This window comes from Diorhabda carinulata, chromosome 8, assembly GCF_026250575.1.
Source record: "Diorhabda carinulata isolate Delta chromosome 8, icDioCari1.1, whole genome shotgun sequence".
Taxonomy (NCBI): Eukaryota; Metazoa; Arthropoda; class Insecta; order Coleoptera; family Chrysomelidae; genus Diorhabda; species Diorhabda carinulata.
In genome coordinates this window covers 14,967,601-15,518,030 of record NC_079467.1, presented here as the reverse complement: position 1 = coordinate 15,518,030, position 550,430 = coordinate 14,967,601, and the positions used below count along the sequence as shown (strand labels likewise).

Sequence of the window (550,430 nt, the reverse complement as noted above, 5' to 3'; positions counted from 1 at the left end):
TTTTCTACCTACAGAGGTCGGCATAAGTCAGGCAACGTTCTCAGCATATGTTCGAAAACCCTCTTTAGTCACTCACACTTCAAAGAAGAGTTGTTTTTGTTACCTCGTATCTGCACATAAACGCGGATTAAGAAGCTATATTTAGCAAATTTCAACAACAGTTTCCGAATTCGCCGTTACCAAATCGTTCCACAGTGTGAAATACTTACGAGAAATTCTTAAAAATGGGCTCTGTTGCCGATGCACCGTGTTCTGGACGATCAGTATCTTTAACAAATAACGAAAATATGGAAACGGTGGTGCTGGCGTTAGTTAAACAACCGAACCAATCTGCAGTGCGGCTATCGGGAGCGCTTCTTTACGATGAATGCTGAAACGCATGCATTATCGAGATGATTTTGATCGCAGATTGGAATTTTGCAAGTGGTACCTCGGTTGCCTCTGTGAACGGATGAGGCAACATTCAAGCTGAACGGTACGGTCAATCGGCATATCTGCGTGTATTGAAACGACCAGAATTCTCACGTCTTTATTGACGAAGAATTGAACCTGCCTGGGTTATGTGTATGGGTAGGTATCCATGTGGGAGATATAGTGGGTCCGTACTCTTTTGGGGGTTGAGTAACGGGCCAAAATTATCTGGAAGATTTACGTGGGACAATAGACAATGATCTAACACTAGCGAACATCCATCATTTCATGCAGGATGGAGCTTGAAGAATGAATAAACGACTATTCGCACGGTCATGTGTGTATAGTCTAGGATTTTTTCCCATGGGACTTTCTTAAGGATCACGCACCCCTTCCGACCTCTGAACTGCAAAAGAAGAAGAATTCGGAAATCTTCGCGGACAGCTTGACATGCTTCGCCGCACTTGCATATCAGTTGATAAACGTTTTCGTGAATGTATTGATGAAGATGGAAATCAATTTGAGCACTTACAGTTACACTTTCTTCAATCCCTCTTGTAATTTATTTCGATAGATTCATTTTTACGCTGAGTTTGTAATTAGCAAAATAGAAAAGCAGTTTCGTGAGCTTGGTCATGTAAGCTGAATAAAATAAGCTTCCACCTAGTTGGGGATGATATGAAATTGGATTTTATGTTTGAGTTTCAAGAAAACCTAGAATATTCTAGTTAAATAGCAGGCCTTCAATGTTCAATGTTAAACATACATTTTCCTTATATTAAAGGGTAATGAAATGCATTCCTATTAAATGATGATTTCGATAGGAGAAAGTAATTTTGTCAACAAATGATGGCGATGTTAGATAACAATTCAATTAGATGTGATTCTCAGATGAGTGTACATTTACACTTCACGGTTGTGTTACTCAATCAATCGCAATAGCTCTAATAAGAAAGTTATTATTCAAACAGGAATTGTTGTAAATCATATCGTAGGCCTTTTTCTCATTGAAAACGATTTGAATGGTGATGAATAATTAGATTGTTCCAAAATGATTTCGTATTAACTTCGACAAACTTATCCCGATCCAGCAGTCCCTCATGTATGGTTTCATTACCAAATCAATGTCCGGCAGTACCTGAATCAATTTTCATCCAAATCAGTGGATAGTGAGGCGCGGATCGATACAATGGCCAGCACGACTTCCTGGTCTGACGCCATTAAATTTTTTTGGGGGGATATGCCAAAGTACTGTATACACATCCATATACAATTCCTCAACTATGACTTAGATAGACCAATCACGCTTGCAATTATATCATCCACTCCTGAGATTTTGAGTAGCGTTAGAAAACATTTCTGTAACAAATTACTCATTAATTTATTCCATTTGGCTTTTCCGCACTGTATACAATTACTATCACAATAGATGAACACTAAAATTATATAATTTATCTTTAATACAATAATGTTGAAACTGAATCTGAGAAACTAGGATTGAGTATCGATTAGTTAATAACAGAGAGTCTTACAGTCCAGTGACTCTTGTTTACATTTCAGATAACAATCACTGTTAAGGAAATTAGCCCTTGATTAGGAATATCCGATATGTAATTAGATATTCTATTGAGATAGTAACTTTGTAATCTTCCATCTGGAAAATATATCCAACTAACTTTTGTCTATGTTCGGGAGGATTTGTCTGATCAATAATGATGGATAATCTTCTAAGAGATAAAATTTGATAACATGTGGGATAGCAAATGATTATCTCATTTGATACACAATGGTTTTCATTTGCTGCGACCTTCATTGTCAAAACATACGAGGGTTGTACGGAAAGTAAAAATCCCATTAAGCTTAATCTGAAGGCTAAATCAGACAACAATGCTTTGCGCAGTATCAGCGATCCATCAGCGATTAGCTATGTCACTCACTGTTTGCTTGACAGCCGTCAGAGATGGAAGTGCTGATCGCCGCTCCCGCCAAATGCGAGGTAATCTGGTTTCGCCACGGAAGGCTTTGGCTGACAACTGCACTCTTCATTATGAAGAATAAAGTGGAATAACGCCGTTTTCGAATTGTTCAGAAAATTAACGTTTCTTTTATGCTTGATAGTTTCTTCAACAATGTGATGAGGAAGACAACAAAGAGAAGATATTACTATCGTCACGGGAGATGAAACGAAAGAAATTCATAAAGACGTAGGTAACCGGAAAAGTTATTGGATCGAAAAAAGGGTACTTCTCATACATTTTATGCAGTCTGGGATGACAATAAACCCAGGGAAAGATTGTGAAACATTGATCAGTCTTTTTCTTCTTCTTCCTCTTTCAACAGGACCAGGTCCTGTTCAATCCTATACGTTTGGCCCTCTTCCTGAATTTTCCTGTGAAGCTGAACTCCAGCTGTCGTACCATCTTTTTGGTAGTCTACCTATAGGTCTGCGTGTATTAAGTCTCTGTGTTTTAACCCACTTTGCCCATCTGTCTTTTGGCATCGTCCTACTTGGTCCCTTCAGAATCTTTTTCGTGCCCTGATCCCTCTAGCCACATCCTGTACACCTAATTCTTCTCTTATGTCATCACTCCTTATTCGGTCCCACAGGGTGACTCCCTTGATGGTTCGCAGTATTTTCATCTCTGAGGTTCTCATTATTCTTTTTGTTGTTGATGTCTCGGCTCTGGTTTCTGAGACACATGTGTCACACACATTTTATAGATTCTGGTCCTGCTCTGTGAGCTCATCGCTTTGTTTCTCCACACTGTATCTCTCAGACAGCCGCTGTATTTTGATGCTTTCATCGCTTGTGTTCGTGCCTCCTCTGACAGGTTTCTTTCACTAGATATATTCACTCCCAGGTAATTGAATATTGTTAACTGCTGTATTATGCCGCTATCGACTGCCAATTTGCATCTAATATGATTTTTTTATATTACCATTGATTGTGTCTTGTTGACTGAGATGCTCATATTGAATTTTTCGGCAGAAATTTCCATCTTATTTAGTAGACGTTGTAAGTCGTCTCCATTTTCTGCAATGGCAATACCATCGTCTGCATAAAACAATACCTTCAGACCATTCTGAATCCTGCATTGACTTTGTTGACTTCCACGATAATTTGATCCATTATGATGTTGAAGAGGGTTGGGCTAAGACTGTCTCCCTGCCAAACCCCAGTAATAATTTGAACTTCTTAAGAGAGTCCTCCCTTAGTTTTAATTCTTGTTCTGGTTTCGGTATACTGGTTCCCAGTAACTAAGAAATTTGGATTATTATTATGCCTAATCTTTCGTACAGCCTAGGCTCAGCTCTAAGCGATTATCAGCTCTTTCTCAAGCTAAAACAATAGTTACATGAAAAACGCTTCAAGAGCGACTATGAAGTCCAAGTAGAGATCATACATTTCTTAACGCATTGGCGGGAGACTTCTTCGACTAAGGAGTACAAAAGCTGGAGGGAAGTCTTTTAAAGTGTGTCGAAAAAAATGGAGACTATATAGACAATAGAGTAATCTTTCCAACAATGTATAAATTGATAATGATAAACAATGTTTTTTATTTGTAAAAAATATGGAAACCCTACTTTTGTCACAACCTTCCTACTTTAGAACGAAAATATTGCTATAACTAGCTACTTTGGCTGAACCACCAAATCCTTAGAAACCTCATTAGTACGAGAGTTTACACCGAAATTTGATACATATAAGACAATACAATAAAATATGTGATAAATATATGAATAAATGATAGTATATACACTGAGTATTAGCCTCGGAGTTTTTTCATATTGCTTTATTTCTAATTTTACCCATTTGATCGTATCCTGAGCCTTTTCTCTGCCTTGACTTATTCTTCCTATTTCTCCTTTAGTCTACCCTTGTCTCTCTACCCATTTTTCTGCTCTTGTCAACTTTCTCGATATTTTATAATTATTAATTTGAGGGATGCGACCCAGTTACCTAACTCATTGTGCCCTTAGTACCTAGGTAATTTATAGTTGATCATAAAGGGCCATTATTTCTTCATATATTACTTTTCTCCAGATTTAGATCCCAGATTTAATTTAAGAAAATTTTCACAATATTTTCTTCTCCCATACTTTCAGATCACATGCTACCTTCGTCAGTATCCATAGATCGAAGCTACAGAACACTGCTGAATGAATATTTCACTGATCTCTTCATTCTTTTTTTTTATTTTAACACTGCTACTATGATTCCTGCTGCCTTTTCCATTTATTTTGGTTGGCTATTTGGATTTTTCCAGTTCTCTTCAATTACCTCATATTTCGTTTTCTGTTTATTTATATAAGTCTTCTTGCTCAGACTCGCTATGACGTTTTGCATTAGTCTCTGTGATCTAGTTACTAAGCCGTCTGAGTAAGCACTACCTTGATGTTCCTGTTGATGAATAATATCAATATAACTTCCCCTCATGATGGTTTCCAATATTATGTTGAACAAAAGCAACTGATTCAGAAGCTTTTGGTATTAAAATAACTACCGTTGTCTCGATTATAATTTTCTTCAAAGTCATGCTTACTAACTTGATAATCTTTTTTGGCATTTAAGTTAATCTATTACTTCATACAACTTTGGTCTACTAAATGTGTCGTACGTTTATTTAAAATAAATGAAGAGCATGCAGTTTTGAATTCTGCTCATAGCTGTCACAATTTTTTCCTGATGATTCTCGATATTATTTGGTATGAAAATCTAAAAGTTAGATGCCACTGTAATTCCCGCAGAATGATTGGTCACTTTTTAAAGTATCGGGCAGATAACTGTACTGTTCCATTCTCTCTTGTTTCCATATTTTTTGTATTAATTTTTTTATATTTGTTACCAGGTACTGGCCGCCCGATATATTGAACTCTGCCGGTATATTTCAAGCCTCGAAGAAGAAGTAGAAAAAGACTTTGAAGGTATGAAATGAAGACAGTGATGGATTTACGCCTAAGCCCAAGTCACTTAGTTCCATGGCGGCATAATTCGAAGGAAGGTAAGATTTTTGAAATACTAGGATTTCAGAAACGAAAAAAGACAATACATTTCAGATATATGTTCGGATTAGTTTTGATGAAAAATTTGTTACACGGAAAAAACTCAACTAAAGAGAGAAAAATCTTTTTCTTTAAAATGGTTTTCTTGATTCAACACTTTTCCTTGAATAAGATGAACATTTTTTTCTGTGTATTATAAAACAATTCATTCATTTACTACTAAATCTGTGGGTAAGATGTTAATATTTTAAGTTTAAAGTTTCTAAATCTTAATAACTTTTCAAATTGGGTATGTTTTGTTAAAGTTTTTGATGGTTTGGATATAATGAATCAATCAATTGTCAATCATATGATGATACAAATAATATTCAGTCCAACAGGCACGAATCAAAATAATTATTTCTTTTATTCTATTATTCTATTCTATTATTCTATTATTCTTTTGCCGCTCTTGAAATCTGATTAGAACATTTGCAGCTGAATCCGAAACAGAAGCAGCGACGTCTTTTCTACTTTACAGGAACTATATAATTTCCTTAGTATATATACAAATCGTTGGGAGATAATGGTGCTGTGCAAAAAGTTAAGAATTAAGTCTTTTGCAAATTCATTGATCTGCTTTAAAAAAAAATAGTCTGCAATAATTGGAGCACTGGAATTTATTACCGGAAGTCGATGTCAGAAATCGTCAACGCGATCTAAAGCTACAAAAATTATAAAATTTAGAAATAGCAATCTTAGTCTTTATTTGTGATATTATTTCAAATTATTTTAATGCTGCATTTAAAAAGCTATAAGAATGTCAAGATTTGTGCAGATCCATGGTTCTCTGGCTTCATTTTGATAGAATATAAGAGACAGATAATTTTCTTAATATGAAGATAAAGCCGAGGCACTAACTGGAGGTAATGATTAATATCGTTATGATAATCATTGCAAAAGAAAACAGAAAAATTCATCCAGATAACTCACGAGTAAATGAAAGAATACCTTTCTGTGGACAAGAAAATTTTCGCACAAATGTTTATTACCCTAATCCTGACACTCTAAGTGTACAATTAGTTGTGCATATGAAAATCTTAATGATTTATCTATTTATCTAGAATAATTACAAACGAATTGAGAAATCTTGCCAATAAACTAGTCAGTAAGTATCCTGACGATTTGGAAAAGACGTTAGGTAATGAATGTATTCATTTCCATTATTATTATCAAAGATTCCTCAGTAAAATCTGAAGAAGTACGCCCTACACAAAAAATATGCAATCTATTGCATTCACGGAGTCTTTGAGATGATTATCCGAATGTGGAAATTGCTCTAAAAATTTTTATGAATATTCCAGCTACAAATTGTTTAGGAAAAAGTTCTTTTTCCATTCTAAAAGAGAAACATATTTACGCGCAAATATGGGCCAAAATAGACTAGCTCAACTAGTCCGAGAAATTAATTTTCACGATATAATCGACTTTTTTGCGCGGACCAAAGCCAGATGAAAGAAATTTCAAAATTTATTAATATTGTAATATTTTTCCTATCTACTTATATGACTTCTTTTCTTGGGGCTAATTAAACACTATCTCTTACGTTCTTATTTGATTCAAATACTATACACTATAGTTATTTAACTTATAATAATTCACTTATCACTATCGCTTAACTATTTTAAATAATTTATTTGAATTATTCGATTACTTTGCTACGTAAACTTTTTTATATACTAATCCCAAAAGGAATCTCTAGATCTAGGAAAATAAAGAAACAAAACAAATAAATAAATAGACCTTCCTAGAAATTATTCAAAAAAATCAAAGTAAATAAACCGCTTGCTATAAAAAATTGATTATACACAAAAATAAAACGAATTGCACCATTTACAAAAAAATATGCGCTTTCACCGAATTTTGAAATTCCCTTGTAGCTAGACAGGGCCGGCCTTGGGACTCATTTCGGGAACTTGTTCCCAACTATATTAAGATAAATATTTATTATTTATTTATCTAAGATTTATAATTTATGCTTATTAGTTCTACTCAAATATAACACTTCAATAAAAAAATATATTGTATAAAAATTACTGAATGCATTTTATCAAAAAGGGCGTCGCATCGAACGGAGCCTAAAGCGACAGAAAGCGTCACTGTATAAAGAAAAAACAACGGAAAACCATTCTGCAATTAAATTAATGTGAATCAAATCTATGGAAGAAAATTGTCGGAAATATTGTTAAAATATACTCTGTTATAAAAAATTCGAGCTCAGCTTTAGAAGTGTTAATGGACAAAAAGATTTATACAGAAGAGATACACTAAGGTGGTGGTCTGGTCCCAAGAGATACTTTCTTGGATAATGTATTTTAATAGAAGTACAAAGAAAAGCTCTTACGGCTTTACAGATCGTAGATATGGTAATAAGTATCGCCATAAATTTATTATAATATAGGTTTCCAAAGGAAAAATATACCTACTCACATTCAGTTTTATCTTAAGAGGGAATTTTCTCTTATAGGCCGTTTTTTGATGAAGTTAGTTGTTTATTTTTTCCAGACTATTTTATCCTAAAAACCTATGTGCTATAAACCGTAAAACTTCTTGCTTTATCAATTTTACATTATGTACAAAGCTGAAGCAAAAAAAAAATGAAAGATACCATATATAATGAGCTTATTATGATATAGTTGATTGAGTTATAGAGCTTTTATTGAAATTTCACTATTTCACTGTCTGTGTCAATTCGTTCTAAGTGACCGAGTAATTGTAACCTTCGTGTCTTTATAAACTCGCTGATTGATAACTCATTGAAAAGTGTGTGAATTTTATGGTATGGTATCCCAAATACATGGAAGTTTCTACTTCCTCGAATTCTATTAACGTCTCATCATGTTTATGTACTTTGTCTTGCATTCACGTCTATTCTTTATCTCCATAAACTTTATTTTGTCGTTATTGAAGTTTAGGTTTATCTCTTCTGTTGCTGTTATTAGTTGTGTTTTCGTCAAGCTTTCTTCTGTTTCTTGCTATCAGCATGAGCTAATTATAACTTTTGTTAAATATCATACCCTTTCTCTGTTCTTATTATTATGCTTTTCAAAGCAAAATTAAATAGTACCGTTTATAGGGGGTTTCCTCGAATTAATCCTTGTTGTGTTCTGAAAGGTTAACTTTTCTTGTTATTATTTTTCACTGTATTGTACTGACAAAGTACAAATATATAAAATCTAGTACAAGGGTTATCTAGAAGGAAGTTATCAATATGAGTTGTGAAATATAAGGAAAAAATTGCAAAAAGGTGACCGCATTTGAAAAACAAGGAAGCGTTTTTCTATCAGGACAAAACTTCTTTTCACACATCAGTGTTCACCCACCGTATTCACCAGATCTGGCCCTCAATGACATTTTTCTGTTCAATAACCTTGAACTGTCACTTGCATAAGAGATGTTCACCAGACGAGAACGTCGTCGTAAACGTAAGCGTCTATTCTGAGGAGAAATACGGCAAAAGAAGCATCGCTGGAAAAAGTGTATAGACTTTTGAGATTTTAAAAATAAAAAGGTCTTCTTTGCGTTGAAAACTTTTCATACAACGTAGAGTACCTAAAAACGGAAACTGCTTTTGATACACGACAGGGTCTAAAAATTGAGTTTTCTTCTATTAAAATGACACATCCCATGTGACGGCCTGTTTTTAGGGATTTTTTCTACGACCAGTAAATAGATAGAGCTTTAAGTGTATTATCATTTATTAACATATATTTGGACAATATAAATAGAAATTTTAGGCTAAAAATATTGTGTAGAACTTGAGTTACAGCGTTCTGAACACCCCCGTCTCGAAAAAATGAGCTCGCACTTTCTCCATGAATCATGCTGATTGGCTTATCTGAAACAAAAAAAACGGCGTTCTAATCGGTAAGCCTAAATCCACGAAATGGACTATAATCAAATGAATATACAAAAAATTGGACTTTTGGTAGACATTTGAAATAAAAGTTGCTATAAAAAAATTTGTTTAATGTGTTTAGTGTGCCCTATAAAATTCAAGTCATTCGGTCAAGCCGTTTTTGAGTTCCGTTGGAGGAAAGTTTGAAAAACACAGTTTTGAGAAAAACGCGTTTAAAGTTTCAAGTCTATTTAAAACTATGAAAATCTCAACTTACCCTCAATCGGCGATGCCTGGTCCATAGAGTATTCCTTTCTCTTCCTCTTCAAATTTCTGTTTAAGCCTGTAGAAACTTGCATAAATGTATATATGTATGAAAGGGGGGGCATGTATAAAGTTGACAGTTAAGAAAGTAATTTAGGATAAAAAATCGATTTTTTGGGCCCATCACATGGGATGACCCCCATACCACGTAAACAATACAGGCACTAGAAGTAATGAAGCTTATAACCAGAAGAACTCCTAACCATGATAAAGTACAAAGCTAACTTGTTAAAACTATGTGGTCAATATGATATCACTTTATGGAGGAATACCAAAAAAGATAATAATATTAATAACACGAATCGGGGCCGCCGAAAGAGGGAGCAACATTTTTTTATTTATGCCTGATTACTCATATTATTATTTTGTATAGCATTTTTATCGACTTCTTAAATCGATCTAGAAAACGCTTTGCTACATGCAAAGAATGTCAACTGAATTCGCATGCGAAAAAGCATACCAGTAACTAACATGTGTGTATAAGAAATCTCTTGCTTGAACGCGCATTTTACTCAGCTGGATACATTGGTATGTCTGAATGAACTTTTATAGTACTAATACACATTTTTCAATTCTTTTATAAATTTAAATTAATTTTAATACATTGAAATATAATAAGCAATTAGAAAGGGATCCATACATTCATATATTCCGCTAGATGCCATTCGAATGAATAACTCCCAGGTGTTCTCTATAAGTCTAGAAAAACTTAAAATGTCGTGAAAGTCAATGTATAAAAGTTTGTAACGTAAAATTCGAATTAAAGACATCTCACGTTCTCTGTGAAGTCTATTGTGACTATTCTGTTCGGTATCAAGACAAGCTGCTTGAAGTCGTTCTAAACGAAGTTTGGAAAGTAAGCAATTTTCAGATAAACGGTGAATCAAGAATAACAGACATTAATTCTTATCCCTATATTTTAGGTGGGTATCGAAGCAAGACTTTCAATACTAAGGATCTGGTCAATGACTACTAATTTTGCATTGTGAATACAAGTGTCGAAATAAAACTGCAAAACCTATCGATTATGCTGACGTAGAGTCTTTCTTCTGCTCCAATTGCATACAACCTCATACGACCAATGCCTGAGCCACCGAAAAAATTATCGCATGTCTTAGTATAATTTCAATCAAAGTTATTACTAACAGCGAAACAACCAAAACCCTATATTATCACTAAAAAAACTTTTAACAATTTAATAAGAGATTTAAATTTGTTAAAGAATAAAGCATAGCTTGAAAATCTCACTTAAGACAGTGGAAACAGCTTGACGATGTTAATATCATGAATCACCGGCCTGGTCACACATAAAACGACAGACTTTGTTTTTGCAATGGCATAAAAGATGTGTGTAAAGAAATTGTACAACCAGTGTTCCTAAGGAATTGCGTTTATTCATTGACATCTCTACAAAAAGCTTGAAATAAATTTCTTCGATCATTCAGTATAATTGGTAGCTAATTGGAGACTTCCAAATAGATCCGTGTTATCTGTGCTTACGGGATAGCAGAGTGGATGGTCAGCACTATATTCAATGACCATGGCTAGTGAAAACAGAACCTTGCGTCGTAAAAGAAACGTGAAATTTGACCTGATTTTCGAAGCGAAAAAGTTTTATTACCACCTTTGAATATAAAGTGAGATTGGTAATTCAATTTGATAATAAAACTGGATCAAACCTCAGAAGCTCTTGGATACTTGATAAGTTTTTTCCGAAGTTATCAGAAGCAAAAGTAGAAGCTGAACATTTCCTGTTTCCTTCTTTATTTTTGCTATATCCTTTTGTGAACTCTCCTCTCTTGCTGTCAAGACAAGATCGTCCACATATCCTACTATTTGTGTTTAGTGTTCACTTCGTTAATTTCTGCTTTTTTATCTGCTTTTGGTGCCAGCTTGAATAGTACTGTTACTAATACGTCTTCATGCCCTACTCCTATTTCTATATTTATTAGTTCCTTCAGTTATTGTCTTTTTGTCAGCCTGATTTATTTTTCGAACAATTTTCTCATTTATTTTAGCAGGAAATTTCTTTTCACACCGTTAGTGCTGTGGCAAACTGCAAAAAAGTTACAATTAATGATAGAAGCATGAAAATTGGTATGTTGGGCAGCGATGCCAAAAGAAAATTTTAGAGATCGGGAGACTCTCGAAAGTCGCCATAGGAGGGGCAGGGCGTCGATTTTTGAGGTTCCACCCTGAGGTGAGCAATTTTGACGTATTTAGGGGTGATTTTACATATTTTGACCCTCCTGAACATGAATATGTCAATACTTTCAAGATACGACCTCGAGAAGTGCCCCAAATTTCAAATTGAACATTTCCTCATTTTCCGCTTTTTGTGAAAAATACGTCAAAATTGAGGTTTTTCTTCAATAGATCGAATAATTTTTTCAGGATCGAATTTTCAATACGATATTCGAGTAGTAGATGTCAAATATGACATTTTAACGTATATACGAGCTTGATATGTGGAGATGGGGGATAACAGAAGGTTTCGAGGATTTTTCATGTTTTTATACGTTTTTTGAATATTTTTTTCTTTTACAAGATGTGAGGAGTTTTGAAGCATTACAAATAGTAGATATGATGACTAGAGACCTCTAACAATGAGTCTATTTGTTATTGAGCCTTTTACTACATTTTGTTTAGCATTTAAGGAGCCACAATTTTTGTTTTTTCAGAGCATATTCGACGAATCTTCAATATTGGGATCGATTTCAAAATTTTCATCGTAATAACCTATTATTAAAACAATAATTTATTGTGGAGGTCGAGTAGTATACTGAAGCGAAATTCTTTTAACTACTTTGCAGGGGCGCGGAGAAAAGAACTTAACTTCTTTCTTACGAATTTTGATCTATTTTTTTTTCTATACTTTTTTTGAGTGGTTTGGATATACAAACGTTTATTCAAATTTATTCACCTCCCTTGACACCTGCGTCCATCTCCAACTTTAAAAGCTTCACACTTACAAGCTTGAGACATTGCATTAGAATGAAATAAATTCTCTGAATATAAATGTAGGTAATATTTTTCGTGTAAATACCAAAGAAACAAAGCTTATCATGAGGTTAAGAGTTGCTCCCCCCCCTTCTCTCATAATTTCTTCGTCAAGACAAGACATGAACTCCCGCTACGTTTCGGAAATTTGACGTATTATGCTTGGGGTGATAGAAATTTCAAGACTCATAATTGTGCCATTATGTACAAAAATTTGTGGAATTTCTGAAACGTTGCGGGCGTTCATTTGAAGTAGGAATGATGGGGGAAGGGGGCAACCTCTAAACCTCATAATAAGCCTTGTTTCTTAGGTATTTACACGAAAAATATTACCTACAATATTTTATTTATATTCAGGGAATTTATTTCATTCTAATGCAATGTCTCAAGTTTGTAAGTGTGAAGCTTCTAAACTTGGGAAAGGACGCAGGGTTCAATTTTCGGAAAGGGAGGGAAATACATTTGAATAAACGTTCGAAACATTCAAAAAACGTATAAAAAACATGAAAAATTCTCGAAACTAGGCAATTTGCGGTACATCTTGTTTCCCCCACCACGACATATCGAGCTCATATATATGTTAATATATCATATTACCTCTACTACTCGAATATCGTATTGAAAATTCGATCCTGAAAAATGTATTCGGTCTATTGAAGAAAAACCACAATTTTGACGTATTTTTCACAAAAATCGGAAAACGGGGAAATTTTCAATTTAAAATTTGAGGCACTTCTCGAGGTCGAATCTTGAAAGTAATGTTCAGGAGGGTCAAAATGTGTAAAATGTGTTTCATTTTATTCGATAGTACTGCTTCAGGTCCCATTTCTTTCATATTGGTACTATTTCACACTTTTTGCTATACGTTGGTGTGTTCCGCTGCCCATGTCTTAGCTAGTAACTTTAAGTAGTGCTATTCCTTTATGTATTAGTAGTTCATTATTAATTTTTTCAGTTACTGATGTTTGGTTCAGTTTTAAATGTCCTATAATCTCGGTGACTCCTTCGTATGTAAGTACTTCTTCTCGTCGCTTATTAGGTTATATCTATCGTCTTACTCTTCATCGTTATTTTTGTATATATTAGGATTGCCCATCCTTCATTGGTTACGCCAAATATAAGAAGAGTCAGATGTAAATCGTGCTGTTCTATCCATATCAAAACTTAATAAGACATCGTCGTATTATTATTTTTTGAAATAAAAAAGCATGAATTTGTCGAATTTTATTTTCTATTATCAGAAATTTTCTGAATAGTTTCATTTACAAATTGTGGTAATATTGAATATCATTTTCAACTAAACATTTCCACATCAAATTGGCGGTTTTTCCTGGGTTTTCAGCTTTGCGAGTACACTTCTGAACAAGTCCATCTACTTTAGAGGGATCGCGTACTACCAAACCAATTTTTTGTTTCATATAGGGTAAGTCAAAATCTCCATTCGGCCTCATCAATCCGGCTTTGACTGCCATACACAACATATGAGTGCCCACTTGAGGGTCGTTGATGTTATTGAAAAGATTTCTCAATTTATCTTCGTTACAGAATGTTTTTGGATTAGATTGACAAGACCGATGAACTTCAGCTAGTTTTAGTCGTTCGTTCTCTGGAAGGTTTGGCAAACCACGTGCCTGAAATGAAGATATTTTTAGTATATTTATCGATTATATAGGGTGAATTAATCTTACGACAAAGCTCGTTTTATAGGTTATTGTCCCATATAATATCCAAAGATTGTCATTAATAAAATTATATGTATGGATTGTACCGGAGTTTTGCATCAATCTGTGTAGTTGGAGATCATTTTCGAATATTTAAATTCTGACCATGGTTGCCGCGCGATATTTAAAACGTTCTGATGATTGTCAGCGATATAAATATGAAAAAATCAGAGCGAACCACTATCAATCTCCTCGTCAAAAGGTATATTCAAACGCACGTCTTTTGAAGCATGAATTCATGAATTTAATACTCAAATTGACGCTTGATAGAAATATTGAATTTTCCATTTGATGAGTCTAATATTTTTCTTGATATATTACAAAATTTAACACAACCTAATTGTTAACTAATCAATTCTCAGACAATGAACACATAAGTATTCTAGAGCTTGGATATATATTAGAGTTGGTACACTTTGGTGTTTAATTTTGCCCCAATTCCACTACGAAAACACTCATAAACTAGCTGGCAAAGAATTCGTTCTTGCCTACTAACATAACCATTCACATGAAAAGTCGTTTCATGGAATGTTTTCATAGTAGTTGAATCTTTGCAGAATGTCGTTGGAAAAAATTAATCGATTTGATCAGTCCACATACTTTTCAACGATTTGATTATTTTTATTTCTAAAAACCAATATCTCTCTAAAAAAATTGCGATTCGTAATGAACAGTATAGTTGGTTTCGTTTTAGAATGCATTAAAACGAGTTTTGATAAAATTATGCCTTCAATCATTCGTTTCTTTTGAATTTCTATCGTCACACCTTTATAATCATATTATCGTATATCAGTTCGGTGTACGATACAAACGTTGAGTGGTCACCTTTTATGCAAAAAGAATACTAATAATGAGATTATTTAATTGGATATCTGAAAATATGGGTAAAAACCTGTAAATAATGATTTGATTTTAGATAGGCTTTTTTGTGTAGCTTCTAGCTCTATCGTTCGAGAACTGGCTCGGAAAAATTTACAACTCTAACGAAATTACAAGCTTGAAGATTACTTAACTCGAACTTTAAGGAAGGATACTTAAAGTCAAAGGAGCATACCCAAGTAAAACTCAAAAAACATGATAAATCTATTAACTAAGCATTTCAGAAATTCGATTAATGCTGAAAACAACAATCAAATAAAAGATACAACTGACTCCTGCGATTACCTTGCAAAAGAAAATACCGTACTTATCCAGTAGGGAAACTTTTGATTGGTTTGATTTGATTGATATCAGGAATTTATAGTTTTGCGTGCGAGTTCGACTATTGATATGTTCAGAAAATAAAGAAACATCATAAGCTTAAGGTGAAACTCTGGAGGACATGAAAGTACTTTCCAAGGACAAAATAGCGCGAATAAATGAATCCAAACACTTCACACATTCCTTATCCAACGCTCCAAAAGAATGTGGTAATACTAATATTTTTTTTTTGTATAAATATCATAAATTTTCACAATCTTATTGACAAATTATCTTGATTTTGGGTCTCTTTTAATTCAAACTTCGCTTAAAAACAGATAGAATCTTGAATTTTAGACCTATTGCAGGCTTTTTCAAATATAATTAAGACAAATATAAAAAAAAACCATAAATGTAAATAAACTTATTCCGGATTTACCATTTAATAAGACCCAATAAACAAACAGTGAACATTTGTTGAATATACATTTAAAAAATAAAAATCTATTGAAGATTAATGAAATCTTACCAAAACCGCCACGAGAGCACACAGAAACACGAATACAGTCTTCATAATTCTTCTTTTGTTTAGATCTGGTATGATTTGAAGTGTCAGCTTATATGAACAGTTTAGTGGCAGAAGCAGTTTATATACTCTCCTAATGTTAAAGAAACATTTAGGGATTCTCTTGAAAAAATCAAAAAAAGTAAGACCATAAATGCAAATTAACTCATTCTGGATTTACCTGTATTGAACGCCATCAAACGTTGATTGTCATTATTTATAACCTTGTCGTCTGGCGTATTTACATGGAACTCGAATTCTATTTATGGTCTTTATAAACAGATGACGTTCTCTTTATGAGAAACATTGAACTTGATGTATTTCCCCACAATTTCAACCATCTGGTAAGTAATAATGAGTATACATAAAATAAATACGATGTATTTATCAGATAAATAAAGAAATAATCGTCTATATTGTCATTTTGCAGAAATAGGCGGTAGTTAATCTATTACTTTAATCTTAATTTTCCAATCCTGATGACCACTGTCTTTTGAATGTACGACTTGAGAGAGTGGCACTCTCTATACTATAATCAAATTCATCAACATATTATAGTCTATATCTTCAAATGAGGGTTGAGGGAGACAGGAAACCTTGTTATGAAAGAATACTTGTAAATTCGATTCTGCTTAGCCGATTTTTATAAACTTTATATTGTTTGAAAAATTTTAAATATATAAATTCTGATCAAACCCATATAGAAGCATAAAAGTTTCTTTAAAGTAAACAAAATTTCCATCAACATAGCTAAAACCGCACAGCGATATCTTCTCTGACCTGAGGTATCTTAAGAAATGTGCAAAATTCAAGAAATTTTTCTCAAAAGTCTAGTGAGCTGACGAAGAAAGTTGTGTTGAATTTTTTCCATTATTTAAAAATGTTATATTCGTTAAAAAAACTAAATATTTGTCAAACAATAGCAAGTAATTATGATACACTACGACCAAGAAATACTTTCAAGAATTATGTGGGCAGTTGAGGCTACGCTAGAGTAAATCGCCATAACATGCACTAATGGTGAATACAAGAGAACCAGCATACCCTGATAGGTGGATAAGATGTGAGAGTTTATTTATTTAACCACCCAAATCTCCAGGCATAGCTTAGTTAGATTTTTATTTGTGGAGTCGAATGAAAGATAACGTTCACACCAATAGACCCTCGACAAGAGGTGATGTGATTTAGAGAAAACAACAGACAATACCAAGTATTTCAGTCAGATAGACCTGCTGTTCTATCCACAAATAATGGACGACATTTTAAACACCTAGAGAGCCACTAATAACGTAGTTAGTTACGCCCGAAAGCCTGTTGTGACGTACAGTCGCTTCGGAAACCAATTTGACGCACTTTTCTCCCGTTATTTGAGTATAAATGTAGTATAATACAGAACAAGTCTCATCATGCTTCTAAGTGAGTGCAAGCTCTAGTATAGATGAAGTTGCCGATAGATTGCGTGAAGATAAGAATAGAACACCTCTTAGTGATACCAACTAATCAATAAAAAAACTTATAAAAAACTACTAATCGAAATAATCAATGGCGCTACAGCTCAGAAGAAGGCAGCTCTAGCTCAGAAAAGCTGTTACGAAGCATACAGAAACACGTAACCTCCTCGCTTTTTAGTGTATTTATAGTAATGATGTACCAATATCTATTGCGCAACGCATCGTAATTATTTTTGTGGTCAATGATAATGTGAAGAAGTCCACGGAAATTTATCTAAAATTCGGAAATCTGTGCCTCTCCAAACTCAAGTGTATGAATAATGTTCTATTTTCCGCAAAATCTGAGAAGTGGTGGCAAACTTGTCACGTGAGCAGCGTCCCGGAAATCTATTGCTACATATTTCACGTGAGACTGCTATTAGACCCATTTTGCTAACATCAAGCATATACTACAATTTTTTCATGACATCAAACTATTTGCTTCTAAGTGTGATAAATACTCTTGTCATATCCACGACTGTGTGGCATTACTAGAGTTGCAACTTAAGTTTAGAAATAGACCGCTTCTTCACGTGTGGGAAAAAAGCCATACAGTCGATTGTTATAAAGTTTCGATTTCCCATGCATAGATCCATGATTCGTCGCCTGTTGTGTCTTTTGAATCACCGCGAGTGAATTTTTTCAAAATTTATTTGCACCAATCGACACGAGCTTTTTTTGTTATTGTTAAATTATGCGCTTTCCAGCAAGAAAAAATTTTTTGGCAACCCAATGTTGATGCAATATTTAATGAATGCTAGTGGAACTCACACCCAAGTAGGCCTAAATCTCACGGTGTGTCACATCACGATCTTGCAATATCAGTTTACGCACAGCATCCATATTTTCTAGTACAATAACCGATTTTGAACGACTTTCACGAAATTCATCTTGTAGTGAAGTGCGACCACGATTAAATTCGGAAAACCAGCGAAACTGGGTGGTTTAAGATAGTGCTTTATCACCAAAAGTCGAAGCGAGTTGTGGGCACACAGCTATTGGTTTAACTTGCGTCGAAAGTCATAGAAAATCATCGCGATTCAATTCCAGTTTTTGACCAAGATAAATGTTTCAAGTATCTATAAACAACTCAAATAGCACTCGTATGATAACATGTTCTGAGTACGTTCACCATTAAAAATGTCACACTTTTTGATGGCTACATATTCACATCAGTGTTGCCTTATCTCAAACCTTAATCAATCCTCGTAAAATGTAGTTTCTTACTTTTTTTGAAGAATGTACTATGTGATACCACTTTCAGTATTAGCATGTACTTGGTATTCATTCATACCACAGTATATCTTGAGTTTGAAATAATTTATTTGACATAAATACGGCTCTGTTAAATGAATGTAACAAATAAAAATTAACTCGATTAATAAACAATGTATTTGTCGTATATTGAAACCTGGCAATACCCACTTATTCGTTTTACTTATTTGGATTTTTCTAACGGTTTTCCTTATACTAGTAGAAAATTCTTGTTATATTCAAATAAGCCTTATTAAACATATTTCTGTCCTATAAAAATATAAATATATATAAATAATTCAATAAATTATAAATAAACAGCATTACGCAACATAGACAGCAATACTTTTTCTTCACAAATCTTCACCTACTGTTTAAAAATAGACTATGAAACTAGTTAGAATATTTTCTTTTAACACTAATATAATGTTTTTAAATTGATAGGTTGTTTGATTCATCCTATTCAAAAGGACATTCAATAATGAATCAAAAATGTCATGATTGAATGAATAAAGCTGAAAAATCAAGACCAATTTGATTCATATGAAGAATAATTTGCAATATTGTATTAATCAAAACATATTTCCAGCCAAACTAAATACTTAAGTCTCTTGACAAAAAGCAAACTCTCGACATTCGTCCTGCACATTATTGATAACTTAATTCTGTTATCTTTGTTTCCAATTCTTTCTTGCAACAACTGTTGATTTCAAATAACTCCATAATAAAAAGTTGTATAATATAAAGCGTTTTCCTTGATGTATAGGTGCAATAGATTGCACTCACCTGGAAATATCTCATGCAGTAATTGGAGTGTTTCTTAGACTGTATGACATGTAGCGTCGTCTTGTTGAAACTACATATTGGCCACATCAGTATCATCCAATTTCCACGAAAATAACTGTATTATCATGTTGCAATATCGAGTACCAGTAACAGTCACTGTTTGACCAGCCTAATCTTCAAAAAAGTATGGTCCAATTATGTCTCCAGCCCGAAATTCACACTCAACAGTGACATATGGGTTCTCAGTACCCTAAAAGCGACAATTTTAGCGATTAACAAATCCTTCGTTGCTTAGGATTATTTTCTCGAAGAATCAGCATTCATTTGTTGATGCTCAATAACCCATTCAACAAACTCTCTTCGCTCTGGTTATTAGGCTTCGGTTGTTGTATTAATTGAATTATGTAAGCATGGAGATGAATATATTTGGTGAGTATACGCTGTAGCTTCTTGAACTTTTCAATTCATGTCCCCGACGTCGACGATTTCTGGATTGTCTGCCTTGGAAATTGATATTTGGACGACTTGTATTTTGACGAGCAGTGTGTTTGGTATCTTCAACGGATCCAGTCACTCGGAATTTGTAATTAATCTCTTCACAGTTGACGATGTTAACATACTACTCCGATTATATTTTGTATGAATTGTCAGCTGTCGATTTGTTTTTTTTTTGGGTTGTCAACACTTTTCTGCATTGCGCCAATTTTAGAACACCCTTTATTCATGGCATTTTCTACTTCACGAAAACTTATACAAAGTATATCGTCAAAATTAATTAATAATTTAGAGGAATATTTTGTTCTGTTAGCTTTTGATGTTGATATTTCCAGAACCAAAATATCAATTTCTTGTTCCTCTTCTCTATGTTTTAATTGTTGTTCATGTTTGTCTTGGATGTGTTTCAACATTAGATCATGTTTTTCTTGTAATGTTTCAGTTTCAGTCTTGATTCTTCAAAGATACATTGCTCTTGAACCCTCTTGTTTTGTTTTTACCCAGTTCATTAATTTGGTTTTCTAAATATTATTATGAAAATAATACATTAGTTGAAATATTCATTTCTTTCAACAGTATCTTTCTAATGAATTTATTGACATTTATTTTCTGGAATTAGTTCTTCATTGAATACTACAATTAATGGGTCAAGTGATTAGATGCTCATAATATAGATACATTACTTCATAAAATGAATGAGATTGATTCGAGAAAATTAAAGAATTATTGAGTAATAGTTACCTCTTTACTTAACCGTAGCAAGTTAAGAAAAAAGGGGTACTCTCAAGTTTTCAGCATAATTTATTTTCAATTTATTCGTTCTGAATTCTGTTAAATTGTAGCAGTCATTGAGCATTCACTCTATTTCTCTATTTTGGCTATGTTCAATTTTTAGTATTCTTCAAAGTAAAGAAACTTGGTGGATGTTTCACGACGGAAGATAAGATAGATGAAACAGTAATTTAATTTGGATCAAATATAATAAATTATATAGCTTTATGTATGTAGTAATTATAAATAAATAGATTTCAATCTATCACACATATCAATGAAACCCAATTATAGCGTTACTGCCTCTAAAGCTTTGATAACAAATTGGATTCTTCCGCTTGTTGACATCAATTAACCGAGAATCTATGCTGTATTCATCAGAGCCTAGCGGAAGATTGACGTCTTCATTACTTTTATGTCAAAGTGTTAGAACATTCTAAAAAAAAATATCGTTCTCCTAATCTATATTAGCGCTATTTTATGGAAGAGACGCAACCCTGACTTGCTGTAATATACAATACTTCTAAAAGTTCAAAGTTTCTTCCATCTTAGGTAACAAATATTACTTATCAGCTCCAACAAGCTTTGATGGCTATAAGTATAGCCATCAAACGTCAACCGATATACATCTTCTTTAGCAACAAACAAGAATTCTGCCTGAAAAGGGGCCCATGATAAAGCTTCTCAAGCTATTGCGACAGTTCAGAGTCAGCGAGAAGTTCCCAGTGCACTGAGCATGAGTCGGTTTGCTATTTCTAGAAATTACCGTCGTTACCAAGAGATTTGTGACTTTCATCGGAAGCGCGGTTCTGGAAAGTCACAGTCACAAAAAGACTTAGGGCAGCTTACCTTGAGCCAAAAAGGCCAGTTACTGGCCCCAAATCAACCTCAGCCCACCGAGTAGCCCCTCTATGATTTTCCAGAGAACACGTTAATTGGACTGACGAACAATAGGCGAAAGCAGATTGTGCTGCATGCAAACGATAGAATATTACGAGCACGTTATTAGGATCATGGAAGGGAATACTGAATGTGAAGGTTAATTTATTAAAATAAATTATTGTTTTGATGAATTTAAGCTTGTACTTTCTTTACTGTTTTATCATTGATAAGCTTCCTTTCCGTTTGACATTTTTTCTTTACGAAAAAATTGCTCAATAACAACATAAACCACTTATCATGAAGCAAATAGTGATAACTTAAATCAGAAAAAAAATGAAACCTACAGATTCTATGCTAGTGACATTTGACTGCAAGCGTGCGATTTTTTTGCTCACGGGTGTTTATTGTTCTTTTGATTTGAAATCGATAAAGGTCATTCTTTGACCTAGAGAAAAAGATATTTAACAAAAAAAAATAACTATATATTATACCTTCAATGCCACCTTTTATGACCCTAATCCAAACCTCTCCGAGATACGTGGATCTTGAAACACGTCCTCTTACAACGTTTCTCCATAATATATCTAACTGGCCATAATCAGAACCCCCATTTTATTTTATTATTATTTTCAAAGCTTTTATGTTATCAGCGAACTCACTTTTCTTCATATAACGGAGCTTTGCGGTCACTTAAATGTTTTACTTGTTAAATTTTATAACATGTACCTTGGTACATCTAGAAATTGGCTTAATAATTTCATTAATTAGTCCACCTCTCGCTATTTTCCATTCAATTAAAATGACTAAATTGTATAGTAATATTTATTGTCAACAGTATGTACTAACACTAGATTAAGGAAAGGTTTAACGTATATAATATATACGTATATAATAGTTCATATTAACGTTTTAGTGTATTATCTTTCTATTTTTCGATAACAAAATAATTGACTGCAACTTTTCAAATATGCTTTAGATGAAATTAAAGAATATAGAATTCAAATTGATTTTATATTCATTTTTGCGAATAGATGATTTTGACTTCTAAATTCATGCGAAAAAATTCAGGAGGTGATAGCTCGTAAGAAATTGAGATGGGTATTTCTTATAACAATCACAATTAAAAGGTTGGACTAGAATTGAGTTTTCCTTTCTTCTAGTATGTTGTACTTCGGGACAGGTGTAGGACTTATCTCTGCGTCAATCATCGAAAAAATTATCTTAAAGGAGATATGAGACGCTGTAAGTACTCATTGTAAGTGCTCAGTGACAAGAAAAGCATCAAAGAAAGGGACAGATAAGAAAGCTCACAAGGAAAGGTAACGAAATGAGATACATGATAGAAGCCAATCCAGCAAGAACAGGAAGAGGATATAAAGAGAATGAAAAGGGTAGGAAACAGGGCCATTCCAAAGTAATACTGAATCGGAAGTACAAGGTAGCTTTCAATAAGCAAATGAAGTTATGATGTTAGTTGATAGTTATTGAAGCATGGTTCTGATCTACACCCGTCGGCTCGTATATGTGCATTTCCCTCTCATGGTCGTGTATGTTACTGCAATGGTACAATTGACAAAAGCAATCCAGAATGCTCTGACGAACCACTGTAGTGTATTTTGGAGCATAGAAGGCGTCTTCGATACTACATATGAGGCTGCAAAAAGAGCAATAGATTTAAGAGGAGTAGATGTGGCAGATGGATGGAGAATTTACAAGCCACTAGAGCAACAGAAATTGAAGTAGAACAACTCCTAATTTCTATTAGCTCAAATGGAGGATGTCCGTATAGGGGAGTTCTGATAGTAGACGAACTCGTATGCGTGACATTGAAATACCCTGTGAAGGATACGCGGATGACGTAATTATTAACGTTAGGAGGGAAGGAGGGAGGAACAATAAAATCTAGGGACATTAGAATTGTTTAAAACTCCACCAGAATCAATCTCACAAACATCCTCCAACTGGTCCCGGAACTCATTGAAGTGAAAAGACATAAAATAGCTAAGGGAATTGTGAAAAAAGGTATATATAAAATACATTACGAAGATTTTCGGCTGCTAGGAACATCAAAAGTTTTGAACACCGGCGCCATTAATTAACTATAAATACTAAATATTTTCGAATTTCATACCAAGAAAAGGGCGACGAAAGATCTTTTGGGTCGCAATGTACATGAAATCCTAAATTACACTTGAATGTGGTGACATTGTCTGCACGATGGGTACAAGGAATTTTTGATGCACATGAACAAACTAGAAGAGACAGTCGTCTTTCAATGTTTATTTACTAATTGCCTAGTATGATTAGACCAGAAACAGAGAAGTGCGATTACACCTCGTACTTTTACCAAAATCACTTGTGAGAAGCTTACCTTGCAACACCTCGAAACTCATATAAATATATAATTTTACTGAACACACTGTTTACACTACCACTACACCAATACTCACAATTACACTGTCTGACGCGTGTGTATTCAGTATGAATATCACCAACGGTTTCAGAGATTCCATCCCAATTTATAATCTTGACTACTCAAAAATAAATGTCTTCACACAATAACCAATTCACTCATCTTTAATTTTAGTTATTATGTTACGTTTCAGCAAAGTTCTGTGAGTTTTTAAAATCGATGGACTTGTATAATTCTCCAGGAAACTACAGTCCTTCGCTAGAAGATATTGGCAGCTGACGAAGTATATAGTGGGAGTAACTGACTTGATCACAGCGCTCTATGTGTTCAAATTATCATCAAATCATGCTCTTAATAACAAACACATGAAAAATAAATAAAAAATGATTGATGATAGATGTTGTAGTGTTGAGTGCAAATATATAGATAGAAATAGACAGAAATTTCACAGATCTCCAGTAGCTGAGTGGAGAGTGGATAAAAGAATTAAATTGATAATTGTGTATGTTTCACTCTAAAATATTCATTTTGTAAATATACAAAATAATTGAATTTACATAAATTTACGCATGAACAGAAAATTTCCCCTACATAGCAATTGCTATCGATCTTTTATTTCAAAAATTATTGTAGACCTTGATATGGAATTGAAATATCAGAAAATCTTTCATTAGAATTGTGTCATAACTACACCTATAGTTGCTTGGAAAGTATTGTAATATATAAATTGGTAATTGTAGTTACTTTTTTTGTATTTTATTTCTTATTTCATCTTATTGATTCATGAACATTTTTCATACTCATTTTGTTAAGACCATTTATTATTTTTCAAACGGATCTCACATGAGCATGATTTTATGCAACCATCAGATGTCGTCTACGTCGCGCACCTTACCAATAACTCCAAATTTCAAATATAGATGTGGATGTACTCAGAACGTGTTGTCATGAGAGTCCTTTTAGAGTCGTTTACAGATACTTGGAGATATTCATCTTGTTCAAAAAATGGACATTCTCATGCGATGAATTTCTATGACTTTTGACGTGGATTAAACCAACAGCAATGTGCCCATAATCTATGCATATGAACCCAAAACCAAACAACAATCGACTGTATAGATGTTTAAATCCAAATCGAGCCAAACAGACTTTGTTCGTGCACGAATCATTTCAAAGCAAATGGCAGCTTTTTCAAATAACTGAACATGTTGCCGCCGTTCCATTGAAAAAGCTGAAAAAGCGGTTGATGCGTTGGGGGTACCTCAATCGGAATGCAAAAAATGCTACGACAATTGGTTCAAACGTATGCAAAAGTATATTGATTTCAATGGATAATATTTTGAAAAACTATGAAGTCATATCCAATTATAAGTATTTATTTTCATTTGTTCATCGCAAAACTTGAGTAGCAATTTTCGCATTTCAGATAAAAGGCAGGAAAAGGGGATTACTGAAAGAAAATGGGTGGTGGCAGTACTTCAGGATATTTCCTACGGAGACTGTCATAACTTCGTTTATAAGAAGTGTGGTAATAATTTATTTCCACTAGTGTGCCGCATTAATTTTCACTAGTGTGCCTCTTAGTCTCATGTGCTTGGAAAGGAATTTTCGAAAACATAAGAGCAGCTATTGGGGCTCGGAACTCGAATTTCATAGTATCCAAACAACCCTTACGTAGTTCTGGAAAGAAGGGAAAGAAATGAAATAGCAGATAGACTTGCGAAAGTAGTGGTCGTAGGACCTGGAGCCTTCTATGGAATTGATCTGGTGTGTGTCTCATACCCTTATGTGCTAAGACAATCAATAACAAGTAAGTTTGAGATCTAGTTTGCAGTAGTTGACGAGACATGTGGATGCCGAATAAACATTAAGAGATGATTTAAAGTAGCTTTGGTCTTTTTGTCTAAAGCTTTCGTTGATTCCGTGCAAAACAGATTTATAAATGTAACAAATGAGTGCAGAGACTTTTATTTAATGAAAATCTTGTTTCAAATTATAGGAAATTGGGATATCGCCTTCTCAGTCAATATTACTGGGGTTGAATGTTTGGTTCATGATGCAATCAGAGTCCGTTCCGAGAGGAGCAACTGAAGAAAGAGAGACCTGAAAATGGACTTACGGCTTTTTTTAAGTACGATAACGCATCCTGCCACAATTTGATTTTGATTTATGAATTTTCGACTTAAAACTACTTTTCTTTGTATCCATATGAAACTCATTAATCAGAATTAGGTTTCTCGAACAGATTAAAGAAATAGGAATAGGTACATAGGAGGAGAATATCGATATGTAACTATAACTGAATTCATCTATTATGAATGATTAGACAGAAAAAATAATTGTCAGGTAATTAACAAATTTTAACTGGTGGAAAGATTTCGCGTGCCTCTATTTTTTAAAGCAGACATAGCATAAATTATATAAAAGGAAAAGGAAATTTCTTTGTAATAGCTAAATGCTAATAGATCAAAAAAGGCATTTTATAGTTTGAAACAGTATTTGAGGAAACTTTTGTTTTTCCAAGTGGAAAGCACCGGTTTCCTCTCGAGCTTCACACAATCCTTTGTGGTAACGTTATGTTCATTTACCTTTTAATGGAAAACTACTTTCTTTGTGGCTCGCCAATATCTTATTTTTAGAAAATTAGATTAACAGGAAATTAGTGCAGCTTTTCTACAGTCCAATTTTCGTGAATATTACTGGATGTTTTTATTGCTTTTAAATTATATCTTAACTTTAAGAGCGTCATAATATACTCCTCTCTAAAATTTTCGAGCTAAATAGTTTTAAATGAGATATGTGCATTCTAATAAAAACAAGAGACTATTTTCATAACTACTCGTGGTCAAAAATATTGCACCTCCTCGATTTCTGAAAATATTTTTTTGTTTAATAAATTTAAATTAATATTGCTATTGTTTAATTTCTATTCAATAATTTTGACGCAATAGTAAGAAATGTGTAGTAATTTTGAGTGATTTTTAATTTTTGAAAAAATAAAAATAAACACTTTGCAGCAAAAAGGCGAATAAAGAACAAAATGAGTTCCAAACGCAAGATATGACTGTGATATCATGATATCAGGAAAGAAGCATAAACTGGTATGAAACTGCTCAGTAATGCAACACACGAGCAGACATGAAGATGATTCAGCATCGATGTTTTTTACACTAAAGATGTTGTAAAGAAAGGTTACAACGAAGTTGCGTGTATGCTGTTGCATCTTCTTAATTAAAAAGATCTTTCTAATGATCATTTAGTTATCTTCAGTGATGAATATACTGGCCAGAATAAAAATCATGTTATGGTTTATTTCCAGTGTGTGCTGATGCATTGTTTCAAGGTTTTTGACATATTTCCCATCATGGGCTATCCTTTCTTTGTCCTGATTAAAAAAAAGTAAGTCTGTAGTTCAGAAGTGCCAGAAGACTGGAATCAACTATTACGTGAATCATTTCCAGTGGTAAATATTAATAATTGATAACAGAAATTTTTCGATATATATAAAAAAAGTTCTCAATTTTTTCTAAAAAGTTTAAGACCAAGTTTGGGTCTTAGGGAAGCATGGATTGTGTGTGTTGGCCGAAATAAGGGAGTATTGGGCAATGTGCTAGAGAGCTGGAGAAAAATTGTATCGCTAAGTGCATTTTAAAAAACCTTTAAGTGTTCCATATGAGCAGATATACAACTTTGTTTATTGGGCTACCTCTTCACCAGCCTTGACCATAAGATTAGCACACATATTAATATTTTGAAAAGCTGCTACAATATGCCTAGAATATATTCATAGAATACCATGTTTATTTTTTATGTGTATTTGAAAGCTATGTTTATGGTTTTCAAATAACAGATTTTTGGAACATGGGGTATTATACAACCGGTTCACTATATTGTAAAGTTCATATATTTCAACAAAATCTAAACTACTAGACATCGACATTTTTTATAAGTCACCCTATAAACATAGTGAGTCTATTTTCTATTTTAGTGAATGAAGTTTACATTGATAGTAGACGAAGTACTATATCCGTAGATTAATTTCCGTAGTAATTGAGCCTCAAAGTTTATCCCCTTTTAAACAATTGAACAGATTTGCTTTTATCTGTAAAACAACCAAGAGATCCTTTATATCTAAAATACAGAGCGATTGTGAATATATCAAATAGAAAACGATCATTTCGGATGTTGCTAAGTGACAGGTCAACCGCAAGAGCTTGTTGGGAATTAATATTAGCAGTGTCGGTGAAATTTGTGGAAATGCTTTGGAATAGTTATCTTTTGATGAAATAGGTCTTTATTAAAAGGACTCCAGTATTTGATAGCCCAATTCGATTGAATATAGTCAGGATCGAACATAGAATAAACCGAGGGAGGGTAGTCAATTAGTAACATCTATAAAACTAGTTTACAAAATTCAACTTTTATTTTATACCTAAAAAAAATGTATATAAAGATATTATTCTATTTTCCTTAAACTTCAAAGTGATAGCTGAAATACTTTATCACGTCAAAATTATTTCCAGCAGTCAAGTTTTTTCTTAACTACCTCACTGACAACAGTTGATTGTTTATTCGTTAGCTACAAACGACAATTATCTTGTTTCGGATTGATTTAAAATGTCGAGTAGAAAGTGTAAACGAAGTTCTCTTGATTTTTGTCATGTTTGGGGTCAGTTTATATTTTCAAAAAAGAGAAGACACATTGTAGATTTGTTAAAAAGTGTATATGTTCATTATTTTGGATTGCAATTCAAGATAAAAAGTGGGTGCTTCATGTGTTTTGTGAAAGCTGTAAAGTCGTCTTATTCCAGTTGTCATTAGAAGAAAACGTTTTCCTTCCATTTGGTTCACCAATGGTATGGAGAGAACCTAGTAATCATAAAAATGATTGTTGCATTTTTGTTACTAATACATTGGGACATACAAAAATAAGGCTACTATTTCTATACTAGTTCAGACGGTTCTGATTACTATTATTATTTATAAAGATACTTTGGAATTGAAATGTTTTTTATTCTTTTTACTTCATATTTTTTGCTTTGAAATTTCGTTTTCCAGAAAAAAATAATGAGGTACAAAAAGGGTTCACTTCTGGTATCCTGCTTAAACCAAACTTCCTTACAGACAGGTACATTTTACTCGTCTATTTACGTTTTATAATCTATTATTCAGATGTAGCAAGTTAACGAGGTATAATAATGATTTTTTTTTGTAAGTTCCAAGTAGGACTACAATTAAGTGCATCTGTCTAAATAACCGCGATTAATGCTGTTCAATTTATCATGATCCGATTGCCTTCTAATGACATACATATTTTTAAAAGTATTCATAAAAATAATTGATTTATAAAATGAGGTATCTACGTCTATGGTAGATCGAACAAAAATATCGGCAAAGGTTTTTACAATCTGCAATTGATATTGGCAGAACTTAGTTACTCTCAAGTAAACAATATAATTCTACTATTTTTACTATATATTATCACAACCGCAATTTTTTACTAATTCAAATCTCTTTAAAAAAATCTGAGTGGTATCTTTATATAGAGCAATTTTTTCCAGTATTTTCCGGATATCTTATTATATTTAACCCTCTGCGATTCTTAATTAAGTTTATCAGACACTATGGAAAAAGACAAAGATGTCTTCTTGATATTCTCATTGTGTTTGTCTAAAAATGTTATCACAATAAATCAGTTTGGGAGAAAAATTCGACTTGGGAAAGAGAGAGAACAAAATATATTCAAATATTTTGTATACAACAAAAACGCAATTAGATTAACGATAATACAGAAAAAGGTCGAAAAAAATTAACTGGCTGTAATTAAACTGATGAAAATAAAATAATGAAGATGTGGTACCTCCAAAACCCGTGATTTGAACGCTTCACCGCTTCTTTAGAAGTAGAAAAATGTTAACTTCGCAATTTATTTTTGATCTGCGGGAATAAGACGAAATCATTGGGTGCCAAACAAGGACTGTACGGCAGATGACCTATCAATTCGATGTTTTGATCGTTTAAAAACGTTTTTGTTTGAACTGATGTGTGAGATCTCGTATTGTCGTGGTGGAGAATGATTCGTCTTCTGCGATTGGTGTGCCTGACTATGCTACAATAAAAAGTAGGTCAGACAATATCCCAATAATAATAACTATAAGTACTCAAAATCTAATCAAAACAAACTGAGTGGATAGACAATCTAACAACAGTTATACAAAAAGCAAGGTGGAAAGCAGCACCACAGCACCAAAAACGTGTACAAGAAAACTATAACATTCTCCTTCACATAAGAGAACATGTAGCATAAAAAAGAAGAGCACGACGTATATGGCAACATACTAGAAATCCTTTGAACAAAATATACTTCAACATGAAGTGAAGTATGAATCCTTCCAGAGTCCAGCTACAAGAAAACTTAAGCAACTCACCTTCACTAAAATCAGATATGACATGGGCTCGTAAAAACTTAGAAAAAGCCATAGTTTTTGCAGAACACCTTGCAAATGTAACCTCAGATAATAATAATGATGAAAATATGAAATGTGTTCTTGCCAATTATCTCTATCTTGATGAAATTTACTCCGTCAGAAGTTTGACAACAAATAAAACTTCTAAACCCCAAGGAAGCTCCTGGGTATGATCTAATAACATGGTAACTACTACAGAAGCTATTAAGAAAAGCAGTGGTGCTGTTAACAGTAATCTGTAATAGTATATTACACCTCCGATTCTATCCAATACAATGGAAGTATTCCCGGGTTATTAAGTTTCAGAAGCTGTTTGACTGAATTTTCAATTTGTTAATTTTTTTTGTTCTTTTACTTTATCTAGTTGGAACTTATTTTATAACAACAATTTATTTTAATATTCTATCAGAGAGATAAGTGGTATTTTTTATTTTAAGGGAATGTAAATTAACAAATTTACTAATAGTATTTTTTATTAAACACAGAATGAAAAGCATTAAAATAAATAGTACTTTTCGAATCAAAGCTTCTCGATAACAATTTTAAACATAATCTTTAGTTAAGAGGACCAGATAGTCTTTCACACTTTAAATAAAAAAAAAACAGTTTCAAGCTATTAATCAGACCTGTTAAATTTGTTAAAGTTGTTTGATTTTTTTCATTCAAAAACCAAAATAAATGTAATTTCATAGCTTTTAAAAAAATATATGAAAAATTATAAACAAAAGAAATCATTATTTAATGTATCAACAATAAAATTCAGGTAGAAAGACTGACCCAAAAAGGTCGGGTCGACCGCCCCCCCGGAGTGAGAAGGGTCTGACCGCGCAGGTAAGCGACCCGAAGTTAACATGGTGTATAAATGGTAAGATGGGAAATCCTATGGCCGGTTTCGTCAGAAACATACTGTATGCTACGCTCAAAGACCGAAAACAGCCTGTGGCTGTTTAAAACAACCACAACGTCTTTTGTGCTCATTGTGTTTACCAGAACGCGTTGTGGCTGTTTTGATAAAGCCATAAACCGAATGAAATTGATTTAAATTTAAAAAAATAGAAATAGAAGATGGTATAACAATCTTATTTGAATAAATGTTTTTATATATGTTTTATATCCATATAGTCAATAGTTAATTTAAATTATTAACAGTCATTTTAATGTAAAAAAGTATATTACTAAAATCAATCCTCACTACATACCCACCTTCTCGTATTTGTTTTTACATGAGGAATTGTTGTGGCATTTTGAAATGCATTGAACCTTATGTTTGACGCAGTTAGGTTAGGTTAGGTTAGGTTATTTACATTAACTATTGAATATATGGATATAAAACATAAATGTTATCATCAAACATCCATTCAAATTATGACTGTACGTGAGCTGATGTCTTCTAAATCTAAAATAATTTCTTTCGGGCTCTGGCTAAAGCCAAAACGCGTTTTGGCAAACGCAAGGCGCACAGAACGGGTTGTGGCTGTTTTCAATGGCCACTGGCCGTTTTCCGTCTTTGAGCGTAGCATATACACTACTAATTTAATAGTTAATAAATGGAGATTTTTTATTGATTCATGTATTGTCATTTAGAATAAATAAGTATGCGAAATACCTAGCTAAAATATTGTAAATCGATTACAAAATATGTACCATACAAACAGAGAGAGTTGAATAAAGTTTGGTGAAAATATGTTATAATCATAGATGTATGCACTCTACTATGCGACAAGCAACGGAATTGAAAAATCTCTTTTCGGATTAACTTATTAACAATAGCTAGACTATAGTAAGAGTTACGAGCTCATTAATTTCAAAATAGAGTCAATAAATATAATGTAACTTTGTTCAACATAATAATAATGTTCATGAGTAGCTACAAAAATCCTTTTAAGAAGTTTTAAACCAACAATGTTGGATAAGAACAACATAACTACAATGCACGTCATTGTAACGTAACGTTATAATCTTCGGTGTAACTAACTAAAGGGAAATCTAATTAGAATTTCACTAAAGTAAAGTAATTATTCGGAAAACGCAACACACTAGACATTCTCGAGTTTTAATTAACGAAAAAACTAATGAAATTCGAATCTCTATAATAGAGGAGCTCAAGAGTGTTTAAAATTCTTTATGATAAAGTTGCGAGTATCATTCCATTTAATTCAATGGAATTACGATATTTCGGATATTTTAATATTTACAGGGTAATTTTTAATTTAGTGTGCGATATGGATTGCTGTCTTTTTTCTTTTACTTTGTACGGATATATATTATTCCTGTTTCTTCGGATAATATTACCCCTACTCATTTATTTGGAAGCTTTTCATGTCATATCTTTTTCTAGAGCTTCTATTTATAATTCGTCGTCTATCACGATCTTATAGACGTCTTTTGAAGTACAGCGTTTGCGCCAAACAACATAAGCTATTTTGAGCGATTATGCGGTATCCAATACGAACAAATCTCTTTGACAGCCAAATATTCATGCAATATTGAATGTATGCAAATGGAACTAATGCCCAAGTATGCTTCTATCAAAAGGTATATCACATGACGATCTTAAAATATCAGTTTATGCACAGCCGATTTTGGACGACCTTCACGAAATTCATTCTGTAGCGATGTGCGATCACGATTAAATTCTATTTGTTTCTGGAGAAATTGAGGTTGCCGTACATAGTTGCTATTACTGAGCACTGGCTACATGGCTACATGCGAATGAACCAATTTTTTATGAAAAATATAGAGTCGGAACCCCAATTTTGTCTTCCGGCGAGGACCTCTCGGCTGTATTAAATCATGATTTTTTACTAGTAGAAAATACTTCTATATAATTTATTGTATTATATTTATGGACCTCCTCAATCGAATATTTCTTCTTTTTTCGAGAACCTTACATATTTACTCGACGCTCTGCATATTAAGAACAAAAGATTGTAACATTGACTTTACTAACGATTGTACCATTCGAAAATATCTGGTAAATATTCTTGAGTCATTTCAGCTAAATATGCACTTGGATTTACCAACTCGAATTACTAAAACAACTTCCTCAATTTTAGATTACATATTTTCCGACTTCCTACTCCATAATCTGAATCATTTAGTAATTAATTCAGGTTTCTATGACTATGCAGCAGTTTTCGCTAAATTTGTATAACTTTGTAAATCTTTTAAGAAAAACACTCAGTTGGTGAAGATTTTCTCCAAACAAAACTTCAACAAATTTTATAACTTATACTCAGCAAATAATTGAATCTTTCTGAAAATATTGACTCTGAACTTTCGTTCAGTACAGCATTTCATCTTCTCCATCTTAAAACTAATCATCACAAATCATGATCTACGAAAGGAACACGTACTTCATATAAGAATATGAGATCTCTCTTTTATATCAAAAAATTCACTCAATTATATCACTAGTTTATATTATTCTACCACGAAACTGTCAAAATTATTGAACAAAACTGTTACAACAATCGCATCTCTAGAGATAAAAAGTCCTTGAAAGAAACTTGGTATGTTTTCAATGATTTAAGTAACCAAACGCGTTTATAAAACTTTCTGCGTCATCGATGGGTTATTTTTAAAATGTGATGATCAAAGTCTTATATTCTCTAATCAATGAATTCTTTAGAAAGAGCTTTTCCCTAGCTGTCTAGAAACAGCTATAATTGTAGAAAACCACTTGTGCGAGCTAATGGTAAAGTTTCGAGCAATTTACCAGTTGGCAGTCGTGTACCTCAGGGTGCGGGTTTAGGTCTGATATCTTTTTGGTTTTATTTGATTATACCAAAGACTTACGAATTAATAATCCATTCATTCTATTTGCGGATGACATCAGGGTAACCTTATATACAAGCTTCACATTCTACCATAGACAAAGATCTCATTACTATTAAGTCCTGGTCTGACGCAATCGGGCTCTGTTTAAACACTGAGAAAACTTCAGTTTTATCCTAGAAAGGAGCTCTCTGCCCGCTCTTTCCATTTTAGAATTCGTGTGTTTGGTTCGCAAACACTTTCACAACTCACTGGAATAAAAAATTTGGACATTTACTCAACAATACCCACCTCTGATTTGGTAAAAGTTCCATCATCTTTAATGGCAAAAAATTATTCAATCAACTACCTTCAGAATTAAAAATGGTAAATACATTTCAATCAGTCATTTCACAAATTTCACACTAGAAATTTTCTGAAATCAATAAAAACTGTTTAAAATACAAACAAATGAGTTTTCAGGGACTTTTTATATTCAATTTAATATTTGAAAAGTGAAACAAACTATAACCTTCATAGTTTATTGATAGATATAATGAAAAAAACTTAGAAAACAATTCTTCAATTATATAGTTTTGGCAAGAAATAGGATTAGTAGTATATAATTTATGGTAATGGTACTTAGTCATATTCTCAATAATTCTCTTCTGGATTATCTTCCAGAATGCTATTTTGAACTTGTTTTAAATCGCCATTTTCTTTTAATTGGTGGGCACTTTCAAATCATAGGCGTTGGTTGATGGAAGTGAGACAGAAGCTGTTATTATTTTTTTTTATTAATGAGAATAAATTTTTAATCAATCCATCAATATATTTCTCGACTAGGATATTTCCTTTCTGATCCCAATCATATTGAAAACTCATGTAAGTTGAAGGTGCGAATGACTTTTCCTGGTCCTTTGGGACTTTGCTTCCATAAGATTTAGATATTTCCAAGCTTGACAAAACTGTACAACCCATTAATGCAAACGATGGTTAGGAAAAATTTGGAGAATGCTCTCTGTCTTGACATTGAAGATATAAAAATCGATGAAAATCAGATTAGCCAGAGCCACAATAATGATGCAGCTTCAGAAAGAAAATCGGAAAGGAATGAAAGGTAATGAAGGAGATATGTTGGATTTGGATGTGACAAAGACACAAAAAATCTGTTGTGATAAAAAATATAGGAACATAAACAAAAATTTAATAGTGTGACATAAATGATAACTATGAAGTAAATAGTGAACAAAGAGATTATCTTATGTTAGCAAAAAGAAAAATGATAGAAATTAGAACTATCTGACAAGACGACCAGAAAAAATTAGGTAGATGTTCATGTGAATTGTCGCACTTTCACTCCATCCTAGAGTGCCTCAAGCTGTCTAAAGAACGTACGATATATGAGTTCATTCTTACATATTATCATATTATTAATAAAAATTCATATTTCTAGGAATCTGTGTAACTTCACAAAATAATTCAACTTTTTATGAGAAATATGTGTAAATCCATTATAAATAGAAAATTATTTATTAAAGTGTGGGCTTAGATACTACGAAATTCATTCTACACATAATAGATTTAATAAGGTTTAATAAATTCTTTTTTCATTGGAGTACACGTTCAAAGTATGAACTATTTTTCTGTTACCCTCCATTCCATTCTCAGTTTCTGGTTTGCACTCTATTGAGGTGGTTATTAATCCGGAACGTCAAAAAAGCCAATATGAAGTAAGTTTAACCGACGCGAGGACAAGGTTGATAGAAACCAAAATTACGTTCATAATATTGTTAAAGTTCTTATTATTTCTCCTTGTAAAATCATTACGTTAGTTGCGACCTGTTCTCCTATGTAAATTGTTGCGATATTCTTCAAAATGATGATGACTAATACTGTCTTCCCCTGATACTAGTTTGGTCTCTTGAGGCATCGCAAAATTACCAGCTGCGATTATTGTTCTTGCTGATTCTACCGTAATGTTCCTGTACTTATTGGCAGATTCGCAGACATTCCTTCTAATATGTAGCCTCTCAATTATTTTTTCTATTTCTGTAGAATAGAGCGTCAAGTCCAGATGGACAGGATGAATTTTGATATTATTACTACTGCTAGGATATACAGAAGAACTGTATGCTGTATAATAGCTATTTCTCTTTGTACCATAAAACTGCCTTAGTCTCTGTGAGTTCTTGTTCTGTTCCTATTCCAACCATATTTGCTTGTTCCCGGGGTCGATAAATTCAATAATTACCTTCGGTTTGCAGGATTGCCATGTGGACTATGGTTATTTTGAAGGATAATGCCTACGTCTTATGCTGTCACTGTAAATATATAGGGTGAAAAATGAAAAACATCTACTGATTCACTGGGTTTACAATCAGGTAGTAATCAATTCACGCTTTGTTTAATTATACAGATTGTTTGTCTACACAAATTCCTAAACTACGTTTAAAATGTTTAACAGTATTATCAACATAATTTTGATTATTGTCAACCTTGTCGCGTCGGTTCAACTTACTTCATATTGGCTTTTGTTGACTTTCGAGGTCAATAACCACCACACTGTAATATTGGACCATTTTCTAATGCCATTACAATCAATTTCCTTATGAAGATTTCTTCAAAAATATCTCAAGTAAATTTATATGAACTACAATAGTTAAGTCCCGCAAGATTTCGCTGATTGTGATTAAATAAGTAAATCGCATGATATTCCATTATTTAAGAGTTAGAAACTCCGATATCATTAAAAGTTTCATATTGAAAGAGTGGATAGAGAAATTTATAAAGTTTGTTACTTATTTCAATTACAACTTCAAGTTGATATTTCGTACATTATGGAATCATAAAGTATGAAGTATGTACAAAGGTTGCTAGATTAATTTTAGATGTAAAACAGTTTCAAAGGACTAGAAAGGAATGGAAACATTATAATTCTACTTTATTTTAGGGGTATTATCAAATGAGGTATATGGATGATAATATGATTTGTATTCATGTAAAAAATTTGACATTTATAAGATAATTTAAATTCTTTCAAAAGCATTTAAAACGCGACGAAAAGTTTACTAATCCATATTTAATATGATTCTGTAATACAGAATAAATCTGCCTTCAAGGCCCATGTTTTATTTTTCATTTGTCAACGGTCTTCAGTTGCTCACACTAAGCGATTCTGGAGCTTTTCACATCACGTCTATTTTAATAATAATCGATTCTCTGTCAATACCTCATTATGCTTTGATATTGCTTCCGAAAAATATGCTTACGTTTTATTAAATAATGTAAGTACTCCAAATTAATCGCGAAAATAATGTACATATGAATTAACTGAATCGCTTAAAGTCTAAGGTCTTTTAAAGGTTGTGGGAGCTAGTCTTGGGGTCGAGGACGGTGAAGAGGTAGCATAATGATCAAAGTTTGATAACTGTTTGACACTCACTATTTTTTCGGAATGACTGATCTGCCGTACCCAATGATCTCTTCTTATTCCCCTTGATCAAAAATAAATTGCGGGTTCAACGTTTTTCTACATCTCAAGAAATGATTGATGCGTTCAAATCACCAGCTTTGGAGGTACCTCAATAGAACTAGAAAAAAATTCTTTGACAATTGGTGTATTGATCTCAATGGAGAATATTTTTAATAATGATAAAATCATTTCCAATTATAAATATTTTTTTTATTTGTCCATCTCAAAACTTAAGTAGCACCCCCCGTATTAAAAAAACCTAAAATCCTATTTTCGGTGAAAATATTGGAGGAAAGATTCTTGAACTTAAAATAAAACAAAATTCCTAGCTTTTATTGGCAAACAGGTACTTCCAGATCGTATGATACCGCTACGAAGTCCTCAATACACAGGGCTCTTAATCATTCCAAACCTTTTTTTATTGTCAGAAAACTTGTATTAGCTCAAGTAGTACATTAATGAAAATTTTAGGAAATAGTGGAAGTAATAGGCCTGTATTGGACCAGTTTTCAGATTTCTAATCATAGATTCTTATTATAACACAAAATCTATCTCAAAGCTATTTCTTAGTACACTTTAGAATGTTCTCCCCTTGCATGATTTTTCTCAAAATTTTATTCTAAAGTATCTAAGATATATCACAATATGTAGAAACCTCTTCAAATGCTTTATTATAGGAAGTCGGACGCCTAAATTACACCTAGGGGTCCCAAAATTGGGCCACATGATTCAAGACAGCAGCTTAGTTGTTAAATAAATAAAGACAATAATATGGTTCATATGGAAAGTTTTATATTTAGATTTCAAGAAACATCAGATTTAAAAAACTAGAAAATATTTCGACTATAATTGAAAGAACATTCGAACAAGGAAATAATTTCAGAAAAAATCAAATAACAAAGAAAGACTTAATTAAGAAAAAATATTTAAACGCAGAGATCACACATAAAGGTTTCTTTCTAAGACATATTGGCACACGATTCATGGATCCAATCCCAGAAATTTAAGCACTGAATCATGTCTTCAATGTTGCATTCTTTACAAAACTTGCAGTACCACTCATTTCCATAATTCTTTTTTAGGAATTCTTGGGAGATCTAATTAACTGTACACTTCACATTTCCCTTTTTATTCAATGATGTCTGCTTAGCTTCTAGCTCATCTTTATATTGCCTTGCCATAATCACCTGTGGTTTTTGAGTACTCCATGATTTTTAATTTATTCTTTAACAACCAAAAATTATCAATATTTCTCCTATTAAGATATTTTCGATATCCTCAGAATTGGAAATGGATACTTTTGCTTTTAAACTAGAAGTAGATTAGGCTTCCGCTTCGTGTCTGGAACTGTATTCTTTTGAAGTAGATGCCTTCACTTTGGGTTTAGAGGTAGATGCTTTTAAAGAAGATCCTTCTGCTTTAGGTTTTAAAGTGTAATCTTTCGATTTTGGTGTAGATTCTACTTCAGGCTTGGTGGTTCCAGTGATCTAAAGGCTCATCAATATTATCAGAATAACTCTCATTTTCAGTTCTCTCACTTATATTTAAGATTTGATTGTATCTGAGAAAACATTTCGATCCATCGACCAAATTCCAGATTTTCTAAATCCGCTCAATGCGTTTGCCATCACAGCAGTGCTGGCATAGGCTTCTCCAATAAGTTGTGCAGCTTGATATTGAGAGACAGCTAACCCTGGAAGAGATCCTAACCATTTTTCATTTGCTTCGGTATAGTACAGTGCCAATGGTTTGAAAACTGCCACATCTAAAGGTTGGAGTCTATGGGTCGTATAAAGTTGTAGCATAATGATCCCATTATTGCGAGCAAGTTCAATCGCTTCAAGATTTTTTGAATACGTGCTGTGACGGTTCAACACAGGTAAAACTTTTCTACTGTTAGCTTCAAATTTGATGAATGTTATGAGCCAAGTAACAAAAATATTTGTGCTTATGTAACCAGTATCGGAAATTTCTACTAAGCATTCTACATACAATTAATGTCGTATTGACGCCCATTTCTCCAATAGCAACTATTCCAACTTCACGCTTGCCTTTTACAGGTATGATCTTTTGACACTTATTTGCTACAGTGGAAAATCCAGTCTTATCCATATTAAGAATAAGTTGTGAGTTGTCTTTTTTCAACCAATTTCTTCAGGATGTCAAAAAAGTTATTGACGTTTTCTCGATAAATCTTTTACATCTAGCAATAGAAGTAGACTCGGGTTACCTCAGGGTAAGATTGGGGTGCCTTTCCATAAAGGCATAAAACTTTTTGTTGCCAGCAAGTCCCTTTTCTTTGTTAAAATTGTGTTTTGCATTTACATATTTCTGTTTGCCCGGACAAAGGCGGCTTTGTACACGTTCTTATTGATTATTCCAAAAACATTTCATTCAGATCAAAGCTTCCAATATCTTTGTTAGCTACTTCATTTTTTGAGTCAATATGTCTCTTAAATGTCGCTCTTGGAACATTGAAGATACGACACGTTCCATTTAATCCATATTTCTCAGCTTTATAAGCTTATAGAGCTTTTTTTCATGTCATCTTCTGACCACTGCCCAAACTTTTTGGGCCTCTTTTCGGTAGTGGAGATCCTAAGGCAGAAACATGTATTAGTTTTCTACATTAGATCAGTCCGTAAAATTGAAATTCTATAAGCACATATCACTATCTTATTTAATGAAAAAATAAATTTTTTAGCAGTTTAGAAAAAAATGCCTAAATTTGACCGGTCCAATTACGGCAATCAGTCAGTGGTCCAATTTAATCAACTACCAGGTGCTTCATCCAGGAAAAAAACAAGTAAAAACAGATATGGCGGGCCAATAGGGGAAATAGAAAGAGAAAAACTTACTTGATAACTTCCATAAAAAGAATTTTGCTTATGGTTTTATGGTTTTTCAGATAAAATTCGAAGAAAATCTTTAGATTATATTTTCAAAATTGCGAAAATAACATTTCGCTCTGTACAGGCGCAGTGCTAGTTGAGTTTGTTGCCGATCAAGTGCCATAAGCGGGAGTATGTTATAGTCATCGAACTCATAAATAAATGGAAGGGACTCAATGCGCGAAGGCTAGCATAAGTGTGCCCAAAATTGTAAAAGAGAGAGAATACATAATGAATACAATGAATCTTTCTCTTGAGCGTTCTGGTTTATGGCTTTATTCGTTAATATTTCATATGATTTCATATTACTGTATTTGATTTTGAATTTGTGAGGATTTTGAAGCAAAAATTAGTGGATTAAGTGTTGAGGACATTTTCATCATTATTATTACATATGCTGCTGTTATTAACATGGGATTGATGTTATTTAAAGCCAAAATACACTTACGATATTTGAGTGTGTGGAAATCTTAGAACATTAAAGTTGGCTTCCTAACTTATAATGGTGTTGATAATGTGCATGATACAAACGAGGCTCTTTCTTTTCATACGTAAGCCTTAAAAATGTTTTTGTAGCTTTTGTAGTTTTTAAATGTCCGGAAATTTTAAAACATTGGATAAGAGCCATACGCAGGGAAGAATCTGTCGAGAACAAGAAGATTACGTGGGGAACATTTCCTACCATCAGATTACCATGATATACCTGGTAGCAAATAAAAAGTCTTAAAACTTGATGCTGTTCCGAGTGTGTTTAGTTTTCAAAAACATCTCAAACTCATACATACTTTGAACGATTTTCAATAAGGTTCATTTATTGATTGCAACGTTTTAATTTTTTTTCCTGGCTACAATTTTTATTCAAAATAAATAAAATGTTTCTATTTCTCAAGGCCTTGTGTATTCGAATCGTATATGATGCTTTTAATTCAATTATATATTATTTTTAAATACTTGTTCTTAATTACATGCTTTAACTATGTATACTTAGTAATAGTACTTTATTTTCCACAAATATAATTTTAAAAATTTTCTAAAATTAATTTTTATCATTGAAGTAAAATCAGGAAAATTAACTTTAAATGAATAATATTTGTTTATTGAATTACATTACTTCCCATAGGTTTTCATGACTTTTAAAAATCATTTTTCATTAATATATTTTAAAAAATATTTACGATAACGAACATGTAATTCAACACATGAAAATATTCTTAGTTTTTGCCATTTATTCATGAGAATACCACAATTAAGCTATTTCAGTCGACCTCATTTTCGCAGTGCTACGTGCCCGTTCCATTTATTTATCGAGTTTTTAGTTTTTAGTTTCGAGAAAATGTACTGTGATCCAATTTAGGTAGAGTTTCAATATACCTAAACCCTATTTATATTATTCTGTAATTATATTTTAAATAACCGTACTTAGTTTTAGATTAGTTAATAGGTTTCATTACTTATACACGAAAATAGATTTTATCAACCCCTACAATCTTATTTCTTTCATATTTATCTTAAATATCAAATTTTGGAACGGAGCTATATGTCCCATCTATTTTATAGTTCTAATTTTAAGTGAGCCATTACGAATAACTAAATTCTTTAGATTATTCTTTTTTGTTACCTCTACACTATGACGATTATTTTTATATCCAAATTTTGGAATGAAACTATTTACGATCGAAGCCTGAAAGTAAGTAGTGAATGTTAAAACTTTGACATATTTACTTCTAGTAACTTCTAAAGAATTACTAGCAAACGTTGTTCTGCCATATAAATTATATCTACGAAATATTTTTCTAGTTCAATAAAAATAACAACTTACTATATATATGTATAGAGATGATCGAAAGCGTTTTATAGACAATGGAAGTATGCTTTATTTAGATTAATAAAGTATTCTTTATTAAAGTAACGAATATATTTCTAATTAAAGTTCTTGATAGCTGTCTAGACATCAAAAATAATTATTTATATTTTTACTATCATTTGGGCGAGAATATGCCATATGCCAATAACCACTTTGAAATGAGCCTAATATTATACACCAGGCTTATACTGGAATGCTAGTCGAAGAAATAAATCTGATGTTATTGCTGGAGGAAAATTTTGGCGTTGTTGGTCAATTCCTCCACTAAATAAATCAAACTAAAATACTTATTTGGGAGAAACAGTGACTCAGTATTATATTCGTTTGCTTATTATTTGCCTTACCTTTCACAATACTAGAACACGTACACGTTTCTGTTTTAATTTAAAACTATTTGCAAAAATGTTGAGTACAATATGTACAAGTACGATAATGGCCGTTGTTAGCGGGAGCTTTATCTTACTATAATTATTATTTTCCATTGCCATCTTGCAATCCTATTGCGGATGTGTGAATAAAATAAAAAAATCGCAATGGAAAAATAGTTTATCGTAGAAGGGTGAAAATTTAGGGTAGTATGTATTTTTAATGCTGTATCATAAAAAAAATTAGGGATGGGCTACTGGATGAAAAATTGATGTTGTTCGATTCTTAGACTTACCCAATATGCACACAAAATTTCATGAGAATCGGTCAAGCCGTTTCGGAGGAGTTCAATTACAAACACACCGACACGAGAATTTTATATATTAGATTCATGATTATTCACATGTTGACGGACACTTGCATCTATAGCCGTACATTTGCCGGCGTACAAGTAGAAGCCTACTGTCATGTTTTAGAAACAATTTCTTAGGTTGAATTTTGATTCCACCTTTTACACGACTTGCAATGCAATTTCAGTACGCACGTGGTTGCGGATGGAGTAGTGCGATCGTGTTTTCTCTTGCATTGTGTTGTGTTATTGATACATTTCACCATATTTATTGTTTCTACTGGTATTTGTTTTTTATTGATTTTACGCTTTAAAAAAATTTTTTTATACATTTGAAATATTTATGGTTATACTATTTACTTTATTTATGATATATAAATAAATAATAATAATATAAAATAGAATCTTTTATTTAATATCATAGAAAATGGCCAGTTGGTAAAAAGAACAGGATAGATTGCTGAAACTTTTAGAGGAAATGATTAGTGGGTCAAGCAACAGTGAATCTGAATCCGATGTTAACAGTACTGAAAATAACAGTTCGGGTAGTGAAGATAATGAATCAAATACAGATGAGGAATATGAAGCACCAGAAGAACCAGAAAATGATGAGACATGGCATACCAATACAACACCTTCTCTTTTGATGCATATGCCGCTGGGATTCTTTAGATATAAATGTATCTCCAATTCAGGTTTTTGAAAAGATATGGGATGATCAAGTAATGGAAATTATTATAGCATCTACGAATGATACGGCATCAACTTTTACAATCAAACACGCCCACATACAAGGCATAGAAGGAAGGGAAATTTTAAAAATACTGATACGATTAAAATGAGAAAGTTTTTAGATTTTTGTTTGCTTCAGTCCCAGCTAAAATTTTCCGACATTAGAAAACTCTTTTCAATTGATGCATTACATTACCACCCAGCATTTCCTTCACAAATGTCTGGTAGGAGGTTTGAGCAAATTTTGAGATGTTTTTGTATAGAAAAAGAAAATTAAAACGACTTTTTGAGGAAAATGAATATATTCATTGATTTGCTTATACGAAAGTTTGCAAATGCATATGCACCAAATGAAGCATTATCATTAGACGAATCTTTGTTATTATTTCGAGGAAAGCTTTATTTTCGAACGTACATGAAAGGTAAAATGACAAAATAGAGAATTAAATAATACAAACTTTGTTCAGCTCAAGGTTATAGAAATATACAAAGACTATCAAGAAAACGATGAAAATATGACAACTATTGAAAGTCTTTTGATGCCATTGATGCAGTCATATTTAAATAGAGGCCATCAACAATTAGATGGTAGAAAGAAGTGATCTTTCATCTACTGAATGTAGCAGTGTGAAATTCGTACTATATCTTTTGAGAAAAGACAGGTTCTCAAATGAAGTTTAAAGAATAAAGAATGGAATACGGCATTTTCCTGAAAAAATATTCCGTCCTGAAAATTATCAGCGAAAAACATCTTTTCAGCGCTGTAAGCAATTTTATAAACAGGGAATCATATTGCTGCAAGAATTGCATATAAAAACCTGCACTGTATGCATGGCATATGTCATTTATTTATTTTTGTTTGATTATAAACTAAAATTTTGTGTATAATTTCCAAAAATACTTTTTTGTGCACAAAAGCCGCCATCGTCACATTACTTAGTGTCTAGAGTCCTCTGGCACCACGACAGTTATAACCGCAATTCAAATTAAAGGTGCTGATTTACCAAAATTGAGTTTATTTAAGTAGAAAAAGTGAAACTATACTTCTAATATTCTAAAAATTACAAAAACATATAGTGTTAATTTTCGAACTTAACTTGCTCCTACAATATGAAGATATATCCACTTATTTTACTTTAAAAATTTCTATTAAATACTTCAATTTGATCGGTTGGAATATTTATATTCATTATATTTATTTCACGTCCATTTTTGGTTCCTGAATTATTGAATTTGCGTGTTTTATTCTTTCTATTGTTGAAATTTTGGAGTTTTTAGAAATATTAAAAGTTTAACTATATATTTATTTCTAACAACTTCTAAATTGTTATTTGTTCCATGTTCATTCTGAGCTTAACATTTTTTCGGTGAAGTTGTAAACTCTAGTGAAATTTCGTACTCTTTTATTAAAACTTAGTTTTCCACAAATATTACGGTATAATCACACAATGAACCAATTAAATGCCTATCGACCCAAAATTATTTCTCTTTAGTGAACCTGACTAATGTTGTCCAATGTAGTGAGTAGCTTTCGATGTCGAAGGTATCAAGTTAATGAAAAAATTGGAAATGTGTCTCGAATAACAAACTTATTATACCTACCACTTAACAAAAGCATACCTCGTTCTAAAAAATAAATTCCTCTTGACAGGAGTATTGATTTTATAAAACCTTGTACCCACACCATCAAAAAATTACTTCTCGATTCATTCTACACCGAATTAATTTTTTTTTCAACTATCAAATTACTAGTTTAACAAATCCTTTTTCGAGTTCCTGCACTTCTATACCTCATATAGCCGTACATTCATCTAACTTTTGACTTTGTTACAGATATCAGGCTGGGGATTTTAATCTACTTTTGGTGACCGGGAAAAGCATAGCTTAGTAATCCATAGAGGCGATTCCTGCTATTCATTCATTCTAAAAGTAGAACGTACGTTCCGAGGATTTGACTGAATCTGTTATAGTATGATAGTTTGGAACGTTATTGAAAAGTTTGAAGCTTCACTTGATAAATTATATATCGATTATATTCTTTTTGTGAATCACATTTTTTTACACTGTCAATATTATGCGTATAAGACAAAGAAATCTAAAGTTGGGTCGCCTAAGAGTAAGCACTTAACTTTGTCTGGGTTATAAATTAGTTATACTCAATCAATATTCGAAAATAAATATTTATTCAAGTGAGAAATTTATGAGAAAACAAAAACGAATCAAAATTTAACGATTTCCTATTATGGTTAACGAAAAATAAAATGAAAATTTTAAAAATACGTCCTCTTGGATCCCACTTTCCCTCAAGAGTACTCAGTATATTATCCAAGAATACGAAGTTAACCTAAGTGTACGCAATCAACTCTTTTTCGGGCACAAATAGCAAAAATAATCATAAGTCCTTCATATGCGGTGTAAATTTCATAAAACCATTTTTTCCATGTTTTGCACTGTATCAGGTCTGTGTCTGGGGGCTCATAGTACACTTCATTGGAAGCATGACATATTCCACTAATTTCTCTTGATGGAGTACCATTTACAGTTTTTTAGAAACTAGGGATAAATCTACTTCTCCTTTTTGGTTTTTTTATTTTTGGTTTTTGGTTGTTGGATTTTCGATATTTTCGATATTCAACCGTACATTGTTCTAGAAGTGCTTCAACCATCTAACGAATAGTTCAGAATTTATGTAGCCACTTTCAGAGAACATCATTATTCTATCTTCTGGCGCCCCATAAAGTAATTATATTTTCTTTCTCTTTCTGGTATAAAATAACGCAGAAGGTATATAATATACTCTGCCGTTTGAACAGCAGACTGCTGTAATCAATTGTCTTTCCCCACAATTTTTTCCCTTTAACTCTCACAATTTTTGGAACTTTATTGGGAGCTGTGAGCATCTCATCAAAATCTTGATACTTGATCTTGATTACATCCAATGGTGCACGCTAATCTACTTTTTCCGGTTGTCTGATAGCTCATATTTTTGGCAAAACGTTGTTATCCATTTCTTCCTTACAAATTTGGTTGTCTTATTAAAAGGATGATTTAACTTTATTTTCTCTAGAAATTGATATACAACCGATCTTAATTCCTTGATTCTCAACCCGTAAAAAATTTAATCCAACTGCTTTATTTTGTTTACTAAATTAAGTTCTAGCTCAAATCAACGACAGACTTAAAATATGTTGGAATATGTACTGATTTCAACCGTTTCCTAATTGTTGCTTAATTTATACCGTATTCTCTGGCTAAGGATCTTATGGACTATCTATTGTTAATTTTTTCTTTTATTTCTTCCAAAATTTCCTGTGTAAAGTTCATTTTTTCGGTCATATTTTCTCTTATAAGAGAGGACACGTCAAAATCCAAGAATAATAAACCGTAAAAAAGACACATTCAAGAGAACGCACGTGTACACTTGGAGTAGTCGTTGTTGCGGACTCTTGGATTTCATTCCATCTCGAATTAAAACTGTATTATCTACACTAGATAAGTCTATTAAAGCGTGTAAAGTGCATAAGATCAAACTAAAGATACACAAGCTCCACGATTCTGGATACTTGTGTAAACACAATTTTTTATTGAACTTAAACTATTGAATTAAATGTAAAAAAAGTTACAATGAAGGTAGACAAATCATAAAAACATTGATAATTTACTTTTGGCTGAACCGATTTCAGTAAAATTTTTAATATAACTTAGCTATGACATGATAAATTGGGGCACATAAATCGGCGTATTATTTCAAAATCCTCATCTCCGCTATACTACGTTCTGAAAATATCCCGCGACCTCATTTGCTCTAGCTTTTTGTCCTCTTACCTCGTCTTCTCTTTTTGCGCTGTTATGCATTTGATTTTTGACACTTTTTGTAAATAATAATAATAAGAAATAAAAAATTCAGTTGCATTGGATCCTTTCGATGAGCGAATAAAATCAAACAATTTACAGATAAACAGGACAGTGCGAGTTCTTAAGAGTGCGTTCACTAGGAGATGCATTCGCTATATATCTCTGAATCAACCCCGTAGTAATATATTGTCCTTAGATTCGTTAATTTTTACTAAAACTCCCTCCTCCCTCATGATGCAAATATGATTGATGATTTTAATCAAAGTTCATAAACTTATTGCTAAGCTCCATATAAAATATGTCATCAAAGTTCCTTTCTAACAGGAAACCAAGCAATTTCTGTAATAGCACTGACCTGTCACACTCCTAAAATCTGTCTCAGATCTCATTTCCGGAACCTTTCAGACCCAACACCTCTTTATCGTCGTAATGGAACTTCGACATGCTTCATTAAGATTAATTATTTCGTTTAATTATTGAAAATTGTCTGAGCTTGAAAGGACTACACGAAATTCGAGATCTGAACTACAAAGTGAACAAACCAGAATGACCCATAACGATTAAAATTTGAAGCGAATGAAAAGAGTTGGAATGAGAAACTTTATGAACTATCTGATAGAAAGCATAATATCGAGTTTTTATTTAGAAACCTACAACTAGTTCATTTAGAAATAAATCATCGCTTAATTTTTCATGATCCAGGAGGCGAACCTCTATCATATCTATTATAAATCAGTGACGGAAAATTTCGAAAATAAAATGTTTAGTATTATTGGTTCCAATACAAGATTTATTTCGATACTTAGATCTAGTCAAGTCAAAACAAAAATAATATAATATTACCTACATTGATTAGAAATATTTAAAATCAAAGGTTAAATTAATTCGTACTCAACTTTCTTAAAAAAAAGAATTAAACAGCTACTTTCAAATTCTCAGCTTATTACGTTTTTATTCAAATAGATTGAATATTATTTTGTTCTCGTATTGTGGCACAGTAGTCACTTCCGATTTATTTATTTTAACGTTCGAGTTTTTGAAGAAATTAATTTGTTATCGAATCCCCACGACGTTCGAAGAATTCAATAAAACTCCAGTTTCGTTGCTTAAACGTCCTCTATCTATCTATATTCTGAACTAAAGTTTGAAATAAAACTAAATTCATTGAAATTTGTGGTGATACCAATCTTTCTATTCGCTGGTGAGTTTTTTTAAATAAATTTTGAACTTCGCTTTTTATATATAGTGCTCACGAAATTCCAATTATCTTTAATAATTTCCTTTCATTTTAAGCAAAATTTGTATGAGAATTTACGTGTAAAATCGTATTTTCTATATGTTTGGGAAACAGGACGAGTAGATTCCTCTATATTTTGAAAAATGCAAATACAGCTCTTTCTTTCCTTTTTATTTAAATTTATTCTACCTATTCGTTCCTTCTATAGTAACTTCCTGTTACTTCCTTATTTTATTTTTTTTGGAGTTCTACAGCTGCCAATTTGACCGGTTTACTACCATAAACATATCATGAAATTCAAATCCAACAACAAGGAGTTTAGTTGAGTGCCGCAACGATCCTGGCTCTCCATAGATAAGGCCCAGTTCTTATCTTTAATATATAGAACTCTGTTCTTGTTTTTAATTTAACAACTGCTTTTCATTCGTTGTCCTCTCGTGGATACGTAGTTGATGCGAGATTTATTATTTTTTAAATAGATTAATTATTTGCTGGGATCTTTTTTGTCATTCTCAGTAGTAAATATTAATTTGTGAAATCATGTCCAGGAATATTATGCTCAGCTTTTGTTAATTGGATCTTTCCAGCTTTTCACCTTTCCATTTATTCACTTTTATTTTTGTTCGTTGAAAAAATGGTGGCGTCCAATTTAATACTAATTGTCCACTTCATCTAAGTATAAGTTATTTATATACTTTAACTGTGGCCGATTACTACAATAGATTATTAAGGTACATTATGGTATTTTTTAAAAGGATACATATTTGTCAAGTATTGAATACCAAATCATATTTTTTTATTTTAGAATAATAAAAAACGATCGATTTGTATTTTCAAGTGCATCTTTCTTTCAAATAAAAATCATGTGTGTTGTGGCAATGGCCAATACTAACTTCCTTATTTCAAATCTAATCCCCTGTACTATCCGGCTATTTAGATCTTCAAGTAATATAGCTTCTATGAAGAAAGTTAAGCTTTGTGACTATATAATTTACCCCAAAATATATTTGAAATCGGAATAAAAAATTTTAAGACTTCAGAGAGCTCTTTCCAATACAGTTTCGTTAACCGTTAGCAATCTTTTCCTTTTATAGCTTGATATCGTAGAACACCGGTGAAAATCGACAATTGCACATTTAATTAAGGTACGAAATCTACTACCTGAATTTCTCTATAAAAACTCTACTTCTCTTATGACAGATAAAGGTAAACTCTATTTAGCGTGAATATAGAAAAAAATTTAAAATGTACTCGTTATTTTGATCATCCACCTCGTAGGACATTAACTTTCACATATTCAAAACAGATTTAACACCACCTGGATATTATCAATTTTTTGGATTATTCAGAATATTCTTTATATAATTCATATACAATATGCTAAAAAAATAACATTAAAAAAAGGAAATTTTTGATATTGAAAAGTAAGAAAAAACTTTTTTTACTGATATGATTTGAGAAAGGATACCAAAAAAGCTCCATTATCATTTGAAACTCATAGCCTTAGCAATTTTTTGTCTAACTGCATGACAGTAGTGATCAGTATCAATGCTATTGTCGTTTAAATTTAGTTAACAGTACGTATAGTAGAAACAGTAGAGGTCGTCTATCACATGACTTAATCTACGATTCATCAAACACAAATTTCTTTCTTATTATCTTCTTCTATCTACAAAAATCAAACATCACAACATGAGATCGATTGTCTTTTTCACATGACCAACTAAAAGTCATACGTAATAGTTTATTTAAATTGACAATAGTAGTCGTAACGATATAATTGACTTAATGTGAATAATTGACCATACTATAAGTTGAATTTGACTTGAGCTTTGAGCACTTACTGTGTTGTTTTTAGCGAATTTTTAGATTGAATATATAGTTCACCTCGTCGTGATTTTTCCCTGTTTCTAGTGGACGTAATGCACACAAAAAGATCTATCCAATAAGTTAATAATCACATGTTTGTTTGTTTCAAGGTAAATACATTGTTACTAGATCTTTTGTCCACGATAGTGCAATGTTTTTTTTATTTATTTATAGTATTTCTATCGGTGGAGTGAATTTATAAACTATGTCCTTCACCCAATCAATTTATTGAAACACTTTACACTACACTTAACTAATTTATATAATAATTTACTTATCAGTAATACTTAACTAACTTACATAATTTATTGAAATTCTTTTCTATTTCGTTCCGTTCATGACTATAATCTAACTTCGCTAAACATGCTCCATATATATATATAGCAGAAACGACATTTTTAGAATTCTAGAAAGTAAACAGACAAAAACAAATAAATAAGAAAAACATCCAAGAAATTATTTGAAAAAACCAATATAGAAAACCACCTATGTTAAAAAAATATATAAAAACAGACCTCAAACGAATTCCGCGGCTTATAAAAAGTATATCAAACGTGCCAAGACTTCGCCAAATTTTAGAACTCCCTTATAACCGGACAGGGCCAACTTCATGTCGGGAACGAGTTCGTAATAATACAAACACTAAGGTTGAATACACATTGATCGACTCAAAAGAAACTCATTTCTATTGACTTGAATCTCCTGCTTCTCAAAGGTTTCAATGGACGAAGGCTATTTTCTTTTCAATCTGATCACATCACGAGTTTTTCTCTTAAAAGGTTAGTAATGCGATGTAATAAAATTACTGCCTTCATTTATTCATATTTTTTTTGTTTTTAGGACTATATTTGTTTTTTTTTTAAGTAAAAAGGAATCACAAGAGTTGAACGTGCCTTGGTAGATGATTCCACAAACCTGCACTTTACAAAGGAGGGAGTCTCGATAAATTGATGTTGGGTATCTGCAGGCGAAATCGGTGTTTATGAGTCACATATGTCTATCGAGCAGGTCTTTCGAATACTGCTCTAGGTGGGGATATGTTGGACAGCACGGAAGAGACAGATAAAACAAAGTCTTAAATGCTCTGAGCTATATTAGTTTTTGGTTAACTCTTGATCGCCCTTAAGTCGAATTTCTTATCTCTGTATTAAGTCGAGCATTCTCAAGGTATACTAGGGGGCCGAGCTCCAAATGTGCAAGCAATATTCCAAAGATGGACGAATAGGATGGTTTGTAAATGTGCAAAAAAAGTTAAGTTTGGACTGGATGGTTTGGTTCGAAGTGAGTTAATTTTTTTTTTTAGTTAAACTTGAGAAGGGGATGTAGAATAGCTCCTGCCACTTTATTAGAATAAGGACATAAATATGTAGTTCTAATAAAACCCAACCAATAAAATGATAATTTGAAGATCACCGTTTGCTGTTCATTTTTAAGATAATGTCTCCTTAATTATTTAAACAACTTCATGAATTAGTAGAGTTTAGTACTCGTTCCAGGATGTTGCCATTTATAGTTCCGACGTAACATTCTTAACAATAAGAAATTATAATACGTATAACAACGTTAAGAACATCCTAACTTATAAAAATATTCAATACAGCATGGAATTTTTCATATAATGGGCGTTTGTTCAAAGTTTTCTTTCTAACAAGACACAATAAACGAACTCTCCAAAGTTTCCAACTGAATTAATTATTTCCAACACAAATATTTCCTCTTTTGACGATTACGTTATGTATTATGAGTCCCTTTCATTATTCACTTCGCTGAACATATTATATCCTCTTCTTTAGTTATAATATGGAGTCCAATTTGGGAGATTAAACATTATTATATCTCATAGTAAAAGTTATACGACAAGCTATAAACTTACATGAGGAGGTTGAGTCGTAATCTCCAAATAACATTCAGCACTTGCTGATTTTGCTTATTTAAGAAATATTAATGGTTGAGGCAAAATGTGTCTTTATGTACGTTAAGATTTATGAAAAATGAGATTTCGAATGATACACTTTAGAGTGGAGCTTAATATCAACTAAGTAGTTGTACAAAGCTAAACTTTCAATATACAAGAGCTTATTATTGCTACTCTCAAAGACGTGAGTAGTGATTTATTTTGATTTCTCTGATCAAAAATGAGTCAAGCTTCAATAATATCAACCTCTTCCTCTTATTCTTTTGTTTACTAAGGACTCCATATCCTGAACGTCTCTATACCGCTTTATAGAGAAAGTTTTTTAGCATTTTACTTCTTGGGACACTCCCAGAACGTCTTTTTAAATTAATTGACTTATTGGCACACATCCAGAACGTTTTTTTAGTATTTGTCTTGTTAGAATACATCCATAACAAGTTTTTTAGCATTTTACTTGTTGGATCACACCCACAACGTATTTTTCAAGCAATTGACTTATTGATACACATCCAGAACAAGTTTTTTAGCATTTTACTTGTTGGCACACACCCAGAACATCATTTCAAATCAATTGATTCATTGTCACTCGCCCAGAACGTTTTTTCAGTATTTGTCTTGTTGGTATACATTCAGAACACGTTTTTTAGAATTTTACTTGTTGGATCACACCCACAACGTCTTTTTCAAGCAAATAACTTATTGTTACACATCCATAACACGTTTTTTAGCATTTTACTTCTTAGAACAAACCAAGAACGTCTTTTTAAATCAATTGATTTATTAGCACACATCCAGAACGTTTTTTTAGTATTTGTCAATTTAGTATACATCCAGAACACGTTTTTTAGCATTTTACTTGTTTGATCACACCCACAACGTCTTTTTCAAGCAATTGACTGGGGCACTACAATTTAGTATTAATTTGGTTAAAATTTCTGTTGATCCATTAATTGTTTCCAGAATAAAATTAGTTATGTTAAATACAAAAGTTTACAACCCTTATTGACTATCCTATACTAATATTTCACGGATGTATAGTAAATACCTTCAACCTGCGAAATAGGTTCAAAACTTCTGGGTTTAAATTTGTTCAGAAACTCCGGATAATTCTCCAAGGAGGTGCAGAATGTTAATGTTTTATGTGAAGACAGTTTGTTATGTCCTGTTTCTATGCCGCATACGGTAAGGGTGATTTATTGGAATCTAAACATCGGTTCTCTACTCGAAGCTCGTGATATATTACTACTCCCAAAGAACTTATCAAGTAATAAACTTGGCCGATATACGATTAATTACATACTTGACTTCTAAAATCTTGAAATAACTTTTGAAAAATGGGAATTCCTCTATTTGTGAGGAAAGTTAAATATCCAGTAGGGGATAAATATCCTGGTTTAAGATTCTTTAGTAATGGTTATATCGTATGTTAAACAGTTTGTAGTAGTAAAAGCTTAAGTTTGAGTTGATATCTAGTTAGCCTAGACTAGTTTTATGCAGACTTCTTAAGCCGAATTGTTACTATGAAGAAAAAATATCAGGAAAAAAACAGCGGAAACAAACCACAAAAATTGAGAAAAACTTGCACCTCTCAAGTGAGAATACCTCACAATAAAGAGAAACCGGGAAAGACGTTTTCCCCTCTTTTACGACAAAGAAAACTGAGGCACGGAGTAGGATGCCAATGGTATCTGGAACAAGATCTGAAAAAAATAGATGAGGCCATACTCGATGCATACGAATCGAGTTTTCAGAAAAGCAAAAAAGTTAGCGATATACTTCACCTCTTCAACAGAGCAAAGTGTTTCGAGGACTGGGAGGGATACATCAGAAAACTCACTGCCTACAATAAAAATATTGACTCTATACCTGCGGCTTCAATGGGGCAATGGTTTGGAGTACTAAAACTGGTCGGAATACCTCGAGGAATAATGTCTCAAAGGTACAAAAACTGTCTTGCTTATATGCAACCGTGACAATGAAAACTTACATAACAGCTGAACTAAAAGTGATTCTAAGCCTTCCACCTCTCCACATGGTACTGGAAACTAAATAAATAAATTAAATTAAAGCTTCTATTTTCTTCACTTTCTATTAATTATAACTTCTTTTCTTTCGATATTTTTTCTTTACCAAAAAGTAATTCAATAACAACATAAACCACCCATTACAAAGCTGAAACTAATGGCTTTAAGAAGCTAAAATCTGACTTTTGACCGCAAGCATGCGACTTGAGTCGATTTTTTTGCTCACGAGTGTATTTTAAGTAGAAACTCTAGTAAGGTCAATTTACCATTTACCTTACAAACTCAATTTGTAGTGCTCCGAATAAAAATATGTAAATAATAATGATTGTAAAATTGAATTGATTTTCTGCTCTCATAATTGTCAACAAAATCGACGTAGCTAGTTCCCGTAATAAAATATTTAATGATAAATTTTTCTTAGAAACAACTTCGAGACTATCATTTTCTCTTGATGGCGCCATTTCCGAACAAACTGAACACATACTGAGACCATCTAGCTAACAATAAAATACCTATATAGTTTTAAATGTGTTCTCCGCCTATCCCTGATCTGGGCCCGGCGAAACGATAAAACCTGTGCCAGTAATAGTCTGAACACACTACGAAATAAACAGCAGAATAAAACGCATATTTTACTGCATTTTATTTTTTTTTTTTTCGGAGAAGCCAGAGACGGAACGGCATATAATAAATCAAAAATGTGTTTATTTTCTAGTTATTTTTTGTATTAATTTAATTTTCGGTAGTAATAACTCAAGGACATTGAAAATTGTTATAAAAGTTGTTATAACATTTTTGAGCATTTATCAATATTTGAGGGGTATTCGGATAGAAATTTTTTGTTAATTATAAAAAAAAGACAAAGCAAAAACAATTCATTTGAAGGCGCAATTATCAAAAGAATAATAACCAGAAAAGTTAGTTGAAAATCCAGACGTGTTAGTTTCTACGATGTTTTTAATAAGCATGTTGTTAATAATTTGAGTATGATGTTTGGAATGCTTGATTCTATAATTATAATAATAATATTTTAGTCAGTATCACACCAAATCGTGACATTTTGAAAAATCAAATACCGCCAAAATCGAAATAAATCAATATGTATCCATGGTAACGTGATAATGTTGTACTGGTTGGTTGTCTTCAAGCATATGACTTCAAATTATTTTATTTGATTGGATTCCTACTGAAGCAAAAGCTGTTATTATTTTACACATAATTATATTATAAATATTTAATTCGATTATATTAATTATATATTCAATTGAATGTATCCTTATAATAATGTAACGTTTTTCGTATTTATTTACACACTTTCTATTCGTGAAGTTAATTAATTAACACTATCTTATTTCTTAATCTATTTACACCCTATAATATACACTAAACTTATAATAATTTACTCATAAATATCACTTAAATAATTTCTGCGATTACTTCTAATAATTCGTTCTTTTGGCTATGACTATTTATTTGAAATTGAACCAATTGCGTTTACACAACATTTATATACCTAAATAAAATTCTGCAAAGTTCTAGAACAAAAAGAAATACTGTAAATAAGCCGCCTTCTATAATAAAAAGTTCATCAAAGGCGCGTCCGCTATTTATAAAAAACCGATGAAAGGCGCCACGTGTGCTCGCCGAATTTTAAAATTTCATTCTAATTGGACAGGACCGGCCTAAGGACCCATTTCGAGAGCTTGTTCGTAACAATAAATTAAGTTCAATATGAATTTGTGACACAACTACGTTTCTGCAATATTATTAACGCTGTTATAGTTTCTTCCTAAATCCAGAGAAACAAAAAATCAATAAATCTGCTAAATTCTCTCACTATATGTATAAAACATGGAATGAATTCTTGAAAAACCGATTCCAATTTATGCATACTTCCTTCTGCATGTAAATTACCAAACGAAAATACCTATATGTAAACTGTTGACCGTCAGTCTCCGAAGACAATAACTTAGTTATTGAAAAACGCGTCAGACAGTGTAATGTTGTAGTGGTAGTGTAAACAGTTTGTTCAGTATGAATGAAATTGAAAGAGGAAAAGGATATACAGGGTGTCATGAGGAACTACAGATACTCCTACCATAAGTAGTATTTCAAGAGTTCTACTGCTGACGGGAATTATTTATCCCGTATCTTGTAAATTGGGCTTCATCTGTAAAAAGTGTTCTGTCCCTTAGTCGATGATTGTTCATCCATTCACAAAATTCCAGCCTATGGACTTCATTCTTCATCAATATGATATGGGTACACATAACTTTTGATTGTGTAACAAATTGCTTGACTTACTTGTCTAGTGCTTATTATAGGGTTCATAGTAACAGCCTCAATAATATACATATCGTTCTGTTCTTCCACTAGGAAAATATTCTCACAAATAATTAAAAACTGAGCTAAATGTTGAATGACTTGGAGTTCGACGATCAGGAAATCTCCTGTGAGACTCTCTAGTTGCAGCTCTACAGGTACCATTAGAGAATCTATAAACAAGAAATATATCGGCATATTTCACACATTTATAATTTTTTTCTCTTTTGATAAGCGACGTAAAAATCGTTGTCATTCACTTCACAAGCATCTTCTTCCTTGTCCGTGTCTACATCAAAAGAATTTGCGTTTTCCTTGTCTTTATCCTCGTGCAGCATTCGGATGATTTTATTTATATCCACCTCATTTTGCAAAGAATATTTGTTTAGCCATGATATTGTGCTTGAAACGAAATTTAACTAAATTAGTTGCAGCGATATATGAGATCAAAATAGACGTTCTAAACCATTAACGACTAGACCAGTAGCTGAGACATGACTGATCTTCCCCACTCAGGAAACTACAATGGGGAAGGGATCGACATTTCTACCCCACCCTGTGCTGAAAAATACACCTGGCCGATCTGTTAGATCGCCCATGACTTATATATATACCTTATATATTATGTAAAATCAACTCCTTTAGAAAATTCTAGTGAACGGTGCTAATGGTTGCGTGTACCTATATTCCGACCATTGGACCTCCAAACGCCTTCTCGTTCTGAAAAAAAAACGCAACATATGTTAGTGGAAAAACCAGACCCCGACTGGCTGAGTTAATATTAGAAAAACTTTAATAATGGATTTATGACATATAAAAAACTGCAGGAAATATAAAAAGAGTAATATTAATTTGGCAATATAGCCCGAGATATTCTCTTGTTTGAAATTTTTTTTAATAGAATATACACGATTCAAATTTAAGTATATAAACAGAGTTTTATGAGAATAATTATTCAAACGTTGCACGGAAAATAAAAGGGACAAGATTTGTTCTAATACTATCACTTTCACTACTATAAATTTTTTGACAAGTACAGGGTCCTTCACGACGAACTGAATCGATATGTATATGGGAAAGTACTGCGACTAGTGTTCTGAAAATTTGCATGGAAGGGTTTTCCAAAATGCACGTTTCAGCTAAAATAATTTCAATATTCTGAAACTTCCGGTTATACCGGAAGTGGACCCAAACTAGCGAAATTCGACACCATATATAAATTTTTGTCAAGGTTTTCACAGATTTTGAAAGCTCTAAGTGTTGATTTGTCCAAATCCCAAACATATTAGACCTTAGCAAGTGTCCAAAAATTTCAAAAAACGTGAAATAATTAAAAAATGGTATAACCGGAAGTTTCAGAAAACTGAAATTACTTTAGCCGAAACAAGTATTTCGGAAAACCCATGCAAGCAAATTTTCAAAACACTAGTTGCAGTACTTTCCCATATGCATATGGATTCAGCTCGTCGTGAAGGACCCTTTACATGGATGGATAAATCATAATAGTGTGAATTTTGGGACGAACATACTTCAATCTGTTTTAAACCCCTAGAATATTCCAAAAAATAATGTTTCATAAATAACTTATCTTAGTTCTGTTTGCAAAGTTTCATAAGATTCATTACCAAGTATGAGGATTTTCTATTATTTAAATTTATTAAACTTTAAGGCACCATTTCGATCGAGTCAGTGAAGAAGCTTATACAGGGTAAATCATGAGAAACTTTACTTACTTCTACCATATGTAAAAAACCCCAGGAAGGATATCATGAGGCTATTAAGAAGTGTCGAATTCTCTCATTTATTAATTTACCATAAATTTTCATAATGTAGACGATGTTGTCGCACTTTTATTCAATTTTTAGTGAACTATCAAATCTTTTCAAACAAACAGAGGTTGGCATAAGTCAGACAACGCTCTCGAAAAATCGATAAGTATTCATTCGGGGGGTCTCGTGGGCTCGTATTTTTTTGAGGGTCACATGACGGGCTTCGACCTACCACGGGATTCGTTGAGTGCCCCGCGCAGTGATGTTACACACCACTCTGTGATTTATTCCTTGTGGGGCTTTCTCAAAGACTACGTTTTTGCAAGAACATTACGCACCCCTCGCCACCCCCTAGCAACAGAATTCGAAACTCTTACCTGACGACTTGATATGTTTTGCTGGACCTGCCTCTCCGCCACGAAATGTTGCCGTAAATGCATTGATCAAGATGAGCATCAATTTGAGCATTTTCAATAACCCTTGTTAAAATCCCTACTATAATAGATTCATATTAACGCTGCATTCAAAACGGCAGCCATTTTGACAGATTATCACTGAGTATGGAATTATTTGAGAAACTTTTGGCTCTGACGGAAAAATTTTTCGATACAAATTATTTGATCTAACATTAATTTCAATTAAAATAATGATAAAAAAAATCCCAAGGTTCTATTTTCGATAATTAAGCGGGTGCGTCTCGGTACGCTCTCAGTCAGTGTTAAAAGGATCAGTTCACCTGTCTAGCGGATAGCTTAACTTCTAACCTTTTACATTTTTTTTATAAACTTTTATTTTATGTACAATTTTACATAAACTTACTTATATACTAAATTTAACATAAGAAAATTTATATAAATTAAATTAAATTTACTATTTTTAGTAGACTTATTTACTAAAATTAATATAATAAAATTCATATGAATTCAATTGAAATTATATTTACAAACAATACACTTATGTACTACAATTACACTCAATAGTTTTATGATAGTTTACGAAACAGTCAACTAAACACAAGGGGGGTCTATTTGGACAGGCCGAACCGAACCTTTTCTCTGAGGGATGTTCATGATTATATCGTATTCTACCTTGAAGTTGATTAAAATAATGAACAAAAATACACTGTGAGAAATATGAAAGCGATATTGTTTTTAAAAGTTAGAATGGGATAAAGTGAAATCAGAAAAAATAAAAAAAATGTTTTATAGAGAAATATATCCCTAAACTTAAAAAATAACTAAAAAAACAAAATATAGAATTTAAAAATGATGATAATTCTAAAAATGGTCTAAAATATAAATATTTGGTCCAATTTCCGAGAATCTTTATATACAACTTGCGAAGTTATTTATTATCGAAAATAGTATTATAAAAGAGACTGAACGAAATATTGAAATTGATATTAATTAGAAAAAATGTCAATTTTTGTTATAGATTTAGTTATTTAGTTGTCATATTTGTTTTTCAACATGATTTTACTTATATACAGGTGGAATTTAAGAATTAATAGCTGTATCAAAAGTAAAATCTACGAAAAATGTTTTTCACTCACATGAAATTCAATTTAAAAAGAGGAGCACTTTCACTTGTCCGATTTTAAATAGGTAAACGTCGTATTGTACACTGTTTCTTCGATAATCACGGGAGTACATATCTGAGTCCTTTGGTTGCAACGGATAGTTTGGTGTCCAGTTGTAAAATGAAGGGAAACGAGCGCGCCGGCACGCTCTCCGTCATTGTTGAAAGGAAAAAAAGAGCGTACCGGCACGCGCACCGCTAGTGGGTAAGGAATCGAAGAGCGCGCCGGCACGCTCTTTGTATTGAATCCAAATTTGTTGCCTGACATATACCGATCTCTGTAGAAAAATCTTAATAACTATAACATAATAAGGTATTAATTTTAGCAAATGTTATACGTTTCAACCATTTTAATTAAATGATAAACTGTATCGAATTACAATATAACGAAAAACATCGAATAACAAAAACATTAACTATAATAATAACAACAAGAATTTTAAATCACTAAAATTATGTATCTAAGACGTATGAATAAGAATTGAAAAAATACAGTTATTCAATTTAAATAGAAGTCCTATTTTTTTAGGTAAAAATCTCAAGGAGTGGCTAAAGTACCAACCTGTCATGCCTAGAAGAAAAACACGTCCTCATAACCTTTAACAAAACTCCCTGGTGTTAAAGCTATTGCCAAAGGAGCTAGTACTACTTTAGATTTCTGGAAACTATTTTTCCCAGACGAAATCATTGGCAAAATTGTTAGTTTTACGTACCAAAAATATCGAGGAAATTCACGCATTTCTTGGGCTATCATACATTCATAAATAATATATTTTTTTATTTTAATGACTTTAACTCTAATTCTTAGTTAAAATCTAAGACGCTACCTATCGAGTTATGAAAAGAGTTGCGTCCGTTCCCGGGTTATAGAAAGTCCAAATATACCTGTCCTAAAGTACTATAAAAAAAAGTGGGACCTACTAATGGGTCATTTATGACTAGCATGTGTGAAGATATTTGTACAGTCTCTTATACAAATTTCGAGTTTTTTGAGTTTTAAAATATCATCAATTCCAAATTCTGATAATCAATAAAACATGTGTTTATGCAGGATTTTTCAGTATCACTCCAAATAATAATTCCAATATTTATTTGAGGACATAGACATTTGGTTTTCAAAACATAAAACAAACTTTTGTATCATTGACAAACAACATGTGAAATCGTATTATTGCGCTAGAGTATGGTCTATCAATTAAGTAAATCCCTGTTCCGTGTTAGCGAACTGAACTCCAAATTTGCACCAGGATGGGTTTTAGGAATCTAGTTAACTTAAATATATTATACTATTTACTATAATACTAAGTCAGTTTTGATTAATCATATAAAAAATGACTAAAACAAGAATTGCATAAATCATTTCTCAATGTAAGTAAGCAATCGTGAAATGAATTTAAAGAAATTTATAAAACCCAAGAATCTCAACGTACTTCATAATTCATTTTCTTCCGATATTTTTGACCGATTTTATAGTCTAGTTTTATGCAATAAAACCTACTTACTGAAAAATTAGTACGGTCATTTTAAATATAACCATAATCTGTACAGTCCAATAGAAAAAGGTTTCGACTTGTCAAAAGCCCTGTGTATTCGAGATTATATAGCCGCATCCAAAGATCTGTAAGTACCCATTTGTCAATAAAAATTATGTTGTATTCTAATTCCAAGAATCTTTTCTCTACGAATTACACCGAAAATATGATTTTAGGTATTACCGTATGGTAAAGAAGTTCAAGTTGTGTATTCTTTAGAGTTTAGTTTAGTTGCAAATACCAAGGTGCAGTGTTCAGTCTATTGTGAATTCTATTATTTTTATGACAAATTTGGAACGGCTTCGTAAACGCCCAAAAAATTGGCCCTTTTACAAACAAAAATTTATGTGGAAATGTTAACACAGTGAAATTAGTTAGTAGTACGCTTGGGGCGGAGAAATCTGCGATTTACCGATTCACAGTATTATTAAAGGAAACAAATGTGGAAAAATTTCAAACAGCACTTGAAGCTTCAGAAAATCAAAGATTTCAAATTGAAAATTATTTGAAAGAGACTTTGATGGTGAGTACATCGTCATGAATAACAGGAGAATACACTGGAAGATCATCTGCACTCTTCTTCCTTGTCTCGAATTCTCTGAAGGAACTTGAGCCTTTTTGGACAACCCTCTTCTTCTCTGAAGGAATAATCTGGTTGTCAGTCAGTCAGTTAGTCTTCACCACTGTCACTTGATTAAAAAAGTTTATAATCTTAATACGAATACTTTCTAAATTTCTTGATCGAAAATGTAGTAGTTTACAACCCAAAGGTGTACACTAACTCAGTATCCTGTTTGCAGCACCAGTTAAATTTCGAAAGTACAAAATAACTTTTTTAAAAATTTTATTTTAAACTTAATGATTCTTAACAGTTGGTAATTTGAACAACTGGTTTTTTCTAGAATTGTAGAATAAATAAAAAGGAAAAAAGAGTGCTAAATAAAGTAAAATGATATAAAATATGGCAATTACGTATTGTGGGAATTTATGTGGGAACTGGCCTGTCAGCACTCACAATAATATTATTTCATAGTTATGTCATCGTCTTCATATGACTCCTTCCCTCTTTGTTAAAGGTACGACCTCTTAGTTTCGGTTTCAATATGGATTGGTTCACACTGTAGCTTTTTCGAACTTTTGTTTTTGCTGATATGTTTCCTGTACAAATATAATAACAGTCAAATTACAAAAATGGAAGATATGAATGCTGTTATTCTAAATGACTTTGATGAACTTCAATAAGTAGCGATTTTGAATCTTGAAACTGGAGTTGCAGCTTGGTTGGATAGTCTAAGTGTAGATTCTTGATATCGATTTTATGATGGATTTCTGTGGTTTCTTTGATAATGATCCATTCTTGAGTAAATGTTTTATTTCATCCTATCCAGGTATGTTGTTGAAATGAGTAAATGCAATAGTTACTTCCCAATACAAAGTTGCATTCAAAATTTTCATTGATTTGAATTTCAGTTCACAATTTTTATTAATATTTGCTATTTTCATTCAATAAATTATCATATTTCCATTAGTTAGTTGGGTGAATAGTGAAAAATCGAGTTTTACTTGAATGTAGTTGCAATGTGAAAGGTTACAAGTGTCTTCGTGGGGTTATTTTCCGCAATACCGGAACGAGTAGGTTTTCTTGCATTCTTCCTTTGTCCATTTTGTTAATCCTTTGGAAATTAATGTGAATTTGTACGGGGATAGAAGGATATTATTTGCTTTACTAGGAATAGGAATAATTTTGAAAATATGTAGTAATGTTTCGGCTAATATAGGTATTTTAAGAATAATGTATAAAGTTTTCAATGTGAACAAACTTCTTATGTTTCTAATTTGTTCTAACTGAATATGAATAATAATTTCGTTATTCACTCTTAAGTCACTCTACTTAAGTCGTCAAGTCTACTAGCTAAATGAATTTGATTTGAAACGAATTCACTATATGAGTTTTCAATTTCTTCAATACCTATACTAAAATATATCTTATGAAAGTTTAATTTATATTTTGCTTATCCTAGCGTCTAAACTATGTAGCCTGGGTATTCAATTGTTTGAACTTTGAGTGCCTGGATGGCTATTTTCACGAAAAACAGGATGATCTGAAAGATCTTCTTTCTTGTCTCGAATTCTCTGAAGGAACTTGAGTCTTTTGGACAACCCCTTTTTTCTCTGAAAGAATAATCGGGTTGAAGTCAGCGTCTTCACCACTGTCACTTGATCCAAAAAGTTTACAAACTCAATTCAAATACCTAGATCTCTTTATAGAAAATGTAGCCGTTTACAATACAAAAGGTGTACACTACCAACAGTATCCTGTTCGCAGCGCCAGTCAAAGTTCAAACGTAAAAATTTATTTTTTTTTTTTAATTTTAAACTTAATAATTCAGTTGGTGATTGAAACAAAGACTGTTTTTTCCTAGATTTGTTTTGAATTCAGAACGCACTGTGGAACAAAGGAAGCATAGTATGTGCCTTCTTAGATAGAAGGCGCCTTTGACAATACTTCACACGACGCTGTTAAAAGGGCATAAGATACGAGAGGAGTAGGTAGAGTAGATAGGACAACCTCCAGATGAAAGGCACAACCGCTATCTACTAAAACAAATACGAATGTAGGGCAAGAGACCATTCCAATCACTGCAAACTGGGGAAGCCCTCAAGTGGGAGAAGCATCATTTATGTGACGCATAGTAGTAGATGAACTCTTTTGCGGGATGACGGAGCTCGGCATACCCTGTCAAGGATATGCGGACGACATGGTCATCTACGCAATAAAATGCTTTGAGAACACACTCTGAGACATAGTTCAATGAGCACTCAACTATACAAAACGGTAGTGTCGACTGGCGGAACTCAACGTCAATCCGAACAAGACCTACCTAGTTTCCTTCACTAGGAAGTAAAAACTCAACCACAATCAAGCTAGACGAGCAAGTAATCGAGTGGAAAACAGAGGAAAAATATCTGGAACTCAAACTAGATAATCACCAAAGCTACAAAAGCCCTGGTGGTGTCCAGAAACTTTGTAGGGAATAATTGGAGTTGTAGCTTGAAGATCCTACGGTGGATGTACATGGCAATTGTGAGACCAATCTTCACATATGGGGTACTAGAACTAGTCTGGATACCACGAGGAACAATCTCTAAAAGGTACAACGACTGGCTGGCTTATGTGCAACTGGGGCCATGAAATCTTGCCCAACAGCTGCACTAGAAATGATTCTACCCCAATCCTTCTGTGGTATCAACTACAGAACAATGGAAAAAGCACTAAAAATAAAGGTAGATAGGAACAAAACCAATTATTGGAACAACCTACAAGAGCTGAGACAGGCATAGACTCTTCCAGGAAACTATAACTAGAGTAGATCTGCTGATTGTATCAACCTAAGTAAGAATAATCTACGAATACTAACAGAAATTCAATCGGGGCACTGTCACCTCAACAAACACCTGAAGACGCTAGGTCTAGTAGATAATGCGGCGAGCAGGTTTTGTTGCCCATAGGATGGCACCTCTATCTACATTATCTCAAAATGTGAAACTCTAAGGAACTCCAGAGCACTACTCCTCAAAGGGTTCTCCAGTATCGCAGCAAGAAATGGGGACACAATAAATCCTTTGGGTCGCATTGTATACGAGACCCCAAATCCATACATACGAGTATATAGAATTGTTTTACAAATAAAAAGAAAACAAGAGTGCTGAATACAGTAAAATGATATATGATATAATGCACTAAACAATAATATTATCTTTTAGTTCTGTCATTGTCTTCATATGACTTGCGTTCTTATTCAAAAAAGACTTTACGACGTTAGACAAAGTTTTTGTCACGGTTAGAGACGATAAGGATTACCATGAACTGAGTCAAAGCACACTATGGAAACTTTCATAAGAAATAGGTTTTCGCTGGAAAAAAAACATTTCATAAAATCTCTAATAGAAAGAAATGATAGTGTAGTATAGAGGAGAAATTACCTAGTGACTATAAAATAAATGATAAACCTAAGAAGAAATATATTATATTTAGATGGAACATGGATCGATAATGGACATACACCAAATAAATTCTGGCAAGATAAAACTGTTACAAGTCGAAGATAGAATTTTTCAAATAATTTGTCTACTGATTTGAATCTATCAACAGTAATGGTGCGCAGATTGATAACAATACAAATCGGGATTTCGAACGTTTTGTTGGAGGTGGTTTATTAACTTTTTAACCTACTCGTTCCGATGACTACCATAAGGACATGAGTGTTGATGTTTTTAAAGAATGGTTCAAACACATTTTAGATTTCCTATAATATATAATAGAAAAAAAATTCACATAACCAAGTGGTTAAGAAAAATTGGGTTAAGAAATACTATTATTTCTTAAGAGAATACTCGAGATATAACTTGACAAAATATTTTAACTGTGTACTTTTAGTTATTTGTTATATACGGAGACAACAAGAATTAAAAAAAGGCTTTTATTCAGAACAACCTACGGTGAAAGGCGAGAAGGTTAACGAAGAATTGTTATTTTTTTTCTAGATTGTTTGTGAATCTTCATTTTCATAAAAATTACCTACAGTACTTTTCATATCGTTTCAGTTAATTAGTGTCATGAGCTTAATGATTGAATATAGTAACTTCTCTCTTAACAACATTTAATTCATTAATAAAAATTCACAAGTAAATAAATTTACAGTTCTGCTCGGTATCTCATGTACCATTCACGTGCTGTTAGGACCAGAGCCTTTCCTAGCAGGTGTACAAAGCGTGTACGGCACGCGGGCCGTTAAAACAATGAGCTGTCGTTAGAGAATTGCATTCTCATTCTTACATACAAGAGAGAGTTTCTTTGTGAGTTCTAGTGAGGCTACTTTTCTCGGTGCCCTTCGTTTTGATTTGATTTTTTATTATTCCTTAATTTCTACGAATAATTCATCTGAAAGGCGGCTTCTTATCGAATTATTTTTACTGAATTTATGTATATCCTGAAATTGAAGATTGTTCTGCGTTTTATAATGTTCTGTATCTTTTTTTCGTAAAATCGTATGCATCTAGGTAATTTGTTATGTGGCTCTTTCCTAAAGTGTGGTTTAAAGACTTTTCGTTTTTGTTATGTGGAAATAGCAACGAAGTCTGAATTCATTGATTCCATTTATCCATTAAGCTCCAGTTTTTTTAAGATAAGTATTTTTTACCTAAAATTCAATTAAATACCTCACGCTCTCTAATACTATTGAATTATATTCAGATACATATCAATTATTTTGAAATTTCATGCCGGGCCTGAATAGCTTGGTTTTCGAATGGAAGATTCAGTAGTATATTGGGCAACTGCCAAATGGAATTATAACTGATATCAATTCAATTAGGGCAACGCCGACAGAGTCTCGCTTCGTCTAGTTTAACAGAAACTTAATATTTTAGCCTTGTCTAGAAGGCGTGTATTTGTACAATCAGATATATAACTCCGAATTAGGCTCTCGAAAGTTAATGAGAGCTTTCTTTATCAGTTCATGTTCCCAAGCTCGTTAGTACGATATAAATGAGAGAGCTTAATTGGATAAGTTAAGCCGCGTTGAAGTAAACTTTAGCTTTCAAATAATTTTATTGCATAGTATAATAGGAAAAGGTGATTGTTAAGTAACTTCTGTATAAGTATCTTTTGTGCTCCTTTGTAAATTGAATTATTCAGTATATATCTCGCAGACATATTCATTTGCTTATGAATAATAATATATACGGAGCATTTTGAAGGGAAAACAAGATATATATAATAGATATAATAAGAAAACATAACATCTAGTTTGATTGGGCATTAACACATTGAATGTCAAATGCAACAATAAAATTCGAGGCTTTTGAATATACTTAAATCTTTTTCTCAGAATTTCTTTTTAAATTTTTTTTTCTAATTTGATTCAATACTTTTCGCATGAGATTATGGACGGCTTTCAATGGTGTTTATACCATCATAAACATTGCGATTTTATCAACCTAACGGTTTTACAGTATTACAAAAAATTGAAGGAATTTGAAACGATTCATTTGTATAGCAGCTAAATGAATGTATAAGAATTAGCAAATATTGCTTGTTTGTCACCGCTATCAGAAAATCTTGTTTCAAAAACCGTACTTTTGGTGTACTTTCATAAAAAATCTGCTGTATCAAAATCTGTGTTAATAGTTCATACTGGAATTCGCCCTTTCCATAGAGGGAAGCATACATATTTCTAGCTAAATATCGAATGCTTGAACAAATGTTTATCGAAGCCTGATCGTAGAGGTAGTGCAATATAACGCTAAAAAAGCATACATCACCCAGAACCACTGATATCAGGGAACAAGATATCGTGAAATGGTGTAGACAACGAAAAAGGTACTGGTATGCCCACGTGAGAAGAATGAAAGAGAATAGACTGCCTCGCATCGTATTTGATGGGGAACTTATAGGAAAAAGAGAACCCGGATGACCATCTAAGAGATGGATGGACAGCTGGCCGTCCACCTCCTAGGAACTGATCCAGAGGAACTTGCAGAACTAACAGATCATGAGATCTTAAAAATGAATTAGAAAAAGAACACTCACAACTGAGTTTTGGTGTAGTGGTGATGTAAACAGTATATTCAGTATACATAAAACTTAGTAAGCAGTGTCACTGACTAACAAATCAGTTATAACATGTAAAAAAATATAAGAGTATAATAGCCACCTCACGACGATCATCATGAAACTCTATACATAGACTATTGATGATACGAGACATCGGTTTATCATATCCATTTTATACGGAAACATTTACTTCTGAGATACTGGAAGTGGCCATTATCTCAGAAAGGCTAACGGATATCGTACCATAGATAACTTTGTTCGATAGATCCTATCAAGATCTATCTGTGTGTGAAAAGTCATGATGACTGATGCATGGGCAGAAGAGTTCCTGTAAAAAAAGTATGCAAATGGATCATTTTTATCAAAAAACTAACTAACTAACCTAACCTTACCTAACCTAACCTAACCTAACCTAACATAAGCCAACCTAACCTAACTCAACCTTACCTTACAAAAATTACTAAATTTTCATTTTATCCATTGATTTTTCGTGAAAATTCTGGTGGAAAATGTATATGCATACTTTTCGCCAGAAACTCTACTGAGCATGCGTCAACCATCATGACTTTTCACACACAGATAGATCTTGATGAGATCTATCGAACAAAGTTATCCATGGTTCGATATCTGTTATCCTTCCTGAGATAATGACCACTTCCGGTATATGTCTAGAGTTTCATGACAATTATTGTGGTGTGGCTTATGATACTTGTGTCCATTTAAATAATATATAGCCCGATAACAATAGGTAACGTTAGGGTTAAGATTTGGTTTTCATCGTCTGTAACATTTCGTTGCCTGTATGGTCAGGCCAACGAAAATGCCCTAAGAAGAATTGCAAATTTAGTTGTTATTCAGTGAAAATAGCATGACAGATTTCATGACAGATTTTCGATGATAAGTAGCAGAACTAAGCTATTTTGGCGGTTCATTCAAATTCTCAAGACAGAATATCTACTGTATTCTGCCATTAATTTCTCAGTTTCCTGAATTAACGATAAGAAACATCTTAGAACTGAAACACGTTTATTTATAAAATAAAGATTTTCAACTAAACCAAGGAAAATTATTAGACATGATCACAATATCACTTTTGGAATGAAAACTGCAAAATGCAGATTTTTCAAACAAAAATGATATGTGAATAAAAACGAATCAGAAATAAAAGAGTAATTTTGTTGAATAGGTTGCATTTCAATACAATGATATAGTACTATCATTTTGAGATTTAACAAAAAAAAATATTGTTATGAACACAATTGAGAATGTTTTGTTATATATATGAAATATATCAAAATAAATGATTTCTACTATTCACCTCTGAAAACAGGTCCTTTAAAGTGTCGTGACATCATGATTGATCCAAAAGAAACTAGCATCGTCAGCAAAGAGACATATTTTATCGCAGATTTCTAGTTTGTTTATTTAGTTTTATTTTTTTTTTATCGTATTTTTTATCATTTGTTACATCGATCCTATACCCAAACTTTTTAGTGATAATTTGTTCAAAATTTTCTCTAGGATGATGTTTAATTTGTGTCAAATCTTTTTCTTTGAAAACTTTATTATGCATTAAGTATCTTAATATACTATTTAATGCGTTTTATAGCTACGGACGTTATTAGTTTTCAACATTTTTATTTCAGAGACTACTTAATGTATCTAATATTATGGAATAGCTTCGTAAAGTCATTATGCTGTATGCACAAACATAATGCTACATGCTTCGTGCAACTTTAATAGCATCTTTAGTGCTCACCGAATAGAAAGCCGTAGTTTTATTCATGAAATATATAAGTAACTATACACAAGCCAAGAAATTGTATGTCTGAATATTGCTCGCTACGGTGAATCTGCATTATGAAATAAATTTTGTGTATGAGCTTAACAAGAGATTTGAGATTTGGAATTTCTGTGGGTTGCTGAAATGTGGTGAACGAAAACGTACCGGATGTCCCAAAGAGAGAGCTTCTCGGCTATATTTCAATGTTTATAGTGGAGCTTCAAATAATTGCATTAAGGAAGAAGTTACCACTGAGATTTTTTCCTGCAATTTTACACAGCCTTAGTTGAACTACTATTAAAACTCGTCTGTGCCGAAGTCATTAACTTTTTTAATATCGGGACTTGCGCTTCTTCCATGACCATGGTGTTGTAACTCCTTCTCTTATTTAAATCATTCTTAAAGTCCAATTGTATCAAGATTCACGCTGAATATTTTTTCCTTTATAGATTTAGATAGCATGTGTACCACGATATACAGGATGTTAATCGATTGATTGATCCTCGAATCTCCTCCTGTAATGGATTCAAGTAAGTAACATATGAGAAAATGACATTTAGTTGAAGCAAATTTGATAATTTTAATAAATACGTAAACTGGAAATATCCTTTTCGGCTAAAATATTATTTTGTATTTCAAATTATCACACAAATGCCGATGAAAATCAACTTTTCTGAACATACCAAGATAGCAGTCATCTAATGGTTTGAATTTTCTTCAGAGATAGGATCTTTCTCTTGTAAAAAATCCAACACAAATACAATAAAAATGAGCCACACTTTATTTGATTTGTATTGAACAAAAAAATATATAACAGGGAGTTTCTAAATTCATGTGATAAAATTCAGGAGGTTATTCCTCATATTTATTAAGATGGGTCTTTCCTATAACAAAATTTTTTCAGCCCTTGGAGTTTTTGCAATAGAAAGATCCAAACTCGGAAGAAAATTTAAACCATTAGTTGACTGCTATCTTTGGTATGTTCAACATAGTTGACATTAATGTGTGAATTTTTCATATTAAATGAAATTTTAGCGGAAAAACATATTTCCAGTTTCCGCATTTGTCAAAATTGTAATAATTGCTTCAATTAAATGTTATTTTACCATATGTTACTCCCTTGAATCCAGTACAGGAAGATTTCACTAAGAATTTCGAGAATCACTCAATCGAAAGACACCCTGTATATAGTGCTACACTGGCTATCTAGACTCATTACAGAAAAATAAAATAATCGGCTGAATCTTGATACAATTGGTCTTTAAGAATGATTAAAATAATAGATGCTGATGATGACAAAGTTGAAAAAGATATGTAAAGGGAAGCTGGTCATATGGGAATTATTCCTCGCTAATAAATACTCAAAAAATTGATAAAGTTGAAATTATCATGGATATTAACGTATAATATAGTAAAATTATTTAGAAACGGTTATAATATATGAAAACCTACTTAAAGAACATAGTTCTAGCATAAAATACTGGCGATTTGAATTATATCTCCTTACTATAAAATTTTTCTTCACTTTTATTAGACGAAAAATAATTTTGGAGTAAAACCTTGTGGTATTTATAATTTTTTTCTAATGAGATTCGATGGCAGGCTCATATAAATGTTTAATTTCACTAAAAATCGTTAAGAAATCTGAAAAATTTGATTAATTAAGTAAAAATACTATTTTAAAATGACAAAAATGCAGAGTCTCATTTTTCCCTAACCTAACCACACGATCGTCATCGCATTTTTATTATAAATCGTTGAGCGATAATATTAATATATGAAATTACAGTTAATCAATAATATTCGTCTGTCAAAGATAATGCAATGGTATAACGAGGGTTGTCTGAAAAGTTTTCGACCTAACAAAAACATAAGACATAACAAAAACGTATCTTTTAAGTCTACGTACTTTTACGGGAAACGCTGTAATCTTTTTGAACCTTCCAAATGATAGTTGCAACCTTCCACCTTAAATAAAAAAAGGAAAAGTCGCTATAGGCCAGATGTATTGAATACGGTGGGTGGTTAGCTAATTCGAAATGCATATAATGAATTTTTGTCATGGTGCTCACCGAAGTTTGAGAATGTCCTTAGTACTGTCTGAAAAACACTTCTTATTTCTTCAAATGTGGTCTCTTTTTCACAATTTCTCTCTTCATGTTATCAAGCAAAGAAGAATAATTTTCTGATTGTGTTTAACCTTTTTGAAGATAATCAATTAATAGGTACAATCTCATGATTTTTTATTTTCAGAAATATAGTGTTGGATCCAGGATCCGTCTACAGTTATGAATCATCGCAAAAAATTCCATAGTGCGATAGTAAATATAGTGCGTTCACATAAATCTTCATGAACACCTCAATGACAAATCTCAACAAGCTTTACAAGTTGCTTGAGTTAAGTTTTGACCAAAGAAGTATTGAAATCAGCACAACTCAAAAACGGAACAGGGATAAAAACAGAATAGCTATTTACGGTGAATTTGCAGCAAATGAAAATTGGTTTTATCGCTGGGAACGAGAATAATTAAAAGATGACAAAAATACGGGAGGCCCTGTGACGTTTACTTCTCGAGAAAACATTATATTATATCAGTGGAAGAAACTGTTCCAAGTGATCGGAACCTATAAACAGAACAAATTGCAGAATAGACCGGTATTTCCGTGCTCTGAAGATCCTACATGAGCATTTGAATATGACAAAAGTGCAAAAACAGCGTCGAATAGAATGTTGTGTGCGAGTTTTAGAGATTAGACTCGAGGACCACGAAAGTGTGATCTGAGCAATTGTAACAGGCGATGAAACTATGATCCTTTCCTATAAGTCAATATGTAAAAAACATTCCATATAGTGGCGTCGGAAAGGAGAGCTCGTGTCAAAAAAGGAAAGGTGACGAAAAGCACCAAAAATATAATAGCTACAATATTTTTGGACTGCGACAGTATACCCTCAATTGAAATCAAATAAAACCGTCAACTTGGGTTATTGCTTTGACTTACTAGTGCAGTTATGTCAATAAATTATTAAAAAAAGTGCGGTAAAATCAGCTTGCTTCAGGACAATACTCTAGTCCATACTACTTTGTTCTTCGAGGATGCTTTAGACGAATGTCGCTTCACAGAGACTGAGCACCCACCTCATAGCCCATATTTTTATAACGACAATAAGTCAAACGTTTGAAATAAAGGGAAAACATATTGAACAATTATCACTTTCTATCTATCTATTTCCTTTCTATCATGTTAGGTTAAGAACTTGTGGACCGCACGTGTACGATCGGATCACCTTCTTGTCTCCCATATAAATAATAATACTGTGACATGTTGTATTAGATTCGATTATTATTTGATTGAGTTGAGCTCTGGAGCATTGAAGTGTCTATACACCACGTCTGCAGTGGATGCTAAAATTTCTTGGTGATAATAAGTATCAGTATTAAATCGATATTTGTACACTTTTACTTGTAAAAAAAGTTATTAACATTTCAAAACCTCCGAGATCCTACATTGTAGCATAGTGCATTCATCTTATTTTTTTTTATTTCAGAATATCCCAGTTAATAGAAGGAAAATGAGCTGAGAAAGGCAATACATTTAGAGCCAAAGTAACCAGCATGGCTAAAAAAAGATGCGAAAAAAATTTTAACAAACTATTTCGGTACATTATAAAAAATCGAAGGAAATGAAGTTTTAATTATAAATCATATGAAAATCGCCTAACTTAACCCGTACATTTTGTTATACCAATTCTCGCGTCTCTGTCCCTCACATCATGAAACAATTCTCCGACACGGAGATGTTCTGTAGCAGTAGGTATTTGTCATTGCGTAAGATGTGTCCTGACATTTTTCTCATCTTAATAATTGTCAACAGCTTTCTTCCGCGACCAATGCGTCTTAGTACTTCGTTGTTGGTGATTCTGTCAGTCCGGGGTATCTTCAGGATGCGTCTATAGAGCCACATCTCAAATACCTCAAGTTTTTTTATCATTTGTGCTTTAAAGGTACAGGTTTCCACTCCATACAGCAGAACTGACTAAACATAACATTCCATGAATCCTATTCTGATGTGGAGGTTTAGATGATTTCTGTTTGCAAACATTGAGGAACGTTTATGAATGAACCTAGATACCTGTATTTTTGCACCCATTCTTTTTGTTTTTCATTCAGTATGAGAATAGGGTTAATATTAATATTTTGGTTTTGACTAACCATGAATTTAGATTTTTCAATATCTATAGTGAGTCCTACATTTTCACATTCTCGGTTGATTCTCTCTAATAGGATTTGAACTCCTCAACAGTCGTCTGCAGTTAAGCTGATGATGGCACAGAGGCTCACATAATTTCTGACATAGAAATGTCTGCTAACGTTACTCAAGCGTGACAGGACAGCACAATCTCCTTATCTTAGGCTATTAGTCTTCTTTTTGTGGGAATAATTTTAAAGTATTGTAGAAAAATCTAGGCTTCTTAACTTATAAGACGAAATAGACGAATCACGCTTACGAATACATCAGTCACGCCTGAGATGTTCAATAACGTTAAAAGATATTTCTATACCAGATTATCATGCTGCCAATACATTCCGTGACAATTAATATTTCATTAATTTTTTTTCTTTATTATTTAGAAATAATTAGTATCACTAATTTGGTTTTTAGAGTAATATATCAACCAAATAATATACACGATTACATTAAAAACTGTCACTGTCATAGTAAACACCCTGTATAATTTATGCGTATTTAAAACAAATCAATGTATCCAAGAATTTTTTCTAGCATGCACCTATATATTTATCAAAGAAGTTATTCCATTCGGTCACCGAATAATAGGAAATAATTATCATAATATTCTCGTTCTATATTTCCTCAATTACAAATTATTTCCTGTATTTCGAAACTTATACTTTGTACTATTTGTCAGTAAATAAGAAATGAACTTAATTAGTAAATAGTTGAATAATTTGATAACCCATTGTAAAACCTCGTATTATTCTTCCTTAACGGTTCATTGACTCTTAAGATTGTTTAATAATTCATTTTCTCATTTCTCTCCTTCGAGCTATAATTATGAAACTTCAACTGATTACCTCTCTTCTCTTAGACTAATAGTCACTTTTCATAACGGATGAGGCGCTTTTCTTCGACCCCTTTTCATAACTAAAAAAGTAACTAGAGAAAATTTACTCTTCATCAACTTACATTTTGTTTTACTCCATAGCCATTAAACTCATAGAATGTGAGTATTATAATAAATATTACACACATTTTATTATTATAGTACCACAGAAGTCAAAAATTATATCACATTCAAATTGCTGTCAAAGAATTTTTCAATAAATATCAACATCTGACAATCAATATCACGTTATTTAGTAAAAACAGATGAATAGTTCAATGTTGATGTTTCTGGCTACTGTGTGGACAAATTTTTTTTAAATTCTTTCAAGAGGACGCATAACTAAAGTTATAGAGCAAATCCGAATGCTGGCTGATTAATATAATACGAAAAAAAGGTAAGACCAGAGTATTGACAGACACACTTGAGGAAAGACAAACTAAAAGTTAGGGCAAAAAAATACAAAAACTTCTTTAAGCATTGACATCGAAGCTAATGAGAAGCGGGAAAATTAATATCGATCAAATCAAAAATAAAAACACTTCTATATCTATGTTTGACAAATTGAAAAATTCCATCTGGGTCATGCAGAACCCTACCTAACCTAATCTAACCCCATATAAGTTAAACTTAAAAAGGAAGAATATTTTTGTGGTCTTGTTGATAATTTTTGGGAAAGTATAAGTAAACTTGATTTTCTGTGTAATCCTCACTTTCAGTTTATTTTTTTTTATGAGTATAGTAAGATATTCATTCTATGTGATGATAGTATTCCAAATTCAAGATAGTTAAAAATATGTGGTGTTTAAAATACTATGCCCAATCCTCCCACAGTGGTGTCCTAATCACCCAAACGCTAAGAGACTCAGGTACTTTTGACATAGTTCAGAAATAATTTTGTAACTTTGAGACTGATCAAGCAAGGAGACTGATTTTCCGAAATAATTTGAGTGAAATATATTTATTACTAATGAAAATAACAGTTTTATTACAATTGGTATGGAAAAGTGCCCAATGCTCCCGTACCTCCCTAGGTACCATTTTGTTAGACTTTTAGGATCAATTATCATTGTATTGAAAAATGCCTAGATTATGGAGGATAGACGTGATAACAACATGTGTGTTGTAACACTAGACATAACTAACTTATACAATAATTAACTTATCACTACTTACATAACTACTTTCCTAATTTATTTGAATTATCTTATTATTTTTCTATTTCTTTCCTAATTCCAATTTAAACGGGTATATAAACGCTAAATAAACTCGTTTATATAGCTGAAACAAATTTCTTAAAAAATCGATGGAATCAACAAACAACAGAAATAAATAAAAAGATTTTCCTAGAAATAAATTCTAAAAATACAAAACTCGCCGCTGTTTATAAAAAGGCGCGGAGAATTCGCCAAATGTTAGAATTCAATTATAACCGGACAGGATCAAACATCTTCCATAAGACTGTTGCCAATACTCGAACATTCCTGATACGAACAGGGATGTTGCAGGCTAGCAAATAGTTTTCCGGTAGAGCGAACAAATCTTTTTGCTTTTCTGTAGCGACTCCATATCTTGCTTCGCCCGTATCTCCATACGCATCCATAAATTCTTCGAAGGCGGGGCCAGGCTGTTCTCGCAACTGGTTAACTTCTTCCTGTAGGTCGTGGTCTCCTTCAAACGACGCTAATCGATTTTTGTGGACTACTTTTGGCTTTCTATTGGGGATCATGCATATGCGATATGCATTGATTTTGTTTCTAAGTAAGTATGGACCTTCCTATGATTTTTGTAATTTTCGAAAAAATCCCCTTTTCCTCGTAGGGTTATGCAGCCATATTTTATCCCCTTTTTTGAAACTATTGTCTGTGGCTCTGTCGTATCGTTTTTTTATTCTGTCGCTGGCAACCTAAAGATTTGAGCGAACAATTCGTGTATGTCACCCATTTTCCTTTTCAATTGGATTACATAATCTTCTCGAGCTAGGTCTTCTCCAGGTTAACAAACAAATTCTAGGTCACAAGGAGGCCTCATTTTACGTAGAAATAGAATTTTCGCAAATGCTCACTCGTTAATAGCGGATAGTTCTGAACTCTCTGGTGACTGGAAACTACTTTGAACAGATATCTGCCAAAGGTTCTGTTCATTCTGTCAACCATTTCATCTGGTTGTGAAAGTAATGCGGTCTTTCCGGTTTTCTTCATTCCAGCTGGTTACAGATTTCGTGAAACACATATCGGCTAATGAGCTGATAAATTCTTTTACCAATACTTCCGCGACAGTTGTGGTACCTTGATTCGGGATTGTTTTACCACCCACTATGTGAAATATTCCATCATGTTCTCTGGTACAATGCCTTCCTCATACTCTTAAAGTTTCGTGACGCTTCTGTCTTGGGTTCTTTAGTTGCGATTGGTACAGAAGTCCTAGATGTTCATGACCATATCGCATGTCTAACTCCTTTTTCAGCTATTCGAAGTCATCAGTGTCTTTAAGAGGTATCGCCTGGAGTACATCTAAGGCAACTCCTCGCAGTGCAATCGTTAAGTTCCATGCTTTTTCTTTATCGGACCAATTATGCACTCTAGCGGTTGGGTCAAACTTAATTAGTCCAAGGCATCTATGATATCACATATTTTAAACTTAAATTCATTCACAATTGCTTCATTCATATCATATCCTTTGTTCATATCAGCGCAATCCAGGTAGCTAAGTTTTAGAACTGTTATTCATCGTATACAGCTGGCTATTTTTCTCCAATATGATATATTCCTCCTTACCAGTACCCTCCAAAACCTAGATGTAAACCAGCAATTATAAACAATCATATAAACTCATTTCAAAGTACCTACTACAATAATCAATTATTTACTGATATCTACATCGTTATTCACCTAGGGTGCTTAGTTTTGAATAAATCGTCCAAAATGTTGAAGACTTCCACATTTTGGATTTAGTTTCAAAGTAAGCTAGTAACATTCTTTCTATGAAGATTTTTATGCCTTTTGCCTTTATGCCGCTACGGTACCTTTTTCCACGCTTTTTTACCGATTCAGTAATGAAAAAAAGATTATAACAGACGGAAAAAATTAATTTTTAAATTTTTAGTTTGATGTGCTTCAAAAACTATATTTATTTATTTAAAAATTTCCATCTTCTTTTCTTGGGTATTTCATATTCGATAATAACAAAAAATCAATATCCGTGGTGTCTTGATGATTTTTGTCTCTCAAACATTGTTACAAAATATTCTGTTACCATGAAAATTTAGATTGTTTCGCAAGTTTTGTTCGGGAGAAGCGTAGAAACAATAATCTCAAATTGCTCCGTCGAAATATGCTATACACCAATCTCGATAACTTTCAGTGAATACAACTTGCTAAACAAAATTTTCTATTAATTATTCTCCTACAACTCGTCTCGATTGCGAATTCATTTTATCATTTGTTCGTTTTTGTTACATCTCAGTAATTAAACTCGAATTTAAACTTGGTAAACAATGTGGACCGTTCTTATTGAAATTATTTTCTATAAACACATCAAGGGACGGATTTTGAATGTTCATCATAATAACATATAATTATTAAACTACATCTCAAGTATTTTGAAGAGAAACAACGAGCAATACTAAAGCGTTACGCTTTGGTATAGTTCCATGTATACATTTTCATTTTACATTGTTTTTCTTTCTGTTTTCGTTTAATGCTAAAGTGAGCGGTTGCTTTTCTTCTTTATTTTTTTTTTGTACTATTCATCATATTTTGCAATTCCATTGCCTGATCTACTTTTTCCAGTGCATTTGTGCTTGTTGCTATTAGTATTTTTTGGTTATGCTCTGTTTTATTTTTTCCAACTGTACTTCATCCGTGTTCCATCTCTATTCTTCTTCTGCACTCATTCTGATATGAACAATCTTTCTTTTATTATAAATCTCAATAATTTCTGTTCATTAAGCGCCATCTTTCTATCTTTCTCTTAATTGGTGAGTGCTACTAAGCATGATCTTTCTCCTAATTTCAATGAGCTTTATTCCAATGTCTTTATTTGTAATTCTTTTTCCAGTAAACTTACTATTACATTTCGTAGTTGTTTGTTTTGTTTTTCCTTTTTTCCGTTTTCCAGTGGTTAACCTCTTATCAGTGTTATCGAAGAAATAAACCCCAAAAAAAATAGGAAGTAAAAAGGTTTAAGGTACAACAACAAGTGCAATCGATTTCAGGAGAGCCTCAGAAAACTTTGTCAAAGTGTTACAAACGACATTTAGTGATACTCTATTTATGTATTAAAATGATAACTTTCCACTGTTTCAAGTTTTTCAAAATTATAACCACGAAGCTAACAAATAATTTTTCACAATTTACTTGATTTACTTTTCCATAAAAACAGTCGAATTCGGTAAGATTAAATATTATATTGCAAAAAAAGATAATAATTACCACTGGCCGACAAAATTTTTGGTAACACAGGCAAGACCTTTATTTTTAAAATGAAAATACCTGTCCGATAATAGAAAAAATAATTATAAAGCACTAACACGTACCAGTTTTCAATAGCTTAATTATCCCTTTTTACATTAGCAGGTAGGTAAATTTATAAAGGGGCGGTTAATATCGGTAAATTTTATGGCCGAAAAAATACTTGACCTCTATTATTCAGAATAATAAACATAAAAATAACATTAAAAATTAGTTTTCTGTTGAGTTTCATAGTAAGTGGTTTCCTGTTCATAGTACAAAAAGTGATTATAAAGACGAAAATGTCCGACCAAACGCTTGTTTACCATCAATCATAACAAAAAATTGATTTACAATTTTTTTAAAGAACTTTTTTTTTAATTTTTGCAAATTAACTACTATTAATAAAACGATACAAACAATCTTAAGAGCTGGTAGGAAATTCTAGAATCGATACTAGGGGAATTGAAAATCACCACTTTCTAATGCTCAATTAATGCTGCTATTGTAGCCAAAGAGCTGTGTAAGTTTCGTATGTTACACTGCATGGATAGAAAGGTGGTTGGTGAGTTTGTCCGTGTATGATGTTGTATTTGTTACGTTTGCCAGCATTCTACCTTGTCCAGCATCACCTGGACGATATTATCAGGATTTACTAGCGACAGTCTCCTCTACCTCCTCTCTTAAAACTCTTCAGTTGTTACACATGCTCCTTATAGAAGAATTGAGTGAGTTGTCGTTTCTCCGGCCGTGGTCTGGTAACATTTGCCATAAAGCGGCTCAAAAATGCTCTCTTCTCGACCGCTGTTTGAGCTGTCTTGTGGGGACAGAAAGACATCTTCGTATCGAAGGTCACTTCCAAATACTTTATTTCTTATCTAGACTCTATTTCGTCTGTCCCGATTTCAATGGGTAGTCTTATCTTTATTCGTTTCGTTGTGAGAAACATCAGTTTTTCCGTAGCGAGTCCGTGATCTATCATCCATCCACCTATTCGTCTTATTGTCTGGTTCAGTTTAAGCCGCGCTAATTCCGCTAATTCTCGGTCACAGTAGATGTTCGAATAATTTACTGGTAGTATTTAGTAATCTAAGCGGTCGGTGGGCTATTGGGATCACCTTCACTCTTAGGAATAAGTGCTAGCCTCCCTACTTTCCACCGGTCGCTAAAGGTACCTGTTGTCAAAAACGTGTTGTAGGATATCCGGCCTCAGTCTGACCATTAGTCGAAGAATTTCGGCGGGTATCCAGTCTGGGCCCTATGCCCTTAGCAGTCTTCATCGCGTTTGATGCCCTCATGAGTTCCTCCAGAGTGAAGGTGAGGGAAGTTGTAGTCTCAGTATAGCTAACCGCGTTTGTCCGTATTGGGTGTGCATCAACGATCCATTCTGTCGTTTAGGTATATTTGAGGTATGGTGAGGATATATTCTCCAGTTTTCCAGTAACTATCTTATATTCAGTTCCCCAGGGGTCCTTGCTCACCTCTTCACAAAGCTCCTTCCAACATCGCGTTTTACTGTTTCGTATAGCTTTAATAAGTGTTTTTCGAGCTGTTCTGTAGGTAGCTTGAAAACTTTTCCTTACGGATGCTTCTCTTGCCCTCTTGCCAGACAAGCCCTACGTAGCTCAGCTATTTCGTGTGTCCACCAGTATTGTGGTTGTCTTTTACTTGTCTGTCAAGTTTTTGGCATTGTATTATCGCACAGCCGCTCTGTTAATCTAGCCGTTCCATCTGCTAGCTTTTCTGCCCTCCGCAGCCAATCAGCTCAGCCATTGGAGCTAAAGCAGCGATTAGTTGATCACAGAATTTCTGTAGGTCTAAGTTTTCAAGATTCCATCACGGTGTCTGTTAGACCCTCGTTGGTCTCGTAAATTTTCCATTGAAGATGATGACCGATCGGGAAGACCAGTTTTGTGTCAATCCCCGAATATATCGATGCAGTTCATCACATGATTTTATTAGACCGTCGAATTGCGCTAAAACGAATAACTGAAGCACTAAATATTTTATACGAACGCGTTCATCATATAGTTCACGTCAATTTGAACATGAGAAAAATTGTTGCAAAATAAATCCTCAAATGTTTGAATGTTGACCAAAAGCATGCAAGGGTAGAAGCATCGCGTTCGATCTGTGCTCGATTTGAAAACGATGTAGATTTCTTAAACCGAATTGCTACTATGGATGAGACTTGGGTACATTTCTACGATCCAGAAACAAAGCAACAATCGATGGAATGGCGACACTCTGTTTCTACAAGACCTAAGAAGTTTTGTGTCCAAAAATCTGCTGGAAAAGTTCTTGCTTTAGTTTTTTGGGATTGCCATGGAGTAATCATGATTTTGATAAAGGTAGAACAACAACTGGAGATTACTATCCGATATTACTGACAACTCTACGAGAAAAAATTGATGGGAAAAGACGCGGAAAGCTATCCAAAGGTGTTCTGTTTTTACAGAACAACGCCTCTGCACACAAATTTCATGTTGCCATGCAAAAAATTCGTGATTTAGGGTTTGAATTACTAGAAAAAAACTTTAAAAGGTCGTAAATTTTCTTCCAACGAGGAGGTAATAAAAGCTGTGGAGGTCTGGTTTGCAGCAGAGCTAGAAGAAACATTTTTTTAAAGGTCTAGAGACATTGCGGATTCGCTTAATAAATGTATCCAATTAAGAGGAGTAATAAAATATTTTGACATTGAAATTTAGTTTGGTTCTATAATAGGCTAAGAATTTTTCAATAAATTCTCGTCTAACAGCACCAAATGCTTATTTCCAGTACTAAATTAGCACTGAATTTTGATCTATAAAACAAGTGATATTGCCGACTTGACCTTTCTAGCTTTACAAACGTTACAAAAGTTATTTTTTCCCTTTCAATTTTCACAAAAACACAAATTTTAATTTTCCACACAATTTGGTTGGAAACATTGAAAATAACAGCAAAGGCTACATCGATGTGACTAAACTGACGGCATCTTGACTACAAACAGCTGCTGTCCCTATCCAGCTTGCGCAACTAACACGTGGCCACTCACTTTAATTTTTGGCTCGGTTTGGCTGAATATCTAACAATCTAATTGGAAAATATTATATAGCATATTATAGGAATATCACCTATACCAAAATATTTTGTAAAATAAAATTTTTTCAATTCAAAATTAGCGTTTTACTCAGTTTAAATAATAATATAAATATCTGGTAATAACATGTTGCAAAAAGTTAATAAAAAAAATATAAAACATCTTGATATCATTTCTAAAATTGATTTAACTGTATAGATATAATGAACGCAACCACTACCAACAACCAAGTAGCCCTTATAACGTCCATTGCTAGCTCTAAGACTAGATGAATTATTTTTTAATAATTTATACTTATTTTAAAAAAAACATTTGTTAAATCATTATTATTTCATAGATGGCGTATATGGCGTTGAGGGTGTGTGCATATAACAATAAAACACATCGTTCCAACTTAAGTAGAGCCTAAATAAATAGTCTGTATTTTATGATTGTATTAAAACGGGAGTGGCGATGCATAAATTGATTCAATTATCTCCATCAGAGGATTTTGGAGTAAAAAAAGCATCGTACTATCCATTATTTACGTTCAAATTTCCGTCTTCTTCCTTGTTAAAAAACCGGCCGATACATTAGCGACGAGATGCAATTGAAATCTATTCACTGAACCGTCAAAGTAAAATAAATAGATTTTATATTTCCCGTTTTCTTTTAATTTATTTCTGTTTGCCTTTTCTTTAATTTGTTTTTGTTGCGCTGGCATCTTTCAATTCGTCCATTTTAACAAAATGAAAAACAATTTAATCTCCCCGAAACGCAATACATTAGTAACGGTTTGTAATCGGATAAATAATGGCTGAATCGAGAGATTTTTCTTCTTAAACGTCCAACGTTGCCGGAGAATCAATAGTGGTCAGGCAATGGCGAAGCTGTTGCTCCTAATCGGATCCACATAATGAGTCCTTTCAGGAAAAATACTGTAATTATTGGGTGAAAAATTGCTCTATTCAATCACGACACTAGTCTCGGCTTTTTTGAACACTCATTTCCTCTATTTGAGCTAGAAATATATTTGAAAACCTCAACTATTATCCATATATTATAATCTGTGCAACTATAGTTTGAGGATGGAATCTATACAGGATGTCAATTTGAAATCATATCAAATCTACAATATTTATTAACTACGATATAAAAGCAGTTCTTCAGCAACAATAAATTGTTTCAGTCCAACTCTCGTGTTATTTTTCGTTTCCTTATCAATTTCTTGTCTAATTAGAAAATCCAAATATTTTTTTACATTATCCATAAATTGACAAGAGCAATATCTAATATATATACAAATATTGTCCAGAGCATATCGCTCAAATCTACTCCCGCCATTAATGAATTATATTCAAAAATTTGCTTTGGGCAAGGCACATCTTTTTGGACTCCATTATCTTTGACCCAACACTTTATAGTTCCGGGTGGCTCGGCACCTAAATATGTGGAACCAAAAATCACTTTGTTATCTATCAATTTGGTAATCTGTACCTTTCCAGAACTGTGGGTCACAATCATACGAGCCCCGTCCTTTTAAGTCTGAATATTTTTTTAGCACTTTATTAGCACCAACGGTCCTCTTTGGTTTAAACGTCCCTAATAATAACAGTCCGTACTCATTTCGGAGGTGCATCATAATCCGCAGTAACGAAGAGTTATCAAAATAAATGGCTTTCAATGATGGGTTGGAAATAGTTTTTGCTAGTGCTAGGAGGCATTTTTTAGAAAACAAGAAATCCTTCTTTTTTTCTGAAAATTCAAAGTCTGCAAAAGTTGAGTTTCCACTGTATAGAAAAAAGTCATACATCATTCCATCGGTACAAATTTGAAACCCCATCTTACTGGCTTATATTTCATAAATTGCCTTAGTTTGCCTGCTTTCTTGCCCTTGTACGGCACCATCGTTTCATCAATAGAATACTTCACCACATCATCCTTGTCTAGCTCAACACAGCGTCTTCTTATTGCACCTATTAGAGGACGGATCTTGTAAAATGGGTCTGTATGTGGTAAAGTATTATCCACAAAATGTAAATATCTCCTGAGTTTTTGATATTTTTTTAGTGGCATGATACTGGCTACTTTGTCCCATCGTAAGCTAGTAGATTAATAATAGATTAATAGTAGATTAATAATAGAATAATAATCGGGAATTGCTGGCATGGGGATAATACTTTGTCGAATTTCAACAGTTAAGAAATCAAGAATGTTTTCTTTGGTGATACCTGCTGATGTTCCAGTTTCTTGAATGCTGTAGAGATTCGACAAAAATTTTGTTTTACGTTTCCATCTATAAAATTTAGGGAAACATTAGAGGTCTAGATAAATAATGTAATAGCTAAACAAAAAAAAATAAACTTACATTCTCTCTGGTGGAGTTTCCTTAGGCAATTTTTTCTCCGATTTTTTTTTCTTGCTCAAAGAAGATTGAGGAGATATGAGAAAACCAGGAGATACGCTTCTGCTGCCATCATCCTTCACCTGATCTTTGATTTCCTCAGATTCATAATCTTAACATTCTCCTTAAGCATTTCAAAACAGTGCTGAAGCAGTTCCTCTAAATCTTTATCAGCATCTTAATCTCCCGATTCCAAATTCACATGAGGAACAAGGGATAGAATTAATTCTCCTCGAGATTGGAATATCTATAGAACTAAATTTATTATTATTTTTTTTTTAAGAAAAAATGCATTATGATGTTTGCGAAAAATGTTGAAACCCAATGGCAAAATCAGTAAATTTAGTTAATTAATAAAAATAATTTGTCTTGATATAAAAAAGACAAAATAAATATCAATAAATCATTTCAATTTTTACCGTAAACGAGCAAAGTATCAAATATGATACCTTCATAAAATGCATTTTCTATAACAAAAAATCGGTTATCACGATTTTTCCTTTCCAGTATTATGAAGCTAAGATATTCCAAAAAACTCTATTGTTTGTACAATGACAAAAAAGAAGTTTCCTTTTTAGGATAAACGCTATTTCACTGATGAGATGTGAGCTATTGACAATTTTTGTTGTTAAATGTTGTTATAACTTTCGTTGGACGTGAAACAGTGTGACTAACACATTCACAATGAAATTCTATGCCGTGAGAAAAGGAACCAGGTCCAAAGGTTTACCACCGATTTTTAAATAAATTGAGCAGATGGTATCATATATGATATCATGCCCGTTTAAGGGTTAAGAAATTCAAAACATTCAATGAAATTTGTCGTAGTTTAGCCCATTTTTAAGAAACTTCATCTTCTACATAGATCTAATAATTTGGGAGCTAATGTGATAGAAGAATATTTACAGTTAACAAAAATATGTATGGAACAAAACTATTTCCTGTACAACAACGAATTCTACAAGCAAGATAAAGAAACAACAATGAGAAACTGCCTATCACCGTTCATGGCTGAACTGTTCATGAGTCATTTTGAAAAGCAAATCAGTTAAAGAGTTTCAGTATTTTCCCAGGATATGATACAGGTGTGTATCATGTATGACGAAGAATGCAAAGGTAAACGAATTCATTTTGAAACTCAACACAAAATATCCAACTAAAAAGTTCACCTATGAAATGGACAGTTATCATTTTTAAATACTTTAGTAATTAGGAATAGTAATAGGTTAGAATTTGATGTATTTAGGAAAAACACCGCTACGTGCAGGTACATCCCGGCTGATTCTTTTCATTGTATCCAACATAAGATGGCCAGTATCCATTTCCTGGTACATCGGTTAATCCACTTTCCACTCACCATCGAGAGATACAATAAGGAAAAGTCCTTCATTGAGGATGTAGCTGTACTCAACGGTTATGAAAAAAGAATTGTAAATAGGTTAATCAATCGTCATAGGTTTAAGAAATCTCTATGTGAAACCACTTTTTTCCAAACCCAAAATAAAAAAAAAGAAAAATTTGCTTTGAGACCTTTCAATTCTCTTTACACGAGAGGATTGGAAGGAATATTGAGCAGAGTAGGTTTAAAATTCATTTATAAATCCAACAAAACATTAAAAAAATTGTTGGGCAATCCTAAGGATAAAATACCCAATTTGGAAAAGAGTGGTATATATGAAATAAATTGTGGTCATTGTGACCGAAAGTATCAGATATTACCGATCACGCTGCCAGTCACAATTATTGCATAAATATTAATAATGTAAAATTGTTAAAAAATGTATCCAATAATAAATTACTGGATGCATTTGAGAGCACTGAAATTGCTGGATGTAAGAGTAGCTTAAATAGGGACAAAGGGCCAATTCGTTACAGCCCATCTTTAGTTTAGTAGTCAAAGAATAAACATGAATATTTCCGCCAAGGAGTTTTTTCCAGCTGGAATTAATTTTCGCGGTAGGTGGCGTATTGGGAAAATTTAGTATAAAACAGGTAAGTCAAGTTATCAGATTTTAGTTTATTTTTAAGCTCTGAAGACAATAACTTGGTTATTGAAACGCGCTTCAGACAGTGTAGTGTTAGTGTGTGTGTGTAGTGGACGTATAAACAGTATATTCAGTGTGAATATCTCCAACGGTTCCAGAAATTCCAATTTAGTGATTTGAGGTTATTAAAATTTTTGAACAAATCTGACAAATTTGCAATGTCTATTTCAAAATTGATTAAGTTTTCTTTTAAATCAAAATCTTTATTTTGCATAAACTCTAAAACCGAGTCAAAAAGTAACATTTCGACAACCAGCGTTCTTCGGTATGTAACAGCAATCTTTGGAAGTGTTCATAATTTCATCGCACAATTTCACTCAAATTTATCGCTACTAGATGTTGTTGGTGTATAACATAGCAAATTGCAATTATCTCTAGTATAATTCTCTTGAGACGGCTTAAAAACCCACTATATCGCCTTCCATGACAGGAGCTATTCTCATCGATTTTTTCTTAAAAAGGACAGGACATTAAATATTGATTCACCGTTAGTGTTCGTCTTCAAGGTTTTCGCGAATAATAGCTCTTCATGAATTTATTCGCCCATAATAAATCGAACATATGCCAATAATAATGCTTCATTGACAGTTTCGACGCTTAGTACTGAATATGGAATATACAAGTTTTCAGAGTAACAGTCTTAATATATTATATGCCTTCATTGATATAAGAAATCAAACAAACCAAATAAATTTTCATGGACCCCCGCTTGTGGTAGTGGACCACAGGGAAAGCACAGTTTCTTTCCCTGCAAATAGATAAAAGCACATTCAATGCGGTATGGAAACGGAGCTACTAAAAGACATACATTTTAATTATGATTGGTTGTGGTGATAAAACAAGAACTTAAAAGGAGGTTTGTGAAATTTTTATTAAAAATTCCCTGTTCAACATGTTTCGCTTATTACAGTTAGCATTATTGAAAAACAGTTTCATGAAACTGGATATGTGAAAAATTGAGAGTTTTGCCACCCTTACAAAGTTTTGTTGGTTCAGGAGTTAAATGAAGATGACCCTGATAGAAGGCAAGAATTCTGTAAATTGATGAACAGAATATACGCAGATTTGCAGATCATAAACAAAATAGTTTTTTCTGATGAAGCGACGCTTCATTCAAACGGAACGGTTAACAAACCGAACTGTAGATATGGGAGCTGAGAAAATCCTCACTGGAGGTGTGAGGCTCACACTCAATATCCTAAAACGTAATTTTTTGGCAGCCCCAAATTTAAAAAAACTGATTCCTGAACAGTAAACGAACCTTTTTAACACACGACCTCCTTTCTCATTTCCAACTTTCGAGGGGGTGTTGGAGGAGATAATATTTCCATACTGTAAATTGTCAATTCAAGAATGAAAATCGTCCTGTTTCAATTTTTTTACAAAGTACAGGATAACGCTAAAATTGGATTTATTCCATACAAATCTAACGTGTTTTATTAGATATATTCATGAAGACACTATACAAAAAAAATTTTTGATTTGTGAAAGACTACTGACAAGAAGGTGAGTCGTGAAAACAATTTTTAATCTTATACCGAGGTCAAAAAAGTTTGGAAATGCTGTTATAGAAAATGAAATTTTCTACCATTCTGAGTCTACAATTTTTTTAAGGGCAAAAATGAATGAATCATCACAGAGTTATGAGCGTTAAAAACTTGATTTTCGAGTGCGTTAATTTGTAGTTACACATTGTCGCAAGCTCCAACGGAGTGAATTCAAGAAAATGATCGTGGATGGATATTTTTTCAATTGGGGACATTATATTCCTAATGGGGAATGATGTTGATTTTTTCCTCGAACTATATGTAATTACAGTGTTAATAAATAATCATACTCGCAAACCCATATTTATCTATCTACCTACCTAATACTCATATTTTTTAAATGCTCCCACTCAAACACACACTCATACACATAAAATCTGACTGGTGTAAAATATATTTTCCAATTATGAACAGCGGGATTAAATGAATCTGAGAAGTGGAAAATAACCGAAATTTATTACAACGTGAATACAACTAACGATGTGTAAAACAATGTAAAGGATAATTACATAAGGATTAGCGTCGACGGCAGAGCAAAGGATAAATGCGGTCACTGTATACAGCTAATTTCACTGCAGATGTTCTCTTCATAAGTTTTGTTATCGAATTTGTGTGAGCATTTGAATGATCGTACGGCATGAAATAACAAACAAGTTTCAGTAACTATATGTGATATTTCATACGAAATTTGAGATTAAAGCTTACCAAAATGGGATAAAGGAAACTACTAAAAGCGAGTCCTCATTAGTCAATTTTAATGATCAATGTCATTGAATCCATGGCTTTTAGGAATGGAATAGAATAAAAATTGACGTGCGAGGATAAAATATTAATTTGTGTATAGTAACAGATCGCTACTAAAGATAAAATGTTCCTTTTTAGACTCGAAAAGCACACGTAATTTCTTACACAGTCCCATTTTTTATAATTAACCCTTCCCTTGCTTAAAACTAAATCTTGCGTTGTACGTCTTTGGCTCCATATCAAACAGCCTTTAGTCAGCAAATGACATGACTCTCTTTTAGCACATCTGTCAAAATTGTCGTCTTAGTTTTAAGTTCATAATATCAAAATTCATGTTCATTCATTTTCATGTTGTCACTCTTCAGAAGTGTTAAAATTTTTTGTTTAATACCAGCGATTTTTAAAAAAAGCCTACAAACATTTATCAAAGATAATATCAAACCAACGAGATCTTGGCGATGTACACCGTTCGTAACTCTTATCCCTTCCATAGCACCCAAACTGATAAGCTCTGAAATCACTCCTTTTGATGTAGAAGAAAATATTGGCGAGCTACTAAACTTGGTTAGACACGCAATAGATCGTGGAGAAATAGAAAAAGCCGAGGCTATTCTAGAAATTGGAATTAAAATTTGCGAGGAATATCAGTCCTATTTTGCTCTTCCTTATATGTACGATGTACTAGCTTCTATTGCTTTAGCAACTGGAAAATTAGGGAAAGCCGAAAATCTTTTAGTGAGAGTAAGAATAAATTTTCATTTAATTCATTAATGCTTATAGATATTTTCGTAGGTTATAGAAAAAATGATTCAACTGGATATAGCGGAAGACAACGATCAAATGATTGATTTCAAACTCCGACTCTCCAGAATTTATAGTTTGTATCATGAAGACTTACTTGCTGAAATAGGTTTCAGCACGTGTCTCAAGGAACAAGAAAATAAGATTTTAAACGGCGACACCTCTACGAAAACCGGACTGATTTACATAAATTGTTTATTTTTCTACGGACTTCATAAAATGAACACTTCGGAGCATAAAACTGCAAAAAAACTCATCGATTCTGCATATAGTTACGCAATGAAATTGAAAGGACTAAGCCCCTACCAAGAATTAATGATATTAGGAACATTGGCAGATCTTAATACGGAAATGCAAGACTATGAAATCGCTCTCCAAAATGTAAATAGCGCTATAATTCTAAGTAAAGGTGTTGGAAGTTTAGATTTACCAAAATTATATTTGAAACTCGCTAAAATATACATCAAATTAGATTCTTATAACATTGCCCATGACTGGTTACAAGAGGCATATAAGTTAGGGGAATTGTTTAGCGACGCAAGAGTGGTAGATGAAGCAAAAGGTCTTATAGAAGACATTAATGTGAGAATATTTTAAATATAGACAAAAATTATCTTCCAAATATAAAAACAGTATGTAACAAAAGTTATTGAAACATTAAAATATCATTTTTTCAGTAGTTTATTTTCATTTATATTGACCCCATGCCCCTTAATGATTGCAAGCTTACTTTTTACGTGGTTGGAAATTCTACTGGGCGATCGAGGATTTTGAAGCGAATTAAAAAGCGTAGTATACATGTCAGAATATTCACTTAACACGTTGATGGATAACCAAAATTGATAAACTTTCCCCAGAGCCCAAATTTTTTTTTGTGTTTTTACACTCCAAATGGGATGTGGATCGAGTTAACCAGAAAGCTGCAAGCTAACCAATACGATTTATTGGGGACATTGTGAAAAAATATGGCTACCCATAGACATTGTACAAAAGAAGGTGAAGAAATGAAATTATTAGCTAAAACGATAAAGGAATAACAATATTAAAAATGGAAGGATAATGATTCTTTCTATAAAGTATGCTGATGAGACAATAAGCATTGACAGACGATCAGGAACGGTTGTAAATAGTCTTAAGTCGTGGCCGACTATGGCAAAGGCAAATCTTCTACAGATCTATCTGATCAAATTTCAAGTTACAACACTTATTTGAACGTTGAGAGAGCATAGGAACATTGCTATTGAGCTGTTATTTGCTACAGAAATGGTAGATGACCATATTCTTTATAAAATAACAAAAAAGATTATATAGCAAATGCTGATTCTCAAATCAGTGTAGCGAAGAAATTACTGACGAAAGAAATTACAGCTGTTGCTGATTACAAGACGTCCAAGTCACAAAGTAAGAAGAGATTGTGTAGGGTACAGTCAAAAAATCATGAAAAAAGCAAAAGGACCAAGTGTAAGGTAATGTTTTAAGGACCCAGGACGGTTCAAGCAAACTGTTAAGCACATTTAAATATGGTCCCTTGGGCTCGAAATAAAATACGTCGAGCGGTCTATAGGACCGCTCTGGGCATTGTAGACCGCACCGGAACTCAACGTGTTAAACATCAAAATGCAGCAAATAGTGATTCTTTATGTCATTTGTAAAGTTTCAATGGTAGCAGACATATAACCGATAGTATCCCTATCGTTAGATTTTCTGCAGCTTTCAAGTAGCCACAGTTGAAATTGTTAATTTGATTCTTTCTCGCAGATGTAGCTTGCGACTTTAGTCAGAATAATATTTCCATACGATTTCACTAAACAACTCGCTTCGATTTTTCGACGAAGTCCTCGATGAAGATAACTGAAGTTCGAAGTGCATGTTCACACACTCGTGAAACCTCGCAAGGAACTAATTGATATTGATGTATTAAGCTATTGAGTATAAAATTCGATATTTTATCAAAATTTTCATAATATTTTATACTAGTTATGTGTTCTACTTACTGTCGTGATATTTTACTCGTTCTAAGTATAAATTAATAAATTAATTAATTATACAAGTAAGTATACCAGAACGCGTGAGCTTTGCTATAAAGTGCCGCCTCTATATGTAACAGTGGAATAATTGCAAGTGATATCCACAACCACAATTGTATATTAGGATCTGTGTTTAGTTGACCCATAAACTTTTTTCAAAACCTGTTAGAATTATCAAAAAACTTTAATCACAAAAGTTGTTTGTATTTAAAGGATTTTCTAGATTATTGACTTTCTGATTATACAGAGTGTTCCAATTCTTCAGTATCGACATCAACTTTGTAATTTTAAATGGAACACCCTATATTTTATTGCATTTTTTCATTTAGTGGTGAAAATAAAGGTAATTTCATAAGATCAACCTATTTGATTTCCGCACGATTAAGAAATATTTAAGGTTATTTGAATTATATTTGAAATATTCCGCAAACTAAAAATGAAGCTAACTGGCATCATTGGAAAATGAATTTTTAAGTACAAAACCTAGGTTTATTGATTTTTCATGATTTTCGATTCTAGAATCATACTGGATCATTTTTTACTATATGAGTTTTCATTTTTTAATGGCACATCCTGTCTATTATAACTTAAATAGGTCGCGCATAAAAATACGAATGATTTCATACATACATGTCCTATGAATACCCATTTTATATTGAAAATAATGTAACACACTATTGCATTTTTGAAAAAAAAACTAAATAGAAAGAAAATGTTTATAAAAAATTAAAAGCTATAAAACTATCGTATTATTGGAAAAATATATTTCAAAAATGCAATATACAATATAATAATCTGTAGAAATGAGACATAGGAGGTCTAGCTATTAAATAACGAGACAGCGCGCCTAGAGCGCGCCCTAGACGGGTAGGATAAAAAACGAGTAGTGCGATGGGTATCTAGATATCTTGTCTACGGACGTCCCAAAACACGTTTTAGTCACTATTAGAGTATTTGTGCAGTAGCGGTTTGAAACGAACGTGTTTTTTTCTTGTGACGAAAACCATGTTGTGTGACAAAAAACAGGACAGCGTATCAATCTCAAATTTATCATTTAATTGAAAAAATCTTTTAATTGAAAAAATTGAGAAAAGGGCAATGTCGACCGTTTTATTCGAAATTAACGATATCGTGATGACTGAATGGGTTCCAGAAGGTCAGACTGTCAACCGATTTTGCACCAAGATAACACACCTGCCCATAACCGCTATCTGTGAAACAGTAAACAGTAAACGCACTCCAGTACTCGAACACCCGCCGTACTCACCAGATTTGGCACCGTGCGCCTTTCTTTGTTTCTGAAGATAAAATCTGCTTTGAAAGGGACCCGATTTGAATCGATGAAAACGGTAATGGTAAAAACGGTAGAGCTTCTAAGGGCCCTCAACGAAGAAGACTTCCAGCACCGCTTCGATCAATGGAAAAAAACGTATGAAAAGGTGAGTAGCGAAGGGAGGGGAGTATTGAAGAGAAGCATTCGAATGTAGAATAATTTTTATAATAAAACCCTTTTTCGTAACCAGTCTCGTTATTGTAACGAATTACCTTGCAAAAATCAATTCTCAATCCTATTGAGAATATTCGGGACCAGCTCAAAAGGTAGGGGAGGGTGGGGCAAGTTGACGACCTTAAGGGAAATGACGTATAAATAATTGGTAAAAGTATACTATTTATTTTAATTAGAGGAATTTGAACACCTTAATGTGTTAAGAATCAAACATATATTTCACAAATTAAATCAAAATGCGCATATAAAATTGTAGAACATAACAAAAAAAAGTATAATTTCTTACAACTTGCCCCATAGTGGGGTAACATGACGAACATATAGGGGCAAGACAACTAATTATTACAGAAGTCACAAATAAATTCAATTTCCCCATCAAATTGACTACATAACTCATGCCACCACTTTTTACATTTACTACACATTATCCAGTCGTCAATAGGGGGATCTTTATATTGTTCCATACATCCAGGGCAGAAAATCTCAGACTCTGGTTCTACCATTTTTGATGTTTTCGCACTATCCATAAAAACCGAACGCTTAACTTGTTTCTTTCCTTTAATATTTTTGACCAATTGTTGTCTGTAGTTTTCTTCGAGCTCCTCTTTATTGGGAGTGGACGTTAAAATTGTCGCCTTCTGACGACGTCTTTGGCTATGGTTGATTGGACGTTGGTAGACTGGAGGTGGCCTAATATCAGTCAGAGACTTATTAGTATTAGAACATTCTGGCTCAGAAGTTATGTTGTCTTGTATCTTTTGTGTAAAAATACCACTTTTTCTTTCTCTGGGCACTCCAGATGGACCAGCTATCGCTTCTACTACGATAGTTTCTTTTACCATTGTTGATGTGTTTTCTTTCTGTGATTCACTGCTTCCATCCCCAAATCCTATAATACTCAGTCTAATTTTTTTTGTTAATAAGGGCTCATTATCGCTTGAGTCATCGGCAAGATTTTCAGGAATTTGGCGTTCACTGAATTTGGAAGTTGCAAAATCAACATCAGTAAAGACTTGAGGGTTGAATGGCTCTATTCCACACTTTTCAAAACTGTTTACTGCTGTCCCAACAGTGGCTGCTTTTAAATAGGCCACACCAAACAATTTAGCTACCTCTTTATCTGTTATTGCTTTTCCTGGATTGTTGACCATAAAATTCTCTCAAGCTTGACTATAATAGGTTTTCATAGGACCAAAAAAACTCACATCTAATGGTTGGAGTCGGTGAGTTGAGTGGGGTGGAAAGCTCACATTTACTTCCGCAAATTCGTAAGCTAGTTTTCGACATTCTTTTGATGTGAGACCAAATGCCATCACATTAAATTCCTTTAAATAGTTAGCCAATTCGCGTTCTTGTTCATTACTAAATGTTCTTTTAAACCGACCACCAGAGGCTGGAAGATCTTCCACATTATTTTGTTTCTTAACAAATCTTCTTAAGGTTGCTTCTGGAATACCATATTGGATACTTGCAGAATTGACGGATTGATTGTCATGTTGGACAGCATGTAATGCTGCGATTAGGCTGTCTTCTGACCAACTGCGCCGCTCAGTTTTTCTAATGTAGGTTCTCACCATCTGAAAAGAGCAAAACATTTTAAATATTACATATTATGTACATATTGACGAATTCGTCAACTTGCCCCTTTATAACATAAAAGTTATTTTAGGAAACAAAACAAAACACAAACACATATTATGTTTTATTTATTGAAAGGTTTACACCTTAGGGCCTATAAATACGATATAAGTATGTATCTAAACGAACTTACCTTTCTTTTTGATGCTAAACCTTATTTAAACTACGAAAATATTAGAACCACAATAGCGTAATTTGTCAACATGTTCTTAAGCGCCAAAGAACAATACTGATAGATTCAGCTTGGAAATATTACAAGGTCGCCGGGTTATAGACCTTCTGCACCCATGGTTAAAATTTAAAATATTTTTTCTTAGGAGATAAACGGAATTCGTCATCTCACCCCGTCCGTTAACTTGCCCCACTCTCCCCTATGTGAAACGTCGCGTCTGCTTCATCAACACGTGAAGAGCTCTAATTGACCCTGATTGAAGAATGGACCAATTTTCCTCAAGCAAACATTCAGAATGTCTTGCGTTCTATGCCCACTCACATGAGAATTGTCATCTAGTATCGAGGTGGCAATAAACCTTTTTCAAAAATAACCTCGTCAAATTTTGTGTGTGCTTTGTTCAATTATTGTAGTGTCGACTGAAAGTGTTGTTTCTTAATAAATTTATAAATTCTCGAATTGTTGCTTACTTTCTAAGTGTTACCCGTATAAACATCAAATAACATGGTAAAAGCATGTTATATTATGTTTATTACAATAAAAATAAACTACATATGAAAATTTGGATAATTTCGCATATTTTATTTATATATGTTTATATTTTTGAATCGTCTTGATTTTAGGTCTCTTCTGTTACAAAATTAGTTTTGTTTAATAATTTTTGATAGATAAAAATTTTGAAGTTTCGACTATTTTCAGTCTTTATCAAAATATGATATCAACACTTATATTAATCATTAAATCACCTACAACATGAATATCAAAATTAAAATGAAATCGAAATAGAAATTTATTTTTTCCTTAGTTTTTCATTTCAAAAATATGTAGCAGTAATTAATTAAATTATTTGTACTTGTATTAGAATTTTCATAATAGAGCCTTAAATTTTAATTAAATTATTTAGGTCTTTTTATCATTTATAGTTTTTTCGTTCTTATGAATGTGAACCATTTCTAAAAATTCTCTTTTTTGTGTATTAGATTCCGTTCCAAGAATTGTTGAATCTATATAATTGAATTTATGTTTTTTTCATATTTCGTAGTCCGTTAATTGGCACTTTAATTTTTTTTGTCGTATTGAAGACCTTTCAGTTTATTATCTAAATACTGCGGTGTCTGCCCTATACTTAGTTATAGATATGCAGTGCCAAATTTTTGAATCTTACTTTTGAATTAAAGGTGAGACACGATTTAACAACAGTATGTTTAGTCGTTCTGAAATAATTACATCTTTTTTCTGTTTAAACTCTTAAATAAATTGGGATGAGAAAACTTTTTTGACGTTTTCGCGCCATTTTTTTAACGCTAAAACTAAGCCACTGCAATTATTTACTTTCAATTCATGGTGAAATTTGCAACTGCAGTCGTTATTCTGTGATTATAATCTAAGTATCAGCTTAAATCTGATAACACGGTACAATTTTGTCCAGTGAGACTACTAGCCCAACAATCAAGCAATGGGTAATATCTAAGCCCGGCCGCGGTAGGTTTGGGGTCTCTTAGGTGCGCCAGGTATAGAAATTAAGTATTTTATAGAGTCTGCCCTTTTAATATGTTATAATATACCTTTAGAAATATTGAAAAACAAATATGGCTGACGATGTTGAAGGTTGCAGAAACATGACAGCCATTGTTCATAATTCAAAAAAAAAAGAGAAAAATTCAAAAGTATTTCACAACGTTCACCATTTTAATATATTATATATTGAACTATTTTAAGCAAATATTAAAAATGGCTCTGGTTGTAACTATCCAATTTACACCGAAACCTCATTAGTCCATATATCCATAGAAATAAGTTTCACATCTATAAAGTTGAAAACATTGAAATTAAATAAGTGATTGTAAAAAACCTTGTTAATATACAAATAAACAAACACATCTACTTCTATTAATAATAAGATAAAAAGGTTCTTAAAAAATTTGCCATGGGAAAAAAGTGAAAGAAAAAAACATTAATTTTACGTAGGTATTTTTTTAACAGCCGCCATTTTGTTTTTATTTTCAATTGTTTCAATCAAATGTGGTAAATTATAATATAAGATACCATTTACCAAATACGAGATTATCTCAGCTCAATGGGAGGCTGTTAGTTTCGCAGTCCTAACTTGAGCCCCTCTACAATGATATTGAAGAAAAAAATTTTTTAGAAATTGTGTAACACTTTATTATCAAAAAATAATAAACAATAATAAATTATAATAAAGACCAGAAAAAAAATTTTTAATTATGCGTCATTTTTTATAACCAGAACTAGTCCCTTAAGCAATAAATCTTAACAAATACAATAATAACTAGAAATTCGGTAGATAAATTTATGGTCCTTCACAGTCACATTGATATAAGACAAAAATTAAGTAATCCTAGACGCTACGTTAATGGAGGGTGAAATAAGGGACTCTTTGTATCACTTAACTATATGATTAACAGATCCTAATTGTTCCCATCAGGAGTGGTGAGTTAATTCATATAATAGGTTGCATCCCTGTCTAAGTTACATTCGTGCAATGTTGCCTACTTTCAAATAGGAAATTAGGTAATAACATATAGTATTAATTCATATATTTTTTTTTTGACATTTTATTAATTTAAAAATAAATGGAAATCAAAATTACTTTATATGGCTTAACAAAGATTTTTCCAAACAACATATTCAGTCCAACAGGGCCCTAACATACTAGACGCTTTCATGGCTGTTCAATATAGGAAAAAAAAGTAACAGCAATATTATTTTGATAGAAAAGAAATTTTGATTACAGTAAGATACAATTCAATTTAAAATACATAGAAAACGATGGTCTAATCTGGATTGCCTTGCAGTATAAATAAGTATAATAATGGAGAGACCTGCAGTAATTATTTAATCATTTATTACTTGCAAAAATAATATTATCAACAATTAATCTTTAAATTTGTCTATAAATAAAATCTAATATCACTGATAATCGATCACAACTTTTCCTCTCAAATGCCCATCGGCAACAGTTTGGAGCGCCTCCGGTAATTGATCAAAACTGAACTTTTTATGGATAATCGGTTTTATCTGGAACAAATCAATTCTTAGTAAATCTAGTCGTTAATAAGGTACAGGATTATAAGATTTTACTAACTTTATATATGAAATACATAGCAACCATAATTTTTTATCATTACATATTTTACCCACAATCTTTTTATAATTAAAATTTTATTCATACTTATGAATCTAACAGTGGAATAATAAAAAAATGTAACGGGTAGACAGTCGCACGCCATCTCCAGTCTCCGGTCATAACTTAATGTAGTGGACTTGGAAAACTATGATTCGAGTTATCCCAATCATAATCTGATCACAAGAGACCACTATTATTAGATTTTGTTAAAAGCGCGGAGATCGTTTAATGTCTGGTTGATCCTTCGATAACTTATACGCGAAACCAACGTGTATTCCAATCCCTTATTATACGGATTCATGTACTTCGAAGCCACCTTCGTAATAAAACCAACTAAACTTGATAAAAACCATTCGTCTAAGGATTAAATGACTATTTGCCCTATATTTTAGAATCAGAATCAAATGTATAGATAAGTTCCCTCAATTAAAAAAATAAAAATAAAAACATTGTATCCGGGAAAAACTTTTTTACATAACAAAAATTACCTTCTTGTCCGTTATCAACTCATTTATGAACTCGAAGCCGTTCCGAGATGGTACGAAAAATCCCCATACTATACTGCTTCCATCTTTAAATCGTTTCAAATTCGACTCCAATACATCACTCAAACTGTATGCTAAACCTGGCAATAAACCATATTGATCGGTATTTTTAAGTAATGGCGAATTAAGTGAAATATAAGTATCGAATTTCCAGCCTTTTGGTATATTTTGATGACCCATTCTTGCACCGTCCAATATTATATGATATCTAGAACACACATTTAGCTCCTTTATAATTTTAGACTTCGCATAGGGTAGCTTCAAGTATTACGTATTTTATTTATAACAAACCATGATACCATCTAATTGTACGAGTATAAGTGTTAAATAAAAGTAATAGCTTTGGAGCTGACTCTAATATTTATTGAAATATTAGAAGAAAGGCTAGAACTAAATAGCACTAGAGCACGTGCCCTTTTACCCCTAGGACTATCGATTTATATATTATTTGTATTTATAGACCTCCCAAATCTAATATTCAATATATATAATCGACACTGCCCACTAAGAGCTGAAGAGTTCTATGCGGAGGTTTTAACATTGACTTTACTAATGTTTGTGCCATTCGGAAGTCACTGGTAAATATTTTTAAGTCATTTCAGCTAAATATGCACATGAATTACCTCGAATTATTAAAACAACTTCCTCAATTGTAGATTCTAGATCTACCCCACGGTGTGAATCACTCAGTAATTAATTCAGGTCTCTCTGACCATGAAGCTGTTTTCGCCGAATTTTTAATACCTTGTAAATCTTTGTAGAAACAAACTCAGTTAGTCAGTATTTCCTCTGAATAAAGCTTCACTAAATTTCATAAATTATGTTTAGCTAATGATTGGGTTGATTTTTCTTGCGATATTGATTCTAAATTGAACGAAAAACTACCAAAACTATTACAACAATCGCAACTCGACAGCTAAAAATTCGTCGAAAGAAACTTGGTCTGTTATCAAAGAAGTAACAAAACACATTCGACAAACTCTATGGACCTTAATTCAGTACGACCTTGACAATTATTTCGTGAACGTTAATAAAAATATTAGTTTTAAAATATCTCCAGGTCGTGATGTTTTTTCTTTCCTCTTTTCTTCTAAAAGAATCAGTAACAGTCTCTTCCTTAGACCTGTAAATAGATCTGAGCTAGACCAAACCATTCTCAACATTTAAAACAAGACTTCCTGCGGCATCTATGAGTTTACAGCTAAGTTATTTTTGATTTTATAGAAGTGATGATTAACGTTTTATGTTCTCTAATCAACGAATCCTTACAAAAAGGGCTTTTTCCTAGCTGTCTAAAAACAGCTATAATTGTTCCTCTACACAAGAGTAGTGAGAAAAATAACACTAGTATGTGTAGATTTTCACGTTCTACCAGTTTGTTCATATACATTGTATTGAAATTTTCAACCCCTCTCACGTTATTTTCCGGGACAGTTGGTTTCCTTCAAATCAGTCGACACCGTTATGAAACAAGATGACATAATCAACTATACCTCAGAGTTTTTAAATTCACTGGAATTGCTTGGATAACCACCTCACAATTTGCAGTGAAAAGTAGGATCAGTTGTCATCATGCTGCGTAATGTTACATTGATCAACCTCGACTGTGCAATGGAACAAGACTGGCTGTGAAAAAGGTGATGAATAACGTCAATCATAAAGGGAAAATACAAAGGAGAGGATGTCTTGATCCCACGTAAACCGATGATTCCAATGAACTTACCATTCGATTATAAACGTTTACAATTTCCTGTGCGTCTGGCTTTTACGATGACCATAAATAAATCGCAATGCCAATCGTTGGAAGGTTGCGGAATCAACTTGGAGTTTCCCTGTTTCACGGATGAGCAATTATACGTCGCGTATTCTCGCGTCGGTAAATCGTCATCTTTGTTTATTTATGCACCCCAAAACGAAACAAAAAATATAGTTTATCAGAAAGCTTTAAATTGTATAAAAGACTGTATCATAACTGTGTGTGTGTCTGTCAATATCAAATTGAAACCTTATAAATAACCAGTTATTCAGGAAAACTCTGTTTTTTAAGTAAGCAACATCATGTGAAATTAATCGAAAATAATAATAAAACTTCATTCGTACCGAGAATTTTTTTATTTATTGTATTAAAAAAATTATTCCTTTTGTTTGTTTAAAGTTTAGGTCTTTTATTTATTGATTGATGCAGTACGAAGACTGCCAGGTCAGCTAGTATTTCATAAAATTGTGAAGATTATACGTAAAAATCACGTTGTAAATTAAAATATATAATTATTTTTCTAAAATAATACTCGCAAGAATAATTCTGATACAACAAACGATTAATATTATTAAATTGATTAGCTTGTTTTATAAATTGAGAAATAGATATTTGTAAGGTGCAATAAAACAATGAAATAATAAATATATTTTTGAGACTTTGAAAAATTAACTTCAATTAAGTTACTGTAAAGAAGTAATCGCGGTCTCGCCTCAGATCGCGGGCACTCACTTAAGGCTGCTCGTCCATTGGAAGCGTAGGCGCCCGACTCGAGGGTAGCGCGTATACGCCCGTATACAAGCGACTGATCCTAACAAATGAAATATAAGTAAACAACATCCACTATAAACGACCTTGAGCGACCGGCCTCGGCCGACCACAAGCGGCTGGCGACCGATCCCCCCTGAATGGGATTAGTCGCTTGTAATCGCCTGTATACATCATTGCGTTTGGGTTCGTGTGTTCTGTGCAGGTACTGTTTAGTTTTCGAAAGTTGCAAAAGAAGTAGATGTTAATAATAATGGTAAGAGTTGTTTTTAATATCATTATTATATTATAAAGTGAACAAAACATAAGAAATATTTAAGCAAAAACAGACCGTTAGTACAAAGCTTTTACTTTAGACACAAGTTTTTTTAGGTATTTGCTTCATGTTCACAAAAATATGCTGTAAATTTGTCACTGATCACATAAGCTGTTGTGACATTCCTATTTTCGCCTAGGGAAGCAAATCTGGCTTTTGTAGTACTGGTTTCTGATTGTTAGGTATTGACATAGGTTGTGGTTTCGCCTTCTTTGTCAATTATAATATTGTGCAACAAACATATACATTTAACGATACCACCGACAAAGTTTGGTTCAATCTCATTTCCTTTTCGAAGCACTCTCCACTTGGCAGAAATAATACCAAGCGCGCATTCAATAACTTGCAGTATTTGTGAAAGTCGTTTATTGAAAATTGTCTGTGAAGGTCCAAGTTGTATTGCGGGAAAGGGTCGCATCAAGTAAGTTTTCAATGGATAGGCTTCATCTCCCAAAAGAACGCGCGGAACCTAATATTCGATCCAGGCAGTGTGTGGTAAGCCGTTTATTACCCAATATTTTTCATCCTTCTATAAAGGCGTGAATTAGAAAACACACCACCATCACTTTCCTTGCCGTACCCTCTTATATCAATGTTAATAAACTTGCAATCGGGTGCCGCAACACCTTGTAGCACAGTTGAAAAGAAATGCTTGTAATTCCTGAGCATGCTGCCTGAATGGTCTGGATTTCGTATGCGTATATGTTTTCCATCAATGCACCCAAGACAACTAGGAAATTACCATTTACACCAAAAACCTTCTTTTATTCACTCCTGCTATTAATCTGTAAGAGGGAATGGCATATGTAGAGTACTCAAATGGTCCCAAATAGCAATACATGTTTCTTTCACTATTCTTCCAACGGCTACATTCGACATTCTAAACGAATACCCCAATGTTTTGATTGAAGTACCTGTAACAACAGAAATCATTATGAACCTACAGATTACATGATTTATTCTAAAAAAAAATGTTTTTGTTATTTGCAATATTAACCAAAACGGTGGTTTGTGTTTTAATGAACGAAGTAAAGAAAAAGTGAAAAGGACTGCGCGATGTATTTGAAGAGAATATAAAAAAGTCTATAAATCAGGAGATGAGGCGCCGGAAGAAGGTTCCTCTTCATGGACTTTCTTCGACCAGATGCTGTTCCTCTCTGACATAATTGAGCCAAGACTGCTGAGGGGAAATGTTGCCTCTCCAGAAAGAAAACTTTCTCAAAATGATGACGGAGACGTTATTTCCGATGAAGATGATTTGTCTCATTTGGAATCACCACAAACAGTTGTCACTGACCAAGGAGAAGTTGATATGTCATCGAGCGAAACTAGAAAGATGGAACCCCCAGTACCTGCAAGCAGCAATCAGATGCACAGAAAACAGCATGATACGCAACCAGATAATGCTGACGTTCGTCCTTTTGGTCCTCTAATAACACCTACAACTAGCAATCCTAAACGTAAAAAAAATAAACCAGCAAACATCATGGTTGAAGATAAATTTCTAGAAATCATTATTTACCGAACATGCTGTTAACAAAGAAGGAGACAGCAACTACCAGTTTTTGGTTAGTCTTCTTCCATACCTAAAAAATGTTCCATAACACCGCAAATTGAATGGTGGACCCTCATGGACAATTCAAACGTCTAACTCACCTCCAGGCGAGATTAATACTAATTTGCGACAATATTTCGGGAACTTTTCAGATACCAAGTAACTGTGTTATGTAGGCTAATACCAATCAGGCGCAATAAGAATTACAAAAAGTTTGTATATTGTCAGTACTATTGAGTACTTTTTTTATTTCCTTTTCATGATAGATGGTTGTTACTTCTTTTTTGTTCAATTTAAATTAATAAAGATTTATGACAATTGAATAACTTTACTTACCTTAAAGTCACACTTAAAGGTTCCACAGGTCTTATTGTCTCCCTGAAATTTGAATCTTTGGCGATCGATGACTCTATAGCACTCAAAATGTACAAAAAGGACAAAAGTGTGTCTGGACTCATCCGGTAATAATAAAAAAATTTGTGCGGATTGTTTAGTAAATCGGCATGCAGGTGATGGAATTCTCCCAGTAAATTTCTTCTACTAAGTATTTCATTCATCCAACACAAACGTCTCTTCTTATCGCGACAAGCTCTCAAACGCCTTATTATGTAAAGTTGCTCCAAAAAGTACATGTTTTGCAAATCTATTTCACACGATTCTACAAAGCACACTTTCTTTATGATGACAGTTGCAAACTAAGTAGTATAGAGTCGCCTGCAGTGAATGATACCAGTCGCTCAGTCTCATTATCGCACATACACGGGCGTCTACGAGCTACCTTCGAGTCGCGCGACTACGCTTTTAATGGACGACCAGCTTTAGCCTCTTACCACGCAGTTTAAAACCTGCATAACTTTACAACTATGGGTCGAAAACATAATTGGAAGTGGTCAAAATGTTCGCATGGATTAGTACTTGAAGTTACTAGCATCTCGATTTTTATTTATACGAGGTCTGGCTATTAAATAACGAAACTGCGCGCCTGTAAATATTTAAGAATATTTCATTATTTAACACATTTCTAGAACTTACAAAAAGATATTAGTGGCAGTAGTAAGAGTCGATCATGTGTTTATATTTCGTGCGTGTGTTTTGTTTTATTTTGATTTGATTGGTTTTTGATTATTGTTTTGGTTCGAAGTCTTATGGATGTGCTACTTTTCACTCTACAAGTGTTGTTTTGCTAAAATGACCTTGTTTAGTTATTAGAATATTTAACACTCTAAAGGAAAATAAACACTGAAATAAACTCTACAATAGAAGTGAGGATGTCCATTACCAATAAAAAACTTTCATAGAAGCTGTAGAGATAAGAGTAACACTAAAAATCAAATATAAAAATAAAGAAATAAACTAGAGATAGATAATGAGTAACTATCAAATAAAATTGAAAATCTGGAAAGGAAGTTTAAGAAAATTAACATCATCTGAACACAAAACCAGAAGAAATTACAACTGACTACATCAGAAAGGAGATATAAAGATTAGTAGATGTGAACATTACTGAAAATGACCTCAATAACTATTATCCACTTGGAAAAACAAATAACCCTCCTATCAAAATTGAATTCTCGTAATTCAAAAAAAAACTGAAATACTTAAAAATAAAAGAAACTTGAAGGGCAGCAGGATTTCCATTGCTAGCGACCTGACTACCAAGCAAAGATACAAGAATAGCATCCTCAGAAAACTAAACCTAGCAAAGGAAAATAACAAAAACAATTGTTACACAGCAGGAAATCAATTATACATTATATAGAATAATATATTTTATATAGATGGTAAAAGATACACAGCGGAAGAGTTAGAAAGGCCAGAAGAAACTGAAAAGGATACTACAGAAAAACCATAAAGTGCTCCTAGTACACCAGTACCAAACAAAACACGAAAAGAAAATTCAAGACAAAGCATTAAAAATCAACAAAACACCAAAAACACACATATAAGAGACTCTGTTATTGAAAAACTTGAAACATATGAACAAAATATACATGGGTTAGGTTGCAAACTAGATGACTTTTTGGTATTTGATGAAAGCCTAAATAACAATATTGACTGTATAGTTTTAACAGAAACAAAGGCTTGTGAATAAGTTGTCCATATAAAGTTGGTATGGAGAACTTTCCTTCATTTCCGGAAACTCTCTAAGCATGCGGAGTAGTGATGAAGTATACTTTCCAAAAGTAATGTGATCCCCTTCGTTTGAGTTATGTCCTTAGCCTTGATATAATTCGAAGTTAACAAGACCTGCATCTCTAAAAATTTACAGAACACATTTATATCTGAATGCATTAAAATAGAAAAACCCGGGTGGTTATATTTAAAAAAATTAAGAAATTTGATATTTATGAAGTTAAACTTTGAGTACTTTTTATGCACACCTCGTATAAAATGAAAAATTTTTCAAAATAGATTCAAACACGTCTAACCTCGCTTAAAGCAATGGAACAGAAACCATTTTCATATCTTTAAGGGTAACATCGTAAAAAAATAATTTATAAGGGTCTGTGATGTTCAAATTTTTTATAACAAAAATTAATAACTCAAAAAGTATGCATTTTTCGAAAAAAGTTTTTAAAAAAAGTATACTAGAATTTTATGTAGATTTCAAAGATGTATTAATATACATGATTTTACTATAAGTATTTTGCCATATACAGATAGTTTTAACTGGTCGTGGAACACCCTGTAAAACTGCTTTACATAAATTCGTGAAAGCGTTACCATAAGGTAACGCAGGGCTAATATGGGTTAAAATCTACCTAAAATTGTTTGTGTTGTATGAATAAATTGTAATAGATTGGGAAGTTTTAAAAAAAAGTTTATATTTGAATTAATTTTTTGGTATGTTATTTTTATAATGTTATTTTTTTCATTTAACAATTTAAATACATAATACTTGAACGCTCTCTATCACAGTTCATTTTAAATATATGTTTTTACCTGCCCTCTTGTTCAATTTTTTGTTCAAAATCTTGATCTTTATAATTGAAAACATTATCTGCTCCTAATTCGGTAACCAAAGGTATTGCATCTTCTGAACAAGTAGCAAATACCTAAAGGGAATAATAAACTTGTAAGTGAATACAAATTCTTTTGATACAATATGAACACGTTCCATTGTGTGACGATCCAATCGTAATAGTCCTTAAGTGAGAATGAGACAAATTCAAATATAACATTAATTTTGATACACCTTGTACAAAAATGTGAGATTTGAATCGAGTTTTCTTAGAATCATTCAATTCGCAAATTTCAATACATTTTAATGATAATTCTATTTTTAAAATTTACTTACATGACATTGTTGTGACTTTAAAATTTGTATAGCAGCTGTTCCCACACCGCCTGAGGCTCCTAATATTAAAACCCGCAACCCTTTTTTTTGTTTTGACAACATATTTCCAAAAACATAAAGAGCGCTCCATGCAGTCATAGTTGCGTAAACCATAGAAGCACTTTCAAAGTGAGTCAAATGTTTTGGTTTGGGTAATAACTAGAATTATAAAGAAAGTATTATTATATGTGTAAAAATTTTGAAACAAATTCAAATTATTGAGAAAAATAATGATTGTTTTAAGGAACTCGAGCTTTTAACAATTTTACCTACCTTGGAGTTCTAGAAGCAGTCAATGTTCTGAATTAGAGTACAGTCTAGTTTTCAAGTATATACACTCAACAGCAAAAAAACAGGATACTTCATTATATTTCTTACTGAAAGCTAATTTTCAGTAAGATTTGTTTGTTTTTGTGGGTATTCTAGTTATTATAGAGAATTTAGGGTCTAGCTCCACTGAGCTAATTCCTTCAGTATTAGTAAACAATTATATAAAAATTTGATTTATTTGTTGGACTTATTCTAAACTGTAAGTAGATTTTCGAACATTTAAACATCTTTAATTTAGTAATCAATTCTTTTCTATGATTAATAGACATGTTTTTTTTATTTTGGTCCAGAATAATGATTCTTTCAAATTTTGACATAGCACAAGCTGAAGCTTTGTCCAGAGAAGGTCGGAGCTTACGGTACATTGCCAAAGCAGAAGACTGGTAGCCACAATAGGAGGGCCGGCAGTAGACGATCGATTTATTATGCTGTCAGTATTGAGCCACCGACATTAAACAGCATGAAATCGTATGAAGGCGACCTTCAACAGGGCCCCGACTCCTGGAAAGGCATCGAAGGGAAAGGCGATTATTTTCCTATCAGTATTCTCATTGGACTCTGGAGCAATGGGGAACTGTTTTATTCATGGAGGAGTCTCCATTTGGTCTATACAACTCGGACAATCGAGACGGAGTGTGAGGATAACTAGGGGAGCAATTTGCTCAATGTACCATTCATAAATAACGGACTTTTTAAAGGAGATCAGTTATGGTATGGGGTGGAACTAATTTCTATGCCCGAACTGAACTGATTTTCATAAATAATGGGAATGACTGTTTGGAAGTACATGGAGGAAGTCTTCCTAGAGGCTGTGATCACTTTTGTTCCATTTATTGGTAAGCAATTCGTTTTAATGCAGGATAATGCTCGTCCACATACCACCAGAATTGTTACCAAATACTTGGAGCAAATGGGAATCACAGTTCTGGAATGGATCAATTTATACCATTCTCAAATGAATAGGGTACATAAAATTTCTGCAAGAACAGATGACATTAAATGAATTTTCTGTAAAATTGCAGGTCAACAATGTGTTAATAAAGTACAACTTAGTCTTTTTTCGCTACTTTGAGTGATATCTTCAAAAATAGTTACATTTCTTAAGAAATCATACTAAAAACAGATAAAAAACATTTTTTCAAATGTAATTTCTTATTATACAAAATATTTTTCATATTTCTCTCTTTTTTCTCAAAGTTTTGTCAAAAATACTTTTTTAAATATATATAGATTCATAAACTTACATATGATACATCAGTAATAATAGCTTCTGAAAAAGTTCCTGAATTATATAACGGGACAAAGCCATAAACTTCATCACCAACCTTGTAATCATTGCATACACTTTGTCCTTTTCCAATAATTGTACCACAAAAATCTCTTCCAACAATCAAAGGCAATTCTAATTCCCAGTTCCTGGGAACCTGCATTAGAGTTTTACCATATCCTCCTAACAAATGAAACAACCATTCAAAATTAGTTTCATGGAATTTGATTGCTGTTATTTTATATTTTCTCACCTAACATCAGTATATCAATTGGATTGACTGAAGCACTATTAACCTGTACCAAAACATCTGTAGGTTTTCTAATTACTGGTATTCGAACTTCATCCAGCTGAACATTTTTTAAGTCTCCGTATTCATGAGTTTGCCACGCTCTTACTTTCAATTTGTTATTTAAGCTATGTTTAACGTAGTTAGAACTATTAACTGAAAAGGCCCTCTTCAACATATTTTTGAAATTTAACAACACTGGGTTGAATATCATTCTTTTCATATGGATCTCATATCCCAAACCGGTACAGAGCTAATTTTATTCATTCACTTTAAACTTTCAATATCACTGCTTTATTATTATATCAGCATAAACAAATTTATAAATATCAGTGACAGTTTCACATGTTTTAGGTTATACGCCTCTTCACAATTGTTAAGCACTCAATACAATACAATAAATTCTATGATATTACATCGAGCTATAACACACGACAAACACGGTGGGTAGTAAGTATTAAGTTTACATATAGTGCGAGAAGTGAAGAAAAAGAACATAACACATGATGGAAGGTGAAGGTTTTGTTAAGGTTATCTTCCTATGTTTATAAAAATATTTATAGAATGATAAGGATATTTTTATGTAAATTTTACTTTAATTGAAATAAAAGACTACCAAAAGAGTGGTGTTTACGTATTTATCAAGTATGATTGTTATTTTTATTATTATATAAAAGTATTAATAAAAAAATTGTTTCTCTCAGTGGTTATATAAAAGTAATAGTCAAAACAATGTTTCTCTCAGTGGTTATATAAAAGTATTAGTCAAAAAAATGTTTCTCTCAGTGGTTTATCATTTATTCTTGAAAACAAACTTTGCGTGAATTATTTTATATGTTGATAAGAACTTAAAGTATTGGTTGACTTAATTTGTGATATTCATAAAGTGATTGGAAAGAAAGAAAAAGTGCCAAGAAATTGTCTACTTAGGGGGAAATATATTGGGAAATAAAACAATACAATTGTATTTTTTTAATAAATAATTTACGTAGTAGAATCTATGACTTGAAATTTTGGAATCAAAAAATTTTTGTTAATAAATCAATTAACCAAAAGTATCAGTCAAGAGGAAACCCAGTAAGAAATAAAAATATTGGAGCACTATAAAATAAAGCAAAGCATTGTGGGAGTAGTGTCCAGTTGAGGGGGTGTATGAAATTTACAGGGTTGGGTACTATGAATAATATAAAAGGGAGGGTGCATCAATACTTGGATATATACATGAGATGTTTTTTAATTGTTGAGAAATTTCTGAGAGTTTATAATAACAAAAATATATGTATATTAATATTATATATTTATCAAGTTTAAAATTGTTTTTAGAGGTTTGAATTTATATCATTATACTGGGAAAATGAAACAAATACGAGCAGCTTTAATCCAAATGAAAGTAGGAACAGAACTTGTAAAAAATCTAGAAAATGCCTCAAAACACATAGCTAAAGCCAAAGAATCTGGAGCTGGTCTTGTATCTCTTCCAGAATGTTTCAACTCTCCATATGGAACAAATTTCTTCAAGCAATATGCCGAGGGTATACCAAAAGGATCTACATGTGATATGTTATCAAAAGCTGCTAAAGAAAATTCAATTTACCTAATTGGGGGTACATTTCCCGAAATAGAAAATGGCAAATATTATAACACTTGCACTGTTTGGAATCCCGAAGGAAATTTGATAGCAAAATATAGAAAAATGCATTTATTTGATATTGATATACCTGGAAAAGTTACATTCAAGGAATCAGATATTTTGAGTCCAGGAAATGAATTTACTACATTCAATATTGATGATATCAAAGTGGGACTCGGTATCTGTTATGATTTGAGGTTTGAGGAATTGGCCAAAATATATAGGTTGGAAGGATGCAAGTTATTAGTTTATCCTGGTAAGGAATACAATATTTAGGTACTATACTTTTTTTCTCATCACTAGTGCTATAGCCTTAGAGGAGGGCTTCGACTATCTCTAGACTCAAATGCCACTCTTTCCTGTCCCTTGCAAGGACTGTCCAGTTTGGTGCACCATTCCATATGAATTCAACACAGGGTATAAATATGACCCCTCAGAATTTTAATTTGGTCCCATTTTTCATTTACTGTGATTCAGATATATGTCTATAATTCTACCTGATCTATGTGTTGACCATTTATCGTTAGATGCACTGGAGGTTGGTTTGCCAGCTTTTGATATTCCAGTTAAACAGGATTTAAGTACTAATCAAGTGCAAGAGATTCCTATCATAAAGAATTTTACATTCAACTTCTAACCATCAAAAATTCCTTGAATGATTTTTTTTGATGACCTTTCTAGAAGTGGTGGATGAGACTGTTACATGTTTTAAGGTCAAATCTTATTTAAAATCGATTTGATATTGGAACCAACACCTTACCTAATCTAACATAACCAAATTATGAGTTAAGGAACAAAATAAAAATGGAATCGATTTTAAATACGATTTGATGTTAGAACAAGCACCTGTCTTATTAAGAGCCACAACTTCTAGTGATGTCATTGAAACAAAAGTCATTCATGGCAATGTTGAATATAATGAACGAAGCAAACTGATAATTTTTATATATAATTTGCAATTGAGTTGCATGTAATTGCATACTTATTACCTGATATTTTAGTTTTTATAGAAAATTAATTCCTTCAACAGGAATTCTGTTAACAGTAACTAAAATCTCTCTAATGAGTTCCATAAATAAATAACTAAACAACTGTGGATGTTCCTTGAAATATCACTATAAATTTCAGCTGCATTCACAACGACAACTGGCCCTCTTCACTTTGAACTGCTCCAAAAAGCTAGAGCGGTAGATAATCAACTTTTCGTATGTGGCATAAGCCCATCTCGTAACGAAAAAGGATTCCGTGCTTACGGTTACTCTCAAGTAACAAATCCATGGGGTAAAGTTCTTGTTCAAGCAAAAGAAGACGAAGATATAGTTTATGCCGATATTGACTTTTCAGAATGTGATGAAGTTAGAGCAAACATACCCATTTTTAATCAAAGAAGAACTGATATTTATGATGTTAAAAAAATATAGAAAAATTATATAAGTATCAATTCAATTGTAATATAAATACATATGTATTATCAATGTGATGTCTTATTTTCCAACTTAATTCTAAATGAATATTTTGCCATTGTCTATAGTTATTCCACCATCTAAAATCTGTAGTTTACATAATAATATCGTCGTTCCACAACAATCAATCTTCTGGCATGTCTAGGCCAGTGGACCACAGCTTATGATAATGCAGAAGCTACGGATGTCATATACCTGGACTTTGAAAAGTCCCTCATAGATTATTGTTACACAAACTAGAGCATCTTGGAATAAGAGGGAATCTTTTGGCACTAATTTCATCTTTTCTCCAGCTTAGGCAGTTCCAAGTGAAAGCGAATGGTACTTTGTCAACTAAGCATGAGGTTCTTACTGGAGTACCTCAAAGGTCTGTTCTTGGTCCCCTTCTCTTTGTGATCTAAATTAGTGATCTTGCTGTGAACATTAAAAGAAATAAATCATTTTTTGTTGATGATACAAAGATTTTTGCCAAGTCTGCTTCTGAACGGCAGTTACTCCAAGACGACTTGCACACAGTAGAGGAATGGACAAACACCTGTAAAATGAAGCTCAATTAAACAAAATGTAGTGTCCTACACATTGGTTCAAACAATCCCAGAAGAGCTTATATACTAAATGGTGTGGAGATTATTACGATTAATTAGCAATGTGATCTTGGAGTTATAGTGACCGAAAACCTGAAATGGGATGTACATATTAACCAAATTGTCAAGAAAGTCAATTCATTCACTTATATGGTACAAAAAACTTTTAAGGATCACTGAGTTGACATGATAAGACTTCTCTACAAAACGTATATAAGACCAAAGCTTGAATTTGCGCATTCCGTGTGGAATCCATATTTTGTGAAGGATATTGAGCTTTTAAAACGAGTTCAGCGATCGGTTACCACTCTCAGAGAACGTCGCTTTAGAGGAGACTTATTAAAAACCTATAAAATTCTTACACATATCTACACTTGCGATTTGGACATTTTCCATGTGAATACAAATCAGCAGTTAAGAGTGCATTCAAGAAAACTCTCTTAGGACAGAAACTGCAAGTTGCCCCGGAAGAATTTTTTGATAAATCATATAGTATATATGTGGAATGCATTAGAAGAGAAGACAGTGAATGCTGCAATACAAACATTTTCAAGAACAGACTTGATGCTGAACACTCAGCTGCAAACAATCAAATGGTTATAAGTTTTGCAGTTTAGATACAAAGAAGTCTAACATCTGCAAATAACTCTCTGAATTTACTGACATCGCAGCCCTTACGGTCGCTTTGGCAAATATAGGGATTTTTGCTGTTTATGTTTTAGATTGGTTGCACTCCAGTAGTGCCGATTCTGATTGTTGACGTTTCTATTGAGATGAGCTTTATCCGAAAAGCAAGATGTTTGTAAACAATGGCGCGCTCAATCATCTGCTTTACGAAGTCAAGCTTCTGACCACTATCCTGAGGATTTAATTATTGCATCAAATGAATTATGTAATCTATGCACGTTTAGAGCGATAGCTCGCTTCCGAATAGACAAATCTGTCTCGTCACGAACAAACTGAGTAAAACTGACTACCTTTTCAATTGTTCTAGAAGACCTTGGACACCTGGATTTTAGTTTATCCATTGTTGATCTGCTTTCCACATACTTCTTTAACCGTTTTCCGATCGTTTTCTTGGCCCATCATTTAAGTGACGAACAATGCGAGTAATTTAGAATTTTCTACGCGCTACAGCCGTGAAATTACCGTTTTTGTAAAACGCACGATGTGCTCCCGAAAAATACTCATTAGCGACCAAATTCCCAAGAGCTAGGCTACTGATAAACAATACAAAGATGAACTTTCTGTTGAGAGTCCTTGTACCTCTCCGAAAGACAATTTAAAAATAAAGCAGGCACAAACTTTCCTATATCTTCAGGAGTCTCCCAAGATAGTGATTTGAGACCAGTGTATACGTTCTTCATATAGTTGACCCACTAGTGTCTGCAGAGATCAGCATTAGAGAACTCGTTCATGACACAGTAATACTAGCGACTCATGAAAATCCAAAACCAACTAGACCTAAGCCAACAATGGAAAAAGGAAAATTAAAATAAGTGCTAGCAAGTTTTGGCATGAAGATTATACACTAAGAAGGCAACTTTGTGCACCAATAAAAATAAATGAATTGGGATTAACAAGATCAAGAAGAACGAAATATCTCTGTTCAAAAAATAGATACCGGACTTTCGTGGAAGGAATTCAAGAGATAACAAACTAATCTTAATGACAAGGCGCTAAATTAAAATCTAACTTCACCTTCGAAAGCAAGATCCTACCTATAAAACTGTCTTGAAACCAATATGGCTGTACGAAATAGAAATATGGGGTTCAGATTAATTTTCTGTCTTTAACGGCTTCCTGTATTTGAATTTTCATGAACTGAGGACGATAATAAAATGTCTTCATTGATGATAAAATCAGGATAAATTATCTACTGATATCCTTATCTGACTTTTTGTTGTTTATAACAAGAGCTATAAGCATTCTAAATAAAGTGAAAAGTGAAAGGTAGGAGGGTTGAAAATAGTAAATAGGTAATAAAAGGCGTTAGAAGCGTTTCACCATATTAATCACCCATTTATTTCTTGTTTCGAAAGGAATTTACAGTTTTATATCTGATCAGGTGAACAACACATTTTTGATAAATAATAAACTTAATAAATTATTCTATAGACAGCACTTTTGATCACCTGATTAATGTAGTACTGAGGATGGAAATCTCCAACTATTGCCGAGGAATAAATTGAAATGAAAAGGTAAATTATGAAATGGTATTATATATAGTATTTATATATATATAGTTATATATATATAGTATAGTATATTATATATATAGTATATATATATATATATATATATAAATTTTGAGTATCCAGCGATTATCAACGAAAAAGTCTTGAACGTATGGATCTTTTATGTTTTCTAATACTAAACTCACTCGTTCCTACCAATATTTCTTTTATAAAGAGAAAATGTATTCATAATACAATGAAAATGGAATGAAATCTTGAACATACCGACGATTCATTAATAATTAAGCTAAATTAGTTGCCAAATTTGAAGCCAGATATCATCGACAAACAGAAAATTGCTCATTTTATATTTATAGAAGTATTTTATATCTAGCAAATTTTATGTCAATCAAGCTATTATCAATACCGATATTTCTTTGTATTGTACAGGGTCTGACTATTAAATAACAAGACTGCGCACCTAGAGGGTGCCCTAGACGGGTGGGATAAAAAAACGAGTAGTGCGTTGGGTATCTATAGATATTTTGTCTATGCACGTCCCAAAATACATTTCCCACATAGTAATTGTGCAGTAGCGGTTTAAAACCGTTCTCGTTAAATTGAAAAAAACTCGGACTGAGCACTATAAATTGTTGCAAGAGGCCTATGGGGAGAATTCTCTATCTCGTGCGCGTGTTTTTGGGTTCCAGAGGGTCAAACTGTCAACTAGACTTACTATTTGTCAGTTTTGGCAGCACTGCTATTTCGGAAAAAACGGCCCGAGTTTTGGAATAACAACTCGTGGATTTTGCACCAGGATAACGCAACTGCCCATAACCGCTATCTGTGAAACAGTATTTGGCTAGTAAGCGCACTCCAGTGCTAGAACACCCGCCGTACTCACCAGATTTGCCACCGTGCGCCTTTTTTTGTTTCCGGAAATAAAATCTGCTTTGAAATGGACCCGATTTGAGTCGATAAAAGCGGTAAAGCAAAAAATTGCAGAGCTTCTAAAAGCACTCACTAAAGAAGACTTTCAGCACTGCTTCGATCAATGGAAAAAACGTATGGAAATGCGTGTGGCGAGGGGACCCCCGTAAATTGAAGGGGAGCATTCGAATGTAGAATAATTTTTATGATAAAACCCTTTTTCGTAACCAGTCTCGTTATTATCCAGATCTCGTAAGTCAGACATAACGAGTTTCTTGTTAACAAAGACTAACAAAATAATGATATTTTCAAACTTTTTCACCTCAATACCTAATTTTTATAGACTATTCTGAAATGAATCTAAATTTGTTCTTAGTTTTTTAAATCACTTAAAGTTTTACTTTTTTACATAGACACTTATGAGTCTATGAATATTGAAAATAAATGCCATTGAACGCGTTTATTATAATTTTATTAATATCTCTACAATTTTTTTTTGAAAACGTATTATGTTCAAATTATTCCTAGTTTTATGACTCGTAGTTCGTTATATTAAGTTCTAGGAATTACTGGGCCTGTGCCTATTTGTGATTTCAATACCTTCCATAAAATTTTAACTTCTGTTACAATGTCCCTGATAGTGGTAGTCATGAAGATTAGGCAACTCTGACGGAAAATTATTAGCAGCACGGGGTTTTAATAATGAAATGAAAAATAAGATATATATTTACAGTGTATTTCAGTAAGAGTTTTACATTCTAAATACATATCAAAACACATAAAAAACAATAAAAATTATCATATTTTGTATCTTTAAAAGATTAGTTTCACAAATACCTCTTCTGTTATTTTATTTGACTAACATAACCTAACCTAACTAATTGCAAGTTTGCATTATTATATTATTGTTTGGTACATAGCTTATTTTAAAATGGATTTTCCAAGTGAATTAGGTACTGAATTCCAGGTAATATCCTTAATGAATCTGTCACGAGTTTTATTATGTACTCGGATTATCTTTTCATTTACCTGAAATATCTTTCTCCTGAATTGGCGCAACCTTAACTCAACGAATAAAAAATCGTTACGAGATGTAGCCCACCCTAGTTACTGAAATAAATTCTTTTAGAAGGTTAACAATGTAGTCACCAAATGTTATTGAAAAAATTCTCTTCCAAATTATAATAAACTTAAAATATGAAAAGTATAATAGAAATAGAAGGATTTTACTTTTATCGTGAAACTTACCATTGGTCCAAAAAATCTTGAAAGCCATTTTGCAGCTCAGCCCTTTAATAAAATGATTTTTTTACACATTGGGTCATGGAGAATTTTCAGGATTCCATGAGAGTGCCTCTGTATTTTCAGTTTGCTAGGAATTTACGCGAGGCCGCCCCTATTTTTAGGACTAATTTGACCAAGTCATGCATTTCTAGCCTTAAGTTTTTGTTTTCTCGAAATCCTAGACTGTCATCTAATTTTTCTTCCAACTCTTCAAATGTAATTGAAACAATATATCGATAAACTGATAAACATCTTAATTTATCACACACACACACTTTGTGGTAGTTTGAATAAATGTAACTAAAATTTAATTTGAAAAAAAAAAGGACCAGAGAGATAGATGACTTGTAATATATTGAAAATTGAAGTGCCCAACAAAAGTTAATAATTAATTGAACTAAAATATACAAATTTAGTTTATTCTGTGTTTTTAATAAAAGTGAAGAATGAGTAAGACACTTTCATGATCTGAAACAGAAAAACTTAATTGAAATAAACACATAAAAGATGTGGTGGAATTATTTTGTTAAACACAAAATGAAAAGGTAAATAAAATTCAAATTAATCTCCTTTAAAAAACAGATCTTGACATGCACTAATCATAGGTATATTTCGGAATAACTTCCATCTCTTTATAGTATACAAATGTGTCGAAGCTATTCCCTTTTATTATTTAGTATTTAGTTACTTTCGGTAAAAGTCACATGGTTCTAAATCTGACCTAATCATTCACAATTTATCTGTTACTACGTTTGCACTATACTACAAATTGTAACCTCTTTCATATTGTTATGAACAAGCTCACGAAATAGATCCTTAGGCTGGCCTTGTCCAGCAACAATGGAATTTTAAAATCGACGATTTCGTGCTGTGCCTTTTTTCTGTTTCTTATAATTTATAGAAGGCGGTTTATTTACAGTATTTCTATTAAATAATTTCTAGGAAATTATATTTATTTATTTCTTTTTGATCTAGAACTTTGTAGAATTTTATTTAGGTATATAAATTATTTCTGGAAACGCACTTAGTTTAGCTTTAAATAAATAGTCGTAGCGAAAATAACGAAGTAGTAAAAGTAATCGCAGAAATTATTTGAGTGATATTTCTAAGTGAATTATTATAAGTTAGTGTAGTGTATAGTGTGCAAATAAATTTAGAACGTAAGAGACAGTGTTCAACTGGCGATAGTCCACACAGAATCTCGTTTTTCCATCCTTTTTCTTCACAAGCACTACTCGAGACACCTACGGACTGGTAGATGGTTCTATTACTTCCACTTCTCGAATTATTCTTTCAGTTTCCTCTCTCTTTGCTCTTGGAAGTCTGCGAGCTGATTGTCTGATAGGCTTGGCATCTCCATAATCGATTTTGTATTTGACGGAACTGAAAGCCGAACTGGAGAATCGTGAGCTGGAAACCTCCGGTAGAAAGAGTGAATTAATAGAAAGACTCAAAATAGCACTGGTAAGGAACGGATTTGATCGAGAAACTTATCTATTCGAAGACGAGTCCTCCACCTTGATTTCGTCAATTTCGACTTTGAAAAAGTTGAAATATTTTATTGACTGTAAACAATATCTCACTAAAGCAGGTATAGTAGCAGACACACAATCTGGAACGGCTTCAAATTTGTCACTGCTTGTGTTAACACTTGAGGGAGACATATTAGTTGAAATAGATGTAGCATACTGTTAAAATTCATTCATGGATTCATGGATTTAAATCGCGAACATTTTCGTGCAATAATTGTCTATGGTTTTCGACGTAGATTAAATCAATAGTAGTATGCTGATCAATTCGTGTTGCTGGTTTTCCTAATTCAATTGTGGTCGCACTTCGCTACAAGATGAATTTCTTTAAGGTCGTCCAAAAACGGGTGTTGTATCAGAAAACATTGATGCTTTACGTAAACTGATATTTCAAGATCGTCATGTGACACAACATTTGGCTCTTCAAAAGATTTTTTCGCCTTGGATACCGCATAATTTGAAAATCGCTCAAAAAAAGATCGTGAAGATTGATGCAGAGAAATGGTGAAATAATGCAATCGCGGTACTTTAAAAGAATACTATAAGATCGTGACAGGCGACGAATTATGTATCTATGCATATGAACTCGAAAGTAAAAAAACCGACTGTATGCGTTTTTCAAGACGAGCCAAATCCAAGAAAAGTTTTTAGCACAAGAAGCATTTCGAAGCAAATAGTCGCATGTTTTTTTGGAATAAACTTACATGTCGTCAAAGTTCTCTTAGACCAACGTAGAACGGTCAATTCTGAATAGTACATCAGCATTTTTTACAAAAGTATTTGAAAAAATCAGGGAAACCAATCGGAGAAGACGAATGCTTCTCCACTGCGAGCTCTTACACATCAGTTCAAACAAATACGTTTTTGAATAGTGAAAACACCGAATAGTCTGCCATACAGTCCTTTTTGGCACCCAATGATTTCTTCTCATTCCCGCAGATCAAAAATAAATTGTTAGGTCAACGTTTTTCTACACCCGAAGAAGCGGTTGATGCGTTCAAATCACATGTACCTCAATCTGAATGGAAAAAATGCTTCGACAATTGGTTCAAATGCATGCAAAAGCGTATTGATCTTAAAGAAGAATATTTTGAAAAATAATAAAGCCATATTCAATTATTGATATTTGTTTTTATTTGTTTATTTGAGAACTTAAGTAGCAGCCCTCGAAATATATGAAGAAAAATATATTTTTTTAATTTGCTAGCTTCGTTTCTTTTTCACTTATCGTTTTCAGTTTTCTCTCATTTCTATTCTTTTAACCAAGTACCCAAAGTATCTAACGTTCGTGTCGAATCCATTTTAAGAGGGGTTATATAATAATATGACGAAAAATATTCTGTAGAGACACATGGTTTCCAGAAAAGACGTATTTTGTTTAAAATCCTTAAGTCGACTGTGACTTGTGTGGGTATTTTATTTTTTCGTTATGTGTATATTCCATCGTTATTTTGTTTTACATTTCACATCGTAAATTTTTTATATTTTATATTTTTCTTATAAAATTCACGATGTCAGTACATTCTATGAAAATTGTAAATAGGTTTTGAGCCCTTAAAGCTCCAAAGCATAGTATTGTTAAACAATTGGTTTAATATATAATTCATGACAGTTTTTTAGGAAAAGCCAGCTCTAATTGAGATGTGGCCTCTTTTTAAATTCACTTTGCTTCGTTGTTAGTTTGTTAGTGAATCGTGAGTAAAAAAGAGACTACTTTGGTCACCAAAATTAATTGAAACTAGTGTTAATTTCTACGTGAAAATGAATATATTTTTCCATATAACAAAATTGAAGGTTCCAAAGTGAAATGCGCATTATTTTCAAAAAATTATACAGGATGTGTCTTGAGACAGTGACCAATAGCAGCTTGTTATATAGAAACCCTCTATATAACATTAATTTTTTTAAAATTTGTAGATATAATTCATGTATAATGTCCTATACCTCGTACCTACCTTCAACTGTTTCGGAAATATTCAATATTAAATTTATTAATTATTATTATAATATTAATATTAAATTCATAACAAAAATTATCTTAAAAAAATTATTTCATTCTACGAATTTGCTACAATACACTCAATACTCATTTTCTATTTAGCCCTTGAAATTGAGAAAATGAGGAAAAGCTAATCCGGCGTTCCTTTCTGTCGATATAAATTTAAGAAAAATATACCAAAACAGTTTTTTTTTTCTATTTTTGTTTAATGCTCATAACAACCTATTTGCCTACATGACAGTGGTGATCAATGTCAGTACTATTGTTGTTAGACTTTCGTTAACAACAAGAAAGGCTTTAAATTGTGAGTAAATATTTTCTCCCTGTAATGCTGGGGCCACACTAGCGGCTAACGTCAATGCCCAAAAGCGCGATAATTTTTAACGCGCTAAAGCGTTAATTTTACTTGAATTCAAGTAAGATGGACGTTAACAGAGCTCCGTATTTCATGCGTGTAAATTTTTATTATTTGAATTTATTGAATCATAATCGAATGAAGAAAAAAAGGGAACAAAGAAAGATGCCAGATCCGGACCTCAAAGTCTTTTGTTTAAATGGTTTCTATAAGGTTTCCTTCTTCTTTTTAATTTCTTCAATAGTTGTTTTAAATGGTAATAATTCCATTATTCGTCACCAAGCATCACTTTGCGCTCCACGATTCTTGAAACTTACGAGTTTCGGATCCCACAAACATGGTTCTGTTTGCAGAATCTCGAGAGACGCAATTACTTTCTCGTTACTCCACTCCATAGCCTTAGTACGGTATTTCAAAGACAAACACGTGCGATCCCGTCGCGCTCTCGACGCACCCTGACAATTTATAGTGTGGACGTTTCGGCCTCTTTCATGCACGCGTTTTTTGTCGATGGTCGCGGGGCGACAAAAAACGCGATGTTTTCTAAAAGCACGTTGTTAAATGTATGCTTTTATGTATCGACGTCAATCAGCTGCGCGCCGCCTGTCCCGTAGAATTACAAAACGCGTCGCGACAGGCGTTTCAAAAGTACATTGATTTCAATTGATGCTTTTATACAGCGCGTTTATTATGGTTTGTCATCATATTGTCACCATATTCTGCAGTACCGCCTGAATCCTCACACACATCATGTCCTACACTTCTCCATTCAATAGTAGTCGCAGTACTCGCAGTTACGGTAATGCTATAGAGAGTGTGGCCATACCAGAAAATTATCCGATAGAATCAGAGGATTCCATTATGTCCGAAGCCGAATCGATAATATCATTGATTTAAACAAATGTGTATCCACACATTAATACTATTACTATACTTATTTTCTCAATAATGGTCTTCTGTTTGTACTTATCTTTTCGTTAATGATAACATTTCCCCTGATTTAAATCCTCGTACCAACTCCAAATTTGTAATAAAAGTGCTTTTCAGCTTTTCACATAGCTCATCAAATGAGCCTGTCTACATACGGTAATAATTGATGAATTTCTCCCTGTCAAGTCTTAATTCTACATGAAGTGTATAATATGCGCATCTGAGAAGTATTGCACTATTAATTGGATGCACATCCCAACGTCTCTGGCGTCTTTTTTCAATGAAATTTTTATATATCATATACGTAAAAACACACGGATCCATTTTTAATCACTGCCGCTTTGTGGTCCACTTGTAACAGTTGAAACTGATCAAATTTGAAAGCGGCACGCCACAAGAAACGCTTGGATATTGTTTCATAAAATAACGCCGCGTTTCTAGTCTCCCCGCGACCAGCGACAAAAAACGCGTGCATAAAAGAAGCCTTTATGGCATTTATTCTCGTGTTAATCTCTTTGATGTACCGTCACGCCAAACGGCAATATTAATACCGTTGTTAAATTATCTCGTTAAGTCGTGGCTACACCTACGGTTAACTTCCATTATCGCGATAATTAATGGCATTTCTCGTTAGTGTGGCCCAAAATTAAAGATTACATACTTCTTTATAATTTTAAAAAGAGAGAGTTTTATTTCAGAAATGTTTCATTGACTTATGACGTTTACCGCTAGGTCATGAAAATTTTGCTATCATTTATTTTCAAATAAATTTGAAATGGCAAAAGTAACTTCAGATACTGCTTGAAAATAACTTATATCAAATTATATACTTACAGATACAAAAGTAGGTAAAGTAAGTGGTACAAATTTTCCTGCTGTTAGGTACAGTTGTCTTTTTGTTCTTGCCATATTGAGAATCAATGACATCTTGAAATCCTTATCTGCTGTTAACCAATCACATTGCCAAATATAAATTGGCATATTATCAGCCTACGAATGTTTGAAATTTCAGTTCATTTCAATTTTTAATTTTTGTTTTATCTTCATGAGGGTTGCTACTTAAGTTTTGAGATAGATAAATAAAAACTAATAATAATAATAATTAACTCTCCTCCACCGGCTCAATACACACTCAATATACCTACGACCACGAAGCCCGGTTTGCCTAGGAAGCGCATGAAATGGACCAGTGAGTAGAATTCATTCATTACGCGCTCCTATTATAGAGCAACCAACATGGAGACCGATATGACCACCTACCGATACGTCATTAATCGTGATTTTGTTAAGAGGTACCCAGAATTACAGCATTTAACGGAACAACGAATAGCTGACCAGAGAAGGTGTATTGTGAAAAACAATTTTCTTCCTGCGCCTATCCTGCAGCAAATACGAGGAGAGGCCTTCTAGATCTTCAATGAATAGATGATCATCTCGCAGTGCAAGATGCAAACGGAACTCAAAAGATATTCCAACAGCACTGGACTCTACTCATTCGCTTCCAAAGAGCTCCCAGACGGATGACCCCACTCAGTACAGGCCTATCACGTGCCTACCCTACACTTTACATAAGATATTTACAGCTTGTATCACTAACAAATGGATACGTCGAGGAAAATAACATCTTGGCAGAGGAACAGAAAGGTTGCAGAAGAGGGTGCAAAGAACAACTTATCGTGGACTCTGTGATACTTCGGCAAGCACAGAGAGATCACCGGAATATACACAATGCTTTCGTGGATTATAAGGCGTTTGATATTATACCTCATTCCAGGTCTTGCAGATTTACAAAGTTCACCCAACTATTGTAAGCTTGCTTCCTTTCAACAACGATGAAGGAATGGTGAACGAACCTACATCTTCAAATCGGTCCAAATTCCCTCACTGACGAAATACCTATTTCTAGGGGAATATAATAGGGCGACTCTCTGAGTCCGTTGTGGTTCTGCCTTGTGATGAATCCCCTATTTATCATGCTGAATAATACAAAATGATACAAATACGTATTCAACATTAGAGCGAACAGAGACACCAACTGTACCATCTCCCATCTTCTTTATACGGACGATAGCTATACGCAGCAAATAAGCGTCAAATCACCTTCTCGATATAATACATCGATTCTTCACCGATATACATATGGATTTTGGACTGTCTAAGTGTAAGACTCTACATATCGAGAAAGGCAAAGGCTAGAATCCAGGATCAATACACCAAAAGAGTGAAATCACTCATGAAATCCGAATTAAATGCAGGCAACTTAATGCAGGTAATCAACACCTATGCAACGCCTGTTTTAACGTACTATTATGGAATCCTGAAGTGGACGAAAACATAGCCAGAGGATATTCAGAGGTTGACACGAACAATGATGACGAAGAACAACAACCACTACCCGAAGTATCCACTATTAGAACAACATTACCCCGAAAAGAGGGTGAAAGAGGATTGATTGATCTTATTAACCTGCACTCTCGACAGGTAATGAAACTATGTGAATTCTTTCATAATTAATCGGAAGTCTCAACTCTACACCGGATTATATCCAAAGCAGATAAGGATTATTCACCTCTCGTACCGCCAGAATTTAACTTAAATATAGTATTAGACACCGAGAAGCTAGAACAGTGGTCACAAAAGGTATCACGACCTCAACCAACCGCATGTTGACAAAACATATGGCTTACTAGTGGCAATCTCTTTCCAGAGACTGAAGGCTTCATGATGGTCATCTAGAATCAAGTTATTAACACGAATAACTACAAGAAAAATGTTATTAAGGATCCGAACACTCAATCTGATAAACGTAGAAAGTGCCAACAAACATCAGAGACCATCCAACATATAACATCTGCTTGTAATGTGCTAGCTAATACCGACTATATACACCGGCATAACTAAGTGTGCAACATCATCCACCAGAAACTGGCCGACAAGTTCGGTCATCTCAATACTCATACACCGTATTACAAGTACCAGCCACAAGGTGCTCGAAAATGACAATTTTAGACTCTACTACGATAGGTCCATTATCACCGATAGAAAGGTAACGAATAACAGATCTGACATCGTGGTGGTTGATAGAAGAGTCAATTCAGTCCTTCTTGTCGATGTAACTATACCGAACACCCATAACGTTTCCAACAGAGACTAGGAGAAACTGGCCAAAAACGCAGATCTCGCAATTGAGATTAAACTGATGTGGTATAGCGAAAATGTGAAAATGGTCCCAGTTATTATGTCAGCAACTGGCATAGTGCATTGCCAAACTGGGATTATCAAAAAACACCTTCGCTGACACCCTGAAGGTTATAATATTGAATACTTGCCACACAGAGCGCAAATTTATCACGTGAACCGAATCTAATCCTTTTTGATACTTTGTATACGGGATGAGTAAATAATACCGGCTCTAAGCTGAGTAGTCTTTTGCATAATAATAATAATAATACAGTTTCGAATGCGTTTAAACCAAGTTTCAAAGTATTTTTTCCATTTCGATTGATGTACTTCCATCATTCTTTAGATATAGAAAAACGTTAAACCTCTAAATTTATTTTTCATCTGCGGGAATACAAAGAAATATTGGGAACTAAACAAGTAGTGTTTGCTTCGATGTTTTGTTAGTTCAAAAACATTTGTACATAAAACTGATGCGTGAGAGCTGGCATTGTCGTATTGGAGAGAATGATTCGTCTTCTGCAGTTGGTTTCCCTAATTTTTTGAACACTTCTGACAAACAAATGCTTTTATACTATTCAGAATTGACCGTTCTACATAACTTTAAGGGAACGATGGCGACATGTAAATTAATTCCAAGAAAACAGGCGACTATTTGCTTCTAAGTGCTTCGTGCGCGATCAACTTCTGTTGGATTGGAAGACCCATACAGTCTAATGTTGTTTAATTTCGAGTTCTTATGCATGGATCCGTGAGTTGTCTTCTCAAAACACCGCGATTGAATTTTTTCAGCATGTCTTTGCACCAATCGACACGAGCTTTTTTATGAGCGATTTTCATGCGAGTGGAAGTAATGCCCGAGTAGTTTTCAATCTTACGATGTGTCACATGACGATCTTTCAATTTCAGTCTACGCATAGCATCGTTCTTTTCTGCCACAAGGGCCGATTTTGTATAACCTTGGTAACATGGAAACATGGTAGCTCAAGATGGTGCTTCATCCACAAAAGTCGAAGCAAATTGATCTACATACTGCTGTTGGTTTCATCCACGTCGAACCTCATGGATAATCATCGCAGGAAAATGTTCTCGATTTAATTTTTTACCAAGATGAATGTTTCAAGTATCTGTAAACAACTCAAATAGCACTCGTATGGCAACACATTCTGAGTGCAATAGCCATTAAAAATATCAAGCTTTATGAAAGCAATAACAGATTTGACAAATTCACATCGGTATTGCCATATCTCAAAACAAGAGTAGCGGCCTTTGTAATATGTTGCTGCTCAAAAAAATTTGGTAGAAAACGTGTGGTTTATCGAATGTGATTCTCTCCTATTTAATGAAAGATATAAAATGAAAATTTATTTGCTCAAAGACATACCTTAATAGTTATTTCATTTCCAAACCAACAATATAAAACTAATTCAAAGCCTGCTGCTACCATATAAAGTGATTCGGCCCAGAATTGCTTATTTTCAAGTGGAGTCTAAAAATTAAAATTCAAATCAAAACATTTATCTGCATAAAAGATATTTCACATTATTTCCAAAATGTGAAAACTTCTTATTCAATGCTTTTAATAATCTTAGGCAGTAATGGTTAATAATAATTCAACTAAAATTTCGAATCAATAAGAAAAATTATCAAAAGAGATGTTACTAAAATATCCTTCATATTCACCAAAACCCCACATCATTTGTCATAAACCAAAAATTCTGCAAAAATGCCCTCTAGAGAGGTAACGGTACAAAGAGGCTCGTCAAATGATGTCACTTATGACAGCAAAAAACGTTACAGTAGGAAAAAATTTGGGCTCTTGACATGAGTCGTAGCAAGCGGAAGCGAGTTGTCCACGCTCTCGATTCATTCTATATTCACGTGCTTTGCCTGGTGCCCGAAAAATCGACAGTCTGGATCGGGCAGTAGATATGTGTTAGGTCAAAACATTATGATAAGCATACTGAACAGACTGTTTTCACTACACCAACACTCACAATTATACTGTCTGACGTGCGTCTCAATAACCAAGTTATCGTCTTCAGAGACTTTGAATTTGAACCAAAACCTAATAACTTGACCTACCTGTTTCATACAGAATTTTCTCACCAATAAACCTTCTCCCGAGAAAATTTATTCCAGCGGGAAAACCTCCTTGACGGGAATCTTCACATTTATTCCTTGACTACTAAATTATAGAGTGGGCTTTAAGGAATTGGCTCTTTATCCTTAACTTTTCTCACATCAAGCAATTTCAATGCTTTCCAATGCATCCAACCATTTTTTATTATGATTATGGCTGGCAGCGTGATCGGCAATCGATGAAGTGATTCAAAGGACCGATTCATAATTAAGAGTTAATATTAAAGATAAAGAGAGCGGCACGTAAATGGAAGAGACACAGAGAGAGAGGAAAGACATCGATTTACCACTCTTTATCTCTCTCCATTCGCTTCTGATTTTTTTGCCGTATCCACCACTCTAAGCTTCGACACCATGGCGATCCTATCAGAATAGAGTAGAAAGAGATAGAGAGTGGTGAACCGATGTTTTTCCTTTCTTTATAAGCACTTCGAACCCACCTGGACAAGCTCCCGTACCTAGCTCTTGCGATCTTCAATATTTACTCTTTAACATCGTTTCCAAACCCACCATAGGTTCCCAGTCTAGTAATTGAGTATCCCAAACTAGAAACATCGGCCTGTGCCTACTATTTTTTTTTTTTTTCGATTATTAATTGATTTTCAGAAATCGTCACAGGAGAAGACACGTGTTTTTCTCAAAGAACCTCAGAGTTTAAACTTCAGTCAATAGAATGGCGCCACACAATATAATTAATTAGAGTCTGGGCCAAGAAAAAAACCTCATCGTGCAAGGTTATGGCAACCGTATTTGGAGACAGACATGTAGTCTTGTTAGTCAAGTTTATGCAGAAAGGGACAACAATGGATGCAGCCGCTCACTACATTACCCTTACTTATAAGTAGAATAGAACGACATGGTCTTATGACATCTCGATATCACAATGCCAGAACTGCTTTGTCATTCACAACCAAAATCTTATAAGATCTTATCAATGGGTATTGATTATCCAACATAGGAGTAGAGTCGAAATGTGAGGTCTAGAGATTCTCGGCAGCAAACACGTCACCCCAGATGACGAGGTACAAGAAAAAGTTCGAAACTGGTTATCCTCGCAGGTAGCAAATGTCATGATAAAGAAAAATATAGAACGTTATGGCAAACGCGCACAAAAATATGGAAAATATTTAGAAAAGTAGAGACACGTGGCAGGAATCTAAACATTTTTTTGAAAAAAACTGAAATATGAGTAACATTCGTATGAAGATAAAAGCATGATAAAGATGTGCATTCTACAGTTACTTATAAAGATTCTAGTCATGTAAAGCTATCTAGAAACGGTATATGTGAACGAGGATGTTATTAAGATAACTGCATCAAGAGATATACTGAAAACTTATACTTACTAGAGTTGCGTTTTAAGTGAATTGAACAATAGGTGGCTTTAATGAGTTGTGGCGCCACTGTATTTGTGAACATTGACGTTTGTTATTGCGAAGCCTATGAAAATTTAGAAAGTGACTGAGTAAGTTGTTGATAGGAGACGTTTAAAAGAAGACGATTTTTTATAATTAAAAAAGGTTTTACTCACAACAATGCATAGAATCGCTTTGTGCAATTTTTGGTAATGAAGCACCAGCAGAGAAAACTGTTTGGTTTGCAGAATTTCGTCATTGTCATCCGTCAGTGATGAACGACGAGAAAGTTGAGCAAATCAGCTGTCACTCAAAGAAACATCGATATTGTGCACAATATGATTAAAGAAGATCGGCATGTGACGTACAGACTGATATATGCGTCTCTTATGATATCGATACTGAATATTTGAGAAAAAAAAATCTGATTATTGTCCTATTGTCCGTATTCACTTGATTATACGCCTAATGACTTTTTATCCTCCCCACTGTGAATTTTCAGATTTTTATCACGTTAAGAAACTGATGGAGCCTTTCAAAAGTATATTTTTACAATAATAGCTTAAGAGTGGAAAACATGTTTCCAGAATTGGTTTGAGCGTATGCAAAAATGTATAGACTTTGAGGTCAAATATTCATAAAAGCAATAAAACACTGCAATTCCAACTTGTTTGTTTCTGTTTAACTTTATGTAAAAACTAAAAAGACAACCCTCGTAAAGATGTCATCCATCTATAACTGTTAAAATCAATCTCTGCAATATCGCAATCGTGTATTTACAAATTTGTTGACATTTTCCGACTAAATAATCTCTGTCAAAGGTTTACATTACATAACTTCTGCCATTACACAGAGCTCTTAGTAAAGTGCAAAAGAATGTTAGGAAAAAAGTTGGGCGCTGGAACCATATTGATTTTTCGGAGGAGTTCTCCGACACTTTTCAATCAAAAGGTTTTTTGTACGTCTAAACATCTGCCATTGCTTTACCGCTATTAGTTGAGATCTTAAGAATGATTCTAAACAATTCTAAACCGTTTCGAGTTTTCTCGCAAGTTTTACAACGTGGAAAATCGGCTGGCATTTTCATACGTAAACGTGTCACACCGGCAGAGTAGCCATTTGATGATGTACTAGGGTTTTACTTACAACATTCAGGTTCTGATCTTGGGAAACATTTCAAGCCGTTTTTATGTATCCGTCTAAGAGAGGATACTAGAAAAACATAGGTATCAGCACCCTGCTTACCCTACCACTACACCAACACTCACAATTACACGTTCGACGCGAGTTCCAATAAAAAGTTAACGTCTTCAGAGACTGAAGTTAAACTATTTACCATTTGTTTGTTAGAACGATAACTTGTTATTGCGCGTCAAAGAGTGGTATGTAGATGTAGTGTTAGTGTGAATAATGTGTTAAATAAGGTATTTTGAGGCCTTGATGGTATGCATCCTTAATTCAGAGATAAAAATTTCCTTCTATAAGAATATATTATATTGGTTCACCACTATAATATTTCTGATTGATTATAAAATAATTTAAACTTTACTCACTGTTGAAACCACATACAAGCAAGAACAAAGGATGAATAACGTAGCTGTAGTTTGAGCCAGAGTTAAATATTTATGTACATCTTCTAAATCGTCGCATGCTCTAAAACACATATCCAATCAGTTATTAAGATTAATAATGATATCTATTATAAGTACTTGTATACTACTTGCAGATGTTTGGTAACTTTCTTCATTTCTGTCCTCAATTTTATAGTTAAGGCATCGCTATTGTGTAATTTGTCTGGTGTTAATAGTGGCCCTTCTGTTTTAGCAGCAGCTCTAGGTGAAATTGATATAAAGGCACCTTGAATAATTTCCAAATTCATTGCGATACAATTCATGATATTCGTAAATAAAGTATCCATTCCAACGACGCTGTAAAGACAATTTACACTTATGAAATTGTGAAATGATTAGAAAAAATAATTAAGGGGAGATTACACTTGTGTGGATTCAATTATTTTGTTACAGCAATTAATAACATTAGTACCGAAAAATCTGTAAAAAATTCGTTTAAATAGAATTTCACGGAAACAATCTATTGACGTGCTTTGACAAAACTATCAATGAGAAGCATATAAAGGAGCCCAAAATATGACGATTGGCTGCAATTTATCTTGATACCAAGTTGCATCCCTGAGGATTTATACGGCCTCGAAATAGAGTTCAACATTTCGAAAAAAATTAATTTCTTTCCAAACCTTTAACTTAAATACCAAATATGATACACTGTTTAAGATTGTTAAGGGCTATAAGTAATGATTAGTAAAAGACGATCGAACCATTCTGGCGGGTTAATTAGGGGTGACCCAACCTTAAAATTTTACAGAAGATTTCTATCTGTCAGTCAGTCAGCCAATGCATCATTTTATCCATACAAAATTACTATTCTATAGAATTGTTATTTCTGATAATTGAAAAAATTACAGACGAAATGTCAGCTTCATATTTCGATGTCACAAATTTAAACATCCCACATGACATAACACTCGTTGATCCCACTTTTAATACGTCCGGTAGCATTGATATGCTTCTTGGAGAGGGAATATTTTGGGATATACTTCTGAATGGTCATATCAATATTGGAAATCACAAACCAATACTACAAAATTCCGAGTTTGGTTGCGTTGATTTGTTTAGTGGACTGTATGCCTAATATCTTGATTGGTATTCTGAGTGTTTAATTCTTTTATATTCACTTCTCTCTTTTTCGATTTCCCTTTTACAACAACAAAAAAATTATCTTATAAAATGCAAAAAGATTCCTTGGGTGGGTGTTGCTTAAAATTATACATTCTACAAAATCAAAATAAATTATACAAAATAAACCTAACACATATCGAAGACATAAGTTTACCAGCTCGTTGACACTGCAGTGACACTGGGAGGATTCAAAAGAATTAACCCTGTCTCGTTGGTAACGAGAGACTTTCAAAGGCAGAGTAATGTGCGTGTTAAAGTGTACGTTAAATAATGTACAAAATGTATTGAAAATATGAAGATGCTAATGAGTAAGACCTTAGTTAATTACAGCCCAGTAAGTTGCTGATTATGCTTACGATCAGAATGTAATATTACTACAATGCCGCGTAGTGGTAATTTTTATTAAAAATATATTTATTGAAAACGATATCAGGGTGTAATTAATATTATCATACCTGTGAGTATATGAAAACATCGGAATTATTTGAAATCCAACAGCTAGAAAATAGCTAGTAGTTGTATCAGGTTTGAATGGCGTCCAAAAGTCGTATGGTAATTTTTGTTGTAACATTATTTCCGTATTATTCGCTACTGATATTAATGCAGCAATAACTGGTGGTAAATAAGATAATATTATTATTAGATAAGCCATCCACAAGAAAACAACTGTGTGCGTTATGCCAATTCTTTTGTAACGTTTTGATATTTTTCCCGGGAAAAAGTCTTTTGAAGGACAATGTTCGTAATGAAGTTTAGAATTTTCTAAATTATCCATGATTTTTCTGAGTTGGTGGCCTTGGAAGTTAACAAATACCACCTAAAACAGTATGGAGTTACTAAATATGAACATGATCATTTAGGAGTGCTGCTACTCAAGTTTTGAGATATGGCAACACTGATGTGAATATCTCAAATCTGACATTGCCATCATAAAGTATGACATGTTTAATGGTGAATGTACTCAAAACGTTTTTAATACAAGAGCTATTTGAGTTGTTTACAGATAGTTTAAACATTCATCTGGGTCAAAAAATGAAATTCAATCGCGAACGTTTTATTGCGATGACTTTCGACGTGGAGCAAACTTCGCTACAAGATGAATTTCGTGTAAAAGCTAGCAGCAATGGAATCATACTTTAAAATCTACCAAAATTTTTTTACTGCTACCGATTTAAGCAATGAAAATGATGAAAAATAATATCACAATTCTATTGAACTTTGGTTGGTGATGATGGTCTTATTTTTTTAACTCTTTTGATTCGTTACCGGCGACTCAGAAAACTGTTGATAATGTCTTGAAAAAATATATAGACCACTGTGAAAAATGTTATAAATGAGAGGTTCTTATTTAACAGTATAACGCAACAAGGGGGACAAAGTTTTGATAATTTTCTGACAGAATTTAGAACAGCAAGAAAAACAACTGGTTATGGTAATTTATTAGAAGAATTCAGAAGATATAAGGATAGTGTTCGGCATCTACAACCAAAGCACTAGAGAAGAATTGTCAAAAAAAATCTGAAGTTGACACAAGCAATATAAATCTGTAAAACAAGTGAAGTTAGTCAAAAACAGACAAATGTTTTGCAGACTGAAACTAGTTTTAGCTCTGTAAAATCTAAGCATTTTTTGAAAGAAAAAAAAAAGGGAAATGTGAATTCTGTGGCTATGTGCACATCATTTTGCGATGTGTGCAAAAAAGGATATTATATGAACCAGTCTGAGAAGAAATGAGATAAAAAGAAGAGTGATAGAAGATTAGGCAGAAGAAGCATAAAGTAGAAATCGAATGTTTCAGAGATGGTGAATCGAAAAATAGTGATTGTGAGATCAGTTTGGATGAGCTGTATGTTCAGTCTATAAGAAAAGTTGGTTCTGTTAGTAGTGTAAAGAAACCATTTTCATGGCTGAAGAAAATTCATGTAGAAGGACATAAGGTAACATTTGAAATAGATAAAGGGTGTGAAGTAAGCATTTTGACCTTAAATATTGTTAAAAAATAGGGTTTCTTGATAAAATGCAAAAATCTAAAGTCAAACTACCTCCGTATGACAGTTATGATTATGTATTTACGTACGTAATGACCTTAAAATGTCAAGTTAATGACAATGTTGGAAACATATTCTTTGCAGTTTGTGTTAATGACGAACCGTCTCTAATGAGTTGTGCTGATTGCGTTGATTTAAACTTAGTAAAAAGAGTAGACTCAATTATTGCAGATTCTTGTCAATTTATATCACTTGATATGTTGTTAAAAGATACCCAGTAGTTTTTGAGGGTCTTGGTTCTTTTCCTAGAGATCATCACATTACCTTAAAAGTAGGCGCGGTTCCGTTAGTTCAACCATTTAGACGAATTACAATTGCACTGCAGGATCGTTTAAAACTTAAGCTTGATGATCTTGAAAAACAGGGTATCATAACAAAAATTGATAGTCCGACTAAATAGTTCAACCCTCTGGTAATACTTGAAAAAAAAATAAGGATTTACGCTAGTGTCTTGACCCAAAATATTTGAATTTAGCAATATAACGAGAAATATTTTTGATTTCTTCAGCCAAGGAAGTAGCAGTTAAACTTAATAATAAGAATATTCCACAGTTTTAAACACGAAAAACGGATACTTTCAAATTTATTTTGATGAACAGAGTCAAGAATATTGTGTCTTTGGAATTTACTCAAATGAAGTTGTCAAACTGAATAGAAATTATGTGAAACTGATACTCCCTGTGAGCAAAAGTATGCATAAATAGAGAAAGAGATGCTGGCGATTGTTTTTGCCACTCAAAAGTTTCATTATTTCATTAATTGTGCAAGACGTATATTTTATTGGCCAGGGCAATCTGTTTATATTGAAGCCTACATTAAAAAGTGCCATATTTGCGAAGCTTCTGCTACGGAACATCCAAAAGGGTCGTTATTACCAAATGAGTTACCGAATCGGCCATGGGAGGGATTAGGATTAGATATTTTTTATAGCCGTTATACCCGTAGAAAAAAAGATAAAGGGAACTGAGAACTTTACAGTAATATACTAAAATAATGTATTAGAAAACCTGAAGTAATGCTTACGCAGTCCCAAATAATTAGAAAGGTGGAAGCAGAAACAGGTGAGTTTTAGGGGGTAGGGTAGGGCGTACCCCGAAGCAGGACGAGTGTCACACACGTTGTACGTAAGAAGTATTTCTACCCGTTTCAAAAAAATAAATAAATATTATACTATTAACATGTTACTTTGTAAACACCATCTTTTAATGCTCTCAACAGACATGAGAATATCACTTTTATAGGATTTATATAAAAAATTATTATTTTCAAAGTCAAAAAGACGTTGAATTCAAACTTATGAACATACAATGTATATGATGAACGATTATAACATGAGGCTACAATTTTTGTAACTAGTTTAATCTGCAAATCGCTTTCCATCTCTTCCTATACTCACCTTTACTGTTCCCATGAAATGTGTTAAAGCCCAACTAATATTTTTGATTAGATCAAACTGGTTCCCATAGACATAGAATATACTTACAAATTCTGTAAGCATAAAAAACATATTCACATATAGAAAAATAATAGTAACGTATACCGTATACAAAAATTGTATGATATTGTTTTCATTTTCTGGTCTCCATAAACCAGCAATTTTAAGTAACCACCGATTGGCAACGAAAAAGTCGTGAGCGTATGGATCTTTCATGTTTTCGAACAAACGTGGTCGTTTCTAAAATATTTCTTTTATAAAGAGAAAATTAATGAATAATACAGTGGAAATAGAATGAAATCTTGAACATATCGAAGTTTTATTAATAATTAATTTAAATTAAGTGCCAACTTTGAAGATACTAAGTATCGACAAACGGAAAATTGCTTACTTGATATTCATAAAAGTATTTGATCCCTAGCAAATTCAATTTAAATTGAGCTATTATAGAAACCGACATTTCTTTGCATGGTAGATCAAATCAAATCAAATATTTAAATAATAAAGATCGATAAAAAGTTGTTGTAAACACCTTTTTTTCAATAACTGATTTGATAGTTATTAAAATCTAGTTTGTTCCCGTGTATAAAACGCATTTTTTTCTGTGGCAGGAAAAACGATGATTTAATATTGAAAATTTTATTATTGCAGCATTCGAATCAGAAAATTTGAATTTTGAAATTAGTAGGCTATATTGCGACAATAAGACCTGCGTTGCTAAAGTAACTTTCAAAGTAATGAAATGGCTGTCAATTAAATTCAGTGATTTGATTTAAAAATTGTAAAATTGTGAACATGTGGTTATTGAAATAGTTATTTTCCTAACAAGTGCGGGAAAGACACTTTACGCATGAGTTAGGAGCATTATTTTTTCTACGACCGTATATACAAAAAAATATACCAACACATTTTTCAAAAATTATTTTATTCCAACAAACATAATAATATACAAAACATTGATTAAAAACTACTAATTATTATGAATATTAATATTGAAAACACAATTTGTTGTTTTCTGTAGACTATTGCCGGTCCAGTGGAGTTATTTGGTTTCAACTGAAAGGTAGATGACGTCGATGAGGATGGCATCGGTTGCGGGTCGCATAAAGATGACGATGACGGTGACTGCAACGGTTTTAGGTCATTTGGCAGGTAACAGCTCGGAATTAGTTTCATTTGCAGCCTTCAAAATGGCTTCGGGAAGTTCTTCGTCGGATGAATCCATTAATATTATTGTATCGGATTCGGTTTAATGTGGTTTAATTTAGAAGAAGATTGCACTTATTCGGTCACTTCCAAAACGTCTTGAACAACTTTGACGTTTTAGTAACAATTACACGGTTATATAAAAAATATCTCTATTATTTTATATTTTCAAAAAATTAAAAATGCTACAAAATGCTAGAAAAGGTTTAGATTTTATTTGATGGACTATTTCGTAAATATTCATTTACCTGTAGTAACAATAGTTATAATCTCCAAAGTAAAAAACTATCTAATAAGGTAAAAATTTGCATAATTTTACTTTCCCGCACTAATGCGGGAAAGTAACACTTTCAAAACTAAAATGCGTGCGGGAAAGTGGGTTAAAACGCACGGTCGTAGAAAAAGTTATTAACAATACTATAAAGTAAGAAATATCTGATTCAGAGTTTTCTTTGACTCCACCGGAATTTGTAACCACCTTACTTTAATGTGGTAAAGTAGAAGAAACTCTTAAAATTGTCTATGATTGAGTGCTCATGATCAAATGTTATTAACGAGCTTAATAACAATATTGAGCACATGCTTCATGTCTAGAGCAGATTAACACAGAGCTTCTTAATATATGATTCAATGAAGAAACACAACTTCATTTCCAGGAGATGATTTGTTAACTTTGCTGTCTACACCAAATCTCGTCCCCGTTATATTCGGTGCTCCATTAGTAAAAATGTTGCAAATTTTGGTCACAGAAACCTTCAAAGACGTAATAGTTCCTTGACATTCTTGAAAAATGTCTAATCCTTGTGTTGTTCATTTGATCGAACACATGCGAGCTAATTCTCAAAGTACACAAAAGTTATCATCAATATCTCTTATAAATATCAGTAATTGAGCTGTGTCAGTTATTTCCGTACTTTAATCCTATGCAACTCACTTATTTTTGACTGAAGTTATGAGACAAACTGTTTATCAAAAACTTTAATTCTGGAGATATTTGTTTTTCGAGACAAACTTACTGTCACAAAATTTCTTGTTTTCTCAGAACATGAAATACTTGGTGCATATAAATTTCTACAAATTCCACGTCAGAAAATAATTTGTTACTTTTCGAAACATTGTTTGCTACAATGTAACTGGCACGTGTAGCTAGCTTTTGAGACTGCTGTGCTTTTTAAAAAATACTTTGCTGACTTGACAGTTTTATATGTACAACTTGGAATTTCTTCTGCTTCCGTTCTTCCTTAAATAATACTTTTATAAGTGCCGTTGTTGTCATGAAGTGTCGTGAAACATTGAGTTCCATACAGTTCTGAATCAACATTTTTTACTTGTCATTTTAATGATCAAAATCAGCACTATAGAAACCAAAGACCAACACAGCCACAGTGGGCATTTGATATGTACTAATTACGTGACTGACATTAAGAACATATGAAATGAAACTCAGGCCGTCCGGCTGTTTCGAGATCGTTGACTGTCTTAACTACACTGACCTTAAGAACAATCTGCCAAGACGCGAGGCTGCTGCTGCAAAATGCATATCAATTAATGCCAGATGGTCACCCTGGATGGAGTCAATGTCTATGTGTTTCCTCTCTCTATCTCTGGTCGACAAACTCGTCTATGGGATTTTTGTAGGGATTATTGTTTTTCACCAGAACCAGTGATATATTTCCATATAAATAACGAAAAGCATTAAAACAAACCTTGATAAAAGCAAAAAACTTTTCAATAGCACACAAACATGAACGTTTTTTTGTAGGGATTATTCGGAACCTTGTCGCGTGCCCGATTAAACTGACCCGAAGGCCCATTTGGCCCACATGCCGTACTTTGCCCAGAACTGGTTCGGATTATTTTATTGTAGCAGTCTTCTGAAATATACCGTTTTCAATTTATATCGTTTTTCACTAGAACCAGTGATATCTTTCAATATAAATAACAAGAAGCAATAAAACAAACCGCGATAAAAGCAAAAAACTTTACAGTAGCACACAAAATTGCACGTTTTTATAGTTTTTTGTAGTGTTTATTAAAAACCTGTCGCGGGCCCGATTAAACTGACCCAAAGGACCATTTGGCCCGAGGGCCGTACTTTGCCCATAACTGGTTTATATTATTTTATTGTAGCAGTCTCATGAATTATACCGTTTCCAATTTATATAGTTTTTCACTAGAACCAGTGATATATTTCCATATATTTCCATATAAATAACGAGAAGCATCAAAACAAACCGTGATTAAAACAAAAGTACTCACAATTGCACCTGCCACAAGTAACGTAACCTTAAATAATCAATTTGAGTATAAAAACAAAATTATCCTTTTCCTAGCAGCTGTCAATGTCAAATCTGATATATTTACAAAATAAATTTTTAGAAGTTTCTTCCTCTCTACAAATATTGAAAATATTGAAAACTCAATAATAAACATTTTTTAGGGCAGTATACATATCGAGGAGCATAACAAGTAATGTATACAACATGGAATCAACTGCCTATAAAAGTATGCTAGTCACTGCATGCATTGTGGGAAGTATTTTAATTCTTAATGATATCTTAGAAAATCTAGAAAAGCAATTAGAACATATTGATGGCTTGGAATTGAGACGATACTACGCCAAAGAACAATTCTATAACTCGATTAAGATAGAACAACATTCTTATAACAATCCTTTCTTCCATTGAAGGTTCCATTTTGTTTAACCTATTAGTTGCCGTGTAGGTACCTATAGATATTGGCAATAATATATACTTATGTACAATAAATAGTAAAAAATGAAAAGACTTTCAATATTATTGTTTTATGTTAATGTTTCCAAGTTATTAGAAAAAGAACCAAGGAAGTTTGTTTGATATATAATATATTTAATATATAACCGAAAATAAAATCAAAAATTAGATTTTTCTGCACGAAACTGCTTGGCGGCGTTTATACATCCTGTGCTTGAACTAACTTGTCATAATACGGTGTAGCACAACTTAGTTAATAAAAAAATTAGGTAAAAACTCTTGGAGATGTATATTTGTATTTTTAATGCGCATTTTATTCAGAAAAACTTACAGTCTGTGTAATGTAACAATGGCCAATACCAACCAAAGTAAAAAAACATGAATGTCAATGTAGGAGATGTCCAACGTTAACTACTCAATATCTCAGACGTGACTGCTATAATCACAAGGGTGATTCGTCTATTTAAATTATCTGGTTTTGTATACAATTCTTTCCACATATCTTCGCTAAAAACGTCACATTGGAATATCACATGAAAAATAATCAGCATTTCTTGAGCATTTATAAAAACACAAAATATACAGGGTGATCTGTTTGAAATAACAAAGATTATTATTTTTCCAGAAAAAGAAAAGATCTGCCAACAATATAGATACCACCATAATAACGGCCGTATCACAAGATCCTTGCGCTCAAGCCATTTCCAAGATAATTGAGGCGTTCCATACATAAAACTCACTCTGTATAATATAGCTGCCTTCATATTTGACGTATACATTTCTACGGTTGTAATTGTATCTGTATCTCGTATCTTTACTGTTGTAAGACATGCCATTATGGCCTCTTCTTTGATTACTTCTATCATTAAATCCTGGTTTTCTAAAGAACTGTTTTACTATGTCTCCAGCTGACACCAATTTTGATAGTACTTCCTGCAAAGTTTCCAGCTACTCGTATAATTGTTTTAGAAGAATCTGCTGAAGCGTTCATTATCTCTGCCTTATAGCTGTCGCCTCTGTCGTATATTTTTGTTGCCTGTAGTCTCTCTGCCAACTTCTCCACATCAGTTGCATAACATGTTACATCCTTACCATTTTAACGTACTCAGTTTAGACTAGGATTACTTCCTATTATCCCAGATTTGTGTTATCTGGGTTTTTTAATCCTCTAGTCTTACCTATTAACCTGATTCTTATTATTAATACCGCAGATTTCTGCTTATTTATATTATTACAAAGATCAATGTTATTACTTATAATGTGATCGTTTATAAAAACAAGGATTATATTAGTATGTTGTCATATTCTAATGGTACCTGTATTTCGGATAAGTCTAATTGCACTTTCATTGATTTATTGTGGTCTACAATTAACCTTACTATCAACCTTCTCGTTTATCAACCATCACAAGTCAACAATTTGATGTCATAGTTAATACATCGGGTATTCGAATAAATTATATTTTAAACGTGTTCATAAATATTAGTGTTTAGTTTAACGTGTAAGTGTTAGTGAATAGTTAATGTATAATTAAATCGCGTAAGTAAAATACACCCGTGTGTATACTCGCCAACTGCCCCCTTGTAAGTCTGCTAGCCACAGAACGACATGAAAGGAACCGACAAAACTACGACTCGAAATACCCTCATGATTTAAAGGCAACAGGGATGGGAAAACACAAACAACTAGACGAGATTAATTAATTTTTATATCATAGAGGCATTCTCTAGACATGTATGTTCTGTATCGTTTCCAATCATTGACAATCCAATATGTCTATATTGTCATTCCCCTACGGCTCTTGCTGCTAATCATACGAGTGAGAAATTAGCATTCTATGCGAGTTATACACTATACTTTTTCTAAGGCTTCAACAGATAATAGCTTCAATAGATGTGATAGATTGAATAGCACAGAATCAGTATTTTCATTATTTTTAGAAGGTTTGAAGCAAATATTTAATTATTCACAATATTGACGGATACATTGTGATGAAATGTAATGTAATAGTAAATAGAGATGTTATTGCAAGAAATTTGACATTCCATAGGAGACCTGAGTTTTGTGTAATAATAATTACAATTGTAATGCAATCAAGACATCATTTATTCAGGTAAGGGAATGAAATACAAAGTACACCATTGATCTATCAAGAACAGTTGAGATACGAGGCATATTTTTTAAGTAAGTACCATTTTGCGATTCCGCCACCGCAACCCCAAGGTCGGCGTTACGCAGATGCGCGCTGGTGCAGATTTGGTGCAGAAAGTGGACGAAAAGGTTAGAGAAAACAGACGCTTCACAATTTCATCATTGTGCGACTACTTTCCTCAATATTCTCGTAGTGTTTTGTATCGCATTGTGACCGAGAACTTGAAATACCGGAAATTGTGTTCACGTTGGGGTCCAAAAGTGTTGACGGATTTGCACAAAACCCAACGTTTAGGCAGTGCATTGACTTTCCTTGAGCGGTACCACAATGAAGGTGAAGATTTTTTAGACCAAATTGTTACTGGTGACGAAACAACAATCCATGGAATGGCGACATTCATCATCACCCAAAAAAGTGAAGTTTGAGCAAACAATTTTTGCCCGGAAAATCTTGTGCACAGTTCTTTGGGACAGAAAAGGAGTATTGCTAGTGGAGAATCAATGCAGCGTCTTATTGTGAGACATTGAATAATCTGCGTTGTGCAATCCAGAACAAAAGACGTGGCAAGTTCAGTAAGGGTAACGTTTTGCTGCATGACAATGCCCGTCCACATGTGGCTAATCGGACCAAAGATCTCATCAAATCTCTTCAATGGGAAATTCTAGATCATCCTCCCTACAGCCCTGATGTGGCGCTCAGCGACTACCATTTGTTCCCGCACTTAAAAAAACACCTGGGCGGTCAGCGTCTTCAAGACGATAACGAAGTCAAAACAGTTATGATACCGTGGTTAACAAGTTAACAAAAACTGGTGCCACAATATGACAAGTGCCTCAATATTCATGGAAATTATGTAGAAAAGTAGATTAAGGTACAGGATTTCATGTAAAAATAAAATTATTGCGATATATTTTTTTAATTTTTAATTCCAAAACGGTACTTACTTAAAAAATATGCTTCGTACATCAGTTTTGTGTTGTAGTCGTAGAAAGATATTCTTGGGATAAAGAGAACTGAGAACTTTATAGTAATATACTAAAATAATATATTAGACAACTTTTAAAGTAATGCTTACGCGGCCCCAAAGGTTTTCAAAGGTGGAAGCAGAAGGAGATAACGAGTTCCACACATTATACGTGAAAAGTTATTACTTATGTATATAATGTATTTAATGAACGATTATAATACGAGGCAACAATTTTTGAAACTAGTTTAATCTGCAAATCGCTTTCTATGTGAAGCATCTCTTTCCCATACTCACCTTTACTGTTCCCATGAAATGTGTTAAAGCACAACTAATATTTTTAATTAAATCGAACTGGTTCCCATAGACAAAGAATATACTTACAAACTCTGTAAGCATAAAATACATATTCACATATAAAAAAATGATAGTAACGTATACCGTATACAAAAATTGTATGATATTGTTTTCATTTTCTGGTCTCCATAAACCAGCAATTTTAAGTAACCACCGATTGGCAACGAAAAAGTCGTGAGCGTATGGATCTTTCATTTTTTCGAACAAACGTGGTTGTTTCTACAATATTTCTTTTATAAAGAGGAAATTAATGAATAATACAGTGTAAATAGAATAAAATCTTCAATATTTCGACTTTTTATTAATAATTAATTTAAATTAAGTGCCAAATTTGAAGCTAGATATCATCGACAAACGGAAAATTGCTTACTTGATATTCATAAAAGTATTTGATCTCTAGCAAATTCAATTTAAATTGAGCTATTATAGGAACCGATATTTCTTTGCGTGGTAGATCGAATCAAATATTCAAATAATGATACAGGTCGATAAATTTGTTGTTAACACCTTTTTTACAATAACTGATTTGATAGTTTTACAGGGGAAAAAAGTACTAGATTTTAGCTTGAGGTTGTATGGTGTCCCGACGTGCAGCTGAGGAAGACAAAAAGTCGAAAGCTAAAATCTAGTATTTTTTCGTGTATAAAACAAATTTTTTTTCTGTAGCGGGAAAAACGATGATTTAATATTGCAAAATTTTATTATTACAGCATTCGAGTCAGAAAATTTGAATTTTGAAATTAGTAGGCTATGTTGAACATATAGCGACAATTAGACTTGCATTGTTAAAGTAACTTTCAAAGTAATCAAATGGATGTCAATTTAATTTAGTGATTTGATATAAAAATTGTCGTTATAATTTAAAACGAAACTATGGACAGTGAACCATGCAGTTATAATTCATTATTCCAATAAACCTTATCTTCTATGAAAGGTTACAACCATAGACATAATAAGTACAACTTTACGTTTGATCACAGAGCACAGTAACAAATTTCACTTCCTCTACTGCTACCCACAGAAGACACCCATCTTAGGGTATGTTCTGTGTCGGTACCTAGTACATATTAAAAGCGCTCCGAAATATGGCGTGCGCTCCAGAATGTGTTGAGTTTGTAGCGTATGTGTCACTGAACGAATTCACTAGTGTTGTACAACAGTTACACAACAGTTTCCTCCGCCGAATGTGACCAATTAGTCTAGTTTTGATGCAACTAATCACTTATTTGATAAATTTCATTTGTACTCAGGGTAAACCAAAACTCAATCCCAATATTTCTCGGTCATTTTAATAAATAGAAAAAAATTGAAATTTTAGAAATTATTTTTATTCCAAAGTAAAATTTATTACAAACGTTTCATTTGTGCAAATATTTCAGACTTTCCATGATTATAATATTATTTCATTTTTAATACTTCTCGCTAACTCTTTATTAGGAAGTACAATAGAATTCAGGAGAATCGTCTCTGATGGCACACTCACCGAGCAACCTGAAAAAGGAAAGTTTCATTTTTTGTTTCAACTTGGCTTGAACTTAAAAGTACTTCAATAATAATAATACTACTTTATTCACAAGTAAATATAATGGTTACAACTGCAGCGGAATGAAATGAGTGAATAAAGAAGAAATGAAAGATGAGTACTAGTTTCGATTTATGACATGAGAACACAATATAAATACAATTTTTCCCACTATCCACTTCTCAGATCTTCTTATGTTTTTGTTAATAATTTATTTTGATTTTAGGTCTCTTTTCATATAAAATATTAAAAATTATAACACCTATTATTTTCAACTCATTTCATATGGAAAGATACCTAGAATCAAAGTAAAGCTCATGATAAAAATATAAATTTATATATATATATATATATATATATATATATATATATATATATATAAACATAAATATATCATAAAAATGAATTTGTGTCTAAAATATAGACAAATGAAAATATAAATAAACACAAATACAATGGAATCATTCGAGTAGACTATCTTATTTGTAATCTTACAGATTGTTATGACTGCTACGAATATTTTGGTTTTCAAATGTATATACCTTCAGCTTATGAATGTATATTGATTTGCTATAAACAGGGTGATTCATAAAGAACTAAAAAGTGTCAATTCCTCTATTTTATTAATATACAGGTTGATTTGTGGAATTGACATAAATTTTAATTGGCCATAGAGTTAACACGGCTCATTCTATTTTTTAAACTTAGAAATTCAAGGATTGGCTTTGGAAGAATTAATTTAGGGATTCTTATTGAATACTGCACCCTGTATGATCTTTGTTTAAATGCAATAAGTGATTTTCAAACTATAGTTGACACTCGATAATCCGAAAACTTGTTAGTCTGATACACTCAGTAATCCGACGTCACGCCCTTAGAATACTTGCATGGTTTGAGAAAAAAATAGTTTTGGATAGTTTATATAAAACTTTTATTACATTTTTTTATTCTTTGATCGATATTTATAGAGAAAAAATGTTTGTAAATTCAAAAATTTTGTAGGTAGTTTAAATATTTCAGTAAGGCACGATGTCATAGGTATAAAATAGACAGTTATTTTCTTGGTTATTCTAAAATGAGCGTTATTATTAAATTTTGATTAATCTGAGAAATGGTATATAAATCGTGTTTTTTGCCAGTATGTTAAAATAAAGTTTTTTTATGATGCCAAGAAATTCGAATATACTACAACTAAAATGGTTCGAAAGTGTTGAGACAATAATATATCTTCAAAATGACATGCTTAATAGAAACAATAAATAAATAGTTACTTACGTTAGATGTCCGGGAAGTGATTTAAATACGGCATGTGATAGATGTTTATAGACGAGGCAAAGAAGGAACTGTATACCGTAATATGTTTTTTTTTATATTGTTTTCGGTTTTAAATAAAAGCCAAAATTGTATAAAAAATTTCATATTTGAAAATTTAACTGAAAAATAGCTCTTTTGAATATTCTCTTATTATTTAAAAAAATAAAAGTTACCAGAAGTCACTAAGGTAACATTGTAAACAAAGGCAGACATATTGAATTTTTGGAAAAACAAAAAATATTTTTCGAAAGAATGGCTGATAATTCAAATAAAATTGCTAAGAAAAGTATTCGAAAAAGTACGCAAAAGAATATGCGAATTTTGCAATTGGCGTAAGAAATAAGAGAAAAGTGCTGATGGAAATGTGATGCTGGATTATTTTTTTGATGTGGTAAGAATAGTTGTTTTTTAGAAGCATCAAAAACATCAAATATGGTCTAAATACTCGATGGTCAATTCAATGATTATGGTTAATGAGAATGCCAACATTTCCTGTTATTCTAAGTTTATAGCTTAAAAAAAAAAATAAAGTTTAGACTACTATCCAAACCAGTCGGAAGGTGCTAAAATAGGAAGAAATTGAAACATTTATGAGAGACGCACCAGACATAGATTATTTAATGGTGAAAGTTATCGCATTAATTGGCATTGCCAGAGATTTTAGAAGGGAAGACATTTATAATTTAGAAGTAGACATGTAAAGGATACTGGTCTTAGTTAGTGGTTCGCATTAATCACACAAAAACACATGTTCGACGAGTTTTTACTGTGATAAACAGCAATGTGGTGCAATATTTGGATGTGTTGCGAAAACACCTTTCACTAAAAGCACTTTTGGTAGACTACAGACAAGGAAAATGCGTGTTGGAATACACACTGTTGGTGGGGCATCTAAAAAAGTTGCTGAATTCTTCAATTTTGAATATCCAGAAAAGTACACCGAACAATGCTTCAGAAGGACTTCGTCAATGCTGTTGGTGGATGGAAGAGTTCATCGATGGCTGAATCCGTCGAGAGCAAATAGAAAATAGCAAGAATGATACAAGCGGGTAAAACTTTTGTACAAGTGTTAAACAAAAACTACAATCTTCCAGCATTATTGAAAATAAAGAAGTACATCCAGTAATTCTTACAATAAATGTTTCTGGTAACAGTAGTTACGCCCTTACTGTTAACATTCAAAAATTACAATAAAAGTTTAGTTATTGATGTTAATTGATTTTTTTATTTCTAATCATTTCAAACAAGAGAATTTAAGAGTACTGTAAAGTACAAGGATATCGTAAAGTACCATTTTCCAGACTCAAATTAGTACTACAAAGTCGACTTTACAGTACAGAATGAAAAAAAAATTATATTTACAATTTAATTATTATCCTCAACAATTTCTTATTTACATGTGTGTAATTAAATAAATTGACAATTGAAAATAGTAAGTAACCAAAAAAATGAATTTAATATAAGAGGTGATAAAAAATGATAATTATATATTAGCAATAAATTATAACCTCAATAATACGAGTTTTTGAACGGGACTACCAGTTGATAATTCTCTGACCGCGCGTTCTATGCCCTCTATTTCGAAAACAGTTCAAGGTATAAAAAAATGTGAAATACAAAAGTTGTAGAGAATTGAATTCTCTACAATATTGATAATAAATACGAATAGTGTAAAACCCATAAATATTTATAAAAGATATATATAAAAGAAAAATTGTTTTTGTGGCTATCGAGCTATACATTAATTTTGAGATTAGTATTCGTATACCAAAATAGAAGTTTTCACGGGGTAATATACGTACGGTAATATGTCGATTTTCCGAGATATTCACCTAATTTGGCCTAAGACGACTGGGCTAAAGATTTGAACTTTCAGTAAAAATTCAATAAAACTTTATATATCTTTTCCATTAGTTATTTATGTAGTTTGAAAATCACTTATTGTATTTAAAAAAAATATTATACTGTGTGAAAAATTCAATATGATTTTTCCAAGACCAATCCTGGAATTTCTAAGTTTTGTTAATATCAGTCGAATACTTGATAGTAGTGTACAGCATCATTTATAGTTATAGAAATTTTTTAGTATACACACTAGATTTATATTTTCAATAAATAATTGAAAATGTTAAAAATCATATTCAAATAGAAAAAACTCAAAAAATTATGATCTTACCTAATATAGTAATAGATGGATTCAACTTTCCGTCCCTATTAAACAATGGTAGATTTTCCATTTTGGCGAATGGTTTATTCGGATCGGGATCTGATGGTGTTCCTTCAACTCTTGCCCATCTACCTACTCTCGATCCCCGTCCGATTATACTATGAAGAACTAAACTGTGTTCCTCTATGGTAGCATCAGTTAAAACTATACTTTCTCGTATTCTTACACCCGATCCTACCGTTACACCAGGACCTATACTTACATTTGGTCCCAACTGAAACGGGAATATTATATAAATTGAGCTCGATTTCAAACAGATCAACTAAAATTAAATTTTGAAAACTACTCTTTATTTTGGAAGCATTCTTATTTGATTTTATTCGTGACTCAACCAAAATGTAAAACTCTATGATGGCAGTTTTAGATTTGACACTTTTGAATGCGTTTGAACTAATTGTCGCAGCATTTTTTCCATTTCGATTGAGGTACCTCCAAACATGTGATTTAACGCATCAACCGCTTTTTCAGGTTCGCAATTTATTCTTGTTCTCCGGGAATAACAAGAAATCATTGGGTGCCAAACAAAGACTGTACGGCGGATGACCCATCAATTCGAGTCGAAGGATCAGTTTCTCCTAGCTACATCGACAAGAAGGACTGAATCGAATCTTCTATCAACCACCACGATGTCAGGTCTGTTATTTGTCACCTGTCTATCTGTGATAATGGATCGACCTATCGCAGTAGAGTCTATAATTGTAATTTTCGAGCACCTTCTGCGGCTGGTACTAGTAATACTATGTGATAATATAAGTATTGTGAAGACTGAATTTTCTTCATTTGTCAGATTGAGTGTTCGAATCCTTGATAACATTATTCTTGTAATTATTCGTGTTAATAACTTGTTGATCCTGGATAACCATCATGAAGCTACAACCTTCTATGTCAACATGCGGCTGGTTGAGGTCGATGAAGGTGCCTTTCGTGACCACTGTTCCAACTTCTCGGTGTCCAATAATATATTCAAGTCAGATTCTGGCGATGCGAGGTTGAGTAATCCTTATCCGACTGGGACTCTGATTTCTTCTGAAAAAATTCACATAGTTTAATTACCTGCCTAGAGTGCAGGTTAAGAAGGTCGATCAAGTCTCTCCCACCCTCTTTTCGGGGTAATGTTGTTCTAATAGTGGATGATTTCGGGTGGTAGTTGTTGTTCTTCGTCATCATTGTTTGTGTCAACCTCTGAATACCCTCTAGCTCTGTTTTCGTCCACTTCAGGATTCGAAAAGAGTACGCTAAAATAGGTGTGGCGTAGGTGTTGATTGCGTGGACTAAGTTGCCTGCATTTCAATCGAATTTCATAAGTGACTTCACTCTTTTGGTGTATTGATCCTGGATTCCTGCTTTTGTCTGCTTGTGGTCCAGCAACTTAGCCTGTTGAAATCCTAGGTATTTGTAGGTTTCTTCGTTTTCCATCGCCTGTACGATATCTCACAGTAGGCAATCCCTGGATCGGGAACGTGCAAACAAGATGGAGGTACATAGTACTACTCTGGAAGTATAGAAAGCGACAGACATCATAGAAGTGGAGTTGGTATATTTATAACGTCGGAATTTACCAAATATGTTAATAATTTTATTCCCATCAGCGACAGGATGGCACTACTCCAGTTAAATAGTAAACTATTTAATATGAATATTATTCAAGTAAATGCCCCTACTTCTGAGAAGAAATATGACAATGAAATAGAACCATTCTATAGCAATTTAAAGAACACAATTAAAAAAGTAAAAAAAAATGAAGTCACATACATCGTAGGTGACTTTAACGCAAAAATTGGACAAGGTCAAAGATCTGTCCGACTTGGTAGGTGAATGATCTGAACTCCGCACCCACCCTGGGGGTGGTTTCCACCCCTTCTCGGTAGTGTAATTTTTTGTCAAAATAACCTCGGATATCGATAGAAGGCCTAATTTTGAGAAAAAAATTATCTTTTTCAAAAAACGCAATACTTCTCAATTTATTGGCAATTTAAATTTTTTCACGTTTATCATCGGTTTTTTGCAAATATTTCCAAAAATATGCATTTTAACGAAAATTTTATGAAGAAAGAATTGTAGCAGGTGAAAACTGAACAAGTTTTTTCATAAAGTGTTCTATGTGCAATATTAAGCGAGATATTAAAGATCAAAGCCGTTTTTTGTTTTGTCTGTCTCGATTTATTCAACACCATCTAGCGGCGAGCAGATACATTTTATGCATTCTAATGAAATAGGGTTTTGTAGTGCTTGAAATAAGTTTTAAAATGAGCTCTGTTAAAAGTCTTTTGCACATAAAATGAGTGAGCTGTAATTCAAATAAGAAAAACCTCTAATGGTTTTTTCTTTTAAATCAATGGGTTTCATAAGTGCCATTTTCACCAAAAATTAAAATTAATCGTATTCCGTCTAAAATTAACTTTAAGAGTTTGATAGATTCTAGCAGTTTAGCTGCTTTGGGACACATTTTTCAAAAAATCACGATTTTGAGAAAAAAAATTTTCGAATTTTTAAAAAAATCACCTTTTCATAATAACTCAAAAATGATGAAAGATACGTATAAAAGTATAATGATGAAAAATGCTGGTCTTTTTCTGACCAAAATTTTGTTTCTGTTACAGAAAAATTGACGGAGATATGATTGTGTAAAGGGCACGCGGCAGCGCAATCACAGTCTCTCTCGAGGCCTTTGATCCTTCACCGTTTTAAAATAAAAGATTTGTCAATATATATTGTACTGAAAAAAGTTGTAGCTCTTTTAATTACCTTTAAAATGGTTTTTTTATAAATTGTGATTGCATCAAAATTGAAAGAGTTATGGTCCAAAAACTAATCGTATTTTCTTCTACTTAGTAAACTTAAAATTTCGGAGTGTGAATATTTGGAGCAAAGTGAAAGTACACAGTAATAGAGACCCAAAACTATTATCTTATGTATATAATATATACATATTATGACACATATATTTTAAAAGCGTCGAAAGGGGGTTAAAAATTCGATAATCAAGATGGAAAACATAAAATATTATTTACTCTATACTTAAATCTTTTTATGTCATACCAAAGTAATTTTTTCAATTTAGGGGTCGTTTACAAGAGTTGTAATGTTTTCAAGGGGTTGGAAATGATTTTATTATGAGGTAATTATGTTAGAAATCACTTTACAATTTCACCCCTTAATATTAAAATTAATATAAATTTTCTAGCGATAAATTGGTTCAATGTCAATTTTTCCATTAAGGAGTTGTTTACACCTCTTAAAAATAATAGGCGGGGCTCAGATCATTTTCACTTTTGAAGTTAAGGGTAAAATGAGCCTAATTCCAAAATTTCATGCCAATCGCTCCACATTAAAATAATTCGGAGGTATGACTATTTTTCACACTAGATTTGTTCTTTGTGTGGCAGTACCGTCGGCTTCAAAAAACTATATGAAAATTTAAGCGCCTTAAAGCTCCAGATGAAAACGTGAGCGTGTCTAACAAAGGCAAGGAGAATGGTTTGCCAGCTGTAATATATGTGTGCATTTTGGTGATGGCTCCAAAATATTTTGGGAAGGAATTTGTTTCGTTGCTCGTACAGAATTGGACCCTATACGTACGAGCCTAATATTATTCAGACAACATTATTGTCGAACATGCGATGCCTTTTGCTCCGTTTGATAGCCTAATTTTTCATTCACGTCCCAACGTGGCTAAACAGGTTATTGGCTACCTACATGATGTCAATATCCCTTTATTAGAGTGGCCACCTAACAGTCCGCAGATGATTCCGATAGAACATCTATGGGACTATCTCAAAAAGATAATTCGAAGTCATAGTCATAGTTTCTAATCACAACTAACTCATAAAGGTCGCTATTGAAGAGTAGAGTAGTGATAAGAAGTAGAGAATGGCCTCGCGGTATTAGGGTTGACCCACGTGCATTTATTATGATAATTTATTTATGCATTTCTAGCAAAAACAAGGTTATGTTACGGTCATATTCGACTAATTTGTAAGTGTTCATTATTATTTGAATATACCTAACTTAGTTTTGTTTTTATATTTTAGTGTAGTGCGTTAAATTTGTCCATGAGTTTATTTATATCTACATTATAAAATTAGTCCTAGAAACATATTAACAAAATCTACTTACTACTGCAGTCGGATGAATTGACGCAGTTTTGTCTACTAGTACATCCGGATAAATAACGCAAGTATCTCCACCACCCCCAGATGCACATAATCTTTCCGGATGCTTAGTTCGATATAGTTGAAGATAATGGCGGTTAGCGTAAATAGCGGAACCAGCAGTTTTTAACTGTGACCACCAGTTTGTGACGGGCATTGCATATATCTGTCCGGATCCGGCGAGGGGGGCTATAATTTCTTGCTCTAATTCGATATAACCTGTATCTCTATAACCGTTACCGTTGTAATTTTTGCTGTAACCAAATTCACAAATTTTTAAATTAAAACAAAAACCAATAATTTTTTGATCGTCAATTTATGTATGATTATATTTTCAAATAATAAACGTAATAGATATTTACGATATAAGAGTCGTAAAGATTTATATTACGAAATGAGATGGGAAATTTGTAATAACCCATTGAATATCGTAATATTAATTTACGATATGAATATAGTACATTATTACTACCAATAATATTAATTATTTACTCAAAATTAGTCAATATTCCTGAAATTAATGATATTAGAATCATGTAACAAGCAAGCGTTGCGCTTATTGTTGATTTATTTTGCAAACTGTCAATTTTGACTTCATTTTGGTATAATTGTATCGACATGGGTTCCGACTATGAAAGTGTGGATTCTGATATAGAACTTGCTGCAAATAACGCAATTCAAACCCTAGTACCCGCTAAATCCTGCAATGGATACGAAAAAGAATATGAGCGATTCGAAGACTGGTGCAGTTCAAAAAAAGTCCGAAGAAAATTTTATTAGCTTATTTTGCTGAGAAAGCTGAAAAAGAAAAGGCATCATCATTATGGACACATGATAGTATGCTGAGAACAATGATATCTGTGACGAGAAATTTTCAAAGGAAAATATACATAGATTTTTGAAAGAAACCAATGATGATCAATTCTTGATGATGAAGGTAAGATTATACGTAAATATAGTGTCTTTTCCATGTAGCATATTATTTTTATAAGTTTCCTCAATCGTGGGTGTGTTTGGCGCCTGCCGAAGAGAAGAATTGATGAAGTTAAAAATTGGTGATGTAGTTGACGAACTAAAACTAAAATTCAAAGAGAATTTGCTATTACTAGAGGAAACATCGCTGGTTTTGACTGCTTGAATAACGTCCGAAAATATGTTTCACTTCGACCTCAAAATATAGTCCATGGTCGGTTTTTTATTTTATATAAAAAAGGAAAATGTTTTTCTCAACCAATTAGTATCAATACTTTTGGACGCATTCCAAAAGAAATAGTAACGTTTCTGGAAATACCAAATCCATCACAATATACAGTTCACTGTTTTAAAAGATCATCAGCATCCCTACTTGCTGATGCTGGTGTTGATAGGCACATTTTGAAGAGACATGGTGGATGGAAATTCAGTAGTGTCGCTGAAGGATATGTAGAAACATCCTTAGAAAAGAAAAAAATATAGCTACTAAAATAATAGGAGGAGAAATTGTTTCTACAAAAAATTCATTTGAAATTGAAAACTACAATTTTTCAATTGCCTCCACGTCAGCTGAAATAAACATCACTAATTGTACAGGTGTTGTGTTTAATTATTATAATAAATGAGGTTTAATTTTCTATTCATGAGTTCATTCCACTAGTGCGGTAAAGTATCTCATTACGAAACTCATATTAGTATCTTAATGTTTGATATTACATATTGGTAGTAGGTAAATTGTTTTACATCCCTAACAATACCAGAAATTCATGATGATTTCCTTAATTTTTGAGAATTTGAGGCGCCTAGAATCTAAATCCGTGAAGTCCATCTTAAGAAATTTTTGGGAAAGTACAAAAAGAATGTCACAAACAAAAAAATCATGAGAAATTATTAATTTTTTCACCAAAACATCAATAATTTTTTACTTTATAACCGAGACAATGTTTGATCGAGATCCCCAAAATAGTTTCATAAATCTTTAGAAAAATTTAAAATCAATATTCGGATTTTGCTATTAAGATTGGCGGGATTTAAAATAGAAATAAGCTTAGACTGCAAAGTGGTTGAGCTATAAAAGCCATAATAATTGTAATTTTTTTACACTTCAATAATAAAAAATCTTGCAAAGTATCATAAAACAAAATTTAATATTTTGTAAAAAGTACACAGTCTTTATTGTTACTAGATCACACAATATCTGTATCAAGTTTCTCATCAACAATAATGTTTGTATTTTGTATAATTGTATAGGAAACAATATCAAACTTAAATTCAAAAAAATATTCATTTGGCGGTTTTTGATTCTAGGCACCTCATTTATTCAATTTATTGTAATACATCAGTAACAAACCTATATTGTTCCTGTTGTTTCATATGAACAGCACCTATGGTATGGAATATTTCTGGGGAGAATACATATACTCCACAATTAATTAATGTTGAAACATAAGAACTGGGTTTCTCGACATAATGAGTTACCTCGAAGGTTTCTCTATTTGTTACAATACATCCATAGTTCAAAGATTGATGTCTTGTAGCTTCAGTCCCCATTATTGTTACCTAACACAAAAATAGTTATTTACGTAACTAGTTATGAAAAGAGCGATATTGTTTTGCCAATGACGCGAGTTGAACAATATCGTTCATTTCATAACGTGTTTACGTACGTTTTATCTAATTCCGCGCTTTTTTAATAAGGCCAACGATGACAAAACTTTTTTACTGAAAATACCTTATTCTTATGTTTTTTAGGTTGCTGAATGCAAATATGAAGCTTAAAAAGCTGTAACACCCACCATTTATTCACATTTTATAGTTACATTCATGAAATCAAGCAACATTTTTAGAATTTAACAGCTTTTTTATAGTTAAAATAAAATTGAAAAAATAGGTCTAATGAACCAAGACCGACTCCATACCTATCTAGAGGTATGAACGAAGATGATATTGGTAGTACTGATGAAATACAAGGTAAACATTTGATGTTTAGTTTAGTTTCAACCTAATCTCAGTTTCACGTTTCCGTTTCCTGTATGTACATGTGCTCAGTGCAATGCTTAATCGCGGTTGTAAAAACTCTGCTGACAGTTTTTGTTATATTTGTGGTGAGTTTGTTATTAAAAAACACCAAAGAAACATTACAGACTTTGTAAAAAAGGTTTATCTACCATACTTTAGAACTAAACTTGGAGATCAGGATAAATCTTGGGCGCCGCATAAGATTTATTATGTATGTGTTGAAGACATTAGAAAATGGTTAAAAAAAAAGTAAAAACACTTCAAATTTGCTGTTCCTATGATATGGAGGGAATCAAGAAATCATTCCGATGACTGTTACTTTTGCAGTGTGTATATTACTGGTCATAACTCTAAAAACAAGAACGTAATAAGCTACCCTAACCTTCCCTCCGCTATCCCACCAGTAGGACACGGTGTAGATTTGCAGGTTCCTGAACCACCAGAGGACTTAAATTCTATTGTAACAGTATGTAACACGATGAAGCAATTTTCAAAGTATTTTGAACAAGAGGGTGATTTGGTGTACTGCTCAGACATTCCTGGTCTAATAAGTGAGTTTGGAATTTAGTACAAAAAAGAAGACTGGTGGCTGTTTATTGATTCATCTAAAAATAGTTTGAAGGCTGTTTTACTACCAACGGTAACGTGTATGCTTCTGTACCTGTCGGTCATTCTGTACTTATGAAAGAGAGCTACGAAAATCTAGAAATAGTGTTAAATAAAATAGGTTATTCTGCACATGGTTGGATGTTTGTGTGATTTGAAAGTAACGTGCATGCTCCTTGGTCAGCAAGGTGGTATTACCAAGTTTCCATGTTTTCTGTGTGATTGGGACAGTAGAGCTATGAATCAACATTGATGCAAAAATAACTGGCCTGCTAGAGAGTCTTTAAAGCCTGACGAAAAGAACATTCTACGCAAAAACCTTGTAGACTCAAAAAACGTGCTTCTACCATCACTACATATCAAGTTAGGCCTTTTGGAAAGAGTTTGTAAGGGCTTTGCCTAAAGACGGGCCTTATTCAAATATCTCTGTCAGAAATTTCTACATCTTTCAGAAACTAAATTGAAAGAAGGCGTCTTTACCGGTCCTGATATTAGAAAAATGATGTTTGACGTTAACTTCGAATCCACAATGACCTCAAATGAAAAAGAAGCATGGGTGTATCCTTCAAGAAAGTTGTCACCAAATTCTTGGGAAATGAAAAAGACCCAGAATATAAGTCTATTGTTGGCAAAATGCTAAAAAAGTTTGAAGAGTTAGGATGTATGATGAGCCACTTTTTGAACAGCCACCTCGATTACTTCCCGGACTATTTAGGAAATGATAGTGAGGAGCAAGGTGAATGTTTTCACCAGGATGTTAAAGTGATGGAAAAACGTTACCAGGGCTGCTGAAACACCAACATGATGGGGGATTTCTGTTGGTCACTTCACCGGGAAGTTCAGCAAGCGAATCATCGCAGAAAAAATTACGCAAGAGGTTTCAAAGAAAAAAGGGAAAGAAAATATAGAGAAATTCCAGTTGACAAGTAAACCCTGTATTACCACACTACATTATTATACTGTAAATACAAACCATTTTTATGATGTAAAATAGTGTTTCATTGATTTACCATACAGGGGTAATAAAATACATATTGCTTGGAAACTGTGAGTGATTTAAAAAAACTAAGGCCAGATTTGGATTCAGCACATAAAAATCAGCTATTAAAATAAAAAAAAGTTTTTCGTTGGCCTGTGATAATTGGAAGAATCTTCAATTACAATGAAAATATCAATGTGGAAACAAATGGTGTTACAAGTATTCAAGAATTTAACAACTATTAACTTAGATCCAAGCAATATACGATTAATCAAAAATATCTATAACAATCAAACAGCAGTAGTGCGTGTTGAGGACATGGAGATAGACGAAATGAAATTCAAAATGGAGTTCGTTAAGGCTGCATTTTTTCTACACAGCTATTTAATCTATATTTTCAGTTTGTATTTCAGAAAGCGATGGAGGAGAGACATGAGGGTGTAAACATCGGAGGAACATTGATCAACAACTTAAGATTCGCCGATGATACTACTATAATGACTGAGAGTGAAGAAGATTCTATTAGAGAAAATCAACCGAGAATGTGAAAATGTAAGACTCACTATAAATATTAAAAAAACTAAATTCATGGTTATAGCTAAAAACCAAATTATTAATATTAACCCTAATCTCACACTGAATGGAAAACAAATAGAATGGGTGCAAAAATACAAGTATCTTGGTTTAGTCATAAACCAAGATACCATAAATGGATCCCGACGAAGAAATCAAGAACAGAATTGAAATAGCTCTTAAGGCATTTGTCAAGTACTCCTCAATGTTTGCAAATGGAAATCTAAGCCTCCACGTCAGAATAGGATTCATGGAATATTATGTGTGGTGAGTACTGTTGTACGGAGTGGAAACCTGGACCTTGGAAGCTCGAATGACCAAAAACTTGAGGCATTTGAGATGCGGCTCTATAGACGCAACCTGAAGATACACTGGGCTGACAGAATCATCATCGACGAAGTACTAAGACGCATTGGTCGCAAAAGAAAGCTGTTGACAATTATTAAGATAAGAAAAGCATGTTACATAGGACACATCTTACGCAACAACAAATCCCTACTGCTACAGAACATAATGCTGGGCAGAGTAGAGGAAAAAAAGCATCGGCAAGAAGAAGAAATCCTGGCTCCATAACATAAGAGAATGGACAAATTGAGCGTCGGAGAATTGTTTCATGTTGTGAGGGACGGGGAAAGAAAAAGAAACGCTTTATTGTCAAAAAATTGTTACAATTTGTAAACAAAAGCTTGTAAAAACAAAAAAAAACAAACAAAAATAACTAAATAAAGACGAAACAAATAAAATTTCAATGTACAGAAGAAAATCATAATGAGTAAAAAAATTATAAGTAATAGTAATAAGTAATAATTAGTATATTAGTCCATAGCAAAATTACTAGTATGCAGCATGCCCGGAATTAAATATTATTTCAATTGGCAATTGATTGTGCATTTTTTGCATTGTACAATATTGAGCCCTTAACTAATTCTGAACGTGGAATAGGTAGGTAAAGATCGTGCTCCGAGTTCCTAGGTGGATACCCGTGCAACGATCTTTCTTTTAAATGCTAAATATATACTATATTTATATATATGCCCAGTAAGCGTCACAACCTTTACCAGCTCTCCTTTTGTTTCAAAATCTTCAAATACCATTCTTACAAAAAGATCCAACTGAGCTCTATCAACTGTATCTGTTAATTCGTCAATTTATAAGGAAAAATAACTACAACGATCAACATCAATTTTAAGCTGTGAAACTAAATCACAACTCATAGCTTCAAGTCTTCGCATCACTGTATTAGAAGAAAACTGAAAACATAAAGTAAGTAAGAACATAAAGTTCTTACATAACTACCCTTCTTAACTGATATCTGGAGGTTATGGAAAATGTAACGTTTTATAATGTCAGGGAGTGAATTAAAGTGTCACATTTGTTAGCGGAATTAGATAAAATATTATTTAATATAAAATATACACTCCTCCAAATGTAGTTACGAGTGTCGAGACACCGGATAATATGTTTATATAAGGCCAGTTTAGGGTCGATCGTCAGCAACTACGCCTACAGATTTTTGAGACTACAAACTTTACGAAGAGGAGATGTAATGGCAAGACATCTTTAACAAGAGTTAACTGAAGCACTAATGTAGGAGTCACTTCACAAACTGTGAGAAATATTTTAAGAAATGCTGGATTTGGAACCAGAGTAGTTGACACTGCTCCTCAACTGACCAGGGAATACCGTGCAGCTAAGTTAAGATTCATAAGAGCATGCAAACTGGAATTTTTAAGATTGGAGTAAAATACTTTTTGTAGACGAGTCCAGATTTTATCTATGTACTCCAGTTCGAAGAATACCTGTTTATAGAAGATATAGGGAGAGGTATTTTCATTACAACATAAGACCCTCAGCAAATTTTGGAGGAGGGTCTATCATATTGTGGAGTGGAATATCTTTTAGGGCCCACACAGTCTTGGTACTGTTAGATTGAGGATCATTAACTGCTCATTGGTACATTATAAATATTTTAAGTCTACAAGTTATTCCTTTTATATTTAATGACTTTGTGTTAATGCATAATAACTCACATCTTTATGTCACAAGATTGGGACTCTTGTAACTTAAGAGGTAAATATTGTAGCTTCAGACTGGTCTGCACACAGCCCGGACTTAAATCCTATTGAGGACAATATTTACAGAAGGATGAGATTTGATATCAGCTATTCTTCTGCAACTGCAAGAAGTGTTAAGGACTGAATTGCAAAATTTGGACCAAAATTACTTGGAGGACTTGATCAGAAGTATGCTACGGCGTTGACGAGATGTGATTAGGGCTCGAGGAGGCAACAAATTTAACTAAATCCAATAAATTTTAAAAAATTATTTTGTACTGTACTTTTCAATTCTAAGTTCCTTTAATTAACACGTATAAATTACTTTTAAATCGCTTTCTATCCATTATCATATATCCACTATCATATAAATAATAATAGTTGTTCTATCTCATTGCAATAATCAGTAATTATAGTGATGCAATACTTTATTGGAGGAGTGTACTTTAGCTAACAAAAATGGATTAAAAAATCGAACATTTGAACTATATGATTAATGAATGATAGCTAATTGAGATCTTGTTATAAATAAATAGAAGAATGTTTTAACTAACCAATGCTGTTTTATCAGATTTTTCAACTGCAGCTTTATGAAACTGATAAAGTTCCAAAAGTGGAAAATCAGAGCATACATCACCATTCATAACAAAAAATGCTTCTGGATTTCCAAACCTAATTTGATCTCGGAAATGGTACAAACCACCAGCAGTGCCCAAAGCTACATATTCTTGGAGATATCTATAACATAATATAAAACCTTCACTATAACAAATATCATCTTAACTAATTTACAACAAGTAATAAAGAGAACAACCAAATAATTTGTGAATATAGATTATGACCAATATGAAGACATTTCTAGAATCTGTATTTACTAAATGAGTAAAAAATAGAATTTTAATATTTTTATTTAGAAAGCGGGCATGCGCTGTAGGCTACAGCCACGTAAACATTCCGCCATTATTGATGCTCCTGCCAAGTGTGAATTGTGATTCATTTTCTACAGGCTGAAGGCCATAGTGCTGCAGAAATCCATCAGATAATGAGTAGTGTGTATGGGAAAAACTTGATGAGTGATGGTGTTGTACGGAAATGGTGTCGAAAGTTTAAAGATGGCCGTAATGATGTGCATGATTAAGGGGGCCAAGGACGAAAATTTTTCATTTTAGATGACCTGGTTCAACGAATTGACAGAATGGTTGAATAAAACCACAGATTCACCATTACTGTTTTGTCTACGGAATTTCCAGAAGTTTCAAGGTCTGTTTTGTACTCTATTGTTACTGAACGAATAGGCTACATTGGCGGCAACTTTCTTTGAAGAAGGTATTGAAAAGCTTGTCCATAAATATGACAAATGTCAATCTCTTTGATTATGTGGAAAAGTAACCATAAATTTACCAAACTTTTGGTAATAAAATTATTGTTTTTTATGAAAATGTCTTAAATTTATAGCCTATCAGAGGTGGATAAAACAGCCCTCATATTAAGTATCAGGTGTGAAATAAAAAGTGAATCAATTCAAACTATTAATAAAATTAGTATGCAAGCCAGTTCATGAGTGTAAAGAATTAGTTCGATCGGATACAAAGAACGATATAGTGCAGAGAGCAATGGAGCATTTGTTGATTGTTGTATTTGAGGTTATTTGATGTGATTCAGGCTTTGTAGTATTAACAATACAGGAAAACGATTTACTACTTTTGGATATTTTACATTCATCTGATGACAAAGAAGTAGTGCCATCGTCACTTATTGCACTGTCTTGCACTGCACTGGCTAAACTGACTCAGACCTAGTGCAAGCAGTACAGTGAACTGAATGAACTAATTTTCTTGCTCTGCTATAAAAAGAACAGCGACAAAAATAGAAAGAAAAACAAATAAGATCCTAAAAAAATATAAAAAAACTCAAACCGAGAAGAGCCATTTTTGCTTACATTTTCACTTTCTTCTGGCCAAAATCTCCCTTCAGAAATAGTTAGGCAATCACAACCCCAGTCCTGTAGAGGAGCTAATCCTAATCATTACAAAAGTTAGTTGTCTAGTGTAAGTGTTTAAATAAATTAAAAGAGTAAAGGTCAGTATGTATAAATTTATCCTGCCATTGAAAAACAGTTTAAATAAATTAAAAAATAAGAAAAACATTGGAATAAGACAAAACCTTTACTTCTAATTCTTTGAAGATTGTTTGAAGATATGTGCTGGAAGTTGATATTATACTTTGGAATATTTTAATGTTTACTACAAATAATACAAATAACATGATTTATATATGTAAATAATATAGGAATTCATGTAAATAATTTTTGTTATCAGATTCTGGAATATGAATGACAATGAAAATGAATAATAAACACAATATCCAAAAAAACTGACAAAATCAAATTAAGATAGTCTTTGATAATATGTTGATAAAGATATCAAAATTGAGCTAATATGTTCTAATATTTATTTATGATATATATTTAGAATTTTAACCTGATGTAACTAACCCTTCATTATTTTTAAATTACTCACTTGACTGTAATATTATACAGCTGTTGCATTTCTGATGCAAATGGTTGAATTTGAGATACTGGATAAAATCCAATTATCAGAATTTCTCGCAGTCCTTTTATAGCTAAGCATGCTTCAATGTGATGTTGGATAAGTGGTAAACCAGCTACAGGGAAAAGAGGCTTTGGGATGTCTAAGGAAAGCGGTCTAAACCGTGTACCTGCAAATAAACAAAATAAAAACATGAATTTATAAATCACCATTTATTAAAATTACCTTTTTGTGGGCCTCCAATCAAAATTACAGCTTTAAGCATTGCTTATTAAAATTAAAGAACTAATCAGTAATTTATCTATAATTCATTTCATCTATCGACACGTAAGTCGCCAGTGTTTAATCAAGCAAATTGTTTTGATTTAGGCGTTTCGTATGTTTTTTGACATTTCACAACAGTTGTAACTTCAAAAGTAGTGAATCATTTGACAATTAAGTCATACGTAGTTGGTTGAAATATTTTTATAATAAAGTTGTGGGTTATATGCTTCTATAAATTGGTTCGGATACTATATTGAAACCATTAGAATACTATTTGTTAAGATAAGTTTGTTATCTTTAACGAAATAAATGTAATACGTAGTAAAAAAGTATATTCCGGGATTAAAGCTATTAATAGAAATGTAATTTGTACAGACAGATAGGCAACTTCATATACAAATATGATTCTTCCTTTTTATTGCCGCTTTCGACAGTTACAAGTTTCCTATTATAATGAAGTGTGCAGTTACTATTAATTAACATTTACCACAATATTCCCATCTCTAGATAATTTTTTAATACTACATGCATGTAAGACGCGTGCTCACTATTGAAAGAATTCAGTCTACATTGTGTATATAATCTTTGGTCTACATCTTGAGCACTATGAACTTAAATACATATTTTAAAATTTACGAATTTTAAACTCATCTAATGGTTAACTGTACGTTAAAAGGGTTGTTGCCTATATCGCATATGCAAATACCGCCTTTATTCGTTGATAGCATAGAAAATAACGTTGATTGGCAGTATCTATTACGCTTAATATATGTAAATTCACCCTTATATTATTTGCATTTGTAAGGTTATGTTTTGATTTGATCTGAATTGTTTGGGTATTTATAAATAGATTCTTGTATGTATTTAAAGTATGTCTAAACTCCTCAGTTGCATGACTTAAATATTATTCTTTGTTAATTCAATTTCAATAATGGAAACTTTGGCAGAAACAAAATTTTGTAAATATTGCATAGATAAATTGGAGTTATGTGGAGAAGAAGGACTTGAGTGTATAATTTGTAAAAAGAGTGTTCATTTAAAATGTTTAAAAAGAGGTTCAGTCCCTGGTGGACTTTATGGGGATATATTTTTTATATTTACGTGTTTGGAGTGCTCAGAAAACCAAAGTGAACTTTTCAAAAGAATAAGATTGTCCTGGTAATTAATTATTTATATACTTATTTATAATTTCATTTGTTGCTTTTGAATTTTAATCATGATACTGTTTTAGGCTTCAAGTAATAGTATTAGTTTTATATCACTTACAACATAAAAGTCCAGGATTAGCAAGGAAAGGATTTTTTCATTGGAGACATCATGTAGCTACTTTTGTAGACAAAAATTGGGAAATTCTGTTTCCAAGTGATTTCAAAAAAAAGAAAAAATGGATGGGAACAATAGCGGGAACACTCTCACATTTTAATAGATATATTTTTTTATCAGGGATATCAGTATTTAATGAACCTGCTTTTTGGGCTTTGATGTATCCGAAAATTACTCCATTCGCCATATCAATTGTCTGTAAGTTTTCTGAATATATTTTCATCATAGAACTAACTAAAATAAAAGCACTAGTGGCCGACACTTTAGTGAGGATATTTCTCTAAAAAAATATCTTCCAAATTTAATGCAGAGCTATTAGGTGGTTAGTATTAAGTGAATCGACATAATTAAAAGTCGTAAAGAGTTTTATTTGTTTGGGTATGAATTTTTTGATTTAAAAGTGCAAATGGTCCTATACTAAACATGGTATGACCAAAGTCAGACATCATCAAGTACCCGTGGCAGACAGTCTTAATATTACTAAACTAATAACAAAATTTAAATAAATAAAATGTTTGCAAACAAAATAGTATGATTCTCATTATTTTAATACAAGATATCAAAAATCATTATTAGTATCTGACTTAAGCAGGTACTTGAGTAAAAATTATTTTTAAAAAAATCTGTCACAGGTTTTTTAAAAACATAGCAAATTCTTTCACCCTTGGTCACTATCTAGGTAAACTTGAGGATCCTACAATTTAATCTGGTTTAACACATGACACATCTTCATTCTCAACAAAAGATTTTTTAACAGTGTCTATACAGTTAGGTGCCATGATATTATTTTCATCATTTACTTTTTCTTGATTGATACAAACATATTTGTGAACTAGTGAGTTTTTTTTCCACCCACAAAAGATATTAACACAAAATCTTAATATCTCCCCTGTTCACACTTTTAACTTCTTCAGGATAATATTCATCATCAATACTACAGGTTGACAAACAATGTGTGACCAGTAGGTTTTGCTACTTTTTTAGTGTAATTGTGCTTTATGTTGCCTTGTATTACCTAAGGTTTATTTTTAAAAGAATTATTTATTGTTTCATTATAAAGTATTGTGACTTTTTGAGTTTATATTCCAAATATGTCCCAAATCCTGGTAATCCAGATTTAAACGCTACTTTATTATTGGTAGCAGTATCTTTCTTTGCCTGTGAGAATGAATTACTATGTATAACTCCAGTAAACCTTAGTAATTTCAAAAACTGTAGTTATTTGAGCTTTTATAATATTTAATTTTCTTCTCATCAGTTCTAAAAGCTTTGCTAGGAATGGTGTGGTTTAATAATATACTGATACAAGCTAACTTAGTAAAAGGAACAGTCTGATGATAAATTTTTCTGGATTTCTTGAGTACATCCTCATAGAAATTCTCCTGGTACATTTTATGTACTTGTACATGGAGCTTCAATCTTTTCTAATAAAACCTGAACATATTCTTTTATAAAAACAACATTTAATTAAATTCTGCCCAATTAGAGTTGACACTAAGGACAGAAAAGAAATAGGCTTCACCAAGCACCTTTCCCATTAACCTTTCACAAAGATAGAATTATTATATGAAGATTCTTGTTCTAAGAACTACAAATGTGATATACTCTATGATAATTACATTTTGTACATTAAAGTTTATCATGTTTTGTAATCTTTAACATTTTTTTCCTCTTCCGTATCTTTTTTATTTTGCATGGATGAAAATTTCACCTGTTTTATAGCCAATGAGGGTTTAATGATACCTCTAGATGTACTAGTTTCCCTAAAATAAAAGAAGCAGAGGCTGGATTGACAGCATCCCTTTCAAATCTACTTCCACACTTTATCACCGCACAAAATGTAAGCATAGTAAAGAATTTTTTGATTCACATGAGATTGGCAGATTAAATGGAAATTCAAATGACAGCTATTTGAAAAGGCCTTTAAGAATCATCTGACTCCATTTAAGGATCATTTTCATTGCTCTTACTTGAGTAATCACTGCAAGAAGTATACATTTTTTATTAGACTATTTTTATTCAATTGCTTTTTTCACTCTGAGCTTTTCTTCTCTTTTAATTTTCATTTTAAACTCATTTTTTCTGTTTCTTTGCAACTTTTTTCTTCTTATTATACTCCTGTCAAGAATCTGAAGAGACAATTGATGAAATTTTTTTAACTATTATTGTTATTTGTCTTTTGTAAATTTGTGGGAGGTCAAAATAAGCCTTTTTAAAGAGCGTAGGTATGTTTTTTTAGGGCATGGTTTGTTTACATGAATTTTTATTACCTTACATTGGAGTTCTATTGTTAGCCAGAATTATGTTTTGAAACCTGTTGTTTTTATCTTCATCAAACATTTTCTCGTTTAATTTCATTAGAAAATTAAATGAAAGTTGGATATGTGCGTCGTCCATCAATCATATTTGTTTTTTAGTGACAGCTGTTTGAAAGTGCTTATAGGAATCATCTGACTCCATGTAAAGAACATCTTCATTGCTCTTATCTGAGTCATCACTGCAAGAAGTATGCAGACTATGTTTTTTCAGTTGCTATTTTCAGTCTGAGATTTTCTCCTCTTTTCAATTTTATTTTAAACTCATTTTTTTTATTTTCCTTTGCATCTCTTTTCTTCTTATTATAGTCTTGTCAAGAATCTGAAGAGACAATTGATAGAATTCATTATTTCTTTCTCTTATTATTATTTGTCTTTTGTATATTTGAAGGAGGCCAAAATAATGCCCTAACATTTTCTCTTTCAATTTCAGGGTTTTCCAAACTTCACACAGCTGGTGTCTTTTTACTTGAATAGTGTTGTGTTTTTATTTCCAGGTTGACACTTTTTCTTTCCAGGTTGTCTTCAATGTTTTAAAGATCAAAACATTCATTGGTTAGATAAGATGTGAGGTTTGGAAAAAGCGATATCATAATAATTCGGTTCTTTTTGTATAAGTGCGAGGAATATCCATCGATGAACAGTATGAAAGGAAAGGGGATGTTGGATATTAGCTATATACTCAAAAAGCCCTCGGCAACACTACAATTTATTAATACTGTCAGACACTCCTCATCATTTTTGAAGGCTTGATAAACTGACTTGTCCCCCTCTCAGCTAAAACAATAAGTCCCTTTGGATTCAAGAAAATAGTGTTTTGTCCGCTTGAGATATGTGAGGTTTCTAAGGAATAAAGAGCTGAGCATGAACACAAAGTTAAAAATGTACAGAACAGGAAGTAGTCCAGTTATTGCATATTGAGCGGAAACTAAGTGCCTGTCAGAGAAGGACGAGAAGGATCTTTAAATAATGGAGAGAAAGATCTTAAGGAAGATACTGGGACCTATCAAGACCGACGGAGGATACCTAGGAAGGTTATTGAACCACGAGAGGTGATATAGTGACGCTGCTAAAGGTCCAAAGGCTTAAATGGTTTGGACATAATGTAGAAGAGATTCGAAAGCCCTAATAAGGAAGGTAACAGAGTGGAAGCCAGCTGTAGAACATTGAAGAGGTCGATGTAAAGCACGTTGGGAACAAAAAGTAATGCAGAATATTGCAGCGGTGGGGGTGAGGAGCTGGAGACAAGTCGCGTAGGATAGAGAAAAGTGAGGGATGGTGAGGATAGCGAACAAGAAGCTTCAACAGGTTGGGGAGGAAACAGAGAAAACTCAAAACGGAGTAATTCATTACAAAAGATCTTAACGAAGATACTGGGACCTGTCAAGACTGATGGAGGATACCTAAGAAGGTTATTGTACCATGAGAACAAGAAAGATGTGAAAGAGGGTGATAAAGATCCAAGAAAGGTAACAGAGTGGAAGCCAGCCATAGAACGTCCAAGATGTCGACGTAAAGCACGTTGGGAACAACAAGTAATGCAGGATATTGCAGCGGTGGGAGTGAGGAACTGGAGACAAGTCATGTAGGATAGAAAAAAGTGAAAGAGGATTGTGAGGGCAGCTAGCAAGAAGCTTTAACAGGTTGGAGAGTAACCAAGACCATTTTACCCCTGCTGTACGCCTCTGGAAAAGACTAGAAATTATCTATTCATGTTAGAAGAGATAGTTTATCAATCTAACAAATTTCAAAAAGTTTCAATAACAATTGATCACACCATTTGAAATTTATTGACAAAAAATAATTTATTTAAAACATCATGTATCTTGGAAAGGATCCATTTGTGGACATAAGTTCCCTATTCTGATAGGCTTAATTTGTCCCAAGGAATTTCCTCTAGAGTGCTGGAAGTCGAATTTAGGAACACTCTGTATTTGTATTACATATAATCAAAAACTGTTTGTCCAATGTAATTATAGGCTCTATTGCAGGTACATGCTAAGCAATGTAAAATGTACTATAATAATCACTTATTTTGTGTCATTAAGAGGGAATTTTAGTAAACACTCACTATGATTTCTTATGAAATGCGTATTAAGAAATATTTTCTTTCAGATTCCACCATGGTTACAGAGAAGCAGAATATAAAAAACCAGAAAAAAACACCCATTCCAGAAGCAGAATTGTTTTATAATCTATTGTGTAGTATAGTAACTGAATCGGAACTGCTCCAAAATTTCAATATCAATAATTTACTTCAATCGAAACAAGAACTGAAGCAAGAAGATGTTGAACTAACGGATCTAGCATTAGAAGATACTCAAAAGGTACCTAATAGTGAATTTCCATTTTTTACATAAGATTTAACATTGTTTTGTTACTTTTACATATTATTGAGACATTTTTTGAATAGTCCGGTCAATTTAGACATAAAATAGTAGTCAAATAACAGAAATTCCAAAGCCAAATATTGGTGGAGTGATGGGGTTTAAAAATTAAAAATTAAAAATTTTACTCAAAAACTATAAGTTTCATAAAAAAAAACAAAGTTGTAGATCTTAAAATTCTCTAAAAAATGGTTTCTATGATTTTTTTCCTAAGAGTTATCATTCCTGAGATTCTAAGAGTCACATTATACATATCAGGCACTTAAGACAAGTATAAAATCCTTTTTGTGTCTCTTTTATATATATATTATACTATTCTGAAAACATCTTTTTCTAAAGATAGTCAGTCCCTCGCTGAATCCCCTCTATCCACGTGGTCTTGAAAAACATCTGGCTATTCTATTGTCTGTAGGTCTAGTTCATATGCTTGTTTCTTTTAGTGCTTGAGGCTCAGTTCAAGTAAATATACGTACTTATTGTAAGCGTCTAGCATTTAGGTTATTTGTGCTATTTTGTAGCTCGAAAAAATGTCTCAGTTTGTGAACAATATAGAAAAGGGGCAAAACGTCAGTATTTAAATTATTCGAAAAAAAAAAAATTTCTGGAGTCACCAGTTTTATGTCCGTGACACCTTTGACCTGGTTGTGACAACCGTGTAGCTTCTCCCGTATTCAGGTATACTAGGTTTTGCTCTTTAATCACATCCATTAAGTGTATACTTTTCGTATTCGTAGTTCCTGATCCCCAGCTTTGGTTCTGGGCATTCAGATCTCTCATTATGATAAATGACTTCTAATAATCAAGTTTATCCAAAGAAAACGTACAAAAATTATTATTTTCTGTCACTTGACAACGACTGATCGAACATTCAAAACTTAAAAGTTACTAAAAAAACAGCAGTATTATATATTATCTGAGAGAACTACTTGTATGCAACCATAAATGCACGTTATGCTTTTTAACAGTCAATAAAATTGTTCTGGTACAAGTGTCACTTTTTTATTCATTTTTAAAGTGATCGACTACTATGGCCACTTACATAGGTGCAATTAACACATTATCCATATATAATTGTTCTATATTCTATGGTAAACATTCACATCCCTTAGAAATTGAAGCACGAAAAAGATTTGATCCAAGTCATTCAGTATGTCTTTGTAATTGGTCTTAAACTTGAACTGCAAACTTTGTGGCATTCAGTCAATATGTGTTTTATCGTCAAATTGGAACTACATTTGGTGCAAATGGGTCTGATGGTGGAAGACATTAGATAACTATGGGTGAGTCTTGATTGACCGATTCTTATCCTTTTTACCCTCCAATTAAGTCTTGTCTGCAAAAGAGAGGACTGCAAACTTACTTGGTCGAGGGTAATTTATAGAGTGTAAGGAAGTGTTCAAGTTTTGCTGTCACATTATTCTGATTTTTCTTTTAAAGTGGGATTTTAAGTCCTTATGTTTTGGGTAATAGTACGAGTTAAAGCACTTTTTGCTTGTTGGTCTGCTAATTTGTTACCTACGATTCCAATGTGGGAATGTAACCAGATGATAGTAACTGTTATTTTTTGGGATGTGAAAAATTGGCAAGAGTCATGTATAGATTGGACAATAGGGTAATCGGTAAATTTATTTTTAATAGATGAAATTAAAGCGAGTGAGTCTGTACATATTGCAATCTACTTATAAGAAGAGGTGATGAAATTTATGGCTTGTAGAAAGCTAAATAGTTCACCTGTACGAATGTTGCAAGTTGGTTGAGTTAAAGATGATTTGATTGGAAATTGTAACTTTGTAACTGTGCAGCCTATTCCTGTTTCACTCTTGGAAGCATCATAGTTGTTATTTCTTTGAAAGCATTTTCGATTTCTTGTTTTTGTGTTGAGTGTTTGTCGTATCTCGTAAGGGATGTATTGAATTTAGGGAGGTGAATGGTCCATGGTGGGGAAGTAGGAATAGGAAAAGGGATTGTTTGTGAGAAGCCTGTGCCCTCGAGAAGCTACGATAAAATAAATGAGATGGACTTTATTAGTAAAATGGTTGATGGCTGGAATAAATTTCTGGTGGTGGTTATGAATAGAGGGTAGACAGGACTGAAGAGGTGAGATAATGCTGTCGTCTGATCCAAACTGGAGGCTCATTAGCTTTAGAGTTAAGGTTTTTTATAGGGTCAGATCGAAAAGCACCTAGACAAAGACGTAAAGCTGTATTATGCACCAAGTTTAAAAAGGGTCAGATTTAGAGACACATATATATATATATATATATATATATATATATATATATATATATATATATATATATGTGTGTGATATATATATATATATATATATGTGTGTGTGTGTGTGTGTGTGTGTGTGTGTGACAGCCATAATCTAATTTTAAGCGAATTAGGGCTCTGTATATTTTGAGAAGAGTATTTTAGTCAGCTCTCCAATGGTAACGTGAGAAGATTTGGATAATCTTTTGTCACTTTTAATTCTTTTACTTCTTTGAAATTTGGTTTCATTTCTAGATTGTCTAGTTGGTCTTCTTTGATCCTGTTATTTTTCACTATATTATCTTTTTTTATAAAGGCTGTCAAAAGTATATTATCCATTCTTTCTAATCTATTTTGTCAGTTATGTTATTTTATCTATCTCATTTTCTTTGTTTTACATAATTTGTTTGCAATTTTTTTGTACTTATGATATATAAGAATTAGTTTTGTCAAAATTTGGGTTATTTTGAATTATTTTTCTCTGTTGTATTGTAATTAATATCTTTGTTTGTAGGAGGTAAAATTAAAACAACAGAATAAAAGAAAAATTCTAAAATCTCTTGGGCAGTCCTCGAGAAAGTGAGTATATTATAATTAATGACATTCCAAATATATCAGATTCTGCAATTATTTCTCAATTTTTTTAAAAAATTTTGAGTTATAGTAAAACTATTATTTCAGATTAATGAAACTTGCTACCTCATCTTCTCCATTGATGGACGATGTTACCCGTTTTACTTTGGATTTGCAAGATACCAGCAATTCTCCTAATTCAGATTCAATTGTCGAAGAGAAACTGCCAAAAGAAAATTTGAAATTGTTGGATCCATTTTGTCATTACAACACTTCATTAAGGAGTGAGTTAATTGGAATTTAGAGAGAGAAAATGTTTTAGGACATAAGTCCCTGCTTTTGACCAATATATATATTTTAGCTTTTTATCCCAGTCTATCCATATCAAGATACCCAAAAAGGCTAATAGTTTCGTCGACCATTCTTCATAAGTTTGCTCAACTAAAAATCTTATAACTTCGTCGTCCAAAACAGGCTGAAACATACAAAATTCCTCTTCATTTTTCAAAGCATTTACTTCTTCCATTATGCCCACATATTTTTATAAATAAATTTTTTTTCTATTACCTTCTACTAATCCATAATCTTTATTATCATTATTATTATTATTATTTTATTATTATTATTATTATTATTATTATTATTGTTCTTATACATATAATATAGGTGGATCAATGTTGTGATCCATCAGTCAGTACCATCCAGTATGCTTTGTTTTAACACAAAAATATGTTCCTATGATAACCATGCATGCTTTTAGTCTTGAATAGCAGTAACTTCGTATCTAGCTAGTTCTGAGCTTAAACATTCAAAAATATTCATGTTCTTCGTAGATCATTCAAGTATAAAAAGAGTCTCTCTCCAAACCAAACTTACAGGAGTTGTAAGAGAAGAACTGATTTTATCTCCTTACAGTGGTATTTATCTAAAGCCGTACATATATACAGACTCGGACGCAGAAACATTTCCCGCGTGGTTGAAGTTAATGGCGGAAATTCAAATAGCAGCAAATAAACATAACAAAGAATACGTTTTACCACCTCGTGGTCCTATTGACTACGCTTATGTTCAGCCCGAACATATTCCAGCTATAAATAGTCTTTGTAATCAATTTTTTTGGCCTGGAATCGACCGTAAGTAATCTAAAGCTTTTTCTCTCTTTATTTTCATGTTAATTGAATTATTTTTTCATAATGTATGGGTAATCCCTTCTTCAGTCCCCTTTGGCGTGCTAGCCCATGGAGGCTTTCAAAGATTGAAAAAATCTCTGGGCGTCGCTGATTTTAGAAGAAGACTCTTCCACTACGTCAAATCAAATTGCAGAGGATTCTGCTTGGTTGTAGTTTTTCCGCCACCCAATGAAAAGGCTTTGTCTTAAATTTTCTCCCTTTTTTACAGCTCAAGCTATGAGTAAGGTATTCTTACAACAGATCAACGGTTGCGCGATTTCAAACTTGGTCAGCTCATCAGTAATTTCATTACCTCTGAGTCTTCATATGCAGGAATACAGAACAGCTCTATTGTCCTCGCTAATCAGCTCATTGTAGCATTCCAAAATTGGTGGTAATGCTTTGAAATGTCATTAGTGCCACTGCTGTGTTTACGCAGATGTGGTTGCTATTTTTAGTAAAATGTTGAGCCACACTAGTGAGTATGATCACTAGCTCGGCTTGCATAATAAAAGCATAACTTCCTAGTGGAAGGATGTGTTCTTCAACCTTGTGATGCTAGTATACTCCTGCTCCAGCTAGCTTGCCTTTTGTGGTTTAATTCGTGTAATATATATCACTATTTATCATCTTAGCAGTTTAATATCGGGTGTATCTTCAATACAATAGTGCTCCCTGACAGCCTGCTCACTAATGCTATTTTGTAGACGCATGGTTGTTGATTTTACCGCCTTTGATGCACCTTTTAACACTTGCACCGCCATAACCGTTTTTTGGGCGTAGAAGGACCGAAGTCTTAGTTGTCTCTAATGACCTTCAGTAGAAGCTATGCTGTGAGGCTATTTTATTCACTAGTTGGACACTATACTGTTCGAAAATTATTTAAAACTTTTATTGCCTATCGTAATGAAGTAAAGTGTAATATGAAATATATTATTATTACTGGATCATTTAATTTTTGAAATAATTACGTAAAAATTGAGTATGGGCTAATTTCTGTATAGGCAAACTAGAATATGTGTAAGGATTCGAGTAAACTTATATATGTCACTACATGCACCATATGAATTAGATAAAATCAATTACAAATTTTTTGGTCATTCATTATAACATTATTCAATAAGTCGTGTTACTGACAGACAGATGGCGCTACCATTGTCAAATCTATATCACGTTTATGAAGTACCAAATTTTAAAAGGCTATGTGTAAAATTTCATTACATTTCGATAAGTCAGAAAAAAGTGACAGCCATTTAAGTGAGCTACTTTTGTTATTTTCAAAACAATGGATTCAAAACAATTTCGTGTTAATTTATCATTGCCTCTTGATGGAAAAAAATAGTATACAAGCTCAGCAATGGCTTCAAAAGTGTTATCCGGACTCTGCTCCATCGAGAAAGAACCATTTGTTATTGGTTAGCTGAATTCAAACGTGATGGTGAACGTTCTGGTCGTCCAATTGAGAACTCTAGAAAACATCAAAAAATCAGCAAATTGATTATATCTAATCGTAAAGTGAAATTGCATGAGATAGCTGAGGTTGTAAAGATATCAAAAGGGAGTGTGTTTACAATTATGCATGAACATTTGACCATGAGAAATTTGTCGAAGGAAAAAAACAACTGTTTCACCAAGACAATGCACAAGTCGATGGCAACAATATTTAAATTGAACAAATTACACTTGCACAAATTGCTTCCCCATCCACTGTATAGTCCAGTTATGGCCCCTAGTGACTACGGGCTATTCGCTGATCTCAAAAAATGCTCACCAGTAAGAAACTTACCTTTAATGAAGAAGCGATAGCTGAAACTAAAGCTTATTTTGAGGCAAAAGACAAATACTTCTACATAAATAAAATCGATTTTTGGTAAAAAAAGTTTTTTTTTTTTCGAGTGATGTTATAATTTACACGCCCAGCTGTTTTATTTACAAAAATCTATCTATTTATTCAACATCCTATATCCTACAGAAGAGCGACTTTCAACCTATTCTTGTAAATGAAAATATCTTTTTACTTTCTGAACATATAGTTGGAATTTGGACCATTATTTATGAAACACTCCAGACAAATTTAATAATCATCATGAAATATTATTCATCCGAATAAATCTTAAATATACACAGGGTGTTTAAGAAAAAAGGTGGCACCGGTTTATAATGGGTAGAAAACTGAAAAATAATTGAGATTTGCTTAGTAAAAAATTTTTCACGACTATGCCGAAACCGAATATGTTTTGGGAGCTGATACATCATACGAATTTGTTTTTATATGTGACTCTCATAGAGGACGCTAGTTACGGGGTTCGTACCAAGTAGTATTTTGTTAAGTTTAAATTTATTAATAAAAAGTACTAATGAACAAACGTCATTCAATTTTACACCAACAAGGTACTTAAATACAATAACCGATGCTGGTTTAATGATTATTATGGTTAAAAAGGAAAAATGCCCACTGTAGGTCTTAATAAAAAAACCCAAAGTGATTTATAAAATTAAGTGAGAGGCGCTTGCATGTTAAGAAATCATCGATTATTCGGATCATGTATGTAGATAATTGTAAATGCATTATTTACACAATCAGATATTGAAGACACAAAAACTGGTATCTAGCAAGGCTCAGGCTAATTACCAGGAGAGATCAAGGAGATTGCTAATAGTTTCAATTTAGGATATAGAGAAATGTGAGATAAAATTATGAAAAATATTGTTTATATAACAGAACAATAAATTAACACATGATAAAGCGGAATGTTTAGAAAACGAGAGTTAGAAGGAATGAAAAATTTAGTAGGCGGTCAATTTTCAGCTAAAGATGACTTAAGATGACAACAATAAAAGCTTTGTTGGTTTGTGGAACATTTGCGGGCTTTTCTTGATAAGGTATAATGTATAAGAAAATGATTTAAATTGATATAGGGCAAACAAAAACTCAAAAGTCTTAGCTGCTATAATAAACAGAAAAAGTAATTGCTGAAATTTATTTTCAAGTTATCTATCATTAATTTCAAAGCATGATACCGTATTGTTCATCTAATTTATCACATTTCAGTCTTCTATTTGATTAGGTTAGGTTGGGTTTGAACTTACGGTTCCTTTGGTTTATTACAGTTACATGATCTTTTCTTAGTTTAGTTTCTGATGTTGATTTTTATGAAGTTTTTTGTGTGTGATTATTGCTTCTTGTGGTGAATATGTCTAATTCCTTTATTGACAAACTAGTTTTTTTATTATTTTCTTTAAAATCTTCTGTCTAAACTCACTTACTTAACATATCTGTTAACTAAAATTCACGGAGTGGAAAATGTGAATATTTTAAATTACAAGTATTCAGATTCGAAGAGATTCTAGATCGAGGTTATAAACTAAACAACTTAAAAGGCTCAAATGCAATATAAGTAAAAAACGAGCTTAAACGGAGATTACAAAAAATAATTATTTAGCAATTTATTCAACTAAGGCTTTATAACAGTATACTATGAAGCGTCTATAGCAAGAGGCTTTAGGGTAACATGAGTGTTTATCTAATCCATACATATTTCCATTTTAGTGACAGAAGCTCTACAATATCCCGAGTTCAGTTGTGTGGCATTATATAAAAAGCTGATTATAGGATTTGCTTTTCTAGTACCTGATGTTAAACATACAGAAAGTTATATGTCATTCTTGTTCACGAGACCTCATTGGAGAAATTGTGGCATTGCGGCATTTATGATCTATCATCTTATACAAGTAAGAATACAATGTATGTAGGAAATATACTCATTTGACACTAAACACATTGAGTACAACCACTACACTAATTCACACTATTACACGGAATGTAATTTGTCTTTGAATAAAATCTCGGAACGAGTGAAGAGGGAAAGTTGGAGTTCGCTAAAGGACCATAAGAATGAATGATTCTTAAAACTAAGTTATAATCCATTGGATTATTTCTTAATACATTAATCATTCTTCTTTTCTTTTAATATTCACACCAAGTCTAAATGTTTTCAATTTTTTTATATCATGTTGATCTGGTAGCTGGATCATCTCGATGTTAACTTGATTACGTAGTCTCTCTTTGTGGTTGTTAGTACATTGAGGTCCTTGTGCAAATTTGCAGATTTGTATAGTATTAAGCTTTCTAGAAAGTGCAGAGAACTTGGTTGGACGCTTTGTTGAATGATCTGGCACAGTCCCAAAGCTGTAGCTTATATTCCTAATTCCTGACGCAGCTGTTTAATGCTACATTGAACATAATCTTCCCTCAAATTTGTAGCTAGCACAAATAACAATGATTTTAAAGTCAAGAAAAGAACCTAAAAGCGTAAAGTCCTATTAGTCTTCTCTCAGTGGTCTCCAAGGTTTTCGAGAATTTGATACAAACTAATCTGGATTCAACAAGTAACACTCAATAATTCAACTGATGTTTTAAGAGTTGTGGAATGGTTCCTGACGTGCCAACAGACACAAACATTACCACGGCCACATTCGCCGATCACATGGCAATCCTTGCATCTGACAAAAACTCCAAAATAGTCTCTCCAACCTTGTAAAATATCCCGATCAAAATACAATATGGTGAATACAAATAAATGAGAACAAATCACAACATATAACAACACGAGGTGACGTAGTCAAATATCTGGGTATGTATCGGGACAGGAAGTTAAACTTTCTTATCCACAACCTCTTTCACCATAGGTGTCGAGGTGATATTTCTTCTCCATTTAATTCTTTTTTAATAATTTTGCTTCCCATTTAGCTTGTCTTCAGTTAAGTCTACCTTTTTACAGGTTTTTTGCTGTTTCTCCATACCATTTCCTTCTGAGTCTACCTCTTCTCTTTTGTGTTTGTTTGGGTTTCCTACAACACCGTAACTGTTCTGTTCTCCTTCATTCTCATTATTGTCCAAAACATCTCAACTGTTGTTATTTGATTTTTTGCACTGCTCTTACTACGTTCAATTATGTTCTTTATTTTATTGAGTCTCTTCATCCCTTCTAATTTTCTCAATACCTTCATTTCACTTGTTATTTTTGGCTTCAATTTGTTGGTTAGCACCCAGGATTCTTTAACCTTAATTCAGCATTGGTAGTAATTCGTAATTTCTCGTTTTTGTACGTTTTGTTATCTCTTTTTTTTTAAGAATACTCTGTAAAGGACTGTGTATGTATATATGGATTTGGGGTCTCGTATACACCGCGACCCAAAGGATCTATCGCGTTCTCCTTTCCTGCTGTGATACTGGAGAACCCGGTGTTTACAGCTGATCCATCAATCCCACTCCTTTTACAAAGTCTAGAATGTGGGATGGCCTTAATTGCCAGAGATCTTCGTCTTCTATTCCTTACGCTCTCAGGTGTAGTGCTCTGGAGTTTCTTAGTGTTTCACACTTCGAGAGAGTTTGGATAGAGGTTTCGTCGTCTGTGCAACAGAACCTGCTATGTCTAGCGTCTTCAGGTGTTTGTTGATACGACGGTACGATAGTGCCCCGATAGAACTCCTGTTAGTATCCGTAGATTGTTCTTACATAGGTTGATATGTTCAGCAAATCTACTCTGGTTATAGTTTCCCAGAAGAGTCTTTGCCTGTCTCAGTCCTTGTAGGTTGTTCCAATAATTGGTTTTGCTCCTATCTAGCTTCTTTTCCATTGCTTTTTCCCTTGTTCTGTAGCTGATACCACAGAAGGATTCAGATCCATGTAAAGGACTAGATGTGTAGACATTGTCTATTGGCTACCTCTTCGTCAATTCTTCCATCTGGTCTTGATTGTCCTTAGATAGTTTAACTTGTTAACGCTCTTTTTCTCCAGTTCTTGTATTTGCACAGTTATTTCTTCTGGTTTGTTTGATATTTTCATTATTTCATTATATTTATCCAATTCATTATTCCACTTCTGTATTCTATTTTGTAATTCTTCTTTTGTGTTAGCGAATATTAGTACAAAATTACTTGTCTTCCCGCTAACTGATACCATATTATCTTTTTTTGTTATATATATTTTTAACTATATTTATCAATTGTGTATTTTTCTATATGGTATAATATTGAATAATATATTGATTTGTTTTATTTCAGACTAGTTTACACAAGGACATCACCCTTCATGTAGCAATGGACAATCCAGCTTTGTTGTTATATCAAAAATTTGGATTCAAAGTAGAAAATGTAGTATTGAATTTCTATGATAAATATTTGAGAAGTGATGTGAAAGAATCTAAACACGCATTTTTTTGTAGATTAGAAAGAGATTTTTTATAAAGTTGCTTTAGATAAAATTGATTAATATTTAGATTATTGTACTACATTGTTAAAAATAATAAACAACTATATTTTTTTAACTAAATATTGAATTACTAAGACTTTGTTAGGCCTTGACGTGATAATTTTAAAATTAATTCACTCTACAAAGTGTACATACCTGTATTACCAGTTCCGGATGAAGTCAGCACGAGGCATGCAGCAACTCCCTGTGTTTTTCATTACTTTTACAAATCAAGTTGCTTTTTTTAAACTTTTGGTAATAAAGCAATTTCAAATATATATTCTTGTTAGTAAATGACATCCATGATAATTGAGAAAGAGCTGCTTGAGCCTATAGGCCTAGGGTCAATTAGCTGATTGGGGATAGACCATGAGAAGTGACAAGAAATTTTGGTTACCTTTTTTATTCGTCACAGGATCACAATCGTTGGTGTTACAATGATACTGTGGAATGTAAACTGATGCAACTAAAATAAAATGCTGGACAAACAAAGCGAATCAAACATATAACCTTGGCAACCTTATTCTGTACAATTTTTTAATATTTCCATTTGGTATTCAAATGATGAGAGCTATAATAGTTCCTAATATAAAGGCCATCCGATTTTGAGACGACGTCTGAATTTTTAAGATACTTTAAAAGGTGATTACTATCGCAACATATTGTTGGATCTACCAAAAAACCAAAGTGATTAAACCACGGCGGCAAGTGTATAATCGCTTATCATCACGTTATAACTTTAATTTATGTATTATACTCTTAACCAACTGCGGTCAACATAATACAAAGGTTTCAATCCAAAACAGTAAGAAACCCGGCGGATCCTCCGTGGTATGTCAGTAATCAAGTACCCTCCACATTGATTTCAACATTTTCGACGTCAAAAATGAGATTCGGCGTATGGCCGTAACATACAATCAACATATGGCAAACCATGACAACGAACTAATAGAAGAACTATCCACTAACGGTCCACGCACGAGAAGACTACGTAGAACACAAGACCTACTACAACATTGAAAAATAAAATATAAGGAGTAGCATTAATGAATGCTTCCCTTTCAAGTCAAATACAGCCGACTATTTTACTCAATACCCACATGTGAGGTAGATTGTAAATATGTGAATATGATAATAAAAAATTTATCCCCCTCTTCAAACTACTAATTTAGTTCAAAAAACAAACTGCTAATTATATTTTCCATGGTCGAAAATATGTTTTTAAAAATTTATTTAACTTAAAATTACAATTAACTTCACAAGCGAATTAACTATAATTTATTGAATGAACTATATATGTATTCAAGAACGATACATATATTCATTAAAAAGTTGTTTACAATCGTTCGTATTTATAATAAAATAATTGCTGACAAAGTGTTTATGATATTTAATCCTATTGCGTTTTATTTAAATAATCTTCTGGAATTTTCTCCATGTAACTAACTTGCTGCTTTCCATTTACATTCAAATGATATTTCAAATATTTTATAACCAAATAATGACGTCAGTGCTCAATGAATAAAAGGAACACATAATGTGAGTTAATATTCTCAATAAGATTTACATCAATGACTGTTTTCATTACTTTAGTATTGCGTACATATTTGCTTATTTTGATAACAAAAAATGATAACGTAATGTTCTCAACCCCACATTCAATCTGATTTCGCAAAACTTACTAAAAGACACGGTCTCAAGCTTGCGCAGATTGTGGGTAAAAACTCAGTTAGGTCTCACTTGTGAGACTGAAAAGACTTGAATTGAACTGACTTGAGTTTTGGTGTAAATGGAAATCAGCCAATATAAATTATATTCTAATTTCAAGGTACCAACAAAAAAAAAACGAAAAAAGATCAAATTACTTAAAACAACTGTCAGCATTTTATTAGTATCAATATGAATATTGTAAACATCAAAATAATGAATATTAGTTAATTCAATAGTGAAATTAATTAAGTTCATTCGTTTGTAAATTATGTTTTTAAGTTTTTAAAAATAAATTTTCAAAAGTAAAATTTTTAACTTCAGTTATTTCTGTATAATTTACAATATAAAACTACAAATCACTCTGTTATGTAATAATGAATGAGGTATAGTCCCAGAGCTGGCTACAAAAAACAGGGTCGATAAGGTGCGCGCCATTTTAGCTTGTAAACTGGCGGCCCAACTTAATACATCACCAAACGCCACTTCTTAAGGCCAGCACAGGTCGGATATGAAAATGCCGGCCGGTTTTCCCGAAAAAAAAAATAGGCTGAAAAACCTCATAACGGGCGCGAGTGAAACCTTTTGTAACGTGGGGTTTAAACCTCAAATAAGAGCGGTGTAATAGGGCAAGAAGTTTTGCAGGTCGGAAAATCCTAGTAAGAAGTGATAGAAAGTGCCGGAAAACTCTTCTGAAAAACCTCATAACGTGCGCGCGCGAAACTTTTTTTATTAAGTTTTTGGGGTCTCAACTAAGAGCGGTGTGGTATCGCAAGAAGTTTAGCCTGCCGGAAACCCTCCGAAAAAAATTGAAGATAATCAGTGTATATTTGAAATGTAAAGTTTTACTGCGCCAATTATGAGGTTTTTCAGACGAGTTTTCCGGCACTTTCGATCACTTCTTACTAGGATTTTCCGACCTGCAAAACTTCTTGCCCTATTACACCGCTCTTATTTGAGGTTTAAACCCCACGTTACAAAAGGTTTCACTCGCGCGCGTTATGAGGTTTTTCAGCCTATTTTTTTTTTTCGGGAAAACCGGCCGGCATTTTCATATCCGACCTGTGCTGGCCTTAAGAAGTGGCGTTTGGTGATGTATTAAGTTGGGCCGCCAGTTTACAAGCTAAAATGGCGCGCACCTTATCGACCCTGTTTTTTGTAGCCAGCTCCCCGTCTAGCACTAGGTATGCAAATATTTTACAAAAGTTTATCAAAACAATTTATAAACAAATCTTTTATTTTCGGCTTCCTCCACTATTGTACCCTTATGAATTCGAGAAAACTCTTTACATTTGCCTTGAACGAACCATATAATGGCATTATTCAATATTTGTATTATGAAACAATGGTACCGGTAAGCAAAAAATGACTTGCCCTTGTTTATACCAAACTAACGACGGATCAGTAGCGTATCTTGTCTCCATAATCAATATAATCTGCATTTTAGAAATTTACCGATATCTGAAATGAAGAAATATCACAAAGCAATCGAGCAAAAATTTATTAAAGAATTAGAAGATGAATTAGTCTAGCATACTTTCTCAGAGAATTTTTACTTATAATCTCCCTAGAGAAGTATCTTGTCTCTATAATCAATATAATCTACATTTTATAAATTTACCAACATCTGAAATGAAGAATTATCACAAAGCAAGCCAACAAAAAAAATTTGCCACATATTAAAGAATTAGAAGATGAATTAGTCTACCACACTTTTTCAGTGAATTTTCACTTATAATCTCCCTAGAGTTTGAATTATTTCCGAAAATTTTGGGCATTTTGTGAAGAAAGGAAGTACACAATTGGAGGAGAAACACCTGTAGTAAATCTCGCTTAAATTTTAGAAGACTGATGAGGATTTAACATGAAAAATTCATCACAAAAATACTAAATATTCTATGCATTTATTGAACCATTCTGTCCTAATTCCCGAGCAAGAAGATTTATTCAAAGGTATTAGTAAATCATACCCTTTTTCAATCAGAATGGAAAAAATGTTTTTATTTGTCTATCTCAAAACTTAAGTAGCAAGCCTCGTATTAGATGTGTTATTTGAACCTAAGTATTTTGTTTTGATAAATAATCATTAATAACTTCATCCAATTATTCAACTGCGTATCAAGGGCGGATCCAGCTTTGGCGTCAGGAGGGAGTCACATAGTGGTGGTCAAGTCAAGAACTTATAATTTAATTTTGATAACAATGGATACAACTAAAAAGTAGGTATTTTATTAATGTAAGTACTGTACATGAAAATATTTATTCTTTATTGAACACCTGAAAAAATCAATTTTTTTTTAAGTCTTCTCCCTAAACGCGTTATTGCGTTATTTACGTCAATGGGTACGATTTTATGAACATGGAGAAGTGCCAGTCCGGTTAGGCGATCTTCAACCATTGAAGACCTTAGCTACGATTTAATTCTGTGCAACGTAGAGAAACACCTTTCTGCTGTCGCTGCACTGACAGGTAGTGTAGCCATAATACATAAAAATTTTCTTATATTAGGATACATATCGATGTCACAATTTAAAATAAGATCAGAAATCGGCTGCGGTATGTCCTGGCTCCGCTGCCACGCCTGCCACTTTATTATCCACAGCGGATATTCATTTACAATGACAGAAACTGGTGTGTTGTCTAGTAATAATGTATAGTCGGTAGCTAGTTGTTTCACAGCTTCAATGTCTTCATCACTATATTCACTTTTTGGCATGAAAACCCTTAGCTGAAACAAAATTAAGTACTTCAGGAGACAGGCGGTTCATTCCCAAACATCTGCCATCATACAAAGTTATTATATTATATAAAATTAATTAAATATTGAAGGTATGTAGTTACATAACATCTGTGAGGGGACAAAATATATAAATAAAATCATTATTTTCAATTAGTGGTCCATCTAAGTCCTGGAACCAGCTCAGGAGGGAGTCATGACCCCTATGACCCCCACTGGATCCGCCTTTGCTGCCTATTGATAAATTGCACTTCCTCGCTTATGTCATATAAAATACTCATATGAAGTAAATAATCCACGTCTATGTTGCTCAAACGATGCCGATCTTAAACTTCTGAAATTTTAAATGGAAAAAATATACGCACCTGACGTTACGTCTATGCAACATTCCACCAAATTGTTCGACTAGATATTTATGAGATTTCGATTTGGTATTGGCCGAGTTGAACAATAAAAATGAAATGCAAGATCCCGCGACCCCTGTTAACATGCGCGAAACCTATACGGAAATCGAAATTTACTATAACCGCGCAGCTAAGGTTCAAGTACCTCGCTGCAATGTTGGAACTTATTTTTCATCTGATATTTTATTTATTGCATTCAAATTGATGTTTGTAGCAACAAATCCGGTCAGTGTACAAGTCCGCTCTGTGAATTTTTATAGTTAACGACATGGCACAAGCGTCATTAGAAAATGATGTTTTTCGTTCTTATTTATTTTATTGTTCAATTCTAGTTCTTAAAATGATGGTTATGTCGATTTTTACTTCTTCGCAAAGAATTAAATATGGGGTAAGTGATTTATGAATTGATTTTATCCAATACAATCAAATGAATAGTTTTATTCATTAGCGGCTCGTGACTTTAACAGAAGGCGATGCCAAAAATTTTATACGTTTCAGAAAAGACTCTGGATCTTATACCGAATAGGCACAATTGACGAAAATAAACAATTCACCTATTGTTAAAAAACAAACTTGGGCTATAGGAATAGTCCAGATAAAGATTATATTGTTAATATAACTCTCCGGACTAATAATTTTAGTCCATTTAATTTTCAAATTAAGATTTATCACAATTTTATCATCTTGTAGAAGATGTAGAATAAGATGCAAACACTCCGACCTCGTGCCATTTACGACTGGGGATGACATAGTTTTATTTCACAAAAATGGATTGCTCACGTCGAGTAGTCTTTAATTGAGAACTATCTTTAGTTTATTTTAAATAGTTTTCGAGAAAACTACCAATGCAACTTTGGGCTCGAGTGTGAAAGTACGCAATGAGAAATTGTCTCGAGCGACTCGAGTCTCGATCGGTTCCCCCATTCCATCTCCACGAGCAGGTTAGTAACAAAGATCGCGTTGCATGAACTTTGGAAATGGCGTATAGCCTATTTATCTGAATATAGATAGTGTCTGATAAATAATGTATGTTTTCAATGTTCGCTTTGTTTATTAAATAACCACACAAAAAGAAATCTTTAATATTCGAAGTATAGCCCATCATATTCTATAGTTTTAATACAATGTTCAGCAAGTTCTTAAATACAAAAAATTGTCGTCCCCTTGGAATCAAATCAATCAAAGATATAGTAATCTGACGGTACAAGCTCTACAATAAATGCTGGATGTGGTAGGGGTTCAATACTGATTTTTTATGTTCAGTTTGTTAAGATAAATTCATTTTTTATAGCAAGTAACAATGCGTCTAATAAAACGATCATTATTCGGCAACGCAATTACCTGTTCACGCATATTCACACACACTCGACGTTTCACTTAAATCATGGTTAATCATGGCACTATTTGAAACCTTATAGATCTTACTTAATGATTTTAAGTGGCATATAGTATCTTTAGAAGGTTCAATGGGGTCCGATAATCGGTGAATATTGTTACTAGATCGGTTTTTCACTGCTTCCCTTGTGACCTCAATATTCCACGCAGGTGACGATTTGAAAGCGAACAATCTTCAAACAAAAAATCTAGGTGAGAATGTAGAATGTGAATGTTTGATGATATTTTGTAATTTATGTTTTTGTAGTTGTTTAATAAACTATATCTCTTTTATTACCTTAAAAGCCATGAACAACGATAATCAAACAGATAATCCTAACGTTGCGAGTTTAGCTTTAAACGGTAGATATTCCAAGATTTCCTAATTTGTGACTGACTTTGCTTGACTCAGTCTAGGAAACATTTTCCCTAAAATGTCCATTTCAAACACTCAGACTTTATTTCATGTCAAGTGTAGGAAAATTACTTTTCTCGACTCTACTAATGAACCAATTAGTATATTTTTTCTCTAAAATTAGATACGATTTTCTCACGGGGTTAGATTTTGTAGTGGTTTTTGGCACGTTCCATAAATATAGGAAAAATTTTGTAAAACTATCTTATGACCAAATCAGATTTAAAAATGTTCAAATCATGATAATAAATGAGGTATCCATGAACTTTATCAGGAAAGAAAACGCTCGTCTATGGAAGACGCTTGCCCATAGAGAAAATATCAAATATAGATTGGCTTGTAAGTGAAATTACACTATTGGACGAGAGAGAAAGAGCATCGGTTTACCACTGTCTGTCTCCTTCTACTAGCCAATAAATTCAAAACGTTTTAGCTATAGTTGTTTGGATTACCAATTACCTATCCATGGATTATTACAGGTTACCACTAAATGTTTATTTATTTAAAGTCGAGATGAAAAATATTGGAACTAACTTTACCTTTTTTACCTTGGTATGGTGGACCTCAAATATTCGTGCACAATTCTTAGTTTTGAAAAAATTGTTATTGAAATCGACGAAATAAGTAATATCTTTAGAAATATTACTGTCTTGTTGAATTTTGAAGTAGTTATTGGTACACATAGTACGCGATTCATTAGTTTCGTTTCCTGAAAAATTAAGAAATAATATTTTGGATCGACCTATACTTTGATGTAATTAAAAGTAATTTTTCAATCATTTTACCAAATGATATAAAAGGCTACCAGGTTTATATTTTATATAGTTCGATTGTAGGAGGTCAGGAAACATTGCGCATATAGACCTACTAATAGACCCATCGAGACACACTTAAAATTACACAATGTCTATGTCCTTTGAAAAATGAAGTTGGCATCTTCGCTCGAACCTTTTAATGTCACTAAGTAAACTGGCTTGTGATGTCTACAGTATAGAGATTGCGTCTTAGTTGACTGTATCCGTGATCATTCACGTGTGCCTTAGGTTGTCTCATACCATCTATCTCTGCAAAGTCAACTTTGTATGCAGAGTACTGTAAGATGGTATAGAAACATTCGAGTCAGCCTTGTGACCAGGCACCGAACCGAGCTGGACTTTACAGCCATCATTCAACAGCTCTTGTAGGACTTTTTTACACTCCTGCACAAGCCTAGAGATACCTTTCCAGCTGTTATAGTTTGAATGGTAGCTCTGCTATCTGAGCAGATTGAGATCACTGTGTTTCTAAGGCGTCTACATTCCAACATATCGATTACTTTGGTTTAAAAGTTAGTAACAGTTAGTATTGTATGCCTAGAGTTACCTGTTCACTGTTCCATGTCAGTGATATTATTGGACATTAACCCGCAAGCTTTTTCTAGATTTTTACATAAGCGTTGCTTCAGCCTGCAATTCGTTGAAGATATTCAATCTATATGCTGTCCTTCTAGCTTTGAATTGTATGGTTAGATCAAAAGGTAGAAGATCAGTAGGACCGTTTTCACATGTTTGTGCCAAAGCAGTTTCCAATCTAGACTAACTCCCAGATATTTAACGACTTCAGACTTACGAGTCATGTCTCACCATGTAATAATTAGAGGCGTGTCCGTATTGTACCTTTTGGTTGAAAGGAGCTTTTACATCTTAATTAAAATTATTGATTACTAAATTATCTATTCTGGTTTGGAAATACACAAAAACAGGAGAAATTCTACAAATGTATTACGATCATCCAATATTCTATGCAAATTTTTCTTTGGTTTGCAGGCATTTGTTAATCCAGAAGATGTGAAAGCATTTAAGCTGAAACCTAAAACAGATGAGAATGTAGAACGAGTTAGGAGGTAAGATACCTTTCAATATGTACTAATCGACGTGCGACATTTATCTTTTAGGAAGTTATCAATAAAAAATAAGCGAATAAAGTTCCACATAAAAATTTTCCTTGGTATTCATCTGTAAGCTCGCTCAAAATCACAGGTAGAGTTTTTATGACTCTTGTACTTTAACAAGATGAATTCTTTTGAATTTAATAGTCGTTGTTCAGTGTTTTACCATTTTTAAGATAGTCGATGAATATTATACCATGCGCATCCCAAATACTGATATAACAACCTCGCCAACAGACTTATGCGGTTCACTCGGCTAACTGTCAATTGGACTCCGGGTTGAAATAAGTGAAATAATTTTAATCCATTGTCACATATCTAAGCTAAAATTTGGATTTATTGAGATTGAACAGGTCCAAACACTGTTCATATTCGTTGTTATCTTTGGTCGGTTGTGAACTCGGGTGGCAGCCACTTTGAACAAAGCTTTGGCTTTGAATGAATCGTTAATATATTTTCACGATATGTTCAACACGTTCCATCGTCATCTTAATGGTCTTAACAATTCAGTTAGCTCCATTTTACGGTTATCGAAACTTTTTTAATGTCCACCGCGTGCATCGTGCACGGGGTTCTGTAACCTTCTCAACGGTTGATTTTCCTGGGACAAAGTCCGAATAATGTTTTTCAAGTCAAGACCTGGCTTTAATAGTATTTTTTGCCAAAAGCATTGCTTTTGTAACAGACGAATTCCCTTTTTTACTTATTTCAAACTAACAATAGTTGCTTCACTTAAATGCTATAATTCACAAACTAATAGTACGACAGCTGTCAAATTTATACGCGTTTCTTTTAAGAGCTCCCGCTAACTGGAAATTATATAGATATAATTTGAGGGCCGTTTTCTAACCTCCGATAGGTTATAAATAAAAGATAAGTTCATATAAAACAATAATTTTACTACCAAAAGATTGGTACACTTACGGTTACTTTTCGACATAATCAACGAAGACATTTGTCACTTGGCAGGAGCGTTAATAATGGTGGACATGTTTACGTAGCTGTAGCACAACGCCAACTGACGCCTGAATTTCAACAATGACGAAGTGTGTAGTGCGAGAGCTGCACAGTCGTCTACCGCCCATGTTCGCTTTCTTCTTTCCCGCCTAACGTCTGCACAGAGCGATCGGATGTTGAAAAAAACGGTCCTCGTACTAGTAGCGTCATTTATGTATTAGCATACAAACTTTTCAGCCCACCTAATATATTTTTTTTTTTCAATTTCAGGGCACATTTGAATGACATCGAAAATATTCCATTATTCTTTGTTAGCGCTTGGTTGTACATCTTAACAAATCCAGTTGCATTCGTCGCTAAAACTTTATTTTTGATATACACCATAGCAAGGATTGTACACACTATTGTTTACGCAGTTTTCCCCCTTCCACAACCCGCTAGGGGAATATCTTGGGGTATTGGATTTGGAATCACTGGATATATGGCAGCTATCAGCTTCCTCCAGTTCAGATAAACATTTAATTAACCAATATAATTTACTTTGGGTGTATAATTTTGAATGTGTAAATAAAATAACATTGTGACTTACTGAAATTTAAAAATCTCATTGTGGTTAGTAAAAGAATTTCTCGTGTCTTTTTCACTCCAATATTATCAGCTAACGCTTAGACGCTCCCTATTTTCTTAGAAAAAATTATAAAAGGTATATTTCGCATTGGCCAATACCTGCTTTCTTATTTTAAACTCAACCGCCTATATCGCAAAGAACAATTGTCAAAATAGAAAACCATTTTCGAGAAATTCATCATGTAAGAACCCTTATAACTCTGGTCGAAAAGCTAGGTTAGTCACACATGAATTTTTCGAATATTATAGGAAATTAAAACGCATCCCTATAAAATGATACCAGCTCAGGAGTTTATGGAAGACGATTTCGATAGAAGGAAGTATTTCTGGGAAAAAACAATGGGAAATATTAGATACAATTAGATGTTTTGTTTTTCGATAAAAGTACATTTACACACAACGATCATGTTAGTTGTCTGAATTCTCGCTATTGGTCTAATGAGAATCTTCACTGGATAAGAAAAGAACATACGTAATATCCTCAAAAAGTTGATGAATGAGCAGGATTTGTTGGAAATTATATCATAGATCTCTTTTTTAGTGATAGTAATTGAATGAAGATAAATATTCATATCTGCTTCAAAATAATGTAGTGTCAACTTTGACAAACTTCTATCCTGATCTATATAATATGGTTACAGCAAGATGGAGCTCCGCTTTATTACCAAATCAATGTTAAGGCAGTACCTGAACCAAATTTTCCCAAATCGGTGAATAGGCAGATGCAGATCGGTACAATAGCCATCACGATCTATTAGACTTTTTCTTGTGGAAATATGTCAAAAATATTGTATACAAAATAAACTAATCCATTAGATGACTTACAAAGACGAATCACGTTTGCGCTTTGATCAGTTATACCTAAATAACGTTAGAATACCAAATGGAAACATCTAAAGCAGGGTTTCCCAACCTTTGTTTTGTTGAGGCTCCCCAGATTATTAATAATTTTTTCATGCCCCCCCTCTTTTCAATACACACAAAAAAACGCACATTATGTACTTAAAAGCCTTTTATTAATATTTATAAGATAATAAAATAAGAGTAGGTACTAATGAGACACTTGAGATTGAATGTTCAGAACCAGTTGGTTAATTCTAGGTTCTGTTTTTGTCAGAACTATCATTAGGTGGCTATCGACATCAATACGATTTCGCTGTTTAGTTTTAATACTAGAGCAGAAAAGCCTGTCTCACATAAGTAAGTTGAAGAAAAAGGAACTAGTACTCATAAAGCAAGAGAGGCAAGCTTCGAATTAACAGGAAATCTTTTGATCCAAAATTGCTGCAATGTCACAAGATGGAAGTCATCTTTCACGGACGAATCAGCCTTCATTTCTAGAAATTCTTCCTGAACTTTTTCTGGTAACTGTAACACATCGTCAATAAAAGGATTTCACGTGCCATATTGGTGACTCGGAATCGATGTCTCGATAGTATCGGCGCTTGCAAATGAGCTTTTATGTTAGCTTTCAAATTTGCGTCCAGTGTGTTATTTTTAGTTGCTTCGAACAGCCGAGAAAAAGATATAACATTTTCATAAGATAATTTTTGATTCCAAAGTTCGTTGGTTCATCAATGCCAGAAATAGAATTTCAACACCGATATGTGGAAAAACTTGGAAATCAATACAGCCACTGGTCACGATGGAATACCACCAATCGTATTGAAGAAACTGACTGAACTAACAGGTCTTCCATAAAAACAGGTCTATTCCCTGCTCCTTTCTCGGGCTCTACCAATACCTACCAAAAAAAGGAATAAAAAAACAGTTCCCAACAACTACTGATTGCTTCAGTCCAAGCAATTGCCAACGTTATGGAGAAAATCGTTAACCAGCTAATCTTGAGTATGCTAACATCATCGCCACCATCAATACGGCTTTCTTAAACATAGATGATCCCCTAATATCATGGTCTATGTCACCAATGTATAGACTGAAGCTACAGAGAAATACGGGGAATCTCGAGAAAACGCTCAGGACATATCGAAAGTTTTTGACGATCTTGGAAAGATTCTGGAGAAGCAGTCTGATTGTTGCTGCAAATACCCAGGTTGCTCTTTTGCGGTAATATCACCATTACCGCAAATTTGCTTGTTGCGTGTTTAAGCTAGGTAATAAGTTCTGGAATAGTCTTGTGGCCGATTATCTAAGACAGCTTTACAAAAACTTGGAGCCCTATTTAAAACAAAAAAGCTGTAATTCAGCTTGTAATTCTCTACAATGCTCATATTCGCCATCTTTGTAATATTGCTCCCTCACTTCTGCTATGTATGCTGGATACAGGCGTCATGATCTTGAGCGTCTACATAGGAGGATAGATCAATTGTAGAAAGATAATCAATTCATCGCAATCAATGCCATCTCGTTCTTAATCTGGCAATGAATGGAGGCATTTAAAAGGTAGTGTCTGGTGGTGATGTTTGTTATTACATATTCAACATGACCAGCTAATAAAAATGATGAGGATATTCACAATATGGACGTGACACCATTTATATACAGTTTGGTAACTACTTCTTTTGATCATCTTTGGGAGGATGGATTCAGTCGATCTGAAACTAACAGAAAACAAAACAAATGCAGTGCTTAATACAAGCTCAGAAAATACGTGAATTTTGGGAGTAATAACTTAGTAAGTTCAAACTTCTCGGTACCATTTTTTTCTTATATAACATGTGTAATCATTGAAGTTCAAGTGTCAAGTGTATGCCCTTCATGGGTCTTCTGACACGTTTTCGTCATTTATCCAAAAAAAAAAAGAGAATCAAATTATTACAGTTAGTTAATCTAAGAAGTAGAATTTGTAACCAATAAATAGTCTACCTCCCTGGTCGGCAGCTATCCGAATGATGTTTTAGATTATTGACAATTGAAAATGTCATTAAAAGCACTCCAGCCCTTTTGTACTAGTGACATTAATTTTCTCATCAGTAATTTTATTGTTTTACCAAGAAAGACTTTTTAGTTTGATCATTGCTGTAAGCATGTGTTTTGCTTAGTTTTTTAAACTATAATTTATTCTTTACATTTAGTATAACTAACTTTAAAAGTATACTTGTCAGTGTTTTCAAACTGTATTTTATTTAAATTAGTTCTAAAAGTCAGTTTTCAGTTGGTGGCTTCCACTGTTATTTTCCACAAGAATTAATGTTGTGACCATGGTATGGACTCGCTGGTCCGGGAGGGGAAAATGAAAAGTAGCACACTCTTTTGGTTCATTAGCACAACTAATGCAATTGTAGATATGTCGGTAGATAACACTAGGAGCTATGATATTCAGCCAATCACAGAACAGCAACGTAATACAGTAAATGCGTAGTTTTATTCAGAAGGATAGCTTTTTTGATACCTAAAACGGGTATGCAAAACGTATTTTTTCTATTTTGTTATTGTTCGAAAATACATAGACACTACTTATAGAGTACGCAGTTGCTGAAGACCCACCGTTAACTTTTGATTCCACCACAAACATCATATCAACAAAACACCAGAAAAAAATTAAAGATAGGTATAATAGGTGTACTTACAAGATGTAAGGGTCCATATACATCTATTAATGGAGTTCTGAAAGGTGTAGATAAAAGATTAAAAGATGTGGATATCGTGTTCAAAATTACATACAAACATTCAAGACAATACAAAAAATGGTATAGTTGTAGTTTTATAATAAGTATGTATTTACCTAGGGCACTGTCGCCTCGATGGACACCTGAAGACATTTGACTTAGCACATAATGCAGCCTGAGGATTCTGTTTCGCGGAGAACGAAACCTCTATCCACATTTTCTCAAAGTGAGACACTACAGAACTCCAAAGGAATAGAAGACGAAGATATCTGGCAGTTGTGAGCACTGGGGATTCGCTAGTATCGCGACAAGAAAAGGAGACACAATAGATCCTTAACACCGCGGTATATATGATACTCAAGTATATACGTACGTACAGGTATTCATCTTTATATTAATTTTGTATTTTTTCGAATGTAATAAAAAACTGTCGTTTGTCTAATTTTTTCTTGTTTCATTTCTGTAGCCACATTCTCCCCATAATTAAAAATACATCATATTTAAGTCTAACTTGTCCAGTTGTTTTTCGATTTTTGGTTGATATAACGCAATTGAATTGTTTCGAATAATAACTGGAAGAAAGATTTGAATTTGAAATAAGCCACCAAAAGCAGAAAGGAAGGAAACTGTTTTTATGTACGTTTGGTATCGCTAATGAACCAAGGGATGGTGCTGAAACAGGAAATCGAGTTGGCTATCTAAAGGATGTGGTTGATCTGGGGTGGTAACTTCCAATTAGATAAGAATAACTGATAGGGGTTGCAAGCGTATACTTAATTTTTTACACACAACGCTAACTGCTTTCACTGACTTTTTTATTTTATATTTATTTATAAGTGAAGTTTAAGCCTCAAATGTCAGTTTAAACTAGAGATATCAACTTTTTCACATTGTATAGATAGCGATTATAGACAAACTGCGGTTTAAACGTTACCGGCGGTTTGGGGGTAGCTTAAACTATGAAACGGAGGATCCGAACCCAACTTTTTCAAATTGTTTATGTCTACAATATTATAAAGGGTTTTATTAAAATTAGTGAAAATTTACACTTTATATTTGATGAACTCGATGATGATGATGATGATGATGATGATGAAGAAGAAATTATCACCATTATCGACGCGCCGAGAAAACAAAAAAGTTATTATTCCTAGAGCAAATCTTTGAATTGTTCTAATTATTTTCTAAATTTTTCGTGATTCTATTGAATACATTTCTTTGTATTTCTTCACAAGGTTATCCAAAAGCACTACTTCATTGTCAGAGACATTGCAAATTGTTCATTTTTGTTCATATAATTTTCTTAAGCAATCCAACTTTAAAACAAATATCCGAAAAATTTTGGTTACATTTCCGCGCTAGTGACAACTGGCAGAAAAATGTCTGTTTGACTGTGACTTGTAGAATTGATCAATCTTTTATAAACTATGTAAGCTAGAGTTCCAACCATGGTTTAAACTTTGGTTTAATCTCCAATTTTTTCCTAGGCTGTAAAATTGGCCTAAATAAGTAGCAAGCTGTGACTGAAATTGGGCTTGGACACGTGTAGCTTTACTTAGAGGGTGGAAGTTGACGTCTAGAATTGGAACTGTTCTTCATAATAGTTTGTCAAGAACCTGTGCTGCATACCTACCTACTGATAGTTGTTTTCAAATTCACATTTTTCACATTCAAGGCAGAAATGAATTGAATAAGAAACTTTATTTTATTATCGTTTATTGTATTTACATATAAAAAACAAAGAACAATACTACTTACCAAATATTTAATATTATAAAATATGGTAAAAATATATAGAAGCATACAATTATATAGGTCTGTACAAAACATATAACAAATACCTAATGAAACTTTAAAATCACATGAAATACACCTTAAAAAAAGTTACTGTAAGTCCATATTTTGTGTTTTCTTGAAATTTAAAACTAGCATTAGATAAGCACAACATAAGTTTGGTGATGGTTATTAAAAAATACCTGGTATATATAACTATGAATTCAAGTTTTTAAATTATATTGAATGATACAGGGTGTTTCATAAAAAAGGTGATCCCATTTCTAGGATAGATAGAAAACTGAAAAATATTCCGGGTTTGCTCAGTAAAACATTTTCGTAACGCCAGGGTATTAGGTTAGGTTAGGGGTATCAGTCATCAATTTCTAGAGGATATATTGGCAAAATTTCTTTAAAAAATGCGTTAATTCTTTCTGAATACGAAGAACCTATTCTAACCTAACTTAGCCTAACCTAACCACCCCGAACTGCACCGAACAATATTTTCACGAACACTGAATGTTTGCAAGATACCAAAATTTCAATTTTTAAACCTAAAAAACTATGTGAAGATATATTTTAAAAAATATAGGTACATATCACCATTTAAATTTCCAGGTAGAATGTGATGATAACCTATTAATTTTTTACCCAAAGCTACTACCCAAACATTAACTTTAAAATAGTGTTGGTAATTTGATACCCTTTTAACATGTGAATTCCCAGCACCCCAGTAGGGTGCATTATGGGAGTTGAACATACCTTGTCGCGTAAAAGTGGCCTCGTTCGTGAAAAGAATTCATTTTAAAAAAATTTGGATTGTGGGCTGTCCTTTCTTGAAATTTTTGACAAAAATTCACTCTAACCGGTCGATCGTATGACAAGAGCTCTTGGACTTGTCTGTAATGATAAAGATGTAGCTATTGCTCTGTAAGTATCCTTCAATTACTTGTAGAAGGCATATTTGTTTGTCTTGCCACATTCTGTAAGCTAACTGTTGGATTATGATCAACTAAATTTAAAATCATATTTTCTTTATTAATGGTTCTTGTTATTCTTAGCCTACCAGAAATTATTTTTATAGGTCTCACATTCCCAGTTTCTTGACAGCTTGGTTCTTGGTAAGTTTCTTCAAAGAAACGCATAAAGCGTAACAGCTGCACTAGAGTTTCCTAAACACTTGCTTAAGATTAATAACATGTCAGTGTATTCAAAATTTAAGTACAATTTGATTAACAATATCTAATTTAACAAATAACAATGCTTCAGAAATGTAATTATTATTGACTCAACGTCATAACTACCAATGAATCAGAGCTTTCATGGCAAAATCAGAGAAAATGCTATTGCCGTATAAAATTCGAAGTTAAATAATTATGGGTATTCAGCTATTGGGGGCCTTAGTATGAAACAAACAATAGTTTAAGTCCCAGAACCGCAATACATAATTTTCAAATTGTTATTTGTGATTAGACTGGATTTTTGTGAAACGTTACAAGAAACGAAAGCCCTCAGTCCCAATTTGTTTAATGTATCCGTTTTATTGATGGGGTCGAATTTACGTGACAAAAAATTTTCAATTCACATAACGCTTATCATTTAATAATAATAATTAATAACTTTATCAATACTTTATTCCAGCATTGGTTATTACTTCATAATTTTTAAATCGCAATATTCTAAAAACGGTACACAGTATCGAGTTTTACCAAGAGTACCTTTTGGGTGTAAAATTAAATAATGTTTGAGTTTACTTGAAATTTTGCTCAATAAATCTAATATTGAACAAGTTAGGTTCAATAATAGTTGGTACGAACCATGTAACTAGCGTCCTCTTTGAGAGTCAGATATAAAAACAAATTCATTCATTCATATAAAATTTCAATACAATGTTGCCAGTATTTATGGCAAAATCTTAAAATTGTGTATAATTCTTTTTCTTCAACGCCCTTTATCTTGAATACGGAAGGCGTTACGAAATTTTTTCACCAAGCAAACCCCCAATATTTTTCAGTTTTCTATCTATCCTAGAGAAGGGATCACCTTTTTATATACTTATATATTTTGGTCGTTTGTTTCTTTATCTATATGTGGATTTTGTATCACTTATTAATTACAATTCATGCTATCAAATCAGGCAATCAAAGTTACAAGTTTTCATACATTTTTGTGAATTTTTTTCCAAATTGTAGTGTGAGGCTCAAAATAAATAAGCTTCATATTTCAGCAGAATTTCTATTCTGTTCTCTCTAGTTTTTATTTTTATTACCGAATTCTCATATAAGGTGCACGAGATCGCATGGGTTATATCCTGAATAAAACTTTGAGCTGAGGAAGCTATTGGTGCGATTGTTGCCGTTTCATAGCAGTATTTGACGCCGTTTAAGCGCAGTACCAAGGAATTTTTCGTGACTATCGATAAAACATTGATCCAATCGTAGACACTATAGACCAGAAAATAGTCGAAGCATTGGCAACTGTGCTCTAAAAAGGCGACATATCGTTGGGGATTCACAAGGTGCAATTTACATTGATTACGTGGAGAAACATAAAGCTTTCGTAGTATTTGAAGAATTTTATGAAAAAAAAGTGCTCTTCCACCATAATAACGTATCGGTTTACACCTACCTCCTCACGGTCATATCACTGCTCTATTCACTCGTCATATATGTGCCAAATTCAGAAAGTCCCTCGTCGGGAAGTCGATTGATCAATCATTTAGGAATACTTTCCATACCTCAACAAAACATCATTTTTAGACGGGTTGAAGAAGCTGGAGCAGAAGTGAGCCATGTAAATCAGTGATTATATCAAAAAAAAATCTCTAGTTTTCCAATATTTTCGTTTTTCTTTTATAGAGTAGTATTTATCAGACTACCTTAGTAAAACTATAATACCTGTCGACTCCTTTCCCCCCCTATAAAAATATGTATAGCAACGTCACATTTTATTTCAATTACATTACATTAACCCTCTAGACTAATACATAACTCGGACTTGAATCTTTTTACTATCTACCAATTTGTCCTGGTCTAGTTTAGACAAAATATATATGAGAAGATATCAATGAAAGTGATATTGAAGTTAAAAATATTTTTAAATAGTTTTACTTGGAATTTTCACGAAGAGAGAGAAATACTGTTATTGTACTGATATCCTGGGATTTTTTGAAGTAATAAATCAAAACTATTATAAAGCAGAATGCCGCTTATTATTTGATTCTTCGATACACAATGAAATTGAGACAAATTGTGAAGAGAATTGAGACCTATAACTTAATGTGTACGTTAATGAAATTAATAAAATTTGAATCAATCAAATCAATGGAAATTGAGTAGCAACTTCAAAGTTATCGGCTTGTTATTGGGTTTACAAGGTACATTCACTCTAATTTTTTTTGTTGGACAGCAGAACGAGAGTGCATCGTTATACATAATGGCCTATTCGAAAAGAGTATACTCTGGGAAAATATAAGTGGTATGGAAAAGATGATTGGAAGTCATTCAAAAAATATGTTTTTAGGAAAATTATGAAGTTGTTGTAGCTGACTAAAAAATTGGATCATATAAGGATGAATATGTCATTGAAAATTCATTTTCTGCATTCACATTTGAGTTTTTTCTTTGAAAACATAGGAAATACGATTGGAGGACAAGGGGGGCGGACAAAAATCTGAAGATTTTTGAAGTACGTCATCAGGGATTTTGTCATTATTGTTACTCTATAATGAGACACTGACTCAAAAAATTATAAAAAGATATCTAGGATCTACTACGAGGAAACAATAATATCCAAAATAAAATTGCCATGTCACTAGTTCAGTACCGTATATTATATCGACCTGACTCGTTAAATTCTTCTACAGTGTTGTTTTTCTAGAACTACTTTGTTCTTGTTTTGTTTTTTATGATGTCATGTTTAAATAACTTGCAGCTGTGAAATTATGTTTTAATCCAAATATTTAGACTTAAAGAAAAGTCGAAACGTTATTTTAAAACAGAAGAGACCTAAAATAAAGAAAAATATATATAGACACATAATTTTGTCCATTATTTATAAAGTATATATGATGTGTCCACTTCTCAAGAAAGAATGTAGATTGATCTTTAGGTGATATGTATTACTCGATGTGCCCTCTATAAACTGAAATTCATCACTAAATCTGGTATATATGTGAATTTGTTCAATTTATTGCCTAATATTTTTCTCTAAATTTTTAGTTGTATTATTAATTTCATCTACGACCATATAATATATATTAACAATGAAGCTTGTGGAAAAAATTACTCGGAAGGTACATAACTTTTAACTCAAAAATGTAGCTTGTTATCTACACGAGAAAAAGAAGTAACCTTCTAAGTAATTTTATCATAAATCTATCGTTTGCGAAAGTTCTAACTTCGATTTTAATCCTGTTTTGTCTAATTCTAGTTCAACGGTCAAACTTTCAATCTCGGCTTCTAGCGCTCTTGTTCTTCTAAACATCTGCACATAGTTCATTTGAAGTTGTCGTTGATATCTGAGTACCTTCTCCTTTTCTTGAACCCACGTTATTCTTTCATTTTCAAATTGTTTATTTTTAGCTGCCAATTCTTCTCTCAGTTTTTCTAATTCACTATCGTTATCCTCTTGATGATAACCGTTTATATTTTGAATTTCAACCTCTTCTATACCGTCCTCCGTTATGTAATTCCCTTTATTTCGACCCGGTTCTACATGGGAATAATCTTTTAAACTCAACTCTGATAGTTCCTCCCTCAATTCTCTAATTTCCGCCTTAAGTTTTTCAGTTTCTTCTTTATTTTCCTTGGTTGTTTCCGATTTTTCCGAATCATGTGATGGTATTAACTTTGCTTTCGTGATTAATTCTTTGAGTTGCTTGATTTCCTCCTCTTTGCAACTAGCTTGTGATTTCAATGTTTGTATTTCGTCATCTTTTTGTTCTAGTTTGTTTCTTAGGTCACGTTGCTCCGTTCGAAATTGGATAAGTTCTTGACATTTGCTAGTTTGGTCCATCTACAAAAAAATATCTATTATATTCTATTATAAAAATTCTTTTCTGATCAAAAATTGATTATGATTGATCACATTTACGAGTGGAATCAAACCATTGTACAGTGATTTATGTATTCATTTCAAAATTGATTGTTATGAAAAGCAACCCTCAGAGGGCTTCTGACGCCTTGTCCCCAGGATAAAAATAGAGAATTTTACTAGTTCACGTTTCTTAGTAACCCCAGTAACAATAAATGTGTTGCCTAAGAAGATGTACATTCAGATAAAGAGTCAGCTGATTACTTTAAAAAGACCGCTACACTATTAATATCAAATGAAATGAGGCAGTTTGAAGTTTTGTATGTAATACATGCTATAAAGGAGACCATAATGTGAGAAATGAAATAATAGAAGCACTACCGGAAAGGGCTGTGAGGTAACTACAACATCTAATGCAGAGGTGTCAAACTCAATTTTGCAGAGGGCCATATATTAAATTTTGAATTCGTAGGTGGGCCAGATTTAACATAAAAAAATGAACTGAACTATTATAACAATTTATTTATTAAATTATATAAGTATATAATATACCGTAGGTAGTTATAAAGGTAGGTAATTATGTTGAGCTCGAGGATCCAGATACCTGACTTATCTTGTTTTTGACAAGCTCATTGATATCAGGTATCATATTCGTTGTAATTATTTTAAGAATTGATTGGAGGTGTTCATTCGTAAGTCTTGTGCGATGTTTGTTCTATTTTATTTTCATGATGGAAAACATCTGCTCACATAAATAGGTGCTACCAAACATACATGCTTTTTTAATTCCGGGTAATTATACAAAATCTAAAATATTGACATATAAAATGTAAGAGTGTTAATCTCATTGAATTTTTCTTTCAAAATACTGTCCGATTGAATTGGTGCCTGTGAAGCTTCAAAATTGAATGGATTGTTGAAAACTGGGAATTCAATTTCATTCATTTTGTGAAAGTCTTCAAACCGATTGTTGAATTCCGAAATCAAATTTTGCGGGAGTAGAGATATTCATCTAATTTTTTTTGGTCGACAAATGATTTTAAATGAGAGAAATGGTCCAAGGCTTGATTATTTACCTGATTTTCCCACAGCCTCAACTGACAAACGCTTTCGAATATTGACTAAGACGCCGTGAAGCTTTGTTCAGTTTTGCTGTTGCAGATACGAAGCTTACTATATGATGAAAATTTTAATATATTTCAAAAGCTTTTTTTTCGAAACGGTGACCAACAAACTAGACCGATTTTGATCAAATTTATACAGCATCTTCAATATGTTATGAGCCAGCGATTGAACTACCATTATCATGATTTCTTCGATAGTATTTTTTATACGAGCGAAAAACTTGAGAAAAATGAGTGAAAAATAGAATATGATTTCCAAAATTGTTGTAATTTAGAATTCACTCTAGTTCAATCGCTAGTTTAAATATGAAGATTAAAATGCCGTTTGGTTTTTAATTTCGGATAAACAGTACAACCGGACAATCTTGGTCACCGTCAAGCACCTCTTTTACTTGATAACCTCCTGACGGCCATTTGATTTTAATATATATTTTGATTCAAAAAATTTGTAAAGCTGATTCAGATGTTAATAAAGTCTATACACAAAAACGAGATTGGTGATTTCAATGGTTTGCCCGTAAAAAATTATTAAGAAAGCCGTAAAAAACAGCCGAGCAATCACCTCCGGATTTTGTCGCATGAATTTAGAAATACCCTGTATGTCATAAGATCGATTCAAAATTATTTGAAAAATTTGTAGATTAAATCCTTTATTGAAATTAATTACCTGAAGCTCTTTTAATTGACTTTTGAGCAATGATATTTCTCCAGTCTTTTGACACAAACCCCATTCAGTCTCCTCCAACCTTCCTTTCAAAGTTGTAACTTCTTGTCGTAATCTATCACACTGCATATTTGACCTTTGAATATCGGCGCAAAATCGTTTTTTCTCTTGCTGCATTTGATACGTTTGCATCATTAACATCTGCTCTAGTTTGAGTACTTTTTGTGAACTGACCCTCAGCCTACTATCTTGAACGCTTTTGAGTCTTTTTAGTTCTCTTTCCCAGACTTTTTCTTTCTCTTGGTATACTCTGCAATAAATGATTGACTTATTGGGATTTTATTAATTGCAGGATCAACCTTAAGTATAGTTTATTGGAAATAACACCTTATAACAATGAATTATTATTAAGCATTTTTTAAAATTAATTTAATATAACATTTATTGGTAATTCTGTATTATTGAAATAATTCAAATTTTTCTCATTTATTAAACTATAAACTAAATGTTTTTGTACACGATAGCTAACTTAGATGACTTTCATTTTGCATTTAAATGTAGTTGATTAATCTTTGGAAAAATTTGGAAAGTTTTATAGTCTATTTTTATGTAAGAGAGAATGTTCATACAAGTTTTCCGAATTTTATAACCATAAGCTGTACAGAGCAATAGAACAAGGCTTGGATTTGCCATATCATACGGTCCATTTGCCAATAAAAGTTAGAAATTTTGTTTTATTCTAATTCCAAGAATATCTGTATTTTCAACAGATTAATTATTTGCAATCTGTTGAGAATTCTAGTATGATAATATACAATTTGTAAGGAACGCGTAAACGCGAACATCCATTCTTCAAAAGTTAATGGAAAAACATTGATATTAATTGTTTTATTTAAATCATTTAAAGATAAACATTTGAGTGAAAGTGTTGATGCCACAGTAGAATTAGTTAGTAGTACGCTTGATGTTGGGACATCTACGATCTACGGAGTTATGAAAGAATAGAAATATGTCGAGTTTCAAACAGTAAGTAAAACTTCAAAGAAACAAAATTTTAAAAATCTTCTTTTTCTTTCTTCCATAATAGGTCTAATGCCTTTTCCTCTTTCGATATGTACCCTCACCTGGCTTTAGATTGTCACTCTTTGTTTGTTTATTCCTTGCTATTTTTACCAGTCAATTGTCTGTCCTTCGACTTATATATCGGTTCCATTGTTTTTTACGCTATGATATTCGTTAGTCATCTCATCGAATTATTATCTGGTGTTTTCGCTACTTTTTCGGTCTAATAGTGTCTTATATAGATTCCCCTGAGAACATTCATTCCTGTGGTCTCCAAGAGTTGTCTCATTTTTGGTATTTTTTCTATATTGGTTATTATAGATTTGATGGTCGCTTTATGATTCCTACTTTTGTTTCTTGTTTTAGGTGTTTGTTCCACCATACTACGTTCTGAAGACATCCTGTGACCTTATTCGCTCTTGCTACTTGTCCTCTTATCTCGTCTTCTAGTAGAAAAGCATTTGTAAGAAGAGCTCCGAAGGGAAGTACATGCGTTCATCTTCAGAAAAAAAATTTTAATAGTAGACAAAGTTCGTGTTATAGTTTGAGATGATAAGGATTATCCTGAACTGAATAGAAGCACACTATAGAAACTCATAAAAGAAATAGGTGTTAGCTAGAAAAAGCATTTCAGAAGGTTCATTTCAATAATATGAAACGATATTGGAATATGGAGAAGAAAGTACCTAAAGACTATAGAAGAAATGAAAAACCAAAGAAGAAATTTATTTTATTTAAATGAAACATGAATCAATGTGGGACATACGCCAAATAAATTTTGGGAAGATGAAACTGTTTCAAGTCGAAGACAGACATTTTCAAATAATTTATCTACTGGTTCTAAGCCACTAACAGAAACGGGGCCCAGATTGATTATAGTTGACATCGGTAGTTTTGTGAAAAGTGATTCATTGACTATTGAATTTACTCGTTCCGGTGATTACCATGAGGACATGAATGTTAAAATCTTTGCAGAATAGTTCGAACAAGTTATCGATCTTCTTCCTCTGAACTGTATAAGAGTAATGAATTTTCGCTCGAGACTATTAGACCAATTGCTTATCACCAAATGGTTGAAAAAAAGAAAAAAACTGTATTCTTTGTGTTTACTAACTAAACCCGATTGAACTGGTATGGGCACAGCTAAAGGGAGAAGTTTCAAGAAAAAATATTTCTTTTAAGATGAGTGTAAGGCTGTGAGTAATATCAACACTGTAAACTGGGAAAAGGCATAGAAGAGCAAATTTGGAATTTGGACAATATTACTGATTCACTTATTGTGAATATTGGTCGCAACAGTTAATCTTCTGATTCCTATTCTTATTTGGATTTGTAAGAAGTAGAAGTAGTGACTTTATAGACACCATTTCTGAATTCAATAATGTAGGGTTATAATTTCGTTCGTGTAGTATAAATTATTATTTAGACTGAAACAGTCGGTAGATTAGAAGAAAAGTTTATATCAACAAAAAAACGGTAACGATATCAAATTTAAAACAAAAGAAACAACAATGATAATATTAACGTGATGAAATAAAATAATGGTTCATTCACGTGTCTAAGTCTGAGGTTTAAACTATTCCCCGTCTTCAATTTACGTCTTTAAACAAAAAGTATGTTTTCTCTTGAGGCCATACGTCTTTCGGATTTACAGGATATATTAAGAAAAACAGTGCTCACGTCTTCAAAGCAACTCCTTAACTTTTAAGTCTTTGAACAAAATATTATGTCTTCTTTGGAAACCGTACTTCTTGTGGATTTACAAAATATATTAAAACAACAGTGTTAAGGTATTCAAAGCAACTTCTCAGCTTTTAAGTGTTTGAACGAAATAATACGTTTTCTTTGGAGACCGTTCGTATTCCGGATTCACAAGAGTGCTCATGTCTTCTAAGCAACTAACTAACTCTAATTATTATATTATATGACCCCTCTTAAAAATGGGTTCGATGTTGTAGGCTGAAACAAAAAATACTTGGGTACTTAGTTAAAGTTTAGAGGATAGAGTTGGGAGAGAGCTAAAAACGATAACTAAATAAAAAAGAAACGAAACTAGAAATTTGGTAAGCTTACAATAATTTATATAAAATTGTTAATAAGAGAAAATAGTTACTGGGCTATTTTGTACATATCCTGATGAATGTAACAAGCGATTCGCTTAAAGTGATTACTTTACAGATTGCAAAAAATAGGACATTGAAAAAGTTGAAATTTCAACAGTTTGTTATAAACAAGTTCCGAAATGGGTCCGTACGATTTTAAAATTCGGCGTAAGCACCGCTTTTGATATTTGCTTTTTATATATCTTTTTATTATAGCAGGTGGTTTATTTACATTGTTTCTTTTTAATAATTACTAGGAAGGTCTATTTATATATTTGTTTTGCTTTTAAATTGTCTAGAAATTCTGAGAATTATTTTATGATATATAATGAGTTTATGTAGTGCAGTTTAGTTCAGTTTATAATGAATAGTCGTAGTGAACAGATTAAAATAGAAAGTAATCAAAAAATTTGATTGAATTATTCAAGTTAGTTGAGTGATAGTAATAAGTGAATGATTATAAGTCAGTGAAGTGTATAGTGTTTAAATAAATTAAGAAATATAAATAGGAAAACCTTTATACGTTATTGACGCTTAGACTGTGTTTGACAATGGTATAAGTGAGTTGATACGAAAATTTTTCTGAAAAAAGGCAATAAGCTTACGCAAATGAAAGAGGAAGTAGACATTTTGGACGGAGACTCTGCATTATTACTTACGACTGTAAAATTTTGGGCAGCTGTATTCAAATCTGACGAGGGACGTTCAGGACGATGAAAAGCTGCGACAACCAGCAATACTACCTCGAAACAGTGCACCAAATGGTACTAGAGCGATAGAAGAGGCAATAGGAACATCAAAAGAACATATTTGCCATATCCTCACAGAGAAATTTTCATCAGACTATTTTTTGTCGTTGAAAACTGTATCACAATACTAAAATGTAAAGTATTACAATTACAATTCTGTATCGTTAACGATTTGAAGAAGGTACGTTCACGTGAAAAATATCAGTTATAATATCACGAGGGATTTAAAATAATCGATTATTTTACGAGTAATGAGACGTAATCTGCGAAAAATCACTAGAGCGTGAATTTTAATATTTGTTCCATGACTTTTCTTCGCTGTTTATTTATTTGCAAGTGAATCAGCAATCTGGAGCACCAAGTTTTATTTTTAATTTTATCAGATTCATATCCAACTAAAAACTCTAACTTGAAAGAAAATACAAAAAGCCTACTTAGTAATCCGAAACTCCCCACGCAACACACGGCTTACTCTTTTATACCGAATTGTTTTATTAATATCACATAACTGTGTGAGAAACATGGGTTTTTAAGGGTAATTTGGAGTACTTTTTATCTTATTATACCTCTAGGTGATCAATTTATTTTTTATTAACGTTTATTCTACCCGATTTCCTAGCTTTTATAAAACAGCTTTATTGTTGTTTTATAGGAGCTTCAAGAAAAACGTTGATAAAGTCATGTAATAGGTTCACAAGTATCGTTGTTTGCATCGATTATACATAGAACGTAGAGGACGTATTGATATCTAGTTAGCCTAGACCAGTTCCATGCATAAACAAAATATTGCGTTACCATAGCAACAAACAATAACTTATTAGAAGTGTGAGTGTAAAGTTTGACGTCAAAAAAGTAAACCAGAGTAATGCAATAAATTAAAGAAAAAAGATGTCCACCAAAATTGTGAAAATCGAAAAATTGGAGTATCGAGCCAGCATCAAGTACTACCTGTATTTAAAAGGGTTAAGAGATAAGCAGATTTACGAATATATGCTTAATACCCTTGGTGATCAATGTCCTTCGTATGCGACCGTGAAAAATTGTACTGCAAGCTTCAAAAGAGGTAAATTTTCCATTGAAGATCATGATCCATGGGGAAGGCCAGTTTCTGTGTCAGTCCCCAAAAATATCGATGAAGTTCATGACATGATTTTATCAGACCGTTGAATTGGGCTAAAACGGATATCTGAAGCACTGAATATTTCATACGAACGTGTTCATCATATAGTTCACATGATGATATGGACATGAGAAAAATTGCTGCCAAATGGATCCCCAAATGTTTGAATGTTGATCAAAAGCGTGCAAGGGTAGAAGCATCGCGTTCGATCTATGCTCGATTTGAAAACGATGTAGACTTCTTAAACCGAATTGTTACTATGGATGAGACTTTGGTACATTTCTACGATCCAGAAACAAAGTAACAATGGCGACACTCTGGTTCTCCAAGACCTAAGAAGTTTCGTGTCCAAAAAACTGCTGATAAAGTTCTTGCTTCAGTTTTTTGGGATTGCCATGGAATAATCATGATTGATTTTTTGGATAAGGGTAGAACAATAACTGGAGATTACTATTGGACATTACTGACCACTCTACAGGAGAAAATTAAAGAGAAAAGACGCGGAAAGCTATCCAAAGGTGTTTTGTTTTTGCAGGTCATGAATCTCATGTTGCCATGCAAAAAATTCGTGATTTAGGGTTTGAATTACTAGAACGACCCCCTTATTCACCAGATTTGGCTCCGTACGACTATCATCTCTTTACTCAACTGAAAAAAAGTTTAAAAGGTCGTAAATTTTCTTCCAACGAGGTTATAATAAAAGCTGTGGAGGTTTGGTTTGCAGAGCAAGAAGAAACATTTTTTTTGAAAGGTCTAGAGACGTTGCAGGTTTGCTGTAATAAATGTATCCAATTAAGAGAAGAATATGTTGAGTAATAAAATATTTTGACATTGACATTTTATAGTAGGTTAAGAATTTGTCAATATATCCTCGTATAAGAAGTCTTATATACCGAATGTACAACTATTCTTATAGTCCTGAGCCAGATACATATTTTTAATAGTCATTCCGTTCCACCCAATTCTGCTTGTCCTGACAGAACTCACCTTATGAGTGAACGTAATGACAACAGGCAAGGTAGCGCCGGGTACGTTTGATCCAGGTGTAATAAACTCCGTAAATTCAACTCATTCCGAGATTGCTCAAACTGAATAATATGGTAGATTATATTGTATATTCAACATAAAAAACCTTCAGCTGCATGTAGGGTGACGGCTGATACGCTGAAGGTCCCCATGATGTGCGCGCGTAGGTACATTGATATCAGCGTCGATCGCATAACTGAAATCCTATCGATCACTTTAATTTAAGTTAGATAGTTAATAGTTTATTAAATTACATTTCTACAGGTAACTGTTCAGATACATTTCTGATTTTTATAGGGCGCATAAAATTTTCACATTTTGTCATGTATGCCAATACTTGCGTATTTTGTTCGAAAAAGAGTGGTAAACTTATTGCTTTCGTCGATTCTATACTAGAAAGGTGTTGCAAAATACTAACTATTAGGCAAGAGAATGGTTTGGATAGAGTTTCAATAATTTTGCCAGAAGTGGTAACAGAAAAGAGTTCATATCACAGTTCGTGCTACCAACAATTTGTCACGAATTCAGTTGCCGAGGAAGCGTCAACTTCATCCATCGACACTTCAGCTTCAATGGAAGACATAGCATCAACTTCGAGGGCGTCAATGTAGGTTGGTAATGATGCGTTTTTTCCAAAGTTATCGGAAAACACATTTCCCGATGCAAAGTAAGTAATTCATTACACATTAATATTTATTATCTTATATTACAGTAACATACTTTGTCATCAAATAGTGAAATCAGTAATTAAATTTGTAAAATAAGTATTTGGAAAACGAAAACATGACGCGTTAAATTAAAATGGCGGTAGGGAAATTGGGCATAGGTACGACAGTATATCAGCAGAAGGCGCTCATTACATTGTACGCATTTGTATATAAAATTAAAATAATAACATTAGTAATAACCATGCTGAAATAGGAGTATTTCGTAGTTTATTTTAATAAATAAATTCATTAAAATTTTAAATATCAGGCTGAAATTACAGTATCTGATAATTTATATTGTACTTAACAAAAAAAACATTCAGTCGGTAATTCACGGGTAGAAAGGATTTCTGTTAACGGACCCGGCGCTACCTTTCCAGCTGAAGGTCATTACGTTCACTCCTAAGGTGAGTTCTGTCAAGAACTGTCAAGAACGGAATGACTAGTTGAAAATGCAGCTGGCTCCCGGACTATTATAACCTTCAAAATATTCGATGGGAATAGAAGAATTAACGTAGTTATTGAAGTTTGTTGATATATCAATTCAGCTTTATTACATCTGTAGTGTGTCGCCTCCATCTACCTCACTTATATTCACTTTATACGACATTTTCCATTTTCTTTCTAAATCAGTTGATCTATAATAATCTATATTGATTATAAGAGGAGTGAATCTCAGAAACAAGTTAGTGATAGTGTCACTTGAGTCTCCTTACCGAAAATTACTAAGAATATAATAATGAGCTCACATTAGGTCGTTTACGTTCACAGATTATTTAGAGAACCAAACTTATAGGTAGCCATATTCTGTATGGTACATTGATATACAAGTGACAGAAAACTTCTAGCAAGAGTTCCAAATTCGGACACGAGCGCTTGGTGCGAGTAGATGGTCGGTTGGCAGCACTGATTTATTTTTGATAGTTGACTTTGGAAATATTATTTGAATTTAAAATAATTTAATTCTTTAGAGAGTGACATAAAATAATTTCAATATATTAAATCATCCAATCATTTTAAGGTTAAGTGAAAGAATGATCTTCGAAGTAATAAAATAGAATTCTTAACTAATGTAATTATTGAGCAGTGGCTCACAAGAATAATAAAATAGTTTAATAGTTGTTGTATAATAGCTAGAAAAGAGTTCTCTTGTGGTGCTAAAGTAGCTCTACTAGTATATAATTGTTATTTTGTCAATGTTTTGACCACGTCAATAAAACGGTCGAGTGAAATGGTTCTATTCAGATGACTAAGAGCTCTTTGAATAATGTATAAACGTGTTTCTAACTATTTTGAGTACCATTCAGGTTCCGAAAATTGTTATGTTAACGTTTATTTTTCGTTAATAAAACTAGTTCTGCTACTTGGGTAGTACGGTTATATTAATATAAAATAATGAGATAAAAGAACTTGTCGGGCTTTTGTTGTTATCATAAGATTATTTTCAATAAGTACCTATTTGCCAATTGACGGTATTTTATTACAAGAATTTCTTCCTAACAAATTTTTCCATTTAGTAAGGAGGTTCAAGTTGTATATTCTTAAAAGTTTTAAGTTGCAATTTGCAAGGTGCAGTGTCCAAAAACCTTGATATGTGGTATTAGTTAGTTATTCGCTTGATGATGGGAAATCTACGATTTAGAATTATTAAAGAAGAGAAATGTGGCGAGGTTCAATCAGTACGTGAAACTCCAAGAAAACAAATTATTTGAAAGAAAGACTCTGGAGGAAAGTGCATGCGTTCTTCTTTAGAAACTAATTCCAGACAGTAATTGAGGTTTTTGCCACGGTTCGAGATAAGGATTACCCTGGACTGAATTGAAGCACGCTGTGGAAACTTCTAATAGAAATCTTATTCCGATTTTAATTTGGATTTGTAATAAGTAGCTTTATTATTACTGGTCAGTTTTTATATTAAAATAATTATTCATGAAAGTCAAAGTACAAACTTTTATACCTATATAACTACTATGACACAATGTTCTTATCATACCTTAGGGGAAAATAAAATATTTTAGAAAAAAATTTCACTCCTTCAGGTGTACAGAAGTTATTAGCAAGTTAATTAAGCGAGAATATAATTACACCCGGTATATTTATACAATGTTATTTCATGCGGAATTATAACTATTATATATATATATATATATATATATATATATATATATATATATATATATATATATATATGGATTAGAAATGCTGTATTATTTTAATACTCTTCCAATCATAAAAATAGACTATAAACTATAAACCAGAGAGTGTTCCATATTTGCCCCATGGGACACTTCACAGAAAAATAGATTTTTGGAAAACGATGTAGGGGAGATCGTTGAACATGGAAATCTTTTTGAAATCCACACACAGAAAAAAATTGAAATAATTATTGCAAAAATTTTAGTGGGTCATTTTAATTTGTGTCAATTCATGTATCAAATTTGCAAATTAAATTTTAGAAAAAATTTTTCATTAAGAGTGAGTGACACAAACTTTTTATTGCTTACATGGTGTTGTTCCAAAGTACATAATTACATGTACTATGGAACAACTCCCTTGTACCTTGAAACGGACAGTTCCAAAATAACAGAATTAAAAGACGAGTTTATTAACAACTTAACAACAAATTGTGAATACTCAAAAATAACACAATTTTTTTTCGTTTATTAAAATTCTGCATTTAAATAATAAAGATCTTATTTTTTCAAGCAAGCACCTTTATTAGCATTCATTGAATTTCCGCAAAAGTAGCATTCTTCATCTGCACTATCTTCGTCATATTACTATGTTGACACATATGGAACGCTATTTTCACTACCTAATATTTTTTATTTTTTGTTGCAACTTTTGGTTTAATTTCTGTGACCGACGAAGCTTTTGGAATTGAATTTTTTCCCAAATTCAGGTCTTTTGTTACCTATTTTATTGTTTTGCTCTTGCTTCTCCTGATTTCATCTTTCTCTGGGGGCTAGTGCATTTGGAAACGGTTGTACTTCTTCTGGCAAAATAAATCCTTTTTCGTAGTGTTCTGCTTTTAGATTTAAAATTTTTGATGGTTCATATGCTGTTTCTTCTTTATTTAAGGTTGAGGACTGAGTCTGTTTATCAGTAGTAGGAAAGTTGGGCAGTGGTATGTTATTTCCCAAATTACGATACGTAACGTAGGAACGAATAAAATCTTGATCTGAAAATATTCCGCTGTTCAGTGTTCTAAAACCATTTAAAATATTGCTGGGCGTGAAAGCTCGAGGAAAAGCAATTCTGAGAACCTTTGCGTAAATGTCAAACGTTTTTTCTTCATTACTAAACAGCCAAGACACCTTGGCTCTAAAATGTTTCAAGAGGGCCATTTAAAGTTCAATCAAGTGGTTGAGGCCTGTTTGATGTGTGAGATGGAAACTTCATCATGGTGATTCCAGCATCCGATGCTTTTTCGACTGATTCAATGGACAAATGGGAGTTCTTCCTTTTAAAAATTTGACAAACTTAATTAAATGGTCTGTGCATTTTAATAACAAAACTGTTCATTTGACCAGCCAGTAGAAGTTGCAGCTCCAATTGTTCCGGAGGTGCGGCAAATAGCTTTATGTCTTTGAAAAAAACCTATGGAGGATATCAGCATTGGCGGACTATAGTTTTCAGTAGCACTGCTGCTATCCTAGTCTCAAGGGCTCCCCTCTCGGCTGGTACTGTACTTCCTAGGATTGCTGGATCTTCATAATATACAGCCTCTAAGGCCTCTTTTAAGACACCAGTACTTATTGGATCTCTCTTCTTACCAGTCTTGCTTCGGGGCATGACGATCTTTGCAAAAAAAAACGAAAAACCTAACCTCCCGTACCATGAAACGTGTTCCAAGCTACATGAGGTAATTTTGTTTTAAGATGCAAGAGTATGAATTTTTCCAGTCAATTGATTTTCTAGCTTAGAGGTTATGTTCAAAACAAAAAACACTTCATAATAATTACTTACTAATAGTCGCAAGATGTAAGTAAAAACACCACTTATCCCCAATCATTTGCCGTTAGGAAAAATCTCACTCAAATATTATTTTAAAAATATTTACTTTAATGAATTAAAACAATTTTTCCGTATTACTGCTACAAAGCGCAGCCGATTCACTGTAGACTAGAATACAACTATGAAGAGTAAATAGACTCGTCAATTGAGATCATTTAAGGGTTTTAAATTTAAATCGTTTCAAGGTAGACTATTTCCACGGTACAAAAGCCTCCCCTATACTTGATTTTTCAAATCTGAAATTATGTTAGAAATTAGTTTTTTGTCAAGCGGAGCAAAATCTGGAAAAATAAAAGTTGAATTCAAGAATCTTTTATCTCTTACAAAAGCTGTTTCACTTATTCGGAAACACATTGCATATACATGGCAGGCAAGATAAAACAAAGAAAGTCACTTCACCTGAAAATAACTTGTTCGTTGTGTTCCATTGTTTGACGGAGATAAGCTAGTTCTGAGTCTCGATCTCTAAGAGCTGCTTCCAGTTCTGATATACCAGAATCTGAGGGGGATGGCGTCAAATCCATCATACTACTGTGATTTGAAGCTGATATAAGTCGGTAGGAGAGTTTATTCCTGAAAATAATATACTTTCTTGTAGAGACATTGTAATTAAGTCTTATATTATGTGACTATTTAAAATGACCTTATTTAGAGAAAATAGTGATAATATAAACCTTTTACCTTCACAGTGATCACAAAATAGTATATTAATGTATAAGTGGATATTAGGGTCTTTAAAACACGCGCGATTTTTCCAGCACGACGGCGAAGCAAGTATTTTGAAGACCATACTTTTTTATTGACAGAACTGGAAATCACATAAATACTGATTTAAAAATAACAAAAAATGCAAATAAGAACTACTAATTGAATTGTTGAGGTCGTGACGATATAATTCTATACCTTCCGTTGTAAAGTCACATAAGATTAATGCATTGTTTTCATCATTTTCATAACATTTGTTTTTGGTTGTGCTTCGTTTGAAAATGAGCTTCAATATTATTTGACAAGTAAAGCTAAATTAAGACTAGTACTCCAAAACTCGGAACTTATATATAAAAAAATGACTGATATGAATAAACGAAGGAGTTGACATAAAAGCCCTTGTGAAAGTTTATGCATTCATGAAGCAAGAATGACGTAGGAAGAACGAAACATATTACTTACTACAAGTCGACCATCTAAGACAGGAAATGCTCGACGTTTTACATGCACAGATGCACCGGACATAGCGTATTTTCCTTGAAGGTGGAATGCGGAATGGTTTAGCTCAGCTTTTCCCAACGGGTGGGTCGCGACCCACTAGTGGGTCGCGGGTGGATTTTAGGTGGGTCGCGGCAAGGCTTTTGTAAAAAAATACAAAAATTTACTGATTCTTCAGCATCACATTTGATCATAACGAAGTAATTTTGTATTAGTGGGTTGTAACAACAAATATTTGGTGCAATTTTTGCCAGTTCTTACTTGCCAATAATTATTTGCAATATAAATGATGTACAAAAAACAATAGCGCAAAGTTGCCATGCACGATCTGGCATCCACAGGCCTCGCTCTGTCACTCGTCTTGGTTATTTGTTCTGTTCACTCACGCAGTCTGGCAACTGCATTTGCTCACGTAAGAACACGCGGCAGTGGCTTGATAATTTATTTGTCTAGCTTTGTTTTGGTTTAAAAGTAGTGAAGTAGTGTTATGACTATTTACGACGATGGAAAATTGGCTGAAATCTGGGTCGTGTGTTAAGAGAAAACAGGAATCTATTAATGAAAGTGAGGTTAATCGTCCTTCTCCTAGTAAAGACGTTATAGTGCCTCAAACATCATCAAATGTTAAAAAAGTGAACAAGATTTTTCGAAAAATATTGTTCTGAATAGCTCCAATATGGATTTACGTTCATTGGTACCGATGAAGAACTTCTACCTGAATGTGTAATTTGTTTTGAAACCTTGGCAAATGAAAGTATGAAGCCCACAAAACTTCAAAGGCACATTTCAATAAAACATCCCGAATGCTCAAATAAACCTTTGATATATTTTCAAAAGAAGAAAACAGAACTATGGAGAATGTGTCGTTGGGGCAAGGTAATAAAAACATTTTGTGTACTTCTGCTTGACGAAAAAGCAGGTCAACAGATAGGTAAAATATCCCTATCAAACAATACAGTGAAACGTAGAATCGAGGAAATGTCTATCAAAGTAAAGGAGAGTTTAATATCTCCTTGAAAGAGAGTGATTTTTATTCTTTACCATTGGACGAAAGTACAGATATTGCTTACAATGCTAATTTATTATGTTTTGTAATGTTTACTTTCAATGGAGCAATTGAAGAAGAAATCTTATTTTGCCAGTCACTTAAGACCAGTGCAACAGGCCAAGACATTTTTGACTCATTGAATAGTTTTATCCACGAAAATGGAATAAATTGGTCCAAATGTGTCGGGCTTACAACCGATGGAGCTCGTGCTATGTCAGGAAAATATACAGGACTAGTAGCTAAAGTCAAGGAAGTAGCTCCGTTAGTTGAATGGACCCATTATAGCATTCATAGGGAGGCATTAGCGGTCAAGGGAATGAACCCAGACCTCAAAAGCACACTTGAAGACAAAAATTGTGAACTTAATCAAAGCACAATCTAAAAACTCGAGGTTGTTCACTGTAATGTGTGTTGAAATGGGAAGCGATCATAAACAGTTGCTTCTACATTGTGAAGTGCGTTGGTTGGTTCAAGGGGAAAGGTTCTTTCCAGATTGTTTGAGCTTCGAGACGAAGTTAGCATTTTATAATTATAATTTATAATTTATAGTCAGTTATTCCAGTTTGTTACATATTTTTCTGAATTTTACGTTCTCAATGCCTAGCTATTTACGTTCGTTAAAAAACAGTTCATTACTTTCAGAACAGCTGTCAGCTGGTTGATATACTTACTGCAGCTTTTAGGCCCAGTGCACACGTAACGATTTGGCCTGAAAGTTTGGCCTTTCAGGCCAAATCGGTACCTTTGTAGCGGGCGTCTGAAAAGTAAAAAAAATATATATTCTATTATCAATCTGTTTTTTTTTCTCAGGAAGATGCTTTAATTGAGTTATCATGTGACTCCATCATGAAAACGATGTTCAAGGAGAAAAGTTTGACCTCATTTTGGCTGAATGTTAAGCCAAGCTATCCGGGTTTATTTGAAAAGGCAATGAGATTCTTAATAGTTTTTTCAACAACATATCTTTGTGAGCGTGCCTTTTCAACTGTGGTGTATATCAAGAACAAGTATAGGAACAGACTGGATGTGGAAAGGGACTTAAGACTCAAAATATCAAATTTCAACCCTGACATTGAATCACTTGTGCAGTCAAAACAATGCCAGAAGTCACACTATTTTTTTCATTACTAAACTGTGTACTTATTTATTGACATTTTCCCATTACCACGCTTATAATATATACACGATATAAATCTTATATAAATGAAAGCCTATATATATATATATATATATATATATATATATATATATATATACATTTATATATAAACGGGTGGGGGATGGGTCGCTAAAATAAAAAACATCAAAAGGTGGGTCGCCAGACATAAAAGGTTGGGAACCACTAGTTTAGCTCTTGAAGAAGATATGAATTATGTGATATACACTTACATGATATCGAGGAAAAAGGAAACATATCACCTATTACCATTCGATCATCTAAGACATTAAAAGCTCGACGTTTTACTGTTGCCGATTGTGATGGGATTAGTTATGTGCATTTAGTGAAGCAATATTTATGATTGCGCCCCCTAAACGTAAGTACAGACTGAGATTTTAAATTAGAGAATTCTGAGAGGTATACGGGGCACGCGTTTAGACGTACGTCTGCTACCATTATGGCAAACGGTGGTAAGACAATCGATCAAATCCAACGACAAGTGTGATGAAAAAAGGCAACTATGGCAAATTGTTACGTTGAAGAGAGTATCATCAATAAGAATAATGTTTTGCATATTATTTGTAGTGCCATTAGTGGAAGTGCTGTTTGACTGACTTCCGAAAAAGTTAATTATATTAGTTTGCACAGCATTTTCTCTGATTTAGAAAGTATTAATAGTTCAAATAATACAAACTGTGCCTTTCACATTCATTTGAAAAATCTAGATTATATTACTCATTATTTGAAAAACGTTTTTAAGGTATACGTGATTCATTTAACATTCCACGGTACTTTTTATACATCAATAATTATAATTATCGTTTACATTTCACATCTAAAGTTTTTTTTGTTTATTGTCTACTATGGTAAATATCATGTTTTGTGTGTGTTCTAGATGCTTTAACTGTTTTTATCTCAAAACTTGAACGTCATCTGTATGGGTTTTCAATAATTCTCCTTTTGTCTTATTGCTCCAGATACTCCAAAAATAAAGGCAAACTACAAAATGATTTATCATTATCATTTTTAACGTTCAAATTTACTGTTGTCACAAAAAGCAGGTTATCAAAAGCATCAGAAATAAATGCTTCTACATGTCCTCTTGGAAACATTAATTCATTAAATTTGCTTATGTCTATGTTATTTTTCAAATTCATTATCGATGTAAGCATTGAGTATTTTGGCCAGAAACTTGGGCAATTAGGCCGTCCTTTGTAATATCTGTGGTAGAAGGATAAAATAATAAAGGTAACGAAAGATGGAAAAGAAAAATTAAAAAAGTATAAGGAATATACTAAGATGGATATAAAAAACAAGTAAGGAAATATAATTCGGAGGAAGATAATGTAATGGAGAGATGAAGGAAATATATCGAGGAGCTTACAAATACAGATAATGAGGATGAGATAATAGAAATAGGCAGTGATGGAACTTTTAAGAAGATAATAAAAGAAGGAATAGTCGAAGTAATTGTAATATTAGAGCTAGAATAAGCGTCAGGAAGAGACAATATAACTGCTGAAATGATGTAATATATGGATGAAAAGGGAATAAATGAATTGAAATAATTAATAAACGAGATAATTTAGTTGGAAAAAATATCTAGGAATTATACTATCTATATATAAAAATTGTGACAAAAAAATTGTAAAAACTACCGAGGTATAACAAAAACAAGCATACCAGCAAAAATGAATAATAGAAGAATGTATGAGAGATAAGATTGAAGACGCTTCAGAGGACTCACAATGTGGAAGTGGAAGTAGCTCACACAACTTGATTTTTACTATTAAACAATTGAGTGAGAGATTGAAAAACTAAGATAAGCAAATTCATTTTGAAAAAGCTTCTTATCAAAAATGAAGAGAAGGTATATTTAAAATACTAAGAAATCGTGATATAGATCAGAAGAAAATAAAAATTATAAAAACAATGTACAAAAATAATAAACATGTGGTAAGAACATACAACGAAGAGTCCAGGCTATTTACCACATTGATAGGTGTTAAGCCCACTACTTTTCACAATAGTAATAGATGAAGCAATAAAACGTGCAGAGTCAGATGAAAAGAGGGATTGTAGGGAGAATAGAGCCAACATATAAAGGGTGAGACATATTTGTACTCAATATAGAGTCCATCGTGTAGAGTATTATGTGGCTACTAAAAAGTGTCTCTTCTTTATTAATTTACAAAGTGATTTGTGAAATTGGCCGTAAACTCCATTTGGCTATAATTTTACATAGCTTATTTGATTTCTTAAATTGTTTCATAGAATATTGCACAGTGTATAATATTTTTTTTAAATGCAATTTTCAAACTACATAAAAAACCAAGGAGAACGACATACTCCACAAAGTTGTTGTATTTTTATTGAATTTTTAGTCAACGATCAAATCTTATCTAACTTAGAACAACCGTTATGACGTATCATATAATAAGGTATTGATTTGAACATGTGTTATAATCTTTGACTATTTTAACCAAAAAATTATTGATGATCTGTATCGGATTACAATAACGACAAACACCAAATAAAAAGAAACAGTTACAATAACGAGCAAGTTTTTCAAAACAGTAACTAAAATTATGTATTTAAAAAGATCAATAAGAACTGAAAAAAATACAATAAATGCAAAAAAATAAAAATAATTTGAATTAGATTCTCCAAATTAAACCCAGCAGCCTTTACACATTTGTGTTGCATATCGTTTCTAATAGTATTACTGATAGTCTATCGATTAATTGTTGTTGGTAATGAACGAAATTGATGTCAGGGGATCTTGAAGGCCATGAAATTTAACCTTCACGTCCTATTCACCTGTTGCCATAAACACATTATTTAGATGTTGTTTCACTATCAGTAAAAAGTGGGGGATGCCCCATCATGCCGAAAATACATCTCTCGGATAGCAACGGTGTCTACTGTCTAGTGCATATTGTAGGTTTCATAGTAATAACGTAAATAATGCCATCTGCATATCGTTCTGTTCGTCCACAAGGAAAAGTGCCATTTTCTCGCAAAACAATAAAAACTGACCCAAATGCTGGATGACTGGGAGTTCGACGATCAAGAAATCTCCTGTGATATTCTCTGGCAGTAGCTCTAAAATTACCAATACAGAACCAATACACAAAAATTTTGTCGGCATATTCTGTGGTCAAAAACTGATGTAGCATTTTGAAAAGTTACAAAACCTGTACCAAAACTAATTTTTTTAATAAAACTTTGCTATTCGGGCCGAAGACAAATACAACAAATGAAAAACCATAGAAATCTATCCAATATTTCTCAAGTTCGAACACACTCGACTTTGTTTTATATACTAATATGAATAAAAATTAAAACTTATATACATATTTGCCAGATTTATGTAAAATATTAACTAATAACTTGAGAAGCATAACAAAAACTAACAATTTAATATAGGCACCGTAGTGTTCTAATATCTAATTAGAAAAAAATAACCTGAATAAAATGAAACTTTTTTCAACGAAACTACTTACTAAAAATATTTGCTTGGACGGAAAGTACCAAAGTAATATTCAAAACTAACCTAGTTCACAATCACTTAAACTGAAAAACTTTTAGTGTTCATTCTGTATTTGCAATAAATTTTCGTGCAACTGCATCAACAATGAAGTAGAAAATATTATAGATGCAAAAACATATTTGTCCATTTTGTAATATTTCTACCTACCTTAATAACCTCTTTACAATCTCGTGGTCAATTTATTATCTTACAAAGACGAGGCATTTGGTGAACAGATGTGTTTTTTTTTGGAATAGAAAGTTTTGTATAATTCCACGTTGATAACATTTGAGTGTTAATATTCGGTGGTCATTTCAAAAATTTAGCCTTCTCTGTTCATTTGCATTTCTAATATCAGTTTTGGGATTTAATGATAAGACAAATATTTCCTCAGATCATTACTTTTAAAAAGTGACTAATGACTAAAATCACGAAGCTTACTGCTTGGACTGAGAATAAATAGCTGATGGACGAAGTTCATAGATATGTACAAATTCACTTACGGTCCAGAACTATCTGCATTTGACATCGGAGATTTCCTCACACTTTCTAAACTGTCATAGTTAACGAGTTTATGACTGTGGGGCAACGAAGAAAGTGAGCTCATCGCTAACGGGGGTGAACAAGTTGACGAAGGACATGACGATCTCAGCTTTCTATCTAATGAGTAGTTATTGACATTGTTCGACGGTCGAAGATCGTTACTACCTGAAAACCAAAACGAATAATTAATAAGTTAATAAAATCGCCGATGATAATTATGAAATCGTTGTTTTGCCAATAAAAATAACTAACTTACTATCAATGTGTAGAGATATACTCATAATCGGATGCGTTGTAGACAATGAAAGTATGCTTTACATAAGTTAATAAATTCTTCTTTATTAAATTAACGAATACATTTTAAATTACAAATCTTGATAGCTGTCCAAACATTAAAAATATTTTTCTAAAATTTTACTATTAATTATGTGAAAACATGCCACATATCTTTGTCCAATAACCATTTTGGAATGAGCGTCATAATCAACATTAGGCTCATACTTAACGTAACCATTTATTTTTTGACTCAAAACGGGACATTGGTTTATTTAGGTCAATTGACAATGAAAAAAACACTTTTTGAAAGTTATTTATTCAAAAACTTAAAATTTACGAATTAAAAAATATATATACCTGAAACTTTTAATTATATTTATATTTATCAAAGCAACAAATTTGCTTTAATATTGCTGTTACGATTTTAAGTAAGAAGAAAACTCTTGGCATTTTTTTTTATATTCACCTTAACGATCAACATCGCCCTTAGAACTGAAATTTGTAACTGGGTTTTCTCAGACGGCCACAATTTGATCATGATAGAAAATACTCTTTCTACTGGAGAATTTGTAGCAGGCAAACATTAAAGTTTATTCAATTAAAATAGGAAAGTTTTCATGCTGAAGATTGTTGGCTTGAAAGTGTTTGAATACTACCCAACGAGTTTCCGTGGAAACATTTAGATTATTCCATTCAGTTACTTTCTGCGATGAAATGTAGTTACAAATTAACTAAAATTCGTCAAAAACTTCTGCATCTTTATTACAGTTAATATATTCCTTTTCAATTAATACATCCAGAGATTTTTGAACGTCTTCCCATGCGGGGACCTTTTTTAAATCTGCCTAATAAAATATTTCCATTTCTTTAGTAAGAAAGCAAGTCCACTGCTCCAGATATTCCTGGCTTGTTCCATAAAATTCTGTAGCCGCTCTTTTCACAAACTCTTCATCTATGTCAATAACATTATCTTTCGATTTCACTATTAATTGACTGATTGTAAATGGAAGAAACTGATTGGTCTGTTTCTGAATCAAATTGTCTTTTAATTGATTGATTTCTTTTGCAGCTTCAATTGCTGATACCGTCTCACCTTCCAGTTTCGATATAGCTTGATGAAAACTTGCTGACTGTTCCTGTAAAAAATAGCCACAATTCGGATGTGGGATCTTAAAAAAATTTTGATAGCTTGATAAAACCCTTTCCAAGGTAGGCAAAAGAGCAAGCCATCTGTTCTGCTATAGCCGAGCATTTGTTGATATTTCGTTTCAGTTTCGGCGCAAAACTCCTTCAGAGCTTCAACTCGAATCGTGTAAATATAAAAAAATGAATATATCTTCACAATGATGCTTTCATAATCTAATGGTAGCCTATCTGGAGCTGCTTTTATTGAATTGTGATGTATATCACATCCAATACCTATCAATGGTTTTTTCAGAGATGATTGTAATTTCGTTAACACATGCCACGACTTTTTGTCAAATTATTACCTGTCAACACTTTGTTTAAATACTTGACAAATCTCATCTGATTGGTCTTGGAGATCTCAAATTTTTACTTGCACATACGGTTTCAGAACACGGGATAATTTGACGTCCCAGAGTTCATTTCGGGGACACCGCGACACGTAACTATAAAAATCGCCGTTCAAAACGGGACGTCTGGTCACTTGTTGGTCAATTCATCTACGTCTGTAGATTATGAATCTGCACGTTTCTCCTCGCTTTAATTGTCTCTGTTGATTTCGTTCATCTCGTGCCTGTTGCGATTGTGATACACGTAACTGCGCTTTGCTTACACGCGCATCTGCATTGTTTTGTTAGATTTGTTCGTCTGATCTTCGTGCTCTTATATCTTGCATGAATCTAGAATTGATTTTTCTGAAACTCAAATTGGTCCCTTTGCATCTTGCTGGCATTGCTGAATATACATAAAACAAATAAATAATTCAAGTTAAAATACTTATAGGTGAATAACAGTGACTTAATATTGTATTCTTTTGTTTATCATTTGACTTACCTTTCACAATAATAATACAACGTATATTTTTTAAACACGAACACGTTACTGTTTTATGAAATTATATGAAACTATACAGAAAAATTTATCAAAAGACAGAAAAGCCGCGAAAGATATTTATTATAATAGGGATTCGTCAATTCTTGTAATGTTTCTAAAGAAACATGGTCCATTGTGAATGATTTAAGAAATAAGGCTTCTCCATCGAACATAATCTCTACTTCACTTGATACCCTCAATAATTACTTTGTGAATGTTGACAAAAATTTATAAATTCTATAGCTCCTTCTTCTTCATTATGCCCCTGGTTTTAGCAGAGCTTCGCAATACAAGTAATGACATCAAAAATAAATACTCATCTGCCCAATTGCCATAAGACGGCTATAATTATACCTCTGCAAAAAGGAGGAGATAAAAAACAAGCATCGAATTATCGCCCGATTGCACTCCTTCCCACGTTATCCAAGATCAAAGAAAGATTGTTCAAAAAGAGACTTTTCTGTTTAAAGATAAAATACTTTCTACCCATCAAATTGGGTTTTTAAATAACAAATGCACAAATGATGCTATATTCTCCCTCCTAAATAATGTCTACTCCAGCCTAAACAACCATCCACTCCATTGTGATTTTTTCAAGGCTTTCGATTGTGTTAATAATAATATTTCAATTAATAAATTGCAGTACTACAGTTTCAGGGGAACACCTCTCGCATGTTTTATGTCATATCTTACCAACAGAAGTCAACTTGTAAGGGTTGAGACAAGAGACACAACGATGTCTCTCCATGATTTTTGCTAGATGATAGGTGAGAACGGCAGACACCTGGCAAGGACAACTGAACGATTGATATTTGATCAGTTGTCGACCGGTGAGGGTAAAATATAAAATTAAATTGAGAAAAAAAATCATAGTTAAAAGAAAATTGAAATTATAAACTCCGAATAAAGGTAAAAGGAAAAGGTAAAAGTCGTAATGGAAAAATAGGGGTTGATCGTAGAAGGGTGTAAAATTCAGAGTAATATGAATTTTCTTACTCTAAGTCATGACAAAATAAAAAGTCTTGCCAATAAAACTAAAGTTAATAATTAACAAATAAAAAATAAAGGTACATCGTGGAAGGGTGAAAATTTAGGTTTTTGTGTATTTTCTATTGCCACATTATAAAAAAATAAAAAAATGTCCAAAAGAAAATATTAGGACAACCCTTATCCTTTAGGAGTATCAAAAATGGATAGTAGTATGGTAACTAACATTGTGATACGAGAATTTTATATAAAGGATAATAATTCACGCCAAGTTTTCTGATAAGACCATTCAAAAACAACCTAACACATGTTTAACAGAAATAAATATCCTAAATCATGTTTTACAACCAACTATTAAAAAAATTGTATACCTCCCTGTCCATGCACATCAATCCATTAATTAAGTCATAATAATTTAATAACCAATATTACTTAAATCATTTAAAATTCAATTATGCTAAGTACATTATTTGTTTGTAATAAGTCTATCGTGACTAGCAGCAATAGAAGTATTTTTTTGATGATGTGTTTCAGCTTATATCCCAAGAAATACATTAGTTTTGAGGAAGTTATGGTTTTTATACCATTAACTTTGAAAAAAAGTGATAAAATATAGTAAGTATACGTAAATTACAGTATGTAGCATTTAATTTGGAAATAGGAACTAGAAGAAAATGGACTTAACAGCAATACTTCTATTGATTATCGAAATATTAATTTTTTGTTCTCTACAAATAGTAGGGAATTCCACTTCTCGATTCTCCAGGTAAATGTTTTTTTTTTGAGAGAATTAAGATCAAAGGAAATTTAAGGAGTGTGCAAAGTAATAGCGATGGGTTGTCTATCATATATTAGCAATGTAATTACCAGTAATTACATTGGTCTAACATCATTTTTGACTATTCCTATGTAAAATGACCTAAATCCAAATAGAATCTCAGTTTTCCCTTTGTAGACGACATCCCTCATTTATTTTCCACATATTTTCACTTATTTTTCACACATTCAAACTTCCAGCCATTAAACATTCGAAAGCAGATAATCAAATTCATAACAAATAGTATGGCAACATTGTTACCATTCGAAAGTATATAAAAGCTACAAAAAAAAAACAAATATATAAGGCATGAAATAGACATCGAAAATATCAGGCGAATCGTTTGATTGAATTAGTTATCATGATTATAAATAGAAACTGCTCTGACTTAAAAGTTGTTGCTCTACGTCTAGTCATAAAAATGTCGCCCGCGAGAGGAGCATTTGGGGACACAATAGGAGCCGATATGTTTCGTGCATAATAGACCAATATGCTGGCTGTCCAGTAGATGTACTCAATAGTACTTCTCTTTCTTTGTTATTATTCTGGACCAATATGGACGGTGTTTCACATCATAATCTCCTGCTCAAAGAAACGGTGACCAAGTTTGTTGGGTATGGCTATTACTACCGTGTCTGTGGACAAACCAGTGTATCCGTAGTCTTCGTTTGTATATGGGATGTTTTTTTGTTTTTCAGTAAAAATGATCAAAGTAAAAACAGAGAAACGGATTGTTGTGAAATTTCACACGAAACTTATAATTATTGAAACAAGTATATGGCAATGAATGTTTTCAAAATGACCGAGACGATGTTGAATATGATTCACGTTCGGATTGTCTTTCAACGTCAAAAACAGATATTAATGTCGAACAAAGCGGTAATCTTGTTAATGCCTAATATCCTCACATGTATACAACAAGACCGTAAAAATATATGTATTTACACTTTGAATACGAATGCAAATGCCTCAAACTTATAAAAAAAGGTAATAACGTGTGACAAATCAAATCTGCATTGCATGGAACAAGATTTGAGAGTATTGTAGCTGTGAAAGGAAAAGCGGTGCGTTGAAGGAACTGACAGAAAAAGCACTGTGATAATAAATAAATATAATAATATTGAAATAAAATATTTTATAACACCCGTCTCGCTATTCAATGGCTCCTATCGTATCTATAGAAAACGACTTCCGCGTGCCCCAAGATAACCCGACGAGAATCTTTACTTCCGCCGCACAGTCCGGGAATCTTTTATCAAAGGGGGTTTTGGCATGTCCGTAGCTAGATGACTAGCTCTGCTAGCGATTGATTGAATACAAGCTTGGCCAGGTCATTTTGTTTTGCTTTGCCGTATTTTCACCAGCTAGCTTATAAAGCAATGAAACTTTTTTCCTGTCTGAATGTCAAAAATGCTGTCAGTTTTTAAGGTAAATTCCAATAGATTCGGGTGGTTGTTAAAGTTAACTCCAGTTAATAACAATTAGAACGCTCTAGATATTTTGGACAAAAGTTGAATTATCTAACTCCGTGACACTTTAGGTCATTATTTGACATTAGCAACCGTCACATTTTTCATAACCTTCATATATCAGTTATGAAAGGTAGTTATTTAAAAACTTTATGTCAACGAATAATTTATTCATTGTTGTAAAAACTGACAATTATTTCATCAATTAAACTGACAATTAACTCATTACTTTAATTCAATAGTATTTTAAGATATATAAACATTGAAAACAACATTATTAAAGACATAGTTATTTAAAGTAAGTCCATTTTCTGGGTGAATATTCTCTTGAACTTCTTGTCTAATGTTAATTTCATTTGAAGCTGTGATATCTTCATATGCCGATCTCGCCGAGAATGTTTCCTGAAATTCTCCTCATATTTTTCAATGAACTCTTAACATAGCTCTCGGCTACACTGTTCGATTTCCATCCTCCGAGTTGCTTTATTTTTAAATTGTCCACTCCTGAGTCGGTCAGGAGAGACCCTGACGAACGTTTGAAATAATGTCCTATGTATCCTTTACCAGTAGGTAGACCTAGGTACTCATCCATCTTTGCTGGTGATTTTTCAATGGTATTTATGCCCATGGGTTGTAGGCCACATTTTCCATTATAATATCTATACTTTCTATACTTTTTGAGAAGGTCAATAAGATTGACACCAGCAATATTTCCAGCAATGACCACAAATTCACGAATAACGTGTTATGCTTTCTAGAGTTGTAATTTTGAAAAAAGTGCTTTCATCAAATACGTCTTCTTGTCGTAGGAACGTCAGTTCAGCCTTTCTGCAGGCTCCCACAATCACTATCATTCCGATCTAAGGGACAGATTTATTTAACAATAAATTATAAACATAATGTAAATTAAGTCGTACTTTTGCCAATAGAAATTTTGTCTTCACCCTCTTTCACAAATTTTTCTACATTCTCCTTTAAAATCTTAGATTTTTTTGCATGTTATCCGTCTCTTCAGCCCATCAAAAAACTTCTTGATATGGACATTTTTGTGCACGGTGAAATCCGATCTCAACATTAAATATGTAGTCCACAAAGTCGATGCCTTTAATGTATTTAAATTTTCAAAATAAGCAAGTAGTATCTTTTCGTTGATGTTCTTTGTATTATTCAATTCGCATCATTTTTCAAATTTTTTGTAGGTCAGGGTGTATCTAATTCTAAATATTTCTAAGGTATTAAGCTACCCACTGCAATATTTGCCGACTTTCTTACCTCAAATGGAATCAAATCTGATTCGCTATCTGAATGCATTTCAAGTAATTACTTTTGACTTATTTTGTAAAATTGTTGTTTGCTTCTATAGTAAAAATACTTCTAAAACCATTTGATTCCACATTAATATTATCCTTGTTATTGAAGATTCTATTAAATATTAAAAAAGCGTTAAATTAGATGAAATGTTGTAACCAACATCTAATGGAAAGAGCGATATTTTTCAAGTCTCGTAATTTGCAAAGCTCGTTGGCGTTAGTTTTGGCAAATATTATGATTGTTGAACAATATCGCACTTTTCATAACTAATTACGTAAATAACCATTAAACACAAAATAGAGGTGAGATAAGGAAGTTATCATTTCCAGAAACATTCAGTGCATGCTTCAATTAACAAGAAGTATCAGTATAGATAAGTGAAAATTTATAAAAATTTCTTTAATTAAAAAAAAACCATCACTGAATCGTTTAACAACATGAAAAGCGAAATTGATTCATGTAACTGCGTATTGAATGAAAAGAACATTAAATATTTCATTTTTCTATTATCATTTTATATCATTTGCTTCAGGTGATGGAAAACGGAAATAGCTTGATTTCCCAAATATTCGCCATTCAAATACCTAATTTATATAACTACAAGGGTTTATCAGTATTTTACCTAATTTATGCATCATTTTTGTGTATTTCGATTCTAATAATTTTATCGACACTGTTATATGTGAAACTTAAGTATTTTATTGTGAACGTTGCACTAACAATTAAGGTGGCAACAGTTGTAACAACGATTTGTTTAATTTTCACTAACGTTGTTTTGATCATTTTTTCAACTTTTATTAAGAGGAAACAATTGATATATTTAATAAAACACTTGGACAACTTGGAAAAACAACTTAAAATAGAATTTCAAGATGATATCACTTACGACAGCAACAAGTTAACTCTCCAATTAGTTACGAACTTCTCATTTTTAGCTGGAATACATATATTCACAATTTCTTTTAGCATAATATTCAAACCTGAAAACATGGAACCGATTATAACATTTTATATCCATTATCCATTCTATTTTATTCTGGTATTATCAACAATGCAAATTCATCTTCATTCTTTGAGAATAAGAAGTTTATTTAAAGTAATACATTTCAAAATCTACAAACATTTTCATGTTAATGAAGGAATAATCAATATAGTGTCAGATCGAATCGATGCTTTATTTTTTCTTAGAAAATACGATGATCTTTGTGATGCTATAACTATGGTTAGTGATATATATGGTTTTCAGATATTTCTTATTGTTTGTAATGTTGTTGTCAACATTTTAAATACTTCGAACATATTTTTTAAAATGTTTATAAAACTGATAAGCTTTGATTTTCGTGAACAACTGACTTTTGTATTTTTGATATTCCAAATGGTAGATTATGCGGTAAGTACTTGTTATTTACACTTCACCTGTACATATTTACTCTAGGTACCGGTCAAAAGTTTTTGCCTACCCTATATTTTGCGGGATACACTACAAGTAAAAATAATAAGATTGCTTTCGATATTTATATTATAAAAAACATATATTGGGTAATTGGGTAATTGTTCGTATTTAAATTTTTGATGCATCGATTTGGCTTTTATTATTTATGCGCACTATTTTGGCAATCTCTGTAACAATTTTGACAAATTATCGTTGTCTATTTGGCTCCGTTCGTTTTGAAGATATCTCAAAGATGTGAAGCGGAAGAAAGACACTGATTTCTGACATCCCTCTCCAATTCGTCCCACAAAAACTCAATTAGATCAGTACATTCTTCCTTTCCAATTCTTTGAAATAGTCTTTTGCGCAGCTGCGGGCAATATTTGGTATCATGCTGGAAGATAAGTTTTTTCTAAATTTCCACCACATCTCCAGTCCCCCTCTCTTCAAAACATTCCCTAACCATCACCGAGATTCCGCTTTGTTTCACAATCGGAGTTATACAAGTATCTAGCGCACAAACAGTCTCAGGTATAAAAACCTCAAATTTCGATTCATCACTCCATAAAACTCTTCCACTCTTCATGTGTCCAATTTGCATTCTCTTCAGCTCACAGTAACCTCTTTATTTTATTTTGACGTCTTCAGAGAGGTTTCTTCACTGCCTCGTTCCAAAAGGCCAGCTTCTCTCTTTAGCTGTAGAAATACTTAAATGCAGATCGTCGATCACGTTTACTGAATAATACAATACATTTATATTCAGCGATCGTAGTTTTTCGAGACTTTCCTGAAAGTTTTTTATCGCCAAAGCCCCTAATGAATGTAATTTATTTCACGTTGTAGTCCACGGTACATCTTGGTATTTTTTATTCGACGGCAATGGTACGGTTACTTTTACTTAGACTATGAAGACTTACGATTAAAGCCCAATTTGCAAACCAAAAACAATTCGTATACTTCAGATAAACATGTTTTGGTTCAAAAAGTTTAAATCATTGCACATTCTTTTGTAACACAGGGCTACCTAGGACTAAACTACAATCATAAACACCGAAGATAATTCACAGTTGAAGAATAATTAATAACTTAATATAAGCTTGAATCTGTCAGACTCATTGCAAAAATATAAAAATGCGCTCGAATAAAGTGAAAAAATAAAGTACACTATTATTTTTAGTTTGTATCACGCTATTTCAACCTTAGCTTGATAATATGGAAGAAAAATGTCTAAGTGTATTATTCTGAAATTTAATGAATGGATTATGGGGTGAGCCAAGACTTTTGATCGGTAGTGTATGTATGTAGTTGCACACTTATCAAAAACTGATGTAATACAATCATTTCTTAAATTCATACTTATATTTTTGACAGATTTACCGTAATGTTATTTTTGGGCTTGTTTTTTAAACACATTGGACGATAATCTCCTATATTAAAGACCATAGTTTAAATTTTTCTTATTTTGGCTCAGTTTTTACTGGCGTTAAAAAAGTAGCTTTCCCTAATCCAGTTGATTGTTAGTTGCAAGCTCTATATCGTCAGAGAATTATTCGTTCAGGCATTTCGGTATGCACTAAATTATCATACATGATGGTCTTTAGGGTGGGTCCAAGCAGCGATCCCTGTGTAATCCCATTGTTTATATAGAGGATTTCTTTATTTGTGCCTTAACTAGGAATGGCACACCCAAGATACCAAGTTACCACTCCAATGACGCCCTTCACCGATTTTTCTTGTTCTTAACTCGTCCAGGATAATTTATTGGACGTACTCGTTTTTTCACATTTCGAAAGGTGAATTTCTATTTATATATCTAGCTCTCTGTCTATGTATGTTATCATCAAATTTCACGCCCCAAATTTTAAAAATAAAGAATTATTTATATTCATTTCTTCTTCTTCTTTTTACTTCTATAATAAGTATCTCTCCAAATAAATCTACTGTTACTTTTTTTAGTATCTTTCCTCATTCTTTCCTAGATTGTCACTCCACCTCTTTCGTGGTCGAACTCTACTCCATATTCCAATTGGAGATTTTGTTATCTACGTCACATCAGCAGTTGATGTTTTCGCTTATTTCTCGGTCTAGTGGTGTTTGCAAGAAGATCCGCCTAAGAATATTCATCTCTGGTGTCTTCAAAAGTTGTTTAGTTTTGTGAGATTAAAGATTTTTAATAATCTTTGAAGATCATTTTATAACCGCTAATACTCCGGTTGTCTGGTATGTACTTTGTACAATGGGTGAATAACATCTTCCAGTTTAATTCAATCAAACAATTTTGTGAGGTTAATGAAGCTATTTTGTTAGATTCTCAACCAGTTGTCGAAGTATAAATACTGCATATACTAAGGATCTTCCTGAAATGAATCCTTGCAACACATCTCCTAATGTTGTGATCGAGTAAATTTTGTATGTGATAATTTTTGTGATGAGTTTCGTCGTTATATCCAGCAGTTTTATTCTCCTGTAGTTAACAGGTTTTCGTTTATTCCATTCTTTAAACAAAAGTTTAATTGTAATGATTCTTCATCTGACTGGTATTTTACAGTGTAGCAATGTTTTTCGTGTAGGATTTATAAGTTTTTTTTTCTATATATTTTTCTAGTGTACCTTATCGTTATTGCTTACATCAGGTAATGTGCTTAGCTATTTACACAATTGGACTATAGTTATCTTAATAATCAGGAGTAATCACATCGTTTAATCAGGTTGCAATTGAAACGATTTTGATTGGTTTACTTGAAGTAATGGTTATGGTTAGTAATTCACGTCTTATTATTGTTTCAGCTTCTCATCATAATTTTATCCTTATCTTGTGGAAATACATCATTAGAAGCAAAGAAAATATCAAGTCTCAGTTACAAATTACTGCTCACTTTCACAACAAATTTGAAAAGTTTGAAACACCAGAAAAATGTTAGAGAAGAGCTGATGATATTGGCAGAACATATTCATGGCAAGAATATTAATTTTTCCACAGGATTTTTCTCGATAGATTATCATATGCTTCTAGTAATTGTCGGCTGTGTTGCTACACATCTTATTATATTATTACAATTCGAATAATATTTCGAATCATAATACGAAAATGTAATTTTGTCTCAATAAATGTTATAATGAATTAATTTCATCAAGCATTTTTAATTCAAAAGTGTGCTATCAAGATTTTCTCACAACTCTACAAGAGTTTACGACTTCAGTGGATTCTCATTAAAATTCCAGCTATTTTCACCGCGGCAAAAAACTGCGACAGATAGATGGAAGAAGCTGAAGAATGCGTTCGTATGCATTATACAGAGATCGGCAAATCTCAGGCAACGCTCTCGAAAAATAGGAATAAGTCAAGCAATGCTCATAAGTTTTGCAGTGTTGAAATCGAAGCATGCTCGTTCTTCAAACAGTTGCGTCTTAGTCATGATAACAGGTGTTCGTCGAATAAAAGTGTTTTCAAAATGAATAATTGATACAAGTTCACGCTTCAAAAAGAGTTTTTTTGTTACGTCGTATCTGCGTCCGAGCGCGGATTTGGAAACAATGTTTACCGAATTTCAACAACAATTTCAGAACTCGTCGCTACCAAATCGTTCAACAGTGTTCGTTCAACAGTGTGTGAAACGTATAAGAAATTCTTACAAACGGGCTCTATTGCCGACGCGCCGCGTTCTGGATGACCGGTATCTGTTATAACTAACGAAAATATGAAAACAGTGGCACTGGCGTTAGTTGAAGAGCCGAGCCAATCTGCAGTGCGGCTACCGTAAAAACTTATCCTATCGTTCCTTACGACGAATGCCGAAAGCCATGCACTATCGAGTTTACCGTCCGTGTCTCCTCCACGCACTTTGCGAGAATGATTTCGATCGCAAATTGTAATTTTGAAAGTGGTACCTCGGATGCAGTCAGGATGATCCACAATTCCAGCATTCTTTTTGGTGGTCAGATGAAGCAACTTTCTAGCTGAACGTTACGGTCCATCGGTATAACTGCGTGTACTGGAACGACAAGAATCCTCGCGTCTTCATTGAAGAAGACTAACACCTGCCTGGGGGTGGGTGTGGGCCGAGTTATCTGGAAATGCTCGAAAATTAGCTTAGGCAAGAGGACAACGATATGGAGTTTCGCCGCACTACGTATTATGTGTACGGGGTACTTTAATGTTAATTTTAGAAAATGGATAGGCAGATGATCTCAAGTGAGTTGATACCCTGATTTCTTCCTGCAAGGCCTTCTCAAGAGCCGCGGTTCCGCAAGAAGACTACATCCGTTTCTCGACTTCAAAACTGTAATTGAAGAAGAATTTGAAACTTTTCCCGGACGGCTTTGTCGGACCTGCCTACCTGTAGAGAAACATTGCCGTAAACGCATTGATCAAGATAAAGGGCATAAATTTGAACACGTATAATAACCCTTTTCCGAATTTCTTTTGTAATTTCTTTACATGAACTAATTTTTAATATAAATTTGTAGCCTGACTTATACCGACCTCTGTACATACGAAAAATATCCTCATATTGCGTGCCATGTTTGCTATTTGGACCAAAAGCGTATTCGAATGAACATTTTCTAATTGACGAGGTTTGAGGAAAATGAGTCGACTGGTAAATAATCAAAAAAGACACATACATTCACCACTATACTCGAAAAACAAAAAAGCAGTCTAAGCCTTGGATTGAGGGCGAAACTGATCCCAAAAAAGCGAAGATGGTTTCATCGGTATTCTATGTTTCCTAGTTCTTAAGCATCAATTATACTATATTTTCTGGTCTTAGTTTTACTCTCAATCTGTTCGGTGTTCCATTTGTGACATTTGAATCGTGATGTTTGAAACAATACTGGCAAGATTGATCCATCCTGATTATAAAGTGATGAAAAAGCTGTGTCGAATAATAGTTAAGAGAGTTAATTTTTTGGTCTACATTGTATATGTCAGTCCATCTGTTCTGTCACATTTCCAACAATGTCTTCCTCTCTGTAGTGTTTCCTACTTTGTTTTTTGTATATGTTCTAATTATCTCGCCTACTTAAATGTCTATTGGGATACAGTACTGGCTATAACTAGTAGGGATATAATTATACAGATGGACCTTCTGATTCTTTTACCAATTTAGGTTAAACTTAAGCAGGCATGAAATTTGTCTGTAGCTGGACTTTTCACAAGACAAGGTCATCTATAGCACTATCCCTACACTATAGTCATCACGTCATCGTGGAGTGCCATTCATTCATACGTTCGAGGGACAAAAATATTGTCAAGTTATAAGGCTCAAGTCAAGGTGTCTGATTAGCCTTTTCAAAGACATCAACATTTGGTAGTTTTGAGAGAGGCACGACGGGCCTGTAAGAAGGCCTATATGCCCAAAGGTTCTTGCCGCCAACTGTTTTGATGAACAATGCGTTGTTTCATAACTGTAGAAAATACTCGAGTGTATGACCATGTCATGAATCGAAACAAGAAACTAATGAATTGTACGTACTCTATACTTCGGCTTCAAAGCAAACTAGAGTCCAGTAATCGGATCAACAAGTGTTAGGATAATTTCATTGGAATTCAAGAAGAACTTTGTTAAGATATTTCCTTCACACAGGTGGATTAATAAACGTAGAGAATTATTACTATGATCCGAAGGAAAAATTCATATATAATGAACTGATATACACAAGAAAAGAATTAAGAGATATTATTTCTGGTTATCTCACATTTAAAAAAATGCATGCATGGAAGATGATTTCTATCGAAAGAAGAGGTATTAGCAGACAGGGGAACAGCTTTTGAAATTAACAGTTTAAGAAAGGAATCTATAAATTATCAAGTCAATTGGGCAGGTATATTAGATAATAAAATCTGTATTTGTGTTTTACTTATAGATCAACAATACAATTAACTAATTACTAATTTTATTAAAACGTGCACGCAATTTCAAATATTGATAATTCAATCATTTTAAGTATATTTGTATAGTTATTGGTGCGTGGATATAGAAACAAGATTGATGTGTACGATTCAGTTGTATAGAAGATTCATAGTATAATAAACACGATGAAAAACTTATATAAATCGTTCTCAAAAACTGTTTGGAACAACCTCAAGATTGTAAAAATTTTGAATATTTGTTTTCTAATTTTGGGTTTATCGACGTCGAATATTTTGACCGACCAAAAATTACCAAAAGCTTATTTGATGTATTGTATAATGTTATCTATGTTACTGGTTTTCACTGTTTTATCTGATGTTTATTTACATCTGTTAGATATCTGGCCGTTATTGACATCAACTTCAAAGTTATTGTTGGTAATAATCCATTTCACTATTTTTCTCAATAAGCTGGCTGCTATAATTTTTGGAGTGTTTTTGAAAAGGGGAAATCAATTAGTTCTGGATAATAATCTACAACTTCTGGAAAATCAGCTACAAGAGAGATATCAAGAAAAACTTAACTACGAGTCAAAACAACTTACTATTCGTGCGTTAATAATATTCAAAACTTGTATCTGCATACATATCTACAGCATTTATTCATTCAGATATAAATCTGGTGGATTTATTCAAATCTTCAATCAAATATGTTCTTTTTTTATGATTTCTACGATGATGTTTTTAACGCTACAGTTCAATCTTTACACGCACAGAATTAAAATCATGGTCCAATTTATAAACTCCATTTTAAATAGAAGCTTAGCATCCTATTCTACGGAAAATCATGTGTTTTTGAGGGAAATATATGTTATAAGAATTCTAAAAAATGATATATTGTTTCTTTTGAAAAAATATGACGATATATGCGATATAATAGAAACTGTTGGTGACATATTTGGCGTTCAAATTTTGATGATTACTTGGTGTATTGGTTGTCACATTTTATTCGTTTTAAATCTATTTTTGAAATCAATGATGTTTCTTCAAGAAATTCTCAAAGTAGAATCAATTGTGGCTATATTGTTGTACCTCACACAATATATTGTGAGTATTGATAACATAGATTTTTTATCATAATATGAAAGTTTTTTTTTATTGGTAATATACTATACTAATATATAATTATCTCTAAAGCATATATTTCAAGTTTAGAATTTATTTGGCAGCCATCAGTAGTGAACGTTTTCAGTAAATTTGTAAACTCTTATTTGAAAGGCATTAGCTCAACTAATATAAAAGCTGAACTAGCTTCTAATCTGGGTGATACTGCTTCTTCCTTTGTTATCAACAGTAAAATATTGGGTACCAGAGTTTAAACGAGGCCGTACGACCTGCGAAGACCAGCATAGCAGTGGTCGACCAAGTGAAGTGACGACTCTAGAAGTATTAAAGAAAATTCACAAAGCGGTAATAGATGATCGTTGACTGAAAGTGCGCGAGCTAATAGACATAGTAAACATTTCAAAAAGCCGATACATCGCATATTAACTGAAAATTTGGACATGAGGAAGCTGTGCGCGAGATAGGTGCCGCGTTTGCGCACAACAGAACAAAAACAGCGTCGTGAAGATGTTTCCATCGGGTGTTTGGCATTGTTGCACAGAAATAAAGCCGAATGTTTGCGCTGTTTTATAACCATGGATGAAACGTGCGTCCATCACCTCACACCCGAAACCAAAGAAAAATCAAAACAATGAAATGAAAAGGAAAAACCGGCTCCAAAGAAGACAAAGACCGTTCCATCTGCAGGCATTAACTATCTTGAAAAAGGAAAAACTATCAACGGCCAGTATTATGCGAACGTTTGAGCGAAGAAAACAAAAAAAAATCGCCGCATTTAGCGGAGAAGAAACTGTTGTTTCATAACGACAATACACCAGATCACAAATCCGTTATTGTAATGGTAAAAATTAATGAATTAAAGTTTGAAGTGCTACCACACGCACCATATTCGCCAGATTCAGCCTTCTCGGATTATTTTCTGTTCCGAGTTGGAAAAATGGCTTGGTGGTCAAAGATTTACCAACAATGAAGAGGTAATGTTGCCAGTTAAAGGTTATATTTAGGAGCTAGACGATTCTTATTATAAAAAGGGTATCGACCTTGTTGTACATCGCTAGGAAAAGTATATGGAGCGAAAAGGAGATTTTTTCTAAAATTTTTTGTTTCCTTTGTTGGATCAAGTACTTCTGGGACCATCCTCGTATTAAGCTTATATATTGGGTTGTACAATAAGTAATGTTTCCGATCAAAAAAGTTATTGTAATAGGGAAGTCAAAAAAGAGACAAGTAAAAATAAAAGTTAAGTTAAATTATTTTAAATTTTACTCTCAACTAGAATTAATCAATCAGAATACCAATCGAGATATATTGTACAGTCCATTAAACGAATCAACGCAACCATGTGCTTTTTTTACAGAAAAGAATCAATGCCATAAATGACTTAATATGAGTTAAACTAAAACAGGAAAACTTAGGGCTCAGTGATTTCTATGCACTCTACTTATAAACGAAAATCTAAGAAACAATTCCTGGTATTTTTTGTGAAAAACAAAACATATAAATTTATACATTGTCATATTGCATTTTGATTCTACATGTGAAAATGTCGAGTCTAGTGCGCCTCCTTTATGCCGTATCGGTTATAAGAGAGTGAGTTTTATGTATGGAACGTCTCCATTATCTCGGAAACACCCTATATATTTTGTGTTTTTAGAAATCCCTAAGAAATTCTGATTATTTTTTATCTAATATTCTCTATACCTAAATGCCATTTTCAGTCAAAGTTACAATAAAATCATTTAATTTGAATATTCTTTAATAATTTATGTGTTAATACAAATCTCGTAACAAGGTCTAGTGTCAGTAAGTTAGTAACAAGAGAAACTGGTGCAGTAAAATATTTCTCCAAATCATGGCGCAGAAAACCTTCAACAACTGAAGACAAATCTTCAAATGTTTGTGTCATGTTAGAAGTAGGTCCACATTTGTGAAGTAGAAAAATTACTAATTTTGGAAAACATACAGTAAAGGCGATTACAGCAGATGCTCAAGATGTTGTTCATTTATTTCAATAAATAAACGATGTTTTTTTAAGTGACCCCACAGGAAATAACCTAAAGAATTCATGTCGGGTGATCGCGGGGGCCATTCGATGAAACCACGTCTTCCAATCCATATTTTAGGAAACACATTGTTTAGGTATTGCCTCACCCCATACGCATAGTGAGGTGGGGCACCATCTTGTTGTAGCCAAATATTGTTGTTTGAGATATTGTTATTATCTGAAATATTATTTCTCATAATGAAGTTTTTTTTAAATGTAATTGAAAATCCTTACTTGGATTTGGAAATAACCAAGCCAACTCAGGTATAATACTATTTTCCGATAAATCCAAATACTCGGGACCATTTAAGTTACCCTACATGAAAAAGGGACCAATTATTTTGTCGCCTATTATTCCAGCCCATACATTCAGCTTTCGGGATATTGGGTGTGGGATTCACGCATTCAACGAGGATTGTTACGTGACCAGTATCTAGAATTATGCAGATTTACGTTTCCATTAAGATAAAAAGTGGCCTCATCGCAAAACATAACATTACTTAAAAAATTTGGATCGTTTTGATTATTACATTTTTCCATCATTAGGACTGCAAACTCTTCACGTCTATCAAAATCATCATCTGACAACTCTTGAACCAATGTTACTTTGTATGGATGGAATTTATTATTACGTAAAATTACGGATGTTTGCGAAATATCAATTTCCCTGGATATTTGTCCGGTACTCAAGTGTGGATCGTCTTCTAACAGGACACAAACATCTGAAGATTTTGTTTCAGTTGATGCAGTTTTTTTGCGACCTGATTTGGATAAATCTTTTACTGAACCAGTTTCGTTAAACTTTTTTACTAATTTACTGACAGTAGATGTTATGGGATTTCGGTTAGAATATAAATTATTAAAGATATTATCGTAATATTGAAATATCAATTCGTTCTTTTTGAGATAAACGATCCATTGTAACTTTTAATAAACTTCATTTCTTAAGAAAAAGGAAAGATCTGACATCAATATAGATACCACCATAATACCGGGCGTATCACAAGGCCCTTGTTCACAAGAATTTATAAAAGCCGTTTCCGAGATATTTCATAAAATTCACTCTGTATAATGTCATTATATGTTCAATTGTAATTATATTTACCGTTCTGTTACATTTTCTTGAACAGGTTTTATTTGTAATAGTTTAAGTTCAAATTACTATTAATTGAAATAAATTTTTTGTTGAGTTTCCAAATTGCTAATACATTACGAAAAATCATTTGAATCCATAAACTTACAATTTCCTTTGATGAACCCTGTTTATTCAATCTTTTCATTTGTTGGTTCTAAATTTTTTTATGGTAGAATAGAACGTGATACGTGATAACATTGTTACTAGACTAGAATAATATACCAGATATTCTGGAAAAATATATTTGTGGACATAGCAGATCAACTTACACCTATTATTACACAGCACACATTACTAGAGTTAGACAATAGACCATAATTCTTTAAATAAACCGTTGCACTGTTAGTCCGGTCAATTTAGAAATTCGAAATTAAATAAATTAAAATCAAGCTGAAAATCAGTAAAATTGCTTAAAATATAGTTGTATATATACGTGTCGTATCTATGCGTACAACTTTTTGAATCGTTATATCTCAGAAACAGTGACTTATAGGAGTCATTGTTTTTCAATTTTTGATTTTTACCTTTGACTTAGAATAACATTTTTTCCTCGCACAGGAATGATGGGGAACTTTTAAATTTTATTTTCAATTACGATGATGTATTGATATATAGTCAGTCTAGACCAGTTCCATGCATAAACAAAATATTGCGTTACCATAGCAACGAACAATAACTTAGTAGAAGTGTCAGTGTGAAGTTTGACGTCAAAAAAGTAAACCAGAGTTACGCAATAAATTAAAAGAAAAAAGATGCCCACCGAAATTTAATTGCTTTATTACTAAATATTTCCATTGCCGAGTTTCTCTTTTACTTAAGTCCTCCTCTATTCTTTTAAACACTTTGATATGGACCTTTTTTTTTCTATTCTTCTACCTACATAAGCATTCATAAAGCCACTGTACCTTCGCACCGTTGTTCACAAATATTCCTGGTATTACCAATATTTCAACTATGACTACCTCTTCAAGTTCATCTTCCATTTTATAATCAATACGCTATCTACATTCATTTCAATCAATCTTAATTGGGCTTAAAATTGTTTTTATTATCTATCTTCAGCTATTTATAATTCCTCTTTTCTTTTTAGCATTGGGATCGGATTTTTTCAATATCCATTTTGGTTTTTTATTTTTGATTGTCTTTCCCCGTTGTAGTTGATTATTATTCTTACATATAGCTTCGTATTTCTACAAATGTGTCAGATGCGTATACTATTCATTAACTATCAGTTTCTGAAGATGATAACTTGGTTATAGAAACGCGCGTCAGACAGTGTAATTGTGAGTGCTGGTGTAGTGGTAGTGTAAACAGTATGTCTAACCATATTAATCCTTGTTAACTGTGGATTCTTCAGTTTCTCTTCTGCTCGGCAGTATATTTCGCATAAAACAACTTAGGTCGCTCACAAAATTAACGGTTAGTTTATTTAGTTTGATTTTATTATTCCGTTTGATTATTTATTCACTACATTTTCAAAATTTTTTGTTTCAGCTTTTTGGTTTAATTTTGACCATAACTTGTGAAAATACATCGAGAGCTGTGAGGAGAGTTTCTATAATTGGTTACAAATTGTTTATAAGTGTCCCATCATACTCGAAGTATCAAAACAGTATTAAAGAAGAGCTGGTTCTCTTTGCCGAACATTTCAGAGGAAGAAACATCAGCTTTTCCACCGGTCTATTTTCTATCGGTTATAATACTTTTTTTGTAGTTTTAAATTATGTTTTAACTTATATCATGATATTGCTACAATTTAAGTGAGAATATGTAACTTTTCAGCATAGTGTTTACAATCACACAGCCTATCATACTTATGTATAGTTTTATTGCGGCGAATGTATTTTGACTAAACTTGGCCCTCTGTGGTGACTATTCGATAAAAAAAAAACATAACTGTGAGAAGATGTATCATAAGGCATTTTCCAACTTCTATATCTCTATTGTCTGGAATAATTCAAAACTTGTTAATTGAATACTGACTCATTTTGGCAAATCAAAAGTGGATCGATCACATCTCTGACAAGTCTGTTCTCAAGACTTATCTCCGGAGTGCCCAGTAGTTACATGCGCGAGGTTCAAGCATGTGGGTAAAACATACCCAATAAATTTGATAAATTTCAACTTCTCCAAGAACGTTGATCTTTGTTAGTTGTAAGTTCAACACGGGCCTACCAGGAGGCCTATATGTGTGGCGGTTCTTAACTATGAATTATGAAGCTGAGTGAAAGCTGTTAATTTAAACTATAGCGCATTTATCGAAATTACTTATCCGAGATAAAACTGATCCAAATTTCAAATCATTACTATGAATAACTGGCTGCTCAATAAGTTAGAAAAGACAATTTAATGTTTCAGTGATGTTCTAATTGCAATGTTCATTTATTTATGTAAACATGTTTCAATCAAGTGTAAGATGAATTTATACAAACAGTGTATCTTATGTAATTTATTCATGCATCAACTATTCACCAACACACAAAATAAACTACTTAGGTACCAGCACTTAATAAATGGAACTAATCACATAATATCTAATTTATTAAAATAAACCGTTTAGTTCACTTATCAATATCCCGATGTGTTCACATCCTCCATTTGTCATAAATAAACAAGAATCGTGTCTTAAAAATCGTTTCCATAAAAAGAGGTCACAAAAAGTAAACGGACCTTCGAAGAAATTCCCGGCGCGTCCACCAAATTTTAGCTTTGACAACGTATTGAAACAAGATCAACTTCACTGTCAATATCAGTAGACGAACTCGTATTTGCTAAAATGCCAAAACGATTTATTGGTTCATATTTATTTAGGGAAATCGCTTCCTAAGTATAGGCAACCAAATTCTTAGTTAAAATTGAAATGCATTTTTCAATCATTTACAGAGAAACATTTAAAGTATGTAAAAGTGTCGATGACACAGTGGAATTGGTTAGTAGTTCGCTTGGTGTTGAGAAACCTACGAGTTACAGAGTTATCAAAGAAGAGAAATGTGTTGAATTTCAAATAGTATGTGAAGCTCCAGGAAAACCAACATTTCAAATATAAAAGAAAATAAAGAAGCGATATTGTGAAAATTGAGAAAAAATTACACAAAAACTATAAACGAACTGAGAAACCAAAGAAAAAATATATTTTATTTAAATGAAAAATGGACCAACGAGTAACGTACAACAAATAAATGTTGGTATATCACAATTCGGAGAGAGGCTCTTCTAAATAATGTATCTGAAGGGTGTCCAGTGACAGAATTAGGATTTGAATTTCGAATTTCTCCGTAACCATTGAGCGGAGAGAGGGTGAACAACGTGCACTTGCAATAGAAGAGTATTTCAAAGCTAATAATTCGTATGCAATTGTTCGTCAAAGATTTTGTTCACGTTACAATATACGACGGTTACGTGACGCCCCAAATGAAGATTTAATTCGATCATGGGTGCGAAGTTTGCTAGCAACAAGTACAGCAGAAAACAACCCACGACCGGGACCCAACAGGACGTCAGTCAGTTCGTAATATAACGGGTGCCTTGGGGCTTCCACAAACTATAGTGCATGAAATATTGAAGAAGGATATTAAATTTTACCCATATGAAATTCAAATTGTGCAAGCGCTTAAGCCTAATGATCACAATATGCGTAAAAATGTCTGTGAAGCAATGTTGGAGCGATGTCGCACAGTAAACACCATCTTTTGGAGTGATCAAGCCCATTTTCATATGAATGGAAATGTAAACAAGCAAAATTGTCGTTATTGGTCCCCCAAAAGACAAAACCTCCGCTTAAAACATTAACAGCCACTTTACAGTCTCAAAGTGACGGTTTGGTGTGCGTTGACAAGCAGGGAAATAATTGGACCCTATTTTTTTAAAAATCAAAGTCAAGGGCAAGCAATTTTCGTAGACGGTGTTGCTTATAGGCGAATGCTTAACGATTAATTATTTCCAAAATTGAGAGAACATCATCTTTTCAGCAAGATGACGCAACGCCGTACACTGCTAGGGAGACCATGGCGCTGCTTCGTGATTTCTTCCCAAGCATATTGATAAGCCGTTTAGGTGACATACCTTGGCCACCCAGGTTGCCGGATCTTTCCCCCATGGACTTTTTTCTGTGGGGGTCGAAGCCAGGTTCCAAGAATGTGTCCGACGTAACGGTCAACATTTGGAGGAAATAATTTTTAAAAAATAAAACCTGCATTTCTCTACTTTATATTGATTAAAACTTGAAATGCATATATTTTGTAGTTTTTTTATTATATAAATTTCAAATCCTAATTTTGCCACCTGGCACCCGTTACTAGTTTAAGTCAACAATCAGAAAAGACAATTGATGGATGCTCTACATCAGAACTGTATAATAGTAATAGATAATGCTGAAACTTTTGAAAATTTAACACAATCAAAAATTCATGGAATTGGCTAGATTAAAACAATATTAAGTTTCATTTCAGTCCTGTATTCCTTCTCCTTTCATAAAGAGAAAAAAAATTAAATTGACGAAAGTGCTGAAAATCGTAGAATGAATTACGAATACTTTATTATTTTGATACTCCCTCAATCATGTAAATAGAATATTGGCAGGTTTACCCCCAAATGCATTAGTAAGCCCCACCATTAGCTTTTTTTTATGAGTGAATGCCGAAAATAAGTTATACATAATTAATTTTAATTATTTCTACATTCTTAATATCATTAAGATTACTAAGATTATACAATGTTTTCTTTAGCCTATTTACAAGTATCAGCATGGCGCCCTTAGATTAGTAATAAAATAATAGATTCATCTTTGAAAATTGATTTTAATTATTTTCTCTTTTGCTAAAAAAGCAATACTGATGTTTCTATCCTAATCTCTCGTTGATATAACATGAGATATTGATGAAAATAATTAGTTTTCTTGTGTGAAATAGGTCTTCTTTCATAAATTTTCACATATAGTTGATACACGAGATTACAGTAATAATCTGTGTTTATTTTTTTACTGGTTTAGACCCCTTTTCTCTCGATTTATAGATGTTAACTAGACTTGGTACCGGGTTCGCATTACTCCTTAGCTTTTTATTTTCATCCAGAATTATGGTTGTAGCGCTAAGTTTCATTCACGGTTATTAAACAATGCATAAACTTTATTTTATTTTTCCAAAATACTCCAATTAAAAGTGAAACGCATAACAGTGTTTTGATTTCCATTTTGCACAGATGTTTCTGTAATTTTATCTTTCTAGCAAATTATTGTTCACACTGTCTAATGAGAAGCCAAGGGTTAAAGCTAAATTTCTGTTTGTGAATCAATGATATTACTTGATGATATCTTCTCTTTTAACTATATTTTCTGATTTTTATGCAATTTTTGGGCGTCCTTCAGGTGGATCGTCTTTTATAGTCTATTTCTGAAAGAGCAATAAAATGGGGAATTCCGTCCAGTTCGCCTCAATTTCGGTGTCGGCCATAGGTGTAGGTTTTGAAATATTGTGTAAGTAGTACATTATACACATACGTTTTGCGTTTAACAGGTACCGTTTAACCTTCTATTAAGGCCTCTGCCTAATTCCAATCCTATTTCAGATTCGGCTTAACCATGCGCCGTAAGGGCAATGGTGCCTTACCCAAAATTATTAGATCTTTATAAGTTTATTTGTTTAGTTTAACGCATCAGTATTTGTTGTTAAGCCGTAAAAAGTGTTCACAGTATTATAAGATTAGTAATAAAATGGCGATATTTACACCAATAATTCTCCACTATCAGTGAATAAAAAACAAGAAACTGTCGAACGATGTTTCCGAATGACTGGTTGGACAGTCCACCGTTTTTAAATTATTGCGGGGAAGGAAGATAGCGGACAAGTGGAGCCTCCCAAGAAAAGTCCAGCCAGACCAGTAAAAGTCCTTGATGAAGGCACCAAAAGTGTAATTCGAAGAAAAGTTTACTCTTTTTATTTTAAAAAAGAAATAACCACCCTAGATAAGATTTTAATGGAGCTTGGCCAAGATGTTAGTATTCCGTTGATAACTAAAAAACTTTTATGCACCACTTTGAGAAATATGGATTTTGCTTGGGAAAAGCATAACAGTAAAAAACTTTTACTGGAAAACGATGAAATTGTTTGCTAGCGACGAAAATACTTGAGAAGTAGAAAGCAGTACAGAACAGAGCAGAAGAAAATCTTTTATCTTGATGAGACGTGGATTAATGAAGGTTATACAGTAGCAAAAATGTATAATGTCAACGGGTATTAAGGTGCCTTCAGGTAAAGGGAAAAGACTTATAATCGTCCATATTGGAAGCGAAGAGGGATTTTTGAAAGAAGGTTTGCTAACCTTTCAGTCCTGCCATACGGGATATTACCACGAGGACATGGATTCGGATGTTTTTGAAGACTATTTTGGTGAAATGATAAAATATCTTCCGGCTGATTCAGTAGTAGTTATGGATAACGCAAGTCATCATTTTCTATGCATAGAGAAGACTCCAGCTTCATCTTGGAGAAAACAAGAAATTATTGACTGGTTAACCACCAAAAGTATTGAATTTGAAGATAATTTGATAAAAAAAGAACTATTAGCTATAGCAAATTGACACAAAAATCGTTTCATGAAATACGCCTTGGAATGTATAGCAGAAAAATATAGTGTAAATGTGCTGCGCACACCGCCTTATCATTGCGAACTAAGTCCTATAGAACTTATATGGGCGCAAGAGAAAGGATTTGTAATAAGACACAACACGACATCAAAATAAAAGACGTTAAGCTACTGTTTGATCAAGCCATTAAGGACGTGACACCAGAGAACTGACGAAAAGCAGTCAAGCATGTGTTATTAAAGAATTATAACGTCAAGAGGAGATGACAGTTCCTCAGATGAAGAAGAATATTGTGATTTTTTATAATTTAATTTCTGTATAATGTATTTTTTGTATAATGTTCAAAAAAAAATAAGTGTATCTAATTTTATGTACTTAATGCCTAATTTTCATTCTGTTCAAATAAAATTCTTTCCATTTTACGAGTATCCTACCGGCACGCCTATGGCACAATATTTTCAGTTTTTGTGAATGGATAACAATAGGCTCAGCCCATAAATTGACCCCAACCCGGGTGGTACTACCTGCACTTGATAAAAAAAATTGCCAAACTATGAAAGTGGCTTAAATATTCGTTGGGTCTCTCTGCATACCTAATGAGATTTTATTGCTCTATACCTTTCTGAAATAAACTATAGGTTTGTGTTATCAGCTTTGAAAATTGCTTCTTTGTGCAGGTGCAAAGTCTTTATACACTTTTAACAATCGTTTGTACTCTAACTCGTTCCCTTTGAGCAACTGAAAATAAATTAATGATTTCATCAAACTACGTGAGATTTCACATGTGTTCACAAACACGTAGAAACTACTAGTTCTATTACATATTGAACAGCTTTAGAGTGACCTTCTGGAGTACAATGAAGAAGTTTGATACAATTTTGTACTTGTAACTTTTGAATATTTATTGCTCATATTTGGAGTTACCTCAATAAGATATATGAAAGTACTCCTAAAATTTATTCAATTATACGAGAGATTGTCTAGGTTTCCATTAAGAATATTTTAAATGCAACATTCTTTATTATTAGGTCAAGAAAATTGATAGCAAATCTGTAGAGTGATATTTCCTTCATAGATTTCAATACTTGATTCAAAATTTTTTAAAAGTTAAAGGCTTTGATACTGAGTGATGTATTACAAGAGAACATTATGATTATAATACGTTATTATGTTTTCTCAATAAAAAATGTTCGGGCGGTGTTAAGGTAATTCAGATTTTTCTAGTTTATATAATGATTTCTACTTCTAAGAAATAAATTCTACATGTTTTTATAGTTGGTGTTTGCAGGATTAACTGCGAGACCTTGCATTATGTGAACAAATGTCAGGCCTTAATAAATATTTCTTCATTAAAATATACCAAGTGTTTTAAAAAAGCGACCCTGTTTCTAGGATAGGTAGAAAATTGCAAAATAATTTGGATTTGGCCAATAGTTATAGGTATTTATGTAGATATTGGGTATCATATACACTGCGACCCAAAGGTATCCCCTTTTCTTGCTGCGATATTGAGGAACCCAGTGTTTACAGCAGATATGTTAATCCCACTTCTTTTAGAAAGTCCAGATGGTGGGATGGCTGTAGTTACTGAAGATCTTCGTCTTCTATTTCATATGCTCTCAGGTGTAGTGCTCTAGAGTTACGAAGTGTTTCACACTCCGGAGAATGTCCATAAGTGTCTATTGAGGCAAAAGTGCCCCGTTAGAATTCCTGTTATTATTCGTAGACCGTTCTTAATTATGCTGATACATTTAGGTCTTCTTTGGTTGTAGTTTCGCAGAAGAGTATTTGCCTGCCTCAGCCCCTGTAAGTTATCCCGATTATTGATTTGGCTCCTATCTATCAATGTTTTTTCTATTGTTCTGAAGCTTGCAACACTGTATTGTTCGTTCCAATGAAGGGCTTGTCTGCCCCCGCTTTAGCTGCTTATCAGCTATTTCATTTCCCTTCACTCTGGTGTCTCTTGGAATCCATTTTGGGTAAATTTATTTTTCTTAGCTGCTTTGCTATCGGATCTCTTGTTTGCGACAGTTCGTCTCTTGACTGAAATAGACGCTCATTATGTTGCTCTGGCTTTCAGAGTGTTTGGTTCTGGGCTCGTACACTCCTATTCCAGTTTTGGATCCGTTCGTATGACATTTCTATTCATTTCTTGTATGGTGATTTGATACCACTTACTTCTACAGCTTAGAATTGAAGGAAATTCTTTCTCAGAGCTGATTTTTTATCGATGCATAATCCTAAGGTATATGCATTTTGGTCATTACTTATGGACGTTTTTTCTCTGGTGATACTGCCTTCTTATATAAACATAACTTTTTCAAAGTTAAATTGGCTCTTTCCTTAGGATATGACCAAATTTTGTAGTTAAATCGAATGACCAAGGAGGCCCAAGGATGACCGAATGATGCTATTGAATCGGAGCTTGTGCATTTCTACCAATTCAGCGATTTGGAAAATAGGTCCTTAATCAATTATGACATTTTTTTGGTATGAGTCTTCTATTATATCGATTAAGTGATTTTTCAAAAACTCCAGGTACATATAATCATTCAAATTTCCAAGTTGCTGCTCAAAAATTAACTTCAAATAAGTTTTCATAATGTGACTTATAGAATTTCTTGGTGTTAAATTTGAAATTGTGTTTAACAAAACTAGCCTCACAAAAGTTATTATCAATACCTACTAATCGTGTCACTAGTGCCCTCTATGAACGTCAAATATAAAACAAATTCATAGGATGTATCAGTAATAATAGTCTGTTGTATATTTAAATTTGTTGTTATATATTTAAATTTTTGAATAATTGTTGTAACTCCCTTCTGGTTTTATTATTTCTATGCACAATCTTAGCATTCTCTGACATTTCGACAGACAGTGGTCTATTGGGTTCCATTCGTTTTTCAAGATATTCCACAAATGCGAATTAGAAGTAAGACACTGCTATCTGATATTCCTGTCCATTTTGTCCCACAACTCAATCTGGTTGAATATTTCTTTCATTCTTTGAGTCTTTGTGATGCTGGAAAATGAATTTTTTACCCATTAGGTACTACATTTTCCCTTAATATTTTTTAAAGCCTTCTTTCTTTTAAATTTTTATTGAGTCTCGAGTAGCTCTTCTTCCAAAACATCCCCAAGCCATCACCTTCGCCGTGCTTAACATCAGTTCTTTCTTTGACCTGTTCACGAACACTTTATTTTCAGACCCAAGAATATCAAACGTTGATTTATCACTCCAACAAACTATCTCCCACTCTTCATGCATTCAATTTTTATGTTCTTCAATTTACTACAACCTCTTTATTCTATTTTGACGTCTTAAAAGAGGTTTATTTACTGCCATCCTTCTAAAAAGGCCAGCTTGTCTCAATATATTAACAATGTAGAAATACTCAAAGGCAGATCATTAGATTCGTTTAACTGAGCTGGTATACCTGGGCTCGTATTTTCATGACCATCGCCCATTTCTTGAATGTGTCTTGGGCTGTTAGTTTATCAAAGAAAATATTTATCTTCAGAAGTTGCTCGCTGCCTCAACTCTACGTTTGTAAATAGCATGCTAATAAATTAGTTTTTTTGACTAAATCGTGAAACTCGAATAGCTCTTCTACTAGCCATTATATCGATAACGTATTGAATGTAATTACCTCGAAGTAGTTTATTGGTTGCAACTAACTCTTCTTCAATTACAGTATCATTGCATCCAATCTCCTTTCCATGTAGCCACTGTTGCATTTCAGCTTTTCGACAGTTTAAAGTGGGAATATCAATTATTTGTTAATAAGTACTACTCATCTCTTGTAGTTCATAATGCACACCATCATTACCAAGAAACGTATTAATAAAAAATTAATCGAGTTATATTCCAGTAAATTGATATCGTTGAATAATAACTGTTTAATTAATTATTCTAGATCGATTTATAAGAGAAAAACCCACCCAGTGAAAACCCACTTACTTTTCCATTAACTAATAGTGATTCTTCTTTTTTTTATTGGTATTTCAAACTTGAACAAACAATAAAATAAGTTTTTGATAAAGGGTAAACGTCTAATTGGATTGGTCTATAAAATCTCGTCCCATTACTGTTTAGATTCAAATTATTTATATTCTAAAAACTTACTTCCGTACAAGGTTAGTCTCGATCCAGGCCTGGTGAGTATTGGTGTTGATCCGTATCGTTCTCCGGTTATTCCAAACCTTGACGAACCAGTCATCGTCATAGTTGACGGTTTGAAGGCGATGGGTCGAATTACAACCTTTCCCTGTAACAATACACGACATTTGATATTTTCATGAATGCCGAATCTAATAAACATGTTATTGAAATTGAAAATGTGAGGTAAAATAATAATAAAATAATTTCTTTAGCTTTTTACATACACATAGTAATAAAATTTTGCGAACTGCAAAATATGTTGCATACCAGAAAACGCGTCGATTCAGATATTGTGGATTACCTAAATCAAAGGGATTTTATATAACATTTTTAAAGGAAAGAAGCAGTAATTTTGTGCGCAATGTTTGGAGAAACAGTTTATCTTTGAAAATCATACTCAGATTATATGAAACCGTTTCAATTATATTGATGAATATATCATAGAAATATATGCTTCCGCATCTAAGTTCATCACATAATCTATTAACATACAGAATGTACACTTGATATTGTTAAAAGTAAATGATGCATAACAACTGATATCACATTTTGGTTTTATTAATGAAATGTTTTAAACCTTTTTTTGTATTGTCTTGTAGACGATACGAAAAGGAACTCAATTCATCTGTTGTTACTGAGTTGATGGAATGAGGTATCTATGAACGATGGTAGAGTCTACTAATTATCGTGGACTACAGCTGCAAGAATCAGAAACTCCAATTCGAATTAAACAATACTTCTAATGATTAATATTGATTAATATGAATTAATATTGACCCACGACGTAGGAATGATAAAATAGTTCGGGCTACCAAGATTTTCACCTCCGATTTCCATCAACCTGCATTGATTTTAATGGAGTTTTGACAGCATGTAGGGAATACCTCAAAAAGTGAAATCTGCACCACGCCCATACGTGCTTTTTCCATAGTGATCAGCTCCACCCCAACTAGATGGTGAAAATTTTTATGTTTAAAATAACAGCGGAAATTGATAGAGGTCCAAATTTTCAGCAGGAAATGATCTTAGCATTTTATTAAAAAAAACGAATAGTTTTATAGTTATGCGCGATTAAAAACTCAAAGACACGTCTTTAATCGATTTTTGATGAATAACTCAAATAATGTTAATTTTATCATAAAAAGTGTATGAAACCAAAATGAAGCTTTTAACAAAATGCTTTTCTTAAATTTGTTTTAAATATAATATAAACCGAGTTATCATTTATTTAAGATTGAATATTTTTATCGAAGAAAATTTTTTAAATTCAACGTCGACTAACGGAAAAGCAGTTAATTCAAGGTAATTGGATATAACCTCTTTCAAAGTACTTGGACAGCTTCAAAATGAATGTTAATGGAACTCTCTAGCATAAAAACCAAGAGAGTTATGTCCGAATTAAAAACGATTTATAGTTTATAGTAGGAAAAAACCTCAATAGTACCCAAATTGCAATAAAATTTTAAATCAATGATTATTTATTTTATTCACGTACAAATAATGATTTCTTATTGTTTGAAAGATTTAGAATACATAATTTCGAAAAAAAATATTTTAAAAGTCGAACAATCATTGTGAAAATTTTTAAAAATTTCTTTTCAAAATTTCTGAAAAACTATAGGATATACATACATAAAAATTAATAAAGAAAAAAAATTAGTACCCTTACGTATGACTGATACCATTTTCGAGCCCTTTGAAAAATAGAGAGCTAAAGAAATATAAAACGTTAATAAACTAATAGATTAAAAAATTTCTCATAAATCTACGTTTTGAGCAACTATTTCTATAGAATTACTAATCTTGAGAAAAAAGGGAGGTGGACGAATGGAAAAAAGAAAATTTAAGCGCAGCAGCTTGTATGCATGACTTTAATGATCAGTTTTAAACTACAAGTGATGTTTGAATGTTTTGAGAACACTGTGTATATTTTTTTGGAATTCGCTTATTATAGGAACAATATTGTTAAAATAATGTCAAATTACATTTATGAGGGTTGTCGGAAAAGTTTCAGACCCCAACCTGAAGATGTCAACTCGTATCAAAATTAGTTAGGGAATTGTATTTGCGCATACGTTGGGAGATCATCATGATTTCAATAATTTCAGAAGCTTATTTTGCTTAAAAATCCTATAAAAGCGTCGTTGTGAAAATTTGTATAAAAAAACTGTTATGAAATATATTTTCAAAAGGCAATACACCTTCTCAAACACTGAGACCGTACTCGAAGAAAAAGAAAGTGCTCTTCCATCTAACACATTGGTGATCGCCATGGCTAATATTCAGGAATTGCACTTCGAATTGGTTCACTATCCACCGTATTCATAACATCCGGCCGCCAATGATTTTTTCCTGTTTCCTAACCTTGAAGTTTTACTTACAGCGAAGAGATTTTCATCAGAGGAGGACGATATCATATACAAATTGCCTATTTTTAGAAGAAAGATAGGAAATATCATTTGAAAGTACTAAAAAGGTTAGAACATCAATAGAAAAAGTGTATAGACCTAAAAGGAAGCTGTGTTGACAAATGTCTTGTTTTTTATGTTGAAACCCTAGTATTAGTTTCAAAACTTATGTTGTATACCTAACTATTGATTTAAACGAAAATAATTATGATTAACATAACTAAATTCAATGAAAATAATTTCAAACCTAAAGTTCATAGTGCATATGTTTAACTCACCCTGTAAGTTCGTCTATTTTTTGTTTAGACAAAGTAATTTCTATTGAACCTAATGCGCTTTGCGATCTTAGAACATGTTGACCAATTATATCTTCTGAAAGGCAATAAATTGATCAGAAAAGGTCAGTTAGTTTTATTTATTGGTCTTGAACATTTAATTTGTAAATAAGGTTTGAAGTTTTTCTAGGTCATCGAAACATTTTATAGTTCACAAAAAAAAAGTAAAGCGCCTTCAAGTTAGATTTTTTGCGTCTGGATCTACCATTATAATCCTCAAATGAAGAAACAGTCAAAACAGTGGATTGAAAAGAGCAAACCTGCTCTGCAGATAAGGCCCAAAACAAAAAGTGCATGCATGCTTAAACAAAATTGTACAAAAGTCTTCGGTGTATGGTTAAGGTTGAAATATTTTGAACACATATGGCGCCATTAATTACGTAGTTAATTATCTAAGTTAATTGTTAGATTTGCTACAGGGTTTATTTAATGATTTGTTCTTATTGCTGGCAATATTAGCTCTACATTTAGATAAATCCATCTAGCGGAATAATAAGATTATTATGAAAACAATTTAAATTATTGCAGGTAGGTCAATGTAAGAACGTTCCTTCCAGAATAAGTTTTTAATTTCAGCTTGGGCGTACTAACATAATAGACGTTTAACGACAAAATTTCGGCGTTTATTGTATATTTCTTAAGATATCTCGCGATAGAAAATGATATTGACTTGCGGTTTCCGCTATTATAACGTTGATTCAATTTAGTTTTGATAGACCTACTTAAGCTTTTATGCTTCTATTTACATTTGTCAAGAGAAATCATCAAATCTAAAATAAATAAAACAACGCTCCCAAGCATTTACATAGCTATTGAAATTGTTTAGAATTTATACAGGGTGTTTCTAAGTTCGTGGAATGTGATTGCTCGTATTAAATTAACAAAATTTCCTCAGTCCATCACTATCCCAGATATCACCTTTGAAAGGTGCTAACTTTTCGTGCACTCGTATTATTTTAAAATTCCTGTTACATTCTACTTAGTTTTAGTCACCACATTTTAATGGTGATATCTTGGAAAGTAGTGGGTCGAGAAAATAAATCCATCTTAGTTTCATACGAGTAATCACGTCATGAATTTTGTAGCATAAATTTAGAATTACCCCGTATCAGAACGGGACTTACAGGCATCTTTCATAACATGGTCTAACATGGTCTCCACTCTCCCCTACCTTTTATTTTAAGAGAGAGACTAAACCTTGTGAAATGAAAAATATGCAAATTTGGTAAAGAATTCGAGTATCGCATATGAAGTGCCATTTAATTGAGTAAATTTTATGAATTTTCCCTTTTTAACTTATATATTTTCAAACACACCCTCTAGTGTTGGATTTAAAATACTGAAATTAATTACCACGTGTTTTTGGGACCACTTTTGTGATATTTTTTTACCTGAATCTCTCATATAATCCTTAATCCCTGACGTCCTTAATTGTTCACCTGGTGTGTCAAAAATGACACAAAATGATACAAGAAGTATATTAGAAAGTACATTTATTTTGGTTACGTATTTCATGCAAAAACAAAATACATGAAAATAGGAGGAAAACTAGAACAGATATCAAACCAACTGAAAACTAACAAATACAATTTGGAAACAACCAGAGAGAGGATAAAGGATGGGATACAAAAAGGCTATCAGCCTATGGAAGAAACAAAAACATACTAAAAAACAAAAACAAAACCAAGCAAAACAAAATAAAGATGTACAAAACCCTAATAAGACCAGTAATCACATATGAAATGGAAACAACAGTAATAAACAAAAGAGAAGAAGGGGAACGTGAAAGAACCGAAAGAAATATAATGAGAATTATAACAGGTCCAAAAATAACACTGGAAGGAGAAAGAAGTGCAAAGAAAAACGAAGAAATAGAGAGAGAACTGGGGAAGGAGAATATAGTAAGATACATAAAAGCACAAAGGCTCAACTGGGCCAAGCACATAATGAAATGATCAAAAGAATAACGCAATGGATCCCATTGTGGCCAAGGAGAAGAGGCAAGCCGAGAAAAACTTGGAGAAACTTCATAGAGGAGGACATAAGAGCACTCAATATAGAAAACTGGAGAGCAAAATGTCGGAACCGAAAAGTATAGAAAATAATAACAAAAACAGCCAAAACAAACCATAAACTATAAAGAAAATAAAAATTAGGAAACGAAACCTCAAAAAAAAAGTATTTAAAGCGCCAAAAGCGATAGCCATAATCCACATAAGATTAGAAGGCTTGATGATGATGATGATGTATTTCATGCAAATTGTCTGAGCAGAATTTTAATAAAACAAAAAAATAATATTATATTAATGAAAAATAGTGCAGAATAAAATGATAATCAGAATTTAGAATCTAGAAAAAACCTTACCTTACCTTAGAGTGAAATCGAAAATGTATTCATATTCGGTGTGTTCTATAGTGAGAAGTTAACAACCCTGTGCGTGAAAGCGATAAGACGGTAATGGTATTAATTGGAGTTTTATCCATTCCTCTTGAGCCGCAAGCTTGAATTTCTGGTTAGAGAGATTCGTTGGATAGTTTTTAGGTAGGATAAGGGAAATTTTTTCATAGGAGGAAGGTTTGTTGGAGTTTGCCCTGATGTAGGAGTGGTACTTCTGCAAGGCTGAGGTTGTGGAGGTTACATAGGGTTGTGCTTGCTGTCCTGGCTAGTCAGGAAGAAAACTGAATGACAACTGGCCAGAAGAAAATGAAAAGAGAGCTCTGGTGTAAGTGAAAACGGCTCTTCTCGGTTTGAGAATATATTTTTATATTTTAGCATGTTTTTGTTTTATTTTATTTTTGTTTTTAGTTTGGGGGCGGGCGGGTACAGCTGCGGCTTCATTATTTCCTATCGTCGGCCATTTGGCTGTTGAACCGGTTCACAAGGTTACAGGAAACCGCAGGAAACCTGCAACACCGACGATCGACGAAGTGAGTGGGAGTCTTATGGATATGGGAGAGTTGTCTAGAAAGTTAAGGTAAATTTCAGGGAGATCTTTGCTGTTGCTAGTAGCCGCAGGGGTGGATAGCGGAAGTGGCAAACAAAATAGATATCAATATACTCATCAACTTGTAGCGGAAAACTCCATTTACTCTTAATTTTTCAATCAACGTTGATTTAATATCGTTGTGAATATCGATGTGAAATAGTTTCTGCCGATGTAGGTATTTTTTCATTTTCTTTAGCAGCTTCTTGCTCATCATTATCTTAACAATTTCTTCGCAGACAAGTAAAACTAAAGTTTCAGAAAGAGTGCGGCTTCTTTGCTTCAACTAACATGTTAGCGATCACATAGCTTCCTTTTTGTGCTTTGTATGAAGTGTTGAAAGACGAACTCACGAGATTTAGCTGCTTCTTTCAAACGCTGACAATACGTTTTGTCTTTTTGGGGTACTGATGGGTGTTTAGTGGTTAAATGACAAATTAGTTTACTGGGCACTGTCGAATTATTACAAGGATAAATTGAAAAACTCTTAGCCTACTATAGAACCAAACAAAATTTCAATGACAAAATATTTTAATTCTCAACATATTCTCCTCTCAATTGGATACGATGATATTCTGATGGAGACAAATCTGGGGAATAAGAGGGGTTTTCTAGTAATTCAAACCCTTAATCACGAATTTTTTGCATGGCAACATGAGATTTGTGTGTAGGGACGTTGTCCTGAAAAAACAAAACACCTTTGGATAGCTTTCCTTGTCTTTTCTCTTTAATTTTTTCCTGTAGAGTGGTCAGTAATGTCGAATAGTAATCTCCAGCTATAGTTATACCCTTATCCGAAAAAGTCTCATCCATAGTAACAATTCGGTTTAAGAAGTCGTTTTCAAATCGACCACAGATCGAACGCGATGCTTATACTCTTGCACGCTTTTGGTCAACATTCAAATATTTGTGGATCCATTTTGCAGCAATTTTTCTCATTTCCAAATTGACGTGAACTATATGATGAACGCATTCGTATGAAATATTCATTGCTTCAAATATCCGTTTTAGCCCAATTCGACGGTCTGATAAAATCATGTCATGAACTGCATCGATATTTTCGGAGACTGACACAGAAACTGGCCTTCCCGATCGGCCATCATCTTCAATGGAAAATTTACTTCTTTTGAAGCTTGCAGTCCAATTTTTCACGGTCGCATACGAAGGACATTGATCACCAAGGGTGTTAAGCATATCTTCATAAATCTGCTTATCTGTTAATCCTTTTAAATACATGTAGTTGATGATGGCTCGATACCCCAATTTTTCGATTTTCATAATTTTGGTGGACATCTTTTTTCTTTTAATTTATTGCGTAGCTCTGGTTTACTTTTTTGACGTCAAACTTTACACTAACACTTCTAATAAGTTATTGTTAGTTGCTATGATAACACAATATTTTGTTTATGCATGGAACTACTCTACGCTAACTAGATATCAATACATCCTCGTACCTAAAGTTTCTCCGCGCACAAGACATTTTGGGGTAGGACAAGATTCGTCTTCGCAAAACCGTAACTTATTTTGGGCTTCTTTTTCGTTTTCATCACTTCCACTTGAAAAACTTGCACTTAATGAATTTATCCATTTTTAATAATATTAATTTTACGCTTATTATAATAAGCAGCGAAACACAAGCGTGTGGCGACTTTAAACCACAAAATAATATGAATGAAACAAAAACCTCTCGTTCGTTCGCTCGCGTGAATATATAAATAAGTAATGGTAAGAAAGGCTTAGGTACCTACACTAATTATTTTTCCTACCCTTACTTATAAGTTTATGAGACAACCTTATTTTTCCGAAGCATTCCAATTAACGACCAAGGTACATCAGTATGGCGCGGTACACACTTTGCGGAACACTGATTTAAGATTCAATGTTATATATTGTAAATATTGTTCTTAAATGCAATAAACCCGATAATAGAAAAAGTCAGTGTTGTTTTGTTTGAGGTGAGAAACATTGGAACTACTTACATTAAAACAAATACTTACGACGTTGAAGAAACACACTAGTATGTTTGTTATATCTACAACTAATATAAATAATTGATAACGTTTGTGGAACTCGTAAATGTGTCATAATTATACACATTGATTGTGATAATTCAAGAACCTTGAGTAAAATGATAATCCGTATTTCAAATGGATTGTATTACAAAATCGATAATAATATTTCACATAAAGTCACGAAATTTGATGAATACTTGTCAAATCAAAGCTTTAATTTAATGTAAATCATAATATATGTACAGGGTCCTTCACATCGAACTGAATCGATATGCATATGAGAAAGTACTGAAACTAGTGTTCTGAAAATTTGCACACATGCAGCCCTTCACAAAAATATTATATTTCTAAGTTTAAGTAAGTCAGGTCTAATATTTTTGGGATTTGGACAAACAACACTTACAGCTTCCAAAATATGTGAAAACCTTGACAAAAATTTATAAAGGGTATTCAGAAAATGTTGCCGAATTTCGATATCTAAAAACTTAGCTTTTTCAAATGGCAACCCCCATTTTTCTGTTTGCCATTGGATTCTACGCTTTTAATTAAGGGGACTTTGTTAGTAAATTCATATATCTCAAATTAATGGTTTTTGTAGAACCTTAAAAAAACTGAAATTTTCATAGTTTTTAATTGTCACTTGTCGATGGCGAACAACCAATTATGACAGTTAACGAATCAAAAATGAAAATACTTAAAAATATTCAAAAACACTACACTAAGAGAAGAAGAACAAAACTAAAAATTAAATTAAAGTGAAGTAAATTAAAAACCCCCTTAATTTAAAGCGTAGAATCCAAAAGAAAAATGAGGTTTGCCATTTGAAAAAAAGTGTTCGAGGTTTTTACATAGAGAAATTCGACGCTATTTTCTGAACACCCTATATATATTTTTGTTAAGCTTTTCACTGATTTTGAAAGCTGTAAGTATTATTCGTCCAAATCCCGAAAAAATTATACCTGACTCACTTAAACTTAGAAATATATTTTTTTTAGTGGAGGGCTGCATGTGTCCAAAAATTCCGTAAATGTGAAATAATTGAAAAATGGTGAACATTAGGCATACGATAACTCAAATAAAAGTATATTGAAATTATGCATAGATTCCAAAAAATTAATAAAAACCAACGTATATTAAGTTGCGGCAGCTTTTTTAGGGGGGAGCGCCCGGACTAGTACCATAATTTTTTACTATTTAATTGCTAATTTATTACCCAAAAAGCGATTTTATTGCTCAAGCGGTTCACGAGAAACGCGACTCCCCCCTACCTTAATATTAAGCTACGGCAGCCATATGCATTATCTCGGCAACGGTGAAAGCTATCGAAACGAGCTTAGCGCGATAATTTATTGCTAATTAATTGCTGAAAGATGGCATGGGTCCCGGATCCCGAAAACCACCCCCAAGACTCGAACTCCACAACCCCTCGGCGGTCTTGAGCTACGGCAGCCCAGAAACGCTATCTCGGCGACGAAAATAGTTACAGACGCGCGCTCTTTGGGGTAATTTATTGCTAATTAATTGCTGAAAGATGACATGGGTCCCGGATCCCGAAAACCACCCCCAAGACTCGAACTCCACAACCCCTCGGCGGTCTTGAGCTACGGCAGCCCAGAAACGCTATCTCGGCGACGAAAATAGTTACGGACGCGCGCTCTTCGAGGTAATTTATTGCTAATTAATTGCTGAAAGATGACATGGGTCCCGGATCCCGAAAACCACCCCCAAGACTCGAACTCGACAACCCCTCGGCGGTCTTGAGCTACGGCAGCCCGGAAACGCTATCTCGGCGACGAAAATAGTTACGGACGCGCGCTCTTCGAGGTAATTTATTGCTAATTAATTGCTGAAAGATGACATGGGTCCCGGATCCCGAAAACCACCCACAAGACTCGAACTCGACAACCCCTCGGCGGTCTTGAGCTACGGCAGCCCGGAAACGCTATCTCGGCGACGAAAATAGTTACGGACGCGCGCTCTTCGGGGTAATTTATTGCTAATTAATTGCTGAAAGATGGCATGGGTCCCGGATCCCGAAAACCACCCCCAAGTTTGGGTCCACTTCCGGTATAACCGAAAGTTTCAGAAGACTGAAAGTATTTTAGCTAAAACGAGCATTTCGGAAAACCTACGCAAGCAAATTTTCAGATCACTAGTCGCAGAACTTTCCCATATACATATCGATTCAGTTCGTCGTGAAGGACCCTGTACATTGCATATCATTAAATTACATGGTATATATTTTGAAACAAAAATTAGCAACTAATATCAAATAGTTTTAGACACGGAAATAAAGAAAATTATAAAAAGCGAGCATAGCAACGAAGGGATAAGAAATAGCAACTGAAATTTTACGAGGATTATTTCAGATGCTGATGATTTTAGTACCAAAACATTTGTATAGTCGAGAATCGAGTAAATTCTTACATAGAGAAAAGTTCGTTAGGCCCCGTTACCTTGGAGCACAACTTTTTTCTATCCCAAAAATTTCAATTGTGATCGTTTTCCTATATAATGCGACATCATCAGATCCTTTTGTGACGCCACCGTTGCAGCGTTATTTACGATAATGATGGTGTGCTTCAAGGTATCTTGACCTAACCTAACTAGATTTAAATTACTAGGTATCTACCTAGGTTATGTTACTGGGTACCTACCTAGTTTAGGTTACTAGGTACCTACCATCATTATCATAACTACTACGGCGGCGTCGCATAATGATATGATGACGTCGCATTCTATCGCAAAACGACCGAAAAGATCGCAATTAAAACTTTTAAATTCGAAAGAATTCGTGCTCAAAGTAACGGAGCCGGTTCGTTGGATTGTTTGTGAATTGGTTGAGGACATTAATCATGTGGGGGGAGTGATTTTGGTGGGTTTAGAATGGTATAGTATTGTGCATTGCAATAGAATCAAAAAGCAAAAGAAAGGACCTACAAACGAACAGCTCTTCGCAGAATGCGGGTAGGTAGGTAAAGCTGCGGCTGAATATTCCGTATCGTCGGCCATTTGGCTAGTGACTAGGAAAACCACATAAACTAAAAACACTAAAATTGAATAAACTAAAATCCGAAAAACATCTTAAAATAATTATGACATGTATTTATCGCAACACTGTGAACCGCCACTGTCAACCGTCCATGCATCGATCGCAACACTGTGAACCGCCACTGTCAACCGTGCATCCCCGAAGTAAATCAATTTTGCAGTTGAAATTATTTAATACATTTTATAGTTCGTCAAGTAAAAATAGCGACACTTTACTACATGGACGAAAGCTTGGTGAATAAAAGCAAAGTTAATGACTCAAAACAGTCTTTATTACTGGCTCTAACAAGTAATATAACCAGTTCTTTCACATAATACAAAAATAATCAACAGTAACTAAAATAAAAAATCGTTTTGCTCTGGGCCATGAGCAAAGTGGATACTGTACTTGGGCAAAGTAAACATCCACCTTCCAATTTGTGAAAATAATTATTAGCTGAAAAAACACATCTTTAACTCAATAAAAAATTAGAAACAATTATCACAAATATACTCTGCAGTACTTTCAAACACTCTTCGTGACACCAAAGGTAACAAATGTCACATCGAATCCAATTTTTAGTTTGAATTGTCGTCCTCTTAAATATACATGTCGCTACAGAAAAAACATGAAATAACATTGAATTTTCTAATATTCTTTGAAGGTTTACCTTATTTTTTCTCTCAATCATCTTATTTCTTTATTATAGTTTTCTTTTATTGGTGTACTAGTTTAGATTCCTGATTTTTGTAATTTACATTCACAAGAGGTTGTTGGGTTAGTTGGATGTGGTATAGATCTCAACACCAAAAGGTTGCAGTGACTCGTCCCAGGTCCTGGGTCAGCAAAGTTTTGATTAGCTTGATTTAGGTGTAATAACTGATTGTGTAGTCTCTGGTGTCACTGTGTTACTTTTTAGAGAATTTATAACTGTACTTTGCTCGAAATATGGATATTTTAAATTATTTTTCTTTGAATAAGTGGAAGCTCCTCTTGCATCAGTCCAAAAACACTATTTATGTCTCTGAGATATGTTGTTAATTCTACCTCTTGGTCTTCAGTGAAAACAGGAAGATCCGGCCAAGTTTTATAGCAAAACTACCGCTTTTTACGTATCTATACAAGGTTGCTTATACTTTTTAGCTGTGCTCTTCATTGATTCCTACCTTGTATGAATTTATAGCCATTTGCATTATATCTGGATCCTACTAGCGTTAAGTTTTATTTTCATATTAATTTACAATCTAAAATAGAAAAAAAAAATAATGAGATTATTATCGTGAGATATTTTGCAATAATTATTAATAGTGGGCAAAGCAGATACGGTACTTAATTTGCCCTATCCACTTGGTTCAAACTACATAAATTTTGAAGTTAATAGATTTCATTCAAAAACTACAGATTCTGGTACTCTGTTTAAAATACCATAAAAAGCTACTTTATAAATATTGTAGATATAAACACTCACCTTGCTAGATTAAAATTTTTATACGTAAAACAAATTTCTATTTCGTGAACGAAATGCCAGTCAGCCTCTCCCCCGAATGATTGCCGCCGACTGAGTCAAGATAGCTCAACATGCTGCGTGGAATAAAAAACAAATAATTTGGGAGTAATCTAAGGTATTCGTAGTCTTCCACTAGTCATACAATCTCCAAAGACTGACAGAAACATAAGAAGATATAGTTAAAAATTTTTAGAAAGTTGGTCTTCAGGAAAAGCTCGCTGTAAGTTGTTTTACCTTCCATAGCCGCACAAGTAGTAATTGTTGTTGGTGGTCTTATATTAATGATTGGGAAATTAATTAATATCCCTAAGGCTCCCGTTATTTTAGTTGAATTTCTTTTTTGTTAGCTTTATTTCCTTCCATTTCTTCCATCTAGACATGAGACCATTTGCTTATTTATTTGAATCAATGTAAACACATCTTTATATACTTATTCTACATAACTTTTATCTATGTCTACGTTTAATTGTGAATATAATCCGAGAGCCGGCCGCTTAAAAAGGACACTGATTGGTTAAAGGACATAGATTAATGGAGAACGTAGTAATCAAATAGACGAAAACAATGATATAGGACTTATAGTCCCCAGTCATGCAACCATTTTTTGATTTTTTAAATTTTGGTATAGATACTTAACCTATAAGTTGAAACATGATTTTGGTATCAAATGAAAGCTTGAACTTTCTAGTTTTAGACAAAAAATGGTTGCCTAGCCTCTGACTATTAGAAATTTTGGCAGCCCACTTTAAAGACGGGCAACCTGAGTGTACGCTATAAGATACTCCATAAGAACGTTATACCTTAATCTATGTATTTCCCCTTAAATTTTTTTAACTTATTGTTTATATTTAAAACATCATTTAATTTTACACCAAGAAGGTACTCTTGATGAATCTCGATACTGTGATTTTCGGAATATTTTGATCTGAAAATTTATTAAGAAATAACCGAAATTGTAAAAGTTATGTTCAATACTACTTGGTACAAACCGTGCACCTAGCGCCCTCTATCGTTAGACATAAAAACATATTCATTGGATGTATCAGCTTTCAAAACATAATCCTTAAAAATTTTAATACAATGTTGCCAGTCGTTGCGGCAAAATCGTAAGAATAAGAATGTATATATTTCCATCTACCCTAGAGACAGGATCACCTTTTTTAAGCACCCTGTATAACTAGTGTTAAATTCATTGGAATGAATTAGTACTAACTTTCCTTCCATAGAGATAAAACTTGTGTTTGTATAATATTCTAGATACGCTCATGTTAACTAAGGTGATTCATTTAATTAAAAGTAGTTAGTAAAATAAAAAGGTGTACTGGGTTATAATTCCTTTTTAATGAACCAAAAAAACATTATCTGGTCGCTATAGTACAACGAAGTAAAAAAATAAACGGCTATCGACATTCAGCTATTGAATGGAACAAGCAGAAAAGGAGTCGGCGGCGGTGCGGTGGTAGAAAAAAATATACATCGTCGCGTTTTTGTTTTGGACCTCATGTTTAGACAGTGTCGGCTCCAGCATATGATACAAATTATATTTTTATTATTTAACATTCAATTCATTTCGATGCTTATTAGTCCAGTCAAATTATACCAAAAATTAACGTGAAGATACATAAAGTTACAGCAAGGTGAAAATCAGTAAAATTGTTCAAAATATAATTATAAATGAAATTATAAAATTCCTCACTATTCCCATGTATGGAAAAAATATTTCTCGACGTTAAAGATAAAAAAATGAGTTATTCGCGATTTTTGGTAAAACGGTAAGTTTAATTACAACCCCAATTATTCCATGCGAAACAGGTCTTTCGTAGTGGATATTTCCTTTTTTCTTCTTACTGAAGGTAATTAGATAGGTCTTGTTTGAGTTTACTTTTATTATTATTATTATATATTATTTGATGAAGTTATTCGGTTGTTCTCAATGTGTTGTTAATATTCTTGTGCCCATTTTAATCTAGAAAGGAACTGGGTGATTATTCGGCATTAAATTGTTGGACAACGCTGCAAAATGAAGTGATACAGAAATTGAAATTGGTATTTGGTCGACAAATCAATTTCGGATTCTTGTAATAGTAGCGGTTGTTAAGGTGGGTAATCAACATCTTCATATAATCGCAATTGATCATAACAATATTTTTCTCAACATTTTTCGAATCTATGAGTACTACTGAATACTTGTTTGGGTTTACCATCACACCAACGGCTGGGAATGTACTAAAATTTTCCGCTGTACAGCATAATCACAAAATATTTCCAAGATCTATTCGGGAGACATACGTTTGAACACCTCGTGCAATTTTTGAAAGCCTGTGGAATCATCCAAGGCACGTCTATCTCGAATACTCCAACTTGAACAGTAGTTCAATATCCAACAACAAATCCACAAGGCGGCTTCAATAAAGTATGATATTTTTATCTCGCTAGTTCTTGTTTTTTACATAAAAAATGGTGGGACTTCTTATATACATTCGGAATAGTAGTACTCATCAGTACGTCTTCAAAATATGAATAAGGCTACTGATAAAAAGCATTCGTATGGTATGATAAGGATAAGTCCATCGATCAAATAGCTGGTATTAATACATTCGAATCAAATTACCCGCTATTGGCAAAAAAATGTATTCTGATAAATGGTCGTTACCATTATGTCGAATAGTGGCATAGTCCAACTGCAATTAGGAATGAAATGAGCAAATGTGGCAAATGGTAACGTTGAAGAGAATCTTAGTAATAGTTTTAAACATCATTTGGAGTGCCATTGGTGAAAATGCATTATCGACTGGCTTCCGAAAATTTTTTATATGCAGTATTTATATGAACAGCTGTTTTTATAATTTATAAAGTAATCAATAAAAACTAAGATTTTTATAATTGACTATTTGAAATAAGATTATTTAACATCTATCAATAATTTCAGTTAAGGGTACAAGGCACCTACTCCTAACATTTAATGATTATAGGGTTGAAATTTCGGATACAATTTCTAGTGTTAGTTAAACATGATTTGTTTACCTGGAGAAGCAATTGATTAAACCAAGGAAAAGTTACGTATCGTTGTTTTGAGTAGTTAGTTGTTCTCTACTATAAGTAAATGTGCGAGGTGCCCACTTCGAACGATTATTATAGTTTTTTTTCTTGTTTTTATTTGATAAGTGTTAGGCTAACCAACTAAATTTTTTCCTTGTACAAGTAACACGATGTTCAACAGAATGCAGTTGAATTAGAAATAATTGATTGTGTTTTAATACCTCCTTAAGTATTTTCAATAAATAATTACATTTTTTGATAATTTTTTTCATAATGTCTCTATGAAGAACTAAAATCTCTAAATGTACATATCTCCTACTACACCATACATTTAATCGAGTTGAACAAGGCGTAACTTTTTGATAAGAAATTGATGGAAAAACTCGTTTTTGCTATGTTAAAATTGTACATGTTGTCCCTCTAAAAGTTACGGATTGTTAACCATTGGGCATGAGCCGCCACTGGCTTCCAGATTGCAGTGTGGAATTATTTATTTCTTCAAACAAACTACATGGACATACGTAATCATCTATTGAAAATTCATGATGTTCGAATGTATAATTTAGGAAATTTACTTAAATAAATAAGTTATGATTTCGCTCCTTTAAAGGCCTATAACTCAAAAACGAGGGTATTAGAAAATGTTTTTATGTCACAATATTATTTTCACATAATTTACTCACCCCCAAATTTTTTGCAACAACTCCTAAAAAACCCTATATATTATAAGAATAGTCAATAAGTGATATTTGTATTTTATATAAGTAATATATTTGTAATAATACGTAAAAACTAAAAACTAAACTTAGTAAAAACTAAACCTAAAACGTGAAAAGAAGTTATGTTTAATGTGAAAAATATAAAAAAAAGAAGAGTTACACATGTTAAATTTAGAATTTAGGTTGTAAAAATCTAGTTAAGCTGATTGTAATGTTCACTAGGATGATGATGATGATGGATAGGATGATAGGTTTATTTTCTAAATACTGAGATATTTGCCTTATGTAGACAGCATCACAATCATATAAGGTATTTGATATAACTTTGGATTTTAGGTGTTTTAGATTTTATTTTGGTGAAATATTTGATTAATGTGCAATAATAATAATAATATCATATTGTAATGTTTTTTTTTATTTATTTATACTATTACTATGGGTGGGGTGAATTTATAAATACTGTCTCTTATTTTTTTAATTTATTTAAACACTTTAAACTAGACTTAACTAACTTTTAAATTAAAATTCATTGGTTACTTTTCTATTTTTCTTCACTAAGAGTATTTATTATGAACTGACGAACTGCGCTCAACAAACTTGTTCATATATCCCAAAAGAAATTCTCAAAAGTTCTAGAAAATAAAGAAACAAAACAAATAAGCAAATGGATCTTTCTAGAAATTCATTCAAAAAAAATAATGTAAATAAATCGCATGCTATGATAAACAATTATATAAAAACCAACATCAAACGAATTCTCTGATATAACGTATATCAATTATGCCAGGCTTTCGCCAAATTTTCGAATTCCATTATAAGTGGACAGGGGAGGTTTAATGTCGTGGACGAGTTCGTAACAATATTTATTGAAATAATTCGATAATTTGATAGTTTATCGTTTCCTTGAATATGTTGTTTATGATATTTTCCGGATAGTTATTATCTTTCAATGCACTTTTTGCTTTTTGAATAGCTAAGCATCTGAATTCAAGATCTGATAGCTAGATAGATCTACCAGCTAATTTTATCACTGATATTGTTTGTGATCAAATATCTTGAGGACCAAGTTGGTTTCGTATACTGCAATGGAAGAAAATAATTATAAATGATAAACAACATATTCAAGTGAAGAATAAACCGATACTATATCTATTACGAAGCATCGCTGGTCATTCAATATTTAAAACATAGATTGGAATAGATTCGAATACAAGACAAAGAAATTTTTTAAAAATGAAGTGTTTGGTACAATAAGGTGCTATAGCCATATTAACATAATATTGAGAAAATTTTATTTTGCCTTTATGTCTAAAATAGAATACATTGTAAGAAAACTAATAAAGTTCGTTATTCACCTTCTATTTTTGTAATATCCTTTTCATCATCTATCTTTTCGGGATCTACAGATTAAATGCTTTCTTCTGTATGTTCTTTCTCACCAATCACCAAAGATCTCCGCATAAAATTTTCAGTTAAAGCTGAGATATAAGATAAAAGTTCTTTTAAGTCATTTATTTTCTGTCATTTATTGGAAGAGGGTCATTATATTATATTGTTAATGATTGATTTCGTATCAGGTGGCCACCATCAAATTTTTTTCTGTTTGTTTTGTGCCTTGTAGTAACAACTTGAATGTTTCTAATATTTACAAAATTCTCTCTTGATTCTTGCCTACTTTGTTTTTCTTTTAAATGCTGTGTATTCATATCATGAACTTCTATGTGCTTTTGCTTTTGTTTTTCTTCTAGGGTCAGCGTTTATTTTTCCTCATCTACTGGACTTCTGGGAGACATAAGGGGTCCTCTAATAATTTCATTTCCACTATTGTCTATAGAGACTCAATTTTCTGTTCTGTTCTGTTTCTCTTAATTTTGGATAGTTTGTTCTTGTTGCTGTTCGGTTCTGCTCTTGTTATACATAAAAGTCATTATCACGGATACAGTGGTTTTGGTTAAATTTCTCAGAAAACTTTCTTAGACAGTTCTACCTTGAATAAAAACCTAAGCCACAAACATTTTAACAAAAGGGTTTTAAACCACATGAATTAATTAAGCTCAAATTGCACGTGGTCTCCATGATACAACGACTTTTATGACTAATGATTCTACTTAGATTATTTGAACATAGTACAGACATCTTTGATTTGATAGGTTTGAAATTCAACTGGTTCGTAGAAGCCACGAATAAAACTTTCTGAGCACTTATGAAGAAAAAAAAATATATAGAAACGAGAGAGTTGCGAATGACAGAAAAAGACGAAATAAGTTAAGTTTTTATAAATTTATTATATAAAAGTAATTACGAATAATTTCATAAGGTGTTGCTTCTCATTTTTGAGATATAACAACTATGATTCTTAGTGAAATTTCTGCTATTTTGGACCAATAAATTTTGTTTGATTGTTCTATATTGCGATATCATTATGAAAGTCCACTAAATGATAGTCGCTCATCGTCGGATTGAGGTTAGAGAAATGTTTAAACGACAGGACAGTGCGATCAAATAATGAAACTGACTACATAAGAAGTCCTCAGGCGCAAAGTCTATAACCGACAGTTGTTGCCACAAAACCTTACGAATGATATTGTGAAAAAGTCAGTACTCTTCCTTCACATTAGAGCTGTTTATTGTTTCTCCTCAAACATGATCCGTGTCTTTTAATCTAATGTGAGTTGTGTCACGATTCTTGGAATGGCATGAGTTGTTAAAGAATCTGTACAATAAATTTCACATAATAATTTGAAAATACAAAAAGACTGGTATAAAATATTAACAGTTGAAAAACAAGAGGTTCTTAAATATGTTTCTACTAATAGTTTCAAAGCAGTTAAAATCATAAGAAATCGAATTTTTTGCTTTTTGAGTCCACAAAAATTGTGGAAGAGGAAGCAGCAAGCGATCTGAAGAAGCTAACAGAAGAAGACTTTCAGTACTGTTCCAAACCAAGCGTTATAAGGATTAAGCAAGGGTTTATTCCAAAAGTGATAATAAAAATAAATGTATGAAGTAAAAAAAAACTATCCATAAATAACAATCGGTCAACTTTTTCTAAAGTTAACGCCGGTACTGACTATTTCAAGAAACACGTTATGTTCGCGTTCCCACGATCGGCGACAGTTTCGCCGGCGGCACGTTATGACTAGGACAGCACGAGCCCACGGAATGATCGAGAAACAACCTACAAGGTGGGCAGATACAGAAAATGTATTATTTTTTGTTTATGAAGAATTTTTTTCAGTTGGTAGTCAATAATAATATATTGTAGACATATTTTTGCATAACTATTTTTGGATCAACCTTTTCTGGTGTAACTGTTAATAATATCTATTTATAGAAATTATCGCAATAAAATACGACGCCTCGTTTTTGAATAAGAAAACTGATGATTTCACATATTTTAATTTGGATAATTTTTTTTATTCTTAATTGCTTCTTGACGCGTGTCGTTTGCAAAACTTTAACGGACACGAGTCTTGTTTTTTATTATGTAAATTCTAACTTACATAACATATAAATCGTACGGTGAAATATCAGTTTAAGGAGGCAAATTATATAGTACTGAGATGCTGAACTTGGATAGAAACTACAAGAGAGACAACGCGGAGAGACTGAGTTGGAATTTCTGGAACCGTTGATGATACTCATACTGAACACATTGTTTACATCATCACTACACCAGCACTCATCATTTTGACGCGCGTTTCTATAACCAATTCTTCGTCTTCAGAGGCCGAAGGTAAACTGTCTTATTTTTGTCACCGAAGACGTTAACTTGATTATCGAAACGCGCATCATCGTTCATAATACGGTAAGAGCCGGCCCCTCAATAGTTCGTTTATTTTTCCATGTGCAACCAAGAACGTAGAGATCGTTTATTCATAGTTCATTTACAATTTTTTTTGGTTCTAGTTAAAAGCAGTTGTTGTATGGATTAGCGTTCCTAATCCCAACATAACCCAACCAATCATTTTAAGTGGAATGTTGCCACGGATCATCAAAGAACCACAGCCAAGGCTCGATTTATCATGAAGCAAATAAAAAAAAATAAGTGTAGCAAGTCATATATACAAACACCAATTAATTTTAACAAATTCAAGGAAATCATACCAATCTCAGAATTATCAGTTTTATTTATGATGATAATATAGTAAGTGATGTTGAAGAAATAATCGTTTTTATTTTCTAACATAATCTACATACTTGGTCCAGCGATGCTACAACCTTTTTAGCCTGTTAAAATGATAGTTGCTGTATTTCTCCTCAAAAATAGGCGCTCACGTATACGTCTGATGCAAATCTCTCTTCTGCAAGTGAAAGGTTAGCACACAGTAGATTGTCGGTGGTGGTCAGATTTGATGTATGCGGTGGATGGTCAATCAAATCGTGCATTTGAACGAAGGCAATCACCGAAGTGTTTTTGATGGAATGTTCCTCGTTTCCTTGAAATGCGGTCACTTTTATGCAATTTCTTCCTCCACCTTTCCTGTTATTTTTTCATCTTTTTTGATAATAAGCGATGAATACTATAACTATCTCAAAAACAGTTGATATTACTTTTTTGGTCAATGAAACCTGCTTTGCTTTCACTGGAGTAGGTTTGCCCTTGCAATCCACTGTCTTGTCTGATTTTAACACGCTTATATTATCTTCACCTGTATGTGGGTTTGTTTGTGAGCTTGTTTGCTTGTAACTCTCCTGTTACACATTGTAACAAAAATTTGTTCTTCCGGCAATTTTTTTTTAATTTTTTCTTTACATCGAAACGAATTTTACAACTGTCTGCCTCTGTTGGAGATTTACTATTTCAATATTACTTTAGAATTTATCACCTCAAATTTTATTATGTTGTTCGAGAAGAATTTAACATCCGTGCACCCTTTGTTAGAGATTAACAATACTAATGACTAGAACTCAAAAAAATATATATTATGTGTAAAAACAAAAAGCACAAACTAAAAAGTCGCGCGCTCGATGTACGAGAAATATGGAACAAAGCGCACTACGCTATTTTCACAATAATATCAGTATTTTTCATTCATCATTGTTTCAACTCTTTAGTGTTTGATGTACTTTAAAGCATGTTTTTCAGTTTTTTCTTTGAAATACATTTATTTAGTTTCAGGAGTGTAGCGGTGGATCCAAATTTCATCTATAGTTATGAATCGATGCATAAGTCGAAGTCATTTTGCTTGATCCGCGTCAGTAAGGGCTGAGAAATGTCATTCGAAGGCTCAAGCTCCAAACTGATTACACGCAGTACTCAACGCGTGGATAGCTTACGCATGCATGCATCTTTAGTCAGTATATGACAAATGCGTTCTATTGACATGCAACATTTTTTTCTATATCTCTATCCTCAATCAGAAGGTCGTCCAGTAACATTTGGTAAAGTTTTTCGATGTTATTGCTGGTTATCACAGATGCTAGTCAAGCTGATACGGTCACTTTGAATTCAGCTGCCCAAAATTTTCCGAACATAAATGATTATACAGAGTCTCCTTACACTATATCGTACTCCTCTCTCATTTGCTTAGGCGTATTGCCTTTTAAAAACAAATATTTATTGATAGCTTGAAATACAATTTTCTCCAAAATGGCTGAAATTTTATATTGATGAGTGTCGACATATTCAAGTTGAGGTTGGAAACTTTTCAGACATCCATTGTATGTTCTTTGACAAAATTGGCATATATTACATCTCTTAACTGACTGTTATTTTGTTTGGAGCTCTTTATAGCTACAAAAAAATTGTTTGTTGTTTGATTCCTTTACGTATATATTTCTCAAGAAGCTTCACATCATATGCTTGCTGAAGCTTCTGGATATTTATAAATTGATATAGTCTACTAAACAATGGTGGATACGTGATAATTCCCGTTAAAAAGCACGAAGAAGCTTTCAACGCTTTTCATCTTACATTTTCTTTTACCATGTACAAATTATTAGAAAAGATAGTGAATGGAAGGCCTCTCTAGCTTTTTGATTGATTCAAGACAATCTAATTGATTTTCAATCCCATTTCTCCAGTGCCGTAAATCGAAAATAACAAGTCATTTCAGTTATATTTGATATTCCGTTCTTTTCATGCTATTTCCATACAGTTGAATGATGAATAAACTAACTTTACTCAATGTCCACGGTTAAATTTCTTATTTCTTAGACCTTTTGATATGTTTTAGTTTCTAAATTTTCTTGATTTTAGGTCTATTTTGGTTCAAAATTAGCTTTTTAAATAATTTTTGAAAGATAGATAAAATTGAGGTTTCGACTTTTCTTTAAGTCTTTATCAAAATATGATATTGACACTGATAATTTGTGTATTTATATTGATCAATAGATCACCTACATCATGAATATCGAAATAAAATAAAATTAAAATAGAAATTTGTTCTAATAAGAAAAATTAATTCTCCTTATTCCTTGCATCTCAAATATTAAATTATTTGTAGTTTTATTAGAATTTGGAGCTGTAAATTTCACTTAAATTATTTAGGCCTTTTTTATCATTTGCAGCTTTTTCGTTCTTATGAATGTGAACCATTTCTAAAATTTTTCTTTTTCGTGTATTAGATGCCGTTTCATGAATTTTCGAATCTTTATAATAGAATTTATGTTTTCATTTCATGGTTCGTAAATGCAGTTCTATTTTTTTATCGTATTGATCACCTTTTAATTTATTTTCTAAATACTGTCTGCCCTATGTAGACAGCGTCATAATTAGTACAAGGCACATGATATATAATATTACTTCTTTTGTTTTTTGGTGTTCTGGATTTCAATCAAGTGAAATATTATGTCCTATATGACTGATATTAATATCATATTTATTGAAATAATTCGATAATTGTTGGGAAAGTCCTTCTACATATGTCAAGGAAAAATGTTTTATGTTTTGATGTTTCGTTTCTGTTTTGTTTTTAAATTGATTGTAGTATCTGTTCATCCTTTCCTTAAATATGTTCATTTTTTCCGGATAATTATTTTCTTTCAATGCAGTTTTTACTTTTTGAATAGCTAAGCATCTAAATTCCGGATCTAATAGTTGAATAGATCTATCAGCCAAACTTATTATCACTGATCTTTTTTGATACATAGGATAACACGAATTGAAGTTCAAATATTTTGATGACCAAGTTGGTTTTGTATACCATTCTGTTCTTATGTTATTGTTAATTTCATATAATTTGACATTAAGAAAATTGATTCTATTATTTTGCTCGACCTCGATTGTGAATTGAAGTTTGTTATGATAAAAATTGAATTTTTTTATTTATGTTTCCAATTTCCTCAAGATCTTCCATTACCAATTGGGCTAAAACACATGAAATGGAAGCACAACCATCAATTTGTTTGTATATTTCATTTTCATATTTTAAGTACGAGCTCTATAGGTTTTATAAATTCGTCCTATCTTTCAAAAATCATGAAGATTTAGAAACATATCCAGGGATATATATTTCATTTTATACATATAATATTTCTTATCTTTTCAGAGTTTCGGCTAATGGTATTTCCTCCTCAACGGTGAATACCACTTAATTAAATATAACTATTAACAAGCTTTGCTCTCATCTAATTCCTCTCCCAAGTATCTTTCATATGCAGACGATCTAATCATTACAGTTGTTGCTCGTCTATTTCAACTACTTCTAATCCAATTTAACAAAAATATCTTACTTATAATGCAATCAAAACTCAAAAACATTAAGGTGTGATATTTGACTCTTTCCTTACATAGAAATATCCTATTCGAAAAATTGAGAGCGAATTTTGCAAACTATTGAGCATAATCATAATTCTCTACAATTATTATCTGGAATCAAGTGAAAACGCTCTTCTTATAATGTATAAAGCTCCAATTCATTCAAAATAGGATCGTGTTTGTCACATGATCAAATTAGAACTCGACCTTGACGGTACATAATAAAACTAGTTTCTCTTTAGAGCCGCAGGCAAGGAGCTCCTTCTTTGAATCATATGATAGAAAGACGCATCTCAAGAGGAATCAAAAGTGGACTACATCGTTACATCAAGAACATCTACAAAATCATCCCTAATTCTAAACCGCATGCAGCGTTCACTTACGATTTATTTACCAGACTACAGGCTATTAATTTAATCTTCCCACTGTTTTAACTCGTTGCAATATATACACTTCTTGGACCACAGAAAGTGACCAAACATCTAATAGTACGAACGTCAAAAAGATCTTGGCCATTCTTAATGACCCAACAACATTGACTACAATTTTAATTGCTTCAGAAAAATCGAAAATAATTCTTTTCAAGAAATCGAGATCGATTATCAATTCCAAAAAAGTACAAAGTTAGAGTACAAAAAGATTTTTTGACAAATGACAAAAGTCCCGATATTGAGAAAGTAAATCGAAATTACCCACCAGTTGACATTAGTTCCAATAGTTGTATTTCCCACTTTTCTTCTGCCGGGGATAATATGAGGATTAATAATCCCTATAACTGTATGACTTCTTCAAATTGATCACATACAGAAAAATTTGCTAATACCATAATTTGGTTACCTTCTTACATTGGTTGTTGATAAACTGACAGCAGCAAAACTTCAACTTTCGTTTACATATAATCGATTTTTGACAAATAAATAACTCATATTTCAAGAAAGCAAATCTAAAATACTCTATTATTAACATTAGTCCTAATAGATATTGTCCCTATATTTTGCTAAACAGAATATAAGCAGTCCATGTAACTGTATGACCTAAGTCCTATGCAATTGAAAAATGTGTCCAGTTCAATTTAGAAAAAATCTATCGCAAACAGGTAAAAATATCTTGTCCGATAACCAAGCAGCTATATTGAAGCTCTAAACTCCAGTGTTGAAAGTATCCATCTAGTTTTGGAATGCTTGTACAAACAAAATAAAGTTACTCTGTAAGGTATTCCGGAACCAACTGGAGTAGGGAGAAACTCAATAGCTGACATAATCGCTAAAATTGGTAGGTCATGAGCATCAGCTACAGAACAATAAAGCAGTGGAACATAAGATAGATAATGATGGCACAATCTACAGGGGTTCAGGCGAAGACACTTATGGGAGACTATAACTAGAGAAGATCAGCTGAATATATCAGTAAAAGCAGCCTACAAATACTAACAGAAATATTGTTGGGGTACTATCGTCTCAATGGAAACTTGAAGATACTTGATTTAGCAGATAACTTAGCCTGGAGATTCTGCTGCGCAGAGAATGAAACCTCGATCCACATTTCTTCGAAGTGTAAGATATTACTCCAGAGCATTACACCTGGAAGCATGAGAAATAGAAGATCAGTTGTAAAGACTGAAGTCTCCAGTATCACTTGGAAACATAATAAATCTTTTGGGTCGCGGTGTACATGATAGAGTAGCAAGAAAGCAAAAAGATACTCTATGCAACCAGGACTTCAAAGACATGTAACTCCATTAGAAATTAGAGAAAACGTAAGAATTCATATTGTATCAATATTCGTAATAAACAATATGAGTAGGTATACTGATTCATATACAGAAGCGAAAGGCATTGTATTAGTGTTATAAAGTTTCATTCCAAAAGCTGCCGGCTGCTAGATTTCTTACGCAAGCCTATTTCTTCCGTTGCTATGTCACTCTCGTTATTTTGAAGCTATACCAAAATCAAAGCATATGCTAGATTATTGAAAAATTCTTATTTTGGTTTGTTTAATTTTTGAGCTGATCTCTCTATGTATTCCTCTCTATTTATCATTGTTTCATTGTACGAGCTTCTTTTGGAAGATGTCATTATTTCCTGTACAAGCTTTTCTCATTAGATCATGTTTAAGGCTCTTCCATGATAATAATCCCATTCCAAGTTTTTCGCCTTATAGATACATAATTGCTTAAAGATTGCTTCATTGATCTTCTTTTACGAAGTGAATGCCGTCAATGTTGTAAACAAATGGGATCATAACATTTTGTGAGTTTATATTTTACATTTTGATTTATTTATTAATAAATTTAGAATAACTTCAATAGTTCAGAGGATTTGACGTAGATCTGAGCACTATTATTGCTGTCAATATTTTAAAATTGTTTTAGTATATTTATTCTATTCACTTTCTAAGAATCACCATGTATAACATCTGTCGCCTACGGCCGAAACTGCAACTATTCACATTCACTCATCTATTTCTAATTCAACAATGATTCCTAATGGTCTGTGGATATCACGATTGTTATTGGGCAGCGATCAACGATCACAGTCATTTCACTATTCAAATGATCATGTCAAGAATAACAACAAAAATATCACTGTTATTGAGTTTATCTAGGGGTCATCGGAGCAGATAAAGGAATTGAAGATGAGAAAAGAAGAACTCGTTTATCAGATTCGTTATATTGAAATATAGTTTGTTACCAAAGTATTCAGAGTGATCTATAATTAACATTAGCCTACACGATTTTTGTTACACAGTTCAAACATTTATTTTTATAATCTATATTTATACTTTCCAAATAAGAGCTTTAATAATATTCAATGTTCTTAGATCCTTTTTTGTTGGTAGGTGGAAATTATTATTAAATTTGTATGTATTTGTGAGCAGAAATATGTTATTTAAAGGGTTATTTATTACCTTACTCAGTTCACATTTGAATTTAAAACAGAAGTTTATTAGAAATAAAAAAAGTAATATCGGAATCTGCAATCTGCATTATCTGCTCTTCACAATGCAGACATACCAGTTCCAATGACGCCTTTGGATTAGCAAGATATTGTTTTGGAAAATAATGGAGATAATCACGTGTCTTTAGGACGCTCCTAGAAACAGTGTCTCTCTTTCTCTCTCGTTTCCTAAGTCATGAGGGTCGTGACCTCTTTAGAATGTTTCTATTCCCTTTTCTATTATCTCCTTCCATATTTCTCGATATTCGGAATGGTGAAGCGATATGTAAAAATCTTGGTCTATGACCTGTTTGATTTGATCAGAGCGTCGACCTTTACTTCTTTTTCCCTGTACTTCTTCTATTACTATGAGCTGGTCTATTTTAATATCTCGTCTTCTAGCTATATGTCTAAAATATTGAAATACTTTCTCCACGCATAGTATTAATACTCTGATATTTATACTCAACCCTTCCAGTATCGACTGATTAGTTCTCTTCGTAGTCTAGGGAATTCTAAGCGATTTCCTGTAGCACCGCAATATATTTGCTTTCTTTGACTGGCAGTGCTCACGATTCTGAACCGTATGAGAATATTGAGAAGACCAAAGTTCTGAACAGATTCATTTTACTGCTTTTAGTATTTTATATATTAGTAACGCTCCGCATTGCAATCTTGATAGAGGCTATTCTTCTACTAACTCCGTCTACGCACCCACTCATATTACTCATTATCAATACCAGATATGTAAAGCTATTTATCAATTCCATATCATTAAGCATATGAGTCCTGTTTACGACGTTAGACTTATCCATTATAATTAATTTTTTTTTTGGTTCTGTTTGTTATTAGACCACTCTCCCGCTATATTCTATTTATGAGAACCGCCATTTTCTTCTCTGTTGCAGCAAATATAGTTGTGCAATCAGCAAAGCAGAGAAACTATGTGACGACTTTAAATTAGCACCTGGTTTAGTTCCCGCTAACCAAATTTGATTATTTAGAAATAGTGAAATGATTTCGGTTGTGTGATTCGGGGTTGCCAAAGTAAAAGTTAGAGCTTCTTGGTTCCAGAAAGGAAAAGAAAAATACATTATGGAATTTGAAAGCCATATATTTTTCATTGAGTGACAATGAATGAAACATACAAAATTATGCGATTCCTTTCAGATGAAATACATTAAAACCAGTACTAATGGCAAATATTTGATGATAGAAAAGTTGTCGAAAGAACTGTTTACTGTATACAGGTGAGCAGTGAATGAACAATATGTGTAGTAAAGTGTAGATATTCACAAAAAGAAGATTGGGAAGAAGTACATTTTAATAAACACAAACCAACCCGAACAAAACAACAGCAAAATATATCTTCATCATATAACATGTAACGACCTTTAGAAGCAATTTATTCCAAAAATTATGGGCGGATTATAACTAGGTTTGAATCCATCTGTCGATTATGCACACAAAAACATTCCTTAATAGATAAGCAGACGACTTAGTTGTTGTGATTACCAAAATGCACAGCGGAGGAAATGCAGACCATGTGTAGCAATATGTCACTACGGAAGCAGAGCTAATAACTAATAAATGTGTGAAATGAATTACCCCAGTGGATATTGGAGGTCAAACCATCATGACAGAACCTACAGTTAGATAGTTAGGAGTGAAGATACCAAACTAAAGTTTTAGAAATACATCAGGAAGACGTCGGACAAGGATGAATTATTAATTGTAAGGTTTGGTCATGTCTAATGGAGGTGACTAGTTAAGAGGAAGCTGTATAGAACGTAAATCTGGGGTGATTTGAAAAGTATAGATAGGTTGATTCTGGACAGTGACGGAACGTCCTACGTATATGCAGTGCTTAACACATTGTATCTTCTCCAGCCGTTCAGCTCATCGCAGACACGATTCCAGTAGATCTCCTGGCAGATGAAAGCAATAGGGTTTTTGGCAGCAGAAGCTAAAAGGACACGAAAACTATAACATGAAGAGGAAAAAAAGAGGTGAAACCCTCCAAAGGTTAGAGAGTAGAAGAAGCAGCAGAGCCAGAGGATTATGTCGAAAAGCTTTTACAGAGTGAAAAATGGGGAGAGATAGGAAGCATGATGATTTTTCCGGTGTTTTCTGCAGAATATTGGATTCGAAAGGTGATCAATGTTATGTTGTGAGGAGGAAGTATTGTTCAAACTCACCTTTATATGGTCTGCAAAGTAAGTCCAGCTTTTAGTAATTTCACAGGGGAGGGACTTATGATGAAAATGATCGAGACGCTCTAAGCACCTGCTGTTTGTGCTTGAAAGTAAGAAATACAAAATAGAATGTGGTGGAGGAGATTATCAAACTCCCAAGAGAAATTTATCGAAATAAAACACAACAGAGAAGTCTACCAGGGCAAGAACAGAATTAGGAAAAGAGAGAAGCCAATAACAAGACAAAAACACTAAATTAGATTATGGTTTAAGTTGCTAGATCTATTATTGTAGACCAGCACTGTTAGGAGTTGCACCTCTTATTCAAAAGCATTTTACCCTCATCGTCAAAAAATCCCATGTCCAACCACCAAGCAATATCCATCCCGAAATCGGTAATACCAGTTATTATATATAAAGTTACTTGAATAATAAAATCTCCAAAAACATTATTTTATCTCATATTATGAGAATTGCTAGAAATTCATGCAGTAACTACTCCACTGAGACATTCATCAGTCAATATATTGGGAATAGAAAGCTAGCAATTTTTCAGTTCTCAATGTGAATAAAAAATAATGGATAGTATCTGCTTCAATTGATCGTTGTTTGGTTTATCAAATGAAGTTCGCTAACATATTTCTATTATTATTATTAGAGCGGGCTGTATAACTTCTTACAGTCGCATTGCACTTCACCATAAGGAACATTTTGTTCATGATATAATTTTGAAAAATGTTTAAACCAAGTGAACGTAATCACAGCTTATGAGTAAAGCCATAGACAAGTTTGTAATATTCCCGACGTCTTCTATAAGATACATAATTCAAGTTCCTAATGTTTTCACCATGTTCTACTTACAGGGTGTTTCTAAATTCATGCGGCAAAATTGATTGCTCGTATGAAATTAAGATTGGTTTTTCCTAAACCAAAATTTCCTCAACCCACCCATTTCCGAGAAATCACCCTTAAAAGGTGGTGACTAAATTCATGATAAGTAAGTTACGTTCATGTAATTTGGCTAGAGGTAGTTATTTCCAGAATTTATTATGAATCGTATTACATTTTACATCTTTACTGTTTTCTACTCAATTTATGAAAAAATTATTATAAATTATGCTGTTTATTTTTCTTTCTCTGCAGCTATTAGCTTTGTGAAAAAAGTTAAGAATAAAAAAGACTTAAATAAAACCAGAATTCAATAGAATTTCATCTTGAGAAAAGTTTTGATATGGAATAAAGTAAGGGTTGCTAATTCCACCCCATATAATAACAGGAATATTGAAAGATTACCGGTAGTTAGTCATTTGTTAGTGCAAGAAAATTACAGATAATCAAGTTTCCAGCATCTCGAGAAAGGGTGGGCTTAAGAAGTTTTGTTATAGGAAAGACCCATCGTAATTTCAATACCTCAATCACCTCCTGAATTTTGTAGCATGAATTTAGAAACACAATCCCCACAAATAGGCACAAAAAATCTTTGAGATGCGTTCGAATCGATCGCAGTCGGCTCGACAGCTCTCTTTTCATGTTACAAGAAGATCCTGGTTATAATCACAAAAATAGGTAGACTTTGTGAAGTTTTTTTATTTGGAATATTTTCGAGATTGATTACAAAAAATGACAAAGGGTACCGTGATTGTAATTACCCTAGCAGAATGAATAGATGCAAAATACTTTATACCATATTCTAGAAAGTTATGTTTTTGTCTCGAACTCCTATTAATAATTTATACGAAGAAGACGCTCTCATCTGTGAAAATGATTTTTTTTTAAATTCTCTCAGTTATTACTTTCGTCTGAAAACTAACCTACCTATAATTATTTAGGTACCATTCATCTGGTACTGCCTCGGGTACTGTAACCATTATATCTAGCGGTACCTTCTTCATCAGACTTTATCTGGGTCTTCGTTGGCCTATAATATTGAATAAATTAACTCATTAATAAGATGTATACCCACTTACTGCTTTTACTAGTATAGACGTCGATTAGGGAAGGTAGACAACATATTTACGTTGGAAAGTTGTTAACTATTTTGTTATTATTGGACCAACTAGGAAGAGCAGATACTGACAATGATTGTATTCAACACTTGGATCTTCTCTGAAGAATGATTTATCATGTTGTATCTAATATTGAAAAGTATTGTACCAATGTCTTTAATTCATCTTTCTTCGATTAAGAAGCAATATTAATAAAATTTTTCGTAAAATCTAATCTTGCAAACAATGACATATTTTTTTGAAAAAAAAATTCAAGAATTCTCTTTGGCGATGTCGAATTTTCTAAATTTATAAAAAACTGATGGTCTGGCGTTCAATACTCGCCAATTCTTGTGATATTGCGAAAGAGACATGATCTATTGTGAATGATTTAAGCAATAAGCTTTCTTTCTTTTATGATGTGTGTAGCCACATTTAACGAATTCTATAAGTCCTCATGGTCCGCTTTCACCTCTCCTTGTTGCAAATATGAATTCACACAATTTCTTCTTTATGCCTGTAGTTTTAGCAGATTTTTGCACTACATTTAATGACATCAAAAATAAATCCGATGGCTTTACATGAAATGTGTTTTCGATTATACCGAAATACATATTAAATTACTTCACCATATTTTGTTTCAAAATGGCACTTTTCTAATTTGTCTCAAGACAATAATACTTATACTTTTTCATGAAGGAGGAGATGAAGATTATGTATCGAACTGTCGCCCAAATACACTTGTTTCCAAGTTATCTACGATCATTTAAACATTGGTCATAAAAACGTTTTTATCTTTTCTGTCTAAATATAAAATACTTATCCTACCCATTTTTTTTTAAGTAATAAATGCTCCTTTTATGCAATATTCTGCATCCTAAATAATGTTTACTCTAACCTAAGCATCCGTCACTACACTGCAACAGTTTCCTGTTTCTAAGGCTTTCGATTGTGTTAATCATAATATTTTAATAAAAAAATTGCATTACTATGGATTCAGAGGAACACCTCTCTCATGGTTTAAGTCATAATTTACTAACAAAAGTCGCTTGTAATGGTTGATACAACAATGTCTTCTTCCAAGCCAATAAAATGTGAAGTACCACGGTCTAAACTCTATTTTGTTTCTTATATTTATCAACGACATCAACGGTGAAATATGTTTCTTTGCGGATGATACTAGTTTCTTTTGAAGTAATCCTGATGTCACAACATTTTATAGGACCATATCTAGCGACCTAAAAATCCTTAAATCATGGAGCGACTATAATCTTCTGTGTCTCAAGGTTTATAAGTTTTATTATATAAAAACACCTTTCAGCCTTTTGTATTAAATAACACCACCATTAACGTCGATGAATCTGTCAAATTCTTAGTGTGAGACGTGTTGTAGACAATTCTATGAAATGGAAGTTACATATCACCGTTTTATTCAAATTAATTGAGTTGGACGGAACACTAAACATATCAACCTCTATAACCGCTTTTTTGAGTCGTATCTCCTAGTCTTGGAACTAAAAAAGAGAGCTGTTGAACATTTACTCAGACTTAACAGTAGTACTTACTGCCGGGAATTCTTTAGAAGATTGACTATTCCTTCCTTAATCTGAATGCTCGCTTCTAGAAGTTTGGAAAATTTTGTGAATGTACATTTTAAAAGGCGATACCGTTATTTATTGTATTTTTCGTGTCTATTTAGAACAAAATTATTCGTACTTGGTAGTTGATATATGAGATGCAAAATAATAGATTCTATCCTAAAATTTGTATCTGTGTTATTTTATTTCTGGCCATGATACAATGTGTATTATAAAGTTCAATAGTGTCTTTGAAAATGTCTAGCAAACAGCGCAAATGTTTCCTCGCTGAGGCAAAAATTATAGTTAAAAGTATCTATTTACAGCTACATAACCGCGGTAGTTTACGAAGATTGGTTTCAAAATAAATTAATGCCAAATATACCACCGAATAGATTAATTATGATGGATCATGTATTCTACCATAGTCGCCAAAAGGATTAGACACCAGGTTGTAGTAAGATTTTTTGGGTGAACATGACATTTATTTTCAAGAAATTTATAATGTTCAACAATTGTTAGAAATTGTGAAAAGTTATAATTTTTCAAAGGGATACGTTTGTGACAAAATTACAAAGGAATTAAGTTACGAAGTAATTCGGCTTTCATCATATGATCGTATTTTTAATTTGATAGAGTTGATATTGCATCAATTAAAGTCCATTGCAAGTGCTTAAAAATGTAAACGCTGAAAACTGAATTTGTACAACACGTGAAAAAACTTGGAAACTCATATAGATATATGAACACAAGAATACAAATATAAATAGTTTAGAACCGTTTTATTGATTTTCAAGAGAGTAGCGGCAGTGAAATTGAACTAAATAATATCTAGTAATAAAAAAATTTAGTATATGTATTTATGTTTCAATATATTGTGTATCATTCAGTATACTTAAGATTGAAATTAAACAGTCTTATCATAACAAAATTTCATACACAACATACAACAATGTAAGCTAAATATAGCCTGTATTTGAAACAAATAAATTTTATAAAATTCAAATTTCTCTTTAAACTATAAGAAAAATGTCAAATAGGTATTATCCTTTCCAATAAAAAGCTCCGAATTTCCAATTTTTGGGTTTCAGTAGTAAAGGCAAGATATTTCAGTTTATATCAGGGATGTACAAAAAATATATCAAAGATTTCAATGTAACTATAATAACATTTTTTTGTATCAAATTTTTTTTTCGATAATGATTATTGCCGTACGCCTATGACTTTGGACCAGCAAAGGTCTATTTTGAAAGTATGTATCAATTTATTCATTTGGGATATCCTATCATAGATATATTTTTAGATATTTTTGTTTATTTATAAATAAGCAGCAGATACTGCTAATTTAATTTTACAATTAATCAGGATTACTGTAATAACGGTACATGTGTATTCGTATGCGTTATAACGTAAGTAACCGAATAACACCATTATGTTAAAGTTTCTAATTAGACTTGTGGTTACGTTCGAACTTATAATAATTTCATTCATTTGACAAAGCGAACGAATACTTACAACTTTTGAATCGGAATTCTCATGAACTTGAATACGAAATATTTAATTGTTGAGTATATTCAAGTAATTTAAAACTAACGGTACTTTATAAATGAAATTGAAGTAAGTAGTCGAATCAGAGCCTAAAGCTGTTTGGTCTACGTATGTTTTTCTTGTATCAAGGACATGCTTTATCTAGCCTGTGTCTGCTCGTAACTGTATGAAAAGGATTATTAAACTATTTTGTTGTTTTCCAAATTACACTCACTTAGTCCACAATAGAAGTAGATTTTATTAGAAATATCTTTTATTTTATTTAAAAAGTCAGTTTGTTTAACAAATGACATTCCAAACATTGATCCACCAAATGTCCATAGGTGTTGAGGCTGAAATTTGCTCTATATACTGAAGGGCAATATCAAACGAGTTCTTGTCATCAGTGTGTGAATTCTGGGTGGGGGTTCGTCACTATCACTATCCGAATCCTCGTCCACAGTTTCTTCAAAATTACCTCCCAAAACATCGGTAATAATTTGGTCTTCATTGAGCTCCTCACTAGATTCACAGACTTTGTCACATTGGGCAATCCACTCCTCACTTCATTGGCAGGGACATTCGATTGTACGGTTTGTAGATCTCTAATGATTTCTTGGTTGTCTTTGTTTTGCTCATCTATGATCTGGTCACTTGCATTAATAATAATTTCCGACCAACATTTTCGCAAAATGTTTCAGTTCCTTCCATGAGTCAGCAATTGTATAGATAGCATGTTTGATGCTAAAGAATTTCATTGATTCGAATATGTTACAACACTCTTCGGCCTTTTCTAAAATTAAACTGATATAATTTTTCTTTAACCATTCTATAACTTAAATAAGTGATGTTACGTTTGGTGGTAAAAAGATAGCTTTCATATTCCTTTTCACTAATTCCTCCTCAAATGGATGTGATGGTGCGTTACAGCAATACAACACCAACAGGAAGCTTTTTTCGCAACAGATGGATTGACTCGTCGATAAACCAAGATTTGAAAAGATTGCAATCCATCCAAGCAGATTTTTGATTTCGATTATAAACCAGCAAGCAGATAAATTTATGATTTGAAGCGAGTGTTTTGTTTGGAAACATTTTATAGTTTATCTTGCCAATGTTATAGACTTGACAATGTATCAGTTCGTATTGTTCCACATTTTCTTGAAGCTTCACAGAAAACTTCTTGACCGCCTCAGCATCAGCTGATAGGTTTTCTCCGGAGATTAAAACAAACCTGACCACGCGATGGGTTTTCCAGTGATTAATTCAGGCTTTACTAGCGCTGAACTCACTTCCAGCTAGTTTTTTGTGCGAAGCTATTGCTTTTTATTTTCTTATGGTCCCAGATATCGAGTTCTTTTCCTTCTATCTTGGCAAAACTACATCCACATTGCATTATCAAGCAATTTGAAGCTTCTATAATGTTTTGCGTTTTTTAAGAGCGTTATCTATCTTCTATCAATGTATATGATTCTAAGTATTTTCGGTTTCTTTTCGGTTTTTTCCACAATATTTTATCGTCGTAACGCCTATATGGAGCTCCTTAGCAATTTTTTGGAGTGATTTGTGCAGTTTTTGTATCACTGCTAATTTTTAATTTTATTTATATTATAAGAAGTAACGTTGCACACCTGAAATCTTGAAAAAACACAACTGTATAAGTATATAAAATAAATATATAGTAATGCATCTAAAAGTTCTTGATTTTAGGTCTCTTCTGTTTTAAAATTAGTTTTTTTTGATGGTTTTTAAAAGAAAGATAAATTTTGACGTTTCGACTTTTCTTTAAGTCTTTATCAAAATATTAACCACTTAACTCGCTGAGATTTTTTTACAATATCTTCGGCTCTGAGTTCGTCGTCAGTTATTTCTTGGTTCGTTTTTATCCTATATTTCTCTTCAATAACTTGTACTGGTCCCATTATTGTTCTGATTATCTTTCTTTCATTTCTTCTTGATTTTTGTTTATTTATGTCATTGTTTCAGCTGAGTACATCATCTAGTTTAATCATTTTGTGATTAGTTCACTTTTCAATAATTTCCTGTTAGCATGGAAAGCTTTATTTTTATTATCTTTTCTTCATAATCACAAACTTATCAGATTCTCCTTTAGGTATTAATATGCTGACCCCTATTTTGATTAATCTTCGTAGTTTTGCATCTATACCTTGTTCTTTTAGTGCTGTCGATAAATCGTTTCTTTTTATTGAGTTAAAGGCTTAATAAAAGTCGATGAAGAGCATCTGTATGTGTGTTTGATACTCATGTGATTTTTCCATTATTTGTTTTATTGTATGTACTGCATGTGTTGTTGACCTACTCCATATGAAGCCGCATTGATATTGTCCAACTATTTCTTGAGTGCTACTATCTAGTCGTTTTTGGATTACTGTTGATAGAATCTTATATGCAACGTTTAATAGGGTGAACCCCCTGTACTGGTGAAATCTGTACTGGTGTTGATCAGCTTTCTTGTGTATAGTGATAATCTGCCCTATTTTCCATTCATTTGGCATCCTTTCCACAAACCATATTTTCCTATTTAGTTGATATATCCTTGAAGTTTGGTTCCTCCATACTTTATCAGCTGTATGTTTTCTCTTTATCATCTTCACTAGGTGCTTTTCCATTTCTCACTTAATTTATTTCCTTAACTTTTTCTATAGATAGTTCTTCTGATAAAGCTCCTTGATCATCCTCCTCTTATTTTTTGTTCTCTTCTTTGCTTTTTCTCAACATAAATATTTGAGAAAAATTTCACATTTTAATATCAGCCGTTTAGAAGTTAGAAGCAATTGAAAAGGTGAAAATATAAGTAAACATTCACAAAAATAGACTAATTTAAATAATATAGGTGGAATATGACAAGAAATCGTATCCAGTAGTATTCAGCATAACTTATTTAATGTTAAATTTCTTGCTGTCACACTGAAGAGCTTTAGTTTTACAGCTAATCTATTCATATCACTTCTCTCATACACTTTAGAATCTAGAATTGCTCTAGCTGCCACACGTCTTTGTCTTAGTTCATAACGTCTCTGGAGTTCTAGAGTATCTCACACTTCTAGAGAATGTCGATAGAGGTTTTCAACGTAAACTTTCAGTTTTACACCAAAAAGGTACTGATGATAAAACTTGATACTGTGTACCGTTTTCGGAATATTTTGATTTGAAAATTATAAAGTAATAACCGAGCTGGTATAAAATAAATGGTGTTAGTCAAAATGTTTAATACACTGACAAGTGTTTAACCTTAGGTGAGGGTTTCGGAAAGTTTAGTGCAGCTATTATGCAGAAAAGTTTTCTGAAGAAACTTAAGTAGTGAAAATACGTTTAGAACCATTGAATAGAACCTTTAATAAAGAGAATATGATTCTAGATTTAGTTGATCAATATCCAACAGTTAACTTAAGGAACATGGCAAGTTTAGAAGATTGATCTTCATATTAATAAAACGTGTTGATTGTCCGAATTATTTCATTGGATTGAATTAAAACTAAAATTTTTTTGCAAATTATGCCCCACCGAACTACATGCAATTTTGTAACATAAAATACTGCGCAAATAAGTACTTGGAGGATACATAAGAGCGGCAACATCATTATCACTACAGAGTCCAAGTGCTTTTGCTAGATGACGTAGCAATTGGAAAGGAAGGATTTTTTTAAAACATCAGAAGAATTGACAGCCACCTTTACGCGACAAAGTATCTTCAATTTCCACAATGTACACTACTGGTGAGTTGCGAAGGTATCACATTACAAACACTCCTTCAAAGTTTGGATAGCAACTTAACGTGGATTGGTAAAGATGCAAATTCTCCAATTCATTGGTCTCCTCGGTCATGCGATTTTAAGCCTTTGGACTTCACAGTTTAGATGTAAGGAAAAAGTCTATGCTAAAGAAGTAAGTTCACATCATGAATTGGTGACAAAAAATTCGTTGTATTAACGTAATTTTAGAGGTAATTTGTTTTCCAGGATCGTTAAAAGTTCGTTATATCAAGTTTTTCACTAAAAAAATTCGTTATGTGTTTGTATCTTATGGGGAGCTCTAGGGAATTTTAAGAAATCGTTACAGCAAGGCTTGTTATATCGAGATTTGACTGTAATCGAATTGTATTCTATGTTCATAGTCTTTACTTCAAATTTCTTATTGTAATTTATTGTTCAATTAATACCATTACTTTATACTTGACAATTTTCAAATAAAATCAAATTGAATGATACGTTCACATATTTTGATTGATAAATATACCCTTAACAAAGATATGTTCAATACAACTTGATAAAAATCGTGGCACCAGCTTCCTATGTAAAAGTCAGATATAAAAACAAATGTTTTAGCGTTTTAATTTTAGACAAAACCTCAATTATTTTTTAGTTTTTTATTGTAGAGATTGAGTCATTTTTCATGAACTCTGTATAGGTAATAAAGAAACTATCACTTCCTGATAAATAGCTGAAAAATCTGCTTTTGTTTTGTAGTAATTATGTACAATGTGATAGAGTCTCTTATTTCGAATAAGGACACTTACTGAAATTGCCTCGTCTAATATATATATTTCTTAATAATTTACCTTTTCTAAGACACCGCTGTAGGGTTGTATATTAGGAGGTGCCAGTCTGCTATTAATGGACTGGGTGTCCTCCATTTGGACTTCGATGTCATCTCCAGAACAAATACTTGGTGATCGAATCAAGTCACATGGCGACTCATCGGAAAAGAGAGTATCTGTCCCGCTGTCTATGGTTCCCATGTTTTATTTACATAGTTAATATCTGAAACAATTAAATATTCCAATGAAAAAAAATTTGATTAAAGGGCTTGAAAAATTTGATAAAACTATATTCTTTTTCAACGAAAATAAATACAATATAATTTTAAAAGAATAATGGTCAAGTGGATGGGATTAGTATTCACAAACTTACAAAGTTTAGGAGACTGGATATATTTTATATTGCCCGAAATTCGTTCCAAAGAGGGGACTACGTCATCAGCGCCGATTGAGTAGGAAAGTGGTCGGCCTGTTTGACAAAATGCTAGTGACTGGAGTGACTTTTTTAGAAATGGAGCAGCTCTTCAGATAACTTGCTCCAAATAGATTCCTTTGCGATTTTACGACTGATAAAATCAGCGGCATAAATTACATGAACAGACATAGCGATAGAATGATATATTCTTGCAGCAAAAACAAAAAAATTTTATGTGTATGGAACTTTTTAATTTTATGATACCAAGTGTTGAGGTTTAAACAAGTATATTACATTACACATATGATGTTCGATTAAAGGATTGTGTAATATAATTTAGTTAATACCTAATAACAAGCAAAAGGTTTCAACCAACTTAGATGAAAAATTTAGGTTCATAAAGTTTTTATATAAAAATAGTTATTTTCCTAACAAGTGCGAAAAGTGATACTTTCCCGCACGCGACAGCAGTTGTCTCGAACGACGCGGAGCGGAGTTCGGGCAAGCGGTCAAGTGCGGAAAGACACTTTACGCATTAATTAGGAACATTATTTTTTCTACGACCGTATATACAACGACCCATTTTTCAAAAATTATTTTATGCCAACAAACATAATAATATACAATACTTTAACTAAAAACTACTAAGTATTATAAATATTAATATTGAAAACACAATTTGTTGCATTCTGTAGACTAGGTAGTAAGAATTGCCGATCCAGTGGAGTTATTTGGTTTAAGGTGGTTTAATTTAGAAGAAGATTGCACTTATTCTGTCACTTCCAAGACGTTTTGAACAACTTTGACGTTTTAAGAACAATTATACGCCTGGGTTGTCATAGCAACTGATACCAAACCCGGGTGGTTTGATAGTTGTTTTGTGACACTCCTTTGAAGAATGTACAAGGTTATATAAAAAATATCTTTATTATTTTATATTTTCAAAAAATTGAAAATGCTACAAAAAGCTAGAAAAGGTTTAAATTTTATTTGATGGACTATTTCGTAAATATATAAACTATTTAATAAGGTCAAAATTTGCATAATTTTACTTTCCCGCACTAGTGCGGGAAATTGACACTTTCAAAACTAAAATGCGTGCGGGAAAGTGGGTTAAAACGCACGGTCATAGAAAAATAATATGTCCGTACGACATTTTGAGGATTTTAATTTTTATTTAAAAAATTTCTTTATGGGTTGCTCCATGGTAGTGCCACTTTTTTTTCTTCAGCAATATTCAGACTATCCTGTACGGACGCCACGCCAATGCAAAAAGAACAAAAAAATCAAATCACAAGTAACATCTTAAACTACATTATTTTTGCAATAATACGTCAAGCTACCCTGTATCGTGAATTTAAATGTTTGAATATGCTATTTAAATAATCTAAGACGGTACCTACTTAACTCGATATGATCTTGATAACAAAACCGATTACTTGTAGTTAATAAAACACCATTTTTCCAGTAATTTTTCTCCCGTGGGGATACTAAAAATACTTTATTTGGTGCAGTTATAGTATTGATACATTTGAGTACAATACAATATGTACAACGAATCTTTGTCGATCGAAGTTCGACATCTTATCAAAAGATACAACCAATACGACGCGATAGGAAGGTAAAAAAACGTGGTATGGATGCTACTATGGGTCTGATTGAAAATATTTCACTCTCAAAAATCTATATCAGCGTTATTAGAGACTTATTGAACCGCAATATAGTGCTAGCAGTAAATAAAATAAGAGTTGTTTTTATTTCTAACCTACAAATGTAGGTGTTGTATGAGTGTTTACTTTTTTTAAAATTTATTTATTCCTGAGAATGGAAGAAGCATTATAAGCAATCATTTTGGCAAGAAGAAATGATGATTAGATAGAGTTTGTAATATTAAAACATTTTTTAATAAACAAAGATGTAAATCCGGGTGCCTAAATTTTAACATCAATAATGAAGAAATTCTGAATGATTTCCGCTTTAAAAGGGAACATTTAGAATCACTAAGAATTCACCTAAGAATTCCAGATATAGTTATTTCAGGAGCTGGTGATCGTGTAGATGGTAAGTAGTAGTTACCCCCTCATCCCATTTTTGACCCTGGAAGCTGGAACCCAATTTATGAATCACTCAAATTTTAGTCCTATCCGAATTTTATTTTAGATAAAAATTGAAGAAAAGTGTTAAAAACAATATTTGATTATAGTATAATATTTTAATTATTATTATTATTATCAGTATTATTATTATTTTAAATCAATCACTTTGTTCTAAATACATACACACCTTGACATGGTCAGAGAATTCTTAAATCTGGTCAGGGAATGTCAGGGAATTAAAGAAAAATCTGTGGATACCCTTAATATTTATTTTAGGTTTAACTGCATTGTGCATTCTTTTAAGAAGACTTTCTTATCCTGTACGTTTAAGTGAACTGATGAATTTGTTCGGAAGATCAACACAATCAATATCACAAATTATTAAAACCACAACAAATATCATTCTTGAACAAAGATGAAATTTTCTACAAAATTTAAACAATTTGAAATGGTTAAACTAAGAAAGAATGAATATGTATGCAGAAGTAAGTCCATCTATACTGATGGCAAACTGAAAATTAAAATTTATTCAATTATAAGCGATTGTAAGTGACATCTGCGAATAAATATGATGAGGGGCTAGTTCCAAAGTGTACAATCCCCAAATTTTAATAAAAATTTGATAGATGTTTCATCTAATATATTTTTTAGCCTAGATTTAAAATTAACCATCATTTCATAGCAAAACTATAATCTCCAATGTATTTTATGCATATGAAACATTGGGCTTAGTTCCATAAGGTACAATCTTCACTAATAATTTACTTCCTATAACAAATGTCTTAATGATTTTTGTTCTAATAACAAAAAACAAAAAGTAGTTTGAACTATGAGCTCAATATATATTTTAGATTGTTGTAGATTGTGTATATTTAGATTGTTTACGTGGTTAGTAATAAATTCCCTGAGCAGGATTACATCATCTTCAAAAGTAAATCTTAATCTTGTTTTCCTTTTCATCGCGCGAAAATGGGAAAATTCAAGAGCTTATTTTTATTCAGTAGGTAGATGTCAAAATATCGCACAAAATACTGCTTTCTTTATTCCTACATAGCTCAAGTCTAGCAGTAACTTTAATAAAATTTCTCTTATTTAAATTTATACTGCGCCTGCGTATATGTCAATATAATGCCGGATTTATTACTGCTATCACTATATCGCGGTTCAATAAGTCCCTGTTAGACGTGCGTAAATTGCAAAATTTATGTTACGGCGTACCCAAGCATTTAAAAATATAAACCCGACATCGTTTTAAAATCTAAGATCTAAGAAACAGAACATTTTCAACATATTCTCATTTTAATAAGTCTACCTTTTCATTTCAGCCGTGCTATTTTGTTTTTATGTATGCTGAAAATATTTCTCCTGCAAGTGAGAATTCCAGTTCCAGTATGAAACAGGAAAAAGTCGTTGAAGATCTGTGAATACGGTGGGTGGTTGACGAATTGCCAATTAGTGAATTTCAATCAAGGTGACCAAAAAGGGCTACTGTCAAAAATTTGAAGCGCGTAAATGATGGTGCGGAGTCTCATCTTTCATTTGCGTAGATGTATTGCCTTTTACAAACAAATTTTAAATAAAAAAAAATCTATATAACGACTCATTTATATGCTTTAAATTAGAAACTAAGCTTGAAAAATGGATAAAATTTTAGGAAAAATCTCTTAACGCTCTACGCAAATATATTTCAAACCTTAATGTGGTGGGTTTTGATATATTTACCTTTAAGTTGGAATCTGAAACTTTTTAGACAATTCTCATATATCACTAGTCTCTATAAGTGAGTATCAATAACAAAACAAGTTTAATTCATGGTCTCACTCGAAACCTTATTGAAAAAAATCTTTTCTTATTTTTATTTCTATCTTGAGGAACCTGATTTGAAGGATTTTGAAAAAACCTTCGAGGAAGTATTTAAAAGGGCTGCGTATTTCGGTAAAAAATGAGTTAAACGAGTTGAGCACTTAGACATCTGAACCGAACAATAATGTACTAACTGTATTCCATGAACTTCGTTAAGCTCAAAAGTTTTTGTGAGTTTTTTTCTTGAGAGAATTCTTTTGCGACATCTCCTGTTAAAGAATGATAAATTCTATAGTCATGTGGTAACTTCAGAGTTGAATCATACACACTGATAACATTTCATATGTACATGTCCAGCTTTCGTGTCATATCTAGGGAGGTCAGCCGGGAAGTCTCCTTGAAGTTGGTTTTCATCCTTTGTCCATTTAGCCCATCGGTGTTTCATCATTCTGCCGATGTTGTCTTTCCAATATCGTCGTCTTGATCTCGCAAATCGTACTATATCCTTAATTTTCAGATTTTCTCTTATAGTTTTGCTTCTAATTTGATCTCTCACTACTTTAATCGTTCTCAATGTTTTCACAACATCATGCATTCATCATGTTTCTCGTTTTTTGTGTTCGCTCGAGTTTCCCCTGCATATGTATATATGGGTCTAAAGCTACCGTTATACTAGGATGCTAGCATCCGGGATGCTGGCATCTGGGAGGTTAGCGGGGCATTAAATCAAATGGGAGCGATTAGACTAGTGAAGCCAGCATCGGATGCTAAAATAGCCACCCGGAGGCTCGATTTTATGCATCCCGGCTGGGATGCTGAAATGCGAGCAGCCGGTAGCTTTTTGCATCCTGGAATGCACAAAATTGGTTTTGGGGCATTGTTTCAAGTGCGGCGCATTATACTAGGCTGCTAGCATCCGAGCAGGCGCTCTATTTGACATATGCGCGCGCACGCAATTTAATCAGAGTTATGACTAGTTTCTCTTCGGGTGAAATTGGTCTGAGGAATCTTGTATCTTGTTTAGAGATGTCGCTTTGGATGTAGCCTAGAAGCTCTTTGAAAGAAGGAAGTGACATTCTAAAGTAATTAAAAAATCTTGTTTCACTATTGCACAGTTCATCAAACAATGTAAAATACAGGCTTTTAACACGACGGAGTTTTCTTAATTAGTAACATCAGCAGCATTCGTTGGAGCCATATTGACGATTGGCAAAAAATTAAAATAAAATAGCAGTCCTGGATGCTAGCATCCCAACACAAATTCGACTCAAAGTGGGATGCCAGCATCCCGGATGCTAGCATCTTAATATAAGGGTAGCTTTACAATTGTTTTGTATATGCGTACTTTACTATCGGTGGATATACATTTGTTTTTCCACGTAAGGTCCACCAGATAGCCAGAGATTCCTGATATTCGTACCTCTTGTTTTTTCTGGTGAAGTTTCTGGTGCTTGTGATCTCGACTCTTGAGTATATCCATTGCATACATTGGTGAATGGGATTATCGTTCACAGCTAGTTTACATAAGAGAATCAAATTTCTCAAATCAACTTACAAAAAAACGTTTTTTGGGATTTTGAGATTAGGTCTAATTAGCCCTAAATAATTTCCCAGCATGGTTCGATAGCTTTCTACTCAATATTACTCAAAGCTATTAAAAGTCTCATACAGTGTAGCAAATATGGTATTTTTAAGTTGAAGGGTTGCAAATAAATTATTTTTTTCGAAATTTTTGGCACTACTTTAAAGTCGTTTATCTCCTCGTGGATGCGGCTTAGTATACCTTAAATCGTCATATCTGGGGTCTCCTATACAACTTTGCTCTGTGTCGGTTCTCAAGCGGAACACCCTGTATATGAAGATAGCGGTTTTCTCAAATTTTATGAAACTACTTGATCATATAGTCTTCGATAAACAAGTAGAAGAACAAGGTGTTTGTAAGAGATTACTTGTTGATTAACCAATACTGAATCTTTCTTTTTTTGTTGATATTCAATTATTAAAACATCTTTTTGGTATAGGGTGAACGTCTAATTTGATTGACTCACTCTATACAATGTCAACTACATGATTCCTCTCGATATGCTATATTTAGAAAGCGTAATAAAGTAGAAAATTAAGAGTTACCTCTATTTATTTTAGTCTATAGTATATACATATATACATATAGTATAGTACAAATCTTTGGGCTTCACTCAATGTCAACAAATACATAAAATAAACAGTTTTCTCTTGAGATTCTTCAAATAAGGAGAATCTGCTGTGTAACCCTGTATAATGAAAATTGAAGCCTACTGATATATTTATTTCAAGAACATTTTTAAATAATATCTAAAATATCTAAAGTGGTGCTGTTTTCATATAAAGTTCAAAATATAAGCATAAAATACGGTCCATTTAAGAATAAAAATCGACCTACTCCAGGTTTTTTCCTTATAATACATAATAACGCTAAAATTGAATTTATTTATACATATGGACCACATTGTATAATTTACGGCGGTGAATTGCATGAAACCAGTAACACAATAATAATCAAGTAAAAAACGATACATTGTATAGAAAATACAGAATGAAAAAAACAATACTGAATTTTTATTTCGTAACTACATTCTGTCATTATCAATGCTGATAAGTAATGTCATTCTACATTCTGATTGAATAGTTCGATAATATCGTACATTGATATATTTGCTTGATTTCAAACCAAGCCTTGTTAAGAAATTCGTTCAAACAAGTAATTTTCCTGTAAATAAATATATAAACACCAAACTTCCGGCAACCTACATATTATGTAAGTATAATGTACTCAGCTCCAGTGCGAATCAAATTCAATACATTATTCGAATAATTAACAGAAGAAATGATAGAATTCTTCACCATTTGATTAAAATATTTATCAAAAAACTGAACGATATCAGATTTCGTGCTGTTGTTCTTCCAAATGTCGGTGTGTCTGCAAAAGAAGTATAACTTAATGAATATGCACTGTTTCTATGAAGTACAAAGTTTATTCAGAAGGTAAGTTTAGCCACCCTTCAAAAACAGAACTCACTCTTATGTTCATCTGTTGTACAGCTCTACCTCTTATGAATGGAACTAACATATGACAGACGTCTTTAGCTCTTCGTCGTTGCCAGAACGCTCACCAGAGAACAGGGATTATTTGAGGGGTACAGTGGATGATCAATTAATCACTAATCAAATCTCATTTGTCAAAACAGCTCTATGTGGACGAGCATTTTTATGAATGAACAGATCAGCTGCAGTAAGCATGCCTTTGGTTTTACTTGGTATTTCGCATTTTTTGCAGTGATTCAAACAATGCTTTGTCCATTCCAGAGCTAAGAACTACCAAGCGGAAGATTATGCAGCTGGGGATTTCAATTATGAAATAGTTTTTTAAACAATCTAAGATCATTTCAGATCCAAATATAATCACGTTATTAGTTAAATAATTGTCTAATAAAAAATATTTAGAAGATTTAGAAAATCTATGTTTCAATTTTTGGATTTTCCAGCATTACTACGTGGACTAGGTACTAAATTCCGGGTAAAACTCTTAATGAATCCGTCATGAGTAGTATTATGTACTTGGACTAACTTCTCGTTTACCTTAAATATCCCCGTCCCGAGTAGGCGCATCTTTATCTCAACGAATTAAAAATCGTCACGAATAGTAATGCACCAATTTCAACATATACATTTTCTTATTCTAGTATACATCTTTTAAAAGACTGAGATTACCAATTTGTTATTGAATTGTAAGTGTCAATTTTTTAGTTTATATCCCAAAAAACAGTATGAGTTATTTGAAAATTTTACGGCCTATCAAAAGAATAATCAATAAGCAGTGACCGAACTTAACTTAAACAATTGAAAAAAAAAAAAACATATGTTTCGATATTCACTATGTTTCTTCAGTGTGTCCAAATATGTTTCAAACGACACTTGTTTCGCCACGCTATGGCTTTATCAAACGTTAGTAACATGGTGACTTAATAAGTAGTTTTTAACAAAAAAGCGGTTCTAGGTAATTCAAACACAAAAAATTGCTAACAAAATAAGTTAAGCAAAGAAGAGCTTGATTGATATCTAATTGGTCATTTAGAAAGTTTTCGGAATTTATGGTGATTATTTTCTACGTCTGAAAGTTGATTATCTGTATTGAAAAGAGTATGACTGAAATCTCTCCCAGTTCAATATCAAAAAGCAAGTTAGCATTTGTGTGCTAAATAAATACATAGATTTGATTCAAATCAGCCGCGTAACGATTTAAACTTGAAGACAATCAGGCCCCACCAACGCGTTGAGATGGACTTGTCACTTCTGGATAGTCAACTCCACATGTTAAATCGCATCAAGCCTATTAAATTTGTGTGAAAAATTTTAGTTAAAACTTAGTTCAAAGATTAGTAGCTACAATAGTAAAATGCGTATAAAATTTAATTTCTAAAGTGATTAGTTTAAATATGGAATGTCGCTTAATCTCTCACAACAAAAAAGAAAATGTTGGTTAGGTTTGGACGATAATTTTTCTATATCTGTAATGATTGTTAGAAGAAGCATGTTGGACCAACTAGAGGGTCTGTGAATGTTGAAAGAACAACTAGTTCATTTGAAGTATGGATGGGAAAAGAAATCGGATATTGTCAAGGACACTGGAAAATGATTAGAAAATATATGTACGAGGATGTATTGATATCTAGTTAGCCTAGACCAGTTCCATGCATAAATAAAATATTACGTTACCATAGCAACGAACAATAACTTATTAGAAGTGTCAGTGTAAAGTTTTACGTCAAAAAAGTAAACCAGAGTTACGCAATAAATTAAAAGAGAAAAGATGTCCACCGATATTGTGAAAATCGAAAAATTGAAGTATGGAACCATCATCAAGTACCTATATTTAAAAGGCTTAAAGAGGTAAGCTGATTTACGAAGATGTGCTTATATCCTAACCAATGAATCTGAAAAAGTTCCAAATTTTCCATAAGAAAATAATTGGAATCAACGAAAAAAGGCAAAGTTGCATTGAGTACTTGGTATCATTTTGCCATTAAAAATTTCTTAAAGCGTTATGTTGGATACTATAGGGATAGAAAAAGACCCCCAAAACTACGATGTAGATTCAGCCCCAGAAATCGGCATGCTTGGCAATTATTTCAAAATTAGAATCAAGCTCCAGATATCCCAGTGTAAATTTAGCTGTTAGTTAGTTAGTTCAACTATATTCGTAATCATATCAGCTAAAATTATTAAAGAACTTCTCGAGATATCTAGAAACGACATTCAACTGGTAGTCGGTCATTTGACAGGTACTGCTCCGTCAATTATCACCTTAAGACGGGAAGCATGACAGAGTATGAGGACTGGTTCATCCAAGTAGCTGGTTTGGAGAGGGACTTTTCACAGTCTTCACAAAGTTTAATCAGTTTCTAAATGTCCTGGTCAATATTAGTCCGTTCACATTCAGCTAGGAGCTCTTCTTAAACTGATTAATAAGTCCGAGAGAAATAATACATTTCGTTGACGTTGCCATTTACGGTTAGGATTTTTTAAGCGGCTTATTTCCATTGATCAAAAAAAAATCGGTCCAGTTGTGAATAAGTGCACTATGTCGATAATAATTAGGCATATGCTGTAGGTCTCCACTTATCGTGAACCAAATAGTTGAGGACTATACCAATTCCAGTAGGTGGTCCACCAGTGGCCAGAAGATTAGGATTGTGTGAGACAAAAAATGATCAATGCGAATCCAAAAAACATCTTCATATTTAGATGAACAAAAACACCAGCTGGTTTCTGTACAGCTGACTCTTTATGAAGGTCTCAACAGTAATGAAAAACGAAACATCAAATGCTTAAAAATTACTCAGAATTTCTTATATAGGGTAGAGGGGAGTCTGTTGAGCCGCAGGGTCTAGAGCTCCACCAATTGCAGTAGTCGCTCACCGGAATTCGTTTTGAGTAACAGCACGTGATCTTGGAAGTTTAGTGCTAAAAATAAAAGAACATCGTGCTATTGAAATTTGGTTTAAAAACTACGAATATTATCATACGATCATCAAGTAAGTGTATTTTTATTTTAACATGATTACTGTTAATGTTTCAAGTTTCATAAATAAATTATTTTCAATTAATTTTCAATTATTTAACATATTAGATGGAATTCGGGTCATTTGAGACAAAATACTTGGAGTCAAATGGGTCATGTTCACATGATCCCTAATATTTAGTCATGGTACGCTTGAATGTTTTTAATTTTGGGATACGAATTTACAAATAGAAAGCTAATCGTGCTTAAAGAATTGATAAAACAAGCTGAAGAGGAAGTTCTTAGAGTTAAAAAATCCGCAAAGATGCCAATGAAAAGAAAATAGATAGAACTATGCGTTAGAGGTATGTTAATATTTCAAAAACTAATCCTGAATCTAATGTGTTCAGGGAGGACATGAATACAAGCCAAGTTTTTTCAATTGAGGATAAAAATCTCTGTCTTATGGAAGTTTCTTCTATATTATCTGGTTGAGTCAATCAGATGTACGAGAGCTTGCTTATGAATGCGCGATCAAATATAATCAAGAAATATCCTATAGCTGAGAGGAAAATAAATTAGCTGCAAAGGATTGACTCACCACATTTCTTATGAGAAACAGCCAATTTAGGAAGGGCGACACATCTTTAACGAAACAAAGTTCGGTTGCTTTATGACAAACTGGGTAGAGTTCTGGACAAGTATCAACTCTCAGCTTTCAGAATATGCAACATCGACGAAACTAGTATTCAAAAAGTCTTGAAACCAGGTAAAATAACAGCAGCTAAAGGAAAGTATAGTGTTAGCTCTGTTATGTAAATGTAAAAGTGTGACCTTATCAGCAACTTCAAACTTAGTTCCTGTGATGTTCCTACTTCCTTGGAAGAAGTTCAAAGATTATTTTATCGCAAACGCAGCCTAGTTTCGTTTTGTTTGTTTTTGTTTCTATGAGGAATATTAAATATGCCGTTATGTTATTGTTTCTATCTTTTATCTGTTTTAATGTGATAAAGTTTGTATAATAACCCAATGGCACTAGTGACCCCGTTGGGTGGTTTAAAAGACCCCACCTGTGGGGTGTTATGAGTCACATTGCTGTTTTCCTTATGAGGTAAATTAAGTTTAGTAAACAACGGATTTGTTAGTCTTTTTATCTCAAAATGTGATCCTATAAATAAACGACTGATTTAAATTTTTTATCGTCCTTTGAACGCGCCTTATACTGATTTGAACAAAATGCGGCTTAAGTGATCCCGCTCTGCCCTACATGATTTTTAGCTCATCGTGGTATACCCCGTAGATATGTAGTATTAAGTTTATGGCCGATTTTGTTCTATTTTTTTTGTATTAATTTATCTCCACTATTCAAACTTGATGTACGAGTAATATATAAATAGTATGTCTTAAACCAGTGCTGCAGCATTCAATAGTTAAGATAAATTATACGATCACGGCTGTGCAGATTGACGCATTGATTCTGTAAGAAATATAATCTAAACTAAATCGACTTCATAAGGATGATAATTGAAATAAATTGTAACAAAACCTGCAATTATATCGAGTAAACGATCTGTCGTGTGTTAGTAACAAGCAATCAAATGTAATGAGTAGTATTTGTAATACTAGGTGAAATGACAGTGAAAAAGTATGTTATTGATTGATGTACATTCTCGAGATTACATTTATAAAAGATAAGATAATTTTTAGGTTTCACCTCGGAGAATAAAGTAATTAATTTGTAATATTTTTTATAATCTCTTATTATTCACTCAACGTGAAAAATGACATTGGAAAAATCAATACAAATTGAAATTTCTACTTCGATCACGTTCAATTATTGTGGCGGCATATGGTCAGAGTAGTAGTTGTTTATTTTTGTTTGGAGGACAATAAACAAACGCTGTTGGATATCTCGAAGCGAGGGTGCATGTAGTGAAGCTGCAAACGGGATTCATAGGAAGAAATGACCAGATTTCATAGGCCAGGAGAAAAATGGCAACTTAACTGAATTTCAGGAATAAAATACTTTTCAATTTAATTGGAATCATCCACAATTCATTGTGCTTCAAGCAAGATGTCTTACTGAAAATGAGCTGATTAAAAAATAATTTACAAAATGCCTAATTATCTACGCGCTTTAATAGCGTAACAAACATAACACGTTATAAAAAAGTCACAGAAAGAGTTACTAAGCTGGAATATTTGGAACTGTTGGTGATATTTATACTGAATACACTGTTTACACCACTACTACACCAACACTCACAATTACACTGTCTGGAGCGCGTTTCGATGATAAGTTATCGTCTTCAGAGACTGAACGTAAGCTAGAGTCACTGAAGACGGTTGTCGAAACGTCGATAATGTATGTGTATGTGTTGTTGTATTTGTAGTGTAAGCAGTGTTTTCGGTATAACATAAAGAGTACTCATCCAAAAAACCTTCTGATTAATAACTGTCCAAAAGTTATATATATTCATTAAATTCAAAAGTAGAGCAAAATATTTTTTTGTGGTGATATAATTCATGAAAACATTAGAAAAGAGATTACTTAAAAAAAATTGAAGGGAATACCCGATTAGAGCATATTAAAAACGAATCTTACAGATAAATATTAAATAAAAAACCTAGAGAGCAACCTGCAAAATCAACTGAGATGATTCGGACAAGGATAAGCGAGGAAAGAATATACATAATCGGTTGTACATTCCAAAACGAATAGTTAACGCTCAATCAAGAGCTCTTTGACTCAATTCTTGTGGTTAGTCAATTCACGTTCCAATCATTTTTGTTTTTTTAAATCAAAGTTTACATTTTTCCGCTATTAATCATCAATTTTCTTGTCCTGGGTATTACGCCACCATCCACGGATTCACATGTTGTTACAATCACTTGTTACTTGTCTTTCCTATTCGCTTTTTTTTCTTCCCTTGGGTTGGTTTCCTAAGTGTTTCCTTTCTGTGATTGTTTTTCCTTCATTTCAAGTGTGTGTAAGATTTCTCTAATTTCAGGGTTCCTAAGGATTCTATACTGTCCGTCACTTAACTGTTTTGCCCTATATATTCTTCTTATCATTTTTCTTTCGAAGGTGTTAAATTTTTCTTCATCAGCTTTTGTCAGATTCATCGTTTCTCCTCCATAGGTTACTGTTGGCCATCTGGCTGCTCTGTATACTGCGTGGACCCTTTGAGTAATTTTCTCTTCTCATCCATTTTGGCGTTAACTGTTCCTCTCAAGTATTTAAAATTAAGCTTCTCGAGTATATATTTCTCTATCGCTATATTCTTATGTTTATCGCTATTTTGTGTTCTTTTCAACTTCATATACCTAGCAAGCACAACTCTCGATTGCTTGTACTCATATGAAAGCAATGATTTCCTAGCACTTGCACAGTTTTTCAAATCCGAAGCTTTAATTCGTCTACATGCCTTAGGACGGGATCCTGAAAAGTTTGTTGCATTTGCAGCACTAGCAGCCGATTCAAAGGGATGTTCTCTTAATAATAATAAAGTAACATCTTGTATGTCATTTGAAATTTTTCTTCCTCCAGACCCAACCTTTCGGCTCAAAGGCCTGTCTTATTCCCATCACTTCTTCACTCTGGATATGATACTCGCATTGAGACCTAGATGATTTTTCAGTCTTCTAATACACCAGCCATTTTCCAATTTAACAATAATTGCAGCTTTGTGAATTTCATTACGCATTAAGTACACTTTTACTTGAACTAAAATCAAATTCTTTATTGAATTATCCATCACTTTTTTCTTATAAATTACTTTTAAATACCATTTTTTATACAGGACACTGCTTCTGAGACACTTCCTTCATATTATAAAATGATGTTTTACGGTGGTGGATGGAAAACCACGATAGTGGTATAGAACTTTATTTATGAATCATTTCAAAATAAAATCAACGTAGCCAATCAAGTATTGAATTCGATTGAGTACAACCAAACTAATAATGAAATAAACATTACTTCCATACATCGAGTCTTAATAGTCATTAAATGCATTATTGCATAATGTACTATTATTATCACATTTTTCTTAGCTCATTATCGTATCTGTTTGGTTTTTTGTTGTAATTTGAAGCACTTCTGATGGTCGGATAGATTTAAAATTTCTTATGCATCCTTCTGCTACTTACTGATTTATTGTTCAATGCTTTCTCATTGTTAATTTGGTACAGATATTCGATTGAATTTGAAATGTCGAAATTTAAAAATGTGAACAGTAATGTATAAATTTTACAAAACCGTTTTACTTAGTTCTGCCAACGAAAGCATTGAATTGAAAAGTAAACAAAGCAAATTTATAAAATATTTTGTGTTTTAGTGAATTACAAGTTGAAACTACTCAAATTACGGAATACTTAGTAGATTAATTTAAATTACACGATTGCACATAGATTCTAAAGGATATTTCAGTTTGCCATTTTATGTGTCCAAAAGTCTGACCAAGTCGCAGTGATAAGATTTTAGCATCGGTATGAATTTGGCGATTTTTGGTTAATATTCAGTTCTAACTCAGAAATTGTCTCTTAAGAAAAGACCTAAATCAAATGAGGCTTATCCGCTTCTCCACTCTGTTAAAGATGTCGGGCGAATATGTCAAAAATGTTTCTAGAAATGACAAAGAAGTGATGTCAGTAGAAATGTCATAATGTCAAAGTAAATCAGACTTTAGTGTATAACCATGTCCATCTCCTAATACCATTATCTTCACTCATTTTCATCGATAGTTATTATACTTTTATTTATTTTTAATATAACCTCAAAGCTTCTTTTTTAGGAAATTGACAGTAGGTCATTAATAGCGAATATGAGAAATAGCGAAAAGAAATTCAACATTTTAATTGCTACGCCACTGCAAATATTCACTGACCTTTCGAACTCTTTTACTATTTACATATTTTTCTGATGTTAAAATATAAGTATTTCTCGACCCTGACAAAGTTTCTAGAGATCCGTTATGTCACGAAAATGTACTTTCTTTGCTTACCACTATGCAATCTTCTTGTCGATAACATCTTCAGTATCTTTAATTTGATCGATAACGTAACAGATATTAGATTTGTCTCGTTAAAATATAATGTAGTAAGTTAGATAAGCTCTTCAACATATACGTCCATTTGGCAAGTAACATTATTCGTTTTGATTAGATAGTTATTCAAATAGCATACTTTTCAAAATTTTTCCATTTTAACCAAAAAAAAAACCGGTAGTTCTAGTATGTGATATATTTTGAAATCGGAATATCATTCCGAAGGCTCCTAATAGCATTTTTAAGTGTTATCTAGTCCAGGAGTTCGATTATCTTGTTGAGCAGGTGTACTGGTAGTAGCTGCAATAATATAGTTAGAGTTAGAGCTGATTTAGACGATGACGTCTTCAATTATAATGAATTTCATGAGGGGATCGAAAATGCTGCTAAACAGAAACTGCTACTATGATCAGTTATAATTATATCAATTTAACACTATGAAACATAAAATCTGTTTCAATATGACAATAAGTTATATGACGGCATTGGAAAAGTATTCTTCAATAAAGATCTTCATTTTACATTATTAATGAGTTTTTATGACAGCATTGACTATGATTATGAGTCTCTGGTTTCTTAAAATTCAATTTCATCTCTTTAGAGGGTCGTTTGGTTTGAATCTTTTGAGACAACGTACACTACCAGTCACAAAAGTTTTTACCCTATAGTTTATACTCCGTAATTGTTACATATATCAACATTGATTAACAGATATAACACCTTTTGTTCTTTTAATTTCGGTGTACAATTATGACATTGTCTGTAACAATTTTGATTAATAATCGTCAACATTTCCCTGCGGCTGTGACTGCTTAATCATTACTTTAAGTACATTCTTCCTTCCCAATTTTTACAAATACTCTTTGCTATCGAGGAATGTTTGGAATCGTTGTCAAGCTGCTGGAAGATGAATTTTCTGCCGATCAGGCTCTGTCTTGAGCGTTCTACAGTCGCTTTTCCCCAAACCATCATCGAGTTTCCGCCGTATTTACAGTTACTCTTAACGCCAGAAACTTCACTTCATAAAATTCTCTTATTTTCTTCATTTTGACGTGTTTAGAGAAATGTCTTCACGGACATACTCCCAAAAAGGTCGGCTTCTCTCAATCTCCTTTCCACTACAGAAATACTCAAAGGCAGATCCTTAGACTCATTGATCTGAGCTGCTATTTCTTGGTCCGTGATATATTTATCTTCGGCGGTTGTGGTATTTCGATGCCGGCTTGTACGTTTCCTATAGCCACCGCTCCTAGTGGATGGATACTTATTATGAGTAGTCTACGGCACGTCAAGGTATTTTTAGTTCGATGACAATGGTACAATGTCTAGACTATGAAGGCTTCCGATTAATGTATAAGTTTCAACCAATAGTTCCTTGGTTTTACTCATTTTAAAACTTCCAAGAATGACAAACAAGCACTGGAAGAAAGTAAATAAATAGCAGACACTATTATTTTTTATTTATATGACACTGTTTCGTTCACTTTCCATTATGAAAGAAATTTGTTAAAAGTGTATTATTTTGAAATTGGATTATAGGGTGAGCATTACTTTAGACCAGTGGTGTATGCTGAAATATATTTTAAAAGTCAAAGAGTCTCTATAATTAAATTTTTTTGTTTAGAGAATGAGCTTTTTAAGAGAATAATAATGTGCTTGTCGATTTTTACTTTTTATATTATATAAATCAATTAAAAATTTGTTCACATTATATAAAGTTTTAATCTAATCATTTTTAATGAGAATTTAATAATTGAGCCTTATTGCCAAGAGTAAACAGAATCAGCACGCTGCATTCTATGCTAAGTCTAGCGTCTTCAGATGTCCATTGTGTGAGGGGTTTATTAGCCCCTGTTCTAGCCGATTTGTCAGCTATTTCGTTTCCCTCCACTCCGTTGTGTCCCGAAATCCATTGCGGGGTAACTTTATTTTTTTTCCTATCTCATTCCTAAACTATTTGGATTTCATGATATTGGAGCTTGAAGCTCTATTGACTGTTTTGCTAGAGAGGATGATGATTTCCTTTTTCTAATAGTTCCTATCTAGATTGAACTGGACACATTTTCAAATTGCATAAATTGCTGCTTGAATAATGCTTGGTGTTTTGCCCATGCTTTCAGAGTGTTTGGTTCTGGGCCTATACACTCCTATTCCAATTCTGTCTGCTGCTTTAGAGCTGTCCATGTACTATTTGATGGCATTTCTGTTCATTTCTTGTTCCTACTTAGTTCTACAGCTTAGTATTGGGGTGAATTCTCAAAGCTTAACTTTTTTGGTAAATCAACCTGAGGCATGTCTCAGGTTTCGTCCTTTTCTAAAAACACTTTTTCTTGGCGATTCCATCTCTGAACATTGATGATTGATGTTTTTTTTGTCACATTTTCCAGTACTATGTGGAGAGGTCCTAGATCGGGATCATTTATAGTGCAGTATTAGGCATGATTTCATGGCCCCGGTTGCACATAAGCAAGCCAGTCTGTGTACCACTGAAAAATTGTTTCTCGTGGTATTCAGACTAGTTCTAGTACTCCAATCCAAACTGATAATGTGCTTACTTGAGAAATAAATGAATTTTTATCTAATCAACCCACATACCACCTATTATCTACAAACTGTTTTTTCTGATATTCATATTTGTGAAGCATTTGCAAAAATTTTGCCAATGCAAATGCGAATATCCAGATATACACGAATGCGAATAGGGAATATTTGTTATATCACTATGCCACTTATTCTTCAATTTTTATTTTTGTGATTCATTGAATAGATTCTAATAGAAGATCTTAGTAAATTTCCAAGCATGGTACTTCTATCCTAGCACTCAACTTGAATTTATAATTCATTAAATAATAATGGTTGTATACAATAAACAATATTATTATTTCTCTTCGGCAACTTTTGTTCATCTGAAACAAACGATTTTCCACGGACTACTTGGTTTATACCCACGATCGAGAGGTCAATTATCTAAACGCGACATTGCACTCATTTAAATCTCATTGTGGAAGTAACCCATTAGCCTTATACAATAGAATGAAACCGACTTAGAATTTATTGAATATTCTATGAGTAATAATTATATTATTACAAAATCATCTATGAATATTTAGTGTACGCCAGTGGCATGCCTCAAACGGTTAATAATAAAGAAATAATTTCTCGTGGAATACTTTTAAATCTCTAATTTACTGAACTGAAGATTTGAAACTTATTATACTGACATCTTGTAGTGAAATAACAATTTTTTTGGCTGTTTTAAATGAATTAACATTGCTACGAGAATTATTCAATATAATGTGTAATCGAAAATACTGTTAATTAATTTTTATGTTAACAATTAGTGACGCTAAATCCATTCCTTCTAAAATATGGATCAATTATTATTATGTCTAAAAGCGAGAAATAACAGTTTAATAACTTACCTTAGTGGCGTTCATTTGGAAATAATTTCAATTTAAAATTAATACTTCATAGTTATAAAACATTAATTTTTGTCGTTTTTTGTTTAAATATGAAAAAATTTATATGAGCATATTCCATAGTTGGATTATAGGCGGTAAAGGTTCAACAATTTTTAAAATGTTATCAAAATCTGTTATTTTGATTAAAGATGACGGCCATTTTAATATTTGAAATGGCTATATCTAGCTTTTCTAAGATATTTTGATAAAATTTAAAATAAAGGTGGAAAATATTAGGATTCAGCTATGGTACAAATTTAATTTGAGATGACGGTCATTTTAATATTTCAGTTAGCTAGCTGTATCTCAGTTGTTTTACAAGATATTGTGATAGAATTTAACAAGAATGTGTAAAATGGAATGATTTGACTTGAGATTTTATCAAAATTTGACATCTTGTTTTAAGATGGTGGCAATTTCCGAGTTTTCAACATTATTTATCAAAAATAAATCATGATTACATGAGAACATCTCGCTAAATGCAGCTCAAACTTGTTTCCAGCTTTGTATGTGAAACACTATAAGCATTGTATGTGCTAACAGTAAGCTGCAAGCTACACGGCAGTTGTTGTCAGCTCTGCACGTTAACGCACCCTTACTCTCGGGCAAAATCTAGTGAATCCAGTGGGTGGACTAACACCCAAATTCGTGAATTTTAGCCATGGGTATCACTGAAGTGTGAGAAGATGCCCGGAAAAACTTCTCCTTTTTGTTCAAATGCAGTCAATTTTTTGCAATTTCTCATTCGACCGAATTAAGTAATCATGCCTAATACTTTACTGTTATTGGGCAGGTGAATTGCTGTTGATGAGATAGATCTTCTGAGAGTTCTGTCCTGCCTGCCCTGCTAAGGTCGACTTCCTTTAAAAATACACTTTGGCTTGATTCTTTAGGAATCACTAGGCAAACTGTGAGACTTGCCCAAGTATTCTTATAAATGCAAATGACACAGGATTATTTTTGTTAAAGTACTACAGACACAAGCATACACTTAAACTATGGACAAGGCACTTCTACAAAGAAAACGTGAACAGGAATATATTAACAAAAATATGATCACTCTACAATAAGCCCTGGCTTTCGGTTCAGTACAATATACCTGAATAGACGCAACTAACAATTTGTACCTAAAAGAACACTATAATTTCAAGCAATTTCTGGCTCGAGTTAAAACATAAAAAGCGAAAGAAGATATAACATTGACAAAATTAAGGAAGAAGTAACATCGGATAACCCTGGTGCAACGGCGGTCTCCTGCTTTAAGTTTCAATGTAACTTGTTACTGATGGATATTCCTTCAGATTTTCATGTTATTGGATAGTTCTCTTTCATCAACATCCATCACTTTTGTTATTCTTCCAAAGATTTCCTTGACATTTTTTTCCCATATAACCAGTTGTGTTTCTCCCATATTGTTCAAACCCATATTTCACTTACATATGTTACTATTGGTCGTATTATTGTTCGATATATTCTATTTTGTACTTCTTTAAATAATAAATCTTATCAACTCACTTATTGATTTCATAGCTTTACGACCTTTTACTATTTTTCATTTATTTCAGTCTCTTCCTCATTTGACAGTATGCTAATCCACAAAGTACTTCTATTCTCTCGCTCTTTAATCTGAACCTCAAATTTCTCATATACAGTTCCGTCTTTCGTTACTCTATTGTGAAAGTTTCAAAAAAATTTATGTTTTTAGACAACCTATTTCTGGGAAAGAGCTTGAAGATTCATGTACAGTTTTTCAGTTTCCAATTAGTTCCAGTGGAATCGATCGTGGTTCTGTGGATTTTCCATTTACTCGTATAAGCTTAAAGAATTAATTTCTTTTGAGGTAATTTTTAAAAGAGATTGGTAATGTTTATGATCTTGAATGTTCTTGTATTTATATAATTACGAATTTGAAATAAAAAATTGTCAACGCCACTGTATATTACATTATAACCAATATGTGCAACCAATATAATCTTCCGGTTGTGCCTTCAAATAAATACAATTATTTCCAACTTTGCATTGACCTCATTAAGATTTATGCAATTCATAATAACATAATGGCTCAGTGCACCCTGTCCGGTAAGAGACAAGCATGGTTAATGCAACTTTTCTTGATAATAATCAATAGCGCCACTACAAAGGTCAAGATATAAAGTTGCATATGAGGGTTGTCTGAAAAGTTTCCCAACTAATAAAGGTTTTTACATAATCATTTTTATTTTTATACATAGTCTCCTTTTAAGTCTATACTCTTAGTTAAGCGATGTTGTAACGTTTTAACCTTTCCAAATAATGGATATCTGTTGCCTGAAAGTCAAAACTTGAGTTTAGGAAACAGGAAAAAGTCTTTGCCTTCTTTTTGTCGTGCCTATCCGTGATGAATGTCGGCGATTATCATGGCAATCTTGATTATATCATCAACAATACGGAAGAGTATTGAAATGTTTTACTAGGTCTTATCCTTGTGGATTTTCAATGAGGTGTGTTGTCATGTTTTTTCCCTCCCACCATTGGCCGCATTTTGTGGCTCATCTTCCTGGAGCCGTTGACCTTCAGAGGTGGATTTTTTATTCCGACAATCGTTCGGTCGGCTAAGATAAGCGGGTACCACGGACAAGTGAGGTTGACATGAATGCAGTTTTCGCATCTATGGGTGTCATTGTGGGTCATCTTCTTGTGAAGCCTATCCTTGATAAATTTTGACAATTATCATGGCAATCTTGATTATGTCATCAGCAATGCGGAAGAATCTTCCCATGAAATGGTTTACTAGCACTTATCCTTGTGGAATTTCAATGAGGTATGTTGTCCTGTTATTCTTCCGCGCGCCTTTGGCCGCATTCTGTGACTCATATGCCGGGAACCTTTGATCTGCAGAGGTGGATTACTGATACCTACAACCCTTCTGTAGTCAAAGCCTTGTTGTTAAGATAAGAAGAGACCACGAGCCGTAGAGGTTGACGTTAATGCAGTTTTCTCATCTATGGGTACAAAGCTGGTTGCTGGTACCCATAGACAAGCGCTCACAAGATCGAATGTATATCTTTATACTTTTAGTTGTCCGAGCTCACAGGCAAAGCTTGTTCAGATTTGCTGCAGACTGGTAAACAAGAATGTTTTGTATTATTTTTTTTCCAGCGTTTAGTCAGCCAACGGACACTGATCTATATTCTTGTGAGTTGGTTTGGTTAGGTAGTACGTTGTCAAAAATGGTGGATTCAGAAGAGTGAATTTCCCAATTTTTTTCAAAGAAAAGCTATTTGAGACAAGTGAGTTAAAGTTCATTCTAACGTATAAGGAAAGTGCTGGAGATATTCATCCAAACAAAAACTAAAGTTCAGATTTACTGCTGTAGAAATATATTAAATTGGATAAGCGTGATAAGCAAGCGAAAATCTTATTGTTCCAAATCTTGAATCAAGCTCAATAATGGTAAAAATCGATCGAGCCGTTTCCTTGTCGGTCATTGTAATATTTTACATGGCTATATCTCATTATTTTACAAGATATGTTGACAAATTCGAAATTAACGTGTGAATTACGAAGGTTATATATGTTTGAAAGTTTATTAAGATCCGCCGTTTTGTTTTAAGATAGCGACCATTCTAATATTTTAAATGGCCATATTTTTCTGAGGATATTTTGACGAATTTTAAACTGAACGTGTGAAAAAATTTGAAATAAACGTGTAAACGATTTTAAAATTTTTTCAAGATCCGCCACTTTGTTTTGAGAAGGCGGAAAATTTTTGTTTGAAATGGTTGTACATCAGAATTTTTTCAAGATATTTTAACAAAATTTGAAGTGAATGCCTAAAATATGAAGATTTAATTATGGTAGAATCCGGTATTTTTTAAGATTTAAAATTTTCATATTTCAAACGGTTTTATCTCACTTGTTTTACAAGATATTTTTACGGAATTTGAGTAGAACGTGTGACATTTCAGCTGTTGTAGTTGGAATTTTCAAATTTTGAAAACATACTTTTAGATTTGCTTGATTACGGATTTAGATACCTTATTATACATATGTTATCATTAAATGTCAAATTTTCCAGATTTGTCACATACACCCTTGTGCTACTTAGGGCAGCGAAGTAGAAAACTTTTCAGAGAACGAGTGGAATTATACTTTTTTTTACAATTCTACAATTCTCACAATAAAAATCAAAAAATATACGTTTTATTAAACACTTAAATGTAACAATTTTGATAAATGATTTATTTTAATCCAAAATTTAACTAATTCTTTATGACTGTGTAGTGATTCTGTAATAAGTATCTAGATGTTGATTTTATAAATTTCGTATCGATTTTCATGACACATCTTGCTTTTTATCAACTAACCTCATAAAAATAACTTTTTATTTTTGATAATTATATTTATTTGGACTTGTTTGATACATTTTTCCTTCTAGTAATCGACAGAGTTCTAAATCTAAATCTAATCTAATTCTAAATCTAAATTCTAAATCTGGTGGTCTAAGCAGGATATATGGTTTGGACACCGCGTAAAATATAGTATGTAATTAATAAATAAACTAGAAATTCATTTTCTGAATCTCTTACGCATTTTTTAATGCTTGACAATGACACCCTCCAAAAGTTTCAAAATTCAATAGTATCGGGAGGATGACGAACCAATGTATGCGAACAACCTAGTAATATTCGCTAATACAAAAGAGTTAAAACGCATAATAAAGAAGTGTAGTAGTGAAATGAAGAAATATGGACTGCAAATAAACATACAAAAGACAAATATAATGGAAATAGAACAAAGAGTCTCTAATACAATATTAATAAATGATAGAAACGAAATGACAACGAAATAACCAAAAGGGCCAATATTTTTCACCAAAGAAGAGATAATAAAGCGTACAAAAACGAGAACTACAAATCAATATTACTACTAATGCTGATTTATGGTTGCGAATCCTGGGTGCTAAGCAAAAAATGGAAACGGCGAATAACAACGTGCGAAATGAAATTATTGAGACAAATAGCTGAAGTGAAAAGACTAGACAAAATAAGGAAAGACACAATTAGATGCAACAAATCGAACAACCACAGTTAGGATGGTTTGGACATATAATGAAAATAAAGGAGGACGGAACAGTTAAGGTAATAACAGAAAATGGAACCAACAAAAGGAAAAGAAAAAGCAGACAAATAAATGGAATACAGAAATAGCAAATAACCTGTCAAAGGTCTCAACAGGAAGCAAATGATAGAGCCAAATGAAGAAGAAATATCACTTATCTATGGTAGAAGAGGTTGCGGATAAGTAAGAAACTACTGCCTGAAATTTTATTATAATTACTATTTATAATACGAGGGTTGATATTCAAGTTTTGAGATAGACAAATAAAAACAAATATTTTTATAACATTGGATATGGCTTGATTGTTTTCCAAAATATTGTCAATTGAAATCAATATAGAATATCACTATTTTATTTTTCTATTATTATTTTATTATTTCCTATTACTACTTTATAACCATATAAATGTTTTTATTTTATCTGTTATACCTTTGTCGCTTGTGGAAACGTTGTAAAATATATTCCGTCTACCTGGCGATAGGCATGGTGAGGGAGTAAAAGCGCTCAGTACCTTACAACAGTGGAAAGCATTAACATGTAATAAGTGCAAGTAAAGTAGTTAAAATTCAACCAATAGTTTCATTCAATATAGAATAAATCGAACCAGCAACATTTATCACGATAAACATCACAAGATCCAACATTTGGTCCTTCGAGCCGGATATATCAAATCAATCAGCACAGTTGTGGCAGTTGACATCGAACGAGGAAGTTGTGGAAGCTTGGTGAGTCCATTCCAATTTATCCTCAATTCATTTGTTCCAATTTACAATTTATTACAGTTTTCTATCTGAACTTTCAACATAACAATAAATAAAATTGTCAAGATCTAACGGTAATAACAAATTCAACTTTTAATTCACAAATTCACTATTAAGTACAACTAAAATATCGTTTGCTTTGCTTAGACGAACCGACAGATATTTATTGTTTGAAACAATTTATATTCTGAGGGTTTCAAATTTTTATATACTATACGGTTCATTTCTTAGCATAAAAATACATTCACGGAATATTTCTTATCAATAATAATCAATAATTTTTATACACTTAAGTTTAAATTAATTACAATGGCCAATAACGGCACAATTGACACGGTTTAAAAATTTCATTAACGAACCAATTAATGTCTCAAAACTCCAAGAAATAACAACGCGACTTCAAAAAATAGAACATTTGACGAATTTAATTCGGTACAGTCCGATTTAGAAATTGATAATGAAGAAGCGTATAGCGAACAGAGAATCTCGTTTGAAAACGAATTTTATGAAAATGTTTCAAAGGCAAAACAAATTATAAATGAGGCTAATCGTTATCAAAGTCAAAATTACATACAACATAATACAAATTCAGTTGCACAGCCCGCGACATTAGGGCAAACCTTCAATGTTCAGCTTCCTCCTCTGAGTTTACCGGAATTTGATGGCTCTTACGATAAATGGGGAACGTTTTATGACTCTTTTACAGCATTAATTCACAATAACTCCAGTTTGTCAAATGTTCAAAAGTATTATTATTTACAGGCTTCTCTAAAAAAAGAAGCGTCCAATGTTATCGGATCATTGGAAATTACCGATTCGAATTACTCCGTAGCGTTGAGTTTACTTCGAGATCGTTATCAAAACAAAAAAATTATTATTAAAAATCACACAAAGCAAATTTTTGAGCTACCTATCGTGAACAAAGACTCTTTCAATTCTTCTTAGATAATTTTCAAAAACATTTTCGAACTCTTAAAAACTTGAACGAACCCGTTGAATCATAGAGTACAATTTTAATACATTTGCTGCTTTCTAAATTAGACATTAATAATAAACGGGAATGGGAAATTAAAACAAAAGACATCATGTATACACAAATTGAAATATTTATCAACGTTTTAACGGAAAGGTGTCAAGTTCTGGAATCAATAAAGAACAAATCTACGCATCTACCGGCTAACAATCGCAAATTCGTTGTAAATACAGTACAAGGACAATGATCATCTTATATATTTTTGTAAAACGTTTCAAAATTTGTCAGTATCTTCAAGGATACAAGAGATACGGAAGCTAAAGGCTTGTACAAACTGTTTACGACTAGGACACTCCAGTCGAGATTGTAAAACAGGTACGTGTCGTATCTGCAAAAATAAATACAATTCTCTATTGCATTTAGGCAAACAAACTTTCATGATCAATGATCAAGTAAATCCAAATATTCCTTCATCGAGTAATGACTCCGTTGAGGATCGCCAACAGGCAATTCGTTCAAACACAGTGTATACTGTAAACGAAACAACTGAAAATTCAGGCACAACTAATCTAAATACTTCTATAATTTCTTGCTCACAAAATATGAATAGCGCTTCGAGTACACAAGGTTATGACAACACATTTGTGATCCTTTCAACGGATCTTGTTAAAATTATCGATAAAGAGAACAAACCTATTGTCTGTAGAGATTTGTTGGATGGAGGTTCTCAGTCAAATTTCATAACTAGCAATTTATTTAAAAGATCAGATCTTAAATCATTCAAAGTCAGTACACACGTTATAGGTATTAGTCGACAATCATTCAACATTCCCCTGCTGACAAAGGCTAAAATCAAATCTCTCACGTCAAATTATCAGGCTAGTCTCAATTTCTTGATCACTGATCAAATCACTGGTAATACACCTCAGGTTAGCTTCGATTTTTCTCATTTAAAATTTCCTTCAGATATAAAATTGGCAGATCGCAAGTTCAACATATCAAATGAAATCGACATCTTCTTAGGAGCAGGTGTCTTCTATAATCTATTGTCAGCCGATGAAATAGGGTACGGTGAGAACCAACCGATTCTGCAAAACACCCAATTAGGTTGGATAGTCACAGGTCCGTGTAATATTTCTTTAGCACAACATAGTATTTTTTGCAATCTATCAAAAACTTCAATTATCGAAAATCAAATTGAAAGGTTTTGGCTTCTCGAGGAGTGTAACTCCAAGGATGTAATTTATTCACGCGAGGAGATTCAAACTGAAGAACATTTTCGAAATACGTTTCAGCGCGATGAATGAGGCACTTTTATAGTACGATTACCCATTCAAAACAATCATACGGAATTAGGCGAATCCATACAAATAGTATCTCGGCGGTTCTTATCACTAGAAACCAAATTCTCTAAGAATCCTGTTTTATATCAAAAATATACTCTCTTCATGGAAGAATACCTACGAATGGGACATATATCAGAAATTTTTCACTCCGAGGTATCAACACAAACTTAAACTACTTTCTTCCACACCATTGTGTGATCAAAGAGTCTTCTGCCACAACTAAATTACGTGTTGTATTTGACGCTAGTGCAAAAACAACCACAAATCTCTCACTAAATGACGTGCAGAAAACCGGTCCGTGTATTCAAGAATCAATATTCTGTATTCTTTTGCGTTTCCGAACACACGAAATAGTCTTTACAGCGGACATTGCAGATGTATTGCTGCGTGAAAATTCATGAAAAAGATCAAATTTATCAACAGATAGTATGGCGTTCAAAACCGTCTGATCTTCTACTTTTCTATAAGCTACATAGGTCATATATGGTCATCATTTCTAGCTACAAGATGTCTTAAACAGTTAGCTCTCGATAACATGTTGCTATTTCCAGAAGCTTCTCAATCCATTATGCAAGATTTCTATATGGACGACTGGCTGTCTAGCACAAACGATATTCAGTCAGCCACTTTGCTAGTAAAAAATGTTAAGGAAATCTTGAGTTCGGCAGGGTTGTCTAATGATGAGAGAATTTCAGACGTCTTCAAGATAAGAATAATCAAACGAACAAAGAATACGAAATAAAGGACAATCATAATTTTAAAACACTGGGTATCAGATGGTACTTCAAGCGACATGTTACAATACGTGACAAATAACAACAAACATGTGACATTTACTACACGTGTAGTACTATCGATTATAAGTCACATATTTGACCCTCTCGGATTAATTAGCCCTGTAATTACCAAAGCTAAACTGTTTATGCAACGCCTATGGCAGTTGAAAATAAGTTGGGACGATACAATTCCCAATGATTTTCCAACTTCTTGTGTGCAATTCTACAATCAACTGAATGCGCTATATGTCGTAGAATTTCCTAGGCATGTTTTCGTAAAACAGGCAGCTCAAATCGAAATTCATGTCTTTTCTGATGCATCTCAATCTGCTTATAGAGGATGTGTCTATTTCCGATCGATAAATTCCTTAGGTCAAATTATGATCAAAATAGTCTGTTCAAAATCCCGTGTAGCACCGCTAAAGGTCATATTTCTTCCACGTTTAGAACTATGTGGTGCTTTTTTAGCTGCTCAGCTAGCTAAGGCCACAACAGATGCTATCAAGGATAACCATATGGTATATTTTTGGTCCGACTCAACTATAACACTGGCTTGGATTCGTTAGGATCCTAGTTGTGCCAAAACATTTGTTGCTAACCGTGTGGCGAAAATACAGAATCTATCTGATCCATCTCAGTGGCGATATGTTCCTACCAATTTGAATCCCGCAGATTTCGTTTCCCGCGGAGTTAATCCCAATGAAATAAATCAGCTTACTATGTGGTTCAATGGACAAGATTTTTTATATCATAATTAAGAAAACTGGCCCATTTTGAAGTCATTGCCATTCGAAAACGATTTACCTGAAAGCAGAGCGAGTACTTTCACATTAACTAATACTACCGTTCAAAATCAAATAATAACGAAATATTCCTCATTCAACAAACTTATTCACGTATTTGCCTATCTGCTTCGGTTCAAGGTGAACTGTCAAAGGTCAAGGGAGTTGAGAATGACTGGTAATCTTTTGCTGAGCGATGACGCGATTCACACTATCGTTAAGATTGTGCAACGAGAAGCATTTTCACAAGAAATTAATTCTCTGAAGAGGTCAAACGCACCTAGAAACAGCAAACGATACAAACAGATGCAGCTTCTGTTTTAACAGTTTTGGGTAAACTGGTCACGAGATTATTTACACACTTTACAACAAAGATACAAGTGGCAGCATCCGACTGATATTTTCAAAATTGGACAGTTGGTGCTTTTATAAGAGAATAACTTACCCCCCCCTTCAATAAAAGATTAGTAGAATCAGCGAAGTTCACCCAGGACAAGATGGAGACGTTCGAGTAGTGACAGTTAAAACCGGTACAAAGTACTTGAAACGATCAGTGTCTAGAATAAGTGTATTACCTATTGAAAGATAACCAAAATAATGAAATATAATCATGTTTTGAAAGGTATGACCTTTCAAGGCCAGCAATTATGTGGAATCTCACTACTTTAAATTTCTATTATTATTTTACTATTTCCTATTACTACTTGATAACCATATAAATGTTTTTATTTTATCTGTTATACCTTGGCCGCATGTGGCACTCAGTACCTTACAGCAGTAGAAAGCATTAACATGTAATAAGTGCAAGTAAATTAGTGAAGAATTTATCAAAGACGATAAACATCACGAGATCCAATAATGAATATACGTTTGCATGCGTTTGAACCAATCGCCGAAGCGAAAACATATGATTTGAACACATCAAAAGCTTCTTCTGGTGTAGAAAAACCATTGGGCACCTAACAATCCGTATGGCGGATGACCCATCAATTCGATGTTTTAACTTTTCATAAATGATGTGTGAAAGCTCGCATTTTCGTGATAAAAAAATTATTCGTCTTCTGCGATTGGTTCGATTTTTTCGAACACTTCTGGGAAATAAATGCTGGTTACAATTCAATTGACCTTTCTATGTTATTCGCCTTTCATTATATATGTTATGAGCAGACTCGAGGGTTTTGAAATGTGGTTCTTATGTAGGCTACTAAAAATATATTGGACTCAACATATACCTACGATGAAATGCTTAGACGTATGGGAAAGGAAATATGAAGTTACTTACAACAATAAAGAGAAGAAAGACCGTTCATCTGGGCCACATATACCGTAAGAACAAGTATGATATACTGAAATTAATAATAGAAGGAAAAATCGAAGGAAATGGATCTGGTCGAGGATAAAATTCATGATAAAAAACATACACGATTGGACTGGTATAAACACATCATTTTAATTCGCACCACTCAAGAACGAAATAAGTATGCCGAAATTGTCGCCAACCATCATTAAATGAATATGGCACCTGAAGAAGAAGAATGTTATTCTAACAGAAAGTTGGTGACATGTTCTATTATTCCGATAAAAGCAGGCAATCATTTGTTTCGAATTGTTCGTGTACATCTTTTGTTATTTAGTTTAGGGTTTATATGATTTGTAGCCTCCCACGATCTTAAAGACGTCTTTAGAAGTACCGCGATTGAATTTTTTCAGATTTTATTCGCAACCCATCGACTAAGCGATTATCAAATTATGCGGTATCCAACGCTAACAAATATTTTTGACAGCTGAATGTTCATGCAATATTGAATGTATGCGAGTGGAACTAGTGCCGATCTTTATGAAATTCACCTTGTGCTTCATCACCAAAAATCGGAACGAGTTGATCGGCACACTGCTGTTGGATTAATCCACGTTGAAAGTACTAGAAATTCATCAAACGAAAGTGTTCGCCATTTAATTCAATTTTTGACCAAGATCAATGTTTCAAGTATCCGTAAACAAATCTAATAGCACTCGTATAACAACACGTTTTGAGTAGGGTCACTAATGAAATTATCAAAATATATGACAGCAATGTCAGATTTGACATATTCACATCAATGTTGCCATATCTCAAAACTTCATTAGCAGACCTCATACGAGTATCAACAATAAAAAATTAGCAACTATGTAGTCTTGAACCCAATCCCCTGTAACTTGATCTAATTTATCGATCTAAAACCATTTTCTTAAAATTCAAACCAAACAAAAGGTGGACTGTAATTTATTTGAAAGACAGTTAACCAGAATGTGGTTTCATAAAGGAAACGTATTACGTCGCAAGAAGTGTTTAAATTTCAAAACCCAATATAATTACGTCAACCTCAACAATTAACCAACACTGAATGTTGTGGTCACACTGTGGGAAGTTTGAAATATGTCCTTCGAACGGACAGAGGTGCCCATCTTCATAATGAAAGACGAACATAATTTTGTTCAGAATAATACACATTGAAAATAATTATTTATAATTTGAGGAATTGGTGAATCAAAAGATGCCGTGAGTTTGTGAGCACGTAAAAAATTATATTTATTATGTACCCGACCTCTACGTGTTTATGAAACAAATTGTTCTATAAACAAATAAAATGGATCCGTATCGATGATAATTAACCTCTATATCTATAAACATACTTTATCGGCGATATTCAGAACAAATTACTATTTACCACCACTTACTGTATTTATCTATCATTAATGACCCCTTTTGTTGATGCCTAAACGTGTACAGGACTGTATTCAGTTACTAACTCTATTAATTTCTGCTGAGTACATTTTAATAAATTTTATTACAAATCTACTAAGTATAAAGATCTAATCTAATGATTACTAATTAATTTCGCAGAGGATATGTTACAATTTATAAAGGAAGAATCTTAACCACTAAGAAGTCTTAAATTTGATATTCCAACAGCTCTACATTGCTAAGAAAAGATAATATATATATTTATTTTCTAAATTTTTCTTTAAACTTTAATCAATTCAGTACGGGCCATCTTTCACACCGTTCATGCAAGATTATAACTCCTAATCTCTTCAGTTGATGAACAACGGAGTTTGCGTTGAGAAAATCTGATGTTTTGTGTATCTAAGGTAGTTTTCCAAGAGCATACAGCACCAATGTCGAATTATGCTAATCCTTAATTAAAACGTGAATTAATTTTAACATACTCCAACAGAGTGTGCTAAGTACTCTAAATTGAGTTCGTTTATCCACGATTGTTGTATAATGTATTAATCACTGCTGTTAGATACTTTCTTGATTTAGCCGTATATTGTTCCGTGAAACAAGATTTTGATAATTTTATCATGTAAAACACATATTTTCAAATTATATATCTAGTTTTCTAAACATAAAAAAAATTTAGAAAGTAAATTTTCCTAGACCAAACCTGAACCCGGGGCCTGCAGTTTGATGTCTTGAAACATTAACACTAAACTATCAACGACATTGAACGTGTTTGTCGTATATCTTTTTAATAAGATGCCTTTTCAAACTTTTAAAATATAAATTTGATTTCCTGTCTAAGTGTTTAAATATTTGATGTTAAATTATGTTAAAAACCCAAATAAAAATGGATATAGAAAATGGAAGTGACTTTTTTCTTTAACATCACTAGAAATTTGAGAAGCCGCTGAAGTTGCCTCCTTAAATTTGTTGCCGGAAAAGTCAAGAAAAATATGTAATATGAGATATGAATTCTGAATTGGCAATAGAGATGCGCAATAATACAGAGTGAGTGTTATATATATGGAACGCCTCAATTATCTCGGAAACGGATTGGTCGATTTTTATAAATTTTTGTGCCACAAGAGTCTTGTGGTACGGCCGGTATTATGGTGGTTTCTACATTGTTGTCAGATATTTCCTTTTTCCGGAATAATAATGAACTTTGTTATTTCAAATGGATCACCCTATATATTTTGTGTTTTTAGAAATTCTTATAAACTCAATAAACTAGTTTAATTTGAATATTCTTTAATAATTTATGTGCTAATACAAATCTCGTAACAAGGACTAGTGTTAGTAAGTTAGTGGAAAGTATAATGAAACTGGTGAAGTAAAATATTTATCCAAATCATGGTGCAGAAAGCATACAATAACTGAAGACAAATTTTTAAATGTTTGTGTCATGTAAGAAGTAGATCCACATTTGTGAAGTAGAAAAATTACGAATTTTAGAAAACATACAGTAAAGGCGATTACAGCAGATGCTCAAAATGTTGTCCATTTACTTCAATACAACAGGCCATGCGATTTTTAAAACTTTGCAATACATTTTGCAATATCCCTGACTGCTCAATTCTTCTTATCTCTGTGGTAATCCCATCTTCTAATTCCTGAATATTGGCAGGTTTTGTTTTATAAACGATGTTTTTTAAATGCCTCACCATACACGCATAGTGAGGTGTGGCAGCATTGTTATAGCCAAATATTGTCGTTTGAGATATTATTATTATTTGAAAATTTCTAATACTGAAGTAATTAAAAATACTTACTTGGATTTGGAAACATACGAGCGAACTCAGGTATAATACTATTTTCCAATAAATCTAAATACACCGGACCATTTAAATTATCCTCAATGAAAAAGGGACTAATTATTTTGTCGCCTATTATTCCAGCTCATACACATTCAGGGATATTGGGTGTGGGATTTACGCATCCAACAAGGATTGTTACGTGACCAGTATCTACAATTATGCCGGTTTACGTTTGTATTAATACAAAAAGTGGCCTCATCGCATAACATAACATTACTAGAAAAATTTGGATCGTTTTGATTGCAACATTTTTCCATCCTTAGGTCTGCAAACTCTTCGCATCTATTGAAACAACGTTACTTTGTATGGATGGAATTTATTATTACGAACAATTTTATCATGCAATATTGCGAAAGGTCAAGTTCCCTGGATATTTGTCTAGTACTCAGTGTGGATCGTCTTCTAACAGGACACAAACATCTAAAGATTTGTTTATAAGTATTTCTTGAGGATTTGGAATACCGAAAAATATAAATGGAATAGCGAAAATATAAAGGGAAAAGGAGAGATCTGACAACAATGTAAATACCACCATAATACCGCCTATATCACAAGATCCTTGTTCACAAAAATTTATAAAAATCGTACAAGTCGTTTTAGGGATAATTGAAGAGTTCCATACTCTATATTGTATGAAATATATGTTAGAATAAAATAATAGTGTAACAAAATTTCCCAATAAAAATATTTAGTCTTGAATAGATTATAGCATTCTACTAGCGTATAATGAGTTCACTCGGTGATTTATTCCACCTTTAGCTCTTGAAAACCTCCTAGTCCAGTCATTATAGAGGGTTGATCTCGGAAAATCACGTAAAAACTCGTATCTTGACTTCCTGAAACTATTCTCAAAATTCACATATAATTGTATGGTGGCAAGTTTTAAAGTCAGGAGTCAAATGTCACAAAAATCGATTTTTTTACATTTTTTGCAAATATCTCGTTTTCTATGTGTTTTATGCTATTTGTATTTATCATCAATATTGTATAGAGAATTTAATTCTCTATAGCTTTTCTATTTCTCTATTTTCTTAAACCTTGAACTGTTTTCGTGATAGAGATCAAATTCAGTCTTTCTTTCTGATAATTCTAAAATTTATCAATTCAATCAAAACCATAATCTCTTTCGATAATAGTACTAGAAGTAGAAAATAATTGATTACATGTTATTTAGAATCCGTAAACTCTCAAATTCTTTGAGAACTTTAACAATTATACCTGGGAATTGGACCCCTATTATATGCACTATAAGTCAAGTCAACAAAGTCGAATAAATCCGTGCAGTTATCAAATATTGAGCAGCTCAATCGCACCTGATGAATTACTCGATACTAAATTATGTAACAGCAAAAGTAGATGTGGCTCATGATGCCGATGCAGGGAAGCGGGGTTCTAGTGCTCTTCAGCTTGCGACCAGTGTAATGGACAAGCTTGTTTTATTAACAATAATAAATCTATAAAATGACACGTTTAATAAAAACAACAATTGAATATTTCTTTCTTTCCTTATTTATTTATGTAGAAAGTCAGTAATATAAATTATATTAGAATTAAAATACAATTTAAGTATTTTCCTCAAAAATTTCTCAATTAAATGGCCAGGTAAGTGTAATTAAATAAATTGACACTTAATTAAAAGTAGATAAGTAACCAAGAAGAAATGAATTCAATTTAAAAGTTAATGAAAAATGATAATTATATAATTAGCAATAAATTATAACCTTAATATCACTAGTTCTTGATCGGGACTACCAATTGACCTCAGATAATTCTCTGACCGTGCGCTTTACACCCTCTATCTCGAAAACAGTTCAAGGAATACAGAAATTTTGAATAAAAAAAGATGTTTAGAATTGAATTCTCTACGATATTGATAAGAAATACCATTAGCGTAAAACCCATAGAAAACGTGATATTTGACCCTTGACTTTAAAACTTGCAATCATCTAATTATATGTGAATTTTGAGAATAAGTTTAGGATGCCAAGATACAAGTTCTCACGTGGTAATATACTGGGTATGTCGATTTTACGAGATATTCACCTAATTTGGCCTAAGAAGACTGGACTATCATTATACATTCGTGAATACTATATTATCATGGTTTGGAATTCTGAAATGAAATTGTATTAACATTTTAAATGTGGAATATAAAAAAAATAGTCAAAGTTTTTACCTTCATACATACTTTATTTATTTCCTTAACACAGTCTGTATTAGCTTTAAAAATTCACAAAAAAATACAACGAAACGAAAGCTTGAAAAATTTTTTCAACAATGAACATTACTCGGAACAATATTACTAATTGTAATACCTACACCCCTATATCTCAGCATCTAGGCCCCGTGAGGGTTCGTATTCCTATATCAAAATGAATCATTTATTGAGATCTCTCTGTGATAAAGCGTTATCGGTCGAATATAGAAACACCCTGTATATAGATAAACAATCGATCAATCTATAAGAAAAAACCTTAATTTTCTGTCACTGGTATCGATTCCGCGCATCAAGCGAAAGCATTACTTTTGAGAGTGCTCGATTGTGCGAAGCGTTGTTGTAGTTGAAACATTCAACGATAAGCATTACACCGCATAATGCGCTTTAATGCTATGATTTGAGAACTACGTAGATGTAATGCGTTGTGTAGATATCTTTCATGATACAAAATCTTTTTTTCTCTTCAATCGGTATCTTTCTGCTTACTACAAGTTAATTTGCCTATTGTATATAATGTAGGAAGAGAAAAATTAGATAACGAAAAAAAAAGAAGTCATGTGGTCAATGTGGATAGAAGATAATAAACGTTTGCAAAACAAATCAATTACTATTTAATAGAGCTATCAAAAACAAGTAATAATAATGAGAACTCACTCATAAACATAAAAAACGCAGCAGAAGATGTAATAACAAATTGGAATGACTTGCTTACTTGTCACACAATGTCCTGTCACAGTCACCAATATGTAAAAAAAAATAAAAAAATAAATAGAAAATTCACAATCCACAAGAATAATACTCAATGTTGGATTAAGTTGCGTAGCCTCCTCTTAGTAACAGTTTACGTGATAAAAAAAATAATTTCACATGAAGTTCATAAGTCATACGAGAAGGTTGCTGATTCCCAACAATGTTTCAATACTCGGGGTAGAATAGTTCACTTTCATGATATTGTTAGTTACAAAATGGCTGCCTTTGAGCTTCTCACATCCAAATAACTCCGCTGAATGCTGTACAGAACTTGAAACGAGTATGATTTACGACGACAACCATTGACAAATTTTACATTCCAATGATAACTTACTATTCATCTTAGTAATATTCTGCTTCATGGATGAAATATTTTTTATCACGGCTTTACGAATCGAACAGCAAATTTCAATTATATCTTTCGACCTCACACTCTGAATATTGCGGCTTGTGTGGTATTCACAGAGATCTACTAATGGTCGTTCCATCATCTTGAGACATCTTTTGCATTTCTATAATATCATATTGATAAGATAGATTGCTCAATTCAACCAGTATAATGATACAGGATTGGATTTATTGTATTGAAAACTATTTTAACTATATATATATTTTTCGAATTATTCATAGGGTTATTGACAATTTGAAATTTGAGAGTTGAGTTCTTAATAATGGGTACAACCTCCTCTTGCCCTAACATCTCTCATATGATTAGGCATAGATCTAATTAAGTTAGCTATTTTTTCTTGTCAGATTTAGGTCAGGACTTCCAAGATCAAATAACAGATTTAAATCGTCCTACCCAAAACATGTATAGTAAACATTATTAATAATCCATAACCTCTTAACTAGTTTAGTCCAAATTGCAATATGCAGCTGAACCGTGTGTATTTTCTTGTTCTGAGTTCATCGGGGATTAGAGTAGTTTTGAGTTCAAATTCCACTGAAATGACCAATGACTTCAGCTTTGCTAGGGTTTTCAATTATTGAGCATCAACTCTAATAGTTCAGATCTTACAATAGACAAATTGGCACTAAAGCATATTCTTCGAATACCGGATGAACGGGATATTCATCACTCTCCGACTCCAAACCAAAACATTTCCGCTTTTTTTGGTAGTGAACACAGCATTAGTTTTTTGTACTTTTTGTACGTTAATCGTATCAATCCACTTGCCGACTCTTCTGCTACAGTATATCATGCGTATGTATTCCGGCACGCCTTTGTTTTTGTAGCACTAAGCAGGAATTTTTGTAGCACACTCTTTCAACTGGTGTCTGTGATTACATCCTTTTCTGTAGCGACGACATCTAGCATTTATGGCCCTTTTTAGAAACTATATTGGTTGTTGGGTAGTAGGGTTTCAACTAATTCTTCAGTTCTCTAATGAATTATTTACTCAAGCTCTCACCCGTTGTAGTCAGTACTTAGAGCATAAGATGACGGTTTAAATTTAAATATTTAAAAAATATTTTTATATCCTACAAATAAATTAAGAAAAGATTTTTTGTCGAGTGACCCTTTCGAAATTTAGTCTAGTCGTTCATTGTTTAAAATATAACATACACAAAAAATACAGCTCAATCATTATTTTACTATTTATCGTTATAATCTCTATGTTCGACAACATAGAAATTCGCTAGTGATAAAAATCAATTTTTATAGAACTATGTAATAAATAGATTGATCCCTAGCCAAATCTATCAGTTCTATTTTTATAGTGACTTCTTGTAAGTAAAGAGAAAATGTGCAATTAACTTTATTGTGAATATGACAACCACAGCCTTAATACGTGATTTTTTAAAAGCTCTTAGCTATGAGCACTTTGTAAATTCCATTTTAGTATCTAACGTTATGTACATAAAACATCTTGACACTGATACTAAAATACGGCTTAGTTTATAATAATTCTTCGAATATCGCGTAAGAATATTAACAAATTAAACCACGAAGCCGATTAAATCTCGGGTGATCAATACAACGGATGAATTTCGAGAAATTCGACCACCCTGATTGATACGTAAGATACCAGCTATTAAAATCATTCAAAAAGACCACCACTCAATATCATCACAACTAATTAGTAAAGAAAACGTCATTTGGTTTTCGAAGATGTATGTATGAATACTGAAATATATACAGTGCATCTTGGAATTAATTAACATAAATAAAAGATTGAGTTATATACTACTTCGTGTTCTACAAGCATAAAAGACATTCTTTTCATAATTTAAGGATGTAAATACAAATATTTTTATGAAGTTATAGTTTCTCTAAAGCTATAAGGTTATAATGAATGATGGATCTTTTCTCGAAAGTTCGTTTTTATTAAGGTATAAAAGTACAAAAGTTATACGAAAATAAAAAGATTAGAAGTTCTTTTAATGCAATATAAAGATTCAAAGTCTCTGTTTGATGACGTAAACAACTTTCTTAACATAATAATGTAAGAAAAAGTTATACAGAGTAAAATCCATGTCTTCATTTACTGCGATGAAAAAGAATGCATTCAAGTTGCGTTGCATAGTGAGGTATCAATGAGGAGAAGCTCCAACCTGTTGGTAAATGGGACCTATCAACTTTGAACGGCATAACACATCAATCACGTTCATTTTAGGTGAGTCCCTGGAACATACACATACAATTCGAGAAGCTTCTTTCGTCATTGAAGTTGAGAGCATGCCCAAATTGTAATCGATAGGGCTTGTACATCAAATGTACATCAGTATTTTTTAAATAGTTGGTTGGGTTCTCTACTAGTCCTATTGGTAGACTTACTTTGACTCGATCTAAACTTTCTTCATCCTCAGTCACACACTGCCGCCCTATGCTTTCTCTTCTCTTTTTTAAACCAGCGGCAAATGTTTTTTTCCCTCAATACCGAAGTTTGTACGGAAACATTCTATTGAAGCATTTTGGTAATAAGTGAATATAAAAAGTTTTCATTTAATATTTATGGAAGGTTGGTTGAGAGTCTTCAGGATTTCTCGTCTGTTAACCCCAGATCGAGTAAATGTCAGACACAATTCGTATATTTTGCTCTATTTTATATTAATTGCGAAGTTTAAATCTATTTGTTCAAATAATTCTTTATCCGTACCTCATCTCCCCAGTTGATTCATAAGCTTTGAGGAGTGCAGTTATGGTCTCAACAAAATTGTCATACAAAGGTTTCCTGAGAAGTTCGCGATCTAATGAAGAAATAAGACATTTTTTCCTTTATCATTCTTATTTTCCCATGTATAAAGTTATTTCTACAATGGTCTAACTTTTTTAATACTTATAAATAATAGTTGCCATATTTCTCCTCAAAATAGGCTTTTACGTAGGCAATACATCATCGTCTGATGGAAATCTGTTTCTTGCAAGAGAAACTTAGATTAGGAAACAGAAAATAGTCGCTAGGGACCAGATCTAGTGAATCTCTTTACCCTATCAAACAATTATTTATTATACCTGTTATTGTTGTCTATTTTTGAAGATAATCGGTAAACACAATCCCATGATCATCCTAAAAAAACGGTCGCCATCATTTTTCTGGCAAATAAAACTGTATTTGCCTATTTCAGAGCACGTTCACTCTTCGCAAACACTATCTTGACTGTAGTGTAGTTGTGGATACAGGTTTCATATACAGTTATGAATCAATGCAAAAAATCTTACTCGTGTCAATCAATAGTGCATGGGAAAATTTTCATTTGAATGAGGGTTTGGCAAACGTGACACCCACCCAGCAAATACCTTACGTATGCATGATTCTTCTCTTAGTATAATATATGGCAAATAGGTTCTTTTGATATGTCAATAGTCTTCTCTATCTTTCAAACCTTGATCTCACTGCTATTCAATACCATTTGATGGCGCAGAGTCTCCGGATGTAGTGTCCAACTCTTCTTTCCTTTGGAAAGGCATATTGTCTTTCAAAAACAAATATTTAATGATGTTTCGATACTGATTTTTTCAAATTTTCAGAAATATTTCCACAACTACTCAGCTATTCGATTGCCTAACAGAAACTTTGGGGATGCACTTTTTGAGTAACCGCCGCTGTCTTTGAAGTAAAATGAATTGAGTCTCTACCCGTATCAATCAGTATTAGAAAGACTTTGACGGAACAATAAAATAGCTTGACTCAATTTCTTATCGAGAGACGCACTATCGATTATTATTGGATCACATTTTCAATGTAGAAGAAATAATGTGTTGTCGTTTACAGAAGGATGTCGCCAACCAGTCGATAGTTGAAAGAGAGTTAAATATGCAAATATTCGAACTCCACCTTAAAGTGTCTGAAAAATTGTAATCTAATCAGGACAGTTTGTAAAGTAACGCATGTGTATGTAAATAAAGCATTCTTTGAACGGCGATTTTTCTTTCCGAGTTTACTTAGGCACTTGTTATCGTATTTTTATTTTTCTGTTCTTTGAGATAATTCGAGATTTATACCGGGTCAGAAGCTCGCCGGTGCAGGAACAGAGGTGTATCAATGTTATTTACAAAAGGAATCATGAAAATATTATTTCTCTATCAAAATGAGTTCTTTTTTCTCAACATGTGAATAACGTATTGGATTATAAATCATAGTAAAGATTATGTTCATATTCAAGTTTACCAAAAGACTTTGCCTTCTTTATCCTGCTGTCATTGTAAATCTAGTACTTTACAGAAATTATGATAAAATTTTGTAATAATTCAATATGCTTTTAAAAGCTTGGTATGTATGTATCACATTTTTGAACTCCACTTTCAGGCACTTAAAAACGACGCACTAATTTGAAATTTTGCACACTCGTTGAGAAACTAGGAAAATACAACGATTCTATAAATTGTAATCATTATCCATGCCAGGATCACATCTTCGGGCTCGATCTCGTTCTCTAAGAATCGGAGTCTACTATTTCGGTGGCGTGAATACATTAGAAACTTTATAAATTTTAGCTGTCGGAGGATGGAATTTAATTGATAGAAACATTTAACAGTAGAAAATTGTCATTTTAAATTATAGCATAGTTTGTGCTAAAATGGCAATCACAATATGTTTGTTTGTCGCATTGTGTACCAAAATTAATTGGCCGTCAGGAGAAGTCATAACTTGGTCCTCATTACTTTCTTTGAAATGATGAGGAAATCTACATCATTGCACACTGAGAGAAGAAAATCTAACAATGAGAAGTCAAATACCGTTTCAAAGGAGATTTGGTGTGGAAACTAACTGCCTCACAATCAAAATGTAGACGATCACCTGTGATTCTTGAAATATAAGCAGAAGGATCTATCTATAACCATGATAAAAGTATTATTTTTCAAAATAACAGCTGTTCGGCGCTTTAGAGTAATAGGGTGAGAGAGCATTTAATGTGTTATGTATTCAATGGCCTCCATGTCCCCTAGATCTAGCTTCATTAGATTTTTACATTTGGGAAAGGGATAATAGCTCATTTCAGCGCTTGAGGATGGCTATCGAAACGATTCGAGCAGAAATAACTCTTCAGATGCAGCAATAAATGAAACACTCAATTAAGAATACAAAAATTTAAACAATGATTTGTTTCTTGTTCTCTTTTTTAATACTCATTCAAGAAAGAGGAAAAAAACATCACATCATGAAAATCACGACTCGTTAATATAGTTTAGTTTTCATAATTTTTTATGGCAAATTTTATATCGTTAGAAAGAGCATGGAGTGAACAATTCTTGGGAAACTTGGAGGATCCTAACATTTTGTTTAGTACAAGATGTCACAAAAGGAAGTTACCCTTTGTATTACTTATTGCGTGAGGGTAGTTAAAAAAATTATTTGGTTTCAGTAAAAATAATATGAAGTGATAGAATATTTTTTGTTTTTTTTTGTTTTAAGGGTGAATGTTAGTGTTTGGAATTGGAATAAAAAATAAATGAGTGGCATATATGACCTATTATTTTGAGACACAATGCGGCAAAAACAGCGGCGTGGAATTTCTGATTGAATCTCTAAAAAATTTCAATTAAAATAATTTTGTGGGGGGCCAGTTATTCTACTCACCGCCAAATACGACAATGATAAGTGGAATAGTTTTTAATCACTACACTGCAATTTTCAAATGAAATATCTCATTGAAAAGTCTAAAGTAATTTAAGGTAAATGGAAGTATATTTAGAAAAAGTATATTCGTTTTTAATTAGAATGAATACATCTTAATTTTACAAGAATAATAGCGTTTATATCAAGTCGATAGGATAAGAATTAACAAACTTACAAAGGAAATATTTTATACCGTTATTCGTCATCATCGCCGATTTTATAGAAAAGCGGCCGATGTTTGTGACAAAATACTAGTAGCTACAGTGATTTGTCGCTATTTTGACAACAAAGGGTTGATTTATTGGTAAAAATAGAACAGAGTTCTTGCGTGGTTAATTGTCTCAAATAGATACCCTTACAATCGCTAGTTATTTTGCCACAAATAACGATTTAATGGATGTTAAAATCCTTGATATGAACCAGATGAACAGACATATAATGCCTGATAACTAGCAAAAAGTGTCAACCAAATTACATGAAAAATGTAGTTTTACAAAAATAAAAAGAATATGTCAAATTTTAAAGATATTGTCATGAAAATCATACCGATTTTTTTTACTGAAAAGAATACTCTAGAGTCGAATTTGCTCCATGTTAAACGTGAATTTTAAAAATTATCAGTCATGAAAAACCGGTGGTGCCTCTTTTCATTTACAATAATCAGTTTAGATCCCGTAAGGACACCACATCAATGAAAGACAAAAAATAAAACCACAAGTAAGACCTTAAAACTCCTACAGCTTTGTCACAATAATGTGTCAAGCTACTCTGTATCGTAAGTTTTGAATGTACTATTTAAAAAATAAAAGTACCTACTTACCTCGAAATAATCTTCAGGCTTCGATATCCTAACAAAAAATACAACTAATGCCACGCGATAGGACGGTAAAACAAAACAAGGTTGTGGATGCTGCTATAGCTTGGCGGGTGATCTCGATCGGCGCTGGTGACGTAAGTAAGCGATTGGCACATTGCAACAGGAAATGAGGGCAGAGTGAAAATATACTGTTTACACTACCACTAAACCCACACTCACAATTACAGTGTCTAAAACGCGTTTCGATAACCAAGTTATCGTCTAAGAGCTTTTGAGCTCATTTCATATTTTTTTCTTAACTTGACAATGCGTTGTTCAAGACTCACTCACTAAAGCGGTTGTAGTATAGGTGAAGATGATAAATCATACACCATATCATTTTCTCATTTTGGAACAGTTTCTCTATTTCATTTCTAATAATTCCAGTATAATGTATTCTAGTCCAGGAGATTTACTATTATAAACATGAAATATTAGTTTCTCTTATGATAAATCTCTAGTTTTAGTGTATGCGAGTAATTCATAACATCACATAATTAACCATATATTTCTGTTATTATCGATGACATATTGTGAAGAAACACGATTTTTCTTTTTAGTTATAGAGTTATTACCAAAACAATCTAGAATATCTAGAGCTATGATAACAATATCAAAGCATTATCTTTCGCCATGTTAACAGAATTAAATTTTATTTGTGCTGATGAAGAGAACAGCGGAGGTACAATTGCGTGTTATCGTATGCAGAAACAAATCTTGCCTCAGAATATGATGATATGTAAGAAATCTGTAGGAGTTTATGACCCCATCGTGGACATGATATTCGGTTTGCTGCTGGTCGACACTTATGATAACTGGGCAAAATGTTGATATTGTGCATTAAACCATTTCTTTGTGTTATCGAAAAGGGCATCTTATTCTGAGAAACTGGCGTTAATATTGTACGGTGTTTTTTTATTCCTATAAATATACTCAAAGTTATAGATTCAACGAATTGAATGTTTAGCTGAGAAGAGACAATACTACGAAGAAGAAAATATTATTAAATAGAAATATTTTTCATGGTTTAGAGATATAAATTCAATCATTTATAACTAAACCACATTGTTAAACACTTGTTAATATTAATATTCACATTTAGAAAATTATTAAAAATTAAGTATGAATCGATCATTATCAAACCCGCCACTGATTCTTGAATGTACCTTGGATGCGTGTATTGGTTCATGTAACAGTGTTCCATGCAGATCTGGGTTATAAATCACACGGGATGTGCTTTCGCATCTCGTACTATTCTTTTCAGTTCTTCGTTGGATGACTAGACTTGTAGTCGGGATTACACATTATATGATGTAGGTACTATGTCTTTTTTTTCTATTTACATTACATAAATTAATTTTCCTCAGGACAAACTTCGTTACTCATATACAAGAGTGGTTTGACGAAATAGTAACTTTTCAATAAAAAAATTACTTCATTGTAATATCATCATACTATATATAATAATTCGCCTTGTTCGCCCTTTTTATTGATTCTATGTTAAATTGAAACTGCACATTTTTTTTAATTTTCACTAATACAAACTGATATTTACTTCTACTTGTTAAATAAATTAGTAATGTACGCGATAGTTGAGTTAAGTTTTGCATTCAAACTCAACAGTTCAAACTTTTGGAAAAAAATCCGAATTGTTTCGATTCTTGTTTACTGACTCAAATTTATTAACGAGCGGGGATATTTGAACTTACCGCAAAAGCTGACAGCATATTTTATAGATACAAGGAGAGGTTAATTGTATACTATTATTGCTCATTGCTCTACACTACCGGTCAAAAGTTTTTACCCGCCTCATAGTTTGCGTGATACACAACAAATAAAACCAATACGATAGATTACGATATTTATGTTTTAAAGAACATATAATTGTGTAATTGTTCATATTTGAATTTTTGATGCATCGATGTAACACTCTTTCGTTTTTATTATTTTGGTGCACACTTGTGCCATTTTCTGTAATAATCGTAGGACACTGCTTTCCTGGCTAATCTGTACCAAAACAATTCAATTGGGTTGAGGTGTGGCAACTATGACAGCCAAACCATCACTTTTAGTACATTCTTCCTTTCCAATTCTTTCAATTCTTTCTTTCTTTGCTCAGATTCGAATGCTTGGGATCGTTTTCATGCTAGAAGATAAGGTTTCGACCGATCAGGCGCTGACCAGAGCGCAGTACATTTTCTTTCAATATTTGTTTATAGCAAACTTTATTCCTAATCCTATTAATTTTTACGAATTCTCTTCCTCCAAAACATTCCTAAACCATCACCGAGCCTCCGCCGTGTTTTATAATCGGGATTACACATGTATCTAACACCCATTCTTCACATGTCTTGCGCACAAACACTTTTCTATTAGATCCAAAAATTTCCAACTTTGACTCATCACTCCCGAAAACTCTCTCCCAGTCTTTATGTGTTCAATTTTATGTTCTTTTGTCCACTGCAACCTCTTAATTTTATACTGACGACTTAAAAGAGGTTATTTCACTGCGACCTTTCCAAAATGGCCAGCTTCTCTCGATGAAGTAGTAGAAGTATTCAAAGACACATATTTAAATTCGTAGATCATGTTTGCTGATCGTTAATCTTGAACGGATATGGTTTTTCGAGGCCGCTTTAAACGTTTTCTATCGTTATAGCTCCTGGTGGATGCAAATTTTTTCACGTTATATTCCACTGTACGTCGAAGTATTTCTAGTTTAGCGGAAAGGATACGGTTACTTTTGTCTAGACTATGAAGACTTGCGATTAATGCACGAGTTTCAACAGATACATCCTTAGTTTTACCAAATGTAAAACTACAAGTCTGACTGACGAAAACGTAAACAATTCGTATACAAACAGCACGTTCTTGCGTCTTAGTGTTAACTGGGAGTAAATTACAATTACGAGTATATACACCGAATAAATAATTCACAGTAAAATAATAATATTTTAAATATAAATTAAACAAATAACGGACACTATTATAGAGTATTATATTGAAATTTAATCAATGGCTTATGGAGTGAGAACAAACTTTTCAACGGTAATGTGAATTCTTTTCGTAATGTAAATGTCAGTATGAAACTAATTGAATTAAGTAGAAAATGAAAATATTTGAGTAAAATTAATCCTAATAATTTGATATCAAGTGTCAAATATGAACTGCGCAATAAAAACCCGCAGAAGTATGTGTTGTGCAAAAAATATTCATTTTTAGTGCTTATTTCAATTAATTTCAATTGAAATAGAATATAAGATACAAAATGAAACTATTTTAACTCAATGTATCAAGTTTCAAAGGGATTTTAGGTGTTTAAATATCTCAAAATTTACATCAAAATGCTTATATCCTCACAGACAAACAAACAACGGAACCAAGTGAAGAAACTAATGTCAGAGATATATTCGTTTCAACATAATTGGATAGATCTAGATCAGATAAGGTACTAAGTAGTAATGCAGTTTTTCTGAAAATTTAGCTGTGGAATGTGTAAGCGCATTATTTTCTCTAGTAAAACTCTATTTCCTTTTTTTTTAGCAAATACGATCATTTTTTCTCTATTCAACATCAAAACATGTTAGCAAATTAGAATAATATTGACCAATTATATATAATTTTTTTTCTTAATAATCAATCCAGTCCAAAACATTGGAACCACAAAACACTGAACCTATGACCTTCTTCTTGGTATAAACAGTTTTTGCTTCCTTGAGATCACAATGGGCTTGGAAATTTTGAATAAACTTATTTCTTTTGGAACGAAAATAAATACAATTTTATTTTACAAGAATAATGGTATTTATTTCAAGCCGATAGGATTAGTTTTAACAAACTTAGAGTGTTTAGAAGTGTGGCTATATCTTATACCGGCCAAAATCCGTTACAAATAGGTCCTAAGTCATCAGCGCCGATTGAGTAGGAGAGCGTTTAACAAAATGCTACTGGTAAAGTTCTATTTTGATAACAAAGAGTTGATTTGCTGATAAAAATGGAGAAGGCGTTTTTCCCTGGTTCTTCAGACAACCTGTGTCTCAAATAGATTCCCTTGCGATGGGATTCTTATTTTGCTAAAATAACAATTTTACGACTGTTGAAATCCGCGGGATGAACCAGATGAACAGACAAAATTACAGAATGACACATGCAAGAACGAAAAGCTTCTATGTACACGGAACCTGTCTATTTTGAGGTACCAAGTGCTGAACTTTAAACAAATATATTACATCTAATAGCAGCAAATTTGTCTCGATTTTGTTGGATTTATGGTGTAAATAATTAAAATGAGATGGGAAAATACTATTTTTTCTCTAAATCCCTAGATTTTATTTATATAATTCAGTTAATGTCAATAACCAGCGAAATGTGTCAACCAACTTACATATTAAATGTAGTTTTATAGGAGTTTTTATGAGAAAAGAATATGTACGTACCAAATTTTGACGACTTCGTTATGAAAATCAGATCGATTTTATTTTTTACTCACACCATTTTTTCTGTAATTTTTCTCTTCATAAAGATACTTAAAAATACTTTATTTGGTACAGTAATATTGGTGTTGGTACATTTTCGTAAAATATAATATTTGTAGCGAACCTTTGTCGATCTAGATCTCGACATCCTTACAAAAATTACAACTAATTCGACGCGATAGGATGATAAAACAAAACAACGTGGTGTGCATGCTGCTGTAGCTTATCAGGCGAAAGTCGATCGAATCATTTAAAAATTTAAATCTGATAATGTTTTCAGACCCATTGGATGGAACATTGGATAATATTTGCTTAGTTTCTTTAATTGTTTTTTATGTCAAAAATAATAACGCAGTTCTTATTATTCATATTTACCCAACGTTGAAAACCGAGGCAAAAAACAAACCATTTGTCATATTAACATGAAATTTTAACAGAAGAGATAAGAAACGTGAGGAGTACTAACAAAAAATACTCTGGTATACTTGTTAGTTCGCTATTAAGGAATAAAACTGGTGATATATATCAGAAATACTACAGGAGTTGTTACTTGAGTTTTTTTGCTTTATTGTTTTTAAAAATAATCCCCACAAGGATCAACACACTTTTGCATGCGTTTGAACTAATTAGCGCAGCTTTTTTCTCAATTCTGATTGAAGTACCTTTAAAACACGTTATTTGAACGCATCAACGGCTTCTTCAGGTGTAGAAAAATGTTGACTTCGCAATTTATTTTTGATCTGTGGGAAGAAGAAATCATTGGGTGCCAAACAAGGACTGTTCTGCATATGTCCCATCAATTGATCGTTCTATGTTAATCTAAAGGAGCGGTAGAAACATGTTCAATTATTCTGGCCATTTGCTTCGAAGTGTTTCGTGCGCTAATAAATTTTATTGGATTTGGTCGTCTATAAAGACCCATACAGTCAATTTTTGTTTAGTTTCGGGTTCGTATGCATAACCAATGCAAAAAAATATTTTAGACAGCTAAATTTTCATGTAATATTGAATGTATGTGAGTGGAACTAATGCTCAAGTATGCTTCAATCCCTCGTTATATCACATGACGATCTTTCAATATCAGTTTATGCACAGCATCGATGTTTTCTGGCACAACTGCTGTTCGCTATTTAATTCCATTTTTGGACCAAGATAAATTTTTCATGTTCCTTTAAATAATTCAAATAGCACTCGTTTGACAAGACATTCTGAGTACTTCCACCATTAGAAATGTCAAACTTTAGAATGGCAATGTCAGATTTGAAATATTCCCATGAATGTGATCATATCTTAAAATTTAAGTAGCAATATATAGAATTTACGATTTAAAACATTGAAAATGTTTTTTGTTGGATATTCCCTGTATATTGAATGCAATTAGTTACATTTACTGACACGTTTTTTGTTCCAAAAAAATGTTTAAAATTCGTAAATCGGCGAAAATATACTCCGGGTCAATGTTTATTTTTCCAAATAGTTGCTGTAGGAAGTGTGTTTAAAAATAAACGTTTCAGCCGATTGTTGCATTGTCATGGCAGGATCGCTATGTTCCCATAACTTCTTAATTACATGTTTCTAGGAGAGGTAACATCTTTATAAGTTAAACACCTCCAATGAATTTCTCTATTTCTGCTGTATTGTCGTCTCAGCTATCAATTAGAAACCACAACAATTTTATTGTTAAAAACACCATATTATCAATTTAAATCTGTTATACTTAATAAGTAGATTTGTAAATTATTTGCACCACAGCGTTTTTATTTATTTCGAACGACTCTAGCTTGTCCTAATTCACTCAGATGACTACCATTTATAGTAGCGTAAAAAATATTTTCCATTTTGTCTAAATAGTGCTCTGAATCATAAATTCTATGGGCTTGATATTTCATTGTAAGGAAACGTAACAGGAACAACACTTTTGATCAAATGTTCATGTGAAATATTTACTAAATATGTTCCTCCCTAAGATTTATAAAAATTTATACTTATACCGAAAATAATTTCTCAAGACACGTACTACTTAAACGCCCTCATAAAATCTTCTTTTGAAAATTGGTGTAATAGCTCCATTCTGGAATAGAATAACCGGTTCTATATACTTTTTGTTGTTAGACATCGACAATTATTTTAACTTGAAAGTACCACAGAGTACCTAATAACATTGATACCACCTACTTTGGTATGTCTCTCAGGTGAATTGATCATTACTCTTGGGTACTACGAGTCTTATGACTCACGGCTAAGAACAATAAGACGGCTTACGTAATTGTGGTATACTCGTATTTTGAGTCACTTATTCACCTGAGGTTGAATACGTGTATTCGTAGATACGTATAACTACAGGATGTCTCAAATTTGATATGACAAGGAAAGAAGTGGTATGAAAGAAACAGTTCTAGAAAAAGGGACAATAAATATCAAAGTAAATAATTTAGTAAAAAATTAGTTTAGTTAGTATATAGCGGGGATTCATTTATGTGAGTAATATTTTGAAATATTTCGATATATTTCGACTAATAATCATTTATAAAAATGATGAAATTTGACTTTTTTAAAACGCTAATTTTATATTAACAAATATATTGTTTATTATACAAAGTATTCCAGGACTTGATGTATTAGAAGTGCAAGTTGTAGGCTAACCAACAAATTTTTTCTATATTTCAATTTTTTCTTATGTAAGTAACACAATGTTCGATAGTATGCAGTACAATTGGAAATGTTTGATTATGTTTTACTACCTACTGTATTTCCAACGAATAATTACTATTTATGATAATTTTCTTCAGAATGTCTCTTTATGGCGAACGGTTTCTTTGACATGTACAACGATCTAAAAATCTACATATCTCCTAAACCATAAATCTTGTCAAACAACCTATTTATTGATAAATTTTTTGTATAATTCGTTCTAAAGGAATGAAAAAATTATATTGGGATTAAAAATGACATATATATCAGATTCATCTATAGGTGGTATTTATCGGTGGATGATATTTGCCCGTGGATGATATTTATCCGTGTACAGTACTCATCCGTGAGTTAAAGCTTATTATTGTAACATTCACGTCCTAAATTAGAGACACAGATGAAACTTCATTCGGCTCATTTCTTTTAAAATGTTCGTGTATGGTTGAAATTAGAGTCACGGATTTTTAATACATTCTTACTAAAATTATAGTTTTATGACAAATTTCTATTATTTCACTCTACTAATTAATGTACATAAAAATATAAGTTAAATAATTACACATATATAGAAATAATACTATGATATACGGTACTAACTTTATATAGTTATTCAAAGTTCTGCCAAGCCTGGCTGACTATAGCATGGCCGAGGTTGGGTTTCCCAAAGTTCAGCCAGGCGAATATGAGATGGCCGAGCACAGGTTACATAGAGTTCGGCCAGACATGACGGACTATAGAATTGCCTGAGCTAAGTTTCCCAGACTTCAACAAGCGTTGACCCAAGCTAAGCCCCGTCGTTCAAGTCTGGGGGCTCCTACATGGGACAAAGCACGCGGCCAAGATTATTACCAATAGGTGTTTTCTTTCACGATAGTGATCAACCTCAATTTGCGAACGAGAGAAAAAAGTTCTACAAATATTTGGCTGGGACGTATTTGATCATTCCTCGTTCAACACTGACCTCGCTCTTAGCGATTTCCACCTCTTCCTACACCTAAAATTGTTCCTTGGTGGTCAACAGAATAGAATATGTTACCACATGGTGAAAATGCAGGCTATTAATTCTATTAAGAAGGCATATGCTTTGAGAATTGCCTACAAGGTATGTACAAAATTAATTCAACCGTTTTAAATTTTTGTATAATAAATATTTTTTATGTATATGTACACGTTTTTCTAAGTAACCAAACGAAAACTACTTTGTGAATATATCTCGTAATCAATTCGAAAAATCACTTGTTACTAAAAAGCAATACATTCCGATAACGAAGTAAGAAAACAGTACAACCCCTATCTGTCTCTAAGAGAATAAGTGCTCTTAACAACCTATTCATTACTGTTAGGCAATACATATGCTGCAATAGCCTTTAGTTAAACTTACTAACAAAAGATGCATTTCTTGTGATTTTTTTTTTTAATTTAGTTGTGTCAGAATGAAGACATGCATGAACGATCCGTTCTGAAGCCATATTCTACTTCGATTGAGATTTCAAACAGATTTCTATAATGTTGGTGCATTGTACTGGTGACTGATATATAGTTAGTACAATCGTCTTTTGTGCTATTGGCCGGGCCCATTTATACAGGCTGAACCTATCTTAACTCAAACTTCAGTATATGGGTTTTTTAAAGAGGTATAAAAAAAGTTATTGATAAATGTAAAAGATATATTTAAGGTGAATAAGCAGAGAAAGTTCTTTCAGTTCTGGCGAGTATAATGCTAAACATTGGCAGCCCTGGTGCATCTTAGAGGAAAATCATTTCGAGTGGGGTCCATAGCATAGACTTTGTATGGCGCACCAGTAATAAATGGGGAGCCGGTAACACTGAAAGTCCCGCCATAGCGGAATCAAAAAATTTTTATTCAAATAAATAGAACATAAGTATAGGAATAAATTAATCTCGGTATGCGTGGATTCCTATTGCCGAAACAATGTAAAAAAAATTATTAAAAAAACGGAAAAATGTTTTACCGTCATCGCGGATATTAATTTTTTTTATATATATTCGACAATAGGTTTTGATGACTTTTAGAAAAAAATCTCGCAAACCACTTTTTCTAGCATCTACTCCAAAATGTACGATGTTCAATACATTTAATTTGAAGCAAATGTTTTTTGTCGAATTACCGTTGTTACATAATTATTATGATCTCAATAATAATTATATTCCATGTAAAATTATTCTTGTTGATGAATGTTTTCTTTTCTATACATAATAAAGTTTAGTACAGAAGAATAGACTATATAGTCTCCATAGTTTCTATGTATATATTTATTACTTCTCTCTTGTTCAGGTAAGGTTGTCTTTGGGCATTTTAGAAGGAATACGCTACAAGCTACTCTGTTCCTCCAGTTTGCTTTACCTTCAAGTGTCGAATGTTTCATCATTTTGTTTTCTATTTTCGATAGAGGTGTTGCATCTGCAGTTTTTTTGTACAGTGCCGTAGTGACAATTAATTCAGTGTGTTGTAGTTTGTGGTGAAATATTTATATATCTGTGTCAAATTTTTCTATTTCCTTATTGTAATTGTAAAATGAAGTGTTTTATTTGCAATACATCTACTAAGGAGAAGTTTACTCCGTTCTCCTGATTATACAGCAGGTTTTGTTCGCAAAGGAACAATCAAACCATTCGACATTTTAATACAGAATGAAGAATACCAAAATATGTTTGAACATTTGACGGATCAGGAAGACATAACGAAGAGAAAACAGATCTTATCCAAAGATTTACTAACGAAATGTATAATATAGACAAAAATAATGTTGATAGTGCAAGATCTGAATTATTCTTGAAATTTTTTGCAAGCACCAGTGACAAAGAAGAATTTAACAAAACTGAATCAAGAAAATAAGTTGCGAACATTGTGGTATAAAGGCTCAGCAGCACCTTCAAAAGTTGAAGAAATTCTTAGTGGCCAATTAAATGAAGAAGAAACTTTTTGGGCGAAATTCAACATTTTGTTGTTAGGAAAGATATGGAATGAACACAAAAAACTTGACACTAATAACGTGTATTCCCTCCTCTTGCATTGATGACTGCTTGAAGTCGGTGCGACATACTTTGAATTGAGTTGAGGTTCCCATTCTATGTAGTCTCGCATTATCTTGCATAAAAATGTCACGTTCCCCCAGAGTCACCATGAAAGGCATAACATAGTCTTCTAGCACCTCCGTAATGTATCTATGAGAAATTAGGGAGCGATTTTCTATGAAGATCAACTCAGTACGAGCTTGTGCAGTGATTCCCGCCCAAACCATAACTGACCCATCACCAAATGGAAGACGCTCGTCAATGCAAACTTCAGCATATCTTTCCCCAGGTCTTCGCCACACTCGTCGACGTCCATCTGACCCAGTGAGACAAAAACGCGACTTATCTGAAAACAATACCCAGCTCCAGTCATCATCATTCCAACGAACGTGATCTCTGGCAAATGTCAATCTTGCAGTCCGATGCTGGCGTTGCAACGGGAGACATGTAGTCATTCTTCTGCATGACAGTCCAGCAGCATGAAGTCTTCTTCTAACGGTCCATTCCCTAACGTTGACATTTCTTCTTCCATCTGATTTCGTAGTGAAACCGCAGTAGCTGTCCTATTTTGCAAACTTGTGGACACCAAAAAACGGTCATCTCGTTCAGTGGTAACTCTTTTCGCCCAGATCCTGGTCTTCTAGTGATCAGGCCAGTCTCCAGAAAGCGTTGGTACGTCCTTTGCACACCAACAATTCTTGCAGTTTCACGTTGTCCCCGACCATCTTGTAACAGTGCAACAATTTTTTTACACAAAAAAACAACAGTAAACTGGAAAACAGGCAAGGGAAATGTGCGCAAAGGAGCATTTTTCGTCAAAGTCGTACTCTAATATATCGTATTACAGCTAATGACAGCTGTCAAGTCTCGGAAAAAATTTGCTTTAGCGCCTACTAATCCTTTTCCTAAAATTATTGGCAATTTCTGAATTATTTACAATTTCTGAAGTGACTTCAATTTTTTGCTCGCCAGTGTATAACATAGATAAGAAGTGTGACCAATTTTATAATTATTTGCTTACTCAACCACAGATGATGAAGGAAATTAATGGTTGAAAAGTATAGTAAAAATTGATGAATCTATAATATTAGAATGTATTAGATGCTTTAAGTTATAGATATCTAATATCTAATAGTTATAGTCTATAACTAAGCTAAGTTTCAAAAATTTGTTACAAACTAATGTGTTTTTTCTGTATTTTAATAACTAGTTTTCAACTCGTATAATTTTCACTAGAGCAACTCTATTAATGAATCCTGTTTTTAAACTGAATTGTCCTGGTTTTTCTAACTTCAAATCCTTGTTTTATTAAATTTGAGCGTAAGAGATGGTAAAATAAATTTGAATTACATAACAAAACCTCATATGAAAAATCATTAATCCGAATTGATACAAAATCATATATTTAGTTTGCAAACAAGTTATGCAATACTCTGTATATGTAGACATTTATTAGTTTCTTCAATGAAATATTCTGACATCTCTTAAAATAACACATTACCGAAGTTAGTAATGAGATCGATTTATTTTTCAAATAGCATTGCAAGATTTAGCTGGAATTCTTTTACGAACTTTTCCCTTTATCATTATTTCTACTACCTTGATCATGAACGTTGCTTCTACTTGCACTTGCTTTTAAAAATAATATCCCATTAACAAGTCGATTAATTCGACAATAACATATTTTTATTTCTTATGCTATTTGAATTACCCGCTGAGAAGGTAACTATTCTGAAGAATATACGTTGTTAATTTCAATGCGACGAAGTGTGTCATGAGAAAACCGTAATCGAGAACGCGATCACGTCGGCATCTTCAGAGTGGCTAGTGTGCCCGGAAGGTTCTCTTCTCGACTCTTCTTATTCTCTCTACTGCTATATGTCGATCTATGCAAAATATGTGTTTGTATAGAACTGACAAATGCGTCCTGTGCATTTGCATTGACGTAGGCACAAACAAATATACAAGTAGTAATTTTTATCTGAAATATTGTTGTAGGTTCTTAGTCATGCAATTTGGAGACGAAAGATTCTTATAGACACAAAGGTTGTCATAATTTTTATTCTGAACAAACTGTTTACTCTGTGGTGTGGTTACGTTGAAGGATAACGTCTTAAGCCGACTCCGGTGATTAATGGAAATAAAGACTTACCTCAATCGGAAATACAGGGTGGAAGATGAACGACATCTTCTGGATCACTGAGTTTATAATAACACTAAATACAATTTCTATATACATCACTACTATATACAGGGTCCTTCACGACGAGCTGAATGTATATGGGAAAGTTCTGTGACTAGTGTTATCAAAATTTGCTTGCATCAGTTTTCCAAAATGCTAAAATAATTTCAGTCTTTTGAACCTTCCGGTTATACCGGAAGTGAGGAATGCTATGGTTTTTATTAAATGTTTGGAATCTACGTGAAACTTCAATATAACTTTATATGAGTATGCCTAATGTCCACCATTTTTTAATTATTTCACATTTTCGGAATTTTTGGACATATGCAGCCCTCCACTAAAAAAATTATATTTCTAAGTTTAAGTGAGTCAGGTATAATATTTTCGGGATTTGGACGAATAACATTTACAACTTTCTGTGAAAAGCTTAACAAAAATTTATATAAGGTGTTCAGAAAATGGTGTCGAATTTCGCTATCTAAAAACCTCGAACACTTTTTTTCAAATGGCAACCCCCATTTTTAATTTTTTTAGTTTTTGTAGAAACTAGTCCCAGTACCTTCCCACATGCATATCGATTCAGCTGGTCGTTAAGGACCCAGTACAATTATACATACCTAATTATATACATATACCCTTCTGTATACGACTACGTAGAACTATATACAACGATATGACCATATACTATATCTAATATAAATCAATTACTATTTGTATATATTTCCTTTCATTATCTCTTTCTGAAACTTATAGCAAACAAATCAATTTTAAGAAAAAGAAACTGCTTTCAAAAAAAGGGCAACACCATCTCACACTTCGGTAGTCAACACGACCAAGCTTCACGAATTGAAGTGTATTCACAAGATCTAGCCTCCGGCGACTTTTTCGTGTTTCCTAACCTCAAAATTTCGATAACAGGAGAGAGATTTTTTCCAGACGAAGATGCCATTGCATACCTAAAACCCTATTTTAAGTCGGTAACTATTATTTGAAAAGTTTAAGCAAAGTGTATAGACTTAAAGAATTCTATGTTGGAAAAAATTTTTCAGTGAACCATCACATTTACGCACACAGAGTAAAAGTAACCATTTCGTTTCCGCCGATTTGATTTATTTCGTGTATATCTTGGGTGCAACATTAGCATAACCATCAATTTTTTGCGCTTATCAACAATTCTATTGTCTTCAGTATTGTTTTTATACTCTTCAACGATAAGTTACATTCGTCACACTTGATTAAGCAATTCCATGGAAGAAAACAATTCCAAGTCGGTATATTACGGAAATACGTTTATACTTTTACGAACCTGTCAAGCCGTGAGATATCAGTTCAAAACAATAGCATATTAATAGTTAAAAAAAAAGTATACACAATAACGGTATAAAGATCATAACATAAAATTCAGACCCAGAACTCAACAACTGGAATATGTAGACAAATGAAATATTGGGACTGATTCATAGGCGGCGCACTGAGTAAATATTTCAAGTTTGAAAAGGATTTGAGATCGTCATTTGAGGTTTAGTTGATCGACTAAAATTTATGATAATTTTATACTTTCGCGGTCCCCTCTTTTTTAGCTTTAGAAAATCGAAAAATCATCCGATTTCGATGAATTTTCTTCATTATTATGTATGGAATGATGTATGAAAAAATATATGGGAAATTTCTCACCTGGCGATTTCATATAATTTTATGACATTAAATGTGATCATAAACGCACTTCTTCGTATATAATCGTTCATAACTTTTTACAAAGCATCAAATGCAGTTCATATATTTTTTGTTAATCTACACAAAAAACGAACATTTTGGAAAAAAATTGAAACTGTTTGTTTAATCATTTTTTATTTCACTTAAAGATTTCATAAAGTTTTCTGATTCAAAATGTTATCATAAACGCTCTAAAAAATCAAAAAAGCACCGATTTCGATGAATTTGTTCCAAAAAATATTCGTTTTAACGGCAGATTTATGAAAAAAAATATGGAAAATATCTTACCTGGAGATTTCATATAGTTTTATGACTTTAAATGTGGTCATAAATGCACTTCTTGAAATATAATCGTTCATAACTTTTGTGCCAAGCATAAAACGAAGTTCATATGGTTTTTTTAATTTACAAAGAAAAAAAGAATATTTTCAAAAATTAAAATCACATAATAATGTTTATTTATTAATTTTTTACATTAATTAATGGTTTACATTAATAATGGTACATAAAATTTATGTACATAGTCAAATTATACTTATGTCTTTGGTCTACACAAAAAAATGAATATTTACAAAAAAAACTATGTAACTTATGTAACTAAGTAACTTAAAATAATATTTATGATTTCAAAATTTGATATTTGAAATTTTTATTATTTTTAATTGTAAAAACCTGATAAATGAACATTTTTGGTATAATTTTTTTTCCAATTTTCTCGTTTTTTGGTATAGATTATGAAAAAAAAATAACAACTTATTATTACTGATTATTTGGAAAATAGGTATCAACAATTATACGTGAATGAGTACATGTTCATGAACTTTTAAAGCCTTGAAACCAATATAAATTTTCATTTGTTTTTTATTCCCATAATTTTTTTCGTAAATTCGCCGCAAAAAAGAAGATTTTAAACCAAATTAATCGAAATCGAATGATTTTTCGATTTTCTAGAGACCGCGAAAGTATAGAATTAAAAAATTTTTCTTGGTGTTAATTTTATCAAAGTTTCTTTCTTATTGCAGAGCAGGCGGTATTGTGTAGAAAATATCAAACATTCCAATTTTCCAGAATGAGAGATTTTTACGAGTGAAGAGTACAATAATAATAAGAAAGAAGTTCAAGAACAATCCCATACTGTGACTGAAGAGAGGTTGTCGTTTATATTTTAGACCACATTCAACAAATATCTAATCCCATTTCTAATCTTCTGGGGTGAAATTGTTCATTAAGGATAAGATTGATCATAAGACATTTTTATGTTTAAAACTACCAACTATTATCAATAAACTAGATTTTCTTGAAGAAATATGCATTTTCTCCAAATAAACTAATTAAACAAAATACTCGACAAAATAAGATAAAATGTCTTGCTGTTAAATGGAAATCATAAGTAAAGAAATACAAACAAAAATTTACTTAATTTCAAGCTTTTTCAATCGAATATTTTATTAAATTTTTAGATTCAGTTCATACAGACTTATATGTAGACCATTCAGGTCCATAGCCTTGTAATATCTCTATACTACTTTTTTCGGTCCGATGCTTTTTCTTTCCTTTGGTCTACCTTTTTTCCTCTTGCCTTCTGGTATCTTCCATGCAAATAGCTTTAACAGTCTGTTCTAAGTGATCTAGCAATTGTAACCTTCTTATCTTTATAAACGCACTAATTGGTAACTTATTGAAAAGTGTGTAAATTTCATGGTTTATCTTCTCTCCCATCCTAAATCTGTCTGCTTTACTCCAAAAATTACTCTTAATATTTTTCTCTCCCAAATAATCAATTTCTGTTTAGTTTCATTTGTCATTATCCAAGTTTCACAGTATGTCAGAGTGGTTGTCAAAATTGTCTTATGAATTCGAATTCATAGATCTGGATATCTTTATCGATGATAATATTTTTCTAAGACTGCCTGCACAGCTGTTACTTTTGACACTCCTTATTTCTATTTCCTTTTCTTTTATGTTTCACTTCCACATTTATTCTTTATTTCTATAAACTTTGTTTTGACATTAATGAGGTGTGTACTTAGTTGTATTGTCGTTTCTTCAAGCTTTCTTTTGTTTCTTGCTATCAACGCCACATGATCGGCATAAGCTGAGCATTGGTGACTTTTGTTACATAACAAGCCCTTTCTGTTGATTCTTCTTATTATACGTTCCAAAGCTATATTGTTATAAAGCACTTCTATCTCATTTTTCTTTTCATCAACGTTTTGCACTAGAGCAACATAACGAACTCGAACCAGCAGCAATTTTCCAGGCGAAATCTTATTTCTTTTCAGCTCAAAATATTCGGTTTCGGTTCTTTCTTCACTAGCTTCAACTTCCTTAGGATCAGCGTCTGAATCTTTATTAGCCACCAGATCATAGACATTTGACTTACTGGATGATTCTGTACCATAAGTTTCAACACTTCTCCCTGGTTCTACAATCAATTTGTGTCCTTTTATATTTATTCTAGAAGGCGCAGCCGTGAAACACTGGTGCTGTGGATAATTCACGAATAAGTTACTAACATGGTATTCGAAGACCGCGTTCATGATCGATATAATAGATTCATGTTGCTTGTAAAGAATTTATTAAATATTTTTCTATGATAAGTAAAATTGTGGAAAATATTTATTATCTACAAATGTTTGTCAAAGATGTGCTTTTTTCTAGTTCCTCAAAACCGATCTCCAGGCTACCTTGAAAAGATGGAAAAGCCAACAATCAAAGGTTGTGCGATGTGGGTGGAGTTTTTTGGCAGGCAAAGAAAAACTGCACACATAGAATACTTCCTGTGAAATGTGATGAAAGATTATCTCCAATAAGAACTTTTCGGTGTGGTAAACGTTTGGCGTAGGGTGAAAAAGCAGACTTAAACCAATCCGAAAAAGTTTGGGCGTCAATCCATTCACGATGTGTACGGTTATATCGGGCCAGTACCTCTCATTGCAGCAGCCCGTTTCACCTTTTTTGCCTATTTTTGTTTACTGTTTTCACATTTTCACTACTTTATAAATTACATAAAAGAGGAAGAAAGGTTCTCGATCCAGAACCGCATATCATTATTTAAATTGCTGTTATAGTGAAATTACAGATGTGTCTTGGATATTTCGTACCCCGATGAAATACAGTACATCATGACGCGCAGGGCCGGGATTTCAACTGTTGGACCGTGTAGGGTATACGATTTCTCTTTATATGCGGTCGAAAGTACATTGTTCATTTTATTTTTTTTTTTCAAGATTAAATGTTGATGAAGTATGTTTTTGATGCCTGCCCCGACCGGCTATGAAGAAAAATCGTATAAACTACACGGACCACGAATTGAAATATCCTCCCAACTTACATAGAATAAATGTCAAACTTTTGACCCTGCTACTAGGGACAAAAGTACCTACTTTCGACTGAAGTATGAAGCATTTTTATTTTTCCAGAATCGTAACTTTGTCTCTTCTTAAGTAAATATACCAGTAGCAGGAAGGTTCTTGAGGATTTCTTTGAAATTATAGAAATATTGGATTATGCTTTCTCCGAAAACCACGTGGCTTTTATATATTTACTGCAAATTTTTGACCTATGTCCCTTTTGTGTCTTTCCATCAATTGTCGGATACAATCTGAGCTAGGCATGTTTTCCTTGAACTTCGTAATTTCACATCCTTAACTATCCAAGTAGCTTTTGGCTAAGTAATGCAAGTCAGTTAAAGAAAACCTTCATTTCTCTCCATAGCTGCTTCAACAAAAGCTTTATCCTCATTTTCAGTGAGTTTTTTCAGTTTTTCTTCCACTTCTTCTAAGCCTAAGCACTTTGAACTTGTTCGACAAATGGACCAATTATCTTATTAGTTATTTTCAAATTTGATTTTGTAGGAAACCTGCTTCTAATCTCTTAATATGGGGTGAAATTTATTACTGGATTATGATCAGTTTGCCCTCATATGGCTGATTACTCTAACCCGTATTATACTAATGTAAAAATTAGAGTGATGAATGTATTGATTAGACCTTGCTTCAAATATATTGCTGTTAAGACATGAAAGTTTAGTTGTCCAAATAAATATTAATATTTTCATAGATTTTTGATAGATGTTCACTTTTAGATTAGAAATACAAGATAATAAAAAAAGTTAAAAACTGTTCATAACATGCCGGTTCACTCACCTGTCTGCTTTTAATTAAAATTAGAATCAATAGATTAGCATGATTCTTTTGGCGCTAAATTCAAATCTCTGAAGAATGATCTGGTGATTAATCTCGCACCTGCTTGTTAATTTCACCCCATCTGACGGAATTCAAATGAAAATTGTGTCGCGAGGCAAAACAACGAGGCAAAATGAGGAAAAGTATATCAATATGTTCAGATAAATCGATTACCAAAGCAGATAATCCAATAATCAGTTTAACTGATGGTTATCATTAATAGTCACTCATGGAGTCGTTGAAAAGACCTATAGAAGCGGAAACTGGAATCAATTTTAAATTGTGGTAACTGCAAAAGTAGATAAAATTGTGGAGGTAAACTGAGCCTCCATGTTCAACTTATCAAATATAATTGTGAAGAACAAAAAGTGATCGAATTTGATCGAATGTTAACCACTGTAGATGATTTAGAAATTTTTATTATTACATCTTATTGATAGCCAAATATTAATAGTATATACACTTACCATGAATTGACTGGTACACTCATAAATCTGAAACACAAATGCATAATAGTTATTAAATGTCAAACTTTGAAATATGCAGCAATTTTCAAAAATTTTTAGGAATAGTACACAAATTACAAAATTAACATTAATTGGTACGGTGAGGTGAGGTCAAAAAATCAAAACAAATATCAACTGTTCCCCGAGGGCATATTATGCCCCTAATCGAAAAAATATCGGAACATGATCCTTTACCTGAAATCAGAAGTGATCAACCTTTTTTTTTCCTCGTAAACCACTTTCAAAATACTTATTACCAGTTTTAGTTGATAGATTTACTCCATATTACTAACTTCTAAAAAATCAGATAATTCAAGTACTTACAATCCCTTTTTAGAATTCCCCGTTGTGCCCTGGGGGTGCGCCTGAACCATTTTGGGAATCATTGACCTGAATTCTATAATAAATTCCAATGGAGCTTTCGACGCAGCTTGCAATTACAGCTCAGCCAACTCGAAACCTACCTTTTTGTATTAAGTGCGTAAAAAATTGTTTCGAATGTGTCAAAAAATATAAATTTTATACACGAAATACAAAAAAATTTTTTTGTACAATTGTGGATATGAATTTACATTGTCTGGAATAAATACTTCCAATGCATTTTGACGTGATTTTTTGTCCTGATAAGTTATCGCTTTCAAACAACTATTGTCTTGGAACGATAAGTGCATAAAACGTCATGGTGGCAGATTTTCAGTCAGAATTATATATAGCAGAAAGTTTAAATAACCAAACTCAGATTTTTTAAAAAATATTATATTGTCCATCTCCTTCCAAACAAATTAAAATATCTTTAAAAAATATGGAATCAACTCTTCAAGGAGGAAGTAATACAGCAAACGGTAGCAAATTATCCAGAATACAATTATGCAAGTTTAGAAACATTGCGTCAAGTTTTGTCAGCATGTGGTTTTAAACACAAAAAATCGTCAAGGATAGTGTTGCGTCAGATAAAAGATTACCAAAGTTCTAATAGACGAATGGGGTATAAAAAGAGCTCTGTTAACGTCTGGTACCCTGCTTAAACCAAACTCCCTCACAAGCAGGTGTATTTTACTCGTTTAGTTACGTTTTATAATTTGATATTCAGTTAGTGCATCTGTCTAAATAACAGCGTATAATGCCGTCCAATTTAAAATTATTCGATTGGCTTTTTAACGAATACATACTTTTATTTTCAGTTTCTTGGATTTTCATTATATTTTAGCTATTTCATTAGAATGATTTTATATAAGAGATCAATGACATTCATTTTTTTTAAGAATAATATTTTGACTATACGATTTATATTTTTTTTATTTCGTAACTGCGTAGGTGAATCCATAGAAAATACGAATAACAAATTGTTCTTTCATCATTTTTACAATTGACATTCAAGGTGAACGAGATTTAAAAAAAAAATCTAATGTAACTAATAGCCTCGGTGTCAATGAATCAACTTGTGAAAATAATAATATAAATATATCGTTCAGTAGTTTATAAGACCAGTAACGAATATTTTGTTCAAAAGTTGTGCTTATGAAACTTATTAAGAGTTGAATATTCATCTATTAAATAAAGAAAATTACTTGGGAACTCAAGAAAAGTTCCAATACCATAGGGATTCCAATTACCAACCAAAAGGCAAGCCTTCACTTTTCAATATAAATTATTTTATTAGACATTTGAAAAATTTATTCTTAGAATATGTGAAATTTAGGTTTGAGTAAAAATTATTAAGAGCATTATTAATTATCACTTTTTCTGAAATATATGGAAATGTTTCGGACTAAGATTGTAGGCATTAGAATTTGCTATGAAATAGTAATAACTGACTTGTTTGTAATAGAAATAAAGATATCTGCAATGATCGATTGAAATTTTTTGCCCAATTGTATGACATAAGTGAAAAAGTACAGTTCATTTAGAGTAACTTAATAATAAATATTTTTTGTAGTAAATCTTAATACAATTGGTCTCTGAAAATGACTTGAGGCTAATGATAAGAATGTTGGAAAAGTATTCAGGAGAAAGTTAGTCAATAAGGTAACTATAACTTTCTAATAATGCGCTAAGAACTGAGCCATTGCATAAAGTTAAAATTTATTTTCAAATTTCATTTTCTACTTTTTACTGCGTTTTAAATAATATATCATTTTCTCATCTGTGATATGTAATAATTTACAAGTTTTTCTGTCTTTTTGATTCAGATCTCTGATGGGATTTAATCTACCAACTAAAGAAACAGCTTTCAAGAACCATTAAGCATTGAAGCTCTTTCAAATTTAACACATCATTTGAATAAAGGTTCATATAAATGATTTATTTCATAAAAAATCGTTATCTTGAATCAAGTAAATTCTTTCAAGTATATTATTGACCATATTTCAGTCAAAATTGAACAATAGATCATTTGACTACGGTATTAGTCTCATTACTACAAATGCGGTAGCTTATTTATAATTTCTTCTTCCACATTATCAAGTAATGACCCGTGATAATCGCCTATTCTGGTTTCACCGTTTCGAAGAAAGTCGATGAACACCTATGGCATGTCCATTCCAAAAACTCTTCCTTTTGCCTTTTTCGAAGAAGGTTTGACTCAAATCGTGTCAATAAAAACTGAACAATGATTATTCGAATGCGCTTTTGGTCCAAAGTAAGTAAACACGCTACCCAATGCGCGGGTAGCTTTCGTATGCATAACTATTCAGTATGCTGATAGCTTCTTTTTAGAGGTCTAACCTCAAATCAACGACCGTCCAGTACCATTTGTTGGAATTTTTTGATGATATCGCTGGTTGTCGCATATTTATGCCGTCCCAGAAGTTGATACGGCCTGATTTAAATTCAGCTGCCCGATCGCAAATAATAGTGCAGAGTCTCTGTATACAGTGTCTAGTCTAGAAAATTTCTCATTGCTTGCGCAAATATACTTTCAAACTTATATGATAAATGCTGACATCTTTAGATTGGACTTTTCTGACAACCGTTGTATAAGGAGAGAACTTAACCATACGACAGTCAACACTTCCGTGTTGTTGTTGTTGTTGTTGGCCTCCTGATTTAATAATTTTGAAATTTAGTTGCTGCTAATCGTTAGATAGGATAAAAGAGAAAAGAAACATCGTTAGAGAGTAATTAGTTTTTATATGATAACGATTTTAATTTATTCTGTTGGGTCCCTGATGGACTTGGAAGTTTATTTTTTTTAATCGCTAGAGAATCGTTAGAAAGAATAAAAAAGAAAGGAAAAATTGGTAGAGAGTGATTATTTCAATAAATATCAAATAATTACCAAACCTAACTTCATCTGAAACAGATTCGATCCAATTATTACGATTATTTGTCCATTTGTCCCCCTGGCTTAGATTAGATTAGGTTAGGTAATTATTAATTGAAATAATTAATCTCTGACAAGTTTTCTTTTCTTTCTATATAAACATATATACACCCGTCAACATCCTATCTTTAAGCTTCATCTTTGTATGCAACTTGAATGACCCTTTATATATCGTGGTTTATAGAAAATTGAAAAATATTTAAAAATACATGTGTCTCATATTTAAGGGAAATAGTTTGTAGGTTTGCTTTCATTCAAATTACTTTCACCCTATAACAGAAAAAGACACACAAATATCAATTAAATATATGTTGGATGATATCTTATTTTCAAAGTAGATCAACTACCTTTTCAATAAAAGCAAACACTCTATAATATTCATTATAGATCCATATCGAGTTAATTTTCCTCTTATCGGTTCAATTTTCCTATTAATAAATATCTCTTTGAAATTAGTAACGCTGAGGAAATTATAAATCTTCCCCATATCTTGTAGCATCTTCTATTCCTAGAATTTCGTAGTTTAATTTAAAAGCTCTATAACATTCTATTGAATAAAAAAATTAATCAAGGCAAATGATATTATTAAATATTCCATTAATTGTTCTAATGATTTTAAGTCGATATATTGTTTAGAATGAAAATTTGGTTGGAAAAATCCATCTTAACAGACAGACAAACTAACAGAGTAAGTTAAATAAAGTGGGGCAAAGTATTTATCGAATAAAAGTTTCCACAAGACACCGACCGAAAATTTTTCGCTGAGGATAACCAAGTATCTCCCGATTTTAAAATTAATAAGTATGTACATGCCGAGCCTTCACCTATCAATATAATTAGTTTATATCGTTCCATCTTTAGTTATAGGTCTTCCTCAACCTTTCTGAATCTTATCAGGTTTTGACTTATTTATCCATCTAGATCAGGCGTTTTCCTTCAAATGGTTGACTCATCTCCTTAGTAGTCTTTATGTGCCTTTTTTTTTCAGGGTCTCCAATTTGTAATAGTTAGGATCCATCTTTTGTCCTTTTTTCTGAGGTTATGACCAACGAATTTTTATTTTAACTACATCTTCTTTATCGCCTTCTAGTTCTGTTTAGTTTCTCATCTACTCGTTATGAGGATGTATTGATATCTAGTTAGTCTAGAGTAGTTCCATGCACAAACAAAATATTGCGTTACCATACCAACGAACAATAACTTATTAGAAGTGTCAGTGTAAAGTTTGACGTCAAAAAATTGTGAAAATCGAAAAATTGGAGAATCGAGCCATTATCAAGTACCTGTATTTAAAAGGGGTAAGAGGTAAGCAGATTTACGAAGATATGCTTATTACCCTTGGTGATCAATGTCCTTCGTACGCGACCGTGAAAAATTGGACTGCAGGCTTCGAAAGAGGTACATTTTCCATTGAAGATGATGACCGATCGGGAAGGCAAGTTTCTATGTCAGTCCCCGAAAATATCGATGCAGTTCATGACATGATTTTATCAGACCATCAATTTGGGTTACAACGAGTATCTGAAGCACTGAATACTTCATACGAACGCGTTTATCATAGTTCCCGTCAATTTGTACATGAGAAAAATTGCTGCAAATTGGATTCCCAAATGTTTGAATGTTGACCAAAAGCGTGCAAGGGTAGAAGCATCGCGTTCGATCTGTGCTCGATTTGAAAACGATGTAGATTTCTCAAACCAAATTGTTAATATGGATGAGACTTGGGTACATTTCTACGATCCAGAAACAAAGCAACAATCGATGGAATGGCGACACTCTGGTTCTCCAAGACCTAAGAAGTTTCGTATTCAAAAATCTGCTGGAAAAGTTCTTGCTTCAGTTTTTTGGGATTACCATGGCGTAATCATGATTAATTTTTTGGATAAGGGTAGAACAATAGCTGGAGATTACTACTCGACATTACTCTACGGGAAAAAATTAAAGAGAAAAGACGCGGAAAGCTATCCAAAGGTGTTTTGTTTTTGCAGAACAACGCCCCTGCACACAAATCTCATGTTGTGATTTAGGGTTTGAATTACTAGAGCACCCCCCTTATTCACCAGATTTGACTCCGTCCGACTGTCATCTTTTTCCTCAACTGAAAAAAAGTTTAAAAAGTCGTAAATTTTCTTCCAACGAGAAGGTAATAAAAGCTGTGGAGGTCTGGTCTGCAGAGCAAGAAGAAACATTTTTTTAATGTCTAGACACGTTGCAGGTTCGCTGTAATAAATGTATCCAATTAGGAGGAGAATATGTTGAGTAATAAAATATTTTGACATAGAAATTTTGTTTGGTTCTATAGAAGGCTAAGAATTTTTCAATATATCCTCGTATGTAGTACAATAAACCTTTGCATTATATTCCATCAAAATAATTTATTAATCTAGTTATAAGTATTGATTAGAATAATTTACACTGACCTAGTTATTAAGTGTTGCATATTCATTTGGTTTATACAATAATATTGTGTCAGCTCTATTTTATATGAAAACTCATTTGATTACCTCTTCCATAATAATGTATACGCAAGAAGTTATAGTGAACCCATTACCCATGTCTTTATGTCTTTATGTTGATCTGTAAATTTCCCTTTCCTTTCCTTACTTCTTTTGACTTCTCAACATCAACCTTCTAATTTCTTTCTATAGTTTTCTTTCCCATATATTTATGAAATATTTTATATAATAATTTGTTTTAAGGAAAGAAAAATATTTTGTTATGTTAGGAATTAATTATCAAGGAGTAACACTGCTTGACAGAACTCTAAAAGCATTCACGAAAACTATACTGTAAGATATAAGTATACGAGAAGAACAACAAGGCTTCTGAAAGAACAGATCCACCATCGATGCAATATCCATTATCAAACAAATATCCGAAAAATCTGTAGAATAAAATAAACTTATACCGAGAAAACCAGATGTCTAGTGACGTCTAAAGAACCGATACGATGTAAGTTGGAAATCGACTAAAAAATTATCGAAAACGTAAATCATTTTAAATACCTGCGAGCGGAATTAACAAGTCATGGAAAACTTTTTATAGGAGAACAAAGAGAATGAGACATAGAAAAACGTATACCTGGCTGGTATGGCTGGTTTTCATCTTTCAGGGAAGACTTGCTGGCAATGCACAGGCTACTAATAGCCTACTAATATGGTCATCTATGTTAGAAAGAAGAAGAAAGGGAAATGTTGTAGTTCTGTTGGAATTGTTTTGGTGATTGGTTTCCTTTAGTTTTGTTACAAATATAATTTACGAGACAACCTCTAATTATGACTTTCGTTCTTAACTACACAAATATTTTTACTAACAAAATGATCACGTGCAGAAATAGTTGTCGTCAGGTATAGAATAACTTACTGCAATTTCGAATAAAACATCCTATTCAGTGTCTTGACTTATATGTCCTTATTACAAACTAACAAATTTAGAAAAAATTAACTCAATTCATGTATTCCAAATTAAGGAAATCTACTTCACCCTGTATAGAAAGTTCTGGAAATTTTTCACTAAAAGAAGAAAAATGTTTTATTTAGACAATACTTCTACACATGAAATTCTATTCTTTGTTCGATACGTAAAAAACTAACAAACATAGTTTTGATAAATTCCATAGTTTATAACCTATTCATTACCTCCTTTAACTTTTGAGATATCAATTTGAAAATTTGAGGGATTATAGCCATTATTAGCCTTCACATTTTAAAATTATTAACAATCATACAGGATGCTCCAGAATGGTGTGTCATATCAAAGCTACATTTTTTAAAAATTAAACTCCCATATTATCCCATATTTGAAATCAGCTTGACTTCCCCATTACAATGATATAGGGCTATATCATATAGGGTATTTAGAAAGTTATACCTAATTCTCCATAAAAATCTTAACAAGTTCAATACCCTGTATAATATAAAGGAAATCAAAAATGAAGATGAGTTACGGCCAACGTATTCGAATAGTAGTGGATATTGTAGAGAATTATTCATTTCGTTAATATTTATTGAGTATGATCAAGATAAATCAAAATACTAATATATTAATTTCTTGGTTTTTTCAAATGAATCACTGACTATGTTATGTGAGTATCGAAAAGTACTACTAACTAAAATTATTAGTTCTTGAGATATTTTGATTGTTCTGTGCAAAATAATGATTGTATACCTATATCTAATAATTTAATCAGCAAGAAAAAAGAAAAATAACATTTTGAAGGTAGGCTTTACGAAAAGTTAATTAACAGCGAGACTTTTTCGACTATGTTCTGTTTGAAGAAACTTTCACTATTGTACATCAACTAATCCATATTACATGGTAACACAGAGTCGAACTAGATGGTCATTGAATGTGTGGGAAGGTATCGTTGGTGAATATGTAGTAGGACCGTATTTTTTGAGGAACATTTGAATGCTGTGATGTATTCCAATTCTCTATTTCGTTCACGCCAATCACTTAATTAATAGTAAGCTGCATCAACTATTCCTGGAAGACGAATCGGAAGAGGTACGGTACTTTGGCCACCAAGGTTCATCCAACAACAAGGGATAACATGATGGAGAGAATACGGAATGAATTTCAAAGTATTTCTATAGAAATGCTCCGTAATGTGGGTAACTCTTCCAATTATATCTTTCAAGAATGCATAGATGTCTTTGAAGGTCATCTTGAACACCTATTGTGGCAATCAAGCCGTGGACGTATACAGTATGGAATAGGAAAGTCTTTTAATGTTTCAGTCTTGTAATTTATTGGTGATATTCTCGTTTTTTTCTTTGTATTTGCAATTTAACCTTTACAATATGAAACAGCAGTGATAAAATGTCAGTTTTTGGGAAATAAATCATATCCAATCAACAAAAGTATGTAGATAAATTACCCAGTATTTACCTACATTTTAAATAACTAAGAAAATAATATATTAGTACTTTGATTCATCCTGTATCAGACTCAATAAATAATTTTCTATAATTTCCAGTACTACTGAATTCTTGAATTTCCCTTATATTGTACAGGGTATTGAACTTGTAACGATTTTTATGGAAAATTAGAACTTTCTAAATACCTCGTATAATCCCCTATCATTCTAATGTAAAAATCAAGTTGATTCCAAATATGCAATAAAATATAGGGTGTTTTACTTTATAGAAGGTAACTTTCATATGGCACAGCATTCTGGAACAGTAAGATTGTAAGTAATTTTAAAATGTGAAGACTATTGATGGCTATAATCCTTCGAATTTTCAAATTGATATCTTGAAGGACAAAGGAGGCACTAAACTTTATCACACAAATTACCCTGTATGAATCTTAACAAATCATAATTTCATGTTCGTTGTAAAATCTTTAAATTTATGAAGCTTTAAAAAGAAACTAATAATTCCCCATGGACAAATTAAAAGATATAATCTATGAGTGAAACGGCATAAAACGACGATCACAGCCCAAGTTCCATTGAAAATATATGCGCCAATATAAAAAATATTATTAAGTAGACACTTAATACTTATATCATTACTGAGTAATTTAGATTTTTTTATATTGCGAACTCTCAACACTGAATATTCTTCCTGATTCTCACAGCTAACTCACATTGAAAAGTTAACGGCCTCTGACAAAGTTATCAAAAAATTTTCTTATGTGAATTTCAACTGTAAGGTCAGCAGCGGAACTAGGAAGGACTAATAAGACAATATGTACGATTACATATATGATATTTATAGGGCTGATAGCTTTTTAAAATAAAATATAGCAAATAACTAATATTATAATTTATATCACGAAGATGTTTTAGATGGAATTCCAGCGCTAATCCTTAAATAAGCTAACTACTTCTAGCAACTGAAGAAGGAGATAGATATGTCATATGATCACGAACATCTACATAACTTGTATTAATCTTGCTTATAAATCAATATTAAATAAAATGATGAAATATTTGGGAATCGTTGACTTTATTAGAGACGTAACCCAAATATGTGAAGAATGCTTTGTTTAGACTATTTTAAACCATTAGTCGAAGTCCAAACTGCCGAGCTTGATAATGAAGCAATTATAAAAGCTTCCAAATACAACAGAATTAGAATAATTCAAGAAGATGGTTGTCAAGAAGCGGAAAATCATATGCTGTAATCGTGGCTGGCTATCTAGTGGATCTACGTAGTTCTTGTAAGAGCCTAAGTCTCGGGGAAACTAGACGGGTTGATTACGAGGGTGGAGCAATACCTCGGGGTCGTTTTTAAGCGACGCAGAAGCTAAAGGGTCAGTATAGATAGCAACAAATTGATTCTGCTTTTAGATACAGGAGCAATGAGAAATATTACAGTCAGTGATAATATTATATTCTAATAGGAGTTTCTAGTAACGATAAATCAAGATTTTAGACTTTAGAAACAGTATCCCTAAGGAAGCGTCATTGTGTTAGCAGCAACTGTACAGAATGACATAGTTCTATCTGAACGCTACTGATACGTCTGAACATTTCCATTATTCATAAATAATTTTTGATTCTGTTTACCCATGTATCAATTTCTTTACAGTATATAGGATGTCAGACAAAATAAGATAGTGTCTTGATATCAAAATTTGCAGCATAAAAGGAAAATAGACAAAGAACGAAACCATTTACCAAATTATAATAACAACAATAACACATCTGAATCCTAGCTTGTACTTGAAACAAGTATCAACAGCAGTTAATAAACTGCTCATCATCATCTTTAATTGAAAAGATGCAGCACTGTGACCTGTAAAGAAATGCTGTTAAAATTCAACAGCGGTGCTTCGAAAGAAGTCTATAAGATCGTGTTAGGCAACGGGTCATGGATCTATGTATATGAACCCGAAGATGAACAGCAATCGACTGTATGGGTCTTTCAAAAAGAGGTAAATCCAGCAAAAGTTGTTCGCGCAAGAAGCAAGAAGCAAATGGTCGCTGGTTTTTGGGATAACTGAAAATGTCACCTTTCCATTGAAGCAATGTAGAACAGTCAATTCTACATTGTACATCAGCATTTGTTTACCAGAAGTCGAGGGATTAATCGCACAAAACAAATCATTTTTCACCACAACGATGCGAGCTTTCATACATCATTTCAAAGAAAATCGTTTTTGAATAGACGAACCATCGAACTTATGGGTTATTCGCCGTACTGTCCTTGTTTGGCACCTAATAGTTTCTTCTTATTCCCGCAGATCAAAAATATTTGTGAGGTCAACGTTTTTCTATACCTGAAGTAGCGATTGATGCGTTCAAATCACATGTACATCAATCAGAATGAAAAAAATGCTTCGAGAATTGGTTCAAACGAATGCAAAAGTATATTGATAATAATGGAGAAGAATTTTGTTTTTATTTGTTGTTAAAACTTTAGTAGCAACCCTCGTATGCCTGTTTTAAAAATATCAGGAAAGAACGTAATCAATTTAACATGTTCAGATTAAACCTATAATAACGTAATAAAAGAGACATTTGACTCATAGAAATTTGAAACAAAATAATGAATTGTTTATATCATTAAGCAACATGGTAGATTATGATTACTGCATTATCGCAATGATCACAGAAAAACATTTTCCCTCATTATTTAACTAAATTTCACTCTATTTTATGAGGTATCTATAAAAAAACTTTCGCTATTCAAGGACTCAAGATAAATTGCCTTGATGAATTGCGCTAAAAAAGTCGTGGTTAATAATGTCTTCATTCTAATTTTAAAACAAGCGAAATATTTCATTTTGTCTTTTTCTCTAGGTCAATGAATCTGTTGCGTTACTTCTTATATAACGCGAATTATTCATTATAAAAGATACGTTAAATTGTGGACATAGTGACGTTTAGTTAATGAGTTTGATATTAATGAGTAAATTGCATCCAGAATAAAAAATTCATCCTTTTCTTAAAACGATAATAGTTTCAAAAAAATGTATTGAAGTGTAGCTGGAATAAAAATTTGATATGTTTGGCGACCCAGTAGCTATATATATATAAACAATGTCGGCATATATATGTAGCTGATGTTTGTCATCTCTATCCAAGCAATTTCATTTTCGATGTTACAGAATTTGTTATCGTCAGATATCGTCTACTAAGAAGTTGTAAGTCTTCTTTATATATAGATACTTATATATCTTTTTTTTTTCTCATTTATTTATAATTTATCTCAATTTTCCTTAATTTTCTCACTTCCAATTTATTAGGGTGGATTAACTGTGTCCATCATGTCATATATAATGTAGACAATATTTAAATTTGGTAAACAGTTCGTCGTTTTCGACATGCAATATGTGGACACCTATTTAGAAAAAGTATGGGACAAATTTATAGGACAACATCAATATAACAGACGACCATGAGTAATAGATCCCCAAGCCATTGCCTATCAATAGCAGATTCAATATCACATCGCTCTACACTACGGCAACTTACCCTTATCTTTTTATTCTATTAACAAAAGAAAAAGAAAAATTCCTAAGAATAAAAGAATTGTACAGTGGATTCCATATATTAAAAGCTTCGCTGTAACGACCATTTGCTTATAACGACGGTAAATCCAAATTCATTGAATTTAAAACATAATTTTTTACAAAAATATCGCTTTAATGTCTTTGTAATTCCTAGTTTTGGTTTATTTCTGTTAGGGATAAATTCTTAGAAATCTCTCCAAATTCGGAAAGGTCGTTGCACTTAGGAAAGGGGAGCACGACCTCTACCTACCTACTCCACGTTCAGAATTAGAAAAGGGCTCAATATTTTACAATGCACAATCACTTGCCAATTGAAATCAAATCGATATCTACTTTTCCTGCATTTCGCAATAATTTTAGGGCATATTTACTGGAAAATGTCTTCTATTCAGTACTTCTATTCCAATAATAATATTTAATTCTGGACATGCTGCATACTGGTTTAATTTTTGTTATGGACTTGTTTATTAATTATTACCTATTACTTTTGCCTATAATTTTGTTACTCATTGTGTTTTGTTCTGTATATTGAAATTTTATTTTATTTGTATCTTTATTTAGTTATTTTTATGTTTGTTTTCTAGATTTTACAAGCTTTTGTTTACAAATTGTAACAATTTTTTCACAGCATCTCACTTACAGATTTTGTGACCGAAGTCTGCCGACAAAAAGTATTATCTTTACTTCAACTAAGATATTCAACAACTGTGTTAACCATAATTTTCTTTTTATAGTTTTTGAGTGACAAGTGTGTACGTTCCGTAGTTTGAAATGGTTAAATTACAAATTAATATTTTGAATAAAAATTTTGTTCAAATGTATAGCTTTCTTTGCCGCATCCTACATTTCGTACGCGACACTATCTACTCACTAGTTTTCCTAGATAGCTTTTTAGCTCCATCTTTCATGGTCTGTTCAATTCCTTCCTTGCAGGTCCTCAGTCCTTGTCTCTTTCTATTCTGCGGTTGCTACATCAATGCTTTCTTCGGCCACCTGTTCTGCTTCATTCTCACCACATGTCACAAGTCACCTTTGAAAGTTAGTTGACAGCTCAATAGTTTAAAATGTGAGGCAAACGTGTCAATTATCCAGACTTATTTTGTTATATATAAACCTGAAAGCCAAAAAAGGCTATTACAACTTTAATTAAGAAGTGCTATCATACATACGAGGATATATTGAAAAATTTTTAGCCTACTATAGAACCAAACAAAATTTCAATGTCAAAATATTCTATTACTCAACATATTCTCCTCTTAATTGGATACATTTATTACAGCGAACCTGCAACGTCTCTACACCTTTCAAAAAAAAAAACGTTTCTTCTTGCTCTGCAAACCAGACCTCCACAGATTTTATTACCTCCTCGTTGGAAGAAAATTTACGACCTTTTCAACTTTTTTTCAGTTGAGGAAAGAGATGATAGTCAGACGGAGCCAAATCTGGTGAATAAGAGGTGTGTTCTAGTAATTCATACATATGCAGGGGCATTGTCCTGCAAAAACAAAACACCTTTGGATAGATTTCCGCGTCTTTTCTCTTTAATTTTTTCCCGTAGAGCGGTCACTAATGTCGAATAGTAATGTCCAGTTATTGTTCTACCCTTATCCAAAAAATCAATCATGATTACTAAATGGCAATATGTAGTAAAAAACTTAAGCCACAACTTTTTAAGCAGATTTTTGGACACGAAACTTCTTAGGTCTTGGAGAACCAGAGTGTCGCAATTCCATCGATTGTTGCTTTGTTTCTGGATCGTAGAATCCATAGTAACAATTTGGTTTAATAAGTCTACATCGTTTTCAAATCGAGCACAGATCGAACGCGATGCTTTTACCCTTGAAGCTTTTGGTCACCATTCAAACATTTGGGGATCTGGGATCTATTTTGCAGTAATTTTTATCATGTCCAAATTGACGTAATTTATATGCTGAACGCGTTCGTATGAAATATTCAGTGCTTCAGATATCCCTTTTAGCCCAATTCGACGGTCTGATAAAATCATGTCATGAACTGCATCGATATTTTCGGGGACTGACACAGAAATTGGCCTTCCCGATCGGTCATCATCTTCAATAGAACTGGTCTAGGCTAACTAAGTATCAAAACATCCTCGTATTTCAACCTGTGATATGACGCGAATCTACTAATCACATAAGCGACTGTTATTTTTGCGGAGGTCTTCTGTAAAAAAAACAATCTCTTGTTCAGACAAAGTTCCTGTGCCTTCTACAGTTTATGGTATTGAAGAAAAATCAAGCAGTTGTCGTCAATCCTCAAGCACCGCATTTGATTAGTCAATTGGAGCTTAATAACCTCATGAGAGGTTTGGATTTGTCCAAAGAAAAAGCTGAAGAATTAAGTTTGAGACTGAAAGAGTGGAATCTGCTTATGACGTTAAAGTTAACGTGAACGTCACAGTTCATATATTCGTTTGGGTACTGTAATGACATTGAGAGTTTGATGTTAAAACTGGGTTATGAATATAAGTCAGAGGAATGGAGACACTTCGTTGATTCCTAGGAAGTCAAGTATAAAGGCTATACTACTCTAAAACAGAAATAAATTTCTACCACTACCTTTAGTTTACGGAGCTCATTTAAGAGAAACATACGACATTATGAAACTATTGTTAGAAAAGATAAAATACACCAAAGGGTAATCTTTGCGAATTTGGAAGTTGTTGCTTTGGTTTTAGAACTACAAATTGGCTACATAAAACAATGTTGTGTTTTATGTGTAACAGCCGAAAGAGAAATGAACATTATGTTACAGCAATATGGCCGCTAAGAACTGTTTACGATCCTGGGCAAAAAATGTCAAGAATGAAACTTTATTTAACCTAAAAAAGATAATATTACGATCTTTACAGATCAAATTAGGGCTAATCAAAAATTTTGTTAAAACCATGGACAAAACTGGACCTGGCTTCAAAATTTTAATACAAAAATCTCTTTTTTTGTGTGACGCTAAAATATAGAAGAGTGCATTTCTGGACCTGTTCACCTGTCTTATTTATTTTTTCTATACGAATCTCAAATCCTATCCACGAGGAAAAAATTGGAAATTTTTAGTTTACTCAAAGAAAGAAAAGTTTTCTAAAAGGAAGCTTAGAACCACTTATCTTCTTCTTATCAAAGAAAAGTAGCAGACTGGTGGGATGCTTTTTAAGATAATTTTATAATGAATACTCATATCAGTATCTATCAACCTAAATGATTCACATCAATGAGCCACCCACGCTTGTTAACATTAGAATGATCTATTATCAATCTTATGTCTATTGTCAAGAAAGTATTTTTCAATTTTTCGTTTGGTTTGCTATTGAAGCGTATTTTTCAGTTTTTCTGTTATACAGATATTCCCAAAAGAAGTAATTCAATTCTCGAGATCTTGCTGACCATTCAATTGTACTATTCGTACTATCTAATGTCATACAAATATTTCATCAAAAACTACTCTGACAATGATACCAGCAATTCCATCCTTAGTGTTACAACGGATATCTGGATTTTGTTTCTGAGAAACATAAGAGATATTGCAGGTTCTAATTCCAATCTTAAAAATCTAATTATCGTTGAGCTGTAAAGTTTCATTTGAAAAAGAATTGATCTGATAACCATCACCATTTTACAAAACCACTTGTCCAATATATACCTTATGTAAGTGGTTTTTGTCTGTCTTAAAAAAAATTGAAAATGTGGATCCACAGAAACTCGTGCCCACCTACTTCTGGGTAAATTGAAATTCACGCATTCTATTCCTACATCCCAAAAATTATGATATACGCTATTTTTCTAGCAATACAATTTTTGTTTATATAAATCAGAGCCAACCTCTAGATCAAATGGAAGAAGAGCTCCTCGTAAACCATTAATAAGAGAAGCCGCTCGCATCAGATACTGGTGACTTAAAAAAACCTCAAAAAATTCTGGCGATTACTTAGTGAAATAGCATAAGATCTCAAAATAGAATAGTTCAATCGTTATGGCTCTTCCAGAATCTAGGTCTATAATGTTCATGGATTTCCATTTCCTACCTAAAAGAATTTTCTGAGAAAGAGATGTAAAATGTAGACTGATATTTGCACCTTTTAAGAATCTTAGAAACACCGGATCGACTTCTTTCTGTACTCTCAACTACCGATCCTAACACTTCAGAACGGTTAGTGTATTCCATTTGCAATAACAAAGTTCAATATTTCAACAGCCTATTATGAAATAACGTAACAGTTAATTCACGGTTGATAATTCAAGGTATTTTATATCAATCTAAGTTTTATTTGTTAAACTAGACTTTTGGGATATCCTATGTGGCTGGAAATAATTTCAAAAGGTAGCCGTACTTGATGTTTATCTGGCTACGATAATAAAATGTCACCGTTTGCCCAATAGAGACCGTATAAATCCAGCCTCACTCTGTATTTTCAACTATTCATTAATCTCAATTATTTGAATATTGAAACAGAGACAAACTTGATTCAATTTGTCGTAGATTATATAATTTTGAACGCCCGTATATTTAGGGGATAGAGCATTAAGATTTTTTAATTGTATAGAGTTACGATAAAATGATGCACAAATTTATCCATAAATTTGTTCAAGCGTTTTTAATATATTTTTCTAATATCTTTGTTAAGTGAGATATTAAAGGTATGGGTCAATAATTTGTTATTGTCTTATCTCTTTCCTTATAAATTAGAGAAACTACTACTTACTCAACTTACTTTATTGGTTTGGCCAGTTTCCAGTGTCTATACTTAAGTTTATAATATATTTGAATGGACGAGAAATGCTTTCGGCAATAAACTTCTATCTACACCGATTCTATCGCTATCCACCGATATATCACTAGTGTTTGTATGAGTTATCTGTATAGAGTTAGATAAGCTGTATTTACGAGAAGCAAAGTTTGGATTTTTATTTGTGTTAGTCCAGGACCCATATTTACGAACAGATTGTTAAGTTCATTCGTTATATCCTTAACATTTTCCCTTCTTGTTTTTCGCGACATTCATTTTTTAACAATTCCTTAATTGTTCTAATAAAAAAAAACTGTATATCAGTGTCAGTCTGATAATTAGAGCCATACCAATTTTATTATTATGGCTCCTATAACCAAAAGCGAAATGATATTAAATCCAATGGTGGTAGGTTAAGACGATAGACTGCGAAGTCATGAAAAAGTATGTGCTTCATTTAACGAAACACATCTTGAAAGACCGCCAATTTATAGAAGCACAATAAGCAAACTTGTTGCAAAATTTAATAGAACGGCAAGCGTGAGAGATTCTCCAAAATCCAGAAGACTAGGAATGTTACAGAGCTAGATATTTTGTCATTAGAAGACAACCATCAAGCAATTAAAACAAATTTCCTTGCAATAAAATGCTAGTTCAGTCGTTTGTAGTAAAGTTTTTCAAGAAAGGAAAACTGAGTCCATATGAAGTTCAACTTGTTGAACTGAGGAAATTGTTGCTACTGGACTCTGGAAAAAACAAAACACACCTAGCGCCCCCAAAAAATTACTGTTTGGGTAGAAATCGTCAAGGGAAGTTTCATTGTTTCTAATTCGATATTTGAAACATCTCTGTGCTTCCAAATCTGATTGAGGAATTTTAATATTCAAATAATAGAGAAAATTTTGACCCCAGTATTTGGTTCAAACAAGATTGTGCCCCACCACATTATAGTCTTAATATTTTATAGTTAGTAGTATAGTTTGTAGATAAGCAGTTTGAAGAATGATGTATTGGAAAGCGTGGATAAAGGAAGGGCCTCCGATTGGTCTCCTAGGCTACCTGATATCGGCCCTTTGAGTTTTTTTCTAGGGGATATTTAAAAAGTTGTATAATATCACAAGATATGAACAATTACTACCAGAAATAGTTTTTTTTTGATGGAATGATTACTTGATGTGAATGTCATTTATAGAATTAAAATTATCTTGATTTGTGATTTTGTGATGATCTTCTAGTTTTTTTCCTTATGTGACAACTACTTAAGTTATAAGAAGCTTTATCAAGTAATGGAAAAAACAACATTCTTGTTACAAAAAATTGATGTCGTCATAACTTTAACAATTTTGACGTTTTATTTTTTCACTTATGTCAAAAGACGCGGAACATAAACTGTTTAACGTATTTTTACATTTCTATTAAAAATGAGCATGGCACGTTTTATAAGTATTGTGCATTACTTTGCATAACCCTATAAATAATAGAATAAGCGAACAATCCAATATCTCATATTATTATTTAAAGTATTGTGAATGTGTACGCCTATGAATAATATAAAGATAACCCGGAACTTCTTCAGTATTTTTTATAATTAAGTCAATACAATGCAACAACCTACGCAAAGAACAAGTAATTTCGATGTCATAGATAGGAGGTACTCACAAGAAAAAAAAAACGTTAAATAATAACGGTTGTCAAAACTTTTATTTGCAATTAAATTGTCCAAATAATAATATTGTTTATGAGATCTTGAGAATTTTCTTTACGCGTTAGTTAAAGTTCATACATTTTTAATAAATATTGATTGAACAATGAAAAATATTACAGTATGTTCAAAAATAAACTTTAAATTGAAAATCGGATGAAAAGAACGCAATTGTGTCACTGTTTTACCTCTTTATAGTTCAGTTTCACGTCCCAAAGGTTTGATCCATATATCTGGGATAACATCCCATCTCCTTTGAAATCGTTTATTGTGTAATTTTTTATTTAAAAATAGGATATAATTTTCATTTTAGTAATCTCATTTCTTGGATAACTGTTCACGGCATTCTACTCTATCCACAATTATCATATTTATAAAGGTATTTATATTCATATTTTCAGTGTTTCATAACATTCTAGTTTTTCTCATTTATCAACTTTAATATAATTTGTATAATTGACTCATGTGTAATAATCTTCTTATTATTGGTTTTATCTTTTGAAACATATCTACTCATTTCCTTTTTACTTAATATTCTTTGTATATTTTCTTATAACATTGAATTTTTTCTCTCTTTTTCATATTTTTGATCACATTAAATTCCGTTGTTCTATTTTAGTACCTCTATTGTTACAATTTAATTCCTTTCATAGTCTATTAACATTCTGTCCTTAAAATCCTTAAAAAAGTAAATATTCTTTTCTTCTCAGTTTCTTTATATCTTCCTTCTTCTTCCATTTTTTTCTAACAAGTTGGATTTATATTAATTTTACTTTTTCACAAAAGTATAAGATTCCATAATCTCTATTACAGTGAATTAGATAAAATAGTGATGCCAGAATTTTTACTTGAATTTTGAGATAGACAAATAAAAACAAATAAGCCACCCACAAAAATTATCGCATCACTGGTATTTTAGGACATTTTTGATACTTAATTTTAGTTTTTTTGGATAATCTGTATATATATCAACTTAATAGATATTTCTGGTTTCTTATCATGGGCAAAAGAATATCACAACTTCTCACAAATTTTTTTGAAAGGAAACATGTTTAAAAATGCTCTGTCAAAATGATTTACTCGAGTACTTTAAAAATTAAATTTATTTTGTTAATAATGCATATGCCTCAACGTTTAACAAGACATGTGACGAATGAAGAAGCCATATCATATTATATAGGCATATCACCGCTCGAAGGCTGCAATCAGATCTGTTGGCTGCTCGTAATGTCCGAAGAAGCCTAGCAGGTATACGAGTCAGAGTGCCAGCTAGAGGTCCACGTCTTACAAGAGAACAAGCAAATTGGAATAATCAAGATTCTGTCTGTATACATCAGATAGGCGTGTACCGGTACATAGGCGACGTGGTGAACGGCACGATCAGGTTAATTTTTGTCAAACTGAAAGCTTTGGTGGTGGCTCTATCATGGTTTGGGGAGGAATTTCTTTCCAGGGTCGCACGGAGTTAGTACCAGTGAATGATGGAAGACTAAATGCTGACAGGTACATAACCAATATCCTAGAACCCCATGTAGTGCCCTATATGCCTCATATCGGTGACAACTCTGTGCTAATGCAAGAATATGCTCGTCCACACGTCGCTAGAGTGGTTCGGCAGTACTTAGAAGAGGTCGAGATACCCACCCTGAATTGGCCTACACGTACCCCGGACCCAATAGAGCATGTCTGAGACCATCTAGGATGGCAAATTTAGCAACATCTGGCACTAATAAGAACACTAGATGATGTTCTTTTCAACTTCTGAGAAAACATGTCGCAAGGATATGTCCAGAACCTGTTTAGAAGCCTTCCAAGACGAATAAAAGCTGTAATTAGAACGAGGGGCGGCAACACAAGCTATTAGAAATTCATTGGCTGGTTTTAGTTTAAGTACCGTTCATTTTTTTATATAGATGTTTTATACAATTTTTTTGATATTTTCCATGTTTTAGTAAATCAAACTTTTTGTATATTTATATTTGGATATGACTTTATTGTTTTTGAAAATATTCTCCATAAAGATCAATACACTTTTGCATGCATTTGAACCAATTTCGAAGCATTTTCCCTATTTCGATTGACGTACCTCCAAAACCTGTTATTTGATCGCATAAACCGCTTCTTCAGCTATAGAAAAACGTTGACCTCGCAATTTATATCTAATCTGCGGGATTAAGAAGGATAATTGGGTGTCAAACAAGGACTGTACGACGGGTGGCCCATTAATTCCATGATTGGACTGTTCAAAAACGTTTTCGTTTGAATTGCTCGCATTGTCTTTGTGAACAAAGATTCGTCTTCAGCGATTGGTTTCGCTGATTTTTTCGTACACTTCTAGCAAACAAATGCTGGTGTAGCATTCAGAATTGACTGTTTTCGTTACTCTAATTGAACGACGGCAACATGTCGAGTTATTTTGAAAAACCAGGCGACTATTTGCTTCGTGTGTAAACTTTTGTTGAATTTGGCTCGTCTTGAAAGACCCAAACAGTCGATTGTTCTTTAGTTCTGGGTTCATATACATAGATCCATGATTCATTGCCTGTTACGATCTTCTAGACGCCTTTTGACACGATTTTCAAATTAATTGGTATCCTACGCCAGTAGAACTAATGCAAAAATATGCCTCAATCTCACGATATATCACATGACGATCTTGCAATGTCACTTTACGCACAGCATCGATGTTTTCTGACATAACAGACGATTTTGGACGACTTTCACGAAATTCACTCTGTCATGAAGTGCTACGACAATTGAATTTGGAAAACCAGCGAAACATGGTGGTGTTTCAACACCAAAAGTCGAAGCGAGTTGATCGGAACACTGCTTTTCGTTTAATCCAAGTCATATAAAATCCCCTCACGAAAATGTTCGAACTTAATTCCATTTTTTGACCAAATTGAATGTTTCAAGTATCTGTAAACAACTCAAATAACACTCGTATAACAACACATTCTGAGTACGCTCACCATTAATGTTAAACTTTATGATCGCTATGTCAGATTTGACATATTCACAACTTTAATAGCACCTAAATAATGAAGTTACTGAAATTAACATTAAATCTGAATTAGAAATATAAAATATCAAACAATGATGCAACACACAGTTATGTACAGAATGATTTATTTCATTTTAAGTACTTACTACAATTAAGAATAACATTTGGTTTTCTTAATTTTAAATAATTTCATCAGGTAGAAATTATATGTACATATTGAAGAAAGTTAATTTATAATTCAAATAAAATGAGTTCCGTAAGTTTCTCCAATTATTTTAGATTAACTGATATTGAATCAATTTTATTTGCTCTCCCTATACTGTATAAACTTATTGTTATAATTTGTAAATAATATAAAAATGAAGTCAGCTATAAAACTGTTTTTGTTTTTGTAAAAGGCGATCCCTTATGACAAATGACAATTTATTTTGTAAGACAGCTTAAGCAGATATAAAAGTAAGTTTTTCTTCAAGACAGTTTCTAAGTCATAAATAGTTATCAAGTCAAAGAATTTTTCTATTTTAACATAGTTTCAACAATTTTTGATAGATGGTGGTAGCTAGGCCGTTTGCAATTATGCTAGAGTCTAGAACATCTAAGTCTTCTGTTTTCAAATAAATTCAGTAATATCTAGTTTTTTTTCAAAATAAAACATAAATGTATTACATATTATTCTTATCCTCCAAGCATGATAACTTGTCAACGAAATATAGTTTGCTGTTCTCAACGATACCTTGTGATAAATGTTAATAAATTGAATAAAGGTTTTGTCTACTCCAAAGTATTCACTTCTAAAACAAACACAAAACTCATTCACAGATACAGATCAAATATGTCCACGAACTTTGTAAATCCACACCTTTGCTTGAATTTTGGGGATGAATCGGAAAATAATCTGATTTTTATTATAACTATGGTACTAAATTATTTTGCGGAACTCTAACAATTTTAATAAGGAACCCTTTGGTCCCGCAGAATTTATTTAGGGAATCGCTGAATTGGACAGCGCCCAATTCAATAAACCAGGTATGGAAATATATTATTTATTTAAGAAGACTTAAATTTGATTCTTAAGTTTTTAAAGTTGTTTAAGACGATTCTTGCACTTATATATTGGCATAGCTATTTTGGAATCTTTTCTAATGTACTAAAATGCCCTTTATCGAGATTAGTTTCGAATTCGGGAAAGAAATAAAAGTGAAGCAAGTGGGAGAAGATTCAAAGAACTTTACCGAACTGTGGGCCAACAAATGTACTTCCTTTAAGTTCTCGTCAATATTTGGAAATATTTTTTACAAATACCGGAATGCATGAATATTATTGTTCATCATATAGGCAAAATATTATGCTCAATTCATAGGTCAACAGAAGGTTAAGTTTTATTGTTTTTTTGACACGTTCAGATTTAGAGACGTCAGCTAAGTCATTTTCATGCATTTCAAACTAAAAAAAACGTACTAAGATTTGTTAACATTTTCGTTCATTTTTATTAGAATGGAATAGAAAAAAATTGCAAGATATTCTGAATATGACATGCAGAAAGCATTAGAAACAATTCGTAGTGGCATTCAAGTAACAACCGCTGCAAAAATGTACATGGTACCAAGGACAACTTTATTGTACAAACATACAAGAAAATATCCAGTAAAACGTAAAATGGGTCCTAGCATAGTACTATCTCAACAAGAAGAAACGTCGTTGGTGAAATGAATGTTTCACGTTGCAACAGCAGGTTTTTCTGGAACAGAAATCAGCTTTTGGATAATGTGTAATTATTGCTTAAAGCAACAAAACAAAAAAGCAAAGCCTTTTCAAAATGATATATCCGCGAGGTATTAGTTCGAAAATTTCCAAAAAAGTCACCCTAAAATTGCCTTGAAGACTGCTTCAAATATTTGTGGTTCGAGAGAATTACTCAAAGAAGATCAGATCAGAAACTGATTCAAAGAAGTCCAAGAATTTTTGGAAAGACATTCTGATATTGTCAATGATGGCACAAGAATCTTCAACAAGGATGAGTTAGCTTTCTTTTATGTCCTAAACGGGACAAAGTTACAGTTCAAAGAACAAAAATGTATTTTAATTTCAGTCATGTTTTCATATGATTTAAAGATTTATTATCCAGATGTATTCCAGTGGAAAAAAATGGAAATAATGAAATCCCCCTGATAGAGTGTATTATAAACTTGATGAAAATGTTATATATGTTATATGTTATTACCTCATATCTTTTGGACATGTTAAGAAAATCCTTTTTTAATAATATGTATTTTGAGGTTCATATTTCATATTACTTATCAAAATATATATTTTTCATCTTCATGATTTTATTATTTAATATACACCTTAAGCACTTATCTAATTAGATAGTTACTTACCTATATTAGGTATAATTTATGACGCAGAACGTAGTATCAGCCACAGGGACAACCAATATCCACTACTAAGTGAAAACCTATCAGTTTCTGATACAAATGGTAGTTTTTCATTCAGAATTTTATTAAAAAATTATCAATATAGTAATCGAAGCGGTGGATAATTATTTTAATTTATGATCACCAAAGCTTCGATTCGTATAAAAATTCTTTGTAAAAATAGTTATAATCAAATTATGATGATGAATACACAATGTTTTGCCTTGAAATCTCAGCTATTGTTTAATTGTTGTTGTTATTATGCTGCTGCTTCAGTAGGGTTTGTGTAGTTAACCAATATACAGTAGTTGTTTTTCTACTTGGTGTAAGAGCAGCAATGGATATTGAGTATAGTAATTAATTGAATGAGTTATAGCCGTTACCCCCGAATAGAATACTATAATTTATCTACAACTTCGTGGAGAAAAACTAAATAAATTACTTATTTGAGAATGTCATTCTTGTTAATTCTCGGTAATCTCTACCACACACCATCACCTCGGTAGGTTTCCACCCTCTTAGTTTTCTCACCATCTTCTGCTCACACAAATGATTGCCGTTAATCGACCAAATGATTAACTCGGATGAAGTTAACGACCTTCTAGTTATAAAATAATAGCAATTTGTTTGCCTATGACTGCCAACCTATTTATACCAACTTTTTGTATGTTGCATCCGCCATTTTGGTAATTTAACAGTAAGGAGTTTGATGTTTGATTCAATTGACAGAGTAAGAACTATAATAATTTATCAATCCCAGTAATTAATACATTATATGATGACTGTGGATAAAAAGTTTTATCATTATAACAAAAAGGAAATGTTTCAGCATTTTCTTGAAATCTTATATTTTTAAAGGAGCAATTTTTGTATATACAGGGTGTTTCTAAATTCATGCGACAAAATTCAGGAAATTGAAATTATTCTTTCTTATAACAAAATTTTCTAGGAAAGGGGTAGGCTGAAGAAATTTTGTTAAAGGAAAGACCCATCTTGATTTCATATAAGCAATCATCTCCTGAATTTTGTCACATGAATTTAGAAATCCCCTGCATATAACCTGAATTTCGGAAACGAAACATCGATTTTAATGAAATTTAGTATACAAGGCCTTTCGTTCGTGGGAGATAAATCGATCTAGTAGGGAGTCATTTCTAGAAAATGTTGTTTTATTCACGTTTTCAATAATCAACTTAGCATTAAATAACTAGTTTTTTCATTTGAAGAAAAACAACATAATTGGAAGTAAGGTAACAAGAAAAAGGTGGATATAAGATCTTTCTATCAAGAGATGGTCCTTATGGTCCGTTTTAAAGACTTTTAAACTAGAAGAAAATATGCGCATTGATATAGAGCAACGACAATTTGCTGATTATTTACGAAAATTATGAGGGATGATAGACATAGTAATACTCGTGCCTCTTAACAAAAGTGTTGTAAAAATTGATGATGACATAGTTGCCAAACTTCCCCGAAAGTACAGAATCTACCTCAATGGAAGATCAGGAGGAAGGAGCAGCTGAATTAACAACAGAATTTCTCAATAATGTCAACATTTCAGACTTGCTACCAAACCAACTAAAATTGAAAAAAAATGCGTTTATAATGTTGTTGTGAAATTTAAACGTATCAGAAGAACTATGCAATGGTAAAAGATTCATGGTAACAAGTCTTTGCAATCGCATAATGAAGGCCAAAATTGTTACTGGTGAACAATCAGGCAAAGGGGTACTTATACCAAGGATAACACTCGATTCATCAAAAGGACAACTCGTCAGATATGCATTTGACTTGACTATCCACACATTCTAAGGGCAAACTTTCTAAACTATTGTGGTCACATTTATAGAAGAAAAAAGCTATAAATGATAAAAAAAGAACTAAATATTTAAGTCAAATTTATAGTTCTATTGTAAATTCTTATAAAACTACAAATAATTTAAACGATGGCTGCCACATATTTTTGAGATGTAAAAACCAAGAAAAAATCTTTTTAAAACAAAAATTTATATTTTATTTTATCTATAAATACGCAATGTCAAATCATTTTTTGATAAAGACTGAAAGTAGCCGAATCGTAAAATTTTTATCTATCTTTCAAACTAATTTTGGAAGAGAAGAGCAACACGATTTCGAAACATAAATATATAAAGGTTAATGAAGTTTATTTGTAGATAAACTATGAATAATTAAGTATTTGTTTCTGATATAATATTAGACTATTTGCACCCGTGACTTTTTATTTGAATAACCAGTTCATGTTTTTAGTATGTCGATGATAAAAACGAAAGATATTCATATTTCATCAGTGTGTAATTAGTGTTTCAATGCAGCAGAGGTCGGCATAAGTCAGGCGACGCTCTCCAAATATCGGCATAAACCCGCAACGCTCATAAGTCTGGCAACGCTGTCGAAAACAATTGAAACGAAGCATGTTGGTGTTTCTGGTAGTTGTGTCTATGTCATGATAACATGTGATCGTTGAGTAGACGCGTTATCATAATGAATAACCGATACAAGTATACGCAATTCTCGTCGAGTATGAGTGTACTGGAACGACAATAAACCTCACGTCTTCAATGAAGAAAAATAAAACCTGTCTAAGCTGTATGCGTGGACAGGTATCTTTTTTGAGGGTCTCGGGACGGGCCAAAGTTATCTAGACAACGTCCGTCATTTCATGCAGAATGGAGCTTCACCGCTCTACGCGTTATGTGTGCGGGAGTACCTCAATATTTATTTTGGAGATTGGATAGGCAGACGAGGATTCGTTGAGTAGCCTGTGACTTGACACCCTGTGATTTATTCCTGTGTAGCCTTCTCAATGACCGCGTTTTTGCACTTCCCTTCTCGACCTCCGGACTGCAATTGAAGAAGTGTTTTAACTTTTCGCAGACAGCTTGACATGTTTCGCCGGACCTGCCTCTACGTTAGGAAATGCATTGATCAAGATGGGCATTAATTTGAACACTCATAGTAACCCTTGCTCGAATCCTTTTTATAATTTCTTTTAATAAATTCATTTTTACGCTGCATTTTTTCTCTTTATGCAAATTAGTTACCGACCTTTGTATAATTTTTAAAAAACACAATTTACAAGAAAGGAATACCTCGGTACTGGAAAGAATACAGCCAAATATCGGGATTTATTGTTTTCTTTAGTCCACTCTGTGTATCTCACAAACTGGTAGATTAAGAAAAAAAATTCAATAATTAGTACTTTAAATATTTTTTAACGATCTACTAATTCCTCAATTTACGATACTTCACATCTTATTATAGTTGCTAAAAATTGAACGAGGTGTCTGTAGAACCATTAAAGTTTAATCTCTACCGGCGATAAGTACTAAAAAAACCGAAAATTAAGTCCGGTAGACAGTATTTCGCCTCCACGATATATTGATACACTTTCTAGGTCGTACAGAGAAAAGCATTTCGGCATCATTGATATATTGAAAATATCATTTAGAGGCTTAAATAGTCAATTTACAACCCACACAAGGCACTTTATTGCTTTTATTGATTATAATAAAAAGCAGAAGTCATCCGTTCGGCGATATAATAAACCAACCACAGAATTTCAGGGTCGTTCAACTTGATTTTTAAGATTATATTATTATTAACGAAATCACTTAAAAGTCAACGTACTTGTTCAATTCTATTTATTATTAAATAATAATAGAACTTTGGTCATTCGATAAATTGGAATGTCGGTTTACAAATTATATGGTTAGAATATTATAAACACTAGGTGTCATTTTCAAAGCGTAGCATATATAAACTATATTTAAGCCATTATAAGAAATTCAAAATCAAGCGAAGCCTTCACACAGCTCCTTTAAGGGTTAATTTTATGCTGCTTGTTGAGGAACCTGCTGGAAACTGTTTTCATTTCATTTAAATCAATACAAATGAAAGTGAAGTATTTTATAATGGTCAATTTTTAAAATATTGTGATGGAGACACAGCCACATCCCAAAAATTAATTCATAGAAAGGTGATATATGAAATTATATAGTTGAATTGATTTCAGTTGCTGTTAAACACAGCACGCGCATATGGTTTTATGCATTTGTGGAATACCAAAGTTTTATTAGTGGTTCCTTTGACGTGATTTTTTGTTAAAAAAGCTAAAAAAATTAACATGTTTCGCTTATTTAATTTGTGGTGTGAAAGTTAGTTTATTATCTTGAATAAATAAAACATAAAACTTGTGTGGTGTTTGAATGAACAATATGAATGATATTTTTTTCATAAAGTTCCTAATATGAGATACAACGAGAATCTTAATATGTAATATGAGATATCTCATTTTTGGAAAGAAAAATCAATCTTTTCGATTATATTCTAGTATTGTAACAGTTTTAATCCTTGTATTTGTTACTTTTAGCAGAATAATGACAATTTTATTTTGGTTCTTCTCCTTATTTTTCTAAGTTTCCTAATATGAGATAGTCTAATAATTATTATTTCGAATAAACTTAACGTTTTAAAGTAAAATGTGTACAAAGCACTTTATCGTTATTATATAAAGCTACAAAAATAAAAAGGTAGGAGTGGATTTGGTTGCGGGCGATATGCAATACGGGTAGAATACTGAAGTTGCAAGGGTTGCTACTTAAGTTTTGAGATATGGCAGCACTGATGTGAATATATCAAATCTGATAATTCCATCATGAAGTCTGACATACGAGTGCTATTTGAGTTTTTTACAGATACTTGACATATTCATCTTGGTCAAAAAATGGAACATTTGCTTGCGATCATTTTCTGTGATTTTTACGTGGATTAAACTAACAGCAGTGTACCGATCACCGCAGTTCGACTTTTGGCGATGAAGCACCAACCTCGAGCCACCGAATTTCACTGGTTTTCCGAAATTAATCGAGGTCGCACTTCACTACAGGATGAATTTCGTGAAGGTCGTCCAAAATCGACTATCGTGCTAGAAAACATCGATGATGTGCGTAAACTGAAATTCCAAGACCGTCATGTGATATGCCGTAAGGTTGAGGCATACTTGGACATTAGTTCTACTCGCATACATTCAATATTGCATGAAAGTTTGGCTGTCAAAAAGTTTTGTTCGCGTTGGATACTAAATAATTTGACAATCGCCCAAAAAAAGAACTCGAGTCGATTGGTGCAAAGAAATGCTGGAAAAATTCGATCACGGTGCTTCAAAAGATGTCTATACGGACGTGATAGGTGACTAGTGATGGATCTTTGGATATATATGAATTCTGTTTTTTCGGAATAACTGAAAATATCGCCACATTTCCTTTAAAGCAACGTAGGAGTGAATAGAATCAAAATATTATATTAGAAATGAACAGAAATGCCATCAAATGGTACAATCCACAATAATACACAGAAATGAAAAAGCAGTGCCAAACATTCTGGGATTTTGGGCACTACACCAATTATTTTTCGATTTGCAATCGAGAAACATATCAAGTTCAATTTGCGAGTTATCGAAAACAAGAGATTATCATCTTTTCTCCGATACCCAAGCTCTAATGTCCAGATCCATGCCGGTTTGGACATGCCTGGACAAGCTAAATGAGATAAGTAAGAAGAATAGAGTTACATTTCAATGGGATCCGTCACACACAGGATTGGAGAGAGATTAAATAGCAGATGGAGCAGCTATAGTAGGGTGGATAAAACTATTTGTATTAAAATGGCCGCAAAAAAGGAAACACATTATATTCAAACAGATAATTATTAAAACTACCTTTTAATCACTGAAATCTCACCCTTAGATCTTCTAAAACTCTCCGACACAGCGACGGGTATTCACGTAGACTTTTAAGAAAACTCGATTAAGAGGAGTCAACTAAAGATAGATTTGGGTTGCAAGGAGGTAATGAAAAACCACTTCTGTGTGCCATGAATTTGATTGGAAACATTTCTTTAATAAGGGGTGAACTCTCGTTGAATATTTGACCTTTTGGAAAAGTCCCTGCAGTGAGCCCTGCTGTTTAGTCCGAGTGAATATCTAACAGCTCTCTTTTGTAGTTTGAAGATTCGCTCAAATTTAGTCGCACTACACATATACCAGAAGGGAAGGGCATATCGGAGATGCGACTCAATAAGGGCATAATTAATTGTTAAGGAGGTGGATAAATTCAGGTCTTTGGAAACTGATCTCAGCGTAAAGCAGGAGGAACTCAGTTTTGTAGATAAGGCGACAATATTTCAAGGAATTGTCCACAACAAGCCCTAAGAATTTCACAGATTCAACTACGTCAAAAATGATAAAAGTCTCTTTTTGACCAATCTTTCTATGATCTTAGATCACGTGGGAAGGAGTGCAATTGGACTATAATTCGATGCTTGATTTAAAGCCGTCTTAAGGCAATTGAGAAAAGTGCCATTTTTGAATGAAACGTCAATTAAAGTGGTAAGGTGATTTAATGTGCAATTGGACAGACTCGTGTATGCGTACAGTATGTATGTGTAATTCAGGTATGGTATATAATGCGACTCAAAGGATGTACTATGTCCCCATTTGTAAGTAGCTTGTATCAAACATTGAAGTAAGTTTATTTTGATTACATAACAAATTTCCTTTTGCTTGGCCAATATTTACAAACAATTAGCACAACTTTGTGAAAATAATAGACAATTTCGATTCTTTTACTATTGTGCTGTAATCTACTAATTTAATTTTGAAAGAAATGTCAGTATATACAGTGGATAGTATATTCAGCTAGCTATTCAGTCAACGTAAAAGTACTAATAGGTTGGGATGGTATATTTCATTGTATATTCTTTATTATACAAGAAATGATATTTCGCTATGATCTATTTTAGTAATCCAAGACTTATTACGATCATTTTAAAAATTATTACAGAACAATTTGAATATGTCCTAAAATTTTCATAAATAATGTACTTGAGCTAATACAAGTTTTCGGGATATCAATGGTCTTTCATAACCATCAGTTGTACACAAAACAATAGAAAAAGATTTGGACTCGTCAAAAGCGCTATGTAGCCGTATCATTAGATCTCTAAGTACATATTTGCCAATAAATAAAAGTTAGTAATCAAATAAGAATTTATGGAAATACACTGATTGTAAAAAATTAACCAGTTTCGAAATAACGAAAGAAAATAAATAATATGAATGGAGTATTAACAGTTCACAATACTTCCTAATATTCCTAGTAGAATTATTGACCATAATTTCAGTAAAGGCATGAGATCTTTTCCCTAAAGAGGGATCCGTGAGATCTTTTCTAGTTAGTAGACTGAAATAACTTAAACGTTAAACAATTTCTAAAATTTAATAACCCTTTAACAACTGAATTTTCAATAGCCTGAAAAGAATTTCCTATTGCCAATCAGTCCTCGTAAGCTGAAATATTCTTTCCGAAAACCTACCAAATCGTGAGGATTGTTTTACTGGATCTATGCATATGAATCCGAAACTAAACAACAATCGACTGTATGAGTCTTTCAAGACGAGGCCAATCCTAAAGTTGTTCACGCACGAAGCACTCCGAAGCAAATGGTCGCCTGTTTTGTCGGAAGAACTAGAAATATCTCCACCGTTCCATTAAAGCAACGTAGAACGGTCATTCCGAATTGTACACCAGCATTTATTCCGATCACTATAAATAAATTAAATGAGTGCTGGATTCACCAGAAGGTTAAGTATGCTGTATATTTTAATGAGTGGCAACTTTCCTTCCGAATTTTTTTACTTACATTTACAAAATAAAAAAAAAACATTGTTCACACGGAGAAGAAGAATTGTGATAAGTTTTGATCAACGTTGTTGATCTTTACGAATCACTCCGTAAGTTTTTCATAATCGAACAAGTATTTGAAGTCGAAAAAATCGATTGTATGAGTCTTTCCAGACGAGGCAAATCCAAAAGATCGAGCAGGAAGTACTTAGAAGCAAATGGTCGCCTGTATTTTTCGGAAGTACTGAATAGGTCTCCACCGTTCCATTAGAGCCACGTAAAACGGTCATTCTGAATGGTACATCAGCATTTGTTTACCAGAAGTATTCGAAGAAATTGGTATATATAAGTAAATTACCTTTCAGAGAGCAATTATAGAAGAAAACTGGGCCCTTACTTCCGCTTATAAAAAATGATTAATATTGGTCAGTGTGTCAAAATTCCTCTTACAACAACAGATTTTTATAGTGAAATTATAAAAACTCACCATGAATTAATTGACTGGCACACTAAGAAATCTGAAACACAAATGCAAAAAGTTATTAAATGTGGAAGTTCGAAAAATGCAGTAATTTTTGAAAAATTTCAAAGAACAATAGACAAATTATACATTTAACATTAATAAGTTCGTAAAAGTGAAGTCAAAAAATCAAACTTAAATCATCTTATTGCTAAAATCGAAAACATGTCATTATTTTCTTAAATTCTCTAATAAATTAATTATTAAGTGCGTACAAAATTTTCTCGAATACGCCATAATAACCCCATAAAACATCAGGGTGACTGGAAATCTGCCTTGTTAGCATTAGCATATATAGAAGATAGTTTGCATATGAAAAGTGTTTGTTCAAACGTTATTATAAATTAATATAAGTTTTTTTTTGATAAATTATCAATTAATAATTGACTCTATTAAAAACAAGTTCTTCAAAAAGTAAATGTAGAGATGCCGAAATGTCAAATTATTGTTGCACAAAAAATAGTTTTTTATTATACAAGGCAAAAAAGTACTAGATTTTAGCTTCAGGTGTTATTGGCACCCTCCACGGAAATTTCCATGGCTCCTACAGACACGGAAATTTTAACAGAAACGGATCAGAGAGAAGCTTTTTCCGTATCTCCAAGTCTTACCGCGTGATTTAAAATCGCCACCGTCAACAGAAAAATCCGTGGTAATCATTTTAACCTTATAGACTGGAAAATTTTTATAGAAACGGATCAGAATGAAGCTAGACATTGGCATTCGTTATTGAAGATTGTCCCAACGCTTTTTAATTTAGAATTTTGGATAATTAATTTTAAAACCATATTAAATAATACAGTGGAGAGCGGGTCACCTTGTTGGTTCTTCAGACTTATACCCTTTCCATATCGCTTCATTTTTTGTTTTATCTGAGGTTAGTCTAACTAATCTGCCATACTACGTTCTGAAAACATCCCGCGACCTTATTTGATCAAGTTACTTACTTTATTACCTCGTATTCTACGTCTCTATAACTAGTTATGTCATGCTTAAGGAGAACTCCAATATGTTAAGAGGAATAATGCTATGCATTTCAACGTTATCAAATACGAGGATATATTGAAAAATTTTTAGCCTACTATAGAACCAAAAAAAATTTCAAAATTTTTTATTTTGAAAAAATTGGAAAAAAAATTATGACCTTTTAAACTTTTTTCAGTTAAGGAAAGAGATGATGGTCGGATGGAGCCAAATCTGGTGAATAATGGGGGTAATTCAAACACTAAATCACGAATTTTATGCATGGCAACATGAGATTTGTGTGCAGGGGCTTTGTACTGCAAAGTGTCAGTGGTCAGTGGTCAGTAATGTTGAATAGTATTCTCCAGTTATTGTTCTTATCTCTTATCCAAAAAATCAATCATGATTACTCCATGGCAATACCAAAAAACTGAAACAAGAACTTTTCCAGCAGATTTTTGGAGACGGAACTTCTTAGGTCTTGGAGAACCAGAGTGTCGCCATTCCATCGATTGTTACTTTGTTTCTGGATCGTAGAAATGTACCCAAGTCTCATCCATAGTAACAATTTAGTTTAAGAAGTCTACATAGTTTTCAAATCGAGCACAGATCAAACGCGATACTCTTGCACGCTTTTGGTCAACATTCAAACATTTGAGGATCCATTTTGCAGCAATTTTTCTCATGCTCAAATTGACGTGAACCATATGATGAATGGGTTCGTATGAAATATTCAGTGCTTCAGATATCCGTTTTAGCCCAATTCGACGATCTGATAAAATCATATCATGAACCGATATCATACGATCATACGATATCATGAATCGATATTTTCGGGGACTGACACAGAAACTGGCTATCCCGATGGGTCATCATCTTCAATGGAAAATTTGCCTCTTTTGAAGCTTGCAGTCCAATTTTTCACGGTCGCATACGAAGGACATTGATCACCAAAGGTATTAAGGATATCTTCGTAAATCTGCTTACCTCTTAACCCTTTTAATTATAGCTACTTGATGATGGCTCGATACTCCAATTTCTGGATTTTCACAATTTCGGTGGACATCTTTTTTCTTTTAATTTATTGCGTAACTCTGGTTTACTTTTTTGACGTCAAACTGTACACTGACACTTCTAATAAGTTTCAAAAGACACGCGATCGAAAGAGGGTAGCTCTGGGTAAGAACAACTTGGGAAGGATACTGAGGAGGTCAGGATCCACAGCGGGATATAATACTATTGAAGAAGAGTAACAGCCCAGCGCCACCTTCTTCCACCAAAATTTGGACTTGCCCATTGAATCATTTTATTCCAACTGCCCTAACTTGTCAAAATTTTCTTAGTAATTCATATATAATAATAGTTCAAGAAGAGCACTCGACCAATGATATTTCGTTGTACATTCAATCTGTTATTTATCATCAATGTGTTTATTACAAGTCAAATCACGTTCACGATGTTTATCGAAAAATATAAGAAACTAGAAGCAGAGAAGACCATATTAAATACTATTAAAACAACTCAAAGAAGTACGAGACTAATTTTTAGTGAGTTAGCTCCGATTACGCATCGTATCAGAGCATCAACGACATCAGCTGAAGGTTGATTACTCTTTGCAAGTCTCTAAATATACTACCATTACGTTCTACTAAAATGTTGGTTGTAAAATTAAACTGTTGTTGATGACCATTCAAGCAGTAATCCCACCGAATGTGAAGTCCGCTAAGTTATTCTTCTGAAAACGAAAATAGTGTCTTCTGCTAATATTCACCGACAGCTTGTTGAACTTGAGACTAAAGGCGTAATGGATAATATAAATGTGCAGAAGAAATGGAGTAGAGGTTAAAATGAGAGGAGAACAAATGTTCATTATGGAAAACGATGTGAATGGCCTAGTGTAATGGATGAAGACTTTACAATAAGACTGAGTGAGGATAGTCGCTCAAAGTTTTAGTGCAGCACTAAAGGATTGTTTCCAGAACTTGGAGAATTTCTTTGTGAAAAGCATTTGGATAACAATGACAAACTTAAATAAACTAACTGAATGGTTTAACAGTCAAACGGAAGTGATTTTAGAAAATTTAATCTAAAAAGTGATACTACTACCCAACAAATATTTGAAAATTAATAATGACTACGTTTACAACGGAAAAATATAATTTTGTAATACAATCTATGTTGAGAACTAAAAGACGCATTTTACTTGAAAAGTAACCGTCGAATATTGGTCTTCAAATTGATTGTTACTACTTGATTGATTAATTGAAAGGTGAATTGAATATTCTTTCACATCGTGTATTGCTGTGTTAGAAAAAAATGATAAGCCAACTGTCAGTTAATTTTTGGATGACTTCATCATATGTGAGCAAGATATTTGTTAAAAATATATCTTTAATAGCCTATAGTATATTATTATTATTTCAAAACAATCGCGTTTGGATATTCTAATAGACGGGTACGATCATTTGAAAAAATGGTATGTGAACTGTAGAACTGATTCCAAATTACAAGCTTGTATATATAGAATAATAAAAACAAACATTATTAAATATAAAAGAATTGGGTAAATTGTATTTCCAAAACCTACAATTTATTTAAAAGGGAATAGAAATAGAATGTTGGGACATTTGGTCTTATAAATTGATTCAAATAATACGAGGATATATTGAAAAATTTTTAGCCTACTTTAGAACCAAACAAAATTTCAATGTCAAAATATTTTATTACTTAACATATTCTTCTCTAAACCCTAAATTACGAATTTTTTGCATGGCATTTCACAACAACTTCATAATTTTCACTTCATCATCCCCCAAAAACTACTCAAGTTATTTCATTGTCAGATAAGAGAACTTCAAACTGAGGATATGCTATAACTTTACGGATCTGTGTAAAAACAAATATTACATCGTTTAGATACGTAATATTTGGAAATATTATTGACAAATATCGAAATTTATCACTATTATTGCTTAGCACATTCGCAAAGTTTTCCATATGTCCTATTTGAATTTGTAAAGAACGTTTTCATCAATGACTCATATTCTATATACTTTTTTCCAAGATTTTACTAGTTTCGAATGGGCCTGTCCTCGATGTTCCACAGACAAAGGAAACAAGAGTATTTCGTAAATCCATATTTGGTCAGGAGTCAGATTTTTTGACTCCAACTTCGCACAGACTTTTGTCATGTGTAATTCCTCGTGTAAAATTTTTCTAACTATTTCTTTATCGGCGTTTACAACCTTGTAAATCCTCCGGATGCTCCTTCGACGAATCGCACGGCCAATTTGGTTGATTTTGGTCACTGTATCCGGAATTGAAAGAGTCACGGAGCGACCTGGACGCTGGTCATCTTCAGTGCTCTCTTGGCCTTTACTAAAGCACTTACACCACTCAAAAAACATGCGCAAGAAATTTGAGACTGATACGTTGCTCCTGTTTTTCGTCACTCATGGTTTTCGGCACAAGAAACGTTCGTTTCAAACCGCTACTGCACAAATACTATGATAGTGACGGAAACATGTTTTGGGACGTGATATCTAGATTCCTAACCCACTACCCATTTTCTAGCCCACTCGTCTAGGATGCCCTCTAGGCGCACAGTCTCGTTATTTAATAGCCAGACCTCCTACTTTTCCTTCCTTCTGTGGGAAAATTTTTAATCCGAGTGGTCATTCACTTTCTTTAAAGTTTCGGATGTTCCCTCGGCCCGTGCTTATGAAATATGGAGTTACCGTGTTCAAGGGTGTCTTCCTGTGAGTTGACTAGAGTTTAAGGATTGTTTTTTGTCACTATATATGAAAAATGGATACAGTATTATACCACAGAAATAAAAAATTTACAGACAAGTCACGAATTTGATAAATAGTCATCTTATTAAAAAATATTATTTTTCTCAAGTACGAATGAAATGATTAATTTAAGAAAATAAGTATATCATGATCAAATACAACTGTAGAATCTCCATGAGCTGGTAAGAACAATTCATATTATTGAGTTGTTGAATAAATCATACATCCGATGGAACTGTTGCTTCAATAATCTATTATTTTCATGTAGTGAATCTCACGAACGAAATAAAACACTGAACACGATAATGGGATGATGTACAACCTCAACTGTAATCTTGTGTATCAACAGATTCTCGTAGCTAGAAGCGAGTATTTATAAGTAAAATAAACATTGTACTGACACAACAAAACACAATAACAGAATAAAACAAAAAATGGAAACAGAATTACCAGACTTTAAAAATAGTAAAGAGATTGTGGAAATGTGAGACAGTTATATTATGTACATCCTATAGTATAATCCCACAATTTATATTAGAGTGATTTATATTGTAGAGCGATTGTATGGCCTAAATTAGACAATTACTCTATACCAAAAAGTTGTTTCTAGCAGATATTAAACTTTTGAATACCGACAAAAACAATAAGATTCAATATCAGTAGGTGGGAGATAGCTGGACTTCACCCACCTCACACCATTTAAAAAACATACGTGTTATATCTATCGAATTCACAGGCTTATAATCCTTTTTGGTTCCAAACTTTTGACACATCTCTCCACCGCCTGGGAATGACAGGGAAATGGTGTAAAATCTGGGACATCTCCTGTCCGATCCATTTTCTTAATTTCTTTATCGGTCAATTGTAATAAGATTGGAGATTCAGTGTACTACGTATATATCGACGTAGCAAGTGGAACTATGTGTAAAATTTGTTGACACTTGTTGCTGACGCGTGAACAAAGATTTTTGGGAATGTACTCTATTTACTCTTAGGACCATACTACGTGTATGAATAGCTTATTCTCCAACGAATTTGCTATGATCTGATACATGCATTTTTCTGCAGAGAGACTCCATGGAAAAAACCAATAAGTTGAGATAAAGCTATTTTCTTGTCTTATGCTCATAATACTACGGTACTTCAATTATTTTATTAACTAAACATAACTTCCAAATGCCAAACTGTCAACATATTCTGCACATATAAAATGAAATATCACATTTGAGGTGAGAAATCGATAGTAACGAAGTAACAAAAATTTTGAGGGCCCCTAAATAAGTCCAAATCTGTTTGATTTGTTGCTGTTTGCTGTCTGCTTTTTTTTCTCTATCAAATTTTGTCAGTCTATTTATTAAAAAAGAATAGATACGTGTCACGCTTATTACTAACTGTGTTTTTATAGGTGATAAACTCGGAATATATATAAAATATATATGAAAAAATAGTTTATAATTTTCTTTCTAGAATGAGTAACCTTTTGTCGAGTACAGTTCTGGGAAATAGAAATAGTCACGTGTTAAAGTGAGCACTTAGAAAAGTTTAAAAAAGTAATAGAATAAAAGAAACATACATAAAAGCACAAAGGCTCAACTGGGCCGGGCACATAATGAAAAGTAAACTAATTGAAATGATCAAAAGAATAAAGCAATGGAACCCATTGTGGCCAAGGAGAAGGGGCAGGCAGAGAAAAACTTGGAGAAACTAAATAGAGGAGGACATAAAAGCACTTACTATAGAAAACTAGAGAGCAAAATGCCGGAACCGTAAAGAATGGAAAATAATAACAAAAGCAGCCAAAGCAGACGACAAACTATAAAGAAAATAAAAATTAGAAAACGAGGAGTAATCCACCTAAAAAAAAAGGATTTAAAGCGCCAAAAGCGATAGCCATAATCCACAGACAATGAGCTCGAAGATATTGTGGAACTTATTGTTTTTAAAGAAGAGTTTCAAAACAGTGATGATAGTAATATAAATAAAAACTATATACAACCATCTAGCGAAGATGATTCTTCAAGTGAAGTTGATTATATACTGCATTGACACAAATTGTGGATGAAACGGTTACTTCTGAAGATGAAGAATTCAACAACGGCGAAAATTAAAAGAAAAACGAAGTTCGGATAGTAATTTATGAGTTGCGTTTGACTGGATTAGAAAGACTGAAAATTTTATACCGAAAGATTATATTCCACAAAAAAAAAACAATTGTACTGTGTAATATAACAAACAAGTCTTCAGAATGGATGCTGCGTTCAAATTATTTCCTAAAAAATTATTTATATGGATCGCCCCATGTACCAATCAACGATTGGAAATTATAGAAATTACAAATATTTAGTCCGTAAAAGAAAATTCCGGTGATGGTGAAAAATTGTGAAGAAATTAACTCGACCAATTCGAGATACGAAACATAATTTTATGTTTTACCTTTTTAGGTATTAAGCAACTGTGACAGTATCGGTACTGTAGAAATAAAAACAAAAGATGGCCGGTAAAAAAGAAATTACTTGTCCCGATTCACTTATGTTTTAAAATGAATTTATGGGAGGCGTCGATCATGTCCTGCAAATGATATCACAGTATGATTCGAATAAAAAAAGCTCCAAATGGTGGCGAAAGGTTTTGTATAGTCCTTCCAATATCAAATGCAAATTATAAAAACCCTTGCCAACAATTTTGTTTGATCTATCATAGGCGTAGATACCTCATTTCAAAAATTTATTATTTTTATAAATACTTATAAAAATATTTAGATCTTATGCGAGGCAATTGAATCATTATAAATTGGACGGCATTATGCGTCGTTATTTAGACAGGCACTAAATTGTAGTCCTACTTAGAACTGAGAAAAAAAATCATTATTATACCTCGTTAACTTACTATAACTGAATATTAAATTATAAAATGTGAATAGACGAGTAAAATGTACCTGTCTGTTAGTACGTTTGGTTTAAACAGGGTACCAGACAGGAACTGAGCCCTTTTTGTATCCCATTCGGTTTTTTTTGGAAAACGAAATTCAAAGCAAAAACCATGAAGGAGAATAAATTATTCGCAAACAAAACAAGAGAAAAAAAACTTTTTCAATTTCAAAGTATCTTTATAAATAATCATGGTAGTCATCATCTGATTGAATTATGTTGGATTGTAAAGAGAGTGATACCACATACTCATCTTCTTCTTTGATAACATGTTCAACACAGTTTTTCCAAGGCTCTAGGCGTCAGCTGCAAGAAATTTCTTTCCGAGTTCTAGAATCTCTGCTCAGTTCTGGAGACCGATTACATTTTCGTAATTTTGATTTTAGGTTTGCCCATATTAACTTTGTCAACTGATTTCAGTTTTTCTTTATATGTTTTTCGGTTCTGTGCATGATCCACAGCAACCCCTTTCGTGACTATTCGATAATTGGAAAATTTATTTACTCAAGTTAATTCGGCAATTCTTGTATATCTAAATGAATCTTACATTTCGAAGAAATTGTGTACATACGCCTTCCGATAGCTTCGGACAATATAAATGCATTTATGTTTACGTGGACTGACGGTTTGTTAGATGTTTACCGATATTTATACGGGGAGTGAACATTATTTTCATTTCATAATTTGGTATAAGTGCCGTGAGTATTTAGAGGAATGTTGATTTACAACGTTTTCCTCTTATTTTTTTTTGTGCAGCATATATTTTATATGCTCCACTATTTTGATATCATGAAATACTGTTGGGACACATACAACCCACTAACCAATACTATTGGGACAAAATGTCTCAATTATTATTTTGCAATAATCAATAAATAATATGATGATTTATTTAAATATATGTTGTTCCCGTCAAACTAAATTAGCAATAAATATTTTGTGCTATAAATATATCATGAATCGTATTGAAAGGTTTAAATCAAAATAATTCAGGAAAATAAATAGAAAAGAAATGTTCATGGAGTGATAAAATAAACTTCTTCTTTGCCCCACCAGAACGCAGACAACAACGCTTAAAGACGTAATAACGAAAGTCGTCATAGTGTAACGCCCTCTATAATAAGCAACCATCAGCAGAAAATAAAAAGAACGAATAAAGAAGCATAACATAGAAAATGAGAGTGCCTGGGGTGCTATACCAAGATGATTGTTGATTATAGATTTTTATAAATTTTGTGAATCATACCAGTGGCGGTTCCAATATTACAATGTTAGGTGATTTAAGTGAAATTAATTAATAATATAAAACATAAACTTTCTATTAATTAATTGATTCCTCGAAAATATATGTATGTCATTTGAAAAGTAAATATTAGTTAAGTGCCAAGTGAAAAGTGAGTTGTATAAGTCTATAATATATCTGAGATATTGATACACTTTTTTACCGTAGCAGTATTTGTACTTTTAGAAAAAATTCATTTGTAATACTAATAAAAATCAAATAAAATATGGATTGTAAAACATAGATGTTGTGGTATAATCTTTTGCTGGTGGTCGAGATTACTAAAAACGAGCGAAGTGAAACTATAAGCAACAAAATCACAGGTATTATATTAAAAGACCTTCATGGTATAAGAAAAACTATCAGAAAAATATATTGAAAGTTTACTTTCAAAAACTAGCTCAAACGAAAAAGGCTTCAACTTTGTAGTGCAAACATTCGATTTTGAAGTTCGTGTGCAACTTAAAAAATATTAATATTTTTGAACATTTTCCTTCTTTTACCTCCAGGAAAACCAATATAGTTAGTCTTTAGGGCCGGTAGTGGAGAAACATTATTTTTTTTGTTGCCTATATTGTAAACAACGCATTTTGACACAACAACGTAAGTATCAATTACCAAATTACCAAAAAGGTATAAATCGCACTTGGCGGTGGGCTGTACCATCTTTGAGTGCCAAAAATGTATGCCAAATAATACGTATATCTTATTTAATTAAAAACATCCTACATACATGTACAAACATAGGAAATATCTTTGATTTTTTTTTGTCAACAACATCAAGTGTATGAATATTGATAGTCCAATTATTAGAAATGTAAACTGTACTATCTAATATCTAATATCTATGTGTTCCCTTATAAAAAGCGTGATCTTCAGTATAAAATGCTTATACCATAAGCTTGATAGAATTAACGTATGTCAAAAGCACGTTTTCTGAAGCTGCGGTAGGAGTTTTTGTTTGGCAGCATATCATTAAGTACTTATACATTGCTTCATATCATTTTCTAAATTTTTCTGATTGCAGCGCTTACAACAGTATTAGTGTTTCCCTTAATATCTATCCAATTTTTGATAATAAACTGTCAGTTTGACGTTGTTAATAAAATAACAATGCATATTATGCTTGATTCAATGATGATGATTAAAAATCTAGGAATAAATCCTGCGGGACATATAAAAAACCTTTTGTATTTCACGAGAAGTAAGTATAGTTACTAGTTCCTAGCTATATTACCAGCCCTAGCTATCCTTTAAGCGAAACAGATGAACAGTATCTTTTCTAGAGGAGCTTAATGTTCCAGAAATTGTTGCCATCAATGTACATTGGTTAAATAATAATGAGCCTGTTCTTGTCAAAAACTATACCACAGTAGCCAGATTCAATAGAACTAGTTTATGTCATGGAGGTACCATGATCATGTCCACAAACAACGACTTTTCCGAAATAACACAGTTCAATGATATAATATCTGAGAAAGTATTCGAATTTTCTATCGCCTACCATAAGACTTATGACCTCTACATTGTTTGTATTTACAGAACACCTGACGCTAGCGTGCTTACTTTCTGTCACAAACTACTGACCTTACTGGAGTCCTTACCTCTAAAAAGCAAACTAATTCTTTGTGGCGATCTCAATATTGATTATTCCAATGTGTGTGATGGTCAAGATCGTCACTAACCAAAATAACTAAGATCAGTTGCAGTACTATAGACTATGTCGTGTCATCATGATCCAGAATACACCGACTGTACTGTTAGGTCTCTACAATCATGAAGCAGTGATAACAAAATTTTCATTAAAATCCAATACTAAAAATGCTTCTCGCAAATGATGCCGTATCTTTTCGGAAAAAAAGTTGTCAAAACATCAAGCACCGTTGTCAAACAACAGACTGGAACATGCTCTCTGGTTATGTGGACGAATTTTCTAGATTCATAAAAACACTAGCTAGTCTGACATCGAATTATTTTCCACTCAGGCGTATGAAAAATAAGCAAAATAATCTCTGGTCCACTAAAGGTAACAAAACTCAGTCATAACTGAACAACACCTGGTTTCCACCTAAATAATACATACAATCCTTAAAAATAACTTATCATCTATAGAAGTCACCCTGTTCTTATATGTTTACTTTTACTTATCACTGAGTTGTTTGGTTTCATATTCCCCTAACTATATTTTCAGTCAAAATAACTTTTATATACTATTCTATGATAATTTATGCTTTCTATCGAACTGTTCATTCATTTGGTAGAAAAACAGTCCAAACCCAATATAAAATTATATTTGAAAATTAACTTTAAAATCGTATTGCACCTAATTCATCTAATTTGTGTTTCACATACCACCAAATCCACTTAACCAATATTATTTTGTTTTCTATGTATTTTGAATGGTTAGGATCTTGCCACATAAGAACCGTAAAAACAATCGAGCTGGTATTGCCTCATACCTAGTAGACACTCATACATTCCTTTGTATAGAGTGTCTGCAAAAATTGGAAAGGAAATGAAAAAAAAAACAAATTGTTAAGTCAGAAGAGTATCTAGATGTTCTAAAACAACATGGTACAGTTCCTAAATTATGCAACGATGTTCCCAACAGTGATTAAAAAACCACAGGTCAACAAATCTTGAAACTAGTTTCATAGAGTCCTTTTAAATTTAACCAATGCAAAAGGTTTATTATACGAAGTGGTATAAATAGCTACGTTATTATCCCAAGTTGACTATCTTATCGATCAAATACAGGAGTATTTGAAGGGGTTTGCAGAAAAGGTTAGTCATGTATTAATATTCAACCAAAGCCAATTCCCACTGAAGTAGAACCAAACGTTTTAAAATTAAGGGATGTGGATACTCTATTAAGCAAGTAACTACGGAAAGGAATGGAAAACTTTAGAAGCTAGAACTATAAGCAGATAGTAGATCTTCCGATTATAATACCATTGATAATTTTAGTTACGGTGATGAAGACCAAGAAAGACGATATTTCTGACATTTTAGTTCAATATTTTTTTTGTATTTTGTTTTTTCTCAATTACGTACGTAACTTTGCTTTAATGCTCCTCTCAAATAAAAGTTTTGTTTTTTAAAGTGAAGTGAATTATGTAATTTCATTTTCAAATTACGTCTAATCCATTTTTCATATTTTCAAACTCTAAATCCATATTTTTATAGCCGAATCCACTAAACATCCTTCTTACACGGTCATAATTATCGTTCCTTAGCTAACAACACCGCTCAAGTCGAAAATTGGCGGTTTCAACCAATCAGAAGCTGTAATTCGAAAAGTAGTGAGGTTGGCCTCTTAACACCGCACAAGTCGTTCGTCTGTCATAATTTGGGAAATAGAAAAATACTGACAAACCTATTGCAATCGTTACAACTCTTTTGTTTTGGATGGATGCTATTACTGCCAATCTCCATTCCTCTGTGATTGTTTGTGTATTCCATAAAACCAGTAGTATTCTGTGCAATAATTCCGTACCCTTTATTTCATATATTCTCGATGCCTATTTATCTTTTTTTAGTTTTTTATCATATTTAACACCTCACTCTATTTTTGTCTTTTCTTTCTGACTGTTCTTTATCTCTTTCTGCTTCTATATGACCCGCCGTTATTAACTCTTCGAAGTGTTCCTTCCATCTTTGTAAAATTTGTTTTCTTCAGTTACAATTTTTTTTGCATTTTCATAAGCGTTTTTCTTCATCCGCTCTCCGAACTCCTCTCAAGACTTAACCTTATCTCCTTTTATTAGGTTTTTCAATTTGTCCCTGTCTTTTTTGTATATTTCATAATCTTCATCCTTTTTATTATTTCTGAGGTATTTCTTCCATAATCTTTTTGTTATTTTGTTATTTATTGTGTGGTTTTTTCTTCTTCTTCTTCTTGTTCTTCTTCTTCTTCTGCATCTTGTTCTCTTTTATTTTTCATGCTCCAACTCAGCTTAGCATCTAGAGTTATTCCTGGATATTTGACTATATTTCCATATGGTACCTCCAATTCGTTCACTAAATTGGTACGTTCTAGCGTTCGTATTTTTTGTAAAATTTATGTAAACCAATTTTTATTCAATGAGTTTTATTATCCACTTTTTGATCTTTTCGTTGAATTGATTGACGACTTTTTGTAGCTTTTGTATCTCCCATATTAATTGTTCTTGATTGGCGAGTGGCATCAACCTAAGATGGTGATTTTATGTCTGGTAAATCATATTTATAGTAGATAGGCCAAGCATGCTTTCTTGTGGCACTTCTGCCTAGTTCATAGTATTGATTTTCCTGCTTTACTCTCAAAAATCGATAGCTTCGCATGTTGTTTTGGAAGAATTTGTTCCATTTTGTTTATGAAACCTTCATGTCAGTACTTATCAAACGATTGGGCTTCATCTATAAACAGAGTAGAGTATATTCCTTCACCTTCATAGACTTTTTGAATTAAATCTTCGAATCTGTGTTCTTAGTCTTTTGTCGACTCCAAACTTGTAGTCTAATAAACATATTTTCTTGTATCAAAGTGTCTTACAACCAGTAGGGAAATTAGCTCGTAGGATTTAGTTCAACCCACATTTTTCTTGGTTTTTGAATCAAAATCACTTTAGCTATTTAACAAACTCCCAGAATAGGTAGGAGCCAATGAAAAATCGAGGTAGAAAAATATCTCTTTCATATGCTTAGTTAATAAGTATTTCCAAAATATTTCGAAATTTTTCTTTCAACTTCTATTTTTTGCTGTCTTATTAGATAAAAAAGGTCAATTTGACGTATAATTGAATGAGCAAAATAAGTAGAAAATAGAAAATAAATTGTTTCAAATAGTATTCCAAAAATAAATTGATATTTTCAAAAGATTTTCTTATTAACTTTACTTAATTCAGTTTTAATACCTCAAATTAGGTTAACAACTCTATAGGCCAGTATGAACACAAATTATTCACTAGTTTTTTATGAAAGTAGTATTTTTCTTCATTTTCTTATAATAATTCTAAAGCGTACTTGAGTCTGAATTGAATCATCAACATACCACATCTAATCATTCAAATAAATCAGAGTTAAAGCAATAAATATAAACCACTTTTAAACAGACACATTTGAAGGTAAATACGATCTGTTCACTATATTATCTGGTGAGTCATGTATGTTAATATTAGCAGTACGGAAACGGAAATAATAAATAACTTCCTAGAAATGCACAGTAACTGTCCACCTACAAGGAGTCTGCAGAAATGAAATATGGACCCATTGTTCGACAGTTTCAATAACGATTATGATACGACCAGAATTATCATCAATACCCAATACTTGCTACGAGGGTTGTCCGACCTCAACTTCACGATGTCAGTACTTATCGACATAAAATGGGAAATAGATTAGTATCATGAGCTGTCATTAAATATTTGTTTTTGAAAGGCGACACCCCTACGTAGATGGAATGGGAATCTGGATTATTATTACGATTCAGGGCAACTTATAAAACTGCGACAATCAACGATATCATCGAAAAATTAACAAATGGTACTGTACGACCTTTGTATTAAGATTAGAGGCTATCGGCATATCGAAAACACGCAGTTGCAATATACGAATTATGCATGTAAGCTATCCGAGCGTTTGATGCCGCCTCTGCTCACTTTGGACCTAAATCGTATTCGAATGAGCATTTCTTAGGTCTTATAGAGGCATTGTAAGCAAAATGATTCCGATTTCCTACACCAACTCATGAATGTAGATGAAAATTGTATCTATCTAGCGAAAAAACAGTAAAGTCAGTGGATTACAAATAGCGAACCTTCTCCTAAAAAGGCAGATGGTTTCATCAGCCGGAAAAGTTGTAGCGACCGCCTTTTGGCATAGTCCTGGGATTGTGATCATCAAATTTCTTTGAAAAGGTATAATAACAACACGAGGATATTACTGATAATTGCTTGATAAGGTAATAGGAGAAATTATAAAAAAGCGGCCGCATTTGAAGAATTCATCAAACTTAACACACAGCGATTTTTCCTTATTATTCTATACGCAACGCTTATTTTGAAGACAAAGATTAGGATTATTATTTGGAAGGGTTAAAAAGGTTAAAGCGGCGTTCGGAAAAGTGGCGTAAGTGTAGTGTATTTGGTCGGAAACTTTTCGGACGACCCTCGTTTTCAAATCATACTCGCGGTTCAATTCTCTCTAAATTTTACGATTAGAAGATTAGTAAAAATGTAACAAGAGAATCAATGCTTTGCTACTAAATTGAAATCACTTTTAACAATCTTCCTTCAGGAGGAAAAGTTTCGTGGAGTTCGTGGAGGAAGTCAAATTACAATGGCAAGGGCCTGTTATACATGTGGTTGTCATTGCGCCTAGTCCTTGAAAATATTTTACAATTTTATCCTGCTCTTGGTTCGGATTTTCTCGCGTTTGCGCTCAAAACTGTTAAAACAACTGCTGCGCTTGGAAGGTTTGGACCAAGATCAACCAAAAACATTTGATCGCTCGAAACCTCATTTTCTTGTTAATATATGTGCCACTATATAAAAACCAAATAGCTTTCAGAAAACTGGAACAAACGCTACTGAACTTTTTGCAACTATGCAACGTTTAAAAAAGCAAATTCTTCCTATCTGAGGAGGCAACATTTGCCACTATTTAAATAAGCATTTTGTCTTCAGCAACGATGACTCTTTAAAGAAAATATCTTCTATCTATAATAAAGTATATATCTTTTAAAAGCCTTTTAGAAGCTACCGTTGCACTGGGCGTTGAGAAAAAATCTCCGTTATCTATTCGATAACCATTCTATCGTAATCTGAGGTTAGTAAGCATTCAACTTCTACAGTTCAGGAGAAATGGGGACAGACTTTCGCTAGTGCCAAAAAAGCCAATTTCGATACGATAAAAATCATTGTTTTCTGCGTATCTTTCCTTCTAACGCCACTGCAGCGTAGATTTGATAACAGCCGAACTTCTCTTAACTTTAAATCTAGAGATAAGTCTCTAAATTGAAATTATTGTCTTATTCTAAACCAGATAAGAACTTGATAAATGTCACACGTAGTCAGAAAAAAATATTAATGGAAAAAGTGGTGACCGATGAAGAATGCAAAGAATACTGCACTTCTTTATTTTTTTGGTTCATTCGTTAATTTTTTGTGATTATAAAATCTTATTTATTGATTTAGTGTCCCGGATTTCAGTCGCCCGGAGTTGGCAACCCTGCATACAATTGTCCACAAATACGGGATGATTATAACTACTGATATAGAAAATGTCATGAGTATGAAAAAAAAACAGTTAAATATTAAAGCCTCACTCACAACTCTAAATCTGCCTTTTTTAGAATGCAACTCGTAAAGAAGGAGCTTCTATTTTATATTCATTGCTTTTATGGTAAAATTTCATTCTTGACCATATTTCCCAAAACATATTTATTAAAATTGTTCTTCAGGACCTCATAATTTTTATCAACGCTGGATTAATCATCTATAAACTTACTGAAGAAGGCTGCTTTACTAACTTTAAATTTTTTGTCTAAAAAATAAAATACATTGCTTTCAACTCATGGTAACCAACTAATCCACCATATCTAAATTTGCGGCGCTTCGCACATTCAAACATCTTTAAGCATTAATTGATCAAAAGAAGTTCATTTGACTGATAACTCGATAAATAGGTAAAGGACTAGTAAGATAAAAATGTTTACAGCAGTAAACATTTTTATCTTACAACAATATTGTGTAAAATGCATTATTCACATAAGTTAAGACATGCAGAGACGTACCTGGGTTTTCATATGCTCAAGTAAGTGTTATGTAGTTTACTAAGTAGTATTTTAACATTTATTTCTTCATATTACTCTATAAATCATCACTATTAGGGGAGGTGGAGCACTGTATGTTAGTTAATGCCGAACTAAAACTAGAAATCGTATCCTCATCAAAAAGAAAAATGCGAAAGTGACACAATTGATTTATTTACAATCACAAACAAGTTTTTAAACGAAACGCCCAAATATGAAGCAAAAAATGTTCCAAGTATAAATCATAAAAAGTGGGTAATGAGTCAATGAATAACTTTGAATTTAAACTGTGTAAGTAGGTAGATTGAGTTGAATATTTTTCGAGATTAAATCGACATATTATATTTTGATATTAAGTTGTATTGAGGTTGTGATTTTGTATACGAGGTAACTTGCAATTTAATATCTTTTTGTTTTAAATACAGGAATTTAGTAAATATGACTATAAATAATTGATAACGAATACTGTCTAAAAATTGGTGTTTAGAAATGTATGCATGATATTATGTAGTGCAGAAATAGGCGCAGTTAAAGGTTGTCAAGCCCACTACCACGACAGAGCAGCCAGTTTCTGCGAACATTTGGGTAAAGGAGCCAAACATCTACGATCTACGCAGCGGCATGGCTGTGCGATACGCACGTGCTCGAGTCTTGCTTAATGTAGGACAAAACTTTCTAGAGGTGCGTACACTCGTGGCAATCTTTCTTGGGCGATTGCCAAACGAACCGCTGAGAAATGACCTTTGCAGTGATTTTTCTAACTGAATGAAAAAAGCGATGGACAGCTTGTCTAAAATTTCATGTGACGTACGGGCGAGCTTTCCCAGTAAATCAGTATATTCTTTCCCGGCATATGTACTTGCTTGAGTTGTAAGGAAGATCCTGATTATAAAAACTTCTCAAGTTCTTCGACAGTCGTCTGTGAAGCTGCTAGATTAGTGTAGTCAATCGGTACTTCGATGAAAATAGAATCGTGGTAACGCGTTTGCGAATGAAAAGCCTTTTCGAGTTTATGTTCGAATACAAAAGTTAAAAGTTTCTGATCCGTATAGATCGTGAATCCAGCATGTTTCGAAAATGTTTAATGACAAGGTAAATTGCTAGCAATTCTCTATCGACTACGCTGTAACGGGTCTCCGCAGGACTGATCTTCCTCGATTTTTTGTTGTGAAGCTATGCCTATCAAGAAGTCCGAGGCGTCGCAGACAGTGCAAGCTCCGCTTTGGTTTTCGGGTGTACGAGAAATGTGCATTTCGTTGAGTCTTGTTTTGTCTGTAGTCGTAACGAAACGAGACTATTTGCTGGTTATCGGACTACCGCACTCGCACAATTAACACCGTAAGTCTTTTTCGCTGTTGCGGTTTTCCTTTCACGAAAAACGAACCGAGTGACTACCACTGTACTTCACTAAAACCTCCACTGTACACTACCACATACACTTTACGCCCACAAAAAAATGTTCACTGTTATCACGTCTTTTGTTTATCATGTCGGGGTCACCAGTTATGGGTGCTAGTCTTAGAGTCGAGGACTGCGAAGAGGTATCACAATAATCAAAGTTTGATAACTATTTAAACTTACTATATATACATAAATACCTACAAAACAAAAAACACCAAAAGATATATAAAAATGAGATCTGCTCGCTTCACTGTCCCGAGAAAGAGTGAACTTCTCCACAATTCAAAACGTTTCGCCTCATGTAAGTATGTTGATTTTTACTAAAGCGTGTACCAGGTATATTGGTGAGGATTAAGTTCATTGCATGTTATTAGGTCATTAATGAAGTTATAAAAGAAAGATGATTGGAATTCTCAATAGAAGGTAACTTGGAATAAGGAATAAGCCTCCACACACAGATACCACAGAAAAAATTGTGTGAAAAATCAATATTTTTCAGTATCACCATTAATCTTGTGAAATAAAATACAAAATGAAACCTATTTTCTTTGAGTTGAAGAAAACAAAAATACATCCTATTACGTATGGGCGTATTGCTATATAAGGGGTCTTAACAGAATAGCGGATCGGGCTGCAGTGATATCCGAGCTTCTGGAGTAATAAGGAAACGATCAATTATGATAATCGAATTGTAGAAATCATTGACAACAAAGAAATAGGTGCGTATCATGGGGTTTGTCTCACCTCTTATCAAGTGAAAACGAGAAGACAATCAACGGGCCAGAAGATACCAGGATTTTGGCATGAAAACAGAGCAAGGCACAAAGATGCTTTAAACTCCTTATCTGCAATTATTGAGCAGGAAATCATTGAAAAAAGAGGAGTCATGTATCTAGCAGATCTTTTTCAAGATATAAAAAGATATAAAAGATTAGAATTGGAAATTATGAATACTTTTGGAGAATCTGTAACTGTAGAAATTTCTGCCGAACCGCATCAGACAAAAATCGTTTATTTAAGAGACAATGATACTCCTGAGTTAGCTAGTAAAGCTACGAATTTACTAACAAAGGAGAAGAATAAACTCGAACATGCAACGTATGATCTGAGGAATTGTATAAAAAGTATTAACGCCAAAAAACTCGCAGATAAATTAACAGCTGAAGACGTAATTGAAGGAGAGTGTGACATTCCAGATCAATTCTTTGACTTTATGTGCAACTTCTTCCAAGGATCTGACATTCGTCGTAAAAATAGTGATGAAGACTTCGTTAAAATTAAGTCAATTTGCAGTGATATAATTCATGTTACTGTAAAAAGTCGAGTTAAACCATCAAATCATTTAAAGTTCGCACTTGCCATGAAATCATTGACTAGTTCGAGGAAAGTGATTTGTATATTGAATAAATATCGCCACATTATTGGTACAATTTGACTGAAGATATTGAAACCGAGATGACACAAACAGCATATGAAGGTAATAAAATTGTCCCTAGTAGAATAGATCCAGTGAGCTCGGAAAAGGATACTTCACACGACACTGTTAGAATAATTTATCAATTCACAGCAAATGGAAGCAATGAAGAATCAGAAAATTTGGATATGGACAGTGAAGAAATAAATGCATTCAGTACGACAGATATTGTTGAGAGTACTAGTGAATGCTTATCCCGGCCCCGTAAAAGACGTCGATTTGAAGGAGCGAGAGTCGTTCACAAAAATCATGGCAACCTCTGATTGCGGCCATTGTGCAACTCGCAACCATGTATTTTCATTTTCAATGTATGTAAAACTAAAACAAAACTAATTTTTCATAAAAATTAAAAAAAAACGGTGAATGCATTTAATTAACAATAATAAATCTGTTTACACCTATCAACCCCAATGCTGAAAAAACATATAGCTGCAAGTCATATTAGTATATTAAGGACATAAAAATTAATTACAGATAATTGCGATTAATTTTTACAAAGCAACCTATCCTTAATCTATTCCATACATCCTCAAGATTCCTTTAAAATTAATTTCATTAAAAAAACAGATACCTGCAGGACCAAGCGATGGGATCCTGTATTATTAGATTAGTGTCTCTCGGAGCGCGATGGAAGTCAGGATGAAAACAAAAATCGAACATCAGTAAATGTGAGATGGGTACTCATTTTATCATATATTCTGAGATTTCGAAGACGAAGAGGTTCATCATCGGGGATTTAATTAAATGAGAATTGTAGTGTTTAGATTTTGTATAAATTATGACATTAATGAGACGCGAAATACATTATTAAAAAAATAATTGTAAATAAGTTATGCATGAATATCTCCTAGTTGAGAGTTTGTCTAAAATGGCTGCCCACAACGTCGGAGCAACGGTCCAAAAGTGCGAGTCGAACCTGTAATAAAGACTGAATACTATTCTAGGTGTAGACGAAAGGGTATTACTGTTTTTGCATTCTTAATGGTGTTAAAATGTCTAAAAACTTATTAAGGTTTTATTAAGTCTTTTATTACACGTTCACGCAAAAGTTCCCTAACATCTACTTTAATTTTACAATCATCAAGTACTTCAATAGCATCTTATAATTGAATCAACCACTCATAGAACTCAATGCGTTCAATGTTTTTATTGAAGATACAAAAAGAGGTTCGGTCACCAATACCATTAGTTGAAGGTGTTTATATATCAGGGACTATGTTGTTTGAACATTTTAATGCCTGTGTAAATTTATTTACTGGGAGTGATGACGATCCCTTAAAACAGTATAAGAATTTGATAAAATCGTATCACAGATAGTGCTCAGTATTTATTACATTATTTCGAACTCTTTACTTTTTTTGTAATGTGTAGATGAATGTTTGTGAAAATTTAAAAATAATAGCTAATCATAAAAACAATATAAACACAAATGTTTCTTTTATACCAGATATAACTGATTTGTAGTTGTGACATACAGAAAACCGGTTGGTTCCAAGTAAGATTTCGTTAGAAAGGTGCGTCAACATGAAGGCTCTTCTAAAAAATAAATTGAACAACACCTCTCCAAAACATACTACTTGATATTTTTTGCCGTTGTATGTCGCACATGAAAACTTTCACGTATAGTCGGCAATCTGCCCATCCAGGGCCATAGCTAGAGGGGGGCTGGCCAGGGCAGAGCCCTGGTAAAAAAAATTTGAGCCCTGGTAAAAAAAATACTATAAGCACGCGTCAAAAATTTCGGCAAGTCATTTGACTTCAAAAGTTTTATTTTCTATATGTATATATTTTTTTTATACGGGTAGAGTCCTGTCCTGTGCCATGCCGACCACCATACTACCGCGTGCCGCGTAGGTTAAGACGCGGCGGGCGCGGCGGCGTAAAGATTTACACATTGGATTGGAAACTTAGTCTGTAGCGAACCTGCTTGGCACTCGGTAGTCGGGAAAGTTACGAAAGACGAGAGCCACCTGTTGAATTGCCGCGCCGGCGCGATAATCCGTTTATAATTATTTTCATGTAGCTGTCATATTTATTTCTTTATCAAGGGAAATTTTTTGCGGCTGCTTTAGTGAGTATTTTTAGTATTGTTTTTGACTTTCTGAGCGAGTGTCGTGAGTTAGTTGAATAAAAATGGACATAAGACAATTTTTTAATATCGGGCAGTAATTCCAAAAGTCAGAAAAATGCTGATGGGTCAACCAATTTATCCAGTTTAACCAGCAGTTCAGCTTCAGATCTGGCACCAAAAGGTGAGGATATAACTGGTATAAGAGATTTTTGTGGCTAGAATATTCCCAAGAGCTAAATGCTGCATTTTGTTATGCATGTCGTCAGTTCCAACCAAATGGAAGCAAAGGACACACGGTGTATACCTATTCCGGATTTAGTAACTGGAAAAATGCAACAGATCTTAAAAATGAATTTCCAGCGCATGAAAAAACGGCAGTTCACATTAAAGCTATGCAAATGTGGAACGAGAAAAAAATCAGAGACTTAACTGGCACTGCTGTGTCTACGGTTATCTATAGTGATATTTTGCAAAAATACAGATATTATGTTAAGTCGATTGCTGAGATAATTCAGTTTTTAACAGTAAATGAACTAGCTCTTCGGGGCAATTATGACATTGAGCATAAACAAGAGCGGGGATTATTCTTAAATTTATTTAAATATACAATTAAAAAGGACGAAAAATTGGCCGAATGTCTTCCACATATTCCTCAAAATGCTAAGTATACATCTCCTGATATTCAAAATGAGATAATAGCTATTTTAGCTGAAATGGTACGTGAACAAGTTGTTGGTGATCTAAAAACTGCAGATGTACCATGGTTTACATTACTTGAAGATGGCACAAGAGATAAAAACAACAGAGAAAATGTATCAATTGGAGTAAGATATGTCAAAAATGGTAAAGTGTTTGAATCTTTACTAGGTATTTACACTACAGAAAAGTTAGATGCCAAAACTTTCACAAATATGACACTTAATATTCTTAATGATAATGGAATAGATACAAAACACCTTCTTAGCCAATGTTATGACGGTGCTAGTGTTATGAGCGGCCATAAGGGGGGAGTAGCTGCTTTAATCCAAAAATCATTAGGACGTTTTATTCCATACGTACATTGCTTTAACCATCGTCTCCATCTTGTAGTTGTGCGAACTATTTCAGAACTAGATTCAATTAAACACTTCTTTGACCAAGCTGTTATGTTACATGAATTTTTTGGACATGGAAAAGTGGCTGCTATTTATCGGGGAAAGTCTATTGGTAGACTATTGGAGCAGCGCTGGTCTGGGCATATAGCAATTGTTAAAGTTATATTTTCAAACTACACTGAAATATTAAGATCATTGGATGAATTTAAAAATGATCGGTCATTTATCTGTTGGTCTGTGTATTTATCAGTCAAATCTGTTGGAATTAAATCAGTTATGTTGGAATACGACTTTAGATTCACTCTTGTTTTTATGAAGAAGTTACTTGGGCTCTTAGAACCTGCTGATTCAGCTTTACAAGCTCGTACAATTAGTCTAAAGGAAGCCAATGAAATTATTAAGTCAGTAAAAAATAAAATTCGAGATCTAAGAACAAATGAGACTTATCAAAGTTTAGCCAATGAAGCTTCACAACTTTTAAAGGATACGGAAGCAATACCAACTGAAAAGAGAGTACCAAAGTTAAGCGTAACTATGAAGGAATATCTGGTAATGGAAAAACTGCCGTCTGAAATGTCTAATAAACCAAATGCCAGTAAAAGTGGCACTGAAGCCGAATTTTTTGAGTCCTTGGACCTTGTATTATCCCTTTAAACGAGAGGTTCTCTGACAATGATGAACTAATTACTGCAATAAGTAGCATTGAGCTTTTTGATCTGGAGAAAATCAAATATCTGGAAAAGTTGGGTAAGTGTCATTTTACTTTGTAGCAATTTTTAAGTTATAGTGTTATAAATTTTTTTAGGGATTTCACTACCAACTCTGGAGGAGTTGGCAGTAGTCAAGGATTACATGCACAATAAACCAAAGTCAGATATTTTTGCTGAATTATATAAACAAAGGGAAGTATTTAAAAATACATACGCCCTGTTTGCGACAGTATATACCCTTGGGTGTAGTACTGCAGTAAATGAATCTTCGTTTTCAACATTAACTGCGATTAACAGACCACAGAGATATTCTATGAGTCAGCCTCGTATGGCCGATTTAATTTACTTGGCTTTTGAAAGTCGAAGAACAGAGTCCCTCGACATGGAGTCATTTTTAATAAAATTTAACAATCGTAAACAAAGAAAATTGCAACTTTTTTAGTTTTAATCATTTTAATTATCTGTCTGAAAATTTATTTTATTTGTATTTGTGTTGTTTTTATGATTTTCTATGTAGATATTCTAACAATAAGTGTTAAATGTTATGAGTTTTAAAAGTGTTCTGTTATTTTTGTTTTTTATCAAAGCATATTTGTTCACATGTAAGTCAAAGAATAAAATATTTTTTTTATGTTTGGTTCTAAAGAACTTTTTAAATTTATAAATTTATTCTTATTTAATAGAACATGTTTAACACTCAATTTGGTTTTATTTCTTAGGGAAAAAACATATTTAATAGCGGTGTATGTTTCGTCCGTAAATCGTCCCTTAAAATTAAAATATCAGTATATTTCAATGTGAAAATATGGGCCCTGGTAAAAAATCTAATAGCCCTGCTAAAATTTTGGTTCTGACTACGGCCCTGTGCCCATCCAACGTTCCTCACTGACTTACCTGTAGAAGTTTGAATCCAACTTTAATTTGAATACAATGTATCGTTGAATATCGTAAAAGTTTTCGCAAAAATAGTATTTGTACTAAAATTTAGAATTATGCGCCTTAATAACATTTCATGTTATTCGTTAAGTTTCTCTATTATTAATATTGTATTTCAATCAAGAGAAACGTTTCACCCGATTCGCTTATTTCGAGCTGAGAACATTTTATGCATATAAGCTTGAAATTAAATGATACTACCCTGCATAAGCCTGTATCAGGTAGCTCATTCATCAAATATTACAACATTTAATATAACCGCAACAATTTACTTTTATAAAAAATACTCAAATACGGTCTTGTGTGTAGTGTTTATAAATCTAATAAATAAAGTTCCATGGTCAACGTACTTTTATCCCCGATAGCTTCCAGCGATACAACTATAGGCGCCTTTGTTGTTCGAGGAAACTTTGAAATGATAAACGTATTATTACGAAGCTTAAGTGCAATCGAGTTTCGAAATTATCATTCTAAATTTTCACTTTTGTAGTTATGTCATCATATCATCGTTTCGGAAGAACAGTGATATAAAAAGTAGAACTAAAAAGAGTGTGATAGAAACTAACAGTATATTGAAAGTATGTAGAATGTAAACTTAACTTTCATTTTCCAAAGCTTAGGATATATGTATCTATAGGTCAACAGTTTATGCTTCAAATTTCAAAATACATTTACAAATGTCTCTTTGATATTGTCAAGCAAAGGTCGAAAAGATGTTTTACAAACCAAAAATAATAGAGTCCGTTATTTTATTACTTCATACATTGCTAATTTGTTTAATATTCTTCAAGTGTGAATCATTTCTTGGGTGTTTATGATTGTAGTTCAGTCCCGGTTAGCTCTGTGAGACTCGAGAACGTGCTATGATCTGTACTTCTTGGATCAATCTTCATGGGAAGTTCGCATATGATTTGTTTTCGTTATCGCTAATTCACTTGTATGTTTTAAAATGGGTAAAAGCAAGGAACTATTCATTGAAACTTGTGCATTAATGGCAAGTCTTCATATTCTAGGCAAAAGTAACCGAATCATTGCCGCCGAATTAAAAATACCTCAACGTATTGTCGACTACAACATGAAAAAATATACATCCATCGGGAGCTTTGGCGATAGAAAACGTTCAGGGCGGCCTCGAAAAACAACATCCTCTGAAGATTATATTGATTAGTAAACGTGATCAACGACTCATGGACCCGTAGATGGCAGCTCAGATCAATTATTCTAGCGATCTGCGTTTGAGTAATTCGACAGAGGAAATATTGAGAGAAGCTGGCCTTTTTGGAAGGGTGGCCTCCAAAGATAAAGGTATTTGAATGATCAGTAAACGTGATCGAAGACTCACGGATTTATAGATAGTAGCTCAGACCAATGAATTTAGAAATCTGCTTCGAGTACTTCTACAGTGAAAAAAAATTGTTAGAATCTGGCTTTTTGGAAGGGTAGCAATGAAGAAATCTCTTTTAAGATGATAAAGTTTAGAGGTTGCAGTGGGCTGAAAGTAATTGAGTTGTTGTAGCATACATTGGTCAGGGAAGTCAGGAAACAGTGTCTCACTTCCACTTCACATTTTTAAAATATCCTGAAAAACAAATGAAAATAAATAGACCGTGATTATTTTTCGAAATTGCTACAGAGAACTCCTAAATTGTGCACCGATATAAGAAAAGCAAAAGGGGGTTACATTGCCGAACCAAAAATTTAAATATATAATAATTACAGACTGTAGTGTTATTTTTACTGTATCTTTATATGTTTTTTCAAAATATAAATATCAAAATCGATTGTATTGTTTTATTTGTTTTGTATCAAGCAAACTTTTCACCGTTAGTACGGTCAGTACAATTTCAACCCCTAAGTGAATTCTTTCTCTTGAAATTTTTCCCTGGTACTTCTTTCAGTGATTTCATGAAATTTTTGCTGTTGAATAAATTGAGAAGGAAGAAAATCTGAACTTTGAAAGCTATTTTATTAAAATTATACATTTGATTAAAGCAAGTTTATTAAGTCAGATGGAAGTCAATTCAGCTTTCTATCACGAAACAGAGCTACTCTCTTGTCACTTTCGAGTGGAAATGTGGTGTTGTTTTATTGAACAACAGCTGATATTTCAATGATAAGGCAAGTCTTTTATGGCAGTTTTGAGTGGTACTACAATTACGTACTTATTCTTCTGTGTATAAGATGTGTTTCTCACATTGTCTTTAGAATTCTTTCCTTTCAATACATTCTTGAAGTTATTGATCTGCAATAAAAGTGATATGTAACTTGTGGTGATGTCTCCGCAGCACTATGAAATATTATTTTTGAAATTGTTGTTAAAGGATTCAGGAACTGCTTTCACAGTGTAAGTGCCAAGTTCAGACTTTGCACATTTGTACTGTTTATAGCAAAACAGCTGCGTCGGCATATGGCTCTAAATTTTTCGTTATATACTCAATTTCTCTATTTATAACTGTCTTGTGCCTCTTCTCATCTTTCTATATGGAAACATGAATCTTAATTATGAAAATTATATAGCTTCTTCTTTTTTTATAAATTACGTAAACGGAAAAGAAATTGTTGCACACTTGAATCTTTCAAATCCCAATTTATATATTGCTTCGTCTATTACAATATTAATTGATGCAGAAGCAGATGAAGACATCACTTCACTTAAGCGTCACGGTGGATGGAAATTCACGACATTAGTACATTAACAAATCATCCCAAAATAAAATCAACGTAACCAATGAAATTTTTAATTCGATCGAGTAAAGTCGTCACACTAATAATGCAATAAACATAACTCCATTAACATCAACAATATCATATGTAACAATTTGATAGTAATTTAAATTCTGTGAATAAATGATGTTTTTCATTATTATGATTGATCGTAGAAAAATAGTGTATAAAACATTTAATAGTAATTAAAACACTCCTATTCATTCATACATTGTTTCTTATTAGATGTCATTAAATGCTCATTGAATAATATATTAGAAATGGTGTAAATTGGTAAATTGTAGGCTGTAACTTACTCATTTATTCAATTACTCGAAAATATCTGAACTATAGTTACCCTCTCTGAGCGGTTCTTAAGCAATCATAGGTTGTTAGCTAGATTTTATGTTAAAAAGAGTACATACTCAAAATTAGTAAGTATTTAATATTTCAACTCAAATTCAATAATTATAAAAGGACATGATAATAAATTTGCAAAATTTAGATTTCTAAGGAAACGGAACGACGGCCAACAATGTTGATACATCTATTTGACGGCCAACTGTCACAAACCGAAACTCATAAAAACCATACAATCTGTTTCGAAATAATTGAGGCATTTCATATTCAAGACTCACTTTGTACGTGAAGTTAAAAAAATCCTATGCCCTCAAACCAAAATGCAATACGTTAATTTCAAGTGTTGGTATTATGTATTCGCAAGAATGAAGCTGTCTCTTGATATAAATTACCAGTGGGTGTCCGTATACCACACTTAAAATAAAAAATAAAAAGCTGCAGCACAGTGTAAACGGTTCTTTTTAATACTATATTGTTCCTTGTGGGAACCATGCTGATGTTATATCAGAAGTTAAAGATAGTGGGCGTTTGAAATACAGATAATTTTATGCGAATAATAATTTCAGCACACAAAATTTCGTAATAGTTAAGACGATATATACATAAAATTACTTACTGCATCTGCACATTAAACTAACAGATTTTTAACAAAACATTTAGTAAACCAAAACATGAAGGTCGAAATCGTCGAATGCGCAAAAAAATGATAAATTATAGTTTCATAAAACTTTAATAAAATCATGTTTCTGTCAATAATCAATCTAAAAAGTGAAATATGATTCTTGGTTTGAAAATAAAAGTACTGACGAAGGAATCACTGTAATTATAAAAAATCAGAATGCTTTTTAAATTACTTGTACTGCATTTTATAATCAATAGATATTAGTTTGATTCCCAGTCCAGGGCCCGTCGGAATATTTTTTTATTACTGCAAATTATTCACTGAGTAGGCCTTCCCTTTTGATTACTCTTTCCCCATTCTTTTGATAATGTCGAAATTCTAATTTAGGAAATGAGCTATTTTGTATGTGTATTTTGTATTGTAATGTGGTAAACTTGAATTAGATACGATAGGTCAAAGAAGGACAAAATAGAAGCTAAAGAATTACAATAATAGAGATGGAACTATTAAGAGCGAATTAGGATTTTTTAATTATTAAAAATCAAAACTGGAGCAAAATTTTGTAAATCTCAATGAAATTGCAAAAACGGTTAGATACGCAACGCAAAAACTATTACCGAAAAAAATCTAGAGTCTAATACGACATAGAGTATCACCAATTTTGAAAGTAGATGTCAAGAAATAGTGGACAGCATTTTCAAAACTGTGTTGTTAATGTACTTCAATGATTTATCCAATAAATTTTCCTGAAGCTCTTCGTTGACAAAATATTCATTTAAAAAATAACTAAATAAAAAATAAGAAGGTTGATTCGAGGATTGCTACTTAAGTTTTAAAATATGGCAACACTGATATGTTGTCATACAAGTGGTATTTAAGTTGTGTACAGATACTTGAAACATTCATCTTGATCAAAAATTTTCGTGAGATGATTTTTAGTGACTCTCGAAATGAATTAAACCAGCAGCAGTGTGCCAATCAATTCGCTTCGACTTTTGGTGATGAAGCACTATCTTGAGGCACTGTGTTTCATTAGTTTTCTAAATCACTTCGCTACATGATAAATGTTGTGAAGGTCTTCTAACATCGATTGTTATACCAGAAAACATCGATGCTGTGCGTGAACTGATATTGCAAGATCGTCACGTGACATACCTTCAAATTGGGGTATATTTGGGCATAAGCTCCACTCGCATGGATTCAATATTACACGAAAATTTGGCTGTCAAAATGATTTGCTTGCGTTAAATACCGCATAATTTGACAATCGCTCAAGAAAAGCTCGTGTGGATTCGAGCTAAGAAATAATTAAAAAATTCAATAGAGGTGTTTCAAGACCGTCAGAGGCGACTCATCATGGATAAAACCCAAAACAAAATAACAATCGACTGCAAGGGGCTTTCAAGTCAAATTCAACAAAAGTTGTTCGCGCACGAAGTACTTTGAAACAAATGGTCGCCTATTTTTTCTCACTGAACATATCGTTACCATAGAACGGTCAATTCTGAATAATAATACCAGTATTTCTTTGTCAGAAGTGTACGAAAAAAATAGGGAAACCAATCGCAAAAAACGAATCAATCTCCACCAACAATGCGAGTTCTGACACATCAGTTCATACAAAAACGTTTTTGACCAGTCAATACATTGAATTGATAATATTCATTATCCAATTATGAAAATTTGTTTACCTCAAAACTCAAGTAGCAAACCTTGTATTGATAATTTTCTAAATTATATGAGTTTTTAAATGAAAATTCAAGAAGTTACAAACCTAAAAATACTGATATTGAGACATGCGAAGCGTTGGACTCAGTCGCACTCTTGTTTTCGCTTTCTCCGTACAGGCCTACCACACGATGGCCCCGTACGTGAGAAGAGGTTTGACCATTGAAGTATAAATTCAGTGGATGATCTTTGCAGATTTTACGGCTCTAAAGTTATATTTCAGAGCATGCCATTGTTGCGCCTTTAAGTGAAAAAGAGGAGCTTGGTTTTCCTTAGGTTAATCCTCAGCCCTTTGGACTGGCACCACTTATCCACTAACTGCAGGGCCCTTGTCATAGGGTCGTTACCTTATTTTTGAACGACTGAAGCAACAATTGAAAGAATTATACTTTTTGTAATACTATCAGAAACGATATCCAGAGTATCTGTAATTCAATACGGCAAGTAACAATTCGGCAACTAAAACTTGTAGTGGCTGCTAGGTTCTATTCCAAGAATGCACTTTAAATTATTTTTATTTTCTTGCAATTATTGTATTTTTTTTACTTCACAATTTTTGCTTGTTATTGTTATTATTTACTACTGAAATTTATAACATGAGCTCAAATTATTATTAACTACCTTATAATATGATACGTTATTATGGTTGTTCTATGTATGATAAGAATTGATCGAATAAAAATGCCACAACTTTGCAGCATATGTCGTTTTCATTGGTTATTTATGTAGTTTGAAAATCATTTATTGCCTTTAAAAAATATATGATACAGGGTGCAATATTCAATACGAATCCTCAAATTAATGTTTCCGAAGCTGGTCCTGGAATTTAATCTCAGCCAATAGAGAGAGAGAGAGAGAGATAGAAATGCTTTATTGTCAAAAAATTGTTACAAAGCTTGTAAAAACTAGAAAATAAACATAAAAATAACTAAATAAAGACACATATAAAATAAAATTTCTATAAACAGAAAAAAACCACAATGAATAACAAAATTAAAGGTAATAGTAATAGGTAATAATTAGTATAAAAGTCGTATATAAGACCATAGCAAAAATTAAACCAGTATGCAGCATTCCCGGAATTAAATATTATTATTGGAATAAAAGTCGTTTACAAAGTAGTAGGCACTTTCCAGTAAATATGCCCTCAAATTATTGCGGAATGCGGGAAAAGATGATATAGATTTCAATTAGCAAGTGATTGTGCATTTTTTGCATTGTAATCTATTGAGCCCTCAACTAATTCTGAACGTGTACCAGTCGAATGCTTAATAGTAGTGCATCATGAAAAAAATCAAAATGGCTGTGTAAACACTTTAGCCAATTTAAATTTATGGTAAGTTTCACAAATCACACTGTAAAGAAGAGGAATTGCTACTTTTTAGTAGCCTCATGTTATCCTCCTCGAGTCTACATATGGTAAAAGTTAGTGAAGTTCCTCTTTACTAACCCTGTATATAAACGTAAGTTTTTTGTATCGGCGCGGGCCATAATATGTCCTTAATGCTCACAATGATCCATTATGTAGGTGGTATAAAAACTGATATAATATAAAAAGTAAGTGACAATTGTTTTATATAAACAGTGTGATGTTAAGTGAATATAAATCAGAATGAAGTTGTGTAGATAATAAATAATCGCTACAACATTAATGTGAGTCACTCCACAAACCAGCTCATAGACCAAAGATATAAAAAATGTGTCACTTTAACACTCTTTGTATTGCTTGCACTGCATTTCGTGATTTCACTGTTTATATATGAATAAACATGTTGATTTCTCACAGTTCACAGGTGGCTATATCAGACTAATTCCATTCTAGTTGCCGTTAAAAATACATTTTGTATAATGTTTTTTCTGAGAATTCTATTCTGCGTGGAAAAATTATCGATATTTAATTAATATACAGAGAAATGGCTTTATACTTTGAATTACTTTTTATTTTTGTTATTTCGATTTTGATTCATGAAATATTTATCCATAATAGATAATTTTATAAAAATAATTTGTGGTCGAGTAATCCGAACGTAATGAAAAAAGACTAGACCATAACATCAAAAGCACGTTTTTCTCTTTTCTCTACATTGTGACCAATAAAAGTTATTTGACAATATTCGAATGCATGTGACCCGGTAGCATATATGCCTATGCTTATTTCAATACATCCCCTGGTTAGGTTAGGTTAGGTTAGGTTAAATTTGTGACGAACTATAATGAGATTTTTTAACAGAAAATTGTTTAAAACCCATTCTCTGTATGCTGACGAATTGGTATAATGTTTTGAAGTTATTTTTAGATCGTAAACAAGTATTTTGTAGCACTTAATTGCTGACTACTTCTCTTTCAGTTTTATGGTTTAAGTGAGATTAGGTTAGATTCAAGCGATGATCCAAGAAAGTGCGATAGGGGAGATAAAATAAAAATCATACAGAGTGAGTTTTATGTATGGAACGCCATAATTATATAGGAAAGGGCTTATACGATTTTAATAAATTTTTGTGCACAAGTGCCTTGAGATACGGATATTATGGTAGTATCTTCATTGTTGTCAAATCTTTCCTTTTTCCGGAAAAGTAACGAACTTTGTTACATCAAATGGATCAACCTATACACTTTGTGTTTTTAGAAATCCTTAAGAAATACTGATTATTTTTCATGTAATATTTTCTATATCTAAATGCCATTGAATAAACTCATGTAATTTGAAATTTTTTATTGATTTATGTGCTAATACAAATCTTGTAACAAGGTCTAGTGTCAGTAAGTTAGTAAAAAGTTTAACGAAACTGGTGCAGTAAAAAATTTATTCAAATCATGGTGCAGAAAACCTTCAACAACTGAACACAAATCTTTAAATGTTTGTGTTATGTTAGAAGTAGATCCACATTTGTGAAGTAGAGAAATTTTAGAAAACATACAGTAAAGGCGATTACAGCCGATGCTCAAAATGTTGTCCATTTACCTCAATTCAACAAGCCACGCGACTTTTAAAACTTTGCAATATCCCTGACTGCTCAATTCTTCTTATCTCTGTGGTAATCCCATCTTCTATTTCCTGAATATTGGCAGGTTTTGTTTTATAAACGATGTGTTTTCAGTGAACCCACAGGAAATAGTCTAAAGGATGATTCATGTCGGGTGATCGCGGGGGCCATTCGATAACACCACGCTTTCCAATCCATTTTTTAGGAAGCACATTATTTAGGTATTGCCTCACCACACACGCATAGTTAGGTTGGGCACCATCTTGTTGTAGCCAAATATTGTCGTTTGAGATATTATTATCTGAAAATTTCTAATAATGAAGATTTTTTTAAATATAATTGAAGATACTTATCTGGATTTGGAAATATCCTAACCTAACCTAACCTAACCAATAAATCTAGATACGCCTGAATATTCAATTTACTCTCAATGAAAAAGAACCAATTATTTTATCACCTATTATTCCAGCCCATACATTCGGTTTTTCGGGATATTGGGTATGGAATTCACACATCGAACTAAGATTGTTACGTGACCAGTATCTACAATTATGCCGATTTTCGTTTCCATTAATACAAAAAGTGGCCTCATCGCATAAAACAACATTACTTAAAAAATTTGGATCGTTTTGATTGTAACATCTTTCCATCATTAGGTCTGCTAACTCCTCACGTCTATCAAAATCGTGACAACTGTTGAACCAAAGTTAATCTGTATGGATGGAATTTATTATCACATAAAATTTTCATTATGGATATTTGGGAAATATCAAGTGTGGATCGTCTTCTAACAGGACACAAACATCTAAAGATTTGTTTTCAGTAGATGCAGTTTTTCTACGCCCTGATTTGGATGAATCTTCTACTGAACCAGTTTCGTTAAACTTTTTTATTAATATACTGACAGTAGATCTTCTTATGGAATTTCGGTTAGGATATAAATTTCAAAGATATTACACTGATATGAGTTTATTGATAAAAAATATTATAAGCATTATATGATGAGTATCGATCAAATTCCTTATATGAATAATATATGATACTGTGTTATTTACATTATAATAATAACTATTTGTATATTTTTCTCTCCTTACAATTGTTATTTAAAACTATATTTGAATTTTAATAAGTTCAAAATCCTGCCCGTTTCAGTGTTACCATTTAGTCAGTAGTTATATCAAACACAGTTTAAAGTAGGCCGCACAGTTAGCAAGACTATGCAAAAAGTGAAAGAAATGGAGCGTGTTGATTACTCAGGTTTTTTGGATAATTACAATTTTTTATTTATTCAATTAACTAAGACATTTTCATACTATATTTTAGATATTAAACAAATTAATATAAAACAAATTATTAAACAAATTATAACTTAGAGGTATGCGAAAAAATCTATATTATAATTATGTCCCCCTCCTTTCTTTAGATCAGGATAGATTAGACCAGATAGAATTAGATTACATCAATTTCAAGTTAAGAAAGGTTAAGTTATGCCTTATGAGAAAGAATATTCTAACTCAACCTAATCCAACCTTATCTAATCTAATTTAACCCAATTTAAGCTGATAACACGTTAAAAATAGTGTCATACTGCAGAATTATTTCTAGCACAAGAAGCTGATATAAAACATGGAAAACATACTTCAGTGTGTCATCTAAATCTACGTACGCACTTTTGTGTTTAAATTCCCAAACTTCCTCAGTAGATGACTTCATATATCATTATATCAAATTAGAAACGGTTGGGATTGGTTAGATTATAATTTTTCATAAAGCAAATATTATTAACCTAACCTAACTTAAATATTACTTTACCTAACCCAACCTAACCTTACCAATCCATATAAATGAAGAAGCCAACGTCATGGTTAAGTGATTCCTAGTGTCCCTTAGACACTTGAATAAACAGATACTGGGTTCTTCTACAGTTTGACATCCAACGAGTACAGTAGTCAGATTGTTGAATCCACTTTATTTATTTATATTTTTTAGCTTAATAAATATATTTTTTTAAGTTGTTCATTGAGTTATTTAACTCAGGAGATGTATCGAAGTAGGTTTTGCATTTCTAAGTAACACGGTGCTAATATAGTTCTTGAAATTCTTAATAGTGTAATAGTTCTTAACAACAAGTATTTCACCTTTACTAGAATGTTTCTATCACTTCCGGGTGCTTATCCGTTTCCGGTTTAGGTATTACTTCCAGCAATGTCTTATTGGCAATGTATTATTTGGCTTTTAATATTAGTTCAGTTTATGTCTGCTTTGCTATGTGTTTCTTTCTTTTATATTGGAAGCAAAGGAATGTCTCTGATCAGGAAATATATATTTATTCGTCTCCTGTCTTAATGTCTTACACGTGGAAAGGTAGAGAGGCTTCAGGATTAGAGAAAGAAATGCATTATTGTCAGAAAATTGTTACCAATTTGTATAGAAAAACTTGTAAAAACTGAAAAACTAACATAAGAATAACTGAATGAAGAAAACAAAATACAAACAAAGAGCAAATAAAATAAAATTTCAAAATACAGAATAAACCACAATGAGTAACAAAATTATAGGTAATAGTAATAGGTAATAATTAGTATATAAGTCTATAGCAAAAATGAAACCAGTATGCAGCATGCCCGGGATTTAATATTATTATTAGCATACAAGTCCTTTTCAGAGTAAAAGAGACTTTCCAGTTAATACGCCCTCAAATTAACGATCAATCAACGTAAAATATTGAGCCCTTAAATAATTCCGAATGCGGAGTAGGTAGGTAAAGGTCGTGCTCCGCGTTCCTGTGTGGATAGTCGTGCAACGTCCTTTCTGAAATTGGAGAAGCGGGCTTACGAATTAAGCAAACGAATTCAAAGATGAATAAGGAAGGAAGAATCAGAATTTTTAATCTTTTAATGAAGTCCCTGCAGTGAGCCCTGCTGTTTAGTCCGAGTAAATATCTAACAGCTCTCTTCTGTAGTTAATTTTTTAGATAAGGCAGATTAAGTGATTTTGATATTTATATTTTATTATTTCGCTACACAATTTTGGCATTCTGTAGAACAATTTAGACAAATAATCGTCGACTATTTGGTTCAATTCGTTTTGCAGGATATTCCAAAGATGTGATATGGAAGTAGGACACTGCTTTCTGACTTCTCTGTCCAATTTGTCATACAACAACGCAATCGGGTTGAGGTTGGTCGACTCTTGCGGCGAAATCATTATTTTTAGTACATTTTCCTTGCCAATTGTGACAAATACTCTTTGCACGGCTTCAAGGAATGCTTGGGAACGTTGTCATGCTGGAAGAAAAATTTTCTTCTTATCATGCGCTAGCCTTTAATAATTTTTTATAGCCTTCTTTCTTCAAAATCCCTTAAATTTTTACCAGGTCTCTAGCCACCTTTCCTTCAAATAATTCCCATACCAATATCGAGCCTCTCCGTTTCTTCCAGTCGGGGTTTCACAAGGTTCTAATATCCGTTCTTATTCTGACCTGCGCACAAACACTCTTCTCTTAAACTCAAAAACCTAAAAAGATAGCTCATATCTCCATAAAACTCTCTCCCACTCAACATGCGTCAAATTTTTATGTTCTTTAGCCCATTGCAACCTCTTAATTTCATTTTTTTCAATTCTTCTGAGAGATTTCTTCACCGTCGCTCTTCCAAAAAGGCAGGCAATCTTGATTGCACTGTAGAAGTACCCAAAGGCAGATCCTGCGACTCATTTATCTGTCTTGCTAACTCTGATCCCGTGAGTCCTCGATCGGTAGTGATCAATACAATACGTTTATCTACAGCACTTGTGATTTTTTGTGGCCGCCTGAACGTTATCTATCGCTTAAGCGCCTAAGCCTCTTATGGATGCATATTATCTCACATAGTCCACGGTACGTCAAGGTATTTTCAATTCCGCGGTAATGGTACGGTTATTTTTGACTAAGAAGAATTGCGACCAATGCTCGAATTTCAACCGATCGGTCCTGGATTTTATCCATTTTGAAACTTACAACTTTGAATTTACGATAACGAGAATAATTCATATACGAACCTCACAAAATGATGTCTTGATACAAAAAGTATAAATCACTTCACGTTCACAGTCACAGTAGAGAAGGCTATTGAAAAGTATACATGGTACTACATACCATCCACGGTGCATAAAATATTGTTGCCTGGTGCTAAATCCGTGAGTAAGTCGATTCTCCTAGTCGGAATATTGTCGCAGGAGGCACAAGGAAGTAGGAATAAGAATCAAAAGACTTTCAGGATCAGAAACACGCGGAAAATATCTCGTATATCTACCAATAAAGTCGTTTCCATAAGCTTCTGGAGACTTCGGATCCTTTTATTACGAACATGAGACCCAACCAAAGAGAAAGCACCTGTAAATCAGTGATGCAGCTAAGGAACTTTTAATCTAATTTCCTTGAATTTAAAATCATAAGTTTCTTTTCAAACTGAACAACTTTCCTTATCGCATGAACCTGTTACGAAAATTATAGAAATGTCTACCTTACCAATAGTTTTCCAATTCCTCATGAGTTGTTCCATTTTAAATAAATTTTAATAAAAACAGTTCAACATGATGTATTTTTTGTTCTGAGTCAATTAGTCCAACCCCAGGTTTCTATGCCAATCCGTTCTGGAGATATTGAATTTTTTCGGCTAATTGCCATTCGGCATTCACTGTACGCCGTCTGCTCTATCATTGTGAAAGTTTCATCGTCCACTATGAAGAATTTTCTGATAAGAAATTCATTATAAGGAAGAAAACAGATGAGAACGCGTTTATACGACAATTATAATATTTGTTTTTCACACTTTTTCACATTTCGTTATACTCATAAGACCGTTATAAATTTGTGAATCAATCATCCTTGTATATTTCGCGGTATAGTTCGTTATACAACAATCCAATAAAAAATTTGATTACACAACCAAGTCTAAACAAAAGAAAACTTGCAGAATAAAAAAGATAATAAAATATAATACCAAAAACCACAGATGTTTAAACTATTATGTTGAAGTTGAACTGATTCTATTACCGATATAATAAGAAGTGTTGGTAAACTGTAACAGTAAACAAATATGTTTTTAATTCAGATAAGCTCGTAAGTTTATAAAGTGTGATTCATAAGTAAAGGATCAAATTATAAACACATGTTAAGCAGCATAAATGATATCAATATAGTAGCTTTTTTCGAAATAAGGACTCGGAAATTGGGTTTAAATAAGGGCACATGAAAACACGTGAGAACTCCGCCTAGGGTGGTTGATGGGTGGATTGAGTAGCCCATTGACTATCACTGCCGGTCCCAAGCCCGGATAAAGGAGGAGGGTTAAGGGGTGAGGCCAGCAACCTGCCCCTCGTAAAAAGAAAAAACGCTCAAAGAACTGTCACATTAGCCTCGGAAACTGGACGGAGCATTGACGACGACACGGCACGAAAACGGAAAAAACGAGTATGGAAAGAAAACATAGTAAGACTCGAAAGTTGGAACATTACATCATGGAGCAACAAAGACTATGAGGTGGTCTTAGAAATAGAGAAAAACAAAATAGATTTCTGCGCACTTTCAGAGACCAAGAAGAAAGGCAATGGCAGTCAAAGGTACCAAAACTACATACTGTTTTATAGTGGAGTCGACAAGAACTTGCGAGCACGGGGAGGAGTAGGGTTACTAGTGAATAAAAAATTTGAAAAAGATATTAAGGAAGTACAGTATATAAGTCATAGCATCATACAGATAACAGTAGAGCTGGCCAACGAAAGAACACACCTACTAAGTATATATGCACCGGATGTAAGCAAACCGAAAGAAGAAAGGGAAGCTTTTTTTGATGCCTTGCAAGCTACGTTAGACAAAATAACCAGTAAAGACAAAGTGTTTATTATGGGCGACTTTAACTCAAGAATTGGAAACACAGTTATCCCAGGAATCATGCATAGTTTCAACGAAGAAGCAGTGAATGATAACGGAGATATATTGATAGATGTATGCGCCCTCAACGAATTACGTATCAACAACACATATTTTGATCATAAGGAACAACAAAAGTACACCTTCGCTAACACGAGAGGCCAAAAATCAACTATTGACTACATAATTACAAACAGGAAAGTCCACCCCTCCCAGATACTTGACGTACGGGTATTAACATCGGCAAATATCGGCACACAACACGGTTTAGTATTGTGTAAATACCGTGTATCCCACATAATAAAGAAAAGAAAAACACCCAACTACGTATCGAAATTTAATATAGAGTCGCTTAAGGATGAAAGCATAAAATACCTCTATCAAAACAGACTCCGCGAAAAAATTGTCCAAAACCCTATAAAAGAAACCGACAACGTAGAAGCCGCCTGGGAGAAACTAAAGAATAACATAAAGAACAGCGCAAAGGAATCCCTAGGAAAAAGAACAATAGACACGAATAGAACACACAATAAACCCTGGTTCACTCTAGAAATTAAGGAACTGGCAAATGAAAAAAAGAAAGCGTACATAAAATACATTACCAATAGAAGACAGGAAGAATACGAAGTCTATAAAAGAGTGAGAAATAGAACAACCAACACAATAAAAGAACTGAAAAAAACATACTGGGAAAATTTCTCAGTGGAAATGGAACATGATTTGTACGGAGGCCAGAAAAAAATATGGAACATGATACGAAAAAGGAAGAAACCAATCAACGAGGAGGTAGTGATAAATGTTATAAATCAGGAAACATGGGCAGCACATTTTGAGATCCTATATGATAACAACGGAAGCAGGGACGAAGAAGAAGTCGCAAACCCGCCATCCCCAAACGAACAGGAAGAAACCATCACATTAGAAGAATTACAAACAACCATAAAGAAACTAAAGAATAGAAAATCACCAGGTACAGACAATATCCCAAATGAACTACTGAAGAACGGGGGCCCAGAAATCGAAAAAGAATTAATAAAACTGTACAATAAAATAGAAAGAACTGGAGTAATACCCGAAGAATGGAGAACTAGTATAACTATACCTATATACAAGAAAGGCTTAAAATCAGATCCGAAGAATTACAGAGGCATAACGCTACTTAGTAGTGTGTTAAAGTTATTTACCAAGATACTTGCAAATAAGATAACTGCTAAGGTAGGCATCTCAGAAAAGCAACAAGGCTTCCGCCCAAACAGATCCACTATAGACGCAATATTTATATTACGCCAGTTGATAGAGAAATCCATAGAATACAATAAACCCATGTACACATGTTTCGTAGATCTAAAGCAAGCATTCGATAGAGTAAAATTCAACGATGTAATCCACCGACTAAACCAAAAAGGCGTCAAGAAGCATTATACAAATCTAGTAAGGCAACTTAACATCAACACCAAAACAAGAATAAAAACAGACTGTGGGCTAACAAGAGAACTCAAAGTCTCATCCGGCATAAGACAGGGAGATAGCCTCAGCCCATGCCTTTTCAACGTAATAATGGACCAAATAATTGAGAGCGTAAACGAAGTTAATGCAGGATTCGAAATGAATAACCGTCGCCTGAGAATCCTTTGCTACGCAGATGACGCTATATTTATAGCTGAAAATGAAGACGATCTACAACGCCTCCTTCATAAATTTAACCTGACGGCACAGAGACTTAACATGCAAATCTCATGCGAGAAAACACAAAGCATGGTAATATCCAAAGACCCAATAAGATGCAAGCTGGTAGTAAATGAGCGCATTATAGAGCAAGTAATGAATTTCAACTACTTGGGCGTAGAAACAACGAGCAGCAGAAACATAACGGACGAGGTAGATAAGCAGATTAAGAAAGCAACTAGAATATCGGGATATTTACGGGACATTATATGGAGAAATAAATATATGAGCATAGAAAGTAAGACGCGAATCTACAAGACCTGTCTCAGACCCATACTAACCTATGCCGCAGAAACAAGGGCAGACACAACACAAACAAAGAGAAAAATGAGAACAGCAGAGATGAAGATATTACGAACAATAAAGGGTACCACACTCCACGATAGAATACCCAACACATATACCTTAAGAGAACTGGGAGTACAAGATGTCGTTAGATGGGTAAGAGCAAGACGCCGACAATGGAGAGACCATGTAGAACGAATGGCTCCAGAACGGATTGCCAAATGGGCCAAAACACAGAAACCAGACACAAGACGCCCAATCGGTAGGCCCCCAAAACGCTGGTACGTTAGCTGGACATCGGCGTCACAAGAGGGCAGATGACAGACCTGACAGGACCTCGTACTACTACAAGAAGAAGAAGAAGAAGAAAACACGTGAGAAGATATGAGTTATACTGAGTTTACAATAAGAGTTTTTTCACTTTACCGCTTTGATAAACAGTTCAATTCAAAGAGGCACTTTTCTAAGCTAAAGATCAAGCATTAAGCTATCGCTCAATTTCACTCTTTACCACGTTATATAATTTCATTGAAAGATTGGTCAAAAAATGCTTAATAATTTCCGTTCAAATACAAAATACTACCCATAAATTTAGATTTCTAAGTAACAAATGCACAAATGATACTATATTCTCCCTCCTTAATAATGCATATTCTAGCCTAAACAGCCATCATTGCAACAACTTTGTCAATTTTGTGCTTTTCTTAGGCTCCATAGCAGAATATGAAGTATTTTTGTATAGATGATTGAAAGGACTATTTTAAATGATTAATAAATTGTACAAAATTATTTTTCATAAGCACGAAAAACATTTCAACTTTTGGTATAATGGTAGTGCCATTGTACGTAGTACTAACTGTCAAGCCGCCATTAGTCAGAGGCGTACAGTACCACACGTAGCCTTTCGCTCACTACACTAGAGAACTACATATTATTTCATGGAACAGAGCATTAGGATACTATTTACGTAAAGATTCTCGGTTTTTTTATTTTTTTTTCAGGTAGAATATAATGTTTGTACTGTACTCAAAATACTTTTCTCTCCATATTCAACCAACAACGAAAATAGATAGAATACTGAAAAATATTTGGGGTTTGCTCAGTGAAAAAATTTCGTAACGTCATCCGTATTCAAAATAATGGGCGTTGAAGAAAATAAAATTATACACTCTTTTATGATTTTGCCGCAACTACTGGCAACATTGTATTGAAATTTTATACGAATATGTTTTGGAAGCTGATACATCCATTGAATTTGTTTTATATCTGACTTTCATAGAGGGCGTTAGTTACACAGTTCGTACCAAGTAGTATTGAACATAACTTTTTTAAAATTTCAAGTGGACTAAAGCATCATTTAATTTTACACCAAAAAGGTACTCTTGATGCTGGTATGAAGTATTGATGAAGTTATCAATTATTATTATTAATTAGTAAGAATTATGTGAGTTGAGAATTTTTTGACCCGTAAATGAAACCCCACCGATAAAACGGAAAAAAATGGGACTGAAGGCTTCTGTTTCTTGTAACGTTTCACAAAAATCCAGTCTAATCAGTATAGGATCTTGTTTCTCAAAGTTAAATAAGTATAGGCAATGAGTTATTGGAGGCCTTAATATGAAATAACATCAATTGATGATAATGAATTGCGGTTCTGGGACTCAAACTGTTTGTTTCATACTAAGGCCCCCAATAGCTCAGTAGCCATAATTTTTAACTTTGAATTTAACACGGCAATAGCATTTTCTCTGAGTTTGCAATGGAAAACCATCATTCATTGATAGTTATGATGTAATATACATATATACTTCCTTAAAATTTTTATTTCTTAGACCTTTTGTTATATGACTATATATATATATATATATATATATATATATATATATATATATATATATATTTCTTTTTTTTTCCTCTCTCCAATTTCTTGGGTTTGTAGATTGTTTGGATAAAATAATAAAAATATATATATATAAATATCTTAAAAACATAGTTAGAATCAGTGTATTCACCTCGAAATTTCAATGAAATGATATAATACCAGGTAGATTGAAATAAACTAATTGATCAAATTATGGTAAATTTGGCTGAGTATTATACATATAAAGTTATACATATGAATGTGGTATTTCATCGAAGTTTTATTATTTCATCCAAACAACCTTGAAACCCAAGAAAATTAGAGAGAGGAAAAAAATAAATTTATACTCAAATGGTTAAAGAAATCTATTCTATTTCTATTATTATTGATGGTGGAATGACATTAAGGCAGATTGTAATCATTTTAGCATTTTTTTAATCGCCGAAACAGAGGATTGCTTCGGATAAAAAAGTTTTTCAAAATTTTGAAACTATATATACAATATTAGGTGCAGAGCAAAACAATGCGATGAATTGAACAAGGACGATTCCAAAAAGACCGTACGTTATCATTAATTTAATCATTACTTCGACTCATTAAGGCAGTGACTCGCCTTCTTTACAACCTTGTGGAATTTTCGCTTAAGAATATTTTTTACGGTTAAATCAACCATAGGTGCATATATTCCCAATAACTTTGATGATAGATTTCATAATAAACTTTTATTTTCAAAAGTTAGGTTTGGCTTCAAGTTGAGACCTGACACACCTACGACCTTGGTCTAGTTTAATGAAATGCTTTTCTATGACCGAATGTCCATATGTTTCATGATGGGTGTCTGATAATATAGCTTCTACATCGCTCTCTAATGAACGGCTTCTTGATTAGTTTCTTTAATAAACTCGTCACGTTTTTAGGACAATTAAATATCGGCAAATATGTTTTAGAAACATTTAAACCATTAGGATTACAACGACTGCCCTCATTTTTTTGCTTGCTAGATTACAATCAATGCAGAAGTCTAGATGAATGTAGTTCGCGAAATAATATACCAGGAACGGACTTAACTGAAAAAATTCAATTCAATGAAACTTGATATTGAATATGTTGTTGAACTTCCAATTATCATATACTTGTTGTTCTCGTTTTAGTAATAATATATATTATATATGAAATAGTTCAACAAATCCTCTCACAATCTGAACAATTTTAATTTTTATTTAGGTGACTTAGTTATTATACAATTTATTTTATTTTTTGCACGTTTGTTTTTTATTTATCTTTGTTTTTGTCTTTTCTCTTTACATAAGGTCAATACTTTGGCGTGGCATTAACACAACATGGAAGACTAAAACATAAAAGAAACGACTAGTGCAACTGAGAGATTATTCAATTCAATGACATTGCTATCACAAAGTTTGGCATTTTTAAAGTGAACATACACAGAATGTGTTATCCTCCGACTGCTACTTGAGTTGTTTACAGATACTTGAAACATTCGAAATGGAATTAAATTGCGAATATTTTTGTGCGATGAGGTTCTATGACTTTCAACGTTGATTAAACCAACACCAATGTGCTGGTCAACTTGCTCCGACTTTTGGTAATTAAGCACCATTTCGATCCACATCGATGCTGTGCATTATGTCACATACTGTGAAATTAAGGCATAATTGGGTATTAGTTCCACGCACATACGTTCAATATTCATGAACATTTGCCTCTCAAAAATAGATTTGTTCGCGTTGGATATCGCATAATTTGACAATCGATTAAAAAAGCTAGTGTCAACTGTTGCAAAGAAATGCTGTAAAAATTCAATCGCGCTGCTTCAAAAGACGTCTATAAGAGCGTAACAGGAAACGAATCATGAATCTATGCATATGAACTCGAAACTAAACAACAATTGACTGTTTTGGTTTTTCAAGACGAGCCAAATTCAACAAAAGGTGTTCTCGTATCGAAACATTTCGAAGTGAATGGTCGCCTGTTCTTTCTAACTAGACTTATCGCTACCGTTGCATTAGACCAACGTAGAACGGTTAATTCTGAATGGTTCTTAACCAGTATTGTTTTGCCAGAAGTGTTCGACACGACACGACAATGCGAGCTCTCACACATCAGTTCTAACAAAAACGTTTTTGAATTGATGTGTCATTGTTTGGCACACAAATAACTTATTCCCGCAGGTGAAAAATATAATGACGTATCACATAATCAGGCTTTAATTTTAAAAAATGATATACACTCGTGGTCAAAAATAACGCACTACCCCGATTTCTGAATATATTTATTTGTTTAATGAATTTAAATTAATATTGCTATTGTTAAATTCCTTTTCAATCATTTTGATGCAATAATAAAAAATGTGTATTAATTTTGAGTTAATTTTACTGAGTGAAATTATTAAAATTAAAATTTCCCAAACATGCTCGATAGGATTCAAATCTGGATTTCTTGGTAGCCCATCCAGAGTATAAATTCCAACTTCGTATAGGTAATTCAGAACATCTGCCGAAACGTGTGGTCTAGCATTATCATGCATTAAACGAAAATCATCACCAATAAATGACCCAAACGGAACGACGTGATTTTCAAGAATGTCAGTTATGGGCAGGTTTAGGAAGAGACACTAATTCTGTGAGGGCATCAAAACAAATTTCTCCCCAAAACATGATAGACCCACCTTGAAACGGCTCCCTGGGAATGATACAAGACTGCGCAAATCTTTCTCCTCGCCGTCTTTGAACTCGATTACGTCCATCTGGACCTCGTTGACTGAATCTTGTTTCATCAGTAAATAAAACTTCAGAGATATTTACATTTACATTTACAAGCTCGACACTTGTCATTGACCTATTTCTTAATGAATTTAATTGCACTAACGGTCATCTCTAAAACTGAAGGACGTCCTTGTCTAGGCCTCCTAGAATGTGAACCGGCCTCTCGAAATATTTGCATCAATCTTCCAATGGTTGTGTGATTTACGCTAAACAGATTTGCCACTTCACGATAACTTTGTCCCTGTCCAACTAACTCGGCTATTCTTTCAGCTTCGCGTTCACTTAACTGACTAACTCTATTCATTTTTTGGTTAACTAGTCTCGACTTTAACACACCTTGATTGACTTAAATTACTGCTGTCCACAAGTTGGTACAACAATAGAATGAAAGAAACATTAAAATATGCATAAAATTAAAATTTTAAAAAACCACAAAAACAGTTATTTGCTGATAAGAAATTTTGCTACATTTTATCGCTAACATACTTTATCTTTTTGTGATGGAAAAAAAATAAACCCAAAAGATTAACATTTTAGGTTTTGATGCGTTATTTATGGCCACGAGTTTATATATTAGATATTTCAACTAAAATGAAAAACTCTATCATATCATAAAAAATTCAACCATTGCAACAAAATGAAAATAATTTGAAGTAGGTTCTTGAAACCCAGATGGCTTTATAGATTTTTGTTAATTGCCGTATTGAATTACAGATACTCTGGGGACCGTGTATGAGCGCATGAGTATTTTCTTATGCCCGCACATGTGAATTAGTAGTACATCATGAAAAATTAGAAAAAATCAAATGAACTATGTAAACGGTATACCCAATTAAAAAGTATGGTCAATTTCACAAATCACCCTATAAATTAATACAGGACTTTTTAGTAGCCTCATGATATCCTCCCTGAGGGAATTTTACCATATCGTAAAAGTATGTAAAGTTGAAGATAGAACCTATTCAAAGCAAACTACAGGAAGAACCATTTATATGAAGCAAGAATTTACAAAACAAGAGAGAAAGGCCAAAGAGGAGCTGAACAGAAGAAATAAATATAAATATGGCAGGGAATAACGAGGAACAAGATGGCAGGACATAAACATAAGAAGGAAAGAAAGAAGAAACAGTTATCAGAAAAAGAGCCCACGCATTTTTTAGTCAGTCTTCACATGTAAGCTTTCAAGCAATATACGAGTATAGAATTTAGAACGCTTGTGCTAAAATTACGGGTGTTTTCGGACATAAGTTTACACTATTGCGTTATTATTGAGTTTGTCAAACATGAGTGAATACTTTTTAAGGTTGCAAAGTGGTAACCCTGCGGCAGCTGAAAGCAAATGAATCAGCAAATTCTTTATTGTCAATTAGTTAGTTTTTTCAAGGTTGCTATTTTGTAGCATTTGCATTCTTTCATTTGGATCAATTCTAATTCATCATCTAATTTGATTTTTAATGAAGAAAATATGTTCAGACGATATTGGCTGTGGTTGAGATGAATCAAGAGCTTTGCTACAGTGAGACTTATTATTTATTACATCTAAATTACTTCTCGAATCACAATGAGATCCACTTTCAAATAAATTATAGTCATAATTAGATGTACCGGTTTCGTCAACAACTGAATTATCATGCTTTAAGTGTTTTACTAATGTCCTCGGCTTTACAGTTTACTTTGTCAATACTAGTTCTATGTAAATTGCTAATTTCTTCAAGATTAGATTAAGTAACTTCTAATATTATATTAGCACACTTCGATGATTTTACAATCAAATATATTATTATTCAAATTTAAATCTTCTCAAGCATCTTATTCAACTCTATTTACAGTTATAATATGGTCATCTTTCTAATATTAAGTACATATTTGCATTGTGAATCCCATCATTCTTATTAGTTTTATTTGTTCTGTTAGCATAGAAATGCATTTTTCTCTTCACTATATTCTAAACAACGTATTTTGAACTGTTTTGAACGACGTGAGGAGCTGCGACAGCGATTGATGGCAGTTGCAGCCGCAATATAGAATATGTTTTTTTCGTCTCGAATTATATGCGATTGCTATTAATATGATTTGGCTCAATCCAATAAATCTAGTTGTATAATGTGAATGGTTTAGTTGAATGGAAACCTACAAAATAGAAAACAAATCCAATTCTCCTAAAACAGACTCGCGAACTACATGGATGTGAAGATGCAGCTCTTTAGTTCCATATGCAAGTATTATTGATTTTATAAAAAAAAATCGTTCTGAATCTATTAATGAGGATTAGGCATCGATTCTATCTCTCAGAGACTTTTATTCGAATTTTTTCGCCTTCTCCTCAGTGATACACGTCAAGGATTGCTTTATACGTGCGCCTGAAGAACTTTTTGTCATTATCTATCAGAAAAGTACAAGATAAAATAGCTCCAATATCTTCTATTGCAACATATTTGCACGTGGAAGATATCCAACTTCCTAAAGCCTTATCACTTGCTATCTATGAGTCATGTTAAATAGAAGACATGGCACAGATCGCTCTTTTTTTTTAGATATATGTCTTCCCAAGGTCCAAAAGAAGAGCTTCTAGGATTGTTCTCGGGACAAACTAGAGGGGAAGAATTCCATGCAAAAATGCCTTGAAGTCAATGGGATCAATTTAAGCAAAATCATTTCAAGCGGCTGATGGAGCCAGGAGTATGAGAGGAAAAGATAAAGGGGCAACTACGATTCTTCAGAACAAAATAAACCACGAAATTCTGAAGTTTCACTGCATAATTCACCAACAAGCAGTTTGTGTCCAAACAATTCCGACCGAAATAGTTTGGTAATCAAAATTGTTAATAACATCTTGTCAAATTCGCCAATTTGAAGAATTGGAAGACCCAGTATTCTGACCTCCTTCTTCATAATAAACCACGATGGATTTCCAAAGGTGAGGAGTTGAATCGTTTTGCTTTGTGCTTGAATGAAATACATAAATGAAAAAGGCATTAATAGCCCTGAATTGAAAAGCGACAAACGGTTGCAAAAAGTTTACTTTATGGTGGATATTACAGCGAAATTTAATGAACTAAATCTAAAATGTTAACGAATGGAAAATCCATCCTATGTTTTGGTAAAAGAATTGGTTTGTTTTGAAGAAAAATTAAATCTTTTTGCAGAAGATATTCAGAGCAGTAATTAATTCATTTTCAATTTTTAAAGCATAATCTCTATAAAACCAGTGAAACTGTTGACATTAAAGATAAATTTGCTAACAGATTTGAGCAATTCGAAAACAACAAAACCAGTCTAACATTTATAGTAATTCCTCTTAACTTGAAAGTGGATCTCTAGAAATGCAATTAATCAATTCAAAAAGTAAAGCTTTGTGGAGTGAGAAATTTACAGAGTTGAAAAGCAAATTAGAAGAGTTTAAGATCCAAAACTGTATGTACGTAACGCAACAAGAGTGGACAGCTTTGAAAGAAATGCCGCGAGTTGAGGCTCTTATATTTGACGCATGGAATAGTTTTCTAGATTGCTACAGTGAGGTGAAGAAGTAGGCACTTGGAGTGCTGACTATCTTCAAATCGATATATTTGTACAAGAAAGCGTTTTCTTGTATGAATAAAAGTAAAGTAATACCAACTTAAAAACTACTATTTATTATTGGCAACAAAAAACTTCGTGGTTCTTCAAAAACTTTGAAATTTTGTAAATTGTAATATTTGGTTTTTCTGACTCAAAAGGTTGCCGACTCCTATTCTAGAAGAAAAAGAAAATGAATAACTAGGGCTACCACAGGCATCACCAGAAAAGGAACGATATGAGACATACAATATATTCAAAATAAGAAGGATACTTACTACATACTTACCTATAATTATTGAAAAAAAAAACAAATTAATTATAATTATTGTTTTTTCTTACTGAAAACATGATTTTTTGGACACTTTCGCTTTGATTGCGCCATTTTCAACAACTGCGATTGTATGATTTGATTGGTCTATCCAGCAGTTGAATCGCAACTGCTCCACTGCTTGTTTAAAAGTAGATGCACGACTATGGTCGCAGTCACTCCTGCGACATAATCGTAACTGCCAACCGAATAAAGGAAACAATACCGTGAAGAGTCCCTTCTCACGAGTCGTTTTAGCATCGCTCCAGTGCCGTACAGCACATCTAGTTTCTTCGAAATACTTTTGAGTGACGCCGCCTTATAGCAGGCACAGCTACTACTTGTTTAGCAGAGTATTCAAGTAGCGTTTCACGCGTTTCGCGACAGTTTATGGTTGGATCTGGACTCTAATGATCTTGAAGAAAGCGAAAATGTTGGGTTTGTGAAGACAAATTTTATGTATTTTTGTGTCCTCTGGACGAGATCCCATATCGCCAGTGATTTTTTGATTTAAGCAAATATACACAACAACTGGCTGATACTGAAAACAACAACAACAAAACATACTAAATATAGGACAAAGCAAGCCATTTTCCGCTGTGAAGCGCTGCTAAAACGATTCGTGACATAGATTTAAATACAGCTGCATCCACTATTCACGGATTTTCGAGGGACGAGATTAAACGAGCTATTGAATGGATCGCCAAGCGGAATTTTACCGATGTTGAGACGAGTCCTGAGTCGTTTCCAGTAAACGCAAAATGCAAGTATGCTGACGTATTATTTGGTAGCAGAATTCAAACACATATAATTAGGTGAGGACATATTGGAAAATGGATGAAAAATTACAAATCGTAAGTTTCGAAGACTATTGAAACATTTTTTTTAAATTGAGCATGTGAACCAGACAATTCTACTACTGTAGTGAGAATGTAGATAGAAATGTCTGGCATTTAAAATGCAACATAAATGATTTTTATCTATGTTTTTTCAGTGTACGGATAAACGATTAGTCACAATATGATGCCAAAATTAGAAAGTTGCAAATCTATTGTTTAAATTTATTGCTATTGAAAAGAAATATAGGTTAAATTCGCATTGGTTCAGATCGCTGTGCTATCTTAAAATTTATTTCATAACCTTGATAAATGGATTTTTTTCTGTTTCTATTTATTGGTCTACGTCTTGGCTGTTAATGATATCGGACTCGACATCATTAAAATAACCTACGCTTATGACGTAGCTCAGTAACAGAAATGTGCCGACTATACAAAATAATCTTCAATTGATAAAACTGTATTGGTTAACAAAAAAGTATCTATAATATATCTGGAATAAAACTAGAGAGATGAACAGAACGGATGTTACAAAAGGCTTTACTTTCTCCTTCCATACGGATAATTTCCAATGCAGTGATAAATATTCGCCATCATAATAACAATTAATTTCTATCTATTATTATGATGATACAAATCAAATATGAATTGTTACATAGTAGATTAGCGCACAATATAATAAGCCATAGAAAAATGTGCGGGTATTTTCTAAATAAAAATATAATAAAAACAAACCGACCCAAGCTCCCTACAATTCACTTGCCGACAAAATTTTCGTAACGCAGGGGAGACCTTTATTTTTAAAATGAAAATATCCGTCCAATAATAGAAAAAATATTTATGAAACCCACATTTCAATAGCTTAATTATTCCTGTTTATATTAGCAGGTAGGTAATTTTATAAAGGAGGGGTTAATATCGGTAAATTTTATGGCCGAAAAAATAACTGTACTGTATTATTCAGAATAAGAAACATAAAAATAAGATTAAAAATTAGTATTCTGCTGAGTTTATAGTGCAAAAAGTGATTACAGAGACGAAAATGTCGAGTCAAACGGCGCCCCAGCTGCAAAACTTGTTCTGACAAATTTTGCTATATTTGTGGAGAATTTTTGGTGAAATCGCAAGCCAGGCCATTTTCCTAAAATGTGAGAAAAGTCTATTTCAAATATTTTGGTACTTTTATTGGAGACCAAGACAAGTAGTGGACCCCCCACGCGTGGTATATTAAGTGTAGCGTGTCATTGGTTTAGTGGATGAAAGGGAAGAAAAACAGGATGCCTTTGCGATTCCAATAGTATGATGGGAGCCTACTTACCATTTTGACGACTGCTATTTTTGTCGAACAAAGACTGGTTATTTACCGTCTGCTATACGACCTGATCCCCATAACGAAGATTTACCAGTATCGATTGCGCCATTAGATCCGCAAAATATTGTTTTAGAAGACACTGGAGACAACGTATCATCAGAAAACTTCGCAGAACAATGCACCAACCCTATTTTTACTCCAAGTACCAGTTCCAGCGAGCCAAATTTGATTATTCAAAGGGAGTTGAATGATTCAGCACGTGATTTGGGGTTATCAAACAACAGTCTTCTTGCTTCTTGTATGTGTGTACGAATATTGATGGTCTAATGAAGAAACTTGATATTGAGCATAATCTCAGTAAGTGGCGCCTATTTATTGACTCGTCTAAATATAGTTTAAAAGCAGTGTTATTACACAATGGAAATTTAAAATCGTCTATATCAGTTGCTCATTCTGTGAAGATGAAAGAAACTTATGAAAATATTCGCTTGATTTTAGACAAAATTAGCTACAATAAGTATGGCAGATATGTGGGGACCTGAAGGTGATATGAATTTTAATGGGACTTCAGGGAGGGTTTACAAAACATTGCTGTTTTCTTTATATATGGGACAGTCGGGCAGTAGATCAACACTAAGTAAAAAAAATTGGCAAGGAAGAAGTTAGTTTCAACCGGGATCTCAAAATGTTAAGCTTATATCCCTTGTAGATCCCAAAAATGTCCTTCTGCCCCCCCTTCACATTAAACTTGGATTGATGAAAAACTTTGTAAAGGCTATGGATAAAGAGGCTGATGGCCTCAAATACCTCCCCAGTTGAGTGATACCAAATTAAAGGAAGGTATTTTTATTGGGCCACAAATAAGAAAATTGCTGGTCGACCACAATTTTGCAAAAAAATTCATCAGACATGAATCCAAACTACCATCAGTTAGTTGATGAAATTCTAGACACCCACAAATCCCTTGGTGCTCGAGTATCAATGAAAATGAATTTCCTCCTTTCCCATCTGACATTCTTCCCCGAAAATTTGGGAGCTGTCGGTGATGAGCAGGGTGAAAGATTCCACCAAGATATTAGAACAATGGATTAGGTATCATGGACGATGGGATTCGGTCATGATGGGTGATTACTGTTGGTTTTTAAAAAGAGAAAGTGCAACCCCTCATAAAAGGAAAAAGTAGAGCTAATATTTATATATATATATATATATATATATATATATATATATATATATATATATATATATATATATAATATTTAAAGTTATTTTTTTCAACGTTTTTGTTTTTAATAGTTGTGAGGCATGTTTTTATTAGATGTAGGTAAACTATAAATATTGTCAATATATACGATTTAAAAAACGTGAAATTATTTTTTTAATAAATATTAAATATTTTACCAATGAATATGGTTCTATAAAATGTAACTTAACAACCTTATGTGTTGCGATTATTTTGTTCATATTTTTGTATTTGTCCATTTTATCACAATATGCTATTCATTCTTGTGTTACTAAAAAATTTTTTTTGTCGACCATTGATTATTATTGCTGACAACTTTCCAAACTAGTTCGAATTTGTTAAATATTAATTATAATGGAATATGTAGATGTATAGTTTGAAAATTCATCTGCAAATATTTATGATAAAGCAAGTTTATCACTTTGTGAAAAACTGCGGTTGATCTACTTTTTCATGAAGTTGTACCGGGTGGGAAAAAGCGTGGGCCGTTGGTCATATTATCTCAAGAGCGGCTTCGAGGAGAGAAAAATTTGCAACTAAAGTGGCCCCGATAAGTACATGAAAATTATTGCCAAAATCCAATTCAACAAATTCTGCGCATTTCTCATTTCACAAGTATCAAACTATCTCTTCAAATAAGTTCCGGAGTGTGAGGAACCATGTTATGAAAAAATTCCTGTAAGTCCAGTTCTGCTTAACGGATTTTTATAAATTTGATTTTGTTTGAAAGAACTCTTGTTAGCATAAACCGCATTTCAATATCTGTTCATAATTTTAAATGTCGGAAATTTTTCTTCCAACGTCTAGTAAACTGATGAAATATGTTTTGTTGAATTTCAGAATAGTATATATTGGGTTGCTAGTGAATCAAAGCATGAAATACAGAATATAGATTTTGATATCACTGTGGATTATTGAAACTGGCTATTAAATATGATACATCACGAATCCTAAAACACTTTTACGAATTTTATGGACAGATGATGCTACGTTTCATAGAAATGGTAAAATAAATCTCCCTAATACGTACTACTGGTCCGAACGAATCTCCGTTTAATGCATTAGATCCAACATCAGGGTCGTCCGTCTATAAAAGTGTTCTGCGGGATTCTAGGCGAACAAGTAAAAGGGCCATTTTTTTAAAGATACAGTTACTGAAAACAGATATTTAGACTTTTTAAGAAACGAATAGCCACTTCTTTTAGAAAAGATAGCCTTAGTCATTCGTCGTGACTGTTCTTACAACATAATGGTTCCTCCTTCACATTATTCTATATATGTTCGTCATTTTTTATATCAAACATACACTAATAGGTGAGATTAAATTACATTGTTGTTTGTGGGTCCGAATAAAAGATCTCATTCACACCAATAATCCCACGACAAGAGATGATTTAAATGAAAGTATACGACAGGTAATACGAAGTATATCAATCGCAGGAATTGAAACTGCTGTCCCATCCACCCGTCAGCGACTGATTTCATATATAGAAAATAATGCAAGACATTTTGAACACCTATGGTACAAATAATCATGTAGTCAGTTATCTAGGTTATCTAGAACAGTTTAAATTTACTTTTTTGATATTATTCGGATGTGTATGATAATCTCAATGGAAGATGCTCAATCGATGCCATTATAAGTGCTGCAACTGTTAATGGAAGAAATATATCACTCCTTTAGAAACTACTCACCTTCAAAATATTCTCCTCTGTATATGAGCTGATATCGTGGTATTTTAAATACGTTATTAATTTCGTTAGTAATCAACTTTGAACTCTTCGTATTCTCTTACCTAGAATGTAAAGAGAAAATATGTGAATATAAATCGAAATAGGCGCACATTTTTTGTTAGTAAAAAATCAAGTTTGATAAACAAAAATATTTAGTTACTTGATTACGCCCAGTAGTTTATTGTTTTGTTGGAAATTTAAGGAAACAATATTTCAAAAATGTACCTACATATATGGAGGTGTGGTAATTCAGAAAAGAGATGTATAAAATAGGTTTTCGTCAAACTTTTTTTCCAATTCTGCCTCTGCTACAATTTTTATGAAATTTACTCATTTAACTGGATTTTTTAGGAATAAGTTCAACATAGATTTGCATATTTTTTTAATTTTGATTTGTATATTGAAAAATAAACTTTGGTATTTCATTGCAATAACTCGAAAATCACATTTATTAATTTGACAGAGATTTTTTTAAAATTGAACTTGAAACCAAGTCTCTGCCAACTACTTCATGAACTTGATATTTGTGGGCCTATGGCAATCCACCATACCAAATACACCAAAGTGTACTCTTTTAAATATTTGTTCAGAACTTTCGAATACGTATTTATTATCGACGACTGAAACTATTATCAAAGTTCAATGTAAGAATATGTACAATATATGAAAGTATACCAATATTCAAATTTACTCACATTAATCAATCGATAATTGTAGTGTCTTCAAATTATTAATTTCATGAGACTCAAAATACAACATTCAAAATGACATTTGATATAAATATGGAGTTTATTGATCCTTTTTTCTATTGTTATTTTTGTTTGTTTTTAAACATCTTGACACAGGTAAAAATTATGACATTTCGACCTATTTCGGCATTTATCAAAATATGACTAGTATAACAACATAAATAACATAAAATCTCTTTTAAGCACAGTCAATAATTTTTCCTCGGTTGTTATATCCCAAATTAATATGAAATCATAATAAAATTGAATTATTCGTAGTTGCATTAAAACTTATAAAGAAGAACTATAAATTTTACACTCATTTCTTAGGTCTTTTTTTATCCGTTACAGATTTATGTGTGTGTGAAACATTTTTAAAAATTCTTGTTTTTTTACAAGAATTTTTGGATTTTTATAATTGAATATATTTGATATTTCATAGTTTGTTAATGCAGTTTTATTACTTTTTTCATTTCATTGATGACTTTTCAACCTATTTTCTATATAGTGAGATGCCTGCCTTATGTAACAATCATAACAAGGTACTTAATATATACTTTGTTTCTTTTATTCTTGGGCGTTTTAGATTTTAGTTTGGTGAAATAATTGGATAATTTATTATGTCCTTTATGACTCATATCAGTATCATATTATTTATTGAAATAATTCTGGGAAAGTTGAGAAAGAGGAATACTTTGTGCTCCTATGTTCAATTTCTGTTTCGTTCCTTGATTTATTGTAATATTTTTTTATCTTTCTTGAAAGGTGTGGACTATGTTGCTCTATACTATTTTGTTCTGATGATGAATGAATTTTATTTATTTGTTCATTTTCGATTGTTAATAGAAGTTTTTTATGATAAGAATTGAATTTTCAATTTATGTTTTCAATTCTATTTTTTGTAACATAACGGAGAAAGAATTGAATATTTATGATACACTCGCTTACAACAGTTTCCTCAAGATCTTCCATTACAAAATTGTGCTTAAAATCTCAAAACAATGAGATGTGTGTTTTTTTGATAAATTTTTTATTTGGGTTTGATTAGTTTCACTTATATTTCGAGATATTGCTCTTTGTTTTTCAATTTAGTGAGATTAAGACTTTTCAGGTCTTAATCTAACTAAATTAAAAAGTCAAATTTTTAAATCTATTTTAAAAACATATTTTAGACAAAATGGAAATAAAATTATTATCATTATTTTTCTGTGTCTTCGTCGCAGTTAATATTTGGTAATCAAAACAAAATAAAGATGTAATACATAATAGCTTCACATATAATTCTTATAAACATATATTACTGAATTATTAGGGCTAAGATAAGTTCAATGAAATAAATTGTAACAAAAGGAATATGGAAAATATAATAGTGTTAAAAAATTACAAAGTTCAATAGCACTACAATCAATATTCACCCTGAATATTGATAAAAAACTATACCTCAACGACTTTTGTGGTCAATTTTTAATAGCATATGAGTTGTTTTATTCCGTTGCCCTTTGTAATGTTTCCCAGTTGCAATTCTAAAATAAATCAATGGATAGAGAGCCTATAATTTGATTTAATTTCTTACAATATATTTTAATGCTTGCTCCGTGGCCCCACGTTGGGTGCCAATGAACCTTTGGTGATATTCATAATGAACACACTGTTTACACTTCCACTTAAAATTAAATTTTTACAAGTATACTTATATTTGATTGATTGATACTAAATAACGATACCTTACAACGTTAGTTTCTAAAAAAAACTATAGCCTATCTAGGTTATGTTCAATTGCACTACTTTAATCTGAAAGTGAAGAATGTTTATATTTACGGAGTCTCCTTGACAATTCAGACCAATATTTTACCCACTACACGTTTCCGGACTTTGCTTGTCTTTCATTAACTCGTACTGCATATTTTTATCTTTGGGTTACTATTCACACCGAATTTATTTATTTTTGGTTACTCGTAACTGACTCTTGACCCGTAATTTGTTTAATCCTTTTCGTAACTTTTATTTTTAATCTCTGGTCACTTCTCACACTTCTGGAATTTTTTCTATTTACTTTTGGTAACTAAAACCTTTTTCTGCCATATGGCAATGCCTTGTTCAATACGCTGTTTAAAATATTATTGATTAGACAGGGGGTGTCTTGTATAAGAACCGACATAAAACAGAGGTCTAGTGAAATCCAAAATATCACGATTAGAGTCAATTTACCTCTGTGAAATTTTTAGGTTAAGTCACCTTTAATAAACTCTTCAGAATGGTCTAGTCGCCTTCCACTCATCTTTACTCAATGCTCTTAATAGTCTCAAATTATGAGCCCTGTTTTGAGACCCTATTTCTGAGGAATGCAAATTGTTAAATTGCCCCCAATTATCATATTTAGGGCTCTTCAATACGCCTCTGCTCCGTGTCGGTTCTTATGCGTGACATTCTGTATAATTCATTATAAAATTAGAGGGTAGAATTCATCATAGTTATGACGTATAAATAAGCAATTAAAGATTTGACGACGTAATTTTTTTCGGTGGATCAAACAATATCTAAAAATCGCAAATCAATTTGATCCTCAACGTGACTTATTTTCCCAAGCCCTATCTTTAAAATACCTTATATTTCATCGGTTTGTAGCGCTTGAAGCAGTTGTTTATGGTTAGAGTGAACAATAGTAATATTTTCCAGAAGAAATCATAGAAATGGAAATATGGCAACATTAGAATTGTTTTCAGAAAAATCCAAAGAAAACTATCCAAAAGAAAAAGAAATTCATGAAATGGCGGAACCAGAATAAAACACACAGCTTTACAGAACGCGTGCTATTAACTTATTTTGAAGAGAGGTCTAAGAAATTCAAGTCGTCCAAACTATGGTCCAGCTATTCTAAACTAAAAGCAAAAAACAACTTTAATTATAAATGATAATGTACATTTGAGTGAATCGGTTGGGTACAAACCTAAAAAATCTAATAAATTCTCGAGAGAGGAGATAAACAAGTTTATATTGAATGGTCCAGACGACAAATATTTAATGTTTGAGTTGACAATTTTGAAAATTGGATAAGTTTCTTATTACTTCAATTATTCATTCGTAGGTTACATTAGTATTGGAAATAGCTGGAGATGGTCGAAGAGAAGAGTTGTATAACATGAAAATTGATGACATTGGAGATAGGGGGCAGTTTCCAGTCATCAGGACACCAGATTCAAAAACGCGTATAAGTCGGCGTTTTATAGTTATTGGATGAAGAAACCAGTTCAAACATGAATTTGATACATTTATAACAAAAATATGTTAATTTGAGATCGAAAAACCGAAACAGCAACCACTTCTTCCCATCTTATAGAAATGAAAAATGTACAAACAAGTTGTTAGTATAAACAATAAAAATTCTACTTTTGATTACGAGTATATATCAAAGTTCTCCGCATCCAGGTGAAGACATTCTTCAATTAAAACATTGGAGGATGGAAATCCACTGCTGTTGCCGAAGGTTATGTGAGCAATTCTCTCACCACATAAATAAATTATGCTTCACAAATCTTACAAGAAACTAATAACAACAATTTTTTTGAACCAAACTTCCACATCATATGAGAATCAAGAAACCAATTTTACTGTTGCAAATATCCTCCACTTAAATGAAGCTTTATCTGGTATTAAAACAGACACAACCGTGATTGTATCGAAAATTTACATACGTCAACCCAACAATTGCCTTTTTAATATCCACATTGCGGAGTTAAGCAAAAATATATCATTTATTTCTCAGTTTTTCTAAATATCTTTGTCTACAATTAACTTTCAATTCAATCATTATGCGTTCGTTATTAATTGTAATTTACTCATATTTCTATTTGAATTTAATCCTTAAAAAACCACTCGATTTACTCTTTCATGGTTTGTCGTAGATTACCTCTCGTTACTTATGTGATTATTTATTAATTACTTACTTATAAATTGCAAGTCAAATCAACGATTTTTGATTTGTTTGTCACTGCAAATGTCAATGTCGTTTCAATATCTCTCGTTAGCGTTTCGATTTTATGAACGCACTTGTATAATCATACGTCAAAGCTGTCAAATCTGTCTATAAAGTACTAATTCAATTTGGTGAGATTTTCTACGCTAATTATGGAAGATTTTTTCTACGATGATGATGAGGCATACGGAGACTACGGTCTTGAATATTCTGAAGAGAGTACTTCAGAACCTGATGTGGATTTAGAAAACCAATATTATATAGCTAAAAGTCTCAAAGGGGACGATACACTTGAAAGCTCTGTTCTAGCATTCCAAAAAGTTCTAGATTTACAAGGAGAACATAAAGGAGAATGGGGGTTCAAAGCATTGAAGCAATTAGTAAAAATAAATTTTCAACTGAAAAATTACGACGAAACTATGAAAAAATATAAAGAATTATTAGGTACGTATTTGAAATAGTATAATTTATCTATTCGAAATTGGAAGCGCACACAATGAAATCAAATTTTAAATCAGTGATTTAATCATTGATCATGGAAAGTTATTTACTTTCCTAAATACTAGACTCTGTCTGCCACTAGTAAAATTTGAGTTAATTGTTTTTGGAAGGGATAACAGCTCGGTCTGCGCATGTTCGCTTTTGAGTTATGATGTGTGATGTCGTGTTTCATTATGATTATGGAAGGCAGCAAAGAATAATGTTTATTGCTATTAACGCATGTTCAAGGCAAGAAATATTTTTAGTTTTAAATTTGTCGCTAGATGGCTAGTTTGATCGGTTGAAAATATATAGTATTGATAATTAGTTATAAACTCCGATTGACAAGAAGTGAATTTTATTTTGTACATATTATAATAATAGATACTCAATATTTTCTTGAACGGATTTTGTTGGCTTTTGACGTGAAAAGTCATTAACTCTATGCGCATGTTCTCAGTTGTTCGCACTGCAAACATCTTCCTTCACTACACTCATTGAACAAAAAACAGTTGAGGCAGTGGATTATTAAGAACAAACCTGTTCCAAAAGAGGCATCAGGGTGCTCACCTTCTCATAAGACTGCTAAAATTCACGAATTGCGCTTCGAATTGGTTGGTCAGCAACAGTATTCACCAAATCTGTAGTATCTCAGTCTTTTATTAGGTCGGAAACTTGTCAGACAACCCTGTATTATTACTCAAATTATACAGAAAGGTTATCAGCAAAATTGCGAGTAACGATATTCTCCTTATCTAGATAATATGCTAGTATTTACATTTTATTTAAATCTATACATAATAAACACTCTATTTATAAATAAACAGTAAATAGATAATTACATATTCCAAATTGATTGATACAGTTTTGTTTTAAAAATAGTTTTAAAAAAAATCGTCGATGAACGTCTTTATTCACTGTGAGCTAAGAAGCGAAATAATGATGTTCCTAATATTTCTAAATGATACCGTATCTGTTAGGTTTCCACTTAATATTCAGTAAAAAATCTGATTTTCACACAATGGTACTTCAGCTCATCACGTGGACGTTATACACGAAAAAGAAGTTTCCTGGAAGTTGGATTCTGCGAAATGAAAGAATTCAGAGTCACATTTCAGTATCAATATGGATCTTGCAGAGCAGGGCTTGCTGATCAAATACTTGTGTTTAAAGAAATTGACCCCAACACAAATTTGTGACGATATGGTGGATACATTAGAAGAATCTGCTGTATCATATCTTATAAAAAAGGGCTTATCGTGCCAATACTAAAGTGACTTACGCAAAGATGAGCAGGAGAACGCACCCAGTTACAGGTCATCCCTTGCAACGGCACCAAATTAGATGAGAATCAGCAAGATTATCTAGATTTTTTCTTTCCTTCAAGCTGTTTCCAATACTCAAAGAGCACTTGCGTCGTGAACAAGTATCTTCAGATAATGAGATCATATGTATAGTAAATAAGAAAGATCGCGAACTCAAAACAATTATGTATCATTGCAATCTATTATGCATACTTTCACGATAGAAACCAGTTGAAACGTGCATAAAGTAGAAGATTGAATTCGAATCAAATCTCAGTATCAATATGGTTCTTCGGAGCAGGGCGTGGTAATTAAATACTCGTGTTTAAAGAAACTGATCCCAAAACAAATTTGTGATGATATGGTGGATACATTAGAGGAATTTGCTGTATTATATCTTGTAAAATAGGGCCTCAATTACAGGAGCGTATCGTGTCAATACTCAACGGACTTACGCAAAGGTGAGCAGGAGAACGCACTCAATTACAGGTTATTCCTTGCAACGGCCACAATATGTCAAGTTAGAACCAAATTAGAAGAGAATCAGCAAGATTTTCTAGATTTTTTTCGAGGCGCATTAGAAATATTCGATGCTAGAACATCGATGGGAACATTATGTTAAAATTAAGGGATAATGAAAAGTAAAGTGGCTCAAGTTCAAACCAAAGATGTCAGCCCTTGTATTTCATAATAAAGTTTGCATGTTATTTGGGTTTTATTACAAATTTCCAAAACATATAAATAATATACGACGGCAGTCAGAATATACTAGCTCTTCGATGGCGGTAGCACTGCAAGAATAATTTACTATCGTGTACTAGATTTTTGTAAACGGCTGAATAAGACTCGTAGTTTTGCCGACATTCTTTAAAATATAGATACAATATTGGTCGGTGATTCTATTCTTATTTTTGGTCAGGAAATCGCGAAATGAAACGAAAGAGCTCGTGGATGCTGCACATGATAACTCTTCTTTTTCAATGCACACTGTCAAAAATTGTTTTAACGAATTTCAACTTAGTCGAACGTCGAGTTCTAATTAGCTTAGGATGATAACGTGACAAAATCCACAATTTTGTATTGGCAGATCGCCAACTCAGAAGTGGGGGCTAATTGAGAAAGTAGGCATTTTAATAAATCGCGGGGGTCATATTTTGCATGAATTTGGGCATGAGAAACCTGTCGGTGCGATGGGTGTCGCATTTTCTAATGTGCGACCGCGAGACTATTTCAGGGCAGTTTAAGCGCAATCCAAAGAATAATCTACATCATTTTACGACAATCGTCGATGCATGGGTTCCACTGTTATACACTAGAGACCAGAAAATAGTCTGAACAGTGGACTTTACCACCAACCGTGCTTCGAAGATAGCGAAGACTATCTACTGGGAAGTCACCAACGTTTCCTGAGATTCCCAAAGTGTAATTTATTTCAACTGCCTATTAAGGAGGAAAAAGTTCCCAGGCTTATACCATGTCAAAGTATTGAGCCAATTCGACGACGAAACGAAGAAAATAAACGGCCGTATTTGGCGACTTCTTGAGGAAGTCATCGTCGCCTACTACACAAACTTTAGGTAAATGTATTAGGTTAAAGGAGCTGGAGCATTGGTGGATGAAGTGGTAAGAATTAAGAGAAAACAATATTGAAATACTCAAGAATGTATCGCAACATTTTCAAAATTTTTGTTTTTCTTTTGTGGGATAAGTGCCCATCAGACCACCCTCGCATTATATAGAACTCCCTCTTATAATAATAGTTGTAAATATTGTAATATTTTAGGTTACATCAATGCTGCAGTAACGAAGAACCACGGAGAAAAGGCAATAAACTCCATATTAGACTACACTTCAACTTCGAAAGATATAGAACTTTTACAAAATTTTTACGAAACTACTTTATCAGCCTTAAAAACTGCCAAAAACGACAGATTATGGTTTAAGACAAATACTAAACTTGGCAAAGTTTATTTAGAAATGGGAGAGTTTGCCAAAGTAGCCAGCATTATAAAACAACTGAAGCTCACGTGCAATCCTTATTTACATGAAATTGATCCACATAAAGGTAAAATACATTTATGGCAGGTGACCCAAATAAAGAGTTGAAGCTCAAATATTCTTCTAGCACGATTTGTACTAGCTTTCTTCTTTTATGTACCTCGTCCGGTTTTTTCGACATTGACGATCACCTTGGCAAAAGCTTTACGGTCCTCTGCCAAGCTTGATTCCATAACCAACAATAATTCTCTACCGTAGTCAAATATCAGTACATCCTCGTGACTATTTCTTTGAAGGACAAACTAGCGTAAATCCGTAAATTCGTAACATATCAAACTCACTTAACTTTTGAGAATTTTATCGTCTTTGCAGACTGGGCTTGATAACCAAAAAACATATATTTCCACAATATATACTACGACAAATGAAACTTGAATCAATTTTATAAAAACAGCAGTAGAATCTTGATAATCCAAATTACCAAAAAAACTCCTATTCGGACTCGTGGGACGTTCGAATTGTAGTGGGCTTGAAAAAGAATGCAAGCATCATTTGAACGAAAATATTTGTTGTGCTTCAATTCGATGGCCACGCTTGCGACTTGGTCGGGGCGACACGAACAATGCAGCCAGATCGCAATGATGTATTGCATTGATTAATACGGAGGGGGCCATGCTTGCGACTGATTTTGAAAACGCTTAACAGTTCTTAAGTCGATGTCTTTTTATAAATCTCCCAGGCTTTCGACAAGGTTTTGGTCGATGGAGTATTTCATAAATTAGGACCAACCTCCCGAACAACCTTTTCCTAATTCTAGAGTCCTACCTGCGTGACAGACACTTTCCAGTTAAAATCCAAGACTGCATCACAAATTTACATCCAATTATATCAGAGTTTGGGTCGACAGACTACTATACAAAATTAGGACCAACCTCCCGAACAACCTTTTCCTAATTCTAGAGTCCTACCTGCGTGACAGACACTTTCCAGTCGAAATCCAAGACTACATCACAACTTTACAACCAATTATATCAGAGTTTGGGTCGACAGACTACTATACAAAATTAGGACCAACCTCCCGAACAACCTTTTCCTAATTCTAGAGTCCTACCTGCGTGACAGACACTTTCCAGTCGAAATCCAAGACTACATCACAACTTTACAACCAATTATATCAGAGTTTGGGTCGACAGACTACTATACAAAATTAGGACCAACCTCCCGAACAACCTTTTCCTAATTCTAGAGTCCTACCTGCGTGACAGACACTTTCCAGTTAAAATCCAAGACTGCATCACAAATTTACATCCAATTATATCAGAGTTTGGGTCGACAGACTACTATACAAAATTAGGACCAACCTCCCGAACAACCTTTTCCTAATTCTAGAGTCCTACCTGCGTGACAGACACTTTCCAGTTAAAATCCAAGACTGCATCACAAATTTACAACCAATTATATCAGAGTTTGGGTCGACAGACTACTATACAAAATTAGGACCAACTTCCCGAACAACCTTTTCCTAATTCTAGAGTCCTACCTGCGTGACAGACACTTTCCCGTCAAAATCCAAGACTACATCACAACTTTACAACCAATTATATCAGAGTTTGGGTCGACAGACTACTATACAAAATTAGGACCAACCTCCCGAACAACCTTTTCCTAATTCTAGAGTCCTACCTGCGTGACAGACACTTTCCAGTTAAAATCCAAGACTGCATCACAAATTTACATCCAATTATATCAGAGTTTGGGTCGACAGACTACTATACAAAATTAGGACCAACCTCCCGAACAACCTTTTCCTAATTCTAGAGTCCTACCTGCGTGACAGACACTTTCCAGTCGAAATCCAAGACTACATCACAACTTTACAACCAATTATATCAGAGTTTGGGTCGACAGACTACTATACAAAATTAGGACCAACCTCCCGAACAACCTTTTCCTAATTCTAGAGTCCTACCTGCGTGACAGACACTTTCCAGTTAAAATCCAAGACTGCATCACAAATTTACATCCAATTATATCAGAGTTTGGGTCGACAGACTACTATACAAAATTAGGACCAACCTCCCGAACAACCTTTTCCTAATTCTAGAGTCCTACCTGCGTGACAGACACTTTCCAGTTAAAATCCAAGACTGCATCACAAATTTACATCCAATTATATCAGAGTTTGGGTCGACAGACTACTATACAAAATTAGGACCAACCTCCTGAACAACCTTTTCCTAATTCTAGAGTCCTACCTGCGTGACAGACACTTTCCCGTCAAAATCCAAGACTACATCACAACTTTACAACCAATTATATCAGAGTTTGGGTCGACAGACTACTATACAAAATTAGGACCAACCTCCCGAACAACCTTCTCCTAATTCTCGAGCCCTACCTGCGTGACAGACACTTTCCAGTCAAAATCCAAGACTACATCACAACTTTACATCCAATTATGTCAGACGTTCCGGGGTTCCACAGGGAAGTACACTTGGCCATATCCTCTATATTATGTATACAGCAGATATTCCCACATACATCAACGTAACTACTGGAACATAAGTAGATGACACTAATGCGCTAGCACATCATAAGGATCCAGCACGTGCCTCTCACATATAACAGACAAACTTTGACGCTATTTTCATGTGACTAAAAACTTAGAAAAGAAATATGTTCGTGGAGAAGTACCTGGACTGACGACTAACATGGAGCATACACATACTAACCAAGAGAAAGCAATTGGGCCTAAGACTGAGTTAATACGTCGAAGATCCCAACTAGTAATCAACAACAATTTGATAATATAGCAAGTCATCTGGAGTTATGGTGTCAATGCATCCAACTCAAATATAGCACTTATAGAGAGATTTCAGTCAAAAGTACTCAGATTTATTGTATATGCTCCATGGTGTGTACCCAACGACGTTATTGTTTGTGGCCTTCAAATGAAGTAAATTAAAAAAGAAATATCTCACTTCTCCCGAAAACATTCTCACCGCATTGAAACTCATCCCAACGCACGGGCTCAATTTCTAATGAGATCTTCCACCCAGGGAAAGCTTCTTCTGTTAACGGAAAGATCACGAGACAACGTTAAAAGTAGAAAAAATATTTGATTCTGAAGTATTTATGAATGAAATTCAAACACGGCCGCCCCTTTGGAATATAAAGGAGTATTCTAGTATCTTAATATACTGCAATCCTCTCTTCAACTGAAATAGCCATAGCGTCAAAGACGCTCATCCTAAAGTATAAAAAAAACCTTTCATCGTGATTTCTAAGAAGACCAAATAATGCGTAAAAATCTCCACATGTAATTCTCTTCGCGTTAAGTGGATGAATATTATATTTTCTTTCCCTCTACTTTTTCCGTAAGCACTTCAAAACAATGATTCCCAACAGTACATTATCTTCCACGGTTTGGTCTGAACTGAGGTATAAAAACGTTTAAGCATGGCCATGTGCAAAAAATTTACAACACTGCGACCAACAACGATCGTGTTGCCGAGACCAGGACGTAAACGTGGCTGTAGAATACGTCTAGGGCCATGCTTCATCAATGCAATAAATCACTGCGACCTGGTTGAAGCGTCCGTGTCGTAGCGACCAGGGCACAACATTGGATCCTTAGATGTTAATTACTTGTGCATAAAATCATCTATTTTGGTTAAGCCGGATTCTATTTATTGACCAAGAGAAGGCTTTGTCCTCAAGTTTCTGTTTTCTGCAAATTGTTAGTTAGTAAGACAGATGTCTTACATAGAGGCTATTTTGGTTGCTTTTGTTCTTTATAATCTTACGAAATTATTTTTACGCAACTTGAAAAGTATTACATTATACTATGGTAAATGTGGTAGTGTCTAGTTTTTTTATAAAAAATTATAAGGTATATCTATTCCTCAACCACTTTTATAATAATTGTGATGGTTTAACTTCTCTAGTCATGTTGCGTTGCAAAATAGATCCTCTTGTTGAGGTGGATCAGTCCCTAGAATCCATCTCTACACCTTCCCAATTTCCTCCACAACTTCCGGATTCCTATCGTTTTTTGCTGTTTCTAGCTCCTACTCTGCTCAAATTATCTTCAACCTATTTTGACCGGCAACGTCTTTTTCTACCACCGGGAATCCATTGCATTATATTGTATGCTATAGACTTTGTTTCTTCTATCTAAACATGCCTCAACCACTTAACTCGCTAAACTTTGATTTTGTTTTTCACATCTTTGCCGCTGAGTTTGTCAGTTATCTTATATCTTCACTGATTTTTACTAGGTCCATTATTGCTCTGATTATCTTTCTCTCCATTCTTTTCAATTTTTCCTCATCATTTCTTGTTTCAGCTGAATATATAATTACTGCTCTGATCATCATTTGATATATACTGATTTTCGTTCGTTCCTGTTAGTATGAAAGGCTCTATTTATATATTTATATAATTTTCACTTCTATTTCAGTATTCCTCTCTCCTTAATTATTGATCATAACGCTTAGATACTTAAACTTTTCTACATCCATGAACTCATACTCGCCAACTTATTCATTCACCTTGAAATTGCTTTCAAAATCTTATTATTTTTGTTTTTTTTTGATTTACAAACACATTCGCTTTCTATCTGTAACAATCTCTTAAAACATTGTTTCCATTATAGATCTTCTTTTGGTTACAAGTTCTCTATCATCAGTTGAGCAGTGTTGCCGATATCAAGTCGCCTTGCCTTTCTCCTTCATAAACTCATCATATTCTCTTTAGATGCTGACCTTTCTGTCGCTCATAGTCATCTCGATTAATCTTCACAGATTTGCATCTACACCTTGTTCTTACAAAGCTGGAGCTCCAAATCACTTTCTTCGTCCTTATAAACGAATTCAATAATTTTTCTTCTAAGAAAGAATATAACGGTTTTATCACAGAACACAGTTGACTTAACACATTTCCGGTCTGACACTGTCTCAGTTTTTGTTCACTTTTTTCACATTTCACTTCACTCTACCACTACACAGATTAAAAGCGCTCCAGAATGTGTTGAGTTTGTACCGTATGTGCCACCGAACGATTCCGCCAGAGTTTTACAACAATTGCTCGACGGTTTCGTCTACTTAATTAAACCTATGTTTTACCAGGCCTGATTTTCAATTTACGAATTTTATTGGGCTTTTCAGGAACTCAACTTCTTGAAATATATGCGCTCGAGATTCAGATGTACACGCAACAAAAAAATCACAAACAGCTCAGAGAATTATATGAACGCAGCCTTAAAGTTCGATCCGCTATTCCGCATCCTCTGATCATGAGCGTTATTAGAGAGTGCGGTGGGAAAATGCATCTTAAATCAGGAGACTACGAGAAGGTGAATTTACTAGATGTTTCAATAAACACGCCAAGAAAATAATTTTTTGTGATATGAGATTTAACAGTTAATTTTAATACTGAGCTCCAATACCTTTAAATTATTTTTCAGAATTGACCAAAGATTTAGTGAGGGTGTTGAAAATGCAATATTAGCAAAAATTATTTTAAATGGATGTTCGATAGAATAAACAAAACATATTAGAATCGAAAAAAAAGTAAAGTTTAAATCAGTCACGTCAAAGATACGGCCCCTGGGCGGTATCAATAAGGATCGCGATTGAAATGTGTCACAGAAAGGAAAATCATTTTTTAGAGCTTTTAGACTTCATTCGATTCCTCTACGAATGTTTTAAATACTCGTACTCTCAAGTCTACGGATGATTATAAGTAATTTCAAGGACAGCGCGTGCCTAGACAAGGGAGAGAGGACAGTATCCTCAACCATATAAATCGAGTGCGTCGGAGCAACGTGAGTCAGTTGAGTCGATTAATCGAAGCGATACGGCTGGAGAAAGGATTTTAATTGTACTGCGAAGTAATGATTGTGAAGGTATTGTGAATTTGTTTGTGCCATGCGCGTGCGACATCCATAATTGGTGTGTCGAGTTCCATAACTGTTATGATTTTGGCATATTGTCACAAAAACGTAAAGTTGATAGTGGGTGCAGAGTTTTTCAGTCTAAATGAATAGAGGTAGAATTGAGGTAGCTCGTACAACATTTTTTAAAATGAGATCACTCTTCCCTAATGATAATTTGAAATTTCAACTAATAATATATAATTCGGAATAATAATATATAATGCGTGGAAGCCAGTTTAGTATGCTCCAGTTGATTATGATGGGTAAAGTTGAAGGTCGTAGACTAATTGGAAGGAAACAAGCCTCTTGACTGAAGAATATTAAAGAATGGACTGGGATAAGAGAAGCAGGATAATTATTTAGACTAGCTCAAGGTAAAGACAGTTTTGCCATGATAATGGCCAATGTCAAGGGGAATTAATACGGCACGCTAAGAAGAAGAATGTTATGAAGTTATCAATTTCTTTGTTTTCGTAAAAGTTTAACAAGACATCATAAATATTTCCTAAATGAAACCTTAAAAGCTTCAAGGCATGTATCCTACTCTCCCTTTTATACTCACAAAATAGAAACCGAAAAAAAATAGATTTTATATTTGTTGGATGGTTTTGAAAAAATTAGCGGCTTCAACTAATGTTTCTACAATATCATTAGGTAGGGAGAGTGACTACTACATGGAACGTAGAATTAAATTTATAATTCTAGATTACACTCCCGCTTTACGTCCTCTTGCATCCTTTGACCCCATTGTCAAATCCTTTAGTCCCATTTAATTTGCGCATACTAGTAATAAACAAATAAACAAGGCAATTGTTATTTTCTTCAGAAGAAACGATGACAAATACTTTGTAGAAAATATTAATCAATAAATACGAAATATAAATTTATGTTGATCTCAACTATAGAAAAAATCATCATATATTTTAATTAACTGATTATCAATATTTTATGTCAATAACCACCAAAATTCTGATTCTTAGATTTGCCGCCCCGGACAAATGTCCGGGACAGCCGGCCCTGGAGAGGGCGCTGATCCTTGTTCTTTGGTTATAAAAATATTAAATAATATATTTTCCGAGTTTTCGAATACTTATGTAATCATCGTCTGGGAAATATTTAATTGAGATTTTTGGTGGCTTTAAATTGTATAAATTTCAAATTCATAGGATTCAACATTAAAATTCAAAGTGACGTTGATAGAAATATTTCAAAAGAACTAGTTTCGCAAGTTGAACCGCGTTGGAGTTTTGAAAATTCTCGCTGTTTCACCTCTCACTTTGGAGCCATTATCAAAAGAAGGGTGGGGATAGGGTGGCTTTTCGTTCATTGATAAGAAATGATCCGATTCCGTGGTCTCAATCTGTCTACTCCACGCAACGAATCACCCCTTTTTGTCGTTGATTCCAAGGCCTCAATCTGCCTACTCCTTGAAATTTCACCGAGGAAATGGGAAGCATCAAGAACACTGTTGACAGTAACACACTCACTACTGGTCTTGAGCTAACTGGAGAGCTAGTCGCCTGGACCTTATAGGGGACTTATTGACCGATTTTGGGTTTTTGACGCGCGTAGGAAGTATATTATTGACGATAGCCAGAGACTGCCGGCAACTTGAATCTTGAACCTACTTCATCCACTTCCCTCCAATATCAGTTTGGCCAACAACAATATTTCCTCTAAACCCCCCGAGAAACCAATCTCCACAAATATATTACCCCTTCCGCACAATAATATACTAAATTTTATATGATATTATTAAATTCGATTGGAGAGCAAATTCTCGAAGCATATAGAATAGAGATGATATAGTGCAACGACCTCTTTTTTTTATACAACAGTAAATTTCGATAGCTGGAGTCAATACATTTATAGGAAATGGAGCTTATTACCATGAGTATAAAAATTGATTAAGAAAACAATGAATTCGAATTAAAACTATATAACGATACTGATTACATCAGACCAAATTTTTACGATTTTAAAATATTTTTTTAAGGCTTATACGGATTTTTTCGAAGCTTTCAAAAATTACGACGAAGCGGGTAACCCACGCAGAATAAATTGCCTGAAATATTTAATTCTTACCAGCATGTTACTAACGTCCGCTATAAATCCATTCGATTCTCAAGAAGCGAAACCTTATAAAAACGAGCCGGAAGTAAAGACAATGACAGATTTAATATCTGCTTTCCAAAATAATGACATGAAGGCGTTTGAGAAGATATTTCAGGTAATTACCTTTTATTTTATAGACGAATATTTTTACCTATTTTATTATTTACAATCATTAAAGAACTCAGATAAACAAACAATTCAATTAATCTCATGTCAAATATTGAAAAAATAGCATTGGGATTAGTTAAGCTATAACACTATAGAAGTAGGTTTCAGCGGACAGAGCAGAAACCAGTAAATGTTAAATGTCGATTAATATAGTTCCTAATATTCTTTCTATATGGTGTTTTAATTACGAACAATTCTATTCCCACGATTTTTTAAAATACCTTTTAAATATCTAAAAGTTGCCCTTCCTAATATTGAGACTGAATCCGCTCCTGTGTTATACTGACATTCGCTCCGTTTCTGTTCGTCAAAGAATGCAAAATGTCGGAAGAGAATATTAATCTTCATAGTACCTCAGTTAAGCTAGCAATGAGGGAAATACACTCGCGGTCAAAAATTTTGACGCAGTAATAAGAAATGTGTAGTGATTATGAGTGAATTTCAATGAGTAAAAAAATAAAAACAAAAATATTGCAATAAAACCAAAATTTCTTAAAAATAAAACTTGCATTCTAAACAATAATGTTCCTTTTTTAAAAAACGCTAGTAGCGTGTATTTCCGTCTCTGGATGTAATTGTTGCTAACATTCTCCTGGTCATTCTTTCAATTAGGTGCTGTATCACTTGATAAAGTTTGTTCTCCCATTCCTCTAATGCAGCTTGCTCAAGCTTTTTTAAATTTTGAGGAGATGGATTTCGACGACGAATGCGTCGTTTTAAAATGTCCCAGACATTCTCGATAGGATTCATATCTGGACTTCTTGGTGGCCAGTCCAGAGTATGAATTCTTACTTCGTTTAGGTAATTCAATACATCTGCCGCAACGTGTGGTTTAGCATTATCATGCATTAAACGAAAATCATCACCAATAAATGGCCCAAACGGAACGACGTGATTTTCAAGAATGTCAGTTATGCTGCGTTGAGGGTGGGTCTAGGAAGAGACATTAATTCTGTGCGGACATCAAAACAAATTCCTTCCCAAAACATAATAGACCCTCCTTGGAACGGCTCCTTGGGAATGATACAAGATTCACCGTCTTCGAATTTGATTACGTCCATCTGGACCTCTTAACATTTAAGATACTTTAACTTTTTGTAATAGAATAAAAAAGAAACACAAAAGTTTAACATTTTAGGTTTTGATATTGAAATAAAGGGTGGTGCGTTATTTATGGCCACGAGTTTATATTAAGTAAAAGATCGTGTGTCCTCTACTAAAAGGAAATGTTTGAATGACTATTTATTTTCGAAGTAAACTTATATATTGAAAAAAAATGTCTTTCCAAGCGTCCCCATGGCAGGGTCAGTTGAAGCAGAGCCTAGAGTGAAATGAAGCAAAATATAGTAAATTATCCAGTTTTATTAATCATTTGATAACTTTTAAAACTGTTTTATCAATAATCAAGTCTTTGAAGATATTTTCAATCAGCCTTCAAACGTTTATAGTTAGTGAAAGCATTGTATAAAGAATAGGATAGTAGAACAGTGACAATGTTAAAACCATTTGAGGTAATTTTACACGCCATCTAGTTACTTTTAAGTTCGCTGTTCATAAAAATGACCTGTAGCTTATCTTCGAAATTCGAACCGACAGTAAATTGTTGCCGATTTTACTTTTTATTACGACAGTGACACAAATTACCTATTGGATAGAAATCTTTACAATAGATAGATAGGGCGTATTTTGAAATATCATGTTTCTAATAATGTTATAGCATGTATTCATCTCGAGCCAAAAATAAACTTTATCTCAGTACTAATTATTTGTCACCCATTCCAATGGATAAAAAAAAGATTTTTGTAATGAATTCGTGTAGCAATAGCAAAGGAAACAAATAATTTTTCATTAATCTGTTAATCACTTAAATTTGAGATAGAAAGAAGGATCCTTGCACAAAGGTATATAAAATATATATACTTTCCTTTGGTGACTGAAATACTATGAATTTGCGATTTCGGAACCTCGGTCGTGAATGTATTTTAGAAACATTTATATTTTGATGATATTTTGAAGAGGCTAAAAAATAAGTCCTTGCTATTTTGTATGTTTTTTTTAACTTTCAGTTGATTTATGTGATTTATCCATTTTCCCCTTTCTTCCTGGGAAAAATATTTTGAACGTAACGAGATGAAATATACTAAATGTATCATAATACAGTATCGTACTAATAATTCAATTAATGACAATGTAGAATTCTGCAATTGTGGAATATGTCCTTCCTGGAAGAAATGCCGTCGTCGATTCGGAACTTACTAAATCTATTTGTTGCTTATAATTCTAAAGGTACCTAGATGATAATTTCTTAACATGAAGGTTCTAACAGGTCAGAGGTCGGTTGGGCAATAAACATCTTATGGCATTACCTAATGCTTGGACTTTAAGTTAAATTGTAAACAGACGGATTTCAATATAAATAGAGTAGGTTGAGTTAAAATTTTTTTTCAATACAATGCAAAGTTATGAAGTACAATCTGTAAAAATTGAAATAAATTAATGTAAATAGAAAAAATGTTAGATTTTGGCATACACGTCAGGAATCAGGGATTTTTGCTCTGATGTAATTGCATCCTTTATATAAGTTAACTAAATAAAACACTCAAAGTTTTAGTAAATGAATTTATTGGAAAATATCGAACAGAAATATTAAATAAAGTAACAATAATAACAACACTTTTTATGAAATTGTTGATATAAAATGATAATAATTATAGACTGAGAGTTTGGAAAAATTGTCAGAAACTACAAGTAGTACAGTCCTGTATATATTCCTTGTGCATTTTACAGCTGCAACATTGTTAGTGTGAAATTCGAATGGCCAACAAATTGAGTAAATTTATTGTAATATTAAAACTTTTTCAAATTCTCAAAATGTTTATTAAAAAGTATGATAGTGTTGCTTCGGAACATTATTCACATTTTAATATTTTTGTTTTCTGGAAATTATTTTTTTTACAACCAGTACCCGATCCATTTGGACTATGTGTTATCAAAAAAATATATACAAAGTAGCTCTTAATTTTGACCACAGAAAGAAATGGACATAATCCACTAAACAACTTGAATCTCCGTTAAGAAGTAAACTGTAAAACTCCAAAAATGTAGTACATGTAGAATCTACTCGCGATGACTTCTAGATATTCTTGGGTCAAGTAATCACATTTGCTATTGAAACACCTACTATAAATAAAAACATTGATTATTATTGGTTATTCATTATTCTTTTTTTTTGTTGAATATTGGAAATCAAACCACAATCCACACAAATATTTCAATATTCACCTTTTATCGAAAATATAATCTACTGTGAATGGACCTTGAAAAATGTATGACAATTTTTTGCATCAGTCTTAAGCCATCTTATTATATATAATAATATATAATATTATTTATGTTCTAGTTTTCGATTTATTCATTAATGTCAGCTATAGACCAACAATTTTATAAAAAATTATTCTTCATAACGCAAGCTGGATCAACGCTACTGAAACGTTGACATAAAAAAGATTGTGTATTGATTTACCAAAAAAAGACAGAAAGAATATACCATAAGAAACATACAAAATATATTGTTTGTTCAGTTAGGTTATGCTGAATTATTGATAATTTATCATATTTTTTAGTTTGTCTAGTTTTTAATGAACTTGAAAAAGTTTCACAATATTTGAAAATCTGAGTTCGCAATAATAAATTGAAAATGTATTGCCTATGATTACAACAGATTGCATTTGTTGCATACCACTCGGGAAGAATTTTTTCTATTTTTCCAACAATTTTCTTTTTCAAATTTAATATTATTTTATTATCTTAAATTCTCCCTATTTTTTTGTCGAAGTTATCATGGTGAAATTTTTCAATAATGTTGTTGGAGTTTTCAATGCACATTTATCATTTATTCATATTCATAATTCTTATAATATATAAGAAGCTTTTGTCCACTGTTTATGTCATCAGAAGCTTCTAAACTGTCTTTACAGTCTTTGCAATTGAAGCGATCTAAACATTTTTTAATTAAATAACCCCCAAAATATACTACAGAACAAATTTCTAGCTTCGCAATGTCATTTGGATGTACCTCGGAAGAAATTGAATTGGTGGATGAATCCGTTTGTTCGGATGATAATTCTTCTTCAACATTTAATGAAGCGAGTACTTCATTGTCATCTCTTGGTAAAAGCAGTATATTATCATCATCTTCCAGTTGACTGCCCACTTCTAGGTGGCCTCATTAAATTGGCGACAATATTTATTTTAAATGCAGCTCGAAATGCTTTAACTGTTGGGTTTCTGTTATACCCTACTTCTGTTATACGATAAACAGAAAATTGATTTTCAAGTGGATCTTGAATTAGTTTGCCTGTGAATAAATAATTGAAACCTTCATTTTTTTGATCACTTGCAAATTGTTTAACGGAGTTAAGGGTGAGAAAAAAAACATCAAAGCTATCAGGTCTGGTTAAATTTCCCTTTTTTCCAACTATGTATAGATTTTCCAATAAATCATATACTGAGCTTAAAACTGCTAGCACTTCTGGATTCGTATCGCTCAGAACACGATAACAGGGTTTTATTGAATGTAAACGTGTACTATGCAGGGCATCAAATAAATTGTTCATGGTTAGAACCAAGGTAGCCGTTTTTTTAGCTGTACTTGAAATAAGTTCACCAGTTTCCAAAGATGTTCATTATTCATTTTTTCGAAAGAATTAGGATTGATGTGCTTATCAGTCAGTTTCAATAAGGCCTTTCCTGTTTTGCTCCTTTTATCAAAATCATAAACTTTTCGAATGTCAGAAAAACATGAACTGCCCATTAAATATGAAACTATTGTTCAAAAAATTGTTTCTAACGCATTTCAACAGATGAGGAGCATTAAAAAAAGGATAATATTTTTTCTCGTTATGAAAAAAATAAGGTTGGTTTTTGTTAACCCCCAAATGCTTCATGAGTTTCTGATTGGTAGTTGATAAATCACATACAATATCTATAGGGTCTAGTTTTGTCTCAGTAAGTTTTTCCAATGCCTTGGTAATTATACACCATAAAGAAGCATATGAAACCCCACCATTCGATACAAAGTAGGCAATAGGAATTTTCCAATTGCTATAGATTCCTCTGATCATGAGAACTAGAGCTTCACTGGCAGGAAAAGGCTTTCTTCCACACTCGCCCAGATCTTCGAAACCCTCAATTAAATCTGTTTTCATGTTGTACTCAAGATTCCTCTTAATAGACATTACGTCGAACATCAGAATACATTTCTTAGTAATTTCTAACTTAGGTTTGCCAAAACAGCATTACCTGAAATAAGGAACATCAATGTTAACATACATATTTATTGTAATGGTTATGGTAAAGTATTTTTTTATGTTCAAAAACTTGAATTTATTTCATTTCAATAACGGGCATAAATGGAATAACGACTAGTAGTACCCTTATTTGGAATTTCCCTAATTGTATCTTATATCATCGTCGGAATGACAGAATTTTCTCGAATTGTGTTAAGATAATTCCATACCTGTGTATCATTCTCAAAAACAACAACACATCATTGAAATTTCTTGGTTTCTTTTGTTAAATGTGTTTTTTGCAATATATATAATAAAATTGAAACTAAAATTCATTTTTATTGAAAGTATTCAACAATTGTAAGATGGTATATGGCATTACTATATTCTTACCCTTAATAGATGCGAGGACAAAAATGAATAATTGACAAAAATTGTGATTACATTATGGAGGGACATTACATTGGTTAAAAAAGTTCTTTTTTATATCCAAAACACCAGGTAATGTTTAAAGTAAAGCTCTTAGTACATTTTTTGACAAAACCAAAACGAGTATCTACGACAAAAACGTATTTAAGAATAATCATTAGTGATGTTAGTTATTCGAGATAAAAGTATGCTATATCGCTTAAATTGACCAATAATTATAATAAATAAGCATATCCTCATTAAAAACCTATATGTTTGCCTTGTGAAGGCACGAAACGTCGTATCGAAGATTTATTGGTACATGTCTATAGTAAATTTGTATTCAAATAAACAAATAAAACAAAAGCATAATTTTCATGTATAACTTGAGAATGGAGGAAATTATAATTTTCTTCCTAATTTTTACTATTTTGTCAATCTGTTATGGCATAGAATATAGTATAACCATATTATAATATGTGATAAAAAACAGTTACATTTGAACAGGTAAAATTTTTGCCTAAATGACAGGATAATTTCCATAATATAAACACACAGACACACTACCTTATTATTATGTGCTTAGTTCATAAACATAAAAAAATAACACAAAATACTATTTCAATTTTTGTGAAATATTAAAGTTCAGTCCTTTGTATTTGGTAGGTTGTGTTTATGTATGAGTTTGAAATATTTCCAAAAAAGTTTTATTCTATTCTGTTTGTCTTTACTATAAAGGTGGCTTCTAAGTTTAAATTTAGGTATGATTCAAGTACTTTTCATAAGTTTATAAGATTGAATGGATTTGGAATTTGTAGTAAATCATTGCTCTCGTATAATATGCAATGCGACCAAAATAAAAATAAACTCAATATCAGAAAAAACTATTGGACGAATTATCTTTTATTTGGCGATAATTAAATACCTACTTTTGTTTAGTATTAAAAATTTGTGAATTCACTATTTTTTATTCCTTTATGAAAAATAATTGTCTTAAGAATAACTCACCCGAGTGTATGATCCATTTTTGACATCTGGTAGGGTCACTCACAGGAAATCGGTACATTTTAATTCTAGGATTTGATCTTTTACTTAGTCCACACTTGAAATAAACACACTTATTTCCAGCTTATTTCCAGCCATTCCTAAAAACTTGAAAAGAAGTGATTATTTATTATATAAATACATTTTAGTAAGTAGTTCCCTAAATATACAGTTTTTTTTCGAAATTATAAGCTGTAGCATTTATACATACATCTAGCGCCTCTTATAATTTGAATATATTAACTGAGAGGGTAGTGATGTATATTAATTGTAATAATATCCACTTACCTTAAAAATGAAATATATATCCAAGTGCAAATATTCTCAAATAAAAAAATAATCCAAATGCACAACCAACGAAACTCAACAATAACACAACGAACACAATACAATAATAAACTCAAATTGCAACTTTGCTATAGGCACCCAAAATAAGAAACTTTACAACACAGCTTAAGGGTTGAATATAATATTTTAAATAATTTTGGCGCCATCTGTTATTGGGGTAATTCAGCAGCCAAAGCTAAGAAAACACGTAATTCAAGTTATGACCTACAGTAAGAAAAGACGTGCTGTGGACGCCAACTCTCCACTGCCATCTATTGGTGGCGTCCACCTCATCAAATGATATCCTCATAAGGTTAACCTACTATCCTATTCTTTATAAAATGGTGAAAGTGATAAATCGAAGAGAAACACAACAATCTACACAAACAGCCAGGCGGCCTTGAAGAGAGTAGCAACAAAAAAGATCAATTTAAAAATGAGAATGAGCTGTCGTGAAGCACTGTTCTGGGTACGTGACACTGGAGTGAGCCTTTGTAGGGTATCTGGGCACCATGAAAAGGAACTCAAGGCAGATAGGCTTGAAAGTAGGACGAGGAGAGAGAATGCCGAGAAGGCGGTTACAATACTACTGCCGCTGGAATTATTACAAGAAACAGGAATCAGATTCAAACATCAGGATATATGGTCAAACATAAGTAACTTTACGATATCCATAATGATTTGGCGAATGATCGATAAAGAGAATACTACAAAGATAATATGGTTCACGACACACTCAATATAAAAGATCATTGGGGTGATCACTGGTACTCTAGAAATGGAAAGTGACAAAGAACAACCATTGCAAAAAGTGTAATGGAGAGACAATCAAGCAACTGCTCTGCCGGTGCCCTCCTTTGACTGAGAAACGACGTCAAAAGTTGGGGGAAGACGTAATAGCTTGCTCGAAAAAATTGCAAAATTAGAAATAGAAAAAGTAGAAAACTTTATTGTGTTGGAAACTTTAAAAGGGAAAAAGATAGGAGGGCTAGTTGACTAAAGTCATGTAAATAAAGTGTAACACAATGGACCAATACAGTTCGAGGTTGCCAGTACTACCGTAACCTAACCTGGTAATCAGATGTTGAGGAAGGTAATTTTTAATGATAGTTTGAATCATAACAAATTTTTCTTTTGTGGTATTGAAAGTACGTTGCGTGATATTTTATACTCCAACCTCATTCTTGTTACTAAAATTGTATATCAAAATAGTCATCTGAAAACTCTTGAACTAACGTTACTTTCTATGGATGGAATTTCTTTTCAGTTGATGCAGTATTTTTGCGTCCTGATTTGAATAAATCTTTTACTGAACCAGTTTCGTTAAACTTTTGTACCAATTTACTGACAGTAGATCTTGTTATGGGATTTCGGTTAGGACATAAATTATTAAAGATATTACACTTTCTTGTTGACTTCTACGCCTATCGCTATATTCTAATATCATGCAAATATCAATTCGTTCTCTTTCAGATAAACGATCCATTGTTACTTTTAATAAACTTCAACAATAATAATTTGTTATTGTAGCTGTCATAGCCACCTAAATGTATTATTTTAACATCGGCAGAGATAACGCAAATGTGGCTATAACTCCGAAATTATGGCATTTAGCTATAGAGAACATCAGATGAAAAATAATAAGTATTTCTTAAAGATTTTGAAAAGCGAAAAATATCCATTTGGAATAAAAAAGTTCATTATTTTTCCGGAAAAAGATATGTCAACAACGTGAATACCACCATAATACCGGCCGAATAACAAGACCCTTGTACACAAAAATTAATAAAAACTATAGAAGATAATTGAGGCGTTCCATACATAAAACTCACTATGTATATCTTAGTTTTGATAGTATATTTATTCCTTGAACTTTTTGTACTATGATCAGAATTATTTTTATTAGTAATACATAAACACCAATAAATTTTATTCAACTAACCATGACAGACGTTTATTAATAACGTTACAATCGCGTAAATAAATGGGTTTAAATTGTCCTGTTTAATATTTAATATTTAATTAAATTGTGTTTTACAGGAAAACAAAAGTAGTTTAATGGCAGATCCCTTTATCCATGAACATATATCAGACCTATTGAAATTAGTTAGATCCAAAGCTTTACTATCCTTGGTAAAACCGTATCGTTGTATCAAATTGGATTTCATCAGTACAGAATTGGGTATCAGTATCGAAGAGGTCGAGTCGTTGTTAGTTTATTGTATCCTCGACGAGGCTATAGAAGGACGCATCGACCAAATTAATAAAACTTTGGTTATGAATGTTTCTGGCAGTAATAGTAAATATTTGGCATTGGAAAAACTCACCGAACAAATTGGGAAGTTGACTATGACTATCGGAGACTAAAAAAATATTATTCCAATTACCAATTATTGAATTTGGTAAGTTGAGGAACGTGTTTTTGTATTAATCGATATTTTTGAGTGAGATTTAGTAATTTCAAATGTACAATTTGATTATTTCTTTGAATCCAGTTATTTTAATCGACAATAAATATTTTTCACAAATTTAGAAGGTTTTTTTAATAAAATCCAAACTCCTTAACTGGTTTTATAGCTCAACAAATGTTGAATATTTCCTCCAAAAAGCTCAAATAGAGAAATGCTTTATTGTCAAAAAATTATTACAATTTATAGACAAAAGCTTGTAAAAACTTAAAAACTAAAAATGACTAAATAAAGATAAAACAAATAAAATAAACATTCAAATTACAGAAGAAACCCACAATGAGTAACATATAAGTCGATAGCAAAACTTGAATCAATATGCAGCATGTTCGGAATTAAATATTATTATTAAGCAGGATCCACACCATGCCGGGGTAGGCCGGGCGGTCTGACCCGGGCGGCCTAAGCCGCGTTGATGTAGACGCCCCGGGCGGCTTTGCCGGGCTAGAGAATGCCGGCCCGGGCCGTGCCTATCCCAACCCGCATAAAGTAGGTACAGATCAAAGGAAGCCGAGCCGAACAAAAATATAGAGTGGGGACGTCCCGAGCGGCCCGAGCAGCTTCAGTTACAATTAAACTATAATGTTGAAACTATAATGTAGTTTCGTGCCGGCCCGAACGTACCCGCCCGGCTTAGCCCACTCGGGTCAACCCGCCCGGCCTACCGCGGCATAGTGTGGACTCTGCTTTAGAATACAAGTCGTTTACAGAGTAGAAGACACTTTCCAGTAAATATGCCCTCAAATTATTGCGGAATGCGGGAAAAGATGATATCGATTTGATTTCAATTGGCAAGTGATGGTGCATTTTTTGCATTGTAAAATATTGAGGGTAAAGGTCGTACTCCGCGTTCCTAAGTGGATAGCCGTGCAACAATCTTTCTGCTGTTTAGTCCGAGTAAATACCTATTAACAGCTATTTTTTGTAATTTGAAGATTTGCTCAAATTGAGTCACATCACATGTATCCCAGAAGGGAAGAGCATATCGGAGAATCGACTCAATAAGGGCATAATAAATTGTTAAGGAAGTGGATAAGTTCATTTCTTTGGAAACTGATCTCAGCGCAAAGTAGGAGAAACTTAATTCTTTAGATAAGGCGGCAATATGTAACTCCCATTTCAAGGAATTGTCCACAACAAGCCCTAAGAATTTTACAGATTCAACGACGTCAATGGTGGCGTTATTTGATATAAAAGGCTTCAATGTATTTTTATATATAAAGCTTTAGTTTTAGAAACGTTACTCATTCACAATGGACCATGTTTCTTTAGAAACTTTACAAGAATTGGCGAGTTTACTATTATAATGAATATCTTTGGCAGCTTTTATTGTTTTGACTGAGAGCAATAACAACAAGACTTTACAGGGAAGCTCACTCTAAAATTAATGTATACTCGTATTCACTCGTGTATAGTATTTTAGCTTTTAGGGGGCGGAATAATTCTTAATTTAATACTGTGTCATAATAGGGTACTTGCATTTTTTTTAAAGTATTTATTTTTGTTTATTTTATAAGTTCTTGATATGAAATATTGTCAGAAAGTAAATATTTGATTAAAAGTGAAAGAATAATATCTAAATATTTAATTGAAAACCGCAAAAAATTCAAATTTTTAACTACATAAGAAAACGATTGTTATTGGTTTTTAGTTGTAATGTCAAAGGTTTAATAAAAACATTGAGCAGTTTTCTGCTTGATGATCACTAGGTTATCGTTGCCGGCAACGTAGCGTGTGCTGTTATAATACTGTTTTTATTTATTAGTTACGTATAAATAAAACATTTTTCTATATATAAGAATAAATGAATAAACCTTTTATAGTTTAAGTTTACATTTTTACATAATCAAAAATTAAAAGTATAATAAACTTAATTACTATAAAATATTGAAATAAAATATTAAATTTGAATTTACTTGCATTAAAATTATGCTGGCAACAAAAATAATTACATCTCGCAGGATCGTCAAAACGACCAACACTTTCAAACCATTTTTGTTGTATATTCGAATTCCTTGGCATCATAAAAATCAGGTGTTTTAATCTTGGTATTTTTACACCATGGCATTAAACACGATACATATCCTATTTGTCAGATTAATCAAAGTTTAATAATAACGCTTATATTAGAATAACCTAGAAAATAACTGTCGTATTTACTTTGTATATGTTCAGTGTTTATTCTATTTCTATGACGTCGCGCAATATGGTGGCCTTACTAAAATGTTTAAGCTACCTACAAATTTTTTGCATTTTCAATAATTTTTTTCTCTATAAATATTGATGAAGTTGTATTCAAACTATCCAAAACTATTTTTCCTCAAACTATATCATATACAATGGAAGAAGAGAATTTTTTTGTCACGTAGTGCGATTTATGAATTTTTAAGCTCCTATAGTAAATAGGGTGCATCGCAAAAATCTTGCGTGACCGTGTCGGTGCCAAGTCTCAATATACTTTACACAAAGTTTCTAGTTTCTGCTTCTATCCATTTTATTATACTTGGGTTGCTACTTAAGTTTTGAGGTATGTCAACACTGATGTGAATATATCAAATCTGTTATTGTCATCATAGAGATTATCATTTTCAATAGTGAACGTACTCAGAACATGTTGTTATACGAGTGCTATTTGAGTTGTTTACAATTATTTGAAGCATTAATCTTGGTCAAAAAATGGAATGAATCGCGAATATTTTCATGCGATGATTTTCAATGTGGATTAAACCAACTCGCTTCGACTTTTAATGATGAAGCACCATCGAGCCACCGTGCTTCGATGCTTTTCCGAATTCTATCAAAGTTGTCCTTCGTAGATCCAAAATCGCCACAGAACATCGATGTTATGCGTAAACTGATATAGCAAAATCAGTCACGTAACATACGGTAAGATTGAGGCATACTTGAGCACTAGTTTCCTTCGAATACATTCATTATTGAATGAACATTTGGCTGTGAGAAACATGTATTGATCTTTACCCTCGTAGTAGGACTTGAACGACCACTCAGTCCAGTTTCAAATTGAATTTTTTACTATTATATAATTTTTGACTGACGAAGGATTAACACCTACACAAATAAAAAATGGAATGGAGGCTGTTTATAATGACTTGTGTACATCAGTTTCAACAGAGAACATTAAATTAGTGGAAGAATTTGTTCTATGCGACCGGCGCCTGAAAACAAAAGAAATCCTACAAGAGTATTTAAATATAACAAAAATTAGTACAAGGTGGGTGCCTCGAATTCTCAGCGTAGTGCAAAAGCTTCTCGAGTAGACTATTATGAACGATTATTAGAACATTGGCGCGAGGACCAAGACAGTATAATTGTTGAGAATTGATCAAATTGACAGCTGACCCGATCTATTCCAACCTTGACCTTATCCTTACATCACACTATTTTGTTTTATATACAGTCAAAGTTGGTAACCATGTTCATGTTCATTTTTAATTTAGTTAAGTTGGCAAGCGATAAGCACTTTTTGATATGTTCACATGACAGCGAAAAGGCGAAATGGAATGGCGACAGGCAAACGTGCTCCGATTTGTAATCTCAATAATTGTTAAGTATTGAGCAACAATCCGACGATTGTTTAGCAAGAGTTTTGTTAATCAAAACAAGTATTGTCAACTGATTCAAAAAGTACCTGAAACTCTGTTTAATAAATTGAGGATTTTGAAAATTTTGGACTTCATCATTTCTCAACAAAGAACCCAAACCCACTGAAAATAACAACAATAATCTACTCAATTATTATGGGGGATGAAATTATGGCTACAATATTTTGGTTCTGCTAGCGCCAAATAAGTTACATTGGTATGACTAAACAGTACTTGAAATCCAGAATATACCAGCATGAATATGATTGTCGAGAACATAATAAGAACAAAAAAGATAAAACAGCTCTGACCCAATATCATTTCACTAATGGTCACAATTTTAATTTTGAGGATGTGAAAATTCTGTATAAGGATCATAAATATGCAAAAAGATTCATCAGCGAAATAATATACATAAAACTGAATGATACAGTTAATAACTGTAAGGATTTGGCCAATCTCGGGGTTCCATATAACCATCATTTGAATGTTTATAAGTCAACACACACTGACCGGACTAGTACTTGATGGTAATAATTAGAATAATTTCAACAGTTTCCACCGTTCATGCTTCTCTGAATATGTATTGGAAAAGTTTGGGAGTATTCATTCAATAATAGATGTATCTTAACAGGAGAATTATCTATTCGTACGGAATATGTATATACTCGTAATATGTGTTTTATCTTTTACTGACGTCTAATAATGTTGTTTGCATATGTTTATTTATTGGTTTCTTTAAATAACTTTTCTATTGTTCTTTTGTTTTATACAACAATGTTCTTGTTTGTTTATGTTATATAGTTTATCTTAGATGCAGTGTGTCCTATTCATTTATATATACTTGTATGAATATTTATATTGTTACACAATCTGATTATTGTTTTACTTCTAATTTCACAATTCTTTGTTTACTTGTTTATCTTCACCAACGCCAACGTTTAATGTTGTTGGCATTTTAGAAAATCTTGAAGTACATAATGTCCATTTAGAACATGATTCTGGTGAGAGTTCGAATACATCCACTTTTCATCAAAGTAAGAAAAGGAAGTCAACAATCCCTGATAGTACTGAGACACAACCAGTTAGGAATACAAAAAAGAATAGAGAAAAGGTAGTTTCTAAATGAGAAAAAATAGAACCATCATTTTCTCTACATAAGAAAAGTACGGTCGCAGGATGGATTGAAAAATACAATATCAAAAAAAAGTCTTCATGGAATTTTTGAATTATTTTTTGACGACGTAATTTTGGGGCACAGTGAAAGTTCAAAGCTTGCTGCTCAAAATAACCATCAATTTTTTTTTCTCCACCAACTGTTTGAAAAAATTTTTGGGTATTCTTTTGTTGTCTGGCTATTACAGCTAACCACAGGAAAAAATGTACAGGAGCGAAGTTGAAGGATATTCCCAAGGACCAAAGAGACAAATTGTTTAAGATTCGACCGTTAATTTAGCATCTAAATAAGAAGTACATGACATTTGTAGTGTTCAACTAGAACCTAGTATTGATGAGCAAATGGTAAGTTACTTCGGACGCCACTACCTCAAACAATTCATCAGAGGAAAACCTATAAGATTCGGGTTCAAAATGTGGGCTCTATATTGTTCGGTTGGTGGTTATTGTTACCATTTTAAGGCTTATAAAAGAAAAAAGAACAAAAGAACCTGAAGTATCATATGGACTAGAAGGAGACCCCATAATGAGGTTGATTTCAAAAGCTGAAACTCTTGGATAGTACAGGGTATCAAAGTTGTTATGATTTATATGGAAAATTGGTTTATCTTTTCAAATATCCCATTGAACACATAACAATGCTATAAAGTCAAATTTATTCCAAATATATAATAAAATATAGAGTATTTCTTTTAAAAAATGTAACTGTGATATGGCACAACAATCTGGAGCACTTTGTAAGATTGTAAGTAATTCTAAAACGTAAAGACCTGTGATGGCTATAAAGTATCTCAAAATTGGCTACATTAAAATATCAACGGTACAAAACAAGATAACCCCCTAATTTACCTCCAATTGACGATTTTTGTGTACTTGTGTACTAAGAACGGAGCTAGACAACCTGAAAATGAGTGGAATTTACAGAAAAACACACAAGATGTTCAAGTCGTCTATGATCTAATAAGAGGTGTTCGCAGGAAATTTACTCCTAGTTAAGTAGCCTCTCTAGTTAGTTTCACTTATTAACTTTGTTATTTACTAAGCTTCAATTATGACAAAAAAGAGAAGTTCCATTGAATATACTTGTTACAAAACTATATGGTTAAATATTCTGTGCCATAACTATTAGGACATAAATTATCATCAATAAATGTACATAAAGCAGCGCTACTGCTCGGTTTGTAAATTCATACTCAAATTATCTCGCCATCCCTGATGGGAACCATTTAAGATTACCTAATTTCAGTCTTATAATCATGTGACTGTGAATAATCATAAATCTACCTATTTAACTTCTACTTAAGCGATTCCATGTGTCCGTTAACACTCGAGGTTCCTTTAGCTTATCAAATTACTTTATTTTGTATCGATGTGACTCACGACCATACATATAATTCTTTATAGCTTTTGTATACAATAGGAAGAGTATTTAAGAGAGCATACATACAGGAATAGTGTGTTTTTAATAGCCTTGACATTCAACGAGAACAGTAGCCAGATTATCGAAACCACTTTATTCATTTATATTTTATGTTAATAAATAGTTTTCACAAAGTTGTGAATCGACTCTTTTCAATCATCCATGTGAAAAACTTGTGATGGTTTCACAGGTTAAAAGTGTCCAACTATATTTTTCAATAGAAAAGAAAATGTTTTAATCCTTGAGATAATGGTAGTGTCATTGCACAGTGGCACCTATTGACAAGCCGCCACTAGTCGTAAATATTTATTTCCTTAGAGTTAAATTCTATTCTATTATTATTCTATCCTATTCTAAAATTCTATTATTATATTGTTATATTGTCCTCTTTAATCATTAAAAATATTACTACTTATTCTTATTCTCTTAACTTCATCATTTATAATACCGTAAAGCAAGCAAACCTTTGTCTAGTGTACATCGCGCTGTGTTATTGACATACATACTTTTTTCTTGTTATTTTACGAATGATAATACAGTCACGATCACGATGTGATATCGGGTTACGAAGTGATCAAAGTTATCACGATAAAAATATGTCTCAGCAAACTTTCCAAACCTCCATTGAAGACTTTAGAAAAACGAATAGCTTATCTTGAAATTTAATTAAAAGAAACCTTGAATGGAATAGACAGGTTAAAAAAAAGAACAAAACCACGAATATCCTATAGACCAGTCAATTAATTCAAAAAAACAGAAAAAAAGTCATGAACAGAAAATGGTTTTTCTTCTACAGAAGATAAAAATTCGAATAACACTGTTAGAAATGCTACAGATGTAATTATAAAAACAAATTTACTAAACAGAGCTGAAATGGAATATACTCAGAATTAGATACATTTTGTTGCCTAAATAATTTTAGGTCTAAGATTTCAAAATATTTAAATTTTGATGTGTCGATCTATTATGGTAATATACGGAGGTCGGCGCTTAAGTCTGGCAACAAATTTGCATTAAAAGAAAAAATGCAGCACCAAAATAAATTCATTAAAAGAAATTACAAAAGGGATTCGATAAAATGTTACTGTAAGTGTTCAAATTGATGCACATTAATGCATTTAAGGCAACATTTCTCAACGCAGAGACAGGTCCCGCAGGCCGAAACAACTTATGATAACCTCTGTATTAAAGAAGAGGATAAACAGATACCATCTATAACCAATTAAGAAACAGAAACTGAACATCAGAACATAAAAATAAAACATTCTGACCTTATGTCCGACTACAAATACTTTCTCAACAATTATCGCATTATTTCAATAAATATGAAATAAGTATGTATAAGTCAAATATTTCATTGAATCAAAATCAAGTACCGTTGAGTCCAGCCAATTCATATTAATTGAGACCGAACACTGTTCGAATCAATTGATTGTTCGGATTAGCCGAAATAATGAAAATAATCAAAAGGAATGCAATTTATCGTGTCCGTGGTGTTATAATATGAACGACTAAAACAAAACAAAATAAAAACTAGTTTTAATAGTCTATTTACTAATACTAAAGTAATATTACATGCACTAAGCATTAATGATAACAAATTAGCCTTCTGCGCCACTATTAATAGTTTTGTGACGTGAGGGGGCGAAAACGTGACAATACTGGGCACGGACTGTACGCACTTTAAATCGAGACCGTAGAAGCTTAGCCAAAGCAGAAACTCGTGCTCCTAGTTTTAAGATAAGTAGGGACCGAGTAATATTAATGGCCTGCTCTAGTGCTGCCGGTAACCATTAACTTCCTCTCATGATGATAGGCAAAGCTGCTAATCCTCGAGCCTTCAAACATATCAACATGAAGTCACTTCCAGTCTATTGTAGACACCAGAAAAGATGCTAGATGGATGGCGAATTATTTAAAAAATGTCTAATGGGCAGCTGAGTCTTGGGAAAATATTACATTTAAAGCAATAAGAGAATCTTGGAATAAACTAAGGACATCTTTGGAATTTTAAGAGCAGTCTACAAAAAATGACACCATTAACCTGATTTCACTGCTACAAACCAGGATGCAGTCGAAGCAGACGTGAATGAATGGACGGCGGCAGACGCCGATAGCATTGAGACTTTAACAGATGATGACATCAACGCAGCTGTGACGCACGAGCAAGTTCAGAGCGAAGAAGATGAAGGGAGCGCCGATGTGCCAGGGTGCGGAGAAAGTCTCGTACAATGAGGCAGCAGCTGCACTTGACCTTGCCCTTCGCTACTTGGAGCAACAGTCTACTGCCACCCGCGCAGATGTCATGTTCATGGCGGAAAATGGCGGAACTACGCAGCTAAAAACAGATTGTCAAAGCTGCAACAAATGACGATGAGGGAGTTTATATCCAAAAAGTAGCCTAAGTTTATTCTTTTGTTCAGTACGGTATATATCTAGAATCTTTTTGACTGCATATTTTTTCTTTTGCTCATTGTTTGCGTTTTGTCAATTTTGTCTGTTCTTATTAAACCAACTATTTGTACTTTATTATCATTTCTTTTCAACATAAATCATTTTCCCGACTGCTTTGTCCACTTTTAATTTTGAAAAATATATTTTCACATTATACCAAATTATGTACTGTATTTACAAACAATTTCTGGAACATGTTCGGATTAAGCGGACGTGCGGATCACCCGTGTTCGGACTATCCGGACTCAAGTGTACCTTTGTAATGATTGTGACCCTGTTTACCTAGGACAGACATCTCAGTATTTATAAACTAGATTAAGAGGACATGAATATAATAAAAATCCTCCATGAACAAATCATGAAATATAAAAAAAACATATATTTGATTATAAAAATTCCAACATGCTTGAAACGAAATAAAAAATAGATGAAAAGAGAATTTTCGGAAATATTTCACATACATAGAGAACGATATAAAAGATTTTAACAATTTGAGTAAATTCTATGTTATTAATTTTAACGCAACTACAAATCATTTAATTGCTGGCTGCTACATATTTTCGCAAACTAAGAAAAAAATATTATAGATGATGTATTGTTTATGCAAGTCGTCAATATGAAATCATATTATGATAAAGATCGAAATAGGTAGAAACGTCTTTTTTATATGTTTTAAAATCTAATTTTCAATTAGAAGAGATCTAAAATAAATACAATCAGCAGCAAAAACATATAAAAGTCTAAAATATAACAAACTAAAGAAATTAGGTAGATATGTTATATATACATAGAGATTCCGGATAAAAGTATTACTGTTCAACCAGTAATTTAAAAATACTGAAAAACGTGAATTGATTTTGAGTTGGACGTATTAACGTGATTGCACGTTGGTTTTTGATGAGTTACTTCCAAGTGCCCCGAAAATAACTAAGATTGAAGAAAACGTGATGAAAATCTACGATCTTGTATTAGCAGACCGTCGGGCCAATTGATGGTTCCACATTTGCTCAACTGAGCAACAAGCTTAACCGTGATACCACTTTAGAGTGAGATTTGACGCTGCCGAAAAGAATCTCCATCGTTTTGTAAATTTTCTAGTACACAAAGAGCAAAAAACAGTTGAGTAAGTGAACTTCACCTAGCGAATGTGCTCCGAAAGATAAAAAAACTGTTCTATTGACTGTAAATATAATGGCAATCGTTTTCTGGTATGATCGGAGAAAGGAAAAATATCTATTTATTGGGCGGATTCAACGCCGAATCGAAGAAAGAAAGGTCTCATTTGGCTCTTGAATCTGCCTTTTTTACAGCCAAACTGGTGGAATTAGGTTACGAACTTCAGCCCACCCACGCTATCCACCATATTTGGCCCGTGTGATTTTTTTTGTTTCCTACCTACCGCCTACACGGAATGCTACGTCTCCAGAAAATATTTTTTCGAAGAAGTTGAAGAAGTCGGAGCATCGTTGAGTGCTAAAAAGGACAAACTGAAAGGACACTATATTTGAAATCAAATCGCTACTATAATCAATAATGGAATATGAAGTTCATACTTTTTTGAGGTGGTTGTGAATCTTCTTGTTTTCAACAGAACGGCGCTTCTCTATATCTAGTATTATAGACAAGGCTCTCGATAAAATATTGGACAACGTGGTAAATTTGAATGACTATCAACGTGTCTAACACCATTCTCTTTTAAGATATTTGATAATAAGGCTTCCCAAAATGGACTGTATAATATTGAATATGTAAACAACAGAAATAGATCAGCTCTGCAGTGCTGCCAAAAAAATTAACTAAATGATAATAATATAAATTAATACAGCATTTTCTATTTTTAATACCTATCCAAAAACATTTTCAATACAGTAGCCTCATACTACTTTGTTAATAAAGCTGACAATGGATTAGCAGCGTTGAGTAAAATCGACCAGTTGATTACTCCACCTATATTCCGATTCAAGCTGTTGCAATATTATTTTTATCTAGAATACACGAACGTACTCTGCGCGCTTTTTCGGAGACTCAAGTTCCCGACGATCTTAAACAATGTGGCGCGATTTACGCGGGAAAGTTCGCTGAATTCAGTCCAGCACAATGAATGATACACAGTAGGCAGGTCCAGAGTAAATAGTTTTTTCCTCGCGACTTTCCAAACTTTCTAGTTATTTGCTACAATTTGATCTGAATGTAAATATACTACCGCGGAGAGAAATTATTCCCAACTTGACAAATACCTGAAGATTTTGTGAATGTTGATACGAATAAAAGATAGACTAAGAAACGAAAAATAAGCTATTACGAACTATACGAACTATTATGATAGAAATAAGATTCTGCTTATTGAAAATCGTATTTTCGATCATCGATCAGCGAATCTGCAACGTCTCTAGACCCTTAAAAAAATGTTTCTTCTTGCTCTGCAAACCAGACCTCCACAGCTTTTATTATCTCCTCGTTGGAAGAAAATTTATGACCTTTTAAACTTGTTTTCAGTTGAGGAAAGAGATGATAGTCGGACGGAGCCAAATCTGGTGAATAAGAGGGGCGTTTTAGTAACTCAAACCCTAAATCACGAATTTTTTGCATGGCAACATGAGATTTGTGTCCACGGGCGTTGTCCTGCAAAAACAAAACAATGTCGAATAGTAATCTCCAGTTATTGTTCCACCATTATCCAAATAATCAATCATGATTACTCCATGGCAATCATAAAAAACTGAAGCAAGAACTGTTCCAGCAGATTTTTGGACACGAAACTCTTTAGGTCTTGGAGAATCAAAATGTCGCCATTCCATCGATTGTTGCTTTGTTTCTGGATCTTTGGAATGTATCCAAGTCTCATCCATAGTAACATTTAAGAAGTCTACATCGTTTTTAATTCGAGCAAAGATCTAACGCGATGCTTCTACCATTGCACGCTTTTGGTCAATATTCAAACAATTGGAGATCCATTTTGCAGCATTTTTTTTCATTTCCAAATTGACGTGAATTATATGATGAACGCGTTCGTATGAAATATTCTGTGCTTCGATGGTTTAATAAAATCATGTCATCAATTGCATCGATATTTTCGGGGACTGACACAGACACTTTACCGTTTTTGTCATAATCGCCCGACTTCAACCCGATTGAGTTTTTGTGGAATAAATTGGACAGGCAGTCTTACTTTCTCTTTACATCTTTGAAATATCCTGAAAGACAAATGGAGTCAAATAGAGGGCAATTATTTGTCGAACTTGTTACCCAGAAGTTTTTTTTGGAAACACCTACAAATTTTTACCACGAGCAAAAAAGCAAAATTAACCCTCGATAACACTAAATTCGTTTATTTTTAAAAGAATTTTCTCTCATTTTCAAATATTTAAATAAGTAGAAGAAAGAAATGGCTACTTTTACCATCGATTATTAAAACGCAAAAATTATACGTTGAGAACTTTTCTATAAATACAGAAAAAGTACTAGAAAAGCTTATATTTATTGACAAATTAGGATTGGATTTGCTTCGTCGAAGACTTAAAGCACGTTAAAGAAACAATAGTTCACTTTATGTTTTAATCCCCATCGAGAGATGACGTGTGTTCCCAATTGCGGCCATGAATTACGTATTATTTTAATATGAATTTCCAGAAACGTAAATGCTAATTGGAATCAATTGGTTTCGAATAGATTATAATCACAATCGATAACGGATTGACAGTCATCCAGTATGAATAAATCACATTTTTTGCAAGCAAAATGTCATTGTCGTAAGAAAGCAACTTTCTTATTGAACAACGGATACGACGAGATATACAAAAAAGTCGACCGATTAGTATGATAATGATTTAACAGAAGGTTCGCATATGAATTGAAATTACCTACATATATTATTTACCGGTCCCCGAACGCAACGGACTCGCTTGCTCGACACGACCATGAACTTGTTCTACTCATAATCCGGAACTCGACCATTTGTTAAAAATAACATTTCCATAATTCTTAAAGATGAAAGTTATATTATTATTATCGGCATCCTGACAAAAGTTATGTCACATTCTTGATATCTATAGGGTATAATAAGTATTATTATCATTATAATTATGACATTTTTCTCCACCTCTTCTCTCTCTATTTGTATTTATAGACCATCTAAATCTACTATTCATTCTTTATCGAGAACCTCAGAAATTTACTCGACTACTATGCGGTGATTTTAACATTGACTTAACTATTGATTGTACCATTCGGAAGTTTCTGGTAAATATTTTTGAGTCATTCCAGCTAAATGTGCACGTGGATTTATCAACTCGAATTACTAAAACAACTTCCTCAATTCTAGATTACATAGTGTCAGACTCCCTACCCCATGATGTGAATCACTTAAATCAGGTCTCTCGCTGACTATAAAGCTGTTTTCGCCGAATTTGTAATACTCTTGAGAAACAAACTCAGTTGGTGAGGATTTTCTCTAAACAAAACTTTACCAAATTTCATAATTTATGTTTAGCTAATAATTATATGGATTTTTCTGGCGATATTGACTAAATTTTCAAAATTTCTCGATAAAATAGGTGCTACAATACAGCATTTCTTCCTTGCCCTCGTAAAAACAAATAATCACAAATAATGGATTACGAAAGGAGCACGCACTTCATCCAAGAATATGAGATCACTCTTGTATATTAAAAAGTTCACAGATAATCCTCACGCCCTCAATTATATCAATAACTATAGATTATTGTTTCGGAAAACTATGGAAACTATTAAGCAAAACTATTAACCAACAATGGCATCACGAAAGCTCAAAATTCATCGAAAGAAACTTGATTTGTTATCAATGATTTGAGAAACAAAACCCGTTCATCAAACACTATTGACCTCGACCCAGATGAACTTAATAATTATCTCGTGAACGTAAATAAGAATATTAGTGCTAGAATATTTCCAAGTCGTGATGCTCTTTCTGCCCTCGTTCCTTCTAAAAGAATCACGGACAGTCTCTTCCTCAGACCTGTAGATAGATTTGAGCTAGAGCAAACCATACTCAGCATTCAAAATAAGACTTCCCGCGGCAGTGATGGGTTATCAACTAAGTTATTTTTCAATTTTCCAGAAGTGATGATTAAAGTTTTATGTTCTCTAATCAACGAATCCTGTGAAAAGCCCATGTAGGAGCCCCCAGACTTGAACTACGGGGCTTAGCTTGGGCCAACTCTAGGAAACCCGGCCTTGGTAAACCAATAATGACCCAAGCCTGTTTGAAGTCTGGGTAACTTAGCTCCGGCCATTCTATAGTCATCTAAGCCTGGCTGAACTTTATGTAACTTTACCTCGGCCATCCCATATTCAGCCAAGCCTGGCTGAACTCTGGGTAACCCGACCTCGGCCATCCTATAGTCAGCCAGGCTTGGCAGAATTCTGAGTATCCCGACCTCGGCCATCCTATAATCACCAAAGCCGAGCTGAACTCTGAATAACCTGACCTCGGCCATCCTATAGTCCATCAGGCTTGACACAGAATTCTGAGTAAACCGACCTCGGCCATCCTATAGTCACCCAAGCCGGGCTGAGCTTTGAGTAACCCGACCTCGGCCATCCTATATTCACCCAAGCCGAGCTGAACTCTGAATAACCCGACCTCGGCCATCCTATAGTCCATCAGGCTTGACAGAATTCTGAGTATCCCGACCTCGGCCATCCTATAGTCACCCAAGCTGGACTGAACTTTGGTAACCCAGCCTCGGCTATCCTATAGTCACCCAAGCCGTGCTGAACTCTGGGTAACCCGACTTCGGCCATCCTATAGTCCGTCAGGCTTGACAGAATTTTGAGTAACCCGACCTCGGCCATCCTATAGTCACCCAAGCCGAGCTGAACTCTGAATAACCCGACCTCGGCCATCCTATAGTCCATCAGGCTTGACAGAATTCTGAGTAACCCGACCTCGGCCATCCTATAGTCTATCAAGCTTGACAGAATTCTGAGTAACCCGACCTCGGCCATCCTATAGTCACCCAAGCCAGGCTGAACTCTGGGTAACACGACCTTGGCCATCCTATAGCTAGCCAGGCTTGACAGAACTTTGAATAACTATATTAAGTTTTATTCCATTATCTCATCCATAATAGATATCTCAACATTAAAAGTAATAATTTTTATGAATAAAATTCTGTTCTGTTCTATTCTGCATGTCCTTTTTGGATATCTCGAGAAGTTCCTCAGACTTCTTACCTGATATGGTTATGAATTTTTTTAATTCTCTTAGACCTGGAGAGTGTCTCTATCAATATTCCATCTGATCAGATATTTTGGCCATAAATTTGAAAAATTTTGGGGAAATCAAAATTTGGAAACTTTTGTAATTTTGGAGGCTTAATCAAACACAAATATACAAATATACAAAAAATTGGCAGACCAAAAGCATTATCAACGTCCAATAAATTAGAATTGAAAATTGAATACTGCATTGTTTCCAGTTGACATAAAAAAAAATGAATTTTCATATTACCACACAAACCACGTATATACTGGGCTAATCACTTGTATTCCCACCTGGGTTAAACCAACTAATACACACAGAATTTTATAAGTAGCATCGTAACTTTGATATCTTTAGGATCCCAGCTATTTCAATCAGCATCACTTTATGGTTATCCGAAATTATTATATGGATGTTTTCGTCGGTGGCAGTCTCTTTAGGGGTTCCACCGCGTGTATCGCCCTCGTTGCTTGTTTCGCCTCGAGCCACTTCTCATCAGTTGATTTTCCTGATATAAACTCCTAATAATGTTTATCAAGTCAAGCTTTAGCTTTAATAGTATTTTTGCCAAAAAGCAATGCTTCATCAACACACAAATTTATTCTTTATCCATTTTTTCCAAACTAACAAAAGTCGATTCGTTTAAAATGCTATAACTCACAAACCATTTCTACGACAGCTGTTAAATTCATACACATACACATTCACACACATATAGCTCACTGAAAAATATATGTATTCAATATTTGCAACGGCAAATATGTGTCACCCTACGAACTTTTCTGCCCACCTAATATAAAAAAAAAGAAATGGGAATAGAAGCACTTGGGTTAGTTTTCGTTTATTACTTTCATAAACATTATGAATTAATCAATAAAATTCTAGTGATGAAACAACTCTCCGCTGTTTAAAAAAACATATGAAAGACGCCGCTATGATCAAAGTATGTAAAAGCAAAAACATCAAACAAACCGGCGTATTTACCAGATTTTAGACTTATATATAACCGAACAGGACCAGCTTCATTGTCCATGTCGTGGACAAGTTCGTAATAGTATGAATGTAAATTGGAAAATATATATATATGGGCATGGGTCGAAAGATTGAAATTCCAGCCATTTTATACGCTGTTTGACAATCGAAATACTGAGTCGTTTTGAGGATGTTTTTATAAAAAGGAAGAATTTATTTTTGATCTGTCATTAAATATTTGTTTTTAGTGGAATACGCCTACATAAATAAGAGTTTTAGGGTTAGCGCAATAAAAAAGGCTATCAAAAGAATGAATTTGCTAAGTACTGTTTCAAGTTACACGTTTGCTCACCTTGGTCCAAAAGTGCATTCGAATGAACATTTCTCAGGTCTTAATGATCTTGTTCAAGTAAATCGGATATCTAGCACCGATTTATTATTATTAAGTCGAGTCTATGATTCAATACTACACTCCTGAAACGAAAAAAACGATAAAAAATAGGCAAAAATGGTTTTATCGTACGGAAAAGTGATGGAGACCGTTTTTGAAATAGTCATGGTATTGTATTCAACATCAAGAAAGTGCTTTTCCATCAGAATAACGCACCTTAACATAAATCGCTGATCACCATGGCTAAAATTACGAATTGCCCTTCGAATTAATTAATCGTATCCGTGAATTTTCTATTGCTGGAGAGAGATTTTCATCAGACGAAAACAGTTTCTGAGGTGAAATGTTGGTTTGTTTCTGGAAAAGACAATTTCCGTTTGTTTCAAAAGATCATTTCTGAAGACATATACCTATTTGTTTTTGTAAAAGACAATTTCTAAAAACATATTATATATTGTTTTTTGAAAAAGCTATTTCTTCTCACGAATTTTCTTTTAAAACGATTAAGACAAATGTCGGACAATTTTTGAAAAAGACGGTTTCTAAAGACAAATGTCGGTTTGTTTCTGGAAAAGACAATTTCCGTTTGTTTCAAAATATCATTTCTGAAGACATATACCTATTTGTTTTTGTAAAAGACAATTTCTAAAAACATATTATATATTGTTTTTTGAAAAGCTATTTCTTCTCACGAATTTTCTTTTAAAACGATTAAGACAAATGTCGGACAATTTTTGAAAAAGACGGTTTCTAAAGACAAATGTCGGTTTGTTTTTGAAAAAGACAATTGATATCCATCGTATTCACCAGTTTTGTCCATCAGCGAGTTTTTCCTGCTTATCCTTAAAGTTGCTTTTTATGGAAAGAGATTTTCATCATCAGAGGAAGACGTTATCGCATACGTAAACACCTATTTTGAGGAAAAAAGACATTTATTTGGAAAGTTATAAAGATTAAAGTGTCTTTAGACTAAGTGTATAGAATATATTGAAAAAGAAAATGATTATGAAAAAAAAAACTTTTCAGATAATCCTCGTAGATAACTTAATTTTAATGAAAATATGAAGTAGTAGTGGTAGTAGTAGAGCATGGTAGAACTAGGATTGGCACGAATTATAAAGTATGTGGTAATGAAATGTTTAGAAAATGGCTGCATTATGAATTGAAACGATATCAAATTATCTACAGTGGAATCCAAACAAATCAAGATTATTAAAATAATTATTTTCTAAAATTCAAATTAGTTCGCAGAAACAATAAAAACAACCGAAAACTTGAGATTTAAGAATGTTTATCCTCAGTATGGAAGTTCATTTCTTTGTTTATAAAAATGCATATTATCAATAAATATATCTGTTTAAAAATTGTTATTTATATTTTACAGTCGATTATATTTCGATGGCATTCAGAGTTAATGTACTGGAGGCTTTTAAAACGTTATGTTTACACAATATGTTGATATTTATAGACGTTAAAAACACGTTTCGTTAGATTGTACATAGAAGAAAATAAAAAAACTCTTTATCTTCGTTGAAGTGAGTAATATTTTTGGGTATATGACGTACAAAATAAGATTTATCTTATTGATAAACATTAAGAAAATCATCACATATAAAAGGTTTTAACATAGTTTAAATTATTGCTACAATCATCATAGGTTTGTATCTTAAAAAATGAAACATTTAGGTGTAAGTAACTTAATCACCTATTAGTTACTGAAAGTATTTATTATAAGTGTAATGGTAGCTTTTATAAAAGGTGGTGAGTGGTGAGAAAAAAATAAATAAAGATCCAATGAATAACGACGATCCAATATCAAACATTGCTTCGAAGTTTTGAGATACAGCAACCCTGATATGAACATTATATGATGTCGAATGTAACATAACAAGTTTGACATTTTCAATTGTGAACGTGTTATCATACGAGTGTTATTTGAGTGGTTTACATATACTTGAAATCTTAATCTTGGTCAAAATATGAAACTGAATCGAGAAAATTTTCGTGCGATGAATTTCTATGACTTTTGACGTGTATTAAACCAACAGCAGAGCGAATAACTTTCTTAATCATCATCGTCGAGTTCATCAAATATTTACTGCAAATCTTAAATCATTCTACCAAAACCAAATATGAAAATGTAAAAACAAGTTGATAGAGTTAGGTTAAGATTCTTGGTTTCATATTAAACTGAAGAACTACCCTACAGCGTCAGTAACATTTAAACTGATCAACAAAAAACATCAACAAAACGTGAATAAACGGCATCTTCATCTTAATACCTGTATCCAATCTTGCATTCGCGGAAAAATAATCCGGGATCAAACCTTCTACTTAACTATTATAAAAGACTTTGTCAAGTACTTTAGATTCAAGCATTAAAACAAACGGCGTAGCTAGCGATATCTATCGAAAATCGTTTGAATATTCGCAAAAATGGAAAAATTAGAACTGCTTAAGTTATAATAATAATGAAATGTTGATATTTATTATAATTTGATTCAAAAAATAATCAACTTCCCAGTCACTAAATTTTTAAAATCTTGATCTTCATATCATTTCATTAAGTATACAAGAAAAGTTTTGTTAAACGCTTGTTAATTTTTTAACAAAATTAATGTAAAAAGACAGTTTCTAGAAACAAATGATTGTTTTTGAGATAAAAACAGTTTCTTAGAACAAATATTAGTTTGTATTTGAAAAACAGTAGCTTCTAAATACAACTTTCAGTTTATTTATCATAGAGACAATTTCTTAAGAGAAATTTTCGTTTGTTTTTGGATAAGACTATTTCTAATAACATATCTTGGTTTTATTTTATTAAAACACAGTGTCTGTCGGTTTGTTAGGATAAAACAGTTTCTAAGGTGAAATAATGGTTTGTTTTTGCGAAAGACAATTTGTAAAGTCAGATTTCCATTTGTTTTTCCAACGACAAATGTCGGTTTGTTTTTGAAAAAGTTAGATTTGAAAGACAAATGACGTTTTGTTTTTGTAAAAAGCAGTTCCTAGATACAAATAATTGTTTGTTTCTGAAAACGACAGCTTCTTAAGACAAATTTCCCTTTGTTAAAAACAACTATGGACTTATTTCGGTTTGTTTTTGAAAGAGAACATTTCTTAAGACATATGATGTTTGGTTTTTGGAAAAAGCTATTTCTAGGAACAAATTTTCTTTTGCTCTTTGGGAACACAATTTTCAACAACAAACGTTAGTTTTTATTTGAAAAAAAATAGACAAATTTTGTTTTTTTATTGACGGAGACAATTTTTCAAGAGAAAGATATTTGTTTATGTTTGAAGAAGATTATCTCTCTAAAAATATGTAGAGAGACATTGAGAGATAATTTCCGTTAGCACGTCTGTTTTGTTGAATTATTCTTTTTAATGCTCGTTTATCTTTGTCTGACAATTTCGATTTTCTTACGTGCCGATGCCGGCGTTTAGGGACAATCGAACCATTTGCTTTATACAAGCGAACTATATTTTGACATGTTTACAACTTTCGCGATTTCTGAGTTCTTTTTCCCATTTTTGAATAAATTTATTATGATTAATCGAATTTTTTCATCAATAACTTTTCCTCTACCCATTTTAAAAATTATACTCACCTTATTACTTCAAAAATCTTAAAAAAAAATTTTGTGAAAATATGACACAGCCTATTTTATTATTTGCATATTTTAGACCTAATGAAACTTTGAACACAATTTTGGAAACAATTGTATATGCATAAAAAATGATTATCAAGACCTATCTATTTCCATCATATTAAATATCATTCAAAATATTTGACAATATTCATCCAAAACCTATTTTAGACGTAAAACTAAAAATTTAAAACATTTTACTAACAGCTACTTTTTGGTATTTTAAAATAAAGTTTAATAATTTCGAATTTTTCTTGGCCAACTGACGGGACGGGGCTCCTAGAAACAAATCAACAAACAATTTAGAATAAATAACTGTGCAAATACAAGAACGGGAAAAGAAGGCTCTTAACTAGCTAAAGTATTTAGGGACAATTGTAAGACAGGAGGAATTAACGAAGAGGTAGTTAGTTTTAACAAAAAAATAGATGAGGTATACAAAAACGAGAATCTATGAGTCAGTGCTACTACGAATGCTAATCTATGGTTGCGAATCCTGTGAATTAACCAACAAATTGAAGCAAAAAATAACAACGTATGAAATGGAGATACTGAGATAATAGCATAAGTGATAAGTCTGGGGAAACAGTAATAAACAATAAAAAGAGGAGAGACGGAAACAAAAGAAAATGGAATTTATAAATAGCAAAAAATCAGAAAAAAAGAAGACTAAACAGGAGACGAGCTAAACAGAAAGCAAATGATAAAACCAAATGGGAAAGATATATTATCCCTATATATATGATAGAAGGGTTGCGGATAAGTAAGTTAAGCTCTGACCTCAAATTTCTGGCTCGCTTCGTTTTGCATGTCTTTACGAGAACACGTTTAGATTGAATTGTTTTACTAAAAATGAAAAATTGGATAAGAGGAACTTCGTTACAGGGTAAGTCCGTTTAACCGAGATTCATTATATAAAGGCAACGAAATCCCTTACAAAGAGTTTTTGGATACCAAGGGGTTGGTACCGGGAATTTTGTCGCTTACATAGAGGATTTTCTTATACGTAGGTTCCTTATATCCCGATTTACTGTGGTTCATGTTTTAAATGGGATTTATTTCTAAAGCTTGTTTAATGTTAATTTAGTTGATTATGTATACTGGGTGTCCCAGAAATTGCACGCCAGGCTGACACGGGAGGTAGATCAGCTTTAGATCTATTATATAAAAGCAACATGATCTCAGTAAAAGTTTTTTAGTTTTCGAGATATTAACACTTTTAGGTTTTTTCAGAAAATCTCTACTTTTTGCCCTATTTTTGTCTGTTATGGGCATAAAAAACCTCTAATTTATAATTCTTTTTTTTCTGGGCTACCACTAATAGTTGGTTGAGACAACCCAGTATTCATTTTAATAAAAAGTAGCACGACATTAACAAAAAAAACAACTCAATCTTACCTTTTGTTTCAAAGCGAAAACCTTAACTAAAGTTTGGTTAGCGACTGTGAAAAAAAAATGTACCAGACTGAGTCAGAAAATGTTCTTAAAAACTAGCCTGCTTAATGCTCCTTCCAAAATGGTACAACATTTATAGTTTTTTTTACTAAAAATTGAATAATACCACGTTTTGTCATTGAAGTCGTAATTCTTCGAAATTAAGAAACTAAAAAATAATAGTTTTTATTGAATGTGCAGCCTTCTTTTGTCTCCATATCACTGAGAAACTGAATGACCTTAAACATTTATTGACTATCTCGCTCACACTCATTGTTCGGTCGGTAACGACGTTACGAAGAGGATCAGAGGTAATACCTGCGCATTGCACCGCAGGGGCGCAGGGTAAATTTAGTACTGCTCCTTGTGTTTAGTGCTACACACGTGTTCTTTAATTCCTTCGTTTTGAAGTTTCGGTTTGCATTTTTACGATAACTTCGCATTAACTTGGATTCCGCAATGTATTTAGAATTTTTACAAAATGATCTACCCATTCTTTTGGAAGATGTGTCTCTTGAGACAAGAAGAAGAATGTGGCTGCAGAATGATGGGTGCCCTGCTCACTATGCCCGCGCAGTTAGAGCTTATCTGGATGACACATACCCAAGAAGATGGATTGGCCGGCTAGAACCAATTTTGTGGCCCCCACGCTCCCCAGACCTAAACCCACTGGACTTTTTCTACTGGGGATGTTTAAAAGATAAAGTGTACAGTAAACCAATTCGATCGGTCAATGAATTGCGGCAACGAATCAATGAAGCATCTCGCGAAATTACTAATTTAAGTTTAGGACGTTTAAAGACACAGTTTTTAACAAGATGCAGGTTATGCATAAGAGCAGGTGGTAGAAATTTTGAAAATCTGCTATAATAGTTTATTCAAAGTAAATTCTGAATGGTAAATATTTATTTGAATGTTGTAATTGTAAAATCTAATGAAAATAAAAAAAATACAACCCTATGTTCTGTACCCAAATTATTTTGATGCCAGCCTACAACAACAATTATAAAAGGATACTGGATAACTCTATTAGACATTGCTAAACTAAAAAGCGATTACAGTAACTAAAAAGTTGTAAGTTGAAGACAAAAGTCGGCTCAACTTTGTATTACGTATTATTTTTTATTTGAAGTATTGCGAAAGTAGTACGACTTCAATAACTATACTTGATATTATTTAATTTTTAGTAAAAAAAAGCTATGAATATTATACCATTTTTTAAAGAGCACTAAGTAGGCTAGTTTTAAACTTTTACTGAGGTCATGTTGCTTTTATTTGATAGATCTAAAGCTGATCTACCTCCCGTGTCAGCCTGGCGTGCAATTTCTAGGACACCCTGTATATAATCATAATGAATACGATAAAATTTGGTTTACCTGCAAAATCAGTAATCGTTTGTGATAATGCATCTTATCTTTCAGCACAGGTTCATCCAGGACTTAGTAGCTATTCAACGAATGATAAATTGTATCCAATTTTAACAGCTCAAGACCTAAATGGTACTAGGTCCTTTAATTACATAAGAAAAGATATATAAACTATCAATCTGATGAGCTCATTCCAGACCATAGTCACACTCTATTACATGAACCTCCATATCATCCTGATTTAAAACTGATAGAACTTATACATATAAGTTACCGGTAAGAACAACACAAGGCAATGGAATTAAGTTTGAGGATGTCACAAACTTGTTTGAATTTGAGTATTTAAAAATTAACTCTGAAAAATAGAAAGAAGTATACTCACGTTATTGAAACAGAAGATGAATATTTCCAATAAAAACTACAGACAGTTACATATCAGCATATACAACTAGTTAATGTTGATTTACAAAACTAATCAAAAGGGATTTAACAATGTATACTGACGAAAGATTTCCTGGGACCTCCCACAAAGCTAGGAGAAGAGGAAAGAGGTTACGCACCCATATGTAGACATTTGCAGAAGTGGATGTTTGATAGGGTGGGTTTTTTCATCTGTGCGTGTGTGTTGGCACATGAAAATATAAACAAAATCAAGTATGTTATAATGTAAAATTCTCGCGAGAATGTTTGTATCATACTCGTATTTTTGTTTCATTTCTTTAAATAATGGAACGCATTGAAACAAGTACAAAATCTCAACCTTTCAAAAAGGGTTTATTCTATAAATATGCAGATTAGTTTTTTTTAGATATATTTCACAATGGTCAATAGATCCTGTCTTCGTGACTCATACTGCCTATAAATATTAAAGATAAAAAGATACCATGTTTGAAAAATAAAGTCGCATGCTCTTTTGAAGTCGCGGCAGGTACCTTTTACAATAAATTTATCTTTTTAAAACTGTATCGTCACGGTTGCTGCGAATTTTCAAACCAGTTTTAAAAATAACCTTAACCTTAGAAGATGCGTCTCGGAACTTACATAATTTTATAAATCTTTGATACAAAGTATTTATTACCTTTTATGAATGATATTATTTATGTTAACAAAAAATGTTTCGTAATTTTCTTGAATATAAATTCCAAAATTATGAAGAATTTTTACAAATATATGTGAAGTCTTATTTACAAATCTACAATGGGCATCAATTATAAAACAAACACAGGATCGAGAGGTCAAGCTTGGAAATGTGTAGGTGGTATCATTATATACAGGGGATTAGCAAAAAGATAGGTAATGAGAGAAATGTTTTCTAAGTAAGAACCGTTTTTAACGGTGCGCTGGACCACTGAAAAAAATACCAATACCAGTATAATGGGGTATGCCTTGCCCCAAATTTATATATGTTACAGTAATTATGATTAAATAGTTATTATACTGGTCATTATATAAAATAACAAGATTATCTAGACAATGTGATAAGTTAATCACTTATTCTGTATACGAGGAAGTATTGATATCTAGTTAGCTTAGACCAGTTCCATGCATAAACAAAATATTACGTTACCATAGCAGCCAACAATAAATTATTAGAAGTATCAGTGTAAAGTTTGACGAGTAAAACAGAGTTACGCAATAAATTAAAAGAAAAAAGATGTCCATCAAAATTATGAAAATCGAGAAATTTGGGTATCGAGCCATCATCAACTACATGTATTTAAAAGGATTAACAGATAAGCAGATTCATGAAGATATGCTTAACACCCTTGGTGATCAATGTCCTTCGTATGCGACCGTGAAAAATTGGACTGCAAGCTTCAAAAGAGGTAAATTTTCCATTGAAGATGATGGCCGATCGGGAAGGCCAGTTTCTGTGTCAGTCTCCGAAAATATCGATGCAGTTCATAACATGATTTTATCAGACCGTCGAATTGGGCTAAAACGGATATCTGCAGAACTGAATATTTCATACGAACGCGTCCATCAAATAGTTCACGTCAATTGAACATGAGAAAAATTGCTGCAAAATGGATCCCCAAATGTTTTAATGTTGACCAAAAGCGTGCTAGCGTAGATGCATCGCGTTCGATTTGTGCTCAATTTGAAAACGATGTAGACTTATTTAACCGAAATTTTTCTTATGTATGAGACATTTCTACGATCCAGAAACAAAGCAGCAATCGATGGAATGGCGACACTCTGGTTCTCCAAAACCTAAGAAGTTTCGTGTTCAAAAATCGGCTGGAAAAGTTATTGCTTTAGTTTTTTGGGATTGCCATGGAGTAATCATGATTTATTTTTTGGTTAAGGTTAGAACAATAGCTGGTGATAACTATTCGACATTACTGACCACTCTACGGGGAAAAATTAAAGAGAAAAGACGCGAAGGTGTTTTGTTTTTGCAGGAAAACGCCCCTGCACACAAATCTTATGTTACCATGCAAAAAATTTGTGATTTAGGGTTTGAATTACTAGAACAGCTCCCTTATTCACCAGATTTGGCTCCGTTCAACTATAACCTATTCCTCAACTGAAAAAAGGTTTAAAAGGCCGTAAATTTTCTTCCAACCAGGAGGTAATAAAACCTGTGGAGGTCTGGTTTGCATTTTTTTTGAAAGATCTAGAGATGTTGCAGGTTCGCTGTAATAAATGTATCCAATTAAGAGGAGAATATGTTGATGAATAAAATATTTTGACATTAAAATTTTTTTTGGTTCTATAGTATAGAATTTTTCAATATATCCTCGTATCATTCCTAATAGCAGGACAAAGTAAACCAAAGTAATAAATGCGGTTCAACTGGGTTGTTAAGTCGCACCGCGTGTACCGCAACTTTCGCTTTATTATTCGTTTGTATCGGTGTCTGATGATGGCAGAGGAAAGGTAAAAATGTTTTTATAAAACCATCACTGCATTATTGCAAGTAAAGGAAAAATAATCAGTTGCTTACAAATAATAAATATCTAGCTTCAATTATAAAAGTAAAAGAATCAAAGAATAAAATTATTAACAAAGCACCGGATTACCAGCGATGTCGTAGAAACTAATAATTCCGGTGAAAAATGAAGGGGATTCTATTATGTACTGTAATCATTTAGACAAAAATTTTTTCAGCTTATATTAATGAAACATTAGAAGCGAAACTGTCTTTGCTTCCAGCGTGTACTATTATAATGAGTTTCCTTTTAGAATATGGGCCATTCAAACAGCAATTTTTACTATTGTCAACCCAACAACCCCTTTCGTGACTACTCGATAAATAGAAAATTTATTTACTCTAGTTTATTCAGCAATTCTTATTATGATTGTATTATCGGATTGCTGAATATTTTCTTCTTCTTGTTGTGTTTCTATAATATCTAAATCTTTATTATCAATTCGTATCTTTCTTTATTCTCACTACACTGTGCAATTTTATTGTCTTCATTCGCCCATGGTCTAAAGAACACCATATTTCTATTTATTTAAAGAAATTTATAAATTAAATGAATCTCACCTAACGACACCACTGCTGATCGCCGTCTGTCGAATATTTCAAAGAAATTTGTACAAAATTAAGAACACTTATGTCTGTTTTGCGCTTTAATTACGGGAGTTTTTGTTGGACAATAGTTTTAGCTGATGCATTCAATTTTTTAAGGTTGCAAAGAACACAGTGGCAATTGAAAGGTATAAAGAAAAACTTATAGATTTAGATGGATTTAATATTTTATTAACTGTAATGATGATGATTTTTGAGCAAGTATAAATATATGTAAAGAAAAATAAAAGTTCTATATAAATATACGTATTTCCAATTTTATTCAATTTAGTTTTGAATAATAATATTTAATTAGATTAATAATAATAGTTTGCGAGAAACTCAGGACTTCGTTTAAACAGGTGTGACACAAATATTTTTTTATGACTGAAGATAGTCTATTACACGAACAAAATTTTCCAATCGCAATAGAAATAAAAAAGATAACGAAGCAGATTCATTGGGAGTTAGTAGGGAACAGATACTGATTAAGGCAGCAGAAACTAGAACTATATCATATAATAGAATATTATCTTCACCCTCTTAAGTACAAAGTTAGGTTATGGGTCTCTTTTTGTACTAAATTTTACTACACAGCAAAAATTAGGCATCTTCTGTAAAGCAGCAAAATATTTATTGTAGTGTTATTCATCTACTGAACCAAGCATTAAAAAAAATAATTTTTATAACGATATTTTATTTAAAGTTATGCGGCGTTTGAATAGCAAATCAAGCTATCAGTTTAAATTCACGTTTGGCATCACATGTTTTATTAGATTTCGTGTTTAAACTCAAAATAAGTGGAATGAATAATTAAACAAAACTCGTGTAGATCTTCAATATATTAGAAATTTGTAGGTGCATTCTAGAATTCATTCACCACTTAGGTACCTGCACTAAGCACAACACAGCATAGCATGAAAAAAAAACAAAAAAAAATCACGAGAGGAAATTTCGCACTTCTTCAAGTGGCAACTCTTTGAGAATTCCATCGTCAGTACAACTGAAAATAATGAGGTCTAAACCAACTTCACAACTTAACAAAGCAAATAAATCTACACACAGAACATTACGGAATAAGCATTTGCTTTCCCCACGGCTGTCATTTTCAAAGGTGCATCAGCTCATTTCGATAATTCCTGATCAATTTATATTTGTGCTTCAGCAGACATATAAATTATCATAAAACATGTTGCAGCTTTTTTTAAAGTATTTTAAAAACTATTCATGTTAACAAAAAAAATAATTTGTAACTTAAAGGTGAACGTAAAAATTAAAAAAAAACTAATTTGGTCAGTGTTGTATTAAATAGATATAAAATTTGAAAGAAAAATGTTGATAGCTCGCGAGATATTACGAAACTTTAGCACACCGAATCTCATAACTAAGCATTCGAAGAGGTTATATTTTTGCCTGAATTTTCATCTTTTATCAAGGGCTATTACCTACGAAGCGTTGTGGATCGAATATTATATTTAGAATAAAAATCGAATATAATATGTTGAATGATAAACAATGCAAATTATTCATGATTATATATTAGTCAATGATTTATAGACTACTAGGCGACGATCGACCTTGTGAATAGGTAGGCCCGACGAGCTCTCAGTCGTCTTTCTAAAAAATGGTTGATTATACATATATAAAAAACTACTGGAACAAAAGTTATGAAGAATTCTACAAATTATAATATTATAATAAATTCTAATGTATTAATACCATAGAAAAAGGAACTCCAGAATAGAGATTTATAGAGTTTTATTTCTAATTTCGAAATCGATACTTTTTTCTATCTACTCGATTGGTCCACTTGTTGCATAAATTATTATTCCTTCAGGACAACGCACCTTTTCACACCACACTTGCAAAATCGCCACCGTATTCACAAGATCTGGACTCCAGCAACTTTTTCTGTTTCCTAACCTCAAAATTACAATTACAGGAGAGAGATTTTCATCATAATAGGACGTTATTGCAATCGCAAATATTTATTTTGACGAGATATACGACAACAATTAATTGAAACAGTAAGAAAGGTTTGAGGATAGCTGGACTGAGTGTATGAACTTACAAGGAGAATAGAAATGATTATGGAAAAAAATGTCTTTTTTGTTAGGTCGGAAACTTCTAAGACAACAATGTCATATATGCCCTGGAATATGTGCTGCAATAAACATTTTAATCAGTTTTCAAATAAAAATAAAGAGTTATGGAAAGCTTTAAAAATACTGATTGGGCAGGGTGCGACTTTTTTTTAATTACCAAGAAACAACAATCTGTAGCTTCATCTTCAACTAAAGCTGAATACATATTATTATTAAGTCCAGCCAGAAGCGAAGTGGTTAATAGCATTAACAAATAGCATAAAATTGGGAAATCCTCAGCCGATAATAATAGGTATATGAGAATAATAATGCATATAATATATCTATTTTGCATAGCAAACAATTCAATAAATCATATAATGGCCAAACACATTGATATTAAGTACCATAATACAAGAGAAAATACTCAAAATATGGTTAATATTTTTAACCACAGATCTACAACCAGACGATTTAATGATCAAGCCGTTAGTACCTACAAGAGAAATTTCTAGAATTAAGTTTAATAATAAATTTTAAGTAAACAGGTGTTGAAGCTACATTACTGTTTGAACCAATTGTTAGAGGATTTTTTTTCATTCCGATTGAGGTACTTACAAAACATTTGAACGCATCAACTGCTTCTTCAGGTGTAGATAAACGTTGACGTCGCAATTAATTTTTGATTTGCGGAAATAAGAGGAAATCATTGCATGTTCGACTGTTCAAAAATGTTTTTGTTTTAACTGTGTGTGAGAGCTCGCATTGTCAAGGTAAAGAAAGATTTGTCTTCTACGATTGGTTTCCCTGATTTTTTCGGCAAATAAATGCTATTATACCATTCAGAATTGACCGTTTTACGTTTGTGGCGACATGTCCATGTATGTATGTCCATGGCGATAAAAGAGTTCGCAGGTAGAAAAGTCAAATTTTAATAGCTTTTTTTAGTTGTTTATTTAAAAAAAAGGTTATTTCATTATATCCTTTGCCTTTTTTGCCCAAGGCGCTGGTAGCGACACCTTTTCAGCATTCTTCTTATGCTTATTGTCCGTAATTCGTCTTCATCTAGTGAGGTACTGTTTTATGATTCTATTCTTTTAATTACAGATGTTAAAGACAGCTAATTTAGGTAGACACAAACAGGACCGTTTCCCTACATTATGGCATGAGAAAAGTTCTTTTTCGAGTTTAGTTTATTCTGATATATGAAATTGTCAACAGTTAGTAAAAATTTCAAATCAATTACCAAAACCAAACAAAATTCCAATATAAATCAATCCTGTGCTTTTAGGATTCTTAGAAGCACAAATACCATCCGTATCATATTCATCACTATTTATACGGCAAGGACTTTCATAACACAACAGTTTTTTGATTATGGCCCCTTGATCAACTCGCAGAGGAAGAAAACTTTTCCAAACTTATATTATTCACAGACATCTATTTCGAGAAAACAGACATAACTATCATTTGGAAGGTTGAAAATGTTAAAGCAACGCTGGACTGTGTATAAATTCAGAAAAAGACAAATTAGTGTTATTCACAATCAAAGCTATTTTCAACAATAATAGACTAGTGAATAGTAGAATATTGGCTAGTATGACACTAAAAACACTTTTTCTATTTTGTAAACCGTGAGAATTAATTAAACATACATACAAAAATTCCAAAGATTCCTAAAAACGGTGTATCAGAAACTCTTGAAGCACATTCCTTCAAACATCAAAGCCAAAATCTAGCTGCAGTTAAATGACGCAATGGCACATTTTCAATTAACTGTATGAAATTATCTAAATAAAAAACATACGGATAGGAAGCCAAGAACCCATATTCCAGATCCCACTCCATCAATTACTCGATATAATATTGTAATGATTGTAATGATTATTTCAATTTTTTAATTAGCTTCCAACTTACTTATTATATTATATTTATTTCTACACTAAACTATGCACTAAACACTAAACTATTCCCTAAATTATCCAATAAAACTTAACTGTTCATTAACTTATCACTAAACACTTATATAATTCATTTAATTCCACCGTTCACTATTTCGATCTGTTCACTATGACATATAATTATGACTATGACATACACGGCTGTTAAATACTCATTCATATAGACTTTAATCATATTCAGAATGTTCACGTAGTTGGCCACCCATATTCCCAGATCTGACTAATTTTGTATGGTACTCCATCAATTACTTGAGATAATATTGTAATGTTTTTTTAATTTATTAATTTATTTAAACAGTTTTCAACCGTGGGGTGAATTTATACATTTGGTGTTACTTACTTAATTTATTTATGCATTAAACATTAAACTATTCACTAAAGTATCCAATAAGACTTGCTCTTCACTAACTTATCACTAAACACTTATATAATTTATTTAATTCCACCATTTACTATTTCGATCTGTTCACTTGACAAATAATTATAACTATGACATATACGGCTGTTAAATACTCATTCATATAGACTTTAATCATATCCAGAATGTTCGAAATCTCTAATTTCCCATAAACAAATAAAATGGGCTTCTTACAAAATAAATCTATAAAAACGGCCCCAACATACTGTATATAAGTTATAAAAACAATATAAATAAATTGCCACGGTATATAAAAAATATAATGTACATGGTCCTTCTGGGAATTGTACCTTCCGCATCCGCCAAACTTTAAATTCAAACTAATTTTCCATGTATAATTCAAAATATAGTACGTTCCATTAAAAAAAATCATGTGCTTGATTCATTGAACTACTTTTGGGATATCTATCCTATAGCTGGAAATAGTTTTAAATGACTGCCGTAATTGATATTCATATTAGAAAAAATCAGTGAAAAATGTCACCGTTTGCCCACTAGAAACCGTTTAAATACTCTTCCCTGTATATATTTTCCCGCCCTATAATTGGCCCTCAAACTATGGAGTCGTGTGGATAAAATATTTGAAATAAAAATAAAATAGTTACTAAACAGCTGAGTGGGTTACATCATACGCGTGATTATAAAAATGTAAACATTCGAATCAGGATTTGAACTGTTAATTATTTTCAGTGTAAAGAAACAATTAGACCCCATTAAAACGGTGAAGTTGCACGCGGTTGAAATAGGTATTGTTTATTCATAATGTAATAAACATAAAGAAAACAAAGAAAACATCACATACATATATAGTGATTCATTTATTAAAGGAAACTAATACAAGGTCTTCTTCGTTCCAATTCAACTTTGTAAGATAAATAACACAAACTCTATACATTGTATCCACTTTTCGATAAAATTAAGAAACATTTTGAAAAATCATTAATTTAGGTATAGGTAATTGTTGATAATAATAATAAATCGAACCTAATTCAAATTTTTACAAACAATTTAAGTTTACCTTGTTCGTCAATGATTTCTGTTACAATTAAAATGAAAACTCAAGAATTATCATTAACTTACCACAAAAAATAAATAATCATCCATCCTTTAATTATTTATATACAGAGTGTTTATTTCATAGCATCTATGTGAGATAAATAACAGACGATCAAATTAATTCTGACGTGATTTAACACAAACTTTATACATTCTATCCTTTTCTCGAGAAAATTAAGAAAACTTTCGGAAAATAATTAATTTAGATATAGGCAATGATTGATAATAATGATAAATGGCACCTAATGTAATTAAAAAGAAAATTTTTAAAAAATTCCTGTTAAACTTACCATTTCTACAGATATTCGTCGATGATTTCTGATACAATTAAGTTGAAAATAATTATATAATGCATTAATCGCAAGTCTCCATAGTATGGGCACAGAATTAAAAATATCTAAACGTACCGTGTACTACAACGTGAAAAAATGTACATCCACCAGGATCTATGGTGATAGGAAACATTCAGGGAGGCCACGAAAAGTCACAAACGCTGAAGGTAAACGAATTGTATTAATCAGTGCACGTGATCGACTTCTCACGAGCCCAAATCTATGAATCTAGGGATCTGCCTTTGAGTATTTTTACAGTGAAAAGGAGATTTAGAGAAGCTAGCCATAAAAAAGACCGCTTTTAAGACGTCAAAATAAAGGAGTTGCAATGGACTATGGAGTATGAAAATTAGACGCATGAAGAGTCAGGTCAATGGAAGAACTGATACTAGACCTATATGTAATCCCGACTATAAAACACGACGGAGGTTCGATGATGATTTAGGAATGTTTTTGAGGAAGGACGACTGGATACCTAGTAAAAATTGATAGGGTTTTGAGGAAAGCAGGCTGTAAACAAATATTGAAGGAAAATGTAATGATTTGGCCAACACAGTTGCCAGACCTCAACTCAATTTAATTGTTTTGGGACTAATTAGACAGGGAAGCCAGAAAACATTGTCCTACTTCCACTTCACATCTTTGAAATTTCCTGAAAAAGGAATAGAGTCAAATAGACGACGATTATTTGTCGAGATTATTACATAGAATGCCAAATGTGTGCACCAAAATAATAAAAGCAAAAATCAAAAATTTAAATATGAAAAATTGCATCTTTCGATTCCCAGTTTCCATCTTTCTCGATCTTCCCAAAGATCTTCTTACAATCCTCTTTTTGGAGTATCCTTCTCGATACCCTCCCTCCAAATTAATCTTGGTCTTTCTTGTGATGTCCAATGTAAAATTTGTTTGGGTATGCGGTCTTCAGGCATTCTTTGGACACATCCGTACCATCTTAACTGATTCGCCCTAATGTCTTCTGTAATCGTACACTGCACTTTCATGATTTCCCTGATTCTCTCGTTTCTCATTTTTCCACATCTTGAGATTCCTCCCGCGCGTCTCCAATAATCTATTTCTGTGACTTCAAGCATTTTTACTGTTTTCTCTTTTAGCGGCCAGACTTCGCTACTATATGTTGTTATACTTTTCATTATGCTATTGTATATTCGATGTTTGTTTTCCTTGGATATTTGTTAGTCCCACAATACACTATTTAGCTGTCTTATTGCTAGTCTTCCTTGGTTATTTCTTTAAAACATAAATATAAAAATCTATTGTATTGGTTTTATTTGTTGTGTATCACGCAAACTATGAGGTGGGTGAAAACTTTTGATCGGTTTTGTACATCAATATTGAATGTAAGGTAGTTACTACTATAAAATTATTTATTTTATGAAAAACTCGGAAAAGAATATATTTTTTATTTGTAAAAAAATTTACAAAAAACAGATCCACCATTCAAAGAAAGCTACGGTTAGGGTCGATATTATTGAACACATTTCGAGCTTCAGCACCCAAAGTCCCAAAAATATACTATTTGCATTCAAACCGAACCTTATTCATGACTTCAGAAAATAAATATTACATCATTTAAGATTTGTAAAATTTTTATGTAAATTTTCACACACCCTATATGTAACAATAAATATAGTCAATTAGTATTAAATGTGATAATAAAACTTTAGAATCATTTGAAAAATAATTATTAATAAAAAATTATATCTTATTATATATTTTTTTTTAATTCTAACAATCTATTAATAACAATATTATATTCTTCGTAAATTTTTGTAAATATTATAAAATTATATAAATTTTTTTGCTATTGTAGTCAATAAAAAGTTGTATATGTGGCCGGTTTTTTATCTAAATAAACATTAAGTCATTGTACCTGTTTCTGTCAAACCGTTTTCGAATATATAACGGTTATAAACGATGTTTTTTGCATCCAACTTAACGCGATACTCAAGCATAAAATTTATATTCGTTAGTGAATAATTAGAAATTATAACTTACCGATAATTTCAACAAGCAATGAAAAAATATCCTTATAATATATAAAGATCAGTTTGATTCACAAAATTCGCGCACTCACTTCAAATAGTAGGTAAATCAAAAACTATAAAATGTCTAGCTAGTAGTAGTCTTGACCTAGAGAACTCTATCGATTCACAAGAAATGTCCCACTGAAAAACTCAGGAAGACGCGAACATCTAGAGACACTGACTTACTGACTGTCGACTGGTCCAGCAGGCTGTCGAATAGCGCGGACCGCGATTGTCAAGTGTTCTCTCGCGAAGCGCTACAGGTGGAATAAATATTCGCCGGCTATACCTGCACGGCCTACTGAAGATTGTAACTATTTCGAGAGAAGTCGACGACTGCTGAGATACGAAACGCGAAGAATCGCGAAGTTTTGTTTATGTGAAATATAAACAATGGTTTGATTTATCCGCTTCTCGCTACGCGAACGGTAGGGCCTGGAGGATACCAAGTGGACAGTTCCTTAACAGTTTTTGTAACCATTTATACTTTTTGCATTAAAAAAAACATTTATCTTAAATGTAAACAGTTTAAGCGACTTGTTTTTAATATAGTGTAAATGGTACATAAAAAAATTCGTGAAATATGTGTATCTTAAATACTACAAGGGATGTCTTTAAGTTTTCACAAAAAGTTAAGCACGAAGTAAAGTCTATTGCTTTTCGAAATATTCTCCATTTTTGCTTAAACTGATATCGTACAAACATGATTTTTAAAGTCTTCAACTGGAGATGAATAAATTTGTCTGTCTGTGCAGATTTTTTAGACTGACAAACGGTTTTTTAATAACTTTCTCGACATTCATCATTGACAGACAACCGATAAGGGAATATAGCCACCTCTCTTACCCTTAACAAGAAGAGAAGAGCTTCCGAATCTCCCATAGATCTTTGGGAAAACCACGACGGACGGACATGTCGGAATAACAGGGGCTGGTGGTATGTCCTGCTTCGTATCCATTCGTTGATTTATCCGGAGGTGTATGATTAGCGGGACGGGCCATCACACACGCGCGTGTATGCGTGTCGAGTTTTGTATTCTTCAAAAAATTGGAGACTTAACCCTCCAGGGACGAGCCTAAATTTTGTTAATTAATTCTTTTTTCTTTTTCAGTACAATTGTTAATTAGTTATTCAAAGTCACGGGAAAAATTAAAAAATAATTATTTTTCGATTTGGGAAAGTGTGAAGTTGGGAAAACGGCTGTGACCGGTCACGTTCATCCTTGAGAGGTACAAATAAAAACAAATAAATCAAACTAAAAAATTGTAATTTATTATTTTTTCTTACATTATTCTAGTATAATTCAGCTGTTATAAACTATTTGTTATAAAAAAATAATTACTATCAAACTCACTCCTTATGAAACGCCGAAAAACATCGCGCACACAGCACTTCTCGCAAATTGTTCTTACTACCGAACTACAATCTCATTTCCTGCACATCTTCTTCTCTTCTTGCCTTCAGTTTCGGATATATAATGATCCAAATGATCAAACCGCAAAGTTTCCATAACCCGCGTTGAAACCGAAATGACAGATGAAGACCCACCAAGGGACTTTGAGTCAGTCTTGTACTTTTTCAAATACGTTTGGCAAATCTCTCTATGAAAGTTTAATTTCGTTACGTTCCCTATTGATTTCCTGAACATTACTCAGGCATTATTTGTTGCTGCATCAATAATCCATTTAAATATTGGCCACCACCACTTGTTGCTCCTAATTGATATTACATATTTATACAATTAGGTTGCGTTACGGAAATATTTTTCTTATCTATCCGAATGTATCTCTTCATCTGGGATAGTGGTGTCGAGCCGTAAGCTGTCGAAGCAACTATAACTACTGAGCTGTCCATCCATTTATTGATGAATACTCCATCGACCCATTCTAGGGAACTCTGATTTTCCTTTGTTTGATTGTTTCATGCATTGGTTTGTAGGAACAGGACAGTCTTTTGGTAACCGATTTTCCCTCATAGTCCCTGTTCCATTGTAACCCACATCTTTTAGATTTTTTAATAAATTCATTCCCGTCCTAAACAAGCGACAACTCATACTCTGAGTTAGACTTTGGATTTTTTTCTTGGTAGACGTCAAAGTTGGTAAGTATTCAAAGTCACTGTTTAGGTACCACACTTTGTATCCAAATCGAATTGGTTTACTGTTTACCACGAATGAACTGCTTGCAGCCATATCTTCCGTAGTATTTAATCATGGCTTCATCAGAATAAAAATTAAATAAAAAATCTTTTATTTATTGAATTACAAGATACGTCATAAGATTTGGTTTTTTTGAGAATTGAGAGACATCCTCCAACTCCCACACCAATTTGAGAATTTGGTCTTGAGTTTTTTTTAATCAGATGATAAGAGAACGAATGCCTGGTGTGTAAACAATGATGCGGTAACGTCCGCATATAATTGGACCGTTTTTAAGGGGTGTTAAGATGCTCGAGTATCACATTTGTAAATGATATATAGACGGAGGGATAGTATGGAACATTGAGCAGTGACAATTTGAATATATCAATTTCATTATTGGATGTAGCAGACGGATACTCAGAAGCTTTTTAACCAATCCGGCGTGTGAGATCTGATCAAAAGCATTCTGGACATCCACGAAAATGGTAACGGCGTAGAGCATATTACTGGCTTGCTCATACGATAGGAAATTCGTGACAGAGTCAGTAATAGTTACCTCGATCGAAAGTACGCATCTTTTGGACCTATTTCTAAAGACAAAGTTGAAGATTCGTGCTGTATATGAGAGGTCTCAGCTGCCTATGCGTAACATACTTACTTTTGACCAGCATCATCAAGGGATATTTATGATAATGCTACAAATAAGATCGCGAAATGGGTCCTTAATCCAGCCCTGCTTGGCTACAATGAAATTTTAAAATGTTTCTTTTGAATAATGTCTTCTATAGAAATTCTTTTGGGATATTCTTTATTAATATATAAGGAGTTTTGTAGCGCAGTTCTGTTCAGTTTATAATAAATAGTCATAGTTAACAGAAAGACTTAGCAAAGTAATCGAAGAATTTAAATAAATTATTTAAGTTAGTTAAGTGATAGTGATAAGTGAATTAATATAATTTAGTTAAGTGTAGGTTATAGTTTTAGAATAAATTAAGGACGTAAGAGACAGTGTTTATTAATTTACGACACGAATAGAAATCGTATAAATGAATAAGTAAAACATTACAATAAAACAACCCAAGAAAAACTGTTGAGGGTGTCGTCGTTGAACTTACAATCAGCTTTAGATTTATGCAAGGCTGTTGAAACAAGTTCAAAAGTTCTACAGTTCTACAGAGTGAAACAGCAAGTGCAATAAAATTAGACAAAAATAAATGTCAAAAAAAAATAAGTGTTCGGCGTTTAATAAAACATATGCACGATGCCAACAAAAACATCATATCGCAAGCATGTGTCCAAATGAATTTAATAATGAGGTAAACAAGAAAGAAATGAAATTTAAGAGAGAAGTTCATGATGTCGTACGGGAAATCGGAAGCAATACTAATTCAACTGAGAGTGAAAAGGAGTGTGGTGATAATGAGTTTTTTGTGAATGACGTGTTTAGGCAATTCAAAAAAAAGCTGGACGAAACAGATATTAATTTTTAATTATCCTGGAGTTCAAATTCTAGATTAGATACCTTAGGGAAAATCATATTTAAGTAAATAATACTTCAGTCAAAATTCTGTTTGCTGTAGTTTATGCTAGAAATCAGATACGATTACTCGGTCTTCAAAACTGTATTAGGCTTATTTTAATGAAACGAATCGAAGCGTAGTAAATAGCAAAAGTTGTTAAGTGTTAGGGATGTGAGAAAGAAATTTCCAGAGGTATTTGAGATATTGGTTACTTAAAAAGTTTACTCATTATATTGGCAAATTTTAGCTTTGGTACGCCCTTTGGAAGATACAAATTTTTGAGAATAATTTTTGGAGTACCATCTGGCCCTGAGGTATAAAAAAAAATATTAATTATTTGGTGATCTTGACTGTGAATCTATTTTAACGATCTTATGATTAGAGGCTCCAACGAAGCTGAACATGATTAAAATTTGAGAATAGTTTTACAAAGAGCATTAAAATATAACATAAAATTCAACAAACCATAAATCCAATTTAAAAAACATGCTAGGGCAGATTTTTTCTAAGCATGGTATCAGTGCTGACCAAACCTATATAAAAGCGATTTTGGAAATGAAAGATTCTGAAAACAAAACTGAAATATTGAGGAGTTCAGGAAAATTTCTGGGTAAATTTATTCCCAATCTATCGAAATGATATTCAATGGCATTGGAATGATACTCAAAAGTCATCCTTAAGTCAACTAAAGCGTTTACTCACCTCTTTGAGAGTATTAAAATTTTTTGCTCTTGAAAAAAAAATTGTGCTAGAAGCTGATGCTTCCAAAGATGGTCTTGGTACACGCTTGCTACAGGAAGGTTTTCAGGTGGATTCCAGATGGATTTCCTTCCATGCGCCTTACTGTTACTGAGCAAAATTATGCACAACTAGAAAAAGAAACACTGGCCATTTTGTTCAGTGTCCAAAAGTTTCACCTAACCAAAAAGCTTTAGAAGCAATTTTTAACTTCAGAAAATTTTTGAGTTCATTCGGAACATACACACGGACACTGAATATTTATATATTAAGATAATCATTTATGATTATAATTATTAGAAAATATCAATTTCATTTGGGATAAAAAGGATTAATACTGATGTTAAAATTCTTACTTGAAAAATTTTTATTTCAATTCTGCATATTTCTTTTTTCTAGCCCTAAAGTTTATGGCACAAGAAGATTGAACCATTCTTAAACCACAAACTTTAACTTAAAGAAACAAAATATTTGTCAAATAATCACTCAAAACATCGCTATAATCATTATTATCTCAAAAAATAATGAGTAGCAAGTGGTAAGACACTAAAAGACAAAGGCGCTTTAAGATGAAGTCTCGTAATTAACCATAGGCAAGCGAAATAAACTCAGGCTCCTGAGATAAATTCTTTATTTTGCCCTCTTTAACTCAATCCTTCTTATGTTGTCCATAATCTTTAATAAGTCGATGTTTATTACATGTTTTTAAAAGTAATAACTTTCATTGGTAAATGAAATACTTGCAATATAGTATTGTAAACAAGTATTTATGAATTGAATTTGATTAGTTTCTTATTATTTCTTTCAAATATAAATTCAAAAAATGTATTAAGACATTAAAATATAACGATCATTGCTGTCCCTGTTTTCATTTGCGTGTCTTGATTTTGTAATGTTTTTCAATTGTTTTAGGTGACATGGCTATGGACAAAAACATTTTTTGATACTTAAAAGTTTTTCATTTACTTACGAGAGTATATTGAGAATTCTTAGCCTACTATAGAACCAAGAAAAATTTTAATGTCTAAATATTCTATTACTCAACATACTCTCCTCTTAATTGAATACATTTATTACAGCGAACCTGCAACGTCTCTAGACCTTTCAACAAAAATTTTTCATCTTGATCTGTAAACCAAACCTCCACAGCTTTTATTACCTCCTCGTAGGAAAAAAATTTACGAATTTTTAAACTTTTTTTCAGTGGAAAGAGATGATAGTTGGAGGGTGCCAAGTAATTCAAACTCTAAATCACAAATGAATTTTTTGCATGAGAGGGCTTAGATCGAACGCGATGCTTCTACCCTTACACATTTTTGGTCAACATTCAAACATTTGGGGATCCATTTTGCAGCAATTTTTCTGATGTCCAAATTGACGTAAACTATATGATGAACGCGTTCGTATGAAAGATTCAGTTCTTCAGATATCCGTTTTAGCCCAATTCGACGGTCTGATAAAATTATGTCATGAACTGCATCAATATTTTCGGGGACTGACACAGAAACTGGCCGTCCTGATCGGTCCCCACCTTCAATGGAAAATTTACCTCTTTTGAAGCTTGCAGTCCAATTTTTCACTGTCACATACGAAGGACATTGATCACCAAGGGTATTAAGGATATCTTCGTAAATCTGCTTACCTCTTAACCCTTTTAAATACAGGTACTTGATGATGGCTCGATACTCCAATTTTTCGATTTTCACAATTTCGGTGGACATATTTTTTCTTTTAATTTATCGCGTAACTCTGGTTTACTTTTTCGACGTCAAACTTTGCAATGACACTTCTAATAAGTTGCTATGGTAACGCAATATTTTGTTTATGCTTGGAACTGGTCTACATATCAATACATCCTCGTAGGTATACAGATTGGCCGTTGGGTTAAATTTTAATAAAAATTTATAAAATTTAATGACGTGCTGGTCAAAATTCATGTTATCCTGTTTTCGGATTAAAAAAAATGGTCACCTTAAAATATAAGAGGCACTAAAAAGGTTATATATATCTAATGAAAAGTATAGTTACAAAGAAGTACTTCCGTATTTTTGTATTCAATTAATCGAATATCTTGAACACGTCAACAAATAATTCGTGGTAGGTATGCTTCAAAATTTGACACTTGACACAAAGCTCACCGAAGTTGATTCCAATTTATTTCTGTGTGCTAAGTTCATGAGCGTCGAGCGTCGAATAAACTGGAAAACAGTTAGTGATAATATGTTGCATCTTATACAATCTGTTTCATGAGTATATACTCCTAGTGAGCATTTTGATTATGAAGATCCAGATTTTAAAAAATTACACAGTTTCTTCAAACTACCTCGAATTATTTTACTGATCTTCAACAAAGTTAAGTAGCAGATTGTCACCAAAGAAAATTTTATATATTATTTTTATAATGAAGGAGGTGTAATCTGGCAAAATGAAAATGTAGGAATACGTATTTTTTATTTGCTTACTTCTTCCTTATCATATTATAGAAATGTTTTCTTGATAGGTCTTGACCGCCCAAAAAAAATAGTAGCTCAGAAAACCATGTTTAGCTATTAAATAACGAAACTTTTGGTACATATTAGATAAAATCAAATACTCCTCAATGTTTGCAAACAGAAATCTAAACCTCCACGTCAGAATAGGATTCATGGAATGTTATGTGTGGTCAAAGCTCAAATTATCAAAAAAGTTGAGGTATTTAAGATGTGGCACTATAGACGCATCCTGAAGATACCCTGGACTGACAAAATCATCATCGACGAAGTACTAAGACGCAATGGTCGCAAAAGAAAGCTGTTAACAATTATTAGGATAAGAAAAAGGGAAAGGAAGGCATCGGCAGGAAGAAAAAATCCTGGCTCCGTAACATAAGAGAATGGACAAATCTCAGAGTCGGAAAATTGTTACATGTTGCGAAGGACATATTCCTATACATTAAGCACGAATACTTAGCCGTCGTATAGTGGTACCAAATCTCAAAAAGCTGGTCAAAATCTCGCACTCGGGAGGTTTTCGGATCGCTGACTACGAATTCGATGATAAGTTTACAAAAACATACTCCCTTCACCCCAACAACCAATTCTTTGCCGGAAATAGAATATAATTCATGAAGCAATGAATATACATATAACTTTCCATTTAAAAAAAACTTAATCCCTTCTCTTCATAAAAACCACCCATTTGGATTTCATCCCATACTTCATAAAGCCATGAAGCTACATTTCACTTCCAAGGTTTTTGATTTGATGTTAAATTCACAGAAACTTACCTGTTCTCCCCTAAGAAAATTAGGATGACTCCCGTCTTATTTCGCGTTGCCCTCAATATATGACTTTTTAAGGCAACGCGAAGTGTAAAAAGCCTAAAGGAAACATTCTTCAAGATCGAGCAAAAAGCTAGTAAAAGGAACTAGAACTAAATGAAGGGAACACTAAGTATATGGAGTTGAAAAGAAAAAAACTGGCTCAAAACATGAGAATATAGAGATAGGGAAATATGTATAAGAGAGGGTTAACAATTTTAAATACTAGGGAGTAACAGTTAATCATAAATGAACGAGGAGAGGAAATTACTCAAAGGATCCAAACAGGCAACCGAGCATATCATAAATTCCGGCTTTTAATGATATGCAGAAAATCAGTAGGCGTGTTAAAATGAAACTCTACAGAACAGCATTAATGCCAATAGTAACCTATGGAGGAGAAACGATGAATCTAACGAAAGATGATGTAGGAAAACTTAACACCTTCGAAAGAAAAATTATAAGAATACATTGGCCAATAAAAAAGTTAAGTGACGGACAATATCAAAATAAAAACTTACTTTCTATCGAACGCAAATAATCCTGTACATCAAAACGTTTACACGATTCCAAACCATATATCAGAACAAACCACGAATTACGGCACCTTTCTAAGAACGAATTAATAGATACAAACATGAACTAAAAATTACCTTTCCACAAGTGTACCCTATAAATAAATCCAATATACCACCTTGGTTGATCGGCATCCCTCAAATCAATACAAATTTAGCATATTTTAGCAAAGTCGAAACTCCTTCCAAAATCATACTCAATAACTTTAAGCAAATATTATCCGAACACCAAGACTACACTCAAATCTACACGGATGCATATAAATCGGAAGACGCAGTATCGGCAGCAAGTGTAACACCCATCTCAAATACTGGCTTCAGACTACCAGAACAGAATACAGTATAAACAGGAAAGACACACGCCATTCCTCAAGCGGTTTTGTACAGTGAAAAGCAAGGTTTAACTAAAACCTTGATTATCAGTGACTCTTTGAGCGCAATCAACAGTCTACGATCGGTATATTTAGATAATCCACTCAGTATAATTCTAAATGAAAAAATACATAGACTAAGATAGGAGTACCGATTGCTAAAACTATTGTGGGTACCTTCACACATCGGAATACCGGGTAATGAAAGCGCTGACAAGATAGCTCGAGAGGCCCTTAGTAACTAAAATTCAGAAGAGGAAAGTTCAACGACACATGGAGACTTGAAAGCTCACGTAAAGGAAGCGGTCCATGAAAATTGGCAAAATGTTTGGCGACGGAGCAGATCCAAATTAGCAGAGGTTGAGATGTCTGTCACTCCTTGGAACAACAACCCGAAACAACGGAGAGACCAGGTGATCCTGTCACGTTTGCGAGTACCGAGTATACCCATGAACACTTTTTGACAGGACAGGAAAACAATGTATGTGATATGTGCCGAGTTAAAGTGTCTGTAAAACATGTGTTAGTGGAGTGTCCTAAGTTCACAGAAAAAAGACGGGAACATGGACTATGTGAATCTTTAGAGTGATTGCTGGGGAACAACTGTGACATTAAACGTATTATTTCCTAACTAACAGAGATTGATATTATTAGCAAAATTTAGCAAGAAATAAAATGTAAATTACATAATTGTACAATCACACCGTTACGTTGCTAATAACCCTGCGTGGTTGATGCAACTATAATCTCAAATAAAAAAAACTTACTTTTCGCCTCTGAAATAATTTCGAAATTCAATATTTCGAACATTTATTCCGCCGTTCTTCAAAGGAGAAAACAACTATTTTCCTGGCTAATGCATCGACGAAAATTGAATTACGACTCCTCTGAAGAGCGTGATATTAACTTCCCCAATGGCTCGCAATTGCAAGGAGAGGGTGTAACTACTGACTAGTTTCGACGTTATCACGTCTTATCATAGCAGGTTAACACCCCTCGTTCGAGCTTGAGACCCAAACTGAAGACAACGTCAAAGAGCTTCGCTATTTGGTACATGTAATTAAACATGTCCCAACGAACGCTAAGTGACGCCATCCTCACTTCCAACCACCTCTTTTTTTTTCGGTTGATTCCAAAGCTTCAATTTGCCTACTCCTTGAAATTTCACCGAGGAAATGAAAAGCATCAAGAACACTGTTGACACTAACACACTCACTGCTGGTCTTGAGCTAACTGGGGAGCTAGACGTATGGACCTTGTAATTATAGGGAACCTCTTGGCGGGTTTTGGCGCGCATAAGGAAGTATATTATTAGCCGGAGGGGTGATAAATGTGCGGAAATCGGATTCTCTTAGGTTTTAGAGAAAATGTTGTTGTTGGCCGGAGTGGTATTGGAACGAAGTGGATGAAGAAAATGTTTCCAAGTTGCTGGCAATCTCTGACTATCGTCCCTTGTGTTCAGACAGTTTGGACGTTTATCTATTTCGATAGCTTCTCGATAACCCTGGACTTGAAGGAGCGGAGTGGGACGATGGTTTTGGTTCTATTAAAATCGATTGTGTGACCGGTATGGACATGATGTTGGGCAAGGGTGGAGGAAATATCGGAATTAGTGACAAACAAAAAATGCCCATTGACTCTGACGGAAATACGTCGATTTGTTTGTCTGGCTGGCCAATATCGTGTCCTTGCCCAACATCGTGTCAGCAGATTGAGGCCTCAGAATCAACGAAAATGTTATTAGTTGCGTTAACTAGGCAGATTGAGATCACGGTATCGGGAACTTCTTACCAATGAACGAATAGCCACCCTATCCCTACCTACCCCCATCCTTCTCGAGAATTTTCGAAATTCCAACTGCATACTTTTGGAAAAGCCCAAAATGACTTCTACTTATAACACGAACGTTTTGAAAAACATAAACAAAAAATGGTTAATTATATTAATTATATTGACGGCATAAACTCTCTGGTCAACTTTAAAGTGGCCTAGACAAGTGAGAAAGAGTATAAAAAGATTTTTTCTTGATCAGGTAGATTTATAATGTGTTTAAGTATTTAGTTCAATGACCAAAAATGCAAAAATTTTGATGGTTTTGAGCATGAATTGGCTATTTGGTCCAACTGTGAGTCGGCCAAAATTACTGAATTTTTCGATATTTTTGATGAGGAAACGAAACCCGAACGTGAAACATTTTCATGAACATAATGAAAACACTTAATCACTCATAAATACATGGACGCGACAATCATTCATTGCCATACACTTATTTCAATAAATTATAAGTTCCATTTGCAGTTTCTTCAAGTTTCATGAACAGTTTCACAACAATCCGTTGTTCAATTTTTACGACTACACTGGTTTGTCTACAGACACCACATTTAAAAGAGTAGACCTCATAATAAAAAGCTGACAGTCGCTAACCTTGGACGCATGCGTACTTTTTCTGTAGCATCTCTACTGTTGTTACTTGATAGCCACACCTCATATCATAGCTTTGGCTTACAAATTTCTTCCAACCCTGCACCAGTATTCAGAGATAATTAATTCACTAATTTTAATTTCATTTCGTACGATAAATTATCAATTTTATGTTTATTAAATACTCGTTTGCAATTGCTTTCTCATCTTGAAATTTACCAACCAAAATGCCCATAGCTCTTTTTCTAGTTTTATCATGATATGATGACCATTTTATTTTCAAAAGACATTTTTGCTTTTTATATCACAAAAATATCTTTAAAATGTCTCAAAAATTTTTTTCGCACTATTAAAAACGTACAATCTAATCACAAGTTGCTATACGTAGTGAAATAAATAAACCAAGCAACGATGGTGAATTTCAACAGATTGCAATCTGCAATTAAACCGCGCCAATTTGATCGAACAGCTAAAATACACGACCAAATTATGTGAATTTTTTTCGCATTGATAAAATCGTACTGCAATATTAGAACTAGTGGCGAGATTTAGAAACTATATTCCGAATCGTTCTTGAAATGTACATGTACGAGAACCATTAACCCATTAATGCCCAAGGGGTCGTTAATGACCCTCAGACTTAAAATAATTCCATTACGCAGTTATTTGCTGATGGCAATAAATGTACTGCGTTGAATACGAATTTCTCATTTCCAACGTGAAATCAGACATAGGTTCAGGTTGTTGCTTAATAAGGTATTTAATTCCTTTTATTATGTAATATATAAGGAGGTACGATTTTGTACCCAAAGGAAGAAATCGATAATTCGACTTAAATAAAACTATCCGTTTTATTTAATTGGTGTTTGGTGGCTCATTTACTATTTTATTTATTCTTTTATTGTTTCAATATATTTGCTACCGTTAGAACTATCGTATCGATATTCACCCGAATTCCCCTCCATTCTAGTCGCACTTTTCTTTTTAGGCTATATTGCCCAACTACTAAGGGTAAGGTAGGTGTAGACAAAGTGGAGAACCTCAAGGGGGAACATAGAGCATCTCGTCCAGGCGTTTGTAAGCCCTGGCAAACCTCAGCGTTTTCGTTTAAAGTGTAGTAATCATAAGAAATAATAGAAAGGGTAACAGATAACTCTCTTCTCTTAGTGCCGCTTTACAACAGCACCTTTCTACTTCAGGAAGGAAACGACTTGATCATTATACAGTGTAAAATCCACATTTATGAAATTAGTGACGAGATTTTAACAGTTATTACCGAGCACTTAAGAGCATTTTCCTATACTCCAGTCTAGTAAAACCGTTTATATTCCTTCTCTGGTTATTTCTTTTGACACCTGGAAACCAGGAACCATGACTAGAAGCTCTTTCCAAAGATTTGCCCGATGTTTTCTTTATATTCTGCTAAAATGTCGATTGAATCAATAGTATTTTAAAATACAAGTAACAGAAGGATTTTCATGATACCAGCAAGAGTTCCAAATATGGACACGAGCACGTAGGACGCGTATGGCCGAACGAACGAATGCTGGAAGGGCCTTTTGTTTCCAGTGTTTTATACTATTTTCTCTGCTTCGGCTTGTGTTTATATTATTTATTTATAGAAAAATTGTTAAAAATATACGTTAGGGAAATTACACTGTAAAATAGATTGTCGGTTGGTAGCACTGATTCATGTTTGACAATTGACTTTAACAATATTATTTGAATTTAAAGGTTTAAGTCATTCATTTAAGGTTAGGTCTTTTCATGAAATATCTTGAATGTTTTGTGCATATTTCATGACAACATTTACTATGTCTAAAAACTCCATTATAATTTATTCTAAATAGTATCTTAAAATTTAATTAACCTCGCATCGCAGTCAGCTGTTAAAATGAAATTGTTATTCAGGGGCACCAACCCACGACAGAAAATTACCAAAAATCGTGTACGAATGGAGTCCATACGTACGAGAATAACGTCGTTTAATACCGAAAAACAGACAAAAACTTTCATTCCTGTCACCTTCATTAGAAACGTGTTTCATAAAATTAGATGAAACATCTTCCTAATAATTCTCGAAATACTTTACTCTAGTATTTGGTCCCAATATTATTCTCATTATCTTTATCTTTGCTTTTTGTAAGTTTTCCCTTTGCCATTTGTTTATTACTGAGGTTACCTTTGTACATGTGATCAATGGTTTATCGAGGTCTTGTATATTTGTATTATCGCAAAATCTAGTTCTACCTTGATGTATATAGTCTTTTAGAAACCATTATTGCCTAACTTTTCCTTGTATTCCTCGAGTTCTGAGGAAATAAAAATAATTCTTCTACTTGATTTGATTTCTTCCAAAGTTATTCCTATATACAATAACAATGGAAGAGGATTGGGTATTTAATAATTGATAACTAAGGGAAAAAATTGGCTAAATACAATAAAATTAAAATATCTATATAACAAATAATAATTTATTTTCGATAGTTTACAATGCGAGGAATTGAACTGAGTAAAACTGTTCGGATTGTATAAAATCCAACAAACAAAAGATATGTTATATAATCTAAAAGTTTTGTGCAAAATCCGAATATAAAATTCTTGTTTTCCAAAATTATTTATGGTTAAAAGACAGGAAGAAATATCAATACATAATTTGGAACGACCAAAAAAAGAGCTTTAAACGAATTAGAGAAGCAAAAAAGGAACTTCTGGTACCCTGTATGTAACATTTTTCTGCTTACATAATACTTCGATGATAACTGATGCATAATTATAAATAAATTATTATAAATAAAATTATTCCTAAACAAAATAAAGTACATATTAAAGTTTCAAAATTATTTAGGTTATTTTGACATATTTTTAGAACATGTAGTCAATGAATAATTCCCTCAAAAACGATCTTCTAGTCGAATTATTCATCATAAAATTCGTCAATCAAAATTAAATTCCTGGTCGACGATTTGAAAATAATTTTATTTTAGTTGAATGTACCAGTGGAATCAGTACCACATGTTCCAAAGTTGTAAAACCATTAAACGTATTATTCTACATTTGAACTTTCTTCCTTGCATTGATTTTTTCTTCACGATTTTCACAATGAGCTCGAATTGGTTGATTTCTATTACTTAACTTTCAATAATTTTTTGGATGCTTCAACTACATCTTTGACTTGCGGTAAAGCAGCTGCTTCTAATGTTTTAGCATACGGCATTGGTACATCTGCCCCAGTTATTCTAATTGCGGGTTGATCAAGATGGAAGAATGTTTCACTTTCCATTATTCTTGCCAACACTTCGGCGCCTATGCCACACGAAGGCCAACTGAAACGTAATTGAAAATTCAATAAATATCATGGATTTACCAACATTTAAAATGAGTCAATTGAGGGGAAGAAGGTATTCCTATCCCAAAGTCAGAAAAAGTGTACAAACATGAACAATCTTGTTTGTTCAAAATGGCTATGAGAGAACTTGAAAATGAGAGAATCTTATTTTGATTGATGAATGATAAGAAATGCATAGTTAAATTTTCCTCGCTAAATCTTCTTCATTCAGAACTAAATTTCTAATCTAATCTAAAGTCCCTCTATTAAATAAATTGATAAAGCAAAAACGAGTAGAGAATTAAGCGACTTGAACACAGTAATTCTAAGAAAGGTAGAGATACTAATGGAAAACTAAGTCCACTAGACATTACGAGAATGCATTGGCCGAATTCTGTGGGTTAGAAGAGCTATCCGCGTTCTTGTTGAATGCAAGGCACTATTGAATATCAGAGCCCGACAACTGGAAGTATACTTAATTACTAGAAGACTTATCGAAGCTGAAACAGTAGATATATTAAAATTTATAAGATAATCAGGAAAAAAAGAGCTAATAGTTTCAGACACAATCCACACAAACTAAGTGAAAAAAGTTTAATATATTTTCCAAATCTAAGCGAATCGTACCCTATCGAGTACACATACACCATCGGGTCGTTCTTCCACCAAATTCGGTTATCTTGATCTATCTGACCGTCAGCTAAGTATTTGTGCGATTGCTGAATCTAAAGGAATTGATAAAGAATTTAGTGACAAATTTTACATGAAAATTTCAACATACAAAAAGTGTGCAAAACTGATGCCTCATTCCCAATATCCGTCAAGAGGTTTGTAGCTATTTACAACATCTCAATGTTAGATCATCCACCTGCACTGTTTTGAACAACACAAGAAGATTCGCATGGAACAATGTAGGGATAGATGAGTCTAAAATCAAAATCATTTTTGAATCTAGTAGTATTGTAGGAGTTCTTTGAAGTAATCCAGCCCAGGAAGACACCTCCAAAGTGCTTCTTTCTCAGTTTTTCCGAAATTTTCCTTATAGGAATATTTTCCTAGACTTCAAAAATGCATAAGAACAAATACCACAAAAACTAGAGAGCCTCTATTATTCTTTTCTACTATGGATAAAAAAGAGCATTCAATCTTTGAAAATTAAAAAAATAGTGGTATGAATGAAAATACGAACAACCAATTAGATACTTACCCTAACTCAACCGATATTAGATGATTTGTTTTAGATACAGATTTAGCAATTGTATCAGTATCTAATGGTCTGAGACTTCTGAGATTAATTACTTCTGCTTCTATTCCTTTACCAGCTAATTCCTTGGCGGCGTCTAAGCATAATTCTACTGCTTTTGAATGAGCTACTAATGTTAGATGTTTACCTACAACAGAAATATTATTGAATGCGGTTAATTATTATTATATACAACACCCTATTCACATTCAAGGTTATGAAATTTCAAAATTATAAATATCATTTTATAGTCGAAAAATTATTTAATTACAATTTTTACATGATTACAGAAATGCTACCCTATTATATCAAGAGATAAATAACATTATTTGAATATAAATGTAAAACTTTATGTAATATTTTTGAATATATTCTGAATGGAGCTATTGACAACAACGAAATTCATTTTCACGCGTTTTTGGAAGCAAGAAGAAACAGACAGTCCACCACTAAATCAAATTTACACTCTTTCTATTCGTGGGGTGAATTAACAAACACTGTTACTTACGTTCTTAATTTATTTACTCTCTATACAATACACTTAACTTTAATAATTTACTTATAAATATTACTTAAATAATTTTTGCAATTAGTTTCACTAATTTCTTCTTTTCGCTACGACTATTTATTTAAAACTAAACTGAGTTTATAAAAATCATTTATACACCTAAATAAAATTTCACAAAGTTCTGGAATAAAAAGAACAAAATAAATAAATAAATAGAATTTTCTAGAAATTATTTAGAAGAAATATTGTAACTAAACAACTAACGCCTGCTACTAAAAACTAAAAAAATATGACGTATATATATACATACATACATACATACATATATATATATATGTATATATATATATATATATATATATATATATATATATATATATATATATATATATTTTAGAGTATAGAAGAAAGGTCCCTGACCTGACTCTGTTTTATCGATATAACAATAGCAGAGGATCATCTGAGCTATCAAATTTAATCCCATCTAGACAGTATTTGCAAGATATACTTGGAGTGTAAGCCTTTAGAATCAGCTACCACATCTTTCATAAGCCATACAACCTACAGATGTTCAAGATCATTATCTACAGCAGAGGTGAGCAAAAGCAGTATCCGGCCTTTTTGATGATAAATGGTGAAATAAATGTCTTATTTCTTAGACCACTTCATATGTTCATGCTTTTAAATGTTCTTGATTTTAGGTCCCTTTTATGATTATAAAAGAAACTAATTTTAAGATACCTAAAATCAAGAATATTTAGATGCGTAAAAATAATGAAATATATAAATAATAGAGAGTATTATGATTTGAACATCTGTAACCGTATCCCTACTTTAATATATGCAACAAAAAGCTAATGATCGGCTTACTACATAGAATTGAACGTGTACTCCTCTCATTCTTCGGGGGAAGAGAGGTCGCAGCACTCCTATTCTTCATTTTGGTTTAGCACTAGGCAGTGATGGATTCACACCCAGGCCCGCGAGGCACGGGTCTAGGGCGGCATGATTTGAAAGGGGGCAACATTTTGGAATGTCAAAATTTCAGAGACGGAAAAAAAGTAAAATCAATTCAGATTTATTTCTTGTAAAGAATTTCCTTAAATATATCCACCCATCGCTGGGAAATCTTGGTGCAGCGTTCAAACTCTTTGGTCTGTTCGACATGACACCTTTTACGCGTTAGAAAAAGAATGGTGAGCAATAATTTATGCACTGAAATTTATTGCTAAAAGCAGAGATGAAAAATCGACTATATGAACTGAAGCTACGGGATTCTGGCGAAAATTGCAGCATTTAGAAATAAGCAATTCTAGTCTTTGTTTGGAATCTAATTTTAGATCGATTTAATACTGCTAGTAAGAAGCTTCAAGAAACTCAAGTTGATTTATTATCCGTTGTGCAGATCTATATTTCTATATTCTATATTTCCTCCTAGACATTAGAGACAGATAGTTTTCTAAATATGAAGAAAAAACTAAAGCTCTATCTGTAGTCCAAGATTATTATCGTTTTGATACTCTTCGCAAAAAATATGCAATATTACCTTCACGTAGTCTTCGAGATGTTTACCCAAATGTTGTAATTGCTTTGCGAATTTTTTTTTGAGTATTCCTGCTACAAATTGTTCAGAAGAAAGATCTTTTTCTACTTTGAAAATAGTAAAAACCTACTTACGGTCAAGATAGATTTGATTACTGCATTACTGTCTATTGAAGCTCAACTAGTCAAAGTTAGTTGTCACTTTTATCCTCCTGGAGCAATTTTTAAAAAATTTTTTTTAAATTGTCTAATGATTTTTAGTTAAAAAACGAATAGCCTTTTATGGAGCTAAAATGAACGGTGTTGTAGAAATTTGCCTTTGAACAAAAGTCTGAAAGCACGTAAGTAATTTACAAATTAATTAATTATTCATTTAATTTCGAATAATGATTAAATGTAAGTAATAGTAATTATTCATAATCCCAATTTCAAAAAAAAATGTATTACAATAATAACAAAATTGGCAATGAAAATAAAAATAATAATAGTACATATTAAATTTAAACACAACGGTATTACAACAATAACAAAATTGACAAAGCCGAGCATAGGGTCTCCGCGTCATAAGCCAGGACTGGGAGGACGCGTTGGTTAAAGGCTTTTCTCTTAAGGCCGATTGGCACATCTCCTTTGAACAAATCTCGTAATTTACCAAACGAAACCCATCCTAGTGTCGTTCTTCGAGACAGTTCTGTTGTTTGGTTGTCTCTAGTAATTTTTATCTCATGTCTCAGATATATATTACTCTCCACCATCTGAATATCTTTATTGTCCACATTTAGTGGCTGGCTAGGAACTAGATTTGTCATCATCTTGGTTTTATTGAAATTTATTTTTAGATCAACTTTCCTTGTTACGATTTGCAAATCTTGTATCATGTTTTTTGCCTCGCCTAATTCATCAGTTATGAGGACAATGTCACCTGCAAACCTTAAGTGATGTAGCCTTTCCCCATCTATGTTAATACCCTTATGTTCCCTCTGTAGTGTTTTAAAAGCATGTTCCATAACAGTAATAAATAGTTTCTGCGACATGGTATCACCTTGCCCAACGCCTCTTTCAATCTTAATTTTTTTAGTGGGAGAGTGTAGATTGACCGTTGTTGTCGCGTTATTATATAAATTTTATATTATACTTGAATATCTGTGATCCACTCGACATTCTTCTAATGATTTCAAAATAGCTGGCAGCTCAACGGTGTCGAATGCTTTATGGTAGTCGACAAAGATAAGGACTAGAGGTCTGTTATATTCTATAGATTTTTCAATTAATATTTTTAAAGTAAGCAGATGATCGTTTGTTCCATATCCTGAATGAAACCCTGCCTGATCTCTTGGCTGATAAAGTTCAATTTTCCTCTCTAGTCTCGTTGTTAAGATACGTGTGTGTAGTTTATAGAAGTGGTTTAAAATACTAACTAGTCTATAGTTTTCGAGATTTGTTCTATCTCCTTTTTTATAAAGTAAACTTGTGGTGGAGTTATTTCACTTAGTGGGAATATTTTGGTTATTCAGGCAAAGATTGAAAAGCTCTTGTATCTTCCTTATGAGTATAGGTCCACCCGTTTTTAAAGCCTCTGTAACTATTCCATCTTTCCCCGGAGCTCTATTATTTTTCATATTACTTAAGGCATGGTATATTTCGTCCAGATATATATCCAGAATATCCTCTGATCTTACATTTTGTACTTTTCTTATGGTCCTGGAATCTTGATTGGATTCACTTTTTTATAGTACCTTATAAAACTCTTCTACTAATCGTAATAATTTTTCTCTGTTTGTAACTAAATTTCAATTTGCATCTTTAAGCTTAATTATTTCTTTTTTACTCTTTGTGATTTTTCTTCTCATAACTCTCATACTTTTGTTCTTTTCGATTGTTTCTATAATTTTCTCGTTTTTATTTCATCATGTCCCTTCTGATCATTTTTGGATATTTCCCTATTTATGTCAGTAATTTGTTGTTAGTTTGTGTTTTTGTTACTTTTTAACAATCTTCTCTCCTCCATCTTTGTTTCGGTTTCTTTGCTAATTTTTGGTCTTTTTCGTTGCTTGGAAAGCACTCGTTTTTTGCCTGATTGATGGTGTGTACAACTTGGTCGTTTAAGCTGTTTATATCATTTGTCGTTGGAATATCTTTTCTGATTTTATTAATGGAATTTTCAAATGTTATATCATCTTTTGGTCGTGTCCAAGGTCTTGTCTGTTTCTTCACCATTTTATATCTTTCTAGTCGCGTATCTATTTTGATGGTAGCTCTGAGTATTCTGTGGTCACTGGCTGTTCCGTACCTATTTATCACTATTACGTCTGTAAATATGTGTTTCTCATCTGTAAGAACGTAGTCGATTTCATTTTTTGTTCTACCGTCTGGAATTTAATGATACATTCTCCAACAATTTATATTGGTAATTTGGTAAAATATAAGGCCCAATTAAGCAATCTCCAACCATACCCACCCACACATTAACCGAATAGTTATGCTGAAATCCCCTTTCACGAACAAAGTGCGGATTTTCTTCATCCTAAACGTGACTATTTCTAGAGTTGAAAATTCCTTCCTTAGTAAATCTAGCCTAGTCGGTATACAATACATATTTTGGAAAATTTCGATTTTCACGACTCTTTTGTAAATACCAGTTTGAAAATTCCATACGCACCTGAAAATCTCTAGGTTCTAATGCTAGAACTCTGGCCAATTTGTATGGATGTAACACTTATTCTTTTAAAACTTTCCATACAGTAGAATGCTACTAGATTATAATTTAGAAATATTGAGTAGTATTTAATTACCTGCAGACTTTTGTTTAGAGACAAATTTCTACATCACCGTTCATTTTAGCTCCATAAAAGATTATTAGTTTTTTAACTAAAAATAATTAGACAATTTAATACAAAATTAAAAGAAGAATTTGCTCCAGTGGTGTAAAATATAGGGTGATAAAAGTGACAACTAACCCTGACAGCGCGCCACTGGTTAAATTTTTCCAAAGTTTGTTTATGTCGAAATATTACTTTATTAAGGAGCATATTGGTCACCAAATTTGAAAAAAGATGTAAAGGCGTTCTTGATATATGGCAAATTTTTTATTAAAAATTATGAGCACCCTATATCCCAGAAACTAGGCCCCGTAAGGGTTCGTATTCCTATATCAAAATGAATTATTTATTGAGATCTCTCAGTGGTAGAGCGTTGTCGGTCGAATATAGAAACACCCTTTATACCACTATTATTTATCAGTTATAATTGAAAATTATATTCTAACGAAATACATTTATTTCATATTTTAAATCAACATTAATAAAATTTATTTTATTAAGAAGCGATGCGATAAACACTAGTCGCATACTAGTCATTTCTTTTGAGAGTAAATAAATTGAAAAATTGTAGGTGAAATTGTAAATCATTGATACTATTTTATTGTAATAATTGAATTATTTATTTGTAGGTCTTTGTAAAATACCTTTTTAAAAACATTGATAAGAAAGCAATTGTTTTAGTTTGCCAGAAAATTTTAAATAGAAATATCCAAAAAATGCTCTCTTTCTTCAAAAGAGCTTCGTAGTGTAGCAGAAAATATGACAAAAAACTTGAATAAACAACAAAATGTGTTCAACGAACAAAGTAATATTGAGAAATCTACCATAAAAGTAAGTTGCACACAAAATTGCTAAGTTCTGCTAAACCTTTTACTGAAGCAGAATTTGTAAAACAATGCATACAAGTGTCAAAGATATGTCGTCCAAAAGCGTTGGGACCATATATAATTCGACCCTGCCAGGGTCAAGTATAAATATAAGGGTAGAGTCTATTCTATTGCATCTCATATATTAACTGGAAGCTAGTCACTTTCTTAGATCGTGAGAGATTCTTTAAATACAAGAAAGACAATTGTTTACCCCACATTTCGACATAGATCAGTTGTTCTTAGATTGTCTATGGTGCATTCCACTAAGCGTTTACGGCGCCTAAAATACCCTTTTGGGCGTTCCACGTGTCGATTACGACCTATGTGGTCGCGGCCAGTTAGCAGAATTATCAAAATTCAAGTAACGCAGATTGCATCCATGAGAATCCATCTCAATATTTGATGCGGTATGGGATATTATATAAGGTTGGCAACTAAGTACTTTCGTTTTTTACTGATAGAGAGCGTTGCTCTATTTTTTAGATAAATTATGTTAGTGCTATACTAACGATCATGGAGCAACTCGTGGGAAACTATTGGAGCTTCGCTGGGAACTGATACCACATTCCCCTTACAGCCCTGATCTGTCACCATATTATTATCATTTATTTCGAAGTTTGCAGAATTCTTTGAATAATAAAAAGTTTCACAAATGACGATAATCTTCAATCGCACCTGGTTCAGTTTTTTGCTGATAAGGAGCAGAATTTTTTTGAGCGCGGAATCATGAAGCTGAGAAAAAGATGGCAAAAGGTCATTTAGCAAAAATAGGAAATATATAATTGGTCAAAACCTATTCTTTGTTAAAAAAAAACTATGCTACAAAACCGAAATTACTTTGTCGCCAACCCACTTTTGAACCATTCTTGTGACGCACTACCAAATATTTTACTACTTTAGAAGATATTTTTATTTTACTTTAATGTAAATTAGTTCAACACTTCACTAATAAATTCGAAGACTTATAAATTGTAACGTAACATCTTAAAGCTTCTTTTCTAGACTAAGTGGAACGTGAAAGATCGTGATCGTGAACGTGATCGTTGTGAGGTCTTAATAGAATGCAACACTAATGATCTCTCTTGTCAACTTATATGCCAATTCATAGCCTTGTACCTCAGAACGATCAGGAATCCAAAGAAAGTTGACATGATTATTTAGTACCAGTACCGTTAAGTAACATCTTGTAATCCCGGACTAACTTTGTTCTAACAGGAAGAAGACATATATTTTTATGGTACATTTACATTGCAAGATATACCCCCTTAAGGCAAAGGTTTCCTCTTAAAAAATTGATTAGCAGAAATCCATTAGTAGAGCTAGTTAGACTGAGGGACTCTATCAATCGACTCTTGTCCATTCTCATTTTTTCAACTATCAGACTATGCAGGTAAAACCACATCGCAACTAGCTGATTCATAGTGACTTAATATTGTCAAATGTCTCTGGAATTTGTGATTCGGTGTTAATTTATTTGTAACCACATCTATGAGCATCTTACAAGTAGTTGAGAATGCTAAGGTTACCTATGTAATTGCCAGTTTTGAGCATCCTTTCTCTCGCCACTTGGAGAGCCCATTTGGGTCCCACACATCCTAGAATTTTCCTAGTGGAGGCGGGTCCAAGCAGGAGGAGCGGGATGCTCCTGTTTTAGAAAAATATGTTGTTCTTTACAATTTATAAAGGACTCTTTGTACCAATAGTGATTTGGTCGTCAGACATTAAATGAAAGCTTGGAGCATAATAGATTTTCATAGATCAAATTGGTTGGATCCCTAAGCTCTAAAAACTTTCACTGAACATTTCTCCAAATATATGATCCTGCTGTCACGTTACATAAGGGCTGAGGTTGAGGGTGAGGAAACTATAACCAGAGTAGATCTACTGAATGTATCAATTTAAGTAAGAGCAACCTACAAATACTAACAGGAGTTCTATCGAGGCACTATCGCTTCAACAAACACCTGAAGACGCTAGGCCTAGCATATAATGCGGCGAGGACGAAACCTCTATCCACATAACCTTTTCTTAATAATCATTTCAATTACTATTAATAAAGAATTGATTAGTTTTACCTGATCTTTCTACTTTAGCTTTTCCTATAGGTAAGATGAAATCTTTACTTAACGCTTCGTCAGACATCGTGTATTGAACACCATATAATAGTTCGTTTTCTAAGAATACTACTGGATCCGGATCTCTGATGGCTGCCTTTAAAAGACCTTTGCAATCTTCTGAATTGTATGGAGAAATTACCTAGAATGATAAAAACAATAATAAACAATTGTTTCCGAAATATGTAACTCACATGCAATTGTTTCTTTAATGGTTAGATAATATGTATTATTATATAGTACCACTATATTCAGAATGTTTTATTGAGTAATATACGAATTCATCTAGGATATTAAGAAAGACGAGAAGCATAAAACTTTCTAGAAATAATTGTTTAATAATTTTTTTCCGTATGTGCCTTAATAAGAATCTACTAAAACAAATTGGTACAGCGTCATCAATAGATATTATTTATATGGGATTGTGAATAACCTAAACATTCCAAAAAAACCATAATCTTATTAAAGTTTAAAAATATCCAAAAGTATCCACACCAACACATGACGAAAACCACAGAACATACCGAAAAGAAGGACAACTTGTATGTAAATCTGGCTGTTGGGGGGTTACCACTATGAAGAAGTTTCCAGGGGGTTTACAAGAAGCAGAAGAAGTGTCTAGATGGTTTGTGAGTAATGACGGTAGCGTCTGCGGGGGTTATGCAAAAAGTAAATAAGTGTCTATGTTTTTATGTGTAGAAGGTATCAGTAATAACACGTATGCTCTATGAACTGAATCGGATGGACAGGTGTATTGCCGATGGGGATATTGCCGATATGAAGAAGTTTCCAGAGGGGTTACAAGAAGGAGAAGTCTCTAAATTGTTAACAAGTGATGACGGTAGCGGCTAAGGGGGTTATGCAAAAAGTAAATAAGTGTATATGGTTTTACCTATAGAAGGCCTCGGGGGGGTTTAGAAGAAGCGAAGAAGTTTTTGTGACGGTAGTGTCTAAGTCGGTCAGAGGGCTTGCTAAAATGGGGTGTAGAATATACGAGGCTATGCTACGATTTTTTTAAAGGGTTTTAAATTTTGAAATTTTGAATATTATAGAAAAAGGATATACAGGGTGATTACATTATTTATAAAAAGAAATCACTGTTGTTAGTAAAGATTTTAATTGATCCAGTATACCTTGGTTAGGACAGGAAATGTTGAAAATATTTCAATTAAATATCCAGAGCATACGTATATTAACAACTAATGTGTCATTACTGTGTTAATATCAATATGTCATTCGACATCAAATTCTAAATTCCCGCCAAATTTTGGTACACGTGGTGATATTATCAGAAATGTAATTCTAGGCACCGATTTATAAGGATGCCACCTTTTTTCGGGGTTGTAAAATTTTTCGCTCAAAATAACCTCAGAAATCGAAAGATCGGCAAATTTAAAGTAAAAAAATGTCATATCAAGTTTTTTTCGTCAAATCAATAGTTTTTGAGTTATTCGCAATTGAAAAGTACGATTTTTCGTCAAAAAAAACGCAGTTTTTTACGTATAACTCTGTAATGATGCATTTTTTCGAAAAAAGTGTAATGAATTAAAAATGAAGCTTATAAAAAACAAAGAAATTAAACTATATTTTAAAATCTTAATGTTCTACCTAAAGCAAGTTATAGATACTTGATATAGCTTTTGTTTTTATATTAATTTTTCTTTAAAAGGCTGTATTATGTGTAATTGGTTTATTTTCTTGTTTTGAATTGTGTGTGCATTTTCGGGACTTTTGTTTGTATGGAATATTTTTTTTGTTTAATCAGGTAATATGTGGCAACGACAAAAATTACTTAGAATACATGGCATGCAAACTGAAGGAAGAATACGGAAAATAGAGACTAAAAATGAACATAGACAAGACAAAGTACTTATATATAGGAGAGGATATAACTGACATACAACCAGAAAACAACAAAATCATAACGAGATGTGAGAACTATAAATATCTGGGAGTTATTTTTCACAAAGATGGGACAGATGATACAGAAATAAAATGTAGAATAAACAGAGCATGAACAATATCTAGATCAGTAAAGGGAATACTGTGGAGTACTGAAATAGGAAAACAACAAAAACTAAGGATCTACAATGCAATGATTAGGAGTACGTTGGTAAATGGATCAGAAACGTGGAGAATAAAAGAACAACTAAAGATAAAAAAGAAGCCACTGAAATGGACGCCCTAAGAAGAGTAAATAGAACCTCAAAGTTAGATCAAATCAGAAACGACACAATAAAAGAGCAAACGAACCTGAAAGAAGCAATTATTGAATATATATGGAGAAGAAGCAGTTGATTTGGTCGTACTTGTGAATTGTAACGAAGTATTTGCCATGTGGAGTATAAGCGTTTTCTTATTGGGAACATAGTAATGAAACACCATATATATGTATATTGCTACATTCCCAATATGAAAATGCTCATACTACATCTGGCTTCGTTACAATTCACATACAAATATGGGATACTTCCAAACCATTTCAAGAACTTATGGTCAATTAACAGTTAAAAAATTAAAACCATGGTTCAAAATCAAAATGAAAATGGCAGAAGAATATAACAGAAGATGCTTCCTATTACAATGTAGAAAAAAGAAAATTCTTCCCACCTTTCTACAAAATAATATCAAGCATATTGAAAAAATACTCATACATTAAGAACAAGAAATCAATAATAGTTAATTAAATTATTTAAATAATGAAATAGTTCGAAATCAAAATACAATATTCAAACTTGAAAATGATCTCTCACAATTTAAAAACCAAACAATTGGAACAACAAATGAATTAATTTTTGAAAATTTTTCTAGCAGACAAGTTATTTATAATAAATTATTTATATAAAATTGAAAACAAACAAAAGAATAAACTTAATATTCTTATTAACAAAAAATCAATTCAGTTCTTAAAACTCAAGATAATTGGATAAAAAATATTTCAAATACATAGATACCTAAGGATGTTTTAGTTTCTATTGTTAGTGCCTAAATTCAGAATTGAGCTGATAATGACTATAGATATTTCAATTAAAACTATGTTAGTCAATATTGGTTACATATCCTCTTTCATACAAAATGAACAAGAAAGAAATATTGTTATAGCCAAAGCAACCAACATTTTAACTAACCACATTCATGAATCCAAATAATATTTTGGTTTTAGAGATCTATTACATAAAACAATTTTTTTTAAAAGAAAATCCATATTTATTTAAGTTTATCCGAAGAGCTAATCTACAATAATACATCATACAAAGAACTTACTAATGATCCAACTCTAAAAACAACTAATAATTGTAACAAATTAATAAAAAAAGTTTTTAACAAAAAACAAATTGACAAGGAAACCCAGAAGAAATTAACAAACTATAATGGTATTTCTGCTAAATTCTACTGTTTTCCAAAAATTCATAAACCTACTCTATCAGCTAGACATATTGTAGCATCAATTAACACTCCCATCAAACCACTTACAAATTGGTTAACTGAAATTTTGACTAAATCTTAAGATCATAACAATGATTATTATTTCAAAGACTTCTTTAATTAAAATCAAAGAAAATTTTAAAAATATGATATTACTACCGAATTATAAATTATTAGGATTGGATGTAATATCCCTATGTTCACTTAAATATATGCCTTACAGCTCTACAACATAAATGGAGAAATATAAGTGAAAATTGTAAACTTAATAAAGAAACTCTATTAGAATTGAGTGAAATTATTAATAAGGAGGGGTTCAACTTGAAGTAAAAGAGAAAAAAAAGATCAAGTTTGTTTAAAAATAATTCACAATAATGCATCTGCTCTCCTCCTTCTCTAAATTGAAAACTTATCAGAAAGGACGTCCCGTTGGGATATTAGAAAACATTCAAATTCACGTGAAAAATATCCCACTATTGGAATTACAATGAATGAGACAACATTTATTCATAAGTATACTAAAATAAAACTAATTTAAAAAATCAGTTTCCATTGCACCTTGAATCTGGATATGACCAATTTGAAAAGTGACAATTATAAAGTGATAATCTTCCTAAAAAGTTTAAAACGAAATTACAGATACGAATTTTATGAAAAACAATGGAGGTTCACATTTGATTAGATGGTACGAATCACTTAACAGGCTTGAAGGTCATTTAGGCAGCTTGGAATTAGTGTTATGTCAATATTAATATAAGCCTCTTATATCAATTGGCACTTGTATTGAATTGGTAATAATGGGGCTGAATTGGCACTTATATTGGCAGTACCTGAGATTGGACTGCTTGCAAGATAAGAGCTCATTGGGAAGATGGTTGGGTAAAGCATTTACTCTATATTCCATTATGGGATGTAGATTTTATACATATAATGTATGGTAATGAGGTGGGTTTGTCCGAATTTTCATCAAGTGCCTTGATGAGAATAGAAGGCTTCTCTACAGATCTTAAGCCTCTCTCTCCAAAGCCTTAAATGGACATTTTAAGCTAGAAGTTGTATACCCCCGCTATTGAGATGCTTCAAAATGATAGCTGGTGTTTTTTGAGGATTGAGAGCCACCCTCCATTTTCTATACCAATCCGAAAATTGATTCAGAAGATTTTGGGATCAAACGTTATCAGATAGGTAAATGGAAAACCTTCTGGGTAACCATGAAGATGATGGCTGGGCAGTGTCTTCAGTTGATTGATTTAGTTTGAAGATTTTTTTGGATAAAACTTTCGCAAGTTTGTAAAAAAGAATTCAAACCTTACTATTATACATTAAATAGTCTACTATCAACGCTTGTTGCTCCACATTTACTACTTATTTATACACACTCCACAATACCTAAAAAATACATATGACCGACTTAATGACAAAATCTTACCTTCAATCCAGGACAATGAGCATACCATGCTCCATAACATTGAGAATGTTGAGCTGCTACTCCGGCAGCTGCTCCGTTAGGTCCTCTGAACACAATTGGTACATTTACACGTCCAGCTGACATGTAGAATGTCTTGCCTGCCGAATTAATTATTTGATCGATCGCTTGCATGGCAAAATTGAATGTCATAAATTCGCAGATGGGCCTTAAACCTGCCATAGCAGCTCCCGTTGCAATGCCTAAAACAATACAAATTGTAATATATAGGTGAACTGATATTTTGTTCTTTAGAACAATATACAAAAACAAACCAATAAAGGTCCTTTCATCACCTCCAACATATGACTGCAATAGTGGTAATTATAACAGACTATGAACTACAGTTTTATACAAAATTTCCTTCAATCAAAAACTGGGGTACTCAAATTTAAAACCTATGATTTCACCATGAATCCCAACAAAATTCAGCCATTTTTGGAGGTTGTACTGTTGAAAAATTTGAATTCCATATATAGGGTGAAATGATACCTACTTAGTACTTTCCAAGAAATTGTGGAAGGAAAAAAATATTATGTATTATTATCATGTCTTTGGAATATCACAAACCATTTCATTACCACAGATTTAGAAAGATATAATCAGTTAATAGGTTTAATAATAACTAAAATCATTTTCCAGTATAAATCTACAAATAGGGCAACAAAAACTACACCAGTTGGAATGAGAAATTCTTCCACAACCTACATATTCTCCAAATATTGCTCCATTATCATTTATTTTTTTCAGAATTTTCTTGGAAATAGTGTGATATTAACGAGTGTCTAAAAAATGTTTCAACTGAGCATTGGGCACAAGTAGCTAAAACAAAAACAACCACAACATTGATTAAGTTGTTCTGTTATTTCAATAAATTAATTGAAAACTGACATTATTACTAGTTTATGGTGGGCAGCCTAGTCTAGTAGTCATATGTCTGAGTCACCAAAAAGAATTTATTTGGTAAAGTATTAAGGAACACCGTTAGTACATTCTGGTACTGTTTTAATTGTGATTTCTATGGGGATCTCAAAGTATAAAACAGATTATTGTCAAGTTCTCCAGTTGTCACAAATAACAGGTACCTAACCAAGAGGTTATTCAGCTACTCCACAATAGAAACCTACTAAGGCTCAGTATAAGTAAACTATTCAAGTTCATTTGCTAGTTTGAGTGACTTAAGCTACTTAGAATGAAGAAAATGTAGATTGTAAAACTTTTAAAGGTGTCATTAAATTTAAATATTTTGGAGAAAATATAAACAACCAAACACTTTGATATGAGAAAAAATATAAAGTGGTAATATAGCTTATTTTGTGAACCTGAAGCTCCTGAAAAACACTAATAACAAGAAGAATGAAGTTAAAAAGACCAATGTGAATGTTGAGTGATGATACAAAAAAACCAAGAAAGATAAAGAATATTTGAGAGAAAAATAATCAGAAGAATATATGGATGAATTGAAATGAACAAAACAGACGGGAGAATTCAAAATAATAGAGATATTGATAAAATACTAGACAATGAAAACATCGCCCAATTCCAGAGTCTTACAAACAATGAATGTGAAAAGATGGGGCACATTGGTGAAAAAGAGACCAGTTTGGAGGCGAATTGACAAGGAGGCCAAAGCTCACACCAAACTGTAGCGCCAACTGTTAAGGTACGGTTACTTAAAAGCCAGTTCCTTTACCTGGTTATTGGACACTAAGGCAGGAATTACCAAACTATTTTGGGTAAGGAACTCCTTTTACAAAATGAACTGATATCTCACACTCTAATTCCCCAATCAATAGTTGAAAACAATAACAACTCAGGACAGCTACAATACCCATCACTATTCTTGCACCTCACCAGCTCTCTATAATAACTTTTTAATTGACAACTTTTTTCTAAACATACACCAGGTCTCTCCCAGGCATCCCAGGAAATGAAAAAGCAGACCAATGTGCCAAAGAAGCAACAGATAACAACAAAGCACCAATTGTGCGTGAAGTGATAGCCAAAATCAACAATAGTAATGGTAATGATAATACTTTTTAAGGTTTTAATGTCTGATTGTATAAATAATAATTCTATTAATTACAATATTTGGAAAGATAACAAAGTATTACTTGCCTGCAAAACCCATTTCAGTGATAGGTGTATCAATAACTCTCCTATCACCATATTTTTTCCAAAGTCCCCTTGTAACTTTGTAAGCACCATCATACTGAGCTACCTCTTCACCTAGAATAAAAACCCTCTCATCCCTTTCCATTTCTTCGTCCATAGCCGAGTTGAGGGCATCTCGTACAGTCATTTGCTTGGTAGCTACGGCATTTGTAGTTGAAAAAGATCTTCTAGTAATTACTTTATTTATACTTCCTAATAAGTTTAATGACTTTATGGATGCCATTGCAGGTGAGAAACTAAAATAATAAGTGGAATAAAAATTTTCTCCGTGTTACATAAATTATAGGTTTGAAAGGAAAAACTTACATGTCTCAATTCAAGGTGAGAGAGGTCGAACTAAACCAAATTGTCAATTGGCCCAACTTTTAATCTGAAACATGCAAATCTCAACTCAAACAGACATAATACGTAATCAGACCATGTGATGTAATTCCTTGTCTAACCAACAAAACTCTTAAAAAATCAAATTATAATCACACTTCTCTTACATTCGTAATGAAAATAATCTGCTTATTTGAATTCAGCATAGATGTACAACTCTGTGGTGATTATATAAATCTAACACAGAAAATGAAGTTGTTTGGAGTTTATTTTGTTGGGTGTACACCATATGTAGATGTAGTGCATGTTGTACGTATCCAGTATTGATACGATTTGTCACTTGTCAGTTAATAACTATAAGTCTGTGATCTGACAGAAAAAGTCGTTAGATAATACTAGTCTAAAAAATAATTTTGAATTTGAAACTTGATAAAGATTGATACTTCTAAGAAAATGAATATATGTGATACTGTAGTGAATAAACTTCCCTCTTATTTACATGATTTATTCGTTAATCAATGTGAAGATGCAATACGGTTAGTGTTTTTGAACAAAAGTGATGAGGATATTCGTCCCACCAAAAATACAAATTTTATATTGAATGAAACTGAAAATAGTATATCTTTGGATATAACAGGAAATCCTTTAGAAGTTGATTTGAAAGGAGATGACTCTTTCTTGCCAGAGAATTTTCAAGCAGAAATTATACAACATTGGTCTGAAAATGAAAATAACCATTTCCCTTTGTCTATCAAAGAAGCTAGAAATTATTTAAATTCTCGATCAAGACATAAAACCAGTAATTATGTATTTGTTCTTTGTGACGGAAACAATCCACTTAAAACTATTGTATTAGCTGTGAGACAAGTAGAAAAGAATATATATACTTGTACTGTGGACGTTCTAGGGTGCTTTGCAAAAAATCATGAAAATATCTCACTAAGTTCAATGGAAAAAAGTCATCTGTTATTAACAGGCAATAATGAGTCTAATATTACTTATGTTGTAACATTTAAATACTTCATTTTTGGAACTTTTTTGCAGAATATTAGAAACGTTTATGGTACAAAATATTTTGGGAGCATTTGCATAGAAACAAGTGTTAATAAAAAGTGTAATCTCGATAACCCTAGCAGTTTAGTAGACGGGACAAAAGTAAGTGTGCAAGTTATTGCTGGTCACAAGAATTCATTAATAAACTTTCTTTGGGAAGATCTAGTGTCTGTTTATGATTATTTAAAATATTTTATTACTAATAAAGGAGATCCGAATACAGTTATATGCCAAAATCCATTGCCAGTTGAAGACATTTATAAAAGTGTGAATGAAATTATTCATACAAATTTGATCAAAAGAGAATTAAAAGTAGAATTCAGTTTAGAAAATATTAGAATGCCAAATATTCTAGATAAACTTTGGAGCATTGTAAAGAACTGTGAAGATTTAAAAACTCTTAGAGATGTATTCCATTATTTTTTTGAAGAATTGGCTGAAACTGAATCCAATCTAAAACTACCTGAAGGTAATTTTTTTAGTACTACTTTGTAATTTAAAATGAGAGAGCTATGATTTATTTTTCACATGTTTTGAAATAACATTCCAAAAATTCAATTTATAAGGTTCAGAAATTATTTGAATATATGGAGTTTTCCCCTAACATTATAAATATATCCGTTTCTGTTCTGCTTTTTCCTCTCCACTCAGTTATTACTTGCTCTATCCATGGTAAAACTTTAGATTATAGACAGACGATTTATAGTAATTTGCGGGCGGTAGTGGAAGGGGTAGCGAGGGACGTCTCATTCTTAAGGGTGGTTGCCGAGCCTCCCCTTCTTTTAATTAGAAGTTAAAGTTTGAGGTTATGTTGATTGTAAATCAGTACTAATCAATATAAATTTTAACAGTTTTAAGGAGTTCTCCGCGCCCCCGAAAGAATCTGCTCTGGAAAGAATTTTGAGACTCTCCCCCGTAAAGGAACCTTTTTTTGTATTATTTAAAATTGTATTGTCAAATTTGTTGAATAAAGGTGAAAATATCAAACTGAATTGAAGTATGCCATTGTTCCATAATAGTATTCTTGAGAAAATTCCATTAACTATAACCTAAGTAATCTGACCCCTAAAGTATTTGTTCTTCGTTTCCATAAATTGTTGGCCACTTTCCCAAACATTTTTCTGAGCACTTTTCTCTTCCATAGTTCTATTTTTTTCAGCAATTTTCTAGGTTAGTATCCAGGACTGACAACCATACAGTACAGTTGGCTCAATCATTGCTTTGTATAATTGTATGTTTACTGCTTTGGATATTCCTTTGGCTCTCAGAATATTATTTAGAGACTCCATTGTTCTATGACTGTTTTTTGGATTATGGCTCCTGTTCCTCCTGTTCTTTTGTTATAGTTTTTTGTTGGTCCTAGCTTCGTTTGTCAGCATTCTCCATTCTTTTCTGATTTTAGATTTGGCTTTTCAATCTACTATTCCTTAGATTCTGATATCTTTTCCAATCTGGTTTCTACAGGTGTGCCTCTCCCTCTTGGCTAAAGAAGTATCCATTGTGTTATCGTCCTCACCATTTCTGTAGGTCACCTTCTCATGATGTGATTTAGTCTTTGTGCTTTTACATACCTTATTATGTTTTCTCCTCCCAATTCTTTTTCTATTCCTTTATTTTTCTTCAATCTCCTCTTTCCATCTCCTGTAATTTGTGGTCTTATTAATGTTTTATATATTTTTATTTTGTTTTTTTCTAATATATTTTTAACGGAAAAACCATACTGGGAAATAACTTTTTAACTTCATAGCTATGACAATTTCCTGTAAAATTCTAAATTTTTATTGTGACTTACCAAGTTTTTTTCCTATGATCTTCATTTATAATACATATATTACAATACAATTATTCTTAATCACTAGAATCACAATCGTCTTCCTCAGAATCACTGTCATTTAAATCAATTAGAAGTTTATTTAAAACTAGTATACGTTAATTCAAGTCTTTTTACGTGATTTATGGCATTTCTCCAATTCTATATGCTAATTTTTTAACATTCTTTCATTATCTTCGATTACAAAGTCGGTTAAAAACAGCTAGAATCATTTTTTGAACATGTGTTGATAGATGTTGCTGTCTCTTTTCAACTGTTTGGCATCTCTCTAAGTTAGGCTCTAGTAGGACGTTTATGTTTATGCAAATTGACTTATTGATTGTTGATCTTGAACTCACGATTGTCACATATTTTATTGTATACAAAACTTATTTCAGAAGAATTTGATCTTCGATACGCTGTATACTTACACAGCTCACAACTAACTACGACTGTGAATGGGACACTCTACTAAAAGTACCTATAATGTATAATATCCTATTTGCATTCATTATTTTCTCAGTATTATTCGATTTAGTAATTGGTTTTATTTAGGAATTCCAATGGATTAATTTTTTGTGAAATGATATTGTTTATCTATACTTTCAAATGATGCACTGATTCTGAAAGTTGTTTACAATTGAGTCCGCAGTGGGACGTCTCTTATCTCTTTTTGTAAAGATAAGATTCTCGCTATTTGATGGTAGGCATTATACAGACTTGGTTTTGTTAGTTAAATGGCCAATGCTATGTTCTGAAATCTAATTTGCTCTTGTTAGAATGAAGCTTATTCCTGAGTAATAGTACAGTTAAATTCAATTAGAACATTTGATTCAATTTTCAAATCATTCACTGCACTGAGGTCATTGGTTTTTTGTTAATTCTTTGGTTCAGTTCTATAAGTAATTAGAGTCGATTATAATATTGATTTTATTTCAGACAATACTTCAAATATAGCAGCTATTATAAATGGCATTCTCGATGGAAAACTAGCTGTCCCAACAATCAATTACTCGGAAGCATTGAAATTTTTGATTGAAATTGGAGCAGGAAAATTGAAAAGTGACTACCAGACCATTCTTAAACAATTCTATGTACCAGCTGCAAAATCAATTTCATCTAAATGGAGTGAATTTGAAAGTAAATTGTTAGTGGAGGAGACGCACAGAAAAACCAGAATTACGCATCATTTAAAAGACAATAAAATTGCAATTGAAAAATGTATGGCGAAACTTGGTTATCTATCAAAACTACACATAGCAACAGACTTGATTTATTTAGTAAAAAATAATGCTTTTCTACCTGAAGCTACATTTGATTACATTTGTGAGAGAGTTTGCAAATGTTACGTCGCCACGAAGGATATTATACATGAATTTAAGGATTTGATCGAGAAACCAGTTTGTAGCTTCAACATTTCTGTTAATAATTTCGAAAGTAATGTTGTAGAAAATAAAATTCCAGACTTTTGCTCTATTAGAATGAGATCCCAACAAGATAAATTAGAAACTCAAACTGTTTATTTGATGTCTAAATATCTCATTTTCCCCCCTAATATTTATAATAACTATGATATTGATATTGATGAAAAACAAACTTTGTATTATACATATAAATTACAGAGTCGTGTCGTAACTTTATAAAATAAAATACTATTTTGAAAGATGAGAGTTTATGTAGTCCATCTTCATAATCAACAGTTAACTTTCAATTTCTACACGTCGAGACTTGGACTTTTTTTGTTCTGTATGAGGGGAAATAGGGTAGTTAAAAAAAACGTTTTCTCAATTTCGAAATTCCATTACCATTTGTTCTCGTGTAAATGGACTGTAATGAAATTGATTAATCACATTTTGAACTTTAATTATAATAAAACGACAAGTGATAAAAAGAAACAATAAATTCTGATACATGTTCACATATTAGCGTGCTATATGCTGGGAGACATGGACACTCGTATTCTGTGAATCGGCCCCATCTTGTCACTTACGTTTCAAAGTTATTTTTTAAAGTATTTTTGTTACATGTTTTGAGTCATAACATATTGCTTCCACAAATAAATAGAATTGAAAAGATATGTGGACTGTTTTTGCCGTATTGCCCCCCGGGACAAGCCTTTTGTTTGAGGTGGGACGTAGCGGTTATTGCAGTCATAGATAAAAACGAACGAACTTAACGATTTGAACTCCTTTATTGATTATTATACTTTCAACAATTTTGGAATTAGTTATTTATACCAAGATGCCAATTTTCGAAACATGGAACTGCTCAGAGAGCAGGATTACTTTGGTATATCTTGCATCTTAGATTCGTCTCTCTCCTTTTGTTTGTTTTTGCGCAATTTCTGCAGCGCAGAAAATAGGACTTTATACTCGTTTATAATTATGTGGTAATTAAATGTGTTCCAGGTAATGTTGAGTACCAAGCTGTACATTAGGGGGCCGGCGATGATCTGTTGCTCTGACATGAGCTGGTGTAAACTTTACTAAATGACGAGCATCTTTGAGATTGTGATCAATTTCCAACAAAGATTTTATTAAGGATCCTCTGAAAATCATAAACTGCAACTTGTTATTTTTAGTTAGTCTCTAGAAAATAAAATAGCTGTTCCAAATTGGTATGTTCAAAAAGTGAAAAATTACCTTCTTATACCAGAATATCGTTTTTCGCGGAGACGAATAATATGAAATCATTTGTTATATATTGTTATATACAACAACTTCGATGGGCTTTGTTTTTGCTTCACCATGTCGATTTTGATTATCTACTACTACCTAGTTTCTTCTTTACGACCAATGTTGGATTGCCTCTTCTATAAAGCGCAATGTTCCGGTGACATGAGTTTGGTTTTGCAGGTTACAAGATTCAAGCTATTGTAATAATTGTCCATAAATAAAAGGTGCCCTCTGTTTAGATAAGGTTGCATTAGAGCTTCAAATTTAGAAAGGTCGACAATATAATTATAATGCATCACACCACGTAATGTTAAGGTCCAATGCGAGTAAATGGAGGTTATGTTCCTTCCAGAAGAATATTTTATTTAGAGACTATAAAGGGCTGCACCACATAATACGACTTGCCTGGTGAAACACCTATCATGGGTCTCATATCCTTATTAAGCATGTACGCACGCTATAACAGGTCTGACCCCTAAAGCCTATAAAAATATGACTGCTATAAAAGGCGTGTCCATCAACGTGTTAATATCTTTGCGTTCTCCAGCGTCGGCACTTGACTCTTGCCATTCTCCGGCGTAAAGTTTTATCCAAAATTTATCTGTATTAAACATGCCTCCGGTTCTGGATTAACTTTCAATAGTGGACAGAGTCTTACACTACACAGGTAACTTCTCTACCTGCTGTTCTCACTGAAGCGGCGCTATTAATACCATCCCTGCATCCTATTAGTTTGAAAATGCATTACTCCATTGTGTAGGTGGTGCGTGATCTTCCTTTATTAAAACCAGTTGTCCAACATCAAGGCCACTATAGGACTTCTTCCATTTATGTCTCTGTTATAATTCGTTGACATATACTCGATTCCATCTTGTCTTCCTTGACATTAGTAATTGGAAGTTCTGGTACTGCTTCCATTTGTCTTCCAATTAGAAAATGTGAGGGCGAGAGACAGGTCAAATTATTAGGATCAGTGGTTAAAGGGGTAAGAGGGCGTGAATCAACACTGCTTGAATACGAGTGAGTAACGTTTGAAAATCATAAAGAACAACTTGTGGTCACTCAATAAACCAATGTTTCTCGTATGAAAACGTAAGATAATGGAAAATAAATCCTGTTGAATCTTGGGGCCAGACTTTTGTACGTCCTTCAATGACGTGCCAGATCTTTATCCCTGACTTATCCATCTAATTTGTTGACTTGAATTGAGTTTTTCTTTCTAGTGGAGGTAATTAGGAAGGTTTTATTCGGGTTGGCATTTGCCCTACTGATCCACACTACCCTCTTGTGTAGTTGAGTTCGCTTTGAACTATTTCACAGAATGTATTCTGAAAGCTTCCTTAACAAGATACGCAGAGTTCAGTCAGCCCTCATATCGACCTAATCTAACCTTAACAAATTCTTTATGTGGATGATGACAATGATGCCGTATGGTTGAATGAAAAAGATGTTGACACAACTAATGTTACTGACATTAATAACTCAAACTAACACGAAGTGGCTACTATACCAGTTATAAACAATTTAAAGGAGTGAATTCGAAGCTCATGGGCTCAAGATTATCAAGTTTATATCTTTAATCCCTAAAAAAATCATAATCTTACCTATAAAAAATTCAATGTCATTCATGACGACTTAACCGAACTTATCCTAAAATTAGAGATATTGAAAAGCAATTTCAATAGCAACTAGAATCAACAAACTCCATACTTATATCACTTGTCATTTTGAATATTGATTTTCTAATCGTATGAATTTGATAATTTCAAGCAAAAAACAATTCTGTTAATTAATGTGAGTAATTTTTAATATTGTTATACATATTTTTACATTGTATTTTGACCATAATTTGGGTCCCCGATAATTAATATATTAGTATTCGAAAGATCGAAATATATATAAAAAGAGTACCCTTGGTGTTTGATCGCTACAATCCCACATATTAAACGTTTATTTTCGAAGTCACCTAACACGAAACGACAGTTTTCTGTAATCCTAATCTAACCCAACCAAGGAAAGGATTCGTTCTTCGGTTTGCAATATCAAGAAACAGTTCTCAATTCAGATATAATATATAGGTTGAATAAATGAGAACGTTTACAATTATTTTGACTTTTTTCTTTCGTGTAATTAATAAATCTAGATCAAAAAGCCGTACCGAAAGTCACCCAATCGAATTATTGATATAAAAAAAAGTAATAATAACCAGCATCTATAACCTCGATAAATGGATTCTAAGACCGAAAACGTTAAATTAACTTGTTTTTGTTATGATCATAAGCCGGACAGATACAGAAGTTAATAGCCAATATTTCTGTATGTTTATTAGATGGAATTTCTGGAACCATTGGTTATAATAATTCTGAAGACGTTGTTCATTACCACTGTACTATTTTATTAAATCATTTTGTACTAGATTCATTTTTCTATATATAATTATCACAAATATACATTTAACCATCAATAAATTAAGTCACACGTTACGGGGGTGGGAGAGGGTCGACGAACTGTGACAAGTGGGTGGGAGAGGTCTTAAATTTCGTAACGGCACATAGCAAAATCTATTTTTAAAATGTTACTTCAAACATATACACTATATCTATGTAAAAATGAGATACCAATTGCTTCAAGTTGGAATTTCTAGAACCGTTGGTGATCTTTATACTGAACGCACTACTCACACTACCACTACACCAACACCACACTTTCTGACGCGCGTCTCGATGAGTTATCGTTTTCAGAGTAAACTAAAAGGTAATAATTTGACTTAACTATTTTATACTAAATTTTAACACCAATAAAACTTCTCCCGCGAAAACTAATTCCAGGGAGAAAAAACTCCTTGGTGGGAGTTTAATAGTCAAGCATTCCTTGACTATTAAACTATACAGTGGGCTATAAGAAATTGGCCATTAGTCCCTATTTAAGCTACTCTTAAATATAGCAATTTCAATGATTTATTCCAGATGAGCTATGTGCTCTTTAAACTGGACAATAACGGATCCCTTGGTCTGCCCAAATACTTTTCCAAATTTGGTATTTTATCCTTGGGATTGCCCCACAATTGTTTTAATGTATTGCTGGATTTATAAACCAATTTAAAACCCACTCTGAGAAATATTCCTTTCAATCCTTTTGTATCAAGAGGATTGAATGGTATCAGCGCAAATTTTTCTTGTTTTTCATTTTGGGTTTGGAAAAGAGTGATATTACATACAGATTTCTTTACCTATGACGTTTATTTAACCTATTTATCTCTTATCATAACCGTTGTAAGTGGAAAGTAGATTAACCGATGTACCAGAAATTGGAGACTGGCCATCTTATGTTGGATATAATGAAAAGAATCAGCCAGGGTGTCCCACACGTAGCGGTGTTTTTCCTAAATACATCAGTTTCTAACCTATTACTATTCCCAATCACTAAAGTACCTAAAAATGTTAACCGTCCAATATTTTCCATTTCATAGGTGAACTTTATAGATGGATAGAGTTCCAAAATCTATTCATCTACGTTTGCCTCTTTCGTATTGAATATGGAGAAAATATCATCCACATGCCTGTACCATACCCTGGGAAAATACTGAAACTCTTGGCTTTTCAAAATGACTCATGTACAGTTCAGCCATAAATCGTGATAGGCAGTTTCCTATTGCTGTTCCTTCATCTTGCTTGTAGAATTCGTTGTTGTACAGGAAATAGTTTTGTTCCATATATATTTTTGTTAACTGTAAATATTCTTCTACTACATCAGCTCCCAAATTATTAGAGCTCGTAAGTCCTCAAGGTACTCGAAGGTCTGCGGGATCGGCACGCTGGGAAATAATGAACTCACATATCAAAGGAGATAGTTTCATCTTCAATTTCTGTAGTCTTTACTTTGTTCACTCTAACGAATTCTTCACTAAAAAACTCTCAGGTTTGACTCCTTCGTTAACTACCTGGAAATATAACTAGGTGTACAAATTGTTAAAGCAATAGGTCACATTGCCTTACCAGGTTTGTGAATTTTGGGAAGGCAATAGAGCTTTGATAATGTTGGGTTACTTACGGATAACTTATATCTGAATGTACTGGTCACAAGGTTCTTACAATTTTTAAGTGTTTCTTTCGTATTTGTGATCATTGGTCATATTTATTAAGTTGTCCACTCTCTCGAAAAAGTCCTTCTTGCTTCCTTTATCTGCTTTCAAGTAGAAACATTCTTTCTTCCTCAAACTTAGTTCTTAGATATATTTTTCAAGATGGACGAACTTGAGCGTCTTGAGGAAGATACTGAATAGAACCTTCAATATATCTAATCAATTCGCCGAGATTGTCATCGCCTGTTCCAGCAAAACCCAAACCTTTATTCAACAACTCCATCACTTTTCTGCTTTTCTGTCAAACATCTGGAAAGAAAAGTTTCCACAATGTTGATTTACTTCAAAGAAATTTTTTCTTTCAACTTCTTCAATTTTTTACTTAAAACAGACATCTTCTTAAATTTTGAATCCATGACCCTGAACATGTTTGTTTGAAACACACACCAGTTTTCAAAATGAAAAATAAGAAAAATTTGCTCTGATACCATTCAATCCTCTTTCTGCAAAAGGATTTGAAGGAATATTTAGCAGAGTGGGTTTTAAATTGGTATATAAATCCAACAACACATTGCCGATAACGCATGTATCCAATAATAAATTGTTGGATACATTTGAAAGCATTGGCATTGCTAGATGTATGAGTAGCTTAAAAAGGGACAAAGGGCCAATTCATTACTGCCCACCCTATAGTTTAGTAGTCAAGGAATGAATGTGAAGATTCCCGCCCAGGTTTTACCGCTGGAATTAATTTTCGCTAGAGAAGGTTTATTGGTGATAAAATTCAATATCAAACAAGTATGTCAAGTCATTAGATTTCAGTTTACCTTCAGTATCTGAAGACGGTAACTTGGTTATCGAAACGCGCTTTAGACAGTGTAATTGTGAATGTTGGTGGTGTAAATGTCAAAGAATTGAAACCAAACTTTCTATGTGGTACTGATGGCTTACCAGCATTTCTAATATGATTTTTGAAGCACTTAGATAACGGTAGGCAGGTTACTGTCATCTATACAGATTTTTCAAAAGCCTTTTATCGGTAAAGAGGTAAAGTAATGCCTGATGATTTATATTTTGCGGCAACCGTTCCAACAATCTGTCATTTCATCACTGAAATCGAATAAATAAATTTAAATTTGAAAAAGACGACAAAACATCTACAAGGTAAGTTTATTTGGAAACTCTGCAGAATACTCCAAATATTTAACCACGAGTCGCTACTGATAGGGACTAATAAATTATGTATATTTTCATTTGAAATAATTTTCTTCTCTGATTATTTTGTAAACAAATTAAAATCTATCCAATTTATATGTATGTACAGAAACTCATCTAATTTCCAATAGATGAGAACTGAAGTAACAACACAAAAGTGCGAAATTGAAAAAATGGATGTTTTATCTGACATAAACTTTCTCATTAAACTCTTAAAATTAGGGTCAAGCATTGGGATTTTTCCTCGACTATCAATGAAAACAATATCATTCAATATTTTAATAGGTATTTGTTTTGTATTATACATTATTCAAGTCATAATATACATACATAAATTGCTAACACATGTTGCTGTTCATATGAAAGTTACAGAATTGATTATGAACATCTGTATTATCCTCTCGATGTCGGCATTTGTTGTGACCTGCTACACGGGATCTTTGGTTAATAACAAAGAATTAATCACGATGCTGAGGCACTTGATGTCTTTAAATAAACAAATGGTTAAGCATGGATTCTACATCAAGAAGAAATTGTTAGATTTTCATTTCGTTGGAATCATTCTCATCTCCGTGGCAATATTATGTTTAGATTTTTGCGATTTTAAATATAAATGGCACAGACACGGACATGAATTGTTAACATATTACATGATTTTTCTTGTTAGCAGATACAGCAAATTGTATATTTCAATTATAATATTGAAAATTAACCAAATTTTAAATGCTCGTTATAAATTTCTCGAGAGTAATGTAGAACGTGTCACTAGACCCAATATTTTTTTTATAAAAAAATCGATTGGAAGAAGATTGGAATTGATAGACATTGTGGAGAATTTCAAAACTTTAAAGAAGATAATTGGATGCTTTAATGAATTATTTGGGCTGCATATTTTCTTTATTTTAACTCATACAGTCGTGGAAATTTTAACTAACCTAAATCTCTTGATTAGTAATAGAACAATAATTAATTATCGAGAAGTAACCATATTTATTCCTTGTTTATACACCATTATATATTCGGTAAGTACTAAAATGATGGCACAGTAAGACGTTTAATGCTGTTTCGGCTTAGGGTCCTTTCACACCAAACGAATCAGAATCACTCCGAATCAAGTTGAATCTGATTGACCAAGATTCGGCTTCGAGCGCTCTGTTTAAATGTGAAGGGACTCTTTTCCAGCCTTCAGACCGGACGAATCTGGTTCAATCAGGTTTGATTCGAGGTCGCACTTGATTCAACCTGTCAGATTCCTCGTCCGGTCAGTCTTGAATCAACAACCATAAGAGATAGACGTGGAGCTATTAATTTTAAAAGTTAAAGATGTATCCACACTTTTCTTGTTTTCTGTTTCCGCCGTTGCCTCCTACGAAACACTATTGCATTTAAAACAACTGCGTTCATGATGATAGCTCAAAAGTAACTAAAAGAAGGAAAACAAAAAGAAGATGAAAGGATTTTTATAGATTCAGGTTGATACAGCTGGTGTGAAAGAGTGGAGATGACGAATCAGATTCAACTTGATTCGGAGTGATCCAGATTGATTCGGATTCGTCTGGTGTGAAAGGGGCCTTAGGGTTCTTTTATTTCAATCCGGGGATTCCCCGAAATTCTGTTCAGCGCTACGTTTCCAAATAACATATCCGAAACAGGGTATGTAGTTGTGTTGGTTAGGCAAGTGCGGTGCTGTACGAAAGCATTTTTATCATTTGAAACATTTGTTGACATTATTTTAATAGATTTAATAGAAGCAAGACAGATACCACATTTAATATTAATGCCATTAATGGTTACAAAAATTAGTATAATTATGGTAATTACAACCAAAATGATGAAGTTGTAATATTCATAAAATCAGAAATGTATGTCTCACAATAATTAATAGAACTGAATGGGAGTAACCTTCTTAGGCTGAAAATAAATTAGGAAAAAGTCTTCATAATAAATTCATTTTATAGATCCCTTGCTAATGATGAAAATAAGTTTATCGATTAGTTGAACGACGTTTTAGGAATTGATAATAAAAATGAGACAAGTTCTTTTTATGCAATATTAATATTATAGTCTATTTCAGAAAGGCGTAGAGTAATAAAATGTGGAATTCCGTCAAGTTCTGCTCAATTTCGGTGTCGGCCATAGGTGTAGGACTTGGAATAGTATTGTTTATAATATTAAAATTTCAAGTAACTGCGTAAGAGAATTAGGAAAAGTATGTTTGGTGGCCTGGAGTGTCAATATCGAAATATTATGTAGGGATTACTTTGGTAGTAAATTATACAGTTACGTTTTGCGTTTAACAGGTACCGTTTAACCTCCTGCCTAATTCCAACCCTATTTCAGATTCGGCTTTCCTTTTTACGAGTATCCTACCGGCACACCTTTGGCACACTATTTTCAGTGTTTGTGAATGGATAACAATAGGCTAAAACCATATATTGACCCCAACCCGGGTGGTACTACCTACACTTGATAAAAAGAAAGAATTTCACAATGAAATCAATGCCAAACTATGAAAGTGGCTTAAATATTCGTTGGGTCACTCTGTGGCCCCTTTATATACCTAATGAAGTTTTATTACTCTATACCTTTCTGAAATAAACTATAACAAAGGAAACAAAAAACTATCTTGATACCATGAGTGAACATGGTTATAGATCAACAATTATTAACAGAGTACAAAAAAATCCAGCACATGTCTGTTATTGTCAAAAGCTTGTAAAAACTAAAAAATAAACATAAAAATAAGTAAATAAAGATACAAATAAAATTTCAATATACGGAAGAAAATCACAATAACAAAATTATAGGTAATAGTAATAGGTAATAATTAGTATATAAGTCGTATATAAAACTTAGCAATTAAACCAGTATGCAGCATTTCCGAGTTTAAATATTATTGTTAAAGTACAGAGTAGAAGGCACTGTCAAGTAAATATGTCCTCAAATTATTGCGGAATGCGGAAAAAGATGATATCGATTTGATTTCAATTGACAAGTGATTGTGCATTTTTTTGCATTGTAAAATATTGAACCCTTAACTAATTCTGAAGTGGAGTAGGTAGGTAAAGGTCGTGCTCCACCTTCCTAAGTGGATAGCCGTGCAAAGATCTTTCTGAAATTGGAGAAGCGTGCTTAAGAATTACGCAAACGGATTCAAAAGTGAATAAGGAAGGAAGAGTCAAGATTTTTAATCTTTTAAAGAAGTCCCTGCAGTTAGCCCTGCTGTTTAGTCTGAGTAAATATCTAACAGCTCTTTTTTGTAGTCAAACGCGGATTCAGGGGGGTTCATGGGGGGTCATCCCCCCTTTGAGCACTGATTAATTAATTTTTGTTTCAAAAATTGAAGAGAAATTGAGATTTAAAGTGAAAATTGCGTAAAGTTTGTCATTATGCTGTCAAAAACAACGTAATTAACTAATATTTTGTGGGTGAAAAGCTTAAAATGCCATGTCTTTGGGGTAGTACTCGTCCTAATACTAATAACCCCCCTTTGTCAAGAACCTTGATCCGTCCTTGTTCGTAGTTTGAAGATTAACTCAAAGGCATCACACGTACCTCAGAAGGGAAGGGCATATCGGAGATGCGACTCAATAAGTGAATAATAAACTGTTAAGGAGATGGATAAATTTAGTTCTTTGGAAACTGATCTCGGCGGAAAACAGGAGGAGCTTAATTTTTTAGATAAGGCGGCAATACGCAACTCCCATTTCAAGTAATTGGAAGGGTACAGATATGCTCAAGCGAGCTAAACGTCAGCAGCAGTTTGTAGTCAAGATGGCGTTAGTTCATTCACATTGGTGAATTCGTTGCTGTTATTTTTAATGTTTTTGACAAAATTGTGTTGCAATGGCTAGGGAAAAATTAAAATGTGTTTTTTCTAAAGACAAAAAAAGAAAAATAAGCACTTTTGTTATGAGAGTGAAAGAGATATCATATCTAAAAACTGCTTTACCTGAAATTCTTGTTTATCAGACGTTGCTAGCTCTCGTACCATAAGGAGAATATTAACGCAAATAATGAATACTGAGGAATAAGGAATTAAAAGGAATAATGGAAGGACAAGACATAGTTAAATTCATAATGGACTCATTTTATAACATTTTCCAACACTCTTACCAAAACTTCGGGTGACAGGCTCTGGCATTCAGCGTCGGATTTAGGGAGAGTGTAGCGGGGGCTAAAGCCCCAGCTCCGAACACATAGGGGTCCCACAAAATTACTAATTTGATCATTTATTTTCGAAGCAATATTGGATCTACAGTAAAATTTGCATTTTTTCCAAAATAAATTCTATATTCCATGCATTCAAAATGTAAATAATTAATTAGAAGTGCGAGTAAAATCTCTAGTAGAAATATATTCAATACCTATAGTGAAGCAAAAAGATCTTTCTCAGTTTTAAAGAGAATAAAAAATGTACATCGCTTTACAATGATAGATGAGCGATTGTCATCATTAATAAGGCTGTCCATTGAAAATGAGTCATCACAGAATATGAATTTCGATGAGACAATTGAAAATTTTGCCACAACTAAATCGAGAAAGAAGTTTATTAAATGAAAATGTTATATAGTTCACTATATTACTATATAAATATACTAATATACATAAACTAATATATTATATTTAGACGATATTTAAGTGGGCTCCGAGTCGATTTTAGCCCCAGGTCCCACTACTTCTTAATCCGACGCTGCCTGGTCGTACAAAATTGTACCAGCTCGCTCGCCTCTTCAGATAATGTCTACATTAGCGTTTGTTAGTTAAACTGTGCTCCGCGGACTCTCAGGGCTCCGTGGAGGCCATTCAAGGGCTCCGCCAATTCAGATAAAATAAAAACATTGACGCTCTACGAAATTGAGAAATGAATCGAAAGCAATCGTCCCATTATATTCATGGGAACTTCTATTATTGAATCATCGTTCCTTCTTGATTTTAATAGTGCGGGTTATCTACCTCTACCTGTCGTTATCGGGCACACTGCATTGATCGTTAGTGATAGGTTATTATTTTTATAATTCTAACCTAACGTGGCATAACGTGAAATCTATAGATTTTATTCAACGGTACATTGAAGTGTTTAAGCAGGTATGTATGTATTCACTTATTGATTTATATTCAATGTTGCCTTATTTAGCTCCAACAATTAAATAAGTTGTGAAAATTAGTGAATAAAATCAGCGCTGCTAAAAGTTCGAAATGAAAACTCTATCGTCAACAATAGGGTGGAAGAAACGTTTTCACAATCACAGTATGGTCGGCAATTCAGCATAATAGATATAAAACTTGAAGTAATTTACTTTGCCCCAACTATTAACTTAAAAATTAATAACCATCTAAAATAAGTTTTAGAATCTAAAGCTTATGCTGAAGTCGTAATTTTTTTGTATAGAAAAAATTTTCGAAATTTTGTTGCAGGATGGAAAGGTGGCTCAAAAAAGGTTCTCTAAAGCGTACTATTGCAGATATTGACTCTTCATCTTCTGCTTCGGACTCAACAACTACCCCTTTCGCTAAAGATAGCGATGGTTGTAGTAATGAGAGTGCTATAAATAGAATGGCTACAAATGAAGAAACGCCAGATATTTCTTCTACAAGTAATCAATCGAGAACAAAAAAGCTTAGAAAGTATGATGAAAGTTATGTATCTTTAGGATTCATAAGCAGTAATGAAAATCCTTAATGTGTTTTATGCAGTAAAGTTCTTCTAAATAGCTCTATGCTTTCAACTAAAATGCGCCAGCATTTAGAGTCTATCCATAGTGAGTTCAAGGAAAAAAATACGGAGTTAATTATGCGAAAAAGTGAAGAACTCTCAAAATAGAAAAGTTTTATGGTTCAAAACACAACAACAGTTAATGAAAACGCAACTGAAGCGTCCTACTTAGTCAGCTATCAAATAGCAAAACAGGATGAAGCCCACTTAATCGCAGACAATGTTGTTAAACCTCCCGCTATAAATATGATGTGTATGCTGGGTGACAAATTAGCAAAAGAAATTGCTAAGATTACACTTTCCAATGACACTGTAACCCAGTGTATCAGAGATTTAGCAGCCGAACTTTTCGCTTGAAATCTTGCGAATTTTCATTACAAATGGATGAATCTACTGAAATAGATGAGCTCGCAATATTAATTGTCATTGTTAGATATGAATATGAAAGAGGAATTCAGAGGATCTTCTTTTTTGCAAATCTACCTACACGCACTACTGGAGTGGAAATATTCAATCTCCTCAATTCTTTTCTAGAAGAGAATGAAATACCATGAGACAATTGTGTTGATATATGTACCGAAGGAGCGAAAGCTATGAGTGACTATATTAATAAGGCGGTACAACTTATTAAAAATGTCGCCAGAAACTGATCTAATAGCCACTGTATGACTCATAGACAGGCCCTTACTACAAAAAAGTTGGCATCCTTTTAAAAAATTGTTCTTGATGATGCTGTTAAAATTGTAAATTCCATAAAGTCTTGGTCGCTAAAGAATCGTTTATTCAAAATATTTTGTGAAGACATGGGAAATGTACATACATCTCTTCTTTTACATACGGAAGTCCGATGATTATCCCGCGGAAATATCAGGTATTTTGAACTAAAGGACGAGGTCCGTGTATTTCTTCTAGAACAAAATTTTGAGTTGAAGGATCGATTATTCGATAGAAATTGGTTGTTCAAAATTGCCTATTAGAGCGACATTTTCAACAAAATAAATGAACTTAATTTAACTCGACAGGGCAAACTGGTGAAAGTATTTTCTGCTTTTAAGAAAAAAATAGGATTCTGTGTGATCTCTAACGACTTAGATTGTTTTCCATCTGTGAAAAGATTTTTAGAAGAAGCTGGTGTCAAAATAGAAGAAGGAATAAAGGATATTATTCAACACTTAGAAGGTTCGAGCGAAGCCTTTAATTACCATTTTCCTAAAAAAACAATATATCAAATATCAAAATTCATTGTGGGTTAAAAATCCTTTTAGTGTCCACACAAAACCGTATACTTTGTCAACGAAGGAATTTGAGCATTTTATAGAAATAACAACAGATTCATCGTTGGTAGAAAATTTTAAATTAAAACCGTTAGACGAGTTCTGGTATAGTCTAGAAAAATGAATATCCCAATTTGTCAGGAAAGGCCGTGTCAACCCTTTTACCATTTGCGACTACATACATGTGTGAAGCGGGGTTCTCCGCTTATGTATTCACTAAAAATAAATACTCCAACAGATTAGATGCCGAACCTGACATGAGAATACATCTCTCATCCACAAAACTTAATATTAAAAAGATTTGCGAAAATAAAAAGCAATATCATTAATCTTATTAATATTTTCCTGTTTGAGTACCTTACTTAAATTTGGAGAAAATTTAAATTGATTTTGAATTTAAATTTTGAAGCAAATAAAAATTCTAGATAGTTATGAATACTTTTATTTCAAATTATTCATTCAAACCATAGAATTGAAGCGCATCAAGGGCTCCGCGGAAAAGTGGACATTTAAAAGGGTTCCACTCATAAAAAAGTTTAAGAAACGCTGGTCTATATCATTAAAAACATTTATTCGAACATGACAGTTTCAATATTTGAATATAATTAACACCAGATATTTACCAATAATAAAATAAAACCAAATACGTTTTTTAAATTCAACACCTAACAAAGCCAAAATGAAAAACGATGTATGGGTCATTAAAGTATATTACTTTATCGGTCATTTGTTAGGAACAAGCAGTCCTGGAAATAAAACCAGATTGATAACATTAAGAAATCTATTATATACAATAATTTTAAGCAATTTAGTGATTATTGGAAGTATATATTCATTGTTGAATCGATTACATGGTACTTGGTTAGGAAATTATTCGTTATCGTTAATTATACTAGAATTCATAGAAACTTTACTGGAATTATTATTCATGTTGTTTTGCATTTTCAACGGATTCAAATACAAAGACATATGGATAGATATATTTTTCAGTTTCAATAAAATCGACCGAGTGTTTTCTGCATACAAATTCAGAATAAAACGCAGTAAAGTATGTTATATAATTAAATTTATAATATTTAATATGTTGTATGCGGCGATACACGTTACCGAATTGTTGATTTGGGAACATAGAGAAAACCTCAACAACGAATACGGATACCTTCTGTACAGAATCGTGATGTATTACCACTTTTTCAACACGTTCACGGCCATGAGTATAACAGACGCCCTAAACTCCAGATACAAATTTTTACGTTCGTTAATGACGAAAACGTTCGCGGAAAGTGAAACGACAGTGATTATTTGTCAAGATACAAAAATTATTTCTATAAAATTCACGAAAATTAAACAAGTTTTTTGGTTACTGGACGGTATCGTTCAAAATTACAATAACGTTTTCGGTTGGCCGGTGTTTTTCGGCACAATAATTAGTGTGATTGTTTGTCTCGCCGATTTAAATATAATGACAAATTTCGCAAATACCAAGAACTCATTCGATATATCGGTTGCAGTAATCAATGCATTGTATTCTATTATATATTTAGTACGTATATTTATTTATTTAATTTTATTCTTTAATGCTTCAAAACAGAGGCGGCCTTAGGGGAGGGAGAACAGAGTAATTGCCTGGTCTCGTTCTTGCAGAGGACAACAACCAAGCAAATTTTGAAAAATATCGATTTTTTATAATTTTTACTATATAAAAGTTGATTGTGATCCTTAATTACTTATCAAGGTTATAACATAACGGTAAATTAAAATAAAGTTAGGGCTTCACGTTCTAATAAAGTGCCAAATAATTATTAGTAACATAACTTCAGTAGGAACTTTTGATTGTCGAAGAAATGTTTACCGTTTCTTCATCCCAGTTGGTTTAAATCCGAATTAACTAATAAGTATTTGTCACTTTATTATGTATTCAACAAATATTCTACTGCTGGTATAACTATGAAAGATGCCTATATAGCAATCATCCATATTTTGAATAAGAAAAGAAATAAGCGAAAAAACGTTTTTCTATTGACGGTTTCCTATGATTTGTGTTTGTTACAACTATCTGTGCGTAATTATATTTGCACTTGTTTAATGTTGAAGTAGTCGCTAGTTGGAAAAAGTTGTGTCTGAAAATTAAATTTATATTGAAAATAATTGATAGGAAAGAAAAAAAAACGGTCAAAAAATTTCATCATCGGACAAAAAATTGATCAATGATGATCAATGTATTTCTTCAATCAAATATTCTAAATCTTGAAAGCATCCATATTAAATATTTAACTAACTTAACGAATATTTCAAAAAATTAACTAATCAAATATGGTATGATAAATTAACAAATCACTCTTGATGTATAATATTTTAGGTTGAGTTTCTACACAACTCTTTAATTGACACTTGTGACTGTCTAATAACTTATTTGGCAAATAACTTGATTTACTCGGAGGTTTACTTTATGAGAAGGTGAAGACACCGAATTTTTGGTTATTCAGTAATAATAATTAGTTAGGGACTTTATTAGGAAGTGAAGAAACCCAGCCTTAGTTAACTTATTCATTCATTCAAAACTTGGATATCGCGCCTCAAAACATTCGGTTTTTTAATAGCATGGCATCATAATGTTTTGCTCCTCTATCGTTCGGGGAATCCTATGTTTCAGCTCTTGTTACCTTGAAATTATTTTGCTTGTAGTATATGTTACAAAATCTTTACTGTACCGTACATATCTTTCAATTTTATTGAATATTACGTTCTTATAATATTTAAAGTATTGGGTGAACTGAAAAAGTGTAATTATAGTATATAAGATAATTGAATGGATTAATTGATATAAAATGTGTTGCTCTGAAAACAAAGAAACGACATTTAAAGTTTATTTCTACTATTCTTTCTTAAATAAGAAATAATTCTTGAATTAAAACTATTCACATTTCCCAACTTATTCAACTTCTACATTTTATCCTTATCGAAACTGACAATAACCGACAATGTTATTATGACATCCATGACAGTTCTACCATCAACCTTCTTTAATTTCTTATTTCTTAGACCTTTTTATATTGAAGTTAAGTCGAAACGTCAATTTATTTCTATCTTTTAGAAATTATTGAACAAAATAAAAAAAATTGGAAACAGAAGAGGCCTAAAATCAAGAACATCTAGAAACATAAACGACATCATAACCTATAGATAAGTAAAGCAAACCATGTTTCCAACTAAAGAAATACAATTTCTTTACATTTGAATAAAACTTCCTCTTCATTTACTATTCCTGTTTTCCTTCTAAAACTTTTCTTGGATTACGCTATTGTTTTTATTCTTCATTTAATGCCAAAACTAGTACAAGTTTCGTTATATGGAAAAGGTTGGATTCTGTTTTACTTCTGTCTTCAATTCTTGAAGGAATGGACCAAAAAACTGAATTTATATCTAATGTAGTGAAAAATTCCCAATATGTAGGACTACGATTTTGTTCAAATCTATGAAGTCTATACAAAGCATTTATTTCTTATTTTCTTCTTCTTTCTTCTAAATGATTATTCTATTATTCTATCAACTTATGATCTAATAATTTCGCTATTTGTTGCTCTATCTCTTTTTTATCTTCTGTAGTACATCTATTAGGGAAAAATATAAACAGATACAGAAAATAAGCAAACAAAAAATAAAATTGGCCAAAGAAGATTGGATGGACGATAAATGCATTAAAATGGAAGAGTTCCAAAACAAACATGACACGTTCAATATGATTAAAAAAGTTAGAGAAGTAGCTGGCCTATACAACAAGAAGACTCCTCATACTTTAAGGGACTCAAAAGAAAAAATAATCATAGATGAAGAAGACATTCGAACAACTTGGTATGTGTATATCAAAGAGCTGTATAATAACTCTAGTTCAGAAGAACAAAAGGCATATGATGAAGACGAACAACCAGAAATACTAAAATCAGTGAAACATGTTATAATGTTGGCAAATAACAAGAAAGCTGTTGGACCTGACAACATTCCAACAGAGATGCTAAAGCTTATAAATGAAGAAAACATAGGAATATTACCTCTTCTCTCTTCAATCATATTTATTCAACCGTTGAAATTCCAGAAGACTAGTTAAAATCCGAAATCATAACTTTGCCAAAAAAACAACGTCCAAAGCACTGTAGCGACTATAGACTGATAAGTCTTATGAGTCACACTATAAAAATATTCTTAAAAATCATCCACGCTAGATTTAGAAAGCACTTTTTGCATAGAATATATTACTACAAAAATACCGGGACCAACGAAAAGATGTATTCGCAGTCTTTATCAATTACGAAAAGGCATTAGATCGAGTACAACACGACAAGTTGATAAATATATTAAGGCAAAAAGGAGTTGATAGTTCCGACGTAAGAGTCATCGAAAAATTATATTGCCGCCAAAGAGCGAGCGTTCGAATCAACGGAAAATCGACAGAAGAATGCAAAATCTTAAGAGGAGTCAGACAAGGTTGCATACTCTCACCACTTCTGTTTGTTCTGTTCTGTTTTATCTGAATACAAATTAAAGATCTTTAAGCAAGCTAGGCACAACTTAACCTATGGACTAAAGATTAACGGTAAAATTGTAAATACAATCAGATATGCAGACGATACAGTTGTACTGTGTGACGACTTGAATGGACTGCAATGCCTTTTAAACGCCATTGATAGAGTAGGAAAAGAGATGGATATAAACCTTAATTTTTCTAAAACAAAATATTTGGTATTTAGTCGCTTACCTTACCATGACACACAGCTACAGCTAAACGGACAAACGATTCAAAGAGTGTCCAGTTTCAAATATCTTGGTTGCTACATTACTGAACAACTGGATCCCGATAATGAAATAAAATGTAGAATTGAGGTAGCTCGTACAACCATTTTTAAAATGAGATCACTCTTCTCTAATGATAATTTGAAATTTCAACTACGGAAACGGATGATCAAATGTTACATATTGTCAGTTCTCTTATATGGTGTCGAAGCATGGACTTTAAAAATATCTACCATTAATCACTAAGAGGCTTTTGAAATGTGGTTATATAGACGCATGCTCAAGATACTGTGGACAGCTGTGCAAACAAACGATGCAGTCCTTAACAGAGCGGTTCGTGAGTTGATGGATAACATTAAATGCAGGAAAATAGCTTATTTGGAACACATAATGCGTGGTAGTCGGTTTAGGATCCTCCAGTTGATTATGATAGATAAAGTTGAAGGTCGTAGACGAATTGGAAGGAAACAAGCCTCTTGGTTGGAGAATACTGAAGAATGGACTGGGATAAGAGAAGCAGGATAATTATTTAGACTATCTCAAGATAGAGACAGTTTTTTGCCATGCAATTTACGACCTTTTATACTTTTTTTCACTTGAGGAAAGAGATGATAGTCGGACGGACTCAAATCTGGTGATTAAGGTGGGTGTTCTAGTAATTCAAACCCAAAATCACGATTTTTTTGCATGGCAAAATGGAATTTGTGTGCAGGGGCGTTGTCCTGCAAAAACAAAACACCTTTGGATAGCTTTCCGCGTCTTTTCTCTTCAATTTTTTCCCGTAGAGTGGTCAGATGTCGAATAGTAATCTCCAGTTATTTTTCTACCCTTATCCAAAAAATCAATCATGATTACTCCATGGGAATCCCAAAAAACTGAAGCAGAACTTTTCCAGCAGATTTTTGGACACGAAACTTCTTAGGTCTTGGAGAACCAGAGTGTCGCCATTCCATCGATTGTTGCTTTGTTTCTGGATGCGATGCTTCTACCCTTGCACACTTTTGGTCAACATTCAAACTTTTGGGGATCCATTTTGCAGTAATTTTTCTCATGTCATCCTTTTTCTTTTAATTTATTGCGTAACTCTGGTTTACTTTTTTGACGTCAAACTTTACACTGACACTTCTAATAATTTATTGTTCGTTACTATTGTAACGCAATATTTTGTTTACGCATGGAACTGGTCTAGGCTAACTAGATATCAATACATCCTCGTAAGTCTTTTCGTCATTCGTATCCTTTAACTATACCAATATCATACTTATCTTTTGCAAAAACTGATTTGTATTTTGTTATTAATGTATCTACCCCAGACTTTTGAGTCTCATCTCGATGATTAACTTTTACTTCAAAATCTTCTTTTTTCATGTGCTGTTTAAAATTCTATATAATCAGTATTTTCGTTCTTTTCTTTTTTCTTTGTATGTTTGACAATGTTTCTTCTTTGCAACATCACTTTTGTGTTGTATTCAAATCTTCATCTGTCATGTCTTTACTCGTAAATGTATCCAATTAAGGGGAGAATATGTTGAGTAATAAAATATTTTGACATTGAAATTTTGTTTGGTTCTATAGTAGGCTAAGAATTTTTCAATATCCAAGACGGATGAGGATTACTCACCCCTGAACCTCGCATAGCCTGACCCTGACTTGAATAAAGTATTGAACACCGAGAAGCTCGAACAGTGGTTACGAAAGGCACTATACGATATATATCATCACGACCTCAACCAGCCGCATGTTGACAAAGAAGGTTCAAACAGATGGTTTACTAGCGGAAATTTCTCTACACTGTGCAACTTCATCTACCAGAAACTGGTTAAAAAGTTTGGTCTTCTCAATATCTATACATCGTATTACAAGTACCATCCGCAGAAGGTGCTCGAAAATGAGAATTCCATATTCTACTACGATAGGTCCATCATCACCGATACGCGGATCTCGCAATTGATATTAAACAGATATGGCACAGGAAAGATGTGGAAATAGTCCCAGT

General features: G+C 32.8%; 12 protein-coding genes and 1 long non-coding RNA gene across 24 annotated transcripts; 6 read left to right on the top strand and 7 right to left on the bottom strand.

Annotated features, from left to right (window-relative positions):
• Nucleotides 1-13,827: 13,827 nt before the first annotated feature.
• On the bottom strand, nt 13,828-16,250 carry LOC130897107 (uncharacterized). The gene is made up of 2 exons (XM_057805699.1): nt 16,046-16,250; nt 13,828-14,247 (listed from the first exon to the last, which is right to left on the bottom strand). The coding sequence occupies exons 1-2, from the start codon at nt 16,088-16,090 to the stop codon at nt 13,879-13,881; spliced, it is 414 nt and encodes a 137-aa protein (XP_057661682.1). The 5' UTR covers nt 16,091-16,250; the 3' UTR covers nt 13,828-13,878.
• A 73,972-nt stretch (nt 16,251-90,222) lies between these two features.
• LOC130897198 (uncharacterized) lies at nt 90,223-91,357 on the top strand. Its single transcript, XM_057805935.1, has 2 exons — nt 90,223-90,687; nt 90,739-91,357. Exons 1-2 carry the CDS (start codon nt 90,295-90,297, stop codon nt 91,342-91,344), a joined length of 999 nt encoding a protein of 332 aa, XP_057661918.1. The 5' UTR covers nt 90,223-90,294; the 3' UTR covers nt 91,345-91,357.
• A 6,875-nt stretch (nt 91,358-98,232) lies between these two features.
• Nucleotides 98,233-109,879, bottom strand: LOC130897259 (reticulon-4-interacting protein 1, mitochondrial). Its single transcript, XM_057806018.1, has 6 exons — nt 109,370-109,879; nt 109,094-109,299; nt 107,481-107,678; nt 107,126-107,238; nt 99,731-99,995; nt 98,233-99,133 (listed from the first exon to the last, which is right to left on the bottom strand). Exons 1-6 carry the CDS (start codon nt 109,626-109,628, stop codon nt 99,026-99,028), a joined length of 1,149 nt encoding a protein of 382 aa, XP_057662001.1. The 5' UTR covers nt 109,629-109,879; the 3' UTR covers nt 98,233-99,025.
• Nucleotides 102,496-112,510, top strand: LOC130897260 (omega-amidase NIT2). Of its 2 annotated transcripts, XM_057806019.1 has the most exons (4): nt 102,496-102,567; nt 109,760-109,848; nt 110,729-111,291; nt 112,164-112,510. In XM_057806019.1, exons 1-4 carry the CDS (start codon nt 102,553-102,555, stop codon nt 112,454-112,456), a joined length of 960 nt encoding a protein of 319 aa, XP_057662002.1. In that variant the 5' UTR covers nt 102,496-102,552; the 3' UTR covers nt 112,457-112,510. The 2 variants fall into 2 exon arrangements, with proteins under 2 accessions (XP_057662002.1, XP_057662003.1); XM_057806020.1 differs by lacking the exons at nt 102,496-102,567; nt 109,760-109,848 and adding an exon at nt 109,918-110,050.
• A 5,307-nt stretch (nt 112,511-117,817) lies between these two features.
• LOC130897128 (odorant receptor 94b-like) lies at nt 117,818-135,418 on the bottom strand. The gene is made up of 7 exons (XM_057805756.1): nt 135,164-135,418; nt 132,175-132,536; nt 130,673-130,891; nt 130,517-130,616; nt 126,851-126,955; nt 123,121-123,276; nt 117,818-117,941 (listed from the first exon to the last, which is right to left on the bottom strand). Exons 1-7 carry the CDS (start codon nt 135,416-135,418, stop codon nt 117,891-117,893), a joined length of 1,248 nt encoding a protein of 415 aa, XP_057661739.1. The 3' UTR covers nt 117,818-117,890.
• Nucleotides 135,419-143,919: 8,501 nt separating this feature from the next.
• Nucleotides 143,920-162,247, bottom strand: LOC130897127 (mannose-1-phosphate guanyltransferase alpha-A). The gene is made up of 7 exons (XM_057805755.1): nt 161,805-162,247; nt 161,550-161,748; nt 159,585-159,768; nt 154,151-154,359; nt 151,793-152,081; nt 147,626-147,890; nt 143,920-144,104 (listed from the first exon to the last, which is right to left on the bottom strand). Exons 1-7 carry the CDS (start codon nt 161,842-161,844, stop codon nt 144,004-144,006), a joined length of 1,287 nt encoding a protein of 428 aa, XP_057661738.1. The 5' UTR covers nt 161,845-162,247; the 3' UTR covers nt 143,920-144,003.
• A 104-nt stretch (nt 162,248-162,351) lies between these two features.
• LOC130897126 (cysteine-rich protein 2-binding protein) lies at nt 162,352-178,506 on the top strand. 4 transcript variants are annotated; one of them, XM_057805750.1, is made up of 8 exons: nt 162,352-163,001; nt 163,075-163,364; nt 167,597-167,808; nt 170,639-170,703; nt 170,806-170,981; nt 171,531-171,830; nt 175,417-175,598; nt 177,933-178,500. In XM_057805750.1, exons 1-8 carry the CDS (start codon nt 162,775-162,777, stop codon nt 178,113-178,115), a joined length of 1,635 nt encoding a protein of 544 aa, XP_057661733.1. In that variant the 5' UTR covers nt 162,352-162,774; the 3' UTR covers nt 178,116-178,500. The 4 variants fall into 4 exon arrangements, with proteins under 4 accessions (XP_057661733.1, XP_057661734.1, XP_057661735.1 ...); XM_057805751.1 differs by having other exon boundaries at nt 162,354-163,001; nt 175,417-175,611; nt 177,933-178,503; XM_057805752.1 differs by lacking the exon at nt 171,531-171,830 and having other exon boundaries at nt 162,380-163,001; nt 177,933-178,506.
• A 3,568-nt stretch (nt 178,507-182,074) lies between these two features.
• On the bottom strand, nt 182,075-183,008 carry LOC130896976 (uncharacterized). Its single transcript, XR_009059645.1, has 2 exons — nt 182,929-183,008; nt 182,075-182,554 (listed from the first exon to the last, which is right to left on the bottom strand). It is a non-coding gene; the product is annotated as an uncharacterized LOC130896976 (long non-coding RNA).
• Nucleotides 183,009-183,097: 89 nt separating this feature from the next.
• On the top strand, nt 183,098-188,234 carry LOC130896975 (microsomal glutathione S-transferase 1-like). The gene is made up of 3 exons (XM_057805422.1): nt 183,098-183,355; nt 186,562-186,638; nt 187,911-188,234. The coding sequence occupies exons 1-3, from the start codon at nt 183,236-183,238 to the stop codon at nt 188,152-188,154; spliced, it is 441 nt and encodes a 146-aa protein (XP_057661405.1). The 5' UTR covers nt 183,098-183,235; the 3' UTR covers nt 188,155-188,234.
• Nucleotides 188,235-193,535: 5,301 nt separating this feature from the next.
• Nucleotides 193,536-495,264, bottom strand: LOC130897109 (leucine zipper putative tumor suppressor 2 homolog). 7 transcript variants are annotated; one of them, XM_057805702.1, is made up of 10 exons: nt 494,921-495,264; nt 434,546-434,646; nt 380,156-380,186; nt 348,281-348,307; nt 286,483-286,684; nt 247,911-248,052; nt 218,660-218,864; nt 211,614-211,787; nt 200,435-200,741; nt 193,536-198,625 (listed from the first exon to the last, which is right to left on the bottom strand). In XM_057805702.1, the coding sequence occupies exons 5-10, from the start codon at nt 286,660-286,662 to the stop codon at nt 197,978-197,980; spliced, it is 1,656 nt and encodes a 551-aa protein (XP_057661685.1). In that variant the 5' UTR covers nt 286,663-286,684; nt 348,281-348,307; nt 380,156-380,186; nt 434,546-434,646; nt 494,921-495,264; the 3' UTR covers nt 193,536-197,977. The 7 variants fall into 7 exon arrangements, with proteins under 7 accessions (XP_057661685.1, XP_057661684.1, XP_057661687.1 ...); XM_057805701.1 differs by lacking the exon at nt 434,546-434,646; XM_057805704.1 differs by lacking the exons at nt 434,546-434,646; nt 494,921-495,264 and adding an exon at nt 477,041-477,162.
• LOC130897110 (COP9 signalosome complex subunit 2-like) lies at nt 439,375-460,890 on the top strand. The gene is made up of 5 exons (XM_057805709.1): nt 439,375-439,729; nt 442,853-443,134; nt 448,236-448,423; nt 451,002-451,235; nt 460,396-460,890. Exons 1-5 carry the CDS (start codon nt 439,438-439,440, stop codon nt 460,720-460,722), a joined length of 1,323 nt encoding a protein of 440 aa, XP_057661692.1. The 5' UTR covers nt 439,375-439,437; the 3' UTR covers nt 460,723-460,890.
• Nucleotides 495,265-508,466: 13,202 nt separating the features above from the next.
• LOC130897499 (pyruvate dehydrogenase E1 component subunit beta, mitochondrial) lies at nt 508,467-526,152 on the bottom strand. Of its 2 annotated transcripts, XM_057806394.1 has the most exons (7): nt 525,990-526,145; nt 525,808-525,871; nt 525,445-525,737; nt 523,291-523,529; nt 518,397-518,577; nt 510,548-510,731; nt 508,467-509,338 (listed from the first exon to the last, which is right to left on the bottom strand). In XM_057806394.1, exons 3-7 carry the CDS (start codon nt 525,722-525,724, stop codon nt 509,140-509,142), a joined length of 1,083 nt encoding a protein of 360 aa, XP_057662377.1. In that variant the 5' UTR covers nt 525,725-525,737; nt 525,808-525,871; nt 525,990-526,145; the 3' UTR covers nt 508,467-509,139. The 2 variants fall into 2 exon arrangements, with proteins under 2 accessions (XP_057662377.1, XP_057662376.1); XM_057806393.1 differs by having other exon boundaries at nt 525,808-526,152.
• On the top strand, nt 526,137-530,348 carry LOC130897498 (uncharacterized). The gene is made up of 2 exons (XM_057806392.1): nt 526,137-527,344; nt 529,625-530,348. The coding sequence occupies exons 1-2, from the start codon at nt 526,276-526,278 to the stop codon at nt 530,326-530,328; spliced, it is 1,773 nt and encodes a 590-aa protein (XP_057662375.1). The 5' UTR covers nt 526,137-526,275; the 3' UTR covers nt 530,329-530,348.
• Nucleotides 530,349-550,430: the final 20,082 nt, after the last annotated feature.

Coding starts and splice junctions, on each gene's coding strand:
- LOC130896975 (XM_057805422.1), top strand. CDS start 183,236: ATGGCACAAGCGTCATTAGAAAATGATGTTTTTCGTTCTTATTTATTT. Junction 183,356..186,561: donor CGCAAAGAATTAAATATGGG/GTAAGTGATTTA, acceptor TTTGGTTTGCAG/GCATTTGTTAATCCAGAAGA. Junction 186,639..187,910: donor AATGTAGAACGAGTTAGGAG/GTAAGATACCTT, acceptor TTTCAATTTCAG/GGCACATTTGAATGACATCG.
- LOC130897198 (XM_057805935.1), top strand. CDS start 90,295: ATGTTGTCACTCTTCAGAAGTGTTAAAATTTTTTGTTTAATACCAGCG. Junction 90,688..90,738: donor CCGAAAATCTTTTAGTGAGA/GTAAGAATAAAT, acceptor ATATTTTCGTAG/GTTATAGAAAAAATGATTCA.
- LOC130897498 (XM_057806392.1), top strand. CDS start 526,276: ATGAATATATGTGATACTGTAGTGAATAAACTTCCCTCTTATTTACAT. Junction 527,345..529,624: donor CAATCTAAAACTACCTGAAG/GTAATTTTTTTA, acceptor ATTTTATTTCAG/ACAATACTTCAAATATAGCA.
- LOC130897107 (XM_057805699.1), bottom strand. CDS start 16,090: ATGAAGACTGTATTCGTGTTTCTGTGTGCTCTCGTGGCGGTTTTG. Junction 14,248..16,045: donor GTGCTCTCGTGGCGGTTTTG/GTAAGATTTCAT, acceptor TCTTCATTTCAG/GCACGTGGTTTGCCAAACCT.
- LOC130897128 (XM_057805756.1), bottom strand. CDS start 135,418: ATGAAAGATCCATACGCTCACGACTTTTTCGTTGCCAATCGGTGGTTA. Junction 132,537..135,163: donor ATTTCATGGGAACAGTAAAG/GTGAGTATAGGA, acceptor ATACTGTTTTAG/GTGGTATTTGTTAACTTCCA. Junction 123,277..126,850: donor GAAATGAAATAACTATTAAG/GTATGTCTTTGA, acceptor AAACATTCGTAG/GCTGATAATATGCCAATTTA.
- LOC130897127 (XM_057805755.1), bottom strand. CDS start 161,844: ATGCTTAAAGCTGTAATTTTGATTGGAGGCCCACAAAAAG. Junction 161,749..161,804: donor GATTGGAGGCCCACAAAAAG/GTAATTTTAATA, acceptor GTTTATTTGCAG/GTACACGGTTTAGACCGCTT. Junction 144,105..147,625: donor TCCATCTATTACTATATTAG/GTAAGATCATAA, acceptor TTCCTTTTTCAG/GTTGCTCGGTGAGTGTGCCA.
- LOC130897109 (XM_057805702.1), bottom strand. CDS start 286,662: ATGGGAACCATAGACAGCGGGACAGATACTCTCTTTTCCGATGAGTCG. Junction 218,865..247,910: donor GAGACTAACCTTGTACGGAA/GTAAGTTTTTAG, acceptor TTTGGTTTTCAG/GTAGTAACGATCTTCGACCG. Junction 198,626..200,434: donor GTCAATTAAAAGAGCTTCAG/GTAATTAATTTC, acceptor ATTTTTTTGTAG/ATGGACCAAACTAGCAAATG.
- LOC130897499 (XM_057806393.1), bottom strand. CDS start 525,724: ATGGCATCCATAAAGTCATTAAACTTATTAGGAAGTATAAATAAAGTA. Junction 518,578..523,290: donor CTCATTGTCCTGGATTGAAG/GTAAGATTTTGT, acceptor TTATCATTCTAG/GTAATTTCTCCATACAATTC. Junction 510,732..518,396: donor AGCTAAAGTAGAAAGATCAG/GTAAAACTAATC, acceptor TTTCTGTTGTAG/GTAAACATCTAACATTAGTA.
- LOC130897259 (XM_057806018.1), bottom strand. CDS start 109,628: ATGAAAAGAATGATATTCAACCCAGTGTTGTTAAATTTCAAAAATATG. Junction 107,239..107,480: donor TAAAGTCACAACAATGTCAT/GTAAGTAAATTT, acceptor TATTCCCTTTAG/GTATTTGCTACTTGTTCAGA. Junction 99,996..107,125: donor AAAATTGAACAAGAGGGCAG/GTAAAAACATAT, acceptor TGTGTGTTCTAG/ATATCATATAATATTGGACG.
- LOC130897126 (XM_057805750.1), top strand. CDS start 162,775: ATGGAAACTTTGGCAGAAACAAAATTTTGTAAATATTGCATAGATAAA. Junction 163,002..163,074: donor AAAAGAATAAGATTGTCCTG/GTAATTAATTAT, acceptor ATACTGTTTTAG/GCTTCAAGTAATAGTATTAG. Junction 170,982..171,530: donor TTACAACACTTCATTAAGGA/GTGAGTTAATTG, acceptor TGTTCTTCGTAG/ATCATTCAAGTATAAAAAGA.
- LOC130897110 (XM_057805709.1), top strand. CDS start 439,438: ATGGAAGATTTTTTCTACGATGATGATGAGGCATACGGAGACTACGGT. Junction 443,135..448,235: donor TGAAATTGATCCACATAAAG/GTAAAATACATT, acceptor TGGGCTTTTCAG/GAACTCAACTTCTTGAAATA. Junction 448,424..451,001: donor AATCAGGAGACTACGAGAAG/GTGAATTTACTA, acceptor TATTTTTTTAAG/GCTTATACGGATTTTTTCGA.
- LOC130897260 (XM_057806019.1), top strand. Junction 109,849..110,728: donor TATAACACACGACAAACACG/GTGGGTAGTAAG, acceptor AATTGTTTTTAG/AGGTTTGAATTTATATCATT. Junction 111,292..112,163: donor CAAGTTATTAGTTTATCCTG/GTAAGGAATACA, acceptor TATAAATTTCAG/CTGCATTCACAACGACAACT.